Source organism: Lycorma delicatula, chromosome 7, assembly GCF_047948215.1.
Source record: "Lycorma delicatula isolate Av1 chromosome 7, ASM4794821v1, whole genome shotgun sequence".
NCBI classification, from domain to species: Eukaryota; Metazoa; Arthropoda; class Insecta; order Hemiptera; family Fulgoridae; genus Lycorma; species Lycorma delicatula.
The window spans coordinates 6,190,058-6,672,138 of NC_134461.1; the positions used below are offsets into that span (position 1 = coordinate 6,190,058).

General features: G+C 32.3%; 5 protein-coding genes and 1 non-coding gene across 11 annotated transcripts; 3 read left to right on the forward strand and 3 right to left on the reverse strand.

Annotated features, from left to right (window-relative positions):
- Positions 1-7,332: 7,332 nt before the first annotated feature.
- On the reverse strand, positions 7,333-38,068 carry Dhdds (Dehydrodolichyl diphosphate synthase subunit). The gene is made up of 5 exons (XM_075371713.1): positions 37,540-38,068; positions 24,349-24,510; positions 16,080-16,228; positions 11,408-11,592; positions 7,333-7,763 (listed from the first exon to the last, which is right to left on the reverse strand). The coding sequence occupies exons 1-5, from the start codon at positions 37,698-37,700 to the stop codon at positions 7,500-7,502; spliced, it is 921 nt and encodes a 306-aa protein (XP_075227828.1). The 5' UTR covers positions 37,701-38,068; the 3' UTR covers positions 7,333-7,499.
- A 370-nt stretch (positions 38,069-38,438) lies between these two features.
- BRWD3 (bromodomain and WD repeat-containing protein) lies at positions 38,439-191,963 on the forward strand. 5 transcript variants are annotated; one of them, XM_075371708.1, is made up of 32 exons: positions 38,440-38,804; positions 38,896-38,954; positions 39,036-39,065; positions 39,196-39,255; positions 42,356-42,506; positions 53,284-53,379; positions 63,686-63,846; positions 66,029-66,205; positions 68,387-68,541; positions 71,826-72,152; positions 74,110-74,311; positions 81,301-81,516; positions 87,720-87,945; positions 93,718-93,879; positions 99,279-99,417; positions 105,150-105,324; positions 108,795-109,031; positions 111,228-111,425; positions 113,595-113,799; positions 116,656-116,817; positions 123,494-123,741; positions 126,953-127,104; positions 139,445-139,717; positions 140,594-140,774; positions 144,282-144,378; positions 152,925-153,113; positions 159,611-159,703; positions 159,826-160,281; positions 166,739-166,921; positions 168,223-168,333; positions 180,588-180,779; positions 190,642-191,963. In XM_075371708.1, exons 1-32 carry the CDS (start codon positions 38,762-38,764, stop codon positions 191,322-191,324), a joined length of 6,039 nt encoding a protein of 2,012 aa, XP_075227823.1. In that variant the 5' UTR covers positions 38,440-38,761; the 3' UTR covers positions 191,325-191,963. The 5 variants fall into 5 exon arrangements, with proteins under 5 accessions (XP_075227824.1, XP_075227823.1, XP_075227825.1 ...); XM_075371709.1 differs by lacking the exon at positions 159,611-159,703 and having other exon boundaries at positions 38,439-38,804; XM_075371710.1 differs by lacking the exon at positions 168,223-168,333.
- A 4,725-nt stretch (positions 191,964-196,688) lies between these two features.
- LOC142327874 (protein FAM200C-like) lies at positions 196,689-197,066 on the forward strand. Its single transcript, XM_075371234.1, has one exon. The coding sequence runs from the start codon at positions 196,689-196,691 to the stop codon at positions 197,064-197,066; it is 378 nt and encodes a 125-aa protein (XP_075227349.1).
- A 1,743-nt stretch (positions 197,067-198,809) lies between these two features.
- On the forward strand, positions 198,810-207,001 carry LOC142327611 (putative U3 small nucleolar RNA-associated protein 11). Its single transcript, XM_075370812.1, has 2 exons — positions 198,810-198,951; positions 206,162-207,001. The coding sequence occupies exon 2, from the start codon at positions 206,176-206,178 to the stop codon at positions 206,923-206,925; it is 750 nt and encodes a 249-aa protein (XP_075226927.1). The 5' UTR covers positions 198,810-198,951; positions 206,162-206,175; the 3' UTR covers positions 206,926-207,001.
- Positions 207,002-227,672: 20,671 nt separating this feature from the next.
- MICU3 (Mitochondrial calcium uptake 3) lies at positions 227,673-481,000 on the reverse strand. Of its 2 annotated transcripts, XM_075370810.1 has the most exons (11): positions 480,792-481,000; positions 277,541-277,715; positions 273,478-273,588; positions 269,966-270,013; positions 265,959-266,041; positions 254,813-254,929; positions 241,681-241,901; positions 240,198-240,326; positions 235,017-235,174; positions 231,958-232,115; positions 227,673-228,070 (listed from the first exon to the last, which is right to left on the reverse strand). In XM_075370810.1, the coding sequence occupies exons 1-11, from the start codon at positions 480,993-480,995 to the stop codon at positions 227,999-228,001; spliced, it is 1,476 nt and encodes a 491-aa protein (XP_075226925.1). In that variant the 5' UTR covers positions 480,996-481,000; the 3' UTR covers positions 227,673-227,998. The 2 variants fall into 2 exon arrangements, with proteins under 2 accessions (XP_075226925.1, XP_075226926.1); XM_075370811.1 differs by lacking the exon at positions 254,813-254,929 and having other exon boundaries at positions 227,674-228,070.
- TRNAK-CUU (transfer RNA lysine (anticodon CUU)) lies at positions 415,910-415,982 on the reverse strand. Its single transcript has one exon. It is a non-coding gene; the product is annotated as a tRNA-Lys (tRNA).
- Positions 481,001-482,081: the final 1,081 nt, after the last annotated feature.

A 482,081-nucleotide genomic window follows, 5' to 3' on the forward strand; every position in this document is an offset into this window, starting at 1 on the left:
TCTGACGGAAATTCCCCTTTTTCATAAATATTTCACACCAGTTTGTATAATCTATCAATCGCTTCCTCACCTGCACTGCGCAGTAATTCTACAGGTATTCCGTCTATTTCAGGAGCCTTTCTGCCATTTAAATCTTTTAATGCTCTCTTAAATTCAGATCTCAGTATTGTTTCTCCCATTTCATCCTCCTCAACTTCCTCTTATTCCTCTATAACACCATTTTCTAATTCATTTCCTCCGTATAACTCTTCAATATATTCCACCCATCTATCGACTTTACCTTTCGTATTATATATTGGTGTACCATCTTTGTTTAACACATTATTAGGTTTTAATTTATGTACACCAAAAGTTTCCTTAACTTTCCTGTATGCTCCGTCTATTTTACCAATGTTCATTTCTCTTTCCACTTCTGAACACTTTTCTTTAATCCACTCTTCTTTCGCCAGTTTGCACTTCCTGTTTATAGCATTTCTTAATTGCCGATAGTTCCTTTTACTTTCTTCATCACTAGCATTCTTATATTTTCTACGTTCATCAATCAGCTGCAATATATCATCTGAAACCCAAGGTTTTCTACCAGTTCTCTTTATTCTGCCTAAGTTTGCTTCTGCTGATTTAAGAATTTCCTTTTTAACATTCTCCCATTCTTCTTCTACATTTTCTACCTTATATTTTTTACTCGGACCTCTTGCAATGTCCTCCTCAAAAATCTTCTTTACCTCCTCTTCCTCAAGCTTCTCTAAATTCCAACAATTCATCTGACACCTTTTCTTCAGGTTTTTAAACCCCAATCTACATTTGATTATCACCAAATTATGGTCTCTATCAATGTCTGCTCCAGGGTAAGTTTTGCAGTCAACGAGTTGATTTCTAAATCTTTGCTTAACCATGATATAATCTATCTGATACCTTGCAGTATCGCCTTGCTTTTTCCAAGTGTATATTCTTCTATTATGATTTTTAAATTAGGTGTTGGCAATTACTAAATTATACTTCCTGCAAAACTCTATAAGTCGGTCCCCTCTTTCATTCCTTTTGCCCAGCCTGTATTTACCCACTATATTTCCTTCCTTGCCTTTTCCAATGCTTGCATTCCAATCTCCAACTATTATTAAATTTTCATCTCCTTTTACGTGTTTAATTGCTTCATCAATCTCTTCGTATACACACTCTACCTCATCATCATCATCATGGGCGCTTGTAGGCATATAGACGTTAACAATCGTTGTCGGTTTAGGTTTTGATTTTATCCTTATTACAATGATTCTATCGCTATGCGTCTTGAAATACTCCACTCTCCTCCCTATCTTCTTGTTCATCATGAAACCTACTCCTGCCTGCCTGCCCATTATTTGAAGCTGAGTTAATTAATCTAAAATCATCTGACCCAAAGTCGCCTTCCTCTTCCCACCGAACCTCACTAATTCCTACTACATCTACATTTATCCTATCCATTTCCCTTTTTAAATTTTCTAGCCTACCAACCTTTTTTAAACTTCTAACATTCCACGCTCCGACTCGTAGAATGTTATTTTTTAATTTTCTGGTGACCCCTTCCTTAGTAGTCCCCACCCGGAGATCCGAACGGGGAACTAGTTTTCTTCCGGAATATTTTACCAAGGAAGGCGCCTCCATCATTGTTATATGAAAATACAGAGCCACATTTTCTTGGAAAAAAAGCAGCTGTCGTTTTCCATTGCTTTCAGCCGCGCAGTACTCAGAGGACTGAGTGATTTCAAAAAAATTCCCCACGGAGACGTTGGAAAGAATGACGGTGTGTCAACATTTATATGCTGCAGCAGACGTCGGGTACGGACACCTACAGGTGCAATACAATGTGGATGGTCCTCATACTTTATTAAATTAGGATTGCTAAGAACTGAGTCAAAGACCGAGTGATTTAGCTGTCTTTTGAGACGAGCAAAATAAGATAATAAAAGCTGGTCTCGTCTATCCCAAAGTGATGGTTCACGACCGTCTACAATAAGCTTACGACAGGGCTTAACCTAAACGCGCCTGTGGCAAGCCGAAGGAACGCATCATGTACACCATCCAGCATTTTAAGCACGGTTTGACGAGCTGAAGAGTAGGCGACGCAACCATAATCTAAACGGGAACGAACAAAGGAATAGTAAAAACGTATCATACATGACAGATCGGCTCCCCAATTGGTGTTACTAAGGACTCGCATATCTAAAAGTTTGGAACATTTTGTTTTTAATTCTTTTATATGTTTGGCCCAAGTAAGAAGATTATCATAAAATAAACCTAAAAACTTGACGTAAGGAGATATAGCAATAAGCTCTCCGTTCAGAAAAACTTGCGGAATAGAAAGGTTTTATAGCCGAGAAAAGACTACACATTTTGTTTTGTCCGATGAAAATGAGAAACCAGTAATCCTGGACCAAGCTTCAAGGTGAGATATAGTGTTCTGTAGTAGTCTCTTTGCTGTGGGTGTCGAACGGCTCGCAATGTAAATAGCAAAATCGTCAACAAAAAGAGAACATGAGACAGGAGCCTGCACACAATTGGTAATACTGTTTATGGCTAGAGAAAATAAGGTGGCACTTAATACTCTACCTTGAGGCACTCCCTTCTCCAAGATGACACTACCTGAGAGCGAATCGTCCACACGAACACGAAACGTTCGGTGATTTAAGAAGCCCCGGATAAAAGCAAGCATATTGCCCTTGATTCCGCATTCTTTGAGGGTGTTAAGAATACCACATCGCCAGGCCGTGTCGTACGCCTTTTTTATATCAAGGAAGATAGCGACGAGGTTCTGGCGGTTTAGGAAAGCGTTTTGTATGGCTGTTTCCACTGATACTAAATGGTCAATGGAAGATCGTCCTTGTCGGAAACCACACTGTTCTGGAGATAGAAAGCCATGTCTCTCCAAGTACCATGTAAGCCTGCGGTTTACCATTCTCTCCATTATTTTACACAAAACGCTTGTTAAAGAAATAGGGCGGTAGTTTAAGGGGTTGGTTTTATCTTTACCAGGTTTTAGTACTGGTATAATAAATGCTTCTGACCAGTCGGGTGGGAAGACTTGTTCGGAGAATAAACCATTGTAAATATTCAAAAGATGTTGTAGTGCCGAATTAGGAAGGTGTGAAAGCATGGCAAGGCGACTGTTGTCCGGTTCAGGGGAAGTGTCACGTGAGTTTTTAAGTGCATGTAACAATTCCTTAAATACGAATGGGGGGTTTAATTCACCAACCGAATAACCAATGTTTAACGATAATACTTTTTCACACAGGATTTTTTTCCACACAGTAGACGTGGGAGTAGTGCTCACGTATTTCGTCCATTAACTCCTCTTAGCATTCAAGAATACTCGACTGCATACCGCTGTAGCCCTGCGATATAAATTTAGATGTTCAGTTGTAGGCCTACGATTAAGTTTGCGTAGTGCCTGCCACCGATTCCTAATAGCATATTTGCAACCATCATTCCACCATGGAACGTCTAGGATTACCCGATGTTTGTGGGATATATCTGTTGGCATTTTCAAGTATCATGGACGTAAAAGAGGAACATAGGTCAAAGATGTTCACACCATCGTCAGGCTGTGATTGTTAGGCTTTATGGTATCCATTCCAATCCGCCTTTTCAACAATTCATCTCCAAGATCTCCTTTCAACCTCGCAGTCTACACACAATAATAATTGGTCTGTGATCACTGCTGTGAAAGTCATCACAAACAGAGCAATTAAGATAAGGAGTACAATTCGGTGAGGATATGGAGAGATCGATGTTAGATACAGTACCAGATGATAAAGACATGAATGTGTGTGACCATTATTCAGTAGACAAAGGTCCAAGTCTTGTCTCACTCTGTTTATTATATTTTCTCGATTGGAGCAGAAGGTTGAGCTCCAGGAAATTTGGTGGGCATTGAAGTCTTCTACTATTAATGATGGAGATGGTATTTGCATGAGGAGATTTGAGATTAGAGCATTGAACTCAGTGTTTGGTGAGAGATAAAAATTGCAGATATGCAATTTGAAGGGGATAGAGACCTTTACTGCAACAGCAGGAATGAACGTGGTTAATTGAATCCTTGTAGCCGACACCCCATTGTTCATGAAAATAGCCACTCCACCACTCTCTCTACTGTCTACTAGACAGTCGTATCTCTCACACAAGTACCCTCTGAGTGTTACTGGGTCATGTTGATGACCAAGATGAGTTTCTTGGAAATACATGATTAGTGGATCATGTGCGTGCGCCAGTACTCTAATATCTTCAATGCGGGACTGAAGACCTCTAACATTCCACTGAATAATGTTCATAAGTGTAAAAATAAAAAAAAAATAAATTAGTAAACTATATAAAAATTAGTTGTACGTGATTCGGTTTTTATTTTTTATATTTTAAAGAACTCCAATGCCCTGGGGTCGGTTGGTTCCTCAATCATATCCTTCAGTATATGAGGTGATGGTGGAGGAGATTTATTTGAATGGGATGCCGCAGTTGACATCCTAGAGGGGGTGGTTATTTGGGTTCCCTTTAGGGGTAGCTTATTAGGTGGCTTACTGCCAGCTGTGATAGTCCCTGCCCATACCGGTAAGACTTTGGGAACAGGAATTTTCATATGGATCACACTGTTGGATTCACTAACTATGACTAAAGACTTTTTATTCATCATTGTCAGCTCTGAAATAGTGGTTGTAAGCGAAGCTACTTGATTAAAAAGCATCTGAACAAGTTTTTTAAGTTAATTGCAGGATCTGCACTGCCGATTACTAACATTTGTAGGAGTTTGCTTCGATGTAGTGGTGGCAAAAGATACATCTGGTTTAACCAGGTTCCATGAATTATTTATATTCTCTGCGTGCAGCCGGGAAAGACAGTTTCCGCTCAGTACAGATTTTGAGAATTGCCTTTTCTTCTGTAAAGGTTGGGCAATCTCGTGAGCGGGCTGTATGTGAATCACTGCAGTTCGCACATTTTTCATCTTCTTTGCAGTTAGTGTCATTGTGACCTTCTTTAGCACATCGAACACAGATCTCCATTTTCGACCAAGATGTTGTAGTGTGACCATATCCTTGGCATCTGAAACATTGCTGTGGGTTGGGTATGAATGGTCGTACCTGCACTAAGACATAACCCACTTTAATCTTCTCTGGTGGAACAGGGAGACTGAATGTCAGTATAAGAGACGGTGTCGGTTCTTCTGTTTCGCTCTGCCGTTTCATTATACGCTTCACTTCAACAATATCTTGGGGATGAAGCTCATCAACTATTTCAGTCATACCTATATCTAAAAGGTCCGACAAAAAATTACTCCCCGGCTCGCACTGATATTTATACCACCCATATTACGGAGACGTAAGATAGAGCGACTCTGTTCATCATTAAATGTTTCAATCAGAATCGATCCATCATGTAATTTTCTGATATTCTTCGGGGAACCACTTGCACCTGTTATAGTTTTGTTTATTAAGAAAGGTGGAAACCTTTTGGAGGGAGCCACCTTCCTGACTATTTCGGAGAACAACGAATCTAATATTTATAGAATTCAAGTCTAATGATTTGCGGTTCTCTTCGGTAGGACTTTTATAGTCATCATACAAAGCTGACCGAGGTCTCTTCACAAGACTAGATTTGGTGGTTTTTTCAGATGGACCACCAACAATCATTGTATTTATTATTGGAACTGAAATTCTGGTCCCACGAGTACAGACGAAAAATTGACCACTCCAGCACAGAGCGCACGTGTACTGGAGGTAGAGCTAAATACAACTGGGTTCGCCCTGGTGCCCAGAGGTCATCGTTTGAGACTCACTATGTAGAGCCATTCACCCATCGGCACGATTTGTTCCCACCTTGGGTTACGGTTGCGTTTCGTAAGATGTCGCAACACCACCGAGTGTAAGAAATATCAGTGTAGGATGTTGTTGTGTAATTGTGTTAAGTGTATATGTTGTAATTTATGTATTGTTCTTGGTGTAGTATATGTGTATAGTGTAAAGTGTTCTGCAGCTCACTGTATAGTGAGAAGAAACGCTGCAGAGGCTAGGCCCATGGGGACGCCAACTCCCAAAGTCTTAAAGAATAAGATTCCCCGTTGGGGGAGTAATTTATGTGATTACCATCGATTCCAGTAATTTATAATAATTATTTTTCTCCTCTACAAAGTCCTACAAATTTCTGTCATCTAATTACCTTCTCCTCCTCTCTGTAACAAAAGTTTTTCCATCTGCATTAATATAATTTGACTTATTTCCTACTTTTTTGTATGCTACAAATATCTTTCAAGTTATTCTACTTACTTCATCTCATCTTTTCTTCAACCGATCTTTCTTTTCTATTTTGTTCTTTCTGAGGATAGTAATGAATCAATAAATCATTCATCTTAAAATAACAAATACACGAGACAAAATTTTGATCTGGTCTTAAATGAATAGAGCAATAGATATTCGGCCAAAAAATACAGTTATAGTAGAGATGAATATATGGTAAAATCTGTTAGTATATATTCATAATTATAGTTAAATATTAAAAGATGAGATAAATTATATAAACAGCATGGAATAAATCAAGCTTTAATAAGCTCAAATTTGATTTACAACTGAAATGATAATGATGTAAATAAATAAGCTTAGTTAATGGGCTGTGGCATCCTAAGCATTTTCATTGAGCTCTACGATATAACCCAACAATAGTAGAACAAAATTAAGAAGACTTTTTGAACTGGATACCAAGTGAGAGATTTTTAACTTTATCTGCTAAAGTGAGTAATGTTAGTTACAGATTAGTCAAAATAGCACTAAGGCTATGATTCTACAAGATTACATATAGAGGTATTATACAGTTCATGTTCTTGCTTGAAATAGTCAAAAGATTGACAATTTTTAAATATAAAAAGTACCTTGTAAAATTATGGAAGTTAATGAGTAAAAGTAACCTGTCTTTGTGGCAGAGCAGTAGTATCTTGCCATTTCATTCAGAGGTCCTGGGTTCAAATCCTGGTCAGGTGTGGCATCTTTCATATGCTACAAAATTTCAATTTCATGTTCTCATGGCAGAGCTTTTGAGCTTACGTGGTGAATAAATCACAAAAAAAAGTACGGCAGTAATACGCATAATACCTTACAACAAATAAAAATCAATATCTCTAGGAAGTAAATTGTATCAACAAAAACAACTTTGTGTTAAACATGGAAAAATGTTCATTTGGTTACTGAATAAAAATATAGGAACAAAAGATATCATTAATAGAAAAGTTGCAGGAATCAAATTTTTTGTAAACTTAAAATTTTAAAACTTTTGTACTCGGAAGTACAAAAATAGAAAATAATGTTTAAAAATAAGTACATATTTAGTACATACAAATATAAAACCAATTTAAAGAATTTATTAAAATTTATATCCTTTACTTATATACAATAAATACAATCATACACCATTTAAAAAAATATTTTCATTTATCTAAATAATTACAACATTATTGTAAATTATGAATATACAAAAACTTTTGGTGTTTATTAAGAAACTAAGTTTTTGCGAACCGCTTCCCAATACCGATTATCAACAACTCGTAAAAAGTTTTCAGCATTTTTTGTTATTCCAATACGATTAAAATCAACTAAATTGGTATCAATTTCATAATTCTGCCGCAGTTTCTGTTGTTCCTTGGCATATTGCAATTTAGAATATGAATGCTGGTAATGAAAAACAGCAGAAATTAGATCCCATGCAGTAAAATCTGGCCACAGGACATCAGTGAAATACAAATAACTGTAAGATACCTGAAACAAACAAGAATAATTGAAACTTAAATAAACACTTAACATCAAATAAATGAAAACTTGCTATCAAATCTTTTCAGAATTATTAGTAGCTTCTTCATCAGTGATATCCCAGAAGCTGTTCAAAATGCAGCTTCAAAGAGATCTTTTGCAAGCAGCACATTGCTGTATAATAGTGAGTATTTTTTTAAAAACAGAGTAGTCACATTACAGTGACAGTGATAATTTTCCTGCTATTTCTAGGTTTTTTAAATGTCATTTAGGATGTAAAAAATGCAAATTGATTATTTCACAGCTGAAAATTCTAACTGACAACTAGCATCCTACAATCTTAATAGAAATATCATCTATGTATTTATAAATTAACTCTATGTTTTTCTCTCTATAATCTAATGGGAATGAAAATGCATAAATAAGCAAAAGAAAAAAAGAAAATTGTCATTAATTTTATTAATACATGATCTTTTGCTTGAATACTCATGTACAGAATTGAAATAGGCATGAATTTCAAACAAAACTAGATTATGTACTGACCTTATTGAGGCACTTTGACCTTTTGGTAATAGAAAATATTTCTATTTGCAATTCTATTATACAGAACAATAAAAATAACTAAACTTGCAAGTGTAATGAATATTCATTAAACTGGTGATTAAGTAGCTTGTTATATTGAATTTTAATAGTTTTAGGGTCAATCCATTTGAAGTGACCCAAGGGTGGTTTTGCTTGACCAATTAAAACTGTTAAAACTAACCCATTTGTTTCCTACATGTTTTAGGATCTTAAAACTATTCTTTTTTAATTTTTTATCTAAGCAGTTTATCTGTGGGGCCATTTTTGTTACGGTGCGCACATCTATTTTTGTGATTGCGAGGGTTTACAGAAAAACTCATAAAAATCTATTGGTCCTGGAAGAATGAAACAAAAAGCAATTTAATTATATTTTCTCAAGGTAAAAGATTGGTCCAGAGGTTTATTTACCTATCTCTCTTCTTTCTATGAGAAAATAACCGTAAAGTTTAACATGAAAATAGTGAAATTTCACTTATGGTAATTTTTTTCAAGAGGCAGAGACTGCATACACATTTTGAGTTATTTTTTTTATATGTAGGTATATGTTAATAGTTTTACCATAAATAATATTAATGGTGATATACGTACCCCCCTAAAGTTTTATGAATTTTTGAAACTAAGTTTTTTAAACAATTCAAATTACTCTGATGGGGCTGGTGATAAAAATCTCAAATTTGCAAAACTTCCAGTGATTTTGTAGATGTTTATGGCAAATAAAAACATTTCTTGTGTATTGTACTAATAAAAAAGTTATAACCTCTCAAAAATCATGAAAAATGATCATCAAAAAGCGATATCATTTTGAGTCACTAAATAAGTACTCAAGGGGGTTTTTTCTTGTCTTCTTGGCACTTTAATATTTTTATACTTATTACTATAGTTGAAATAATTCTTTGAACCATTCAACTGCAGTGTTCATGTTATAAAAGGTGCTTGAGTCACTTCCAGTCATCAGGAAAAATCATGTTGCAACATGCTCATGCTTGTTGCATTATTTAGCTTTGCAGTAATAGACTAGTCAATCTGACATTAGTCAGTGACCTGTTCACATCGTTACCTAAAGTCTAAAATTTCAAACTGTGTTTATTAAATAAACAAGTTTTAATTATATTTGCAAATTTTAAAATCAGTTAAATTTTTAAATTATTTTCAAGTAATTTCACATAAAACAATGGAAGAACAATGTTCCATAGGAATTTATGTGAATGAAGAGTGTCATAAAAGAGTATATGGTACCAGTGCCAAAAGAACTCACTAAAACTTGTAAATTTAGTGATAAAAACCAACAAATTATTTTTTTTTACATGTTAATTCAGATGTCACTAGTGTTTGTAAATATCATAAAAAAGGTTTTTGTCAAAATTCAGTCACCTGTATGGACAGTTCTGTTGTGAACCTTTGAGAACTCAAAAAAAAAAAAAAAACAGTTATGAAAAAACAATGAAATGACAAAGTTATGACAAAAAGTTTTGTTTTCAGTTATGAAAACAATGTTATGACAAAAAACATTAAAGCAAGCTCTTAAAGAACACATTTTTCCAAATTTAAATTTAATTTCTGGGAAGTCTTTTTGTTAACTTTAAAAGTATTTTTTCTCAGCAGAACAAAACTATGTGAATGCAAATACCAAGAGCAATACATTGCCCCAGAAGCTACTTGTAGCATTTTGGGCGTATCACCTCCATCAACTAACTACAGTGACGGGTTGTTCTCACACAATTTCAAGAGAATTATCATAACAGCTATCACAGCAGTTGGTTAAGCACACTAAATAAATAACTTTCATTGTTACAAAAACAGACTATTTCATTGAAGAATAATTAAAATTTTGCTACAATTTTATTTTTTAATAGTGTTTACAAAAATAAACCAGTATAAAAATAAAAATGAATTCTTGAAAAAAGACGAAAGTTAATTGAAATCTCAGTTTGGGTTTACAAGCATTTTTGAATCAAAACTGTATTAGGTAGGTAACTGGTATTTGTTAAGTTATCATTAAATTACGACCTATCATTAATAATAAAAAAAAACTATTTTAAAAATATTGGAAACATCAACTTCAATAACATAGGAGTTAAATACAAATTTATTTGTATTTTTAAGGGCTAAAAACAAATGTAAAGTGCAAAGAGGACAAGAAGCCCCCTTTGAAGCACTTATTTGGCGAGTCAAAATGGTACCCTTTCAGCAGGTTTTTCATGATTTCTGATAGGTTATAATGTTTTCATTACTAAATGCACATGAAACATTTTTATTTGCCATAAACATCTACAAAAATACTCCAAGTTGTGTAAATTTGAGATCTTTATCACCAGTCCCATCAGAGTTATTTGAAGCCAAAATTTGAATTAAAAAAAAACCAAAAATTAGTTTTCAAAAATTCATAAAAATTTGGGGGTAAATATATCACCATTAATATTACTTATGGTAAATCTACTAACATATACCTACACAAAAAAATAATTCAAACTGTGTATGCCATCCCTGCTACATGAAAAAAATTATCGAAAGTGAAATTTTACCGTTTTTCATGTTCAACTTTATTGGTAATTTTCTCATTTAAAGAAGATAGATAGGTAAATAAACCAGTGGACTAATCTTTTACCTTAAGAAAACATGGATAAATTGCTTTTTGCTTCATCCTTCCAGGACCAGTAGTTTTTTAGTTATGATTTTTTCTGAAAACCCTTACAATCACAAAAATAAGTGTGTGCATTGTAACAAAATGGCCACCATAATACTGCTTAAATAAAAAAGAAAACAAAAAGAAAAACAGTTTTAAGTGTATTTTTTGTTTGTTTTAAAATATAATAATTAAAACTTGTTATAAATATTTTAGGAGAAAATAAGTCATTAAATTTAAACACCTAAAAAGCCATAAAATTACTTAAAAATTAACATAGAAGATAAAAAAATAATATTAAAGGGGAAAGGATTAATGAATTTTATCTTACAGTAAATGAAATTCACATAGACATGTAAGGTTGGATTCAAAATTATACAATCATTTACTCATAAAAGAATTTCCCTAATATGTACATAATAGTATTTTAAAATTAAATAAAAATTACCTGCCAAAGAAGGAAATCACTCAAACGAGTTTCACCTGAAGTTCGTATAAGTAGATCTGGTTCAGGAGATGAACCAGTATAAAAACAATGTGATAACAGTTCTGATGTAATATCTTGCTCTTCTAGTAAACCCTCACTAACACCATTAACTATTGTACGTACAGCATGTGTCACTTCATCTCTTGCTAAAAAGACAAACAAATAATAAATATATAATTATTATCGTAATGGGATTCTGATTCCTATAGAGGGCCCCAAAGGATTTATATTTTATTATTTTTTGTTAACTTCTTTTATTTTATTTTAATATTATCATGTCTTTCACAAGTTATAATTAATATTTTTTTCTATTTACTAATACTAGCACACAAATGAAACATTTAATACACTGATTTTTATTATTCAATTCAATAGACAACTAAAAAAATAAAATATCCTACCTTATCATGTAATTTTTCTGTTTTTAAATTTGATAAGTTGACTGCACGGCAATGCTTGACCGGCTTGATGTAATGGCTGTACATCTCTTTATATTAAAATATTTTGAAATAAAATTTAAATAATTATTTTATTAAAAAAAAAAGAAAAAGATCAACTGACGCACTGAAGTAGTTTTTCAATTAAAAAAGCTTTAGTTTTCAATAGAAACGGTAATAATGACAGTAAATTGTTTATGCCAGCAAATTGGCTGCACATCCATGTGTACTTAATACATTTATTAATTAAAAAATTTAAATAAGTACTAAGGAGCACACAGTACTTCTTATAACAAGAAATACTAAAAGTTAATTTTTCATGCTTTATGCTTAAGCCAAGCAAAAAGACTCACGATTAATTTTTCTATTGCCATTTGTACTATTAAGTCATCATGGTACTTCATCTTTAATCCCTAAAGGGATAAGTCTTTAATTATTTCTTCATGGGATGACTCTGTTTAACTTAATTTACACTTACCAATTGTATTTTTCTTTTATTTTTCTAATTTTTTTCATTTAGTAACTTTATTTTTTAACTGTTTATTAAATCATATTCAAATCCATGTTCACATATAGTATTCCAAACTTATGTCACATACACAAAAACTCAATTGTCTTTTGTACCATCTATTTTTTTTTTTTATTCATTATGACAATAAAAAAATAAAACACATCTCTCTTAATCTGTGTTAAGGCATTTGTGACATACTAATCAAGTTTAAATTAAATAAAATCAAAGCTATTGCTACTTATTTTGTTATATTTTTGTTATTATTCTGACATGATTAATATATTAACCAATCAAGAGATTTAATGCAACAGTATGATGGCTTACAGTTATTGTACGTCTTGGCAAGCATGCTTAAAGTTGTTGGATGACTCCAGTTTGACATGACTTTAATCGATACTGATAATTATACTTTTCATTAAAAAGTTCCTTTCACACAAGTAATTTCAACACTAATATTACTATAACCATGGGAGCAGGACTATCTGCTTGACGACCTGTGACTAGTCAGCTCTTATTCTTATATCAACCATTATTTTTTTTTTTTAATTTCAAACTTAAGGATTTTTTTTTATTTTAAGTATTAAAAATCATAACTGGAATTTTTTTCTTTTCAAAATTTAACTTCTTTTTATTATAATTTATTTTCACCGATTTAATAAACACACAATTTAATAAATTAGTGTGTTTAACTCTAACCTCATCATTAATATTTTAATAACATTATTTTTATCAATGTATTTGTAATTAATCTAATTTGTAACCTGTAATATAGTTTGTAACATTTACCTATTTTAAATTTTAATACACTGTCACAAACTTAAATAGATTTAACAAAAATGTGTATAAAAATACATATAAAAAACAAACATTTAAGATAACATTACACTGATGTTGGCAACATGTGGAGGAAAGAAGAAATGATATGAATTACTAATATAAAAATTTCAGAGATCCCTCAAAAGATCCTAGATGATAATCAAACAGACAAGGTAAATTTCATAGCAGGGTATGGAATTAAGATCCAGTAGCTGCTTTAACAAGCTGTAAGAGAATTATTTAAATGTATCTTTAGGAAGTCTGATTCCTAGGTAGCTTTTTATTTCTGATGGAAAAGTAATTTTTGTTACAGCTGATTTGTTTGAGTTTTAACCTCTTTCCAGAGGTTACAGTGGAATGATAATGCATACACAGTAAGTAAGCTTTAAAATAAGTACTGGGCGTAATTATTAATTTTATAATGTAGGATTTTTCTGTTCATTAAGATCATTTCTTCTTACTACGCAGGTTTCCACTATAAAAGAAAAATTTCTAACAATTAAAACCACAGTGATTTATTGAATATATTTAGTTTTACGGTAATACGAGGACGAGTCAAAAATTATCCACAATTTTTATTCTACAATTTATTTACAGAAAAGTAGAGTTCAACAAGTATATAATTTTTTTTTGTTGTACAGGTTTCCATTTGTTCGTGAAGCCACTTTTGCACCGCTTCCTGCACATCTAAGTCTGTGGAAAATCTATGGCCTTGCAAGGTATCCTTGAAAGACACAAACAAATGAAAGTCGGAGGGAATAAAATCTGTACTGTAGAGAGGGTGTTCTGGTACCTCAAAATTCAACCTGATGGATTGAACAATGTGGCGATGAGCTATGTGCAGGGAGGCTAGTTTTGTACCCATCGCACACAGACTTTATGGAAGCCGAGCACGTCATGGATTATTTGATGGACAAAACCATGACTGATGTTCAAAGAAGATCAGTCATGGCATGGATGGGAACTCACTTATTCACCAGAACTATCTCTTGAGCTTGCTGAATCTTGCTGTCCATGGTGGAGATTGACGGGTGTCCTACTCCATCTTGTCACTTTTAAACTTCTCGATCCATGAAAAAACACTTTTATATGATAAAGCACTGTCTGTGTATTGTGATAAAAGTCTACGATGAATTTCAGCCCCTTTCACACCCTCCAACCAGAGATCTCTGGTCACTGCTTGCTGTTCCTTCTTACTTACTTAAAACTGCTAGCAGAACAGACATCGAATAATTATTTTTTTCTATTTATTCATGGTTTTATTTTCCATATATTATAATTATATAATAAAAAATTATTTATGAAAATAAACAATGAGAGTATAGATTTATGTTTGTTTTCTCTTATAAGAAAGTTATGTTATTTGTTAGCCACAAATGTCATGATACATTAAATGTTCATAACAACAAATTTTAAGGCTTTGTTGATTTAATCTGTGATGACATGTTGAAACTGCTACTGTATTATTTCTATTTTTGCAGACAGTTGACTGGTTTGATGCTATTGTCTGTTCCTTTCGGCTCTGTGCTAATATTTCAATCTTAATTGTAGCTTACATCTTTAATTATTTGTTTCATATATTTAATACATGATCATCATCCAGTGAATTCTCTCTATGTTCAAAATCAGAAGCGGAAGTTTTTATTTCGTTATAGTACCATGATGTGTACGAGATCTTTCCATGTAAAATCTCTTTGCATTTTGGCAGGATATTCATGGTAATTAGTACATCCTCCCTGGACTCCATGGATTCTTACTGGTGTACTCACGTATTATTTTAAACACCTTTTACATATTTCTTCTTTGATACCATAACATTTGGTATTTGTTTTCCAGATCATTGTTGTCTGGTTGTGCTTTTTCTTCAATAGACTGACTGTATATCTCATTGAATCATCGGCTATAATCATGGCCAATTTCCTTTTCATCTACATGTGAATTTTATTTACTTTATCGATTAGGTGTATATCTAATAATCTTTTTCGTCAATCTTTTCCACCAACCATAATCCCCTACAACAGAATAACTGCGCCATAAAACTTGTCTTTTACAATCAACAGTTACCATAATATTTTGTCCTCTGGAAATGCTGGATTTGACCTCATTTCTTCAAATATACAACTGTACAAACTATTACATATTTATTTAATTTACAACTGACTGCCCAATTATGACATGAAAAATGAAACTTTTCTAGTCATGAAAAAATGCCAAATCTGAATGGAATTCCTTAATAAGGGATGTTCTAAGGAAACAAACATTACGCATTAGGTGTTCAATTATGCTGTACAGACAACATGTGAAATGAAGTTCTAAATTCATAAGCTACTGCATCAACTATATACTAGTGCATTTAGTCATACATAACAGATTTTCACACATTTTTTACATAAGGTGAGAATATTTTCCAACATAATATTCAATATTTGGATTTGTTGCTCTTATCTACTTCTCAGTTTCTCATAATGAAATTTTGAAACCGTGTGTGTGTGTATCTTTACACATAGCAACTACCCTAGATCCAACAAAGCAATAAATAATAATTTAACCTATGTCTACATTAAGACAAACATGGATTCTGAGATGAGTAGAAGGGGAAATAACAACAGCACAAAAAATATTCTCCGGCTAAATAAATATTTAAATTAATGATTTAATTATTTGTAAATAAATATGGATGAAATATGAATGTGAATTACCAGTTTCATGGTACTTAGCAAATAAATATTCAAGAAAATTAAACATAATTGGTTCTTAGATTTCCCAAAACCAGAAAAATACCAAGTAATATGTAAATAACTGTCTGAAACATAATTTGACTAATTGTTGATATAAAAAGTAAACTACATACACGTAAAAAATAACTTACCAGTATATGCAAATGCAACATTCAGGTAGCAATTAGTGTTATCTTTAGTACGTAATTCAGCTTCACTAATCATTTTAACAATATTTTCAGGTAACAAAGACCAGTTACCGATTACTCTAATCCTAACACCTTTTTCCATTAATTTATCACTGAAATAAACACAACAGTATATAGATAAAAACTTTAGTTTAAACAATAAAAAAGAAAAAGAAAAAATTATAAAGCAATAACTAATGTCAGCTACCAACAGAATTACTAAAGGCTATAATTACATCAAAATTTATCTACGGCATGAAGATGCAATATTTGTTACACAAAAAGATTATTATAGAAACCATCTCACTAATGTTGAAATAAACAACACTAGAGTTCAATAGGCATGTTAGTTATCTTTATAAGTCAATATTTACTGAAACACACAAGGGGTTAAATTTTATATGAACTGCCTCCTACTCTGGTATAATTCACCTATGTACTTAAGCCCCATCAGTTTGACTTTGATACAACCCCCAAATAACAAAAAGGCTCTGGACACCTCCAATGGCTGAATCACTATCAAATTGATTCCCAGTAGTAAAAAAGCAATTACTCTGTTGGCTAAAAGAAGGTGTCAGCACAGTAACACAGGTACAGCAATAGCTGTATCCGTTCTCTTGTTTCAAACTTTATAATATTATTAGCAATGTTTTCTAACAGAACAAAAATCTAATTTATAATTTTAATAAATCTAAATTATTATCTAATTTTTTTGTTTTCTAATCTATAACAACATTTTTTTTTCATGTGAAGTGTGTAAGTAAAAGTGAGCTCAAAATATAGTATGATTCGGCAGGACACAGTAATCTATACTGTTTATCTAATTGCTGTTGACTTTTTAGTTTCTGGACACATCATTAGAAGTAATTTTAAGAAATTTAGAATTCAGAAAGCTTCTATATATTACAATACATAGGATTATTTTAAAACAAATCACATTTTTTGCCTATTATTTGCTCACTGGGTCTCGACTGTTTGCATCTTAATTATTCATATTTAATAATATCATAAAATATTAAGGGTAGTCCTAATTTACTCTCTAACCATTTCTCCATTTGGTTATTTTATTTATTTAATACTGAAAATTTTTTTTATAAATTGAAAAAAAAAGGGAAAATTTTTTTTGGTATTGTTTTAACTAACTAGACTAATACGTATCCAATGAACTAATCTTTAGCACGTTCATTGCTCTTAGGACTGATCGGTCTCACTGGCTTGTGTGGCAGGATGCCATCAGGACTGTTTGGTCTAATGATGACAAACTTAATACTGGCACCTGTCTGCAAACAAGCATATGGTCTTGGTTCATTTCTATACTGTGGCATTGTTCATTTTTGTATATCCTTTACTACTGTGCGGTTTATGTAAAACGTGTTCATTGTTACTAATCTTTTTCATTTTTGTCTTATTTCATTCTAGTTTAATGAAATTAAACTATTTAGAAAGACATTCGTTTAATTTTTATTTTACTTTATTATTCTAATTAGTTATTTTGTTTCTACGCATTTAAAAACAATTTAAAAAAAAGATGAGTGAAATACCTTTACATGAAAATGACGCTGCATTTCACAAAAGAGTAATGTGTGAATGATTCAGAAATTGAAGATTGTCTTTGGGAAGAAAGTGGTTCTAAATGTGAATTCGTGATTTTGAGACTTCCTCTAAAAGTGATCTTTTCGATGCAGAAGAGTCATGTACTGTGGAAATAAATACAGGATGGAAAGTTACATTTATCTCCCTTAAACTAACCTGAAAAAAAAAACAATCAACCACCTGAAGAAAGTAATCAAACTAACGATTATATCTGTGCAGAATCTTCTATGCGGTCATCTACTGGAACAATGAAAACTGGTATAAATTTAGAAGGCAGGCAATGATCCAGTTGATTTCTTTAAATTTTTTTTAAAGTATATTGTTATTGAAACAAATAATTACGCAACAAATCTTTTTTTACACCTGATACAAAAGAACATTCGTGAATCACAAAATGGCATGATTTAGAAGTAAGTGAATTTCAAATCTTACTTGGCCTTTTGTTACATACAGGAACCATTCCACTTAGTCGTTTTACTGATTACTATTAGAGGATAGATTGTACAATATTATAATTTTCAGAGTACAAATGTCAAGGAATAGATTTCTATTGCTTGTCAGATGTTTGCATTTTAATTTGGATGACAAAACTGTCAATCATCTGTCAAAAATAATACCTGTAATTAATTATTTTAATGCTATGATTAATTCAATTTATTCTCCAGCAAGGGAACTCTCTCTCGATGAAAGCATGATTCTATGGCGGGGAAGGTTAGTATTTAGACAATACAATAGAAACAAAAGGCACAAGTACGGTATTAAATTATATATGTTGACAGAACCAGATGGCTTTATTCTACGGTTTATGGAGTATGCTGGTGCAAACGATGATACTGGAGAGCCAGGGCACACACAGAAAATTGTACTGTTTATTAGGACGATTACAAAAGGGACATACCATATTTATGGATAACTTTTACAACAGTTTTGCATTATCAAAAAAGTAATTAGAAGAAAAGACCTACTGCACAGTAACACTAAATAAAAAAACAAATGGGTAATCCTGTCAATCTAGTAAAAAGAAATTAAAAAAAGATGAAAATGTATCTTTATTCAAAGACCAAATATATACTGGTAAGTGGAAGGATAAAAAAGAAGTTTTATATTACAATTGATTTTGAAAATGAAATGCAAATGATAATAAACAGAAGAGGCCAAGAAAAAAAACAACCCAAAATCATTATAGAATACAATAAACATATGTCAGGAACTGACAGACAGGATGATCAAATGTTAGGTTACTATCCAATGGAATGTAAAACATCTAGGTGGTACGAGAAAATATTCATTCATGTTTTGCAACTTCTAATTGTAAATTTCCATAAATTAAACAATGGCTATAGTAGTCGGCAAAAATTACCGCAGCTTTATGATTTTAGACTTTCTATAATCAACGCTTTATTATCATTAAAAGAAATACCAAGGACACCGATGATTAAAACCCATAGACTAAAGAAATTCTCAGAATTAGTTAATGACAATGGAAAAGGAGAAAAACCATATATTTCTGTGAAAAGTGATAAACCAGGACTTTGTGTTGAGTGTTTTCATGAATACAGACAAATATTTTGTATTTATGTCTTTATTTTTTGTATTTGCATTTTTATTATTTTTTATAGCCTACGCATATTTATTGCTATATTTTATTTTAAAATGACTGATGCAGTTCTGATAATTTTGATGTAGAAAGTAGTGTTTGTTTTAAGTTTCATGTAATATGGTTTATTATTCCAGTTACATACTCAAAACAAGATTTTATTTATACTATTATAATTTATTTTTTATTATTATTTTTACTTTTCATATTACATTAAAACATTTGTTTCTTAGGTTAACACATGTAGTTAAAAAAATTTGATTATTTAACAATGTAATGATACTTTTTTTAATAAATTTTAACAAAAAATTAAAAAAGAAACAGTGTGTCCGTTCAGTCCCATTGGCCCTAATCGTAGTGATTTCATTTCAGGTGCCGGTGGAACCAATAAGTCCCTAGTTAATTTTTTATTATTTTTATCAAAAATTATGTGAAACAAATGCTACAGTACCAAATAATTACTAATTTAAGGACTGCGGGAGGAAAATATTGTTCTGACATTGGATACCAAACAAAAAAATTGTGGGAGCAATGAACAAGTTAAATTATTTTCCTTGTTAAATTTGGATGTTTTCCACTCATGGACTATTTATAAGAAATAGCTGTTCTAGTTAGGAATGCGACATTTTGATTACCTGTATAAGAAAATAAAGTAATAAAATATTATAGAACAGATCTAAGATAGCATTTAAAAAAATGACTTAAAATTATAGCTACATTAAATATTTCACATCAGACAAAGTTATATACACTGACTGTCACAAGAAAATGATTTGTCAGCAGTTTGTTTTTCAAGCAGAAGCACACAGTAGTAGTTAACAAGATAATCCATATTTATTGTGGGACAGTACGATTTTCACTACAGCGATTATCACATTTTTTATTCAAATTTCACTTTACACAGGGTGTAATGTCTGTTTTTTTAAAACCATTATTCAGAAACTCTGTCAATTTTGGCAATATTAGTACTTTTTTTTTTATTTATTTTTATTCTTTAGGGGTTGCTTTTTTACTTTATTTGAGCTAAAAGTTTTAGGTTATATTCAATTTCATATTTCAAAATTAAGCCTATCCAAAATGCACAAAAAATTCTAAAAATAAAGCCATTTATCAATAATTGTAACTCTAATAACCAATTATAAATAAAAACAAACAATGCTTTTAAAACTAATTACGACATATTATTGTCTTCAGTCAGTAAATAAACTAAACTAGTAAACATCCGAATCATATTTCAATAAAAATTAAGATAAATTCATTATAATAACATTTCAATAATTGTGTTATCATTTTTACAAGATTATTAGAAAAAAAAATAATATTGAAAATAAATTTTATTTCTTAAAAGGTTTTTCAAATAAATTATTTTTTATTTACAATTCTACTGTTATTATAATTTGTTTTCCTCCTTTTTTTAATAATATACTTATGCATATTTTCATTTCCCTCCTCAAAATAATACTATCATTTACAACTTGCATAGGATTTAAGAATAAAACATGTAATAAAAAATTAGTAATGTATATTTCATTAGACAAACTTATTTGTACAAGGCCTAACTTACTTTTTGTGTAAATTACATACAAATAAAACTGCTGTTTTATGTACTAATTTTTAATATTATTATTAATTTGCTTGAAATCATAATTTGTATAATTTAATGTAAATTCCTCAAAATAAAGGGGCTGTTTTTTTTTCAACCTCTGATGAGCTATAAAAAAATAGACACACTGACATAACAAAATGATTTTATTACTAAAAGATGAGTAGCATCTAACATTTTTCTACATAATTGCCAAAATGATTTGTCGTATCGTGACATCAGGTTTCCAATGCCCTCTTTAGAGAAGTTTGCTGCCAGTGAGGTAAAGTACATCTTGACAGCCTCCTGAAGTTCTTCGTTGGTGGTGAATTGCTGTCTGCCCAATCGTGCTTTCAATTCTCAAAAGAGGTGAAAATCGCTAAGTGCTAGGTCTGGACTATACGGTATATGGTTGAAAACTTCTTGCTTGAATTGTTTGAGAGAAGGTCTTATATCAAAGCACAGTTCAGTTGTGGATCAAAACCACGCCGGACAAGAGCATGCCTCTATGTTTGTTCTGGATTGCTCTGTGGAGATAAACTTCCTTTGTTATTGTTGTCCTCTGCTCCATAAACTCCACTAACAAGACATCTTTATGGTCCCAAAAAAATGTAGCCATTGTTTTCCTGTTGCTCAGTGTCTGCTAGAACTTTTTCAGCTTGTTTGGAGAAGTATGCATCCAGTGCTAACACTGGATCCTAGTCTCATCGCCAGTAACGATAGACTTTAAAAATTCTTCCTCCTTATTATCGTAATGCATGATAAACATTAAGGCTGACACCATTCATTGCATTTTGTGATTGTCACTCAACATTTTTGGGACCCAATGTGCAGACAGTGTTCGGTATCCAAGGTCTTTAGTTGCAACTGGGTACAGAGAAGACTTTGAAATTTCTGGGATTTCTACAGAAAGTTCACTTATCATAAACCTCCGTTAGTCATGGACAAAATCACACGCTCAACCAGGTGTACAGTAGCAACAGACTGATTTAAGCCAACTGTCAGAACAGAAATTGAATTATTTGATCTAATTTTCTTGTGAGTATAGAGATGGAAAATGCACTATTCATTCTGAAATTCTACACAAGTTTTCTTATCTTTCATTCCTTTTTTAACAAGTCATATTATCATCTTTAATACATACATTAATCTACAATCAATGATTGCAACGAGTTATTAATTACATTTAATAATTTAAACAAAGGTAAATTTTGTGTGGTTAATGGGGTAATAATCTTTAGTATATCTGCAATTTTTTTAAAAAAGATTGTCCCCCTCTAAGAAAATTAAGCATATTACTGAATCTGATGTATTGAGGTACTTATTAATTAGGAAGTTAAAATTAAACAGTTTTAACAGTATTGTCTTTCACTATACAGCATCTGGCAGAAGCCAGATGCTGCATGTGTTTAGACAATATTCATACAACACAGTCTGCTGGTATGTATTTTAATACCTAAGAAATAATTACAATAATTATTTTATAAAATACTAGAATATAAATGCCTTCAAGACCTTCTTTGATAAAAAAAAAACAGCCCAATAAAGATAAAAATATTATCCATTAAGTAGTTTCTATTGCAAGAAAGAATGAAGAGAAATATTCATTTAAATCAAATGAAGATTAGTACAATTCATCTAATCTATTCTTATATAGAATTACAAAAAAATTACAATCACCAATAAAATCCTAATGCAGTATACTGCCCTATACAGGCATTTAACCGGCATCGCTTGTACAGTAACTTGTTTGTAATAGACAATCATCATCTAGGGAACAATGTCTGTTAGCAAGGAATGGACAATTATTTTCAGTTTTAAAGGCTTATCATTGGGATTTGTAAAGGGTAGCAATTATATCATTATTTATCAGTCCAAATATCAATACCATTCTAATCTTAATAATACTGTAAATTAATGACATAAAACAAAAGCATGGATTGAAAGGCTATGTAAAGTTCAAAAGAATGTCTTTTGTTATACATATGTATGGATAGAAAACTAAAATGTATTTGCAATTAGTCAGTCTCATAGTTAGTAGAGACTGAATCAGCAGAATATAAAATTTGAAATGTTACTTATGTTTTGATAAAACAAACCTTTCTAAATGAGAATATGGCTAATTTTTGGTAGTTCTCTGTATGAGATATGAAGTTGGATATATTTTGCCATTTTTCAGCTGACTGCCATATATTTTATGTGTTTTTTTTTCATTCACAATATTAACAGGTAAATGCACAGAAAAAATATCAAGATTGATATTAATCTCCTTTGAATATATTTTACGCTTAAAAAAGTATATATTTACAAACTTCAACCTAACGAAAACTAAAAACTGAAAAATCTTTAACTAGGGCTGAAATTCCTATAGTTACGGTTTAAACATGCTAAACTGTGTACGAATAAACTTTTTAGCCACTTTAGTTCCAAAACTAGTTATGAAAGTTTTGATCAGGCCTTTATGCCAGCTGCAATTCAAGGTATAGTTTAAAGGATGACAGTACCATCAGAATGAGGCATAAAGATCCACAAAAAAAGATTATATAATTTTATAAAAATTAAATAAATTTATTTATGAAATTCAGCTTTAAAATATCATGAAAAAAGTAGGTTTAGAGTAGTTTGATTTTTCTTTTTCATAAAAATCAAATTCATTATTTACAATTTCCAGACTTTATCTAACAGATACCACCAAAGTAATGAAAATAAAAATCTCTTAAATCCGGTAGGGCAAATTGTTTACTGAACAAAAATATAAAAAAGGAGAAGACTGGTATAAACAGCACCAGCAGCCTTCTGTATTTCATGTCATCTACTTCTAACTGCTGCAAGAAATAAAATTTAATTATGCTTGAAAATTGGTAGTTAAATTTGTAGACAAAAATCGCAGTACTAATCAATTAACTGTACAGTTATCGGTATTCTGGGTAAAAAGTTGAAATAGTAAATATACAAGTATACCAGTCAAAGAGTTAAATTAATAATAAATGCTTCTTTTTTAAAATTAATAATGCATTTTATTGTATTACAATGACAGCAAAAAGTGTTACGGTGCTTATTAAAGCGGTTCATATGATTGGATGTAATTTTAAACATATTACTCTGAGGAAGAATGAAATGATCGATTGTGTGCTTTATTAAATGACTTTGGTTATTTTACATATGTTTTAAATTATATTACAATAACCATTAATAAAAAAAATTAATAAATTATGTTATCAAAATTTGTTTAAATGTCTATAAAATATATATACAGACTAAACTTGTTTGTTGACATAAGGTTTTACACACAAAAAACCAATTAACGTATGGCGTAAAGAAGGTTTCAGATTTTAGAAAAATTAAACATTTTGTGCACATTTCCTCATAAATCATTGATTCAACCAACTTAAGGCTATGTTTAATACATTCTCAGGTAAAAAGGTGTTTCTTATATATAATTATAGTAAGGTTTCATTTACCATTCATCCAAAAGTCTTTGAAATTTCTGCCGCGCTAATTCCAAAAGGGCATCCACTTCTTCTTCACTTCTTTTAAAATTTTCAATACTGAATGCATAAACAGTTACTTCCTCGATACCAAGATCTAAACACCACTGTAATGTTTCAGACAATTTATGAAACCTATAAAGTTAAAAACAGAATTGTGTTTGTTTCACCAAAAAAATTAACCATATGAGATAAGATACTTAATTAAAATCGTATTAATGAATGAGTAAATGATAACTATTAAATTTATTGCGATAAGACTATTATTTCATCAAATATCTCCCACGTTATTCCTCCTCTACTGTATTGTTTTTCTGTAGTGGTAACTAATTTACTGCGAACTCTCAAAGCTTAAGTATGAAAATCTTGAGGTACTTGAAAACTGCCAGGCTTAGTTGGGATTGGAACGTAGTACCTTCTTGATAAAAGACTAAAGTGCAACGGTTCCACCAAAGAGTTCAGTTCAGCAAGTGTATTTAATTTTATTATATTGGAATTGTAATTTTAGTGTAATCATGTAATATTTTAAAGTTGTAAATTTTAAAAATATAACAAATACATAGTTGTAAAAACTGTAGATACATTAAAATAGAAAAAAAAAGATTTGGTAATTATTCCTTTGTTATTTATATTTATTTTGAATAACATATAGATTAATATGTAATTTCCTAGGAGATTATATATGGTCATACACTTTGGATAATGGTTTCAACTTTTTTAATCAGATTTTTCTTTGTATTTAGTAAGTAAGTACTTTATTGTGTACTGAAATTTATTATACAATTGAATATCATGAAAAATACTCAAAATGTTAAATAATGTGTATATAGCATGCAGTTCAGTGTTTTGCAGTTAACAATTACCAACAAACCAAAACTAAAAAAAAAAACCCTAATTAATAGCAAGCTCAATGTAAACTTATCAATTTACATAAGTACTTTTCAAATATAATGCTACATTAGTTATTTAATGACCATAAGTTAAAACTGATATCTAGATTAAATTGGTCACAGCCAAACCAGTTGTGTCAATTAAAACATTTTATTATTTAATTAAATAGTTTTTGCTTTATTAAATGCTCCTGAAATAAATAATGTTAATAAACTTGAATAATTAGAAAAATATATTACACTTATAAATATATACGGTAATTATAGACTGATAAATTACTTCTGATTCTAATGAAATTATAACATACATTATTTAGTACATAAGTTGTTTGTTACAATTGAAATTATTCATCGGAAACGCATTCATCAGAGTTATGTCCCTTGTAAGTTACATAGTACCTGTACCCAAAAGTTTGATATTTTGCACTATACACAGGTAATATATACATCATTTACTGACTAAATAATTTGGTTTCAGTTAAATTTAGTTAAGAATATGGTTAGATTTGCTTTAAGTTGAGCAGAAGTCTTGAATTGTGCCGTCATCAGATAAATGATTGTAAGTAAACTAAATTCAATTAAATTTTGTTTAAACCAAGTTATTAACTCTGTAAATGATGTATACTGGACATTTGCGAAAACCCACAACTATGGTTAGGTTAGGCTAGCTTAATTTAGTCTTAAGTGAACCTAATCTCATTCTTAACCTGATTTCACTGAATCCAAATTATTAGTCTGAAAATAATGTACATTACACCTGTGGAGTGACAAATTATGAAATTTTTAGCGAGGGTACTTTGTAACTTATAATGATAACTTGGGTGAAAGGCGTTTCTGATGAGCAATTTCAACTGTGATGAATAAATTTGTTCTTAAATAAGATATATTCCAAATTTCATCAAAATCGGAAGTGAGTATGTAACTACATATAATTAGCATACATACTTATAAAAGACTAGGTAAATATTGAAAATTATGAATTGCTAAAATTGGCACAAATATCTTAATTGCTGACTTACAAGGTCAGGTTCTCAGCTAATAACATAGTTCACTGATGATACTTTTGTAAGATGATAGGAAGGGAAGTTCCTACTTTAAATCCGAATGGTAGCTTCCAATTTGGCTCCATTTTAAAGTAACAAATTTTTTCCACAATTTTATCACTAACACCCAGGCTGCTTGCGGCCATTTTGTTAAATACGATGTGTCGTTTTTGGTGTTTTCAAGGGTTAGCAATAAGTTAAATAACCTTTTTATTTATTTAGATATCAACTTGAAACAGAAACCATCTTATTCAACAAAAAACCATCTACAATTCATGTTACGACCAAAAATTTGATAGATTTTAAGGAAATAACCTAAAACTTATTATATTGTTCTTATTATTATATTAGAAAAATGTGTTTTGGTTAGAATAAATTAATAACTTTTGAAAGTATGAAACACATCATCAACATTTTTTCCTACAAAGTTGCAATAGTTTACTAGACTGTAAAAATATGAGACCTATCACATTCATTCTATAGGTTTTATGAGCCTTCAAATACTGATATTTGCCCAAAATCGCTGATTCTCAAATAAGCATATCCAAAAAAGGACTGAACAGACAAATCTTAAATGTTCTCTCAAACTTCCAATAACTGGTAATTAGCACATAAATTTCATCATTGTGTTTTGAGTAGAAGTTTCTTTCTTTTCTTTTGAGATATATATCAGGTAGGAAAGTCTAAATACACTTAGTGCTAACTGTAATTACAGTCTAAGACCAAGAAATCACGAAACTGTTGGAGGGTACACACTCAGCCAACACCTCAAAATTCACTGAAAGTAGACTCAGACTTACAGTACTCTGGACGCAATCAAGGAGATCCGAGTAATGTACAAAAAGTACATTCCCTTACTGAACTCAACTTAGTTCAAACCCCATACTTAGGTTAAATTATGGACTCCAGTCTGGTCCACAAGGGAGAGGTGGACAGACCTCTACTCCCACTCAGCTCTGTTGTAGGTCCCGCATGACATTCACCTCATAAACCATCGTTGAGATGCCGCTACACCTCACGGCTGTATGGGATCCATGTCCTTGGCAGTGCAGTCGCCATCCTGCCAACAGTGTCGTATGCTCATCCTAATCTGACCTCATCAAAATGCCGCTACACCTCACGAATACATGATAACCCATGCCCATCGGCAGTGCAGTCATCATTCCACTAACAGCTTTTTGCAATTTATAAACACCTCAAATCTAACTAACCGTGGCTTGCCACTAAAGCAACTACCTTCGGCCAATCAACTGTCCAGGCGGTCCCTAGCCACCCAGGTTCCTACTCTACTAGATCCCTTCGGCTGTTCTGCGCAGGGCAAGGAATTGAAGGAAGCCAGCAACATTGTACAATCTCTGCAAGTGCTTCAGCTGACTCGCAGATCAAATAAGGAGTTTACTCTCTCAAGTTCCCTAACAACTCTGGTATGCTCAGCTTCATACCGGGGACAGACATACAGGACATGGTCCACAGTGCCATCGACCCTACAGTTCGGACACAAGCAGGAGTCAACCAACCTAAACCTAGCCAAACTATCCCTAAAAGCACCATGTTCCGAAAGAAATTGAGTAATATTCCGATTGGGGAAAACCCAGCTAATCGCTCGCAACTCCCAAACAATTTGAAAAATACCATGCGTGTATCAACCAGTAGAAGAATCATTCCACCTAGCTTGCCAAAGAGTCAAAACCTTGGTCTTCAGTTTCTCGCGTACGCCCTGGCATTAGAAGGCTTCTTGAAAATATACCGCTGGCTACGTTCCGTAGCTAAAATGTCAATGGGTTTTATGCTGGCGATCACAGTGACAGCCTCTTGCGAGACAGTTCTGTAGCCACCGACAACAGCTAATAATAGAAGACGCTGGCCTCGCAAAAGAATATCCCTATAAGATTGGAATTGTAAATGATGAGCCCAGATGGGAGCAGTGTACAACATTATGGCCTCACGTATAGAAAAAGTACAGTAAAAAGACTGAATGATACAGACATAACTAAGTTATTAAAATAAAACAAAAGTTGGGAAAGTGAGGCTAATAAACAGTTAACAGCTTCAACGCAAATTTGTTGTTTATAATATTTAAAAAAATTGCAAGCATTTATTTGATTTGATATATATTGCAAGCATTTTATATATACTGATTTTTCTAAAGTTAATACTTATTAGACCCATATTCCTTTGTAACAATATATTGTATTTTTTATAATCAACAACCAAGTACAGAATTACAAGGTAAATAAAATGGCACTTACCTTTTTATATATTTTTATTTTTTTTTTTAAGAATAAAAATTAAAAGATTAAAATTACTATTATATATACAAAATATGAAGTCAATTAAATAAAATAACTGCATATGTAGTTATTTTATTTGCTTTCCAAAAAAATAAAAACTAAAAATTTCAGATGCGGTCAAAAGAAAACTAGAGGAATTATTTGATGAAAAGTTAATTGAAGTTGTATTTCATTCTACCTGTAAATGTACTGGGTGTGAATATGATAAATTAATAGAAAAACTTAAAAGAAAAATATGCCTTAAATAGTAAAGAAGTAAAAATTAAAATAATTAGTTTGCTACCTGAGTCTTGATCAAGGAAAAAAATTTATGATGAGTTTAACGTAACTGATTATTTGGTATGACTTATAAGGGATCTAGTGAAATCTCACAGAATTTTTCCTGATTTGATCAAAAAAGCGGGCAGTCCTTTGAGTGAGGAGGTTGTTAATGCTACGATAGAATTATATCAAGAAGATGAGAATAGCAGGGTCTATCCAGGAAAGAAAGATTGTGTTTCTATTGGTAATAAAAGTAGAAACAAAAGAGGTTGCTTTTATTAACAGTAATTAGTTATTTGTACAATTCAAACAGCAATTTCCTCAGTACATAATTGGGCACTCTTCATTTTGTGTTCTGAAACCTACATGGTGTGTGTTGCCAGGATCTGCAGTACACACAATGTGTGCGTATACAACTATTCAGAATGTGAAATTTATGACTGAAGGCTTGAAAATAAAACTAAACTATAAAGATTTACTGGTCTGCAATACTGAAAAAGAAGCTTGCAGGTTTGATGAATGCACATCATGTTCAGGACCTAAGCTATTAAAAGAAATGTTCCAAAATGAATTAAAAGAATCACAGATGAAATATCACTTAAACAATTAACCTATTGTTTGATGGTAAAATTTGAGTATTACCTCAGAATTCTTTCGGCAACATCGATTTTCACAAAAATTTGTAATTAAGCTTACCTAACCTTCTGCTTCAAAAGTTATATGTTCCTGATATGTGCTTTTTGTTTTTTGGGAGTGAAAACTACTCCTTGTTAAAAAAAATTCAATAACCATAGATTGAAATCATGTTTAAATAAGTAGAATAAACATTCTTTTATGTTGTGGAATATAATTTATGATGTTTTACTACATTTCAACCCTTAGAAACCACCTCTTATGATGGGAAAAAAAACAGTTTGAAATATTTTAATGATGCATTTATAATAAATTAAAATCCCTTTACTGTTTATAATATAATTTATGACCCTTGACCAATGTTGACTTGATTTATGACCAATGTTATAACCCTTAATAACCCTTATAAAAAAAAATTGGAGATGTAAGTGTTTTGTAGCTCAAAATCATTTAAATGTGTAGAATAAACATTGTTCCATATTCTGAAACATAATTTATGATGTGTTACAACATTTATAGTTATAACTTAAACTTTTTACAATGTAATTTATAATTTATTGCAATGTACCAAACCTTACAAACCGACCTTGTGATTAAAATTAACAATCATGTTTACTTAAAATTAAAAACAACCACATGTTTATTCTTTTGGTTTTGGAAACGTACTTACTACACCATATAAAAGAGATATACATTCACATATATATTTGCAATATACCTATATACATCTATGCACACAAAGTTGTATCATCCAACAGCAAGTGTTGGCCTACGGTGTGCTTCATTAACTTTTTTCTCGTACCTATACTCTTTATCCATACATAAATTTGTGTATACACACATTAACTTCATTAGTTTTCACGCTAATGACTTTTACTAAAGCTTATTTTAAAGGTCTTTTAAGTACTTTGAAAAATAAACTATAAATTTTCCTCAAAAAATTTTGTGTTTTTCCGGTTATTTAACGTTGAAAAGTTCAACTTCAAAAAAGTTACCTTCAGTGAGGCATAACTCAGTTCATATTGAATCTACAGAAAAAAAAACAAAAACAATCTCTTCGTTGTTTTATAAGCTTCATTTTTGCTAATAATTTTTTTGATAAAACATGCTTTTTGAGTTATTCGTGAAAAATTGTTCAATGGTTGGATGAAAAATCAATATTTTCAATCACAAATAACTCAAAAAGTATGGATTCAACAAAAAATGTTTGCTTGGAATTTATTCCTCCATCGATTTTTAAAATTATTTTGAATGTAATTTCCACCCGAGAAGTTGTGGCATCCACACCCAGGGTAAAAGCATATATCGGCACTATATAACTTTTGTTCCTTGAGCTATTCCTTAATTACTGTCCAAATTTCATGTCAATCGGTTTTGTCCAAAAGAATTCTAAGCGAAAAACCATCAAACACTGGACTAAATGGATTTCACTGATAGAGCTAACTTGATCACCACAGTTTCACCTTTGGAAGAATTTTTTGAAGTTCTAATAGAAAAGCTATTATATGTAAAGAAACACTACTTTTCTCTAAAGTTCAGTTAAAGTACTTAAAAGATCTGAAAGATTCAATGGCAATCTAAGAAGTCTGCATAGCTCTGGGTGGCTTTGCCGAGAGTTTCACCTTCGTCATTCAAAATGAAATCCAGAGTTATCATTGGAGTAACTCCCAAGTTACCATGCACCCATTTGTGTATTAATACTTAAATGACGGTGAAATTTGTCACTGAAGTGTCTTTGTGTTATAAGTGACTGTTTAGACCATAGTACTGTGGCTGTGCACTGTTTTCAAAAACATTTGACTGAAGATGTCAAAAAAACTGCACCTTCAGTTAAAAAAAATATTTATTTTAGCAATGGAGTTGGCAGTCAGTATAAAAACAAGAAAACATTTTGAATCTTTGCAATCGCTTCAAAGATTTTGGTCTTGAAGCAGAATGTAATTTTTTCACTATGTCTCACAGAAAGAATGCCTGAGACAGCATTGAAGGGTCTATGAGAAGGCAAGTTTTCATGGCAAGTTTGCTAACACCATATTCAGACCAGATAACTTCAGCAGAAGAAATGTTTAAATTCTTATCAAAGAAATTATTAAAGGGATTGTCTATGTATTAGTACCTTTAGAAGTAGAATAAAATGAAGCAAAACTGAGTCAAAGATTCAAGAAATTGAATGTCAAAAGGTTCAAGAAATTACAATATATCACAAGTTCATTTTACAAAATCCTAGCACAATATGATGTTACGTGCACTCATAATAATACTTACGTTGACCATAGTGTTTCTGTTGTACCATATTTTGGAACCGGGTCTTACAAAACAAAATAACATTGTAGTGTGTGTTTATGATCATAACTGGTGGACTGGCAAAATTAAAGATGTGAGTTTGGAAAACGGTGACTTGATTCATTTCTACAATCCACACAGTCCTCAAACATCATTCAAGATTTCAAACTGACAGAGTATGGGTACCAGTGACAAAGATTTTGAGGAAGTTACAACCATAGTTGTAAATTCCATTGGTGATAACTTCCAGGTTGAGGCTACAACATAACCGACAAATTATATCAAGAAATATTTATGCTCCAAACAGTGGTTTCTCTTGGACAGCTGCAGTAAAGTTCTTTTTATCATAATCCCCAAGGAAATATACTCTTACTTTATTATTATAGAAATATTAGTCCTAGTAAGTAAGCTGAATTAGTTTTACCAGGTTGCAATATTTGTGCTAAAATTTCAAAATTTTTTAATCTCAATTTATAGTTAAAACACAGTGATGAAATTTTATATGCTAATTACCAGCTAAGAGAAGTATATTTTGAGAAAATTTCAGGTTTTTTTTGTTTTGTCCTGTTTGAGACATGCCAATTTGAAAATCAGCTATTTTGGCCAAATATCAATATTTAAAGGCTCATAAAACCTGCAGGATGAATGTAAAAGGTCTCAAATTTTTACGGAGTCTAGTAGATTATTACTCCTTTGTGGGAAAAAATATTGACGTTGTTTTCATCCTTTCTATGAAAAAAAAAATTCCTAAGTCGTTAATTTATTTTAATTAAAAACCTTGGGTTTCAGACGATATATTGCAGCTGATGGATGAACATAGAAATTATAAGAATGCTAGTGATGAAGAAAGTAAAAGGAACTATCGAAAATTAAGAAATGCTATAAACAAGAAGTGTAAACTAGCGAAAGAAGAGTGGATTAAAGAAAAGTGTTCAGAAGTGGAAAGAGAAATGAACATTGGTAAAATAGATGGAGCATACAGGAAAGTTAAGGAAAATTTTGGGGTACATAAATTAAAATCTAATAATGTGTTAAACAAAGATGGTACACCAATATATAATACGAAAGGTAAAGTTGATAGATGGGTGGAATATATTGAAGAATTATACGGAGGAAATGAATTAGAAAATGGTGTTATAGAGGAAGAAGAGGAAGTTGAGGAGAATGTAATGGGAGAAACAATACTGAGATCTGAATTTAAGAGAGCATTAAAAGATTTAAATGGCAGAAAGGCTCCTGGATAGACGGAATACCTGTAGAATTACTGCGCAGTGCAGGTGAGGAAGCGATTGATATATTATACAAACTGGTGTGTAATATTTATGAAAAAGGGGAATTTCCGTCAGACTTAAAAAAAAGTGTTATAGTCATGACACCAAAGAAAGCAGGAGTAGATAAATGTGAAGAATACAGAACAATTAGTTTAACTAGTCAGGAATAAAAAATCTTAACTAGAATTCTATACAGAAGAATTGAGAGGAGAACAGAAGAAGTGTTAGGAGAAGACCAATTTGGTTTCAGGAAAAGTATAGGGACAAGGGAAGCAATTTTAGACCTCAGATTAATAGTCGAAGGAATATTAAAGAAAAACAAACCAACATACTTGGCGTTTATAGCCCTAGAAAAGGCATTCGATAACATAGACTGGAATAAAATGTTCAGCATTTAAAAAAAATTAGGGTTCAAATACAGAGATAGAAGAACAACTGCTAACATTTACAGGAACCAAACAGCAACGGTAATAATTAAAGAACATAAGAAAGAAGCCGTAATAAGAAAGGGAGTCCGACAAGGATGTTCCCTATCCCCGTTACTTTTTAATCTTTGCATAGAACTAGCAGTTAATGATGTTAAAGAACAATTTAGATTCGGAGTAACAGTACAAGGTGAAAAGATAAAGATGCTACGATTTGCTGATGATATAGTAATTCTAGCTGAGAGTAAAAAGGATTTAGAAGTAACAATGAATGGCATAGATGAAGTCCTACGCAAGAACTATCGCATGAAAATAAATAAGAACAAAACAAAAGTAATGAAATGTAGTAGAAATAACAAAGATGGACCGCTGAATGTGAAAATAGGAGGAGAAAAGATTATGGAGGTAGTAGAATTTTGTTATTTGGGAAGTAGAATTACTAAAGATGGACGAAGCAGGAGCGATATAAAATGCCGAATAGCACAAGCGAAACGAGCCTTCAGTCAGAAATATAATTTGTTTACATCAAAAATTTAATTAAATGTCCGGAAAAATTTTTTGAAAGTATATGTTTGGAGTGTCGCTTTATATGGAAGTGAAGCTTGAACGATCGGAGTATCTGAGAAGAAAAGATTAGAAGCTTTTGAAATGTGGTGCTATAGGAGAATGTTAAAAATCAGATGGGTGGATAAAGTGACAAATGAAGAGGTATTGCGGCAAATAGATGAAGAAAGAAGCAATTGGAAAAATATAGTTAAAAGAAGAGACAGACTTATAGGCCACATACTAAGGCATCCTGGAATAGTTGCTTTAATATTGGAAGGACAGGTAGAAGGAAAAAATTGTGTAGGCAGACCACATTTGGAATATGTAAAACAAATTGTTTGGGATGTAGGATGTAGGGGGTATACTGAAATGAAACGACTAGCACAAGATAGGGAATCTTGGAGAGCTGCATCAAACCAGTCAAATGACTGAAGACAAAAAAAAAATTGAAACACAATTTTCTAATTAAGTTTTAGGTTATTTCCTTAAAACCTATCAAATTTTTGGTTAAAACATGAATTGTAGATATTTTCATTTAGATTATTAAATGGCTTTTGTTTCAAGTTAATATCTTAATAAATAAAAAGGCTATTTAACTTATCGCTAACCCTTGTAAACGCCAAAAATGGCAGATATTCTTATACAAAATGGCTGCTTGCAGCCAGGGTGTTAATGATGAAATTGCGAAAAAAATAGTTTTGGCTCTCAGATATATACACAAACAGAAAATGAACAAATAAAAATAAAATAAAATATGTCAGCAACAAATTACTTTGTTATTGGTTGATTTCATTTGGATTGATCCCTCTAGAAAAGAAAATGAATTTAATGTTGGTTAATTATTTTATTTCAATATAAAATTATTAACCTTAAATCTTCATGAATATAAGGGAATATTGATCATATGCTGAATGAAATATAGACAAAAGAATTATTCCTTTATAAAAATCTGCAACCTTATAATAAAACAAATAATAAGCTAGTTGTTTACAATCAGGGATTCGCCTCTGATTTTGATGAAATTTGTAATATACTTTATTTAGGACCCAAATTATTTGTTACATTTGAAATGTTTTGTCAGAAACATCTTTCACCAGAGTTATGTCTTTGAAAATTACACAATACCTCACCAAAAAATTTGTAATTAACCACCAAACGTGTTAAACACCTTACTTTTAGAGTAAACAATTTGGTTTAATTAGGTTTAGGTAAAGGCTAGATTACATAACTAATGATTTCTGTTTTGTATGGCTGGTTTTTCCAGCTGGTTCAGCTGTTAAGCCTTGTATGATATTAACATAATCTAACCCTTGATTTGCTTGCTAACCTCATGTAATTAACCTTAAATATTAAACTGGCCAATTGTCAGGCTGAATCCTTAACTGTATACAACAACCAACTATTTAGTTCCAAAATAGCGTACTTTACACTAACCCGAATTTAACCAAACTAAATTCCACTGAACTTCAGTTAAACCAAGTATTTACTATAAGAACGCAATGTATATCGCATTTACTTAACCTAATTTCCATTAAAACTTAATCTACCTCAATTTAGTTTTAAGTGAATCTAATCTCAATATTAATTAATGAACAAACTTAACCAAATTATTTAGTTTGAAAATAATTAATTTTTACTTTTGTGTAATACTGAATTATGAAATTTTTGGTATGGTACTGTGTAACTCTGGTGAAAGGAATTTCTGACAAAAAATTTCAATTGTAAGGAATAACTTAGATCCTAAATAACATAAATTCCAAATTTCATAGAAATCAGAGTTGTCTGTTATTGTAAATAATTACAAAAAATTAATTTATTTTAATTTTCAGCTAACCTGTAACAATCCTTAGGGCAATAATTATTTAAAAAAATACACAATACATAAATATTTCTTGATTGCAAATGACAAGCTGCAAATTAAAATAAATTTATTAATTTTAGTTTTTTAGAAATTTTATAAAACTAAGTTTATTTGCTAGGATAGTAATTATATTCAAATAAAATAATCAGCAAAAATGAAATTCATATAGCTTTTTTCTAAATTCTTATAAACATGCTTCTAAATAAAATAAAAAATCATCTGTATTAGTGAATATGTATGAAAAAGTAAAGTTTTGCATGAGCCTATTTCATATTTGATATAAGTAAATAAATTCTTATATCTTACTTACTGAAGCAAGTAATTTCCTATATAACACACTCGAGTCACAAATGCCCTAACAGTTTGCCTAACTTTCATTAACAGCAATCAACACACACATATTTCAGTTGAGTCAGTAAGTATTTAAATGTAATCTTATGAACTGAAAATAATTATGGTTTTCTATATGTCATTTACAACAAATATTTTCTGGTTTTAGCATAATATGCTAAACTATTACCACATGATCTACGAACAGATGATAACTGTATAATTTATAATAAGTTATAACAATTTTGCTGAGTAAGCTTTTGGTCTAAATCAAACTTCATCAGAGTGCTGGGTGTTCTAATGATGTTTGTGCATCATAAAAATGTTACATATAAATAATATAGGACAAAAACTAGACGTACTTGGAAAATTCCAAATACAGCCTTCAAATACAGAACATTCAAAATGACAAATAAATGGGACATTCTGATCAATTACGAGCTTTTGAAACCTAAATCCAAGACCATATCCAATACAATCTAAATATTCTGTGATCACAGAAGCAGTCTCTGAAGAAGCTTTCTTGAGGAAAAGAGCAAGCACAAACTCAAGAAGCCTATATTTAGTAACTTTCACTTGAAAAGAGATAGGTCTGCTGTAACTAATTTAAAAACTGCTTCATTATCTTTTAAAAGCTGTACTTCAAATAAATAAAAATTTAAACACACAACACAAGTACAAACAATATTTCTAAACTATTAATACTTTGATAATAGAGATGGTTTTGATGCTGTAAAACAATATGTAAATTCCTCAAATGTAATGGCAGATTTCCTATGTGTTAGGACAAAAATTATTTTAACGCAATGTGATTTTATGGAAATGTTTTCCATGAAGTAGGTGTTACTGAATTACAATACTAAAGAGTTTTATCATTATAATAAATAATTTAAGTTATTAATAATGCAATCATGTGTTACTTTAAATAGTTTAATCACTTGTACATATTTAAGTGAAAGAATGGATAACGTTCACAATTAGATACAAATTATTTATCAGTATAAATAATATAATCTAAAAAATATGTACAATAATTAATGCATATTTTAACTATTAAAAAATAACAACATTAGGGCTGAATATTGTACATAATTAAAAATATTTTTTTCTGGTTTATGCAAGTTCAGTGGATCTTGATACGTAACCAACATTTTTCGACGTAAATAATTATGATTGTGGAAATGTAATTTTTCAAAAAGTACCATGAAGATACAGAGAAACTAACTATCTTAATAAAAGATACACAGAAAATGGCTATCTCAAGGTATTTGACATACTTTTCACAATTTTATTTAACTAATTCGACTAGTCGATGCGAACATAACCTTACCCTTTGGTATGACCATCTATTTTTTTCACATTATTCTTTTTAGCATATCGCCTGTTGCCATCCATTATAAATGCTACATGTTTTGGTATGGGTCCGCATTTTAATAATTTAATGCAACACCGTTGAAACCAATTTAATGAACTCTGCGTTATCCACGACATGATGCACGAAGGTAGCGGATTTACAAATTACATGTACAGCAATAATATATGTCTACGCATACATAATTAATAAATATCACATGTTCAGTTTACTCGGACAAATAATAAGGTAGAAATAACGTTACTATCACTTCACGAACCATTGTGTAACAAAACCAATCATTCACAGACACATATGCGTTAAAAATACAAAATTAAATTACGACACTGAAAGTTATTATGGAGGAGGGAGAGCATTAACATCCATTTCCATTTTAAGTTTTATTCTTCTGAAATTGTTGAAAATAACTTGCATAACTATTTCACTTTACAATCAGAACATAATAACTGTAAGAAAAATATGTTCAATTACAATACGTTTAATATTAAATTCGTGAATAAGAGACAACCTGACGCTTTTACATAAATTTTCATCTATATATTTTTTTTTGTTAATTCACAGTAGAATAATAACAATGCGAATTAAAATTTTGCAGATGATTTCACTCCAGTTAAAAAAACATAAATGATATGATAAATCAGTAGAAGTATATCATTAACTCTTAACACATATTTTACTACATCAAATTATCTCTATATGGTGTTTTCTGTGAAATCATTTAGATAACTTAATCAAGTTATAAAATATAAGTTCCAACGTAACATGGAGGATAATTTTAAAACCGAAAGCCTAATAAGACAGGACTAATCAGCTGATAAACCGTCAGTGCAAGCAACTTCTAATAACTTCAATGGAAGTTAATGTATTATTCCGCGTGAGTTTGATGAAGTAACTCGGAAGAGTTCGTGGTTGTGAGAATGTAATGGATAGTAGAATTGTGTTTTTACGTACACAGTAATTATGAATGCAAAATTATATTACTTATTTATTAAAGTTTTTTAATGAAATGTAGTTACCATTTGACGGAACTATTTTCTTAGTTGTAGAATGTGAATGTTTGTAGTGTAAGGAGTAATTTTATTCTTATTAAAATGGTTGTAAACATCTTGCATGACTAGGTTAGAACATACTAATTGTAAAGTAAAATAAGTTCAATTACAATACGCTTAATATTAAAACCATGAATAAGAGGGACCAGTCTGACGCTTTTACATCCAATTACGGTGAGAATAAAGAACGTTTTCTTGACTTAGTCTAGTTAGTTATTTTTTTTTACCTTTTGTCAGACTATTAAACGTATTCGTTTTGTTTCAGAGTTGTACTTCTTGATAACGAAATTTTTAGAAGCCGGGCCTTGCAGTAAATCTGTAGAGGTAAGTAGTGTTTCTCCATTAGATATTTTAAAAATCTGTACTGCAAAAATTCAAGCCTAATGCATGTTTTGTTTGTTTCAGGCCCTGAAGAATGAGCTGTCGGAATACGAGGTTAGTTCCTTTGAATACTACTTAGATGAAACTGATATATACAACACATGTGCAGCACGTGGATGCTGCGACTGTCATATTTAAATAGGTCATTGACCCATTTAATTTTTAATTTAATTTTATTTTTCAGATATTACCGAAAAGATTTGATTGGGAAGGAAATCAGCATGAACAAACTTACGATGAATTGGTAAGTTAAAGATTTTGTTCCTAATAAAATTTTATTATTTTAATTTTTTTAACTTTAAATAAAATTGATGTTCGACAATATTTAAAAACAAAATTAAATTAATAGTTTATTCTTGTCAACTTGTGACAAATTAACTGGCATGGCATGAGATTCGTTTTTATCGTAATTTACTGGAATTGAAACTTGGAATAAGTTAGGGATAATTTTTGATAGGTAGGGGTGTCAAAATTACTTAATTATGTCATTTTTAAGATGATCTTTTAGGTAACCAATAGTGCATAGTGTTCTGTTTATATTCATTGATTTTCCGTGTATTCTATATTGTGATTGGTTGTATGGATGTCATACCCCCACCATTGCTGTAATTACACCATGATCTTCTCGTTCTCGTACACAAACCCGCCTCATTCTGGAAATTGTTAGTTGTTTGTGTGCTTTATATTATGTTAATTGATGATGATTAATTTGTACCCAATATTCCCATTTTTAAACAGAGCTATAAAATATATTATAACCATTTCCCTGAAATAACCGCAAATCTTTATTCACTAGCTTCCTTTATACCTTATACTGTTACCCTTGCGCGTTTAATGGAATAAAAACAGGGAAAAAATCAATACTTATAGAAGTGGTTACTTACTCGATTATTTTATTTTAACAATACGTATGTAATTATTTGTTTTAATTATACAATACGCTTGTGTATACCTCATCTATTGTTGATAGTAGCTGTCATCATTTTGTAAGAGATTATATGTTCGAGGTCGTTCATTAATATCGGTTGTAGTACATTGTTTTTTTTCTTAGTAGTTGAGCAACCTCATATTGATATTATGGAGTTGTTTAATTTTAGCGTTGTTATTTTTATAATAAATTATAAATCGTAATAATATTGTACGTATCAGTTTTTACTTTCTTTTTTTTTATTTAATTACGAATGCGTTGTATTGTGAGGTTATTTTATTATCTATTACGTAGTAACTGTGTTATCCGATGTTGTTACTATTCTTGAAATTATTTTATATATTTGCTGATGGTCTCAAATTACTTAAGGAATATGTGATTTATCTTGTTTGGTAAAATTTTATATTTATTTTACTGATATAGCCGTCTTATTGTGGTATAATTGTTACTATTCTCTTCATGTACTTAGCCAATTTCGTAGCTCAGTAACTGTTAAATTGCCTTAAATGTTTTGTTTATAAAACGTTAAGGAATTGTTATCCAAATTAACCGAAATTGTTTAAAAATAATATTTTTTTAAATTGTTACTATTACATTATTATAAAATTCGTTATGGCCTTATTTGTTATCCAGCCTTTGTTTTTCTGTATGTTTAGTCGGGAGTTATACAAAACTGAAATCTGTAAACTTATTGTCGTGGCTTATGTTTTCAACAAATTTCATAAATATTTATTCATGACATTGTGCAATACCAATCCCTTGTAAAAATTGATTAGATGGCTTTTTTTTATACCTGCTTCTGTAACCCTTTTTTATACCTTAAATATTATTTAAAAAAGGATTTAACTTGCAGTTCATTAATTGGTTTAATTAATACAAATCAAAGTTTGAGATGTTTTTGTCCACGGTGGTTTGCAGTGAAAATTATGTAATGTTATTTTAATTCTTACAACAAACTGAACCAAATTTATATAACATTATAAATATAACATTCCAATAAATTTACATCATAGTGTCTGATGATTTTGGACCATTAATTTTCTTATACTCTTTTTTGTAACTAGTAATTATTGAAAAAGTGACTGCAAACATTATGACAGAAGTTCTTTCAAAATTTGAAGTTCAAATTTCTTTTAGTTTTTTGTTATAAATGAACAGATTTACATCCAAATATAAGGTTTCATAAATTACAACAGAAGCAATTTTTTCTACTGATCCATTTCTACTTTGCAATTTTTTTTTGTGTATTAAACCTAGGTTATTAAAATTGTTATTAAATTCAACAGGATTTCATTCATGTTTAAGATCTGATAATGGATTTTTATTTTGAATTATTGAAGTATGTTGTTCTTTGCCATCACTTGCTTAGCATTCCTTGCTGCATTTATGCAGTGCAGATACTATTAATGTGTGATGTTCATGGATTACTCTAGATATATGTGTGGCATTCCAGAACTTTTATTATCCATTTTTAATTATTTTGTTTTGCAAGTTTTTCAATTGATTTGTCATCAGTTGTATTATCTGAATAATTAATTGTGTTTTTAAATAAAATCTAGAAGTCTCATTATTGATCTCTTTCTTTCACCTCCAACATTTTTATTCAGTCATATTCAAATCTCTACTTCATTAGAATGTGGAAATTATATTTAAAGCAGAGAGAGGATATTTCTACCATCTTGATCACTGGTATTATATACACTATTCTGGTATTGTTACAGTCTATGCAGTGAATAATGCAATTGTTTTTTGTACCATAATTTGAATGTATAAATTATATAATTGTATTTTATAAATTGAATACTATTTACATAAATTACTGAACACATTTACTAAATTAGGGAAGTAATACATTATATTTAAAATGTACATTTAAATTATGCTAAAAAAATTACAGTTGTACTATTTGCTGCAAAATGTAGTACTAGCAAAATAGTTTAACATTGGGGATGGTAAGTATTTTAATTTTTATTGTTTTAATTTTCACATAAAACATGACGTAGAGATCTCTGCAATAGAACTAAGGTAGAAGAAAAGTGCGAGAAATTAATATTTCTAAGTGATATGTTCCGCTGATAGACTACTTTTTTTTATACATCATATTTTACTGTCTTTATATTTTGTTTGTTACAAATTTAAAAGATCTTCATTGAAATGAATGATTTTATTTCATTGTTAATTTACTTATCCACTATCTTTTATTTTTGATAATTTTTTCTCAATCTACTCTTAGAAAGTTTGTTTTTAATAATTTCCTTATCTATATGTTTTCTTCTCTGAAATTGTTTCCTCTGCTTCAAATCTGGAGGCTTCATGTCATTCCTCTTATATGCTCTTCAGATTCATTTTTTGTTATTGTTGTAACAATATTACCTAAATAATTTGACTATTCTTTTATTTTATATGTTGTTTTTAGGAACAGAAATTTCGTCACATTGGGCCACAACATTTGGTTGAAATATGTCAAAGGATTGGCCCATTATTGGATAAGGAGATTCCACCTTGTATATCCGGTTTATCATCATTATTAGGTTCTGGAAGACAATCCATTATGAGGACACATAAAGGTATGCAAAGATAATAATGTTTTGCCAATTATTATGTGTCCAGCACAAAATGCTATTGAATCTGTTATTGTTAAAAGGGGATATGTTGCAAAACATAAATTTTACATGAATCAAAAAAATACTTTCTAAAATATTTATTTATTTAATATATTTAGCATTTTTACTCTAGACTGTTTTGTAAGTTATACTTATTTGTATCTTAATAATAAAATGTTTATTTAATAAACTTTTGCTACTAAAAAAATAAAAAATGCATATACTCCCTTTTAACTATAAAATTTGCAAGATTTTTAAGTGTTTAGGTAATTAATTAAATACAAAGTAGCACAAAAATGTGAATGTGAAGAATTTTATAAAATAAAAACAAATCAATTTTTAAAATAACTGTAGGCCTAAACTAATATCAGTTTTTAATCATCATGTTCACTATCTTCATTTGCCTGTTCTGTTGATTTAATTTCTGTTTCTAGCCCATGTCTGTAAAGTGTTGTAGAATTCGTAGCCTATGACTTATTGTGACAGAGTAGCAAAGTCATCAAGTTTCTTACCATTTATTGGCACTTTTCTGGATGGATAAGCTGTAATCCTTTAACGTGTTAGTTATGCAGGTAACTGTGACCCCCTGTCTGCGTGGGTTTTTTTAAAAATAAAAGTACAGAAACGAGCATGTTAGTTGAATTTACTTTATTTTAACTTCTACTTAAGATAAGTATATAATATTTCAAACTGAAATAGTAAACATTATGATTATTAAATGTTTTAGCATGAAAAAGGAGGTGTACAGTTAGCTTAAAAGGTTTTGTTAGTGTGACAGATCTCAGAACATTGATATACGCACGAGACAGCTTCACAGATAGGATACCGGTAGGAAGAATACTTCCTTTTATCATTTTTATAGCAAACGCATCTCTTTTGTGGATTGGCTCTTTTACCTATCTTTTACCTGGAATTATCTTTGGGAAATGTCAGTCAATACAGATGGGGAAGATTTGATTGTTAGCTGTGCAAAACATGTTTTTTGTTCTTACAGTGTTGTTGACAAGTTCACTGATTAGAGATAATCTAAATGACACATGTCTTACTGTTTGGAAGTCTTCTTCCAAATTATATAAGAATTTAAAATTTTAATATTTATTAATCTTTTAAAAAGTTTCATCTATCACTTTTTCTCATGTTTGTGTTCAATAGGATAACACTGTAACTGTTTGTCACGTACATCTACACCTGCCATGTACTTGTTATAACGAAAAACAATAAATGGTTTCATTTCAGTTTCTTTTGTGTGCTTGTTAAGTCTTTTTTACAAATTCCACATTATGATATGTGGATGTGAATGAAACTAATCGTTTTTCACGCCAATTGAGGATGGACACATCACCAAAATATATTGCACACAATTCACTTTTCACTAATTTTTTGTGGTATTATATTCTTCTCAGATTAAGTGTACCAAACAGTTTGTATTTTTTATGTTTTCATAAATGGACTAAATTAGGCTGTTTTACTATTGTCCATCTACTGTGTAATTTTTACCCAAAAGTGTTACTGTAAATGTGAGGACTACACTTTGAGATTTAGTGAGCCCATCAGAGATTAGATTTGAATCAAACTGCATATCTTTTCCAGTATACATAATGAAGGATCATGTGTAACCAGTTGTTGATTTACAAACTTCAAATATTTTCATGCCAAATTTTGCTGCCTTCTTAGGCATGTACTGGTGAAAAAGACAACAAGCCTTTCCATAAAAGCAAAGATTCATCAATGCAGATATCCTTCAATAGAATATTGGCTTCTTGAAACTTATTGTTATGGTGAGAAATTACAGATGAATTTTGGTCCATTAAAATTTTCTACTTGTTTATTGTCATTGAAATGAAGAAATTTTGACAGCAACTCATCACGTGACATGATTGAAGAAAAAATTTTGCTTTCCAGTAATGGGTTTTTGAAAAATAGGATCTGAAAGTTGGTTTATTGGATATGCCTGTGAGAATGAACATAGATATTAGTAGATATGTATCATCATTGATGCAGCCAGACCATTTCCATTGTGAGAACAATGTGAACAACATACCCAACTTTGCTCTCTGTTGCTGAGCATATCTATTTGTTTCCTGAACAATCATATTTATAATAGTCTCATAAAAAAAGGATTCTTGAAAGTCTGAAAAATGCTATTGAAATCTATCTGTGGTCCAGCATTATAAACAATAAAATCTTTTCTACCTTACCCTGATAATTTTCCATCCCCTCCCAAACAACAGTATTTCCCTCGTAATCTCTTGGAAACTTAAGCCCCAAGTTATTACTAAGTGACTTGTAATGCATCTCCAGAAAATAAATCAGTCATTCTATTAAAAATTTCATCTTGTAGGTCTTCTGCATTACCAGAACCATTATGCATTATTTTACCAAATTCATCCTCATGATCAGTCTCATCTAATGTAGCAATATCTAAATGCATAACCTTGCTACTTCATTATCAATCATATAAGCACTATTTTCTGCTGTGTTTCAACTTTTCTACTGCAAAAAATATCTCTAAAACACAAGTTGAAAACAACAAATCAAGTGCATATAAATTCACAAAAAAAATTTACCAATAACTCTTTATGCAACCAAAATCACAATTGCAAAGGAGAAAGGAATGTCCTCTTACTGAAAAATAATGTTTAGTGTTACTGAAAAATAATGTTTAGTGTTATTAAACGTTTCACTGTCATATAAGTTCGTAAAAGACCTAGTCGCAGAACAGTTTTTATTTTATCTTAACAGCCATCACTGAACAGAATAAGATGCTTTACTTCATCTGGAACTTCTGATTTGATGTAATTTAAATTAAAAGAGCATACTGCATTTGGAGTCTTGTTCCCTTGTCCCACCTGATAACAATATAGTTTAGCCTTGTTGGTCTTTGTGTGTACAAAACACCATAACTGACTCAAATAAAATACTTCTTGGACTGGTATCACACGAATAGGTAGATTTTGCATAAAATCGAAGGCCAATATGGCTGTGTTTTGCCTAGGTTTTTCTTAAGTTCTTTCATCGTCGAATAACATTTTTTTGTCCTATGCTTGTGTATTATCATACCCGCAGCAACTGTTCTTTTAGCAATATTCTTCAGACAAGAGTTTCTCATATTTACTGAAAGGTGTTTGCAAATAGAACAAACATCTACTTGAGGCCCAAAAGAATAGTCAAAATGTTCTTTAATACGTTCTGCGGCAGATAAAATAGGGAACTTAACTACCTTGCTGTACGGGCAACTATGATACCATATAGTAATTACCCACTATGTGTTACGGTGCATATTGCCCTGTCCAGAGGTTTTGTACTGTGCATGTAGTTTTTATACAGATTTACTCTATATGCTGAACTGTTTGACCTTGGATTTTCATTCAGAATACATTTCTGCCGTACCGCGTATCACATTGATTTTTAATCGGTTTCGGACAATTTTATTTCCTTTTCATATATTTTTGTTACAAGTTGTTCAATAAATTATTTAATTAAACATTCATAATATTACTTAATTGTAAATTAAATTAATTGTGTTATGTCATCTAATCCATTACTCACTGTTTTGATTTGTCAACTTATTTTATTCCTAAATGAAATATATGATGAAATATTTTTGTTATCATATTTGAAATATTTTAGAAAACATCCATTCAAATTTACATTTTAATAATATAAACATTAGACGAACATAGAATTTATTTTCAGATAATTGGGTCTGAATTACTCCACATAAAATGTTATGCGTTTACTTGTAAACATCATCAAAATTAATAAATTGATTTTTTTTTACTTAATTACGAATAGATGCTAAATAAGAGTATATATAAAAGAACTCTTTCAACTAGAGTTAGTTCACATATTTTCTGAGAGATATTGTACACTATAAAATAATTAAAAAAAAATATTCTTTGTTATAAAGAAAAATAAAATATTCATTACATACATCATGTTATGTGCTGTAACACAGTCGGTTACTTTTGCCAGGTTACTTTTTACGGTTACTTTTGCCAGGGTTCAAGAATGAATTCTTGTAGACTTCATTTAGATAACCCCAATTGGAGAGTTATGAAATCTTGTGTTCATATGTATGAGATGAGTTTAAGAAATTACAGAGGCTGTTCAAAAAGTAATGATAAAAATTCTCCACAGAAAAAAATAGTTATTCAGTCTTCCAAATCTACATTCTCATTTTCAAAGTAACATCCTCGGCTCTAATATTTTTCCCACTGTTCCTGCCACTTTTTAAACATGAATGCTGGACCATCTTTCATGAGCTTCTCGCAGTGCACCTCCACAGCTTTGATCTCGTAATTGGTCTTCAATTTTCATACCCTGAGTGGAAACTTGACTTCATGGAGCAGCCAGAAGTCACAAGGGGCTAAATCTGGACTGTAAGGTGGGTGGGGTACAGTTGCGATGCCACAAGCATTCAAGATTGGCGCAAAAGACACATTCCATTAATGATTTCACTTGATATAAAGAATGCCTTTGGCTCAATCAGTTGTCACTTGAGTCACATAGTTGAGTTGAGTCACATAAACAGGGCAATGGTCACAAAGGGATTGAGCCATTATATACGTAGGCAAATTGAGGACTATCTATCTTTCCGATAGAAGATGTTTGATTGAAGCCCAGGAAGGAAGAATTCATTTTGAGTGCACGGTGGGGTGCCAACAGGGATCGGTCCTGGGGCCGCTGCTATGGTTGCTAGTTATAGATGATTTCCTGCACAGAATGTTCCCTGCTGGAGTTGAGGTTTTGGCATATGCAGATGATCTCGCGGTACTAGTTGAGGGCAGTACGGTAATTGAGGTCCAAGAGAGGGTGAATGCGGCCACTCATATCATTAATGAGTGGATGATTTCTAGGGGTCTGCAGTTGTCATTGGAAAAATGTAGGTTTATCGCCTTCACTGGAAGAAGAGTACGGGATCCAATTACTATTTTCATCAATGGTAAAGTTATAGAAGAGGTGCATAGTTTGAAATACTTAGGAGTTACCTTCCAGAGGAGTTTTAGATACACTGACCATATAAGTAACATATGTAGGAAGGCTGAAGCAATGGTAAAGAGTCTTAACATTATAATGACAATACAGAATGCCCCTAGAGTATCAAAACGCAGATTGTTGCTGTCAACGATAGTATCCTCGTTGATGTATGCTGTTCCCGCATGGAGTCACGCTATGGATATCAGGCGTAACAAGGAGAAGTTAGCGAGGGTGCATAGGAGAGGGCTCCTAGGTGTGGTGGCCGCATATAGGACAGTGTCCTATGAAGCCCTTTGTGTTCTCGCCGGAGTACTGCCGATAGACCTCATCGCGAGATATAGAGTCGAAAGATAGAGGGGCAGAGCAGATCAAGAGGCCAAGGATGAAGTCAATACTACCTGGCAGGAGAGGTGGACTAATAGCGGTGTAGGTCGCTGGACAAGACAACCCATCCCGGAGATCGAGCCATGGATAACAAGAGGTTTTGGGGAGATGGATCACTTTTTAACGCAATTTTTCACCAGGCATGGCTCATTTAATAATTACTTAAATAAAGTAGGAAGGAGAACAGAGGCAATCTGCATGTATTGCGAAGAGATCGACGATGCAGAACATACTTTCTTAATATGTGAAAGATGGGCCGCCCTCACATTTGACATGGCGATCGATGGGATAACTCCCGAAGCTATAGTACCTTTTATAACTAGTCGGGAATCCAACTGGAAGAAAATAGCGTGTTACACCAGACAGATCTTATTACAGAAAAACATCGACGAAAGGAGACAGGGTTTTTGATTTAGGTTAGGGAAGGGAGGACAGCCTCAGCGGGGAGGGCCGGCATGCCGAGGTGTGTCGGTTCCAATGAGCCGCTGGGGACTCCTGAGGATATAGTTTAGGGAATAATAAAACACAAGATATAGAGAAAAGACCTCGACACTCCAGGTATGGCGTGGTATCTGAAAGAGGCATATAAAATAAAAGATTACTCTCAAAAAGAGCTACCGGTAGGCTGACCTGCCATGCCAGTATATAGCTGGTAGGTGGGAAGGCCTTTCTTTCTTTCTTTTTCCTGTTTAGCCTCCGGTAACTACCGTTAGATAATTCTTCAGAGGATGAATGAGGATGATATGTATGAGTGTAAATGAAGTGTAGTCTTGTACATTCTCAGTTCGACCATTCCTGAGATGTGTGGTTAATTGAAACCCAACCACCAAAGAACACCGGTATCCACGTTCTAGTATTCAAATCCATGTAAAAATATCTGGCTTTACTAGGACTTGAACGCTGTAACGTTTGACTTACAAATCAGCTGATTTGGGAAGACGCGTTAACCACTAGACCAACCCGGTGGGTTAGGTGGGAAGGCCTATTTGAGTATAAAGACACTCCCCTGGGTGGCGTAATACCAACAAGTCGGTCCAGCCCAGGGGAGCTGAGAGAGGAAAAAAAAAACCATTCAAGAAATCAACTACAGCGTGTGATGTGGGGCATCACATACTGTAGCATTGTCATGATACAGTAAAATTTCATCATTGTTCTTGTGCGGGTGTTTTTTTTCTGAAAATGATGCAATATCATGATCAAAACTGATTTATAATAATCTGCTATGACCATCTGGCCTTGAGGGATAGCATGTTGGTACAAAAAACCCTTGAAGTTGAAGAAGATTATCATCATAACCTTATCAGCACTGTGATTCAAATTTGCTTTTTTCAGAGGTGGCGACCACCCATTTTCATTGAGAACACTTGTTGTTTCAGTTTCAGATCATAGTGATTCATAGAAGATTATGGTTATGATTCGATTCATTTCTTCATTTGCTTCCCCACCAAACCACGATAACAGGTCTTGACAAACGAAGACATGATGTTGCATTTGGTCTGGTGTGGGCAGGCACAGGCCCCATCTGCAAGACAGGTTGCATGGCGAAGTCAAAATCAAAAATGTCCTGCCAACTGAAATGTTTAGACATACAGCAAGCTCCCTAATGGCGGATGATGTGGCAGCTGTGTTCTTATAACCTTGGTGCAAGACGTTGAAGTGCGCCCCTTGTGTGGCTTGATGGCGATGCTCTCTCTATCTCTTGAACGCTTTATTCCACCTGTAGAAGGTCACCTGGTTCATAACATCTTCACCATAGACCATAGTTAATAATTCATACACTTTTTTTTGTGCTTCTTGAGTTTCAGTAAAAATTTCACATTACAATGTTGCTCTAACGTTTTATTCATACTGGACATGGTAGGTGAATATCTAACACACATTACGCGAATCATCATATACATCCACTCACTGCATCGATTGACTTGAAACTAATCGTTATAGATGGCTAAAAGAATGGGCTACACGATGGTATGCAGTATTACCACCCTTCACAACACATTTTCCCTGAGGGTCACTATTGTCATTACCTTTTGAACAGTCCTTGCAATAGTAAGAAATCTCTAATATCTTTTTTGTAGTTTGATGTGCAACAAGTCTTTTCACCTGATAACCTTCTTATCTGTCTGTGTGTTGTTTATGCCAGTCGATTGGTATTTTATATCGCTGTTTCTCCATTTAAAACTTGTTTTCATTGTTAAAGGTATCTGTCTATCTGAATTTAATCTATAATTTCAGTTCTGTTTTTAATTATTCTTGGTACCAGGGAAAAGAATTCTTATACTACTCTATAAGAATAAATTTTGGTTAATTATTTCAGTAAGATTTTTTACATATTTTATTTTGAGTCATATGCCATAATTATGTGATGTATTTATTGCTCATTAACCATCAGCAGATTGATTTAATAATATTTTTTAGTGATAGTCTGCCAAATAACCAAGTTTATTTTTGTAAGTCCATTTGTTAAAAGTGATTTTAGGTTTAGATCTTATACTGTTGATCAAGTACCTTTTGTTATAAGCTTAAAGTCAGTAAATACCCTGATGTAAATGGGCTAAATAAATGCTTGCTTGGATAGAATTCCCATTAATGATATTTCTGCTACCCACAAAACAAAATTTCTGGTTTTATTAAATGACTGTTTTTCCTAGGATAATCAAATTGATTTCGTTTTAAGAAAATCAAGCCTTAGTGTTATCCTCTAAGTTGCCTTAATATAGCATTAAGCTCGTCATCATTACTAAGTATTTATTATGCCTACTTGTATTCTTATATAATTTTGTCTCTTGAGGCTCTTGCTAAATGTCAGAACAAGTTTTTACAATATCGGGCTGTTAGATCATTACCTGGGACATTTAATATGAATCATGCAGATCTGTATTTAGAAAATTAAATATGTTAATTTATCTGTGCAATTGTATTTATGAATGTACAATCTTTGCTAAAAAGAATGATTACCGTACCAGACAAACGAACTGTTTTCATATAACTCAACACAATAAAAACTTCAGCCTATGAGAAAGCTTATTATGCTTCTGTTGCGATTTCTAATAAATCGCAGAACTTTTTGAAAAATCTTCCCACAATTTATTAAAAAAAAAATTCCGTTCAAAATTTAGTTTTAAAATATTTATTTTTAAAGGATTTAAAAACACTATTAACAGAAATCAGTATTACTGTGTTGATAAATTTTTAAATTATATTAATAAAAAACAAAGTTCATCTGCATCCTGTTCATTGTGTTCATAAATTTGTGCTGAAATTTTTTTCAAATGGCATTTTCTGAGTTTTGAATTATTTTATAATAATTTTTTTGTAATTTAACTTATTTACCTTTAGATTATTTCATGTATTTGTATTTCAATAATTAATAGGAGTTTAAATCAAATTCCTAGTAAGAAAGGAAGTTTTCCTACTACACTTAAAAGTATTAGGTATTACTTATCTCTAAGAATAAGGATTCTTATGATAACGAAGTGTCTAAATGTGCTGGCAGTTTCATAGCTTTTTATTTTACAGTTTGTTATCCTTTTATTCTGAAAATTATCATGTTATATTATTATTATTAATAAGTAAAGAAATTAATATATTGTTTTAGACACCTTGCCATGTTTAAGGCATTTCATATTGTTATACATGATATTTTGAGTAAATAATTGTACTTTGGCTTTGATCAAGTTCTGTCTTGAAAGTAGGTTACATTTTGTGTACTTCGGGGGCAATTTTCAAAACAGTAGTACTGTTACTGGTAGAGTTTAACAAGAATTCTCAAATGGACAACTCTTCTGTAATATTTATATTAATGACTTGTAAAGACTCTGAAATCCAAATGTGCAAAGCTTTATTTGTATGCAGATGATCTTAAGATTTAAAATTGACAATTCCAGTCAGTTGGTTCTTGTGTTACTACCCCTGAAGTTGATCAACAACAGTATGCAGCCAGGAAACTGTGCTTAAATATGGAAAAAGTGTAAGATTTAGAAATAAGCTTCTCTGATAAAAGTGTTTTGCAGAAAGAAATTAAGCCATTAAAATTCGTGGATATGTCTTATATTTGAAGGTGGACTGGATGGATCATTTCAATCGGTAACAAAATTTAAGTCGATGATACAAAGATGTCTTAGTCATCATATAAGACATCCTTAAAGTTAGAATCTCCATAGGCTTTTGAGTTACAGAGTGCTGCTATGGGGGTTAAAACAACTGTGCAAAACATTTGTTTAGGCAGTAGAAAAAAGCTGTCAGATTAATCTGAATTATGGCTCTGAGAGTTTATTATAGGCCCAGCTTACTTGGTTGAACATATTGACAGTGCTCTCTGTTATGCGCTCAAGCTTTGCTCGAATACATAATTATGCTTGATGGTGCAAAGCAAATAATGAGCTCAATCACTTTACAAGAAATAGGATTGATTGAGCTAAAAATTTATAAATTTAAATATTCATTCCAAAAGTCAGGTATTCAACACATTAATGCAGGTATTCAATACAATATTCAATATAACAACAGGTATATAATATATGGCAGTTAAGTTATTATTATTAAATAAACTATTTGTACAACAGTTAACAGTAACAATTAAACAGTTTAAAAGAACAGGTTAAAAATATTTTAATATATAATGAGGTAGAATATTCTTTTAGAAAATTTATGTTTATGCAACGGTGATAAGTGAGTTGCATTTAGTTGATGATAAACTGCATAAAATTGTACAATTTTTTTGTGATTGATTTTTGTGTATATGATATTCCTCTGAGTATATTTTTAGTGTGTTTATAAATTCCACATTTAAGCTTAATTGTAGACTTTTGTTCAAATTTTCTGTGGTAAAATAATGTTCAAGATATTAATAAATCATTACAACATCCTAGTAACTCCTTTAATATTTCACTTAGCGTGTCTGTAATCACCAAAGTCCTATTTAGAGATATTTTTTATTGACGAAAAGAGTTATTAAACAGGATTTTGTTCTAAATTGTGCAATTAACAAATACAAAATATTTATGCTTAGTAATTGGTGAGGGGGCATCATGCTGGGTGTGTGTTTTTGGTAGGTGACGACAGGAAGATATATAATTTTCAATAACATTAAGTCTTGAGTGAAAATTTTAAAGTAAGCTAATGTACGAATTAGAAGATGGTTGTATGAAAAAACTACCAAGCTTCAACCATACTGAAGCTACTAAACAACAAAGTTCCAGTATACAATAAAAATTCTGGTGTATATTTTTTAATGTTAAACATTTTTAAGTGTGACTGGTCTATGCAGTTGATCAGTTGGTTTTGTAACCAAGATGTTTTTTGAAAAATATTAAGATGAATGTTTTTATTTTTTTAATTTATCATAAATGTTTAAATCTTTTATAATTTATTTCAGATACTCAAAGGACATGGCGATCACTTACAGAATGCTCAGTGAGGAGACATCAAATGCCATTACTTAATTCAATTAACCGCAGAAATAATCATATTGGTATGTTTTTAATTTTTTTTTTATATATATTAAATTATAAAACAACCAAGATACCAAATAACTAAGATAATTTATAAAAAGTTGATAATGTTTTTGAACTTTCCTGGAATTTTCATAGGCCTTAAAATTTTTACCTTTTTTCCATAATAATGTTGAGAAATTATTATTACTCTTATCAACTTTTTATCTATAATAAAAACTTTTGTGTATTATCTTAATACACCAAATTGAAATAGTGATTGTAGATTAAAGGGGAACATACTTAGACCCTCTTCTTTAATTTTCATAATGATGAATAATCTAAAAAATATATATAATTAGTATTTAAAAGACAATTAAAAAAGAAACTTTTAATATGGTTGTAAATTTCTCCACACTATATCCCCCCCCCCAACACTACTATACAGGTGTCCCATAAGTTTCCATGTATAAAATAAATAAAAATGGTTTTCCTAAAAAAAAAAGTTTATTTTTCCTTTTAAGAGTCATTGAAATGTAAACAGGAATTTTTTAAACAGCTTTTCATATTAGATAAAATTATAAATAAATGACCATATTTTTCTTTATAGTTTCCTTCAACAGAAGTACATTTTTTCCACCAGATAGGTAGCTTCTTGATCCCCTCATAAAAAAAAAAAACAATTGGCTGCTCCAACACCCATTTGCACACATAATGCTTGACTCCGGCATCGTCCGTGAATCTTTCCTCTCCTGAAGCTTCTTTCAGTAAACCAAACATGTGGAAATCACATGGTGACAATTTTGGGCTGTATGGTGGATGTTAAAGAGATCTGCAATGAATTTTAGTGAGTTCATCATTAGTCTGAGGTGCAGCAAGCAGCTGTGCGTTTTCGTAGAGAAGGATGATGTTGTGAATCGGTTGCCAGCATAGTTTGTTGTTATAAGCACCACTGAGATCATCCAATAACAACTGGCCACATTTACCATAAGTAGTGTGCCACATTTATCATCTTTCATTCAGGAAATTAATTAGCAGCACACCTTTTGAGTCTCAAAACACAAGTTACCAGAACTTTTCCAGCTGACGGGCATTTCCTGGCCTTGATTGGTGTCCTCTCCTCAGTTTTCCACCACATCGTACTTTTTGTCTTGCTTTCCGGGGTGTAGCGGTGGACCTACATTTTGATGCAGGTCACTATACCATTCAAAAATGCCTCTCCTACTAAAAAAGTGATTCAGAAGCTATTGACAGATGTCTTTCTGGACATTTCTCTGTGCCTCAATGAGAAGGTGTACAACCCACTTCAGCAACATATCATTGTACCCAAGCATGTGTGACAACTTTGTATGCACACTCCCAATCCACTTATGATGCAATTTCAGCTATGGTTATGCAGCGGTCACCTTCCACAAGGTCAAGAACAGCCTGAATGTTGTCATCATTAACGCTGATCCGCAGAAGATGTTCACGCTTTAATTCTCTACTGTGCCATGGCCACTTCAAAATTTCTTGGCCCAGCCAAACACCTCGAGTTTTTGACAGAGTAGCATCTCCAAACTGTGCCTGAAATAGAATCAACATTTCACAGGATTTGACATCTTCATCGGCGAGAAATGTGATAATTCATTGCATAAAGGACGATAGTACTTTTTGCTCAGACATTTGCTACTGTCGTGGGAATGTGACCTATGGTTGCTCCCCTCCACATTTAATCAGCTAACTACCCGTAGCACCTCATCAAATCACTGCTTTTCCTCAATCCACACAGCAAAATTTTGGTTTTTATTTGAATGGACCTCGTACATATGGAATCTTATGGAACACCCAGTATTTTCAAATTTATAGTAATGTACTTTACAGCAATGAATTTGATCTAGGATGTGGAAATTAGAAAAATATGTCTTGTATTTTAGAAAATTTTCTTTTATGATTTTTAAATCTTTGCACCCTTAAAAAATCGGAATAAACTAATGGTTTTTAAATATTTATCTGAAGAGTATTTACAAGCCCGCATGTATCTCGTTTACTATTGTCAGGATTGGGAGAATTTGTAATTGTTGTTCAACATTTGTTTTTTACCTTTCTTCGTTACCTTTTAAGGACCAATTTCAAAAATCTAGAAATGGTTTATTGACATGAAGATTACACTCTCCAAAAATCAGGTTGATTTCTTCATTTGTTACTAAGAAATTAAAAAAATTACAGGGTTTCAAATGAAAATTTAAAAAATCCATTTTAACCTTTGAAACTCAGAATTAAAAAAATCCAGAAATTGGTTTTTAGATATTAATAATCACTCACTTCAAACTCAGCTCACACAGTGATAGACACTCACAGTTCACAATTCATTAATTCAATTTTTTTAATCTCCACTACTACCTCTAAAAAATTATATTTCAATAATATTTCAGCGTTCATTCATTCACATTGAATGTGTTCATTCAGTATGTACTGAATGAACACACACATACGCATATATGTATGTATGTATATTTTCGAGCTGAGATATATCCAAAAACCTTCTGTGTTATGTCAAGAAACATTGGTAAAAATTTGGTTGCGATTGATTGAATAGTTTTTTTTGTTTATTCCGAACAAACAAAAACCCTCTTCCTCTTTTTATAGTAGTGTACATATATACATACATATGTATATACATACATACCTCCTCTATGAATCATGAGACCTTGCCGTTGGTGAGGGGGCTTGAGTGCTCAGGGATACAGAGTAGCTGGACCGAAGGTGCAACCATATCGGAGAGGTATCTGTTGAGAGCCAGACTAAGGAATGATTCCTGAAAGAGGGCAGCAGCTCTTTCAGTAGTTGTTAGGGGCGTAAATCACAATGACTTAAACGGCCATATCAACATCACTCAGTCCTCTGAGTACCGCGCAGCTGAAAGCAATGGAAAATTACAGCTGTTTTTTTTTTCCAAGAAAATGTGGCTCTGCATTTTCAAAAGCAATAATGGAGGCGCCTTCCTTGGTAAAATATTCCGGAGGTAAAATAGTCCCCCGTTCGGATCTCCGGGTGGGGACTACTAAGGAAGGGGTCACCAGAAAAGTAAAAAATAACATTCTACGAGTCGGAGCGTGGAATGTTAGAAGCTTAAAAAAGGTTGGTAGGCTAGAGAATTTAAAAAGGGAAATGGATAGGGTAAACGTGGATATAGTAGGAATTAGTGAGGTTCGGTGGGAAGAGGAAGGCGACTTTTGGTCGGGTAACTTTAGAGTAATTAACTCAGCGTCAAATAACGGGCAGGCAGGAGTAGGTTTCGTGATGAACAAGAAAATAGGGAGGAGAGTGGAGTATTTCAAGACGCATAGCGATAGAGTCATTGTAATAAGGATAAATTCAAAACCTAAACCGACAACGATTGTTAACGTCTATATGCCTACAAGCGCCCATGATGATGATGAGGTAGAATGTGTATACGAAGAGATTGATGAAGCAATTAAACACATAAAAGGAGATGAAAATTTAATAATAGTTGGAGATTGGAATGCAAGCATTGGAAAAGGCAAGGAAGGAAATATAGTGGGTGAATACGGGCTGGGCAAAAGGAATGAAAGAGGGGACCGACTTATAGAGTTTTGCACGAAGTATAATTTAGTAATTGCCAACACCCAATTTAAAAATCATAATAGAAGAATATACACTTGGAAAAAGCCAGGTGATACTGCAAGGTATCAGATAGATTATATCATGGTTAAGCAAAGATTTAGAAATCAACTCGTGGACTGCAAAACTTACCCTGGAGCAGACATTGCAAGCGACCATAATTTGGTGATAATGAAATGTAGATTGGGGTTTAAAAACCTGAAGAAAAGGTGCCAGATGAATCGGTGGAATTTAGAGAAGCTTGAGGAAGAGGAGGTAAAGAAGATTTTTGAGGAGGACATCGCAAGAGGTCTGAGTAAAAAAGATAAGATAGAAAATGTAGAAGAAGAATGGGAGAATGTTAAAAAGGAAATTCTTAAATCAGCAGAAGCAAACTTAGGCGGAATAAAGAGAACCGGTAGAAAACCTTGGGTTTCAGACGATATATTGCAGCTGATGGATGAACGTAGAAAATATAAGAATGCTAGTGATGAAGAAAGTAAAAGGAACTATCGGCAATTAAGAAATGCTATAAACAGGAAGTGCAAACTGGCGAAAGAAGAGTGGATTAAAGAAAAGTGTTCAGAAGTGGAAAGAGAAATGAACATTGGTAAAATAGACGGAGCATACAGGAAAGTTAAGGAAAATTTTGGGGTACATAAATTAAAATGTAATAATGTGTTAAACAAAGATGGTACACCTATATATAATACGAAAGGTAAAGTCGATAGATGGGTGGAATATATTGAAGAGTTATACGGAGGAAATGAATTAGAAAATGGTTTTATAGAGGAAGAAGAGGAAGTTGAGGAGGATGAAATGGGAGAAACAATACTGAGATCTGAATTTAAGAGAGCATTAAAAGATTTAAATGGCAGAAAGGCTCCTGGAATAGACGGAATACCTGTAGAATTACTGCGCAGTGCAGTGGAGGAGGCGATTGATAGATTATACAAACTGGTGTGTAATATTTATGAAAAAGGGGAATTTCCATCAGACTTCAAAAAAAGTGTTATAGTAATGATACCAAAGAAAGCAGGGGCAGATAAATGTGAAGAATACAGAACAATTAGTTTAACTAGTCATGCATCAAAAATCTTAACTAGAATTCTATACAGAAGAATTGAGAGGAGAGTGGAGGAAGTGTTAGGAGAAGACCAATTTGGTTTCAGGAAAAGTATAGGGACAAGGGAAGCAATTTTAGGCCTCAGATTAATAGTAGAAGGAAGATTAAAGAAAAACAAACCAACATACTTGGCGTTTATAGACCTAGAAAAGGCATTCGATAACGTAGACTGGAATAAAATGTTCAGCATTTTAAAAAAATTAGGGTTCAAATACAGAGATAGAAGAACAATTGCTAACATGTACAGGAACCAAACAGCAACAGTAGCAATTGAAGAACATAAGAAAGAAGCCATAATAAGAAAGGGAGTCCGACAAGGATGTTCTCTATCTCCGTTACTTTTTAATCTTTACATGGAACTAGCAGTTAATGATGTTAAAGAACAATTTAGATTCGGAGTAACAGTACAAGGTGAAAAGATAAAGATGCTACGATTTGCTGATGATATAGTAATTCTAGCCGAGAATAAAAAGGATTTAGAAGAAACAATGAACGGCATAGATGAAGTCCTACGCAAGAACTATCGCATGAAAATAAACAAGAACAAAACAAAAGTAATGAAATGTAGTAGAAATAACAAAGATGGACCACTGAATGTGAAAATAGGAGGAGAAAAGATTATGGAGGTAGAAGAATTTTGTTATTTGGGAAGTAGAATTACTAAAGATGGACGAAGCAGGAGCGATATAAAATGCCGAATAGCACAAGCTAAACGAGCCTTCAGTAAGAAATATAAGTTGTTTACATCAAAAATTAATTTAAATGTCAGGAAAAGATTTTTGAAAGTGTATGTTTGGAGTGTCGCTTTATATGGAAGTGAAACTTGGACAATCGGAGTATCTGAGAAGAAAAGGTTAGAAGCTTTTGAAATGTGGTGCTATAGGAAAATGTTAAAAATCAGATGGGTGGATAAAGTGACAAATGAGGAGGTATTGCGGCAAATAGATGAAGAAAGAAGCAATTGGAAAAATATAGTTAAAAGAAGAGACAGACTTATAGGCCACATACTAAGGCATCCTGGAATAGTCGCTTTAATTTTGGAAGGACAGGTAGAAGGGAAAAATTGTGTAGGCAGGCCACGTTTGGAGTATGTAAAACAAATTGTTAGGGATGTAGGGTGTAGAGGGTATACTGAAATGAAACGACTAGCACTAGATAGGGAATCTTGGAGAGCTGCATCAAACCAGTCAAATGACTGAAGACAAAAAAAAAAAAAAATACATACATATACGTGTACATTTTTTCCTTTTTTAATAATACATTAACTTCTCCCGAGAAGACAATTCTCCATAGGAAGCAAGGGTGTGAGAGATTTAAAAATATTTTTTTTACCTTATTACTAATATTTGTCAAAGGTTTTCATCAAAATGCATTTTTTTATAGATAGTACTCATAGATTAAAGAGGAACACTTATCTTCCTTTGATATTCAGTTAATTATATTAATGCTACGAGGGCCATTCAGAAAGTAAGGAAAGTTTCCACCTGACGTCGCCAGGCGCACGTCAATCGCATATATATTGGTGTGCTCGTGCTTGGCACCTCAGTCAGCGTCCAGCCGTGACAACGGGAACATCTCTGCACTGCCCGTTTTTTTTTTATATACAAATTTGAAATGTGTGCTGCAATCGAAAATCCCGCCAGTTGTGAGGTGCGGTCTGCGATTCGTTTTTTGTCGGCAGAAAACTTAAAACCGATAGAAATTCATCGGGAACTGTGTGAAGTATACGGGAACAACGTAACAAGTGAAAGTTTTGTCAGGAAGCGGTTTAAAAATGGCCGAACAAACGTTCACGATAAAGAGAAGAGTGGACGTCCGAGCATTGTGACTGATGATCTGGTCTCCAAAGTTGACGAAAAGATTCGTGAAAACCGCCGTTTCACAATAACTGAGCTTTCTCTATGTTTCCCACAAGTTTCACGGACTTTATCATTTGAAATTGTTTCACAGAAGCTATGCTACCACAAATTTTGTGCAAGATGGGTGCGTCACTGAGCCGTTGAGATCACAGGCGGCAGAATTGTATGACACAGGAATTTCAAAGCTTGTCCACTGCTATGATAAGTGCCTGAATTTGTACGGTGATTATGTTGAAAATTAGTATTTTAGTTCCTCTTTCACATGTATATAATAAAAAGTTTTTCTTGTACTTTGTTTTTTTAAAATTCCAAAACGTTCCTTACTTTCTGAATTGGCCTCGTATATCGAAGTCATCATATTAAGTACGGTAGTTTTACATTCACCAGTTTTAGAGAAATTAAGAAAAATTAATTCAATGCACAGACATATGTAATAAACACACAGACACAGAATTGTAGCTGATTTTTTTTTTGTTTTTTTCACTTAATTCCTGAAAAAACTAAGAAATGCAAAATAATGGGTATCCAAAATTTTCACTAGTTACATTACTTTCTCTTATTATATTATTCTGTATGATAGTAAAAACATTGGTAATTAGAGTATCGATGTGAATAAAATACTTGATAAAATTGTTGTATTGTTTTTTTATAATGGTAAAGATTTAACTGAAAAAGATTCAGCTGTTTCAATTAATATTAACAGATTTGTAGACATGTTTTAGTATAATTGAATTTTTCTAATATAGAATCATATTATTATTGTAGAAACTATTAAGAATAAATTGGTTTATCCATTTCTAGCTTTCTGTCTTGAAATATTTTTATAATACTTGTAAGATATACAAAAGCAGCTAAAGACAGTATAATACTTTCCACAAATTCACCAATAAATTTAATTTCAGCTGAACAGTTGTCGCACAATATAAACTAAGGCTTATCAAATCCAAAGTAGAGGATATATCTTTCTCAGAATATATAGAAAACTCTACAAAGCGATTGGTCATGCTTAATATATCTATTGTATCATTCAGTATAAACGTTTGGCTTCTTCATTTAAGTTATCCATCATATCAGCTAATAATTACGTACATAGAAATTAACATAATATAATATTGAGCGCATGTTACGATGACTATACACTTGCGTAATAAGGCAATACTTTCTATAAAATTGAGAATAACATTTTATTATTCGATAAAAAAATTGTATAATAAAAAAAAAAATGAGGCGTGTTTTTAAAGTAATGATGCAATCAAATGATTCATTACCTTCATTTTCATAACGCCACAAAAATCCTTGCGCTACAGCAAAACCTTTTTCCTTGTGTACGTGTCGGTTAAACATTTTTGGCACCCATCTGTCACACAATTTTTTTGTAGCCCAATTTCAATCAAAATTTTGTAAGTCATAGATTGTGAAACATCAAAGACAATTGTGACGTTTTGAAGTCATTATCATCATGAATGTTTGAAATGAATGTACTGCCGTTTTAATCTAGCATCGTTCATGATATTTGGCCCATAAACGCCACAAATTTCAGTAGATTTTACCCGCAGAATTTTTTTTTGCCTTAAAGAATTAGCCTTTTCCTTGTACTTTACGCTCAGCGAGATCACAGATTGTAGCGCTTATTATAAATGAATGAATATAAATAACTAACACCAAAATGCTGTACTATTTTTGTTAACAGCTGACTATCGATTAAAATAACTAACTGTGCAAGTGCCATCTGTTTATATCATGTATAAAGGTGGCAGAATTAAAATGGAACTTGCTTTAACAACTTGCCTCATATACAATGCTAACCAGATATTGGCTATCATTAAAAAATTACCATTATTTTATGGAAAGAAGGTAACAGGGACGCAAAAAATAATACACAATTACAAGATACCTATACAATTACAAGATAGTATTACCATTAGCACTTCATTACCATATTGGACAAGAAATTGCACATTTATCCATCAATTTATTTATCAATCCACATTTATCAATGCATGAATTTCTATTGTTGGATTTTATAGTTTGTTGTCTAGATAACTACTGTGTAATATAGTTTATCACATTCTTCTTGACTATTTATAATTTGCAGTTTTGTGGTAAACATTTCATTTACATCATTAGCATTATTTATTCTGGTGATAAAAAATTATGAAAACAAAATTTTTGATTCGGTAAGATTAATTCTGAATTTTGGTTGTGTTCTGAAAAGATCTGAAGTTTATTTTTATGAATTTAGAAAGCTTAATTTTTCTAAGCAGTTATTAATCTGATTGAAGAGAGCCTTGTTTGGTTTGTTTGCAATTGCAAAGATTAGAAATCTGATAGTAAAAAGATCAAATCAAAATGCTGTATTTCTTGGCTTTATTGCAAAGCCTCTTTGATACTACGGGTATCAGAGAGGATTAATAATATTAAGTAATTTGACACTGATTTTCTTACATCCATTTATATATGATTTTCCTTAAAATTTTTATTAGTGCTTAGATTTATTCACTCGTTTCATTATTTTTTCCATCTTTCATTTTTCTTTTGAGGTGTTTCAGGTTACACGTAGATCCCATTTTAATGTGAACATTGATTTTATCAAATGCTTAATATTATCATTTTAGCAATTTTTAAATAATTTTTTATCGGAAGAAAATATTTCATTTATATTGATCAAATATTTTATTTAATAACTATGATATTTTTACAACCGGGTGCTTTGACAAAAGTTGACGAAGGAAAATAGAATGATAATTTGCTTGTTGTATGAATGAAGAAACTGAATCGTGGATAGGATGGTGCCAGTATACTTATGCTATGAATAATTACTAATTTGCTTTTGTTTTATTTTGACTGAAATTTTCAGTTTAAGGGGCCCTCATTAGATCTGGTGTTAACCAGTTCAATTTGTGATAATTTATGGCCTAGTCTGTTTAGTGTATTGTGAAGTTTCACTTTGATTGGCTTGTGTTGATAATTTTTTATTTATGCTGCAGTCTTTGCTTTTTATCCTAAACTAGTGCTCAAAACTTGTGTTTTTTTTTTAAGCCATACTATAGAAAGCTGTGGTGAGAATTAAAAAAGGTTATGATTTAAAAATCGAAGAAAAAATTTCAGTTTTATAATGTTATAATAATGAATTACCCAAAATGAGGTAGTTAAAATTGTGAAAAATTACGACACTATTATACATGCACAAAGACAAGTAAAAACTTAAATTTTGTTCACAAATAGTGGTGAATGAGATGTGTATGATTGGCCTTTTTTTTTACAAGAAGCTGATGATCTCATGAAAAAAGTTTATAAAAAAAACTTTGTTACTACAGATGGTTGACTTACAGTTGGAAAAAAAGGGAAAACATAGTTTATGGACATGTGGACTATGAACAGCGAAAAGTTGAATTGAAAACAAGTGGCAAAATATATTTCTGGATACTTTTCATATAATGCTTGTCATGTTTTGTGTAGTGAAATTGTATAGATTTATGTAGAGACAACTGCAGTACCATATTTTAGTTATGGTTATGAATCAGGTGTTATTATTTTTAATTGCGTTTGTCCTAATATGATCATATTAAGTGGTGCTCACTGAATATGAAGAATTTAAATTATTATATTTATTATTTTTTTTTTTACTTTTTTTTGGACGCATATTCTTAAGTAAAAAAACTTTTTTCTTTATTTATTTTTTTGTCTGAATGTGAAAATGTAGTTGTTGGCAAGATTTTTATTTCTTAACTATTAATTGATGCTTCATTTTATTTTCAGTTAATGTTTTACATGGTAGAGAAATTTCAGGACCGTTTTCAAGAAAACAGGCATTTCCTCCAAGGATGTATTCTAGAATGCAGTTATTATCTCGTACGCTAGGTCATTTATCTGCTGTTTATTGTTGTCTATTTGATGGAAGTGGAAGATATGTTATTACAGTAAGTTTTTTTTTTGTTTTATTTATATATAATGTACTAAAATACTGTTGTAGAAACTTTTTATTACAGTAAGGTTTTTATTTGTTTTATTTACATATAATGAACTAAAAAACTAAAAACTTTTAATCTTTGATATGTAACTGTGTTTGACATATGTCAGACGCAGACATATGTAGTTACAAAAAGATACTAGTTTAGATTAAATTGGAAATTTGTACTCACCATCTTGAATCAAATGCCATTTTTTTAAAAATATGATAATGCTATATAGATACTATTTTTTTTCGGAAAAGTAATGGTGGAAACTATTTATTGATAATTGCTTTTATTTTTAACATAATAATACATTTGTATTGATATTAGATATGATTTAATAATATCATTTTTTGGTACAATGTTATTATGATTTAATCTTTTAAGCTTATTAAGCTTAAGTTCGTGGTGATGAGATTTTGATGACTTATTTTTGTACTCACAAATTTAGTCTCGTGAAAATTTAAGACCTTTGTGATGAATTCCTTGAGTTACTTCAGTTTGAATGTATGAAAATACAATATTTAAAGGCTTCTGTAAAAGTAAGAGTATGACTCCCAGGTTCTAGACTTTTTCAGAAAGTAGTTGTTGCAAAGTTCCTTTCCAGAGAAACTATACTTAAAGGTGAGTTTCTATCTTTTTCATCAAAAATATTTAATTTCAAAGGTTATATTTTGTGTTTATATATCTCAGATTTTTCTGTAGTTTTTTTTAACTATTTCTTTCAGTATGGAACAAACTAAGTTCTGGAAATAAAATATGTAGTAAATTTTTATGTTGGTTTTTGTTGGATCTTTATATCTTTAAAAATAAAGATGTTATTAAAGTTTTTAACAAAGTTGGCCTACATGACTGTATGAAATGGCTGCTTGAAATGACATGAAACGTCCTAGAAATAAACCTCTGTTTTTAACTTAAGATGTGGTAAAACTCTACGATAAAAGAATATATAAATTTTACAAGGGTTATTTTTTTCAAGGTCAGATTGGTCGCAAAATAAAAACCCGTGCAAAAATCAGAAGAACCTTTGCGCATATGTGTTGCGCAGCGTCTCTAGTATGGCCTTCAATCATGCCGCGTCACTTTGCAACAATTGCATCTCCCGCCAAGTGTGAAGTGTGTGCGGTAGTTCGATTTCTTCAGGGTGAGGGGGTGTAATGTGGCTGAAATTCATCGATGAATAAGTGATGTGTACGGTGAAACTTCAATGAGTGACAGCAAAGTGCGACAGTGGTACAGGAACTTTAAAGCAGGACTGTAAAAAAGAAGCTCCTGCAGCGTTTTGGTTGGGAAGTGTTTGATTACCCACCATACAACCCGGACTTGGCTCCATCCGATTTTCACCTCTTTGCTCACATGAAACGTTGGCTAGGAGGACAACATTTTGGCACAGACATCGAGCTGCAGACCGGTGTAGAAACATGGCTGAAGACACAGGCGGCTCCGTTCTGTGATGAGGGTATTAGAAAGTTGGTACCACGCCACGACAAATGTCTAAATCAGAGTGGCGACTATGTAGAGAAATAGCATAACTATGTAAGTATTGTTACAAATAAAAAAGTTTATATTTTCGCTGTGGTTTTAATTTCGTGACCGGTCGGACCTTGAAAAAAAATAACCCTCGTACTAGCAACTATCTTTGGGTGGATTGAAAAGGATTGGGTCTGGTAATTGGCCCAATTTGAAGAAGAAAATTTGAGAAGTGTTTAGTTATTTACATCTCATAAACAAATGTGTTTTTTTATTTTTTATTTTTAGCATTATTACTCAATAAATCTGTTTAATTTGTAAATTGCAGCTGTTGCTAAAACACAAATTTCGTAATGTTTTTCATGTTGACGGGTATGCCATGCTAATCCTTCAGCTTAATGTTAGCTTAATAAGTTGTATAACTTTAGTGTTTACATTGGATTTGTGTTTTTGTGGGATTTACATTGGTGTAAAAATTTTAAGGGCAAATTATGGTACGAAGAGTAACAGGGTGGACCAATAATTACTGATGTTATATCCTATTAGCATCCATTTAGTATATATAAGGCGTGCAAAATATTGGTATGTACATAATATATATTTTTAATTTGTTTATTATAAATTTTCTGAGGCTAGATTTTACTTAAATAGATTTGATTTTGTTTTATTAATTTTTTAGGGTGCTGATGATATGTTAATCAAAGTGTGGAGTGCGGTAGACGGTCGATTATTAGCAACATTAAGAGGTGTTTTATCCGAATTGACTGATATCGCTATCAATTTAGAAAATACTTTATTAGCTGCTGGCAGTGTTGATAGAATTATTAGAGTTTGGTGTTTGCAAACTGCATTTCCGGTATGTGTTATCTTAAGTAGGTTATTATTAATTGAATTAATAGTATTCTTATAAAGAAATCTTTTTGGCGCATTAATGATATAAATTATATTGATATGTTCAGTACATCAAAATTTGTGTTTTGATTTTTAACCAGCAGAGATTGTTCATAGAATGCAGCAACAATATGGAGAGAGTTGTTTGAATGGAAGCAGAAGCTACAAATAGCTTGAGCACTTTACAAAAAAGGTAGAATTTCTTTCTATGATGAACAATGGAAAGGGAAGCCTGGGAAATGGAAGGACTAGTTTTTATTCATTTCACACCTTAAGATGAAACTAAATAGTGAAATGAAAGTTTAATACAGGTTATTGTGATCACTAAAAGGAAAAATCAAACCCAAAAGGCACGGTAAACAATCTTTCAAAAGTTGTAATCTTGCTTCAGGCCAGTTCTAGACCCTAATCTCTAATCTGTACATACAAAAATTCTTTGCCTTCAAGATCTCTGAGCTGGTGGAGTGCCTAGCCTTGAGCGGTAGTGATTTTCCTATTTTTGGTTGGCTGAAGTAAGAGTTGTGAATGAACCATTTTTATTCTGATGAAGAGATTGTAGAAGCGCTACAAAATTGGTTATCCATCGCACTGAAAATTTTCTCCCAGAAAGGAATTCACCGAAGCTTTTTAAAAGATGAATAGATGACGAGTGTATAGAAGTAAGAGAGAGAAGTATGTTTAAAGATAAGCGCATTTCATTTATAAAAGTGCAGCTGAAAATAATGTTTTTTTTTTTTTTCAAATTTTACTTGTACTTAAATTTTTTTATCAATACTGATAAAATTAAGTTTCCTTATAATTAATTAAATTTTTTTGTTTTTATTTCTAATGTGTACATTGCAATCTGTTCAACCGGTGAATGATAATCCCCCACCCACCATGTCCTGATAAGATGAGGATGATATTTATGACATGTAGTCTTGTACAAATTCTGGCTGACCATTCCTGAGATGTATGGTTAATCAAACCCCAACCACCAAGGTACACTGGTATCCACCATCTGGTATTCAAATTCATATAAAAGAATCTAAATTTTACTAGGATTTGGAGCTCAGAACCTTTGACTTTGAAAATTAGCTGTTAAACAAGTGATCTGACAATGAGTTTATGCTTGACCAGCCTGGTGGGCTAATTAAGTTGATAAAATAAATTTAAAATTATACTTTTATAATGACAATAATTATCCTTTATTTCTTACTTAGGTGCTGTTTGTAGGTTTGTTGCTTTATCAACACCAGTTGCTAAAGCAACAAACCAATATGAATATATGTGTATGCTTTTTTAAAATGTTATATACATGTTTCATGTATTTACCAAATAATTCTATTGCTACCATGTATTTTAATAAATATTACAGTCATTAATATATGTTTATAAAAATTTGTTTGCATCAGATTCTGAGTCACAGTGCATTTTTAAACTTTTTAGCAATTTTTTTCAGATCATATTGAATCAGAAATTTTTGTAAGAAGCAGATTAAAAAATTTGCTTATAAAGAAAAAAAAAATATTTTTTAGTTTTAATGGTGTAATGGCTAATGTTTGGTACTGATTACTTTGTAGAAGAAAAATTTGACTCTTGGCCCTGTTTTGGATTTTAAATCAAGATCTGAACTAAGCCAGGAATATGTGCTTATCTTATTTTTAATCTAAAAAAGAGGTTAGTTTTTAATATTTTATTTTTTTACTCTGAACAAATATTTAAAAAAAAAAAAAAAAATAGTTAAATATTATAACAATATTTTAGTATGAGATTAAAGATTATTCTGTTTTGATGTTTCTATTTCTATGTAAATCATTATGATTTTGAAATCAGTTTGTGGATTTATATTGGAAGTTTATAATGAAACAAATCTGTTTACACAGTATAGTGTTCTAGATGAAATGTATATGATTTTTTTCTTAATGGCAACATATTTTATGATAAGTATTTTTTTTAAGTCATATTAAAATACTTTTTTCTCCATACAAAAGATCATTCTATTTCAAGGTAGTTTTTTAAAGAAAAAAAAAATGTATATATATATATATATATAAATGTATATATATATAATATATATATATATATAAGATGTTGTGTTGAAGATTTAAATTCTTTATCCATTCATGTTTGATAATTTTTGTATTCAATTTAATAATTTTTCCAGATTGCAGTATTAATAGCGCATACAGGTATGATTACTGGAGTTAATTTCTGTCCTGGTATTATTAACGGTATGCATTATCTCGCTTCTACTAGTACTGATGGTTCTGTTGCTTTCTGGAGTTACACTGTTGGACCGAATAATGTAGTTTCATTCCAGTGAGTATAGTTTACAATTATTTAAAATTCTATTATTTTTTATTTTGAATTTCTTTGTTTGCTTAGACTTTTGGATCCAGGGAAATATTCTGGATCGCTATCTCTTACAGACAGATGGTTATGCTAATCTGATCTACTTGGGGTAATAGCTTTCTAAAAATTAATATTGTGTCGCTACAAAATATTAGCAGGAGAAGCTGTGTTTGCTTAACCCAGTAAGTTTACTGATTTTAGTGTACGCAGATAACTGATGTGAAGTAAGATTTCAGGCAACACATGAGCATGTTATTGAATTGTAGAAACTGATTCTGAAATGCTAATTATTTTTATTAAAAAGATTATATATTTTAATGTGTCTTTATACAAATAAAAACAGATAATATTTAAGTCGGCTTGCTGAGTATGTCGAAGCCTGTAATTCATAGTTTTTTAACAGTATACTGAAGATTCGTTGACTGAATGAGTTAGTTTCACGTTTATATATTAAAATAGCGTAATATATTAAGGATTTCTTATTTCCTAGAAGAACGTTTTAATTTATATTTGAATTTTTAAATATTAGGAACTATTGACTTTCAATTTAGATGAAAATTGTTCTCTACAGGACCTTCAGAGCTATATATGTAACTAGTTGTTTTGTAAGGTTGCTGACAGCACTCATTTAATTGAAAAGAAGTTGTAATTACCTCTGAAATTTCTTACTGACGATTAACTTCTTTGCAATTTAAAAGTGAGTTTATATTATTATAATGTGTTATTTTGTTTTATCCGTATGTATTATATAATGTTTTAAATGTTTATAAACTTCATTAAAAGATAAATGAATAGTTGATTTCTGTTCCCGTGAAAGTTAGCTATTAAGATTATTAAGAATTACTGTTAAATTACTTTTTGGATCAAATTTAAACTTTACGGTTGACTTATTCAGTTAACGATCATCTTCAATGAGACTAATGTTTTTTTAAAAATCACCCATTTAGTGTTGATGATTGAAATTTGTATATATATACAAATTTAGAATATATATTCTAATTAATAATAAATTGAAATTTCTCTTACGAAATTGTTCGATTTTTTTTTTACTTATTTTATCTCTTTGTCATATACACCGTACATATAAGTAACATCATATTGTATTTTTGTATTTTAATAAATATTGTATTTTTGTTGACACCTACCTAATTGTCCATTGTTTGATATCGAGATTTCTTTATTTCTGTACTTCAAAATTTTACATTTTTTTATAGAATCATTTATATATTTTACTTGTAATTGATCGATTAATAAAGCTGCTTGTGAACAATGAACTCAACAGTGAAAGAATTAAATTTGATAACACTAAAAATAATAAAAATTATAGTACTAATTAATGCTGTTAATTACATAGAAATAAACTTTCCAGAGGATATTTTATAAATAATTATGCAGCTTGTCTGTAGTGGAACCGGCATTGTTCTTAAGATAATGTTACCAGCAACAGTATCATCTGTAAGCCCGCTGTGGAACCTGCATGATTAGTTCTGAAACATGTGGAAGAATGAATGATTATCATGTCTCTTGAAAGTGACTTATTAAATTACTTTTATGACATTAATATTACATAATGGTAAAAGATAAACCGATAATAAGATAACGGCTTAGCACTCCATAACAGCTATCCATAATCTGTATATATTATATAAAAATGGAAAGTGTGCTAATCAAGTTTTGAAGTCGTATTCTTCATTGTTCTTTACCCATATCCTTAATCCTTATGTTCCCGGGAGGTTCTGTAAATTTTGGCTGGATCCCACAAGGTTTGTGCTAAAAGAAACAGGAATCTGTATCGTTACTGTCATTAGTGTTAAGAGTTTTTGATAGAAGCATTTCTCCCTATGGATTACCATGGTTAGGACAGTCTGACTTTCCTACCTGAAGTCACATAGAATTCAAAACTCTGGCTGAGGTACTGGACAAAGCTTGTTGTCAAGCTACAGTAACGCTAGTAATACGTTAATTTAACTGCAAAGTTTAAATTTTAATTGACCTCAATTTTTAACAATTAATTTTTTTTGTTTATAAGAACTTTCATTTATATATGTAGGAACTTTTAGTTGCTACTGTTTATTTTAAAAATAGTTTTAATTTTAATATTCCCATTTTAGAAATGTTATATAAAGTGGCTTGTGCCTGCGCACGGGTTTACACTTTGCAGGTATTAAGTTTATGTCATATTTTCTACAAAGGAAATAAAGGTTTATTCATTTATTCATTCATTCAAGTGACATAATAACTGTTCTTCCAGATTTTTCAGTGCTAATTATGCATATTGCACAGTGGGTTTTACAGAATGATACTCTCGTTAGTGGTAACACTATCTTAAGAACAGTGTCACCTCCATTGCTGACAAGCTGCATAATTATTTATAAAAGATCCTCTGAAAGATTATTTTTTATGTAATTAGCAAGCATTAATTAGTCTATAATTTTTAATATTTTTAAAGTTTTATCAAATTTAATTGTTTCATTGTAGAGTTCATTATTCATGTTCAGCTTTATTAATCGATCATTTACAAGTGAAATATATAACTGAATTCTGTAAAAATTGTATAAAGTTTTAAAGTACAGAAATAAAGTCTGATATATAATGATATCATTTTTGTAGTGGAGTGCCACATATACTGCAGACAAGCTGCATAATTATTTATAAAAGAACCTCTGAAAGGTTAATTTAATGTAATTAGCAAGTTAGTAATTTTATTTAAAGCATAGCTAGTTAGCTACGCCAAGGTGTAACTTGGTGTTAGCTAGTTATTATTTTTAAAGCATTATCAAACTTAATTGTTTCATTGTCAAGTTCGGCAAATTGTGTTACTGTAGCTTATTTATAGTAACACTCTAATTGTAACACCACTCTCAAGGTAGAAAAAAGACAAGCTATAGTAGATGTGTCATTGTTGCCGGAGGATACCTTCACTCGTTCAGGTTGCATTTCTTGTGTCTATGAAAGCTGGTTTTTCTACATAACTAATAATAAAAGTGTGGTTACCTATGCTACTTGAACATACATCGATTGCAATCCACTTCTCTCTTCACTAATAATGAATACGTGGTGTAGCTAAGTAGGCAGAAAGCCATTTCATTGTTTTTAGTTTTTGTAAACTGTACTAAATTACTTTCCGTAGTCTGAAAGACTATGCAAAGTTTGAGTATTTCAGATTTTAACAATACTGCTATACAATGTGTTTATACAATCTTATTGTATTATTAATATTAATTTTATTGTATTAATTTTCTGCCGATCAGTTCTAAAGCTCTGCAATACAATGAGAAAATGCGTCCTGGTCAGGCACAGATGATTTGTGCATCGTTTTCACCAGGTGGTATGTTCATGGCAGCTGGTAGTGCCGATCACCATGTTCGTGTCTATAAGATGGTTGGAGATAATGAAGCAGATGGGCCGCATAGAATATTGGAAACTGAACCACATACTGATAGAGTGGATTCAATTCAATGGGCGCATTCTGGATTACGATTTATATCCGGAAGCAAAGATGGTACAGCTATAATATGGAAATTCACCAGACAGCGATGGAAAACACTTGTACTTAACATGACAACTAAATTACCTGGGTAAGTTACTAGTTTAGTTTATCAAGCAGTGATTTATTAATTAAATGATATCTTTCCATATGCATGCATTTAAATTAATATGATGTAATAAAAAAAAAATATTTCATTTTTATTTATTTGTTTAACTTTCTACAGAATCAGAGTAGAGAGAAATGCTTTTGTGACAGATAAGTAGTCATATTAAAATTTTGCCGATTGAGTACAGTTAGTATTTTAAGTGACATTAGTCATGTGAAGACTTTCTTAGAGAGCTGCATCAAACCAGTCAAATGATTGAAGACAAGAAAAAGTCATATGAATATAAACAATTTGGAATAATGTATTACTTTTTTCTCAAAAAGTTAACTAATATTTTAAAAGTTAATATAACTAATAAATATTGTAAATTTTAGCCTTTGTTTATTTTAGGAATTGTCTTTTAATTATGTATGTGTGAAGGCAAAGGAATTTGTTTTAACAGAGTCTTACTTCACCTGAAAGAGGAAATTTTACATAAGGGTCCTTGTAAAGAATCTTATTTAGAATCTTGGCATGAGCTAAGAATTGTTTTTATGAAATTCAGCAATAAAAAAGGTGAATTCTCTTAAAGTTTGATGCACCTTTGGCAAAAAATATAAACGATCAACATATTCTACAAGGAGGTTCCATGATGAACCTCCTTGATGATGAAAAACTGAAAGCTCTTATCAGATATTATTTTTATTATTTTTTTGAGTGTAAATCTATGAAATATTAGGTGAATGAAAGACAGTTAAGTACAGTTTGTATGCATATTAAAAAAAAAGATGATAGTGTCCATGGCAAGAATATTACTACACATATATTGAAGATAAAGAGATTGGAAATTAGAACTTATGTCCTAAAATGATATGACTTTCATGTCCTGAATTTTTTTCCCTGAGACAGCCTGTGTATTAAAAACATAAAATTGTGATCACTGTGATGATGATGGAACAAAATGCTGCTGGTAGTCTGTTTTGTTCTGGTTATATATGATTTCAGTATTTGTAAGCGATTGTTGTTTGGAGTTACCTTCAAAGCTTGTGTTGTTTTTTATTATTAATAAATGGGCTATTACAGATTGAATAATTTAGATTTATTTTGTTTTTTTATTAATTCCTCTACTGATTTAGGCAAAATATATGATGCATTTTCTTTTGGCAGAAGATATATATAAATTACTTAGGTTCCAGTATTTTTACTGGTCTTTGTAATTACTGTGACACATGTAAAGCTCTTCAGAAACAAGAGGAATTAGTTCTTTCTGATTCTTTTTTCTTTTTTCTGAAAGTAATGATAATGTTCACCGTGCAGGCAGTCTTTCTTAAATAGAGTAAAGAAGATATTTGTTAAGCTGATTATCCTCTTGTATTTTGGTGGGCTTGACCTGCTGATATGCAACTGTTTGTTTCAACTTTGTCAAGGAGGCACCAGAACACTTAGGTCTTCATTTTCCCTTTTAAGATTGTCAAAGGATGCTTGCTATTTTGATAATGGCTATTCCAATTTCAAGAGTGAATTGTATGTTAGGTCACATACCACCTTTTTGTAGAATTTGGTCCTAGTCTTTAACTTTTTAATTAATATGAAGAAGATTTTATTTACTTGCTTGTATGTATATACAGTCTTATATGCACAGAAAAATTATATCATACAAACATATTTGTTAATATTTGTGAGTTTGGAATTCTTTGTATCTGTTAATCCAGAATAATACATATTTAGTCAATATTTATATCAGAGGAAAATGAAAAAGGCGGCATATTTTTGTTGAATTTATTCTATTGTTACTTGATAGCTATATTTTTTTAAGGATTAGTGGATAGTGTACTTATTAATTTGCGTAGGATCTATTGCAGTAAAGGTTTTTTTTTTTTTAGCAATCAATAATTGCAAACCAACTTTTTTACTGTTATTAATTTTTTAATTCCAGCTCACTATTTTTTTCTGTTTTTAGCAAACCAGATGTAGTGGTAGATCCGAAATTAAAACTGAAAGTAACTATGGTGTGTTGGAATACAAATGATAAATGGGCTATAACAGCGTGTAATGATCATTCTATCAAAGTTTGGGATAGTGAAGCTGCTAAACTGTTTGAAGTTTTACGAGGCCACAAAGAGGAAGTTTTTGTGTTAGAGAGCCATCCACTGGATCCAAATGTAAGTGATACAAGAATGAAAATTTAAAAGAAGTGTATCTGTATGTGCTTTTAACATTATTATTAATTTTTTTTGCCCAAACATCAGATTTTAGCTTACAGTGTTACTGGTGTTTAAATGATTGGAGCTTAAGAGTTTGAGGATATCATGTAAATTTTTTTTTATGTTATTAATTTAGGTACTCCTGTTTGATATTTTAAAAAGTTTGTAAAAGTGTAAACAATTGTTTTTGCATAAATTATTTTCATTTGAAATTTATTTGCTAAAATGTAATTGAGCATGTTAAATTAAAAATACTTTTCAGATGTAATTTTTTTCTTAATATTATCCTTTATTGCAAAACTATTTTTTATTGATTCAGGGTCGGTCCACTGTTTATTATTTAAAATTAAGAAATAACAGTACTACAATTTCAATTATGTAATTTGCCTATTAAATAGGTGATATTCAAGAACAGTTTGTTTCATTTTTATTAATGAAGTACAAAATAAAATTCTGCCTTTTTTATAAATTTCACTGCAGGAATCATGTAGCTGTCGTCTATATTATGATTTCTAGATTCAAAATATGCAAAGAATTATGGTATAAATATAATGTGCTTATGTTTAAATTTTACTGCTCAATCAATGATGGGATTATGTGAGTAAATTTCTACATAAAGCAATTCTTGAATTTTACCAAGAAACAGTGGAGAGAATTAAGAACTATTCAGCTAACCCAGTACTTGAATTTTAAGTGAATGACTGTATAAACAAACTTATAGATGTACATTCTGATTTATTTATAAAAAATATGAACCTTGTTGATGGTTCTATTTTCTTTTTTAGTCAATGAGGATACGATTTTATAATTGTTAATGAGAGTATTTAAAGATTAGTGTAAAACAAGAATTTTACAGTTCGTTTGTTATTAACATTAGTCGTGTGTTTATTATTTTAAAGAGCATTTCAATTTTTATCTGTAATTTAAGTGTGTATATGTTAGTTTGATATATTTATTTCATGCTGTCGCCAACCTATAACTTTGTAACAGGGAGTTTTATTCTTTAAGACTTTGGGGACTGGCATTCCCTCGGGCCTAATCTCTGCAGCTTTTCTTCCCACTGTACTGAGCTGCAGAACACATTAACACTACACGCAAACACCACACCTAGAACACTACACACGTACACCACATCAAGAACACTACATATTCACATCACATTAAAAACACTACACAAATTACAACATATACCCTTACAGAACTACACAATAACATTCTACATTATTTCTTCCTAATCATGCGTTCGGTGATGTTGCGACACTTTACCAAGGGCAACTGTAACCCAAGGTAGAAACTATCGTGCCAATCAGTGAATGGCTCCATATAGTGAGTCTCAAAAGATGTCCTCTGGGCACCTGGACAAACACAATTGTATTTAGTTGTAGCTCCAGTATGCATGCGCTCTGCTGGAGTGGTCTGTCATATCACCAGTACTCGGACAAAATTTCAAATCCAAAAATAAATCCTATTAATCCAATTTTAGTCTGGTGAAGAGGCCTTGTTTAGCCTTGTCTAATGAGGATAATAGCCTGGTAGAAGAGATAATAGCCTGGCATTAAATCATGTTGATGCAGTAAATCTTAAATTTAAAAACATACATAATCAGAAAGGTGGCTCCCTCCAAAAAAGTTTCACCTTTCCTAATAAAAAGATAACTACTTCAAATGGTTCCTCAAAGAACATTAGAAAATTGCGAGATGGATCGATTGAAATATTTAATGATTAACAAAGTCGATCTATCTTAACGTCTCATTAATATGTTTGGTATAAATGCCAGTGCCAAATGCCTCAAAACTAAGTACGAGCCGGGAAGTAATTTTTTGCCGAGACCATTTAGATATGGATATCACTGAAATAGCTGATGAGCTTCGTCCCCAAGATTTAGAAGTAAAGCGTATAATAAAACGGCAGAGCGGAATGGAGAACCAACACCGTCTCTTATACTGATATTCAATCTCCCGGTATCACCTGAGAAGATTAAAAAAGGGTTACCTATCAGTTCAGGTATGACCATTCATACCCAGCCTATGGTATTGTTTCAGATACCAAGGATATGGTCACAAAATAAAGATCTGTGCTTGATATGCTAAGGAAGGTCACAATGATACTAACTGTCAAGAAGATGAAAATTGTGCGAACTGCAGTGGTTCACATACAGCTCGCTCCCAAGATTGCCCAACTTTTTAAGAAGGAAAGGCAATTCTCAGAATCTCTACCAAGCAGAAGCTATCTTTCCCAGCTGTACGCAGAGAATATAAAAAGACAATTAACTCATGGAACCTGGTTAAACCAGATGTATTTTTGCCACCGCTACATCAAAACAAGCTCCTACAAATGTAGGTAATCAGTGTGGATCCTGCAATGAGCTAAAAAACTTGTTCAGATGCCATCTGACCGAGTAGTTTCACTTACAGCCACTATTTCAGTGCTGACTACAACAAAAAGAAAGTCGTTAGCTACAGTTAGTGAAACCAACAATGGAATCCCTCAGAAAAGCGCCTGTCCCTAAAATAAATTGTATGGGCAGGAGTAAACACAGGTAGCTGTAAACAATCTAATAAGTTCCCTATTAAGGGAGCCCACACAACCACCCCGTCTGGGATGTCATCTATGACTTCCCATCCTTCAAAATCTTCTTGTCAATCACCTCATTTACTGGAGAATATGATCGAGGAACTGCCTGATCTCAGAACATCGTAATTCTTTAAAATTAAAAATATGAAAAAGAAAAACTGGATCACCTATAATTATTTTTGTCATATATTTACTTATATTTCTGCATCTGACTACCTTTATTTATGAGCATTATTCAGTGGAACGTTAGAGATCTTTGGTCCTGAATTGAAGATGTTGATGTGCCCACATAAACCATTAATAATGTGCTTCCAAGAAATGCATTTATTACAGCAGGATGAGGTAACACTTAGAGGCTATACATATGAGAGATACGACTGTCTTGTAGATAGGAGAGAGAGTGGTGGTGTTGCTATTTTTATGCAGAACGAGATGTCTGCTAAAAGGGCACAACTAGCTACCTTCATTTTTGCTGTTGCTGTAAAAATCTCAGTCCCGTTTAAATTGCATATCTGCAATTTGTATCTCTCATTGAACTTTGAGTTCAATGCTCTAGAAATATCAAATCTCCTCATGCAAATCCCATTGCCGTTGTTAATCGTAAGAGACTTCAATGCCCAACATATTTCCTGGGGCTCATCTTTCTGCTCCTCTCGAGGAAATATGTTAAAACAGAGTGAGACAAGACTTGGACCTTTTCTACTGAGTGATGGGTCATACACGTTTATGTTTGGTACACTGTCAAACATTGACTTCTCCTTTTTGTTTGCCAAATTTACTCCCGCGTCTTAATTGGTCTGCTTGTGGCAGTGACCACAGGCCAATTACTATAGCTTTTGGTGTCGACTGTAAAGTTAACAAAATACCGTGGAGATGGATTGTTGAAAAGGCAGATTGGAACAGTGATCATAAAGCCTTCCCATCACAGTATGGCAATGATGAAGACTCCCTTGATGAATTTACCTCTTTTACATCTCTGATACTTGACAGTGCTAATAGATATGTTCCACAAACATTGGGAAATCCAAGATGTCTTTCCGTTCCTTGGTGGAATGCTGATTGCCATAAAAAAACACTATTAGCAGTCGACGACAAGCACTGTGCAAATTTAACTGTAGGCCTACAAAAGGAACACCTAGATTTGTACTGTAAGCCTAGAACGGTATGTCATCTGGTATTCTTAGTCGCTAGGAGGAAGTCATGGAGGAATTACATACGTGGACACCATCTCACGCACTACTCCCACGTTTACTGTGTGGAAAAAGATCTGTACAATCTGTGGATCACCAAAACAATCTATTCTCGGACTCATTCATGAAGGAGAACTCCTTACATCCTCTTCATAGAGTAATGAATTTCAGAGGTACAAATTACAGATGGAAGTACTATTGTTGGTAATAATTGAACGTTGGTAATTCAGTTCGTGAATTAAACGCTCCATTTTTATTCAACGAGTTGTCACATTCATTTAAAAACTCACGTAACTCCTCTCCTGGACCTGACAACATTCGTCTCAGTATGCTCTCACATCTTCCTAATTCGGTGCTACAACACCTGTTGTTTATTTATAATAGTCTATTCTCCTCACAAGTTTTCCCTTCAGTCTGGTCAGCTTCCATTGTCTTACCAGTACTTAAACTTGGTAAGGACAAAGGAAGTTCCTCAAGCTACCGCCCTATCTCTTCAAGTGTTTATGTAAAGTGATGGAGAGAATGGTGAACCACAGGCTCCTGCTGTACTTGGAGAGACATGTCTTTTTATGTCTAGAACAGTGTAGTTTCCGTCAAGGTTGTTCTTCCATTTACCATTTCATGTTACTGTAAGCAGCTATTCAAAACGCTTTCCTACTCTACCTGCACCTCGTAGCTATCTTCTTTGATATCAAAAAGGCATACAATATGGCCTGGCTACGTGGTATTCCTAACACCCTTAAAGAATGGGGAGTCAAGGGCTGTATGCTAGCATTTTTCAGGGGTTTCTTAAATGACTGAACTTTCCGTATCCATGTTGGTGATTCCTTATCAGGTAGACTCACCTTTGGGAATGGAGTGCCTCAAGGAATTGTTTTAAGTATCACCTTATTTTCTGTAGCCATCAACAGTATTACTAAATGTGTGCAGCCACCTGTTTCATGTTCATTATTTGTTGATGACTTTGCTATATATATTATGTCCTATTCAACAGGCACAGTAGAGAGACTGCTGCAGAACTCTGTATTTTGCCTTGAAACTTGGTCCAGGGTTATACCGGCTGCTCCTTTTCACCTGTGAAAACAAAATGTGTAGTCTATTCTCAGCTGTGGGAACCTTCCATTTCACAAGTTTTTCTCAATGGAGAGCTAATTTACTATATTTTTAGGTTTATTTTTGATAGCCGCCTTACTTGCATCAAACGCACCAAATAAAAAATGGTCCAAACTTTTAGATATGCTGCAAGTCCTCAGCAACACCAATTGGGGAGCTGATCGATCATATATGTTGTGATTTTATTATTCCTTAGTTTGTTCCTGCATAGATTATGGTTGTGTCACCTACTTTTCAGCACACAATACCGCACTGAAGATGTTAGATATTGTACATCATGCTTTTCTCTGTTTTGCTACAGGTGCTTTTAGATCAAGCCCTGGCATACTTGTTGAGTGTGGTGCACCACCACTTTGGGATAGACGTGACTAACTTCTAGCATCTTACTTTGCCCACATTAAAGGACAACCAAATCACCCAGTTTTAACTGCAGTTCTTGTGAATCCTAATTTACAAAGATAAGAAGACCATTCACGTTATACTGCACCTATGGCTGTACGTACCCGGAGGTTACTAAAGCTTTTAAACATTGACATACCTTCTATTTTTCCAACATATCCCTGTTCATATCCTCCGTGGAGAATAAACTGTATAAATTTTATTTTTGATCTTACCATATACAAGAAACAATCAACACCACCTATCATCTTTCAACAAAGTTTTCACCATTTTCTCTCCAAAATAAACCCAGACACAATAGTATACACAGATGGATTAAAACAATGATACCGATGGAAGTGCATTTATTCATAATAGCAGAATCTATATGTTAGTCTGCCTAGTATTATAGGTATATTTACTGCTGAACTGTATAATATCAATAAGGCATTGTATATAGTTAGTCCAAAATACAGTCATATCCTTATTTGTAGTGCACTCCAAGTTTTAGAAGATTTCTACTCTAGATATCCTTTGGTCACTGAAATCTATAATGCAATCGTCGAGTTGAACCATCATAACACACAAGTTAGTTTCTGTTGGATTCCTAGCCACTTGGGCATTCCAGGTAATGAACGTGCAGATTCCGCTGCTAAAGATGCATGCAATCAACCTCTCATTTCACCAGTCATGTTGCTATTTCTGACTTTATTAATTGTATAAAACAGTCTCTTTGAGCAAAGTGACAAATCGACCGGATGGCTACTGTAGATAACAAACTTCAGCATATTAAAGATTCTGTGTTGCCATGGGACTCCTCATGCAGAAAAATTCATCGTGAGGAAGTTATCCTCTGTTGATTCCGATTAGGTCATACTAGTCGCACACGAGTACCTGATGTCAGCAGGACATGCACCACTATGCACACAATGCAATTGCCGCATGACTGTGCTCCTCATACTTGTGAATTACATATGTTATGCGGCGTTGTTGTAGATTTAAATTACATAGAAACATTTGCCAAATTCTGGGCAATAATAAGGAAATTTTAGACTAGGTGTTACTATTTTTACGAAGTGTTAATATTTTACACAAAATTAAAAATTGTATTTATTTTTTATTCTATTGCTGAAGAATTATTTTAACGTATTTGATTTTCATTTAATTGTTATGATTTTTAGATATTTTTTACTCTGTATCCTTTTACAACCTCGGACTTCATTAAATTTATCGATGTTTATTTAAATTTTATATATTTTTTTACTTTGTTTCCTTTTAAATAAATTTTAACTTATTAAGTTTCCCACTGTGATATTAGTTTTAAGATTTTTAGTGATTTTATCTGTGTTATTAGTTGTAAGTTTTAGCTTCCCGTTATCTGAGTTGGGAGCCCTTTAATACCCCATTTGGACTTTATTAAATTCTTTTTATTTTTAGTTAAATTTTACATTTTTAGTTTTATGCTTATTTTTAATTTTAGTTTTATGTCTGTGATATTAGTTTTAAGTGTTTTTAAAAAGAAATTTTAGCTGTTATATTAGTTGTAAGTTTTTGTTTAAATTTTAGTTTGTAAGGTAGTTCTATTTTTATTATTTTTTTTTTTTTATTACGGGTGATATTAAATTTTTTTTATATTTAATGGTACTTTAAAGGAAATTTTTTTAAATATTGTTTTCTTTTTTGTATGCATAGGTATTATTGAGTGCAGGGCATGATGGTCTGATACTGTTATGGGATTTGCAAACAGGTAGTCAGTTGGCTTCATTTCAAAACACTGTTGATAACAGCGGTCATGGAGCTGTTTTTGATGCTAAATGGTCTCCAGATGGTTCCATGATGGCTGCTACTGATTCACATGGGCATATTCTTTTGTTTGGACTTGGTTTTGTTAATGATAAAATTAAAAAAGTAAGTAAGATGCGAACTTTTTTAAAAATCTATAACAGTTTTGTGAAATATAGTTTTTATCCATTTTTTTTATTTTACACCAAACATTGCTTTCTATTATTGTGTAAGGTGTGTTATAATAATTTAATGATATTGAAAATATTGCAGTTAAATAAAATATTGAAACCATGAAGATATTATAGTAATATTAATGTTGAGAAATAATTTGTATTAAAACAGACATTGTAATTTAAAAGTCATTGTTGTAAATGTAAATAAAAACTGCTGTCCAGTTTGTCTTTTGCTATTGATCAAGTGATTACATTGATCTATGCTGTCTGAATTAAAAATGTGTTTTGCCATTATCTTATGTAACAGGTAATGTTAATTGTATTTATACTAACTTAGAAATGGCTGATATGCATTTAATATATGGTCTCGCATGTTGCAACACCCTTGAGGCGAGACGGCTATATCAGGAACAATTAGCCAATCAAGTATTACCTTCTCACACGTGTTTTCATCCATTCATAGATGGCTCACAGACACAAAGTTAAAACCTGAAAAGCATGGTAAGTTAGGATGATCACATTCAATATATACACCCAAATTCGAGGAGGGTGTTAGATGAATGAAATATATAACCGTTCAAAGTAATATAGAGCTGGCTTTGTAGTTCAATGTATAATGTAACAGTGTGGAAGGTTTGGCATGAGCTGCAATTCTGTGCCTATTACTCTTGGTGAGTGCAAGCTATTTTACCTAGAGATTACTCTCTGTGTTTCCCTAAAATGTATTAATCCAAATTTTTTGAATGATATTCCAAACAGATGAATCGGTCGAGGAGGCCCAATTGTTATGGCCTGCAGTCTCTTCTGATCTCAATCCTCTTTGATTTTTTCTTATGGAACCATTATAGACACTTGTATGCAACACCTCTGTGAAAACTGTAGAAGAATTGCAAGCAAAAATTCTAAATGGGATTGAGATGTTTCATCAGATACTTGGCATCTTTAAAAGAGCCCCACAGTCAATGAAAAAAAAAAAAACACCTGGTTACATGTATTTTGAATGAGGGCTGCCATTTTTAACAGCTGTTGTAGTTTCTTTTATTAATGCTTTATTATCTGATGAGGTAATTTATTGTTAAATAAATTTTAATTGAAAAAAAAAACATTTTGTTTAATAAAACTAGCGGTTATTAAATGAAAAATGTGTAATGCAAATAATTTTTCAATATTAATATTATTTATTATAATAATATTTAATTGTAATATTTTCAGTATTATTTAATTATTATAATTTATTACATGATAATATTATACGGTAATATAATAATATTATAATATTATTATATGATAATAAGTTATTTAATTTTTAATCTAGTGTGACTCGCTTGAAGAATTTTTTCCATAACTTTGTTATTTATTTTAGAATAAATAAGATATCATCTTCATTGTCATAAAACGTTTAGCATTTTTTTGTAATAACAAAATTTAAAGAAAACAGTGGTTACAAGGATATTAACAATTAAAAAGTTTACATGGCTGCCATTTTGAAATGGATTGAGTGATCTGGTTCATTATTTTTAAACACGTAAACATCTAGGTATCTAGCAGTATATGAAATTTCAGCTTTACGTGGTTAACCATTCCTGAGAAATAAATTTTTATGTTAAAAATACAAAATGTTGGAAAGCTGGTAAATGGAGTGTTTCTGGACATATATTGGTATAAAGTTTTTTGTTTATTTCAGTGTGGGGGACCATCCTATAATTCTTGAAATTGCTTGTGTAAACACACTGTGTATGTACATATAAAAAATAAATTTAGTCATTCAGTTATGTTTGATTCTTTGCAATTCCGTAGGTGTGATGTTTTTGCCATTTTAATTTTTCTACAGGTTTTTATAGGTGGTTTGCCATTGCCTTCCCAATGTGGTTAATTGTAATCCAACCATCAAAGAACACTGGTATCCACAGTCTAGTATTCAAATCCATATAAAAGTAACTGTCTTTACAAGGACTTGAACCTTACAACTCTTGACTTCTAAAATAGCTAATTTTGTGATGATGAGTTTAACCACTAGACTAACCCAGTGAATTATATATATATATATATATATATATATAACACCTGAAAACTTAACCACCATAACACAGTAACGGATTATCCTGTCTTGATGGTGTGAGTGGTAACTCTTGGTCTTTTGTCCAGAGGTGCCAGGTTTGAATCCTTGTCATGCATGACATTTTCATACGCTACAAAATTTACATTTCATCTCATCCTCTGAAGCAATACCTAATGATGGTCCCATAGGCTAAAAAAAAGAAAGTAGAACAGATAACAGATAAGAAACAAATAATAGGTATTAGAGGTTTGTAATAACGATAAAAACAATGAATATTATTAAGAGGATGATGTTTTGATGAAGGACGTAATAAATTATATTGATTAGCAATAGTGATATTGCGAACAAAGTGAAGTATGACATTTTAAATTTATATCATTCCAGTAATGGCAGTGGAGTTGTAAGTTCGTCATAACAAATTTTAGGGTTATAATAGTGATAATTTAAGTTCTTCTAAATTTTAAGTTTTTTTAAATTATTAATGTAATTATACAATTGTATACTAAATGATGATACAGGATCCCGCAACAGTCGATTATTGGTGTTAGTGTTTTAAGTCTACTTATCTGTTATTGTGTTTTGTTGGTTTTCAGTTAATATGTTATATTTAATTAGCATGTTGGATTAATATGTGATGTGTCTTTGAAAATCAATAAAATACAGTTGTATCAATAGGAGAGTTCCCAGACAGAATAAAAAAAAAACTTTCATAGAAATTTGATCAATTTTTATTTTTGTCCGCGTTTAACATGCATTCTTTTCTTGTAAAAAAAAAAAAAAAAAAAAAAAAAAATATATATATACATTAATTTTTTGCCTTACTTTTTATTTATGGGTACGTAAAATTAATTATATGTTTTCAGTATGTGACTAAATTTTTTGTACATCATTACCAAAAATTTAATCGATCCAAATGTATAAAAATAACTTCTCAGATCACATTGTTAAATGACAGAAAGTTTCAGAATTATAGTACAATTTTTATAAAAGAAAAACAATTATTAAATTTAAAATTTTTTAAATATGACAAGCTGGAGTGTAAAAGTTTGTATGCATTGCTGTTATCCAGTAACTGAGAAAAATAAGTGAAGAATATCCCATTAATTTGTGAAACATCAAATTTTACATGTTTAAAATCCATTTATTGATATGTAAATTAGTTAAAATAGTAAATAATAATAATTTTTTTTATCTTTCAAAATTTTTAAAAACTTGCTTTATACTTTTTAGTCAAATTTATACTTTAATCAAATTATTATCATAGATTGCATGAGATTATTAATTAGTAGGTTAATTTGGATTTCAAAAGATAACATCATATATTTAAATTTCTAATATATTTATAAAATATTAAACAAATTTCAATCAAACATTTATTATACAAAGTAATGAAATAGTGAAGTTTTGTAATTTTTTACACCCACATCCTTGAATTCCACCCTTAATTTACCTCCATACAGGGAGATGTTTGCAAAAGTAATGGCGGAATATTGTATTGTCATCCGACCTTAGTAACTGTGCAGAATTTCATCAATTGGCAATGTCGGGAATATGTTAAGTTAAGGATGCAAGATTTGAGGTCAACATGAAAAAAAAATATTGTCAGTTAAAGAAAAACCAAGTAATAATAAATTGCCTCTGAGAAGGGTGCATGGACAAGAAGGCTGATTCCGCACCTGGCCATGTGGATTTGGAGGAAGCACAGTGAGGTCACATATCACCTCACGCAATTCCTCTTGGGACATGGGGAAGTCACATATCACCTCACGCAATTCCTCTTGGGACACGGGGAATTTGAGGCGTACTTGGACCGCTTCAAGATCCGATGAACCCTGGACTGTATCTATTGCAGCCAGTTGGACACCCCACTTTGTACTTTTTATGAATGTGACAGGTGGGCTGGGAGGTGTAGGCTTGCAGGCCTTGATTGGTTAACACCCAATAATGTGGTGGAACATATGCTGAAAGGCGGGGAGCATTGAGTAGGGGTCTCTATGCTGGTCTCAGGCATCCTACGGACCAAGTCAATGAGGTTGCAGAATGGGGCTTGGACTGATTGTCCTTCTTGATGCAATTAGTGCCATCCCATCCCATCATGGATTCAGGATGTTCTAACCTTAGGATATAAGTCATTTTTTCTTTTACATTGGATTGTATTTTAGTATATTGCTTATTTATACTATGTCTTATATTATGCTATATTGTTATATTGTATTCCTATGAATCTTCCTCATGTGTTTGCTCTCTGATGCGTGTTGTATAGACTCAGCCTTGCTACTATTATGGGCAGGACTGCTGCTCTAGTGACACCGGACTGAGATGTGGATTATATCGTATATGCTAATTATTGTAATTGGAACTTTATTTACCTGTCTTTGCTGAACTACACTTTCTATATGCCGTCAGTCGTACTTGTTATTTAACATTTGCTATTTATCTCTACAGTTCTTTCTTACTGTAGGTGCATGCTAGATATGGTGCCCTAGTGATCTCTAGGTGGTGACCTTTTCTATTTTCCCATTATCATTAGTGTATTGTAGTTGTAAGAAGATATGTTTTTTTCTTTTTTATTGTTGTATTTGAATTATTGTGTTATTCATGCGCTTTGATTAAAAAATGGCCTCTGGCCATATAGGTTTTTGCTGGGTATACCTTCTTTGTCTCATATTGAGACTTTACATTGTCTTGTGACAAATACTCTGCTGTGGCTCCTTCATGCTGTTTAGCCTTACGGTCCTTGTTTATTATATTTCTCCTGATTTTAATTGTGTTGAATTTGCTCGTCTTATGTTTTTTCTTCAATATATGTTATGTAATGGTGCAACCCTATAAGCGCTTTTTGTAAGAGGTGTTTAGGGGCTGTCGTATGCATCATAGGTGAGGCTGGTGTTTTTTGTGTTTATAAAAAAAAGTGGGGAGCTGGTGAAAAAATATATGGTCGCCAGAAGACGAAGCGTGGAACTGTGAGGGCCAGGGGAGAGCCTTCTTGCTGAGGGCATCCTTTGCTTGAACCGCATGCAAGAGTGGTTTGAGTCGGGGTGTTCGATGAAGCATCAAGTACCCCAAGTTATGTGGGGAGGGTGTGCTGGACAGGGGAGTATACCCAGACAATGTGTAGATATAGGAAAAGGGAAGGGTAGCCCTTGGGGAGGGACATTCAGGCCTTCCAGAAGTGAAAGGTCAGGGTATTCCTGTGATCCAAGGGAGGACCTGTATGGGGTTCAAGCAGGGATGGGTTTAGTCATCGCCACGATTCATGGGTGCGGCTAAGGTAAACGTCTCTTAGGTGAATGCCAGTCACCCCATGTGAGATTAAAAAAATGTTGAATTAAAAAAATAAATAAATAAATAAATTGTATTTTATCAAACTAGTCAATCCATCTAGTGTTTTATTAGCCGTAAACTTTAAGGGTTATAGTTCCCCATCATCAGGCTACTTCTTAGCATTAAAAACTGAAGTTTTTAGTTAAATAATCGAGTTTGTCTGTTATAGTCAACCATGAAGAATGCAATGCTAAAAGTGTTTAGTGATACTCCTTCTGAAATATGTCTAGATTAGAGAATAATGCTTACATGATAGGTGATGTGTAAAGCAGAGCCATTTTAGTAAGGTGCTCTTTCATCTGTTTACAGCCATACATCTACTCCTCTCTGCAAGCGCCTTGCTATAATTGCTCAGCTATACATAGTTAAATGTTTGTTAGACAAGACAGAAGGAAAAAGAACCTTATATTCAGAAATATTACGGTCACAACTGTAAGTTAACTTTTATCTCTCCCAATTCATCTTTGGTTATCCTGTTTCATTTTCCTTGATCATGGTCAAGGATAGTGAAACAGCCTTAAATAAGTTCCTTGAAAACTTGATTAGCTGCCACACCAGTTTCATCTGCAGTCCTCAAAAAGGGACTCATGTGCTGACGTAGTGGGGCTTGGTAGGATGATAAGGCAGCAATATCTGCTTTCCCACAGAGGGACTCTTGTTTCTTATCTAAAGGTTATATGTAGCTAATGTTTCAGGTTGTTAAATGTGATCCTACTATTTCTTTATAATTTAATATACCGTTTTAATATTATTGCTTTTACATGTTACAGCTACCTAAGGAGATATTTTTTCATACGGACTATAGACCTCTTGTAAGAGATGCTAGTCATAATGTGTTAGATGAACAGACTCAAGTAGCTCCTCATTTAATGCCGCCACCATTCCTTGTTGATATCGATGGCAATCCTTATCCTCCTTATTTACAACGCCTTGTCCCTGGTCGAGAGAATTGTCGCACTGAACAGTTAGTACCGAATATCATCATGAGTCCTGGTGGTAAGTTGTTTGTCTAGGTAGAATAGAATAGAATTATTTATTGACTGTATGTTTTATATGTATGAGGGCTGTTTTTTTCCAACCTCCGATGAGCTATAAAAAAAGACACATTGACATAAAATGATTTTATTACTAAATGTTGAGCAGTATCTAACTAATTTTTCTACAGAATCGCCAAAATGTATGTATCATATCATGACACCAACTTTCCAATTCTCTCTTCAAGGAAGTTTGCTGCCAGTGAGGAAAGGTACATCTTGACAGCCTTTGATGTTTGTTGCTGGCTAAATGTTGTTTTCCTAACCATGCCTTCAATTCTCAAAAGAGGTGAAAATGGCTAGCTGTTAGGTCTGGACTATATGGTGGATGGTCGAAAACTTCCCACTTGAATTGTTTCAGAGAACGTCTTACTCACAGCACAGTGCAATCGTGCATTGCGGACCAAAACCGAGCCGGACAAGAGCATGCATCTTTATTTGTTCTGGATCACTCTGTAGAGGTGACCTAAAAATTTACAATAAACTTCCTTTGTTATTGTTATTCTCTGCTCCATAAAGTCCACCAACAAGACATCTTAATGATCCCAAAAAACTGTAGCCATTGTTTTTCTGCTCAGTGTCTGTTTGAACATTTTTGGCTTGCTTGGAGAAGTATGCATCCACTGCTTAGATGTTCTTTGGTTTCTTAGATGTTCTGGATTGTGATACTGGATCCAAGTCTCATCACCAGTAACGATAAACATTAATAACTCTCCCTCCTCATTATTGTAACATGTGAGAAACATTAAGGCTGATGCTATTCGCTGCGTTTTGTGATCGTCACTCAACATTTTTGGGACCCAGTGTGCAGACAGTGTTCAGTATCTGAGATCTTTAGTCACAATTGTGTACAGAGAAAACCTTGAAATTTCTGGGATTTCTGCAGAAAGTTCACATATTGTAAACTTCTGTTAGTTATGGACAAAATCACCAACACGCTCTGCTCGTAGCTTGGCACAGACTGATGCAATGGTAGAGGTTGTGGCAGTTGTTGGAGGGGGGGGGAGGTGCAATTGCACAACGTGCACACCTGGCTCTCACCTATCCACCTATCTTTTGTTTACTTAGATGCACAATCTGAGGTTGAAAAAAAACAGCCCTTGTGTATATGTGTGTGTGTATTATTTTTATTTTTATAAAATCTATTTTTTCAAGATCCATATCACCTCTGTACTAATAATTTAAATATGTATGATTCAGCTTGATCCACCCAAGGTACAGAAAATAAAATAAAATGAAATGACACTAGCCTTATTTTTTTCATAATTCCTACAAAAGTACTTTCGCAGTAACCTGCATCTTCAGTTGTAGATTTTTATTTTTGTAAAATACTTTGTATAAAACTACATATTAAACATAAAAATTAAAATTATAATGAAAAGTTTAAAAATTTAAAATGTTAAAATTATATATAAAATATTTGACATCAATTAAAAGTAAAATAAAGTAAATTAAAAACATACTACATGTATATGTAATATAATATAGTATTGCACTATTAAATAAAATGTCTGTGTAATATTTGAAAAAGTGCTGCTATCTATTGCAGCTTTTATAAGTGTGTCCTCAATTTCTGTTTGTGAGTTAATCAAGTTGAATCCCTACCTATTTTTTATTTACATAATACTTTTCCAAAATATCTAGATTTATACTGTGATCTTTTATATCTCCTTTCTTAATTTCCAGTATTTCTAAATAGGTATTAATATCTGAAATAGAATGTTTATTATAAATGAGGTGATCAGCAACATTAGAGAAACCCAGTTTTTTATTTTTATAATGCCCAAAATGTTCATAAAATCTGGCTTTAAAAGATATATTGGTTTTACCTTTATAAATGTCCTCACAATCATTACACTTTATCTTATAAACCCCGCATAAATTGTATAAATTAAACGAATCATCAGAAATAACAGAATTAATTGCATGATGAAGAATGTTTGGGGAGGCCCTCGACACTGATATACATAATTTTTGTTTCCTAACATGCGATACATGATTTTAATCTGTTTTTTGATGCTGGAAATGAATATGAACTCAGAATCTTTCTATCACCCACCATTTTTGAAAAATTTTTTAATTTTAATAAAAGGGTTTTTTTTATCTTTCAACATATAGTTAGCAGCTCCTATGTTTTATTTTGTTAGCACATTTTTTATTATTTATATTTGTTAACAAAATTTATAAGCTACAAATAAACAATACTAGACAAAGAATTAAATCATATCATAGTGACATATTATGTCATGGACAAGATTAATCATATATGTGCAAGTCAAAGCATGCAGCTGAAAACACAGCTGTGTTGTTTATTAAGCGCTGAATTTAGGAATGAATTAATTTTGTTCAGTCTTATTGCTGCTTTAAGTTTGTTAATAGTGCAGTGTCATAGCCCCTGGAAATTGTGTAAATGATGTGGGGATGCCTTTTCTTATATATATGGTCAGTTTACGGTAAAATCAAGTAGAAAAAACATTACAGTTTTAATTTAAAAGACATATAATTTGTATTTTCAGTGTAAAATTAGTGATCAGGATAAAACATGGACTTCTCATATAGTATGCACTGATCGTTCTGTATATTTAAGAGGATGGCTGAAAGGTAAATGGAAGGCTTTGCCTTTGGTGTATCTATGGTTTGGCATGAACCAAAGGATCATGTAACCGATTGTTAGGTTTGTTTAACTAGTGTGTCTGGAATTTCTAAAAAATCTAAACTTAACTGAAATATATATCCTTCATTGCAGTCTGCAATCATGCCTGTACCTCACAGTGAAATTATTCCAGTTTGTGAGCCACATGTGAATGTATGTTTCGAAAGCAATGATGAAGAATCGGGCAGTACTGAAGAAGACAATGATTTTGATTTTGAATTAACTTTCAATAAGCCACATCTTATATCACAAGGTGAATTAAATGACTTGGTTAGGGATTTATCAAAAAATCAAGCTGAACTGTTAGGATGAAGACTGCAAGGAATTTACTTTTAAAAAAAATACAAAAATTTCAGGCTTTCGAAGCCGACAAAAAGAACTTTCTCAGTACTTTATTGATAAAAATTATTTGATTGTTGCACAAATATTGATGAGCTTATGTTGGTTCTACTACACAAAGGTAACAAAAATCCTTCGATACCAATTACTTATGGTATTAATTTGAAAGAGACATACGATGTGATGAAAGACATTCTTGAAAAAATAAATTATAAAAAACATTGTTAGAATGTAAGGATTTGAATGATAGGTATTTTGTTAGGCATGTAGTCAGGGGTACATCTGTTTTCTTTGGGAATGGGACAGCCGAGCTAGGGATAAACATTATGTTACCAAAGAGTGGAAGAAACGAGACAACTTAATTCCGCCCTTGCCCTTCTTTTGCCTGATGTTTGAAGAGCTGTTTGGTTGCATTGTCCGTGACCATTTAGGCTTCAGAAAGGTTTGTGCACATTGGGTGCCGCATGTCTTAATCGAACATCACAAAAAAATCCGAATGGGATTTGCTTTGGAATTTTTAATGCGCTACACAGAAAAAGGTGATAAGTTCCTTAATTCAATTGTTGCCGGTGATGAAACATAGATTTCATATTTCACGCCAGAGAGAAAATGGCAGTCAAGTGAATGATGTCATCTTCAATCACTTCAAGTCAAGCCACAGCTATTTGGATGCAAACTGATGGCCACAGTCTTTTGGGATCGGTTTGGCATACTGCTGATTGATGTCATGCCACGTGGAAAACTATAAATGCAGAAGCCTACTGCATAACTCTATGTAAGTTACGGTGTGCCATTTAAAATCGGCGATGTGGGCAGCTGACGACTGATGGCATCGTTCTGTTGCACTATAATGCACATCTACATCCACATGTTGCGGTTCCGACATGTGATTTACTGAGAACATTTACATGGGAAATTTACGATCACCCACCATATAGTCTGGACATAGCTCATCCTGATTACCATTTGTTTGGGAAATTAAAAGAATTTTTGAGTGATAAGCAATTCGTGGGTGATGATGAAATTAAAACTGCTATTAATCAGTGGCTAAATGGACTGATGGAGAAGAATATGACAAGGGTATATTGAAGGTGGCAGATCACTACGATAAATGTCTTAATTCATGTGGTGATATATATATAAAGTAGTTTATATTGTACATAGTTTAAGAGAAATAAAAGATATTTATAAAGTTTTCAGAATAAATTTTTTTACAATGAAGCGGTCTTTACTTTAAAGACCATACATTTAATAAATGAATACAAATGAAGAGTTTATGAAATGCAGGTTAAAATTCTACGTTAAACACATTTTTTCATCATAGACCCTGTTTATGATTTTGTTTTTAATGAGAATTGGCTGACATTTATAAAAACATGATGGGGCTATCCATTTTCAAAACAATAATGGAGATCAACAAAAAATGTACATTCTCTTGCTTTGAATTTCTAAATAATTAGTTTAACCATGCCCAATGAAATGTTTTTGATGAATTCACCTTTTTCAGGACATAATTTGTAAAAATATTAAATTATTATATTAAAGATAGCGAACTTAATTAAAATAAAATTTAAACTTTTACCAAGTGGTGGAAGCAGCTGTTTTTAACAGTTTGTAATTTTTTAATGAAATCTGTTTTCTTAAGATTTTTGTTCTGTATGTCATATGCTAAATTCATTATTTTCCATGAATTTGGAGCTGTTTACAGATCTTTAAAGATAGAGTTTTACTTATTTTAAAAATGTTTTTCCAGATCAAATATCATATAAAACCACTAATTTTCTTCCATTATTTATGTTAGAGAATTTCATTCCAAAATAATTTTCCCTTTGAAGCAGAAATCAGGGCTAAATGTAACATCAAAAACAAAGAAAGCACTTCGACATATGTTATGATTTTTTTTTTTTATTAATTTGGACCTGCAGAATGAGTATCTGTTTTATCATGGGACACTTATACATATCAATATCTTTGTGTAATGTATTTTAATTATTGTTGGCTGAAAATAAATTGAAAATTTGAAATTATGCAGTATTTTGGCTTTTACTTATAATAATTTTTAAAACGAGTTTTTGAATCCATTTTGATAATTGCTTAACAAAGTGCATCTACCAGGAATTAATAAATTAATTTTAAATTACTTACTTTATAAAAAATTTAAAAAGAGTATTATAACAAAAATGCTGTCTAGGTCATGCTTGATTAAAAGCTATGATCTTTTTTATTTTTTCATTTTAAACCCAAATAAATTGACTACAAAGATTTTACTTTTAATTTTGAAAAAAATTATTCTGGTTAGCGATTATAAAAGGACTAAAATAGCAGTTTTTCCTTTCTTTTTATTATTCAGGTCTATACAACATTTATGATATCTCTAAAAGTATCATCATTTTCTGTTTCAAAAGTTAACAATAACTTGAAAATTAGGTTATTATCATACTACATTTAGAAACCTCAGTAACATATGTGCATTTATATAAATAACAGTTTGATAAATTTAATTCTGAACTATTTATATAATAAAAGTAATCAGAGTAAGTAGTTTTTTAGTAAGTAGTTAAGTAATTTTTGTATTTATTGCTGTTCTGTTTGAAATATATGTAAGACAGTTTTAGTGGCCATTATTGCTTATTGCTGCTATTTTAGGCTGGCCATTCAATTTTAGATGATATTAATGTTTTATAAATGTTTTTAGTTATAAAATTGTGATTATTATAATGCATTTGACTTTGTTTTATTTAGGACAGCAAGAAGTTATTGAAGGACTTGATGAACCTCGTTCAAACATCGACCAGATGATACAAGCACTAGTAAATAGATCTGGCAACGATCAACCCAATGCCAGCAATGCATCATCATCACCGCATAATAATCAGCGGCAGTCTACTTCACCTCGATCATCACGTAAGTAGTGTTTAAAAGTTTTGAGACTATTACTCAATATGTGGCCATTAGCTATTGAAAATGACAATAGAATGCATCAAAAATGTACCCAGCATCATTTAATTTTGATGATTTATAGAAATCTGTTAAGATCATTAAAAATATTGTTATAAATTGTTTATTATGGTCATAAATAATATCAGTTATAAATAAATACAGTTATAATCGTTTATGATCATAGTTGTTTGTCTTTAAAGGAGTATTACACTAATCCTTCATTATTTATAGAAAATATGCTGCAGTAATTTACTAGAAATTGTGAGACTTCATTAGTATGGGAAAAAGATTTTTATTAATTAACGATTCAACAAGTTAAAATCAGTTTATTTTTGATACAAAAAAACTTAAATATTTTCATGAAAAATTTCTATATAGCATTTTGTGAATGCAGAGTTTACAATTAAGCGTGTCATATTTTATGAAATTCTTTCCTTAAAAATCTCTTTTTTCTTTTGGAAGACCCACGCTGATCATTGTCAAACATTCTGCAGTGTACAGTGCTTCTGGACAATCACCTTATTCAAATGTCTTAATTTTACATTTATAGAGAGATTTTTGTTGTACATATTTGTTTTAGATAGTAGGCCAATCTAATTTTTGCCTGATTTTTAGGGTTATTATTTCTTGGCCATTCAAATCTGTAGTTTTTACTCCCTTCAGTTGACATGGTAGATTTTATGTGGTTTTTACTATCTTGCATTTGCAGTTGATTCAGTTATCTTGTCAGAGAATCCCAAAGTAGCGATAGAACAAATAAATATATTACTTGAAGTAGCAGAAAGAATAGATATCTTACAAATATCTTTTGAAAAAACAGAATTTATGACAAATATAAAAATGGTCGCCTTTAAATAATTTAATTGTAAAATTATATCTACATTCTTAATCTACCTTCATAGCAGTATACTGTTAGACGATTCAATATCTAAACATTAGCAAAATAAAGAAATGACTTGTAAAAAATTAAATTATTTACCTTTCGCTGTGTTGATGAAAGTGTATAATTATATATATTTATTAAGAAATATATATTTAAATTCTATTAAATAAACCATGTAGTACAGTATAGTACTACATAAATAGATGGTTTATTTAATAGAATTTAACAGTCCAGAGGAATAATATGAATTTTAAAAAGATTAATTTCAATAAAATAAAAAAAATATATATACATGCATGTCTAGTAACAAAATAGTTGTAATAAACATAACAAATAATTGTTATTTTCTTCTTATTATTAATTATCACTTTGTGTGTAAAAGAAAATATATGAATTTCTTGGATGAAATCTAATGCATTACATATGAACATAATATTATGTTCATAGTGTGTGATTAATTCTTAGTGCCATTCTGACTAAGCATTTCTTTTTTTCTTTTTTTAGATTTTTAAAAAATTACTATTTCATGAAAAAAAATTATCTGTGGATTCTTATATTTTTCATTATTTTGAAGTCTTCAGGTTTAAAAATATTAAAGTCATTCTTACAAAATTCTGTATGGACATGTGTGTTTTACAAATTAAAAATTTATACATTGACATCACCTTTGGTGTTATAGTTGACCAACAATTATGGAATTTGGTGTCATAGGTTGTGAATTATTCTTGATTCCATTAAGAGCTTTAAAAAAAATTGCTTGAGATGCACTACATTTCAAGGATTTGATGTATTCTCTTTATCTTAATAAAAAAATAATACCACGAGTTCAAATGGAAATAATATCATTTATAAATTTAAAAAAATCCTTTAGAGCATTTCCCTTTTCTTAAAAATTAAATTTTTAAAATTCCTTCACTATTTTAATTAAAAAAGACAATTCTTAAGAAAATGAGTAATTTTATTATGCAAATAATTCAACATTCAAGTGTAACATAGGAGGGAGAAGTTAAATTTTAAGCCCTGCTGAACTTACAAAAAATTTTAAGAAAAAAATTGCTAGCTATTCGTGTATGATTAGCAGATCTTCAAAGATGTATAATTATTCAAGAACGTCTGTATCATTACACTCAAACACTGTGATGGTTTATCAAAATCAAATTTTGTTTGTATTTTTTTATGTAGACAGTGTTTGAGAGAGATATTCTTATAAAAACTGCAATAGACAGCAGCACTCGTTTAAGTTGATATATAGTTATCATTATTTTAGTATTTTTATTTTTATATTTTTATAATGCAATAACGGAATTATTTAGAATATAATAATATATTTAGAAGTCTAAAAAAGGTCGGTAGGTTAGAAAATTTAGAGGGAAATGGATAGGTTGAATGTAAATGGAATTAGCGAGATTCGGTTGGAAGAGGAAAGCGACTTTTGGTCAGGTGAGTTTAGAATAATTAACTCAGCATCAAGTAAACGGCAGGCAGGAGTAGGTTTTGTAATAAGATAAGGAAGAGAGTAAAGTATTTCAAAATGCATAGCGGTAAAATCATTGTAATAAGGATAAAATCAAAACCTAAGCCAACAACAATTAATGTCTATATGCCTACAAGTGCCCATGATGATGATGATGATGATGAGGTAGAGTGTGTATACAATGACGAAGCAATTAAATACATAAAAGCAGATGAAAATTTAATAATACTTGGAGATTGGAATGCAAGAATTGGAAAAGGCAAGGAAGAAAATATTGTGGGTGAATACGGCTGGGCAAAAGGAATGAAAGAAGGGACAGACTCATTGAGTTTAGCATGAGATATGATTTAGTAATTGCCAACACCCAGTTTAAAAATCATAATAGAAGAATATACTCGTAGGAAATGCCAGGTGATAGAACATGGCATCAGATAGATTATATCATGGTTAAACAAAGATTTAGAAAGAGCTCATCGACTGTAAAGCTTATCCTGGAGCAGATATTGATAGTGACTATAATTTAGTGATAATCAGATGTAGATTGGCATTTAAAATCCTGAAGAAAAGATGTCAGATGAATTGTGGAATTTAGAGAAGCTTGAGGAAGAGGACGTAAAGAAGATTTTTGAGGAGGACATCGCAAGAGGTCTGAGTAAAAACAGTAAGGTAGAAAATAGAAGAAGACTGGGAGAATGTTAAAAAGGAAATTCTTAAATCAGCAGAAATGATCCTAGTTGGAACAAAGAGAACTGGTATAAAACCTTGGATATCACAGTATATATTGCAGCTGATCTATGAACATAGAAAGTATAAGAATGCTAGTGATGATGAAGATAAAAGGAACTATTGACAATTAAGAAATACTCTAAACAAAAGGTGCAAATTAAGAAATACTATAACCAGGAAGTGCAAATTAGTGAAAGAAGAGTGGATTAATGAAAAGTGTTCAGAAGTGGAAAGAGAAATGATCATTGGTAAAATAGTCATAGCATATAGAAACGTTAAGGAGAATTTTGTGGTACATAAATTAAAATCTAATAATGTGTTGAACAAAGATGGTATACCAATTTATAATACAAAAGAAATGGTCAATAGGTGAGTGGAATATATTGAAGAGTTATACGGAGGAAATGAATTAGAAAATGGTGTTAGAGGAAGTTGAAGAGGATGAAAAGGGAGATACAATACTGAGATCTGAATTTAATAGAGCATTAATAGATTTGGATGGCAGAAAGGCTTCTGGGATAGGCGGGATACCTGTAGATCTACTGCGCAGTGTAGGTGAGGAAGCAATACACAGATTATACAAACTGGTGTGTAATATTTACAAAAAAAAGGGAAGTTACGTCAGACTTCAAAAAGATTGTTATTGTCTTGATACCAAAGAAAGCAGGAGCAGATAAATGTGAAGAATACAGAACAATTAGCTTAACTACTTGTGCATAAAAAAAATCTTAACTAGAATTCTGTACAAAAGAATTGAGAGGAGAGTGTAAGAAGTGTTAGGAAAAGACCAGTTTGGTTTCAGAAGTATAGGGACAAGGGAAGCAATTTTAGCACTTGGCATACTTGGCATTTGTAGACTTAGAAAAGACATTTGATAAAATAGATTGGAATAAAATGTTCAGCATTATAAACAATTTAGGGTTCAAGTATAGAGATAGAAGAACAATTGCTAACATTTACAGGAATCGAATTGCAACAGTAATAGTTGAGGAACATAAGAAAGAAGCCGTAATAAAAAAGGGAGTCTGACAAGGATGCTCCCTATTTCAATTACTTTTTAATCTTTACATTAGCTGTTAAAGAAAAATTTAGATCCGAAGTAACAGTGCAAGGTGAAAAGATAAAGATGTTAGGATTAGCTGATGATATAATAATTCTTTCCGAGAGTAAAAAAGTTCAGAAGAAATGTGAACTTGAATGTGAAGATGAATGGTATGGATGAAGTCCTATGCAAGAACTACCACATAAAAATAAACAAGAACAACACTCAAGTAATGAAATGTAGTAGAAATAATGTAGATGGACCACTGAATATTAAAACAGAAAGAGAAAAGATTATGGAGGTAAAAGAATTTTGTTATTTGGGAAGTAGAATTACTAAGGATGGATGAAGCAGAAGCGATATAAAATGCCGAATAACACATGCGAAACGAGCTTACAGTCAAAAATATAATTTGCTTACATGAAAAATTAATTTAAATGTCCGGAAAACAGTTTTGAAAGTATATATTTGGACTATAGCTTTATATGAAAGTGAAACTTGGGACGATTGGAGTACCTGAGAAGAAAAGATTAGAAACTTTTGAAATTTGTTGCTATAGGAGAATGTTATTAAAAATCAGACAAGTGGATAAAGTGACAAACGAAGAGGTGCTGCAGCAAATCAATGAAGAAAGAAGCATTTGGAAAAATATAGCTAAAAGAAGAGATTTATATGCCGCATATTAGGGCATCCTAGAATAGTTGTTTTAATATTGGAGGGACATGTAGATGGGAAAAATTGTGCAGGTAAGCAACATTTGGAATATGTAAAACAAATTGTTAGGGATGTAGGATGTAGGGGATATACTGAAATGATACGACCGGTACTAGATAGAATCTTGGAGAGCTGCATCAAACCATTCAAATGACTGAAGACAAAAAAAACTGAATTATTTTAATCGTGAATGAGGATGCATGATCTTGCAAAAGTACTTTGCATGAAAAATTAAAATAAGACATGTCTTAACTTAATATTCTGTACTAGCTGGTTTATTTAATATAATTTAACAGTGCAGAGGAATAATATGTAACTTAAAAAGATTAGTTTTATATTATACTCTTCATTGAACAAATATCAATGATGTTATGACTTTTTCTGCCAGGTTGTGATTATTCAGGTGGAACATTACTTTAATTGTATCGGGTATTTATAACTATATTATTTGTTTATGGAATAAGGGAAAAAGTTATTTCAGTCTTGGGTGACTGAATTTCATTTTACAATTTATTGTAATTTAGGTGGTATGCGTGGAAGAGGTGATGTGGAAGGAGTGAGGCAGTCTATCGGCAATTGGCAGAGAGATGAATTCGCTTGGACACGTAGGCGGTTAATTACACCACTTGATAAAGGAACCCTTCAAACAACACGGCAGAAAGTGTAAGAATCTTTTTTTTACTTTAAGGGATAGCTAAGAAAAATTATTAAAGATAATTTTATTTATAAATGTCATATGATTTGTATACAGATGTCTTAAAAGGTGGAGCCAAACTGTAGGAAGTGATTCCTTCTTAATATACCGAAGAAAAAATGTCCAATGAATATAGGTCTGAAACGCATATGTTTGCTCCCTTTGTTATTTTCTGTTTTTAAGAAAAAATTATGTTTCAAGAACGGTTGGAGATAATACAGTGAAATTTAATATTTTATTTTAAAATAACATTTTTTAATACAAAAAAAATAATGATACTCTTCGTTGACAAATTTCAAAATGGCGGTTTCAATTTTTCAATCTTAAATATCTTAGGAATTATTAAATTTAACAAATTGTGTAGTATTATAAAAACAGTGAAGCATTTTATTGTGAATAAAATGACACTTTAGTTGTAAAAATCAGACGACAAACAGCAGAGTTATTGCAAAAAGTAGGCCTCAACTTGGCAGCCATCTTATCTTTTTATTATCTTGACTCACTTGATAACTAAACCAAATTTTCTGATTAAAATTGCTAAACATTCAACATTATGGAAATCTAATAATTACTGTAAGAGCATGTGACCATTTTTTTGTTGTTTTCTGATGAGAACAAACTATACATTTAGTGACCGATGTACATGCTCAAAAATTCCTGCCTGTTCCCTGATTGTTTGCAAAAAGTGGACGATTCTATCCTCAAACTCTATCCTCAGACTTTACATGTTCCCATAGAGTCTAAAGGTTCAGATGTGGGGAGTGTGCAGGCCAACAAATGGGACAGCCCTGACCATTCTACCTTCCTTGAAAATCATCAGTTAATTTTTCCTTGATGCCAATTGCAAGGTGGGCTGGTGCACCATCACGAATGAACTCATTGTGCTTTGCAAAGGAACATTCTCTAGAAGTTCAGGTAGGTCATTTGTTATGAATTCCAAATACGAGTCCGCTATCAATCTTATGTGGCAAAAAGAAAGGCCCAATTAGGTTATCCATGTAGACTGCTACCCAAACATTCAGAGAAAACTTGTGATGACTTCCTGCTTGAAATTCTGCATGAGGATTTTTCTCACATCAAACATGTCGGTTGTGGACGTTGTTTATACCATCCTTAGTGAAAGACATCTTGTCTGTAAAAAGAATGCTAGATATCTACTCGAAGGTATCGGCGCATTTGTTAATTAACCACCGACTGAATGCAATCCTTGAGGGGTTGTCACCTAGTAGAAGAGCTTGTACCTGTTGCAAATGGTACGGATACAATAATGGAGTGTAAAATATTGCATAATGTATTACGAGGTATGTTTTCTTGGACAGCATCTCTTCTACACAATAATTTTGGATCTTGTGCAAACTTGTTCAAAACCCTTTCTTCTACATTTGGGCGTTGAAACTGTTTTAGGTCTACCGTTACCAACTATGACAGCTTTAAATCTTACAGTTTCACTTAAACATGCATGACGACGTGAAAATAATCTTGTATCTGGCTGATGTTGGTTTGAATACTTTTCTTAGTAAAGTCTTTTTGCCTCCCTTGCAGCATTGCCATTGGCAAGACCATATGTAAAATGCATATCAGCAAGTTCATTATTTGTGTAATTTTGATTCATTTTAAATGGCAATTTTCATTAAAAAATCAATTTTCAAAATTCAGAGCACAGATATCACTATTCAATGCAAGTAACAAAACATGAAACCGTTTTGTTTATAAGTGAAAGAAAAAGAGTGTAAGGAAATAAACTAGCTATTTCAGTTGCAATTATCACAGAGTAGTTATTTATAGGTCTTTGATTAAGAAAATTTGTTTGAATAAACTATGCATTTGATTTTCACATTTTCTCATTGCTGAGAATAAATTGTTTCATTGCTAGTTCTTGCAATAATTATTATTAAATTTCCATAATGTTGAATTTTTAGCAATTTTAATCAGAAAATTTGATTTAGTTATCAAGTGAGTCACTGTATTAAAAAAGAAAACTCCACCATATCATTTGAGGCCTATATTTTGCAACAACTCTGTTGTTTGTCGTCGGATTTTTATGACTAAGGTGTTGTTTTGTTCATAAAAACTGCTTCATAATTTTTATAGTACAACACAATTTGATAAATCTAATAATTCCTAAGATTTTGAAAAATTGAAACGACTGTAATTTTGAGTTTGTCAATGAAGTTATTATTTTTTTCTTATTAAAAAAAATGTTAGTTTAAAGTAAAGTATTAAATTTCATTGCATTATCTCCAACCGTTCCTGAAAAATAATTTTTTTTCTTAAAAAACAAAATGGCGGACAGACAGATATTTGTCTGTATTTTAAACAAATATTTGTTTTCAGACCCTATGTTCACTGGACATTTTTTCTTCAGTGTGTTAAGTAGAATCACTTTCTATAGTTTGGCCTCATCTTTTATTTATCTTATTCTTTTCTACATATTAAAAGATATAGCAATTACATTTCACTCCAAATTTGTACTAAATAAGTACAATTTGTACTAAAATAAGTACGGTCTTATTTTATTACAAATTTGGTAAATAATTGTGTCGTGAAATGTTCTATTGTTACTCAACCAAATATGGAGGGAGTTATAATCTACTGTTAAGTTACTTTCAATGAAAAATTATTTTTGCCAACTTCTGTTTAATAAGATATTACAGCTTGTACCGGTAAACATTTTTTACTTGCTAATCAATTTGTATTTATTATCAATAAATACAATATTTCCTCTAATATTCCAGATTATTAGTCGTACAACATTTCTAAAATTTGCCACTTATTTTCAAATCTGTGCCTCAATTTCAATTTTTTTTATGATGGTGCAGTGTTTGAAATCTTTATTTTTAAACGGGGGTCAAGTTCTTTGAAAATTTTATTAAAAATTGCTTGTCAGTTAACCTGGTTGTACAAAAATGTTTGTATATGAGTCTGATTAGTTCATTTTGTTGTAACTTAATGATACTTTTGCAAATTTAACAAATTTTAAATATTATGATACAACCTATAAAAAATATTTATTAATACACGTATTACATATAATACATACATACTTGTAATACGTGCATTACATAGTGAGATCGTAACTAGCTGCTGTAATATTTTTTAATGATATACATATGACAGTCGGATTGAAAAATTAGTTACACCCTTGCCTTGACGTGTTCTTGAACTGAATGGGATATATTAGTGTCTTGTGGTGGGAGCACTGGTTATGTTGTCTTCATGCTCTCCCAGCAGCCATTCAGTACATGTGTAGTGTCGTCAATATGGCCTGTCCTCTAGAGGTTTTGTCCAGCATAGAACTGCGTTCAGTATTTTGATTTTTCAAGCAAAAAATTACAATTGTGAAATTCATCGCCAAATTGTTGAGGTATATGGTGAGAATGCAGTGTCATACCCCATGGTCACAAAATGGTGCCAAATGTTCAGAAATGGAAGAACAAATGTGAGTGACAAACTACATGCTGGGCGTCCTTCAACTGCAAACATGATGGTAACACAAAACATGTGAATGAAATGATGTTGAGAAACTGGCAAATTAAAATTACAGAGATTTCAAGTGAACTTAACATCGGTTACGGTAGTATGGTTGTGATTATTTACGATCAGCTTGGTTACCGTAAGATGTGAGCACGATGTGTGCCACATCTGTTGACTGTCAACCACAAACATCAATGTTTTTTAACCGGTCAATTTTTTTATTTTATGTCAAGTAACCAGAGCCAGTTACACATACAGTTACAATGGCAGTGGCGGTGTTGGTTGAGCCACAGCGCCATTCCCTTTGCACACCTTAAAAAATTGAAATTAAAAAAAAAACCCGAAAACAGTTTTTAAATATTTATCTGGAGAATATTTACTAACCCAGTTGTACTGAATATGTCGTTTATTATAGTTTGGATTGGGAAAATATACAATCACTGTTCAAAATTTTTTTTATCTTTCATCACCTTTCAAGGTTGAATTTCAAAAAATCTATTACACTCGCCATCTAAGATTACACTCGCCAAAAATCAGATTGATTTCTTCATTTGTTACAAAGAAATTAAAAAAATAACAGGGTTTCAAAAAATTAAAAAATCCATTTTAACCCTTGAATCTGGAATTATAAAAAAATCTAGAAATTAGTTTTTAGATATTCATAATCATTCAGCTCAAAATTCATTAAAGTTTATGCTTCAACCAGCGTAACTAAAAATTTGGTTGCAATTGATTGAGTAGTTTTTTTGTTTATCCCGAACAAACAAAAACCCTCTTCCTGTTTGTATAACAGTATAAATATAGATTACTTTATTTAATGTAAATTTAGTTCTGTTATTATATAATATTATTCATTCGATTGATTCAAATCATTTAGTTCAAATCCTGTTCACAGTTCATTAATTCAATTCATTAAAATTATGCTTCAACTGTCAAATCTCCACTATTACATATATATATTTTTTTCAAGATGAAATACATCTAAAAACCTTTTCAGTCATGCCAAGAAACATGGGTAAAAATTTGGTTGCAATTGATCAGATAGTTTTTTGTTTATTCTGAACAAACAAAAACCCTCTTCCTCTTTATATAATAGTATAGATTTTATATACATTTGCCTCTTCAAGTATTTATAAACAACAAATATAATCAATAAAAAAAACACAAATACACAGTTATAGATCAGATAAACAGAACTAAGTTCTACAGGATGTTTTCACTCCTTATGTACTCAGAGATAACTGTAATGTTTATACTCATTTTAATGATGATAAATTATAAATGATAAATTATGTAATGAATTGCTTTAAACATCAACAAAGAATGAGTTAATGTTTTATAGCTACATCTTAAAGTAATTTATGTTACATTATCGTACGATTTAGTCATCACCCATTCACAAAAATTAATGATGTCGGGTTATATGTTAATTATATGAAAATTAACATTTAAAAGTGCCTGGTTTTAGATCTGGTTGATAATACAAACTTTAAATTTCGCACTACCTATTTTTTATTATAATATCTGCTTCTAAATACAATCAGATTATCTATTAAATGGAAGTAGTGTATTAATGCATTGTTAGTTGATAGAAGGGTTACATTAATTTATTGCATTCTGTTATCTGTTAATGTTTGTTACATATGTGGCATCTGTAAAGCAGGTAAGTATAAGAAATGCTAGTAGCATTGCCGTCTTTGAAAGTGGTGATGTTTACAGTAAATCCTCTTGGTTAATAGAGTAAATTTATGACATGTAAAAACGAATATTTTTTTTATTTTGGTGAGCTCAGCATGCTGATCTGCGATAGTAAGTTTGGCTTTGTGAAGAACATTGGGAAGCTACTAAAGCGTCCACATTTTCCTTTGAAACCCTGCCATGGAACGGTTGTTATCTTAAGAATGGCAATGTCAGTTTCAGGAATGACTTTTATCTCATGTCAAAGTCACGTATGACCATTTTGGTTTTTTGGCATTTTACATAAATACAAATTTATAAAAAAAAAACTTGAAAAAACATAATGTGTAGTATTATAAACAGAAAGTAGAACTGGTACTGTGATGGAATTTTAAAATATACAGTGATAGTAGTAAGTTGTAGCATGGTAAAATTCTTAAACTTTAAGCATTACTAATTAATACTGTTCAATTGCATTGTGTTTTATATATATATATTTTTTTTTGGTTGTTTATCATTATAAAAATCTTTATTTTAAATTTATTTTTAGTCAGTTTTATGCTACACTAGAATTGGAAGAATATAAATATGAGATGCAGCGTACTATGGAATTTAAGCCAGCTCCTATGACATCAAAAGAGTTTGTCAGAAGACCTCGTAAAAAACAGTCACATGCATATCGAACAAGAGCATCAAGAGTTGAACAGCTACAGAGTCAATTTGAGGTAATTTTTTTTTTTTAATATAAAATGATTTTTTGTTGTGTAATTTAAAGTAATCTTTTATAATTACCTTTATTTAATAGTTAATGTAATTACATAAAATCTGACTGAATTCCTATTCCCAAAAATGTTATTTGCAATTTATTTTGGTGTTGAAAGTTATTTACTTGTCCACCCAACAATTGGAAAGATACAATCAGTCATATCTAGGCCCATAGAAGAAAGGATCTAATAACTTTCCTGTTTGGCTTTAATATGGCCTGATAAAAATAAATATTATGAATTAATTCATGATTTATGAAAATTTTTCTCTTTATTATTTTCAAAGTATGTTACAGATTGATGAATGCAATCACAACCTACATCTCCTTTCTTTTTTTTTAACAAATTGTACAGCTGTATTTTTTGTCTGCATTGTATTTAATCATTTTGAATGGGGGTGATAAATTAATTTCCAACCGACAACACACAAGATATTTTTAGTCTAATATAAAAAGGGAAACCAAAAAAGTAAAAGGATATTTTTATATTTGCAATTAGATTTCAAAATTTAGTTTTTTTGTTATTGGTAACCATAGTGAGTAAATGTGCTTGATTTAACGGTTCACCAGGGTACTTTTCTATTACTATGATACAAAATTAATTTATTGTGTTCCAATCTCTGAATGGACAGAGAAGGAAATGCAATTAGTAATAAGTTTTCATTATTCAGAGGTAGTTTGTAAATTGAGATGACAGTGGTTGCTGGTACTTCAATATTGTTTACAGTTATACTAAATTGGCACAGAATGTGTATGATTCAATCTGAAAATTACAATCAAAACAAATATATTTTCTGAAAATAATCATTAATAGGAAGTTGCACAGCTGCAAAGGCATTAGGTTGATGTCTTTTGTATAAAATGGATGTTTGTAAGTTTGAATATGTCTTTTATATACTACTCGCGTACGTATATATTTCAAAAAGGGTTAATGACCCATAAATCTCATCAGGGATAGGTGAGGATTTTTATTATGCATATGGTACTGTAGTTGCATAGAGCTGTACAGTTAATGAAACTCTCTGAAAATAATCATAATATCCATAAATCGCAAAGTAAGAGCATAGCCAGGTAGGAGTTCATTTTATTTAAGCGAAATGTAGCTGAAGCTAAAGACAGTATTGATCCCTGATATCTATCGCTTGTTATTTCTTTAAAAAAGCCCTTTTTTATTTGTTCTCGCAGTAAGTTTTTGTTTGTAAAGATCAATTTACTTCTTTCCCCCTTAATTTATTAAAAATAAATGATTTTTGGGTCACAAAAATAAAAAGGATATTTATTTGTCAAATTTGTGCTTTTCCATTAATTGTTTATTTTGTGATGCTGGTCTGATCAAAGTTTTATTGTGGTTTCCCTTGATTCATTCATGCAAATGCTGGAGCATTTCCTTTTTTAATCTGTAAAGCTGCATATTTACTTATACCTGACGTGATATATGTATCATATTGTTAATTACTGAACATAATAAAAGATCTATTTTATTACCTAAAATAAATAAATTTTATATCCTTTTTAAAAAATTGAGAGCAGAATTTTTTTATGAATGCAGTTTTATGGTAACAATTTAAGTGTTTAAAAATATCTGTTTCCTTTTGTTGTCTAACGTCTGTAGTGGTCATTTTTTTAAATTTTATCTTGTGTTTTGATAAAAAAAATTGTGTTTTGTAGTATGAAGTTATTCTTTTTCCTTTAATTTTATAGTAATCTAAATTTATACTTGTCATAATTACTTTTTTCAATAAATTATTAGCAAAGTTAATAATTAACTATTATGTTTATCTTTATAGGCATGTTAATTTTTAGTGATGTAACGACAGAAAAAAGGAAATCCACCGATATTTCCAAAAAATCTAAGAAAGATTACTTTAGAATAATATTACAAGTTCTGAAACCAAGAAGATAAGTAAGAAAAACACAAAACGTAAATTATTACATTCAGCTGTAATTAATGTTATTAAAAACACATATTTGAAAGAAGTGATATACTGATATGAAAAAGAAAATTAAAAATTTGTGAAAATCCTATACTAGAAGCAGAAAAAAAAATTAACTTGAATCTACTTGTGATTCTGTAAACCCAGCGACTGTCTATGAAGGAATTGTCAATATTTCAGACATCAAAGCAAAAGAAAGGGGAAACTGTAGAAGCAATTCTGTATCATCGACCAGTCTGATTGATTCAGAAGACAAGCCAGATTACACAATATTCAATCTTGAATATTAGTCTTCAATCTTGAAGACTATCCTGAAATGTCTGTTAAAGTATTAAAGGAAGGTACTGTCTGACATTCATTATTGTTAAAATAACTTTTACAAATGTGTGCCATAGTGGATGTATACTTGTGTCCCAGGAAGTGTTTGCCAAACTTAAAGAGATTGATTCAGGATTTCAAAATAAGCTGAAATTTTTATGAGGACCATATTCCCATCCATCTTCCTTCACCAATTAATTCAAGAATAATCATTTTTTTTATTAGTAATAAAGTAGGCACAAAACCGTCAGACCGTTTGCTTTTTATAATCGATTTTAATAATTTTAGCCATAGTCAGCTGCTTTATCTACAGATTTGAACAAGTGAGATTTCATTTTATTCACGATTAAAAACTTACCATTTTGTTTAAACAACATAATTCAGTAAACTAATATTTATGGAACTATTAGTGATTAAAAGATTTTAATGACCACCATGTTTGATTTTCCAACTTATTTATTTTGTTGATATCGGGAAACATATCCAAATTTTATTAATATATTTCAGGTTCGTTCATCAGTTATACATATAACGCATTCTGGGGATTCTTTATAGGCAAAGAACAGTGTGCCTGAGTTCAGTACCATATTACCAATTACATTGTCATGAGAGGGATATTAGTGTACTATTATAAAGAAGTGTAACTATTTTGTTATTTTGATCTAATAAGAACTACGTCTACATAAATCTGAGCATTTTGGTTTTAGGAGTTAAGATTTCACAAGTTGAAGTTCCCACTTGCTTAATTCATAATTAAGTGTAGAGGCTAAGGTTAGAAAACTCCACCGACCTTCCTTTAAATCTTTGTTAAGATCGCTCTGATTTATTGCAGTTTCTGGTAATCCCTTTACGTTGAACTCAGTACGAGTGGACCATTTATAAAGTTTAATACAGTCGCTTGGTCTGATCAAAATAAATTTGTTATATTTTACTGTATTTGTGCTGATTGTCAAATTGCATGTGAATTTATAGCATACTCATCATTCATTTGGGAGATTCTGGTTTTGAATCCCATTCAAGCTTGACTTAGCACGAGTACAAAATTTATTTTTCATCTTCAACATAAAAAAGAAATTGTAATAAGGCAATAGATCAGTAATTGTTAAGAATAAATAAATATTAAAAGGGATTTATGTAAAAAAAAAATTATTGTACGCTTTTGATTTGTTTCATTTTATAGAATCCAAATGGGTTTAGTGATAGTGTGAGCGGTGATTCTGTATCGAGTCATAACGATTCCACAGCAAGATCAGAAGACTTAGATAGTTCAAGTACTGAATCGTCAAGTTCAGAGTATTCTGATTGGATCGCTGAACATGGATTAGAGCCACCAAAGAGAAATAAAAGACAGTGTAATAAAAAGAGTATTCCAAAACCGAATATCAATACCACCACTGCTGTTAAAAAACAAAACATGGTATGTAAACATAGTTTTATTACATTGTGATTTTGTTGTTTTTTACTTTGTCATATATTTTTATTTTGAATATTCTTAAAAATTGTTTTGCAGTTTATAATGTTTATAATTTTTTGTGAAAAGAGATAGTACAGAAATTTAGAACAGTTTATATATAAAAATTACAGCTTTATAATTTTTTATCTATGTTCATGAGCATTTTTCTTATAATCGCTATTTCATCAGATGCGATTAAAAACAGAATTATTATCTTAAAAATTTAGTAAAGACATCTGTCTTCTTCATTTTTAATAAAAGTGGATTATCTTCTGGTAGTATTACAACTGTTTATGAAAACTAGAACAATGAATCAGTTAAGTGTGATTTAAATATTAATTATTACTATGTAACTGCAATGTTATTGTATGCCTACCTCCATGACAGAGAGGTAGCATCTCTATCTTCCACCCAGGGATTTTGGGTTAATCTTGATTAGGCATTGTATTCTTTTACATCTTACAAATTTAATTTTTCATTGTAGAAAAAATTTAGTAGTTGTAATCAGGCACACGCTTATATCTACTAGAGGTAGAATAACAAACAATTATGTAGTTAAAAACTTGCTAGTTTTTAACTACGTAACTTGCAGTTTTTTTAAGTGACTGCAAGTTAGATAATTTCCTATATTTTAAAGTTATGGTTTTTTTTAATTTACAAATTCATGTGATCAATTAGTAATTGCTATAAAAGTATTCATGAGCAAAGCAGTGAAGCGAACAAAATTATTGTTAAATAATTTTAATATTCAGTTTCTAGGATGCTTTATTAGTGTCTGTGTGTGTATGAGACAAGGCTTTAATTCAAGCATCATGGAAAAAACTTTTACCGTTTATGATTAAAGATAATTAATGAAAATGTGTAGGCACTAGTCTTAAGTAACATACAGAAATTGTGATAGAAGTGACTAGAACTGTTAACCTTGAACCAGAAATAACAAAAGAAGATATTGCGAACTGGATTAACATAGATGCAACATAATGTTTCCAACTTAAATCTGACAATGACATTATTGAATCAGTATGACAAGGGTTAGATGGAAATGTTGAAAATAATGATGACGATGAAATTGAAGTAGAAGCAAAGAGTAAAGCATGAAGAAGCAGTGAAATATTTTAACTCTTATATTCAATGAGCAACAAAGAACAACATTCTACCCCATAAACTACTTTAATTGGCTCAAATACGAAAAGTCACAGTAGAAAAATCACTAACTTCAATAAAACAAACAAAAATCACAGACTTTTAAAAAAAAACAATAATAAAATCCATTTTTAGAATGTAAATATCAATACAGTAATAAAAGCATTGTCTGTATTTAAAAAAAAGAGTTTCTGCCACTAGATGATCCATTGCTGTGTATTGTTTGTAAGGCATTTCATGTTGATTTTTCTTAGTTTCTGTTAAATGTGTTTTTTTTCAAAGCACTTTATAAAGATCATCGGAAATTTACAAAGATCGTTGTTTTGACTATAAAATTTCTGAAATGACTTATGTGTCTTAAAGTTCTTATTAGATGATTTGAACATGAAATGCATCGCTGCAAAATTTTTGCCTCAGGTTGTTCGCAGAAAATCAGTTGTGTTAATGCGTTCTGTAATTTGAAGGACTGACTGCAAAACAGTGCATACTTTCTTTCTAAAGTTGTGACAGGTGATGGGAGTCTGTTACGGTAGGTGGTGAGCAGTGGTACAGTTATGACCCATAAATAAAACTAACAATCAAGCCAGTGGAAACCACAGAAAAAAAGCAGGTGTATATGATAAAAAATGGAGACAATAATGACTTGTCTTTTTATTATCTATTAGCGCTCTTCACATAAATTTATCTAAAGTTGTCTCTTCTCACTATTTGTCACAGGTTGTTAGTGTGTTGACTAACAACTTGAGTAGTTTTTATTTTTTTTTATTGTTATTCTGATGATGGCTTGACACCAAAAATGGTTCCAGCATTTATTTTTAATATGAGGTTGATGTAGCTTTATCTATATTTGGTTTTATTTATATTGTTGTATACTTTTCCTAAGAGTTTAGTTTGTTAAATTTTATAGTAAAAGATGTAGGTACAAATGTTTTTATAGAGATTAATAAATTTACTTGAATGTTTATATCTCTTGTTTGTTAATGTCTGTAACATGTAAACTTTGTTTAATAATTAAAGGAAGTACCAGAACTTTATAGACCGTCAGAATGGTTATCTGAAGTTATACCTAAAAAATTTCCATATTATCCACAAATGGGTGATGAAGTTATGTTTTTTAAAGAAGGTTACCAATTATATTTAGATGCTGTGAGAAAGAGACACGTCTATGAGCTTCAACCGTCACAAATAACACCTTGGGGGAAAATACATATTAAGGTGATTTGTTATAATTTTTTTCTTATGATCAACTATAAATTTTTTAACATAAAATTGTATTATAGTTTTCAATTTTTCTTTTTACGTTTTATAATATTGCTGCACTTAGAATGAATGCGGTCATCACAGTGTAGTAACTAATGACACTTTTTCAAGTCTGCTTGTTTGTAAGAAGCAACTTAATTAACTATAAAAAAAATTAACCAAAAGATATGAAAGCGATAGAAATAATGTGGACATATTAATCTTTAATGTTACTTGTGTTTGTTATGTTGATTGCAGAATGATCGGTCGGTTGCTTTCTTATTTGAAAAAAAAAATGTTACTGTTATTATAAATAATTAAACAAGCTATTAAATTTCATTTATCTCTGTTTCTGATCATTCTTGGATCTGTGCTGCTTGAAAGAAAATATACATCCACAAAACATAAGGATCTGATCGTCTAGAAAAAAATAAAATCTATTTGATCATCTTTTTTTTTAAAAGCACAATAAACAAATTTAAAAAAGAATTTAGAAAAAAAGTTATATTTTTAACAACTATTTATAAATTAAATAACGAACCAGATTTATAAAATATAAAGGGGAATTTTGAATATTTATATCTGATATTCTTATTTTGTATTTAGAGCTTTGAGAACTTAAAATTTTAACTGTTTTCATTCATTGTGTTTGTAAAAATATAGTGTATATTTTTACTTTTTTAATGTTTTTTTTTTTACAGTAAGGATTACTGTATTGATAGTTATAATTAAAAATAAGATCAAATATGATGTAAGTATTAAAAATTTCCTGTCAAAAAGATGTGAATTCTGTTCAGTTATTATATTTGAAGTTTATCTATAAAATAGAATGTATTATTAATGAATCGCTGAATAGAAGTATTACTGTATTAATTGTTACAATTAAAAATAAGACTATTGCATTTGGCCATACACAGTCTTTCAATGATTTGTTTATAAAAATAATTGCATGATGCGGTTTCATAAACTTTTCATATTAAGGCTATTTTTAAATAGACTTCTTATAACTATTAAAAACAGAACCGATTTCTACATCATCGTATTTCATGTGTAGTAGCCATCTTCAATCTATAATTTCATATTACTCATCTGCCATCTATTTTGTTCTGTAGCAGTAAAGGTCTGATGAATATGGTATTTGTTATTCCTGCCAAATGTGAGGGGCACGGTATGATTTTATATTTTGTAAGTGAAAAAATATATCATCAGTATGATATATAGATGATAGTGTCATGTTTACGGTGTGTTTTTAATAGGCATATTTAGGTGTTAGCAAGCCAAAAATTTCAGTTAGCCCCTTCTAAAACAAAAAAAAAGTCTGCATTAGGACTGTGATAAAATCTTCATGGCATTCGGAAGATTTACAATGTCAAAAGTTTATTGTAAAATACTGGAGAGATTTTAGAGGCCAGTCCGAAATGATTGTACAGGATGCTCGTTAACAGAGGGTTATTTTTTAAATGTTTCCTCAGAAGGCCTTACTTAAGCGATTCAGATAAGAGATTTTCAGCCACCTTCCTTTCAACTTAGGCTTAGTGCCGATTGATCACCATTTCTTCTTCAAAATGAAGGTGTGCCATGTTACCTTGTACTTTGAAACTGGTGAGAAGCTAATGGATATTGATGGCTGGGCGGAAAGTTTGTGAAATTGTATGTTAGAGTTTGTAAAAATTACTTTCACAATTTGGTATGACTGCCTGTTATTGGTGGTCTCAACGTGGTATAATGTTTAAGTGCCTGTAACTTGTGTGTTTTAGTCTTTTTCTCTATTTTGGGATTTTCTTTTGCCAGTTTTTTTAATGGCTTGACGTAAGCATATGCAAAGAGATCAAGTTTGATCAGTTTGTGGGTGATTATTCGTTAGGACTACAGAATTCTGAGTTTTTAAGATTCTGCTTCTTTCTGTAAAAGTTAATATAGTTTATAATTTTTTCTGATAGTTGTTCAGTTCATCTGCTTTTTTTTTGTATTTAAGGAAAAAAAATTTCTGATTAATTGCAAGGTTGTTAGGTATAGATAGTTGTCTCATCGGGGACATTCTGTAGAGAGATCAACAAAGCTTGTGTATATGTATGTGTTGTGTGATTTGATTAATGCATCAATAATGTTAATGTTTGTTGGTAATTTTTTTTTTTTATTATTAAGGAACCAGAATTAGTAAAAGTAATCGGTATTAAATATGAACTAAGGCCGCCGAGGTTGTGTTGTTTGCGATTAGCTGTGATGAAACAAAATGGTAAATTGACTGGTGATAGATTTAGTATAAAGTATCATGATGTTCCTGATGTTATTGATTTCCTTGTTTTAAGACAGACTTATGAGACAGCAATTGCACGAAACTGGGATGTAGGTAAGCGGTAAAATTTATACATTTTATTTAACTACTTCAGTTTTATAAATTGTATGTACTTATTTGCATAACTTCTATATTTTTTTTTTATAATTTATATCATAAATATCTTACATTTTAATTCTTTCTGATATAATTTTTTTTTAAGTAATTGTCTAACATGTTGATTTGTTAGACAGTAGTTAGTATACATATTTGTTGTACTAAAGTTTTTTTTTTGTATGTGTTTAACTAATTATAATATGTTAAGTTCTTGTAGAAAAATAAGTTTTTGCGACAAAGAAAATATTTATGCCTTCTTCACATTCTCCTGTAGCAGAAGTTGTGTGCGAAGATAAAGGTGTGTGAGTTATATAGTTTATAAAACTTTATTATATGAAAGTGTATAATTATTTAAAAGTATCAAAATTAGAAAAATTTATTATCATTATCATAAGTATTGTGAAGTATGACGCTTTGGTTCACAGAATTTCCCTTAATTAATTGAAGTGTGTCATTCCAGTATAATTGTTCTGATGTAGATGGTTGCGTGGCGTGAAAAATCTCTTCAATTTTGTTTGAATTGGAGCCTGTAGTTCTCTGTTTCCTTTTTTATAAACGAAGTACAGGATGATTCAAAAGCATCACTTTCTTTATCAGATGCCTCCACATGTTGCAGTACTTGCAAATACATGATTTGTTAGAGCTGCCTTAACTAGTTTATCATAAATATATGCAAATCCTGTGCATTGTTAATACTTTAGGTCAAGAATCTTCCAGACTAATAAATGTAATTATTTTGGAACGAGATGAACTTAACACATAATTATTTCTTATAACACTTTCCTTATACAAGCAAAAATGCAGGTGACATTAAAAAAAAAAATAGGTTGGGCAAAAGATGAACCAGGGAAGGTTCATCTTTTGGCTCTTGGAGTAATAAAACTCCATTTTATTCATATAATTTAAGTAATATGGGATTTGACCAGTTTTTCTGCTGCAATAGAGTTTTCTCTACTTTAATCTAAAACATTCTTGAATAAATGTGTTAAAATATAATTTTTTTCAGACGTGGTTATGGCAGTATCCATCAAATCTTTATTCTAAGAAAAAGGAAAGTTTGTGATAACATTGTTATACTAATGCACCCTATTTCAAATAAATCATATTAAAGTTTACATAATTTTATTTTGTTTTTGATGATATTGCATTTTTTTTTTTTTTACTAATTTTAAAGGATGTTTTTGCTGTGAGATTGAAAAAGACACCATTTTTAGTGTCTCTACAATACAAAATTTGATTGCTTGGATTTAAAAATCTATTACACCAATCCTACTGAAATTTTATATCAAGGTAGCTGTTGTTAATTTAGATACTGGCTTGAACCTGTCATTTTACTCTTCTCATTCTGAGATTTATTTATCTATTTATATTTTGCTCTTTAGACATGGTAGATAATTGTATTGACTAATTTATTGTTATATATTTTGAATATTTTAAGTGTTTTTATTTACATATTATATCGATTTTATTTGTGAAAGTTGATTTTCTTATTAGTGCTTTTATTAGACATTACCGGTAAAAACTATTACATTATTAAAATAAATCCTGGTCTGAGCTGGCATTATTGGAACTCGGTGAGGTAGAATTGTGTTAACTACCAGCGGTTGTATTTCTGCAACTGTCTGGAAAATGTTCATTCTCCCATTATTGGTCTTTAATTTTCTTTTTTCTTTGCTTGCACATTTCTTCCATAGCTCTAGCTCAAATGTTTTCTCTTATGACAGGTGGAAAAGTGTATTAGACAAATAATATGAAGACTTCTAACAAAAATAATAAAATTTTAATAAAGTATAAAATAATAAAAGAAATAAAAAAATGGATTACCCAGTAAACATAAATAGACTATAACTTTATTTTCAACAAAATATGTATGAAATTATTTATTTTCACAAGACCACAGTGAAAAGCACGGGACGCGATCTCAGTTCTATTTTGAGAATAATCCACGCAATCGTTTGATTAATATTCTATATTATGTTAAGATAGAAAAGATAGTAATTTAAAAATTTCAAATAAAAATAATTAAAATTTTATCCGGATTGAAATTCAATAAGTTGATGGTGGAAAAACTAGAAAGAAATAAAATATAAACTGTAGTATAGCAAATATTTGAATATCACATTGCAGTAATAAATTATTCCAAATTTGCTGGTTCCTAAAAGGGTCAATAAAATAAAAAATAACTTGTATTTTATTGTTGCGGTACCTGTTCTGCTCATATATTTGTACATGTGGCAATGACTATTGAAGGAAATGATAGCTTATTTTTTGGTTTAGTTGATCGCTAGTCACATAAATTATTCCATGAAGGTTGCTTTCTAAGGTGATGTGCTGTATGATTTTCTTAAACATTGAAACTTTGCTGAATTATTTGTATGCCTAAATGATCATTGAAAATAATTTTTAAAGAAATCTGCTTTTCATATGAGGTTGCTTCGTAAATGACATACAGCATTCATATAGTTTTGGAATATTTCAAAATATCTTCTAAACCAACAAATATATTTTAATGATTCAGAAAGTTAAATGAGGATCATTCTTTTCAAATTCATTTTTTACTTTTCACTCTCCTTTTTAATAACTAACTTGTATTTCTTTATTACTTTATAGCTTTTCTAAATATCTTATAATTGAAATATTTATTAAAATTATTTGATTGAGATTAGAAAAACTAGCCTAATTTTTATTCTGATTATGTAGACTGAAGACTATGAAGCTTTTTATTTTTATAATTTTAATTTTCTTAGCAATAAAACTGTAAGTTTTATTATAGTTATAATAATTTTGTGTTCATTAATTTGTTTTTTTTTTTAGGAGATAGATTTCGTAGTATGATTGATGATGGGTGGTGGTGGGGGAAAATATTATCAAGGCGGCCAGATGCTCAGTCTGAGTTTCTGTCATACTTTACAAGATGGGATAACAGAGAAGAAGAGAATATGAGTCCGTGGGATATGGAACCTGTTGATCCTGACCGTTAGTATCACCACTCCAAATTATTTTTTCTTCTTTTGATAAAATTAATACTATATATATACACACTCTCTTGTTATTATAAGTTCATTAAAAATAGTTTTTAAATTTACTTTTTTCAAAAGTGTAAGGAATGGTTGTGTATTTTTTTTAAGTTCCCTCATTAATTTTGTTATAATAATGTATATAGATTACACATCCATAATATGGATTTATAGATATTTTATGTAAATTTGTGTGTGTGTCGCATATATCCTGAATCCTTAAAAAAAAAATTTTCTTTTTTTTTATTAGAAATTCTGTGTAAGTTTCTATTTCTACACCAGATTTAAATTTTTAAAGATATTGTTTAAAAAAAAAAAATGAATTTACTAATGTTAGAATTTGCGAAACAATGTACTAAGACTATGCTGCTTGATAAGTTTATATCCTAAGATTGCTCTCTCGAGTTTTACATAAAATCAGTTACAATAACTCAATACATCAAAAAATATTATACATTATTTATTTGTTATAAAACAAACTATTTATATATAAAAACAACATATTAAACAAACTCTTTTGCTTAGTAGATATTTGACTCAAACACCCCATTATTAATCTACTTGAACTTTGATATTTGCGTATCAGAATTCACAAATCATCTATTAATACTTATACTTATACGGAATTGGCCAATCTGAAATTAGTTCTAGTTAGAATTTTGAACGTAATTTATCATTATAACAAGTAACTTTTTTAATACTTCTTTATTAAATAGTCGACGGATTAGTAATATTGTAGTGTATCCATTGAATTATTTTTGCAGAGAGGCCTTTAATAATAGTTTCTCATACCTGTATCCAGAATAAAACATAAATCGCAAACCTCCTGAACAGTTTTCTGAACAAAGTCGCTGCACTCAAGCTCACACCGACGAATCTGAACACAAACTGCGTCTTTTGATGGTCTCTCAGTCTAACCCTCACCACCATTCCTGAGGATTACTCAGTCTATGTGAGTGCGTGTACGCACACTAATGTAACGCTTTCTGTGGGAAAAGTTTGTTCCCATTGCTAGTATGATGTCATACTATGATAAATTTTATTTTTAGCAGGAATGTGCGATAAGAATTCAATCATCGAAAAACAGTTTATTCTTGTCTAATTATGCCATGATTATCCACAATAAGTGTTCTCTGAATAAATCCATATAACCTTGCATTTTTAAAATCGTCCGTTGACGTAATACAAAATTTATAAAATAAAAAGTATATAATATATGATACAAATAAAGTAACTAACTTAATTAAACCCTATGAGCCTATTTTAGTTAAAATTTATAATGGTACCATCTGGTAATTTGTACTTATTGTAGTACATTTTTTCATTCTGATCAATTTTATCCCTTTGGAATTTTTTTGCTAGTTTCTTTATTTTTATAGTATTTAATTTATTTTTGTTTTTTTTTAAATTATTTATCTTTTGTCTTTTTTTTTTCAAGAGCTACTTTTCATCCAAATTTTAACAAATTATGTATGATTTTGTTTATAATAAAACGTAATTGGATGAAATTTAATATTTACAAAGTTATTAATGATTAAAAAAAAATTATTAAAGGGTTGTCATATTAAAATTTCCATACCTATTTATTTTACAGTATATGTTGTCTGGTAAATGTATGTCGAATTCTGTTAAAATATCTGAATCTGTTCCTTAGATATATACTTTTATTAAAATAAAACAAAACAAAATGTTGGACAGTTGAAAATTAAATAAAGATAGGCTTTGTCCACATTAACTTTTTTTTGTTTGTTTTAATGCTCTGAATCAGTTAATCAAGCTTTGCAAACATCTGCATGTTGTATGTTAAATTGCTTGCGCAGCAAAATATGGTAATTATATATGTTTTAATAGTTACAGTCCACTGCTAAACTATTTTTGTCATTGTAGTACTCTGCGATTACCCTTACATCAAATGATAATTGAAATATATAATATTAAAAATATATTGACTTTTTTTTGTTAAACCACCTTAGTTGTGCATCTACTTTTTTTGCAAAGTCAGTCGATTAAAAACAAATAATTTTAATATTCATTAATCTTAAATAAATTTCAAATTTAAATAACTTTTATTAAATGTATGATTTCTAATCATTCATTGTCAAACATTAATGTTTCGTTTATTTTCATTACTTTTTAGATGTAGTTTTGAAGCGGATGAATTCTGTTATCTTTGTTTACATGCATGTTTGTATATTAGAATTCACAGTAATTAATCGTAAATTTATTTTTAATTATGTTATTTTATATGTTGTTTTGTACGAGCAGAACTAAGGATGTAGCAACTTTTACAATAAACACCAAAATTGCACTATAGCGTAACTTAAGAGCTCACAATAAATAAGCTTCCAAAACTTTGTTCCTATTGAAGATAATTGAAAAATTCAAAAACATACAGATTTATATTACCCAAGGCTATAAATTAGTCAAATTTTCAAAATATTTTTAATTTCTGATTGCCTGCCCGTTAATCTGGATCTACTGTGAGAATTTGCAAGTTGTTATAAAATGTCTATAACAATAAATAAATTGCAAAAAATGAAAAAGTCAACATAGCATTCTGTTCTTGAGCTTATTACGTATTCATTCTTTTAGGGATATCTGTATCTTATTTGTTGATTTATCAACATTTGAAAATTGCATTTTTTTTTAGAAAAAGCTTCTTTTATGGTACCTTGGCTAATGCTCTAAAAACCGTTTTAATTCTTTTTTTTTCAAATATAAAAATATTTTAATTGTTATTTGTTAGGTAAAACATGTACTTAAAGATAGCAGAGATGGTTTTTCAAAAACTTTAATTTTTCAATGAGTTTTGGGAACTAAATTTTAGTATACTTCGTAAACACATGAAAATGACACTGTAAACAAATTGTTATAAAAATTTAATGAAAATAGATAACTTTATGGAACTTCATAGATTTATGTAAAAATACATCGTTTATCAATATTTAACCTAACAGCAAATTTTTTGCCGTTTGTGGAAAAAAACATGTTTTTTTGAAAAAAATATTTAGTCTTTTGTCAATATTTTGTTCATTTTTAATCTAATGAAAAAATAAATACCGCCAGTAGAAAACTAAGACAATTTTGCATAAAAAAGCTCTCTAACAACTTTTTTCAATGACGAGAATTAAGAAATTATGGATAAATTATTAATTTATCCATCTAGTTTGCTGTATACAAGAAGGTACCCAGTTCCCAAGCTCCTCTACCATAGCATGATTTTGGTAGCCTTCTAGTTACTGCTACCTATATGTGATAGCTGTTGCATGATTTTGGTGCTTATTGTTAAATTTGCTAGTGCCCTTAGTTTTGCTTGTAGAATAAAGTACCCGAGTAGCTTTTTATGCAAAATTTCTGTTGGTTTTTACATGCGATAAAAATTAAACCCTTCTATTGGTGAAAAACTAAAAATTTTTCTTTAATTTGCTAATTAATAAATTAAATAGTTAATCGCTCATGTCCGCTAGGACACACTTATATTCTAATATATATTTTTCCAAAATATATATATATTTTATATTTTTCCAAACCCATTCTAATAATTTATTTGCTGTAGTGAATTTTTTCATGTTTAAGGCCTTTTTGAGTTTCTGTTGGCTTAGCTAAAATAGGCGATTAGCAGTTGTGTATGATGATAAAAATAAAACCACGCTTATGCCAAAGTGCTTTTGACTTATGATCATAGGATAAATGCTAAATAACTAAACTACAAGGAATTTAATTGTAAAAAATTCTGTCAGATTTTTGTGTAAAATGAAAAAACAAAACTTTTGCCAAATATATAGGTCATCCTGTTTATAAATCCAAGTACAAGGTAACATTCAAATCTGTTATATAATTTGATAATATTTTTAGAAATTTCTTGATGTCAGAATATATAAGAGCTAAAATATTTATTTTATGCTTCAAAGATTTGTATTGAATGATTATGTACATCTGTTTAAAATATTGTTACAAAAGTAACTTCATACAAAATGTAAGCATGTTACACAGTATAATTTTATTCAGCATGGCCCATTGGTATATATAATATAAAAATATATAAATTATAATTACGCTTTCCAACCGATGTAATTAATTATTATGTTCTAGCGCTTTTGGAAGTTATTTTTCCATCTTCAGTAATATCTGATAAACTGTATATAATTATTCATTTCACATATTAACTTGATCTAGATTAAAATAAAAATAGAATACAATTTCCGTAAATATAACATTTGATCATCAAGTTATAAAATAAGTCATACATCTGTACGTCTAGTTGATAAATGCATCTCAATTGTTATGTCTATAGTATAAAATTAGTTTGTCCAACATATGAATCAATAATTATTGTTTAAAATTTGTTTACACATATGTTACACAATGTCATTGGAAAAGGTTGCAGCTATAAAAAAAAAATCATATCCGCTATGTAATTGAGATATAGTATTAATTGGAACTCCAAAATAATGAGGATATCATCAAGATTTTTCAGATGTGATCGGCTGTGACCTTAAACCAGTGCACACAATGCCTCTGTGCCACTGTCATTAGTGCAACGGCGACAGTTCAGAGTAAGCACAGTGCGTTTTGTGATTAGCATAAACCAGTTATAACAGTACAATGGACTTTGTGGCATGTTAATGACAATGATCTTCCTCATGCATTAGATGGTGGTACAAGCAGTTTAAAGAAAATGGCAACATGGAATTGAAAATGTTCCCTAGACTGCCCAAAATGAGTGACGAAGCAGTTAGGTGTATACGCCAAAGTTGTTTAATAAGCCCTAAAAAATCAATTTCTAGTTAAAGTTTATAGTTAAGAATTCCAAGACAACTTTTCAAAATGCGTTGTACAAGCATTTACGCCTTCAAGCTTACAAAATTCAGCTTAAATATGAAATGAAACCTACAGATCATCCTAAAATTTGTTAAATTTACAAGTAAAGCGGTTAATAACATTGACGATGATGAAACATTTTAAAAATGTGTTATGTTTACGGATGAAGCGACTTTCCATGTCTGTGGTTGTGTCAACCATCATAATTGTAGGATGTGGGGATCTCAGCAACCCAATGAAATTATTATGTCAGAGATTACCCAAGATTAGACATATGGTGCAGTTTGATGTCCGATTGTGTGATCGGTCCATTCTTTTTTTGTGAGCCTACTATCACAGGGCATTTTTATTGCTATAATTGTACATTTTCCTGCAAGTTGACGAAATTGAACAAGAAAGTAGCGTTGCTGTAATGTTTCAACAAGATGGTGCACCCAACACTTTAACCTATGCATTTGATGCACTCTCAATGAAAGATTCTCTAATCTTTGGATCGGTAGTGCCGATCCTGTGCTATGGCCTCCGATAAGCCCAAATTTGACAACTCTAGACTTTTATCTATGGAGATATGTTAAGAACATTGTCTACAGTGAAAAAAATCGGGGATGTACAATACTTAAGACAACAAATTACCGCTACTATTGCCACAGTTGTTTGCAATTATCCAGCATACCTGGGCAGAAGTTGATTATCGGCTGGATGTTTGCAGAGTGACTAATGGAGCTCATATTGGAACATTCCAAGGTATGTAAAAAAAAACTTTTTGAGTTCGTGAATTTTTTAAAAAAATCTCATTTGATTATCTCCAGTAGTTTCTGAGATACATTTTTTTTAATTCTGCAAAGGTTTTTGACGACTGTATTAGTTTGTTGACCGGTATTGAGTTGCTATCTGTCTTATAGATCTGTATTAGTATGTAAAAATGTTGCAAAAGATTGTTTATTTTGCGCTATAATAAACATCATTAATGTTATTTTCTTCTTTTAAAACATATGTACATCTGTTCTCAAAGAAAGACTTGCTCGATCAAAATTTTATTTTGACTGAATGAATACAAAGATAGAAGAATTAGCCCCATAATTTAGTGTTGTTCTTTGATTTCATGTTCATATACATATACGGTATATCTATCTCCATGGTGATTGTTGTGTAACACATGTATATGTTTTTGTGAAAAATATATATATTTTGGTAGAAAAAAGTATACATTACACTGCACTTAACTTTATTCAACATACGCTGTAGAAACTCAACAAATGTGAAAGACTGCAGAATTAGAACTCATAACGAGTGAGAAGATTCACGTCACCAGAACTGCAAACATTTTGGCAAATATATTAATAAAAAAAATTTGGTTTTAGTGTTTCTGTTTCTTCTATTACATATAAAATTTGTACTTCTCTTGATGCAAGCTAGTTAAGTTATTTTTTAAATGATGACTTGAGTGGTTCTTGATTTCTTTGTATATCCGGTTATTTTAGACTTAATTTTATTACTTTTATTTAAAATTTGTGGTTTCTTACATTTTATAATATTTTTATTGTTGATTTATAAATATGAAGAATTTGATCTCTAATTTTTCAGTGATGTTTATTTTCTTTGAAAGGATCGAAATGCATTTATGGATACTTAAAGTGAATAACTTTAAGTATCATTGTTTCCACAAACAAAGTACCTTGTTTCCACAAGGTACTTTGATGATGATATCTTACTGGTAAACAAATATGATGAGTTGAAGAGCAGAAGTATGGCTGTTTATATATACATACATATACGTTAATTTTTAAAGCTAAATATCTTTTTGTTTAATACAGGTGAACCGGCAGAAGAAGGTGGCTCGTTACCGGTACTTGCAGAAGAAATTAATGCGATACTTTATCATCCAAGACCGGATGAATGGCCAGGAGGGAATAGAGATGTTGCTTGTGATCGTATTCTTCGTGGCCTAGACGACATTATGGGATTATCTGTTGCTGAACCTTTTATTGCCCCGGTCGATATAAATCAGTATCCCAGTTATGTTTTTATTGTCGAATATCCTATTGATTTATCAACCATCAAGGTAATGGAATAACTCTAATATCTCTTTACATAGAACATCTTATAATTCTTAAAATCATTACATATTGTTTCTCTGACATTACTAATACATAACAAATAATTATGAGTACGTCTGATATTCTCTATTTAAGTACATTTGCTCTATTTTAGTACAGTTTAAACTGAATATCCATATATATAAATATACAGTATGTTTATAATTCAGTTAAATGTTCGAATAAATTGATGATATTAGTTGCATTTTTTAAAAATGTTAACACCAAATAATGAAAGATCTAGCCTGGCCTTAGAACTGTTATGTGCAAATTTTTACAAAATGTATATATTTGTCTTAAATCTTGGTTCATTTTTGTACCATACTGAATCCTCCTCTGTTCATTGTAATATCTTTCTAAGAGAGAATATAAAATTGACACATTCATTCATCAAATCAAGGTGAAAAATGAATCTATCTTCATTTTAAACAAAATTCAAAATTTACACATTTTAATCCAGTTTTAAACTTCACATTTTGTGGAATTTTAATTTTAGAGATTATTAACTTTTGTGTCAGCTGGTAGATTATTGTGTTTCTTTTGAAACACAACAAATACTGAGTTTGTTTCAGTAAAAGTTAATGAAAGAAAGCAAAAATTAATATTATTATTATTATAGATTTTTAAAACTTTATTTAAAATGTTTACTAAAAAATTGTTAAAGAATAATCGTGAAAAATAATTTCATCTATTTTGCACATTAAAAATACTAGGAAGACAATAATGAAAAAATAAATTTTCTTTAGTGCAAACTATTAAAAATTTAATACAAAATAAAACAGTTTATGAAATAACCTCTTGTGAATCCTAACTGGAGTTGCACACTGTTTCTGGTATTTCATATTCTAATTTCTCATTATCATCATCGTTATTTTCAAACCTTTCAAAGTTATTTGCATTTTTTTCTAAAAAAAATGCAAATTTCAAAGATTTCCGAATCATCATGATTAATCAGTTTATATATAAATAATTTGTTTCAGGGTTAGTGGTTCTGAGTTCTCTCTGTTACATTGAAACAATGTGTTCAAAAAGTTTTTTTATTTTTCATTTTGTTTTTACGTAAAATCTTTGACAGGCTTTGTAATTTTTACAGAATTTAAGATTTTTTAAAATTAAATACTTTTCTGTTTCGATTAATGAGGTACATTCAGAAATCTCTTTATGGTACATGTCCTTATTAGATTAACAATAGTTTTTCTATTCTCTTGTGTTTTCATTTTTATGGTTCCAGGTGGTATAGTCAAGTTTTTATTTTGTTTTGGGCATCTAGATGCAATCGAAAGAATTTTGCATTCTGCTGAAGCTGTTGTACTGGAATTTTTTGTGAATTCCTCTTCTGTCTACACATGAAGCAGTTTTTCCTTTTGAAATAGGCACTATAATATTTGAGTTGTATAACAGAAATTTGCATATTGCAATTTCAGATTCGGTCTGGTACTTAAGAAGGTTTTAGTTTTTTCACCAGCAAAACATATAGTATTAATGTGGTAATGTAATTGACCCTAATTTTTAGCTTCATTTTAAGTCGATTTAATTTTATTTAAAAGTTTTTTTATTTTTCATTTTTTAGTTTTGCTTAAAATGTGGATAGGTTTAAAAAAGCACTGCCCATATCCATAAAATAAAATTTGCAAGAAATGTAAAGGCAATGTACTTGCACTTTAATAAAAAATAAGTAATAGAAGGAACACAGTGAAATGACATAAAGACTGCTATCAAGGTGAGTTGAGACTCTTTCAGATACAGTAATATGTATTTTGTTTTACCATAACTTCTACTAATTTTTTTTTTTTTTAATTTTTGTTCTGATATTTTGAGTATCATAAATAAGATGATGTAAGTTATTCATCATTTTGTTCTTAAAATACATGAAATATATGATGATGATTGATTATGATGAAAATAAAATTAATATCTTTAAATCATCTTATATGTCGCTAATATTCACATCAAAAGTTTTCTATGTATGTGGAAAAGATTTACAGTTGATCACCAGAGGAACTTCTTTTATAACAGAAAAACATATTTATTGACCTCTTTTGAAGTTGCTAATGACCTTTAAAACAAAGCCATTTGTAAACTTGCATTTATGAGCTCTGTTTGTTTCTAAAGTCAGTCTTAGTCTTTCATTGTTTGGGTATATGAACCTCTGAAAATTATAAAACGAGATGTTTAACAGTTTTTTAACCTTTGCTTTATAGATATTCAATTTATAATTTTTTATGTTTATTATTAAAATCTGTTGAAATCTTTCTTTATAATAAAAGTTAATAAATGATGAATTAATTTTTTTTTCACAACTTTTTCTTTAAAGTAAATGTTTGTGAATTGTATAGTAAATAAAATTGCAATTCAAAAAGTATTTTATTGAAATCAGGATTGGTGTAGCTGATTTTGTTATTATGGAAAAAAATTTATTACAATAGGCATTTTTTAATTTTTATTGTGTATATTGTATTTGTTAGCTATTTATTATATATCGATCGCCAGAGGATTTTATTATATGGTTGATCATCAGAGGAACTTCTTTTACAATAGAAAAAACACATCTATTGACCTCTTTAGAAGTTGTTAATGAAGCTTAAAGACCTTTAAAATAAACCATTTGTAAACTTGCATCTATGAACTATTTGTTTCTAAAGTCAGTCGTACTGTTTCATTGTTTGGGTTGTAGATTTCCATCGGCTGCTTTTGTTGGGGGGTCCATTTGTATCTGTGTCAGACTTTTTTGTTTGACATCAATAATTAGCATTTGTGTAATTAAGCGGTATTTATAGTAAAATGTATATTATTAAGAATATGTGGCCCGCAACTGTTTCCACACACGTGATCTTCAGTATTTAATTCACTTTTTTCATAAACATGTAAAATTCTGAAAATTATTTTGGTTCATAAATACTCTAACGCAGTTACTATCTGATGACACTTCAGTTGTGTGTAAACAGACAGATAAATTATATGCTTGATTTTTTTTTAAAAGAAGAAAACCAGTCTTAAATGTTTCAGTAAAAGTCATTTCTGGGACAGATATCATCTACTGTTTTCTTTACTCTGCTCATCAAGATGAGATGTGATTGTTACCTTTTTGGTAGTTCAGCATCAGCAGTTTTTCTACTTTTGCCGCTCGTATGTAATTACGTTTATCTATATTTTCAAATTTGTGTTTTTATTGTGCAGGCAAGATTTGAAAACAGATTTTATAGACGAGTCACAGCGGCTCAGTTTGATGTACGTTATTTAGCTACAAATGCTGAGAAGTTTAATGAAGATCATAGCCCTATTGTCCGTCATGCACGCATCGTCACTGACCTCTGTCTGAAAATTATAAAGTGAGATATTTATTAGCATTTTTTTTTTTTTTTTACCTTTTTCTTATAGATTTCCATTTAATATTTAATTTCCATTTAATTTTTGTTTATTATTAAGATCTTATTTGTTGAATTCTTTAAAGTAAATGTTAGTTTGTGAATGTAAATGAAATAAAACCGGAATTAATTTAAAAAATATTTTATTGAGATCTGGGATTGGTAATTATAAAATTCAACAGTAGCTGTTTTCTTTATTATTATAGTGAAATTTTTATTATGAACGATGTTTTTTAATTTTTGTTGTGTATGTTATACCTTTTGTTAACCTTTTATTATATATATATATATATATATATATATATATATGATAAAAGTACTTTTTTTTTTTTTTTTAACCAGGGCTTGGTCACATTATTTTCCTTTATTTTTATATAATATGTATATTTATTAGGAGAAATATTTTATTTAAAATTTTTAACTGAATTCAATCTGGTTTTAATTACACATGCTTTTTCATTTCATTTCATTTCTGTATCAATTTATCGATTAGCTTAAGTATTCTACCTCCCAAGTTATGAATTTGGATTCCTTTTCGTTTTATTGTGTATGGTATGTCAATGACTACTCAAAACAGGACCTGGTATCCGTTATATTTTTCTTGCAATATTATTTTCTAGTTAATGATACTTTCTGGACATAAATTTCAATATCCGAGGCTGTAATAATCCCTTCTCTTTTTTCTTTCTGATTCTACATTGCATTTTGTTCTTGCTTCACGGATATTTCTTTAAATGAACAAATATTAATCTGTACAAACTTACGGGCTGCTTTTCAGAATTTGTTGTACCTTCTGTGTTTGAAGATAATGTTGTACTATATGTCATATTATTTATCTTGAAAAATTATGAAAGCACTATCGATTCTTCTTTGTTAATAAAACCTTTTTAATGGATGTATAATTTTTCTTTCTTTAAGCATAACCGATCTTAGAAATATCAGGAAGAAAAAATTTGTGAGCCTGTTCCTTTTCATTTTCACATCGCATTATAATACTATAATGTAAAATCAAGTCGTTTAATATATATTAAATTAAGAAGCAGAGTACAATTTTCATTAAAAATTGGTACACTGAAACCCCTGTTGAACTCTACAGAAAAACTATTACTTATAGGGTTTTAATTTATACAGATATGAAAGATTATGAAATCCATTGTACATTTTTAGAAAGTATGAAAAAATAAAATAAAATATACTTTTATTTTGTTGTTGCCGTTTGCTTGAATATATGTTATTTATTTATTTAAAATACTGAGGCCTTTCAATCCGTAAGATTCATCATTCTGAATATTATAACATTGCTTAATAACTTTAAAAATTTTATAATCTATCTGTAAACCTTGTAGGGTTCATAAGGTCTCAGAGTTTTCTTTGACGCCTGATGAAATAAGTGGCAGCAACATTAATATTTTTGTTCATATTATTATATGTGTTGCAAATTTCTTAAAATTATTAATGAAAAAATATATTAACAGAACTTATTAATGTTATTAATAAATTGAACTACTGAAAATAGAATAAAATTCAATATTGGATTACATTTTACCTTACAGTCATATCAAATCGGTGAATGAATGAATAGGTTAATAAATTTCATTAAGAAATGTAAAACTAATAAAGACTGTGATTGTGATTATGTTGATCTACACAAATAAAAGAGTTAAGTGGAAGAATTGAAATAGTGTGAGAACAGAGGCATATAAAAATTTTTTTTAAGTCAGCATATTATAAATAAAATGGATGAAAAAAAGAAGTAAATTGTTAGGATTTTGGAGAAGGAGAGGTTAAAATCCTCTTCCTTCTCTAAAAAATAATTAGGTTTATAAAAGCAGAGAATCTGTGAGTAGAAGATAACAATTAATATAGAAAAAATAACGTGATTGTTCTGAAAGGAAAGTATATTAAGGGAAGGAATGAAATGTTGGAAATAGTAGATTTTGAATGTTTAAAGAGCTCATCGGCTTAAATGAAAAAAATACAAAAGAAATTGGAAAAAGAGTTTGCCTTTTATTCTATAAAAGTGAGATGACCGATGCAGAATAAAAACTTGTAATGTGGCTGTATTCAAAATGTACTTTCTCTTTGATTTGATTTATGAAATAGAAGTATAAATTTAGTTAAAGAAAGGAAGAAGCCAGAATCTAGGCTATGGTGATGAAGTTTTTAAGACGTATAACAGGAAAGTAAGATGAGACAGAATTAGGATGAGAGTGTTATTGAAGTTGGTGCTGTGTAAATTTTGGGGAAAGAACTTAACAAATGTCTGTTAAGGAGGTTTGAATGTGTGAATAAGAAGGGAAAGAAAAGAGTTCTAAAAGAACATGGCGCTCAAAAGAAAGATGGGTGGGTAGGCTTAGGAAATGATTAATAGAAAAGATGAGGAAAGATAAGCAATAGATACAAGAAGGGATGAGTGATATGTGTGTGATGAATGATAAGCGATAGATTCAAGAATAAGGAAGAGGTCTAAAAATAGTTAACTCAGACAATTTATCATTCAACTCATGATTTTGGCTGTAGAGCAAAGAAGAGATACTTTCTCAGAAGTCAAATATATATATATATCCTTCTTAGGAATGACAACTTTTATGTTAAAAAATAAATAAATCCTCAGAAGTTTTTTAACATGCTTGTACGCTAGAAGGATGTTGTCATGATTCATTGTTTGGGTTTAACTGAACAGAGCTTAAATACAAAAAAAAAGTTATATAATTGTGTGAAGAAATGAAAGTAATACTTGATAAAGTAATGTTTGTGTAATATGTGATGATTTTTTTGAGTAGCATCCTGCAGAGCTGTAAACTACGCATGGGTACAATTTATTTTGATTTTTTCAGTATAAATAAAATTTAGAATATATTTTACTATTATAATTTATTACTTCTCTGCCCATCATAGTCGCTTATTCACTAACTCAGAACAAAAATTATTAAAGGAATTTCATTGGTTGAATGATTAAATTTATTGCCAATTTTTAATAATCTAAGGCAGTGTTTCTCAACCTGCGGGCGGGTGCCCCCCCTAGTGGGCCATGAAAACACTAAATGAAGGAAGCAACAAGTATATTGAAAAGAAAATATTATTAAAAAAATTTATTAATTTACTGAAAGGAAGCAAAACAAAATACATTCTGACATAATAAATAATAAATTACATATTTACATTGATATAATACACTTAAAAATACCATTTAATAATTAACTTATCAGTACTAAATTAAAAACAAGTTTAATAATTATTAGTGACTCTTTTGGGCCTGTCTTGCGAAGCAAAGGTTTTTTTTAAGGAAGGTTTACTATTAGAAATAGACACAGAGTTCTTTTTTCATATTTAGCTGAGATCTGTATTTTGTCTTCAAAGCAGTCACTATAGAAAATCCGGTTTCACAAAGATAGGATGTTGAAAACGGTAATAGTATATGAAATACTCCTGTTTTCAGAGCGTAAATCTTGTCATCCACCCTTACCCAAAATTTGAAGAGTGATTTATTACTAAATTGTCTTTTGATTTTGCTACTTGCCTTGAAGTCTGTGAAGATTTCTTCTTCAGCAATTGAGTGCCCTTTATTTTGAAATTGATCCCTAACCTACTTGTAACTTCTACAAAGTTGTTGTCAGCAAGAAAATATTTTTTAATTTTTTTTTGCTAAATGATTTTCAATGGTTACAAAAAAAGTATTACGTGTTGTTCTTCAGCCTTTTAATTTTTAACACATTCATTCACATTTGCAAACGTTTCTAGGTTTTCTGCTTTACATTCTGCTCCGTAATTGCAATTTTCTGTAAAAAAGCATTAACTTTATTACTTGTATCCAACATATATGTATTTGCTCCTAGGAGTTGAAGATTCAAGGCATTTAGTTCCTCAAATATGCCAACCAAGTAGCTTAGTTCCATCACAAATAAACCATCCCAAAACTTCTAGGTTTCCAGTTGGATTTCCTCTTCTAGAAAAATGGTGATTTTTATTAATTCATAAAAACGTTGCAAAAATTTCACACGTGGTAACCTTCCTTCCTCGCAATAAAATAATAATGCTGAATATACAGTACCCATGTTTACAGTGCAGAAAAGATTCTTGATTTTAGGGGTGTCATTTTTATATAATTTACTACAGTTACAACCATTGTTAGCACAATATTCAGACCAGAACTCAGAAGCAAGTTTGGAAGCTAGAGCTTCTCTGCAGATTATGCAATGTGTCCAAACACACTGTGGAGATTTTTGTTTCACAACAGCTTGTATACTTTGGAATTTTCCCGACATTGAACGAGCACCATCGGTGCATATTCAGATTCAATTTTTCCTCAATTGTTTGCCTCATTTATAAAATTATATAAGATATCAAATAATGAGATTGCTGTTGCTTTGAGTTCTATTGGTTTGCAGAAAAGTAGTTCTATCGCTAACATACCATTACACAAAAAAAACATAGGCAGTGAAATGAAAGATTCTATATTGAACGAAAATGAAAAGGTTGAATCTGGAAATTGAAATGAAAATTATCTTTATTGCCATCTATCGCCTCATCATACTGAATTGAAAAAAATTTGTCAGGCAGCTTCCTGAAAAGTTGATATTATACGTCGTCAGCCATATCACCTATTCGACGTGCAACAATCTCATTTGATAGAGGTATGGACTGCAATTGTTTGGTAATATTATCTCCAAACATAGTACCTACAATTTCAATTTCAGCTGCTAAAATAAGCTCTTCGTCAATGGTGTGAGGCTTTCTACGTCTGGATATTTTATATGAAACTGTGCAAGAGGCACGTAAAGCTTTCTTATTCACAGACAAAGCTTTTTTTAAAAATGATGGTTGCTTTTCATATGATTTTAATTGTAATTCGAAGAATTCTCAGGATTTGTTAATGTACTCATTATAATGTGTTTCCAATTGTCGTAAAGTTTATTAGGTTTCATGCTGTCTGCTGTCAAAATTTTTGAGCAAATCTCACAGATGGGCCTTCCTTCTTCATTTACTTCAGTACTGGTAAACCCAAAATTTATGTATTCTTGAGAATATTTTCTTGATTTTATTTTCGAAACCACACTCATCTGTGCACTTGATGCTTCACTATCGTCTAATGCTCCCTTATGCCCGCTTAAAAATTTATCCATGTTTCTGTATAAGTCTGCTGCTATGAATATTTAATACCTTGAATTGCAATTAACATGCAAATTACAACATACATATTCACGATAGATTTGATAGCGATAGAAGGATCTGCTTGACTGAGACTGGCTAGAATTAAATGAGGTGCAGCATATTTATACACATTTGCGCAGATGTTTCAGAATGTTTGAGACAAATCAAAACTTCTTGCAAAACTGCAAGAATGTCCAATGCGGTGGATGTAAGCAATAGAGTGTCATCGATTCTGGTTTTGTCAATGCAGCAGATCAGTGTTGCCAAGTATCAATAATTTTACTTATTCTTGGTTATTTGTAAGGTTTGCAAGTAAGGTCATACTGTAGCTTTAGCATCAAAATACATTATTTGTTATTGTATGAGAGGACGGATGCGATGAAAATTATGATTGGTAATTGAGTCGCAAATACTGAAAGGTTGAGAAACGCTGTTCTAAGACATATATCTATGGTTAGCATATCATATCATAGAAAAACAGATTTTTCTATGGTAGGAGTCATTTTATTTTAAAATCTGAAGATTGTTTATTTATTCAGTTCACAAAAGTAATGTAAAATATAGCACCTATATCATGTACTGCAGATATATATATATACTGCTTAAAAATATTACAAATTTGATAATTACTTTACTTATTCATAAGTTGCGTTTGATCAGTAGTTGTGCTCATAAGTAACTAATCATATAAATTCTTTGATTTCCTTAGCTTTTATACTTGTCTTTAATTTTAGTTGAAAGTTTTTTGATGTAATTTTGTTTGTTTTTTCTTTCAGGAAGCTTGTTAAAATATTTATTAGCAATAAATTTATAATTTTTTTTTACCAGTTTCTTTATTGACATTAAGCAATTGTAAATTTCTATTTCTTGTGTTGCTAATACTTCTATAAAACATACTTTCAATTCATTATAATGATGAGTAACAGATTCTAAAACATAGCTTTCTCTCAAGTTTAATGTTGTTTCATTATTATTTATGTCACTCTTTTAATCTATTAATCTATTTTAATCACTTCTTCATGCATTATTCTGACAAGTTCGTAAAAAGCTTTATTTACAGAACCCCTATGCAAAAATTATGAAGTTAAACTATAAATTGTACATAATTTTTTATAGCTTAGTAGCTTTCTTCTTGAACGTAGGTAATGTATCTGGTTTTATTAAGGTTTGTGTGTGATAGTTCCATCTCATATTAGTCTTGAAAATTTGGTAGAAGATATTACTATTAATCCTTTAACTGTTGTACAGTCATGTACATGTTTGTGTATGGATGTTCATTATTGCTACACATGATTGCAATTTCCATTTTGTATCGCTGTAAACGTATAATGTATGATGTATGATGTATAACAGTATGATGTATGAGCATGTATACATTTGTCATCGTTTAATGAACTATTTTTTAACTAAAGAGTTAGTAGTCTTTCTTTTGTCTATTATCAGCCAGCTGTTTACTTGTCTGAGCAAAATTGTTGTGCTGGTTGTTTTATATTGTGTTGTGAGTGTCATAGTATTTTTTAGTTAAGGTTCGATTACTTTTTCTTTATTTTTATTGTGCTTTTTTACTACATATAATATATACACTTATTATTTGTGTGAGCAAACAAGTAAATAATATAGTGTGAACATAAATCATTCAGCACATTTTAGGGGTTAATAAAAAATGAACAAGACACTGTACTGCTTGTTGGTATTTTTCAAACAGTAGTGTAAGTACTAGAGTTACTGATGACCTTGAATGAACAGACCAGCATGATGTAATGACAGGGGGAATTGTCGGTTGTAGAATAGCTACTTTGCAGCAGAGCACTGTGTGTATTATGGTTTCATGAAAGCAAATCTGTTATTACTGTTCATAGACGTCTTTATTTTGAGTATGGCCCTGATTTTCCTAATAAATACTATTAAACATTGGTATCGATAGTTTATGAGTACAGGAAGTGTAATACATAAAAAAGGTGTTGGACCTCCCATCTTTGAGGAAGTTGGGGATCTAATAAGAGAAACTTTTCAGGGAAGCTCAGGTAAATTAACTCGTCATGCGAATTTAGAACTGGGTTGTTACAATTGTGCCACAGACACTGTCGATAAAGTGAATTGAAGGTAATGCTTTTTAGAAAAAGTAATCTGATGAAGCTACCTTTCATGTTTCTGGTCACGTTAACGATCATAATTGTCGGATTTGGGATAGCTAGAACTCTTATACTGTTTGACAAATGCAACCTGATAACCTGAAAATTAATGTTTGGGTTGGGTGTTTACTGCTTATAAAGTGATCAGACCATTCTTCTTTGCTGTGCCAATGTTTACTAGCCCTAGTTATCTAGACGTGTTACACGAGTATGCAGTACTTAAATTGAACATCGGCAACCCAATGTTTATTAAATTAAGATAACACATCTCCAAACTGGGGTTTACATGTTGGGTATTATATACATAAATAATTACATCGTTATTGGATCAGGTAGTCAACATCAATGAACTGAATAAAAGAATCTGTGGTATAAGTAATGGAATAACTGAAGATATTATTTGTAATGTGTGTTGTGAATTTGAATATTGTCTAGACATTTGATGTACTGCAAAAGGTGCTTATATGAAACTTGTTTGAAGTTAAGTGTTGTAAACTAAAGTTTTTGTAATGCTGTGTTCAGCACTAAAACTGCATGTAAGTACATTGCTCTGTTATTTTTTTAATACCTAAAATGTCTGAATAATTTACAATCACCTTGTAATTTGTTGATTATTTTCATGTTCTGTGGTATCTTTGTGTTTGTTAATCAAAATTATATTGCATTTTCATTGCTTTATTTCTATTTTTTAAATGTTGTGTTTTTGCACATAATATGTATGCTTATCATGCATTAATTTTAGTAATAGAATAAGCCAATAAGTAAATGAATAAAGAAATTATAGTTAAGATTTTACAAAATGGCAATTCTAGTTATGATAGTCATTATTGTGAAAATTTTTGATCGTCAGTTTTGAAAAAATTTCAATGTCAGATAATTTTCAGGCTCCTAAGCGATGGTAAAAAAACTGAAAAAACAAGTAATTAAAAAAAATAATTTTCTTCCAGAATTCCTGCAGAGAATATATATATTCAAAACCAGTGTTTAAAGGCGTTTACTATATCTTGTTTTTTTAAAGTAGCTCTTAAAAACAGAGTCATTATCTCTTGTTAAGGAGCTTGATGCATCTTTATAGCATATATTGTAGATTATTATGACGATTATATAACTACATTTCAATTCAACTTGAATGTTTATGTAGTTTATAGAATTTTATAAATAATAGAAATATAATTTTGATAATACTGTTTAATATACATTTGTTTATTTTTAAACGAAATGAGTTTTAAATAGTTTTTTTGTTTGTATATAGGTATGTGAAAGAAACGTATGTAATATAATATAAGGAGCAATTAGTTCAACTAAAGCCTAGTTTTAAATAAAAACAGGATATACCATTAATGATTTTATAAAGTTGTAATGTGTATTAAAAATTATAGTCTATTTTAAGTTAAGCTTATTTTAAAGATAATCTTTTTTCTACTATATTGCTGGGAAAAATGTATTTCTAAAGCAGGAAACTATGTAGATTTGGCTCTTATTTTTCAATAAAAAATATTGTAAAATCCCATTTATATATATATATTTTTTTTTTTTTTTGTCTTCAGTCATTTGACTGGTTTGTTGCAGCTCTCCAAGCTCTATATATATATATATGTATATAACATTTGATCAGCTGGTTTTCGTGACAGAGGCATAAACGATTATATGAGAAGTAAATGTTGAAGAGACCCCTACCCTAATCCTGTAGACTTAAAACTTGGGAATTTTAAATAACTTAAGTACTTTCATCATACTAAAGTTCAATTTTCTGTGACCACTATGCAAAATGTTAAAAAATACCAATAGGGTGAAAACCACCCCTTCTCTTTTCTAATTTTGTTTAACTTGAATAATTTTTAAAGCATCAATGTTGAGTTATTCTCAAGATATTAATAAAATACAAGCCAACACATGTAACTGCATATATATATATGAGGGTAAGTTAAAAAGTAAAGGGACATTTTGATTTCCTTCCCAATCACATGTTTGGCAGCAGTGATTGTTCTGCTTTAACTCATAACCTCTATCAGCTGTTCCTTGAAAGTATTTTTTCATTGTTAGCTATTTATGATTGTGTTTAAAATGAGTGCTCCTTTGTCTGATTGCACCATTGTTTCCTCAGTTCAGAAGGGGTGAAACCAACAGAGATTATTTGTTGAATGTAGCAGCAATATGGAGAGAGTTGTTTGAGTGGAAGCAAGATCTACAAATGGATTGATCGCTTTAAAAATGGTAAGATTTCTCTCTGTGATGAACAGCAGCAAGGTAGGCCTTCCACTTCAAAGATACAACGATACTGAAGTGGTTAAACAAATATTCTCAATAATCGACAAATTACAGTCGATGAAATCGCAAGCGAGTTGAATATAAGCCATTGCTCAGCATTTTTAATCATCCATGATTCTTTAAACTTTTGAAAATTCTGTGCTCACTGGATTCCACGTGTCAGTTGATCAGCATCTACAAAAAGAGTCATTTGAAAATTTACCAGAAGCGTTTGAAACATTACAAAGATGAAGGAGACTCATTTCTTAAGCGAATAATAAATATTGATGAGACATGGGTCCATCACTTCAAACTTGAGAGCAAACAGCAAAGTTTAGTATGGAAACATCTTTCATCTCCCACATTAAAAAAAGTTCAAAACTCAGATGTAATTGCAGGAAAGATGGTGATGACAAAATTCTGGTATATGGAAGGTTCACTTTTTAGTTAACTTCACTCTTCAAAAGCATGGTATTGCTTCAGGATAATGCTCAAACTCATACAGCGAAAAAATTAGTCCTTTGCCTTTAAGATCTCAGTTTTGAGCTGCTGGACCACCCTCCATACAGTCTGGACCTGGCTCCAAGTGATTTTAATCATTTTAGCCCATTAAGAGAAGAGTTGCAAGGTAATCATTATCGATTTGATGAAGAGGTCATAGAAGTGGTGAAAAATTTTGTGGACACCAGACTGAAAACTTTCTTCCAGGAAGGAATTCAGGATCGTTAAAAGATGATCTAAGTGCATAGAAGTAGGAGGGGATTATGTTGAAAAATAATACACGTGTCATTTATATAAGTACCAATAAGTATTTTGATTTTTTGAATTTCACTTTACTTTTTGACTTGCGTACATAAGTATGTATTCTGGAAATTTTTGTAATGGTTTTTGTGTTTTTTGGACTAAGGAGATCTTGAAGTATTGATATTTACATAAATCCTGTTATCAAATTGCTGTATTTTCCCTATATAGATTTGTCATAGCAGCAGCAATAGAGCTGTAACTGGGAAGTAAACATTCATGAGAGTTTATTATCTTCTGGAGTAATGTATGTTATGAAGAATGTATGTTATGTTGGTAGTTTTCAAAGTGCAGTTCAGTGCAGTTTTTATCTAACAAATGATTGATAGATAAAAAAATATTGATAGAAATAGTGTGGAGAATTATTGATTAGTGGTGCATAAGTAATTCTTTTTCTGTAGATTTCAGAGGAATAAAAATAAAAAATGCCATTTTTCTGATTTAGCTATACATTTTTATTTTATAATTCAAATTTTCTAATTTATTGGTGAGCTAAGTCTACTCTTGGTTTTTTTTTTTTAACTAAGGAAATGGATTTAAAAAAAATCTAATTTAAAAAATTAGAAAAATTTCTAATTTTTCTTTTAAATTCATGCAGTTTCTTCTAGAAAGCCCTTGGAATTTAGATTAAAATTTGAAGAAGATATTATGTTTAATTTATTAATTTTTTAACATGGTGTGATTTTTATTAAAAGTCCTCTAGGATTCTAGAAAAAGTAATTTTAATTAGTTTAATTAATTTTCCACATCACTGCTTTCAAGTCTACTTTTTGTTTGTTTTATATTTTGTTCAGTGTTAGGTACATTTGTTGCAAACTATCCCTTAATCTCCTGTTTTTACATTACTGTGCAACTTATTTTTTATACATTTCAAAAAATTGTTATATTCTATTGCGAATTAGCTATTAAAGATAATATTTATCCAGACTTAATCCAAAACTAGAGAGTTTGATCAAGACTCCATGATAGTAGTAGCGTTTATGAGGTCCTAATTTAGTATAAAATTATTGAAACATTTCCATTAATATTATCTTCCATCATTTCAAAACTTCATTCTGTATTAATGTTTATTTGTTTTCCCATTACCTGTGATTTATTTCTGCTAAGTAAGGAACTGTGAATGTATATTATGAAAATTATTTTATGGTTTATTTTTGCAGCATTCTAATGTTGAGTTTAAGCCTATTCAACTTGTCAGCAAAAAGCTGTTGTTTTTTTATCATTTTTACATAATTAAAACAATTTTACTGAATAATTTTAATTTTAATTAACTTAATTTTACATAATTAAAAAAATGTTACATTTTGAAAATTTTACTTCAGTTTGTTGAAATAAATATTTACATGAAACCATGAGTTTTATTATATTAGGTGTCTTAAGTTGATTCTGAAATTTTTCTAGAATTGGTCTCTTATTTGGTTTTTTACATAATACTTTGAATAATCTAAAACTTGCTTTAAATCTAAATTTTATACAGATAAACAACCCCAATTCATATGTACTAATTGAAGGCAATAAACTGATTGAAACTGATCTTTTATTTTTGTAACATTTTTGAAAATGTATAAATTATTTTAGTTCACTTTGAAGTTCTCTGAATAAAATCTTTGATTTCAGTTTTAATAATTATTTTTCCCAGAAATTTTAACCTCATTGGTTTTTCTCACCTGACAACAATTTTTTTGGTATGTCAATTATTTTATTCTGCTAAAAGTAAGATCCATCACATAACAAATAGCTTTTATGATATAGGTGTGACTTATTCTGCTTTGGGATAAGCTTAGATATAATATTTTATTAATGTGTTTATAAATTACGGTTGAGTTCTTGGATGAGTGGTTTTTGGTTACATAAATTCTTTCTCTGGGCAGAAAATGGAAATATTTAACATAATTGTTTATTAATTTGTGAAGTTTAAGGATTAGAATCATGTGTACGTGTTTTAATTTTTTTGCTTTTTATCGTATGTACAGGGAGCTTTCAGATATCGATGTTCCAGTCTTATATCGCCATCTGTTGTTGGAATCATATAAATCTGAATCGAGTGATGAAGACGTAAATGTTAATATCCCAGGTCCTTCAACATCTCAGCAACCCTCAACACGATCTTTAAGGACTGTAAGAGCAACAAGACGTACCGCACAACCTGTAGTAGCACAAAGAACATCTCAACCGTTTGATTGGAGAAGAGCTTGTAAAGAAATGTTAGATGCTATTTGGTCTGCTCGTGATTCGGAACCTTTCAGGTCAGGTTTATATATATATAATTTTTTTTTTTAAATTAATAAAAACCACCTAAAAATTAAAAGTTTGTACATTCTACTGTCTCCTGCTGCCTACTTGTGCCTGGAAGAAAAATAGAAATGTAGATAAATTTTTTTTCTTGTCAAGCCTACATAGCGCCTGCTATATAAAAGGAGCTCTGATATTTTCTCTTTGTGGGATTGTTTCTCATATCATTGTTTTGCAACGAGTAGATTGTTCTATCTCACTACCTCTTTTTTAACGTAGATTCCTTCTTCATTGTAATTGTAAGTCTGATCTTGCTAGGCTTATGCTGATGATGCTAGAACCTTTAGGTCCAGTACATCATTTGTGTAATCTGGTCCACTCAGAAACTCTTCTAGGTACCAGAATTGGGTTTACCAGGTAAGCTTCTAGTCCTTCTTAAAGAACAAGCTCGATACACAGGAGTTATGTTTTTACAGAAGGACTGTATAAAAATTTCACTCTGACATTAATTTTGTTGTTGAATTTGTGAACAGTTTGATATTAAAAAAAAAATGTTAGCTACATGAAATTCCATACTTTCTAATTATTTTGAATACTTACTAGTAGAAAAATGAGAAAGTTTTATGCAGTTTATGTATTAGGTGATTAGCTCCTTATTTATCAATTATTATTTGTTTTAGATAATGTTAAAAGTAAAAATCATTCTAAATTCCATTAATGTTTGTTTGGTAGGTGTAACAGTGATGTTACTTTTTAAAAAATCTTGAACGCATTGTTGAATGTTAGAGCTTCAGTCCTTCCATTCTGGATTGAGTATTGATGTTTACATATAACATATATGATGCACAGATAAATAATTTTAGGTAAATGAGATGTTTAATTATTTCTAGGGAGCCTGTTGACAGATTAGAGCATCCAGATTATGACAAGATAGTGAGTACGCCGATGGATCTGTGGACTATCCGTGAAGAACTTAGAGGAGATAATTATGCAAACCCTACTGAATTTTGGAAAGATATTAAACTTATGTTTACAAATTCAAAAATTTATTCACCTGATCCTCGTTCCAAGGTAATAGTCATTTATCTTCGTATTTTTATGTAATTTAAGTATGTATTATACATCAGTCTAAAACTCTTATGGTATGAACATTGGTTCAATGGTGTAACCCAGTCTTAAACTGATCTTTGAATTGAAAGCTGCATATGTACATACATTACGCATCCAGATGGTAATGCAGTTTGGCTTAAAGTAGTAGACAATTTACAAAAAAAATTATTTTATTACCGTTAAATTCTACATACTATAAATAAATGTTTCAATGTAGTTGCCGTGCAAATTTAGTTATTATACCTCGACGCTAATTAGAATATACCCTGTTCATAGAATTCCACTGCTTGTGGTTTGAGCTATTTCCAGACATTTTCCTTTGTCTCATCATCATTGCCAGACCTTTGGCTCCCAAGAAATTTTTTGATGAGCGTAAACAGATAGAAAACAATCAGTACTAAGTCCAGTCATTCCTTATTACATCACTTATCACATCTAATTTATAAACTTGACAAATTTGAAAGTAAATTTTCTATGATTGTACATTTCTTGTATTAAAAGATCTGATCAGGAAGGGTATAAAGTTAGGTTGCTTTTCACAATCTGCAGGCCGACCAATTGTTTTTAACAGATGAGATTCTTGCTACAAGTTGGTTGAAGATAAATTGCAGTGGTCAACAGTGTGAGCATAAATTTTATTCTTCAATGGAAGAAAGTAATTATGCAAGTGTAGTGTTGAATGAATTGCCAGGTACTAGAGTGTATATGCAGATGGTGCTTTTTGAACACGCCTTGTATTCATCATAAATTTAGGGAATGTAAACCGGTTTAGCTGTTAAATTACTTATGTTTACACTTTTTTAAATTTTTGTTTGTTTTCACGTAATTTTATTTTTATTTAGCTTTGCTAGATAGGCCTAAGTAGTTATTAATTCATTGATAAGCTTCTCAATTTTATTTGTTTTTGGTGTGAAGTGTTAGTTGCATTTGCGGCATTATCTTAAAAAGTGATATCAATTCGTACCAAGATCAGGGAAAAGATTAAAAAGCTATCAGTATATTTGATCGAGCAAAAATAGGTGCTATTTTTGCAAGTGAATGCACTGTATGAAACGAGTGTCAAGATTTAGGTGATATCTGTCTTAATGCAATAGGAAAAAACAAACCAGACTTCAGTAACAGCTCGCATTCAAATTTTGACTTACAAGTCATTAAGAATGCAATTTAAAACTTCTACTTCAAAGAGTTCCTATGTGTTCCAAATTATTACCTGAAACTGTAGAGAAAATTAGGTTTTTTGAGGATTTTTATAAGTTAGGAAAATATATAAGATGGTTTAAATATCAGGTAAGGCTCAGAATGAAAGAAGAAGAAGATTAATTGCCTTCAGATTTTTACATGAAAGTGGAGGGATTTAAAATCTACAAGAAAAGAATGAGAGTAAGGGAAATTTATATTCTAATTAAGTTCTGTTAGGCTATTTAATATAATTAACTCTGTTATTTTTTGTTATTTTTAATAGCAATAATATTTTTGTTATTGCTAATTACACTGATAAACATAATTTTTCTTTCCTAATATACAATAGATGATTTTAATCTGTTTTTGATGCTGAAAATGAATATGAACTCAGAATCTTTCTACCCACCATTTTTGAAGAATTTTTATATTTTAATTAAAGGATTTTTTATTTTTCAACGTATAGTTAACATTTTAAGCACCTACATTGTATTTTGTTGGCTCATCTTTTAATGTTTAACTTTGTTAACATAATTTGTAAGCTATAAATGAACAATACTAGATAAAGAATTAAATCATATCATAGTCACATATTATGACATATGGTTTGGCGTGAACTAAAGGATAATGTAACAGATTGTTACTTTTGTTTAACAAGTGTGTCTGGAATTTCTAAAAACTCTAAACATACTGTAAAATATCCTTCATTACAATCTGCAATCAAGCCTGTATATCACACTGAAATTATTCCAGTACCTGAGCTACCTATGAATGTATGTTTCGAAAGCAGCGATGAAGAATCAGACAGTGCTGAAGAAGACAACAATGATTTTGATTTTGAATTATCTTCCAATAAGCCACACTTTATATCAGAAGGTGAATGAAATGATTTGGTTAGGGATTTAAACTTAAAAAATCAAGCTGAACTGTTAGGATCAAGATTGCAAGGTTAGAATTTACTTCTAAAAAATACAAACATTTTGGGCTTTTGAAGTTGGCAAAAAGAACTTTCTCAGTACTTTATAGATGAAAAAAAATTTGATTTATTGCAGAAATATTGATGAGCTTATGTTTCACTTAGGACAAGTTCATAAACCTGAGGACTTGCGCCTTTTCATAGATTCGTCCAAGTATAGTTTAAAAGTGGTTCTACTACACAACGGTAACTAATATCCTTCGATACCAATCACTTTTGGTATTGATTTGAAAGAGACGTACAATGTGATGAAAGACGTTCTTGAAAAAATAAATTATAAAAAACATAGCTGGAACATAAGTGGTGATTTGGAAGTTATAGCTATTTTGTTAGGCATGCAGTTAGGCTATATTAAGTACATGTTGTTTTCTTTGCGAATGGGACCGTCGAGCTAGAGATAAACATGTTACCAAAGAGTGGAAGAAACGAGACAACTTAACTTCAAATGGGAAAAATATCGTTCATGAGCCCGTAGTTGAACCCAAAAAATATTTTTACCCCCTCACCACTTAAGCTAGGACTAATGAAAAATTTTGTAAAAGCAATGAAGAAGGATAGTCCTGGATTTTTGTACATCAGGCAGAAATTTCTGAATCTAAGTGAAGGAAAAATTAAAGAAGGATTATTTGTTGGTCCTCAAATAAGAGAGTTGGTCAAAGATAATGTATTTAACTCGATGTTAAATAATGTAGAAAGTGCAGCTTGGACTTCATTTAAAGACATTTGCAAACATTTTCTCGTCAAACAATAATCTGACAATTACCACGATATTGTTAATCAACTTGTACATATTTACTACCCATCCATACATACATATATATTTTACATCTTTACATCCCATAGCTGGGATGTAATATGTCTGTGAAAATACATTTCCTCCACTCACATCTGGATTTTTTCCCGGACAACCTTGAAGACATAAGTGATGAACACTGTGAAAATTTTCACCAAGACATTTCAGTGATGGAAAGCCGCTGTAAAGAGAAATGGACTACTAATATGCTAGCTGATTTCTGTGGGACATTAATTCAGAATGTGCATGAGGCTATTTATAAAAGAAAAGCATTAGCGAAATCATTCTAACGCAAGTATGGGCGTGCAAAATTATAAATTTTACAGATTTTAACTACATATTTCCTTAATTTTTTTTAAGCATAATTTATTTAAAATTAAAGGTAATAGAAAAATGGTATTTATAGATCTGTAAGTTTGTAAATAAGCAATTCAAGAAATAGTATCGCACTTAGAGAAACATTAAAAAAAATTTTTTTGTCATCAGTGTTAGTATTAAACATTTCCTTTTTCTGTTTTAGATTTATGCAATGACAACACGTTTATCATTACTGGCTAAAAAGTTAATGGATAATATATTAGAAAAGTGGCGTTCATCTGTTAGAAGAAGAAAAAGAGGTACATTATATATAAATAAATGTTTTATTGTATATAAGCACCTTAGCAGCAATTTAATGTTGAATTTTGTAATCTTTAAAGTACCGCTGTAGTTCATCTAACTTGAAAACTTACACTAATGCTTTTGCTGTGACCACGGTTTCTTCAGGAATTTTTACTGCAATAAATTGAATAAACATTAAAGAATTCAAAATTAAGAGAGAATATGTGATTATTCTCTGTTGTTTAATTAAAAAACTGAATTATCAGTGTATTATAATATGGACCTAGTGGTACAGTTAAAAAAAAACCATATTTGATAAAATATATAATATAAAAATATTATATAAATTATGATAAATATAAAACAGTGGCTTTGGAAAATTATGTATAATTAATGGTAATGATAAAGATATTATAAATGAGTAATTGACTTATAAGAATGAATAGATAAAAAAATGAGAAAAAGGCTTAAAGTTTTAGTTTAGTTGCACCACTAAGTTTTAATATAATGATAATAGCATTTTAGTTTTAATGAAGTGTCTGAGAGAATAACATATTCTCTCTGATTTTAATCCTTGATTCATTGATTTTTATTACACCTGAAGAAGCTGTAGTCATGACAAAAGGGCTTGTGTAAGTTTTAAGTTAGAAGAATTACAGTAATAGTTTAAAGATAAACAATTTAGTTATAATATATATAATTTATTTTGTTTTATAATTAATGAATAATAAAGGATTTCTGTCTGGGGCAGTGGATAAATCCAAAGAATTGAATCGTATCACTTCATTAATTATGGTTTAATATACCAACAGACACATGGTGTCTTGGTATTAGTATAGTTAAATGTCTAATTCTGGCAATCCATTATTGGGACATATTACATTGCCCATGTAATAAGAAAAAGTTTTTAAATTTAAAAATTCCTGACTGCAAAAATGTTAGTATATATGGTTCAGCATGAAAAAATTTCTTTTATTATTGGCAGTAGTGAGTTGTAAAGTTTGCCCAGGAAACTAATCAGTAATAATCGCATGAAAACCTATTTAATAAAACAATAATGGTGCTGATGTGTAAGTTTATGTACCTTGCAAAAGAAAGCTTGCTAGTGTGATAGCTGACCACTATGTTAACGTGCGAAAGTCTCTTTAAAATTCATTCATAAAAATCAAAAGCTGTGTACAATTTGGGATATTTGTTTAATAGCAAAACCCTTCTGTAGGGAAAACAAATTTATAAATCGGATTGAAACGGGTCAATTTGTTAAAGTTACGGGAAACAAAGAATACAGATTCTTCTGTCAATATACATAATCCACTCTGGCAGTTGCCAAATAGGGAGTAAAGATTTTACTCGCAAGGACAATCAATCAACAGCATACATTGATGTCCTTTTGCAGAGTGGTGCTGAGATGTTTTGGTTCAAGTCTTCATTTCGTTCTTTTTAACTTACTTGTTCTTACCTATATGCCAACACAATGATTCTCAACCTTTTTATCTCCACACCCCCCAAAAAGTAAAAAAAAAAAATATGTAATGAATATTTCACGATCCTTCCAAACCCGAACCAGTGAAACCAGTTAAAACTATTTAGCTGCATTGACAGCGACGTGTATGATCATGCATATATAAAGTGTACAAAAGGAATTTGCAAGTTACATTTTGATGTGTACATGCTCCTTGTAATTTGATCTGTTGCATAATATTCACTGTGAGAGCGTCATGTTTTAATATGCATATGATACATTGTCGTACTCTCAGCAGTATTAATAGGTGTAAGGGATTGCAGAATGTCAGTTTAGTTTTGAATATAAAGCGTATATCTTGTGACTTGTAAGTTTTAAAAGGTTAGTTTCGTTGAAAATCATAATTGACGTTTCAGTTTTTTAGTGTGGGATGTAACTTTTTTTTTCAGTTCTCATGCAAATTAGATAAATGTTTGAAAAAACAATGCGAGCCATCTACATCCAGCAAATCAATCGGTAAAAAGACAAGATTATATAGTGACAGTTATTTAAATTACGGTATTACCTCATCGGATGGAAAGCCACAGTGCGTTGTTTGCTTTCAAGTCCTCTCTGATGAAAGCATGATGCCAGCTACAAAAAAAGTCACCAGATGCACGCTTTACATTCGAAACTAAACTGACATTCTGCAATCCCTTAGCTTGTTTTATACTGCTGAGAACACGATGTGATAACGTATATGTGTGTTAAAACAAGGTGATGCTCACAGTGAATATTATGCAAAGGGTCAAATTAATTCGACCATTGGAAACTAAACATCTGGATCATAAAAGCAAACCTTTGGAATTTTTTGAAATAAAATTGCATCCTTTGAGAAATCAATAAGATTTTATTTCTAAGTCAAGTTGTACTGATAAAAATTTAATTGAAGCAGCTTATCTCAGCATTAAGAATAGCTAAGATGTCCAAACCCCATACAATTGCAGAAAACTTCATATTTCCTGCTGTAATTGATATGGTCAGTGTTTTAATAAGTGTGAATTCCACTTTCTAATAACACAGTATCAAGGCAAATCGATGACATGATTGCTGATGTTCAGAATTGGATAATTCAGTTAGAGAGTACAAGTGAATTTTTTAGTAATCAATTTGACAAATTGATTGAACAAATTGAACAGATGTGGCAAACATTTCTCAGTTCTTATGTTTTATGAGATATTAATGCGATAAGAGCAGATCAATTAAAAAAAAAGTTTTTTTTTCAATCAAACCAGGACACTGTCTTTTTCATGTGTTTTTTAAATGAATTTACTGAAAACTATAACATAGATTGGAGGAAATGTATTGAGTATGAGTATGTAGTGATTGTGCAAATGCGATGACAGGAAAGAACAGTAGATTTCTGAAAAAATTAAAAGAGTCTTATACCAAGGGCAGAATGGACACACTGCTTCCTGCACAGACATGCTGTTGCCATAAAAAAATATGCTGGAAAATCTCAGACAAATTCTTTGTAAAGTTGTAAAAATGGTTAATTTTATTAAAAGTCGACCATTACAGTTTAGGCTGTTTGCTAAACTGAGCATTCAAAGGGCAAAAAAGAATTCTTTTTTCCATACATAAGTCAGATTGTTATCGCACGGGAAATTGTTAACCCAGCTATTGAAATTACAAGATGAATTAATAATATTTTTCCAGGATAAACAAATGTCATTCTCAATGTTTTTAGAGAATAATGAGTATGTACTGATGGCTTACTTAGCTTGTGTATTTTTGCATTTAAACAAGCTGAATCTGAATTTACAAGGACGTGATAAAAATATTTTATTAATGACAGACAAATTTCATGCTTTCATTAAGAAGCTTGATATCTAGATTATTCTTCTTCAAAGCAAAAATTTTGATATGTTTCCACTCACTACCAATTATATTGAGAAAAATTTGGATGAAAAAGACATTATTATTTACCACATTTTGGGTAGCATGAAGATGCATTTGTGTGAAGTAAAACTTCAGTCAGCAGAATATTTCCTAGAAGATAAAAATTATTTCTCAAAGAGATTGGTACTGAATTCATTTAGTGAAAACGTTGCACCTGCTAAGTTACCGATTGAGATTCACGACCGGCTCATCAAAATTTCTGCCAATAAAATGTTAAAACTACAATTCACATCTGAAGATTTTGTTACGCCTTAGGCTTTGTACACAATTTGCTTTTGAGTACAAAGATACACATATGGAGAAATTTTTGAATGAAAAACAAATGCAACTGTCCCATTAATTTCTCTTCACATGTGCACTTAGAAATGTAAGTAAAATGTTTATAATAAATGATTTTTTCTCATAAAATGGTTTTATTTTTGATTATGTATAAAGTTGTTAGGGATGTAGGATGTAGAGGGTATACTGAAATGAAACGACTAGCACTAGATAGGGAATCTTGGAGAGCTGCATCAAACCAGTCAAATGACTGAAGACAAAAAAAAAAAAATAAATAAAGTTGTAGGCTAATTTCGCAACCTCTTTTTGATATCACCACGAACACCAGGTTGAGAAATTCTGCACTAACACATGTACTAGGACCAAGCTATTATTATTATTTTTTATTTTTTGCTTCTTTTCCATATTTCCTTCATTCCCTCATAGTTCATTCATTCTTCTTCTTGTGTCCATTTTATTATATAGTATTTATTATAATAATAATATTTATAAGAATCTTGAAAAAGCTATATGAACATCATGTTTGCTGATTATTATATTTCATTTGATTGTAATGATTATTAATCTTCAAGTTTTATAAAACAAAATCCATTGTTGCAGTTTTTGTTAATCTGCCATATGATGTCCATACACGCGACTGAATTTTGATGAAGACCTTTTTTCATGATATTTACAAACGCTAGTGACATCTGAATTAACACTTAAAACAGAAGTGGTTGGTTTTCATCACAAAAATTCACAAATTTTAATGGGTTCTTTTGGCACTGTGTACCGTGCACTGTTTTATGACACTCTTCATTCACATAAATTCCTATGGAACAAAGTTCTTCCATTGTTTTATGTGAAATTACTTGAAAATAATGTAAATATTTAACTGATTTTAAAATTTGTAAATATAATATTAAGTAAAACGTGTTAATAAACACTTCAAAACACAGCATGTAATTTGAGACGCTCTGTAAAGATGTGAACAGGTTACTGACTAATGTCAGTCTGAAGTTTAATTACTCTCATTATATATTTTATTGCACATATCCAACAGTAGAATTCTGCATTCTCTCCAAGAGCTTTAAACAACTCAATTGGCAATTCATCACATCCTCCAGCTTTGCCATTAGCCATCACTTTCATTTTAATATATTATAATCCTCGTGATCTTCATCAACTATGTTTCTCTTCTTGATCTACTCCCCTTGGCCTATCATTCAGTGCGTATAAATCCATGATGTACTCCCATATATTTTTCATTTCATTCTTCTCAGTGTCCTTGTTCTTCGACTCGATCTAATACACTGACAACTTTTAACATTTTTCCTGAATATCATTTCTGCAGCTTTTTGGTTCATAAGATTGTATTTCCCTTCTTTTTCTTGTTTTTCTATTGCAGTACACTTTACCTGCAACCACTTTTCTCTTGCTATCTCAGTTTTTCTTTTTAATTCTTTATTAAGCTTTCTGTAGTTCCTTTTACCTTCCTCTGTCCTAATATTTTTCTATTTTATCCTTTCATTCATTTTTTCTATCATTTCTTCACTGACCCACTCCTTCCATATTCTTTCTGTGTTCTTAATTCCTATTGTTTCCACAGCTGCTTCTTTTATATTGTCTTCAATATTTAACCAATGATCATTCACTCTGTTTGGCTCCCCTCCCATTCTTGTTTTTTCCAGTATGCTATTTTGCATCTCTTTGTTTCTTAGTTTTTCCAAATCATAGGTACTTCATTTCTGACCAACGTTTATTTTCTTGAGCTTCAAGTTAATTTCTGCTTACTACTAAGTTGTAATCAGAGTTTACATTTACACCTGGGTAAGCTTTGCATTTTTCATACAGTATCTTTGTTGTGTGAACATGTAATCAATTTGATAATTCTCGCCATCCAATCTTAACACCCATGTGTACCTCCTTTTATGATTTTCAAACGTTGTGTTTCCCACTACGTATTATTTTCCATGCAGAACTCAACTGATCTCTCTACTCTTTTGTTTCTGTTACCTAAATCATATTTTCCTGTTTTGTCCTTCACCAACCACAGCATTCCAGTCTTTCAATATCAATTCACACATGCCTTTTTCCATTCCTTCTCTATTTTTTTTTCCAGCTTTCAATAATATTCCTCAATTTCTTCTTCAGTATATTGTGATGTTGGCATATGTACTTGAATTATTACAAGGTCTTTATATTATAATACCATCTTATATAATCATCAAGTGATCATCAGCATATTCCTCCTTAATTACTTTTCCTACTAATTTCTTTTTTATTAATATACCACCTCCATTCCTACTACTTCTTTTGGCACCTGAGTAGTACAAGTGAAAGTCCCCACTCGACGTATCTCCATTTCCTCCCCATATCACGTAATCACTCATTCCAAGTACGTCTGATTTATTTCTAATTATTTCTTGTTTTGAATTTTCAAGCATACCCTTTTGCAGTAGTGTCAGTTCATCCAAGTTCCTATCCTTATCGTATCTCCTGCTTTCTTCTTCATTTTTCCAGCCCTCCCTGCATAATTACCCTTTCTGTGTACATACTTTATTCTCATTTCTTCACAATAATGAAACCTTGTTGTATTCCCCTCCCGGAAATCCGAATGAGAGTAAGCTTTATCTCTGGAGTCTTTTACAAAAAGGTCCATCCCATGCCATGATCAATTAAGAATATCCTTAAGGACCTTTAATGCAGTGGTTTCCCATTGTCTTCTGCATTTCAATGTCGTTGATCTGGTGATTCATCTGCCTTCAGGGGCAATTTCTCATCTCCAGGGTAATAGAGTGCCCTTCCTTCAACCCCCTCATCCACCCTCATCAGAGGCTGTTGGCACTTGGCAGAAGCAGGGCCATTTATACAAATGGCCACTCTGTTGCTAGAGCCACATCTAAGAACAGGATGCACCATGTAGCAAGCCATAGCTACACTTCAAGAAGTGTTCAAAAAGCTGAAGGTGTGGTTGTACATGGGAGAGGCTTTCTGAGACACATCCCATATCTTACATTCCTTAGTTCTTGTAAAATAAACACTTGCTCAGACTTACTTGCTTTGAAGATATTTGCTCTCATATGGCTTGTAGCCCTCCTTTCATAAAATTTTATGATAGCTTGACAGATGAATTACTTTAACTTTATAAAGATTTCTGTAAGTTACCCGTTGAAAATGTGTTATTAAAATAAATAATTCATTTTTATTAACTGTAAAAAAGTCATTTTGAAATAAGTTTAATTATACAGGACGTAATGGGAGGTGTTGGCCAAACTTAAGGGACTGATTCAGAACATAAAAATAAACAGGGCATGTAGACAGATCCCCTGTTTTGATTCATTTTGTTTTTCTTTAAAAATTTAGGCATTTTAATGAATTTTTTTCTAAATGTACCCAATAAAATCTACAAAAAATAAAGTAAAATATTCTCAAAAATTTACAAATAAATAAGTTTTATCTTTGAAAATAACTAAATTGTGGCATAAAATTTTAAATTATTAATATTGTTGTAAATACTACTTTTAAGGAATTATGTTTTGTTAGATAAAGTTTTATGCCTTTTATTGTGAACAAAATGACACCTCATTTGTTCAAATCATTAATAAATGGCTGAGATATAGCTGAAATTGTTGAAGCTGACTGTAAAAAGTTATGCAGTCAATCAACAGGTGAAATATTGTCATTTGTGCCTGTTTACATTCATAAATGCCATTAAAATATCTTGGTCTGTTCTTAAGGTATAAATTTCTATTAAACAAAGGAAATGGCAGACAGGGAAAATAAAGAAGGGGTAGGGCATTCGTACTGAATCAGTCTCTTAAATTTGTCCAACACTTCCCGGTATAGTTTGTATATACAAAAAATTTTGAAAAATTGTACTAACTCTAAAAATGTACAATAAAATTTAATTTTTGATGTAGTAGGTGCTTTATAGATTAAAACTTTTTGTATATCCTATTTGTTTATTTAAAAATAAAATGCAAATTGGGTGGAAGTCGCACTCAACAATATTACTTGTGAAACCAGGTTAACTTATGTTTGATGTAGGAATAATTCAGGAGTAATAAAATAAATGATAACGTCAGTATTAAAGAAAATAATTTAAAAACTTTTTTACATTGGTAATCTACTGATTCAATTCAAGTAAATCCAGATTATTTGTCTTCCAGGTTTTGAAACATGACTCAAGTTCTCCATCAAAAATTAGGGGAGATGTCTTTGAAGAAATTTTGATTGAAACATTGTGGGGCTCTCCAGAGGGGGTTAAATTTTGAAAAAAATAGCCTGTCTGAATCAGATTACTCCTTCACCCGTCCACTTGTTTTAATAAATAATTGATAGATAACAGGCTATTCTGGCTTATTTGATAATGAAATACTTTTAAACACAAACATCATACTTAGATTTTTTTTATGTAACAATGAGAGTACTTGTAAGATTTTAATGATATTTATAATATGGAAGAAATATTAATGACATAACCTCATCTATTAGAATCCCTAGCAACTGCAATCGTTGTAATATACTTATACTTTAGTTTTGAATAATGCATGCTACAATCCAACCTTTTAGAATTTTTTTTCTGTAATTAATGTTTTTAAACTTACTTTATTTTTTTCTAATGAATTTATAAGAAGTATGGTAGAAGACACAAATAGGCACAGATAAATAATTATGAAATCTACATCTCTTAAAAAAAAATATTATTTGACATGTTTGAGAAGGGTGTAACTGTATCAGAAAGTTATTTTTAGGTTTATAACTCAAATCAAAAACTGATTAGAATTTTTTCTAAATTGGAGTACAATTTATCACACTAAGTCCTTATTTTGATATTGATTGTTGTAAAATCCTTATAGAATATATGACTATAATTATATTAATTGTTGACCTTTTTAGTTGTAAAACCGGTAATAAGACGTAAAATGAACAGGCAAAGGAAAAACATTTATGTTCAGAATGGAACTGCATCAGATAGCGATGATGATGATGAAGATGATGATGATGGCGATGATGATGATGATTTAGATCCCAGCGAAGTTGGTGATGAACATGATCATGACTATTCATCCGGTAGAAATAGTTCAGGTATTGTGATAGTATTACAGTTGCAATTATTAGTATAGCTCTGTAATTAAGCAAATAGTGTTTATACTTCAATTTGATAGGCTGCATATGTTCATTAGGTATATGCACTAAGGTTTTAGATTTCCTAATATAATACATAAATCATTCCTGAAATTAATGTTGGCCGTGCTCAAAAACATCAAGCGTGCTGTGGAAAAGTGAAGAAGGAAATTGTTTCCCATTGCCTTCTTCACCGGTGAACATCATTTCTCTTGAAAAAAGCAACTCTTCTCTGATATTGCTTGTATTTTAGACGCTTAATATGTGTTACTCCTGTAATAAAGACTGAAAAAAGTTGTGTAAAGTGACGATTAATTATTCCCTTTTGAAAGTAAACAATGCATTATGCATATTGCCTTTATGCAATAGAGGAGAGATTGACCGTATAATCTTGAGAAAACACAACTTTGATTAGTGGCTCTTGTATTTTAAATTGATTTAGTTATACTGATAAAGAAAGATTGGATAATGGTGAAAAACAACATATTTAATGTATTAATCTGTATTTGTAATGTATTTCATCATGAAACAATTATTTTATGCACTGCTAGTATTTGAGTTGAGGAGGTTAGAGGCAAGTATTGCAGATAATTGTATAATAAATTAAAATGTTTGAAATTCTGTTTGCTTTTGTTTTTACTGGCTTAGCGTGAGGATTTTGCTCTCGCTTATTTTTGGTAACGGTATTTTAATGTGACTTCATCCACTAAGAATCCCTTTTTTGTATATAGACATTTTTTAAGATGTAAATAACAGTGAAAGTAATTTTATGGAAAACAAATCCTTTAATGAGAACCAAAGATATTTGTATTAAACAATATCACCATAGCAAGTGGTTAAATAATTAAGCAAATAGACCATTTTAAATCTGAAAAACCTGATACCATAGAAACGATGAATTCTCCACGAGCATCTGTTTACTAGACTTTTTGTAGAAATTATCTAGTTTATATTTTGCATTAGATCTTTTGCAGAATATTCATACAGTCATTTTTGACTTTAGTATAATAAAAATTACATGCAAAATTTGTTTAATAATCAAAATGAATACACTTTTTTGAATCTTTAAAAACTAGACAAAGAATTTAGTTTTGATGTTTTAATAAAAAATATCAAATTTTGAGGCTGATGATCACCTCATATTTTACAACATACTTGGAAAGAACTGAAAGAATCGCTTTACAATCTGTTCACAGACTAAAATTTTGCCTTCTGCATTTTTGATTAGGACTACCATCACAATAGACCCCCCCCCCCCCCTGTAATTCCTCTCTGGCCTCCTACAATAGCCAGAGAAGCATAGTTTTTACATTGGGTAAAAACTACATTTCATTTTATGAGTCTGCACTGTCTAATGGGAGTGTATATTTTGCATCGTTTTAGGACAGAACCAGGACAAATGATATTTACCACTTTGTATTATCTGTCCTGTTGCTGCGATATATATAAAGAGGTGAGGTGCAAGAAGCTTAAGCCTGAAAATATGTATGCAGTATGTGGTGCATAGTGAAAGCTTGAAGATGTCACGTATGAAGTTGAACTTGTTTAAATTGTACGATTTTGAAAATGTCTCATTTTTGGAGCCCAAAAACCACAGGTGGCAGAAATCTGAAATTTTTACAGCAGTAAATACTTTTAATGTACTTTAAAGCTACATAAAATTTATTTTGTTACTCAAAGGTAATAAAGCCAACAAAACTGCTAAAAACACCATTCTTTCTAACCGTAAACAACATATCCAAAAATACTAATGTTATGTATTTTTTCAGATTATAAAAATTACAACTAAATTCATTAGAATGAATAAATAGACAATTAATAAAATAGTCAATTACAAAATGATAAACAATTCAAATATATTAATAAGTTGTTCAATTCACCTTTACCTTATTTTACTCCTGCTAATGGAGGTTATGAATAAATCTTGCACTTTTTGATAATAAACTTAACTAACATAACTTAGTGCTCCTACCATATTTTTATTGAGTAGAACTGATAAGTCCTCATTCATCTTTGTTATAATGTTGTTCTCTTCCAGTAGTTGGTACAAAAAGCTCTGAAGGCCTGAGAATCTTTAAATATTTTCCAGTTGAACCAATTTTTGGTTATCCCTCAATGATTTCTTGAATGAAGTACCAGGACACTGCTGATGGAAAAAGTGTATTCGATATTTCTCTTCATTTTCATTTATTTTGACTTCAATGACTTGCAGACATAATTTTTACATTTTGGCTTTGGCAAACCAATAACGCAATCAGAAACACTAATGTCCTTATGTACCGATACTAACATAAATGTTTCTGATTCAGAGGTTGCCCAGACTTACAGAATACATTTCTGATTTGTTGGAACATAACTATGAAAGGTTCTTGTTTCTGGAACTTTTGTGATTGTCTGATAATGAGAATGAGATATTCTTCATCTCTTGAACTTGTTTATTAGAGCAGAAAATAAATGTTATATTTTTAATATTGTCTTTGCAGTAATTGTACATCAGAAGGTGTAACAATTTGACTGTTGACTGTCCTTTGAAGGCTTGCTTTAGTCACAGTCCTTTTTACAGTTCCATCAATACCATCAATTAGTCCTTTTCCATGGTTTGAGGCCAAAAAAAAAACCATTCGGCTATGATTTCAAAGTCATCTTGATGGAGCACAAATTAAAAATTTAAAGGTAGCAGAAAAATGAAAAAATGTTTAACTTGTGGTAACAGTGTTTATATTTAATTTATAACTTGCTTTTGGAAGCAGAAGAATGATGCAGTATTGTGCTTCAGGTAGTCACCAATCACACAGTAGCTTTGGCTTTTTAATTTTCCTTCTTTTCTAAAATATATGAGAAATGGATCTACTGTGGCAAAAGTTTTTGACCAGTGATATGATTGGACTTCATCCTGCATCACAATAGGAAAATTTTGAGAGAAGTCTCCCATTACAATACATTCACCCACCAATAAGTTTTCCTTTTTAATGTTGAGGAAATTAGCTTGTTTCTTTGCAACAAAATGCCTTTTTAGATTATTTAAATTTTCAGTAAGTTTATCTAAGTACTTTTGAAATGGAAGAATTTGAATAGTCACAGTGGTCAACAGAAACCCACTGTTTGAAGATAAATGTCCAGGTAGTGCCTGGACATTTTTCACACTGTGACAGCATGCACATTTGATTTTCTATATCACATACCATGGTTGAAAGGAGAATTTTATAATCAAATTTCAATTTTAGAGCAAATAACATGAGTTTTATACTGGTGGGTGACACACACACACACACAGTGAATACCTGACCCATCAGGTAAACAAACACAAAATTTAGGTCTTAAATCAGCAAATTTTAAAAAATCAATTTTTAAATTGTTTCTTTTTGAAGGCTGTGTACAATTCTTTTAAGTTGCATAACATAAGCCTTTGTTGAATATTAATTTTCTTCCCATCAGCTTGTCTTACAGAGACACAATCCTTCTTGCCTGGTATCATTCTGGTAAAAATCATGAACACATTTAATAACATTCTCATCAGTTACATGAGTGGGTTTCTTTTTACTGATTTGTGGCAAAATTCCACTTGTTTTAACCAATTGTTTGGATTGATGGGCTAAATACTGACTAACATTAAACTCATTTTGAATTTTTTGAATGCTCCGGCTGCTTGGTAATAAATTTAAAATATTAATTTTTTCCTGGGTTGATGTAACTGTTTTTATCTTATCTTTTATTTTAATGATTAATTCTTCATATTCCCTCCTAAATCAGCATAATTGTGTGGTACTAAACTGGTTTCTTCCATAGAAATATTTAAACCAAAGGAATCATTTAATTTACTGGTAATTGACTCAACTATTTTTGTAACTTTATTTTTAAAAATTTGTTCCTTTACGCTGCTAGATAATTTTTGAACCTTAGCAGAGGAAATGGCAAGTGCTAAACAAGCTTTATTCACAGACTCTACTATAACACACTGAGGTTCAAATATATCTTGACATTCCGGTTCGCTTTCTGTATCATCTTCTGGTTTTTGTATTTTGTACACAGTGCTTTGCCTGGGATTAATTTTAAATTTGGATCGGTTGTTGAAAGTGTCAAAGAGATTTCTTAACCGGTTTAGTGTGACAGCTAAATGGGTCAGAACAACTTTTCCCATTAATATGAAAATATCTAAATATTCAGTTTTATGAAAAGTACAGATATTTTTTGTTTCAGTACATCTACTTCTTAAAGATATCAATGTTATTTGCTGTTCAGTAAACTCTAAAATATCGTGCAATACTGAAGATATATTGTAAGTCAATTTGTGACATACTGTTTCAGTGTAAACACTCCATAATGCATTTTTATAAAATAAAAGGGTTCTTAGAATAACAATACAGTTAGTATAAATTATAAAACTACCAATTGTACCTTATGTTGTCTTATCCTAGTTTCTCTACAGCTAAAATAAAAATTTCTCTAATTAAAAAAATAAAAAATAACAGATATCGCATAAAATAGAAGTTCACTGCTTATAAAATTACCTTATAAACAAGTATACATCACTTAACCGCAGTATTACAACTAGCAACAATAAGACATATCACATTGAAATCAAAACAGTAACTGCGCCTACTAAAATGTTTACATTCAGGATTACTCAAACATTCATGTCAATGCGTGTCAATTCAGTTTTGTGTTTAAAAATGAGTTTGTGTGTATGAATCGTACTTTAAATAACAAACTATCTAGAATATAAGCTTTAAATAACAAACTATCTAGAATATAAGCTATCTCATTATAGACATATCAAAATATTTTATATAGTAGGCCTACATTATTATCTGAAAAAATACATGCTGTGAATTTTTTTGGATACATTGTTCACGGTTAGAAGGAACAGTGTTTTTAGCGGTTTTGATAGCTTCATTACTCGTCAACTCTTTTAAGTAACAAAATAAATTTTATATAGTTTTAAAGTATATAAAAAGTACTTGCTGCCGTAAAAATTTCAGATTTTGGCCACCTGTATCACATGTGGTTTTTGGGCTCCAAAAATGAGACATTTTCAAAATCTTAAGATTTGGTAGCCATTTTTTTTAATGAAGGACACTGTTAACAGTCCAATTTTTTTATATAAGTACTATTAGTACCTAAGAGTTAAAAGTCCTTCAGTATTTATTTTGGCCCAAAATTTGAAAAAATAACAATTTGTAAAGGTAACTTCGGTAAATGTTACAAGATCTGGTTACGTAACAAAACGAATTTTGAGTACACTAAGATAAAGTTACATCTTTTCTCTTTCCAAACCACCCTGTATGATGTAAAATACAAATGCCACAGCTCATGAAAAAAGTGACAAAAATGGCTGTTTTTAGATAAAAACAGCCATTTTCATCACCTGTTGGTGGATTAGAAAATAATATATTACTCGAGAAAAACTTTTTTTTTAAAATGTAAAAAAATATTTTTGGCTGCTACAATGGTGGGTAGTTATCACGTACCAAATATTGTCAAAATCAAAAATAGTGATACCATAAAATTTTTGAAGATTTGTTGAATTAAAATGGAATATCCCTTACCGGAAGACATTTTTCTGCTATTGTGGAATATAATATAAATAAAAATGTTAAGATTATGGTTTTTAGTTGTAAATCATGCTGTACTGAAGAATGAGAAATGCTTTTAATAATGTTACTCCATACTATTAATTCTTATTATGTAAAATGGAACCAAAACTATAAATAAATCCTTTTTACTTCTATTAATTGTTAGTCTTGACTGTTTAAATTAAATCTGTTTGTAATAAACTGAACATCAACTATGTTGTGTTGTGAAGATGTGGGCCCACTTAACATTTATATAATTTTGTTGAGTGAAAAATATTTTCTAATATGAAAAATATTATCTAGCCAAGACAGCCATTGAAGAGTATTATTGTGATGAATTATTAAAGAAAATATTATATTTTATGAAATCATAAATATAAATACTTTTTCATTGTAATATTAATTTAATCATGATTTTTTTACCTAGGCATGAGAAGGCATGCTTTAAATTCCATTAGCTGAAAGTTTCAATTTACTGCCCGATTTTACATTGTTCTTTATTAATTGAAAAAATATACATTGTTCTTTATTAATTTTGTGGCTTAAAGAAATTTTTTTATGTTGTAATTTTTTAAACTGATTTTTTCACAGTAAGTTGTTTTTCACAACAAATAGTTAATGACATTATCTATTTTAATAACTATACATAATCATTTCAATTTCAGTTTGTCTGCTCAAAAACTAATTCGCATCGAAGTTTTGTTTAGTCTTAGTACCTTGTTACCGTTCATAATCTTTTCAAAGCATCTTACTTCATAAGACCCTCATTTTATAAGCCTTACTGCGATGCAGATAATGTAATAAATGTACTGTAATCTCTTTTAGTATATAAGGTAATTAAAGTAGCAGACACTGCGTCTAATGAAATTATATTTTTTTAATTAGGCATTAAAACACGTGTCAATAAAAAAGAAGTGAACTATACCGTGTCATCAACCGGCAGTGAAGATGAAAAGCCGTTGATCATGTTCACCTCACGTAAGTTTTATTTAATTTTTGCCAAAATTGATAATCTGCTTTTTTATTAGTATAATACATGATAAAATAATTTTTTATATTTCAAAAATACTTAACTTGCTATTAACTTCCTTTTTTTTTAGCCGTCAATGGTGTTACAAAAAGGAAGCATAATTCACGTCTTGGTAGAAGAAAAAAATTCATGTATAATTCAGACGGTCAGGATTTTGATGATGTTAATGAAAGGAGAAGGAAAATCCGTGCAAACAGAGAAAGATTTGATACTGCAAATGATCACACCTACCATTCTAATTCTTCTAAACAGTCGCCTCGCCGAGTGACAAACAACACTGTGATCGGTGGAGGTATTCGTCGTGGTAGAAAACGTCGGAAACCACCATCAGACTCAGAAAGTAATCATAGTCAAAAAGCTACGTCACTGCTTGTAGGCCGACCAAAACGATCTATTAAAAGAAAGAATTATGCTGCTATGGTAGCTAGTGGAAGTGAATCGTTTGAAGATAATGAAGAGGAAAAAAAAATTGTAGGATCAAGTATGAAGAAAGTTATCGATAAAGGAAAATCACTTATGAAAAACGGTATGTATTTTTTATTCGATGATCGGCTTACGGTAACTTATATTTTTAAATTTAGATTGTCATTGAATATTTGTTTTATTGTCCGTTATAATTGGTAAGCATCAGTTATAAGTTAGCCAGATATCTTCACATATACGAAGTTCAGATCGCTACTAAAGAGTACACTACCCTGACCCACAACTTTGGTATCACTCGCCTACAATCTGGACTATATTAATTGTTGATGTAAAGTTTTTGTATCGTTGCTAATGTAAATGCACTGTTATGTGGTATGTCGTAGTTTCAAAGTACATTGTTGCTCAAAAAAGGCTTGTAGGTACTGACCTGATCCAAATATATTGATTGTATTTTGAACCGTAATGTGCCTGGTGTAATATGCCTTCCCGTAATATGTCCTGGTGGAAGTTTCTAGGTCGCTCATTTGTTGTAGAGCCAGCTCCATCAAATAACTGTATTATGCTTCTTTAGATCAGTTATACACTCATGTTTTAAAACTTAGTAGAAAATGACTGCTTCTGCAAAACTCCATGTAACCAGGGAAACCCAATGGAGAAGATATCCAAGACGTCTCAGGATCCTATCGCATATTTTACTTTTTCATGGTATTACATTCTTGTTAGTCATACGTTTTGTAGCATACAAGGAAACTGTCAATATTGTACTGTAATTGTTCTTTTTTTTGTGTGTAACTAAACTACTAGTATACATGCATTTTAAACAACTAATATCACCTATACTTGTTTTGTATCAGATACTAGTGCTACAATTTTTTTCTTAGAAATGAAATTTCTTTTTATTATTCCCCCTTTTTCATCCTCTTTATACAATTAGGCATTGGGTTCTTTCAGCCACTTCTTGAATCTGTCACACTCCTTTGCCATAATCTTAACTTTGTACAGAGTCTTTCCTCATTGTCTAATTACTTAATTTTTATAGTCCTGCCACTGCATTGAAAAGGAGAGGTCCCTCTCCTTTTTCTCTCAATTCTTGCTTTCACAACTGACCTAGGCCATCTAGTATCATTCATTCTTGTTACATGTACTGTTGTCACAAACAGTTTTAATTTGAAGCTGATCTCTAATTATGTTATTTCTAATTTTATCCATTCCTGTTCTGCAAATTTGTCATTATTATCATCATCATGTGGTATTCTGCGTGTTGGCAGGTCCCTGGCACCACTGTTGCCTCTATCTTTTTCTGCCCCATGCTTTTCTTTTCTTCATAACCTTCACTACCCTTTATGTTATTTAGCTTCTTCATGCCTCTTTTTTTTCACCTTCAATGGAGCCTTCAAGAACTGTATTTATTATTCCATTTCCCCTAATTATATGCCTGATCCAGTTACCTTTCCTTCTTCTAATAGTCACCATTATCTTCATTTATTCTTCTTAATAATTCTACTTTGCTTCCTCTGTCCATCCATTCTATCTTCTCCAGCCTCCTCTCGCATCTCAAATATCTCGATCATATCTTTTTCCTTTTTCCCTAGCGTCAAAGTTTCACTACCATGCAAAATTATACTCCAAACATAACATTTTACCAATCTCTTTCTCAGGTTAGATTCATGTTGCTGCAGAGTAGGTTTTTCTTTCTAAGAAAGGCTTTCTTTGCCATCTCAATTCTTATTTTAATCTCTTCTTTACCCCTTCAGTCTTTAATTAGTACTGTACTGAGATATCTGTATCTGTTTACTTGTTCAGTTTTTCCTTTTGATGTTACCGCATCCATATCTTCTTTCTCATTTACCTTCATAACTTGTTTTCCTCACATTTATTTTATCCTATATTCCTTCATCCCTACTTACAGTCCTTTTATCATTCCTTGTAATATCTTAAGTATCTTTAGCTGCAATCAACAGATCGTCAGCAATCTAACACAATCTATGTTTCTTCCATCTACGCTTACTCGTTTTTGTTCATCCAATATTTCTTTCAACATTTCCTTGACATAAAGGGTGAACAGTGTCTGTGATAAACAGCAGCGACCTTGCTTCACTCCTCTGCCTAATTCTGATCAATTCGTGATATTCTCATTTATTTTTGCAGCTGCTTTTTGCTTCATTACAATTCTCTTTTCTTTCAGAATTTCAAATAATTTTTTCCACATACCCTCTCAAATGCCTTACCATATCTATAAAGCACAAGCTCAATCCTCTTCCTGTTTCAGAGTATCTCTCCAATCATTCTGATCAGACCTACAGCTTCTCTTGTTCCTTTTCCTTTTCTGAATCCAAAATGTTCTTCCCCAGCATTCTCCTCTGTTTTTGTAATCAACTTTCTATTCATAACTCTCAGGATTATTCTTTCAGCATGTGATATTAAGTTGATAGTTCTATGTTTTTCATAATTTTTAGTTCCAACCTTTTTAGGCAACAGTCATTATTGTTTTAACAAAATCTTCTGGCCATACTCCAGTATCATAAATTGTACTGCGCATTGAGACTATTTCATTTATTCCCTCATTTTCTAAACATTTAAAGAGTTTTACTGGAAGTTCATCTACTCCTGTTGCTTTCCTTTTCTTGGTATCTTTAGTAGCTTGCATAATTTCAGATATCAAAATGGGTGGGCCTTTCTCCTCATCCATAACATCGCTTCCTGTGTTTCATGTTTCCTCTCCCTACCCGCAGGTCCTCAATATACTCTTTCCATCATTTCTTTACCTCATATTTATAAATGCTTTTACCATCTTTCTTCTTAATTTGTCTCATTTTATAAGTAGGATATCTTCTATCCCATGTGGCATTCTTTTACCTTCTTATGTAACATATTTCTCTTTCTTTTTTAATTTTTCTATGCCTTTACATTCTTCTTTTATGTAAAGACGCCAGCTTTATATATTTCTCACTTTAATTTGTTATTCGGTCTTCAATAGATTGCTGTTGTGTTCTTTTTTATTTTTATGTTTTCTTCTTTCTTTTATTTTTTGTATCATATATTGAGTTGAATGCAATTTTTCTTTGCTCGGGTCCCTTCATAGAAACCAGTTCCTTTCTCTGCAGCTTCTCTCATAAGATGATATTATCCTTGACCGCATTTCCTCTGCTGGTTCATTTTCTTTTTTACCTTGAGTAATTGCCTTTGTCAGCATTTCACCCAATTTTACTCTCCTTATGCCCTCTAGCCCCTCTACATTCCATTTATTCACCTTCATTACAGTTTGAGTTCTTTTTAATGTTTTTTTTTTTTTTTTTTTTTTTTTTTATTTCAATCATAAACAGAATAACAGAATATGATCATATTCCTATGTCCTATATCTGCTCCTGGAAGCCCATTTGACTTCTTAACAGCATTCCTGTATTTATTTTCAACCAAAAAATGGTTGTCTAAAAGCAAAATCCATCTGTTGATCTTGTCCAAGTATATCTTCTGTGTTTATGATTTTTAAAAAACATATTTGTAATAAACAGATCTCTTGACAAAATTTTCTGACAACTCCTCAATATTCAGTATCTTCACCCTTTTATTCCAGCATCGGGTTATACACTTGAACTATTACTAGATCTTTTGGCAGCATTCCATTCCATAAAGCTATTACTCTGTCATCCAGATAAATTACTTTTTTACTGTTCTTGCTATACTATTTTTTGACAGATATTCCTACTCCATTTTTCCTCTTTCAATTCCTGAATAATGCAAGTCAACTTTATCACTTCTCAACTCTCCTCTTCCCTTCCATCTAACCCTGCTTATCCCTACTACATCCATTTTATTTATTTGAATCTTCAAGTTTTCTATCTTACCTGATGACAATAATGTTCTCACATTACATGTACCTATTCTCACTATTCCATTGTCCTATTCTATTTTCTTTTCTATGACACTCCTTCTGCTGCCTCTCATGTAGATGCAAATGGGAAGTTGTTTTCCTCTGGAATATTTAACAAAAGAAGACATCACCATGATGTCTGACTAGGAAAATTTAATACAGTGGTGTTCTGTTGCTTTCTGTATCCTAATGGCGTTGACTTCCTGCAGAAGTTTTTTCTGCCTTTGGGGATAATTTCTCATCCATGGAGTAATCAGGGTGCTCTAAACTTACTGCTCATTTACCCTTTGAAAAGGCCATTGACAAACTGCCGCATAGCTTTTGCATTTATCTTAGAATTACAAGTTATAATAATGGTGAAACATTTAATTTCTACTATTTGTAGATTCTATATTACTTTTTCTTGCTCTCCTTATCGGCATATTACACAGTTTTTTTCTGAACATGGTGCTTTTCAAGATAGGTCGGTCAGATTTGGTTTAATTACTTCAGGCTTCTGTCCAGAGTGTAGGGCCATTGGTGATGTGTACCATGTCTGCTCGAGGTACAAAAAATGCCAAATTAGCTAGATAGCTTATGAGGATCATTTGTAGTTTAGATCTGCATCGATTAGAAAACCAAAAGGGAATGGAACATAGTTGTTGGCTTTCTTAGCCTACTAGTTGTTGGCTTCCTTTCTGTGGAGGATGTCTGAAGGGGTCTGATGCTGTTAGAAATCTATAGATAGAATACCAAACCAGGTGGCTAAAGGCCCGCCTGGGTGTTTACTTTGCTAAGATAGGCATTTTGGCATCGAGGCCTGGTTAGCTGAGATATTTGCTGTTAGGATGAGATGGTTGTGTGGAGAACCCTGTGATGGAGCTGCAGTGTGAGATGGTGTAGGCATTGACCTTGCTCCTGAAAGCAGAGAGAGATGTGTTTTCATTAGAGGCCTGTTAAATTTGTGAATTTCTTTTTTGATTTTTTAAGTAAATCAAGAGGACTTGAGTAAACTGAATTGTAGGACAAAATTGTTGTTGTGATCAACATTTGTTTTATAATCTTACATTATTTGTTTTCCTTAGTAATTTGATGTGTTTTGGATAGTTTGAACAAAGTACTTAATACTGTGTTATCGATGCGATGTTAATTTTGCTACTGAGGTTTAGTTAATGGCCGCAGCATCTTGGAAATTGTCCCAAGATAGGAAAGATCAACTGTTGATCTGTAACTATTCAAATATCGTTAACCAAGGATTGATTTTGTCTATACAGCCGTTTTACTGCTTAGATTGGGTACATGAATATTTAGAGGAAAGGAAAGATCTGAAATCGTTGTATAAAGATTTTTACTTCTGTTGTACAGTATGAATCTTACAACATCAATGCAGGACATAACTCCAAATGTTTTAGAATACATTAATTTGAAGTGTAACTTGAAATGATTATTAATAGGTTTAACTTTTATTCTTTTGATTGTAAACTAGTTATACTAAAAAAGAAAACAAATTATGCTATGGAAATTTAAATCGGTTTTACTAGTTATATCATGGGAAAAAAATTCTACTGAATATTAGTGAGGTTGATTGTCCGCCTCAATACTACTAAATAAATATACATTTGTTCGTAAATGATCACATTCAAGTTAACTTATCGCATTTCATTTGGTGCAAATATAAAATGTTTTTGAAGGTAAAAAAATTGTTCCCTATAATATTGACGGTTAAATGTGACATTGATGAATCCGGTTGTTATAAATCGGCAACAGGAATAGATAATAATGAATAATGTCTATAGGGTTAAAACAAATCTATCAACCGAGAAACTTATGCCAAAAACGTTCATCATTATCCTAATATGATTTACTGTTGCTCATTTACTTGGAGACCCGCAAAAAAAAGTTTGTTATTTGGTAGAATAATGTTATGTAGATTAAAAAGTCACTCGTCAATTATTTTAAAGTGACATAATTTTAACCTTGTATATAAAGTTTTTTTTATTTTCCAGAAAACCCTTCATAGATTAAACATGTTAAATATGTTTCTAATGTATTAATGTTACTAAATTAAAAACTTATTTTTTTTATCAAATTTTTGAATTTCAATTAATTATTTTAGTGAATTTGAAGCTATTTAATAATGTTATTATAGTGTATAAAGACGCATTGCAATTTGTTCATTTAGGATTAATGTGCATTTTTTTACACATTTTCATTTTGTATTATTCTTGAACCCCATCCCAATGTTACATTAGATAATCAGAATTAACTGTATATAATGATTTTAAAACTGATTTAAAAGAAGAAATTTGGTTTCTGAGTATGTGAATGATCTTTCAGCTATTGCACAGCTCTTTTTTTCAGCAATTTTTTGTAAGTTTTATTGTGTTAAGGCCTTATCGCAGTAGTCAGGAAATCCATCTTTAATATTGGTGGAACTGGGTATATTTATACTTTGTCATGGTCAATACCTCTACTGAAAAAAAGGTTTATATAATGGCTTAGTTTACACCTCTTTATGACAGGCATCATTAAAAGAACAATATCATCTCTTGCAACACTGCTGAGAAAGGAGTTATTGTATAACTCTGAAAATATCTTCTGGGACAATTCCATGTATTTAGAAATAATTCGGTCATTAAAAAATATTTAGTGTCATCTTGTCACGATGATCGCTTGTGTACATGTAATAATTAAATTTATTATGTTTCAGATTATAAAAGAGTTAATAAAGGATCTCAAAAGAAAGCATTTGAAAATAATAAAATTAATAACAATGATAATAGTAGTAATAAGGCTAATAGTAATAATGTTAATTATAATAGAAATAGTAATCATAATATATATTCAACACGACGTGCCTTTTTAAATAAACAAGACAAATCAAAGAGTAATGGTAAGAACTTATTTTTGTACTCTTTCTTTTTTCTATTTAGTCGCTTGCAGTTACATTCAAGTAATTATTAGAATTTCAGTATATTGTTAATATGAAAATAATGAAATTGATAAATAATGTACCAAAATTTTCATATATTTCCGCATGACTTTATAAAGATAAGTGCTTAAAAAAGAAGTTGCTGGATATCTTTTCTTTCTTATTTTGCTCTAATAATCTTTTTATTTGTCAATTCTTATAATATGTCTTTTTTTTATAGAAAACATTATTATTTAATTATAAAATGTCTCTTCCAGTATACTCACTATTAGTAATTTCATCTGTAATGAAAAATATGCACACATGATCAAATTTTTTTTTTGTAAAATTGTTGAAGTCGCCTTATGGAAGGTTAGTCGCACGGAATATTAACATGTTACATTAGCTCAGTCAGAACTAGGCAAGTTATTCCTCAATTAATCGTTAAAATATATAGATGTTTTTATTTATGTATTTAATTGTATTGACGTTGCTCAGTTATAAATATATTCTTTAATTTTTTAGTGAATATTTAACGGTGAAAAATTTGCTTTTCGATGTTCATTTGTTATCCAATTAAAGTAATAGATTTGAAGACAAATACCAAAGGTCAATGTCCATTCCTGTCATGCAGTCGGTGACTTGTTGCATCACACAATATTATTTTAATGTTGTACAAAAACTGATTGGGGTGAGCCATTGAAATGAACAAAAATTCATTAATTTATTACATAATTATTGCATTTAAGTTTACAATAACAACAGGATTTTTTCTAATAACAGTGTCTATTCATTCGATACGATACAGTTCTGTTTGAGAGATTTTAAGATTGTCATCCAGTTATTATAGTCTTAAGAGGTTAGACTAGCAGAATTTTGCAGCAGTATGATGTATATATAGCACAGTGAAAGTTTTTTGATGGTAAGAAAAGCGCGCAGGGAGATATTTTGAAATTTGAAGTTTCATTGATGATCACTGTATAAAGGGGGTACAATGATGCTAAAGAATATAAAAAAGAATTTGCTATTTTTTTTTATCAAAATAAGAAAAATACATGTAATTCCCATTTTTGGCAGATTATCAGTAAAATCCTGCACTTATATATATTAATATTGATCATACTTTTAGTGTAAATGGGTTAAGGTCGTTCAAGTACTCAGTTATGTATGGCTATTTAGTTTTGATGACAATGAGTGTTTGGATTTCTTTAAAGATTTCATTTTGTATTTCAGAGAAAATTTCTTTTAACTTCAATTACTATAATTATTTTTGTTTTGTGCAGTTGGCATGCGCACACGACCTAATAAAAAGTATATTAATTATGAAGAATTTGGTACTATATCGTCTTATGAAAGCGATGATGAGGTTTTACCTAAGAAATTTAATAAAAATGGTAAAAATAATCATAATAAGCCTTTTATAATTCTTTTAAAAGTTTATGTGTTCATCATCTCATTATCATTTCCATTCTTTGTCCTTGTTATATAGATCTAACTTTTTTATCATACATAAATGTGTTTCATCACATCTTTCTATATTCATTTACACAGTTTTCATCCTGCTTGGTGTTTTTTCTTTTCTTTTCTTTATTGTAGTCTTGGAAAATAACATTTTAATGTAAAAAAAAACTAATCATAATAAATAGTGATATATTAATTTTATTAATTTGCTCTGTATTAAATTGAGGTAATTGCTGTGTAATGGAAAGGAACATTTCCATCCCAAAGTCTATTAATTTGGCATAATAAAGTAATAATTAATCAATGAGATTAAAAATTAATAAGTTTTACTTCCAAAAAGCTGCTGTATCCTAATATAGCTACTAGCATCCAGATTCTGCTTTTTTCCTCAAGATTAAATTTATGTAATCGGGCAGTTATTGTTTTAGTGTCGGTAAAATTAGATAATGATTAAAATATATTAATAATATATGTACAAGGTTAAACCAAATATAAATGGGATTTTATTTTTTTTAAATATTTATTGAAAAATAAAAGGCTAATATAGTTTATTTTTCTACATACTTTGCTGCTTTAGAAATACATTTTTCCAAGCAAGAAGGAAGGTTTTTTATCACAGCATTGTAGAATGAAGCTGGTTGCATCAGGAGCCAATTCCGCACGAATCCCTGTACGCCTTTGTCATCTTCAAATTGTTGCCCTCCTAGTGCTTCTTTAAGCGGCCCAAACAAATGTAAATCGCAGGGCAATAGGATTTATAAGGCTGTAGGGAGGATAATCAAGTGAGTCCAATGCATTTCTTCTACCTTTGTTAGAGCTTTAATATGGGGTCTGGAGTTGTGGAGGAGTATAGCTTCTCTGCAGCTCTCCTCACCTCTTTCAACAGCTCACAGTAGTAAGCAGCATTGATGTGTATCACTTATGCAAAAAATCAATTTGCAAAACGACTTGCCGGTCAAAAAACACAGTTGAAAGAACCTTGCTGGCTTTCACTGGGGCTGGTTCCCCTTTCCACCGCCACTCCATACTGGCTTGTTTTGATCGGGGAGTGTAGTGGTGGACCCACATTTTATCACAGGTGGTCATCTGACTCAAAAATGCATCACCTTCTTTCGCAGACCTTGCTGAAAGCCTCTGAGAGACCTCCAAACATCTCAACTTCTGATCTGCAGTCAAAAGGCGAGGGACCCATCTGACACACACTTTACGTTACTGTAGATTGTTTGTGATGATCTCTTGACAGCTCCCATAACTTATTCCGACCTGTTATGCAATTTCAGATACTCTCACCCGTCGATCGTCTTCAAGAATGCCTTGAACCACGCGAATGTTTTTGTCTGTAATGCCGGTCCAAAGATGGCAATCGTGTTCCTGATTTTCCGCTTGTTCTCGTCGTTCCTCAAACTCTTTATGCCAGGCAAACACACGAGTCCTTGACAATGTTTGGTCTCCGAACTGTGCAGTCAATATCTGTAAAATTTCCATCACTTGAGCTCCTTCACAAGCAAAAAATTTTATAATTATGCGTTTCACATTGAAGGGGTGCACCTGTTGCTCTGACATCGTGAGCATTACTGATGAATTGGTTGGGAGTGTGGAATGGGGCCAGCTCTCCCCACTTCTAATGACACCCCACCCAAGCATACTAGAAGCAACGGGCCCAGTCCTACCAACTGTAGATACTCAGGAACAAAAATCCTATTTATATTTGATTCACCCTCGTGTATTATTAAGAACAAGGTCATTTCAGTTTTAATATTCTGACTGAGTAATGCTGTAAAGAAATTTTATTAAGTTAATCTTTTTTCTTTATTTTTTTATTAAAATTAATTGTTAAGATGCTATAATATGATGTACAAAGTCAGTTACCTGCCTCTGTAAAATACTAACTGGAATATATGCCAATTTGAAAATAAAACTAATGAACATTCTAAGTTTTTTTTTTGTTTCTTTTAAGTAAATACACTTAGAGTTTACTGTTTTGAGGGTTTTTTTGTAATAAGATAATTGTAATGATACAGAGTTATTATTTTTTTTTAGTATGTAATATCAAACCTTTGATATCAACATATTTCTTGTCTCACCCTAAGCTGACCCTCATTTCAATCTCCTTTTTTCATGGTCTATTATGGTTCCACGTTAGTTTGTTATGAGCAAATTTCCATGTTGTATTTTATTTTTCATTCTGACTGTCATGCCATCAGAATTTTTTTGTTATTAAAATTTTATTTTCTGTTATTTATTTTACCATTGATATTTATAACTGCAATGGGATTTTCATGTGCTTCTTATGTGTATTTTGGTACCGGTATGTTTGTCTTTTTTCTTTTGTTTTGTGCGTAATTACTTTTAGTTCATTGCTGTTAAGGTGTTATGGTTCCATTTAGTAGATATGTGGTATATTTTAGGCACATATTTTATTTAGTTTGATTAAATGTGCATTTTAAGGAAATACGCTTAAGGAAGGAATAGTAGTCTTGTCTTAATGAGCGCATTTCCATCACTACTTTTACTTTGTATGATGATTACTCAATATCATCGGTAACAGTCAAGTATGTATATGTCTTCTGCTCAGTAATTTTATTTATTCAGTCGATATCACTTAATAACGAAGTCGAAGGTAACACTGAGTTTAATCTCATTAATCAATTCATTGTTATAATCTATATCCAGTCTTATCAAATATTTCAGAATAAATGATAATTGTAGACTGTCATACAGGATGTTAATAATTTGTTTGGTGCTCTTATAATATGATAATACTGTAGGTTGTATTATTTTTATTTATATGTAATGAAATGCATTATTCAGGGATGAAGTTTTTTAGTTTTAAAAAAAATATAAAATATTTTATATACCTTTCTTTTGTTTTACAGCTTTTTATGAATAACTATTCACAAAAGAAGAGTTATATAAAAATATGTGTATTATGATGTTTAAAAATTATTATCTTGTAAGTTAAAAAATTATTTTATACACATCTGATGTTATTTCATCAAGAATTAAATTTACCACATGATAAATGTAACGAACATATCATAAAATACATACGTCATTCAATAAAATAGCTATGTATACCATGTTTCAAGAAATTTGTGCTAAATCTCAACTCGTATTTCTCTGATAAAAATTATGATAATAGTTATGTAAACATGGGTTCAGAAATACTAGTTTTTTGAGTTTGTCGTTTAAGAATTTCCGTTCTTGGGCTCAACAGTCCGGCACTACATTGAACATATACTATTTATAAAGATAAATGAATCATTTTATATGAAACATTAATTTTTTAAATAATTAATATTACTCTCCTAAAGATATGGATTAAATACTTGGAGAAATCTCTTATGAAATATTTTTTTTTAAAGAGTAAAAAAATTGATTTTTATTTTTTAAAAGAAAATAATTATAAATTTTTTGTTTTTAAATTTACTAAAAGTTTGATTGAGATATTATCTCAATCAAACTTTGCTACTCAAATATTTACTATTTACTGCTCAATTTTGAGCAGTATAAATAAATTGAATTTTTAATCAAAATGCTCATTTAAAGAGATTATACTGAAATATGTGTCTGTAATTGATTTTATTTCTGATTTAATAAAGCAACATTTTACAGCTTAGAGCATTATAATGCTCTTAAGTCTGTATTGTACAGTATCTCACAAAGAGATATTGTGGTGATAGATGAGATCACGGTACTGTATCTGCTATTTATTTATAAATTTACTCGGCTTAAAAATTAAATATAGGAAATAATTTAACAAATTCACATAAGTAACTTTATTGCCAGCTAAATAGTTCATTATATTTCAAAACTATTGAAAATATTAGTTTGAGTACAGTAAAATAATGCCATATCATTTCAAAAGCAAAGGTAATACAAAGGTTTTTGGTTCATTTAAGGTTATCGGAACGATGTTGATAAGCAACCATTCAGAAATTCCAATAGCGATTTCCCGATTCCTAATAAGTATTTATAAATAATCACAAATTACTAGGGGAAAGGGGATCAAAATTGAAAAAATAATAATTTAACCTTGTTATACAGTGAAGGTACTTTATCAGTACTTGAAGATTATCTACCTACACATTCGCATATCAAGTCTGTTAAATAAAATAAGGGTTTGTGTCCATCTGTAACTGTTTCAACAATTTGAAAAAGATAATTTAAATAATTAAGAACTGAATTATTGTATCAGTTAATTCTGTAGAAAATAATGTATTATCTTCACACGTGAAGCGACCTCTACACATAACTGTATAAAATGTATGAGAAAAACACGATTTTTAGAACGATAATTTTCATGTAGTCAATAAAATTAATTTCTAGCATCATTTTTCAGTAAATATCTGGTGCAATATAATGACTGATATTATCAAACCATTTTTAATGGTAGAATTGACAACAGGTACTGATTACCTAATAAAAGCTATCACAACTTTTAAAAGCTATCCCACTAATGACCTAAAAATTTTAGTATATCTAGTGTGGTTGAGCATGAACTCACTTTATTGCTTTGTTTTCATTATGTGAATAGAAATCTTCCCAACTGATGATTGATGGAGTTGGACCTCATGTGTGGCCAGCCAGATCTCTGAAGTGAAAGCTCAATCATTTTTTTGGAGCTATAAATGTAATCATTGCATTAGGGTACACCCAACAAAAAAATCAGAGAATGTAAATAATTTTTTACAAAGAATCTTGTTTGCCACCAAAGATATCAAGACAACCTTTTCTTATAAAATGCACATTTTTTCAATTGCACTTAGTAAGAATGTTGCAGATGCAATTTTGAATTTCATTACTTTCAGGATAAATTTCATTTCGCAAAAAAATTTATTAATTTAATAAAAATGTTTATTTATTTCATGAAAATATTTTGATATAAATTCGTTAACTTGTTTTTTGTGCAAACACTATAATATATTTAGCATAATTTTTCTGCAGTATTTTTTTTTTCAAAATACAAATTATTTGTTGTTATGCGTCTTTTGATTTACTTTTTTCTGTACTCTTAAATTAAAATATTTTACAAGCTTTGTAGCAAAACCTTTTTTTTTAATTATTTGGCAGTTTTTGTAACTTTTTTTTACAAAAATTGAAAAATAATTTTTTGTCTTGTTTTTTTATTATATTTCATGGAGATTTCTCAAAAAGCATTCAGAGAACATCAGAAACAATTAATTTTTAATTCTTTGTGTGAAATTACACTTACAAATTTTGCCTTTTAAATTGTAATTCACTTAAGTGCAGTTTTATCTCTGGCCAAGAGGAGAAAATCTTTTGACAGCCAAAAAATAATAAAGACTATAAAAAATAAACTGCAATCTTTTTAATGATAACTGCATTATTTTAATGAAAAAAATATACCTATCATGTTTAACAGGAAGCCATTGCAACATGCTGTGTGTATAAAACTAAAGTCCATCAATAAAAATTTATAAAAGATATGTGATATTTTTCTTTTGGTCAGGTGATCTTAGAGTAATTAACTCAGCGTCAAATAATGGGCAGGCAGGAGTAGGTTTCGTGATGAACAAGAAGATAGGGAGGAGAGTGGAGTATTTCAAAACGCATAGCGATAGAATCATTGTAATAAGGATAAAATCAAAACCTAAACCGACAACGATTGTTAACGTCTATATGCCTACAAGCGCCCATGATGATGATGAAGTAGAGTGTGTATACGAAGAGATTGATGAAGCAATTAAACACGTAAAAGGAGATGAAAATTGAATAATAGTTGGAGATTGGAATGCAACCATTGGAAAAGGCAAGGAAGGAAATATAGTGGGTGAATACGGGCTGGGCAAAAGGAATGAAAGAGGGGACCGACTTATAGAATTTTGCACGAAGTATAATTTAGTAATTGCCAACACCCAATTTAAAAATCATAATAGAAGAATATACACTTGGACAAAGCCAGGCGATACTGGAAGGTATCAGATAGATTATATCATGGTTAAGCAAAGATTTAGAAATCAACTCGTTGACTGCAAAACTTACCCTGGAGCAGACATTGATAGCGACCATAATTTGGTGATAATGAAATGTAGATTGGGATTTAAAAACCTGAAGAAAAGGTGTCAGATTAATCGGTGGAATTTAGAGAAGCTTGAGGAAGGGGAGGTAAAGAAGATTTTTGAGGAGGACATCGCAAGAGGTCTGAGTAAAAAAGATAAGGTAGAAAATGTAGAAGAAGAATGGGAGAATGTTAAAAAGGAAATTCTTAAATCAGCAGAAGCAAACTTAGGCGGAATAAAGAGAACTGGTAGAAAACCTTGGGTTTCAGACGATATATTGCAGCTGATGGATGAACGTAGAAAATATAAGAATGCTAGTGATGAAGAAAGTAAAAGGAACTATCGGAAATTAAGAAATGCTATAAACAGGAAGTGCAAACTGGTGAAAGAAGAGTGGATTAAAGAAAAGTGTTCAGAAGTGGAAAGAGAAATGAACATTGGTAAAATAGACGGAGCATACAGGAAAGTTAAGGAAAATTTTGGGGTACATAAATTAAAATCTAATAATGTGTTAAACAAAGATGGTACACCAATATATAATACGAAAGGTAAAGTCGATAGATGGGTGGAATATATTGAAGAGTTATACGGAGGAAATGAATTAGAAAAGGTGTTATAGAGGAAGAGGAAGTTGAGGAGGATGAAATGGGAGAAACAATACTGAGATCTGAATTTAAGAGAGCATTAAAAGATTTAAATGGCAGAAAGGCTCCTGGAATAGACGGAATACCTGTAGAATTACTGCGCAGTGCAGGTGAGGAAGCGATTGATAGATTATACAAACTGGTGTGTAATATTTATGAAAATGGGGAATTTCCATCAGACTTCAAAAAAAGTGTTATAGTTATGATACCAAAGAAAGCAGGGGCAGATAAATGTGAAGAATACAGAACAATTATTTTAACTAGTCACGCATCAAAAATCTTAACTAGAATTTTATACAGAAGAATTGAGAGGAGAGTGGAAGAAGTGTTAGGAGAAGACCGATTTGGTTTCAGGAAAAGTATAGGGACAAGGGAAGCAATTTTAGGCCTCAGATTAATAGTAGAAGGAAGATTAAAGAAAAACAAACCAACATACTTGGCGTTTATAGACCTAGAAAAGGCTTTCGGTAACGTAGACTGGAATAAAATGTTCAGCATTTTAAAAAAATTAGGGTTCAAATACAGAGATAGAAGAACAATTGCTAACATGTACAGGAACCAAACAGCAACAATAACAATTGAAGAACATAAGAAAGGGAGTCCGACAAGGATGTTCCCTATCTCCGTTACTTTTTAATCTTTACATGGAACTAGCAGTTAATGATTTTAAAGAACAATTTCGATTCGGAGTAACAGTACAAGGTGAAAAGATAAAGATGCTACGATTTGCTGATGATATAGTAATTCTAGCCGAGAGTAAAAAGGATTTAGAAGAAACAATGAACGGCATAGATGAAGTCCTACGCAAGAACTATCGCATGAAATTAAACAAGAACAAAACAAAAGTAATGAAATGTAGTAGAAATAACAAAGATGGGCCGCTGAATGTGAAAATAGGAGGAGAAAAGATTATGGAGGTAGAAGAATTTTGTTATTTGGGAAGTAAAATTACTAAAGATGGACGAAGCAGGAGCGATATAAAATGCCGAATAGCACAAGCTAAACGAGCCTTCAGTAAGAAATATAATTTGTTTACATCAAAAATTAATTTAAATGTCAGGAAAAGATTTTTGAAAGTGTATGTTTGGAGTGTCGATTTATATGGAAGTGAAACTTGGACGATCGGAGTATCTGAGAAGAAAAGATTAGAAGCTTTTGAAATGTGGTGCTATAGGAGAATGTTAAAAATCAGACGGGTGGATAAAGTGACAAATGAAGAGGTATTGCGGCAAATAGATGAAGAAAGAAGCATTTGGAAAAATATAGTTAAAAGAAGAGACAGACTTATAGGCCACATACTAAGGCATCCTGGAATAGTCGCTTTAATATTGGAAGGACAGGTAGAAGGGAAAAATTGTGTAGGCAGGCCACGTTTGGAGTATGTAAAACAAATTGTTGGGGATGTAGGATGTAGAGGGTATACTGAAATGAAATGACTAGCACTAGATAGGGAATCTTGGAGAGCTGCATCAAACCAGTCAAATGACTGAAGACAAAAAAAAAATGTGATATTTCATTTAATAAAAAATACTCAACGGTTGAAGTTATTTACTTGCTTGTGAAATAAAGAAATTTATTAATTGTTCGATCAGATTTATTATTTAGTCAAAGCAATTAGATTAATATTAAAAAACTTAAATCATTGTATTTATCTGATTAGAGGCACCGCTAATTTACACTTGAGAATTAGGTGTAGATAGAAAATTATTATTCTTAGCAACTATTTTATAATAAAAAAAATAATTATGAGAGTTGTTAGAATGTTATAAGTGAATGTTATGAGTGTTAAGTTGAAGGAGGCCTAAAGCTAATTCGGTACAAATAGAATTGTCAGCAGAAGTGTTAGGAATTTCAGAAGAACACTTAAGTGGAGTATTAGTAGCACTTGCAGGCCTTGAAGAAGAACCATTAGAAATAATATTACTTACTAGAGGTTCAGTTACAGAAACTAACTTTTTTTATTCGTCATCCAATAAATACAAATTATGATCACAAATAACCAGATCTTCATATGTCTGGTTCCATTCCTCATCATCTATTAACCCTTCAGAACCACTATCAAAAACATAGTTCACTAATATGTTCAATAGACACAATCTCAATTTTTTGTCAGAATTAGAATTTTCTCCATCACTATCATCTTGGATGATAGCAATGACTAATTTAGGATCACAAATATTTTGCTAATTTTTAAACAATAATGAATAAACATGGAAAATAAATCAACAACATGCACATTAACAAACTTGCCTCACAAATATAACCTACGCAGTCCCTCACAAATGTCATCTTGCGTAAACTAACACAGTTCAAAAATGATCAAATAGATAATGAAGACAACTTTATACACGAATTCAGATTGAAACACTGAACATCTGAGATCGACGAAAGACAACCTGGAGTCGTCCTAACAAAAGATATAGAATTTTAAACACAAAGACGACATAACTCATCCATTGTTCAACTAAGCAAAGATGGTCGGACAAGTTTTACGTCCATCATATACAATGTGTTAATAATTTCAGTATTTTTTTTTTTTTTAAATTGTTTAGGCTTACTTGGGGTGTGTCTTGATACTTTTATAATTGTTAGATAATTTACAAGTTTTATTTTTATTTCTCTTGTTAATGTGAAATGTGTAAGTTCCCCTTCTTTTAAAATTTTTCCTAATTTCAGTAAAGCAGCAGCCGGTTCTTTAAAACTTACAAGCCAGAATCAATATGTTCTGAATTAATGTTAACATTTTTTTGATCACACAAAAATCTTTTGAACACTGCTAACATTTCCTCATAATGTTAACCTTATATAAAGTAAGAATGAAAAATAGCATAGTAGACCATAAGGAGTTGGTTGTTAAAATACCAGGTGATCCAAAAAGGACATCATAAATTTAAAAGCATATATAAGTTTATTGAACTTACAGTTTATTGAACATAATTTACAGATCCGGTTGTGTCATTCCACAGAAAAGCGCATCAAGTTTTCACTCGATATTCACTTTCGTTCAATATGACTTCCACATGTAATGTGACGTACATCCCATCTGAGGTCGATTTCATTCCAGACTGTAGCCAGCAAGTCGAGTGTTACTTCTGCAGCTGCAGCATTAATTCAAAGTCAGCTGAACAAGCTCAGCAACAGGCAAAGATGGTACATAAACCCGATCTTTAATGAAATCCCACAAGAAAAAATTTAGTGGGGTCAAATCTGGAGACCAAGGTAGTCATGCGACGTACTTTCATAACCGATCCACTAACCTGAGAATCTAATATCAAGAAGATCTTCGACTTTTAGGCAGTAGTGAGGTGATGACCCGTCTTGCCGATAGTAATGGCATCCATCTTGAACATCATTGTCTGAGGAATTAGAAAATTTTGAAACGTGTCAAAATGAACAATCACGGTTGCCTCCTGGAAGAAGAACGGGTTGTTCTGTCAGGAAGAATAACCTCTCTCAGCAACAGGTAAAGAGTAAATTGTATGGCTACTAGAAGGCTCCCTACCAAACTCTTTATGAAAATTACATTGAACTGCAGTTGCTGACTGCCAATTATGAAACCAAAACACATAGTGAGCACATTCCACACCAGTAAATCTATTAATTTTAAACATTACTTGTAACAGTGCTGGTGGCCGAATTCGGTACTAATTAACTATGCAAGTCAAAATTTGATGTGTTTTGCTATGAAAAAGACCTCAACCAAATCTGTAAAGTGATCGAAATAAATTTTTACATGCTTTTAAAGTTGTGAAGTCCTTTTTGAATCCCCTGATATACCATTTAACTTTTCATATCATATAAATAAGCTGATTTAGGTAATAATGAATTTTTTAATTGAGTAACTTAATACACTAAACACTTGTTTTAATGAAAATAGGATGGCATCAGACAAAAAAATATTACCTGAATAAGAGTACAGTTATAATGTTCATTCTACATAACAGTGAATGAACATTATATTATTATACTGCTTTCTATTAGTTTAAATAATAAACTGATTGAAAAGAAATTATAAAAAAATATCAGCTAAACCTAATTATAGTTGATCCAGTTTTATATAAATTAAATTTTACTTGATTATTTGCTTGCATACCATATAATCTAATTATTTTGCTTGTTCAGTTCATTTTATTTGCTATAAGTGATGTACATTTTAAACAGTCTTTATGTAAGTGATATCTGCTGGATATATAATCTGAAAAAAAAATTATTGTAAAGCCGGTTCTAGAATTAAAAAAAAGCACATTAAATTCTTTGTTATGTAGGTTATTTGGTAGATTTATTAACTGATTTGAAAAACTGTGTTCAAGTTGTATAGTTTGGTTTTTAACCAGTTTAAGAAGAACTTGAGCGATTACGAAAAATAGCAGCAATTCTAAATAGCATAAAAATTTCTTAAATATATTCATCAACCACACAATCACTAACACTAATTCCTCAGGTTTTACTCCTCCCACCTTTTATCAGAATTTTTTTTTTAAATAGTACAATAGAACATGCATTAAGAAATTAGACACAGACAGCATAATGCTTATATGTTTAATAAAATAAAGCATAGTATTTAGGAATTCATGCCTTCTCATAAATTTATACTTTTGAAAATATTTAGATTTATATATATATATATATATATATATAAATATATTTGTAAAATTGTAAATAAGTACCATCAAAAAAATTACAGACATCAAATTAACAGCAAGCTTGATCCAACTTAACAGATTTACATAAAAAGTGCATTTGAAATCCACTGATTCATCATAAGTTATTAAAATAAAATCTCAGGCAACATTTTATCTTTGTCATAAATTAAAACTTATAGTTAACTGAATTAAAATTGGTTGCAATTAAGCAGCTATCAAGACAGGTGTGTCACGCGATAAGTTTAATAATTATCACTTTCAAAATTTACATGTATATTTATGTGTATATGTGTAAATGAAATATTTTTCTCTTGGTATTAAAGTTTATATGTAACAAATTTAAATGTATCCTGTCAAAAATATTGTACATGTAATATTTTAATGTAAATAAATTAATTGTATAATAATAATAATAAAAAAACAATAAAAACTAATAAATGCACGCTTGGTGATCGCACTGTTGACCTTGTTTAACATAATTATAAGAATTAGAATTAAAAGTTGCACGTGCACTTTAGTGATAAGAAATTATCAATTTTTATCTATTATTAGCAAAGTCTCAAATATTTTGTTAACTTTGATTATTGAAATTAGTTTACTGGCACATCAAAATCTAACCTGAAAAAAGCATGAGTAGTTTAATACAATTATTTATACATTGGAGAATGTAAAAAAACCACATTACATATTTTAATGATTAGAACTGATAATTAAAAATGTCTAATAATAAAGGAAAAAAGGTATGATTTAAATGTGCCAAAAACCATTTTATATCGTTCCTATGTTTTATCATATCACTTTTGTGTTATGTTAGTAGAATTTTAATTTATAATTTAGAAATATTTTAATTTTTTAAACTGAATATTATGTTTTTTAGCAAGCAGTATGAGGACTCGCCCTATCAAGAAGATCGTGAATTATGACAATGAACGTTCTTTGACGACCAGTGCAAGCGAACAGAATAATTCTGATGAAGATGATTATGAAGAAGATAAAGCAGTATCGGTTAGAGTTAGACGTAAAAGAAATATTAATAATGATACTAAAGGGACAAAATTAAAAAATGATAGTAAGTATGTTACTGCTTTATTATAAAGTTTGCATTTAAACATCTTTTGGTGGATGGAAACTCATATTGATGCATTTCAGATTCTGTTTATTGTTGTACAACTCATCTGTTTTAAATTACATTGTAAATTTATTACCAAAAATTACTATTTTGTAATTCTTAATGGGTACAAAAAAAAATTTAAATGTTAGTAAATTTGTCGCAAAAGTTTTATTACAGGTCTATTCTTTCCTAATATTTAATGCATAAAAAATTACTTTTTAAAGTTATCTCAATTTATTATTATAAAATTTTGGTCAATTTAATTTTTATTTTGCATTTGTAGATTTTTGTTTTCTTCTGGAAGTAGTAATTCATTCATCTTCTTTGTATAATCTGAGATTGCTATAATACACTACGGAAGTATTTCAGTGAAGAGACAAATGATAACATAAATAAACTGAGAATAAACTGAATCTGTCTTAATTATAAAGTCAACACTTCTGACATAGAAAAACTCAGCTGTTAAATAGAATTTTCGTTATTGTAACCTCTTTAGATTAAATATACTGTTTTTGAAACCTGTACTGTGAAAGAATTATATGCTATGATAAGATTTCTTTTTTCTGAAGGTGTAAAACCAATCAAAATTCACTTCTGGGTATTAAAACAATATGGTAAAAAAATTTATTGTGCAGCTTTTTACGAGTGAATCGAACAGAAAAAATGTTACTGATTTTTATTGTAGCTGAAGACAGGTGGATGCTATTTTTTTGCAAAGGGATCCACCTTTGCAAAAAAATAGCATCAATATGGAATAAAAATATTTGAATCTCCCACCAGGAATAGGTTCAAAACTACATGTCAGCCGGTAAGATAAAATGATGTTTCCATGTACAAAGGTCAAGTTTATATATAGTCTGTTTGGTAAGATAACATGCAATCACTAGCGAGTACTATTTTGACAACTAAAAGATAAATTGAGATCTATAATAATTAGGAAATGTTTTGATTCTCTCAAAACATTGTAACCCTTGCCTCATGTTGCCAATGACACATGAAACTGTTCAAAAGTCAGGATGAGAAGTGTTGCTAGATTCACTTACAGTCTTGATTTCGCAGTGCGAGTTTTTTTTGGTTTGATCTTCTCAAAGAGTTTTCATGTGATGCTGACTTCAGTGATGAGCAGGGCAAAGATGTGGCATAAGAATGGCTCAGATTCAGAGGTGAAACCACCGAGTTTGTCTAGTCGTGAACGCGTCTTCCCAAATCAGCTGATTTGGAAGCCGAGAGTTCCAGCGTTCAAGTCCTAGTAAAGCCAGTTATTTTTACACGGATTTGAATACTAGATCGTGGATACCGGTGTTCTTTGGTGGTTGGGTTTCAATTAACCACACATCTCAGGAATAGTCGAACTGAGAATGTACAAGACTACACTTCATTTACACTCATACATATCATCCTCATTCATTCTCTGAAGTATTATCTAAACGGTAGTTACCGGAGGCTAAACAGGAAAAAAAAGAGAGAGATTCAGAGGTGAAAGGTTTTTTATTACTAGAATAGAAAGCTCACAGAAAGATAGGACAAGTGCCTAAATGTAATCAGAAATTATGTTGAAAAGTATCGTTAGTTTCATTATCAGTAGAGGTGAATAAACAGTAATTTTTCTACACCTGTGTGTTTCAAATTATTGAATGACCCTTTTAGTAGAACTGTTTTATTGACATAACTCTATTGCATCTACAAAAATTTTCTTTTTTTTTGATATCATAAATACTTTTTCTTACCCTGGCTAAAATAAACATTTTTTAATTATAACTGCTATGATTCCATAATATGATGATATATTGATATAATGTCATGACATGAAAAAGTTTTTTTGTTACTCAGTCGTGTAAGTGGTTTTGATGGAAACCACCAACTAATATAGAGATGATTAACCAAAACTTTTTTTATATAATTCCATGTAGTCTGTAAACGTGTTTTGCGTTTATATTTATTGCATTCATCGTACAATTAGAAATTACTGATCATATATTTTTTCCACACAACCTTGACAGGTTGTGTGGAAAACATATTTTAAGTGAAAATTACCTTTTTCTATTTAGGCGATTCAAAGACTTTTTTATTGTCATCATTGCTTAATATTAGGTTGTTAAATAATGCTGGCCTCCATGGCACGAGTGGTAGCGTCTTGGCCTTTCATCCAGAGGTCCTGGCTTCGAATCCCAGTCAGGCATGGCATTTTCACATGCTAGAAATCGTTCATCACATCCTTTGAAGCAATACCTAATGGTGGTCTCAGAGGTTAAACAAAAAGAGAAAAACTGTTTTTAAATAATGTAATATAATGATATAATAGAGCCTTATGTCATTTTAATTTTCATTCTAAAGTTAAATATTATACAGAGTGATTTTTTAGTCCTGTTACCCAATTTTAAATTAATTTAAGAAAGGGAAATTTAGTAGTCAGGAAATGTGAGGTCTGGGGACCTTGGAGGCCATAAGCCCTAGCTTATTATTCGATCATCAAAGAACTTTTGCAGAAAATTTCTCGAGACGTGTGGCATGTAGCGCCGTCCTGCTAAAACCAGCAATACCGTTCTTGAGGTTCCAGGAGGGACACAAATTGGCGCACAATATTCCTTTATACTTCACCATTTACTGTCTGTTCGAAGAATATGGGTCCTACTATACGATGACGAGATATCGCACACCACGCACCAATTTTTTCAGGATGCAAAGATTTGTCTTGTAAAGCGTTAGGATTTTCAACCGCCCAAATTCAACAGTTTTGACTGATCACATAACCATCGAGATGGATCCAAGCTTCATCACTAAAGAACACTGTGTTTAAAAATTTGATTCCGTTATCATTTACGAGAGACCTAAGCCAACGGCAATATTGCAATCGCTTGTTTAAATCTGGAGGCTGAAGCTCTTGGACCAATCGTACGCGATACGAATACAATTTTAATTTTTTAGCGGCTTTCTGAACACTCAAATATGACAAACCAACTTGCGTGGAAAGTTTTTGTAAACTTTTCCGTGGAGAATTGAGCAATCTTGTTTTCACATTTTCTAAAATGTCATCTGTCAAGCGAGTCGGTCGACCGCTACGTTTTCTGTCGCAAACACCTACCTGTCTCTCAAAATCAGTTTGCTAGCCTAGAAATTGCAATTTTTTCTGGCGCCTCTGCCAGAAAAAATTTAAACACCAACAAATTTAATTTGAAATGATCTTTTACACTTGCGTATATTTCGTAGCAAAATATTGTTCAAGAATGAAAACTCGTTCTATGGTAAAAGACATTCTGTTCGTAACACGGCTGGAAATGGCACAAAAGTTTATACAGCTCAAGGAGAATCAACTTACACTGCCGGTATCTATACCAGTTGAGTAGCGCTACCAACTTCATTTCACAAAACAAAATTTCCCTTTCTTAGAAAAAAATTACCAGACATTAACAATTGGGTAACAGGACTAAAAAATCACTCTGTATTAATTATATTAATACAATAAAAATTGTACATTTTAGATTCCTTTTTTAATTTTTATCAAGTTGCAGATATATTTTCTTTTCATTTTTAGGTAGATTTCATAAGAAAGCTACCTATTGTAATGGGTTCCATGATTAGACTTCTGGAAAATTTTGACATCTTCGCATTTCACATCCCGCAGACCCCAAAATCACTGTCAGTTCAAAAGTTTATATATATATATATATATATTTCACTTTCTTGTGGACACGATAAACTGCCTTAATTTTGCACCAATCAGATTTAAATTCATACATAAAATATAATGACCCATAATCTCAGTCGAGTTTGTTAATGGGCAAAATTGAACCATTGGAGTGGAAATGGGGGAGGGTTTTTTTCGAAAAAACTAAATATTGTTATAACTTTATTATTATGAAAAATATCAAATTCATTCATACTATTCTTTGGATAAGGACCTAAAACTTATCTTAATAAAGGTTTTTGATATCACCAACAATTGGTCCAGGGAGTGGAAAAAATGGGGTTTTGAAGACAAAAAAAAAAATCATTCTCTTACAGGCACAGTATTGAATCAGTTTTAAAGTGGTCATTAGTCCTCTAAACATTACCTAAAACTTTTGTCTGAAACAATTTTTAATATGACCAACCCTTACGGCAAGGGATGACCAAAATGTTGCTGCAATTGTAAGAAGATGGGGCTTGTCGTATACTAAACATGTGAAACTCTTTTTTACATACAACCATTGTCGTATTGAGTAAATTTGAATTTTTCTTAACTTTAAGGTGGAAATCTTTGTTATCCCCTACTTAGTACTAGTGAAATCTACCTCCGTCTTCTGGCGTGCTGAAAGGGATTTTTTTTTTGTAAACAATTTTTTTATGTTCTCGCATTCTAAATAAATCTTAATAACATTTTAAAAAAACTTTTTAATTAATAACAATAATGCATTATAGAGTAAAAGATTTTTTTTTTTCAGTAATTTAAATTCAATCTTTGTGCCAAATTTAGGGTTAGTAAGTCAGTGAAAATCATATGTAATAATGTGAAGATCAAATTTAAAATCTATGACTAAAATATTCTTTGAAAGAATGAATAGGATCAGATGTGATTTTAACCCAATTGTGCTTAATTTTTTTTCCAGTTTTAAAATCTAAATTTTATTTTATCCTAAAGTGGCCTCTTGATATAATTTTTTGGTTTTATTTGTTAGGTGTTTACAATTTCATGTATCTACAAATGTCAATAGCAGGCATAAATGTGTGGATATGACTTTATAATTACCTGTCGACAGTGCATATGACAGGGAGCATAAAGTAATGCAAATTCTTTTACATTAAATGATTCGCTCGCATTTTATTACAACATTGACCGATTTTGTTTCACATGAATTTATATTTTAAAAAACAATTATTAACATCACCGATATAGATATTTACATATTTACATTCTATTTTGTTGAGTCTAGTTAAAATAAATTTATACTTCAAGTTTCATCGAACAGGGTTCAGTGTCATTCGATACAAAAAGTAAACCAGATACAAATCAAAATATAAATGCTTTTGAAGCTTTTGCCTTAGTTTTGTATGGAATGTAAAAATAACATGAAAATGGAATGCATTTTATCAATTGTTTACAGATGCAACTTTAATTTTAAGTAAATATATAATATTATTAAAATTTTACTTACTATATCTCCTTTTTAGAATACAAACTCCCTTTAACAAAAATCATGATGTCATATAGTGGAGTGCCGTAAGACTTAAAAAAGTGAAAAATCTCAGAACCCAGGTATTCTGATTGGATTGTAACAAAAGTGTATGGAATATGTTCCTAAGACCCATTAGAAAAAAGATTACCTATTAAAAAATTGCGGTTTTTAGTTACAATAAAATTTGTTGCAAACTATGAAAAAAATTGAGTGTGGCTGTGTTTAGTTGACTTTGTTTTAGATTTTTTTTAGTAAGTATGCAAAATAATGTAGAATAATTATTTTATCTTAAAAACAAAAAAAAAAATACAAATAAAAATATATTCGACTAATGTTTAGCATTATATTTGTTACCTTAAAAGTTGGTTAATATGAAAATCAAGGAAATTATGTTTTTTTTAAATTGTACACTGAGAGAAATTTTATTATAGTTTAACCTACTTATATTTATTGTTTTTACAATATTAAATACATAAATGTAATAATTTTAATTTATTTGATTGTCATCTTTACTCTCTCTTAAGTGAACTATAGATGAGAGATTTAAACAGCTGTTCCTGTTTGCATTCTAAACATGCAACCCTGCAATACAAACTGCTTTTTCTACATCCACAAGCTGCTCCACATCCTTTTTTACACATGCAAAAAGCATTTTTAGTAAATTTTCAGGAGCTGGTGCTTAATTCATAGTAACAGGCTTTAAGGCATCATTTTCTCGTACATATCTCTATGTTTCTGGTAAAATGTCATTTCCTGTTTTTAAGTTATTTTTTATATGCCTAATATTATGATCACATGTGGTTCCAAACTTTTCTTCCATTTGTCACTTGCAGCAATACAAAAGCATTCCTTCATTAATTACATAAGTAAAGTTATGTACGTTCATTAACATATACTGATAATTTTATTTAGCATGGCTCGTACATATAATATAAAAATATATAAATTATAATTATGGTTACAAACTATTGTAATTAATTATTATCTTCTAGTGCTTTCATAAGTTGTTTTTCCATCTTCAGGAACATCTGATAAACTTGTATATATGGGGAATAAAAAATTAAAGAGACAAATTGATGTAGAAATGAAACAGTTTGTAGGAGGAGTTTTGTACTTTCATGACTTTAGGTTGGCATCATTGGGATGAGCTGAGAACTGCTGACAAGTTTCCACATTAGTTGAACAATGTTCAGTGATCTGTTTTTTGCTTTCTGAAGGTGAAAACCGTCTAAAATCTTTTCTTAAATGATTTTACAGTACGGTGAAAGTGGTATGAACCACAGAAATTTTTATAAACGGTCAAACCTCGGTGACTGACGAGCAATGTCCTGGCCAGCGAGTTGAAGCGTGAACTCCTTTGCTTGAAACCCGCATTGACAACGTTATTCGTGAAGACTGACACGTATTACAGTTGAACATGTAGTAAAAACAGTCGCAGTAAATGTCGGCACAGTTCATAACATTATCAGTAACCAGCTCAAGTACAGCAAAACAAGTGCAAGGTGGGTCCCGAAAGAGTTAATGCAACAACATAAGGAAACAAGACTCAGAGTATGTATAGACTTGAAAGAACGCTATGAAAGAGAAGAAGGTTACCCTTTTCTAAACAAGATTTTTAACGTGTGATGAAACTCGGGTTCAGTATTTTGAACCAGAGTCCAAACGACAAAGCACGGATTGGAAGCACACCAACTCACCTGTCCAAAAGAAATTGAGAATCCAAGCATCAATGGGAAAAGTCATGTTGACCGTCTTTGCCCAAGATGTCGTCTTTTGTGATTATTTGGAAAATCAGCATATAATAAACAGCGTCTACTACTCAGACATGTTGATGAAAAAAGTAAAGCCAGCAATGAGAGAAAAAATCACGGATGTTAAAGAAAAGGCGTGATAGTGCTACATGACAATACTTGCCCTCATACCGCCCAGCTGACAAAAAACCATTGGAAAAATGGGTTGGGAGATAACAACCACATCCTCTCGCAGTCCAGATTTGGCTCCCTTGGATTTTCATTTGTTTGGCCCACTCAAGGAGGCATTACATGGAAAAAAGTTCAGCAATATTGAGGAGGTCAAAGAATTTGTGGGAGAGTGGCTCAAACAAGACAAAGACTTCTTTGCATCAGGTATAAAAAAACTAGTTCATCATCGGTTGAAGTGTTAATATTGGTGGGGATTATGTTGAGATGTATTAAAAGTCTCATTTTGTAACAATACATAGATTTTTCCTACATAAATATCTTGATGATCGATTGTTATATTTATGGAAATTTTATTTTAATCTATGTCAAATTAATATGTGAATACTTATATATATAAGTTTATCAAATGTACCTGAAGATGGAAAAATAATTTACAAAAGCCCTAGAACATATTAATTAATTATACATTGGTTGGTAAGCAGAATTATAATTTATGTATTTTTATATTTACTGATAATTCTGGAAATAATTCATAAAACATAGATTTCTGAGTTTTTCATATGTCACATCTTTGAACAGAGCTAGAGGATAAGGTGCTAGTTCAAAAGACATGTAATTTTGAAGTTAGTCTGTGTATTTTTTAACATACAAATGCATTGAAAAAGCAATAAATGATAGATTGGAATAATCTCATCAACAACTTTAATTTTGCTTTTAGCGGTCAATAAAGAAGTTACTTTGTCTTTCCTTGATAATTTTAGCCGGTTAAAATTTAGTCTATTGGTGTTTTCATTATTTTTCATACCTTCTTCAAAAGCATCAAAACAATTGACATTTTCATTGCCGACAATCCCTGTAGCAATAGATAAAATAAACGGAGTATCAGGAAAGGGAGTGTGTTGCTCGAAAGATTCTTCTAATGTGATAACATCTTTATTATCCGTTTTAGTTCTTGCATTTGTGGCGTCAGCATGTTGATGGTAAATAGTATGTCGCCATAATGATTCATTAATCTTGTCTTTATTGTTTTTACAATGGAATATGCTGTGTTAAAATACTTTTGAAGAAAATCAATTTCTTCAGAGAATTTATAAATTTCTTCCGTTGCTGCAGCAACTTGAAAAATTTGAGAATGGACTTTTTTTATCATGATCACCTTTTTTTTGTGGAACTTTGTAATGAAGTGCGGCAATCTGTGTGATATTTGCCTTCAACAGCTACTAAGTCCATTATACACCTGTATTCTTTAAAAAGTCTAAATGGTTTACAATTATAAGTTTTCTTCATCACATTTCACTGCTTTTTTTCTTTTATTTTGTCAGCTTCTTTTCCGCAAATAAAACAATTATTTTTCTATTCAAAAGCCACTGATCATGAATTATTCAGTTTTTTTTTCTTTTTTGGAGTATAAATTAATTCCTTTTGATCCTTTCTTTTAAAAAAGATTCGATATATTTTTTGTTAACATATCTTTGACGACATAGTGCATGTACAAAAACAAATTGTGTTATTTAAAATGTTTTAATTAAGACATAATTTCCTTATTCTGTAGATGCCTTATTCAGATGACTAGGTAATCCTCTTGTAATTTTTATTATTTCTCCCAAATCTGTATTTTCTCCAGAACCAGTTCCCAATTTTTCACATGTGAAGCAATTATCAGCTTCACAATAATCGTTGGCATTAGCTTCATTCATCCTTAATGAAAATCTGCAGAAATTAATGAATACGAATTGCATGCATACACATAGTATAAAACTGGCTGCTAAGAAGTTTCATTATTTACAAAAAAAAGTTATATACAAACCTTTGTGTTTAAAAACTTTAAATATATTCATTATTTGGACACAGTAATAATGTTCTAACTATTGTTATTGTAATCAGTGTATATATATATATATATATATATATATATATCAATGTAAATGCATATATAATTATTTTTAATTCTTATGCAATTTATTTTTTTTTATAAGCAGAACAACAACCACGTGTTCATATACTTCACTAGTATAACTGAAACTGAACTATTCTATGATTTGGTTGTAACAGCTGCCAACTCCAGATTTTGTTTGTCTCCCCTTCTCCGATTCCCTTCAAAGGTCTTTGCTTTATACCCAAGATGTTAGTAATATGATATAAAAAGGTTGTCTTTAATGAAATTCAACTTTTAAAACAGAAAAATACATTTTATAATCATAAATAAGCGGTATATCTTAAATAATTGGTCATTATTTGTTTAAATAATTAAAAAACAAAAAGCGCAAAAAATTATTAGGTAAACATTTTAGTATTATGTATAAAAAACACTATCCAACAGTTTTTACTTAAATTCATTTAGAATACTCAGGTTCCAAGTTATAAATGTACTCCACTAATAGCTGATATCACGGTAAGAAATTGATTTGATTGATTTTATAACTTCATTAATGGGAGCATTTTGCAGAAAGTGATTTATTTGTTCAGTCACTTGCTAATTAAAAATTGTAAAATACAACGCTCCTGTTTAAACATTACCACCTTATCTACTAATGGAGTGATATCTGGACAAAAAACTCCCAAAATCTCAAATTTCAATAAATATACTGATAAAAGAATTATTCAGATAAACTTTGTAATTTTTAAGAACTTAAAAATAAATACAGTTCATATGGGACATTCATACGAAGATGAATAAAATAAATATTTTAATTGTTTTTTCTTCTGTGTTAAACCGATCATACTAATTGTATTGTTTTTTTTCAGCCACAAATGGATTTCCTACTTACAGAGTTACACGAGTGCATAAAAAAGTAGTTTATAATGAGGAAGAGGATGATGAAGATGACTTTGATGATGATGATGATGATGAAAATGAAAATGGAAACTTCAGGCAAAACGAACATGAAGATGATATCGAAGAGATAGAGGAAGAAGAAGATGACGATAAAGATGAAAATAGTGATGATGATGATGATGATGATGATGATGAGGACAATGATGACAGTGATGTTGAATTTAAAACAAATGTAAAAATGAATAAAAATAGAGATGTTAAGACTAGGGATATGGATAACAAAAGTAGGGCGATCGGTGCTAGTGGTAATAATAGTAGAAGACGTTATGCCGGCGGTGCTAGTAGTAGTAGTGGTTTAATTCGTGGAAGGAAACGAAGGAAAAGATCATCATCAGAATCGGATAATTATAGTTATTATGATACTAGTGATAGATTGAGAGCGGGTAGAAGACGTAATAATGACACTTTTAGTGACGGTAATATTAAATTAAGAAGAAGTAAAAGACAACATAGACCTTTAAAAGATGAAAATGATAGTGAAGGGTTTTCTATTTCATCTGATGATAGTGAACGTCCTCCACAATATAGTGTAAGTAGTCGTGGAAGAATAAGGAAATTATCACCTAGAGTTCGTGCGTTTCTCAGGGATTAAATTTGAATGTTTAATGATGAGTTTTTTATTGATTAGTTCTTTTTTTCTTTTTTTTTTAGTTTTTTTAAAGAATTTATCAGATATTAAAAGCGATTAGAGAGGGTCATAAACAGATATACAGTGTATTTTATCAGTCAGTAGTATTATTGTTACTGTTATTGTTTTTTTTATTTTTAAATATAATTAATACTATTATTACTTTTATAATGATTATTATTTGTTATTCTGTACCAAAGTTGGTTTTGTATATTTAGTTGTGTATATATACCGATCATGTATATATAAAAATATAGCTATTATTCACTAACACTTGTATAGTGTTGTAAATCATGAAGACTATTAAATTATTTTAGTTTTATTTTTATAATATTACTATTGTGTTTGTTAGTGATGTAATTAATTATAATCTCATGTTTTATTTTTATTTATTTTATTATTTTTTTGGAACTGATATTAGAACCTCATTATTAAAATGAAAGTTCTCATTTTAACTATTAATTATGTACATATTGTTTTCTGTATACTTTTTAGTTTTAAAATCCATCAATCTTTCCTCCCAAATATGAATAAAACATTTTTGTATTTTGAAAAATAAAATAAATATTTTATTGTTGAATATAGTTTCGGGCTGTCTTAGTATATTGAATTTTTTATTTTAATTCCTCGTATCTGACTAGTTTGGGTTAGTTTAACAGGTCAGCTCTAGAATGTCTTTTTTCCAAATTTATTGATATCATGTTTATATCCTTTTTGATTTTTCACAGAAAAAACTGTTTACTCAGCTTTTATTTTTAAGGTAGGTTTGTCATATATACATTTAGTTTTTAGCGATACAGAGTGATTGAGGAAAGGCAGATAATTTGGGAACTGATTCTAGAGCTTCAAATAAGGAAAACATTTGTACAAACATCAAATTATTTGCCATCAAATTATTACTTGTGAAAAATTTCAACCCGACTTAAATTACCCCAGTGAAATGAGGTCGAACGGAAAAAAGCATTATATAAGGGGATAAACTTGATGGTTTCTTATGTTGTTTGACCTGAAATATTGAATAAGTGAGTCCCAGAATTGTATCTCTTACAGTATTCATGATATCCAATGTAAAAGATAAAAATTTTGTGAAGAAACAATTTTTTTTTTGGTTTGATGCGTAATTTTACTCTCAAAACTTAGAAAATTTAATTCTGAGAAATTTACATATTAAAGCATGAAAAATAAAAAAAAAAGATTATTAAAAATAAAACTCAACAAAAAAATGTTAAGAATTTGTAAAAATTAAAAATAGCTGTTTTTAGTGCAATAAATTCAGGCCTTTGAAAAATTAAATTACTTCATTTAATTTTAAAAAATACTCGCTACAATTTATACTGTATTAATTTACAATAAATGTTTGAAAATTCCACCGTTGATATAGATGCCAGCTTTTTTCCTTACGTTTACTGTCCCCAAACTAATGATATCTTTACATTGCTTGATGAGGGCAGCAGCATTGAGAATGCAAGAAATCAGTTCATCACATGTTTACCTTTTTTGAACTTTTACAAATTTATAACATTTTTCTGTTGAGTTTTGTTCTGTTTTGGTTTTTAATAATAAAATGTGAATTTGTTTTTTTTATTTTTCATAGCATTTATACTCAGTTTTCTCATAATTAAATTCTCTAAAGGTTTTGATAATAAAATTTACACATTTATTAATTGTTTAACAAAGTTATTGTGATTTCAGTCTAAAAAAAAAACTTCTTCTTCGTCTCTGTTTTTACATTGGATATCATGAAAACTATGAGAAATACAGTTCTGGAACCTGTTTTATTCTATTTTTCAGGTCAACAACATAAGAACCCTTTAACTTCACCCTTATATAATGGCTGAAAATTTTCACTAACCATAACTCTAAAAAAGCACTTTCAGAAATATGTTTGTATGAACTTTTTCCCTTATTTCAAGCTCTAGAATCTGTTCCCAAATTATTTGTCCTTCCTCCTGAATCACTCTATTTAATTTGATTTTATTTTTTATAAACAATTATATAAATCTATAAACAATTGTGTTCTACAAAATTATTTATAATATTGGAAAATGAATGTATTGAATAACAAATTTAATCAGAGTTTATACTCTTGTACATTTTAAAAGAAGCCTTAGCAGGCAGGTGTTTTTATACTGCTTGGCAATGAATTAAATGTCAATTAAATTTCATAGCCTTTCTCAATCAGAGTAGTCCTATCGCTCAGGCACTGTACTGCATCTCTGATTTGAATATTTATGATATTTTCAACAGTCAGTTTGTGGAAGTACTCTTAACAAATTCAAATGTGCAGCGATTGTGGTTTATTTTTTGGGGGCTGATTGTATAATACTATTCATGTTTTTTTTTTTTTTTTTTATCATTTATAATAGAATAAAAAACATAAAGAGCAAATGGATGTTTATCTTGAACAAAAATCAGCAGATTGGAGACCCAGAATCTATAGCCAAAATCATACTTTGTGAAATGATCGACAGTAACCCTATTGAAATTAGAAATTTCTAGTGATACTGTTACACATGATAAGCTCTTGACCGCCGTACCACTTGGGATAATTAATTCTGTATACTGCTGCGCCTTTTTTCCAAAAATCACAGCAAGGAAAAGGTTTCTAATTATCTTTATCTATGTTTCATCGGATAGTTCATTGCAAAAGAAAATGGAGATCCAGAGATTATAAACTTACACAGATTAATAGAATCTTATCTAAAACATATAATTTGCAAAATATCCATGGTTTTTACTTTATATTACCTTCCTTTCCACGGTACAGGATAGTAGGATGTGAATCTGTGTGTACAGGAGTGGGCTAGTAAGAACCAGATCAAAGGAGGATAAGTGCAAGAACAGTAACAACTTTTCTATACTACTGTGTCAATCTAAATATATAATCTGTAATATATTCATATAAACTGTAATAATAGATAAAATTGAAAACCATCCAGCATAACTGAAAAAAGAATTCAATAAGGTAAATTCTAAAAAAATCCATAAAACTACAGCAATACACTTAAAATTAGGCAATTCATAACAGAAAAGGACAATACAAATAGAAACGGTAAATGGTTTAAAGTGATCAAACAACTCCTATTATTGTCAATTGCTCAATGAGTTACTCTGTTGACTTTTCTCTCAAAGAAATTAATCAAATCAGCATGTCTGTTAGCTAAATTCTGGCCCTTTGTGAAAGAACATTCTGAAGATCTTTTTATATAAAAAGTCAGAACTTATACAGTCTTATACTTTTCGTCCGAATCCTCAATTCAATCTTCTGATTAGATAAATTAGTTGAATTTAAAATTTATTAAAGTTCATCTATTAACAATAAATAAATACATTTTTATTCTGATCAGTACATAAAAGTACATTTTATAAATCGCATCAATATAAGATAAATTATAAATATAAAAAAATAGATGTAATAGATAGATATATTATATGAAATAATGTTAAGGTAAGCACATTAAATTATTACAAAATAATTCACAATTCAGAAAATGCTACTGAAAATTGTAAAAAAGTTGTTAAAAATAATGGAGTGTGACATAAACACATGTTTTTTGAGAGATATAAAAAAAAGAAAAGGGAAACATAGTGTACAATGTTTTGTAACGATTACAACCATACTTTCTGCTGTGAACTTTCATTTAGTGTTCAAAGGTCCACATTGTTATCAGAAAATGATAACAAAACACTACCCAAAAATTGGGTCATGTAGTACTCTACCTCTCCATGCCGCCGCTCCGTCCACGGTCTGACCAGAGGAATAAGCCTTACGGTCCGTCGTTCTCTGGTTTCGTGGTCCCAGGTCTCTTGCCATGCGAGGAACATGCGAGTGCGTTCCTCGTTGGCAATGGTCTCCCGGTCTTCGCCTGTTCGTCGCCTTCTGTAGATCACTTGGCGCTCCTTTGCCAAAATAGCAATTGGTATGACGCCGGCGACCACCAGTACTGCAGGCTCTGAGACCGTTCGATACGCGGAAGCGACTCTCAAGGCTGCGGTGCATTGCATCTGCACGAGCCATTTCCAGTTTCTTGCCGTTCTTAATGCCTGGGCCCACGCGTCCGACCCGTATAACAGGATGGATGTCCCGTGGACATCAACAATCGTCGTCTGCTAACGACAATCGCCGCCGTCATTCGCCATGAGCCGGCTGAGAGCAGTTACGGCTCTCGTAGCTTTGTCGATGGCTCTCCGAAGCTAGTCAACAAAGCTGAGTTTCCGGTCAATCATCATACCGAGGTACTTTGCGGTCGGCTTGGTCTCGAAAACCTCTACCCCGACCTGCAGGTTGGATAATTGGATAATAATAATAGTATACATTTATTACCTTTTTAACTTTGAATTAAATTTACATTAAGGTAAGTTTTACATTGAATTCAACTTATTAAAGTAAACAAATTGAAACACAAATTTCTACATTTCTTAGTGTTATTAATTATAGTAGAAGAATTAAATAAAATGACTTTTTTTGTGTTAATTTTTATTTTGTAAAGAGAGAATTTCTTGAACTCCTCAAACAGCTACAAAAGTGAGAAATGAGGTGAGCATATACTCTAGTTCACTGGTAGTCAACCTGGTGGTCCCTACCGCCCACTAGTGGGCATTCCAGCTTTTATGGTGGGCGGCAGGGGTTTTGTCCAGTATTGTAGCATAATTTAATTGACTTTTTAAAAAATTTTCATAGCATTTCACGTTACGTACGTGAAACTAAATGGTGCTATAGTGCAACTGCAAACAAAAGAGCCGTCCCAGAATAGCTAACACATTTGGTCAATACGCAGTTAGATTTGTGAGAGTGAGCATGTGTCTACAGTTCAAACAAAATATTGTGAGCCCATGTCTCAGAAAAATAAATATGTTTGTGGCTATTTGCCAGGTATCCGAAGATGGATTTCATAGAATCTGTTGTAAATAAACAACATCCAATGTGTTAATTGTGCCATAAAGTGTTATACAATGAGGCAATGAAGCCAAGTTGATTGCGAGAACATCTTTCTACAAAGCATCCAAATGATAAGTACAAGCCCATTGAATATTTTCAGGAAATATGTACAAAATTTCAAAATCATTCAACAATTGTTGCATTGTTTAAGAAACAACAAGCAGTAAACAAAAATGGATTAATTGCCTCTTATCGCACTTCACCAAAAAGTGGTAAAAGGAGTAATATTGAAGAATCTAAAATATCCTGTATAAAAGAATTTATCTCAAAGATAATGCATCAGGATATACCTGAAATTTTAAAAATGTTGCCTTTAAGCAATGAATTGAAGAAATGGCAGGTAATGTTGAAGAAAATCTTATAAGTTTTCTCTAAAACTCTTCATTTTCATGCAATTGGATGAGCCTACCATTGCAGATAATAATGCTTTATTGCTGGCATATGTATGTTATTTTGATGAAGACAATACATTACGAGAAGAAATGCTATTCGCAATAAATCTCATTACAGTTACTACAACAGGATTATCTATATTGAATACTATGAAATCATACTTTACAAAAAATAATATTCCTTTGAATAATATTGTTGCATGTGCTACTAATGGAGCACAAGCAATGATAGTTTGCTATTGTGGATTTGTTGCTTATGTGAAGGAAGAAGTGCCAAATATTTTATGTATTCATTATATGGTGCACAGACAACATCTTGTAGGAAAACATCTAAGTACAAGTCTCCATTCATCATTAACTATAATAATTCATTGATCAAGTTCAATGCAAAAAAATTATATAATATTTTGACAGCTATGCCAGGACAATAATAAAGATTTTATTAGGTTACTTTTACACACAGAAGTTTGGTAGTTGTCAAAGGGTGCATCTTTGGCTCATTTTATAGTATTATATGATAGTGTCATACAATTTTTTAAAAGTAATAAAGAGACCAATCAGTGTCAACAGTTAAAAACAGTAAGGAATGATACCTTTTATTTGGCAGATTTAAGATGTCAATTTACAGCTTCAAGGAGCTAACAAAACTCTTATAGGTTGCCAAAGTATTATGTCATTATTTATTGACTAACTTGAACTACTTTGTTGTAATCTATTAAAGAGAGGATTTCATCAGTTTTGCAAATTGTCATCTGTAAAACTAGACTAGACTCCAGAGGATATAGACAAATTCAGTAGCCACCTCAACAACTTAAATTGGACATGGAAAAACAATTTGAAATTGAAGGCATATGATGATGAAAAATCCTTTTTCTGCAAATATTGAAGAGGCTGATACAACTTGCCAAGAAGAACTGTTAGAAATTAGATATGATGAAGAAAGTAAACATTAAATCGATAGCGGTGACTATGAAAGCTTATAGCAAAATAAAAAAATGCCTGTCTTATATCCAAATATATAGAAAATGATATTCAGTTTATTGATAACTTTCCTTACCTCATATTTTGTGGAATCAGGCTTTAGCGCTGTTGATCATATTATGACCAAAGAAAGAAACCACCTGAATATTTCTGAAAGAGGAGACCGTCGTTTGTTCCTTACAAAAATTGAGCCAGATATCTAGTATTTAGTTGCACAGAATCAGCCTCAGGGATCTCATTAATAATTTAATTTCATCAGAATTCATGCTTCTATGTATGCAAAGTATAAATAAAAAGATAAATTTAACTACAGTAAGTTGTTTTATAAAGATTTATTCTGAAAAACGTAGTGAAAGTCCGACATCAAGTATTTGTAAGTAATAATTATTATATGCTTTAACTTGTGTCTGCTTTACAGATTTTGTAAAGTAAAATTACTTCCCTATATTATAAATCACCATTACTATGGAACTGGTGGGTGGTTAGAAAGTTTTACTACTAGCAGACACAAAAGTGGGCGGTAGGTATAAGAAAAGGTTACCCACCGGGTTAGTCTAGTAGTGAATGCGTCTTCCCAAATCAGCTGATTTGGAAGTCGAGAGTACTAGTGTTCAAGTCCTAGTAAAGTCAGTTATTTTTACACGGATTTGAATACTATATCGTGGACACCAGATGTTCTTTGGTGGTTGGGTTTCAATTAACCATACATCTCAGGAATGGTCAAACTGAGACTGTACAAGACTACACTTCATTTACACTCATACATACATATCATCCTCTGAAGTATTATCTGAATGGTAATTACCGGAGGTAAACAGGAAAAAGAAAGAAAATGGTATAAAAAGGTTGTCTACCACTGCTCTAGTTGGTGAGTGGACTTACTTAGTCATATTTCACATTTTTACTCAGGATTTTAATTTTTAAAAAAACCTGATAGAGAAGACTAATTTTTTTGCAAAGTGTGAACGAAAGTACAAAAATTATTTAAGAAAAGTTAATGTAAATTTCCTTGAAAGTATTAAGTAGCAATCGATTTGCAGTTACGTTGCGCTACTCGAACTTGGTGATTCACCACATTTTTTTGCAATATATTTTTGATGACTGATCGATCGAATGATACTATTAAACCAAGTCTCTTACGAGCATCAAACGATTCCGTTTGTTTAATGGCTGAGTTGCGTGAGGTTATGTTATTGTAACGTACTGTTAACCTTGTGGTGAAAACGTTATATTTTTAAGTGCATTACCAAGGTTTATGATACCGTAGTTACGTAAACAGGTAATTTTTTTTCATATATTATTAAATAATTTAGTGTGAATAGGCCTCATCAAGTTGAATGCGATTTTTAAAATGTTCCATTTCATTTAAATAAAAAGTAAAAAAAAAGTTTATGTATTGAGTTTAAAACTGTTCTTTATTGTCGTGGTGTTTACAACATCGTGCAGCATGTTATCAACTGTGGTGGGAAATTAGAGATGATTGAATTATAATCGAACATGTGCCGCTTAAAATAACTACAGTAATTTCAGATCAAAAATAGGGTTCTATGCCTCAAAATTACAATGTCCAGAAAAATATCCCAAATTGGGACATCCAGATCGGTAATTCTGATCTATTACTTGATCAACTGAAATCTTTTTCATACTTTAATAAACTATAGTAGATTACTTAGGATAAGGAAAACAGTGCAAGACTTGCACTGCAGTTACTTTGTAAGGTCAAAGTCCATGCTGTGTGTTAGTACTCTAGTAGGGTTACCAGACATACTCTTCTTCAGGGTATGCACTTTCATAATATGTTTTTAGTAGAGTACTTAAATATTTTTACTGTATGTAGAGTTTGAAGGGGTGAGCTTAAAATTACACTCTCCACATCACTAGAGCTAGCAACACTACCCATATATCTGAAAAAGAATTTTAATATGTTGCTCATGGCCCACTGATGATTACCCAAGTTTCACTTGATGAATTCCATCATGCTTGGGGTAGGTATTAAGACAAGTCTGATCCAGTATCATCTGTGAGCAGTGCTATGACTATACGGTAGGCAAATAGTTTATTCTATATGGTTTGTAATGATTCCCCAAAACTTGTTTTAAATTCATGACTTGTTTCTTGTTTTAAATTGAAGTGAATTGTTTTAAATTCATGACTAATAGCCTGTTATTACTTAGTATGAGTGTATGACAATTGTATTTTTATTTTCTTGTGTTAATTAATCTGATTTAGACAAAATCTCACAATGAAAATGTAAATTTACAGAAGGAGTTCACAGTGTTTAGAATACAAAAATAGATTATGAAGTACTTTGTGAAGTATAATAATTGTGTGGTATTGATAACAAGTAAGGGTCATACATATTTGAATCAGTATCTGTCTTCAGATAAAGATTAAAAAAAAATCACTAAGTAATCCTCATTCCTCTAAAACAGTTGATAAATACTTTGTGAAAGAAGATACAGCAGAAGAAAATAAAATTTTGGCACCAGAGACTGGATTGGCTTTCTACTCAGTGTCCCACAATAAAATCTACAAATCTTGTAGGCACATCTTTAACTTTTTGGTGATTATAGTTTTAAGTTTTTTATTTTTTTGATTCTATTTTTTATTTTATTTTTTGGAAGTGAATATAGTACACTATTTTTACATATTGTTCAACAAAGTTATTTAAACAGATTTTTAGAGATTCTGCAGAAGCCAGTCACAGTAAAATTTTATTAGCTAGAACAAAAACAGAAGCCATAATGTATAAACTTGTTGGCCCCTCATGGATCAACTCATAATGGTAGCTTTAATGTTTTTTTTTTAATGATATAAGTTTTAGCTCTTTTAACAAAGTTCTTTATAAGTGTTTTTAAAATTGATTGCTGGTGTGTCATGAAATCAAATATCATTTATGTTTTTTTAGTTAATATATTATTTGGTACTTGTGTATTATAACGGCACCACCATTGTTGGGAGGTTATAACCAGCACTACTGGTGGCAAGTTAAATAACTATGTTCTACTTCTTATGCGTAAGACAATAAGTTAAAAATATCTATTAAAGTTAATGGTGAATTTATAAGTAAAATGTGTGCACTTACAATTTGGTAGGTCCTAAATTCTAACCCACCGGGTTGGTCTAGTGATGAACGTATCTTCTCAAATCAGCTGATTTGGAAGTCAAGAGTTCCAGCGTTCAAGCCCTATTAAAGTCATTTATTTTTGTACGGATTTGAATACTAGATCGTGGATACCGGTGTTCTTTTGGTGGTTGGGTTCCAATTAACTGCACATCTCAGGAATGGTCGAACTGAGGAGACTACACTTCATTTACTCTCATACATATCATCCTCATACATCCTCTGAAGTAGTACCTGAATGATAATTCCTGGAGGCTAAACAGGAAAAAGAAAAGAAAAAGGTCACAAGTTCGTAGTGCACACAGTTTACTTATAACTTCCTCCACGTTGTGTAGAGGAAGCTGTTAGATTTTTGCAGGAAAAACGTATTCTTCCGAAGGGATGAAAATGTGCCAAAGAACATGTTATGACTTTGTATTTTAGTGAAGAAGTCATTTAGCGATGCAACAAAAGAAGTTGCCACACTAAAATAGGTATGCACACAAGTAGTTGGATGAAACACAGCAAAATAAGGGTGGGTGGTGATTATATTTGTTTAAACAAAAATTCAACCACGTCACCTACGAGGTGGTGTTAAGTATTACCATACCTTTATAATTTATCCCTAATATCTCTCCAGAAAACTGATTAGGATCTGAACAGGTTTCATTACTCACAAAATTGATAGCTAATTGATTAGAATACTTATAACATTTAGATCTTGTGTTTTTTTGTCCTAAGCTGCTACTATGATATATTAAATAAATGCAATGTTTTATATAGTTATTTTGTATAAAGTTTTGTGTGTATGTGTGTGCCTATGTGCGCGCGCACGTGTGTGTAAGTTGGAAAGCTCATATGGACAGAATAAATGATGAGCCTAAGGTACTTCTGCAGATACAGCCCAAAGGTTTTCTTAGTGTGGGAAGATGGGAAGTCCAAAAAAAAAAAAATGGTTAGATCAATTTCATTGTTTCTATAACAGAATTACATCATGTACGAGGGCTGTCCAGAAAGTAACTTTTGAAATAAAAAACCAACCAGATATAAAAAAAAATTATTGTATATATTTGAAAGGGACAATCGTAAACTAATTTTTCTACAGTCACCATTTAAATTGAGGCACTTCTAGTAATGATGCACAAGCTTTTCAGTTCCTTTGTAGAAATCCTGCTGCCTTTTGGTCCCCATCTTACACAAAACTTGTGAAACCAAGCTTTCTCGATACAATTTCATGCAGTAAACTTAGTGAAATTTGGGGGAAATGAAGCGAGAGTTCTGTTGATTTTCATCATCAGTTCATCAGTCACTAGGCTAGACCAACCACTGCGGTCCTTATCATGAACATTGGTGCAGCCATTTTTAAACTGAATGCACACTGCCTAACTCCACTTTCACTCATTATTCCATCCATTTACCTCACAAAGTTGCCGATGAATTTCAATTGGTTTAAGGTTTAATCACTGAACACAACTCGCAGGATTTTCTATTGAAGCGCAGATTTCAATAATTCACAACGAACAAAGTAGAAAAATGACAGTCCAAACGCTACGATGGCTTGATGCATATTGAGTGTAGAAACATTTTGATACCAAGGTGACTGCTCTATCCCCACCCATCTCCGCGCTAGGCACAAACATAAGTTATTTTCTAGACCATCCTTGTAGTTTTATTGTGAATGTATAAGAACTTTCATCAAATTTTATTTCATTTCACTGAAATAAGGTTGGGAAAATATCAATGAAGTTCACGACAGGCCGTCAGGCCTTCAGTGCCGTAAGGCCTAAGGCACTGAAGAAGCTACAGTACAGTAGTGATTACAAACACAGATTTCAGGATTTACAAATATAATACAGCACAATAGTTGCAACAGAAATAGATAATTATTAAAACTTTTTTTTAATGTGAAGTTAATAAAATTATTATGCAATACATGCAATTTAAATGAAATAATTTTTTACAATTATTGTTATGAAATAGATGAAAACATGATCTAGGCAAAGAGGAGATGCATCAATCATAGTAATTCATAGAATACTTCTGCATTTTTTTTGTGCACTAATTATTTCAGCTGATTTAATTAAGAGAGTATGTTCAATTGAGCAATTATTATTTTCTGAACAATGAATTTAGTGACTAGAAGTAACTTTTATTGGATTAAAATAATAATATGTTACAATCTATAGTCATTCATTTCCAACTGTGCTGCTCTAAACTGTCCAAATACTTCCCTTGTGTGTTTAAATTTGTTTGTGACAAGTGTTTGGACTAGAAAGATTTCACTTTATTAAAAAAAAAATATTTAAAATCTCACTTACCATGTTGAGTCTATAAAAAGTCATAAGGAAAAAATCCATACATACTTTATAACTATTTGGACATAAGTTTTAGATTAGAAAATATTTTTAAAGCGATTCATATTTTGTTGATATATAAAGTTGTATCTCTTTTAGCAATGAAATGTATTGATTGATAAATGTGTGAAGATTTAACTATAAAAAAAAAAACCATGAACACAAATGAACTGATGGGTTAAAATTTTATCCCAACAGGTGGCTGTATTAAAAGAAAGAATATTTTTGTTGTTCAGGTTGTTTCATAACATCCTATCATGATGAATCTGAAAAAATCTTGGGTATGATTGAGAATCAAGATTAAAAATTACTGAAGTATAGAAATAGTGATCTCTGCTCCTATGTAGCTCGCATTAAAGCGCAACCAAATCCTACGTTTGATGTAGTGTTCTCTAACCTGAATTTCAATCAATATGAGGAACAGCCGAGATCTACTGTTCTGTTAGGCATCAGAGCTCAGCGCCTTTTTTTATCTCTAAACATACAGTTACCTCTAGTTCTTACTATAACTCAGTATTATTATCCACCGTGGCAGCCTTCTTGGTAAGTTACTGCTTTAGTCTTTGTCGACACCATAAAAAGTACACGAATCAGTTATCTTATAAGGATTTTATAATATTGTAAATACCTTGGATCCTGATGCAGTAGTTTATACTAATGGCTCTAAACCCGATAACTCTGTCAGATGTGCTTTTCTGGTTAGCAATAGAACGTACATGTTTGGCCTTCCGACCATTGCCAATGTTTTCCTCATGGAACTGTACATTATAATTAGCTCAACATATCGACACATACTTGTCTGTTCAGATTCCACAAGTGCTTTGCAGGCAATTAGTGACATCTACTCTAAATATCCTGTTTTTTGTGAAATACAGTCCATTTTTTCTGAAATGATCCCACGTAATAGGGCGTATAGGGCACACTAGACTCCCTCGTGGACATCTTATGACAGACTGACGTATCTGTTTGTGTTCTCTGCGACTGCCATTTGACGATACACTACATACTTTTGGATTTATCTGTTATGCTGCATTGTTTCGGAAATTCAAATTAGGGGCTAAAATCTGAAATATTTCAGAAAACAATATGGCGATGTTATCCAATGACATTGTTTCTTCCATGTATGCTGTTTTTAGGCGTTTGAATATTGCCTTTATTTTGGTTTTATTTTATATTTAGCATTCCACTTAGGCATTTTAGATATGTCATAGTAATTTTATGACTTGGCACTTATAACGTCACCTCATTCTGCGCAGAGGAAAAAAATAGAAATGATGTTGTCCTCAGTTGAGTTCTCTGAATAGATTAGTAGAAATACTATTATTCTTTGCATCTTGTGATTCTCAAGTAAATGGAACACATTGCTAATCGCGTGGATATAATTCCCATTAATGATAACGATATTATTTCTGTTGCCCATAAAGCAAAATTTCTGAGTGTTGTATTAGATGACAATTAAACTCTTGGGATGCTCAAATTATTTTCATTTGTAACAAAATCAAACCACACTACCTGCTTTGAAGCGCCTTAATAAAACACTGTCTTCATTATTAAATATTTATTATGTTTATGTATATCTCATTTGCTTGGGCTCTCAAAAATTCAGAATAAATTTTGAAGATCGAAAAATGGATGGCAGATCACTGTTTGGCACCCATAAGTTTAAGTTATATAAATGGATGTTTAGAAAATTAAAAATCTTAACTTTACATATTTTCAACACTTGTTTTTTCAAAATACCAATTCCACTTCTATCAAATCTGTTTTCATTGCCGTTTTTATGAGAAAGAGCCTTAAGTCTCTGTTGCCATTTTTTAACAGATTACCAAACAATTCCAAAACTATTCCTACAAAATTATTTAAAATTCAATTAAAAGATTTTCATTTATAGAACATTACTCTGAATTTTTACATAATACTCAATTTTCTGCATTCCCTTCAAGTAAATAAATATGTACTTAAGTAATTTTCATTAGCATCTTCTGAATTGTGAATATGTTGTAGTTATTTTTTGTATTTTGTATCTTCACATTATTTACCTTAACTAATGTTAATGTATCATGTATTCTATTTTTACTAATTGTATGAACTTTATGGTTATTTTTTTATTTTAAAATTGTATACTTTGTGATGCTGCTTTGTTCAAGGTTTTATAACGATTTTCCCTTTAGTAGCATTTAATCGCATGATTTTGTATTAAAAAGTATTTTCTTTTTGAATGGTTTCTTCTCTTGTAGATCTATTATTACCAAAATATTACAATGGATTTACTTTCTTACAGAATAACTTATTATTAATCAAAAGATTTATTAATTACCCTCACCTAACTTTTCATAGAGTTCAGATAGTAATTAGAAGTGATTACCTTTACTCCAATATAGAGCCTCTAAAGCTTTCCTTAATATGTAGACCAGGAAGTTAAAAAAAAAATCAGAATTACCACCATTCCTTTAAAAAATAAGTACATGTTATACGGGGTGATATAAAACCATTTCGTACTTAACTACATGCCATTGTATTTTAGCCTGAAATATTTATTATTTGATAAGATCTATAATACTAACATAAGGATAAAACTGGAATATTCACTTCAAAGAAATATCAGACGGGCAGAGATGGAGACCGTTAGCCTTCCCATTTGAAAAGTTGATGGCTCAAGGGCCGGCCAAACCAATTATATTTTAATATTAACAGCTTCTGAATACTGCCCCGGTTAGGTTCTGTTGTTTGGTTTTAATTAATTACCCGTCCTGGCTCAGAAATCCATGGATGTACCAACCGTCACAAACTGTTACACAGACAAGGGAACAACCGGCTACAGATCCCTCTCTCAAATAAAAAAGCTTCATATTTATATATATGTATCTGAACTGAAGATTCAGAAATATCACGTTAATCAATAGTTAAAAAAATTCTAAGCAAAGATAATGCGGTAAGAATTTTAACTTTTATTTTATTTATTTTACGGATTCTGTATTTTACAACAAGATTCCACGTTAAAATTTTAATATTATTATCTACTTTTGTTCCAGGCCAATTATTAATAATGTCGTCATGGAAAAAGGCAGCAAAAGCAAATCAGAAAACACACAGAGAACGGCATCAACCTGAAAGCAGAGCTCACTTAGGTCTTTTAGAAAAAAAGAAAGATTATAAAAAAAGAGCTTACCAACATCATAAAAAGGAAAGACTATTGAAGATATTACGGCGAAAAGCTCTTAACAAAAATCCCGATGAATTCTACACACACATGATTAATTCAAAAATGGTTGATGGTAAACACAGGGAGAAAATTAAACCCGATAGTCATACACCGGAACAGATTAAGTTGATGGAAACGAAAGATATGAAGTATATTGAATTTAAAAGAGCCATTGAAAGTAAAAAAATTGATAGAATGCAGTCTTCACTACACATGATTGACGCCGCTAATAAAATTCAAAATAATCATATATTCTTTGTGGATACACCAGACGAGGTGAAAAATTTTGATTTGGCTCGGCGATTGGATACTCATCCTTTATTGTTGGACAGAAAAACAAATCGTATTAAAAACAAAGAACTAAAAGCGGAAGTCATATCAAGTATCGATGATGAGGTTATACAGGAAAGAAATAAAACTTATTCAGAATTAGAAAAAAGAATTCATAGGGAAAAGGAGTTGCTTGTAGTGCAACAAAAATTACAAGTAAAAAAACATCTGAAAGATAAAAATATTAAAAAACCAAAACAAATTAAACCGGGTACTAAAGAAGCTCCACCCGTTTATAAATGGGAGTATGAAAGGAAAAAATAATATTTCTTATCTAAGATGAGTATATTTTTTGTAATTAATAATATAAGAGAAAGAAATATAAGTTTTTTGTACAGTACTGTTGCATTTTCAATTTTTTATTTTTTGAATGCTGTGCATAATTTGCTAACTTTTTAATAATCTCCTGTACCAGAACAATGCAAGATGTTGGGGGATGTTTTATCCACCTGTTTATTGCAGATCCTGAATATCAGTCCCTTGCTGCTGAATCTTTCTGTTTATCCGGTAAGTATTTAATTTTTTAATAATTATCTATTTATTTTTAGTTTGTTTTTAAGATGGACTTAGTTTGGGATTGGTTTTGATCCTTTGTAGATTGTACTTGTGAAAAATATTCTAACTCTGTTATTCCTTGAAGATTAACTTTATCTTAATACGATTCCTCTTCAGTCTATCCAAGACCGAAAGTTCTTAGGTCTAGTAATAATGCGTCTGATGGACCCTAGTTTTGTGCAGGATCCAATGCACTTCCCTTGTAGCGATCACATATGGTGGCTGGAGGTGGTTGCCTGTCTATTAAGATGAAGGAAGGTTAGGGAATCTGGGTTGTGGAGGTCCTTCTTCTGGCAGTCTAGGCTGAGTTGTCTGTCTACACCTTAAAAGTAGAAGATAAAAAACATTGGTTCATACTTCCTTGTTTATTAGGGGCTGCAGAAGGAGAAAGATTTAAAAATCTTAAATGTATATGTTTAACAATCTTCCTAGAATTATACTAGGATTTCAGTTATTAAATTCAAGTCTCCTGTTAAAGCCCATAGGGCTATTTACGATGGTGGGGGGGGGGTGGCGACTGGAAGCGTCACAAGGCAGGTGTCTTCCCCTATGAGATTGGGAAGTTAAATTCTACGATTGTGTTTTGATTAAATAAAAAAATTTTTTGATTTATAAATAGACTGACCATTTTATTGACTTGAATTATAATATATAACAATGCATGATAGAGTTAGTGCATTAAATTACGATGTGATTTTATTTTTGATTGTTGTAAAAATGTCAAGATTGTGTTCACCTTTCAAGTTACAATTAAATGCTCCTAGCCTTCGCAGGTTTTCTTTCTTCTACATATAGAGCTGCAGAACACTTTACACTATACACATACACTACACATGCACCCTTACACAACTACACAACAACATCTTACACTGTTTCTTTTTACACTCGATGGTTTTGGAACACCTTTTGAAACGCAATCATAATCCAGGATGAGAAAGCGGTGCGTTTGCAGTCTTCATACAGGACAAGGTATCAGCTACAAGGATACCGCTAGCTATCCGGATGCCTGCAGTCATCATAGAGATCTCTGCCCCATTCAGATTGCACATCTGCAATCTACACCTCTTGCTGAACTCTGGTTTGATGCACTAGATATACAAAATGGAGATTTTTGTACTTTTTTTGAACAGGAGTCGTTCAAATTACATCTCCATCGTTAACAGTAAAAGACTTAAATGCCTTCGCATTTCATGGGGCTCAACGATCTGTTCCCCTCGAGAAACTATCATAAACAGAGTGAGACAGGACTTGGACCTCTGTCTTCTGAATAACGGATCATTCACGTTTATGACTGGTCATAAACTGACACGTCATTGACTGGTACTTCGTCCAAAATTGGTCCCTCCTTATGCTCACAAAGTTTACTTAAAACATCGCCGAATCGTGTTCAGGAGATCCAAAATGTAAAGAAAAGTTATTCCCTTCAACCTTCCAACACCCCCTTAGAATATAAAACAGATGCAGTAGTGATTTCCAAATTCTTTGGAAACCCACTAAAAAGCAAGAGAAAAGATAAGATATGTAATCCTGATCGGCTAATATTACTAGCCGTTCAGGGTTCGCTTCGCTCGCCCTTCTAGCCAGGAAGTGGAGCTCCCTGATCCTCCGCTGTATTCGTTATGCTCATAGTTGTGAGAATCATAGTAGTAAATGGTAATTGTAAGTGTGAAAAGCCCTCTATCCCCAACGTTTTATTCGTTCTTAATGTAGAAGTTCTGATAACCCTTGCAAGGGAGTTAGGATCACGATTTAAGACTTAAAATCTTCTCTGGGATAAGACAAATATATCCTGAAAATTTGAACGTAATCTGTAGGTTGGTTCTCGCGTCATGTTACTGCAGACAGACATTTCCCATTTATACCTTAAAATAAATAATTATAATAAAAAAATTAATACTATTTTTAAGTTTATCGAGTATAAATGTTGCTAGGTAATTTTCAGTTACGTTGATAGGGTACAATAAAATAATTTTTTTTTTTACTTTATTTATTCTTCAAAGTTTTTTCTTTAATTTGGTATAAAATACGTTCGGATATGCGATTGGAGATTTTTTGTTTCTAACTCTATTGATTTTAGTTGTCGCGCTTGTACTCCTTTTGAATTATGTCGCTGTCTTTCAGCATTATTATGCAGCGATATATGAATCGATATTTACCTACAACGATATTATTGTTATAAACATTTGGTACGATTTCAATGACAATTTATAATCGTATACTAACGTATTTTTTGGCCGTTTGATAATTGCGTTTTCATGCAGGTGTAGTGTGTTTTCAGATTTTATTTTTAGATATTAATAAATAATGCCTAGGTCGCAGAAAATATCTTAGTGTCGGTAAAAATAAAATCATGGGCCGAACTCGTGACACGAGTGATGCAAAGTTACGTAACCTGCAAAAGCAAACAGACATTCCTGATAGCGATTCTAGTAGTAAAATAACAAGCGACTTAGATGTGTACGGAGAATTCAGTCCAGGTTCTACGTATTTAATAGTACGTGCTGTCTGTCGAAGTTGTGGAAGTGACATTTCAGTTTTTGTGAATAAATACTTCGGCTTGGCTTCTAAACTTTCTTTTTTTTGTAATTGAACTGAAAAAAGAGTTTATTATTTTTCTCCGTTTCGATTAAAACTAATAACAATAAAATACAGAGCTTCTTTGATGTATATCGTAGATTAGTGTGTGTGGGCTTCGTGCTATTTGTAAAGGAAAGCGTTTCTGTGAATTACTTTGTGACATAATGTTCCAAAACCACCAATTAAATTTTCAACAATGTTGATGTGGTCGCTGATGCGCAATAAAGCTTTGTTTGAACACGATGAAATCAGCAGTTAAAGAAGTAACTATCGATACCTGTGGTAGCCCTGATATTTGTGAGGCAATAGACGGTTCGTGGCAGAAGAGAGGCACCACCTCTGTCAGCGTGTCGTTACTGTCACTAGCACAGACACGAGTAAGGTAATCGATTATGAAGTTTCATCTAAATACTGTAGATGTAAGGAGAAGAATCAAAATATTCACGCTGACTTACTGTGGTACTTCTGGAGGTGTCGAAGTTCAAGGAGTAAAGGAGGAATATTTTTAATCGCCCTTTTAGTAAATTTAACATTTGTTATGTTCAGTATTTAGGGATGGGGGACCGAAAAGCCTACAGTGCCGTATCAAATTCGAATGTTTATGATGATGATCGTCCCGTAACTAAACTTGAACGTGTGAAGCGCGTTCAAAACAGTATGGGAACGCGTCTGAGAAATTTTAAAAATAAATATCGAGGTCAAAAACTCGAGGGAAAACTTTCACGCCGGGTAGACCGACTTATGTAGATATAAATAAAATCCTGTAGTACTGTGTTATACAGAAGCCATTCGAACTATTACAGTTGAAGGTATGAAGATGGGATTAGGGCTGAGTACTTTCATTTCGGTTCAACCGTCGACAAACCAGCTCAAAAGTAGCTGCCTAGCTGGTTTAAGTTCCGTTGAGCTGAAGCAGCGAAGACAAAATATGATGTACACAGTGAACGTTTTCATCTGCCTGCTGGAGTAACGAGTGTGATGCATTTTACTTACTGTAATGTAGCCGATCCTAATCTCTTGAGAAGATATTTGCTTCACGAAACTCAAAACCCGAACAAGTCTGTAAATAGCGACAGTCTGTAAATATGGTAGCGACAGCCAAAAACTGTTTCTGTTTCAATTAAATCGTTGAAATTTGGTGCGGTTGAAACAGTATCTAGTTTTAACAACGGCAACATAGTTAAGTGTCACAGGGATTTAAAGATTTTCACATAATTACAAAAATTAAAAATAATTATGCGGCTAAAATTATAGGACAAATAGTCACCCTCAAAAAAACGTTAATGACTTTTAGGAAAAGAAAAAGTTTCTAACACCCCTCCATTAAAATATATGAGGGTAAGTCAATTATTATCCGTAATGTAGTTATAAATTTTATCGCAATACAAATAGAAAACTTACATCTGCATCATTTTTCAACATAGTCCCCTTGCATTTCAACGCACTTGGTCCATCGTTGCACAAGTTTCCTGACGCCCTCATAAAAGGTTTTCGGTTGAGCTGCGAGCCAGGAATGCACCGCTTCTTTCTCCGTTTCGTTCCAGGTAAATCGACGGCCCCTTAATGCCTCTATGAGTGGACCAAACAAGTGGTAGTCAGAAGGGGCAAATTTAGGGGATTATACGGATGATGAGTCGGTACTTCAAAGTTGAGTTTCAGCAGTGCGGGCAGCAGTATGTGGACGGGCATTGTCGTGCAACACAAAACCATAGCAGTCTTCGGCGTTTGCTTTTAATTGCTGGCTTCAGCTTGGCAGTAAGCATCTCACTGTAACGCGCACTGTTTATTGTCGTGCCCCTTTCCTCATAATGTTCCAGTACTGGGCCTTGTGAGTCCCAAAAAACCGTAAGCATCAGTTTTTCTACAGACGGTTGGGTCTTGAACTTTTTTTTGCGGGGCGAATTTGGATGTTTCCTTTCCATACTCTGTCGTTTACTCTCCGGCTCGTAATGATGGATCCGTGTTTCGTCACCGGCGACGATTCTGTCTAAGAAGATATACCGTTCGTTACCGTAGCGATCCAAATGTTTTTGGCAGATGTCCAAGCGCGTTTGTTTATGCGACTGGGTGAGTTGTTTTAGACACATCTTGCACAGATTATGAAACCCAAGTCGGTTGTGGATGATTTCGTAGGCAGAACCGTGACTAATTTGCAGAGATGTGCCGCTTCGTCGATAGTTACTCGTCTGTCTAAGAAGACCGTGTCACATGCATACTTAATGTTTTCCTCATTTGTGACGGTAAACGGTCGACCGGCTCCTTCGTCGTGCGTGCGTAACACTTATGCGACCGTTTTTGAATTTTTCAATTTGTTCGTAGACACTCCGTTTCGGCAACACACTGTTCCCGTACCGTACCGAAAGTCTTCGATGAATTTCGACCTGATACACCTTCCGACCGCAAAAAAACGGATCTCTGAATGTTGCTCTTCTTTGGTGCAAACAGAAAGCGGAGTAGCCGTGATTAACGGCAGGGCAGTGATAATGGAACTAACCTGGCAGCTTCAAACCTGCACCGACATAATGAACGCGATTCTTCCATATCGTTCTAAGGTAATTACCGCTATCAACATTAATGATAGATACACAGATACATAAATTTTCAATCGTACAATTTACGTTACGTCTTAGACGAACAGTTGCGATATCACTAGACCTTAAACTAAATTCAACGAATTCGTTTTTGAACATTCAAGTCAGCCGAGTCCTTATGTATCTGACATCACTGACAATATTAGTATGCGATTGTTGTACTCTAACAGATCGATAGCAAATTGCAGTATCATCTGCAAAGCTAACAACATCAACTATAAATTTTCCATTGCAAAAATCGTTCATATATATAAGAAGTAGGACGAAGCTAACCAAAGATTCTTTCTTATTATAGCGTTTTTAAACAATTTTCCCCAAAATTCCCGCTTCCCAAAATATAAAAAAGCTTATTTGTTGCCCCGTAGATTTGGTTCATATTCAGAATATATAATAGTTACGTGAAACGAAATATTTCTGAAAAACAAGGAACTCGTAGGTGGCTGTGGAGTCGTGATATTTAATAAAAGACTGTTCTCTGCCCGATTTGGTTTATATTTACAATATATATTAGTTACGTGAAACCAGAAATTTTTACAAAACGTGGATCTCGTAGGTTGTTGCGGTGGTGATGTTTTATAAAAAACTCTTCTATGTCCGATTTACTTCATATTCAGAAAAACTAATATTTATGATATTGTTTTCCCAAAATCCAGATATTTTACTTGATAAGACCTACCCCTCGAATAGAATTTTATCCGGTTCGACATTTTACCGGTATATGCATATTGTTTAATATTTCCGAGAATCAAATAATGCGCATTAAACGGTCACTTAATTCAAAGGAGATCAGATCAGTCTGCTTATTGTTTCAATCTCAGGTGTCAAAAAGGTCACCGCATCAACAACGTATTGCTGTTATTATTGGAACTTTATTGTAGTAATCTTGGAGTGCGGTGTTTATCAGCTATAATCTGCGGTATTGAATGTGTGTTTTCATTGGCTTAATATTTATCGGGTTTCCTGTTATTATTGGATCTTTATTGGAGTAATCTTGAAGGGCGCTGTTTATCAAGTGTAATATTTGGTGTTGAATGTGTTTTTATTGGTTTAATTTTTATCGGCTTTTTTTTTATTCCATTCATTTTTTACTGTGACCAATGTTTAAATTTTAGTATTTAAATCTAAGAGTTAGTTTTTACACCGATTTCTGTGATATTACACAGTGTATTTCCTATGAATATGATCGATGTATTTTACTCTTTTTAACTTTTTTCACAGAATTTTAACACCTTTTTGATCGTTTTTTAATCAGGTTTAAGGTTTGTTTGACATTCCTTTTTTTCCTGTTAGCTTCCGGTATTTACCTTTTAGATCATACTTCAGAGGATGAGTGAGGATGATATGTATGAGTGTCTATGAAGTGTAGGCTTGTACAGTCTCAGTTCGACTGTTCCTGAGATGGGTGGTTAATTGAACCCTAACCACCAAAGAACACCGGTATCCACAGTGTAGTATTCAAATCCGTTTAAAAGTAATTGCCTTTACTACGACTTTAACGCTGGGACTGTCTATTTCCAAATCAACTGATTTGGGAAGACGCGTTCACCGCTAGACCAACCCGGTGAGTTAGGTCTGTTTGACAATACTGACGTCTCAATTAATCCCCGAGGGAGAAGAATACTTTCCTTGTGACATCTGATGTCCGCAATACCCCTTCCGTTCGTTCCTACCCGTGAATGGCGTTATCGATGGACATCTTGTTCTCGTATTGATTACATTCCAAAGTCATTGGAACGCAGTCATTCGATAAGATGCCAGTGATGCAAATGTCTCGAAAGACATTCACATCGGTAAATTCCGCCCGAGTCAAGACGGTCAATGCCGACAGCCATCACATGAATGAATGAGTCAGTAGTGCTAATTACTTGCATAATTTTTTCAACTTGAGGTCTATTAATTTAATAGTGTAGCCGCTTTTAAACATCTCGATGCACAATAAACAAAGCGATAATACACTGTGTGTGGTTGCTGATATAAAGAGTATATTATTTCCTCGGTTAGTGAATATCTCAGCTAACCGGGGCCGGTTGCAAATTACATTCCAGCTGAATGCAAAATAGTACGGCGCAATGCATTCAGCTTCAGTATGCAGTACTATTCTCATAACATCAAAACGTATTACAGCGACGAAAATTTGTCCTACGATTCAATTCGCTTAAAAATCACGAAACCAATTCACTAATTTAATAAACTTCTAATGAAAACATACCCCTGCTCTGGTCCGCTTTTGGGAGCGAGGTCAATTCCTACACCCTTTTACATCTCAGCTCCACAACAGACTTCTTAACACCCTGAGCTAACCGAGTCTCATGCCAAAACGCTTGTCTTGGCGAAGTAAGCACCCCGTAGACACCCGGAACGGTATTCTACCTGTACATCCGTAATAGCATCAGCCATTCTTCGCAGAGCTAAGAATCCTCGCAAGCTCTCTTAACTGCTTCGGTATGTTCAGTTCGTATCTGGGGCCGACGTATAAGACATGGCGTACGTCACCGATGGCTCTATACTGCGGACACAAGCTAGAATGTGCCATGCTATCTTGTAAAGAACCATGCTACCTTGAAAAGACCTGGCCGTGTTATCTTTAAATGAACCATGTCCAGAAAGAAACTGTCGATCGGGGAAAATCCGACTAGCAATCAACGTAATTCTCACATCAGAAAAAATGCCATGCGTGTTACGGCCATCGGACGATTGCCGTAAATAGATCTGCTGTAAATGGAAACATTGGTCATCTACTTCTTTTATGCGTCTAGATGTAAGTTGGCCTACCTTCTTAGCATCAACGTAATCGGTCACTCAGTCGCAAGGATATCGATAAGCTTAATACCCGAAATAACAAGGACCGGCTGTCGAGATACATTTCTACGGTCACCAATCACAGATAATAATAGGAGACTAAATAAAAACATTTTAGAAAAGCTTTTATATTGTCTTTGACGAAAATTATTCGTTTAATGCTAAAGAACTATTTTTGATTTGTCTGCCAAATTAAATGATTATTATAATACGAAGCATGCATATGTTTTCTTTAAATTAACGGTCTATTTACTTTACTAATCTTTGTACCGGCTTAAAAGGATTAGTAAATGAAATACTAACCCTCATATCTCTCACGTGGTAAGTTCTGACGAGAACTTACCGCTAATTAAACTAAAAATAAAAATAGTCTTGATTTTGATCGATATTATTTCTACAAATCATAGATTCTTCTATCTGTGATCTGATAAACTACTTTTTACGTTTTTTTATACTACGTTAAATATTATTACTATTCTTTTTCTTCTTGTTACTACAGTCCGGGTTGAGTCTTGGCCTCCTCAACAATCAGTCTCCACCTCTCTCTATGTTCACCCTCTCTTCCAATCCTGTCACCATCATCACCTAATCTATCCATCATACACTCCTCGGTCTACCTTAATTTTTTATGATATATATTTTTATACACTCAATATCTTTTTTGGGCCGCTGCTCCATCATTCGTCCTTGTTACATGTCTCAGCCATCACACGTGTAAATATTTTCTCTTTCGATTACTCTGTTTATCGATACGGATTCTCTATACCCCGTTCTCTTACAGAGGGATCATAAAATTCACCTTAATATTGTTTTAAATCTTCTTAATATATTAATATCACTCTGTGTCAGATCCATAAGTAGCTACTGGTTTTGTAGAGTGGCGCACAATAAGATGACACATTGCAATTTTGGATTACGTATTTATTTTTAAATCTAATGCGCTTAAAACTTTACATACCAAATACAGTGTTTGTGAAAAGTTATTTTACCGCATGGCATGTTCAATGTGGCTGCCGTTATGCCTAACAATCTCTTCATGGCGAGTGTGTATGTTTCTGATGACTCTGCGACACAAGTTCTCTTGAATCTCTTCACAAAGGTGAGCAAAACAAACCTCCATTGTGGCAGCCCAGATAACGATTTGAAATTACACGATTATGATAAACTAAATTTATAAAATCCAACATAATATTAGAAGTATGAAGATGATTAGAGTATCAAATAAGATACTTCAATCGATAATCTTCTTTTAATACCTTATAAAGTTGTTTGTTTATAAATATTGACATACAAAGTGATTTAGGAGGGAAGGAAAGTAATTTATTTACTTACTTTCCTTAAAATGCCACCTGATTCCTCAGGTGGCAGAGGAGAGGCCTTGGGAAGATTTGGACTTGCCAGAGGGAGTCATCATCATGCAGATGATGTTCTCGTCTGGCGAGGGATGAAATATATGTGCCGATCGGTTTCAATGTGTACTACAGCAAAAATCACGTGAAGAAAAAGGCAGTGAAGATGTCGGATGAGGGTGGCAATGGAGCGCCAGTACTCAGTGAGTACTGGCATTGTCATCGTCGTTGACATTGTCATCTCAATGGCTCCTGGGGGACACGACCCAGCCGTCTGAAGTCAACATCACTGTGTGTTATGTATACATATATATGTAGTTATATATGATGTATCGGTGTAAATAAGGTGTGTGTGTGAGAAGTTAATAATGGTATAAAAGGGAGGAGTGCCTGTGACACACACGGTGCTGAGATTGTGCCTTCAACGGCAATTCCAGCACCATGTGGCTTGAGGGAGTGGATATTTAGTGGATCCCACTGTGCATGCAGCAAATCCCACACACCCAGTCTGTACAAGCTTTTGGGTGTTTGGTTAAGGCATATTTTCCCACTTCTGACAAAACAAAAAAAAAAAGTTGCAATTAAATATCTTCTGATTTTATCGCTATTTTACAATATAAGTGTCATGATATAAATTTATTTCCATCAGCAAACTTGGAAAAGAAATGAAATTGTAATTTTTAATGAAGGCGTTTTATCCAGTTGAGGAATTTGAGTAAGTTATTTGTTTGATAAATTTGAAGCAAGTTTGTTTTGAATTTTATTATAGTAGATTCATGGTACGCCATACAAAATGCGATAACATTTAAAAATGATCAAAAGTAATAAAAAACTCACCTTCATATATTAATGAACTTGTTCTTCCAAAAGTGTTTCAGTACTAACTATAAACAGTTTCTTCAGAGAATTCCTGGTAGCTTGTCTTAAAAAAGTATTTAAAAAAAAAAACAACTTTCTTTTGTTTGACTATCATTAGTAATTTTAAAATTATTACCCTTTAGTATTAAAATAATTTGGCCTATTCTACCCTCTTTATACGGGCAAATAGATGAATAAATTTTCATAACCAAGCTTTCCAGAAGTGAAGAAGCTTTTATTATAATGGGATCAGTAGTACCTAGGTTAAGAGATAAAATGCTGTGGAAATTGTACAGTAACATTTTTTACAACAGACGATCTAAATCCAACTTGAAGTATTCTGTAACTTTGTACAGCCATGGATTATCAGATCGGGATGTGTTGAAAATTAGAATTAAGAACTTAAATTAGAATTAGAACTTAATTTAATTTTACCAGAAACAATGTCGTCCCAAAATACATATTAATAAAGGAAGTCCAAATTTTCTTAAAAGTAATAAACATGTGAAATAATAGTAAAGTAATAGGATATGTTTAACGTTAGGAAAAATAAATAATAATTTAGAAGAGATTAATGGAAATTATACATGTTAGTGAAGACGCAGAAAATGCAAGATTTTTTTTTAGCTAAAGTAATTTTAAACATCACTGACTTTAAAGATTATTTCTGTAAAACAATAGATTCTGTAAAACAAAATAAATCATTTTATTTTAAATTAATGGTAGGAAAGATTTAAACGGATTGGAAATTTGTTAAAAATAGCAATATAAGCACAGTAAGGTCCTTTCAATTGTACTGAATTACACAAAAATAGTTCTACTGTGTATGGTTGGTAGAGGTATAATAGATATTGTATTTTTCTTAAGAACAGCTATTATCTTTAAATAAATCTAGCATACTTAATAAATAAAATCATGGAATTATTAATTTACTAAATATCAGTCTACACCAGTGGTTCTCAAACTGTGATACATACGTGTGCCACTGGTGGTATGCAGAGTTTCTCAAAATGATAATATACAGACATTACAAAAGAAAATATAATAAAAAATTATTGGTAGAACAGATATTTATTATTATTAGTATTTATATAATTATTATTTTTTTATTATTGTTAACGGATGTTGATGCACTTTGAGAACCACTGGGTTCTCACAGTTTTTTTATATATTATAAAATAATTTTATATATTATAAAATTTTTTTATATATTATAAAATAATTTTACAAAAATTATTTTATCATGCTCTTTCCTTTCCCTTAATCTGAGTAAATTATTTACGTATTGGTTTGTTGGCATAAAAAAACAAAGATCCAACGTTGAAAGATTTTTAGAGTGCTACAACATTCATGGAGCGACTTGCTATATGAATTTTTTATGCGTGCATCAAGTTGCACATGTACAAACAAGTTTCTAAAGGGCCACAGTATAGAATGATTGTTGCACTTTTCTCCAGCTGTCACGTGAGTTGATAGTGGTTATCCTATAAACAGACAGATACAGCTGCTTCTGTTGCTTTAGATATTCGGTGATAATCTGATTTGAAAATACCTAAAGGTTATTTCGTTGGACAATTTTCAGTGATAAAATAGGCAAAGAAAATTATATCATTTTTTATACGATGTGGCTTCTTCATCCACTTTAAAGTAGAAAAAGAGACATACTTACAGAATTAAAAAAAAACAGCAGTGAAACAACACTGTACTACCTGTGAGAATATTGAAATGAATTTAAAACTGTATTAACAAATACCAAATGACTTAACATCACAAATGCAACTACAACAACTATTTTTTATTATGGGAATTCATTTTTCAGTTGTCCCCTTTCTACGAGACTATTTTATAAAACACTGTTTAAAAATGACCGCTTACAAGATTAATTTTGAACATTTTTATTTTGCAAATTATTTGTTCAGTGGATTTGGGTGTGCTCCATCATGATGAGTCAATCTTGAGGCAGTTGAAAATATCTGATATAGGCCAGTGTGGTGATCCACAGCTTAACTTTCAATCGATTACCGCTGTTCAAAATCATAATATTCTTTATGAACATTGCAGCTATGAATGAATGTAGTTCAAATAACCTGCTTAGCAATTTTCCTTCACAAAGTCATCTCATCTTTTTGAGAAGCATTAATCGAGTATGATCACTGCAAATTTTAAAATACAGTTTCAAAAATAAATGAGAATTTAAAGCTAGAGATTTAATTAAAACCGGATACCTTGAGAACATGGATACCTTGAAAATTGATACCAATCCTGGAGAACATGTTTAAATCGTTCAGGCATTCATTTCACTGCTAAAGCTTCTACAGATAGCCTGCAACTGTTTATGTTTGTAGGCAGACAGACAAAGACTATCTCCAGCAGAAGGGCGTCTGGGAGTCAATCTGTCATTCTATACAGCAGATAATATCTAAAATAAGTTCCGTGTAAAAGCTGACCCATTATATGGTAGCGATTAAAAACTATTAAAACCATTACTTACTACTACTTCAACTATTAGAAATTATTTAACCGTTAAGTCAGAACATATTTTCTGATTTCTCCACATAAATCGGGGAAGATGATAATGATGTACTACAATAGATAAACGTAAAACCATCAATATTTATTTTATTTCAGATTACATTTTAACAATAAAATAACAACATTATTCTTGAACAATAAATTATTAATCATAATAAAATAATATGGTAGTAACTTGAATATTTATAAAAAAATAACATGTACAAACAAGACAGTACGACTAGAACATCCCTCATTTTACGGATAGTAAAATGCCCTCATTTTACAAAAAGTAAAATGGTGACCAACAAACAAAATATAATAATAAAATAAACCTTATTCTGAATGCAGAAGCATAAACAGAACCTGAGTTGAAAGTATTTCTAATGAATTGAAATAATATCTTTGGATATTTTGTACTATACACAAACATGATAACAAAAAATTGAAAATTCTATCGAAAACATTTAAAATTTCAATGTAGGTCGGCCAACTTAAAATAAATTCAGTTTATACTACATTTTAGTACAAATTTAATTGAATATTCACAATTAAATAAAAAAGTTTATATAATTTTAATCCAATTTACTAAAGATAGATCGGTGTTGTTTTATTTAGCGATTGATCTGATAGATTCGCTTCCTCATGCCATCACAACAGAAGTTATGACAACAGAGGGAACTGATATTTCAAGAGAGTATAAAAATGATTAATATTGACAAATGTTAGTATATATTAGACCCCCTTCTAATAAATTTCTCTTATCCCTTAACATGAAATAAATCAAAATATTAATGAATACTCGATGGATTGTTTTAATCATTATTATTGTTAAATTAAAATAAATACGTGTATTAAGTAAACTCAAGGATAACAAATGATACCGACTTTCCAATCCTGTGATTCCAGGATTATTTCTGAAAAATCTCAAACAATTTTAATATCTTTCTTTTATTTTCAAATAGCAGAAGTAGGACACTATATCCAAGAATTATCTATTATCTAAAAAAACTATTTCAATAAGCAAGTACATAATTTACAGCCAATTAATAATTCAATTTGATCTAGGAACTGCTGGAAAAAACAAAGTTAGAGAAAATCCAATAGTAGTATAAACTTTCAAGCACAAAAACTTTCTTATAAAGACATTGTAAGTTATGGAACTTGAACTCGCAGTAACATAAAGGTAGTGTTGAATCTGATGAAAAATACAGGTCCATTATATAGTGCATTACTTGCCCGAACTCACAGTCTATTAACTTATAAAATTAAATGCGCTCTACAACTTAGCATTTAGGTAATTCATGTAATTTATACAAGCTAAATCTAACCGAGGAAATTAATTTATGTAATACATAATTCTAATCCCAGAATTTGATGCTGAAAATGATAAAGACTTCAAATTTTAATTATTTCATAATAGAGCAAGGAACATGTATTATCTAAACATCAGCCGTACAAAATATCAGATGAGCATACAGTGACTTTAAATGCTCTCTCAAAAGTAGAGGTACATATTAATTACTCTATTCTGATGATTATTACTCTGTCCATGATTTGAAATCTGAATTTTGGAAGATCCAAAAGCGTACTTGAACATTAAAGTAAAGTTATTCTTGTTACTGTGTTACTAAGTAAGAGATATAATAAAATTAAAATATTGATTTAGCATTCACAATGGTTTTTTAGTGCTTTATTGTCACATCACATTTTTAAATGACGTGGAAAAATACATCTTTTTTATTGTATCAATGAACGGCTTTACCAAATAAATATTATCAGAGATCAATATTAATAATTGATTTTCAGAACATCCAAATCCCCTATTAATTTGTGTAATAATGCTGTACTGTATTCAAAATTCTGTACATTGACAGGCCGACCTACATAACATTCATGTAATCTAACTGATCTGAGGTAACAGTCAAGAGTATTAAGTACTATACACTAAGTTAACAGTCAAGTAAACAATAAGATAGCAATAAAAATAATTATAGAACAAAACAAGTAAATATTACAAAAATAATCAATTAGTAATGTTAAATTACTAAGATATAAAAAAATCCATAACTAATAATAAGTTAAAATAATAAAATAAGTTACTATAATGATTCATTGTATTACAGTAATAACACTTAGTATTATAAAATCATCACAAAAAATATTATCCGACAATCAGTGGCAGGCAATAACAAAATTTTCTCTGGACAGTAGGAACAATGGTTTTGTTTTCATTTGATTACTTAAATAAATAAAACAATCAGAGAAAACCAAAAGGAAAAAGGCCATAAATTCTATTAAATGTCCCTAAAACGAGGGTTACAGTATTACTTTATTCTGTCTAGCTATTCTTAGCTTCCCTTGGCTACCATTATGTAAGCATACAAATACCATTCAGTATCATTTCCTATCATACATTAAACAGTAAAAAATTAAAAAAAATAATTTAGAGTAAACTGCTTTAATATTTCTCATATATATAAAACATTGCACATCATCGGCCTAAATTAACAAACCTCACAACTCCAAAAAATACATTTTTGCGATTTTTATGCTGCTGTGTAGTTTTACAGTGCCTCCTCAGTTTGATAAATACTTGTAACTCCAAAAAAATTCTAAAGGCTAGTAAAAAGCAGAAAACAAATCACATACATTTTACAAGGGAATTTCGTTATTGCGAACCAATAACCCCAGCATTGACAGCTTGTCTCAATGCAAAAGTGTGTGGCTTGTGTAGTGGTCAGAGTTGTTTGTTTGTAACTTATTGCTTTATTGTTTGGGGTCCCTATCATATACTTAATGAAAAGTAAGTAATACAATGATTACTGTTTTATATATACAAATGAGTACAATTGTTAAAATTTAATATGAAAAATAACATTACAAAAGAATCTGTAAGTTACGTGTTTTTTTGTGTGTTAACCTAATTTACAGTCTTTTAACCCAAATTGATAAAATTACTGAGTGTAGTTGTTAACTAGGCAATTTAGGAGTTGTAGCAGTATAATAATAATAAAAAACAAAACTATTTCAGTATCTGAATTCTATGTAGAGTTAAGGTGTTTGCTAATTTAATGTTTATGAAGTTATGAGGTTGGATTTAATAAAACAGATTAAATTTTGTTGCAAGTTATGTGGGTTGTTTAAATGAATATTACAGAATGTTAGACATTCTAAGAGTTAAGTGGTCAGTAATGTTTTTCTTTGCGAACCATTAATTTCGTTTGTTTATTTTCAGCCCCAAAATGTCTTCTAGAAAAAAAAAATTACAACTAGCACTAACTGCAAACCAATAGAATGAAGAAAATAAGAATGAGTCTACTATACCTTCAAAATCTGACAATGCCGATAATAGACCTATTCATATTGATAACCTTACAGAAATGGGAACATTCAGCTTTGGTGAAAATAGTCTTTTAATTCTGATCTCTTAAGACTTGAGCTTGATTGACGCTGGTACTTGTTTGGTGGATTACAAAATTTTTCAGAGCGTGAATTATTTAAAGCCATTGAACACTTAGAAGAACTTAATATAGTAAAATAATAGAGAGAAAATGAAACAAATCATTTAAAAGAAGACACCTGAATAAACTCATTTTTCCCAAAACTTGTGAATTAGTGCATGATAACCCCCCCCCCCCACCCAATTAAGCCAAGAGGTACCTAATGACAATATAATATTATTGTTGAAGCTGAAGTTCACCCTGAAAAAACTCAGTCCCCTACTTGTAGCACTTCATCGGACAGTAACTTAGTGTCTGAGTCAAGCGATCAAATAAATGGAACCGATGAAGAAGATACAGTAAATGACCTAAATTTTACTTAGTAGATATTGAAAAACGGAATAATAATTACACCGAATTAATAATACACCGTTAGTAGATGGAGTTCAAGTAAAATATAATGATAATGCATTGAATAAAAATATTTTAAAACCTAAAAGAATGAGAAGACATCAAGTGACAAAAGACAACGGGGAATGTAAAAAAGGAAAGATTTTGCGTGAACAAGAGTATAAAGGGGAAAAGTGGTAGGTGGAAAAATCACAGTTTTTGTCAATACACTTAAAAGAACAATGGGAGCAATTAACTGCAAGTGTAATGGTAAAATCTTTGACTGCAAGTCCTTAAAAGAAACAGAAAGACAACAAATTTTTAATGAATTTTTAAATTTAAGTTGGAAAGAAAGAAAAATGATGGTAAAAGATGTGAATGATGTCAATCTAACTCAGAGATCTTGTGACAGAAAGAATAAAAATACTTCTTGTCAAAAATTGTCTTATTTTAAGTGTTAATAGATCAAAGATCAAAGTATGCAGTAAAACGTTAATGGCAACCTTAAGAATAAGGTGAAGGTATAGCCAATCACCGGTTGGAAAATGGAGCAAAACATCATGACAAGCTAACTGAAGAAGAACACATAGACGACAACACCGACAGCAAAAGACAGCCAATGAAGGTTTCAAGGCAAGAGGAACTAAATAAAAGATTAAGTTTGTTAAAGGAGTTTTTACTGTCACTTCCAAATGTAGAATTCCATTATTGTTGGATGTCTTCTCAGAAACTCTATTTGGAGTCAAACTGGACATCAAAATCTTAGTTGTTCCAGTTTTATTGTGAAAATTGGCGCAAAGAAAAAAGTTGTATGCCGTTATCTTCCTGTACTTTCTACAAGACATTTGAAAACTTAAATTTGTCTCTGTATATACCAAAGAAGGACCAATGTGATATATGTAGAGCATATAAGATGAAACACATCAACGACAAAGAATATACAATGAGCATTTGAAAAAGATAATGACAAAAAAATGAAGAGCATGTATATACAGTGGATCTACAATCTCTGTTGCTGTGTCTTAAGTCAAACACATCTGCCCTCTACTACAAGAGAAAACTTTCGGTCCACAACCTTTGTATAAATTATCTTAAAATGCATGATGGATTTTACTACTTTGGAATGATTCAGGGGGCAAACTAACCGCTAATGAGTTTGCAAGTATTTTCAGCCATTTAATTGAATCCCAGTTACCTCTTCGTAATGATTCAAACAAAATTGTTATTTTCAGTAATGGGTGCAGTTACCAGAACAGAAGTGCTGTTATGAGCAATGCACTTTTGCATTTAGCTGTTAAGCATAAGATTACTATTAAAAGCAAATACTTAGAAAAGGGTCGCACTCAAATGGAGTGTGACTACGATAAACCCTAGACCATACACAGTCACACTCATTCTTCAAGAACTTCACCATAACAATAATGTACAATACACTATACTAGGTGATAGTTAATTTAATGAAACGTTAGACCACTTAACTCCCCAAATATGGATTTTGCAAATCACGTATCTCTCATACAGATAACTCCTACACTTAGTTGTTTCAAATCTCCACTATAAATATGAAAATGTACAGATAAAATATAGTGTGTTTTAATTATCTAACGATTAATAAATCAACATTAACAAATAAATATGTATAATAGAAATAAAATGTATTTTCTTTACAAAATAAAACAGTTTTTTGTTTCCCCTGTGAAAAGTGTGATTTACAAGGTTTGTTAATTAGGCCGACAATGTGTTATATACATATAACATACACATGTTATAACAAAAAGGTGATTTTATTATTAGAAAATTCAACTTAACATGACATTAATTCAGAATGTCTTTGTTATTACAACACTTCTACATATGTACATACTTAAGTTTTCTAAAACTAAAATTACATTACAGAATTAGTAACACGTATACCTCAAGGTCAAAAAATATAGAGAAAACTGGTAAATAATGAAAATAGATAATAATTAAGAGACCAGTCATCATCAGTGGCAGTAGGGTGAATCGTTTTTGGACTGAAATTCTGATGAGATGCTGAGTCTTATGTATCAATTAATTGTGTACATGTAACTAATATATATATATATATATATATATAACTTGATCCACATTGTTTATATATATATATATAAACTTGATCCACCCAAGTACAGAATTAAGAAATATCTTACCTTATTTTATTATTTTTCTACAAAAGTACATCCACAGGATCCTGCATCATCAGTTGTATGTAAAAAACATTTTGTATAATTACATATATAAAACATAAAAAATATTAAAATTAAAAAAATTAAAAGATTAAAATACAAACACTTAATTTTAATCTAAACTAGTCTTAACTTAATCTTTAATTTCACTAAACTTTTAATCTTTTAAATATATTTTATGTTTAATGTTATTACACAAAAAGTTTTTTTTACATACAACTGATGATGCGGGATCCCATGAAAGTACTCTTGTAGAAAAATAACAAAATAAGGTAAGATATTTCCTAATTCTGTACTTGGGTGGATCAAGGTGATTTACATTATAAATTTATTAGTACAGAGGTGATGTGGGTCTTGAAAGAATTGGTTTTAAAGAAAAAAAAAAAAATATATATATATAGGTAGTTGTGATCTGCAACATAAAATTATAAAAGAAAAGCTCTTATTTTAACCTCTTTATCTCGATTCCATGACTTAACCTACCAGAGGTGCCCCAGTTAGATGTAATGCCATGAAGATGGATCAATGAACACGGACTTATTTTGGAGGGCCATTTGGGTAATGGCTACCACGCGAGTTCATCCTTGTGTTATGCTCAGTGAACAAGCATTTTAAAGGGGTCTCTAGCGATGTAATACTCTGGTCTCTGATCAGTTTATTGTGGTTTGGAAAAGATCCTAGGAAAGCAAGGTAGTGATCAAGAAGAAATACCTAATTGCGAAAAACATGAACTTTGGAACACAGAACACATCAATATTATAAAGCGGCCACGAGGAGTTGAATATAGTAGAGGAGCAGAAGGCGGCTTGCAAAATAAGATAATAGTCAGATCCAGAATAAATCGGTTGGACTGAGTGAAGGGTTAGATAATAGTAGAAGTATGGTAACCATTTAAAAGAAAAGGAAAGGGAAAAATAAGAAAGATTAGACTAAGTTTAATGAAGATGTAATGCCATCAGCATAAAAGAAAAGAATAAAAAAGATTAATAAACATAAAAAATATAGGGTTAGATTACTTTCTCAAATTACACACATTTTTATCATAATTGTTACCTGTGAACATAAGTAAACTCTTTTTAACCGTTTTACTTCTGATCAGGAACTAAATATTATAGCAGAATTTTCAAACTTTTCAGCACCTCTATATATGAATGATCCTCAACAAATGAGAAGAATCTGCCTCTCTCTGACAACATTTTCCGACCTGTATTCTACCAGACTAATTCCACTGTGTAATAATTCTGTAATTTCCTGAGTAAATTGCTCTTTTTTTGTTCTAAGGATATCTACAATGGAACTGCATTCATCAGTACAATAGTAATCCGTAAAAAATTATAAGTACCTGTCATCAATACAATAATAATCCACAAAAAATTACAATTACCTGTGTAAGTAATAAATTAACAAAATTTGTAATATAAAAAAAAAACTATCTCTAAAAGTTTTAATCATTTTCATAATAATGATGAGTAAATAAAAAATCTCTTTCACAGTCTTATTATTTTTAAACAGAAACTTTAAACAGCTAAAAGAAATACACACTATTTATTATTTATAAGTGAATATAACAAATTACTGGATAAAAAAAATTTCTGAAGTTATAAAAAAAAGTGAACTGTACAACAATAAACAGGATAAAAATTACTTTTTTTTAATGAAATTTATAGTTATTTGATAATTACTATTATTTGTTTCTTTACTTTTTTTTAAAAGAACATTGTATATTCATTTTTTAATTTTCAAAATGTAAAAGTTTTTAATAGTTTGGAAAGGTAGAAGTCTTAAATATAGTAAATATGGCACTATTTTTTTAAATGAAAAATTATTTGATTGACAAAAGCGCTTACAGCAATTAACTAAACAATCCGTTAATTTAAATAATACAATACGGTAATATATGTATGGTAACTTGCTAGTTGTGCTGGATAAAGGTAATACATTTTAAATTTATAACAACATACTTTAGATGTTTGTCATGTCATTGTCATTATATATCTGCAGAATCAGGAATCAAACGATACAACTGTTGCCATTCTTATTTCAGTAATCCATTTTATTCAACAAGGCGATTTTATTTCTTGTTTAACACAGGACCTAAATGCTTCCCAACCTTCATTCTTTGTATTGACCTACAAATAAAAGAAAACGATAACATAAAACATGTAAGTAAGTTGAATATTAAACATATCACATTTTGATATGGCAAACAAACATATCCATATATTTACTGATATTGATGTACCAAAGTATAGCGTTTAAGAAGTTATTGGTTATTTTCTTTTCAACAACTTAAAAGTTCTATATAAACAGATTTGAATCCTTATCAATAATTATGGCCTTTTATTGTGTTCTTTCTGCTAGAATGAACTGTAGAATACATATAAATAGATAGTATAAATTATCAGATTAATGAATTTACCTCTGAACACACAAAAACAGCAAAAGTTTAATGTAAATTTTGTAATTTATAAAAAAAGCTTTTTAAAGCTTTCCATGCAATCAGTTTTGTAAAATCCAGTAGGTGCTATGATCAACTGAAACGGGCTGTTAAACCTGGTGTTCTGATTTAAATAATTCATTCTATTCAAATAATTTATCTAGTCATACATAAGTACATATGTGTTTTTTGTATACATTTGTAAATATAAATTTTTTCTACACATTAACCTTCTAATATTTTTAATATTATTTCTAAACTGTTTCTAATATTTCTAAACCGTTTTCTTTATTTGTTATGTATGTCTGAGTAATAAGTTTATCAAACATTTTAAAAATTCTTATTTTTTTTTTGTATGCTCACAAAAAATGTTCTAGAAAACTCTATTTAAATGACCCATTGGTTTTACCAATGTCTATTTGTTTGTAATCATTATGATTAATTCTCTACAAATGCCAATAATATTAAATTTGTCATTAGACTTAATTTTAATAAGACTTAAATATTTTAATAAATTAATTATTTCACTTGTCCCATCTATCTGTTCCTCCAATATCAAAGCAACTATTCTAGGATAGTAATATGTGTCCTATAAGTCTGTTTCTTCGTTTAGCTATATTTTTCCAAATCATTATTTCTTCATCGATTTGCTACAACACCTCTTCATTTGTCATTTTATCCACCCATCTGATTTTTAACATTCTCCTATAGCACCGCATTTTAGAAGCTTCTAATTTTATCTTCTCAGGTACTCTGATCGTCCAAGTTTTACTTTCATATAAAGCTACGCTCCAAACTTATACTTTCAGAAATGTTTTCCTGATGTTTAAATTCATTTTTGATGAAAGTAAATTATAGTTCTGACTGATTGCTCGTTTCGCCTGTGCTATTTGGCATTTTATATCGCTCCTGTTTCATCCATCTTTAGTAATTCTACTTTCCAAATAACAAAATTCTCCTACCTCCGTAATCTTTTCTCTTACTATTTTTATATTCAGTAGTCCATCTGCTTTATTTTTACTACATTTCATTACATTTGTTTTTTTTTTTTTTCATTTTCATGCAATAGTTCTTATGTAGAACTTCATCCTATGTATTCATTATGTAGAACGTTCATTGTTTCTTCTAAATTTTTTTTACTCTCAGCTAGAATTTCTATATAATCACTAAATCGTAGCATCTTTATCATTTAACCTTGTACTGTTGCTCCAGATCTAAATTGTTCTTTAACATCATTAACTGCTAGTTCTATGTAAAGATTAAAGAGTAACGGCGATAGGGAACATCCTTGTCAGACTCCCTTTTTTATTATGGCTTCTTTCTTATGTTCTTCGATTATTACTGTTGCAGTTTGGTTCCTGTAAATGTTAGTAATTATTCTTCATCTCTATACTTGAATCTACATATTTAAAAATGTTGAACATTTTATTCCAGTTGATATTATCAAATGCCTTTTCTAAGTCTATCCAGAGATTCAAACGGGGACTAGTTTAGCTCCAGAATATTTTACCAAGGAAGGCAACTCCATCTTTGTTACATGAAAATGCAGAGAGCTACATTTTCTTGGAAAAAAAGTTGTAATTTTCCATTGAATTCAGCTGTACATTACTCAGAAGATTGAGTGATGTTGATATGGCCGTTTAAGTCTTCCTGATCTATGCCCTTAATAATTACTGAAAGAGCTGCCCTCTTTCAGATATCATTCCTTAGGCTCTCAACAGATACCTCTCCAATATGGTTGCACCTTTGGTCCAACCGCTCTGTATCACTGAGCACTTAAGCCTCCCCACCATCAGCGAGTTTCATGATTCATAGAGGGAGATATATTTATTATATTATACAATATGTATAATAGATCCTTCACTGATCATGTTAAATACTGTTTTAAATAAACATAAACATTGGACAAAGTAAAGCTAAACTTTTTTTTTATTACGATTAACAATCGCTAAAATCTTGAATATCTGTTATGAATAAAGGAACTACCTCGGAAAATAGATTTTTCAAAACAAAATAAATATGTATAATTAGTAAAGTAAGGTAAATTTATCATCCTTACATTTTTATAGCTTAGATAAACTCGCTTATTTATTTATAATATATACAAGATAAATTCAAGAAATTCACAAAATCAGTTTATTTTTCAAAAACTCCTTACATGAAAAAAGCTTTGGACTAAATTTCCTTCAATGTAGTTTCCTTCACTAGCTACACTGTCAATGGTCAAATACATAGGCCCACTTCCTTTACAAACATATGCGTACTTTTGCCTATGTCTATATGTTCCTGGAAATATTCTTCGATCCCATTTTGAGATATCTTACTCAGCTGCTTCATCACATCGGTTATCACATCATATCATCCGCATTCTTATCTTTTCCCTTACACAGTATTTTTAAAGCAAGGAAATAAGATAAATCACTGGTGCCATATTAGGAGAGTACTGTGGATGTTCAAGAGTTATTACATCATGTCATGCCGGGTATGTACTCTTGACAAGCATGAATCAAGATGCCACTGCATTGTTATGAAAAGAATTCAATTCTTTGTTTCCTATATTTCAGGACACTTCCTTCTTACTGCATCCTGCCCTACACAATGAAAACATCCTTTGTCATTTACATTTCCTTGTTTGCTGTCTGCCCATCAGGAATGAATTCATAGTAAATACTCTACAAATGAAAAAGAACTTCCAATATAACATTTCTTTTGCTCCTATTCAAATAAAATTTCTATGAACGTGGTAATGATGATTTTCACTTGGACGACTAGCACTTTGTGAATTGTAAAAAATATATTTCATCTCCTGTAATGATCTTACTCATAAAATGTTGACCCGATCAGCCATAATGATAGATCTTCTGTCAGTATCATGCAAATTTCTTTCTAATCAGCTAACAACATTTTTGGAACAATGTGTTGATACATGGTGTATGTTCAGCTCATTCTAGAAATGCTATTGCAATTTCTGACTGATATACCAATTACTGACACTACTTCCTTGATGTTTTTTATTCTATCACTTTGATTGAAATCTTCATATGTTTGATATTTTTCGATGTAAGCAATCACCCGCTGCAAATGTCATCTTCAACACTAAAATAGCAATCTCAAACACTTGTGCCTACTGTAAACTGCTGTTTTCCATGTGCTTGTCAAGCAATTGTTTTTGTCTCTGATGGTGATTTTTTAAGCAAAATTTGGTATTATGTGCTCTTCAATTGCTGTCAATTTCCACTACGCCATAAAGAATATAAAACAAAAAGCTATATTGTTGTATGCAAAACAAGAAGGAGAAGCTGTATTGTCAGATGCATCGATGTCATCAATGCTAGACATAAATACCAAAAACAAAAATTCCTTACTAAAGTGCTTTTTAAAGCTCTATGAGATGATTTTGAGAATTCTTTGAATCTACCTTGTATACGTTGGGCACGATTTCTTTGATATGTTAAATTATTGAACGTAAACCTGTAGTCGGTACCAAATAAATTTACAGCATTCCAATAATCTAAAAGCGTCAAATATTTAAAATAATAGAGTTATAAACATATGGTGACATAAATGTTAATTTATCACCTTGACACCACGATGCAGACGATTTTTAACAATAGCAATAAATTCACGGTAACTCAATTGTCCATCTCCATCTTCATCAAATATTGCAAACACAGTATCAACAACATGCTGTGATAAATTCTGTCCTGTACAGATCTTCACTGCACGAAGAAATTCATCTATCACAAAAAAAAAAACAAATATAATGAAAACTTTCTAATAATTAACTCATAATAATTACATTTGTTTTTTTTTAAATACGGTAAATTATAATATACACTCAAAATAACAAATCAGGATACAGCAATAATAATGATAATATAGCATATAATGATTATTGAATCGAAAAGAGAAAAAAGACAAAACAGAAGTAGAATATATAGAATATGATATTTTACATTTCTTTTCACTTTTGATAAAATTAATACATACTATTTAGACTGGGAAATTTTTTCAGCAGTTCTAACAGATGCAACCCTTTGAGATTTTGAAATAATGGCACACTTTTAGAAACAGGTTTGTTCCAATTTGGAATACCTTATACCCATAATTCTTTCTAATATCTACCTGAATCCACCCTTTCATACCCTTCCCACTGCGTAGATCAATGCAACTTTTATTTTGCTTCTGCAACATTTCTCTCCAAGCTGCACTGTTTCCACCAATTAGACCTGAACTTGGTATATTTCTGTTTGATCACACACTCTCTTTCTCAGTCAAACTACTTTCTCTTTTCATTTAGAATACAGAGGATATGAAGGCTAGCGATGATCTATTTCATTATCTTAGGTCTTTTCATTATCTGCTAATAATCAGAGCTTCTATCTTCAGTCTTTAAATCGATGTTTTACACCATCAAGAGATGTTTAAAATTTATAACATTTAGAGTGTTTATTTATGTACATTGATGTCAAAATATTACATCGATTATACTTCACATGCATTCAAAGTCATAAGCCATTATCATAAGTCAACTGGTCCTTTACCTGCCGGACCGGACCCAACTTGAAGTGTGAGAATGATCATCCACCCTCACATATTCCCATTAAATTTCTACCCTGATCTGGTAACTCTTCTCACAAAACAACATTTGTTTAGGTGTGTCAGTGTGCAGTATTACAAAGGACAATTGTTAAACAGACCTGTTACCTTTACTAAAAGTGTTTCTTTTAGCCACCCTTTCTAGATTCCTCTCATTATTATATTTGCTACTTTGTTTTTAATCGGTAGGAATTCATTACTCAGGTCTGTTATACTGGTCTTGTTACAATATTATCTGTGTAATAAGTCATCAGTCTAAGAATGAAAAAGTTATATTTTCAGTTTGTAAAAAAATATGATTACATGTAATTGAACAATACTTTAATTAAAATTGAAGGAAAAATTTTAATTTCATTTTATACATTTAAAAAAATAATTAAAATCTAGGTACTATTTTTATTTAGAACAATATTTTTTATTATTTTTTTTAAGGTGTAAGCAAGGTCATCACTGTCCAAGTTGTAAAAAAATGAATGTACATTCCTGGAAGCGACTGCACTGCTGAGGTCATGGATCTCATGCAGGCATGAGGTGTAGCAGCATCTTGACGATGGTTAAAGAAAGTAAATGTCACGCGGGACTCTGCAATGGAGCTGAGTGGGAGTAGGAGGTCTGTCCACCTCTTCCTTGTAGACCAGACTGGAGTCCGTAATTGACCTAAGTCTGGGGTACGAACTTAAGTTGAGTTCACTAAGGGAACTAGGCCTAAATGTCATTGTTGCAAACAGCATTTTGGTTGTATGTTGTTTAATTTGCCTTGAATTTCAAGACATTTACTAGAAATTGGCTCAATAAATGTAGAACTATGTGCGGGATTCGTGCTTCTGCAAACTTGGTTAGCTAGTTCAGAAGGCAATGATAAAGGGCATTCAAAATGTCTGAACGAGGCGTACAGTGAAGGCAAAAGCTGAGTTTAAAAATCACCAATGTAAATGTCTACCGAGGCATTTACATCGGTGGCATCCCAACGAGGCCAGGATTATTACTATGAGATGTAAAAAGTCAGAGGGCGAAAGACGACTCACATTAAAGCCCATCAGACTAGGAACGGAGGGTGGTGTGGCGACCAGAAGCATCACAAGGCGGGTGTCTTCTCCTACGGGGTTGGGATGTAAATGCCTGGAAATAATGCGTTTGGCACTTAATTACAGTATTACTTGTATAATGGTGACACTAGTTTGCAGCATTGTTAACAGTTAATAAATAATAATTTAAATCAATGGCTATATTTTCATGTATTATCTTATTACATACCAGGATATATTAGTCAAACTTCAGGACACAAAAATGAGCAAAAAAGTTCATATCAATATAAGTTCTACTTTGCTTTGTTTTCCTTGCGGATGCCATTTTGTGATTTTCAACAAAAACAATTATTTCTCAGAGACTGGTAAACCTACTTTAATTAGATTTGATAAATCTAAGACTATATCTTGTTCTACAAAGTAGAAAAATTTGAACGCATATAACTTCAAAAATTTCAAAATGGAGACAATCTTAATTTTTCAATCTTCATAATTATTTGTTTGATCGAATTTTTACTTATTACAAAATTTATTATGCAGTTTATTTTGAATAAAATGACACCTCATTTGTAAAAATCCGTCGACAATCAAGTTATTGCAAACAATTAACCTGGCAGTACACTTGCACACCATAATGCAAGCTGATAATTTTTATTAATTTACTATTATTATTTATTATTAATAATTTTTATTACATTTAGTGGAGGAAAAAACTGCAAAAAAATAACAGCTTGCATTATGGTGTACAAGCGTACTGTTGGATTAATTGTCTGCAATAACACAATTGTTTGTCGATGAATTTTTACAAATGAGGTGTCATTTTGTTTAAAAAAAAATGCTTAATAAATTTGACACTGGTCTTAAATTTGCCAAATTTAATTAAAGTAGGTTTAAAAAAATAAAATATATAAGAAACACAATAAACGAAAGAAAAACTATAAAAGAAAAACAAAAAAGATTAAAAAACCTGATGAAAAATTTTATTTTGTCATTATTACCAACTGTAAACCATACCTTTTGATATCGGATGATCAGCCAAAGTGTACATCCTCATAGCGATCATGAAATCCTCAAGATTGTTAAGGAACTGTCCAAAAACTCTAAATTCTGGAAATGTAATACCTATGTCGGCATCAACACGATCCAATAAACGATTCACGTACATGTCATAACTAAAAAATAAAAAATGTAAAATTTTATATATTATTAATTTTTAACCAAACATAATATCATTTTAATTTTCTTCTTGGTCCTTGAATTTCCTTTATAATAATAAAACCTAAAAAAATGTCCAATAATTTAAACTTTTTTTAAAATTATAAAATGAAGTTATTGCCAAGACTGTAATAATAGATTAAGAAAATGTTCTTGTGAAGGAAATTTTTCAAATCTACTGAACAATATGATGATTGCAATGAACAATATGATGATTGCAATTAAAAATTAAACATGACTTTCAAACTATACATAAATAATTGTTCCAAAGGACCTTTTGACGCTAATTACCAGCATCGTCTTCAGTGGGCATATAGGTAGCTTTGATGTTAATAATGGCTGTTTTAGATAACCTTAATAAAAAGATTAGGAAAATCCTTTAATATATATAATAACAGATATTCAAAATGAAACTACTTATTCAATCTATTATATTCAAATAACAATGATAGAAACAGGAACCGATACTTACTACAATGAATTTTTATGTACAGAGTCACTCAATATGGCCACCATTTGGCCGAACATGTTTGAAAATAAATGGATGCTGAAGCACCAAAAGAGTGATCGTATTTACAAATTCATTTAAAATACATTATTTTTCAGTTCATCCAGGATATGAAGATTTTTATTGTAAACAGACCTTTTATTGCTCCCCATAAATATCAATAAAAAAGTGTAAGATCTGGGAGTCTCGGTGACAGATACACTTTGAATTGAGTTTGTCACTGAAAACTTTGTGCAAAAAATTAGTGGAGTGCATCGTTGCTCTACATTTGAAGTACGCTCCAGCAATTTCTTTCTCATTTAGTTGGTCGATGAAAGGATAGATAATTTCATTGTATTCTGGATAAAATATAAATATTATCTGCTTATGAGATATAGCAGATCGATTTTTACTTCCTTGTACGAAGTACAAGGAAGTGTTGAAATTTTGATTTTAGGATTGTCGTAACATCTAGTTGTGCACCTCCCCTTTTGATTGCAATCGACTGGATCAAAAAAGCCCAAAATCCAAAAAAAATTTGAATTTTTGACTTTTTCTTAACTGCAGTAATAAGCCCTCATTGAGAGCTTTTCAATGATATATCATAAGTGGTACTTATTTTTATCCGTTCCATAGTTATACCAAATAAAATTTCAATTAATGAAATATTTGGATCTTACAAGGGGAAGGCACATTGGTTCGAATCCAACTTAATTCTCCTTTTTATAACTTTTTTTTGTTTTTTTAATTTAAATTTATTGATTTATTAATAATTATTAACCTCTATCTGTAAAAAAAATTTACGATAAATAAAATTTTATGTACTTTTCATTCTAAAAATATATGTATACATAAATTAATAGGCATAAAAGGAGGTCATGTAGTGTCCACATCAGATTTTTTCATTGTGTAATGGTTGTTCCAAGATCTTATGAAGATTACTCATAGACAGTACCGACATTTCTTGCTGTTGACACGACACTGTCTGATAGAAGACACTACAACTCATATGAAAAAAATGCTACATCAAGAATATCTTTTCCTTTTTTGAATTTATTAAATCCAAAATCACTGGCAATATTCAAATCATCTAGGAAAATTAGTATCGAGTAATTATTTATACAAGTGTAATTTTAAATGTTTAATCAGCACTTGGCATATTACGAGGTTTCTACTTACCAATTTCTACCAATTTTCCAATTGTACCAATTTTCTTATCTTTTTTTTTTTGAGTTATGTTACCAGAAATATCATTCAACTTTTGTTCTGTCAAAATAAAGGATGGGATGTTTTTCTGGACTCAAGTATGACTTTGACAGATCCAGTTTCTCGGAATTTATCAATCAAATTTTACACATTACTCTTTATTCTAATTCGTATAAATTTTTTTATTCCTCCTTACATTCACATTATTTTTTTTTTAATATTTCATAAATTCACAGGATTCTTTTTGGAATTTTTTAAGAAATGATATTTCTTATAACACACAGGAACTTATCTCAATTTCTCTTCAGTATATTTTTTGTAACTTTTATGTAATAAATTTTGTAACAAGTTTTTTAGTAGAATTTTTTATAAAAGAATACAAGTATGTAGTAAATTCTAATTTGTTTGAGATAACTTTTGTAAATTCTGTTTCTCATATTAGGAAATTTTTTCTTGCTGGATTTTTTGTAACTTATTACTGTCTGTTTTTACTTCATTGGACATATGTTTTCAATATTTTTTTAATTTTACTAACACATTTATTAAATTTAAAAAAAAATATTTTTGTTCTTTATTAAGTGTGATACCCATTAAACATTAGAATTATATGTCCGGTGCATTTGATAAAACCTTTTTATTTTTCCATTAATCTGAATTTCTGATTATCAGGATTCAGCCTTGTAAATGTCAATCTGAATAATCGACGCTCCACTGTACATCTGTACTGCTGACTTGAAAAAATAAATGGAAGGAGAAATAATCCAATAAAATGACCACATGTCACCTTTAATGTCAAACAAAACCGGGATTATTTATAAATGCAACCCTGACAAAACTATTTTTTAAGATCTTTTTTTGCAAAACTGAACGTGACAGAAAATTATAAAACAAATTTACTTCTTCATTAGTAAGAATTAAACTGTAAGAATTAAAAGTTAAAAAAAGTTAACTGTGACATTATTCTGACCTTGTATAGAGAATTCATCTGGTTATCAGAGACACTAAAAAACGATTTTGGTGTCAAGTATATAAGCAGGAAAAATTAGTAGACTACAGCAGAAAATAGAAGGAATATCAACATGTTAGGTTGACAGAGTTGCTAAGCAGAAACGGTCGACAAAGAGAACTACTACTATTGTCCCACAAAGCTTAAAAAAAATTCATGACGTTAACTGCAACCATCAACCTTATATTCTGTAGAGCCATAGTTGCCATCTATTTCATATTAAAACTTCATCACAAGGTTTCTGTGGCTGCAAGTCATTCAGATAACATGTTTCTGTCAATCTGTGGTTGGAGTGTGGAACTTCAGTTATAAAAACAAAATTCAATTTGAGGAAAATACAACTTTGGTCGGTTTACTATTCTTTATTATATTCCAAAGCAAAAACTGACTTCAAATCTTTCAACTGCACCTTTAACCACATCTGCAATTGTACTTGATTCCAGTGTGGTTTCATCTATAGTGGACAAGTGACATAATAGCAATTAAATAAGGTAATCTTAAATTAATTTGTGTCTGTTTATAAATCTGTTAGTATTCACTTTTCAACTGAATTTTAACCAACACAACAAATGTTCATGAAGATTTTTTTTATTAAAGAAGACCGAATACTACTTTCTGTAACAAGCTTTTCAGTGGTCAATAGTGAAAATACGAGGTTATTTTTTTTTCAAGGTCCGATCGATCGGTCACAAAATTTAAACACAGTGAAAATAAAAGACTTTTTATTTGTAACAAGTACTTACATAGTTACGCTATTTCTCTACATAGTCGCCACTTCGATTTAGACATTTGTCGTAGCCTGGTATCAACTTTCCAATACCCTCGTCATGAATGGAGCCGCCTGTGTTTTCAACCATGTTTCTACGCCGGTCTGCAGCTCAATGTCTGTGCCAAAATGTTGTTCTCTTATTCAGCATTTCATGTGAACAAAGAGGTGAAAATCGGATGGAGCCAAGTCCAGGCTGTATGATGGGTGATCAAACACTCCCCAATGAAAATGCTGCAGGAGCTTCTTTGTTACAGCTGCAGTGTGCGGCAACATTCCTCTCCGCTTATTCTGAGTTGCCCTTCGTGGATGTTGAAGAGTCACGCAGTATGAGGCTGCAGTGATGGTCGTGCCACGTTCCATGAATTCCACCAAGAGAACTCCATTCCGGTCCCAGAACACAGTAGCCATACACTTTCTGTTGGAGAAGGTTCGCTTGAACTTCTTTGGTTTACTGGGAGTATGAGAATGCATATACTGTTTGGATTGTTTTTTTGTTTCTTCAATTTCAAAATGGACCCATGTCTCGTCCCCTGTGACAATTTTGTTCAAAAAATCTTCTCCTTCATTGTGGTAGCGCTGGAGAAACGTTAGGGAGGTGTCCATTTTCATTGTTTTGTGATGGTCGGACAGCATCTTGGGAACCAATCTCGCACACAGTTTGCGGTACTGAAGTCTCTCACTCACAATGCTGTAGAGAGCTGACCTTGAAATTTCAGAAAACAAATCACTCAATACAGAAATTGTGAACTGACAATTTTCTCGAATCGCCTCATCCACTCGCTCAACGAGATCATCGATTGATACCTGCTTCCTTTCCTGACCGCCTGCATCATGAACATCTGCACGTCCTGCTTTAAAGTTCCTACACCATTGTCGTACTTTGCTGTCACTCATTGAAGTTTCACCGTACACATTAACTATTCGTCTATGAATTTCAATCGCATTACACCCCTCAGCCTGAAGAAATCGAATTACCGCACGCACTTCACACTTGCAGGAGATGCTATTGTTGTAGACATGTTTACGTGCTAGCTGCGTGTTCAGAAGTAAACGTAGTGACGCAGCGTGATTGAAGGCCATACTAGAGACACTGCACAACACATATGCGAAAAGGTTCATCTGATTTCTGCGTGGATTTTTATTTTGCAACCGATCAGACTTTGAAAAAAAATAACCCTCATAATCACCGACCACAGGGTTTAATCAGTCACAGTTATATACGACTACGATCTCCATAGTAGTTGATACATTTACACTCAGATTAAATAAAAATTAATTGTGGAAGTCCAATGACAGTCCCATATCTTTATCATATAATAATGATAATGGTTAAATACTTGAAGACAAAAAAGAATAATTCAATTTTTAAGTTATGAATCATAAAAAAGAATGGATATAAGCTACTATACATTATTATAACATTACATCTAGAAAAAATACACCAATTAACCTAATTAAAGTTTATTATTTTTTTTAAACTGACTGTGGTTTACGGAACAGTTATGTGCTTACATATCGGTGCTAAGGTAAGTGTAACGAAGTAGTATTCTAGCAAAATCCATTTCACTGATTGTGGGTGCTCCTTTGGAAAATTCATTAAATTCCATTTCAAGAACTTCAGTCTGAAGGTTCTCCATAAACCTGAAAAAATACACATGCAAAGACTATTATATTTAGTAGTAAATTAATAATCTTTAAAATATATAAATCATAATGTCCATTTGATTTGCTTACAATGTTTGCTTACAATCAACAACTGCTGGATGACCTGAATTTTACCAAAGTATTTAATGAACTTCAAGGAACGTTTCAGGCATAATTTTATATAGATAATTCCACTGTTCGGTGAGCGATAAAGTTTAAACAGAAAAGCAAGATATTTTTTACATCATTTCTCATTTAATTTTGAAAGATTCTGTTTCCACGTGTGAAGTTTAAAAAATCAAATTAATTTATTTCATTTAATTTTCATTCAAAATATTTCATTCAACAACACTGAGTAAATTGTTTCCAAGATATAAGTGATTTAACAGAAGATTTTATTGTTCCATAGGTGAACAGTGATAATATTTTTCACACTAAGTATTTCTCTTCAAAGTTTATAAAGGATACATAGATGCAGAGTAATTCTAACTGGAGTAGAATCATATGCCACTGTTAATAGAACAGTAGAGAGGATAGTGTACTGCAAAATAATGTAATTAATAGCAAGAAGCGAGTCACTGAACCAGCAATCTACTGCACTATAAAAACTAGCAAAGTTGGTTATTGGAAGAACAATTTCAGCTTGCCATTAAACAGCCGGAAGGCTGGTTGAGGTAGTTTACTTCAGCCTTAAAATGGTTCTGAAAAGAATTATTGATGCTACGCAGCAAACAACAATAATAATCGCACAGTTAGTCATTGGTGAAGCGACTGAGCTCCTTTGTGTTGACTGTATGATCCATCATCATCATCTTTTCCTCTCTTTTCTACTCTTCTTCTCCTGACGGTGTCATCCAGGTCTCTGTTGATAGTTAGCCAAACACAATTTATACCACAGCCTAAATTTTTAAATGAATCTCAACTGATGCAAAGTTCTTTTACTTTTGTAAAAGCCTCGATTGAGATTTTATAAGATAATTATTTGAAAATAATATTGTAATATTTATTAGTATTAATCTACAGGGAAATTAACCGACTTGCATGGTAGTATGTTTTGCTTTGAAGGCACTCGTAGTTTAAAATGTTCAAATCTAACAGAGAATGTGAAAGAAGACTTTGGCATAACTACAAGAGTTTTCTAAAAAACCAGCCTTTTTGTTGATCTCATAAAAATGTAATTTTGCAGGGTAACTTAACAAAAGGTTCCTGGTTTAAATTTCTATTCACTATTTTTAATGACAAACTATTATCAATAATCGATCATATTTATAAGCAACACTGTTTAATTGCCATGATATTTTATAAATTAAGAAAAAATTAACTAAAATATCAAATTTTTACATCAAAATACCTTCTAAACCCTTCATATTTAAGTTCATTATCGCCAGTAGGTCCAAAGAAATGTACAATCAATGTTGTATCGACTACATGTCTACGTTGGAGTCCTTGTTCATCATCAATAAATTCTTCAGTGATTGAACCACCAGCAGACTTTTCATTGTTTAACTGCTGTAGAGCTTCATCACCCAAGCCGTGTTTATCTTTCCATGCGTGACTGAAGATTGTTTCCATCTAAACAAATAATTAATATATTTGTAGATCGAAAATAATAATCTACAAATGAAAGGTGATATGCAAATGCAAGTTACAATTATTACTCAAAATCCGTCACTAATTTTATGACAACATCTTATCTCCTTACTGAATTCTTTTATTATAATTTGGTATTTTTTTGTTCAGGACGTCAGTGATGATAATTATTTAGAATTATAAAACATGACAAACTGAATCAAAATACAGTAAATATAACCTTTTAAAAACTTATGCCAAACATTATAATGTAAGATTTGAAGGTGTCAAATTTATTAAATTTGATGAGTAAAGTTTGTAGTTCTAAACTAAGATGGTGTAACATTCTTAAAGCGCTACAGTTAGGCAAATGTTCTTATCTTAACAACATTTCTGATTGTATCTGGAATTATAATTTATTTTTAAATTATTTTATTTGATACAGTGGTTAATATTTTTGGGAAATAAAAATGTGTGTGTGTGTGCATGAGCGTGTGTAAAATATTTTTTTTTATCATTTTTTTCAGCCATATTTTCAGAGTACTTATAAAGTTAATCAAGTCATACAAGATGTGATAAAAGAAAACAATGAGAATTTTAATTTTCCAATAACTAATTAGAGGTATATTTCCAGGTCAACCAAGCCATCATTGTTGTAAACTAAAGATCTTTACAAAGAAAATGACCTTCTTTTCAAAGCTAACTCATTAAGATTGCTTCAAGTTTGCCTCAACTGACTATTTTAGCTTATTTAATAACCGGCTTTTTTCAGGGTCATCAATGTTTTTCTTAATAATTAACTTATTTTTGGTCATTTACGTCGGATTGCCTGACAAATGTAAAACCACTGATACTATTTGTCAACAATAATCTTTGGTAAAAATTCATAACTGACAATTCATTTACAATATTGTAATAAAAAAATTAAAATAAAACTGTAAGGCATTCCTTAACATTCGATCAAACTCAGATTGCCTTTTTCAGTATAGGTTCTTCAGGAAGCTTCCATCAGGATGACTGCACCTTCGTTTCAATGTCGTAACTGTATGCCGACAATTCATTATCTGTCATGACACATTAAGTAAATTCATCAGCAACGTCGGCTAACAACTGTGATCAGCAACGTCGGCTAACAACTGTGAGATGTTTTTGCAGAAGACTCAACAGTTTTGAGACAAATTAACTGTTACTCGTTTCACGCACAAAATGTCAGTCAAATTGTTTCACACAAACCATTAGAAATTCCCACCTCTTCAATGACTTCTCTAAAGCGATCTGATGATTATCAATCACGATGTTCTTTACATCGACAACTCCTCATCGCATTAGAAGTCGCACACAATTACCCCCTTTTTTTTGCCTGCATGGCCTTTTTGAAACCGTTTATACCACTCATAAACTCTTGGTGATAGCATAATATCCTCATAAAATTCTTCTTCAACATCTTTACTAATATGCAGCTCTTTAATCCATTTAAAAAAAAAAACAATATAACAAATCCTTTGTTCTGTCATTTTTGAACAAAATAAATCACCGCTTGCAATAAAGCACATCTGAATTACTCGGCTGCAATATTTTAATCTTGCATCAATACGACTGAAAACATTGGTGTATTTAAGGACAACGCTGTCATTGTATGGATAAAATGAACTCAAGTCAAAAAGAATAGCGTACAGAATTAAAAAATTCTAGTTAATTTTTTATCACGCTTTTTACAATACAATTATTGAGAACTGTGTCACAATGAATTTCATCATTTTATTTATTTGCATAAAAAATTAAACTAAACAACAATCGTAACAATAAATCTTATAATAATGATTACAGAAAGGTTTACTGAAATGCGCATACAATGATTTGGTTTGAAAAAATAAGATTTACAGAAAGATGTATAACACCGATTTGGTATGTAGTCGTATAACTTCTTAATACCTCTCTAAAATTAAAATTCAAGTTAAAATTAAATTAGATTAAAATTCCACATTTATCATCAAGTCTGTTAGTCGATTTGGCTTTTACACTGGCTCTCGCTAATAATTTTTTGATTTGTAACGGTCATCAAATGACTGCATCTAGTCGGTGTAACCACAAACAGCAAGCGATACTCCACTCACTGTCGATCATTTTATAACATTAATGGATTAAAAATTTATAAAATAGCAGTACATACTAAAAATGTTATGTTTTGAATTATAACATATATAATGAGGTTATAATTAAAAGAATTTAAAACATTTATTTACCGTCGAATAACCTGTAAAGTATTTTACAAGAAATACTTTAAAACTTTTATATACAAACTTGCAACAATTTAAAACGATTACACAAAAACAAAACAATAAAACAGAGCTATGTAATAGATGTCTATATATAATATATAATGATGTAACAACATAACACAATTTACTAAACATAAAGTAGCCGTAACCAGGGAAGATCAAAGATTTCCATGAGAAGGATATCCGGACCAGAACAAGCTTGGAATATAATACAGTGATGATACTCATCTCTGCTTTACTATGGGGGTATAGGCTTCTGAACAATACTCCACAACCTCCATACACCACAACCATCATACGTGCACATATATATATATATATATATATATACAATAAACAAACCCTAACTTGCATTCATACGCACAGCACAGTGATAATCGGAAATAATAAAATAAAGCATACTTGATTATTTCATAGCTTACTGTGATTATTTAAACACCTAAATCTGAAATATTTTTTTATTATTTCCTATACTATTTATCTGTATACGTGGCTGAAGCAAGGACTGATGATTTTAGTTCTATCTGTTTGTAAATTATGATCGGATAGATTTTCCAATTTTTATTAAATTTAAAAACGGATTAAGTTAAGATTGTTTTTGGCAGGGGCTAATCTTCCGTGAAAATTTTCTTCACGCTTCAATTCAATTTTCACTTCATTAATTCGTTTTCGATTTCCATTTTAATTCATAAAATTCATAGAGCGAGGTTCTGTACTTTTACATAATAGCTAGAATCATACAAGTTATTATTTAATTATTCTTTGAATAACCGTTATAATTTTTACATTAGAATTGGGTTTGATATTTATATTATTTCACATATATATTTTTTATCTGCATAGAATCATGGAGAAAAAGCAGTGGAAAAAATTTTATAACAACTACACTTATGTTACATGTTAGTTATGACTAAAACTTTTTGTAAGCTTTTTTCACGATATTATACAATAATCTTGAAACTAACTTAGTTTTTAACATTATGGATCGACCCGTTACGTTTCAAACATTTGTTTTATTGACCTAACTTTGTTAAAACACCATTTAAATGAAGCGATGGAAACAGGACGAAAGGCATTCAAAAGTTACAAATTTTTAATCCCTTTCCTAATATTTGGCTGTAAGTAATTTTCTTACAATTTCAAAAGACAAAATACCAGTTCATGATGTCTAATAAAAATAAGAATACACACATTAATGGTTCAAGGTAAACTGCTACACCAACTATAACTGCAGTGTAGATCACTAAATTACTACAGTTGTGTATATATATGTATAAAAACAGAGGTTCAGTCTACGAGCTAATATTAAACATCTGCTTTCTTTTATTTTAAAATTTAAGTTATAAAATAGATTTATAAATATATATATACACACATATATATTTTTTGAAATTTTAATGTCCAGTAAATAAAATTACATATCATCTACCTGCTTTTTATCATGCTTAAGTCAAATTATAAATGTGTGTAATACTCTTCAAATACAGAATTTCAAAAACCATAAGTTGCTTGCAAAACAAAAAAAATCGATTTTAAAAACTGACAAAGTTATCTTCGTAATCCCAAAAACCATAGATGCGCTTAATAGCTCGGACAGTAAAAAATATTTGTTTATAAGGTATTAAGAAACTTCATCCCATGGGGTATCAACTGCAGTTTCAGCACAAGTTACAGTTAAGTGATAACAAAAAGCGGTATGAATTTGCTATAGATATTCACAATAAAGTGAACAAAATTTTTTAAACAAACTAATTTTCAGAGACAAACTGCTTTTCATGTTTCTGGCACGTTTACAGACAAGATCTCAGGATTTCAGCCACAGAATATTCACATGAATTCATTGAACATGAATGCGACTTTCGAAAAGGAAACATTTGATGCATTTTAGGGTAAGACCTAGTAATCCGATCATTTTTTTTGTGAAACCTCACATTAACTTGGAAATGGTTGAACTATTTATATCTCTCAAATAGGAGATGATAATGTTACCTTTTATTGTGTAATGTTTAAATCTGGTACAGACTGAAGCGATGGAAAATGTTTTTAACTAAAAAGTGCAAAATTGAATTTACAGTGAAAGATAAACCGGTCCAGAGGAATGAACGAACACAGAATTAAAGCTTCAACAGATTAATCGGTTAGACTATATTAAACGATTCAAGATGATTTAGAATACAAAAAAAATTTATTGTTGACTGCTTAACAGAAACAGAGTACAAAATAAAAAGATACAAAACACAACACAAAAATTCTATGCAGCACAAAAAACTTTTGATTCGATTCTCCAGATTAATAAGACATTACATAAACATTACCCGAAAAAATAGCACATTATACAAAACAAACAAGCAAATGCAATACCATAATCAAAATCTGATATTTTACAAACGAACAAACAAGATCAAACAAAACAAACTGATTTTTTTAAACGGGCAAGGACAACAATATTAACTATTATAAACAAAAAAAAAAATACAAACGAAAAAATAAATTGGAAAACTGCCAAAACAACAGAACAAGAAATATTACAATTATAAAAGAAAAAAATCTTTAAAAAATAAACATATTAAATCATTAATAAACATAGTCTATTTAATTAATTTCCATTAAAAAATACAAATTCTAATTCACTGCTGGCTGAAACCAAATAATTATTTAATATTAAATACAATATCAGGGGCAAATGTCAAATTCTGTAGGGATTTGGACTAGATTGGAGGATAAGAGACCTTGGTTGAGGCAACATCAATTTTCCTATTCATTTTATAATGTAATCAAACATAATACAACGCGACAACTTACAGATAACAATGCAGTGTGTACATTACTGACGTGGCCATGAACGACACAGGTTCGCCAACCTTAAGGAGAGAAATATCACAGCGGTATTTACTTTAGAGATATCCGTAGTATATTATTTATTTTTGTAAGGTTTAATGTTTTGTGAGCGAGTTGCAATTTTCATTGTTGGAAATTATGCCTTGGAAATCTTGCTGAAATCAAATCAATTTAATTTTTACTGTGTTTCTATGACGTAAAATTTAATTTGCCAGGTATCTGTGATCAAATTAGTGATAATTGGATTGTCTATATCTCTAAAAATATAAAATGTTGTGGTGGGTTAAAAGTGTAATTGTTTTTATAAATTATCGATAATGATATATTTATAGGTATGACTATTTGTAAATGAAATTTACAAATTTAGGCAGACAAGTGTGTTCATTTGAATGTTGATTCATATTATGTATTATTTCTATAGATATTTTCAATACAACTCTCAGATTCCTCCTTCTTTCCAACAAGGTCTGATATCTATTTAGTTAAGCTAAATTAAAAAGAATGTTTTACTCGACCATATAAGTGCCCTGAATGATGCTATAAACTCAAACATTCACCTAATTTTTTTTCTTTAGAGCAATGTTCAGTCACTTTTCAACAACGTTCCTGTATCTGTGTAACATATGTATGAATACTGTTTCACAGGAACCGCTATTATTTTCCTATTTATTCAACTGAAATAAATAAACACTATGTACAATAAATCAACAGTATTGATACTGAACTGTACATACCGGTATTTGCAACAATAAAAAATCAAAATGCAAATAAACAAACAATGCATCTTTTAAAGTTAATCCCACTTACTGGACATAAATTATCAGAAAACTTACAAATAAATTACTTTTCTTGTGGATTTTTTTTCAATGATAATACTTTTCAAAATATGCTCAGACATATTTTGAAAGACAACAGTTAAAGCGTTATCGTAAAATAAAAATAAATAGAAAAAACTAAATATTCATAAGCATCTCTAAAATTATTTTAAAAAACAAAATACAAAACCCATAAAGAATTTAAAGGTTAAATACATTACATCAAAATAACATACACCGTTACACGATCAAAGGTAAAATTAGCCTTTAAAAACTATTATTGTAATTTTATTATATTAAATTGAACTTGGAAAATCAACCTTGAAAAAATTTCAATGTGGCAAATACAAATAATGATTCGTTGTTGCAGAATATTATCGTTAATAAAACAAGAATTCAACATCATGAATCTTCTGATCCTCTACATTCCAACTCCTACGATGCAGTTCAGTTGTCAGTTCGAGTAATCTGAAGCTATTCATCCCTATAAATTAAAGTCTGCAAAAAACACACAACCGGCTGAGGGATTTTATTCTCAGTTTTACCATCAGGATCCGACTAGGAGCCAGAATTTACCTTGGGAAGTAGGACCGACAAAATCTGAATTCAAGAACTATTGAAAAATGCAAATGCCAGAACGATGCACCATCGTACATCCTCAAATGCTGAAGGCCAATTAGCTATGTATGTTAATTTCTCATTAAAAAATAAAAGAAGAGACAAATTTAAGGTAAATAACAGTCATGAATTGAATAGAATGGTGTTTGGTAAATAAAATAGTTACATTTTAGTTTAACATTACAATATTAAATGTGCTGCAAATGTATTTTGAATGCAAACATTTTTATTAAATATACTACCGGACTGTTAATTTACTGATTTAATAGATTAATAAAAAAAAATAAATATTTATCTATTAAATTCATCAGATCAGTAAAAAATAACTACTCACCTCATGTAACAAACTCTTTATTATTTTATTATGTAATTTACAAAATTTTAATCATAACAGACTGAAACTGCACTGTAACAATATGAAAACACTACTTGCACTGTAAGGTGAATAGTTGTTCTGATGATTAATTGGTTCTACAAATAGATTTATTAGTTAAACAAAGATTTCTAGTATTAACAAAATAAAAGAGGCAGGATTGAGTTTGTGTACTCTTAAATGATGGATGTACCCTTTTTAATTTATTTTTGACTAGAATCGAAAAAAAGAAAAAACAGAAGTTATTTTTGTGATACGTAAAAATTAAAAAAGAAGGAAATGAAATTTTGTAAATGAAAGACTTAAGGTAATGGATATTGAGACTATAGAAACTCTAATATTTATGATAACATATTCTATATAATGATGATGATGAATGAACTGAGATTCTTTTTAAAGAATCCTTCAAAAAATAGTAAATAAGATGAAGGGGAATTCATTATTTTAGGTGTGATTTGGATGCAAGTATGCAAGTACAGAAAATAATTCTAAAAGACAAGAGAAAGTTATAAGTAATATATACTAAATGACAATGAAAAAACTGCTGAGACTTTGAACAGCAAACAATTTAATTACTTAGATTTCTATGCTAACTTAAAAAACAAACACTTACATTAAATGTAAAGGCAAAAAAAGGATGATTCACAGGAAGGTTTCATGATTTAAGTTTAAAAATAATTGTTCAAAGCCAAATTTCATATCGAAGACTAATTTTTTTGGTCGGTAGAAAATTTAAAAGTTTTTAGAAGAAACTTTTTTCAGCTTCATTCTACAACAAAGTTTGAAATCGGATTCACAGTTATAAGGATTTGTAATAAAATATCAGTTTTTTTGTTTTTTTTTAGTAAATACATCGATGTCAGAATGTTAGTGATAATTTTTTATTACCTTTTATTTGCTTTTTTATTTTAATTACAGGATACAAATTTGGACAAACACAACAAAAAATATTATATAAAAATTAATCTCAATTCAAAAGAAAGCAATTAGGATCACGGGACAGTAAAATTGCAGAGATTCATGAAGACAGGGTTTTAAGAAATGAAACATTTTATTTACTAATGTTTTTTAAAAATATTTTTATAGAAACTTCTCATGCTCTAGATGATGAAGAAATACAAAATTATAATACTAGAAGTAAAATTAGATATCAAAAAGAGGCGCATAAACCAAAAGTACTAGAATAAAATGCACTCTTTTTGCCGAGTCAGAATTATACAACACTGTTCCAGAAAATGAAATTATGAGACAAGGTAAAACATCTCAAACTAAAATTAATGAAAGTGCTTTGAAACAAACATTTTTATTATATTAAGGAATCTTATGACCATATGAATAATGTTGCAAACGCTTCAACAGTCTGTGAATTCTAAAAACAGAATAAAATCATAAACTCTTTAAACGGATTTATTATACAATACAAATTATATATTCATGATAATATCATAATATTACTTACTTTCAGCAATAATTTATTTTTAACAATATCAATACAGTTTACTTAGTAAAAATAATTTTGATACTTTCATAGCCCTAAGATCAGAAACTTATAATAGATTAAATTATGACAGAAAACACACACACACACACACACACACACACACACACACACACACACACACACACACACACACACACACACACACACACACACACACACACACACACACACACACACACACACACACACACACACACACACACACACACACACACACACACACACACACACACACACACACACACACACACACACACACACACACACACACACACACACACACACACACACACACACACACACACACACACACACACACACACACACACACACACACACACACACACACACACACACACACACACACACACACACACACACACACACACACACACACACACACACACACACACACACACACACACACACACACACACACACACACACACACACACACACACACACACACACACACACACACACACACACACACACACACACACACACACACACACACACACACACACACACACACACACACACACACACACACACACACACACACACACACACACACACACACACACACACACACACACACACACACACACACACACACACACACACACACACACACACATTTACATAACACAAATAATACCTGGTAGTTACCAAATCTAAGAGAAGTAGGTATGTATGTAAGTAACACTAAGATGAAATTTTAAAAGGAACTGAACAATAACATAGAAATGTACAATTTTTATGTTTAATCAAAGACGTCTAGATGGAAACAGATTTAATGCTAAAAGTCTTGAAATTTTGAGATTTAAAGAAATGATGATGCAAAATTGAAAACTGAAAAAGATCTTACATGTTACAGAATAAGTTTGAAGGAAATAAAAATAGGAACTAGAGAAAAGAGAACCAACCGCTTAGTGATCTAATAAAATAAAATAGCAGGTAAAGAGGAAAGGATTATTTTGGCAAAAGTATACAAGTTTGAAAACAGATGAGAATTAAAATATCCAGAATCAGAGAATTTTGGTTAAAGAAATACTGTATGCTTCAAAAATGAAAATAATGGGAGGAAAACAGAATGACATTTAGATATCTAGAAATTATTCATTTAATAACATTCTTTAAAAAAAACACAGGGAATTCTTTTTTAATCAAAGAACAGTGTTCTTACAGACTAGGACGAAGTAATGTAAAGTGGAAAACAATATCTTGTTGACATTCATAGCAGATTAATAATAGGGAGATTGGAATAGATTTCAAATTGAGGAGGAGAAGCACTAATGAAATTATTTGTTGTTTACATGTGTTATATGTTAATCACCTAAACACCAATCTGCTTTCTGAGACAGCATTAGTATAATTAAAAACAAAAAAAAGAACTGCAAAAAAATGAGCAAAATTAAATAATGATAAATACAGGTGTGTAGAAAAATAATGAATATACCTGGTTTTCTCAAAAATAAATTAAAGTAATGAGATGCAGGTGCCACATCCACTCGGCTAAATTTCCTATCTACAGAAATATTTTGTTAATTGCAGCTATTATCAATTAGTATGCTGTAAAAAGGGGGGGGGGGGGTCAAGATATCGCTTTACGTCAGTGAAATAAAAAAAAAAAATCCTGTAATTTAATTGTTAACCGGTGAAAATATTATTTCAACAGGAATTTAGAATCAAGCGCTTCACTAACCCGTAAAGAAAAGAGACAAAGCAGGGAATATCAGAACATCAAGATGAACTATTACAAATTTCTTTTTTTTTAGATTTACTAAATTATAGATAAAATTATAGGAGAAAAATAGCACACTGTTCTCAAGAATCAATTCTAGAAAATGCCAGCTCCTAGTTTCATAGTCCTCTACTACCTCATTATAAAGGTCCACAGCAAATGTAAACCAAGATAAAATACTAAAAATATTTAAATATAGAGAAAGTTAAATAAATTTGTTTGACTAGAACTGTACTTTCTGATATCTGATTAAAATTATGTTTTGCATATAATAAAACATAATTAATGAACAAATAAAAAAACTACAATTAGTGAAAAATCATAAAATGAACAATTTAACTATTTAATTAACATTCATTTTATAAAAATAAATAATATTTTTAATTTGAGGTAGGTTATACTTTTTTGTCCATAGTAACTTAACTGATTTGATACACTTCTTGATTTCCTTTCTGTTCTGCAAAATCTTTTAACATGAATACATTCATCACAGATTATACAAATAGCAGAATAATGAGATTTACAAAGAGATATATACTTTTAATCGATCATGATAAAGAGAACACATTTGTTTAAAGTTTTTATACATTTCAAATATATTTTTTTTAATTTTCTTAACATTTTAACTATGTTTGTGTACATTAAAATTGTCTGAATAGTATGTGAAGCAAGAAAGATAAAAAGAAAGCAGTGAAAAGCCAGGTAAGACTACATGAGGGTAATTCAAATACAAATAATATGTCGTTCTATCGCTTGCTGTAATATGTCTGTGATTGTTATTGTACCACATTCAGATCTGTTATAAAGAGGAGTATTTATCGTTTGAGACGCTGTATAAAAATTGTTTATATCAGTAACTCAAACGGTTCATAATTTAAAATTTCTATATAAATATTCTGATGAGTAGAGATCTCTGTAAAAGTACTACAGTGTAAAAAATGAAACGGTAAATGGAAAAATTAATTTTTAGAAATAAAACAAAAAAGTGTGAACAAACTGGGTTCCTTGTCTCCATATACTGAAACACAAAGAGAACCACTTTGAGGTATAACCTTAATTTTTTTAAGATTAAAGATTGTTTCAGATACAATTTAACTTGTTGAAGTCCTACTTCAACTTGTTCGGTAAGATGTTTGGTATGACTTAAATTGTACTTAATAATGTTCTGAATAACATTAAGTTCCACACTTAATGTTCTTAATAATGTTTCAAACTCATGACCTGTAATGAGAGTTGAGCCCATCATTTTATTCCTGTATCAAAGAGAGCAAGTATATACAGAGTGAGCAATTTAAAACCGAACAAGCCAGCTTGAACTACAGTTATATGTAAGACAATTTATTACTGCTACTATTATGCGAGTACTGGTTGTATATGTTACTGCTCATGTCTACTGTAATCAGCTGTAAAATGTTCATGCATTAATGCAGTATAGTTTTGTTCTTTGCAACTGCATTTTCTAAAATGCCTTATTTGATCAAGGAAAGGGCTGCTCATGTGTATTCTAAACCTTTTCAAGAAGCGTGTCAAATATTCATAAAAAAATATCTGAATGCCAGAATTTTAGTAAAAGGAAGCATACCTGATTCGATTAGAAAATGGTGTAAACATGATGGGTTTCAAATGCAAATTGAAATAAGCAACCTTACTTAGGACTACAAAGGCCAGCCTCTATAGTTCTAGTGAGGCTATAACCTCACTTATAGATTTTGCCTCTTACAGATGGCCTCTGTAGTCTTATTTTTTATGAATATGAAAAAACTTAAAGTGATTAATATTCGCTAAAGAAATTAATAAAACCAAAATAATATAATATTTGCCCGTCATCATACCTCAATAATAATTTTATTAAATTCTAAAAAAATGTACAGTTTGAAAGGTTGAAGACTACATTAAATTTGTTCTCTAATTCAAGAAATTAACTTACTAAACTTTATAATATCATACTCAACTTCATTTATTACTTTATACTTAATCTGTACATAAATATATACATTTCCAACTGTATTGATAAGGTTCTTTTTATTAAAAAAGAACCTTGAACCTTACAGTAAGTAACTTATTTTAAAAAATAAGATGATGGAAAATTTTTTTCATTAAATATGTAATATTAATATGTAAACAATGTAAGCGTTATTTAAAAAAAAAAAAAGTAGTGTAAGCAATATAAACCATCAAATAGAAGGAAAGCTGAATATCCGGCCAATAAATTAACAGTCTCAGTATTCAGCCGTATAATAAAAGTTTTGGATAAATTAAAAGATAAAAAATCAGTACACAGTTACACTAAAAAAAGTAAAAAAAAAAAAAAATGGTGAGGAAAATAAGTGCTTTTTAAATGATAAAATTCTAACAGCTGACTATCATCAGAAAATAACACAAGAATAATTAATAACAAACTCATTTGTTATGCGTATAAAAAAATACAGATAAAAACAAAACCAATAACAAAAAATGCAAAATACAAAACAAGTGCAATTATTAATAAAAAGAAACATGAAGAAACGAAGACGATTAGAACTGTATTATAAATTAAACCAAATAAGAAAAATTAAATAACAGCATTTTGTATTTATTGCAACATACAAATTACATTTTTCACAATTATTATTATTAGCACATTATCACAATTATTATTATTATAATCATCACATTATCTTTGTTAAGATATCATCATCATTATTATTGTATTATCACAATCTCATATTACAGCACATGTACTGTTATAATCGTCGCAACTCACGCTGTCAGTATTTTTACTGTGTGGTGTTTTCTGCAATGAACTGTCGGTACTAACAGATTTATTCTTATTGGTATCACCACGTCGTCCATCCAACTGCTGAGCAAACAGACGGCGCAACTGCCACCCATGATAATAATTACTTCTATGATAAATTTATATATTCAATACATTTCTATAGATTAATGTAATTATTTATAAAATAGATTTATTCATAAAAAATAAAAAAAAACAGCTAACAATAGATAAACTGAAACTAATTGTTAAAAAGTAAATAAATAATTAAGCGCATGATCAAATAAAGAAATTTTATTAATAAAGAAATCTGCTTAATATTTATTATTGAATAAATTACTTAAACAATTTTATGATTTCACAATTGGCACAAATAAAAAAATAGTATTTAAATAAAAATGTCATTTTTTTATAAATAAAAAAATAAAATAAAGGAATCCACCTAATGAACTTATTGTACATTTACTATATGTAAATACAAGATGAAGCAAACAACAAATATTTTTCTTCAAATATATTGCATCTGATGTAGACATAGCAGAGAGTAAATTAATCACCAGGCAGGTCGTATTAGCTTATTGAATTCTTCTGATCTAATTCTTCTGAATTAGTTCTGAGTTAGGGGAACTAAATTTTTTAATTTATGAAGTCGTTTCTAATAACAACAAAATAAAAATACAAAATCATTTCACAAAAACTTAATACAAAGTACTTTTAAGAAAGCGATTAACCGAGAAGTATGAGGGAATAACAGAGCAAATTAGCACAAGGTTTCCTGTGTGGAAGGTCGGTAATTCAAGGCCAAATCGAACCGGTTATATTTTAACACTAACAACGGCTTCTTGATACTGATTCTGGCCATCCTGTTATCAAGTCATAATCTATAACACATCCTGGCCTGGTGACCTACAGAAGTAATAAAATATAGTTAACTTCTTACACAAATGAGGGATATAGATACCTTTAGGTCCTAAACAAAAAAAAAAGCATTCTACAAAAGAAAGGTATGGGTGTACAATTTTAATGTACATGATTGAGGAAAGAACACAGAATACTGTTTTTTGTGGAATGAGACCATCGCAGCAAGAGGCTCTGAGGAGATTGCTAGCTGTCAGTTGCATTACTTTGAGAAAAATGATACTAGAGGAAACACACTTGTTGCGATTTCGGACAACTGTTGTAGTCAGAATAAAAACTGGAACATGGTGTTATTTTGACAACGTTTAATATTAACGGGCAGATTTAAAGTTGTTGAGCACCATTTCCCAGTCAGCGGCCGTGTTGCCTTCCGATAGAGATTTTGTCACAATTGAAAATTACACTCGTCAATAGGTAGCAGGTACCAGAAGTCTTCAGTCCAGGATAGTGGGCTGATGTAATAAAAAAATCCATTTCATGTATATGAAATGTCAAGACATGATTTTTATAAAATCGGTAATCTAAAAGAATTGTTTGTTCTTTGGAAAAGATAATTACAAGACAGGCAGCCAATTTAAGGGAAGTGTGTCATTTGGAAATAGAAGCTGACACCCCTACATCAGTATTACTTTCACGGACTTTCTACAACGATGTGTGAAAGGAGATCAGCCTGAGGAAGCACGGGAGACCTAGTAGCCTTCAGGAACTTCAGCTGAAATATCATGAATCTCAGCCTATACACCACACATTTTTCATCTTCCTTAAGCCTACAGGTTTGAACAGTACACAATCTGACAACCAGGACTTAGCTGTACTTGAAAGAGTTAGAAATTTCACATAATATCACCCATATAATATCATTTATAACAGTATTAAGTGGTCAGTCAAATATTAGTTATGACTTACATAATGGTATCTCCAGGTCAATAATCAATAATTTTATTATTATTCCAGTAAGGTACTTTATTTGTGACTTCTTTTGTATCAATATCACTGCATCATGGTGTTCAAATGTATCGAGTACAAAATTGAGGTAAAAATAAAATTATTCAGATTTATAGCCTAATGAGAAATTTATTTGTTTTCTATATCCAAACATTCCTTTTGGCACTTACCATTCTGTTTCCCCAAGCAACTCATTTTATAAAAAATCATCTTTTAAAATTTTTTTACAAAAAACACTTATTTACTTTACAAAGAAATGTTACATTAAACATTTAATTCCATTACCGATTACAATATTCTTGAAAATTAAAATTTCAACGAGTAGGATGATGCTCTCATCCTTGAAACAAGTTAAGAGATATCTGGTTCGGTTGAACTTTAAGCGAAAATTTGGGTCAAGGTTCAGTTTACAAAATTTATTTTTTACTGTTATCCTAATACAATTTCAACTTAACAGCTTCCAGTGCAGTCAATTTTCTTCAAAGAAGTCCTACAGCTTTTTTGAATATTTCATCAGCGGTAGTTTGGGTCGGTAGCTCATCAAAATAAATAATCCTCTTTACTTGAAACTACGTTAACTTCTCTAAACGGGTTCAAAATAAATCGCTTCCTAAAACACCTGAAAACTGTGTAATTACGATATACTGCGCTTTATCGCAATGTAAAAGTTAATAAATGCCAGAAAGGAAATTATTCTAAACCGGCTTCAGTTTAATAAAATTCTAATACCTCACATCGGCTTGAAAGCGGAGTCAAATAATATTAACAAAGAAAAGTAAAAGCGCTGCGAGAAATACGCCGTTGACAAGATTGTGAAAGGAAAACAACCACGATGTTTTAAGACCGTCTCCATACCACCCCAAACTAAATTCCATTGAACTTATGCGGACAGATGTGAAAAACCAGGCTGGAAAGCACAAAATAACTTTTATACACCCGAAGATGTTGTTAATCTTTGTACGGGTAAGTCTAGTTCTAATGGGCCTGAACAATGAAAACCAAAAATCCATAATGGCTTACGATATGAAGATAAATAAAAAGCCAAACCAGGTATTTCGGAAAATGCAGTGGAATCTTTTATAATACGTTTAGATGAAAACAATGAAAGCGATACGGATGACAGCAGTATTTGTGACAGCAATCTGAGTAGAGGAGTTGTGATATTTGTCTGGTGTTAAGTTATTTTTATTAGAAGTTAAATCAGAGATATTTCAGAATCGCATCGGACTAAATACTTACAGTATAAGGCGCAATCCTACAAAATTTTCCAATAAAGTAAGATAAATAGGCCTATTACATAATAAGATAAATTTAACAGTAGGTTTTTCAGTTTAAAACATTATAATTATTAATAACATGACAACCACGTCACTGTAGGTGGAAAAGGGCCTGTGCGCACTCTATCGCTTCACATGTCAAGTGAAATGCCTACAGCAGTAGAAGTATAGAGCGTTAGACTTTGAAAATATTGCAGGCAGTTGTAATCGCAGTTTCTGCACATTAAAGCAGGCAAGTAGTAGAAACCTTGTAAGGAATGCGGAGGCAGCCCATTAAATTACTCTATAACCAGGCGGTATGAACAGGCCAATCATGAGATTAATATTTTGGCAGATAATGTGTTGAGAATTAAACTGCAGCGGCTACTCAAAATAATTTTCATTCTGATCGATAATGTGCGTCGACTCGACCGGTCAGGAGTTTGCCATAACTACAATCTGGCAGCTATTAAAAGAGTAGGCTTGTACAGGCATGCAAACGCACCATCGATGGAATGATATCACTGATATCGCAGCAGGAAGAAGAAGACATTCGTTCATAAGTATTCCATCTCACGACATTATTTTTTCTTAAGGCATTATTTTTCTCTTCGTTTACATGCTCGTTTTTGATCACGTCTAGAACAACAGATAATAACAGCGGTCACAGTTGTCAACTGTCATATGTTACAGAGCAAACAACACTTTTCAGAGACAGGCCATCAAGATCGATGTTGGCCCACCGCTAAATAGGACTTTTCTAAGCTATTAACATTCTAGATAACCCTCGTCGCTCTCCAATAATAGAAAAAAGTAATAAGAGAGGGAATACGTCACACGATGTGAAAGAGAGCGGTTTGAACATTCAAACGTGATGAAAAAATGATTACTGCATGCAGCACTACAATTGACAGTAAACAAAAGAAAGAAATCAACGAAATAGGCTGCACAAATCACAATCTACCTAATGCAGAAACATCTAAAAAAAGGTTATAAAAACAGTTATTTGACTTTCCGTATGCTAAAATGAGATCAATAATAAAAGATTATATAGCATTCTCTACCAGTCTCAATCACCAAGCAAAAAAGAATTATTATTTTAAAGATTAAATGATGTTCCTTTTTAAAAAAATATACATATACTTGCATTACAGTAATTCATGATTAAAATAAATGTTAATACATTAATAGTATGGTTAACCATACAGGAAACCGTTTAATCATACCTAATAGTATGTGGCTCAAAACCACAGAGCTCCTCATTTCATAATCGATGGTACTTAATAGGTTTACACACCAGATGCCTCAAGTTCTGACACATTTTTACTTCTACCGTAATCAGTGTGATGATTACCTGTTAAAGGGAGACTAACCAGGGTGCCATTTATCATTTTGACCATTCTGACATTCATTTTGAACTCATAATATTTGGGTAAATTGTCTGCCACTGCTTTCTAACATAACTCCCACAAAATGTGTATGATTTGTTTCTAACATAGTGATTCGAGCAAAAACAATTAAATACTAAATAACAATGAGGTACATAATATGTTATTATTATTTTTATTAGCATAAAAATATTACTTTTATATGAAAATATTTTAACTTTGAAACTTTTTTAAATGACACAGAAAACCGATTTTATATTTAATGGACTTTTTATTAGTTGTAAATACACCTTTTTTAAAATAAATGATTCCATTATAATATAAAATCCAAGAAAAGTCTTTGGAACACATATTTTGTTTAAAAATACTAATGTATTTTTATTGCTTTTTAATCGGTTGTTCGAGCGGTTTATCGATTCACTTTTATATTCCTTTCTGTTCAGAATTGGTTTTTAACTTCAAAATAACTATTACATCCTACATCATGAAAATTACCTGTTTTGTGTTTTTATGATAATGACCTATCTTTTAAAATTTTGCCCTCCACAAATTGAATTAATCAACTATTAAAAAAACCTTCATCTTTGTTAACAGTCGGTCCAAAATAAACACAACTAAAAAAATTAAAAAAATAATAATGCAAATATTTAATTAAAAATATTACTTAATCTTTAAAATAGAGACTTTTTAAAGTAGAATTCTATAACAATTGTTGAAAACGGACACATACAACCTTTAGCCAAGCTTTCAACCTTAATTTAAGATATCTTTCATAATATATTTTCTTTTAATTTTTTTCAGTTAAATCTTTCATGATGATCTTTAGTTTCTCAACTATATATGATCATTATTACTGCTACTCATAGTATTTTTCAGTCACAACACAGAAAAAAAAAAATGGTGATGTATGTTCTGGAGACCTGAGGGGAGCAAACTTTTTTAAAGATTATACTGTCATAAAATATTCACGATTTTCTGGCTGCTGTACATGTAGTGACACTGTCTTGTTATAGGTAACTACATTGATACCAGTTATCGATAGTGAACAATATAGAATACCAGTTATCGATAATGACAACTGGTTCCAGGAATAAATATAATAAGGCCGGTTGGTGACCCGGTGACTGTGGAGGGACCTGGGAATGATGTAGTCGTGTCTGGATTACCCCTCTCTCGTTTGCAGGTGACGGTTGATGATGAGACCATGATAATGATAATGAGACTTATTGATATGTAAGTTCGTAGGGCAACAAATTGAAAACACATCCATAAGTAAGTAGAAGAGCACAACAGAGAAATATAAATAGTTGTATAGAAGAGTAAAACAGAATAAATTTTTGTATAGAAGAATTAAGGAGAAGAGCTAAAGAGAGCGAAATACAAGGGTTAAAATAGAAGAGTAAACAGATGTATAAAATAGAAGACATAATAAGATAGCTACAGGAGCTAATATTTGATTACGATTAAAAAAATAAAATTGCAAAATACCAAGTCTTGGCTGCTAGAGAAGGGCCCGGAAACAACATCGTCGGGCCTGGACTACCCCTCTCTGGTTTGTTACAGGCATGGCGCAAGACGAATTCCTCAAAAGATTCAAACCGGACATAATACAGCCGGCAGGCAGGAAGATTGTTAGAGTCTAGAGTCATAAGCTTAAATGCAAATCCGTCCCAAGCAGAACAGAAGAAAAAAAAATAAGAAAAAAAAGATAACAATATCTACTACATTCAGGCACTAAAGCTCTGAAAGAGCAACAAATTTAGTTATAACATGATTACAAGAGCTATTCAGAAAGTTCTCGCAAGATTTTTCAACTTAGTCATCTTGCAATTCAGTACATATCATCTTGCAATTTAATAGATGTAGTCCAAAAATATTAAATTTTTTAATATAATCTATACAATGTGAGTTGACTAACTCTGCAAAATAAGTGCTTGTCTCAGCATTCATCTCATCGTTTGAAGTGGATTCATCCAACAAACCATTTCTTCAGCTTTGGGAAAAGGAAGTAATATGGGTGCCAAATCTAGCAAATGTGATACATGTGGAACCACACATCAAAGTACTTCCACACACGCCACTTATTGCTTAACTGCACATTGAAGTGCATTTACTACTGTGCAATGAAGTTAATACCATGGAGTTTTGAAGTTTTGGAGTTTTTTGCCGGAATATCACTCTTCAATCAGTCTACTAATGAAACATAAAACTCCCTGGTGATGGTCCTGCCCTTTTCCATACAGTCTATAAGCACACCATGAGAATTCCAAAAAACCATAGCCACATTTCCTGCGGATGGAACCGTTTTTGCTCTCTTCGGTACACTTTCACCTACTCCCACCCACTGTTTGGATTCTGTATGGTCTGCATCTTACAATGGAGAATCTGTGCTTAATATACTATTATATGACATCCAAGAACTTTAATGAATCAGATTTAAAACTTTTAAAAGTCTTAAAACCTTTAAGACGTATTTAGTCAAATATGTTTTTGGTTGACTGTTAACAAGCGCGGAACACATCTAGCAAAAAGCTTTTCAAGCTCAAAACATTGAGAAAAATATAGCAGAGATGATGAGCTATTGAGATGTTTGCAATGTCAGCAAGCTCAGTCAGATATCATTTAATATGGTATTGATGATTTTGTCAGCGCTACTGGTTTTCGGATGTCCTGAGCATTCAACATTTTGAAAGACAGTACAACTAAGTTTTAATTCAGCAGCCCACTTTTCTACTATCAAAAATGAAGGGGAAGAATCCTTCAAAGCGGTATTTAATTCCATCCGTCCGTTGGGATTAAACCTTTTAAAACAAAGTAATTTATAACAGCTCAAACTTCAGTTTTATCAATTTTTCAGAAGATGTAAAAGACTTGTTTGCTTTACTCGATCGCTACAAACAAGCATCTGAAACTTTGCAGCATGCCATCTTGAAAAATACCATAGTCATTTGGTCATATTTGTGTCATCTCTGTGTCAGGCCAAGATATTTCCAAACAAGCCTCATATTTATATTAAAAAAAAAAAAATTCATCCAATAATTTTCTTTCATAAAATGTAATACTGTACATCAATTTTTTTCATTATGTATAAGTGACTCTTGAAACACAAATGAGTTAACTAGTTCTGACTTCAGATATCTGTTAAAAGCAGTTGCTGAAATGGAATTCATGCCGCTGGATGTTTATATGATTACTGAAATAAACGTATAATATCATATGCGCATACTTTTAATAAATGATTGAAGCCACTCGCTGTAATAAATTAATCCTTCTAGTCATAATTCATTTGATTCCTAAGCTTTTAGACAACGCTGAACTTTTAAGGTCATAATTTTAAGCACCATGATGTTCTTTTAAACTGTCAATTTAGAAATTATAACCCATGAAGGTTGTATATTCAACAGTTTACCACAGCAGTTTATTATAGCAGTCAGTTTTTGATGTCTATCAACAACTTCAATCATTAGCGCCGCAGACCTGTATTTTGTCTTAATCCATCGTTTTTACAAAACAATTCAATAAACAAAACACTTTATTCATTTATTTATTGTTACCGGGTTACAGACTAAGATACAATACATAAAACTACATAAAATTATCCTCAATTTTTTAGGCATACAAGTGTTATCAAACATCAAAATAATCAATTATTCAAGATAATTCTCGATAATAATAATTGGTTTGCAAACAATCTTCTAAAATTAAAACTCATCGCCCTGAAGAAAAATTAATTTTACATCCCTATAACTATCAATTCACAAAGTATAAATGGCTGATCATTTAATTCAATTAAAGGAACAATATATACTATGTTAAGAAAAAATTCAGCGATATAACAATAATATTGCTGCTACAAATCTGTTCTACTAGGAGGTAAATTTTCAAATTTTGGATCGCATACGTTAGGACTATCTGTTACTTTCCCTTATCATAAAATTTTAACTCTCTCGATATAACGCATCATATTTTTTTAAATATAAAAAAAAATTGTCTAATTACTTTATCTGATAGTAACAGACTCCTTTTACACGTGAAAGCTGATCTCCCTTACATTTTTTTTTAGCTTTTTGTTTTCCTTACTTCATCCGTGCTTTATAATTTTGCTTGTAAAATAATAAGTTTTACCAGACCTGGCACGTAATGTTTTACCGATTATTATTTTCCTCTCTATAAGGTTTTCTTTTGCTCTAATTTATTTTCAAATCGAATGAACTTAACTCACACGTTTTACAACTTATTCGACCCGGCTAAAAAAAAATCATTATCTGAAAATGTTTATATCTTTATCATTATCATTAACTATGAGTGTACTTGTGACTTTGATCTCTAATTTTTTACTTCCTTTATAGTTTATTCTACAAAAAAAAGTTTTTTCTACAACTTCTAACAACCAGATTTACACTCTTATTACAACTATCTGAAATCTTGTAAACTTCAAATATTTTTTTCCATAATTCAAGCTGACCTTATATATACAATCCATTATACACATTTTCTCCGCTTACAGAAATACTTAAGTAGTTTCATACAGAATCTTTTAAAAAAAAAATAAAGATCAAATGGTATTACCGTTATGATATCTTTTAATAACAGAATTCTGTTAATCAAGTTATTCAGTAGATTCAATATTTATTTATTATTAATTAATAACAAATGTTACATGTACATTTACACATTATGGCCCAACATTTAGAATACATGTACATTTTAACAATTCTCATTTAGACTATTTTTATACCACTTATAATTCAATTATTTATAACAACTAGTTTTAAAATATATATATTTATTGTGTTCATGCATAATGCAGAAGCTTTTACGTGTTATCCTACTGTTTATTTATAATTATGTAGTGGTTTTAGTGTAACATATATCTATTTATTTTTTTATTTTTAACAAACTGAAATTTTATTTATTATTCTATAATACTGCAGCCTGTCTACTATTAATGTAGGCATTTATTTTATTATTTTCATAAAAAAAAAATTATTTTCCTTGGTTTCTCCAGTCAAAACACCAATACAATTTCTTTGTTTAGTACTGCTTACTTTTCTAAGCTTTATTCTTTTATCTCTTGTTGACGCATTTTGGAACCATTCCATTGCCAACTTATTGTACTGATGTTTTGTATTTCTGTTAATCTTTATATGGCGTTTGATACAATATTTAGTGTTTAACATATATTTGACATCAAGCCATATGTGGCCTTCTTGTTTATTTGTTATTAATAGTTATACTTATCTTTTCATTTTATATATCAATTTCCTGTTTTCAATAAATTGAGGTTCTTGAAAAGGACAGCTGCTTGATTATTGATCTGTACATTTATGATCATTTCATTGTTACTTTTTAATTTGAAGATTTCTAGATTTTCTAAAATGTTCATTCTTCTTCATTTAACACGTTCGTGAATTAATAATGTTTAATGCAAAATATTAAGCGATGTTTTTTGCAAAGTATTTAGCAAATATATTAAAAGGCATGGGAATACTGAATAACCAATATACCGTAAAAAATTCAATCGAAATAGCAGAAAAATGAAAAAATATAAGAAAAACAGAACACTGCAGAATTGTATCATTTGAATAGAAGACTTATATACATCTATTATAATTAAAAGAAACTATAAAAACGTTAGAAAAGAAACTAAATGTTTCTTTTCTAACATTTTTAAAATTCAAAATGACCATCGCACCGCATAACAACGAACCACACCCAGAAATCAATCGTATTGAAAGATCTAGTAGGAGACATTACTATACGACCAGACTATTGTAAAACCTGTTCGCAATGGTTGTCATGCAAAATCACAGAAAAGAATTTATTTGCGATCACAGACTCTCTTGTGAAGTTGAAATTTGAACCTATTCCATACCTTCTGTACTCACTAGATTCGATATCTTGTGTTTTTTACTATTCTGCAAATAAAATAATATATTAAGGGTATCGATTTCACATTGTACGATGAATTGAAGGGCATAGTAAGGTCATGGATCAAGGAAAGACCGCCAGCATTCTTCATCGACGAAATGAGAAAACTGCTTCACCATAAGGAGAAACATGTAGCTATAAATGGTGACTATATGGAAAAGTATGTAAGTTTTTGTAGCAAATAAAATCTTCTATTACGCCATGCTTGTTACATTTGACTATATTTTTTTCATTTGCAAGTTATAAGCGACTGTCATTACAATTCAGCCGCTCTTCATACATAACTGATAATAATCACTTTAATCACTTATTTATTAAATACATCTTACAAAAGTGCAATAATAAAAGGAAGTAAAACTAAAATAAAACTGGCTATTATTTTATATTTCAGGTTTTCAATAAAATCAAATTTACTAATAAAAAATATATATATATTTATATTTATATATTTGTAAATTATTCAGCAAAATATGAATAATTTTTCGTTGAAATGAAGACTATTTCTTAAAAAAGAATACAGATGGGTTTGTTAACAAAAATTATTTTAGATCAGTAGAGTAAATTATTTAATTTGATATAATAAACATAAAAAGATTGAATTACCATCTGTAAATAAAACTTTAAAACAAAAAATAATAATAAACCTTAAGTTTAAATAATATAAAAATAAGCATCAATAAACTATTTGTAACTCACCACAAGAAATTCATTTTTATCCACTCTCTCATTTCCATCAGTATCAAACATATTGAATGCGATTCTGAACCCTGTTTGCGGTTCTGTAATGTAAGAACGCATATGTAAATTATAGAAGTACATTAATGTAATATTTTGTAAACAATTTGGTTAATAGTTTTAATATTTTAGGCAGAGTAATTTAATACTATGATGAAGCCAGATTATCATATAAATACTTTGCACAAATCAACCGATGTTGAAATAAAGTAATATAATAATTGCCCAGGTCAACAAAAAATTTGAAATAGAGATAAAAGTAGGTGAATTAGAATGTATTTTTTATGCTGAATCTTAAAATAAAATTAGTTTTCCTTCATCCCCTTCAGATTTTTAATTATAAGCCTTTAAAAACTTCTTAAATAATAAAATACAAAAATAATAACAATTACAGTTGAAATTCCTACCTTTATTTTGCAGACATTTATGTTTATCTAAATTTCTTTTTTTTTTATTTGCCTTTTGAGTTCAGTGAAGTCTTCTCTCTTTATCATCTGCCAGTAGTCGCTAATCGTAGTTTCATCCCATCTGCCTTAATAATGTTCTTCCATCTGTAATGTGAGTATATTTTGGTGGAACATTTCTCTTTGTTCATCTCTGATGTCACCCGAGTTTAAAGGAAAAACGACCAAATGAGAATGTACAAAAATGAATTTTCTATGACAGTCTGCAGCCTAAATTTTTTTAATTCACTAAGAGTTCATTTATAAGCCGATCATGGTTTTCAGTATTTTTGTTTCCAAGAACAGTAGTAAAGATATCTTTGAATGACTTTCATGCCCTTTGTTCAAGATTCAGTTTGCTGTCAAATATATTTAAATCGATTAATTTTCTTATTTGTGGCTCGATGAATATTCCCTCTTTTAATTTGGCTTCAATTAATTGTGGAAAACCTCGGCTAAATATTGAAAGTCATCTCCATCTTTATCTAATGCTTTTACAAAATTCTTTCAGGCCTAATTTTACATGTAGAGGCAGTAAATCATACGATCTACTTCGACAAAAGAGACTGGCTCTAACTTCTGGCCAGTCTTTAACTGATATTTTTTATCTGTAGCTCGACTATCCCACAAAAACAGGAAACAAATGTATTTTGTAAAGCCTCAGAAGCCCTATAAAATTAAAATATAAAAAATTTTTGATGTTCTTTCATTCCTACAGCATCTGCTACTGGTACAGAAGAAAACTTATTTGAATTACACAACAACATTGCCTTTTAGCTTCTTTTTGATGAGTCTATAAATAAACGCCGATCATGAATAACATTATCAATATCCAGTTCAGACATCAGCCCCCTAACATCGGCAGGAACAAATTACCACCTCTTCTAAAGTATTTCAATAAATGTTTGTTTTGAATTCTATATACTGAAATTTTAGTACTCTTGTTTAATAAATTCCATTCTTTAAGATCTGAACCTAGGAGCTCTGCATGTTGTTTCAAAAAATACAAGTCACAAATTAGGTCGGTAAGGTTCAATATTTGATTCTTCTGGAATGTAATTAATATCTACTGAAGTTGAGGATTCATCGGTTGAGCCTTCTGGGGAATCAGAAATTTCTCTCCAAGAAGTTGGGATGATCAGAATAAGTAAATCATTTGTTTAGCAACAACATTTGTTATGCAAAAATTAGAGTCATCTTAACAGTTAATAGGCTCTCGCCAAGTCATAGGTATGCTAAAAGATAAATAAATGCTCATTTTTTCCTTTTAACCAGCGGGTTAGTTTAACATAGCACTGGATGCGTGCTACATGTAAAGCCCAGGACTTATCTTTGTCTGCCAAGGCACAGGCTAAATAATGTTTGTAAGCAGTTTTCTGAAGATACGACACTGGTTTTTGTTGAGTTTTATTACAAATTCTCCACATATATAACAAAAAATATTTGGAGAAATTTTAGAAGCCCAGTTTTTCATTGTAAAATTAAAAATTTTTTAATGAATGAAAGTAAACTGAAATATTACAGAAATACTTAATTATAAAAATAATTTTAATTTATAAATACTTATTAATTAAAATACTTCACAAAATTGTTTCGCCATGGAGTGCAATAAAACACAATGTGAAACACACACACACACACACCTTATTATTTATTTATTAACTTTACTATTTTACTTTTAACTTTTAATATTTTAATAAAATACTTTTTTTCTTTTACTAATATTTTTAATTACTTTTATTTTCAATAAAATAATGCCAAATGTTGTTCTGTCATAAAAATCTTTCACTAAATTTACGGCATCAGTTATGAAACAATCTTTACAATATGTGTAAGATAAAACCACTACCACAACTAAAGAACACAGCAAATCATACCAAGAGCAACTCATACTGAAGAAAATTTCATCACGTTGAATTCCTCATTACTTCACTCGTTAAGATGTCTATATATGTCTGGCTTGAAATGAAATGACATCATTATACTATTATGTATCAAATACAGGTCTACAGCACGCATCACATTATAAATTAGATGCGAATAAACAAACATACAGACGTACTAATTTATTTGTATGTTTGTTCCACGAATGATGGAACAAATAAATTTAAGGGGTTGTAACATAAGAGCGTAATGCGGTGGGTTGTTTCAGGATACATATTCAGATTTGGCATATAAAAACTATATAGAACACCAACTCCATTTTCAATTCCAAATTTTAAGTTGACTAGTGTTATTATACCTCACATGTAATGATGCTGACTTTCCATATACAAAAAAGAGAAATGAAAATCACCACGCTTCAGCGGTACGAAGAAAATTCACATACTTACTTGCCGTATCAAAGTAGGTATGTTAAAAAAATACATATCATATGAAGTATGAATGAATGTGTTCTTATCCATTCATATTTCAATTTTTATTGAATGCAGTGACACACTCTTGCAAATACCTGCAAAATGTGTTATCTAATGATACTGACGGCTACCCTGAATTAGTATCTGTGTCTATTTTGCTACTTATTTGCAAGAAACACCATTCTTGGATGATCCTACAGGCAGAGATAACTAACTTGAATAAGAAAATCTCTCTAACAGCTTCTGCTTTTCTTGCCTCGTATATATAACAAGGTGCGCCGACATAACCCCCGCATTATGTATTCACAAATAAGAAAAGCAGGGAGAGGAAAGTCAATTCTCTCAGAGTATGCCAGGGTCCCGGGCAATAGTTTATAAAAACTCTATTTAATAATTATGTTACTCTACCTTTACAAAAAAAAATAAAAAACATTATAGAAACGGTTTTATTTTTTTTATGAAAACTGTATTCTCATAACTCTTACATAAATACTTTACTATCTACAAAAAATGCTCAACTTCTGCAATTACATTGGAAAAAACTAAAATGTATAATTATTAATTCCTTCAACAAACAATAAATAGCAACATTCAAATTATTAAACATTTTTGTTATCATATAAAAGCTAAAAGTAATTATGAAACCCGTTACAAAATGTACCTGTTACAAACTGGTTCAAAAAAACATTAATTACCGAAATTATAAATTATCGTTATGAAAGTAAATATTAACTAAGAACATTAATCGTACGCGGTTAAACCCTTCTTTAATTTAACAAGTTAAGAAAAAAGTAATATATTAAACAGCACATGTTAACTATTAAGAAAAAGAAATTACAGTCCAAAATAATAATTACTTAATTATTTTTACCTATAATAGCAATACCAGGCTTAAACAATAGGTTCTAAGACGGATGATAATGGATTTTTGTAGCGTGCAAAGTCACGCCTAACCGAGACTCAAACCTGAAACCTCTGGGTAAAAGGCAAAGACGATATCACTCTGTAGCTGTGATTTAAAATATCAGTTGTATATGTGAGAAAGGTACAATCGAGGGAATAATTTGTTATTCATCATCGATGAAAGAATAAAACACAATTTATTTTTCATTACGTAAGACTGAGAACAAGAACGATAGTGAATCTTAGCGTATATCGTATTACTTACTGGTTAGTATCGATAGCAGAAACAAATACTCCGTAAAAGATATTATTCCTAAAAAAAGAAAAAAAAAGACATAAATTAAAATCAATTAATACCACATAAATATACAACCGTTGATTTAATATTTAAGGTTCTACAATTATAAACTACAAAAAGTTTACAAAAATTAATTTTAAACATGTATGCAGATGATATATTAAAAACTAAAAAAGAAAAATTACTTTAAAAAAACTGTATTAAAAAAAAATATATATATATATAATCAATTTTAAAACTTTCAATTTTAAGAGTCCATGCTAAATTAAAAACAAATGATGATTACCAACAACTTTATTTGGCACAAACTTAAAAAAAAAAAAAAAAAAAAGAATTAAAAGAACTGAAAAACAAATTTTTTAAACAGGTTCTTTACATCTTAGAGAAATACATCTTATTTTACTTTTTTACCTTCCCAGGTATACAGTATATAAGAAAAGCGAGTCAAATTTTGCAAGTTGAGGTTTTGACAAATTTTTTATGTTTTGTGACCCTCCCTGTTAACTAAAAAATATAACTTTAAATATGAAAATCTCCAGGATGTATGTACGTACTTACATGCATATGTATATGTAGTATGTACATCGGCCTCGTTTTTGCTAGATATCTCTGACCTGGAACGACCGTTTTGTTTAAAATTTAGTACAATGATTTCCGCGTGCGGGGTGTCGGTGACGGTCAATTGTAATCACCATCGGCCAACGGGAGAAAGAAAGAACACACCTTAAGAGAGCTATATATATCTCAAAATTTTATTCAAACTGTATTTCGTCACCTAAGTAACTAAATTACTTCCTGATGGCGTCAGTCTTGTTCAACCTCCATAAAGTGGTGGCGATAAACCCTTTTTCTTTTTTCCCGTTTCTAGACTCGGCCATATTTTTTTACCGATTAGATGATTCCATACGCATTAATCTTTACATTGTATCGAAAGAAAAAAAAAAAAAATCTACAGAGGCTGTCACTGAGCCTCTCTAGAATGTAAGAATACGTATCGTTCATTCTTTTACATACAAATGCTTCCGACAGATTTTCTTGTATTTTTGTACGAAGTTCTTTTAATATCAGAACAATACCGAGCTAAAATAATCTGATATTAAGCGTATATGATTTTACGATTTAAAAATCATATATGCAGGCGATCATTTTTTATTAAAAAATTTTTCATTTAAATTAGTCGGGGAGAAAAAAAGTATAAAGGATATTCCTTTAATAAAGGATATTCCTTTGATAAAGGAACTTCCTCCACAAAATAAAAACATAATCATCAATATGTACGTTGAGATATCAAAAACGATATATTCAACCGCAGAGATTGAATTAAAAACTCCTTCGTTTATTATCGAAGTAATTCGATAAGACAAAAAGAAACCGCTAATCACGATAATAGAGAAACAAATTTAAATACAATTTATTGTCGGGTTGACCGATAATATATACGTATAGCGATAAACAAAATGCGTCTAATAGTTACATTTGAATTTATCTAAAATTCTTAATGCTGAAATCATAGCGAGGATTTTTCTACGGATATAACAAACGGACACAAGATAGATACCGGGTTGATTTGCTACATTAATTTACCGTCTGAGTCGCAAGTCGTTCTGCTAATAAAACCTTAAGCGACCGATTTTATCTTTATCTACACATCCTACGCACAATATGCGAAAACTGTGTACAAAGACAAGAGTACTGTAATAAAAATGTTATTTGAGAATACACTTCACCAGGTTTTCAACCAAAACACATAATAAAACTAAACTCATTCGCACACTCTTCGCATAGGTGGTCATACTAATCTAAAAATCGATCGGATTCTTTTATAAAACTATTTTATTAAATCTATTGTTTTATAAAAGAATATTGTCTTTAGGAGACACTGTTTTCATATAAAACTATTTTACTCGTCCGGCCGTGATAGAATACTATCACCATCGGCATCACAATCGCTCATCTGCCGAAGTCCATTTATCGGTCCTAAAACAGTGCCGATAATTAAACATCTCTGTAACAAAATTACACGGATAAAACAGGCATATTTATTTTTACGGTATTTTGAAAGGTTTTAGGTATCTAGTAAAATTTTTTTCGATTCGGAGCTTACAGGCGAGCTTTGTCCCTGTTCATATGAGTGTATCTATAGACCGTCACGTCCCTGAATCACCACGGCAGAATGTATTTACCGTTAATTAGAATCCGACGATAAAACGTTACTAAGGTGCCGTCAGTACTAAAGTGTAGGATGAACACAAATTATTCAGCGCAGTTTAGGAGTCGATAAAAAATTAAAAAAGCGATGTACAACGACGAACAAAAAGAGTTGACTCCACTTTAAAGGATTCTTCCTTCTCCGTTTTCGACGGTAAAAAAGCGGGCCGCTAAATTTAAGCGCGTTCGTATATCCGTTCAAGACGATAGACGCTAGGAACGCCCAAAAACAGTTACCGCCGAAGAAATAGTCACAAAAATCCACAACGCCGTATTAAACAACGTCAGATTAAAATTACGCTAGACTTTACACGATGTTTTCGATATGTAAAAGCTTTTCGCGTTTGTTAAAAGTCAACCGAAAACGCATTCGACTTAACACTTATCAAGGGTGTTTTGACTTACTTAAACGCGATTCCTTCTAGTTTCTTCGACGTTCTATAACACCAGATGAAACACGGATCCATCGCGCTACACGGCAGAAATCAAACGGTACATGGTAATAGGCGAAGAGCGACGAAGAAAGCGAAAACCGTTTCATCTGCAGAAAACGTCACGGATACGTGTTTTTGGGATTTTCGAGGTGCGGTACTCGGTAGACCACGGGGAAAAAACCGAGATTTTCACCGGGGAATATTACGCTTTACAACCGGACCGATAGAAGGGTAGAAGTATAATTCAGGCCAAATGTGAACATCTGGCCGGAAATAAAGCGCCCTTTCACCACAATAACGCGTCTACACACACGTCTGGGGTTGTTACTGAAAAATTCCACGACCTACGCCTCGAAGTGCTTACGCATGCGCCGTATTCACCGGATCTGACTCCCAGCGATTACTTCCTCTCCAAAAACTGAAGAATCGGCTCGCCGGACGAAAATTCACTTCGAATTACGAGGTCAAAGCTAAGACGACCGCTTATTTAGTAGACTCGGAATAATCCATTACACTGACGGTATTAAAAAGATGAAAAGTATCGAATTGCAAGTCGATACGTCGTAAAATAAAATTACATTGCCGAAAAATTTTGAGTTTTCTTTGTCAGGCCGAGAATTATCCGTACGACCTTTTTAAATAAGGTCGAAAGATAAAACCGATTTCTCCCAACTTTTTTTTTCAATTTTAACCTCAATAAAGCCCTAGAAAGCTTAACAATATTGGCAAATCGGTGTAAAATTTGTAAAACAAAATCTGTAATTTTTCATTCTCACGATGATAAATAATATCGGTACGCATGTTTGTAACGATTAGATAAATTATGAAAATTATTACCTTTGTCTCTTAGGCTGCGGAACATAACCGTAGAACCTTGGCTGAGATTTGGAGTAGAATCCTTTATAGAAGCGATGTCTATAGTGGTCAGCGTACGCCGTTTTAAGCGGGCTAAAAAAAAAAACCCAAACATCACATCGTAAATAATAAGTTCACAAAAGTTGTAGACCTAACGTTAATCGATGCTATAGAATATTCTATTATTACAGGATAATAATTTTAAAATAATGACAATCCGACACCGGTAATTAACTAAATACTCTGTAATCAAATATGAAGTGTTAACGTAATAGAGATTCACAGTTTGCTTTACACTCGTCGCGAAAAATCTTAATTTATTTATAATTCTCATAAAGGAAACTTTTTGGGTGCTTTATCGCGTAACAGAATTTCTTAGAACGATCAAATCGATTTATTTACAAAACTCTTTCCGTACTGTTTTGCTTTAAGCGCCTTAAGGTTTTCATAATTTCAAAATATTTTTACGCTTACGTATATCCTGTCTGTAAAGTATAATATCATCGGAGCTTCCTCAAAATATCAGAACAAGTTTTCAAATTACTATAAATGGTTGTCATATCTGATCGTTACTCGGCGTCGACAAATATTAAAACGTATAAACCGATATTTCATTAAATTAAAAACGTTAACTTATCCTCGTAATTATATTTACGAATACGCAATCTTTGCTAAAAGTAATACTTTAAAAACATTTTTGGTAAAAAACATTTATTTTACTGCACGATACCGAATCGAGTTTCAAACAAGAGGCGATGATTTACGAAAAAACAAAGAGACGGTTGCTAAAATGAATAAACGAAGATCGATAGATAAACGAAGAACTACCGATACCGACGTATCGGAGAGGTGTGAACATAAAAAAAACAAAACAGCGGTATAAGGTTATATCGACCGAACATTTATTGTTAATTAGCAGGTTGTGAAAGACGGCTACGGATAAAAAGTCGTATATCTTCGGCAGATTTGTCGGCTTCATAAATAGCATAGAAACTAAAAAAAAAAAAATAAAACTGAAAGGTCATCATTACCGATAAAATTATCAGGATGTCAAGAATAAGACACAAAGTCATCCCTGAATTCATAAGGATGTAAGGATTATAAATAAATAAAGATATTAATAAAAATATTGTTGTAACAAACTGTTCTACTTCAGAGCATCGTAGAACAGCTCTGAAATATTTATATATATATAAACATATTTTACTTGAAAATAAATGTAGCGTACACAAAAATGGATAGTTAATTATCGTAACATAAGGTAAGGATTGTAACAATATACTTGTCTCATTTATTTTATAGACAACCTTTCTAAATACGACTAACTATTCTATTATTCTGTGTAAAAACAAAAAGAACGATATTTTATCCTATTTGAACACATCATAAACTGCGCAGCCACTCTAAGTAATAACAAGTGTGAATAACAGTGTCTGTACGGCAAAGCACAAAAACAAAATGTACATATAAATAAATATTCACCGCGTAAATGTTTCTGTCATCTACCGTTTCACCGGTTTGATGCTGTGACTTTTCCATTTCTTCCACGCTAATCTTTCAGCGACTTCGATTACCTCTTTCGTATCCACTTGCGTTTCACCACCCGATTCCCGATTCTAGACATCGGTTTTCGAACTCCATTCTCCAGTTACGGATGCGGTAGCGACACACTTTCCTCGGGTAGCGACCTCGGTCCGTCGGCAAAACACGCCCCTACCATCGTATTTGGGCTTTTTCAATAGTTTTTTTATAAGAGTTTCTGTTCAGCGAGTTCCTATTATTCTGATCGCGAATTCCTCCAAGACTTCCCGACAACCTTTTGTAAAAACATCATTTCTTGATTATGTAGGTGACTAACTTTTTTTCAGAGACTGTCCATCATTTACAGAACTTACTAAGCGTTGGGATATAGGTCGATTTAAAAACAGACATTTTAGCTGGATTCGGTTTATATCAGGTAAAAATATATACATATTTTAATTTTAAAAAATTCAATATATACAAAAATACATATATAAAAGATGTATATATAATATACATGTACATAGATATAATTAATATATATATATATATATATATATATATATAAAATATACACGAGGTCTGTTCAGAAAATAACCGAACATTTTTAATTACGCGTCAACGGAAATATTTAGTGACGTGCGGTTGGGAGCATTGTGTTCTGCATAACCTCCTCTGCAACACCATATTCTTGGATTTTTTTATATTTCGTTTAGTTTTCTTGTTGTTATTATTTGAGTGCAACATGTTTAACTGTTAGTAGCGATTTTCGGGAGCGACGATACAACATAAAATTTTGCGTGAAACCGGGGAACACTTTCACAGAAACATTTCAACTTGTCCGCTGGGAAAAGTGTGTGAATAGCCGACGGGAGTACACTCAAGGGGACAAGGACCGATAATCTGTAAAATATACAGATAATCTGTAAAGATTAAAAATATAAAGTTCGGTTATTTTGTGACCAGACCTCGTATGTGTGTGTGGGTACACACACACACACACACACACACACACACACACACATACATATATATATATATGTTGTTTTTTTTTAATAAAAAAAAAAAACATTTATGAAACTATGCAAATGAAAGGTGCACTCATATTTAAAAGAAAAAACCAAAGCTGACAATCCTAAAAAGTAAAACCACCGTACGAGTAGTATAAAGTATAATGCAAATAGTTAACGTACAGCCAAACTCTCCGATATTTGCTGCCATACGTCAATTTGACCGCTTACTACGCGGTTAAGATAAGAAAACGTTTAATCTCAAAGAACCCCGATAGCAAATTTAACCGCCACAGAGTATCTTTTATATCCGAAAATATTTGATAGAATAACAAATCGGATGTATAATTTACATCCAACAAATATTTGATAGAATAAACGATTCTAAAATTCTACAACGTTATTAAATATCAGACCGTTATCATCGTTTAACGAAGGTACGTTTCCGGGTCGTCTAATTCATTTTTATTACCAGCATACATACTTATTTCGGAAGTATCTTTTACAAAATATTGGACCGTGGCGCGACTGATTTCACGGTCTGCATCGCATAACTCGAATAACTTAAGACGAATACGGTGAAATAAAAGAAAATACAAAATAAAGTAACGGAAATTTTGATTTATTATAAATACCGTACACGATTAATTTAATTTCGGTAAAATTTTGAGATAATGATGACATCGTTAACATGATGAACTATTCGCAATCGAACATCACAAAGAAGAGGGAAGTCCGGTTTGGCGGAGGAGAGTATTTCCCGTCGCGCTACAAGTACTCTTTATTCTATTCGTTATCTCTAGTTTCCTCTTTTAGACGTTTAACGTACGTACGGCTGTCGCATCTGATACAAAAAAAAAAAAACAACAAAAAACGGTCCGAGTTTAGTTTTCTTTTAATACGATCTCATTCGACACGATAAAATGTGGAATGCGGACCGTTTCCTGGCGAGTGACGAGTTAAAAGCTCAGCGATAATGAACTAAATAGAACGACTGTAGCGGCTAGTCGCTAGGGATACACGAAAGTAAACAGAACAACCGGCACAGACTGATCCGCCTCCAAATAAAATTTAACGTCAAGCTCCGAGTAAATCGTCATCTATACAGTTAGGTTGAAGAAAAACCGATTTAGCCTGAAATGTAGTTTCAAACGTTCTGAAAATACGAGAGATCGCAATGAATCTACTGGTTGGGTGCTAAAAGGAGGTCGCCGAAATTACACTAGATAATGTTGGCGCTATGTCACCACCTATCCGTTCTTCGAGTCGGCCGAACGATTGATTACGCGTCAAATTTACAATTTTCACCGGAAACCGGTTTGATGTCGTAACAAAAAATACCGCAAATTTCGGTTCTAACATCCGAAGACGGATTCGAACGAGATACTGTTAAAGTTAAAACATATAACATCGGTTAAAGTCATTTTGTCGACCGAGATTTTTAAATCAGCATCCGATAATTAGCTTAATCGTCGCATAAATATTCGAGAATCGATCGGATTAATAATACGTACGTCTTGGATCCTGATCGACGAAGGATTCCAAAAAATCTTGCGGGGTCATGTACACCTGGCCGTCGTATTCGACAGAGGCGAACTTAATAAAACGACGTTCTCTCGACGTTAACTTAACAGCTTTACTTCCAAAAGCGCTCGGGCTAGCAGCTCCTGATAATAGCTCATCTTCCTTCTGTAACAAAGAATGAAAATAAAATACGTTAAAAATAATTAAATAGGATATAAATTAACATTAAGAACGGATATAAACACTTATTTATTTATACGTAATCGATTACAACCTGACGCCCGATTACAGCATTTTAATTTTGTTTTTACGATGCGAAATAAATGTTGTAACGCGTGAAAAATCGGTGCGTAAAAATATTCGAACCCAGAACCTTCCGGATGTACGCAAGAATATATTCAAATGAAAACCGGAGTAAAAGGACAATAGAAAATATCACCGTCGATCTTTAACGTTAAAAAAAATGGCGAATTCAATTAATTCATCTAGGTCGAATTAAAATATATCGATAGAAGTTTGGTTTTTTTTGAACTCGGTTACGTAATTTCAACGATTAATGATTTATAAATAACAAAATATTACCGTTCTGTATTTAAGAAATATATAGACTTTAATTATTAAAATAAAAAAATCCAACGGGAAATAGACTATAAATTCACTACCGGCCGGATACATTTATATTGAATATCTCCCGAAATACAAGTTCTATTTACCGTAGAGGTTTCGACAAAAAGAAAGAGAAATAAAAGACGTGAGATAAATTAACAAACTATGAGGTCGCGTAAAACTTAACTTTACAACTACTACTGCAAAAACGAAATAACATCTAATCGGGTTTGGTATATCTAATTTTCATTTCGGGCTAAGTTACGCGATGTTGCGGTGAACGTTACGACCTACATTTATATTGAGATTTTAAGCGATGAAGCGAAGATCCATCGCTAACTTCAACGTACACTCAGATAAACGTAATATTTAGAAAAAATATATTTTAAAATGACTAAGTATCGGTTTATATTGGCGAGCCGTTACATTTGTCGATCGAAAGATAAAAGCGAGGTAACAGACGTTTCGTCGGTTACCGCCTTCCAGACTATTATTATTCATTTCTACGAAGGAGGCCCGATCGAAGGGATACTTTACAACGAGGGTTTTCATTTTTTCTTAAACGCGAGTCTGTTTCCAGGCGGTTTTTTTAATAAGCGGAGGAAAAACGATTTGAACGTTAAAAAGGAAATTCGTCGGTGACGTTCTGCTCTTAGGACGTACGATCTCCCGAAGGATTGTAAGCGAACGAGTGAACCTTTAGAACCTAACGTTTTTCTTCCTTTTTCGCGCCGGATCACTCGACCTTCTTCGACGGTGTGATTTCATCTCGGCACCTACAAGATCCGAGCTAACAATGCGGAAACCGTAACGGTCGCTCCGTTCTATGTATTTGTGTAATACGGTGAGAACGAATCTGCTAGTGGAACTCTCCCAAAAACGTTTTTTCATTCTAGACGGTCGAACAGAAAACCCAAACTAGGAAGAATTATATTTAAACAACGACGGAAGAAAAATAAATAATACGTAGTACAATGAATTTCTATTTACGGGAGACGCTTAATACGGCCACCGTTTACCTTCAGGCGTGCCTGAACACGTTTCAACGTGTTTGAAAATACACGCAAAAGTACTAAAGGAGCGATCGCATTTAAAAATTCAGTTTTATTATTTTTCAATTTATCCAACGGAGAGTATTGTTGTCGTAAACAGATCCTTTTATCCCTCCCGTAAATAAAAGTCTGTAGGTGTACGATACAGGGATACAGGGAACGAGGCTATCCACGAAACCTTCACGCGGCAAATTTAGCGAAACATCGCAGGTGTGCGCCGTTGCTTCATCTTTTTCGACGTACGCTTCAAGATTTTCTTTTTGAATTTACATTTTATCATTTTTACTTTCATTAAAGGCAAAGTGCAAACGATACTTAATCAAACAATTCCTTGTTATCTTAGATATTTAGGTCGCCGGCAAAACTTACCTTTTAGCCCCAGCCGACTAACCGATAAGAATATAAGAGCAAAATGTACGAGGTGATTTATTTCCGTTTCAACGCGTAATATGAGGCGATTAACTGATAAAATTGAAAAAAAATATTTAAGAAAATACGCTGCGATCGATGGATTAAAGAAAAAATATTTCCGGACGTAAACCTTATACCGCGTAATCGTCGATATAATGATTTCATTAGCGATAAAATGATTTCGCAACAAATCTATTAATTTGACACAAGAGTAGAGGAAACGCGTTAAGTATACCGTCGACCGGTTATGTATGTTGTATCTGTACGAAAAACGGTATATTCGCAAAGTAGATGTAAATTGTACGAGGAAATATGACGGGCAAAGAGGTTTCTGTTTTCATTTACGTACATTATTAGATTATTTACGGATAATTGTTCCAACAGTCAAGACACTGAATTCAAGAATGTCTATTATTCAGGTAACATCCCGCCTATCGTGTGCGGCCCTTAATATACGTTTTGGAATTATACGATTATTTATTTTGTTAAAGTTTGTGTATAGCGGTCCGTCCTAGCCGTATTGAAATACGGCTTGAGCGTAGACTAAATATATTATTTTAATATCGTTTTTTAATATTTCGGTCTTTATTTATTCCATAAAACTAACTGAACTTTAACTTACGACACATATTGTTAATTAATATGCGTGTTCCGTTTCAAGAACGAAGGTCTAAATACTTTATTTACTCTTTCAGCTGAAGTAAACGTGCAACCTTCATTTCAACCGGAGTAATTAGTCGGTCGAATCAGACCTACGCAATTTAGTAAGTGGATTTTAATTTTTGTAGCGAGGGTTTGCTGTAGTGAACGGCCGTCGACTACGTGGAGAAAATGTCGTATAAATACCCTTCTTTTGTAGTTCAGCGTGACAGTATACCGGCGAAGCCTGAATCGATTATTATTATGAGTCGTAGTACGACCAAATGTGTTTCGTTTCACCACAAGGGCCGGTAAATATTAGAGAGGTATCATCGGCAAAAGAAATACTGCAACCTGCTGTAAATAATTTTAATAAATCCTAATATTTGTACAGATTACGTGTATATGTCCTTGTAAAGGCGGTTGCGTTTATATGGATTCGAAGGCTAGACTTTGGATGCCGGTGTTCTTTGGCGGTCGGATTTCAATTAACCGCCCGACTCAGGAGCACATGAGTGTACCGGAAAACATGTAGTCTGGAACAGAGACTACATGTTTTCCGGTACATTTATACTTACATTGCAGCTAAGTCAGGCCTGGCAAGCCGGTAGCGGTTATAAACATCAGCTTATACACACACCCAAACCCGGCAACAGCCGGAGAAAAAGACATTCATATAAATTAAAAATAGGATCGGTGAGAAACTGTACCCTGAGATAGATAGGACGAATTCAGTTAAAAGAGTTTTTTTTCGTTTAAGGTAAGTATTTTGGATCTATTTTCTAAATACCTACCGAAACGTTTCGATGTTATAACGCGAAAACCCATATTTTATAACTTTTTCAAAAGTTTATATATGAGGGATATAATCAAAGGTTCTGCTAGTTGTTTCATGTATTTTAAAGTTAGTCGTTACAATTTTTATAACGTCAGTTATAGAAAACTCGGTACTTTTCTTCTTCTGCAAATCAAATTCTTCCTCGTTTAGTCGGCCGATGAAAGGAAAATTGATTTCATCGCGATAACGTTTTGCGTTTAGCGTGTTCTGAAAACGCTGAACGATTATCCACTTACGCGATATAAAACACCAAACACCAATATTTTTATTTGTCACGTAAAGGTCGTTCCAAGACCTCATGAGGATTATTCATAGGCCGCAGCCGACCGTTCTAGCCTTCGACATAATTCGATAAATGGAACCACGTTTCATCTGAAAAAGATGATAAATCTTTGACGTCATCTACTTTTTCAATGTTAAAAATCATCGGCAAGAATCGACACGTTTGAGAAAATCAATATCTTGTAAACGAAGCGATTCATTCATTTTGTACCGGTGTAGTTTTAAACGTTTATTCAGTACTCTGCGCGTACTACTGCTTGAGATTTTTACTTGTTCTCCTAAGTTTCTGTTAGATTTTCCTTTGGACTTTGAGCTACGCGATCGAAAAAATCATTTAAACTTTCCTTTAGGATAGACATCCCAATCCCGTAGGGGGAAGACACCGACGTTGTGACGTTACCGGTCGCCACACCACCCCCTCCGTTCCAAGCCCTTCTCAGGATAGACAGTCTTCCCGACTCGGGTCCATTTTTTACCGTTCCAGTTTTTCGGAACTTATCGATAAAGTTTTGCAAAACGCTTCAAAAGAATCAACATATTGGAAACAAATGGAGTACGCAAAAGCTTCGGTAGTTATAAAAATAAAAATTATTGTAACATGAAATAAGGAAATCAGCTGTGAACAAAGTTAGCGGTTTCACCGCTAGCGATATAAAAACAAGTCGAACGGTGTTTTATTTAGATCGATGCTTTTCTTTCGACGCACAGTTGCATTTGGGTCTCCTGGACGTATCGGAAATTAAATCTTTTATAATCGTATAAATAAAAGCTTCTATCAAAATGTAATATTTTGACGAATCGATATTTTATTGTCGATATTATACATCTTTCCTGCAGATGTTTACGTCGAATAGAATTCACGTTATGTACTGCGTTAAGATTTTTATTTTTTATTTTTTCTCTTATTTAAAATTGCGACGGGTTCATTTCAAGTATTAGATAAAACGGGCAAAAAATATCGACTAAGTGATGGAAATTATATAGCATATAATTATTGTTACGATTATTCTTATGCACCGGATGCACATTAACATTAACTGACCTGCAGCATAGATATTTTTATTAACGGCTGACCTTGTTCGCAGGGTTGTTAACGGAAAGATAGAAGGGGTTATCATCTACGTACGATGAATTATTAATTGGATATGTTGCGACCCGTATCGCGCCACGACCGCCACTTTATCTAACGTATGTTCGCATACGAGTATATGTGAAAGAAGAGGAGGAGCAAACGAACGGTAAAAACATACAAACGGAAGAAATTATTCAAAGGTTCGTAAAGGTTACAAGAAAAAAAACCGGAGCGATAATACAACAGTAAAAAGAAATCGATAGGAGAAAACGCTAACTCGTAAAAATTACAGAAATAAGAATGAAAGAATACACACAACTATACGCGATTCATTAAATTATAATTATACATAAAGCGTTCATCTACTATCGCGCGTGTGACGACCGAGTGCAACTCGATAGATTGATGAACCCCGTTTATGATCGGTCAAAATAAAACAATTACATCAAAAATCCGTAAAAAAAAATTTATTTTACGTCGTTAATATTTTATAGTCGTTTTATTCGACAAACGCGAAAGTCTCAGACAATAATAATCTTAGAAAGATTTGTAGCGTAAACGACAGATAAATATTCTAAATCGTCCACAAGATTTGTTATGGAATTTACCTTATTTCCACCGCAACCTAAATCGACGACGGCGACCTCTAACTCCGAATCCCGAGTGAAACGTTTCTTGTATTTTTCCACAGGAGCAATTAAACGGATCGAGACGTTAACTCCATCAACAAATCTTTACTCTTCCGAAGTATATTCTCGATTTCAGACCGTCCGATTCACGTTAAACAAATTTCTTTCGGGACGCAAAACATCGTAGGGAGTTAAGGTAAAATTTGTTAAATATATCATAAGGGAAACGAAGCTCATTGAAGAGCGCCTCATAAATGTAGAAACACCAACGTTTATTTTTTTTTTTTTGCCAGTAATTAAAACAAAATTATGTTTCCTGAATTCAAAAAATTTAATTGTTAATTACCGATGTGGACTGACGTAAGTTATCGTTTTGATTCAAAGACATCTCGTTTTTTTTAAACCGACGAACGAGATAAACGGCCGGGAACATTTACATCGACAGGTGAATCGATCGAGTTTCAATGAAAAATGCGATAAATAAAACGACATGCTCGACGTTTTGTCAAGGGTGACGTCTTAAAGATCCGGCTAATGTTATAAAGGAAGAACCCGGACTTCCGAAAAATCATATTTAACCGTTCCGACAAAAGAAATCGCATCGCGATTATTTGATTTCATTATTTTTGAATTCGTTCTGACCTATTTGTTTTTCTTCTTGCATTAAAATAAAATCCGTTAAAGGAACGTAATCCCAGAAAGGATATTCGGCCGTTTAATACTTTGGCAAACAGAACCGACGATATCGATACGGTACTGATGCCAAAATACAATTAGCATCTTTTAAAAATGAATGACCGGTTTATTAGCAGTAATATTAGGAACAAAATCTGATGTGGACACCACATGACTTCCTTGTACGCCTATTAAATTACATCTACACATTTGTTTAAAATGAAAAGTATATAAAAGTTTATTTTCATTAAAACCTGATTTTTTTTTTTTTTTAATATTGAATTATTATTTACCGTAAAATTTTGTTTACAATAGGAGATTAATAATTATTAATAAATCAATATAATTAAATTAAAAAAAAAAGGAGATGAAGTCTAATTCGAACCGATGTGCCTTCCCCTAAGATCTAGATATTTCATTAACTAAAATTTTATTTGGCTATAACTCTGGAACCGATGAAAATAAGTACCGGTTATGATACATCGTTGAAAATCTCTCGATGAGGGCTTATGAAAGGAGCTGAGGAGTTAAGAAAAATTCTTAAATCCAAACTATTTTGGATTTTGAGCTTTTTTAGACGCTTTTGGTTCAGTCGACTACGATTAAAAGAGAAGGGGCGCAACTAGATGTTACAGCAGTCCTAAATCAAAAATTTACACAACATACGGCTAATCGTTTTCGAGTTACGGGAGATACATACGTACGTACAGCCGAAACTAGTCAAAATGGATTCAGGGATGGTCAAAATGGATATTTCCGTTGAAATCTGGAAACCGAACAAGAAACTTCGTACAAGAAAGCAAAAATTCGATGCGTCGTTTGCGGCCGTTATCAAAACGATCCGGTCCGATCCTAAGGCGATCGATTTTAAGGTTCGATCTTCTTTTATTAGAAATGATCGATGCTATTTATTAAATGATCCTATTCCCGTCCGGTTTCCACAAAAATCGAGGATGCTCTTTATTATGTTGGAAAACCTCCGTTTCGGCTACTGACGACAAACGGTTATAGGATCGATGAAAATTTCTTTAAGAAAGGAGCTGACCTGTGTGATAATTATTTATCGGATTTAAACCGTTTTGACTTCAGACGAAGTACGGGGTAAAGCGATTTTTAAACCCCTCTAAATATTCTTTTCATAATGACGATCAAATTTTTTTATTCCGTAAGTTTTATTTTCCAGATCTTTTACACTTTCTTTCAGTTCTTTACAGATTTTTAAATCGTACCGCTTACCGATGGGTATCGCACGATCGAACAAGATTTTCGTTTCTACGTCTAGCATCTCAGCCTGATTTTTCGATTTCTTTATGTTTTTTAGGATATATCATTAACCCGTGGTCAGATCCCAGAGCCCTTTCCATTATCACTGCTCACAAAATCACAAAAATCAGTTTTTAACTTCTCATTTTTTTAAATTAAACTTTTCTAATACCATCACGAGTTTGGAAATTTTAACACTACACTTAAGAGAAAACCGCATTCGCATCGAACCGTGAAAACGGTCCGATGAACAACGTGCAAAAATATATGCTCGCTAAACAAATACTTTTTTTTTATCGAAATCGCAATCTTAGGAGGAAACGTTATTATATTTGACTAATTTCTCTAATTACTTTATCCGCAGTATAAACCGGTTTATTTAATACGCGACAGTAAATGCTAATCACGAAAATGCTCCAAAAAGCGGCCGTTCGCAGTATTTATATCAGCAGCTTTACAGCTTTTCACGACACAACCTCCAAGAAACACTAACAGAGGTTAGATTTCTATCCGTCCTGTATTTATTCCAGCCGTTAAACAAACTTGTAATATTCTCTTTAGATTATTTTTTAATCCTCCTTTGTCATTCCTACACGCAAGCTTTCCGCCGGAGATTTTAACGACGCCGGCGAGATTTTCAGTTATAAAAAGGTTTGCCGTTAAATAAACTTCATTTCACAAAATTATAGATATGTACAGAGCGGACGGCAAGTTTCTTTACACTAATAAATCCGACTTAATCGGCCACCTAAAATTTTAATCGTTCAAGATTTATAATTATAATTCCTAAGTAGCAATAAATTTTATAATTAAAATAGAATAATAAAACAGACGCTTAACTGCAACTGAATGTAACAGATTAATATTACAAACATTTATGCCTGTGTATATATATATTTTGACGAGTATGAAACTTACGGAAAAAGCCACGGGTGGGAAATATTATTTTACCCCCCGATCACTTATCCGTCTACCTTTATGATTTCATTGGGTTTCTCAAAAGTTGTCCCAAAAAATTTTAAAGAAAAATTGTTTTTCTTTTTTAATTGCATTTTAACACGATTCGAATTTAATTACGCGAGAAAAAACAATAAAAATTCTAAAAATAAGCTACTAACTCCTAAATAAGTAATATTTTCTAATCGTTTTCGGCCGATTCGGACGTTTTTGGAATAACGGTTTTTCATTTACCTTCAAGAAATACATATTTTAGCCAGGAATGATAATTTAAAAAAAGGTGGATACGTTAATTAAGGATAAGCCAAATAAAAAAAAAAGTAGGATAATAAAAAATAAATAATACGACAGTAATAGTTTACAAAGAAAAAATCATTTAAATTTACCGCTACAGAGAGGAAACACTTTAACAACATTATAACACAATACGTCGATTCCAATCTGTTCGGAGTCGCCGTAAAACAAGGTGCCCGTTAAATACTTTCTCGAGTTATTTGTACACCACACCGCTCGATCATGTACGAATCATTTAATCGCACGTTTTTTATTTACAAACGACACACCATCGGCAACGCGATAACCGTAGTTTTTCGTTATATTACCGGCATTTCTTACTCTTGTCTTTTTTAATAACCGTTTCCGATTGAAACAGAATTTTTTTTAAAATACGGTATATAACTATCGGAAGCGTTTTACGGACGTTAAGTCTAACCGATTAAAGATTGTCAAAAAAGATATTTATTTAATTTTCCCACGATTTATTAATAAATAAGCGATCGGGGAGAAAAATAATACCGATCCCGTTTATTTTTTTTATCCTTATTACGAAAGCGATCGTTACAGCTTCGTCGACCAAGATATAACGCGCCCAGTATAACGGCGATAATAAAAGTACTTTTTATGATACGGAATTAGCCTCTTTATTATCGATTCGTATACGCAAAAAAGGCAACGATGAAATTATTATTAGTATTTACTTTAGGAGCATCGACAACCTCTTGTTACGTATACAAAGAGCTCGCTGCTCCGTACGTCTTACTTAACTTGTTTTTTCTTTTAATAATATTTTTAAATAGATATTAAATGCGGTCCTTCGTTTCGGTAAAGAAAAGTAAAATTACGAATTTAACTTGCGACTGAGAACGTGAACATATAAGCGGCCCCGTTTACAAGCGGTATCATTGTAAAAGAATATAAAGAAATATACGCTCGAGGATTTCGGTTTCCGAAGACATTTATTTAAAATGTATTTTGGAAACGCAAAAGAATTTTATATAAACATACGATACGCGCGAACACATTTTTGTTTAACGATAAAGAAAAACCGAAAGAAAAATAATAAAATAAAACGATTCGGTAAATTCTATAAAAATAGATCCCTGCGCTACAAAAATCTTCTTAGATCTAAAATCTCTGACCTTTCGTAAATTCTTCACGATTAATACGGGGAACGACTGAATAAAAATAACTGCAACGTTTAACGGTATCATTTCTTGAAACGATTACTAACTCCGAAAACAATAAGAAAATACGGTCTCCAAAACTTTCTCGTTCGCTAGGCTAATTGTTCCCTATAGTCCTAAAAGATATAAAACCTTCTAAAAATGACTGTGTGTAATTTAAAATCGTAATGACACCGATTTGTTTGACGAAAAAAGTTATCGTACAGTAAATTAAAAAACTTTTTTTCGGTAGCAGAACACTTAAAAGTGTACTGCTACCGATAATCATTAAGGCACCTCGATTTAACGTCATGGAGATTCTGTAGAGACAAGTAAAATAACTTCTTAACGGAACCGTTAAGGTCAAGCAATCCTACGTCTTTTCATCAGGCTCTTTATTCCCATCGATTAACAAAAACAGAAATTATACGACAGGTCTTCAAATAGGGTTCTACTTTCAAGTTAAAATTAAATTACCTTTTATTATTTTAATAAATGTAAGATCTTCTAATAAAGGACCGCAAGATATCATTCTCCTCAGGTCCAGTGGCTTCCCTACCTTTGTCGATCCTAATAAAAATTAAAATACGGGTCATATTGTAACTGCTGTTTTCAAAAAGGTCTTCTACCACTAAAAAAAAGTATTATCGTACGCTCGGCTCCCCCTGCTACGCACGTAAAACTCCTTTCACCCTTAAAATGATAAAAAAGTAAATATTTCCGTATTCAAACCGTGTTTTTTTTTCAAAACTTGTGCGACTTTGAAGAGAAAATAAACAAAATGGTACCGAAGAATTTTAATACTACTGTCCTTCTCCACGCTCAAATAACTAAGTAAATATAAGTACTGTTGTTATTCAAATATTTATTTTTCAAACTTCGGTCTAGACACAAAGGCGTTCAAAAGTTCATTAAAGGTCCTGAACCTCGTTTTAAGACACCGCTGCGTCTAACCCGCTCTAATTTTTGTAATCGTCGAATTTCGTGAAACCAAAGGGTCTGCATCTCTTCCCCTTATCGTTCAAGTACAGACATATCGTCAGCACTATGTCTCCAGACTGAAAAAGCACGGCGCACGTACTTCTACGGGTTACTAAAAGTATATAACATCAAAACTTTACGCCCCGCTGCCAGCCTAGTAAATTAGGTTCATTAACCGTTCGTTACAAAAAAAAAAAATGAATTCCGAGATATTCCAAATTTGTTACAGAAACATCTTCGTCCGTATTAAAAAAAAAAATCATTTTTCAAGGGCGAGTAAAAACACGGGTCAAGTTTCCTTCGATAATGACGATTTTTGGTCTCTTAAAAATCGGTTAAGAAAAAGAGTAATTATGCAAATCTGTAATTATAAAATAATCTTACAGAATCTTAAGACGTGAAGTATAAAAATTCGTTCAAAGATTATTTAACTCTAAATGTTATAAATAATAAAAAAAACCGATGCGAAGAAGTCGATTTATATATCTACTTGTATCTCATAGCAGCAGTGGCGCCGACTTGAATGAAAATATTATCTTAAACTAGATCGAAATACTACATTACGTCTTTCAACGTTAAGTATTTACAGAATAACATTGTAGTTACCCGATCCATCATTTTTTTTTTAAAGATTTTATTTAACCGTTCGCAAAATATTTAAACGAAACAATTATATCTATAAAAACAAAGCGCCTAAAACGTGCAGTAACACTGATAAAAACACGAGTTAAAACGAGGGAATGGTTATAAGAATCTAAAACATCTCCGGAAACTGAAAAAAAAAAAACACCGTTTGGCCGACAGTGACGCTAAGCGGCTAAACTTTAGAATCCGAAAAAAAGGGTTAAACCGATTCGATCTAACGATCGGTCCTTCTTCGGATCGCTTCGGACTTATTAATATAAAGATTTGAGTACCGATAAAAGCCTGACATAAAAGCTGTTAAATTTACAAACGTGAAACTTTACACGAAATCCGACGGAGGCGAATACGGATCAGCAGTAATCGAACTTAAAGCGATCTGTTTGGATATCCTTCGAAATGTTTTTTTTTTTGATCGAAAATAAATTGAAATTTACTAGCCGCATAACTTTAAATATTGTTTTGTTAACGTTCTACCGTCGTCCGATCGATGCGACTAATCGCGATAACTTTTGTTTTTACATTCGATCGAATGAAATAATCGATAATAGGTTTAACGACATCTGCGCAATTTCTGTTAGATCGCTTTACGGCATAGCCGTCCGTGACATTTTTTCCTAATAGATCTATTCAAAATTCAAATTACGAGTACTCTGCACCCGTTATAAATGTAAAAACATTTCGGATTAGAACCGTAATCAGGTCGAATGTGCTCCATCGTGCGACGCCCGGACCGACATGCTGTTTTATATAATTTCTCGTTTTACTGTTCGTTAAGACGATTTAATCGGAAGTCACGATAAAATCCAATTTACATCCGCCCGACACGGTTACCGTTCTATTCGGTACCTGAGCACCATTATACGACATTCTTTTACGCCGTTAAAAAGCGATAAATTTAGACGACATCGTTTTACTCTCGTTACAGAAGAAATCGTTTTACAGAAGTTCACCGTTCGCTCGGTCACCGTCAATAAAACCGAGATTTATTTCTTATAGTAATCAGGATGGAGATTCTGCGACTGTGAATGTCGTTCGCATAATAAACAACCTCTTCCCTCCGAACACTAATTTTATTCGTATCGAGATAATTTACGGTTCCAAACGACGGGTCTGTAGCAAGGCTGTTTTGATACTGTAACCGGTTCGAAGAGCGGGTATCATTTTACGACTACGAGTATAAATTGGCCGTCGTAACCTCGCTACGCTTTTCTCCGAACTTTTTTTTAAGCCGTCGCCTAGAAAATATTTTACGCGTACAACACTTTAATCGAATAAAAACTACAGATTCGATCGAAGGGATCTCAAAGCAACATAATATGAAGTAAGCGATTAAAAACATCTTACGGGATATACTGAAAAAGGCACGGTTGTGCTTAAAAAACACGACAATACAGTAAAGAATATCGTGAAATAAATGTGATTTTTTAAGCAGACGTAAACTTTTCAACAAGTAATTTTCGCTTTAAACAAAATCTCATAGACATACGATAAGGTAAGTACATACTTGTACTTATATCGATCGCAGACCGTGAAAATCTATTAAAATACGCATCGTCGCTCGGAACAGAAAAGTTATGCGGATACGTGATACAGATTCGAGTGTAGAGTGCTCTTATATGTTACTGCTCTGCGACAGTATAATTACGCTACGTCCCAAGGTTCAAGATTTCATTTCTAGAATCCTTCGGTTACAACGTACTGCCTAAAACCGATATACTATACCGGTTCGTTTATCGGTGAAAAAAACTGGCGCTGAGGTTTTCAGTTAATCGCTTATGACGAATCTTAACGTCGGCTTGAGGAAAAATCCATAATTTTTCAGACCGCAAAGAGTTCAGGATAATCGATGCACCTATGTCTACGATACGGGCGAGTGCGATAATAATCGTATAACCGTAATTCGGATAATTTGTCAGCGCTTTAGATTAAACGCACATCGTTTTAATTTTTACGGGTCGACGATACAAATACTTTTACAACTTTTTCCCCTTAACGGGTGCATGAATATACGTAGACCTTTTGGAACGGAGGATAATCAAAATTCTGACGTTCTGGTGAAAAGTAAATGTAAATACTCTATTTATCGGTCCCGACCAGTATACGGGGTTAACACATCCTTGGCCGCAGTAGTTACAGGATAAGTCTCTCGTGAAACGAGTAAATGTTAGACGCGTAACCCGATATAAAAATTTAAGGATGTCTTCTTTAGAAGTCTTATTAAAACCGCACATATCGTAATGAAACTAAACACACAAAGTCTCGGTAAGGTTTATCGGTTTCAAACTACTCAAGTACGATACCATCTGTAAATTAACCGACATTTTAATGAGACTGCTTCAACACAAAAGAAATTTGATCTTTAGAACTTTCGGACGTAGGCTCTAAGCTTTCGTATTAGTCTCTGCAACGTTACACAAGACGTAGAGCCGAGCTTGTTCACAAAGTACACGTTTTTTATAGGCCGAGCTGCCTGCTGCTTTTATTATAATTTAAGTCTCTACGGATTACTTATTCAAGAGTATGCGGCCGCATTATTAATCGGATATTTCATATACCGCACGCGACCGTGGGGATGGGTTTTTCTTCAGGATCGATGTCCCTGTTCCTAAGCGTTTAAAGGAAACAAATTTGTTTCCTTTAGGTCTATCGGCGTAAATTATCACCGGTCGATCGAAGATAAATTATTAATAATTTGGCGTTTCATATTAGGTAAAGAAATCCAAATTTCCAAGACATTGCAGATGCGCGTAAGGTTTCAGATACCTGGAAGGGACTTTAAGTTCCAATAGCGATCGATGTTTCTTTTGAATTTCGAAATCACTGTGTGCATTCTTGTCAAACCGCCCACCCTTTTCCGTTATTCTCCCTTCCTCCTTTCTCGACGGTGTTTTACGGAATTTAGCGGACGCACATTAAATCCGTATCAAGGAGGCGGGGAACTATTTCAATTATCGCATCTCCGGTATTAATGCGGTTTGTTAGGAGAGGCTCTGGCCACCAAACTTATCTTATCGCAAAAGGCGTATCGTGCGGAGATGTTATTTCGATAAACACAGCAATTCTAGAAATGAAATATAATCGTTCGTCGCATCTAAAATTCTTACGATCATCGGTTACGGGAAGCAGAGAATCCACGAACATGAGACGGTCGTAGTCTTCCGTCGAGTTTACGCAGTCTTAAACGCTGTACACCTAATCTAAGTAAGATGCATTACACCCTTTACGCCAAGAAATGTATATTAAAAGAAATTATTAAATTTACATCAGGCTTCACACGGAAAAACCCGGTAAAGATTTTGATTAATCTTTTTTTAGACCGCGTAAGAAAAACCTAATAAAAATAATTACTTTTCGCTAAACGCGATACACATTTCTGTAATGTACCGTGAAAAATTGTAGATCTTTTTCGAGAAAATAAAAAATGAAAAATTTACCAAAGATCCGATAAGATTACGGGCATTTACTCCTGGAATGTGAAATCCTCCGAAATTGAACGAGCTTATCCCTCGAATTACGTTCCGTCTCGGGTGAGATTCTAATTCGGTTATTAACATCGACGCCTTGTAGAAAGGAAAACTAGAATATACAAATCTATCGTCTAAATATAAAAGGAGTACGATTACAAATTAATAATGACCGATCGTAAAAATGTTTGAGTACGGTTTATTTTTTTCTTATTTTACTTAAGAAACGTAAACACGTACGATCAGCGTTTATTACATTCTCCGTTTGTCCGGAGAAAAAAAAACACGCACGCGCGCACGGGTGTGTGTTTTATAAGAGAGAAAGAGATAAATATAAACAGATATGAATTAACACTGGAATAGGGGCTAGCGGGGTACAAGAGGCTCAACAACGCGTAAAACAATCGAACTGCAATCGATCCGGATAAGATGATAATAATGAGGTTGTCGACCCGCCTGACGAGTGACCACAAATCTGACAGACATCAGCATTAAAACTGAAGCGATCGAACATCGAAAAAAAAAAAGAACTATATATGTACGTGCGCGCGTTCGTATCGAACATGTTCACATAACGACCGACTACACGTTTATTAATATATCTTAAATACATTTAACGTAAACGTATGATACTACTGCACGCTGCAAACAGATCACCGTAATAAAAAATAATAACGAAATAACATTCAAATCGACCCGATAAGAATAAATAATAAGATCGATACTCCATAACTTGCGCATACGTATAAGTGAAATTCCGGCTGATAGACGACGTAAATCGGATGCGACTGTAAAAATCACCGCTTATCTTAATACATAAAAACATATTTTGTTATAGCCCAATCAGCGACAAATCTCAGACGGAGATATTCACAACGCGCGCTCGCGCTCAAACGCTTTCAATATAATACTCATACGTATATAATTAATAAATAGAAATAATTTGAACTTATATAAGAGCCCGACAGGCGTTTCTTCTCATACGTGGGATTCATAGTATACGTATAGACTTAATCGTCGACAGGGAGCAAGATGTAAAACACAAAACCGTGCATGAGTTAAGCGCTTTTAACATCGATGCCGATCGCATACTATTTGTAGATTTTTCTATTACATCGGTGACAGTTGAATTATTTCAGTAATATGATAAAAAAGTCTGATGAAAAATGGAAGTTAAAAAAAACTTATTTCCACATTCCACAGCGCTTTTTTCACGCGCGAATTAGGCTTTTTTAAGTTGTTTCTGTACATTCCTTTCGTTATTATTATTATTATCAACACAAAGGCTTCTCTCGTTTTATTTTTTTTTCATACGCACATTAAAAACTAAAAAAAATTAATCTTCATTAAAATTCGATTTTGTTGAAGCCGGTACGCTAAATTAAACATAACTTTCTGGTCGGTTTGTTTTTAATCAGGTGCCTACTTGAAAAGCCGTAATTTATAGAACAGAAAAATTAATAATTTTCAACGTACTTTTTATTTGTAAAGCTATTCCAATAAAATCGCGCGCGCGCGCGTACACACACACAAAACCGGTTCATTCATTTTGGTACGCCGCGTAAGAAAATATGAAAATGTAAATAATCTTTAATTAAATAGTTTAAGCGAAAGCAGGTGATGTGTATTCTCCTAAGAAAATGATTCGCCTATAACTATGTTATAAACTAAAATTCCACAACGCGTTAATTACAGTATTTTCTACTTTGCACCAAATAATTAGCGATTATTTTAAAACTATTTTTTTTCTTTAAATAAAATTTTCTGCCAAAGATCGGAATACATAAAACAGATAAATAAAGGTAATAAATGAAACGCGATAGGCAAAGATTGTGAAGGAACAGAAACGAATGAAAAATAACACCGAACCGGTCGACTGACCGGTGGCAAAAAAACAACTGAAATTTCATCCGATCTAAAGCAAAAGAGAAGACAGAATAAAAGCCGGAAAAAAGTTACCGTCAACTACCGCTATCCATATATTACCGATTATGAAAAAAGTTATTCTATTCTTCATTTTGGAGTAAAACTCTACACTCCTCTTGATAAAAATTAAACGGAAGCAACTATTCTGAAATCGTCGTACACATTTAATAAAAATCGGTAAATACAAATTGAAGATATCAAGCGAAACGATAACCGACGAAAAACTTAAAATTTAGGCTTATATTCCCCACCTGTACTAAAGCGACATACACTGAACGGAATCGTCTAATCGATAACAAGTACAAGTATGTAGGATTTAAGTCCGATAACAACAAAAAAGGAAATAGGGGTTTTATGCCCCCGCTGCTTTACGGGAAGTTTGAATAAAATCAAACACCATCAGAAAGAATTTTACCTATCTAAGCGACATTAAATTACGTGAAAAAATTTACCTACCCTTAAGAGTAAAATTTTAATACAAGGCTCCATTAGTTCCGTACTCCTTGACCCTTTATCCATCGTTAATCAAAATTCAGCGGCATCTATTCCCCCTACGCGGGACGAAACATCCCAAATTAATGTTTCCGGTCTGGAGATAACAACAAAAAAATAAGTCAACGTACACATATACGGGCGTACAGCTGTTTTCAATACTAAATTTGTGTTTTGTGAGAGGGGGTTGTTAGAAGAGACCTGCGAAACCTCGACGTGTAAAATTTAACCCGACTACCGCACTCATTTTTGCACGTCGCAGCAGAAAGCGCGTCGAGCAGTAATATTCCAGTACGATACGCAATACAAATATAAGTTTGTTAGTTAAGATTTTAAGCGAGTATTCTATTTCGGCCGTTTACGATTTATTATTTTTCTACAGAAAGGCGCGTGGGTGACCACACGTTACGCACAAAGCACGCCTTGATTATACGACGGCAAAAATGTAAATCAAAACGTTAAAAAATAAATTATCAGATCGTTTAATCTCCCCGTCAAAAAATTCATTAAAATGACAATAGAAACTGTAATCTGGACGTAAATCCGATTTACTCCGACCGCTCGTAAAATAGTTTGGCAGACCGAAAAAAATCAACAAAAACCCGTAAATAATAAATTTACTGTCCGATATTTGACGGTTTGATGTTAAATGTAGTTCTAAATTTAAAACGGCGGTAGAAGGATTATATAATAACGATAAATTAAATATATTTTTAATCCGGCTACAGGAAAAATTAAAAAGTAATACGTTAACGGCAGCAAACGGGGTAGAGGGGTAAGGCTCGACGGACGGCAGACAGATAACAAATGTTTTTGCGTAATCTACAATGCAAAACATATATGGAAAAAAGAGATTAAAATCTCAACAGAGGGGTCGATGTAAATAGAATACAACGGTTAAAGGCTGACAACACAAACACTAGTATACAGAATACGCTATCTAGATAAACAAAACACAAGAAACGAGCGTAAGCTAATAAGAAGTGAAAAGCGTAAAATAGAAGGACAGATTGACAAGCGGGAATGCTCGCTCGCGCTAACGACCGACCAAAATGAAATACGTTCGGACGATACTTCTTAAATAAATAACATTAGAAGCAAGAGTAGCGAAATATATGTATTTATGAATATAGCGTGTACGCATGAAACGTCGAGTATACCGAATAGAAACATTACACTACTGTATTTATGAACACGTAGGTAGGCGAGCGTTACTATTATTACTGCCGCCGTTAGAACGGTATCGAACAAGAAACGATAATTCGACGATAAAATAAGGTTCCGAAAATAATAAGGACCGGTCGATAATTTCAATAAGGCTTCGCAAAATAATTTCTAATACGATGCGTTTCATTTTAATAACAAAGAAAGAATAATAATACAAAAACCTTGTTTAACAAACTTAACAGGAGGTCGACCGGATTAAAATCTGTGAAGATACATTTTGACGGTTCGCCGTATCGGTTGTAAAATACGGCACGCTAACGAATAAAAAATCCGTAAATTCTCCTCATTATTGTAACGTATTCAGTTATAAACGCTAAAGCCCGTTAATAAATAACAAAGATAACTAAACGAGTCAAACCGCCTATTTTTATTAGTATTTTTACTACCGCTTTGTTAGTTTTCATTCGGTCTTTCGTACATAAGTTTTCTCAGAAATAAAATCTCTACCGATTTTGTTATGAAGTGCCGTTTTTTGTTTGTTCCTACTTTTTACGAATTAACGAAATAAATAAACGTCAAAACTAAAAACAAGTATGTTTGTTGAATCCAAATTTTTTTGAGGGCCGGCGTTATATCGATATTTCTAAACGTACAGTCGATTACCAAGTTTTCAAGTTAATTTATTTCTGACCTAAATAGCACCGATCTTTCCGTATAACTTGTAAAATTCACTTTATCGACAGAAAAGAAATTTCTCCTTAGCCGTTACCCGAAAACAAAGCTTTCCGTCGGTAAAAACTAAGCGTTTGCGGAACGATGTACGAACGAACCGATTTATTTATTTTCGCTAGTAAAACATATGTTAAATTATTCTTTCTTTTTGACAAATCCTATACGTTGTGGAATACGGTAGTTCCATCGGCCGAAAGCGGATACGTAAACGTAAATAAATAATTTACGATAAAAAGAATACTATTAACTCTTTAAAAACGTCTCGGTGCAATTCATACCAGTAGAGGCAAAATTACGAGTACAACTCGCTACTTTGTATACGACAAAGCGTACAGTTTATCGAAAGGGATAAGGATCTTTTATTATCTGTTTACATTACGTCAGAGAGAAGTAGTCTTATAGAGAGCGGTACAGTCGCGTTTATTGCGGGTGTACTTTTATATACCCGTTTTTTACTTCCTTGTACGGATTATGGTGATCGCGAAAAATTTCCGTTTTCAGATTTCAACGGAAATATCCATTTTGACCATCCCTGAATCCATTTTGACTAGTTTCGGCGTGATGTCTGTACGTACGTACGTACGGATCTCGCATAACTCAAAAACGATTAGCCGTAAGATGTTGAAATTTTGGATTTAGGACTGTTGTAAGATCTAGTTGTGAACCTCCCTTTTCATTGCAATCGACTGAACAAAAAGCGTCCAAAAAAATTGGATTTTAAACTTTCTTAACCGCAGTAATAAGCTCTAATCGAGAGCTTTTCAACGATGGTCCTTATTTGCATCGTTTTCAGAGTTATAACCAAATGAAATTTTAATTAATGAAATATTTGAACAAGGCACATCGGTTCGAATCAGACTTCATCTCCTTTTTTAACTTTTTTTTTTTTTTAATTTAAATATATTGATTTATTAATAATTATTAACCCCAGAGTGTAAAAAAATTAATATAAATAATAATTCAATAACAAAAAAAAAATCAGAAGTTATTAATGCGAGAAAATGTTATGTACTTTTCATTTAAAAAAAAAAGTGTATATATAATTTAACAGGGGTACAAGAAAGTCATGTGGTGTCCGCATCAGATTTTTATGCAAGTCAAGATACAATATATTTCAAATTTTTGACCCGTTACAACACTTTACGACATCGTATACTACACAACAGAAGAGTAATTAACGTGATGGGAGTGTTGTAAGTTGTATAAAACAATAAATTTATATTCAAATAAGAATCTGTTTGCAATTAATTAGATCGCGTAAAATATAAATAAATAAATAGTACAGAATAATAAAACAACGTATCATAAAGATTCGAGAGGACAGAATAATTATGTAAATTAAAATAACAACAGGCTGTATATAATAATGACGTGACGATTTTCCTGTTTAACAAAAAAATAAAAATAAAATACGAATCGCAGAATAAGATTAAACAGATAAAAACTACTATCGATCGATTCGCTCGTACAGTATATGAAAAGAGGAAAAATAATTAGTCGCGAAAAATACCTAAATTATGTTACTTTTTTATTAATCTAAGCGGTTATTCATTTAAATTAAAAGTCGCGGTTAAAACGAAGCAAATATTTATATATAAATACGCACACATAAATAAACAAGGATAGCAAAATTAAATGCGTTAAATTAATCGGGGTCCATTCTTTTTGAGGGAATCGTGTACAAAGCTACAGACAACAGCCGACGGCTATAGAACTAAATTAAGTTGTTAAGACGCTGTCGTCGGCGGGAACCGCCTATGACTACGAGTTTACAAGTCGATCCGACAGCAACTATCAATTAACCGGTTTACAAGTTAACTTATTTCGCGTAAACAAATTTATATTTGCTTAATTTAGATTTATCCATCTATCTACAGGCGTTATTAATTATCTAACGCTCGTTATAAAACCGAAACCTAGACGGGTTTGTGATAAATAAAAGTGCCGGCTACGCAGAAAAAATCGACCGAATTATTATAACAGTCACATCAACAAAGAAAAACAGTGAAAAACCGACGACATCAAATAAATATATATATATATATATATATACAGCACATGTTCAACAGGGATAAACCGAACTTATTTAGGCTAATTAATTTATCCAAAATATTCTATTACCGAGTGTACAAAAACAATATCCGGGGTTTTAATTCGTTATCTCTTGGATGAGGTGTACAGTATTAATCAAAAAGCAATAAGTTTTTAGTTGCGCGCATGGCCGTAGACCGATTCTCCATCTCTCCGTTTGACAGCGCCATTAATGCCGATTTTTGAGCAGGAAGCCTACTGTGTTTAACGGTTTGCTAAATGTAATTATGTACAGTAAGATCGTCTTAAAAGAGGCCTCGTTAGTTAGTTTAGTCTATAAATAATAGGGTATCGGCAAACACTTAGATAATAATTTACAGGACGCGTTGAAAACGTCGTCGATCTACTTCTACGCGCTGATCTACACGTTGACCGTGTTCCTGGCTGTTCATGTTAGCTGTAGATTGCTCCTACAGACGATATCTTTACGTAAACCCGCAGAAAGAAATTTGGAATAGTCAGATCGGGGGATGTCGGTGGTCACAATCCTTTAGAAATGATCCTTCCACCGAAAATATCTTGTAGCATCCCCCATAGTAGAGCGAGCTGTACGGCAACTGCTTTGTCGCAACCGACAGTCGCGTTCATCTCGTGCGTTAAGCTTATGAATTATTGGATAATTTCTCGGTTCGGTTTAGTTTTAATAAACGAGGAACCCTTCAAGCGGAAATCTTTTACATACCAGACACCGTGTAAAACATAATGAACACGGTCTATCGAAAACTTTGCGACGTCAGCAAACTCTCGTATATTCAGTCGGCGATTATTTAATACGGTAAAGTAGATTTTTGCGACGATTTCGCCGACGGTAGCCAATTTCAAGCGTCCCCAGCGAATTCATCAAGGATAACACCTGGATAATTCTGCAGCGGGTCAAATCCTAGTTTATTAGCCCGTATGTCGAGTAGGCTTACAGTTTCAAAAGCTTTTTCTACAATATATGTAACGCTAATTGCTCCATCTCGTAATTTCTCTAAACAGTACAAGGAATAAATAAACAAATCGACGAACAATACCGACAACGATTAATAGATTATAGTATTTGACCGAAAAAAGCCGAACTACGTTCCTTGAAAAAATTAACGTTTAAATTAAAAGATTATTCGTTATAATACTTTAAGAATAAAAGCCGGCGTCTGAAAAATATGTTGCGACTGTACTTTTAATATTAAAAACTTATATATTTATATAAATCATAAAGCAAAAAAATAGGTTGCGAAAGAGACTACGCGTACAAGACGTACGTATCGAATCAATCGATTCTTCAATTTTAACCAAACTTTCAATTTGGCTAAGGCGAATATACAGAAAACGATGAAATAATTTTCTCTTCCGCTTACGTCTTTAAATATTCGAATAACAATAATGTACGACACATTTATAAAAGGATACAAAAGAGCTATTCGGTTTTTCTTAACGTGTTATATATATATATATAATTTATGATTTATTCGCATAAAAAAAACCGTTAAGATTTTACATAATGTACGTAAAACAAGACTAACAAGTTAAAATACAATCGTACTTGAACGCAATTTTTTCTTTCATACGACGGCTTTTTGGGGGAAATTTGATGTAATATAAATACGACGGACGAGCACGAATCGTGAAGAGATAGACAGAAGAGTCATGGCGAATCGGTGGGGAGGAGGTAAAATGAAAATCCGGCGGCCAATCAGTCGGTTTATCGATAACGTGTGATCGGATTCGGTCGAAGAACGGCGGCGATCGGCGGTGAGGTGTAAGATCGATACGCAATTTAGTATAAGTAGACTAGAAACCCTTTAATAAAGAAAAATAATAAAAAGGAAAAAATCGAAATGAGGGAACCGCGACTCACTCGGTCGGTAAATTTAATGAAAATACAAGTAAATAAAACATATAATTAAAACCGGATAAGCAACACAACGAGAGAGCGACACACCACAACGATACTACAAATAAAAATATCGGAGTTTAAAAAAAAAAACTATAAAAAGCAAAGCGATTTATTACGTACGGTGCCGGCCGACAGCGGACCACCTCCGAATACACAATCGAAAACAACTTTTCATCGCCTCGCGACCCTTTCAATTAGAAGTAAAATAAACAACCCGGTGACTGACTTACCTCAAGGAACGACACGAGTGTATTATGTATGCTAAATTCGTACCGCCACCGAATAACCGCAAGCCACATGTGCAAATGCACGAAGGGGGTGAGAAAACGCGAGCGTATTAGAAAATGAGAGAACGGATAAATTTCAAAGCAAAAATACATACACCGCAACGGAATTCGGTATTACAACCGAGAATGTGTTTTAAGTCGCCTCAGATAAAAGTTTACGTACTTTATTACCATCAGCCTGCGTGAAAGTAGTGTACCGGATAAACTACCGGTCCCTTTCCGAATAAAAATAAACATCGCAAATTATTAACGATCCGTGTCAAACGTAACGCAGAAAGAACAACGATACGCATATATCGCTAGGGCTTAATCGTGTACATCGAGCGGTACTTCTTTCTAGCCGGATGAAGATGGATTTAAATTCAGATTATCTGTAATACTATCGGTCGACACAACTCTCGTAATTAATTAAACATTTATAAATTAAAAAGCTAAAAAAAAAACTAAAGAAACTAAGCCGCAACAACGCAAACGTATAAACTTGGAATTATTATGACGCTTAATTCAGAGTAATTTTAAATATATTAATCGAACGTTATCGATTTTTGATGATACATTATAAAAACATTAACTAGTAGGTGTAACGGTAGCGGTTAGAATGTTTTCGCTTAAAAATCAAATCGACTAAGATTCAACTCTCAGGTAAGTCTGAAATTTCTTTCACATATCGTTTATACACCTCTCACTTTTTAATACACGCATTTGAGATCACAATCAACAATAAAAGTAATAATATTTTTTCGTGTCGTATAAAATAGAAGCAAATTAGGCTATTACCGTGCGTTTCGATTAGTCTGTTTAAGGGACGAGCACGAAACGATCCGACCGATTTCGATCTAACTCGCCGTTGCATAAACCTCGAATTAAACCCTAACTCGGTTTTAAAATATTTACAAGGAACTACGTCCTCCATCACCATCCTGAAGAAAAATAGTTTCTTGTTATTTACTACCGTACGATACACGTACAAAACGAACGTAAGAAAAATAAAAAAATTAAAATTAAACGGCACTAAAAAGTTAAAAAATAACTATTTTTGAATTATTCTTTAAATTTTTAAAGTCGGTACCAAATTAAAAACTAGCGATAACGCCCTAGCGATCGAAAAAATGATTTCGACTGAAAAAAGGTAAATTATTTATAATGGATTTTTGATAAGTACAGTTTGTTATCGTTTTTAAAATTTATTTCATTTATAATCACGTTTTATTCGTATGACGTTAAGTGTCATAATCGTAATGGACTTCACGCGAATCGTAACTTACTCTTGAATACGAATAGCCGTTTTCAAAAGTAACATATATTCTATTCCGAACCTATTTAGGGAGGCGAAGAGTGAAGTAGTTTTCCGTTGTCTTTTTCACCGAACATATCAAACCGTGGACCGGTTTTATGTTCCTTTAAAATAAAGATCGCTGTCAAAAAACCGCTGTTGGATTTAAGAAAGAAAAAAGCTTTTCACGAGAAATGTAAACGATGGAATGTCATTTACAAAATTAAGTATTCTCCTAACCGTTTCGGTTGTCGCAGAGCTTAGGAACGGTTCAAGTCACCCGGAGACGATCGGAAGAGATTCGAAAATGCACCGCATATTCTTCTGCTAAAAACTTTAGTAAACGTAGAGAAACAGGCCGAAGAACTTAACCTAGAAGAAAATCCGTCAAAAAACTGAAAGAAGAGTTTACAGTGTAAAAAGCATAACAAGAAACCGTTTAAATTTTATCAAAAAAGCGAATGCTAAGCGGGTTCATCGGTTTTTGCAGATTGAACACAAAAAATAGATCGTATGCTGTCGAACGACTCCTACAGCCGTACGAAAGGATAAGCGCAAGTTTTTAAATTTATTAATAACACGTTTACCGCAAGTTTTAGGCTGCAATATTTTATCCCGAAGTCAAAACGATCAATTACACGGCGATGACGTTCCGATTCGGAAAAACTCATCAGAAAAGCAAAATATTCATCCGAGAGAAGCACGCTACATGAAGTATCGTGAATTTATTTCGACGACCGTGTAATTTCCCGAGGATTACGGGCTCCACGGTTCCCGGATCACACTCTGGACGAATCGACAGAAGATATCTGACACCGATGCAGTATCTCTTAGTAATGTTACACTAAACGTGAAGAAACGAGTTGACATCAGCGTCAACGCTCAAGGTGTACATTTTGAACATTTATTGTGACTTTTAAACGGAAAACATTTAAAAATAAGTCTTTCCCGTATCGTATAACTAGATTACACGTGTAGTTAAATATAGTTTTTGTTCTACGCGCGGGTCGCGCAACTTTATGAACAATCTGTACTGTAGGTACGAAACCCGATTTTCGGTCAGGGATTAATTAATTATAAGTCGTTCTCGAGTAAATCTTGACGGGATAAAAGCCGGAATATATTACTTAATAGTTTTGTATGAAACAAAAATACGGTGAAAATTATTCCGTTGTGATCGATCGATTACAAAGAAAAAGAAAATTCATCATAACGTACGTGTAATACAGACATCAAAGTTCTTCGGCGATCTTTATGGGATCAATCGTAAGAATTATTACGTAACGCTCTATAAATATACACATACGTACCGACTAATTTGTATTCATAAAAATTCACACGTGCTAATATATTGTCTGGCTCCGTTAAGACATTGTTTGCCAACATTAAACGATTTAAAATATTCGATTAATGCTGTTTGATCGATGCAAGGTCGGCAAATCAAAGAGTAATTCTACGTTTAAATGAAAAAAGAAACTATAAAAAAAAATATTTTTGTTTAACTAATACTATAAACAAAACCTACGATGTACAAGGTAGAACTGTAACATTAAAAATACAAAGGTCATGAAAAATTCTTAAGTTAAAAAATGAGTAAATCTCAAAATTCAAGGTTCGGGGACTAAAATAGAGATGCCGCAAGCTAATTTCGAACGCTTTACACTAAACATCCGCCTTCATTATACAGTAACATCGATATAAAAAAAATTCTATAAGAAAACCGATGATCAATTATAAAAATGTGTACTCTAAAATCAATTACATTTTCAAAATATAACTTTTTATTTATTGTCTATCGTTGAATTTCTTTTGTAACAACTATTCGGATCGAACACGAATAAACCGATCTCAGACGACTTTAACTTCATCATTATCACCGATCCTTCTTCTCGTGTCCGAGAGTTGGCGGCGACCTGATTCATATCGCGTTTACAATTTTCCGCCGTAGCTCAACGTCCTCTGCCTTTCGAATCACCGTGCCTAGCGTTTCTCCATTAGCCTCTTTAATTTGGTTCAGCCATCTTTTCAGCGGTCTTCCTCGTGATCTGCTGCCCTCGATTATTCCCTGTACGAAGATTTTCGCCGACCTATAGACTAAACGGCCAAAAAAGCGCAGAACGTGCCGGAACCATATTGCGGACAACTTCCTCCGTATACCCGGCTCATTTATAATCGAGTTAGTCCTCTTTTCCGTCCACGCGTCGCGGAGCATTCTTGTGTAGGCCCGTACTTTGAACGCGTAAATTCTCCTCCGACCTTCCGCCTCGATTTCCCAGGCTCAACACCGTACATTACTTCCGGGAAGACTAATATCTGAAGCGGTCTCGGCTTTGTATTCCCCGAGATCGCACTGCGCTTCCAAATAGCTGTCGACTTCGTAACCGCTTCCTTCGTCGAGATAATTCTTTGTATTTCAGCCGACCGTCGACTAGAAGATCGTCGGCTCCGCCTAAGATCGTAACTTTTGTTTTTCCGATGTTTAATTTCAGCCCTAGCGCCTCGCTTTCTTCCTGAACTCGGTAGAAGACTTCTTCGTTTCGACTTTAGCTTACCTTCATATAAAATAAAAAACAAAATCGCACAAAACGAGCGGTATTTATTACACGTTTCTCGTACTTAATAAATTTCAAGTAAAAATACAATGCGATCGACGGGAAAATGTAAAAAGAAAATCTTATAACCCTGATGCGAAGCTTTCTTGGCTGTAATTAGTCGGTACTCTCGGCCCGATTTTCTTAAAACTTTAGTACCGTCGTTGCTTCATATATAAGACTCCCACACGATTTCATGACTGTTCAAAAATTTCATTTCACGACTTCAAAATTTTATGACAAAAGTCATAAACAAAATCGATAGTAACACAAACGCGCACATACATACACACACGAAGGGAGAGAGAGGTTTGACTTCACTCGAGAGCAATTCTGTAAGTTAAGCCCTTACGACAACTCTAACTGAAGAAATATCCAGATGGGCGATAACAATTATCGTTTTGAAAAATATCGCGGATGCCGATTTTATAAATCGGTTTTCTAACGTTTTCTTAAATTTTCATTTTGAAAACCTATTGACTTGTAATCATATAACTACGTAAGTATTCGAAATCAGCTGATTTGCGACGCGTTCACCACTACACCAACCCGGTGAGTTCAATTCGACATTTTACCTATATATTTTATATATATATATAAATATTATTATATTAATATTAATATTAATATTATATTATATTAATAATTATATTAATAATTATATATTATATTAATTATATATTATATTATTATATTATATTATATTAATATTATATATTATATTATATATTAATAATTATATTATATTAATATTATATTAATATTAAATATAATATTATATATTAATATATTAATATTATATATATATATAAAATATTATCTATATATATATTTTCCATTGTTAGGTATTTAATTATTGAATGATTAAATCGGTTTTTAAATGGATAATATTTTATTAAAAGACGTTTTACGAAGTAAAATATCCATCGATTTATGGGGTTCATTATTGAGAATAGCAGATACTAATTAGCGTATAAATTTTTCCATCGCGCTTATTACCGATAATCTAATAAATTTTCTGTAAATGCCTGAAAAATGACGTAACGAAAACAGCTTAAAAACTAAGTAACACACGGTGGGACAGGATGGGTCGCTTGCCACCTCACCGGTTCATTTAGCCGAACGAAAAATTATAGGTAAATATCAATAAGTTACAATAGTAATGCGCGGCAAAAAAGCGTGTTTGAATCGTGGCGTAAGCGCTCTCTGCATAACGCGTGGGGAACTGGCGGTTCAAGATCTGGATGGTCTGCGGTAAAACTTGAAGATTATAGAATGTACGAGATCGAATTTAGCGGGGAAGTACCTTCTGTTCCCTAATTGAGCGCTTCAATCAGTGCTAGTGAGTTGACGCATTTGACCTAGTTCAGGCCGCAATCCTGTAACAAGAGCAATCTAAAATGGATATCAGAAACCTTTTCAGCACGAATGGTATGTATCTATATTACTTTCATTTGAGTCGATGAGTTGCAAAACCGTTTAATTAAAGCGATCTAAAAAACTCAGGAATGCAAAGACTGTTTTTTTGTTGTTTGTAATAATAGCTATTTTAATGTAGTCTTTACTACTGAAATTTTAGGAAAACAAACTCATACAATACTAAGTAAGAATATAATAACATATACTATACTATATCACATTCCAATAATTTTTAAAAACAATTGAAAATTATAATTAGTTTCTTTTGCAGCATTTTTGCTTAATTAGATGATTTTGAATTTTGAAATGGTCGATTTTGCAACTAGCTACTTCTTCTGCTACTTGCAAATAATAAAACAAGTTTGTACAAAATATTATAGGTTTATTAAAATATACCTGCACTCGATAATAAAAAAGCATTAAAGATACAATAGCTAATAAATAGTGAACAGTTCAAATTTCATAATTGTCCAATTTTTGTTGCGATTAAGTTCAAATACTACAAAAGTTGTTTCGTTAAACACAACACAATCTTGACACAAATTTCTTACCTCAAATCAGAACCGTGTTGGTAAATATTAATTTCATTATGACACCACAGCCTGTTACATTTGATCGTTCCACCAGTTTCTTTGTGTTTTATTCTACGGATTATGCTCCTTGCCTGGCGTATTCCAAGAAATTAAAGGGCGCGTTGATATTTACTGTGTGTTGTTTCCACCGAGTAATGGGCATGGTGCTTTGACTTCTTTCATAGCGAGCCCCTTTACTCGCTATAAAGACATGCACGAATTCGCGAAATCTCCCGCGTCATCTCAGTGGCACAAATCGGCGGCAACAGCAGAAAAATGTTTTGTTGAAAATATACCGTTGACGCACAGCTGATTTCTGTCTACTAACAAGAAATAGAAGCCGATAAAAAAATTTTTGCGTCAATAATTTCAAACGTGATGTTTTGTAGTACACATATGGACCTACCTTTCAGGGACAATGAAGATGTTTTTGAAGACTTGCTCAAACACAAAATTGACGCTGATGACCGAATTTTAAAAGGCATGTAGAAAAGGTCGCGAAAAATGCCACTTACCTGTCACCGCGGATTCAAAATGAAATAATCGGCCTATGTGGCGACGTCATTAAAGACGATGTCACTATTGACGTAAAGAAAGCATGTGCTTACAGGATCCTGGCAGACGAGAGCAACGACTTATCAGGGAAAGAGTACTTTCCATCGGGGATAGATTTTTTGACGAAGAAAAGACGATGGTTCGTGAGGAATTTGTAGGTTTTGTAAAGCTGACTGACATGGATGCAAAATCTGTAGCGTCTGCAATTAAGAGATCTGTAGAAAAGATAGGCCTTGATCCAGAAAAGTGCGTCGGAAAAGGATACGATGGGTGTTCAATACGGTAGGAAAGGATGGTGATATTCAGAAAATTATTCGAGAAAAGTATACGAGAGCGTTATATTTTCTCTGTGCTATTCACGAACTGAACTTAGTTGTAAACGCTTTAAACAAAATAGCAGTGATACGAAATACAGTCTCCACAGTAAAAGAAATAATTTCCGAGAAGCGGACCTTCCGGGAAAATGCATACCGGGAATGGTCTGTCAAATTCGTTGGTCTCAAAGATATAAATATAAATGTATCACCAAATTCAACAAACATTATGTGCAAATCGTTATAGCGCTTGAAAAACTATCAACAGACTGTAACTATGCATCGAGAAAAGTTGCTTTTCAAATGCATTGCGCTGCTATAAAATCAGATTTTATTATTAGTGTGTCTCATAGCAAATTATTCGGCAACCGTACAACCGACGGTAAATACTCTTCAGTCAACAAGTGTGGACTTACTTCAATGTGCAAATCACATAAAAAAGATTATGAGAAGACACTGTGGAAATGCGGTTGTTGAAAAGTGTAAGCGTTATAGCAGAGGCTGAAACAATCGCCGAGCATCTTGGAACAGATTTCAATACGCCGCAAGTCATAAACCAGCACAAACATCGTGCAAATTCGTTTTACGTTCTGTTTATGTTCATTACAGTTTCGTTTATGTTCGTTTCTTGAAAGTGTATTTTCGTTTTTAGTATTTTTTATACCTTTTTAAACAAGTAATTTAAATGACGATTGTAAGACCATCGTATTCAGTCCAATTTCATACCGAATGAGTCGTTTCCGGTTAATAAATATTTCTTAGAAGTGGCTGATAACCATGTACAAGATCGACCTGATGCGCGAGGCAGGTAACATTCTGTAAATTCATAGAAACCAGTATGCGTTAGCGTTTCCTGTTCATGATCAACCGAATCCGCGTGGCAATTAATTCTGTGTACGTGACCGGATGTGTGGACATTTCCTGTACTGATAGATAAACCTTTTAATCTTGTTCGACTAGAAGTTTGCGTTTAACATTTTCTGTAAATGACAAAATTTCGACAAAATAAACGACAAAGTTTATTTCTTTGGACTAGATGTATGCGTGTGTGTGCGCGCGCGCATGCGTAGGCGTTTCCTGGACTCTTTTCCTTTCCTTAAGCATAGATACACATGCTTAATCTTGTTCGACCAGAAGTGTGTTTCGTAAAGGGGACTAGGTATAAATACTGACTCGTAACCGTGTCAAAATTATTCCACCGTTGACACTGGAAGAAGTGTAATGATAATTCAATCAGGAAGAGTTTCAGAGCGACTGAATAGCAAGACCTTACATCTCAACGCTGAAACAAAAAGCGTCGATGAACTCATCGCAGGTAAAGCGTAGATGATATCTTGGAAGATTGTAAGACACGAAATATAGAAAGAGCGTTGTCTGTTCCATCCAAGGTGAAGGCGAGCCGTTCATCGTGTTTCTACCAAAAAGGTTTGCCTCTACATTGAGTGAAGACCAACTGAACAAGGCAGTGGAATTAAAGCTGAAGCTGGTCTTCAAGGGTCGCGTTAGAAAGGCATTCGAGGTGGTGTTTAAGTAAAAACTGGATATAAAAGATCAATTATGATATAAATAGTCCTTTTCACAACTGCATTATAACACATACACAAACAGAATCATACACAAAACAAAAATACTTTAAACCCCCAAATGTACGACCATTGTTTTTTATTTTAAATAACGGTTATACATTACCGGATGAAAGGTTTCAAGGCCTGAAATATGATAAATTGGACGAGGAACTTTTCGCGCGTACAAATAAATGACGGCTGCGATCACGTGAAATTAATGCGTTGCTACTGGTTTGTGACAAGACTCAATGTTTTTTCTTTAACAATAACCGTTTATGTGAGGGTGTGTATGTATGCGTTACTTGTATTTATGTTACTGTATGTAGGTTTACGCTGTTTTGTGTTCTTTAATTGTATTGATGTTCGTTACAGTTTCGTATGCGTTCATTTCACGGACGTTTATATTGTATTTATGTTTATTACAGTTCCGTTTATCTTCATTTCATTTGTGTATTTTTAGTATTATTTATAATATTTAAAAAAAAAATCATTTATTTGATGATTGTAAAATCGTCGAATTAGTGCAATTTAATACCGGATGAGTAATTTCGTAGAAGCGGCTGGTCAACACGTTCGAGGCGACCGGATGGGCGTGGCAGTCGTTTCTGTGCGAAAAGATGAAGTAGGCGATAAGAATGACGTGGGGATAATTTAGAAATAATATTAAATTGGAATGTTCTGGTCATGGATGTGCGGAAAGGGAAAGTTCACATCTCTATCTATCGGCTTTTGTATACTAATGCGCATGCACCGATTCTGATTCGCGGGCCGTAATTGGTCGGAAGGGCACGGCACTTTTTGCGTATGGACCTAATACCTGGCGCTCCTAGTGGGATGGGAATCCAAAATCGAGGTAAGGTTGCCTATTTAATTCTCCTGCCGGCATGTGACGTCACGCGTCATAAAAGACGTCTACAACAACTATATGTCAACGCTACCAACGTTTGAAATATTAACTAAGTTAAATAAAAGAATTTAACATTTACAGTGTACAAAATACGTCGGCTACCCTGTGGAATTCCAAACCTCTCGGTCAAGTAGGACGAAAAAAAGGGCAATTCTTATAGGGACAAAAGAGAAATCCCAAGATGGCGGCTTCGTCTCGCGAACACAATTCTGCAACGGGATTGGCTGTTGGCGCAGTAGCCTATTTTAGCACCGACTTCATAAGATAAAGTCAATGACGTATGACGCCAGAACATGGCGAAGGGGCAGGTCTGTATCGCATGACCAATCTCATTTCCGATCGACTCGTGGCGCAGATGCCTTTATTTAGCACTACTACCGAGTTTAAAATTAAAGGAGTATCTTTAATTACTTGCGAAAAAATTTTTATAATAGTAAGTTACTAAGTTACATCTATCTAAACGCGTTTTCTAATACTAAATACTGATTTCGTACGTGTACATATTGATATTTTTAGCTGTTTTAGATCTTCTAATCATTTTCTCTTTTCATGCGACGTCTCACAAAGCATATTAATGCCCACCGAGAAGAATAATATACATAAATAAATAAAACATTACACTGCTAATGAAAGCGGTGAAGGAAGTAATATAAAAAAATTAATTAAAAAAATAATAAATTTGCGAATTTAAAATTTCGTCTATTCGGAGCAATAACGCTAATTTTTTTACGTGTCTTTAAACACCTTAAATTTTAACAATTTGTTTTGCCACCTTTCAATTATATTATCTAACTGGATCTGAATTGGATCGAGAGGGGTTTTAACAACGAATAATGTTTTCGTGTTCACGCTTTCCATCGATCCAATGAAGACACAGCACTTCTATCTTTTGTATTATAAATTTCTATCTTAACTAATTATATGCCTTCGACAGGTGGTGTGGTTAGCATCACCCGTTCGTGTTTGTTATTATCTTGAAAAGATCGATCGTAAAATATTCACTAGCCACTACGTCCGCATTATCTAACGATTTAATTATATTAAATCATGTATATTCAGTCCTGTTCCTCACTTCTGAGTGACATTAATTCCCACATCTTATCTGCGAACGCGCGTTAAAATTGCGTGAAGAAATAAACGGGAATACTTGAAGATACCCGATCATTTCTTCAACGCTGATAATTTAAGTCGGTTTTTGAATAATTTCGCAGTTGTAATAACCGTGACATATCGCATGTCACGGTTATTTTAATTTTATAGTAGTGACTGCTGCACTTAAAATATCCACTAATCCTATCGTTACCTTTTATATCGATCGGTTGTCATTTTTCATTTTTTCTTTACATTTTAATAAGCGAGCGTTTCATTTTTCGATCGAAGTGAGGCCCAGGACCCGATACATTTGTATTAAATCCATTAAACTAATTTTATTTACTTGATTTGGTGGTGGTGTTGATATTGGATATTCATTTTGATTTGACGTAGAAATTTCTGCTTCAGTCAATGTAGGGGATGGCTCCAGCCGATCGTGTTCGTTCAAAGCGTCTTCGGCTACCTCACAAATTTCAGCGTCAAGTAAATTAAGGGAATCCGTTTTCTAAAAACAATATTAAGAACTTATATTATACAATAAGTAATTTTTTTTTAAATCTTATTTCGTAGCTGTTTAAAATAAATTATATTTCTTCATATTAAGTAAAAAAAAGAGGGGTCGCGGCCCGAAGATAGACGGAAATTATCTAAGGTAACAGTCGGTTTTTATAAGTTACAGCTGGTAGTGGATCAAGAAAACAAACATTCTAGTACAAAATATTTATTAATCTGTGCATGCACTTCAATACACAGAATACATGTTTATACCCGGCGGACGCCGTCTCACTTGCGCTAGTGAATCCGCTAATCGACCGCATAAAGCATTTTCGGTCTCTATTAATCGGAGTGATAATCGGTTTTTTCTTAATTTAAAGGGGGTAATTACAGGCGAGTAGATATTCTAGACGAATCGATTAAGGAATATAACAATAAATATCAGAGAACGACTGACTTTAAACCGAAAAACAGCCGTTCATATAAAGATTTAAATTATAAGATAAAAATTAGGTCGGATGTTATAAAAAATCAGTCCGAACGAACATAGAGACTTGTATTCTTTGTATAAAAAAAAAAAAAATTATTTTGTACGATAATGTTTGTTTTCTTAATCGCTATCCGCATAATTTATAAAAACAATCGGTTATGTTTGACAACCTCCGCCTGTCTTCGGGATAGTGACCTTGAAAAATAGCTGAAACTAGGTAGCTGAAAGCATCTCAATCCGGCTTTCTTACCTACATGAAAGAATTTTAAACAAAGCGTCCTCTTTTGAAAGAAAAGAGAGCGGATGGACTTTGTTAATTAGTGACGGTTCATTATTAAGGATAAGCAGAAACAGACCGTTAGGGCTTCGTGTTTTAATTCTCTTTCGTATGAAATTAAGAAATAACATGCGATTATCAATCCGAATAATAAAAACCCGGTCCTTATTATTATCCGAATAATAAAGACCGTTTTATCCGGTCGGTACTTGCAAAATACCTAAAGGGCCCTCAGTCCGAAACAACAGATGGGAGATACGCTTTAATTGATTTATTTAAAAATTTGATTTTTCAGTACTCGAATTCTTAGAGTGTTTATCGCAGACTGAAGAGTTCAAAAGAAGAAATAATGTATCGGTTAACTTTACACCCTTTTGAAAGTCAATTTGATTAAGCGATTAAAAATATGCGAATCTACAATAGATTTGTAGACGCATTTACATTTCTGGCAAACAGCTTAGACGGTTTAGCAAAAGTTCTTCCCGAGGAAAAGTTCTTTCACGTAAAACATATTTTTCCGGACTGTGATATAAATTTAATTACGGGTAAAGGACTTCATCCTTATGAATACGCAATGTCGTGGGAAAGCTTAAGGGAGATATCTCTTCCTTCAAAAAAGGTCTTTTACAACAGTCTAACAGATTCTAAATCGGCGACGATGACTATAATCATCCTCAAAAGATACGGAAGTATTTTAATATAAATACGCTTTGTGAATACAATGAACGATCTGTATTTAAAATTAGTCGTTCTTTCATTAACAGGTATATTTAAAAATTTTACATTATGTAAAAACACGTTGTTCCGTTCCACGTCGAGCCGTCCGGTGCTGCGATCTAGCGGGTGCTAGCGTTCAACGGAGAATGAAGCTGGTATTAGCATTCTACGTCAGAATCCGATCCAGAGCGGTCGTATGCACTTTCAGTCGGGATGGACATGTTCGGATGAACGCTTAGTTTATTAGCATAAGTTATATGTTATTAAGTTAAATTATATGTGTAAAGTTACGTATTAAATGTTCAATTACAAGACGACAATTCATTAAACCGTTATTCAACAAGCAAAAAGGCGTTGTCTTCATTCATCACCTATAAAAATACAATCCAACCTCGCTCTAAAATCTGCCACACGTTTCAGGTCCTCACGGGCAGGATCTTACAACGTTTCACACGTATAAACTAGATTGTTCATATTATTTAACAGCTAGCAAGTTAATTCATTCGATGCAATATTGTACTAGACTCGCGTTCAACTTGAATTATTAACATATTACGATACGACATTTTCAAATAAAATGTAATGAGAGGAGGAATTTTTGTTTACACGAAAAAACATGCTCATGCAAATAACATTCGTGAAACAGATACGTATAACAACGAAAAGCCAACTGCATGCCTTAGTTATCTCGATTCCAACAATTTATATGGATGACGAATGTCAAGGTATTTACCTGAAAAAACTTTCGACGGGCTGACCAAAACGCGGTAGAAAAGTTTGATGAAATGTGTTTCCCGAATGACTACCCGTTACGGTTAAAAAGCGAAGCGGATGTAGAATATCCCGTTAATCTTCACGAGTGGCATACCGGTAACGATTTGCCGTTTCTTTCTGTATAACAGGCGCCACACGGAAACATAAGACATTATTAGCTACTTTAGATAAAAAAAAAATTACGTCTGTCATTACACGTTACGTAAAAATAAGCCATTACACTCGGGTTAAAGTTGAAACGCAGCCCCTTGGCTTAAACGATATATATAGACGTAAATACGGAAAAACGCCAGAAAGCAGTAAACGAATTCGAAAAAGGTTTTTACAAATTATTGATTAATAGATCTAAAGTTAGAATCAAATGAGTAAATTGCAAACACTTATAAACCGTTTTTGAACGACGTTCAATGTGCGAAGGAAGTAATAACTGTTGAAAAACCAATTTACGTCGGTTTTACCGTACTGGAACTCAATTGATGTATGATTTTCATTATAATATTATGAAAAAAATATTAAGGTAGTAAACCATCTCTTTTATATATATATGAACACGGATAGTTATTTTTATGTCATTATAACAGATGACTTTTTCAGATATGAAAGAAATATTTCTTTCGCATTTAAATACATCTGACTATCCGTGCACACATTCTTGTTACAGTAATGTTAATAAGGAAGCGATAGGAAAATTTAAAAATGATGCGCAAGTAAATCGATTGTTGAATTTATCGGTTTCAGAGCAAAATTATATAGGTTTAGGCTAAATGATACAATCGTAAAAAAGCCAAAGGTATTAAAAAAATGTGGTGAATAATAAAACGCATTTTGAAGATTATAAAAAACGTCTCTTTAACACATGTATTAATCCTTTTCGTCTAATGAAAATGTTTCGGTCTCAAAAACATATTGTTTCTTCTATAATGTTAAATAAATTAGCTTTAAGCGATTTTATTAATAATTGCGTCTTGCGTGAAGATTGCATTAACACCTACGCATACGGTTATCATTCCATCAGAAATAATGATTAAGTAGGAAAAAAATAGTGTAATTTAATATTACACAATACTTTAATGCTTATATATCGTATAAGCATTACATTTAATATTTCAAATGTAACTTTGTTAAACTATAACAAAGTTAAATACGGAAACAATATCAAATTTATGAAAAACAAAAAAACTAGAAGAGGTAGAAAGTACAGCGTTGAAAATCGTTGTATACTTTCAAGTAAAAAGCGATTGAAATCAATGACAGTAGCTTATAACGATTTTACCTTTTTGTTTTCATAAAATGTTTAACTTCTGTAAGTATTGAAGTTTTGGATTATCACCTCGCAGTAATATCTTTGAAATGTTTATTCTACATTTAATTTTAGAATTCTTTAGAATGAAATAATTTTTAATCAAAGAAAACGTTTCGCTTTACGATGATGTACGATGCGTGTGAGAAAAGTAATGAGACTGACTTTTTACTTACCAAAGTTTTTATTTTTTTCAAACAACAATATTATTCCCTTCAAAATAGTTCCCTTGGGCAGCTATACACCGGCGGAGTAGTTGTTCCCACTCCTGGTAGCAGCGCTGGAAGGCTTCAACCGGCAGGGCTTTTAACCGGTCGGTCACAGTCTTTTGAATGTTCTTCAGAGTTCCAAAATGACGTCCTTATAAGACGTGTTTCAATTTCGGGAAAAGGAAAAAGTCACAACGACTGAAATCAGGCGAATCGAGGAACCGTAGGAATACGTTTTGAGGTCAAAAGTTCCGTGAGGGAAATGGCCGTGTGACACGGGGCATTGTCACGATGAAGCATCCGCTTGCCTGCGATATCTGGTCTCACGCGAATCACTCTTTTCCTGAGCCTTTCAAGGACACCTTTGCAAAACACTTGGTTGACAGTTTGTCCTGGAGGAACAAAATCTTTACGCACGATACCCCTACTGTCAAAAAATCAAATCGGCACGGTTTTGATTTGCTTATTCCACATTTTTTGAGTCGAGAAGATGACGGAGTGTGCCGCTCTTCGCTTTGCCGCTTTGTTTCAAGATCGTACTCAAATATCCAGGATTCATCATCTGCGATCACACGATTAAAGAATTCTTGGTCGTTGTCAATCCTCTCAAGAAGATCAGCGCACACGTTTCTTCGATTGTCCTTTTGTTCCTTATTGAGGTTTATCGGCACCGATTTCGCACAATACTTTCGCACGTCCAAATCGCCTATCAAAATTTGATGTACGATGAAAGTGTTTAAATTTAACCGTTCACTCATCATCCTTATTGTTAAACAACGGTCTGATCACAAAGAACCCTCACACGCTCAAAGTTTTCGTCAGATTTTGAAGTTGAAGGTCTCTCTGAGCGTACATATATATATATATATATGTTTTTTATTTTACATGTATAAAAATATCATTTTATTTTCAAAAAATAATTTGTAAATGAATTATATGTCTATAGAGTATGAACACAATTTATTTATGTTACCATTATTATTTATTAAATTTTTTATTAAATGTCATAGATTTTTTATTTTATGTTTTTTCTTATTCAATTTATTATCAGATTGTAGTTTTTTCTTTCATTTTATATTTATGTTTTTCATTTTATACGTACAAAAATATCATTTTATTTTCAAATATGTTTGTAAATAAAATGTATATACTGTATATATATCTATAGAATAGAAATATTGCTTTTTGTATTTATTTTTGTTTAGGTAAACGATTATTAAACCGATGCCGCACCCTAACATATCATCCGGTTTCGTGATATGTTTTTACGGACACCATTACCTCGTTTGTAGCGATCACAAGTACGCAATCTGATTTTTGAATCGTCTGATGACGATACTCTACGCGATTCGCCGCTTACAATACAAATTGTTCCCGATTCGTCATTTGAGGGTACTAAAAAGGCTTCATTACTTAGATTGCCAACTTTTGCGGTAAATGAGTCTGAAAGAACGGTTCGTTCGCATCTTTTTCTAAACGTTGAAGACGCGAATATGACACACGATGATCTGATTGCGTGCGAATCTTTTAGTTCAAATCTTCCACGGTTCTCTGAAGAAAATGACGACGATAACGAAAATAAAGAGCGCATACCGATTACATGCAAAATATGTTTAATTAGCGCACCCAGTGCGCAGGTATTACCGTGTAAATATGTTTTCTGTAATCGATGGGTGCAACTTATCACAGACTGTGGAATATGTAGACGAAAAATAATATAAAATATTTTTGTAAATTTTTATTATTATTATATTATTTACGAAAATACCACTTAATATAATCGTCGATACATATTATAATCCGAAAGAAATTTTCGGAACTGAAAAAAAAATAGCGTTCTTATAACATTTTAGTTCAAAAACTTATTTCACACGGTCTTACGACTTAGCCACTGAATTCGTAAAACATATTATCTTTGAAAAAGTATAATAATAATAATAATCCATTTTTATAACGGAACACCGCATAAATCTTATTCGGTATACCGGGGAGAATAGCTGGAGATCAGACCGTGCCATTCTGCATCGAAATAACATATATCGATCTTCACAAAATAATTGCTATCATAAAACATGGAATTGTTTCCTTTGTAAGCGCTAAAAAGTGCAGTCTTCAAAGAAGGAAATCTTAAAAATCGATAAATTTTTGAGATAACCTTGTAAAATTTGCAGTATGATGCCAAACATGTAAATGAAAGTATCGATTACCACGACTTCGTTAGCGGGTCTTCGATAAACGATTTCTATTTCTTTAAAATTCGAAGGTAAAAATGTTAACCGATCCGTTACTATAAATGGATTATTCTTCTTCATTTCATCACCTTCCCCATCGATACTAAATATCGACACATATTTTTTACGCATTACATAAAGTCTCCGATTTATTATAACGAGTGCTTTCAAATCACTGACGTTACGGTAGTAAAAATCTTTTTCTATATTATTGTTTGTAGACGGCGGTTCTTTTGGTAAATATAATTTTATCTCCGTCTTCGGCAGCAGCGTCTTAACAAAGGTTGTCGACTGCGGTAGTCCGTATACACTTTGAACAGCTGCAATATCATCAGGACCCAAGACGGTCAATCCGGTGTAACTAGGAAACCGTATTTCTATCTCTAGAGTGGTCTAAAGATAGGGCACGACGGATTTCACGAATTACCGTGGAATAAGCTCCAGCGCATTCGAAAGGAAAATAATTAATGTCTTCTACGCCTGATAAAACTTCTTTTAAAGATTTATACTTAGGTTGAAACAAAGATTTTGAAAACACAAACGTTACCGAAAAGTAAACCGTTAGGATCGAACGGCAAATTAAAAACGGCTTTCGTTTTCCCGCAATCGGATAGGCCGACAATCAAACACCTGATACTACTCGGAAGTAACATGCCGAGTCTTCGTTTCATTTCAAGTCGAGACTCCGCCGTCAGTAAAATTACAGAAATTACAAACAGTCAATCTGTCTTGTTGCTCCTTAAACTTCGTTTTAAAAAATGATAAATTTGTCCCGCTTCTACTGTTTTTTATAACAAATCTCTTCTATCTACCCACGAATCGTGACTTTTATACTCTTTCCATCGAAGAAATAGCTTGTTTCACTTACGCATTAAAACTTTTTCGATCAAAAACACATCATCGAATTTCGTTTTATTTAATTCGTCGTGGTAAAACGAACTTGTTTTAATTTCACCCTTTCCATCCGCTAAAACATATGTCACCGGAACACTTTCTTTTACGACGTGACTTAAACACTTCATTAGTCCGATTTTTTGGTAAAAACACTTTAGGAAATACTACGGTTTTATACTTACTTATCCTCGCTTTGTCTCCGACTTTAAATCGTTTCTACGTATACTTATCCGGCTTTCGTAAAGGATGCGTTTTTATACATTACTACCCCTTCATACTTTTTCGTCACGTTCTTCGGTTTAAAGTCAATCTTTCTGTCATATGTACTTTTATATTCTTTAATCGATTCGTCTACAATATCTACCCCCTGTAATTACCCCGTTCAGTAATCTTACGCGACATTTTGTTCTTCAATGTTCTATATTAAAGCGCGCTATAACAGAACCGTTATCTGTTGTGTAGTTGTTAACAATTGTGATACTCTTACAAAACGGACGTAATTATTTTAATTTAAGCTACGACTTAACATTTACAAAATTTGTCTTACGACATCAATTGTTATGTATTTAATTTTATCGTGTGAATTTTATATATTTAAATTATAAATTCCTCCTGAAGATGGCTGAATAACCGAAAACGTTTGAGGAAATCAAATAATACATTGGTAAGCTGTCTTTTAATATTATATATAATAATTATATTTTATCAACGATGCCATGTTTGAAATCGTTTATATATATATATCCGCGATAGGTTATTGCAAGATAATTATATAAAATTAAAAATAATAATTAAAAAATTGCGAATAACATTTTTATATAATTAATTTAATATTATAATTTTAAAAAAATCAAGCTGACAATTCAATAAATTCTTTACTTAAAGCGTTAACGTGAGTTTATTTTCGGTCATTATTAGTAATCGTGTCATAAAATACGTTGCTCCTGCTTTATAAAGGTCACAAAAATATCTTTTACTATTGAAAGTTATGAAACGCCTTACATACAGTTAATTCTTTTTTCAAAATTAATTCCAGTTAAATTAACGACCCGGCAAACGTAACATTCGATATTTTAATTGTGCCGCCACTGGAATATTGTAAACTAGAAAAGGTACGAATAACTTTTGCTTGATTTTTGAGCGCATTAAAAATGTCCTACTTGCATGTTTGAAATCCCTGCCGTTTTTCCAAAACGGTGGCCCACTTTAGTCGTAATAGAAACCCTCATCTTTTTTATATTTTCGGATGCACATCGCGTAATTCAAACGCTTTAATTCTTAGATGATTTCGTCTAAATGCAACCGTTCAGGAGCTACACATCTCGTTTATATGTATCGCACAAGTTGAATTTAAATTCGCAGCGACGTAATTTTATTCTTTTGCTATTGTTACAACGGATTGCCCTCTCGTAATATTTTGTTATTTTGATTAACGTTTAAAAACAATATACGTATTTTTTTCGTCTTCGACTGGTGTACAACATTAAATTAATGACCCAAACTGTGTACTGATTATTTTAGTTAAAAGTTTATTTCGATTTATACAAATACATTTTATAAAATTGACAAAACTAAATATTTCATTAAAAAAATAAAGTCGATTTAATTGTACACGATTAAATTTTTTTCTTTTTTTTGTTTAACCTCCGGGACCACCGTTAGGTATCGCTTCACAGGATGAGACGAATGATTTGTGCGTGTGTGAAAATGCCGTGCCTGACCGGGACACGATTAAAATTTGGGAAAATAAATTCACACGCAATCGTGAAAATCTAGGCGTCTCGATTTTCAAAAAATCTATTTATTATTCACACATATTATTGCAAGAACTATCGCATGAAAATAAACAAGAACAAAACAAAAGTAATGAAATGTAGTAGAAATATCAAAGATGGACCGCTGAATGTGAAAATAGGAGGAGAAAAGATTATGGAGGTAGAAGAATTTTGTTATTTGGGTAGTAGAATTACTAAAGATGGACGAAGCAGGAGCGATATAAAATGCCGAATAGCACAAGCGAAACGAGCCTTCAGTAAGAAATATAATTTGTTTACATCAAAAATTAATTTAAAAGTCAGGAAAAAATTTTTGAAAGTGTAGTTTGGAGTGTCGCTTTATATGGAAGTGAAACTTGGACGATCGGAGTATCTGAGAAGAAAAGGTTAGAAGCTTTTGAAATGCGGTGCTATAGGAGAATGTTAAAAATCAGACGGGCGGATGAAGTGACAAACGAAGAGGTATTGCGGCAAATAGATGAAGAAAGAAGCGTTTGGAAAAATATAGTTAAAAGAAGAGACAGACTTATAGGCCACATACTAAGGCATCCTGGAATAGTCGCTTTAATATTGGAAGGACAGGTAGAAGGAACAAATTGTGTAGGCAGGCCACGTTTGGAATACGTAAAACAAATTGTTAGGAATGTAGGATGTAGAGGGTATACTGAAATGAAACGACTAGCACTAGGTAGGGAATCTTGGAGAGCTGCATCAAACCAGTCAAATGAATGAAGACAAAAAAAAAAAATATTATTGAAAGGTACACGACTGGAAATGCGGAGTAGCTCCTAAACGGTCGGTAAAACTTCCTAGGACAGTTAGGGCTAAAGTTCAAGAATAAAAAGGTCTTATAATTGTGTTTGTATTTAAAGTTGTTATCGATATTACGGCGGGGGGGTTTAATCTTAAAACATGAAGTCGGTCGCCATATTGGAAAGATGACGGAGATTTGAGACACGTTAATTGGATATTTTTGATGTGCTCAAAAACCGAGGAAAAGTCTCACGCTTAAAATTCTTCGATAGTTCAAATATAGAGTTTAAATATCCCGCCAACGGTGAACATTCTGTATATAATTGTAATTAGCCTGAATTTATATATAATATATAAATCGATCATTTATGGCGACTCGTTTAAATAATTAAAATCGATTAAACGTTTCTGCAAAACCGGACCGAAATTTATTAAAGAAAAAAGTGAAAGGGTACGATAATATAAAATAAAAAGAGAAAACAGGACGAAAAAATAAATAAAGAAGACTTGCATAACGAACGAAAAATTATCAAACAAATAGAAAGAAAAAAATACTTAAATAAAACAGATATTATGAAATGAATTACGATGTAGGATACACAGAGCATGTTATATCGGTGTCGAAAATCACACCGCATCTTTCGTGTGTATTTTCTTTACAATATTATAATAACAATAGTAACTTGTATTCTATCCCACCGACACAAAATAAGATACGACACTCGCATAGGAAGAGCGGCCGACAGGAGACCGTGAAAATAATTCTGCGGGTGGTGAGCAAACGTGGAGAAGAAGGGCCACCTCGTTTCTCATCTCACTTATACACGTACAGCGTGTGTTCTCATTTAAATTTATAATACGCGATATTACATTTACGTGCGTGCGTACATCCTCATACTCGCCTTCTTCATCCGTACGTACACTTCACGCATTTTGTATGTCGGTGCGTGTGTTCTTGTGTCCGCGTGCGCCTCTTGTGTACGGGGATACGTCAAATTACATTATTAATTCAAGGATAAAGAAGTTCGGTTTACTACTATTATTATTTTTTTAGTTTTATTTATTTAAAAAAAAAAACTCATCTTTCTATATTGAATAATAATAATATTTGCATAAATTTAAAATCAGATCGTATAATAACGAATATAAAACTTTACAAGCAATCGTAATTTAATCTATATAAAAAAGGCATTACGACTTTCTATCGCCTATTCGATCACAGTATTACACGAGTAAACGCATACTATACACGACAACTACCTGAACCTACAAATCGCTCCGCTCGCTTAATCTCGCCGTGGATCTACCCGATCGATACCCGTTTCTAAAGTTAAGACGATTTAAATACGTTATGCGTGCGCTTCTATTACTCTAAGACGTTTGCCGATCGATAATTAATCCCTCGAAATAGTTTATAACCTTCGGGTATATCGCTATGCGATACGAAACAAGACGGATCGCAACGCTATTAAAAACTATCGTTTTAAATTTATATTATAAACACCTACTTACTCTGTATAATTTTAATACATCCCGTCGATTGTTTACCCGATGATAACGAGGGACGATTAAAAACAACAAACGTAATTACTGAGATGGTGCCAAGTCAACTAACCCCTTAGCTTGTTATAGGTGAAGGGAAATTAATTACAGACAACCGAGATAAAATTCTACCACGGATATTTTACAGATCGGTCTTGTAATCTTACGCCGTTGAGCTTGACATGCATCACGTCGGTGAGACGAATTCGATGTTGTTTCAACATATTTTCTGCAATACTTTTCTGTTTTATATGTCCCAATCTTTGTCTTTCTGTACTTTTTTACCTTTCACACGTCCATCACCCGAACTATGGATGTCTCAACAGGTAGCCCGCCGATCTAAGTCATCTATTTGTATGATTCTTTCACAAATTTCTCTTCTCAAACATTCGTTTCAAGACTTCATTTCTTATTTTATTAATACGTAACTTCCAAATTGTCCTATCATATATTCAAAGTAGCTCTCTCCCGCTCTCTCTCTCTCATTCTATTAACTTCCTTTCTGATTTACGTTTTATCCATCTTTCACTACCATAAAGTATTACATTCCTCACAAATATTTACAAAGATTTATTTGCGACTTTAAAATTTTTATCGAACACTAAATAACTTACGCTAGTTTTTCCGTCTGAATTACTTCGAGTAACATTTAACAACATATACGCTATGCGATAGGGATAATCTAAGTGATACGTGATAGAGGCGATGAGGTGTTATCCGGCTGCAGGATAATAAATAGAATCCTTCGGTAGATTGACAAGCAGAATGGTTCTTGACAAACCACAAAAAAAAACGGATGAATTTTTCTCTAAACGTCCAGTTCATCCTCGGTACGGATTTACCGGGCGACTATAGATAAATTTGATCCGTACGACTATTTTGATTATCTTATTTTTATATCTTTTGTTTTTATTTTTTTTGGATCGTATTGCTGTGGGTTTTTTCAAGGAGGAATAAATAATAAAAGAACGAGTCGTTTAGGCGGTGAGAAACAGAACGATCGATCCTTACAGGGATTACGATATAAAACGAAATAAATAAACTCCTTCTTCAAATACTGGGTTCCTATTCTGACCGCAATCTACGAAGCCTTGGGAGACAGGAGTATATATACGTACCTAGGACGGAATCCATAAATTACTGATAAATGATAAAAAATTACTCGTCGAACTGCTCAACAAATGTATCGGGACGGACCGATTTCCTCTAAATAAGACATAAAACATCCTAGACCGAGCTCAGAATTTCAAGGAAAAATCTCTTCCTTTTCCACAGAACCATAGAATTGTGCCTAAAAAATATTTGTCTGAATGAAAAAATCTTCATTACGCATACATAATTAAAAATATTTCTTTGTTTCGTGGAATTTATATCGATAATTCATTGATAATATAAAGAGAAGCCTACAAAAAAGAAACGGAGAGGTAATTTGATTATTTAAATTATTATTAAGTACAGGGCAGTCGGGAAGTTCATTTACACTGTAATAAATCTAGCTTAATCGGGCTCTAACGCTGCCGATTCTCACCGCTGACATCGCTCATCGCTGCTGGAAAAGGTGGGAAGGATAAGCCGTAGCGGGGATCGTCCGGTGTTCGTTCGCGGTGGGATGGCCTTAGTCGTAATCGAGTGCGGAACGACGGCGTATACGCGTGCCTTCACCGTCGAAGAACGTTTGTTAGATTGCGTGAGCGGGTCCACACACCGGTAAAACATCAGAGAACATTACGAACGACTTCTTTGTGAAATCGTCACAGTCACGACAAACGTTACAGCTTTTGGGACGGGAAGTGTTCTCGATGCGCCACACTGCGAGAGGCCGAGCACTTGAGCTGAGACGCATGCCGCTGCGGAGGTGTAAACCGGTCTATCGCACAGGCGCCCGCTAGACGGGGTATAATTTCTCTGACGCGATACGGAAGAGCCCACTGGCTCGAGGGTCCGGATGCGCACCGGGTCGCAAAGTATATCGCTTTGCATTTACAGTAGGTAATTCATTACGCTGCAATGTACGAGAGTCGATTAAGATCTAATAATGCAACCGGAACGAAAAAGGAGAAAAAATGTCGTACAATGCGACAGTTGTTGCCGTTTTGTACTTCCGTTCCCCTACCGCTAATGTTTTAAAACTCGTTGACTCACGCCCTCTGGTTTTCTGTAAGCGCCATTTTTATGGAATCGAGTACACCTACTGTGTTAACTAAACGTCTAAAACGACCGGCGATTGAATTTTTCACGGCAGAAAAACGAACAGAAGTCGCACTCAACGTCGTCTAAAACTCGTTTACGGTGACTGTTGATCGATTTACTGAAAGTAGGCGGGCGATAAAATTTCGTGCACCAGTGGCGTAATATCGAAGAGGAACCTTGCAGCGGTGACGGTTTCTGTGAATGACGAGAAGCCGCAAAAGGGACTGTAAAAATCGATTCAAGTCGAGTCGACCGTAAATTCCGTGCGATACATAGATACGTTAGGAGGTTTGTGTGTCGTGTTCGAAAATCCTGAAGCCGATAAATCTGCAGCACGATAACGCTCGGCCACATACATCTTGCGCAACCACCGAGGGGTCTTGTAAAGTTGAAATCTGAACCTATTCCACACCATCCACTACGGCGCAAGGTGTGGAATAGGTTCAGACCGCCAAATCTGGCAGTATCCAGATTTGGCGGTATGTGATTTTCACTTCAATCCGCAAATAGAATGATAATAAGGGTACTCTAAGAGGATGTTCTAAGAGATGTTAGCGAAAAGATGTTAATTATACTGCTGAAATGGGGCTTATATCGGTGAAATCAGCATATTTCCACTCTAAATTCATGACCTTCTCTAAAAAAAGAAAAACCACTTGTAACAAACGACTGTCATAATGATACAGGTTTAAGAATGCGTGTGGAATTCATCCACACGTCAAAGGAAGTAATCGATATAATCCATATTACGCAAGCGTCACTCTTTAGAGAGTCAAAAAAGTTATATATTTAGGAATTTTCATCGCTCTCTCTCTCTCTCGCTCTCTCTCTTCTCTTTTCCTGTTTAGCTTCTGGAACCACCGTAAGGTATTACTTCAGAGGATGAATGAGAATGATATCTATGAATGTAAATGAAGTGTAGTCCTGTACAGTCTCAGGTCGGCTGTTCTTGAGATGTGCGGTTAATTGAATCCAACCACCAAAGAACACCGGCATCCGCGATCTAGAATTCAAATCCGAATAAAAGTCACTGCCTTCGCTAGGATTTGAACCGTAGAACTCTCCGCTTTGAAATCAGCTGATCTGCGATAACGAGTTAACCGCTAGACCGACCCGGTGGACTACAATCCGCGCTCTAATATGAAATAAGAGCACGGGATGGCGTTTCTGACACCCATTTTACCATTTTAATAGAATATTTACAACACAAAAGAGTATAATTAAAGCAGAACTTGATAGACCAAGATTTTATCCCCTAAAAAAAATTTTTATTCAAACAACTCTAAAAGATTTAATAACGTAAAGAAATGAATGACACACGTCTAATACTTATAATGTTCCTCGGACCGAGTTAACTGCATACAATTTTCTTAAATTTGTAACAAATTAAATCTTATTCCGGAGAAAAAAAAAACAATTTTCTTATTAAAGAAATTGTAGAGCGGGTTAAAAATATCAATATTTTCTCAACTTATATTAATTAACCCCTTGCAAGTTGTATATATTTGTAAAGATAAGACCAATTTTACGCACTTGCGGTAATATATTTAATATTTATATTGATATAATCTGTATTATTGATATAATATTTGTTTCATCCATTTACAAAATTTACTACATAAAAATGGACAACCTCTTTTCGTTGTAGTTCATCTAAACAATAACCGAATCGGCAAAAGTGAATACTACTTTTCTTTTTTGTAAGATTTTTTTGTTACTTGAACTGTACGCCGGCACTCAAGTTTTGATTCGCTGGCAACGCCCATACTGTCAAAAAAATTATTTTTAATATTTAAATGTAACTTTTTGTAGAAAATAAAATTTACTTTTACGTCATATTCGTTTCATTTGCAAGATATGAGCGACTGTGCAACGCATTTTAGCCACCTCTCGTATTAAGATACGAACTCTTTTTTTACGTATAATTCCGAGGTCGTTGTCTATGTCGATGAATTTGAGGCAAATGTCCGGTCGACTCCACGTAAATGTGTAAATCTTTACTTAATACCCCGTTATTTAACGCGCTACCGAAAATAAATTCAAACCGCCGCGGTATATTAAATAAACAGGCAAGGTTCAAATCCGTAATTTTTTTTCACCACACTAAATGCATAAGATACGGTTGTAAGATCGAGTTATACAAAAAAAGATTTTAAAAAAATAATCATGTTTATACGGTTAATTTCTTAACATATTTTTGTACATTAAGCGATACTTGAAATTACTCTTAGGCGCGTTATACTTTATAACAAACGGTTTTTAACGATTAACTATAACTTATATTCGCTTTATAAACCGTAATATATACTCGCTTCCTCGTGCTTTGTTTTCGGACGAATACCGCGTCAACATTCATTTTAATTCTGTCTATTACAAGCGCTACATCGATAAAGTGACGTTGATTATAATTAAACGTCGTATAATTTACTTGAAGTATACATTTTTAATTAACAAAGTTTTCACCGCTATGCGAACATTCATATTTGTTTATTATCGCATAATAAAATACAAAGGGTGGACCAAAAGCGGTACGATTGCCTTCAAAAGCTAAGAAAAGAAAGCCCGTACAAAAAAGTTACCCGATTTTGCAACTTGGACGATAAATGTAATTATTACTAAAAATATATGAGCTAACCTTCTTTTGATGATTAACGACGTTCTACTGAATTAGAGTGATAAAAATATAAACCTTCGTCCCTTATAGACAAAAGAACACGGATTTCAAATTTCGATTAAATTGGTTAGATGATTAACGAGCTATAATAAAAGGACATTTTATCACGCGCGCGCGCACCCGCATTCCCCACAAACTCTGCGTATTTTTTGTGTGTATGATTGTGTACGTGAGAGAGATAGAGTGCGAGAGAAGAGTGCAAACAACATAAATCCCCGAAAAAAGTCAATACAAAAAGAACATTTACATAATTACAATACTCCCTTTTTCCGCTTTTGGACGAAAATAAAAATGAGATATTAGCGTTGCGGTCTATAAAATGGAATATCTATGCGTAGAAAAAATAGAAAATTATCGGAACGGTAGAAATGGAAATGATATATTAAGATCGGAAAAACGAAAATATAATGATCCGGCCGGGGGAAACAAAGGATCCTGTGAACGCAAACATATATAGCGATAGACAAAAACAAACGCGACCCTATTTTTTTAAAAGCTATCGTATAAAAGATGCGCTATTAAATGCACCGCTCAAAGCAAATAACACGTTTATCGATAGCACCAGAGGAACGTACTCAGGCACCGCTCATAAAGGTTGACTCGAATAAATAAAACGGCGATTTCTGAAAGAAAGAAAAATAATATTAGCGACTCAAATTTTAATGTAAGAAAATAAAACAATAAAAAACTCTGTCGCAGTAAGCGCGTCAGAAGAGCGGATTTCCGATTTTAGTTAAAAATAAAAGGAAAATAAGACTTAAAAATGTCCCCGAAAAATCACGTTTTTGCCTTCACAGGAAACTCCGGTTCCTGTGAAACGATTCGCTTTAAAATCAACAGGGCTTTATTCCCGATAAGTTTACATCACCGTACCGAGTTCATAACAATCGGTTAAAAATTGCGCCCGGTAGAACGAAAAAAGCTGAAAATGTACCCAAAAACCCCGTTTTCGGATCTAATTTCTCTATTCCCAATAGGTTTTAATCACCACATCAAGTTCTGTCAATCCGTTAAAATTTCGACCGGTAGAGCGAACGAAGAAATCATATACATATATATATATATACATATATATATACATATATATATATATATATATATATATATGTCGGAGAGGCGAGGAGATTTGTCAGGGATTCAACGTTTTGTGTTTCACTCATTTTCACCATTACAAGTGGAGAACATATAAGATTATAGTAAAGTTCAATTAATAAAAATGAGTAGATAACTCGTACAATGAAACAATTACAAATGATAATTATCACTTATCAATAACTCAGTAGTACACGAATTATAATATAAGATTAATTTAACTTAGAATTCAAATAATATTAAAACAACTTGCGATAGACCGAGGCTCAGGGAAATAACGAATTCGCGATCACCAGGACGTCTGTTCGATAGCAAGACTGTCTTTTCTCAATATTCTCAAATAATATGCCCACTGCATATTTCCCTTTCCTTATTAATTTTATGATACCCCTATCGTCCTGGGATCCCGACTACGTTGACAACCATGTGCCTACCTAGGCCTAAGCCTACCGCAATAAAACAATTTAAACCTTATTCTACAAAATATTACAAGTAATAGTACATTTCTTAAAACTACTAAAAATACAGATATTCTAAAGAATATTCTCATCGTTTTGTCGGAAGATACTCCACTGTACTTTATTCTCCGACATATATATAGAGTCTATAAACACGATCCGGCATAGTAGCGATTTTCAACGAATTTGGAAATCACGCTATAAATACTTTATTCAGATAATAATATAACTGAACATTTCATCGAGCTAGACAACGTCCTAAATGCACAAACGTGCTGATAAAAATACAAATCGACCAAATACTCTTTCTTTAAAAGAAAATATTTTATTTTAAATAAATTACCCCGAAGATCTTTTTAAACGGTTGAATAATATACAGGTATTTAAAAAAGAAACGTTAAGAATTTCAGTTCACGGAAAGGGTAAAAGGAAGCAGTACTGCGATTCTTGGTACTTACAAGACTTCAATTTTATAGGTTAATATAAATTTTGTCCTGAAAATTTCAATAAAACAAATCCCGTAAGTTTATCTAGTATCGTTTTTAATAAAATTTGTAGAAGCGTTAAATTAAAAAAAAAGCCATTAAACTACACAGTAAAAGGGATTACGAATTTTTAATTTTATTTACAAACAGAACGCCTTAACGCAACCTTAATTAACACCAACAGATCGAAACGCGGTAAAATACTGTAACGTAATTTTAAACAAAGACAATAATCGCTTCAATATTTTGTAACAAAATCAATTATTATTAAAAATAAAAATTAAATCAGACGACGATTTAACAGAATCACTTAACTTTCATTCTAAGAAGAAAAAGTTATTCGTCATTTACAAATAGTCGTGAAAAAATAAAATGAAAATAATTTTTATTTTTTAAGCGGACCTTATTAACGACGATTGAAATTTGCGTATCGCATTTGTAAAATTCCGTGCGTTTTTAAAATTGATGAAAATTACAGACCTTAAAAATCAATTTCTAAATTTGCCTTTTCAGTTTTAAAACAAAGAATATGCTGACGTAATTTTTGTTTGCCGGTATCGTAATGGAATGCGCCGATTCCATTTCTTCGTGATACATCAAGCGAACCGTAATAAGGTCGTTTTTTGTAAACCGAATTTATATGTCGTATAATGCCAAAATATTTCTGGGCCAGGCTTGATACAATTTTCTTTGTAATGAATGAATATTTTTTAAAAATTCTTTTTCCTTTCTTAGAAAACTTTTCTAAGTTAGAAAACGTTTTCTTTATTATCGAAGCAGTCCCGTAATTTAATACATTTTAATGAGAATACAAAAGCATTATAAATGTTGTTACAGTCGAGATCGATGACGGTACGTATATTCGAGAAGCGTGTTGTGACCTATTAAGTTGCGTAGGGACCACCCATTTAACTTACATAACTCAATCCATCAAATTATAAAATTACCGAACTGCTAATATAGAATTTACCGACCCGGTTTAAAAATGATATGTTTAATTTTATGTTAAATAAATAAAAAATTAATACAAAAAAATAAAATCTATTTATTGATAAGTTATAAAAACATCGTTCAAAAACATAAAAAATAAATAAGAAACTACCTACAGACTGCTACGTATAAAAACGAGGCAATCAGTATACATATGTATGTGTGTGTATATATATATATATATATATATATGTGTGTGTGTGTGTGTGTGTGTGTGTGTGTGTGTGTGTGTGTGTGTGTGTGTGTGTGTGTGTGTGTGTGTGTGTGTGTGTGTGCGTGTGTGTGTGTGTGTGTGTGTGTGTGTGTGTGTGTGTGTGTGTGTGTGTGTGTGTGTGTGAAAGAGATAGTTTGTTTACAGACAAATAATTTTTTTTTAAATCGACAAAGGGTTGCATAACTTTTCAAGCTTTGGCCTTGACAGATTTTTACTTCCTTGTGATAGCGATAAATTTCGGTTTACAGATTTCAACGGAAATATCCATTTTGACCATCTCTGAATCCATTTTGACTATTTTCGGCGTGACGTCTGTACGTACGTATGTATGTAGCTCGTATAACTCAAAAACGATTAGCCGTAGGATGTTGAAATTTTGGATTTGGGACTGTTGTAACATGTAGCTGCGCAACTCCCCTTTGCAAAAAAGATCAAAATTTTCATTAAAAACAACGGTATTTGATTTCCTTGATCAAATAACGCTTTTACATTAAAAATTATGCAGTAATACGAGTAAAACCGTTAAGTGAGAAAAATCAAAAATTCTTAATAAACAATTTTGGATCCCGTTTGACCGTCTTGACGAAATCTTATCGTCAAAATTATACTGTATTTAGAATGTAAGGGATTAAAAAAATAAAATAATAAATAAATAAAAATGTTTAGTAAAATAAATTCGGGTCTCATTCGAGCCCCTAGCTGGACATCTATTTCAAGTAACATTTTTAATAACAGCAACAACTTGAAAAACAGATAAAGTTCACAAATTATTAAAGATTAAAAAAAAATGTTTATAATTCGTTAAATCGGTTTCAAGGGTCGGCCTCCATGGCGCGAGTGTTGCGTCTCAATCTTTCATCCGTAGGTCGCGGGTTCGAATCCCGGTCAGACATGGCATTTTCACACACACTACAAATCATTCGTCTCATCCTCTATACCTAATACCTAACGGTAGTCCCGGAGGTTAAAAAAAATTAAAATAATAGTTTCACGTGTGAAATTATTTATTTATTATTTTTTTTGTTAAAAACGTTCTCATGTCGTCTACATCAATACAAGATACCTCGTAATAGATAGTACAATAACATATTTTCACCATATTTAATGGTGAAAATTACAGTTAAAAACATGACATTTGTAGCACAATTTTCATACAGCCCCTTTGTGTTTTGATGTTTAAAAGTTGGAGTAATTATTTACTTCAAAAAGTCGGTTCGATTCGATACAATTTTATGCAACAACGCTAAAAAAACTGTTTACAAAAAGAAATGGGTACTCTGATACCTCCTTGTCGAACAGGCTCGATAGTTAAGACAAAGCCGGAAAATATATGCATAATAATAATAATAATAATACTTATAGCCAAATTTCAACTTTTCTGGTTTTCGAGGTAAAAAATAAAAACTCGAGAAATAATGTTGAATATCTCCATCTGTTGAAACTACCCCTTCCGTCTTCAACTTTGTTCAAAATTTCTCCGTCATACACAGATATTTTTTGAGCCATTTTCGAAGAATTTATGTCGATCCAAACCTGAGATATTAATCAAAATACTTGCCACCACGCTTATATTTGTACGTATATAGATATCGCTTAGGTATCTGTAAATACGAGTATATATACAGATAACGTGTTTTTTTGTATTTTTGGACTAGGATGTCGTTACTTAGAAATAGTTTTGAAAAATTAAATTGAAAATAAATGTCGACATCTGCAAAAACCTGATACTAAAATTTTGTCCGAATTCTACACTTTCCCTTTTTTGCTACGGTGCTGTAACGTCAATTTCAGCCAGGAAATTAAAACGAAGAGAAACACAATGCACATTTAAAAAAAAGAAAGGCAATGGACGGTACCGTTACCGAAAGAGTTGTACGGAAAAAAAACGAAGGTAACAAATTAAATAAAAAATATCATAAAATGAGAATATTTTCTAGACTTATTTTCTAAACGCAAACAAATAATGTATTCTATAATCGGATCGACTGAACGCAATAGTTTTTAGCGCGCTGGTTTCTAGGTCATTTGGTCTCGGGTAAAAACAGAAAAAAAAACAAACACCTTTTAGTTTGTTTATATAGTTACATCTGAAAGAGATCTGCACAGTTATATAACCTCTACGGTTAAGGTTTTAAAAATAAAAATTACGCGTATCTGGAATATTTTGTAAGCGATTCCAAACGAATTAATAATAACATTTATAAAAAGCGAAACCGAAACGATCACGTGGTGCGAGTGTCTGCATCTTACAACTTACGAGAAAAATGTAAAATAGTAAACAATTACTAGAAGATAAGTGTGCGTGTGTCGGCACGCGTGCGCTAAAACCGCTCTGAAATGTATGACTACATAATACCTTTCTTCTTAGTCTCTCGGCTACAGTTCTACTGCTGCTGCAGCAAGACGTCTATAAAGAGAAAGTATAACATTCGGGCAAAACTTTAGGTGTCGCGTTTTTGCAAACGTCAACATTTCACTCACCCTAACTCCAAAAACACAAAAAAAGGGTTTATATATATATATATTATATAACCTATGTACATTAGCATTAATAAATAAATAAATATTTTAATAATTAAAATCGGTTAATATTGCATGAGAGTAATGTAAATGTTTTTGCGTCTATCTTTAGCCGCACATATATTTATATATAGTGCGTATAAGTACCAGAATTTCTAATTATATTATAAAACAAATATAATTGGATGAAGGAGATAAGATGTAAATTTTTGTAATTTGTAACTATTATTATTAAACCGTATTATTTAAATCTATTTTCTGAATTATGTGTATTTTTAATTAATTATGTGTACATGTTTATCTGTAATCTAGTATTTATGCAAAGACATATAATAACATAATCGTACAACTAATTAAAACACTAGCATTTACTCTTATTTATATGAACTAACGATTAAATTTTGTATTTTTAATTTATATTGAAATTTTTAATTTATATTTACTGTATATATTTTTTCTGTCCTATTGCACAAAAATACACACAAATAAATAAATTATTATTAATGAAAATAGTATTTTTATTAGTTTGGTTTACTGGGCGTGGGAAGTAAATTTCACCAACGATTGCAAAAAAAACATCAAATTCTGTGTTAAAACTTTTTGGTTCGATTAGAATCCCTCGATAAAATGATGTTTTTATCTTAAAGGTTATGCCGTGTTTAAAGTATTATAAAGGAAAAAAGTCAAAGAAACAAATTTGGATCTCATTTCAGCCCCTTGCTGGACAGTTACCTCATAAAACGTAATAAAATTTTAATAACAATCACAACTTGGTAGAAATTATAAAAAATTTAAATAAGCTGACAACAAAAACGTTATACTACGATACTATACATCGCTTATTTATTCTTATATAGTGGAAAAATAATTATACATAAGGGAAAAAGTACAAGATAATTTACGATGAAGTTTTATTGTAAAATTATCATTATATGTTTTAATAAACTAAAAATGTTTTAAAAAAGAATCTGTATTTCTATTTTTGCTGCTCCCCACCTCCAAAATCACCTTCCAAGGAATTGTTTTGTCTGTTTTACTTTATTACGTTAAATTGAAGAAACTAAAAACAAAAATTGTACTGATAAATGTACAACCAAAAGAAAGTTATGGAAGATTTCTTTTTTGGGGTAGGGAGGGTGAATTATGATGAAATTTTATTATAATATTATTATTATTATTATTATTATTATTATTATTATTATTATTATTATTATTATTATTATTATTATTAAAAGTTTAAATAAACCCAAACAAAGTTTTAAAAAATTTTAAAAAATCGATATTTTTAAATTTTGATCGAATTCCTTAACCCCAAAATATTTTTTTTTGTCACTTGCACTACTACTATGTCTAGGAAGACGTAAAAAACAATTCGGTTAAAAATGTGGAATAAATAAAAAGGCTTTCGATTTTTGAGGAAGGAGGAATTTTAAGGGAAATATTTATTAAAAATGGTAAGATAAGCATGCACACTTGCACTGAGCTTTATAAGTGAATTTTAAATGCGGGTCCGTTCGATCCCTTTGTTATTTGAGGCTTAATAATTTATTTATCCTCGTAATTATTTACTTTAAAAAGTCAGCCAGATTCGGTTTATTGTTATTCATTACAAGGCTAAAAAAAACTATATTTATTAAATAAATAAATACCCGTAAAATGTAAAAATTAAGTATAAATATGTAATATTTCTATTATTATAATTTTTGTTTGTTTATTTTTAGTGAATTTTAAAAACGGTAGTTTTATTATAATTATTTAATTTTATTGAAGTATCGTCTCGGAAAATTTCATAATGAACAAGAGATAAGTATAAAAATTAAAAACCACGACTGCCGAAAAAATAAATTGCTGATAAACATTGCCCTTTTTTCTGGTTCGGTTCCGTTTTGATTTCTATTAACTAGCAAATACCCCTGGTTTGAATTTTAAAAATCAGAAGATCGGTTGTGAAGGTATAACAGCATTTCCGAATAGCCGTGATCCGTTTGATCCAGAGTGTACCTGATAACTACTAACCTACTAACAAATACCCTGTTTGAATTTTGAAAATCGGATGATTGTTTGTATAGATTAAAAGAGCACCCGATTACACCCTAGGAGTATTCCGTTTGTTACCGGAAAATGCTGATGATTGCTCTAGCCTTGCACGAAGTGCGCATACACCGTAGGAAGCCCATTATTTTTAAACAGAAATTTTGATTAAATATTAAATACGATTAAATATTATTTTATTATATTTAACGTAAATTTAATTCTATTATTTTTGTAATTCTATGCGTTCGATCGGTTTGAATCGTTCGATTCGAACCAGGCTTGCACAGCGGTAGATGCTCGCAGTTCATTTATTCGATTCATTAACATTTGTGCTTCCACCGGCAAATCTCCACTACTAAATATGTTTTTATAAATATACATATTTATATAGCCTATGACACTCCCGGAAACGTAAGAATTCCAACGCGGAATCATTCATCTAAATCGGTTCGGCCGTTGAGCTGCTGCGGTGGAACAAACATACATACATACATACACCCTAATAAAGAACGTGGTTACGTTATCGAACATGTACTGCCCGTCAAAAAATCGTAAGACTTTTTCTTAAATGTTTACGAATAATAAATAACAAAAGTAATAATAATTGTAATAAAAGTAATAAAAATAAGTAATATAATATACGTAATTAATAAGTAATAAAAACTATATGTAATTTAATAGGCTTACAAGGAAGTCGTGTGGTGTCCGCATCAGATTTTTGGCCTTTTAGTTACGATTAAACATACATGTATACATATTTATATAGCCTTTCACACTGTAAGGATTGCAACGCGGGGTCATACATCTAAATCGGTTTGGCCGTTGAGCTGCTACGGTGGAACAAACATAAATACACCCTAAAAACATTACGCATTTTTTTTTTTGGGCGGTCGTGTAAAAAAGAAAAAAAATACGCCTCCTTGTCAGATGGTGTCGAATCTCAGGACAAAACTTGAAGGGGTAAATGTCAAATAACGGTGCCAGATTTCACTTTACTTAAAATTTTGGAATTTTAAATAACTTATTAAGTACTTTCATCGTACTAAAGCTCAATTTTCTACGACCGCTACAAAGAAATTCATAATGGCGAAAATTACGCCTCCTCTTTTTTAATATCGTTCGAAATTTAACGTCAATCCCCCTCATATATAGACATTTTTTGAGCAATTTTCGAAGAATTTATGTCGAGCCGGTCCGGACAAATTAAAATACAGGACAACACACGTACGGTTTTAATTTACGTAACTTAACTACGGACAAGTAGAAGAGGGTCTGTGAAGTTCTGTAGTAATCCAGTATTATAGCTTTATATGTTTTTAATATCGTAGTATATCATACCGGAGTAAAACCTACTCGGTTCAAAAACAAAATTCTTCCTCGGTTTGAAAAAATCTATTTTATCGTATTCATTCGCAGCAGTTAAAGCGCATCTCTCTGCGGTGTAGAGTATACAAGAGAACAAAAGTTTCTAATATCGCGTCCGGGTATACGGATCTGTATTTCGTTTTCCGTAGGATTACACCCGTGTAACGCTTTATGGAAAAACAGTAAATCAAAGTATTCTCTTCGACACGCAAGACGTGGTAAATTATGAAGAAACTTAAGCCGTTATTTGCCAAGATGCTGAAGTTGAAATCTGTGAGACAGCCGAGATAGAAAGTCGTTCTGAACGGATTCGATGTGTAGTCTCTTCGAAAATTCCAGGTTGAGGTCGAATATTCAAGCCGGCTTCGAACAAGCGACTTGAAGAGTAAGACGCAAGTTCGAGGATCAACAAAACGTCTCGCAATCCATTTCAACAGACCAAGATTTCTCTTCGCTCTGCTCACAATCATGCCTGCGCGTTTAGAAAGGTATAGCTTGGAGTCAAGGAGTACGCCTAGATCGGTGACGGAGTTTACAGAATTAATAGGAACAGAATTTGTTATATAATTATAGCAAGTAATGTTAGTTTTTCGGGAGAACGGAATTTTTGATAAATTTAGCGGCATGTGATTTCTCATTGCCGATCGGTAAATACGGTTAATATTATGTCGTAACATTAGGCGATCGTGTAAGCTTTTAATCTGGAGAAATATTTTAAGGTCATCGGCATACATACTCAGACCAACAGAGACGTATTCAGTAATGTCATTGATAAAAAGTAGAAACAGCAACGGGCCAAGGTTGGAACCCGGTGGAACTTCAGAGATCGCAGACGATTCTCGTGGGGAAGTGCATCCAGCATACCTAACAGCAAAAGTTCTGTAATTCAAGTACGAAGAGATCCACTTTACAAGACGCTCACCGAACCCAAATACAGCCAACTTCTTTTGGAGCGGGTAATGCGGCATTTTGTCAAATACTTTTTCAAAGTAAAATAGATAGCGTCCACCTGGTCTTGAGCTTCAACAACAGGACCAATTTTATCAAGAAAACAATCGAGGTTTGCGGTTGTGGAACGGGACTGCATGAAACCGTGTTGAGAAGCGGAGATTTTATGTTGGATATTATAAGTACGAGATGATAGGATCGACTCAAAAATTTTAGAAAAGGAGGATAGGACGAAAATTAGAAATACGGGGGACACCAGGTTTAGTAATCGGGGTAACGATCGCCTTTTTCCATAGGCTGGGGAAGGGATCACGCTGCTGACGCCTTTAATGATAAATGGTGGTCAGACCAACGGCTGCCTTGTGATTAATTTCGTTAATGGTGGTTAATACTAAATTGACGCTGACATCGGGTATATCACAAGCTCAGCACAGTTCATCCGATCTTTGGACGTTGACGAGGTATCCTCTTGTACATCCTCTGGAAAAGATTGAGAGTACTCCCCAAAACGAGTACATAGCGTTTGAGGATCGGTGACCAGAGATGCAGCTACTCTTTCTGGATTAGATCTATGTTTTGAGACGTATTTCCAAAAACTTGAAGGCTTACACGTTAGATCGCTTTCGATGAACCTTGTACGATTATAATTATCCCTATAAAGCATCAATTTAACTTTCTTCCGTAGCTCTGAAAAACGTGTGATAGTCAGAAGTAAGTCTCGTTAATTTAAATCGTCGATGTGCTACTTTTTTCCTCTTAATCGGCGCTAAAAGTTCGGCTGAAAACCAGAACGGAAACTTAGAAGATCGACGACGAGTGATAGGTGATAGGAACATTCTTGGCTATAGCTTTACCGATCACCTGATGAAAATTTGTCACAGCTTCGTCAAGGTTACGGCACAGAACATCGGCCCAATCTGCATTCGTCACGTCTGTAAGGAGAGATTTAAAGTCTCCCTTTCTAAAATTATACGTGGGACGATTTGTAACATGATGATGAACGAACCAAAAGTCATGTATGATTATTGAGAACGGAGGATGATGTTTATCCGGGTGCACAACACCGTCCGATTAAAGAGTTGACAAAGTTAGATTCGTCAATACAAGATCTAGGTTAGTTCCTTGTGCAGAGTTACGGTTATAAAATCCTAGGTTCAAAAAATCTACGAGATTGAAGATGTGATAATAATAATAATAATTAAAGCGTGCTAATGACCACAGCAGTCGAGCCCGAATGTTAACAAAAAAAATTATAATCATATTTAATTCCTAATTTTTATTTTCATTATTTTATTTAATTTAATAACATTATTAACTTCATGCCACTATACTGTTTGAGTTTTACATTTTCAAAAGCTGAATTTTATTTCAAATTAAACAAATTTTACTTAACAACTTAATTTTATTGTATTATTTCCATTTTAAAATTCGGTTGAATTTAAGGGACAGCGCCTAGAATCATTTGGCAACCTTTTATTTTAATAGTACACATTTTACCACAAATATTCAGCATAAATTACATTAGATTCGATAATATGGAAAGCGGAAGGATGTGACTTTCTTAGTCGACGTATAACAACAAAATTTGTCTGAATAAAAGAGAGTTTACGATAGTTTACGTGAATTCGCGATACACGTTCTTCATATAAAACCGATGGAACACGTTTTAAAATCACCATCGCCGCATTCGCGAAGAGTAACAACGATTTATATACGATAAGGAAACCGATTTATTTAAACAACAAACCCGAGCTCCACGACTAACGGTTAACTTCAGTTCTTACCGCAGGTGATAAACACGAGAAACGAACAAAACAAACAAATAGATTCGTCGTTACTGGGCAGTAATTTCAATAATTTGGCTGAAGGTTCGATCGTAATGAAAAAGAGGTTAGTTAGTTAAACAAAGATTTACCGATTCAAAAGACAAGAACGCAAAAACAGGAGTTAAGGACAAGCAAAAAAAAAAGATCAAGACATCGCTAAATATTTACGGTATAAAAATTAAACAGATTAGATAAAATTGCAATATATAAGTTGACGGTTTATTAGACATATAGAAAAGATAAAAATATCAAAAATATTTACGATATGAAAGTTGAACCGAGATAAATGTAACCAAAAGAAGGACCCGACAAAGCGGTAGCTCCGGGGCGTTACTCGATATCGAATTTTGCGATTCGGACGAAGAAAGGAAGTCAGCCTGCGCTTTGGTTTCGTACTACCCGATTAAATATTACGAACGACAAAACTTGAGGATAAATAATTTATCTCAGAAATCCATTCTCGAATTTTCAAATAAAGCGTCCGTAAAAATCTTCCTCGATTAATCTTATGTTTGCCGATTCCTTTTAAAAACGTTTCAGGAAATTTACTAAAATGATTTTTTTTTATTAACCTGGAGTTAATAAGAAAAAGGACAGATATCAAAGGATTCTGATTCCAAAGGATTTACTTTACCCGATTATAACTCGAAAAATCTACACCCCCTTAAATACACCTTAAACACAGCTACGAAATTTAAAATCATTAGCTCCTATCTTCTATACTTTTCCATTTGATATCATGAGTACAAAAGTGTTTTATTAAAATCGATACATAATAATGCTAAGGACATTATACAGAACACGTCAAATTCAGCGGTAACTGTGCAGTTCCACGAATGAATAAGTAGTACATTCTGCATTTTCGTTGTAGAAAAATCTTAATAAACAAAAGTAATTAAAATATAAACCAATAAAACTAGTTAAAATCCTTATTAATTATTAAAAATATAACGGTATTTATACTTTAAATATTTATATTTTAAATAAGTATATAAATTACACCTGACAACATAAAATAGCGGCAAAATAATTTAGAATTGAGAAGCCGTAAGTGAAAATTATTCGTGCAAACATTTACGTAACGATGCAAATCTTTTTTTGCTATTAGTATTTACTAAAACATACTTCGAAAGATCCACACTGTTTCCGTAAAAGAAAATTTTGTAATTCTATTTTAAATAATTGCAGTTTAAACCACAATAGGGCTATTTCTTGCAAGCCGATGTTGAATTAAGCAAGAACAACTGAATTAGACCGACTGCTTTTATTTAGGACGCGTATATTCATAAATATAAACAAACGGATGTTAAAGTTTTAATTTACTAAACACGGATCAGTATGTTATAAATACATTTTATAATCGCCAAACATTGATCTGACAATTTATTTTCTTAACTTGAAAAGTTGTTCTGACTTTCTGCGGAGCGCCAAGACATGTTCTATTAGAGGCAGGAATATACTCGTACGTAAGCATAATAAATATTTAATAATGATGACAAGGTTAACGTTTATTAAGACCCTTCAAAGCGAAACAGCACGGTATAATGTTTGTTACAAACGAAATCATATTGGATCATACCGTCTTCTAATAAAACACCCAGATTATTCGATTTTTGAGCAGCAGAAACACAATTGATATCATTAATGGAAATTCTTTTTATTTCCGCGAATCGTATTGTTATGTCCATCTGTAAAACGAAATGCAACGGGTTTATCCGTACTTAAGTTAGTTACAATCCATCCGGTGAATAATTACTTTCTTGTACAAAGTAAAGGAAGTATTGTGATCGCGAAAAATTTCGGTTTTCAGATTTCAACGGAAATACCTATTTTGACTAACCCTGAATGCATTTTGACTAGTTTCGCCGAGATTAAAAAACACACTAAAAATCACATAAACAAAAAACGATTAGCCGTAGGATGTTGAAATTTGGGATTCGGGACTGTTGTAACATCTAATTTTTTTTTACAATCAGAGGTTAATTAAGAAATCAATATATTTAAATTAAAAAATGCACACGAAGTCTGATTCGAATCGATGTGCCTTCCCCTGTAAGATCCAAATATTTAATTAATTAAAGTTTTGTTCGGCTATAACTATGGAACCGATGAAAATAAGCGCCACTTATGATATATCGTTGAAATGCTCTCGATGAAAGCTTATTACTACAGTTAAGAAAAAGTTCAAAATCCAGATGTTTTTGGATTTTGGGCTATATCGGACGCTTTTGGTTCAATCGACTGCAGTCAAAAGGGGAAGTGCATCTAGATGTTACAACGGTCCTAAATCCAAAATTTGAACATCCTACGGCTAATCGTTTTTAAGTTGTGGGAGACACATACGTACGTACGTACTGATATCAAACCGAAACTAGTCAAAATGCATTCAAACTAGTCAAAATAGATATCTTTGTTGAAATCTGAAAACCAAACTTTTTCGCGATTCAATAATTCCTTTAGTTCGTACAAGTAAATAAAAACGAACATAATAATTCAAACTAAAAAAAAAAAAAATAATTTAAGACAAAAATACGGGAAAGAGAAAAAAGTAAGTTATCAGACACGTGTTAAGAAGATACTAAAAAATCGGCAACGAAATCTAATGGGGAACGACACATGTGAAAAAAAGAAACGAATGAATCTCCAAGTTTTTACGAAAAAGTAATTTCGCAACAACTGCCGCGGAATACTTCAAGAAGCGAATCCTAAAAACGTAAACCAAAGTTTAAAGCGTAGACTTTTTTTGTTCGGTATGAAATTCCGAAGCGTTTAAGTACAACCTTCTTGATCGGGGATCCGTAATCGACTGTATAACTTAATCGTGTAACTACCGATTATATACGTGTATCATCATGCCGTAAAGTTTTATTAATTAGAACCTAACGACAGAATAATTACCGGGAAAAGTTTCGAGAAGCGGTTAAAAAGTTAAAATATAGCTAGTTTGAGTCGCCGATCCGAAAGCAAACCGCATCGGCTGAACCACATTAAATAGATCGATCAAGTAAAATTATATAAATAAATATATTAAAAACATATAAATCCTACTAAAGGCAGTTACTTTTATACGGATTTGTATTACTAGTTTGTGGATACCGGTGTTCTTTGCAGATTGGGTTTCAATTAAATACACATCTTAGGAACGGTCGACCTGAGACTGTGCAAGACTACACTTCATTTACATTCATATATATCATCCTATGCATCCACTGAAGTATGGTTCCGGAGGCTGAACAGAAAAAAGTAAAAAAAAAAAAAATATATATATATATACGGTCGGTTCAGAGATTAATAAATAACGATCGTGGTAGTTGCATTTTCAACTTTCAGGTGAGCAAATCACTTTACCGATTGATTGTTCACTCTTAAAACACTAAACAACGATCCGTGCTATCAAAAATGACAAATAAATAAATATATCGGGTAAAGAAATAAAAAATTATAATAAAAAAAAGAACGGTTGTCGGGCATCAAGAAGAGTAGGACGGAAAGAGAGCAAGAATACAAAGAGAAAATAAAATATAAAAACAAATCGTGTAAACGTCTACGATACACCACGATTTGTTTGTTTTGTATTTTCCCCCTGCTTTAACAGGTAACAAAATCATGCGGGGTATAATTAACACGAGTACAATTAATCGATTGTAGATCTAAAGTTAATGATCTCGATTATATACTATAATTTACACTGTAGTTCTATACATCGTTAACCGATCTTTAACATATCAACACAACTACGTATACACACGGTTATAAATAATAATTACCGGATATTTTTTTTAACGTGTAATAAGGTCGCGGTGACGGCAGACGAGTGTATAAACGAAATCGAGGGGGTGCCGTTATCGAACACCTATCGATTTAATACCACCACGTGTGGGCTGGATACTGTGGAGGCTAGAGGCCGAACGTCTAACGAAATATTGGGTCACTAACAGCCGTCAGGCTACTAACTATTTACACTAAGAGAGTGTTACAAAAAAAACCTCGACGATCTCGCCCTCGGTATATAGTACAGCACTAATATACGTCATACATAGTGTTAATGAAATATCGAAACTCTTAAACAATTTTTTAACAATTAAACATACAAAAATGAAATTTTTAAGAGCAAACGCACTTACAATGAAACTATCTTTCGGTTTGAGACTACCGCATTCTACATCCTCGACACCCAAAGGGAGAGTAACTCATATTTTTAGACGGAAAGAGTAAAAGCGTCGTGATATTTCGTTTAGAGGCATCGAAAAACAAAAACAATGACGTAAAAACATCGAGCCGCAACGACTTTAACCGAAGTAGGAGTCATTTAATGTCATCGAAACGATTTATATTGATGCACGGTAACAACAGATCCCCGCGATTAACTTTTTTTTTTACGTTTCCTCACCGTGAAGGAACGAAAACTCACAAAATTTAAACGAAAGGATATTCTTTCTTCGCATCCACATATCCGTCGCGATTATGATTAATCATTTTATAACGTATTAAAATCCCAAACTTTGACGTAAAAAGACTTCAGGCTACGAGAAATCTAACCGAATGGCGGCCATTTAATATTATTCACAGCTAGTTTCAAAACCTACAGTACTTGCCCGGTATCTAATACCGAAATATCGATTATTTCGAGGTAGAAGCGTTTGAAAAATTTTACTTTGTAAATGTTTCATTGTCGAGCAGCAATTTTATAGATAGATCACGATTAAAAACAACAAATCGCCGTCATTTTGTAGCGTTCGGCTTATAACGTCAAAATGTTTTGTTTTTCAACGTCCTTTAAAATGACGCATCACAACTGTACCCTGTGCGATTAAACGTTTTGAATCGTCCTTTACAGTACTTTCTAGACGCTTGGGGTGTAGTAGTCTTTTACTAAATAAAAGATCGTTTCGAGGTAGGTTGATCTGCTAAATTTAATTTTTCGGTTGAAAAATTATTAACGATCGTTAATTAATTTTGTTTAAGGGTCGAAAAGTTATTTAAGGCCGTACTTTATGAACACGTTGTAACATATACGTATCGGTTATAAGAAGTTTTATTCACAGGACTTGGGCTCGGACTTTATATTTTATTCACGAAAATTCAAAACTTTCAATTCAATATATTTACTCAATATATTTAATCAAATTTCAAACGATATTTGTATTAATTAATTTATAACAATCGGTATTCTTTCTTTCGTTTTTTCCGGTATCGATTTCTACCGCTCTCAACCGATTCGATTAAAATCGTATTAAATAATCTTCGCTAAATAAGTTTTTCGAAATCTCCTAATAACAAATTCATATATAATTAAAAGTTTTATGACGATTTTTCAATTATAACATCGATATGGGACCTATAAATACGTATTTCATAAATTCGCTTGATATTCCTGTTGGTAAATTTCAAAGAAATTTCGGTTTTCCGGGATGGACAAATGATGTCTAACGACCCCCGTTTCGTTTTCTTTTTTATCATCGTTACCGTACGCGTAATTCAGTTATCGTCGTACGAAACTAATAACTATATCTGTTCTTTAATTTTACGGAGAAAAAAATAAATAACCGAAGCACACGATTATCCTATTAACGTATTCGGGTCGAAAAAATGCTATTTTCATAGATTTTTAATCGATAAAACAATCGATGAAGCGGGGTAAACGATTAGGCGATAAAGGGTGTACATGCGGCGGCGATCTGAATAGAAGAGGCTTGAAAGTAAGTCTACCGATAATTACCTAAAATTACGTACCCTAATCCGACTAGATTTTGCGGTACTGTGTTTTGCATAAAAGCGTGAAATACCCGTCGTAAACGACTAATTTTACCCAGATTTTTACGTAGACGCAACACTTTTTCCGTTATTAAGTTACAATATAAAAAAGAAGATAGAAATACTATATCGTTTATTAAAATCGACGCATATATGTGTTTGTTGTTATAAATGTCTGCATATGGCTAAATACGGTTATAAATTAAACTATTTTCTCAGGAAATTTTAACATAAAGACTTCCAACGCTAATAAAATTACTAAGAGCGGTTCAAAAATTATCCGCGCTATATCATCGTTAAAATCCGGACAACTATTTTAAATTTTCTGGTGTAAACGTATCTCCGAAGAAACGGAATAAAACTCGATACTTAAAAGGAAACCCTAACTGAAAATCAAGAAAGGCCGAGAAGATGGGAAACAGCATTTTTTAAATAACGGGTAGCGTGAATCCGATGACCCGACGAGGTACAGGTACAAATTATTATTTACACAAAACGAATGGACTTCACCGGAAGCGTACACGTCTAGATCGAATTAAAAACTGAATCGAAGCGAAAACGAGCAGAAAATAGATTTAAGATGCGCATCCTGACTGCAGGGTAAGTCTAAAAGTTGTTGGCCGAACAGAAAGAGAAATCGGAAGGCCGCGCAAAAGATCGACGATGACGGTGTATACGCTACAGAAGATAAGTTGTTAAATTCAATATTATAATCGTTTACGTAATTTATTTTGAAATTTAATAAACTACAACAATTTTTCTCACCCGCCAGGAAGACCAGAATTTTCAGCAAAAATTAGTCGTGTCGTTCACAATTTTCTTTATATAAATTATTTCAATTCGTTTAATAAAAACGAAAAAACTACAAAAGAGTTTCACACAAGAAATGTTATTTCAAGGAGGAAAAGTGTTTTAAACGATCTATAATGTACGGCTTATCTGTAACCGTTACGATTATTCTTTTAGCGAACCGCATCGGGCCTATTAAGTCACGGTAGGTATTAATACCTAACTAGCCGAACACCGGTAAACCGACGACTAACAAGCGACAAGCGGGCAGGTCTATAACACCGTACAAACAAACACTAACGGTGTCAACATCGGTAAAAACCGCCTAATAACTTGTAATTTGATATACAGTTCCCCGTTCCTATTCGCATACTGAAAGAAAAAGTTAATTTTACGCTACACCTTAGTGAAGTAGGTTACATACATATATCTAAACAAGCAGATATATATATATATATATATATATATATATATATATATATATGTAGAATAACAAAGAATTTAGAAAAGCGTCTCTAAAACAGTAGACGACGCGATTAATTTGTCCATATCTTTAATGATTTTTTTTATTAACACGATTGTATTCAATTTTAATCGGAAAGAAACTCATTAATTTTATAGATATGGAAATGAAATATTTTCTGCACACGTTTAAATGTGTTCGAATTTTAAAAATATAATACAAGACGGATGTAAATTGTACGTCGATTTACGAAGAGCTACAAAAGGATTGTTTTTATTATTATGTAATAAGTTTTTAATACAAATAAAATCGCCTCGCCGTTAAAATATTAAATTCGTAAAACAGATGTCTGACGGGATAACGGCCGGGTCAGATTAAATGCTTTTGAATCGCAAATGTTATTAAAACTTTTATTTCTATCTGAATCATCGTATCGTTCTTTATCTCTATCTGTAACACTGTTTATTTACAGTGTTTCTGTTGCGAACGACAATATCAGCTCAAGCCGTATTATATCTTTTCATTTAGATGTAAATGGATACGACCAGTACAGAAAAAAAGCATACGGCCGCTTGCAACGGCAAAAAAAAAAAAAAATCGCGGACATATTTTATATACGCGTAGGATGCGCCATTTTTGATCGCATTAAAAGATTGATATAATTTTTTTTAACGTAAATGAGTACATCCGCTTTTACCTAGACCGTACATAACAACCAAAAAAAAACCGACTTTAAAATTATCACATTGAAGTTTTCAATTCTTAAAATATTAGACTTAACGAAGTCGGCACCAAATTATGAACTAATGAATATTTTGATGCTCGATTTCGTTTCGGCGCTTTCTTTTATAAGATTAAAGTTAATCGAATCTATTAATAAAGTACTACCTTTTCTTTTACATCTTTATTTTTATTTAGTACGGATAAACCAAAAATCTGAAATACAGAAACGGTAACCTACAATTTACAAAGAAAAAATGTCACGAAAAGAATGCGAAAGAGCGTGTGCTAAGACCCTGTTGAGATCAGGAAAATGTACGGCGAACAAAGAAAAGTAGATAAGAAGGAGTAACTGTGTTTTCAAAACGAGAACGCCGATCTTTTAACGACTAATTATCGCCAGAAAAAACTGAAACGCGCGAGTTCTCTTTCATCCAGACGGCTGACAAACTTGGCGTCTTGCCATCTCCGTTCCTTCTTCCAGAAATTCCGCCGCCAGCGACTTAAACCACCCGGTAAACCCGTTTTTTAATAGGTGGTCATCGTCAAACCTTTTGATGCAAGTCGATGTTTAAGATAAAAAAAAGTAAATAATCGCCAGGAGCCCGATCAGGAATATAGGATGGGCGATTGAAGATTTTCCAACGAAATTTTTACGATCGTCTCACCGTCTGATTTGCCGTAACGACATGCAACAAAAAAATAGAAGAGCGAGATAGAAGAGCTATAAAATACAAATGACGTTTCGTAACGCGTACGGAATTCACAGTAATTTCCCGATCGTAGATTCGACAAGCAAGACACTCTTTTTGTCCCAAAAAACAATTACGATAACCTGCTTTACCGAACGTTCTCGTTTGAACTTCTTCGGTGTAGGTAATAATGAATGCCGCCATCGCATCGACCGCCGCTTTGTTTTGACGTTCGATTAAGGAATCGAGGGTTCCATCTCTGGTAACGATGCGCTCAAATCCAACATTTTCATTTTCGTAACAGAAATTAGAGATGCGCTCAAATCCAACATTTTCATTTTCGTAACAAAAATTAACGCGTTGCATCAAGACATATGCGTGTCGGTTAGAGACTCTGTACGTAATTTTTTATAGCCCGATTTTTCAGTCAAACCTTTGCAAATCAAAGATCTAGAAAAATCAAACACAACTGTCACCGTGTCATGTGAATTTTTTCATAACCTTTTTACTTCCTCGTACGAAGTAAAGCGAAAAAATTTCGGATTACAAATTTCAACGGAAATATCCATTTCGACAATCCCTGAATCCATTTTGACTAGTTTCGGCGTGACGTTTGTACGTGCGTATGTATCTTGCATAACTCAAAAACGATTAGCCGTAGGATGTTGGAATTTTGGATTTACCGCTGTTGTAACATCTAGTTTTGTACACCTCCCGTTTTGATTGCGATCGAGATTAAAACTAAAATTTTAATTAATGAAATATTTATATCTTAAAGGGAAGGCACATCGGTTCGAATCAAACTTCATCTTCTTTTGTTTTTTAACTTTTTTTTTAATAGGCGTACAATGAAGTCATATGGTGTCCGCATCGGATTTTTCGATCTAATAATCCGTTATTATCGTTGACGATAGCGTTCTTCGTCGCGAAAGTTCGTTCGCCCTTCTACTTCGGTGTCACTCATAATATTCGGCCCGTAAACATCATAAATCTGCCTGTGAATTTTAGCCGCAGAATTGATTTTTACCATCGATAATGGATTACTCCTCGTATTTCACATTCGAGGGGTTTACGAATTTTATCGGTCAATATAAATGAACGAATGTAAACAAAAAAATTATTAAATTATTGTTCCTACTAGCCGATTACTGAATGAAATAACTGAGCTACGCAAGCGCCATCTGTTTATATCGCGTATATATTTTTTTTTTTGTTTTCAGTCATTTGACTGGTTTGATGCAGCTTTTCAAGATTCCCTATCTAGTGCTAGTCGTTTCATTTCAGTATACCCTCTACATCCTACATCCCTAACAATTTGTTTTACATATTCCAAACGTGGCCTGCCTACACAAGTTTTTCCTTCTACCTGTCCTTCCATTATTAAAGCGACTATTCCAGGACGCCTTAGTATGTGGCCTATAAGTCTGTCTCTTCTTTTAACTATATTTTTCCAAACGCTTCTTTCTTCATCTATTTGCCGTAATACCGCTTCATTTTTCACTTTATCTATCGATCTGATTTTTAAGATTGCACCTTTCAAGATTTTGCACCTATAGCACCACATTTCAAAATATGGTGCAATAGGTGCAAAATCGCGTATATACGTGGCAAATTCAAAACGGCCCTTACTTCAAAAACACGCCTGTTATTAGCTTGCCGCTGAACGCTCGTAAACTTTAGAATTGTCAAGGGTTTTTGATAGCGAGTTTGATATTCCTTTGTCAGGCGATCTACAATATTTTCGGTTACTGTGTCAAACGAACGTAAAAATTAATTTACCAAAATTTTTTTTCAAGCCGGTCTACCGGGTCTTTTAAAATATGTACATGCGCGCTGATGAATTTTAATGAAATTATTTTCAAATAAGAATCATAAACGGGTTATAAATATCCATCGATCGTAAAAAATTTAAAGTTTTTACATTTTTCACGATTGAATTATAATAAATTATTTTTCAATCGGTAGAAATAAAAATACAACAAAAATGATGAATTATAAAACCGATACTGGAAGCTATAAGTATAAACTTTCAGCGACAATTTCTCGTGATATATAATCGTATAAAAATACTGAATGTATCATATTGAAGCATTCCGAGAGAGTGTGTGTAGGCGTCTTGAGAGGATGGTAGAAGGAATAGGCCGCTCTGCATTTAGATCCGATAATCATACGTGACACGTGCGTGGTACGCGTTGTAGGTGGACCTTATAGAAACGTATCGTAATTTATTCTATTCGAATCGATACTGTCATTCATTCACACGAATTGTAAACTCGACCGCTAATATTCGGTATCTCCATCTTTATTTAGTCGATCGCTTTATTTCTAACGACCTACAACAGATCTGTTGTACGTATTCCGTGTCCGATACTTTGAATCCGATGTATAATTTATTTTTGTCAGCCTTATTAACAGACAGACGTGTACGTTGGCAACATAAAAAAAAGGAAAAAAAATTAGGCGACGATAAATAAAAATAAACATTCGAGACAGGTAACTAGTATAGTCTAGTACAAGATATTCACTCAGATTGTGGCGCCACACAACACCGAACACGTTTACATAATTAATTAGATTAATTGGGTAAATAAAAAAGAAAAACAACGTTACAGTTACACCACAAAATTATAGAAAAAAAGATGTTCAAAAAATCGATTTTTTCATAGTCTTGTCATATAACAACGTCAACGATTTAGTTAAAATGAAAAGCATTACGTTAATACGAACAAAAAAAAATGAAGACGGAAAAAATGCAGTATTTATTATTTTTAATTATAGTTTATTCAGTAGGTAAGGAAGGCGAAGGTAAAACCGTTGTCGTGAAGAAAAAATCAAAAGCTATCGGTTACCTGTATCAAAGTTAAGCCGCAAAGATACGACCGATGAAATAACGCTAGAGTAACAAGAAACGACTAATTTGCATTCTTAATTATTTAAACGATTCGGCAAACAAATATTCTACTACCGAATCGCTACGGTCGTGCACGTACGCGGGAAAGAGGCCGGACGCTCAAACAAATTACAAGGATTCTCATCGTTCGATTTCTTTTAACAAATCCGTCGTCAAAGGATTTGTTTAACGTACACTTTAACTCTAAAGCCGTAAACAAATTTCTTAAAACGTGAAATTATAATTTGTTTTCAATTCAAAAAGAAACGTAAATTAGCGCGAACAAGATTTAACAAATAAAAAGAAATTAAATCACCCCGCATCGGATAAAATAGAACACTTCACTATTTTTTCTTTGAAAGCGACGGTAAAAATTAATTTTATATTCACTTACATGGAAAAAAAAAACCGTAAATTTTAATTAAGCGTTTTGAAAAAAAAATTTAAAATATCTATAATAAAATAAGGAAAAACATTAAAATGATGAACAGTAGAGAAATCGTTATCGTTTGCTATTTTCATAATAATGTAAACCTTTACAATAGCTACTCGTGCCAGATATTTTGATTTTTTTTCCAGAAAATCATATAAAAAGAAAAGAAAACATTTTTTATTTAACATTTCATGATCAATCATACATTAAAAAAAAAAAAAATGAACAGCACTATCGATTCGAAATAAATAAATGTCAAACGATCTAAAAAAAACAAAATTAAGCGTAAATATCGTATAATTAAAAATATCCGTAAAGACTGAAATTTTGATTTGCATACTCGTCAATAATTTCACTGATTCCAGTTAAATTGAAGACATCGAATATATAAGAAGACAAAAGAATCGTCTACCTTTTCTTTAATATCGAAGAGATTATGCGGTTCTATCGTAACAAAGTACTGTTTATTTATCGCGTGACGATAGGTCGGGAATCAAACTACAAATGCGATTCGCTTAAAAGATATTTTTAACGAATAAAAAATAAAAATTTTAATAAAAATGTTTCAAATTGAGAAAATAAAGACGCTCCGTCTAGCCTAGATTCCGTTTCGACCGATTAAATCCAACGTTACTCGATCGCACGGAAGAGGAGGTCCTTTTTTCCAATTACTTCATCGATGCGCCGTAAGATTACAACAAAGAATATTACATTAATTAAAAGCATACAGGTTTATTTATATTTTACGAATATTGCAACTTTGCAACAGAAATTTCTCGTTACCCCTCAGTAACACTTTTTATTTCGGATCGGATGCGCGTAAAACACCAGACGTACAAGAGAAAATTGACTGGTCCGGGATCGTTTTTTTTTTGTTTTTTTACAATAATAACAATAATGTTTATTATATAGTCCACCCCGGTGACAGATAACAGGGCCGTATATCACCTGCGTTTTTGAAGGCTTTATATGACGATATGAAACGGTATATTCGGCTCTTTGAAGAAGTCGGTGGAAAATACATCGTTCCATACTTCCTCTGATAAGCCGAGCGCAGGATAATTTTTATTCACGGATATGCCATCTACGTAATAAAATCTGGAGGTCGGATTTTACCGATAGACGCTTCGGTCGTTTGTCGGTCATGCGGCCACCGAACAGGAATCTGATCTTCCGTATCGTTCCACAAGTTAAACCCGTCGCGATGAGCCGGTTCGCACCGAAGATCCGACTCTACGCGTATCGAAATCCACGGTACGGTCTCGGAAGGTCGATAAAGAAGAGATCCAAGATAAGAAAAAGAGATGTACTGTGAGAAACGACGCTGCATCTTCGGAGGAACCGCAATAAGGATGAACAACTGCGCACAGACGAAACCTATAGCCCTTTATCCGGAGACGGGCAGCCGTTGTGTCCATAATCCTTCAACGGATCTGGGAATTTTTATCCGAGATAAATAGGAGATAAAATAAATCAGACATAAATAAGGAGGAATCGCTCGTTACCGATCGATTACTCTGCGTTGACAGGTTTAAATATGCGTCCCAAGAAAAAAGTATTTTCCACGACCAGTTAACCGACCGTACGAGAAAAGTTACAGTTTCTAATGGAACCCGTCCCCGTATTTATATGGTACGTGAAATATTTAACGGAGATTCAAACCGTTCTTCCAGACTACTGAAAGTAATAAGATGTGTTATATAACCGGGTGATAATAAATAAACCGTTAAATTTTCATTGATTTCATTTAAGGAAATAAATTAAACTTCACGGTGATAATTTAATAATAAATTAAAAAATGAAAATATCGAATGTACAAATATGAATATACTTGAGACGGTGAAAACTTGTACTGTGAAAACAGCATTACAGACTTAGTAAGAATACTTCAAATTAAAATCACATTAAGGGAATTTAAAAAATATAATTCGCGATCTATAAACGTTATAATAATTTTATAATTGTATGCATCGATGATAAAAATAATCTATAACCGTTAATAAATAGTTTCGCCTTTACTAAAATAATAACCGATCGGCGATATTTTTCGAATTTGCCGGGAAAGCTGCTAAATTTTGCCGGCAAATCGACACAGTTTAAAATTTAAATCTTCATACATTAATAATGTTAAAAGAATATTACGCGACACTTAAACTTTACTTACTGACTACTACTATCTGCAGGTGTTCTAAAAATTGTTCTTTTTTGTTTACTTTATTTGAATTTGAAGAACTTTAATGTTTCTTATACGATGATGAAGATGTGCTGCGATTAAATTAAATCCTTTGTTCTAGTACAACGGCGTATTACTTAGGCTTAACCGCAAGACAAACACGTAATAAGAACAATGCTTTATCCCCGAGTTTAATTTATTCCGTCGGGAATGATGTATTTATACAAACCTATATTTACACTCAAGTTCAAAGAGGAGATAAAAATACAACTGTAATTGACAGAAAAAAAATCTGAAATTTTTCCATAATGATAAATAAAAATTCTCTTTTCTTTCAAAACATTACATATTTGTTTTTTTTATCTTCAATCATTTCACTGGTTTGATGCAGCTCTCCAAGATTCCCTATCTAGTACTAGTCGTTTCATTTCGGTATACCCGCTACATCCAAGATCTCTAACAATTTGTTTTACATATTCCAAACGTCGCCTGCCTGAACAATTTTTCCCATCTATCTATTCCTCCAATATAAAGCGACTATTCCAGGATGCCTTAATATGTGTCCTATAAGTCTGTCTCTTCTTTTAACTAAATTTTTTTCAAATGCTTCTTTCTTCATCTATTTGCCTCAGCATCTCTTCATTTCGCACTTTATCCTCCCATCTGATTTAACATTCTTTTATAGCACCGCATTTCAAAAGCTCCTAATCTTTTCTTTTCGGGTACTCCGATCATCCTCTTTTCACTTCCATATAAAGCTACGAACCAAACAAATACTTTCAAAAATGTTTCTCTTACATTTATTTTTTTATGTAAGCAAATTATATTTCTGACTAAAAGCTCGTTTCGCCTCTACTATTCGGCATTTTATATCGCTCCTGCTTCGTCCATCTTTAGTAATTCTACTTCCCAAATAATAGAATTCTTCTACCTCCACTATCTTTTCTCTTCCTATTTTTATATTCAGCGGTCCACCTACATTATTTCTACTACACTTCATTACTTTCGTTTTGCTTTTGTTTATTTTCATGCGGTATTTTTTGCTTAGGACTTCACCCATGCCATTCATTGTTTCGTCTAAATCTTTCTTACTCCCGGCTAGAATTATTATATCATCAGCAAATCGTAGCATCTTTATCTTTTCACCTTGCACTGTTACTCCGGATCTAAATTATTCTTTAACATCATTAACTGCTAGTTCTGTGTAAAGATTAAAAAGTAACAGGGATAGGGAACACCCTTGTCGGACTCCCTTTTTTATTACGCCTTCTTTCTATGTTCTTCGATTATTACTGTTGCAGTTTAGTTCCTATAAATATTACCAATTGTTCTTCTATCTCTGTATTTGAAGCCTAATTGTTTTAAAATGCTGAACATTTTATTCCAGACTACGTTATCAAATGCCTTTTCTATGTCTATAAATGCTATGTATATTGGTTTGTTTTTCTTTACTCTTCCTTCTACTATTAATCTGAGCGCTAAAATTGCTTCCTTTGTCCCTAAACTTTTCCTGAAACCAAATTGGTCTTCTCCTAACACTTCTTCCACTCTTTTCTCAATTCTTCTATACAGAATTATAGTTAACATTTTTGATGAACGAGTAGTTAAGCTAATTGTTCTGTATTCTTCACATTTGTCTCCACCTACTTTCTTTGGTATCATGACAATAACACTCTTTTTGAAGTCTGACGGAACTTCTCCTTTTTCGTAAATATTACACATCAATTTGTATAATCTATATATCGCTTCCTCACCTGCACTGCGCAGTAATTCTGCAGGTGTCCCGTCTATCCCAGTAGTCTTATTGCCATTCAGATATTTAATGCTCTATTCAATTCAGATCTCCCTTTTCATCCTCTTCAACTTTCTCTTCTTCCTCTATAATACCAGTTCCGAATTCATTTTCTCTGTATAACTCTACTACATATTCCACCCGTTTATCAACCTTTTCTTTCGTATTATAATTCAGTGTACGGTCTTTATTTAACAAATTATTAGATTTTAATTTATGTACTACAAAATTCTCCTTAACTTTCCTGAACGCTCTGTCTATTTTACCAATGATCATTTCTCTTTCCACTTCAGAACACTCTTCTTTAATTCACTTCTTCTTTCGCTAATTTGCACTTCCTGTTTAAAGTATTTCTTAACTGTAGATAGCTCCTTCTACCTTCTTCATCAACTAGCATTCTTATACTTCCTACGTTCATCTATCAGCTGCATTATATCCTTTGATATCCAAGGTTTTCTACCAGTTCTCTTTGTTCCGCCTAAGTTCGCTTCCGCTGATCTAAAAATTCCTTTTTTGACATTTTCCCAATCTTCTTCTACATTTTCTACCTTATCTTATTTACTCGACCTCTATCGATGTCCTCTTCAAAAATCTTCTTTACCTCCTCTTCCTCAAAAGCTTCTCTAAATTCCACCGATTCATCAGACATCTTTTCTTCAGGTTTTTAAATCCCAATCTACATTTCATTATAACTAAATTATGGTCGCTATCAATGTCTGCTAGTAGGAAAGCTTTGCAGTCGACGAGTTGATTTCTAAATCTTTGCTTAACCATGATATAATCCATCTGTTACGTTGCAATATCACCAGGCTTTTTCCATGTGTATATTCTTCTATTATGATTTTTAAACTGGGTGTTACAATTCCTGAGTTATACTTCGTGCAAAACTCTATAAGTCGGTCCCCTCTTTCATTCCTTTTGCCCAGCCCGTATTCACCCACTATATTTCGTTCCTTGCATTTTCCGATGATTGCATTCCAATCTCCAACTATTATTAAGTGTTCATACTCTTTTATGTGTTTATTTGCTTCGTCAATTTCTTCGTATACACACTCTACCTCATCATCGTCATGAACACTTGTAGGCATATAGACGTTAACAATCCTCGTCGGCTTAAGTTTTGATATTATCCTGATTACAATGATTCTATCGCTATGCTTTTTGAAAATACTCTACTCTCTTTCCTATCTTCTTGTTCATTACGAAACCTACTCCTCCCTGCCCTTTATTTGACGCCGAGTTAATTATTTTAAAATCATCTGACCAAAAATCGTTTTCTTCTTTCCACCGAACCTCGCTAATTTCCACTACATTCTAAATTTAACCTATCCGTTTCCCTCTAACCAACCGACCTTTTTTAGACTTCTAACACTCCAAGCTCCGACTTATAGAATGCTATTTTTTAATTTTCTGGTGACCCTTCCTTAGTAGTCCCCACCCGGAGTTCCGAACGGGGGATTAGTTAACCTACGGAATATTTTACCGAGTAAGGCGGCTCCATCTTTGTTACCTGAAAATTCAGAGAGCTACATTTTCTTGGGAAATAAAAACAGCTATAGTTTTCCGTCGCTTTCAGCTGCGTAGTACTCAGAAGACTGAATGACGTAGATATGGCCGTTTAAGTTCTCGTGACCTACGCCCTTAACAAATACTGAAAGAGTTGCTGCCCTCTTTCAGGAATCATTACTTAGTCTGGCTCTCAACAGACACCTCTCCGATAAGGTCGCCCCTTCGGTCCAGCTACTCTGTATCACTGTGCACTCAAGCCCCCTCTCTATCGGCAAGGTCTCATGATTCATAGAGGGAGTATATTCAGAAAATAAGACCAAAAAATAATAAAAGTTTTAATCCGTAAATGCAAACTATCCGAATATATGTCCTATTTAAAAGAAAAATGTGATAATATACTGAATTTTTTTTACAAAATAGTACAAATTAAAAGAAAAATACACTATACGTGAAAGTTATTTGGAACGTACAAAATTTATTACGTTAACGATTTATTTATTTATATTAACGATCGGACACTACAACTCGCTTCAATACATTGAGATACAGATCTAGACAGTCAGTTGTGTTTCTCATTGTATTGCCAACTTGACACGACTGAATAATCAACATTTTCTAATACTAACATCTTGGACTAAATTTATTGCGCTATTACATTTTGCTATTATTAATTTTTTTTCTATTCGTAATTATTTTTTACCATTAAGTGACTCTTGCGCCGCTCTGTATAAAAAATAATCGCAAAGTAAATTACAATGAGCTATCAATCTTACTACATAACTAAAGAATCGATCGCTTCGATGTCCGAGCCATTTTTGATCCGTTCGCAGTCGCCGAACTCGGTGCAACGTAAGGACTCTTCGACAGGACGAAACAAAAAAACGTGACGGTGCGAGACCGTGACTAAAGTGGATGCAGTAATAATAACCGACTCCACTTCTGAACAGCTTCCCTTATCTTTTGAACGGTATGGGTGCGGCTGTTATCGTACAGGAAAATTAAGCCTTTTTGAAAGTGAACAGGGACGTTTTTTCTTATTGTCGGTATCACGTTCTTTTCTAAGGTGTCACAAAAATACGCTCTGTTGTTACTACCAACTGTTGTTAGTACTAACAATAAATTGGGCCTTTATTAATTTTTTCCTGGCGAGCGTACTCGAGTGCTTCCATTCCACACTCCGGCTCAAAATGATGGAACCCCACACAAGTTATGCGATCTAGAAAAAGCAATACGTTCCGCTAAAAACCGTACAAATGTGAATTCGGGTGTTTTCGTGATTTTCAGTCTCGGAACCTACCTCGAACACGTTTTGCGGTAATTCAGCTTAACATAGATAACGGAAATGACAGTACCGATACTTGTATTACAAATTTCCTAGACTTTTAACCGTCTGTCCTTGGAAAATAAGAACGGTAATACGATTTTTAAAGGCGTCAGTCGAAACTTCCACCGGTCTTCCTCTACGATGAAAATCTGTAACGCTTGAGTTCTGTCCGATTTACTCTGTTCAATCTACTAATAGACGTTTGCACGACCGATACAATTTTTACTTCACTGTTTTAATATCCGAGACTCAAGTGCGGCCGATTTTTTTCAGACAATAAAACGCTGTTTTTCCACGGTACAAGTTTCAGATAGAGAAAACATTTTGAAATAAACAAAAGAGACACAGTAATAGAAATTCTTTTCAAAGAGCCGATTTTTTCTATGTCAGGAGTGCCGAATTAAATGTCAGACGATTTCAGTTTATTCGATTAAATAGTTTTCCGCTGTTGATTTTTTTAAATTATTGAACGACCGTCGTTCAAGCTTTGGCGCAATTTAATACATAATAAAATTTTATACCGTTCGCATCTTAATGTGACAATCCGTTATCCCGACGCGTAAATTTCGTTACAAAATATTTCAAACCGTTCATTAAAAATACGTCACACAAAATAAAAAAGTGGATTTTAATTAAGCGGTAATTTAAATCTTGTATAAAGCTTTATTACGGATTCATATGAATAGATTTGTACCGCTTTAGGTCATTCATTTATTGCACACTTCAGTTTACGCAGAGGTTTTAATGATTTATGTATTAATTAATAACCTCTACGTTTATCGACGGATAATTAAATCGAATCGTACAGTTATTAAAAGGATTTCAGTTTTTACGATTGTTTTTTTATTACGACAATATAACCGGTAGTATCACATAATAATGAAACGTAATGCCGGCCGATGCGATAAAAAGATTGTAAACGTAAACGTTATCGAATTAAAATGTTATGTCTGCAGTTTTGGTAGCATAAAATAACGTACCTATTATTACTCCAATAATATTCTTAATATTTTACGCATCGTTTAATTATTCGAATTCATCTTTATTTTATAAATAAATATAAATATATGTGAATGTAATTATTTGTATGTACGTTTAGTCGCTTGGTTAAAGATCGAGGAACTGCGGGACCGATCTGAATGTAACTTAATTATGTTATAGACGGTCGGCCTAAACGAAGACCGTGTCGCATTTTACGGCTCGCATTTCGTGTAATGTTAGTACTTCAAATCTCTGACTAAATCGTGTTCTGTTAGACGACAGCGTTACTCCTACAAAAAAGTTCAGAAAATAAATTTTAATTTGAATCATACAAATGATAAAATAATAAAAAAACTTGTCGAGTACCATGCTACTAGAACAAAGACGCATCTCATTAAGTTTACTTTTTACATTTTTATCGATGGTAAACCGTCTATTTATAAGCCGGTATTTTAATAATGTAAATTTAAAAAAAAAATTGATATTTGCGCATATATGATTATAAGTGATAGAATTAAAAATGTTAAAAACCCACTAAGCCGTTTTGAAGAAACATATTTACTGCAAAACCGTGCGTGAAACTAATCTAAGAACCTGCTCTGAAGTGATACCTATTTAACGCACAAAAAAAACGCGTCGTAATCGGTTCAGTAATTTTTGAGGAAAACTGTAAGACACACATGCGCGCGCTCAGACACACACACACATACACAACCTCATACCCCAAACGCCTACACCGTCTCCGTTCCGTCGTGGATAAAAAACAAAGAAATCGTTTTCAAGATTCAAAGATCGAAGAGAAAATTGTATACTGTTAAAAAATTATCTCCGTAGCGGAACGGTAGCGTCTTCGTCATTTATCCTGAAGGTTTTACTTTAAATCCCGGACAATCTTACCAATTTTTTTTCAAACGTAACAATACTGCTAGACCTCGTTTTCAATTAATAAGCTGCTTCTTTATAAACGAAAAAGAAAAAATTCATAGGTAGGCGAGCGACATAGTTTTACTATGTACTAATTACTCCAAAGTATACCGAAGCGAATTCCGAAGTTATTAAAACTACGCGCTTATCGATAATTTTCCTCCTAAATAGTAATCCGTCGATCGTGAAGCCCTCGATAACCGAAGAGCTATACCACTCTTTGCCGGTTTTTAGAGTATTTGGATCTAAAAGTCTATTTTAATACTTCACTGCTATCCATAGATAAGTTAATCGTCGATTATGATTGTTTTTGCTAGCGAATGTACAGACCATATCGTTTACGTTTGTACGCGTAACATGTTTGGGCAGACATAATCGCCAAGAGTCGCTTTACAAATCACGCGATACGAACTCGATTCAGATATCCGGCGGGCTACACGCTGTAAGTTCACGTTTTACTTATAAAACTTATCGCCCATTTTTTTACGAATGTCCTTCCTGGTGTCAAATTAAATAAAAAATACGTAATTTTTTTATAGGAAAAATGCGATCACTGAACGGGATTTGAACCCGGAACACGTTCCGGATGAAAAGTTGTCGCTTCTTCAAGGATGTCACCGATTTTGATTACTTACTACATAGATATTACGGATGAAATCATCGTAAATCATAACGCGTGAAAAATCGGTTTTTCCTGGGCTTTTTTTAAGTTAATATGTTTCTTCGTAGTATACGTATTATCGTTTGATAGATTTGAATCCAAACGTTTGTCCGGTAGACAGATTTTCCTCTACAGTTATATTATTTTGCAAAACTTTTAAAGCAAATCTCGAAAAAATGTTTGGACGATTTGATATTTTTTTATAATTTATCGTTATTTTTACAACGCTATTTTTAGCATCTGATCGTAATTCTCAAAAAACAGAATATTTCTCTTTACATACGCTTCTTAAAAATTCTAATTTCAAAATTTGATTTCTCAGAAATAATTTTATAAAACCTAAATGTTATTTCAGCGAGTAGACGTTATCTTTTTTCTGCGCTTTCAAGCAATTATCATAAAATCGTTAAAAAAGAAACACTTATTTTTAATAAAGCTTTAAAGCGGAATTAGGCCGATTATGTATTATCGATCTATATTTTAAAATATTAGTCGGACAGACTTCAGAACGATCGATTCAAAACTCTGTTATAACAAAACAAAAGGTTCCAAAAATCCAATAATAAGTGATGATAGTAACAAGGATGTTAAAATCGATTTAAAGTATTTAATTTTTCATTGAAAAACCTTACAACGAGAACACCAGAGAACCTTTTATAAAAAATAATTCCTGAAACCGAAATTTTTGTTAAATGTAACGTTTGAACGTACATAGTAATCGGTTTGTGAATCCTTTCTGTAAAAAGGATCTCTTCAAACGAATGCGGCAAATATACTGCAAACGAGATTTCACTGCACGCTAGTTTTGCCCGTCGACTGACACCAGACAATTATACAAATAACAATTAAAAATAAGTTATTTTATTGAACAATAACAGATTAAAACCACAATCACGGGATAAAAATAAATAAATAATTAAAAAACAACGGAAAAGATATATACAACGTTTCATTTTATCAAGTCGCCAGAAAAGAGTAGTTTATTAAGTAATTAAAATAAACTACCGGTAAAATATTCCAATTTGAGAACGTAACGCTGAAAAATATTAAATATATTTTTGCGCAAAATAACTGATGACCGCGTAAAAAAAAATTAATCGTACGGTATCAAACATGAATCGCCGAATTATAAATAAGACGAACGAATGAGGATAAGCGAAAAAGAGACGCAAATAACAAAAAGAAGGAAGTACAAGCCAAGATTATTAATAAAAGAGCGACTCGTTTCAGACATCGAGGAAAAATATTTAAATATAAACGCAAACACCTTTGTATATAAATATACAGAAATTATAATAAGAAAAAGAAAGGATTATAAAATCGAGGGGATATCAGCGCATTCTGGCGATAAAGATGTAAACAATTCTGCCTACGGAGTCCATTCTTAACTCGTTAAGAATTCTAAAAATTTCTGCTCGCGCGACGTAAACTATATTATAATCGAGTTAGCAACAGAGACAGGTAGAGAATTCCACATTTAGAACGCAACATACGAGCGCCTTAAACACAAAACAGAAGTCTGCGCGGTTAAACGAGTCGTTAAGTAGAAAAGAAGTATTTAAGTATAGTATAAACTTTTTAAAAATATGCCGCTCGTCGTACATCGGTCGCTAAAACGTTACTCGTCGGTAGGGTACAGCGCGTACATTACTCGGAAGGGCGTGCTTTAAATCAAACCGGGTGTAAATTACGACTTCCAGTATTATAAAAATCACGTAACAAATTGATGTTGTTAACGTTCAACATCAAAGAAAAAAAGTGCGGTAAGTCAAGTTAATCGCGGCGAGAAAAGAGTTATTGAACGTACTATTTTTATGAATTCGATGAATTTTAGTAAATATTTACACAACGCATGTAGATCTACCGCAAATTTGACCGCTGTGTATTACGCTATGTAAATCATTATTACACTACGTTTAAAATAACAAAACTCCAACAAGAACGTAAGCTAGAAGTACCTGCGATGACAAAACGTTTAAAAAATATTTATTAGAAAATTAGGAGTTAAATTTAAATTAAATTTTTAACGTCAGAAAAATCAAATAAGTATGTACTTTGCAGCAAATAATTTCTTAAAAATAATAAATCGCTAAACAAACTGTACTTACGACGTTGACACGTTTAAAAAATCAAAACAAAATTACTACGATTAATTTTTAAAGGACTTAATGCTTAAGTTATCGTTCGATAATAGATTATTTTTTACGTAGCATTTGTACCTATTAACACTTAGATGCTGAAAAATATTATTGCATTCTTCTTCGTTAGACATATCTCGAACTGTTAATTATTTTATATATATATTTTAGATAATAAAGCTATTCGTATAGACATCAATAGTATCCGAATTAATCGTACGCGATCGCATCACGTCTTTTCAGGAACGGGTTAGATATGCTACTCCGCAGACAATAAAAGGAATGACACAGCATTTGCCTGGTCGGATCAAGGGAAACCGTGGTAAAATCTTCATCGGTGCTGCAATAAAAAACGCACAAATAATTATGCAGCAAAAAATAGATACGATTAAAGTCTATAAACGACTAAAACATATATATATATATATATATATACGCGCGAAATAAAAGAAAAGTGTTTGACCTTATTTGTAATTCCGGTAACCGGTTGTAGCGGGAGAGGGGGACCCGTTGTTGAATGTGACCTATACCGGTATCGGTTGCTTACCATTCACTGTTTTGCTGGCGTTGCATCCAGTCGCTCCTAAGCGGCAGTTGAACCGAAACGTGTCGCTATTGCTTGTCGTCTCTTCGTCGGCGTTCAAACGACTGTACGGTCGGCAGAGAATTCGCATTAAATTTTGTAAGAGACTCGGTGTCGCGCAAGTAAAGACGACAACGAAGATTCAAACGGCTTTCGATGATCGAGCCGCGGTTGTTACGCAAATTAAAGAGTGGTATCGCCGATTCGAAGACGGCCGTACGTCGTTCGAAAGTTACGAACGCTCTGGCAGACCTTCCTTCACCAAATATCCCGAGCAAACATCGCACGAGTTCGACACAAGCGGTGATGAACGATCGTCGATAAACCGTTACGGAATTTAAAGACGAATAAAGAATTTCATTCGGCTCGATCGATTTTAACGGAAGATCTCCGAACGGGGCGGGTAGCGGCAAAATCGGTCCCGAAACTTCTCGCTCGTGAACAAAGGAAAACCGAGGGCGAGTTGCCCGAGACGCGCTACAATGTGCTAATAGCGATTCTAATTCTAGCCTCTTTCTCGACCTTAAAGCTCGGCTAAAGGAAAAGAGATTTGAAGACGGAAAAGAGATCAAAAGAAATGCGACAAGAGAACTTACGGCGTTCGCCGAATTGACTTTGAAACGATTATATCCTTTAAATATCGAGAAGGGAGACGAAACTCTTTAGGACCAAGAAAACCCTATACTAGGGCTCGCCACAGACAAAGAAAGATTCAAAAGACAGCTTCCGGCAAAAAAGATTCTCTTGACAGAGTTCTGGGATTCCAGACAGGTGTATACGCGACACAAAGAGAGATTAAAACGCCTTAGGAGAGGTGTGTCGTGTTCGACGATCTACGGAGACGATAATTCTGCAACACGATTACTCTCGCATCGCGTTTTGAGCCTCGGCTCGAAGAAGTCGAGGCTATTGTGAATTTCAAATCTGAACCTAATACACACTCTCCGCATTCAATCGATTTGACGCTCTGCGATTTTCACTTCTTTCCGCAATTAAAAAAGGATATTAAGAGAGTTCATTTCACCACAGATGACAGGCCGAAGAACGGAATGAAATCGTGGATCAAAGAAACACCGCCGCCATTCTTCACCGATGGAATGAGAAAACCGGTCCGCCGTAAGGAGAAATGAGTAGCTAGCTGTAAACGGTGACCGCGTGAAAAAATAAATCTAAGTTATTGTAGAAAATACAATTAACTCGTATTTCTTTCGCTTGCGATTTATGAGCGACTGTGCCTTACATTTCAGCCGACAGCCGTACACCCCATCTCCATTCGATAGGGAAATAAGCGATGACGAAAAAAACATTAAAATTATTCTAAACCGTCTAAATAGAATAAGCAATTTTTTTAAATTTGTTATACAAATTACCCTGTAAAAACTAAAAAAAAAAAACCATTTAAGAAGAATACATGTCGTTACTTTCTTTAATTTGTTTAATTGAACTTTCTTTTTTTAACCGAAGTCATTTAAAAAAATAACAATAACAAATAAAACTGAAGGTTTCTCGAGTATAAATTTTACGTATTCAGTACGTCAACGTAAAAATTAAATTTACTACTAACGTACGAATCCGCCATTTTGTTTTTATTTATTCATCGGACAGAACATTTATGTCATCGACCCGGTTGAGGACGACGGGTACAGCCTAAAATTAAAAACCAGCTGCATAATAGAAAAGTGATAACTGATAACAAGATTCGCGTAATATTTTAAAAACACAGAGATACTTTTAGGAGTAATTTACAAGTATGTAAATTAAGACGCGATAACTTTATAACAACACAAACGAAAATAACAATTCTTAATTTATAAAAATTAATTAATTAAAAAAAAACAAAAAAAACTAGCCGTCCACGGCTACTGTGCACGTTGTTCGTAAAATATCCCGCTTTTAAATTCGTTAGGTTTCCGAAAGTTTATTATAAAATTTGACTAAGAGATTTCTATTTAAATATCCAGACGATGCGATCGAATACGATTATTTTAACCGAAGTACCGATCATCGGTATCGGTCTTTATGTAAAAAAATTATAATTTAACATTAGTTTTAGCGTAGCGAGATGCTGACCTTCCAACAAATAAGTACGGCAAGAAAAATATTATTGTTCTGCACGGGGTGTAGTCGGGCAAAACGAGATATAAGGAAAACGATAAAATGATAAACGAGAAGGTGACGGAGGATAATCTACTGTGGCTAAGAAGAAACAACGTCCAAAGTAACCTAAAATAGAGGCGAGTAGCTTATCGTGACAATCCTTCCCCCTACCAAATATTAGAACGATTTATAATTAATCTGTCGCTTTACACGATCCATCCCGAACTTTAATACGGCTTCGATGCTTATAAAGCGCATAAATTAGAACGTAAACCGAACACGGCCGCTTTTTCTGAGAGGAAGAGTCATTAAAAAGCCGATCGTTGTGGAAAACTGCAAGGTGTCACTTACACGGATGAATATGATCCGCGTTTTGGCGGACGCGGCACGCCGATTATGCGACACCGTATTTGATCTCGGGGAAGAAGTCGAGGATTTGGAAACTATTTAACTCGGTACGGGATATTTATTATTCTTGAAGGCTATATCGTTTCCAGGAATAACTTTTATAACTTACGTCGGATCACCTAGGCTCATTATGGCTACCGCGGTTAACACATGTTTGTAATTTTATTTATTTATCGGTGATCATTTTAATCTGTACGTTTTCAACTTTTGGAAATCGGAAAACGCGTCTCAGATTTTGTTGTACTCGTAATGATAGGTATTCCGTGGTGCGGTGAAGCCGATTTAGCCGTAAAAACGTTGTCCTCGGGTCGCTGTCCCCGAATCACGACCGACTGTATACGTGATTTTTTAAATATCGGTTGAAGCCGACGTTCTGGTCAAAGCGGCCGACCGGTTGTCGAGGAATACACGTGACAATTTAGTTTGACGCATCGATTCAACCCGCAGATTTCTCGTGCGGATTGATGTCGTTATAATGTTCCCGCAAAGTAATCGTCGTATTCTTCTTCATCTAGTACGTTACTCGGGACCGAGGTTCAAATTAAAACTTCACAAAGAAAGTGTCCTCCACTCGTAACTAAAGAATTTAAGTATTTTAAGTGACGACTGATCGAAATCCTACCCTACTAAACGGCATTTGTGAGTGTGCGTGTGTGTTCCCCTTAGCTTAGCACCGGAATGTACCGATCACTAGCGGATAATCCCGAATCGTCAGTACATGTCTCGTGGCGGTCAGGTGTATACTAGTTATGTTATTATACAACGATATACCGTATATATAATCGATATATATTTTGCATATATATCGAAGTTTTGGAAAAATTTATTACTTTTTAATCGATTTTCAAACGAAAATCGCAAATATCTCGAAAACGGTCGGTCGTAGCGCTATGGAAAATTTTTTCGACCCCCTTACCACAACCCATCCGCTCCCTGCGATACCCGTCGAACGATAATATTTTCAAGCGCCCCCGGGGTGCCGTTCGAAATTGTGGAGGAGGTGCGACGGGGTGCTACCGTAATATCTCGGCAACCGCTAGTCCGATTTTCCCCATTCAAACGGCGTTTGTATCAGCAGGTCGGGCGCTAACTGTTTAATGCATCGCGTATAGTCTTGATCGACCGATTCTTGGTTACCCGGAAATTAAATCGTTTAGCCCTATGTTTTAATTGCACTCACCCACCGTAGAACTTACCGATCCTATCTTTCGCTAAATACGCTCAAACCTGTGCGCGTGCGCAGTTGTAAAGTATAAACTTATTAAGACTAAAAAGTACAAAATAAAAAATTTATCAAACACTTTAAAAATCACTCGCAATATTAAATGCACAAAAAATTTGAAAATAAAAAATATGTAAAAATAATTTTTAAAACACCATTATTAAATTAAACGCACTAAAATGTAAAAAATTAATTTTAGGACGGTATCTCAGAACGGATTTGACAACACGGTTTGATCCTGATATGTAAGATTATGTGAAAGTCATAGGTTTTAATTAAGAATTTAAGGTTTTTGCCAATTTTTTAATATTTTTTATTTAATTTAAAAAACCGGTTACACTTTATTTTTGCTTAATTTTCGTCGTTTAAAGAAGTAAAGTGAAATCGTTCCCGGAGAAAATTCATTTTTAACATTACGTCCCGACGATTTCTTAAATGAAAAACCATAATTGTTTCCGAGTAGATTCGTGACAACGCGCACCGAATAAAACGGTATAAATCATTTTCCCTACCGCTTTGTAAATTCTTCTTCGGTCCCTCTGATCTAAAGCGAATGTTTTATTCCGCGAGACTTTGAAGAATACTGCGTATAACAATAATTATCGTACTGTTAAAGACTAACGTAAAAAAATCTAACTGAAAAAATTACAGGACACGAAAGTCTACAAATACGATTGAAAGGGTGAAAATCGTCTAGGGTAGGTGATGTATACTTTTACAAAAATTATAAAATTCTATTAAAAACATTTATAAATCTGTTTAGCTGTAAAATGAAATATATTAAACTACGTACATATTTTAATTAAAATTAAAAAGCTATATTAATCGGTTAGTTTAGTTTATTTTAATATTAAGTGATATTAGGTGATTATAATTAACAGATTCTAGTTTATTTATATTAAAATAAACTAGAAAATTAGACTAGGCTCTATACGGTTTACAAACATTTTTATTTAAAATCTAAAATTAAACGGTATTTTGATCGATATACACTCGTCGTTAGCAGAAGCCGAAGAAAACATAAACTAAAAAAATAGTAAACCATCGCACAATTAGTTTATTAGGAACGAAAATGTTATTGAAATGTACTTAATAAATAGAAATTAGACGTTTGGGAAACTTACTTTACGGATAATGAAGCAGAAACTTCATCGTTGAGCGCCGCCAAGGGACCGATAGCCGATATATTTTAATTTAACGAAAACCTTTTAGTAAAGTTTTTCTATCACGAGAACATTAAACGATTATCCCCTAACTTAACCCTTCCGCATTATACTAGCAATGTGGAAACTACACAACAATTCCAGAACAAAGTAGCGAGGGTAATTGCCGAAGCGCCATAGTTCAGGCGGAATGATGAGATTGCACAACAGCGCAGTGTCAAATACCTGAAGAGGCTTGAGAATCATGTAAACCACTTTGCAATTAATCTACTCGATAACAGCAGGGACGTCCGACGGTTGAGACTCCATGTACTCGACTTAGAGTCTGCGTAACAGTTTGGAATCCAACACCGTCAAGTTTACCAGGTCGTATCTAATTTCTTGTTACTTCTCTTTTTTTTTGATTCTTTGTTATCGACGTTTGTTTTGCGGACTATATGAAGCTGAAATTAAGGTTTCGTGATTTACAACTCGACCTTTTACTTGCAACTATTTACTGTGTTATTACGTTAACTAATATACAATCTAAATATGAGCCAAATCGGACCGTAAATGCAATTTTTAGAAATATCTCGAACCCAGTGCCACCTAGCGGATCAAAACTAATTAAGAAACCTTCGTGGGGTGCGCACAACTCACCAAAGTTTCATCGTAATCGGATGAATTATATAGGAACGCATACCGGACAAACAAACATTCATTTTTACGTATATATGAGATGATAAGCCGAGTAAAAAATGTACGTAAGGAATATTATGAAAAAAATCTGTTGAAATAACTGAACATTAACTGTTGGAGAGGAAATCGCTGTAAATGTCACAAAATAACATAAAATTATACGGCTACACTAATCCGCATATAAATCAACGGATGACTTAGTCGTGTAACTGTCGTAAAAGAAAAGATTAATCGCAAGAATTAATCACACCATTAGCATCATCGCTGTTTTTATCGCGCAAAATGTGTTATACGTATAATACTTGCGTGCAATGTTCCGCTGTTTTTATCGACGTGAAAATGGAAAAAAAATCGATTTTCAGGAGATTTTCGGAAAAGTAAAAGTTAGACGGTAAAAAAAAACGACATAATAACTGACGGCGATGAAAATAATGTATTGTAACCCTTGTTTATCAGGCCGCCGAATACAATTTCGATTAATAATTTTTAAAACATCCGACGTTTTAAAGATCACTTGAACGAGACACTATTCGGTAGAGTGGTAAAGGGTTACATAAAAAAGTAAAAAAAAAAAAAAAAACAATTTTTATGCTGTCCGTCATTATTCCCTGATATAACTGTTATTGTTGTAGCGGTATAAGAGTAAAGGAAAAGTTTAGCGATCGCCAAAATTTTGGGTACCGAAATTTTTGCAAAGAATAACCTTAGTCCAAAAAACACAACATTTTAGAAATTACCAAAAGATGTACGTACGTACGAAAGAAAAAACCTACGTGCGTCGGGCTTCTCTTTTTATTAAATTTCGGACCGGGTCAAAATAAGTCCTTCGAAAACGACTTAAGACTTTTATATATGGAGCATCGACGGCATTAAATACTGAACAAAACAGGAGGAAGAAGTTGTAATTCATTACTCGTTTTCGTACAGAGGTCGTAGAATATACTGAGCTTTATTACGATGAAATTACGAAAATTTTAGTCGATCGGATTTAGGAGCGGAGGGGATATTCAACATTATTTCTAAAGAGTCTTTGTCTCGTATCCCGATAATCATCCGTCGACCGTAAAAGTTTAAATTCGGCAGAAATATTTGGCTATTTATATCTCAGCATCGACCTCAGTTTCGATCCCGTCGGACAAGGAGGAAACACGGCACCCGTATTTTTATTTTTTTTCTAGAAAATATGATTTCTGTTATTAGCCTTGTCGAATAACATCGCACCGAACCGGGCCGACTTATGGAAGGAAGTACTTATAATCACTTCAATAAAAAACCATTTAAGCTAAAAAAAACCTGGGCAGAACAGGGCTCGTACTTAAAATATCGATGGTTTAATTTTTATTTTCAAAATTAAGAATCCACTTGCATCTAGTATTAATGTAGACGATTTCGACATTTTTTAAAAAAGAAGAGGGTCCTGTAGGACCGGACTTTTGATTTTTATATAATTTCTGACACTTTTTCTGAACGTTTTGATCTTTTTCGTAGTTGTAGGTCAAATTTGCTTTCTGCACTCGATCACCCAAAAAATAAAAATTATTTTAATTATTATTAATAATAGTAATAATGATTTTAATCATTAATAATTTATATATAATAATATCCGAAAGTTTTAGTTTCATTTATTTATTTAAAAAAAATAAAATTATTAACTCGCGGCAATAAATATCGTTTGATTTTTGTATTCGTAAAAGCCGAATAAAAATTACATTACAATTTTTATTTAAAATTAAATAAAGTTTAATTGATTTTACTGTATTATTACCGTTATAAGATTTTGTTTATTTTGTCTGCTTGTTTATATTTAATATGTTCAACCGTTTTAACGTATTTATCCTATTATCATCACAAGCGTTTATATTTTTTTACAATTAATGTGAACTTTAGAGCCGTTTAATTTTTATTGTATAATTAATTTTGCGATCCTGCTCCGGACGGGGTTTTACCACGGTTTCCCTTCGTTCATCTAGGCTGATGTCGAGGAAGTTCTTTATTTATTCTTGGAGAAGCCTTGGATTTATCCGTTCCTGACGCGAGCCGTGTAACATATTACGTACCGATCCCGGTAAATTATTATTTGCTAATATATTTTTCATAATAAAAAGAATTCATATTTTTTTCAATTCGTATAAGTTAATCCAAAAATGTTTTATTTTAACCTTACGCTTTTGTAACTAAAATTACTTCTCGCGCACTTAAAAAGGGCCTTTCAAAAAAGATCGGAATTCTCGGTTAACTAAACCGTAATAAACTAAAGAAAACAAGACAGAGTAATAAATACAAAAATACCACACAAAAAAAACCTTTAAAAGCGTTTAAAGACATTTTAGTAAAAGCCATTCTCCGAGCCTAGATGTGTCGGTTACCCACTAACTCGACTCGATTCGACAACGATTTTAGGAGGAAAGGAAATAAATGTTAAGTACACGGAGCGTCAATATAACCTAACAATATATTACAGATGTTGTATACGCTGTTCAGCTCTACTTAACGGAAATTAACCGCCCATATAATAAACCGTGTACACAAAATAAACTGTAAAAGATTTCAACACCCAAAACACACACACACACATACAACACTTGTGTAGGTAGAAATAAAAATAACCGTCACGCGACGCAAAAATAAAAGCCACAACAGAATCGTATTCTTTCCCCTTTTTTAATATATTAACGGTCATAAAAGTATTTTTTCTTAACATTTTTAAGTAGGAGTATACGGTTTCCATTTTTGTAAAACGGTGACAGCGTTTTACGGATCGACAAAAATTTCCTTTAACGAAAATGAATACTTATAACTGAAGTCTTCAAAGGAATACAGGATGTCCATAGTCTTTCCATTATTACAAAAAAAATTACTATTACAGTTACAGCTGTGCGATTTTGGAAAAAGAAAGAAAAAATTATCAAGTTTTTTTACATCGGTTTGTTGCAGGTAGAGGCAGAGTAGAAGGTACTCTGATTAATATTTTATAAAATGGCTTCGATGACAGCCAGATGACGGCTCTCGTCGTGCTACCTTTGCGACAGAGATTCTGCAACGGATTAATAACGACAACGTGTACCTGCAGCGTGTGGGTTTTTCAGACGATGCTACTTTCCAAACCTCAGAGAAAGTAAACAAGCGTAATATGAGAAAACGGGGCTCAGAAAATCCGTACTTTAACAGAGAAAAAATTAGAAATTCCCCTAAAGTCGATGTGCGGTGCGTTTGATGCGCAACAGAATCATAGGTCTCCTTCTTTTTCATCGAGCAATCGATAACAGCTAACATTTACCTGGATGTGCTGCAGCATTTTGCTATCCTCAAGTAAATGACTTGCGACCTAGGATGGCTTTCCATCAGGATAGCGCACCGCCACATCGGCGATTACTAGTTAGAGATTTTCTAAACGAATCGTTTCACGGCAGATGAACCGGGCTCCCTCTCCAAGGCCACCACGATCGCCAGACATAACTCCCTTAGTCTATGCAACACTCGTACACATCTGGACACGCTGAGATAGAGAATTACTGAAACTGTTGCTAATGTTGCCGAAGAAATGTCGCCACAAACCGCACAGCTGTAACCGATATAGTTATTTGTAATAAATTTTTGTAATCGAGACACCTTGTATGTTATTTAGGCGATCGATTCAAACCTTCACTCGATTGCAACACTGTACGATACAATTTATAAATAAAAAAGGCAACTCGAGCGTTACAAGTAAAAGTTGCCGATCGCTTTAACACTCGATTACGATAGAATACTTTTAGCCGAAATTAAAAAAAGTATTTACGAAAGACCCTTCCAGGATACGAACCGGTTACTAGTAAGATAAATTTAATTTTAAAATTTAAAATACGTAGCGATAACCTAGAAGTAACAAACTTATCTGTAAATCATTTTTTTTAAGATTAAATTTTACAAAATAAACCGCGTAAAATAACAGTTACAAAACAAAAGAACGGAAAAACGATGCGAATCATTTAAACGACGGACGTGTGTAAATCGTTTCCGAGAACTTATGTACTTTTCCCGAGTATAACTATTATCCTGCGCCAAATTTATTACGGACGATCGGGAGCGAAGCGGTTTTTCATAAAGCTGAAATTTAGGTGATATTCAGCCCTACAAGTTAACCCCTTCGCTAAAGTTAACTATGTCGGTAACAAGACCGCAGGGAACCGGTTACACAACCGTACCGTACAATGGAATAATAGAACCGTGCGATGAAGTTTAGACCCCGTCTGATAAAGAGGCATCATACTACTCTTGTTTTTTTGTTTTTAAAAAACTATAATTTGTAAGTCTTGTTGAGAATAACATTCCATCAAGAATCGGGCCGACTTATTGACGTAAAGCATTACTAAAATAAAACGAATTTTAAACCCCAAAATACAAGGGGCTAAATGGGGCTCGTACTTAAAAAATCTACTTAAGTAGAATCTACTTAAGAGTGGAATCTACTTAAGTAGATTCCTTTAAATTTTAATTTTCAAGATCAACTGTGTCTAATATTAATTTAGGCGACGCGGAAAACTTAAGAAAAAAGGATCCCGCGGGACGCGATATAAGAAATCAAACATTTTTTTTAATTTTTCGTAATTTCTGATTAATTAAAATTTTGATTTAGGACTGTTGTAACATCTAGTTGTGCACATCCGCGTTTAACTGCAATCGACTGAACCAAAAATGTCCAAAATCCAATTTGTTTTGGATTTTGGACTTTTTCTTAACCGCACTAATAAGCCCTCATCGAGAGCTTTTCAACGATATAACATAAGTGGTATTTATTTTCACCGGTTCCAGAGTTATAGCCAAATAAAATTTTAATTAATGTAATATTTGGTTCTACGGGAAGGCTCATCGGTTCGAATCAGACTTAATCTGTTATTTTTTTTTATTTTTAAATTTTATGGTTTTTTAATTTAAATATATTGATTTATAAATAATATTAACCGGTCATTGTTAAAACATTTTTACGATGAATAACAATCCAATAAATAAAATATGAAAAAAATAACAGAACTTTTTAATGAGATAAACTTTTACGTACTTTTCATTTTAAAAAAAAAGTGTAAATGTAATTTAATAGGCGTACAACGAAGTCACGCGTTGTCCACATCAGATTTTTATATATATTTTAATTTGGTAGGTACGCTTTCTGGTAGTCGCACCATAAATTTATTCCGGCCAAATTAACCGGAAGATTTTTTAAATGAATTTTTAGATAGTTTATGTTTTTCAATTTACTTCTCGTTATCGATAGATAGCAAGCGGATTATTTTTATTTCATTTTATTTTCACTTTTGTTTTTTTTTTTTGACTGGTGAATTAATTCACCGCAGAAGCTTTGCGAGGGAATGTGAAAATTGAAATTTATAGTGAATGAAAAATCCCACGCTTGACCGGGATTCGAACCCGGTACCTCCGAACGAAAGGTCGTCATACTATCACTCCGCCACCAGGATCGTCGGACCTATAACCCGATAATATTTTCATACTCGAAGTAAAATTAAGCTAAATTAAAAAAAAAAAAATCGTTTAATATTTGGAAACTTAAAACTGTAACTACATTGCCATTCCAAAAAGTCTCACTCTTACAGTAGTCGCATCGTACGGTTTATTAAGACAAATTTATTGCCTTTTTGTTTTCTGGGAAGGATTTTTTTCCTGTAAGAGGGGAGATTTTGTAGTCCTGCCCAAATTTTAAATAAAATATAAAAAATTAACATAAAGTAAAATTTCATTGAAAAATAACATAATCAACTTCAAAAACTAAAAAAAAGGTAATATTTTTTATTCTTCTTCTGTAAACATCGACTTTTTTGAAGTCGGATCTATATTACAGTCGATAAGTAGATTGTGATTGTGTTTACGTAATTTGGCACAAACTCCAACAAAAGTCTGCATTTAAAGAATAAAATTAAAACGTATTATCTTTTAATCTGTAGAACGGTTTTAGAAATCGATTTTATTGTTTTATTTTAAATTTTATAAAGAACAACTTTAGAGACAAAAAGAAGGAAGGCCACCGAAATAATTACGCAACATTTATATATAAATAAATAAATACAGCTTATCACACGTTATTATTGCCGGGACGTGTTATTTGTAAAACGCTTCACGTTTATAATAATTATAGGCTCAACAGAGGCCGAAGTAATAGAACGAAGATAAGCCATCGTATTCGTTAGCATCGTATGCGATACACTAACTCAACATCGTACGATCCAATCGTTTTCTTTCCCTGAAAAATCAGCGATAAAAATATTAATAAACAAGTCGACCGCCAAATCTAATCTCAGACGGACGGATGTACGCGATCGGAGATACAGCTGTAATAGAGGTACGCGAGTGACGCTGCAGGTGGCAGAGATACAAAATGATAATATCGGTAAGGATTAACCGTGGCATAAACACTGATTTATTAAATATTAATTATTAAGACAGATGACCGGGGTAAGCGGATAAAAGTACATCTAATACTACGATACGGTATCGAATCGCAATTCTGTTTTAACAAGGGACGACCCGTACGCATAACAAATCTCACGGAAGCTACTATTTGCGGCGAAGGATTTTTTTATTTAAAGCCCACAAAATGTATATTATAATAGAAATTATCTATACTTTTCTCCTTCGTAACACCCCGGATTAATGGACAGGCGGTGTCCACGGCCGTCATTGTAAACCGCCTACTGGTTATCGAATAAGGTGTGCTAGTTTCTTCATAACGTTGCACCATTCAACCGTCACAGCTAGCATATCGCAAGCTACAAAAGTAGAATAAACAAACGAACAAAAGCCGACAAAGGATATCGTAACTTTCCCGGTTGTGCCTTGACAGAATTCTATTCCAAATACGCCATAGGGCAGCGTTTCTCAACGTTTCACTCTTTGTGTCCAAATTTTCAATCGTAATTTTTATCGCGCGCACCCTCTCGTACAATAATAATGTATTTTGACGCTAAAGATACAGTAAGACCTTAATTACAAACCTTACAAATTACCAACAATAACTAAATTTATTGAATTTTGACCCGCTGCATTGACAAAACCAGAATCGATGCCTCTCTATTGCTCTCTGTCTTACGTCCACCGCATCGGACATTCTCGCGGTTTCACGAGAAGTTCCGATTTGTCTCAAACATTCTGGAACGTCCGCGTGACCGTCTACGCAAACGTGTATAAATGGTGCACCTCGTTCGTTTACAGTCGAAATCGGTCGAGTCGATCCTTCTATCGCTATCGAATCTATCGTGAAATGTATGTTGTAATACGTGTTTTAACTGCAATTCACGACAAGAGATTTATGTAGAATCACGGATAAATTATTAAGCGGGCGTAAGCGAGCATTAGACGATGGTGAAGCTTAAACAAGTGCGCAGACGAGCGTGGTTCCGAGAATAAAATCAAAAAAATTTTCTCAACGGTACTTAAATTTTGGGTTTAACAGTACTAAAATGAAGAAGACGGTTTACCGGTAAATGAAGAAGAAAGGCCCTGCGCGTCATTTTCTCAAAACTTTTGGCAGCAGATATCATGAAATCTAATAAACTTAAACGACATTTGGAAACGCTTCTTAGAGAGTACGTTTACAAACCCAGAGAATTCTTCGAAAAAAATTAAAATTTTATGAAAAGCAAATGTAATTTTTAAATAAAACTCGGTCTGCGAATTAAAAAGCTCGCCTCTTACAAAGTTTCATATTAAATAGTCAGATGTAAAAAAGTCACACCATCGGTGAAGAGCTTATTTTGCCAGCTGCAATTGAGATTGTAGAATCTACGTTTGGATACAATTTAGCGAAACAGTAACGGCCCATACCGCTATCAAATGATACTGTTGCTCGTCGAATCGGTGATAGCTGAAGTGTACGGCATCGGCTTTTCGGGAAGTCGCGTGACAAATTGCTTTTAATTCGGCTTGATGAGGCAACAGATGCTCGTTTCATCGCCTACGTTCGCGTCAGCAGCAGAACTACTTTTCTGGAAACCGATAAAACTCAAAGCGAAAGTACTCGAATTATTCGCTATCTTAAACGATTTTATAAACGAGGCAAACGTAGAGTCGAAAAGTTGCGTCGGACTATGCTCGTTCAAAGTCTGAAGTACACAAGCAATTGCGAAACGAAAATCATCACAGTGCGTCTGGATACATTGCACTATCCACAGAGAAGCTCTGGCTCCCAAAGAAATGAATCCTGGTCTGAATATTGCGCTAACGACGGTTATAACCGCAGTAAATCATATAAAAATGAGACCCCTAAAATCAAGAATCTTTTCTGTACTTTGTAAAGACACGGGTGCAGTACACGTTACTATTTTATTGCGAGGCGAAATGATTATCGCGTGAAACATTTTTTCAACGTGTTTATACATCAAGAGATGAAATCGCCGCTTTTCTAGAACAGGAATACCGAACAGAAGCCGAGAAGTTTCGAGATGGTTTATTTGCGATGGAATTGAGCTACTCGGTCGACGTATTCGAGAAATTAAATACCTTGAATCTTCAATTCCAAGGAGCAAATACACATATGACGGATACAAGTTATAAAGTTAATCCTTTTGTAAGATTTGGAATTTCGGAGCAGAAATTTAAAGCAACAAAACGTAGAAATGTTTCCAAATACGGATGAAAGTGTTAAAACTTACAAGGCTGAAGAACAACATTGTAACCGTTGAAAATCTTTTAGCCGTACCGGGAAATTATTTTAAAAAGTATTTTCTTGCCGACGACAACTTGGTAGCAGGTTACGAGCGGGTTAGGGATCCGTTTCAAAATACTTCCGAAGGGCTCTCGACTGCCGGAAAAGAAATCGTCATAGACTTCACGGCAAGTGGGGAAATTAAAATACAATTTAATAATAAATCGCTCTTTCGATTTTGGGCAAGGATGGATGATGAGTTTTTTACACTAAAAACAAGAGCGTTTCGTGTATACCATTACCGCTTTCAACATCCTACCTTTGCAAAACCGGATTTTCTGCGGCGGTTCCTTTGAAGACAAAATATAGATCTCACCTAAATATAGAAAAAGAACTCAAGGTCTATTTCTAATATTAAACCTTTCATCGGAAAACTTTGCTCTGCAAGACGGGTCAAAGGGAGTCGCTAATAATTATTAAACTTGTTTTTAATTTAATATCGGTAAGTTAGTTATTAAATACGTTGTACAATCCTATTTATAAGAGTAAATGTGTATTTTATTATTTTGTTGTGTCAGAATGTACTTTGTTTTGCTTTCCTTTCGGTAAATTAATACGTTTATTTAATAATATTTTCTTTTCCATATGCTCGTGCCTCCCGATTTGTGTTATCACGCCCTCCCTGCAAGATGAGAAACACTGGCATAGGTTCTTTAAATATCGTCGACTTAATTATGCGATTAACATTACGACTTATATAATTAGTTATATATTAATTATTATTAAAGATTATTTAATGATTGTAATCGATATTAACATTACAAATAACAGTGAAAACAGCGCTTTTATCGGTTCAGCCGACCGGATACAGAAAGCAGCTTTATCCGACAACTGTGAAAAAAATTAAACCTTCAATAAAAACCTTCAAATCTCTTGATGGAGATTTTTTTTACCTTATAAATTATGCGATATTACAATTATTAGTTAAAAAATTATGGAACCCAGTCGATCTGCTTCACCGAATGACGTTTTGATCGTCAAAGTTTTACCGCATCGAATAAAATTGCTAAAAGAAAAAAACATTATAAAAATAAGAGAAAAATGTCGAGTCCATTCGATCCCATTGTTTAAAGCTATCTATAATAATATTTTTAATGTTATTAAAATTAACAGCCACAACTTGAAAAAGAAATAAGATGTCACAAATTATAACAAAAAAACTGATGTCACAACACGACTTCCTTGTACGCCTAAAAAAATTACATATACACTTTTTTTTTGTTTTAATGAAAAGTACATAAAACTTTATTTCATTAATAACTTCTGTTTAATTTTTCATATTTTTTTTTTTATTATTGAATTATTATTTATCGTAATTTTTTTTCAGTCAGAGGTTAATAATTATTAATAAATCAATACGTTGACATTACAAAAAAAAAGATGATTTCTGATTCGAACCGTTGTGTTTATCACCTTATAAGATCCAAATATTCCATAAATTAAAATTTTATTTGGCTGTATTTCTGGAAACGATGAAAATACGTACCGCATGATATATCGTTGGAAAGCTCTAGATGAGGGCTTATTACTTAAGAAAAAGTCCAAAATCCACATTTTTTGATTTTGGGCTTTTTGGAAACTTTTGGTTCGATCGATTGCCATCAAAAAGGAAGGCGCATAACTAGATGTTACAATAGTCCTAAATTCAAAATTTCAACATGCTAAGGCTAATCTAATCGTTTTTGAGTTATGCGAGGTATACACATACGTACGCACAGACACCACGCCGAAAGTAGTCAAAATGGATTCAGGAATGGTTAAAATGGATATTTTGGTTGAAATCTGAAAACGGACATTTTTCGCGATCACAATACTTCCTAAACTTCGTACAAGGAAGTAAAAATTGGAATTCCTAAGTCAGGTCCAAGGGGATTCTTTTTTAAAAAAAAAGTTCCCAAACGGTCTACATTAATAATAGATGCAGTTTGTTTAACGATCTTTCAAAAATTAAATTTATAAAGATCGATATTTTAAACACGGGTTCCGATCGTACATCTTATTTTACAGTAATTAAAAATTTTGTAATTATTAATTTTGCTAAGTCGGCCGGATTCGGAGCAAATTTATTCAACAAGGCTGAAAAAATTATTGTTTAATAAAAAAACAAAAATATTTTACCGCGACGCCCTTTTGTCCGATGTAGTAAAAAATTACATCGAAGCTTAGACCGTAGTCAAATATTTCGACTTCGAAATTTCTGTTTTCTGGTTAACGGTTTTTCGAGATAAGGAGGCAAAATTGTTTAGAAATAATTCGGTACATCCGAATACACTTCCGCCGGCACATCGGATACACTTAAAATTTTCCAAGTTTAAATTAACCTAATTAGTTTTTTATCGTACCGAAGCTGAATTTTCTACTACCCCTTTTCAAAAACGAAAATCAAATATTCAGAATGTCTAAACTAATTCTACTTTTTTAATTTTGTCCAAAATTTAACACCTTTAATGCCCTAAATATAGAATATTTTTGAGTCGTTTTACCTCTGTTCATCGGCTAAGAATTTATATTGCGCTAATCCGGAGACGTACAGACAAACACACGTACGTACATATATACTTCTGAAATACGTAAAACTTTTTTCAGGGTTTTTACTTAAGGGGGTCTTGAAATGTCGGCATTTACAAAAACCATGATACCCAAAATTTTCGCGAATCGCTACACTTTCCCTTTATACGTACGCCGCTGTAACAGCAATAGAACTGTGTTGCGGAAAGTAAAAGTACAACTAGAACACGCTGCACTTACTGACAAAATCTACAAACAGATTAAATTGCGGCGGTTCGATGTAAAGTTTTTATCTCTCGATTGTTTTATATTGTAAATAGTTGGATTTTATAAGAAGTTTAGGTCGTAAGGATGGCGGGCGTGCGATTTCATTAAAATTAAACCGGCCGTAACCACTCTCATCGTTTTATTTTATAAACATTAACTTTTTAATTTAGTTCGTTAAATAAATAGGTCGACCGCTAATTCGATATTAAAATTCTCCGGAACAGACTCCGGGACTTTACCGTTAGGCCAGCCGAAGGCGGCGACGGAAGAAGAGATAGCAATCGTCCGGCTAATCGAACGACAAGACATAATACTAAACGCCGTGACCTGCTCGTATGAGAAATCCAGTAAAAGGAAATAAGTAACGTCAATGAATTTCGATAAACAGGAGAATAGATTAAAAATTAAAGTAAAAGAATAAAATACAGTAAAGACTAAACGGTGATAAAAATGGCTAAGTAGATATTAAAAGCGGGGAACCGCGAGCAAGCAGAATTTCCACGTAAAAACGATCCGGCTAATTTTGAAATAATTTAAGAACTAATAATAGAAAGAAATTCTTAGTAAAATATTTGTATGCAAAACGATGTCGTAATAGGTAGTATAATACGTACATACATAATAAGGCGGAGGCGGACAGCGATACAGAGAAAAAAAGAAACGGAACGACAGCGCATGGGGGAGAGGAGAAACGAATTGAAAAGTTAATAAATTTAGCTAGTCTAAAATTCAATTACTGAACTACTGGAAACCGATAAATTATGGCGCGTTAATACCTAATTTTCTAATTATTTACCCCACACGCTATAAATAATAAAGAACCGATAAATAACGTAATTAAAAGTAGAACGTTCGGGATATTAACATATTAATATAAACGGATATTTATTTACGACGCACCTCACCTCATATACGCTTATCGTATATTAAAAATCACTTTGGACGTACACGAGCGAAAGACACGATTCGATCTGTCATTCGCTATGAATTAAGTAGTAATTAACTGATGATCGATTCATTATCCCTCCGTAGACGGAAACGAGTAATATTCGGTTACGTAATACGAAAGGGGAACACTGAACAGCAGTAATTTTGTTGTTTAGGTGTCGCAAATCAAAAGTTTATAAAAATTTAATTCAAGACGTACGTTTTCGGTAATTTTATTCATAATACATCCCAACCTCATAGGAGAAGACACCCGCCTTGCGACCGCTTCCGGTCACCACAAACCCCCCCCCCCCCAGCCCTTTCATAGCCGTAATGGGCTTTAACGGGAGTCGTCTTTCGCCCTCTAACTTTTTACATCTCTTAGTAATAAGCCAGGCCTCGTAGGGGTGCCACCGATGTAAACGCCTCGGTAGACATTTGCATCGGTGATTTATAACCCGGCTTTTGCCTTCACCGCAGGCCTCGTCCGGGCATTTTGAATGTCCTACATCGTTGCCCTCTGAACTAGCTAACAGAGTTCCCGGAAGCACGAACCCCGGACCTACTTCTACACTTTACACGGCCGATTTCGTGTAAACGTCTCGTCGTTCGAGGCAAATGAATAAATAACATACCACGAAATATGTTGCTCGCAACAACGGAATTTAATCTCGGTTCTCTCAGAAAATTCAACTTCAGTTCATACCCCTGACTTTTTATTCATAATAAAAAAAAAATATTTGCAATTAAAAAGGAAAACCGAATAAGGGTACTCACGTAGTTCGAGCAGGAAGTCAGATTTCAACAACCGGCGCGGATCGGCGCCACAGATCGGTCGTCTTAGTCAGACGATCGACGAAACGAATGTTCATTTTGATTTCGGATATCGGAGGACGACATTAAAACATTTAACATTATAGTTTTATTTTACTATTTTTGTGACCGATTAATGCGATGTTTTTACTTCGTTTTCTTTTGTTTTTATTTCTTAATAACGGAATGAGAAACTACTAACAAAAGTGACTTTGGAAGCGGGAATACGGAATAAAATATTACTGATTCGTTCAGAGTTGTCGAGGAGCGCTGCCGGCAAGAAACAGTTAACGATACGTGCACTGCAGGCAAGTAAAGACGCGTATTTAAACATATTTATTATTACATTTTGTTTTTTAATTACAGTTACAGTGGAACTCCGGATTGACCCTAACACGGCCGAATCCGGATAATTGAAAAATTAGAAAAGGTTAATCGAACTTACCGAACGATCTTTGTAATATTTCACAGGTATCAAGTTTAACAAAAATATAAAGAAATTAAACGTAATTCCGTAAAATGAAAAAATTACTCGGAACATATGTACACCGTAAAAAACACATACGTTACAAAAAATCGCAGGAGTAAAAATTTGTTACGAGTAAAAATATAACGATCTTTGTAGATCGGAATATATTACCGTGAAATTAGGACGTTGTAAATACGATGAAATTAAAAAATAATTTAACCCGAACGTAATGTAATGAATAATAGCATATCGAATCGGTCGACTGACTGAAAGACTCCGAAAAAAATAATTAGAAAATATTTTGCAATCTCGTTCTTTTTTCAAGTATGAAATTATTATCCGATTGCCCGACAAACATCTTGCCCCGGATCTGCCTTTTTTATAAATCAACCGTCTAGGAAAAAAGTATCTCTCCAGCGGCACAAGCCGCTACAGAGTCGCAAAAATAAAATGAACACAGTAAGTCTCTACGATTTCCTACCGCATATCCATCGGGTATCGGTCCATAATAAACCGATCGAGTCGAACGACAAGACGAAGACGTCGAAGAGAAGGGAAAGATAGCGAGAAAAACAAACTACACGGAGATCGAGAAAACAATCGACCCGAAAGTGTAACACTTGAAGACTATCTTTCTAGGCGATTCCCTCCCACAATTTCTCGGGAAATTTTGTACTCTTTTTTTTTTTTTAAATAAAAACAGGTTTTATCCTTTAAAAACCCGTTTTTCCTTCGTATACAAAACAAGTAACCGAGAAAAAACCTCGATGCGTAAGTACCTAACTCTAAAATATCGTTCGGCCAGATCTCTCCCGATGGCTTTATCGTAATGCGCGCTGAGAATAAGTAGCCGGATGCACAACTTAACGTACAAGTGTTACCGTGTACACAGGTAATGTATCGATTATCGGTTCCGATAAAAGCTTACATTTTCTCATCGCAAACCGACAGATAGATTTGGCACTCGGCCTAAGTAGAAACAATTCAACATTAAATACAAGAAAAAACAAATTTTAACGAATTTAATAATAAACTGTACAAATCGAGAACAATAAAATAAATAGAGATGCAGCCATAACTTTTTATTAATTACTTCCGATAAATATTTAACGCGGGATACGGTAAATGCAATCTACTGTATATACTTTAAGAAAATTATAATAAAACCAAAAAATAAATAATTATACGTAACAGTTTATTAAATATTTGATTATTTTTTGGGATGTCTCATCGCTTTCTAATCGGCAAACAACTTTCAAAATCTAAAGAAATTCCAATAAATATGAAAAAAAAAATCGTTTAGGCCGGTTTTTAATCACAAGATTTACTATATATTTGGCAACTTTGGGTTAGTACATGAAACGAAGGAAAAGTTATGCGACCCGTATTGGAAGAACACACATTGAAACCGACAAATAAAAAAAGTTTATTAAATTTAAGGAAAAAATGAAATAATATATAATGTTATAACAATTTTAAGTAATTTTCTTATAATTGATTTGTTCCCCTTCGCAGATACATCTGCTTCCCGTATTAGCAGATATACAACACGTTTTCCATGTAGCAGTCACTTTTTAATGACTGCAGCGCTGCTACGGGATATTTTCATTTCGATGTTCCGTTTGATACTATCGACTATGCGAGGATTATTCTTGAACACTTTTTCTTTTAAACGACCTCAAAGATCAACGTCTTCCTGCAACCGGCGATCGTTTTTATCTTCTTTTAACAGCGCTATGAAATCGATTATAATCTCCTCCTAACAGCGTTCAGAAATTATCGTTTTCGTAAAAATATTGGACCCGCTATTTTGTTCCGACAAATCGCGCACCAAATTCCGATCTTTTTTTAATGTAATATAATCTCGTAGAAAACATGAAGGTTCTCTGCACTCGTATATCCGTCGTATCGGCCGTTTAGATGAAACCGCGCTACATCGCTGAAGAAAATGTTATCCAAAATCTAAAAATTGTCGCGAACAAAACTTTTTCCGTGGTTATCGCTATTCCAGAACAAGGTAAATAAGGATCGCACCTTATTTTAATTTCTTTGCGGCTTTGCGGACACTACCGTAAGCCGTTCCGATCTTTTGAGATAACTTTCTTACCGCCCTTCGAGGTGTCGCACGTTCTAAAGAATCCTCGTTTAAAACTATCGGCCGGCCGGACCGTTTTCGTTAACCTACATTACCGATTTCTCTTAAACGAACGAGTACGCAAGGAATTGTTGACTTGCCGGGTAGGTTTTGATCGAGGAAAAGCTTCATCAGGGTGTACGCGGCAGTTTAAAAAGGATTGCGCGATTTAAAATAACTCTCACGAATAAAAACACGTCGAGACTATTTAAAACGCAGAATATTCTTTTTACATTACACCTGGCACTGTCAGACAAAATACGAAGAGATTATTAGATCGTTGTGTAGCCATTACTGCTGTAAGGATAAGCGTTACCGACCCACCCGTTAATGCCGATCTAAAAGCAAATCGTGTCTTCCGTAAGACATTATTACTTATGCAATGACTTTCTTTAGCCTTCAAGTAATGAGAAATCTACCGTTATAATAGAACGAATAAATACCGGCAACACTGAACGACCCAAATATATTGAAAAATAACTCAAATATCAAATTAACAGAATTAATTAACTTAAAATATAACAGAAATGAAACTCCATCCGAAAAATCATCAAACAGATTTTTAATCCGTAATGTGCTGTATTAAGCCGATGACTTCCTTTTCTAGTAAAACTAAGTTTGTTATATTACTCGCACATTATATTATATTTAATAAAACATATAACGTCGATTAAGTAAAAGAACCTTTAAAAAACTTTACGTCAGTTAAACACGGCAAAATGAAATTTACCAAATTCTCCTACTTCAAAACTATCCATTTTTCAGTATGAGACCACCAAATCCCGCAACCCTGAGGGGTGACTCGAACATTTTAAATGGAAAGGATAGGATTACGTCAAATCATTTTTACGGGTACTGAAAACTGAAATTTTGGGGTTAAAACATCACACTATGACAACCCTAACCAAAATGGCAGTCGTGTAATATTTTTCACAGTAACTTTCAAGAGCGGTCTCAACCCGAAAAATAGACCGTTTATTTTTGGTAAAATGAATTTTAGCAGATACTCGTGTCTCCTCAATTTTCTCCAAAGCTCAGTGGTAGAGCACTCGACTGTCTGGAAAATATCAATTTTTTTGGTACGAGATTACAAGTTAGATCTACTTTTCAGTGTAGGACGCTTTTTAGTCTAGCTGTGAAAAACATTAAATTTCCCCCATTTTGATTAGAGTTGTAATAGCTCGAAGTGTTTACAACATCAAACCTTTTTTCGATACCTTTAAAATGATGCCCCCCTACTCCTTCTATTTAAAATTTCAAGTTGCCTGCGTCCTTTCCAATCACAGAGTCCTCTGGAATTCTTGGAGTATGAAATTCTCGTACCGAAAATAGATATTTTTGAAATCGGGGAATTTGCGAAATTTTTTGCTACGTTTTGTATACAAAAAAGAGAAAATTAAAGGTGAAGGATTTTCTTTAATCGCTGTCGGTTTTTTTCCGTGATAAACCGATATGAAATGAGAATATTTTAATATTCTTTAAAATATCGTATTTTTTTAGCGTCAAAAATTACTTTAAATTTATTCGTTTAGAATATTTTTGTGAATCGCGCGTATTTTGAAAGTTTTAGTTGTTGGTATCATCGAGTCGGTGCGGTATTTTTACTTCCTTGTACGAAGTAAAGTAAGTATTGTGATCGCGAAAAATGTCGGTTTTCAGATATCAACGGAAATATCCATTTTGACCATCCCTGAATCCATTTTGACTGGTTTCGGCGTGACGTCTGTAAGTACGAATGTATCTCGTATGACTCAAAAACGATTAGCCGTAGGATGTTGAAATTTTGGATTTAGGATTGCTGTAACATCTAAATCTGTACCTCCTATTTTGATTGCAATCGACTAACAAAAGTGTCCAAAAAACCCCAAAATCCAAAAAAGTGTGGATTTTGTATTTTTTCTTTACTGCAGTAATAAGCTCTCATCGAGAGCTTTTCAACGATATAAAATAAGTGGTACTTATTTTCGTTGGTTCCAGGCTTGTAGCCAAATAAAATTTTAATTAATGAAATATTTGGATCTTACGGGAAGGCACATCGGTTCGAATCAGACTTCATCTTTTTTTTTTTTTATTTAAATTTATTGATTTATTAATAATTATTAACCTCCGATTGTAAAAAAAAATTTACAATAAATAATAATTCAATAATAACGATAAAAATGGAAATATGAAATAATATTATAAGTTATTAATGAAATAAAATTTCGTGTACTTTTCATTTAAAAAAAATGTGTGTCTGCAATTTAATAGGCGTACAAGGAAGTCATGTGGTGATGCCGGAGGACCCAAGGCACGCTGAGTTTTGAGTTAACTCAATTCCTGACGGGTCATGGGGTATTCGGGTCTTATTTGTATAGATTCGGGCTCGATCAATCTGAAAATTGTCCAGAGTGCGAGGCGGAAGAGATCCCCTAACATCTTTTTTTTTTGTGTCCGCGATTCGCCATAAAGCGTAGAGAGATGCTCGACAACCTGAGACGTGAGCACATATTTCGCCCTGAAGATACCCTACGAGTCCTATTACAAGGTGAGGCAAGACTGTGGACGGTCATAAGGAAGCTCCAATTATATGAGGAGTCCCGCAGAGAAAATGGCGCCGGAGGGCGCGGGAGCGAACAGGTCTTCGGCTGACTGCCTAGGGGTCCCCTTGTACGTGTGGGGGTTGCCTGGGTGCGATGAGGCCGGGGATACTCTGCTCGTGCGTCTGATGGTGGCTACTGGTAAGTGAAGCGACTATTTAAGATTTCTGTCTTGACGGCTGTGTGGGTGTGTAACGCGTGGGTCTTGTGGATGTCAGTAGCTTGTCCTGTTTCTGCAGGTTCTTGTGTGTTGTTGTCGGTGTATGTATTTGACTTGCTGTATGTGTTGCTTCCAGTAGCGTTGTTTGTGTGGTGTGTGACATTGTTGGATTGTTACGACTGTGCGTGTGGGCGATTCCCCCTCCTCTGATGAAATGTTTTTATAAGCAGTCCCAGGAAGTGGGAAGCCGGAGGTGGAGGTTTAGTCGGTAGTGCGCAGGTAAACACCCTTGGTTATATCTGGAGGAACCTTAGCGAGCCCCGCACTGCTTAGACGCCAGTAAATGGGGTTCCTCCACCTCTTTAAAAAAAAAGGCAGTCATGTGGTATCCTCATCAGATTTTTTGTGTACATGTTTGCGTAACGATTTACGTAGAACGTTATTCGAAGAAAGTAAAAAAATAAATTAATAAAAAACCGCACGTAGAACCGTATTTATGTAAAAAGGGAGAAAACAAGTCTTTATCTTTTTTCTTCTTTTCCTTCCTAATGTGTACGTTGCAATCTGAACTAATGAAGAGGCTTATTAGCTACCCTCCCCCCGCGACTCGTTAAGATCAAGATGATATGTATGACATGCAGTCTCGTACAGACTTAGACCGACCGTTCATAGGCGTGCGGTTAATTGAGGCCCGACCACCAAGGTACACCGGTATCCGATGTCTAGCATTCGATATCTTCATTTCAAATGATAGTTTATTTACATCGATATTTATCATAACAGACCGAAAAAAAAACGAAACCTTAGAAAAACAAAAAAGCTTTTCGCTTCATAAACCCTTCTTTTCTTAGAATATTTTGTCTGTGAAGAAAATCTAGACAAACCTGCGAATAAAATTGTACTTAAAAAGAAGTATGAATAAAATTTTGACTGAAAAATTTTGTGTGGATTTTCACCAAACCGTAAAAAAAGAAATCGTTCCTGTAAAATCGAATGCGCTTTCTATTTTATTTACGTTTCACGTAGAACCGTAATTTCCAAGAAAAAAGAAATGCCAGAAACGAGCGCGTAAACCCTAGTTTCATTCCGCTTCAGTATCGTATAAGAAAACACCACAAGCGATATGTTCTTAAATATTCTAAAACTACCTGATTTTTTCCGATTATTTAAAACAAGCTTTGACGTAGACGTTTTATTATCATTAAAAAAAAAAACAGGCTAGAAATTGTAATTATTCTAAACGGATAAATATAATTTGATAGGCAATTTAAAAATCTTTGAACGTATTTATTACGTTAAACGTATATGTTTAGAGTTATACGTTTACATACAACGAATAAAGAAACGTTTTTGAGATTAAGAATGGCAAATTGTTAATACGTAACATGTTAATAAGAAGAATAGTGAAATTTTTTTGTCGGTAAATAAATGGAACGAATGGATACACGTTGTACGGTATAATACCATATTTTAATTACGTATTGTATACATTTCATTCGACTCATCTGTCAAAAAAAGTTTCAAAATAGTCGTAATATCTTTTCCTACCACGCATTTTAATGAATTAATAATTACAATAATAGTTTGTTTTTTTTTTTTTTAGTAATAGTAAATTATAAGATATTGAATAAGCTTTCAATTTTACATGACGTATTTTTTTTTTTTAAAAAAGCATAGTTTTTTAGAACAAACTCAGTACTCATTTTGCTTTATAGAGGAAGAAATTTAGAAAAGAAGTGAAAATTAAAAACAGATTTTACCACGGTCAATTATTAATCGTAAAATTTACGTTTTAAGAACTTAATTAGAAAAAGCTTCTTGAAACTATTTCAGAAAACCAATAACGAAACTCTATTTTTAGCCTTTTTAAGACCTTTAAACCCAAATTTAACACGGTAGCATTTTAGAGCAATCAAATTACGTAATTCTAAGCGCTTTTCTAAAAGAAAATTTTAAAAAATCGCAGACCAAAATTAGTTTTACAATTAGAAATATAAACACGGTAATGCAATCCGCGGTCTCATTCACTGTTGCGATGCATTTATAATACGACGAGGACGACCGCCACACGTAATCGCTGATGCAACCCTTCGCCGAATTAATGCACAATGCAGTTCGGTTTCACGTTTGGGTGTGTATATGTGTAAGTGTCTGTGAATGTTTGCGTGCGTATGCGCGCGCGCGCGCGCGCACTAACTTCATTTCGGTACAACAAAGTCAACGACCTACTTCCTCTATTTAACAATTACTGTATCTGAGTGAGCGCAGCCGCTACCGACCTTTGCGTTTAATTCGTAAAACTCTACGTAAAAAAACTTTGGTTACTGTTACCGTGAAAAGTAACACCGGCCAAAATAATTAACGTCTCGTGAAACGTTAAATAAAGTAGAAGACGAACGCATTTTCATTTCACATTAACGCATTTCATAACGCAATTAAACAAAATTAAATTACACGTTCCTCTTCGATCTGTATAAAAAAACACAAATCGCATTCTGTATAAAATAATACTTTGTTTCGACTAGGATTAGCGATTAACATCGACGCGGTTCGAGCGATATAATCCGCATTAACTTAAAGAGTTAACTAGATTTAACCGAAACAAAAAAGAAAACGCCAAATAATATCCGTCGCGTAATTAAAAAAGGTAAATAATAAACGTTACGTTGTAAAACAAATTAAAATATATTATTTTAATAAATTATTGCCCGTCTTCGACCGAGATACGATTCATAAAATTTTCTTTTATTCAAAAATAATGCCGTCGCCGAACTTTTCCACAATTCGGTTAATAATATAATCGGATAACAAGATACGCACGGATCTGTCAGACCGATCAAAAGAAGAATGTTGTCGGGGGTATTTTGTACAAATTTCTACGTTGACCTGCAGTCGTCTACTGCGTTCATCGAACGTCAGCGTTATTCTTTTATTATAAAGGATGGAGCAGAGGAAATGTATGTTTTTCACTGCCGAATACCTTCGGTTGTTTTAATAATAGAAAAAAATTTACATTAAATAATAGTATTTTTATTGCGTTTTTGATATCGACATACCTTAATTAGATTCGGAAAATAATGTCGCTAAGAAGACGTCCTTCTTGCCGGACGCAAATTACAAGCCTCTCTTCAAAAGCTCTGCACGGCTTTCTCCAACATACGTACACTCTTGATTACATGTAGCCCCGCAAAAAGAACTCACAAATCGACAGATCGGGACAGCGTGGACGACAAGAAACATCCCCGAATCGTGAAATGACGCTTTCGGGAAACGTTTGTCGAACCGCTTCAAATGCTGCTCTACCCGTGTGAGCTGTGGCACCATCCTGTTGGAACAGCATTTCTCTCTTATTCACCCGATGCATTTCAAGTTCAGACGCAAGAAGTCGTTTAACGTGTCGATGTAACGCGGTGATGTCACCGTAACTGCGGTTCCCCTCTCTTTAAAAAAGTAAGGACCAACAATCCCTACCTTGGAGACGCCGCACCGCACTGTTACTTTTCAGCTGCGAAGTGGTTTTTGACGTAGTTCACGCGAGTTCTCCGAAGCCAGGTGCAGATAGTTCTGCACATTAACATAGCCGTCCGGACGGAAACGGGCTTCGTCACTCAACGTTATACGGGCGTTTGCACCTTCCGTAGGAATGGCGCTGCACAAGATCCCTTTCGGTTAGCCGATCGTTATTTTGTGCGGATGAAATTTGAGATAACTGTGTAAGAATCGATGAAGCGAACGACGTGACGTGACATACCCGGCGCTGCAGTCTGTCGCCTAACGAATCGTTTCGGACTAGCGACAACTGCTCTTCTCACTCCAGCTATTTTTTCCGGAGTTCGGACCGAACGGGAAAGGTCAGGTGGTTTTTTCTTCGTCGCAGATCTACAACTTCTAAACGCCTCAACCCATCGGAGTACGGCGGTTCGATCTGGAACTGCATCTCGACGTTCGACGTTAAAATTTCGACGGAAAAGACGATGAACCTGGTCGCAGAATCATCGTTTCTAAAAAAAAACGTCTAGACAGCAAACAAACTATGTTCTACGCTCTACAGCGGAGTCGGAGCTGTCCGCCAGATGTCCCACTCGCCGCTGATTACTAGCGGTTTAAAAAGCACGGGTTTTCTCCGCTCCACCTGTTAATAGTACTGCTCTTATCGCATACATTTAGATCCGATTCCGGTTCATCATTTATTTTCCACCACCCGATTAGTCGCTGAAGAGAATGTAAAAGCTTTTTTATTCTTCTTAATTCAGATAATTAAAAAAAATCCGGCAAAATCTGTTTTAAATGCTTATCTTCACAGAATAATAATAAAATTAAAAATTATAAAAAGATTTAAATAATCAATTTTTGGGGAACGAATATTTTGTTCAACATGTATACATTCGGATCGTATTAATTTCGTAATCCGTGTAAACGGTCAAAATCTTCGGTGACATACGAAAATTATCCGTATTATTTTCACGAAATCGAAGTTCGCTAAGCGTTATCGGTAATCGGTAAAAGAAAAGGAAAAAAAAGACTAAAAATTAGTTTAAAATTTTATTCGTAATTTTCAGTGAACCTACTCAGTAGATGTATCCGACGCGTATATAGAAAATGATACGCCTTCCTTTACTTAGCATTTAAAATGTCAGCTATTTTTTCAACACTCGACCGTTTCAATCCGCCAGGTAAACTGAGAAAGAAAGGTACGTATTGGTAAATAGCAACACTTTTCTTTTTCTTAACGGATATTTATCTCTAATTTTAATTGAGGTTATTAAAAAATAATAATAAACTTACATGACAAAACACTGTACTTTAGAAATTTCATCTATTTAAACTTTAAATATTAGTTTTGTACATTTTTACAATAATTAAGCGATTTCTTTATAAATAATATTTTTCTTTAAGATATCAGGCGTGTACTTAAAGTAAAATTCGTTTTGAAATAAAAATAAAATTGAAAAATACGAACAAACTTTTTTATTTAAGCGTAAAAACTGCATTTATTTACTACTTTTCTACATCGCTGTCTTTAACTTCAACACATTTTTCATAGAACTTCACCGGCTTCTTCATTCCCTCTTCCGTAAATTCCGCTGCCGATGACTTAAACCACGCGACAGCGCCGTTTCTCAATTCGTCGTCATTTCAAAGCTTCATGATTCAACCCCCTTGTCTACGGTGAAGAAGAAGAAAATAATCGCCGGGAACTAAGCGAGGGCTATAAGCGAATAGGAAATAGATCATTTTTACGCGAAAAGTGAAATCGACAACAGAATCTGCGCTACAAGTCTCAGAAGAATCCCCATCGGTGCGATCTCTTTATACAGCAGGGATCCGACGGTGTAGCGGCGCGGTGCGACAACCGGAATCATCAGCTCGTACATTTTTACGTAAATGTGAACGTCGAAAAGCGCCTGCAAACGCTTAGAAATCGCGTTATGCCCGCATCGGATATCATCGACACGCAAACCGAACGGTTTACGCAAGACATAGCCCCATCCCAGTAGACAGTGCTGTAAGACAGGTCGGGCGGATGAAACTTTTCCTAAACGGTGGATCGGTCGCAGAGGACCTGTTGCACGGCTTCACGGCGCCAAATTTGAATTAAACGGACTTTTCATTCCGGGAGTATCTGAAATCACGGGTGTACAGCGTGAAGATAACGGATGTGACCCGCATGCGTAGTACGATAGAAGACGAATGCAGTGTCGTAGAAAATCACTATGGACCAGAAGGTGTTAAACAACCTGAAATTCCGTCTACAAAGCTGTTTGGAATTCGACGGAAAACAATCCAAAAACTACTGTGATTTTCCTACGCAGAGGGCTGTTCCAGAACTGTATTTATAAAAAAACTAACTACAAAGTAAAACACAGTCTCGAAAATATTAATGAAAATTATTTGATCGCATATGTACGCGTATATAACTACTTGACGTAGAAAATTCATGTTTTTTCTTTTAAATTTTTATCTGAATTATTAAAAAATGCGTTTATTTAAAATAAATCGGCGGGAAAATTTTTTAAACGGTTAATAATAATTTATTAAAAACAATAACGTAAACGTTAAGACCGTTTCATACTGCGTCAAGTTACATGAAATTATTGCGTCTGTTACAGTTGTATAAATATGTTAATTTTTTTTAAATTATACGCGACCTTTCTTTTTAGCAAACGATACAAATATATGAAAAATCATACAAAATTCAGACAATTTTATCGTATAAAATAGGGGGCTAAGCCCCCTGGCGCTTCTACTTTTCTTAATTTATTTTAATAGAGTAAGAACCAATGTTCGCTCACGTCCTGACTGAGAAGCAGGAAAAAGTTTGGGCGAGGCTCGATAAATGTGACTCCAGTCTCCGAGTGTTTTAAGCTATTGCCCGTCCCAATAGACCGATTAGATTTAAAGTTACTGCAATTTTCGTTTTTTCAACATTTTTGTTATTATAATATAGGAAGGATATAACATTTCATATATAATAAAACATAATTTACTTTTTGTATAAATTCCCATTTTATATATAATTTACATAAATTAGATGTATCATATCGTTCAGAATCTATCCGTTTTGGGTAGTTTTATCTTAATTAAAAATAAACTTTTTCAACGACAAAACATATTAAAGTAGAATTCTTAATGTACGGAAATATCTACGAAATATTACGTATTTCGTGCATGTATTTTTAATGTACGATATATTTAATACTTAATACAATATACAAAAACAAAAAAGTTCACATTTTTTTCAGCTCATTTTAGACTCGTTTAATACGATATAATTGGCCGCTATTTTAGAAATCCTAATTGTCAGAACTTTATACTGTCAAAATATCCGGTCTTTATTAATCGAAGAAATCTATTAAAAAATCAATTTACGAAATGTCAGTTCGACTGACAGATAATGTAAAACATACATAGACACAGAGTGAGGGTTGAGGGAGAGAGACGCATGATATACAGAATTTTGAAAACAAGATATTTCAAATTATCGAAAATAAAAAAATCTGGAATCGAATCAATTTTAACCGATTAAATTATTCACTTTCGTTTATAACAACAGAAAAGTAAAAAAAAAGTAGTTATTTCAGCCTTGCAGAAACTCTCTCGCAGAAAAAAAAAATTAATTATAATAATCCTTCCGTAGAGTGAAAATTACAAGGTAATTAATTACATAACAGACATTTAACACAAATCTTTAAAAAAATAAAATAGTAACGAAAAAGCGCAATGTTTTCACACGTACCCGACGTAAGAAATTGTTCTGAATTTCATGAAAATTCAACGAGCAAATCTTATTAACGGTTCGTTTTTTTTTTCGTTTACATAAAACGGCATGTACATTTTTGCGTTCGCATAACATTAATTCAATTGAACTTGACAAAAAACGTACGACAAACGAATTCGTTAAATTGAACAGATACTAGATTGAAAATTTAAAACATTTAAAATTTAAACGGACAACCTATAGCCGAACACTAAGAATAATTGTTAGGTGCGAATGTTTTTACAGATGCACACAACCCACTCTTCGAACCACCGCCGTTGTAAAGGCTACAACATTAATTAAACCGCATTTAATAGGCATCAAAGAACAGCAATTAAATTATCAGCATCCGCATTAACAGTGCAACGGATGATATGGCGGGGAGGGGGCGAGAATGAAACAAGGAATAATGCGAAGTAGTACGCGTAAAAATAAATAAATAAAATACAGTTTAATGTTGTAAATACAAAACCCCACGACCGTATTAAATACGATTGTCACCCTCCAGATAAAATTAAAACAGACATCGCTTTTAAAAACTGTCGTTACAACTTATATCCTTGAATAATAGTTTGAAAAAAACAGACCGCACTCGATCAATCTACCTCGGAATCAAGTTATAAATAGATTACGTCTTCTTTATAAGTAAATTTTTTTTTTTTAGCGGGCTATGTTAAAAATTTGCATTAAATCTAAAATTAAATGGCAGCCTCGTAGACACCCGGATGCTATTCATCACTATCGGTATAAAAAATCAAAATACATTAACGCGATTCTACAATATAACAGAGCAGAAATTATCGACCGTTTTACACTCGTGAGCGTTTATTATAGCGTCTTTTCAATACTTTTCGATTTAAACGGCAAATAACGATATAGAATTTGTTCAGGGTAAATGCTATTTGTAACCGGAGAAGCTTATATGTTTAACCTAATAAAATTTGGGAAAAAAAAATTTTTTTTCGATATCCCGTACGACGATTTCAGCACTTTTACGTTCGGTTATAAACGACAAAAACCGGGAGAACGCCAGATATATAACGTTAATTGCCGTAACCGGTTATGAAAAACGCGTTTAGTCTACGTCATTATCAAAAATAGGCGAACATCCCGCACCGGGTTTACTAAGAAAAGTTTCTTTTGAGCTGGCAAAATATAACGAATCGGAACGCCAAACCCGCCGAAACGACGGTGATATTCGGCCCAAATATGCGCAATAGGACTTTAATCATCCGAACACCGATTTTCGGAACGTACAACACTATCGGATACGCTTACATCCGCGCTTGGCGATAACAAAAAAAATTAGCGCTGCGTTTAAAAATCTAAAACGCTATTCAAATACAAATTTGCTTCATCAGAAAATGTATCTTTATCGCGCTTGGTTTTTTCTCGTTCTTTAATTTACTTTTTTGCGATCCGTACGGCAAAAAACGTACGTAAATTTACGGCTGTGTTAAACTGATTATTATTAACTTCTAAAAAGAACGATGGAAACACATTAATCGGTTAGAAATGAATGCTCGTGAACTTATATCCGGGGCAGTCACGTGAAAAAGCTCGTGAACGGTTGTTTATCGCTACGGAGTGGTTGGAATGACGAAAAGAAAAGAATTCTATGTAGGTTCTTTGATAAAAACGATTATGCAACCGTGCAGCTCGTAAACAAAGAATAACAATAAAGCGAATAAAGATTACAGATTTTATTAAGAATAAAGGCGCATTTTGATTATCGACTATCAGTACATTTTGTTCTATTAAACGTACTGTAAATTTTTTTTGATTTTTAAGAAACGATCATTTTAACTTAATAGTTATTTTTGGAAAATTTTTTCCGACAGCCTATTTAAATGAAATTTTTTATAAAACAGTTTATCTTTAATTTACTATTACGGTAGCAAATTTTAATTCCTTTCGGATAATTTTGTGAATTTTAAGTTTTTAACGATAAACTTTCACTCGCAGGACTTTTTGTAACGTATTGTATCTGTTTTTTACTACAACTTACGTGTTCTGAGTTTTTATTTAATTTTACTGAAATATTATTTTATTATATTTTTATCCTTTGTAATAAGTACGATATACCCATTAAACATTAGAATAACACTTGCGTGTACATTACGTAAAATAAGCCGATTAATTTAATTAATCGACCAAATCCGGATTAATTTTTCAACCGACCGGATTCCGCATCGGAAACGTCGATCCGGATCATCGGCGTTCAACTGTATATACGACACCTTCATTCTATTTCACACAAGGCTGGCCGTATAGTTAAAATGATTACTATCCGAGAAACAACTCTGATCGTCAAGTTTTGTAGCTTCCTTCAGAAACACACAAATAATTCTAAACGCGCTTTACGATTATAAATCGTAAAGCCGATTTCGCACCGGTGTTTTTCCAACTATCAACCGCACTTCAAATAATAGATCGTTTCTGTCAGAAATAGTTATTATTAACTTTTTTTTTTTAATGAACTTTCTATCTGAAAAAGTACTTTCTAGCTCGCTAGACTGTACTTTTTTCTTTTTCCTGTTTATCCTCCGGTAATTACCTTTCAGATAATACTTCAGAGGATGTTAAGTACGTATGAATGTAAATGAAGTATAGTCGTGTACAGTCTCAGTTCGACCGTTCCTGAGATGTGTGGTTAACTGAAACCCGACCGCCAAAGAGCATCGGTATCCACGATATAGTATTCAAATCCGTATAAAAATAATCGACTTTACTAGGACTTGAACGCTGAAACTCTCGACTTCGAAATCGACTGATTCGGGAAGACGCTTTTGCCGCTAGACTAACCCGGTGGGTTCGCTAGATTGTACTTATAATCGCGAAACTGAACGACCTCCGGGTTACATTTCCGGTAAGCTTGTAGAATATTTTAAAAGAGAAAGATTTTTCTTTATAAAATTTCCGGTAATCAAAAGTCACAGTAATATAAAAAACATACCTGGCGACTAGGGGTTGACAACACAAATTTTTAATTTTTATTATTTTCGAACTAATTATTTTTTGTACGTATAATTTACGATTTTAAGGATTTCATTCCTTATTAGAATATTTTAATTTGTATTTATTTTTGATTTAGTTACAGGATACCGAACAACTTTTTTACGACCGAATAATACCACAGAAGCTTACAAAGAAGTTTGTGCGTGGGGATATAAAAACTGAAATTCGTAGATTACGAATAACGTCAGCCTAACCGGGATTCAAGTCCGGGATCTGCGGCGAAAGGACGAGACGCTACCGCTTCGCCACGGAGATCGGCAGTGCTAATCGATTTTAACTGTATCGACCGCATTACATGTATTTTAACGAATAGAATAAATTTCCCTTATGCCAGCGAAACCCAGCAAAAACAAAAAAAAATCATTTTGTTATTACTAAGCCTTATTTTATTCCGTTTGTACCTAGATCTCATTTTTAAAAATATATTGTATTTCTAGAAACGTAATATAGAGTCATCGTATAAAACGGTCGGGTTTTCAATAACTCAGATCAAGGAATCGGATGTTAGTAGTACTGAAAGCCTCCTGCACTCGAAAAGTTTGAGAAACAGCCGTTTTTAACACCGCATCGGTCTCTGTATTGTCGTTGAGATGTGTTTTATGTTCAAAAAAAAAAAGAAATGTGTTTTGTGAGACGCCGAACTCTTGTCGATAATTTTAGTTCAACGTACAAATGAAAAGAACCGCCGAATAAAAACACTACGACACCGGTTCGATCGATTCAAAAGAAACAGGATTTTCTCCGATGGAAATCGCCTGGAAGACCTCGATATCAGAAGAAACAATCGAACTGAATAAGACGATTTCCGGTCGCAAATCCTAATAAATCCACCTTTCATCGAAACCTCGAGTTTTACACGATCCCTTCATAAAATTCTACTTAAAAGGTTCCTCTTGTACGTACACAAAATTCAGCTACTACAAGAAGAAACCTTATCCGGTTTGTAATGTTTAAATAGCTTAAGGAAAGAATTAAGGAAGCGATTACAACCGTAGTAAATGATATGTTACATCGCGTTTGAGCAGAAACCGAATATCGATCGGACATTTGCCGAACGACGAAAGGCGCGCCTATTTGAAATATATTGATTACGTAACAAAATTATTTGAGGTGGAGAATTTGACAAATAAAACATTATAATTTTTAAATAGTTTTGTTTTTATTTTTCACATCTTAAAAAAAGCGTCGGAATTTTTCGGGCGATCATTACTTCAGGCAGGAATAATTTTTTTAAAACCGGCAAAAGGGTAGCATAACTTTCCCGGTTTTCCCCGAGGCAGAGTTTTATTTCAAATACGCGGTAAGGTTTAAAGATAATAGTGTTTTTACTATGCGGTATAATCAGTAAAAACGCGAAAAAATCAAAATGTTCGTTAAAAAAAGTAGAGTCAAATTTGAACCCGATGACCTTTTTACCTCAAAACTTACGGAGTATAATTGAGAAAAATTAGAACCGTTTAGTATAAGGTTTGGAACTCAGATCGCCCTTTGACCGAATGGTGTTTTTATCAACAAACCTGTACCGTATATTTAGAGTATAATTACTGTAAAAAAATCAAAGGTTTTAGTAAAAATATTTGGTTCCGATCGACCCGCTTGCCGACAGCTAACTAGTATAACATTTTGAATAATGTAAAAGCTTGAAAAACAGATAAAATATCAGAAATTGTAAAAACGATTTTAATTCTTAAGGACGGCCGATAGGGACTCCCTTTCTTAAACATTTACCGTTTCGTCTACATTAATTAATGCTGAATGCGGTAAAATTTTCAATCTTGAAGATTAAAAATTAAAAAAATCTATATTTTAAGTACGGGTTCCCGTTCGCTCCTTTTTTTGTACTTAAAACCGTTTATCGAAGCTATTATTTACTTCTATAAGTAGGCCCGATTCGGTGCAATGTTATTCAACAAAGCCCAAAGAAATTAAAACTCCCCTCGTCACCTCGTCCGACGGGGTCGAAAATCAGACCCGAGCTAAGATATACGTATCTAAATACGTACGGATATAACTAACTATCTATCTGTGCCAAATTTAAACGGTTTCGGTCCAAGAATTTCCAGATATAAGGTCTTTAGAAATAACGATAAATATCCTCCCGACCTCTAAATCCGATCGACGTAAACGTTTAGAATTTTAAGTAACTTAATTACGGCTTTTTTAAGCGTTTAAGCTCGATTTTCTACGATCGCTTTACAAAAATTAAAAATAAGGGAATCTTCCTCGCCCTTTTTCAAATTTTTCCCAAAATGTCACGTACACAGAATTCTTTGAACCGCTTTCGAAGAATTTACATCGAGCCGGTCCGGAGATGTTATTCAAATTAAAGGTAACACGCGAACGTACGTAATCGTCCTGATATTTCTATAACTACTTTTTTATAAATAAGGACGTGCAGAAAACGTTGACGTACGCATAATCTCCGATATCCAAAATGTTGGCCGATCGGTAAATTTTCCCTTTACAGCTATACTGTAGCGGCAACAAATAAACGGAGGGTAAGTAAAAATTTAAAAGTTCGTTATAAGAAGGTAAATAAGACAAAGCGTTTAATAAATTTGAGGAACCGCTATTGCGAGACGGTTGAAACGGTAAATAAAATGATAGTACAACTGTTATCGAGAGGTACAAGTAAAAAAGGCCGAAATATTTCATCACAAATAACAATTCATTAACGACGATTGCTTTTTATAGATATAATTATTCATTAACGATAACGGTCCCGCCTTTTATTATTACTATTTCTGTATTCACATTTCTATATTAAGTTTATCAAAGTAATTGTTTGTTTTTAGAATTTGTTGGCGCGGTTTAAAAAAAAAAATAGGTAACGAAACGGAATAAAAAGGGTTTACAAAAAAGCGATCCGAGGAATAAAATAAGATCCCTTAAAATGTTTAGTTATATGCTTTACAGTCATCGGCACAGACATACTGTTCTATTAAATTAAAAAAAAAATCACCAATTAAATAAGTACAACGTTATTACAAACGCTGCCCTGCGTTCCACCTGTAATAAACTAAGGAATCTACAGGAAACTATACTTCGGATCTTCTTTATAAAAATTCTGATTTTATAGATGACGATATTCGTTTACTAGATGTGAAATAAAAAAATGTCATAACCGGCTATATAACAACATTTTTTTTAAAATTACAAACGTTACTTAAATACAACGTACCGATCAAAGAAGGAGGCTACACGCGCTCTACGTTTTGAAGTGACATAAGGAGCCAAAATAAATAGCATTATCCGCTAGAGAGTGTGCTTTTACCGTCGAAAAGTATATGTTGCAACTCTAGATTTACAGCGACATTCAGCGCCTCGTAAGAAGATTAAAAATGAAATTAAGGACGGTAGCCAAATTTTATTTTAATTTAGAAAAAAAATCGACGGAAACGAGAAACGTTTTGTTAAAAACGTTTACGATGATGAATTCTCGTCTTGACTACCAGAGTTTGGAGTGGTTTACTCGTTTCCGATAAAGATGCGAAAATACATTAAAAGATGATTTTCGAACCGATCCGCAACGAGACACCGGATGTAAAGCGAAAAGATATGTAAGTAAATACGGATGAATTTAACCGAGTCGCGAGTAATTTGAAAGATACGGTAGTGAAAATTATTTTACCGCGTCCATCAAGTTTCCGGCGACGAAAAAAGTTCAGTCGATCGCCTCATCGATTCGATGATATTTTTTGATAATTTTTAAAATTTTTAAGGAGCGATGAAAGTACAGTGTTCGATACGATCCCGAGACGAAACTACGGAATTCAGGGCGTCGTTCGACATTCTCTCCCGGTCAAAAATTTTGATCGGTTTGAAAAATTGCGAACGAAAACGACGTCGGTCGTCTATTTCGATATCAAAGGAGTTATTCGTCGAAAATTCATTTCTAGACTGCAGTCGCTGAAAAGTTCTACGGACAGGTATTACAGAGGCTGTGGAATCGGGCTCGTCGCGAAACGTTTGAATCCAAAGACCGGTTATCGTCGCGCGACAAGGAGCCCGTCTATTACGCCGTAAACGTCAGAAATTTTCGATACAAAAGTTATTGCGGTCGTCGAACGAATTATTCTCCAGATCTGGCCTCCGAAAATTTGTTTTGTTCCTAAAGAGCCGTGAAAGGAACACGATAGAAGATCGCCCCGGTCTGCAGCGATCGCTAAGTTAAAAGAAGTGTCGGAAGAGTTTTTAACACGTACTGATGATATGAACGATCTATACGAACAAAAGAGGAAATAACTTCGAAACGATGTAACCGTATTTTGCATCGATCTGTTATTCAATCGGCAGGGTGTGTAATATTTTAAGGTATAATATGAACTATAATTAATACAAAAAAAGTTTATATATTTACAAACGTTAACTATATACATATTTATTTTCGTTTTTTTTGGATCGTTTTACTCAAATTGCAAAGTCGGAAATCGTACTAACACTTCCAAGAAAGGGACATATGAAACACGGTTCTCTACATATTTTCTTACAAAATTACAACGAGAGAAGTTCAGGTATATTCTTATCTCTCGTAATTCATGACGGCCAGAGAAATGAATCGGCCTTTTCTCATCGCATAGTCGGTCGGACTAATAGCACGTTAAGAGGTGATACGACCCGAAAATAAAACGAACTAGAAGATTTTGGATTAGAAAAGTCATTTCATCGATATAATCGAAGCGGTTTATACGTTACACATTTCGACTGCAGGAACGATACGGTAGGGGGCGACAGCGGGAGCGGGAGTAAGATAAAGAGACAAGTTCATTGACCAGAATAAAGCAGCCTAGGCTATAGGTTAAAGTGAGTAAGTGGAATAAGTGAGGCGCCCCTTCCTGACAACGACGGGAGAGAGTGAGGGAGAATGAGAGAGAGGGGGGAGAGTTTTGATCGGGAAGTGTCAGACGAAGAGCAGGCCTTCCTGCTACTAGGCCGGATTTTAAAGTAAACGAACGTCGCTGTGTGTAAATGAAAGAGAAAAAAAGCGAAAGACAAATCGGAAAAGCGGTATATAAAACAGTAAGGGGGAGGAAAGAAGGTAAAAAAAATAAAACGAACGACAGGAGAAGGTGACGTCATCGTTAGCTGGCCGGGATTCAAACCCATGACCTTTCATCATAGAACTGCGACTAACTAGCCGAGGAGGTAGCTAACTAAACCGGCCAGTACAGTCAGCCGACTCACAAGTCACGTAGCATCCGACCCGATTCAGCATTCGCTGCAACATTCACCGGCATTCTATTAAATGTAATAACAATATCGATATTAAATTCATACATACGCACACATACACACACACACACAAAGATAACAATTTCAAAGTTTTTAATCAGACTGTACTTTTTGCATGCCTATTATTCTACATATATATAAAACAGAGCAGAACACAAATCACTCTCTCCTGCTGCACCTCACAAAAATTATAAATGGAACAGGTTTTCATAGTATACTAAAACAAAAAACAAAAACAAAAACCAATCTAAAGAACCCTACTTTTTTAAATAAGAAATTGCATTTTATTACAAAGCAATTACAATACAGAAATTACAATTCATATCAAGCTAAAAAAAATATATATATATATATAGTGCAGTATATAATTTGCATTATATTTGGATCAGTCCTATCAAGAAATCTTAATGTAGAACAGTTCCACCGACGTGACAAAAAATTTCTAAATTAACCAACATCGATCAAATTCTTCAAAGACTAGTCACTTTTGCCGTTATACTAACATTATCGATGGTATTAAATCAAATCGGTAATATATTAAAAATGATTAATTACATTAAATAAATAAATAATCATAATCGGTTAAAAAAAAATAAATAATTTTCCGATTTGGTAGTAAGTAAAAAAAAAATCTTAGACAAATCTTAAATAGGCAGAGACTTCAACCGGTCGTAATCGGAAGAACTGATCGGTTCATGTTCTATGCGTTATTTGAAGTCATTTTTTATTTTATTAAAAAAATTTAGGCGAAGACCGACAGATAGAACCATCAGCAAGCGTCTATTTCCAGTGATTATCGTTTTCCAATAAGCCAAGCGAAGAACAAGCAGCTTAATATGTTGGTAGCACGTTATCAACAGTTTTCAAGCGATCAAAAGAAGCAGGTTCTTTAACATTATGCAATAACACGCGCAGATGAAAGCATTCAATTTGATTTGGATGAATTGTATATATTCTACCCGGAGGAACATCCTTTTTATTCTAGGAAATCCTTCGATGTCCGTTCAGCGCTTTCTTCTGCTAAACTTGTTATTATTACAGGTGTAGTATCTAGAAACTTCAGGATATAACAGTGCCTTGGCGAAGTCACCGGACTGATAACCCTAAAAAAATAATTAAAAAAAAACAATAAGAGTGGTCTTCTGCGGACTTTCAAGAACTCGTTGGAGATTTTGTTCAGTATTTTTGTTAAATACGTTGATAGTTTTCTAAGTGAACAGTAGTGGAATAACGTAGATGTACTGGAAAGTCAAAAAATCGCCAATCGGCCTCAGATGTACATATGTATCTACCGTTAATGAACCGATTGTCAACCGAAAAGTTGCTTGATCTGAACCTTTGGTAATATATTTGCAGATATATCGAATCGCTTGCACGGAGTTGCAAAATTCAACATTAATATGGAAATTAAAGCATCGTGACAATAGTGGACGATCCATTTATTATCAAAATCATGTTACCTTGCACGTTTAGAGTTGTCGTATAATCTCCATTTTCTGGACTTCTCCAGCGATAAGTCGGGTAACCGTCATCTTCATTTTGAGTGTTGTAAACGTACATTCGAGGATACCTTTTCATTTATCATGCACGATGATGACCTATTTATATCATCACACGGTCCGTGACACGTATGTTTACAAACAATATATAATAATAGGTCAAGATTTTTATCGCGGAGTTCAGCGGATACGAAAAGTTCAATTTCGTTAGATCGTAGTTACTAACCGTACCGATATTTGACAATAAGGGAAACCTCGTTTTTTCCATTCGACGCTTGGCGCATAGCAGTTGACCGAACCAAACATTTCTTTTTTGTTAATAAGGTCTAAGAGTTTTTTCATTTCCAAATGGAAAACTACTGATATAATCGTGTCTATCAGCAGATTTTTTGACCGGTGAATAATTCGTTTTTTATGTCTTGCCACTGAGGATTGCACGTAAACGTTATAAATATATGCGCACGTATACCATAGCGTTTTGAGATTTATCGTGCATACACCGTGGTGAACCGGTGAAAGATGAGGGAAGTATGACACTTTGACCCGTGTTATTAGCATTAACATCGGTAACTTGTTGCACAGTATCTCGAAGATGAATGTAATTATCGGCACGTATTTTTAAAAACCTTTTTTTGTTATTACGAATAAAGGCTAATCTTTCAGCGATCAATTTGGCCACCATGTCGACAGAATATTGATAAAATAAGTTTCTGTAATAATGTAAAAAATTATCAATGTTATCCCAAACCGTAAGTCGATAAACGTAAAATCGCATTCAGGAAACTATTTTATTCCGTTCGTAATTATTTAGAATAATTAGATAATAACCATCTTCACCCTTCAAAACATAAGGGGATATTGTAAAGGATCATAAGAGCGATGAAGATCAACACACGTTACATTTGACCGTCACGACAAGGTAAGATTATATATCTAGGTCCTTTATCTTCATAGATCAGTAAAACAGCAACTTCATTAGTAGTTGGAGCATTATAGCGACCCCTATGCAGATTAACAGATAAACGATCGGCATGGATTATTAATTAAAAATCTTCCGCGTTATTCAAGTTCTGTTGTCAATATTGCATTTAAACTCTTTGATAAAATTATTATGTTCCAGCAAAACTTGCTGGAGTGCTGTTATTAGTTCCTTCTTCAAGTTTGGAACAACATCAGTACGAAGAGATGTTTCATCGGCATCAGAAAGGAAGTAAATTTGTAAAAATTGGTGAACGACAGCAGCCGCTAATCAATAAACTTCCTATGCGATGGTAAAATTCAAGGTGAATTTTAAACGTAGACAAAATTTCCTTCTACAACTTGTTTAGCACCGAAAGAAGTCGTCTCAAATAAATTGTTGTATTTTCCAACATTATCGAGAAAATGTGGCTTCCTATATAACCATACATGTAAACGCGATGTAGACATTAGCCTCGCATCTGCAGATTTTCTACCGACACTACGTCTCTTCCGTTTCGGTATGATTTTAGAAAAAGAACTCGACAAATACCGCCAAAATAGATAGATAAATAAATAAATAAATTTGAATAATCAAATATTTCTCGCTGAACAAATACCGCCAAAGTCATTCTCTATAAAAAAAATTATGGTACGTGGGTTTGTTTGTCGTAAGTGCCTACATTTTTATTTTAGTTGCTACTGGCGCAGAGCGGACCAATAGCAGCTAATAGAGCGACCAATCCGCCGGACGGCTGCACATGGCTTCCTCCACGCTAAAAGCTAAGCTTTTACTTTACGGTCTCTCCCGCTAGAAGCAGTCCGTTGTCAATTAATTTACAGATTATTTAATTTAATTTCAAAGCGAAGATTATTTTAATTTATATTTTTTATTTGTATTTTTATTTTCTTATTATTATTTATTAATTTTATAAATTTGAATAATCAAATATTTATCGCCTATCAAAGAACCAATATATATCATATTACCTGAGAAATCGAATACAACTTCACTAACCTAAGTATACTATACTATAACTATATCAAAGAAACGAATTAAAATTGTCCGATATTCAGTGTAATTAACGATTGGAAGTTTACGCTCTTCTGATTAAGTAGACTTAATTTAGCGCAACATGTTACGTTGAACACACCCGTTCTCGTCTGATCACTGAAGTTAAGCAACGTCGGGCGCGGTTAGTACTTGGATGGGTGACAGTTTGGGAATACCGCGTGCTGTTGGCATGTTTTTTACCGGCCTCTGTGGCGCGAATGGTAGCGTCTCGGCCTTTCATCCGGAGGTCCCGGGTTCGAATCCCGTTCAGGCACGGCATTTTCACACACGTTACAAATCATTCACCTCATTCTTTGAAGCAATACCTAACGGTAGACCCACGTCCGCCACCTAGTGGAGAGCTAACAAAACGTTATACTACGTAAAACGTTGTTGCCAAACCGCAATATAACCGCCGCCTAGTGGAGAACAGCATACTACGGATGGAGGCAGTGAAGCATTATATTTTTAACTTGTTTTTTATTGTTTTTTTTAATGTTTTTTTTTTCGATTTTCGAGATAAAATATACCTACAAACCTTCTCAGTTTTGCCAAGAAACATGGGTGAAAATTTGGTTGCGATTGATCAGGTGTTAATATATATAGATATACATACATATACGCGCGCGCGCACACACATACATATATAATATATATTGTAACAAGACGGTATAACGGACCTGGGTAACGGATTCCTGCCAATTAAGAAAAAAGTAGTAGAAATATAATAATGGACGGAATCCAGAAGGGGGCTAAAAGAAATCCTTTTTCTAAGGTTAACAGGTCCGTTTTAACAATCGTCCTTTGTAATAATGCACAACGTAAGACCTGGAGACTTTTAAGACGTCACAAGCACTCCGGGATGACAGCGGATTGTTTGATGAGTTACAATAGACAATTATGAAAGGAGTAAAGTATTAAACTCATTCACAAATTGCAGCGTAGTTTTATTTGTTTAAAAGGAAAGGTATTTGCAGAGAAAGAACTTTAGACTATCTTTTCTTCGTAGTAATACAATACCAGTTTGTTAAAGATGTAAATGTTAGCGGTCATACTAATATCTTATGTCAATGGCGCTGAATTCTGGTTTTCAGTTTTTAACTACCTGTAAATAAATCCTGACGATTATTTTAAATATTGTTTTGTAAGTGATCACTGTTTATTATTATTATTATTGTTATTGTGGTTGTGATTACTGTTATTATTATTATCTGTTTACTATTGTCTATTAGTATTATTATTTCTATTATTACTGATTTGTCTTATTTCATTTATAATTATAGAAACATTCTTAAATTGTTAAACTGTCAATATCCTGATCGAACCGCAAATACGCGACAATACATACTCGTAAATAAGATAATCCATATAAAAATAAATAAATATATTAATGTACGTATACATTTACGTAAACCAAAATCAAATCGCTTTGTTCCGCTTCGAAACATCTTCATCGATCGCTAAACCTGGTATCTTTATTAATTATTTTTTCAAGACAATCGTCTAAATTGTAAAATTGGTGTTACTACTTCATAAGTCAGAACGAGTTTTCAGGATAAGGTCTAATCTTTGTTCGGTTTCGGTAGATACGATATATGTAGGTCGATAAGTAAATTCTGACATTTCCGTAGTCGTTTCCTAAAAAAAAAAGATTCCCGGATAATTATTTTTATCAAAATAGACAAAAAGTTATTTTCGCATAACCTACGAGCGTGTATAAATCTAAAAGAAGTACAGACCGATTATTTTTTTCCTTTAATTTTCAATCTGTATTATAAAAACAATACATTAATTATTAATATTTATTATTTTGATTCGTGGAATACCATACCTTGCATTTCTGATGCGATCTATATCATTTTTAATTACGTAACAAACTAAAAAAGTTTAAAGAGTACTAACAGCGTGGCGTTAAGTAAAACAATAATTTTCCGCCGAAATAAAACAAATAACGAGTCGATTGTAAAAATAATAAAAGAAACCTACATGTGCAGTAATAATTTAAATTAAATGTCAACCGTGTACTGTATTAAGGGATAATTTTAGATATCTCGAAAAAAAAAACACAAATAGGTGCTTTCTTTTCAACATAACATACATATGTAAGAAGAGAATAGAATGTGTCATTACTAATAGCTATTTTAAGTGTATTTACGGTACCGTGGAGGGGGAGAGGGAACTCCCCACCCGGGCACAAATCTTTTCAAAGAGACTACCGAAGCGACCACCGACTCGGCATATGTACGACTGACTCGTGCGCTCGTAAAGCATTCGTATTCGATCGACCTTTACATAGAACCGTGACCGATCGGTTTAAAATTGTTACTTCTTCCGTTACTACCAACCCTAAAACGGCTCATTTATCTGTCCTTCTACTACGAAGTCCACCCTTAGTCATCTTTTTAACGACCTTTCTCGATCGTTATACTTTTTATTTAATTATTAGTCGCCAGATGTAATATTTTTATAGTTTTGATTTAATTACATAATATATACATATAATGAATAATTCCTTTCTTTTTCAGTTATTAATGGTTCGAGCTACAGATCACAGGTCTCTCTTCCAATTCCTACTTAAAAGCATTTTCACCTATCTTTTAAAGGGCTTCTTTTATGTAATCGATCTAAGCGTCCTTTTCTAGGTCGTTTTTCAATTAAATTTAGGTTAAAAATTTCTTCTGCTATCCAGTCAAAGTGCGCTATATCCTTGCGTATTACGGAAACCCTTAAATAACTTTTCGACAATTAAATACGGAAAAATGAAATTTAGCAATTGCGCCCATTATAAAACGATCTATTTTTTGGTATGGACCCCCCCCCTCCACTACCAAGCACCCGTGAAGATCCCATTAGGGACAACTTAGAAAAGATTTAAATTTAAAGGGTAGGACTGAGACAATTTTAAACGACATTCTGAAACAGAAGATTTTTATTTGTAAACTTCAGGCTACGGCATCAGTTTAATATTTTTCACAGCCAGTTTTTGGAACGTGTCCTGTATTAGGTACCAAGTAGCGGTATCATACCGAAAGATAGATCGTTTTGTATACGAACGATTTTAACTTTCATTTGCCTATGTTTAACTATTGAACGGTTATTTATGGATTCCCGTAGTTTACTAACAAATACGTAACTTGATATATACTTTAATCAAGCGAATTATTTTACGACATCAATCGGTCTCACCTTTGGAGTGAAGTTTCTTCGATTGTAGATTAAACTGTCGTTACTGTGATTTACTGTTATTTCTATTTTGCTTGTCTTTAGGTGTACTGGGTTTTGTGCGTGCGTTTCTGTTTAATAAAATTACAGTCATAGTCACTCTTTCTCTCTCTCTCTTTCTCTGTGTGTATATCCTACTGAATGTCTAAAGAAGAAATTGAATGAAATTGGTTCAACAAATAAATAAATGAAAAAGAAACATGGGACCGGAAACTCTTTGTTTTCGAGCTATAATTTGCGAAAAATTTCGCCCAATTTTTTTGATTTGAAAGGGTAAAATGAATACATACTGAAGAAGAATTTTTAGAAAGCGATACTAGCTGTAATTTTTAAAGCATAAAAAACTATTCAAATGCAGTATTACGAATTTTCATTTTTGATCCGCTGATAATATTATCGATTAACAGCATAGAAAATTTCGTGATTTATTTAAAATAATAATTAATTTTGAATTCTTAATATTTTTAAATACCAAAATTAAATTTTTGTAATTCTATTAAACCGCAGACTTACTTATTTTTATTTTTTTTTTATTTATATTTAATAACCGATTTTGTTTCTCGATATTGAAATGATTCTTGTTCGGATTAAAGTTATAATAAAAAGTTTTTCTGCCACGTTTCTCAGTCTGTTTTTGTTTTTTATAAAAGTCCAATTTCTAATATTCTTCTGCACGTTTAGTTGAAGTTACGCTGATTTTTACGGAATTAAATCGTTTACAAATTTTATACGTTTACTCGCAATTTAATGAAGTTATTATAAGTGAAATCTAAAAAATTATGTTTTGCAACACAATTTTTTGGTGTTTTACAATGATTTTTTTAAAAATTACTCGAGATACACTTACGTGATCTGTTTTTATTAAATTTTTTTAAGGCAAAATCCGCATGAAACCGAAAAAAAATTTACGCCATAATTAAGGTAAAGAAATGCAATAAAATGTACGTCTAACATGCCATTAGTCTTAAAAATGGCCGTGTTTGATCACCGTGTTCTTCCGGTACTCGACTACGGATGAGTACGAATGAGTTCGTGAAAGGAAAGCTTCGGACAGCGCAAAGAGGCGTGGAAAGGTAAACGCTAAGCTATTCAAGGAGGGACCGGAATATGTAAGAGCCATAACGAGACCGCATGACATAATGGAAACGGTGAAAGCTCTGAAATGGCGATGGGAAGGGCACATCGCGAGAAAGTGTGATGGAAGGTGGACAAAGGCCAAGAGGCAGGCCGCCAGAGGCATTAGAAGGGTGGCTGGGATCAACTGGCAGAGGACGGCGCAGGACAGATAGGCATGGCGAGAACTGTTGAAGGCTTACCTGTCGAACTAGACTTCAAGAGGCTTCATCTTGTAAAAGATTGAAACAGCTGTATTACAATAATAATAATTACGGTAATATCGGATTTCTGTACGATCTCATTTTACACTTGGAGCAGAAATAAAAGCGAAATTTTTCGGAAGTTACAACTCATAGACGGGACATTTCCAGATCTATGAACTTTTCTCTTTATTTTAGGTTGAAGAAATGAAATTTTTTCATTCCTTCGTGAGACATCGTAAATACATGTTACTTAAAAAATGTAGATCTGTTTTAAGCCGTGTTATAGTTATTATTACATTTTTAAGATGCCTTAGTTTTCCTAAATATAACTTTTTTTTTTTGAAATCCCAACACCTCCTCTATGAATCATGAGACCTTGCCGTTGGTGAGGGGGCTTGAGTGCTCAGGGATACAGAGTAGCTGGACCGAAGGTGCAACCGTATCGGAGAGGTATCTGTTGAGAGCCAGACTAAGGAATGATTCCTGAAAGAGGGCAGCAGCTCTTTCAGTAGTAGTTAGGGGCGTGAGTCACAATGACTTAAACGGCCGTATCAACATCGCTCAGTTCTCTGAGTACTGCGCAGCTGAAAGCAATGGAAAACTACAGCTGCTATTTTTTCCAAGAAAATGTGGCTCTGCATTTTCACATATCAATAATGGAGGCGCCTTCCTTGGTAAAATATTCCGGAGGTAAAATAGTCCCCCGTTCGGATCTCCGGGTGGGGACTACTAAGGAAGGGGTCACCAGAAAATTAAAAAATAACATTCTACGAGTCGGAGCGTGGAATGTTAGAAGCTTGAAAAAGGTTGGTAGGCTAGAAAATTTAAAAAGGGAAATGGATAGGACAAATGTGGATATAGTAGGAATTAGTGAGGTTCGGTGGGAAGAGGAAGGCGACTTTTGGTCAGGTGATTTTAGAGTAATTAACTCAGCGTCAAATAATGGGCAGGCAGGAGTAGGTTTCGTGATGAACAAGAAGATAGGGAGGAGAGTGGAGTATTTCAAAACGCATAGCGATAGAATCATTGTAATAAGGATAAAATCAAAACCTAAACCGACAACGATTGTTAACGTCTATATGCCTACAAGCGCCCATGATGATGATGAGGTAGAGTGTGTATACGAAGAGATTGATGAAGCAATTAAACACGTAAAAGGAGATGAAAATTTAATAATAGTTGGAGATTGGAATGCAAGCGTTGGAAAAGGCAAGGAAGGAAATATAGTGGGTGAATACGGGCTGGGCAAAAGGAATGAAAGAGGGGACCGACTTATAGAATTTTGCACGAAGTATAATTTAGTAATTGCCAACACCCATTTTAAAAATCATAATAGAAGAATATACACTTGGAAAAAGCCAGGCGATACTGGAAGGTATCAGATAGATTATATCATGGTTAAGCAAAGGTTTAGAAATCAACTCGTTGACTGCAAAACTTACCCTGGAGCAGACATTGATAGCGACCATAATTTGGTGATAATGAAATGTAGATTGGGGTTTAAAAACCTGAAGAAAAGGTGTCAGATGAATCGGTGGAATTTAGAGAAGCTTGAGAAAGAGGAGGTAAAGAAGATTTTTGAGGAGGACATCGCAAGAGGTCTGAGTAAAAAAGATAAGGTAGAAAATGTAGAAGAAGAATGGGAGAATGTTAAAAAGGAAATTCTTAAATCAGCAGAAGCAAACTTAGGCGGAATAAAGAGAACCGGTAGAAAACCTTGGTTTTCAGACGATATATTGCAGCTGATGGATGAACGTAGAAAATATAAGAATGCTAGTGATGAAGAAAGTAAAAGGAACTATCGGAAATTAAGAAATGCTATAAACAGGAAGTGCAAACTGGTGAAAGAAGAGTGGATTAAAGAAAAGTGTTCAGAAGTGGAAAGAGAAATGAACATTGGTAAAATAGACGGAGCATACAGGAAAGTTAAGGAAAATTTTGTGGTACATAAATTAAAATCTAATAATGTGTTAAACAAAGATGGTACACCAATATATAATACGAAAGGTAAAGTCGATAGATGGGTGGAAGAGTTATATGGAGGAAATGAATTAGAAAATGGTGTTATAGAGGAAGAAGAGGAAGTTGAGGAGGATGAAATGGGAGAAACAATACTGAGATCTGAATTTAAGAGAGCATTAAAAGATTTAAATGGCAGAAAGGCTCCTGGAATAGACGGAATACCTGTAGAATTACTGCGCAGTGCAGGTGAGGAAGCGATTGATAGATTATACAAAGAATTTAGATTTAGAAGAAAAAATGAACGGCATAGATGAAGTCCTACGCAAGAACTATCGCATGAAAATAAACAAGAACAAAACAAAAGTAATGAAATGTAGTAGAAATAACAAAGATGGACCGCTGAATGTGAAAATAGGAGGAGAAAAGATTATGGAGGTAGAAGAATTTTGTTATCTGGGAAGTAAAATTACTAAAGATGGACGAAGCAGGAGCGATATAAAATGCCGAATAGCACAAGCTAAACGAGCCTTCAGTAAGAAATATAATTTGTTTACTGCAAAAATTAATTTAAATGTCAGGAAAAGATTTTTGAAAGTGTATGTTTGGAGCGTCGCTTTATATGGAAGTGAAACTTGGACAATCGGAGTATCTGAGAAGAGAAGATTAGAAGCTTTTGAAATGTGGTGCTATAGGAGAATGTTAAAAATCAGATGGGTGGATAAAGTGAGAAATGAAGAGGTATTGCGGCAAATAGATGAAGAAAGAAGCGTTTGGAAAAATATAGTTAAAAGAAGAGACAGACTTATAGGCCACATACTAAGGCATCCTGGAATAGTCGCTTTAATATTGGAAGGACAGGTAGAAGGGAAAAATTGTGTAGGCAGGCCACGTTTGGAGTATATAAAACAAATTGTTGGGGATGTAGGATGTAGAGGGTATACTGAAATGAAACGACTAGCACTAGATAGGGAATCTTGGAGAGCTGCATCAAACCAGTCAAATGACTGAAGACAAAAAAAAAAAAAATCCCAACACGTTTAATTAATTTTGATTGTTTGATCTTTGTTGTTGAATACAAGGGTTGCTTCTAGTCAACACCTGCACTTTTGTATATTTTTACGGTTAAGATTTTTACTTCCTTGTACGAAGTAAAGAAAGTACTGCGATCGCAAAAAAATTTCGGTTTTCACATTTCAACGGAAATATCTATTTTGACTATCGCTGAATCTATTTTGACTAGTTTCAGCGTGACGTCTGTACGTACATATGTATCATAACCCAAAAACGATTAGCGGTAGTATGTGGAAATTTTGGATCTGGAGTGTTGTAATATCTAGATGTGCAACTCCCCTTTTGATTGCAATCGACCGAACCAAAAGTGTCCAAGAAAGCCAAAATTCCAAAAAAAAATCTGAATTTTAGACTTTTTCTTAACCGCAGTAATAAGCCCTCATCGAGAGCTTTTCAACGATCTATCATAAGCGGTACTTATTTTTATCGGTTCCAGAGTTACATCCGGATAAAATTTTAATTAATGAAGTATTTGGATTTTAAAACAAAGACACACTGGTTCGAATGAGACTTCATCTCCTTTTTTTTATTTTTTTAACTTTTTTTTAAACTAAAATGTTGATTTATTAATAATTATTAACCCGCGATTGTAAAGAAAATTTTACAATAAATGTGTATATCTAATAGATTTGGTGAAGCGTGTGGTTATTTAATATTAATTGAAAATTATAATTTAGAATCGTATTATTCTTGGATTTCTAGTTTAATTGTATTAATTATCCTGGAACTTCTGTTTAATTTTGTCTACATTATAGTTTACAGAGCGATTCAAAAATACCCTTACAAGAAAAACATATACACTGAGGCATACATGCCCGATCTTAACTAAATTGCAAAAAATTCTTCTTTTTAGTTCCTCTTTTAGTTCATTACTCCTCTGATATTGTCGGACAATATTCTCCCGAAATCGGAATTGATTTATTTGTTTTTTGTTGCCGATCATTTAATCGCTCTTTGGTTTGATATAATTCTTATGATCTTAATCTGCGTGTACGTTTTCTAGTTTTGAAATTTTCTCTCTCTTTATATGCATCATCTTCTGTTAATCTTTTTATTCTTTCTTTAGTTTAACATTTTCTTCCTCTTCATATTCATCTTCTTGTCGTTTTTTTTTTTAGATATATTTCTTAACGTTATCTTTCCTTTTCCTGTACGATTGTTTCTTTTTCATTTTCGATTATTCACCAAATAATCCGATAATAAAAACTGAATCTTTTACACCGTAAGGTCAAAATTAACAAGGAGCTCGCTAAACGGAATAGCTTAATTATTATTATTAACTTTTATTTATACGATACACCAGAAATCTAGAACTTTTGTTAATCAGCAACTCACGAAGTTACAAATAATACTGCTCTAATAATACGAGTAATAAAGGGACTTTTACTCTATCCTATTATTTCATGTAAGATTGTTGAATTAATAATTGTTAAAAAATTTTACGCTAATAAAAACTAACATTTCAGCTATCGTGTAAAACTGTCCACTTTATTAAAAAAACTGGAAGATCTTATCTGGAAATAACTTTAAATGAAGTGCAGCAAAAAATGTGTATATGTAACTTAATAGGGGTACAAGGAAGCGATGTGGTGTCCTCATCGGATTTTAAAATTTTAATTTTAATATAATTTATTAAGATTATTAAAAATTAGTAATATACAGAAAAGAATAAAAATAATTCTAATTAAATTAAATATTACGCGAATCGTAAACAATTTATGAAATAAATTAAAAGATAAAAAAAAAAATAATCCGCCCAACGTGGGGCTCGAACCCACGACCCTGAGATTAAGAGTCTCATGCTCTACCGACTGAGCTAGCCGGGCGTGGGACTAAGCTTCCTAAAATATTCTACATGTATTAAAATTCCGTTATATAGGCAACTTAATACACAGCACTAAAGAAATTCATCCCTTTGTAAAAATAGCCATGTAATGTAATGCTATTAATTATGTAAAGCCATGTAATGTTTGTATTAATTTTTTTTTATAATTAGCGGTATTAATTCATTATACACTTTAAATACGAGATATATATATATATATATATAAACAGCATTAATACATAAACCTCTTTCTTTTCTCAGAAAACATTTACTGGTTTTATATGATTTTGTTTTCTTTTTAACTTTTACGTTACATTCATTTTAAAAAGAATAATATAATTTTATTAGCGCCTCGCAACTTAATCGGTAGTATTTATATTTAAGGATTCAATATTTCATAAAGTGCGAGTGCAAGCTACAATCTACTTTTATTTTTATTACTTTCTTATAGCGGCGGCTCGTGGCTAAAATTAGTGAGGGTGCTGCTCCAGAAAATCTTTTTCTTTGGCCTTTTCAAGGAGAGTTAAAGTTTTCTGTAAAATAAAAAAACAGAAAAAAAAAACAATAAATCATAGAATAGAGGGAAGCAGGATAAAATCTAATTCTACACTTATCGCATTCAAAAATATTGTAAATTTCCTAAGTTTTAAATTCACGTTTCATAGGAGCAGATTTATTTTCTTTAATTAGCTATCCTCGCTTATGCCGATCCGGTTTCGATGTCTGCATTACTTCATCTAATCTCTGTACTTAATTTTGTACCCGAAATTAAAAAATTCTGTAACTTGTACTTATATTACTTTATATAACGACTTTTCGTTATTTTATATCGTATAATTATTTTGCATTATCTTTTAGGCAAGAAATATATAGGGGAAAAAGAAATATATATATGTATAATTCATAATTTAAACTTTTACTTTCTGTCGTATTCTAACTAAACGCCTCGCCTAACAATAATCTATGTCGTTCAGATTTTCATCGTTTCAGGACGGTAATGTCATCGGTGAATCTCAATTTCTTATTTTTTCTCCACGAATATTTATTCTACTCTCATTCTTGTATTATTTTTACGTTCAAATCAAAAAGCGAAAAGTACAGGATATATCTTTGTCTCGATCGTTTCTGAATCAGAGCACGGCTTTTTTCATCCTCTATTTTTATAATCTGTTATCACAGCTACTTGATGTTTTAGATACTTAGACGTGTTTTTACACATATTTTCCTATATTCCAGTCCGATCTTAGTATTTCATCGTATAGATAAATCTCTAACAAAAGCGTCAGTTATTAACACCGTTTAAAACAACGAAACGATCTCGACGAGATCGTTTAAAACGATACGTCGCTTCAAACGGTAATTAGGCTGTTTGCCGAAAGAAATAATATTCCGAACGAATCTTGTCTTATAAGATAAACGCAGAGATGAACTTTTAGAATAATTGTTGGTCGTTAATTTATAACGTTTTTTATAAGTATACGTAATTCAATCTATAAAATAAATATGCGGTTACGTCGTCCGAGCGTTAATTATTTAAATTTATTTTACTCTTAGGTATTAAATTTCGGTAATTTATTTCTAATCGTTTCAATTTCGATTTTTATCTGATTTATATATTTAACTTTAAAATTACGCCGGTTTACATTCTTAGTCGATAAATCACGTTTATTTATATGTAAATTATTTATTTTTAAATCTTTTAAACGTATTCCAATTTTTTATTACATTTGTCCCGCTATTATTATTATTTCACTACATACACACCTATCATTATAACACATTTAACAGCAATCGGCGGTTTAAGGTGGAGTTCCTTTCTCACCTAAGCTACCCGACCGATCCTACATATTCCTTCTCACGATCTTTACCGTTTGATAATAAAATATGTCTTTTACGAATTGTAATCGCTTAGTTCTTTTACTCCACAAGGTTTCGTAGCACCGTACAAACGAACGATGTTTAATTTTAACCGGTAACGTTACGTAAAGAGACCGTTGTAAATCCCGTACGGTTTTACTTCCATGTACAAAGTAAAGGAAGTATAGAATCGCAAAAAATTTCGGTTTTCACATTTCAACAAAAATATCCATTTTCACCATCCCTGAATCCATTCTGACTACTTTCGGCGTGACGTTTGTACGTACGTATCTCGCATAACTCAAAAACGATTAGCCGTAGGATGTCGAAATTTTGGATTTAGGACTGTTTTAACATCTAACTGTGCAACTCCCCTTTTGATTGCAATCGAGTGGACTAAAAGTTTAAAAAAAAACCCAAAATAAAAAAAAAATTGGATTTTGGACTTTATATTAACTGCAATAAGTCCTCATCGAGAGCTTTTCAGCGATATGTAGTAAGTGCTACTTAATTTCATCGGTTCCAGTGTTATAGCCAAATAAAATCTTAATTAATGAGATATTTGGATCCTGCAAGGGGAAGGCAGATCGGTTCGAATCAGACTTAATTTTTTTTTTTTTTTACTTTTTTTATAATTTAAATAAATCGATTTATTAAGAATAATTATTTACCTCTGATTGTAAAAAGATTTTTAAAATAAATAATAATTTAATAATAACAATAAAAATTGAAAATATGAAAAAAAATATTAGAAGTTATTAGCGAAATAAAATTTTATGTACTTTTAAAAATGCGTATATATAACTTAATAGGCGTACAAGGAAGTCATGTGGAGTCTACATCGGATGTTTTAAGTAAATGAATAAAAACGTCTTGCGCAAGAAAGACCGACTTTTCGTTATTTTATATCGCGTAATTATTTTGCATTATCTTTTAGGCAAGAAATATATATATTTTAGAGGACGTAAACTAAATTACGAAACCAATAGAGGTACAATTTTCTTTTTATCTAGTATTAAAAAATATTTTCCGTTTATAAGAAAATTAATTATAACCGTAATCTTATGAAAAACTAACTAAAAATAACGATTAGATCCAACAAATAAGCGTAAAATTTAAAATCGCTAACAACTGTGAATCGCTACATAAGTACGTATAACTGAGGTTATGTTGTCTGTTGTCGACCTTAAATTGAGCGTAACTATCGGTTGAGAACCGCTCAACCGATCTTCATCGAATTTTCACGTACGCTACTTAGAGCATATATAAATAAATAAATTTCAATGAAATTGATCCGGTTTTGGAAATCTTCGAGCCACAAATTTTATACATAGGCCTATATACAAAACGAAATTATATTTCAGGCGAATGGTATTTAGTACTCCTCGTATCTCAAAATGTAAATGTTCAAAATTTTCATTATTTTTAATTTTAAAATTTAATAATTATTACATCTATTTATCGGTTATTTATTAGATATTTATATAATTTATTTTTTAATTTTCAGTTTATCTTCATATTTCTTAATATATTAATTTTTTTTGTTTAAAATCTCAATTCTTATTTTTTACTTTTTAGAGGATTTTACTAATTTGTTTCCTTTTTTTATTAATGTTAATATTAATATTAGTTAAATAAAATCTTTTTTAAAAAATGATTTTTTATATGTAATCAAATATATTTTTGTAATTTTTTTTTGTTTTTTTGTATTTTTTTAAGACTAAAAAAAAGTAAAAATATTTATTTTTACACATCGAAATTACATACGTGTACCAAATTGCATTGATTTTCATACGATAGATAAAAAGATATAGCAGTTGCAAGATTTGATTATTCCTAAAGCGAGTTAAATAAAAGCTTTTAACAAGAGAGAGGTACAGCCAGTCACGTCGCACATTCAGTAACAGTGGCTGTGTCGGTTGAGCCGTCGCGCCGTACATCGTCGCACCCCATAAAAAACCGAAATTCCACAAATTCGAAAACGGTTTTTAGATATTTATCTGAAGAGTATTTGCAATCTAGCGAATAACTCGTTCAGTATAGTAGGAAATCGGGAAAATTTGCAATCACGGTACAAACCTTTTTTATCTTTCTTCACCCCTCTCAAGGTCGAATTTTCAAAAATCTAGAAAACGGTTTTTAGATATTTACATGAAAATTGCACACACCAAAAATCAAATCGATATCTAAATTTGTTACCGAGATATTGAAAAAATAGTTAATTTCATTCTAACTCCATTTCAACCATTTAAATTCGGAATTTCAAAAAATCCTTTCTTGCCGTGCAGTTACACCATAAGAACTTGTATACAAAATTTCAACGATTTATCTTCAGCAGTTTTTGCTGGGCGTTGATAAATATGTCAAAACAAGTTGTGTGTGTATGCGCGCGCGCGTGTTTTCCATAGCTATAAGGAAAAAAATACTAACAGTGTCATTTTTAAGAATTAATTTTATTGAAAGGCATATATTAAATCATTTTTAATAATTGTTTAACTTTACATAAACCGGCCATACCTTCTGTATTTGAAGTATTACTTCTCACCAAATAATTTGATTATCTGGATACATTTTCGCCAAAAACTTTCTTCATTGTTCAATGAAAACATTACTAATATGATCATTCGCATAACTACATCGGGGTATTTAACAAGCACCTGTATATACAAACGGATATTATAATTTATAAATATATATATATATATATATATATATATATATATATATATAAAATATAAAACGATTAAGGCGGAGTCGATCAACCCTCGGTGGACGAGAAACGAGTAAATCGAACCGCTCCGAGCACGTTAGGTCTGCTGAAAAAAGAGATACGTCTAGGTAATTAATTTTTAAAACGTTCACGGATAGAGACATCAAAGTACTCAAGGAAAACCTTAAATAAAAATTTAATTAATTAATTTTCTGCTTTATAAAAACGCCTTTTTATAAACAAACGTGAGTTGAAACGGTCGGTAATAGTGTTAAATCGGACAGAGAAAAAAATTCTACGCAAATAGAGATTAAGTCGTCAGCAAATAAAGACGAATATTCCATATACATATAGATAAACACAAAATACGATTATCAGATAACAATTTAATTGGCGCTACGGGACCGCGGCATTCCTGAACGATTAAAATATTAGGTGCAAAATAACGATCGCCATTATACGTATATACTTTATTTAAAAAACATCCAGAATTTATTTAAATTAACGAATTATAATTAATTAATTCAACACAACTTTATATAACAAACAATAAAATATATAGCGGACTTTCGATTTTATCGTTTAAAAATTTATTTTAAACATCTAAATTAATTAAAACCGACTCGGTTAATTTAATTTATAGAGGACGTACTATTATATATCTTTGATACACATAATAGACCACCCTCTATCGAGTTCCACCTCAAGTTTTTCACAGACAGCTCTTACCTAATAACACCGTCAGTTAAAAAAACAACCTGTTACTTTTTTCTGTAAAAAAGCACACCGTTTCTTAGCCCCCGCGTAGGTACACCTATTCGATGCGCACGATTCACGTCTTTATCGCGAGAAAAGAATTAAACGCGAATTAATGATTTCTATTAATTACGCGTAGACCGCAAAGGTCATCGTCGTCTTATAAACTCTGCGCTGTACTTCGACCAAAAGCGATTACGGTAAATCGAATTACGCCGCGCTACAAGACATTAGCAGGTAACGGATATGAAACTGGATTTTTCTTCCGGGTCTATAGGAAGAGCCGTCTTCACTCGGATTTATAGATCGACCGCTAAGGACGACACAGTACCTCTAAATAATAACGAGTTCAGTAAAATCGATCCGGCGACCGTTATAGACAAAACAAAAAGCATATTATCAGAAGGAAAGGGAAAAATAATCCCGAACCTTCATCTATGCCGCATAATGAGAAAGGAAGGATGCAGTCGCTCGCTGCTATACGACCCCCGTCAAAAGTAACGCGTCACGTATGATCGCGGAAGACTCCGCCTCGAGTCCCTATGGACGGAAGCAGCAGCGCCTTTATTATATTACTGTTTCGTCCGACATTGGACGAGGCCAAAGATTTGTATCTTTGCCTCCGAATCCATTTACTCAAAACGGAAGCAGCACGTTACCGATAAAACAATTTCGTATCGACAATCATATTATATTTAACACACGCTGCAACAATTCATTTCATCCTGATGGTAAACAACCGCCAAAGAAACCTTCATATTTCTTAAGGAAAAGCGACACGCGAACAAAGAATTGACGTAACAAAATCCCACGTATTCAAAGCGATACGAAACCGATTTTTTAACGATACCTTATTAACACAATTCGTGTAAAAGAACGTCATATTTATATATAAATAATAACGTCCGTCGCGCGGGTATATGAGCCGATACGAATCGAATGATTTTAATATCTTCATTGAGAATTTAACACTGTTTTAGTCACAAATTTATCAAAATTATTCTCATCATTGGGCGAGCGATAAACTTTAAGCACACAATTTGTTATATTTTACTGCGTCCTACTTGCGTGTAGTAATTTTTAAGGTTAACTTTACAGCCAATTTTTATTTTGGCATTTTATTACAAAAAAAAAAAAAAATGAGTAATTGTTTTACAATTATAATAGATTGTGAGAGATTTCATTTTTCGTAGCGAGCGCTATCTATATATTGTATAAAGAGGATATATATAAATGATACATAGCATATATAAAAGGATACACACACAAACACAAACATACAGTTTATAAATTATGACAACCCTTAAATAACTTTCCAACTCGACAAATATAGAAAAATTAAGTTTAGCAAACCTTCAAACGATCTAATTTTTTTATACCGCATACAGGAGCAACACGAAAATTGCACGTGCTAAGGATAGAATTATGACATATTTTTTTAAAGAACGCTGAAAAACAAAAATACCGACCTAAAAAACATCGGACTAAGACAACGCTAACCAAAATGACAACCATTTAATATATTTCAAAGCTGCTTTTAAAAGTTGCCCACAGTACATCCCGAGCAGCGGCCTCGTACCAAAAGAATAGATCGATTTGGGCGGTAGCATTTGCTAAATTTCATTTTTCAATGTTCAACGGTCGAGAAGTTACTTAAGCGTTATTATTCTTTTTATTATCGCTCCGGTATAATAATAAAGTTAGCGTTTTAATTTCGTGCAAAATAGTTTCTAACGAGACGATAGACAAATGTTTCAGCGGGCTTGTTTATTTCAAATTTGACCCGTTATCGCGATCGGTGTATATCTACATAGATTAAACTAAAAATCGATATAACCTGAATTAATAATAATACTTCTAAGAATGAATTTACTTAAACTAGACGTAGCGATTCGCGCGATTCAAATCACAGCAATGTCTGCTAACTTAATTTGAAAAGTTTAACGGACCTACCCTCTTTTCGATAATAGATTTCTAGTCTTTACACGATCTTAATGTAATTTTAAAAAAAAGAAATTATAATACGACAAAATCTGCACCTGCTCCTATATGTGTTAACACGATCAGGTTAAACTTATATAAAAAATAGTCGAATTTTTGGCAAAGATTTTCCGATGAAAACGAAAACCAAATAGAATTCTAAACAATTTTCACAGAAACGTTTTTGGTAATTTTAAACGGAGGTTCCTTTGCGCATTCTGGAAGTATAGTTTTTGTGATGTACTAGCGTGTGACTACAAGAAACAAAAATTAAAACGAATAAAAATGTTAGAATCCTGAATTAACGTTCCTTTCCGTTTAATAAATAAGATATATAACACAAGAAAAACATTAGTTAAGCTTATCTACGGATAAGAGTTAATACACTTCTATTATAAAAATAATCAAATATAAAGACGAAACGGTTTACATTTTATATTTAATCACACGTAAGCATACGCGTGAGTATCTTGCGAGAAAGCGAGTGAGCAAGGGAGGGAGAGAATCACACGGACATCTATAAGAAAAAAAAAAATATATATATATAACGTTTGTATGACACAGGATCATAGGAATAAAAAATATAACGCGCTCGCGGAACAGAATGAAAAAAAAAATAAGCTATTCATACAACTACAGCTAAACAAACAAACAAACATATACATACACCGACAGAAATATTTACTAGCATAAATATCTAAACTGCATATGATTTATTGAGCTGTTTGTTTTGAGCACCGTATAACCAAATACTTTTGGAAGAGGTTTGTACCGCAATCGCTTTTCTATTAAATGAACGAGCGATTTGTAATGAAGGAACCTAATATTCTGGCGTATATTACGAAATAAGACCCTTTTCTTTTTAATATAATGTCAGATAAGCCGTTCGTTAAAATGAAGCCAAAAATACGGAATATTGAAGAACAGCTGTGTCGTTTATCACTTCGCTGCAAATGATAAAATGGTAAACCTGATCCGGCGCCCATTTTGCCGGATTGATCTCCTTCAATTTTCTAGCAGTATCACACTAATATGAAACGGGGTATTGTAAATTGTATTATGTAATTGTAATATGTAACGGTATTGTAAATGTATTGTAGATGTTTGTAAAAAATGATTTTGGGGTATAAAAGGCGTTTTGTTCGGCTAAGTTCCTATACATTATCCAGAGTAACGGAGAAATTAGTAACGAAGTTAAATTGAACGAAAGGACCAAAGTATAGATTCCTGTGGGACTCCTGCCTAGACTTCTGCCAACGTTATGATTTTTTTTCTTTTGATATTTCATAGCCGTCGCTGTTAGTATTCTTTAAAAGTAAATTGCAAATAATTTCGTTTTCACCTGTTAGTTCACGGCCGATTTTAAAATGTAGTGCAAAAACTATCATTTTTGACATATTTTACTTTTTTATTTCAGTAAGGCGAGAAAGCTGCTGAAGCTCACAAAGGGATATGTGATGTTAGTCGATCGACTAACAGAACGTAACTGTCAGAATCGGTTTAAGAAATTCCGTTTTGGAGATTTTTCACTCAAAGACGACCGAAGTTCTGGTCGATCTACAGAAGTTGATGAACACCAAGTCAAAGCCGTAATGAAATCGGAACGACATGTAACCGTGTGACAGATAGCTGAGAGGTTAAATGTATCACACGACAGTTGAAAATCACATCGAATGTCTTGGACTCGTTAAGAAGCTCGGTATTAAGGTTCCGCATGAACCGAAAGAAATTCGCTTAATCCGACGAGTCGATATTTGCGATAAGCATCTCAAACGCGTTTCACCGTTTTTGAAACTGATCTCACCGGCTATGCAAAATGAATCGTCTACGATAACATCGATCGAAAACAATTACGATCCGAGCGGGATGGATCGGCACAAGCCACATCGAAAGCTGAATCGCATCAAAAAACGATCAAGCTGTCAATCCGGTGGTATTACAAAGATGTTGTGTATTTTGAGCCGCTTCCAAGAAACCAAACGATCGATTCAGATGTTTACTGTCAACAACTAATGAAACTGGAGAAAGAAATGAAAGAAAAACGGCCAAAATTGGAAAAACTCACAAAGGAATCGCGTTCCAGCAAGACTATGGAAGGCCTCACCCGTCGTGTTATCTACGATAACTCGTAGAATATCACTGGAGCGCGGTCAGCAAGTGATTTCTCATCCCCCGTAAAGCATTTTTCTTGCACCATCAGATGACCATTTATTTCAAAGTACGCAGAATTCTTTGAACGATAAAACTTTCACTACCCTTTTCTGAAACGACTCTGAAGACCATGAGAAATCACATTCCGTTCAATTTTTTATCGATAAGGACCACAGGTTCTGTGAGAGCGGAATCATGAAGTCGCAGGAAGATGGCAAAAGGTTATCGGACAAATTGGAAAATATTTAATCGATTAAAGTTCATTCGTTGTACAAAAACAACGAGTTTTATTTCAAACTATAAAACCGAAATTAGTTTCATGCCGACCCTTTTCTCGCCAATTTACAGCTAAAATACATTTACTAAATGCATAAGTTAAGCCAACAATTTATTTCAAATTTTATAATTCAAAACTTTACGTCTAATAATAATTTTCAACACGATTCTTTTTTAACGGCACTGTTTTAAACGATTTAAATATCCTTTTCACAAAGCCAGATTAAGGTTTGATATCGCACCCGAGTCGAAAACTTTATTTACCCTTTTAACCGGATGTGTACTCATATAAAATTATTCTGTAACTACACTACAAAATTCTATAACTTTACCCTAATAAAGACTTACTTTATTCGGTCACATCTTATGAATTTTCTCATTTTTAATGTACTAACAGCAAAATACAATCGCCATACTTTCTTTCATTTATGTTGATATCTATGGATTTTTTACAAGTCGATGTTTAAAACAAACAATATTTGCGCCGTAACACGAGAAAAAAAGATCTTCGGAGAATTGAATGTTCTAAAAGATGAGGACAAATTTATAAAAAAGATTAATTTTTTTTTTTTTTTTAAATAATCGAGAGTAAAATTTTATTTTACACCGTACCGTCTGAGGTCGATCCCAATATCTAACGGTCCAACAGTACGTCAGAAACAGGTTAACTATAAAAGTGTTAAACTAATAAAAATAATTCTAAAGGAATTATATACCGAAATATTAAATTAATTTTAAAGAGAAAAAAACTGACGCTCGGCCAAGGAACAATTAAAGGTTACCTCAAGTAAAATAATCTCAAAATATTTTATTTTAATTGTCATCTCGGTTTTATCTTCTACTTGTTACCTAATTTTTTAATATAATATTAATACGGTATCAATATTATATCTACTTAAATAACTAAATTGATAAATTCGCTTGTTAATTTAATAAATTGTTAATTCTTTTATTTGCTGTTTTGCGATGTTTTATACGAGGTGCGACAATAAAGTAATGAGACTGATTTTTCTTTGCAAGATGTGGCAACCCTGCAGTTTGCGTAGGCACACCATCTTTGACCTTGGTCTATAAGCTACTTCTAGACCAAGCGGCATATTGATGCAACCGCTCAGTCGTGAGTTGTCCTGTAATAAGTGAACGCGTGTTTGTATCCCTCGTCACACAAATGAAACCGCAAAATATTGCGCAACCGTATGCAATTTCTTTTTGCGTTAAATCGGGTGAAAACGCGACGACAACTTACGGTAAGCTTCAGAAGGCTTTCGGAGAGGAGGTTATGTCAAGAGCTCAAGTTTTTCGGTGTCATAAAATTTTTAGTGAAGGCAGAACGAATGTTGAAGATGAAGACCGCAGTGGACGACCGTCAACCTCACGGACAGATGTCACCTTGACCAGGGTGCGTGAAATCGTACGATCTGATCGAAGATTATCCGTGAAAATGATCGCAGAAGAACTCAACATCGATCGAGAAACGGTTCGTCTAATATTAACTGAAGATCTTGATACGAGAAAGATTTGTGCAAAAATGGTCCCCAAAAATCTCACACAACAACAGCGAGAAACACGGAAAAATGTGGCAGCTGATCTGTTAGAGCAAACGGAAATCGATCCGGGTTTGTTGAGGCGTGTTATCACCGGTGATGAAGGTTGGTTTTTTCAATACGATCCGGAGACAAAACGCCAAAGTTCGCGATGGTGCTCAAAGGGATCACCCAGACCAAAAAAAGCTCGCATGTCAAAGTCAAAAGTGAAATGCACGCTTGTGTGCTTCTTCGATTCCAAGGGAATTGTTCATAAAGAGCGGGTGCCTCCTGGACAAACAGTTAACCGATATTCCTACAAAGAAATTTTAGAAAGACTTCGTAAACGAGTTCTTCGTGTCCGTGCCAACATTGCTGATAATTGGATTCTGCATCACGATAATGCGCCATCCCATAATGCTTTGTCAGTACAGCAATTTTTAACCTCAAAACAAATTTCAGTACTGCCACAGCCACCTTATTCACCATCGCTCCGTGCAACTTTTTTCTATTTCCAAGAGTCAAAATGGCGGTCAAGGGACACCATTTTCAAACAACACAAGATGTCCAAAAAGCTGTGACGAGGGTCTTGTAGGATATTACAGAAGATGAGTTTCAGAAATGTTACCGTCAATGGCAGAAGCGCTGGGATAAGTGTGTGCAATCAGAGGGGAACTACTTTGAAGGAGACAACACTAAACATGACTAAAACGGTAAGCAACATTTTTTTCACATCAGTCTCATTACTTTATTGTCGCACCTCGTATACTATAAAACTTTAATCTGTTAAAAACGATATGCTTATACTGGTTGTCGTTTGTCTTATAAATTTTCCAATAAATCTAATTTACAGCGATTCCCTCTGATAGCACGAGTTTTTTTTTATTAGTGGCTTTTGTAATAAACACGTTCGCACTATAGGTTGCCAAAGTAAATTTTTTTCTAAAATGCTACTGAAGAAAATCGATTAGTTTTTTCGTGATATCCCCCACCTCGGAACGAATTTAAAAAAAAACCAAATATGATCAATGTCCCGTAAATACATATACAAAAATATTTGAACGAAACATGAAGAAAATCGGATTTGCCAATCTTAAGACATAAGCTCAAAAGCTGTGTGACCCACATTCGTCCGTAGATACATACACGTGTTTTTTTTTGGTTTTTTTTGGTTAAGTTGAATGAACTAGTTGGACCCTTAAAAGAAACGATTTGCAAAAAAACCCTATACCCTATTTCTGACACGATCACCATACTTTCTCTTTTAATACTGTTATTCTACCTTATTCGCAGCGAAATAGTCCAACCAGATTACATTTAAAAAAACAAAAATTGTTACCTTGACTTTTATAAGTGGAAATGGTAAAGGAGGCTTATAATAAACGTAAAAAAATAAATGTGTGGAGGGGCGATTTGGGGGATTGGGGGTTGGAAAAAATTGTCCAATACAAAAGTAGTAGATCGTGCAAAAATCTATAACTTTTGTAGAGGTCGCTTTTTAACATAACCTCAAAATTTCCGAAAAATCTTTTCTTTTTTTTCGTTTTTAATTTTTAATTAATTTTTTGCAAAAATTATTCAATTTTGACGAAACTTATTAAAGTATACCTTTTTGTGTCTTAAATAACCACAATTTTTTTTTGGCGTCAACTTTCGTCGTTAATTCGCAACAATACCATTCTTCACCCCTTTTCAACCCTCCACACATTTATTTTTTTTACGTTTATTATAAGCCCCTTTATCATTTTCAGTTATACAAGTCCAGGTAACAATTTTTCCCCTCTAAATGAGTTATTTCGATCGGTCTAAAAGTAATATAATATAAATAATAAAACTTATGATGGACTTATATAAAAGACGGAAAAAACAACTAATAATCACCTTCGTCGACTTTAAAAGGGCCTATGATTGTATACACCGACCATCCATGCTGAATATTCTGAGAAACCTGGGCCTTCACCCTAAACTCGTAAACATGATAAAATTAACTTTAACCGATACCCAGTCCAGAGTGAAATTCAGAGGTGAACTCTCTCAACCCTTCTACATAAAAACTGGATTGAGGCAAGGAGACGGCCTCTCACCACTCCTTTTTAACTGCGCCCTCGAATTTGTCATGAGAAAATGGTATGAAATAAATCCCAAAAATATAAAAATGGGTACTAAGAAAAACTCCATCGCACTAAATCGCCTAGGATTTGCAGATGACCTCGCTCTTTTAGCAAATAATATTCAAGAAGCCAAAACACAAATCATGAGCCTTCAAAACCTAGCACAAAAGAAAGGGCTTCATATCTCTTTCGAAAAAACTGAACTAATGGCCATAGATCCTCTGGTAATAGAGCGCATTACGGTAAACAATCAGAAAATTAAAATAGTAAAACAATTTAAATATCTAGGGGAAATAATAACTTATAATTTAAATGAAAAAGTGACACGGCAAAACAGGACAAATAAAATGATTAAATCCCAAAAATTAACTCGGTCAACATATAACAAAAAATGCCTTTCTGCTAAAACAAAACTTAAACATTATAAAACTGTAGTACAGCCAGAAGTCACCTACGGAAGCGAGACCCTTTTCAAAATCACTCAGAAAAACCGAATTGAAAAAATTCTGAAAATAGAGAGGAGAATTGTCAGAACGTGTATCGATAAAAAACACCAAAAAGAAGGCCGATGGTGGATTGTGCCAAATGAGGCGGTGTATCGAGAAATAGAGCCTGTTACTGATACTATGCGGAAAAAAATAATCTCTTTCTTCGGTCATCTCATAAGGACACCGGAAACAAGACCGTCAAGAAATATCATTGAAAAGCTCTGGTTCCAAAAGCTAGAAGTAGGATGGATCAAAGAAATTAGAGAAGATATGAAAGAATTGGGAATTTCCCTGACCGACCTACAGAATAAAACTGGAAAAATTACAAAGCTAAAAGATAAAAGCATTAGATTTAAACAAAAGACAGACAAACGACAAAATACAACGAAGAGGGTGTTTACGGATGAAGAAAAGAAAGCAAGATCTGAACGGATGAAGAAATACTGGGCAGCTCGAAAGAGTAAAATAACACGCTTTTCTCAGAAAAGATCCAACTAAAATTGACTTAAGTGGTCCCATGTTGGCCGTAAAAGCATAATAATAATAATAATAATAATAATAAATAATATTATTATTTTTTTTTTCGTAGCTTACAAAAAAACAAGCTTGTACTATAACCTACATGTGGAATATATATATATATTTCATTCATTCATAGTGTTCTGCCATTAGGGTAGTTCCTGTCACGCACGGTTGCTGCTCTCCAGCTTGTTCTATCCTTTGCTAACCTCTTTGTTTCCGCCTATTTTCCCTTTTCTGCAGTTCCATCCGTCATTTGAAATCTCTTTCTTTCCTTCCGTTCACAAAGCCTTTTATCGCATCCGCTAATAAACACCTTCTCGTACAATGCCGTAGCCGGTTGATTTTCCTATATTCTATCGCATTTAGCATTTTTCTGTTCTTTCCGATTCGCCTTAATATTTGTTACACGATCTTGCCACCTGAAATTTTTCATTCTGCCCCTCATCGACATCTCAAAAGCCTCAATTCGTTTCCTGTCTGCCTATCTCATCGTCCACGTTTCAGTTCTATAGAGCATCACACTCGAAATAAAACATTCCGTTAATTGCTTCCTTAACGCCAACGTTAAGGAAGAAGTATATATTTGCTTAAGATATATTTTAGTACAGAATAGGTTATTTTATTTAATACAATACTAATAAGAAATTATTTTTTATAATAATGAATTACGAATAAATATTTCTTGAAAAATATTTTCAATATTTTTTGCAACAAAAGGTTGCAAATTCGAAAAAGTAATGATTTTTTGAGATAGAATTTTTATTAAAACTTACAGTATAGTAATCACGGGTGGTCCTAACGTATTTAGGAAGTTTTTTTATACCGTGCACGTAAAATCAGATTTTTTTTCTATGTACGAGTACATGCAGCGGATAATGTGTCATAGCAAGCGTTTTAAATAGGTAACCGCATGAAACGGATCGTATTTTTATTATTTTAGTTCAAAAATAACCTCAATACTTTTTTTGGAAGGAAGAATGCGTTCCGAGCGACAGGCTACAACCGACACCGCTACGTAACTAACCTCATGGTAGGTATGAAAAATAAATACTTAGGTCGAAAATAAATACTATTTAACAAGAAATAAATATTTCTCTAATACGAACGGAAGAATTTTTTTTAAATATAGTTTTCAGTAGATATTGTCGTTAAGTAGATTCCTTATCTAAATACGAGTATACTACTAAAAGCATCATAATACTGTCAGTTTATTACATACATCGCAATATTTTATCGATACTATAATTAAACTTTAATATTCTTGTTTTTTGAACATATACGAGTATATTTAACTAAAAATTTTCATTTTTAATTTTACTTTCAAAAGTAACCATACAGAATATTTCAAGATGAAACTGAAAGAATTTCAAGACAGGTTCTTCTACTAATGAAAATAAAGTAAGAAAATTCACGTAAACATCGATCCGGAAACGCATCCTGTTCGAGTTTTACGTTCAGTTATGGATTTCTTCTCCAACTATATAATGGAGCCGTACTCAAATCCTTCGAAATTAAATTAACGGTTAATTTCAAGATTTTTGACCTGAAAAATTGAATAAATCAAGTTCCGTACGTTATCTCCAATAGGTTTTGAGGAAATTAATAAAACAAAAACTCTGTGTCGGAAATTACAATTTCATAAGTTTGACCTACAATAACTTCGTTTAACTGAACGTTAACGAATAAAATTTGTAGAGAATTTAATTCTAGCAAACTTTATACAAGTAAATCAACCGAACACGAAGTTATAAAATTTGACTTATATTAAAAAAGACCGGACTGAAACGCGGCAGAAATATACTGTATTATAATTTTAAATCGAAATAAGAATAAAGAAGCGTTGTTTTCGTACTTACAACAATATTCGTAAACAGAGATCATATAGAAAAGTGAAAAAGTATTTTTTTTAATGCGCACTCAGGCGCTGTAATTTTTTTTAATTTTGAAAGCTTACTAAATCATACCGTCTTAACAGCCGGTCAAAAATGTTACCTGTTGCCGACTTACAAAATATAAAATTTCGTATATTATTTTTTTAGAACTTTTTTTAAGTAAGGAATACGTCTTAACAATCTTAACGTTAATACAATGAAATTTAAATAATACTATTAAACTAATGTAATATTAAATATTTTTAACAAATCGGAAGTTGAGGAGGATGAAATGGGAGAAACAATACTGAGATCTGAATTTAAGAGAGCATTAAAAAATTTAAATGGCAGAAAGGCTCCTGCAATAGACGGAATACCTGTAGAATTACTGCGCAGTGTAGGTGACGAAGCGATTGATAGATTATACAAACCGGTGTGTAATATTTATGAAAAAGGGGAATTTCCGTCAGACTTCAAAAAAAGTGTTATAGTTATGATACCAATGAAAGCAGGGGCAGATAAATGTGAAGAATACAGAACAATTAGCTTAACTAGTCATGCATCAAAAATCTTAACTAGAATTCCATACAAAAGAATTGAGAGGAGAGTGGAGGAAGTGTTAGAAGACCAATTTGGTTTCAGGAAAAGTATAGGGACAAGGGAAGCAATTTTAGCCCTCAGATTAATAGTAGAAGGAAGATTAAAGAAAAACAAACCGACATACTTGGCGTTTATATACCTAGAAAAAGCATTCGATAACGTAGATTGGAATAAAATGTTCAGCATTTTAAAAAATTTAGGGTTCAAATACAGAGATAGAAGAACAATTGCTAACATATAAGGAAAAAAACAGCAACAGTAACAATCGAAGAACATAAGAAAGAAGCCGTAATAAGAAAGGGAGTCCGACAAGGATGTTCCCTATCTCCGTTACTTTTTAATCTTGGAACTAGCAGTTAAAGAACAATTTAGATCCGGAGTAACAGTATAAGGTGAAAAGATAAAGATGCTACGATTTGCTGATGATATAATAATTCTAGCCGACAGTAAAAAGGATTTAGAAGAAACAATGAACGGCAAAGATGAAGTCCTACGCAAGAACTATCGCGTGAAAATAAACAAGAACGAAACTAAGGTAATGAAACGTAGTAGAAATAACAAAGATGGACCAATGAATGTGAAAATAGGAGGAGAAAAGATTATGGAGGTAGAAGAATTTTGTTATTTGGGAAGTAGAATTACTAAAGATGGACGAAGCAGGAGCGATATAAAATGCCGAATAGAATATGCGAAACGAGCCTTCAGTAAGAAATATAATTTGTTTACATCAAAAATTAATTTAAATGTCAGGAAAAGATTTTTGAAAGTGTATGTTTGGAGTGTCGCTTTATATGGAAGTGAAACTTGGACGATCGGAGTATCTGAGAAGAAAAGATTAGAAGCTTTTGAAATGCGGTGCTATAGGAGAATGTTAAAAATCAGACGGGTGGATAAAGTGACAAATGAAGAGGTATTGCAGCAAATAGATGAAGAAAGAAGCATTTGGAAAAATATAGTTAAAAGAAGAGACAGACTTACAGGCCACATATTAAGTCGCTTTAATATTGGAAGGGAAAAATTGTGTAGGCAGGCCACGTTTGGAATATGTAAAACAAATTGTTAGGGATGTAGGATGTAGAGGGTATACTGAAATGAAACGACTAGCACTAGATAGGGAATCTTGGAGAGCTGCATCAAACCAATCAAATGACTGAAGACAAAAAAAAACAAATCGATTTTGTTTCCAAGTATTTTTGATATCTAGTCGAAACGGTTCTCGGTTTGATTTAGAATTATAATACAGTTTTGTTCTGCCGCATTTTGGTCCGGTATGTTTTTAATAAAAGCAATTTTTTTAAACTCTTCTTCACCTTTAGTTCACGATACTTAGATTTTCTCAGAATTTTATGTTCTACAAATCCTGCTGCAAAAATGTTACGCCGAAAATCGAACAAAGTTAGTTACATCAAATCCTTTACTAAACAATAATTTTCTAAAAGAAAAAAATACTAGAGACGCTACTGGAACTTACGTTATTTTAAACATTTTTATCAAAAATCATCAAATTTACTCCTCGATCTAAGTTTCAAGAATTTCAGTACGGCTTCATTTTAACCTTGGAGCAGAAATCAAAGCGAAATTTTTAGTAAGCTACTAGCTAGACCGTAGCGGACGGCGTCTGGGAATGGGATTATTAGGCGCCCAAAATTGATTACCTCTTGTGTAAAAATATTTTTTTTTGAATGATGAAAATCGATATAACGAAAGTTAAATTAGAAATTTAACTCTAGATTTAAAAATAACAAATCGGGATTTTCCGCTAGCGATCGGTTCATTTCGGTACCTACTTTACGGTTATAGTTCATTATTTTATGAAGAAAAACAATCGCAGAAGTAAATAAAAACTACGTAAAAATTTGTAAAACACCGTTATTAAATAAAACTCACTAAAATGTAAAACATTTATTGCTGCGCTAGCGCACAGGTTTGAGCGTATTTAACGACAGATCGGATCGGTACGTTTTACGGCGGATGATTGCGATCAAAACATGCGGCTAAACGATTTAATTTCCGTATAACCAAGATCGGGTCGATAAAGAGCGAACCCGATGCGTTAAATAGGTAGCGGTGGACCTGCTGATATATACGCCGTTTGAAACGTGAAAATCGGACGAGCGGTTGCCGAGATATTACGGCGGCACCCCATCGCACCCTCCCCAATTTCCGAACGGCGCCCCGGGGGCACTTGAAAATATTAACAACCGACAAGTACCACTGGGAGCGTAAAGGATTGTTACCCGTGGGGGGGGGGGGTTGAAAAAAAAATTTTAGAGCGCTACGACCGATCGTTTTCGTGGTATTTGCGATTTTGGTCCCAAAATTCGGATCAGGTTAAACAGTACTAAACTTTCCCAAAACTTCGATATAAATACGGTATATCGAATATAATAATATAAAAAGAATACACCTGACCCCCACCAGACATGTACTAACGAATCGGGATTTCCCGCTAGTGATCGGTACATTCCGGTGGTAAGCTAAGGGAGACGCAGACAAAGACACGCATACAGATGCCGTTTAGCAGGGTAGGATAGCTGGAATACGAAGCGCTTCCTGACCCATGTATACGCGTGTGTGAACGTTTTTCTTTATTTTCACTAGTAGAACACGTCCTGAAATTATTTCCTCTTCCTCAGGAATCGCACAAGGTTAGGAATTTCTTTTACAGATTACCCTAACGTTTTTCCACTTAGACATACGATCGATATACGTAATTTATTGAAAAAAAAATTATAACTTTAGCGATACCTTATTTTACTTAAATACGTTAAATAAATAATAAAATTTCTTAAGAAATATCGAAGCTTGCGCGCGGGAATATGAAAATGGAAATTTTGTAGCGTATCAAAAAACGTCATACCTGCCGGGTTCCGAACCCGGGAACATTACTACATCTTTTTTAAAATAATCTGTACTAACAGTAGACATGACAGATCGACACTAAAAACCGGTCGTTCTCGTTAATAGTTACTTCTTTCCTTTTATTGTGTATAGGGATTTGCGACTGAATTACTTTTAAATGAGATGGAAATATATGCCATTAGACAAAGTATTTTTTAAAATCACTAAGTTGTAAGTCAGGCGGTTTATATTTTTTCTCTCTTTTTTTATATCCTATACGCTGTCGTTGCTAAACCGACGCATTAAGGATTTATAATAAAAAAATTGAAATTTTAAAATCGTTAAACTTTAAACGGACTAAGTTAAAACTTTAATACTGATTTATTGTTATTACGTCAAATAGATTGCCGTCTTTAAAAGAAAACAACCCGATTAATATTTTAATTATATTAATATCCTCGATAAAATCAGTATAGTTTACGAATAAATATTTATATTTCTTTTTGTCGTCGGTTCGGATAGCTCCAACATTTTCTTTGCGATGTCGACTCGTTTGACAACTTTTACGAACAGAAGACAAAACCTTAAATTATATTCCTAATTTTTATTTTTTTCAGTATAAAAATTACAAAAAAAATGGCGAAAATCTAAATTCAGATATTGTATTTTTATTCGAATAAGTTATTTCAATTACAAGGCGATATTAAAATACGAAAAACTACTTCGTATTTCAAATCTGCGGGATAATCACAGCTAGAAATAAGTGCTGATCAACATAGTGAAAAAATTACTTCTTTACGGTGTTTGAAATGTTTGACAACCATCTTTGATCCGCCGCAATGAATCAAACTTTTTTTTTTTTTTTTTTTAATAGTAAGTTGGAAACAAAGTGCGATACAAGATTTTAGTGTAAAATTTTACGATAAAAATGACAGCGAGAACAGTTTCTCGATAAACGCCTTATTTTTCCGGTTAAAAGCAATCAAAAACTGAAAAATCGCGGTAGTACGAGGTAATTTAAACGCCCTCGTAATAATTGTCTTTGTTCCTTATTACCTTCAGAATTACATCCGATAACACATTTTAGATAGTCAATGTCGGAATTAACGCCTCAACGCTAACGTTGAGAATTTTCACAATAATAAATAACGCTAATAATAATACGCGATAACTCATAATTTACAACGATACCGCTAAAAGGTCGGTCAACCGATATCGTTTACTTTCATTATCGTAATACTTTCAAATTTAGTTAATCGCTTTCGGTCCTAAACTACTTAATACAATAACTTTTGAGGGCTCTTCTGTTCTACAGGAAACGTTCAAAATGCTTCCTTGCCCCTACAGTTTGGCACATTCATCGATTATACGCCTTTTAAAGTCGTCAATGTTTGCAGGTTTCGTTTTGTTCCCGTTACGTTTCAAGTAACCCCGAAAAATAATAATTTGACGATCCGGAGACCCGGTGAGCCGCTCTACGGCTCCTGATTTTCCTGTTTACCTCATCCTATTACTACGCTAAACATTTTGATACGTTTTGTTTTTAATAAACGTTTGTATTTATTTTCTGTAGACTTTACTCTTACCGTTTTACTCGGAATCAAATTCCGTACAAGTTTTGTTTAAACCGTATCGTAAGCTATTTAAGGATCGCTGTACTTTATTAAAACCCGATAAACATCGCTTTATTAAATTTGAATCTCTTTACCTATCGCCGCATACATCTCTGTACGAACTCGTTACTCATCAAATCTTTTATTTCGTAGTCGTTCCGTAAAACAATTTGCTTTGGCCCACGATTACCATTATTATCGCCGTTACGTGTACCCTATAATTACGCAAATATATAATATTTATTCTGATCGATACGTAATACATTATGTAGATCGCATCGATATACGTAAGATAAACTATAAATATATAAACAGATTACGAGATAAAAAATATATATGTTTAATTTCGTATTAATTAGTTAAATATAAAACATATTGAATAATGTTAAAGTAAATATATTAAATATAAAAAAATTATGAAAAATAATTCGGAATTTAGAAAACCGAAATTGCAAATTATTTTCAGCATACATTTACGTAAAAGTAGAACGAGATGCGCGTAAAGCGAGTTATTTTATTTTATTTTTAATTATTATTGTCTAGAACTCAACGATAGAATAATACTGTTTACGTAAAAGAAAGTTTTTGATTGCATTTTTTTTAAAATGTGGACACTAATTTTTTTTTAAATGTGGACACCACATGACTTCCTTGTACGCTTATTAAATTATATATACACGTTTTTTGCTGCGGTTCATTTAAACTTATATCATTTGAAAGTGAGATACGATCCTCCAATTCTTTAATAAATTGGACAGTTACGCAATCGCACTGCGGTGGACACCACATGAATCACATTTTTTTGCGGTGTCCGTATCAGCATTTTATAATAATTTATGTAATAATTTTGTTTTCACATCCCTCTAGTAATTATGCGGTGTTAAGTGAGAACGTGTCCGATCCGTAACCACGAACACATCGGATCGAATCCGACTTCATATACATATTTTTTTAACTTTTTTTTTAATTCAAATATATTGATTTATTAAAAATTATCAACCTCTGCAAAAATTTTTGAATTAATATGAAAAGTACACAGAATTTAATCTCACTAATAACTTCTGATTTTTTTTCTAGTTATTGAAATTATTATTCATTGTAAATTTTTTTTTACAATCAGAGGTTGATAATTATTCAATTATAATATCAATATCAATCAATTATAATTCAATATAATAAAATTTAAAAAATAAAAAAATATATCTGTATGAAGTACGATTAGAACCGACGTGCCTTCCCCTTGTAAGATTCAATATTTCATTTATTAAAATGTCATTTGGCTATAAATCTGGAACCGATGAAAATAAGTACCGCTTACGATATGTCGTTGAAAAGCTCTCGAAAAGGGCTTATTACTGCGGTTAAGGAAAAGTCTAAAATCCAAATATTTTGGATTTTGGGCTTTTTAGAACGCTTTTGGTCCAGTCGATTTTATTCAGAAGGGGAGGTTGCACAATTAGATGCTACGCTAGTCCTAAATAAAAAATTTCAACATTCTACGAGTAATCGTTTTTAAGTTATGCGAGATACATACGCGCTACAGACGTTATGCCGAAACTAGTCAAAACTGATTCAGGGACTGTCAAAATGGATATCTCCGTTGATATCTGAAAATTGAAATTTTTCGCCGTCACAATGCTTCATGTACTTCGTACAAGTAAATAAAAATCGGTGGAAAGAATTGTTGAACGGTTATCCGATTATTAAAAACGGTGACGATAAATAATAAGTCCCCGTCTCGTAAACCGAAGTATTGTGTCGCGTTATACGGAAATAATTCCGCTTTCCGGTTCGGTATTTTAAGAATAAGTGACAATTATTTTCAACAACGCTGAACGTTTGCGAATATAAACGCAAAAATAAGTTAATATTTTTAAATTACTAAATATAGATCGATAGGAATCGTACATATGAGCGTCAGATAATTATCTGACGTCCCATATTTATCTCAAAAACTAGTTGTGATTTTTTGAGGAAGCCCCAAACAGATGACGTTATACTAAACGAGACTATAAGTGGACATAATAAATGTTTAATAGACGATAAGGTTAGCGTCATTACTAAATATTTATTAGGCGTTTCGGTTCAAAACAGTACGCTTCGATTTTATTTCAAACGAAATCAATTTTTAATGATCATCCCAACAAAATTTGTTATTTAATAAAATTTTCAGAAATGTTGCGTTGCGGGTAACAGAAATAGCGACGTTATTATGAATAGGAATTTTATCCACACTATCGGCGACGTCTCCATGGGAAGCACAATGTATATGTTTAATCTGCATTTATCCACGTTTTAATCAAAGTTTATCTAGCAAGATTTATAAAATTTATTTTATAATCGCTTCAATATTACATGAAGTACAAAGGTTTAATGAGAATGAAATTATATAAAAATGAAATAGCATATATAGATATAAATAGATGCTGCAGACATGTTTCCGATTAAAAAAAGATGTTTTTTTTATGAAACCTATCAAAAGAATTAGATTAAGTTATTTCGACACCAAGTCGATGTGTGAACGTTGCAACGGTGGCAATTAGTTAACAGAGACGCTAAGATTAAAACGAGACAGAGGTCACAGAAAAATGAATACGTATCGGTAATTTTTCAAAGAAAAACTCACGACTCTCCTTCTGTCGCACGCAATTAACCGATTATTTAGTATTATATCAAATGTCGACACCATTTGTCAGACTATATCCATATATTACATACAAATTTGTGTGTGTATGCGTGTGCGTGTGTGTGTGTGTGTGCGTGTGTTCACTGTTGTGTTCATGGGAACCAAAACTGGCTGGCATAATGTTTTATATATATATATATATATATGCAACAGGAGAACGAATGAACCGAAATATGTAGCACATAATATCCAGCCATTAGTAATAGCCAACAGTTGTAGTAGGCCTATCATTATTTAGTCCTAAACACATCTGGCCGCGAATTAATCTTGACTCGGGACCCCCTTCCGTTCGATAACAACAACCACCAGAACAGCTTAACATAAAAACCGCTGACTCTGTAGGCATCGACAAAAAATGAGTGAACTTCAACGATATTTAGACCGTTCGTAAATCCCCGTCACAAGACGTAGGTCGGCTTCAAATAAAACCTAAAATACAACCGACGCCAAAAAAATCATCAACTTCGTTTCTAATTCGTTATTATTAATGTCGTATACGTTTAACAGTGACGACAGGGAAAAGGTACGGTAACTTTTCGGCTCTTAAAAACATATGTTTCTTTCGCAAATAAAATATTATTATTAAAAAAATAATTTTTTTTTAATAATTATTACGTATACGCGAGCGCACGGCAAGGGGTGCGCTCGCGTATACGTAATAAGCGTACTTCTTTGCGATAAAATTTGCCGAATAAATTCGACGCTGAGCGGGAATACGGAATAGAAATTTTGCAGCTTATAGAAAATGCCACAACCGACCGGGATCGAACACCGGACTTTCCGGATTTATTGTTAAATATCGATTTATATTTATTAGTAAATGCCGTTGCCCGATTACAACAGCGATACTTTTCCGGATAAGAAATGAATTTAACACGCCGTATGAAAAGCGCCAAGCCTGACCGAGATCGAACCCAGCACCGTCTGGATGAAAGGAAGGAAGTTACGTTTTGCCAAAGAGATCGATAGAGTTACCGATTGTATTTTTTTATTATTTTATCTAGAAATGAACAAGTTTTAAGTCGATAGCTAAATAGAATAGTATATGAAGTTGATAACACGGTCCGCTACACATTAATCCGAAAATGGGTTTAAAGGGAAACTACCTTATTCAATTTTCTATACCTTTTATGAACGCTTGATAATTCGTACACCAAACACCGTAACAAAAATACGCTTATACATTCACCAGCGGTATTAAGCAAAATATACGTCGATACAAATACGCGCGTGAATACGTTAGGTTCCATATTTTTGGGGAGGGGGAATTTTTGGAGTCAGGATCTCAAAATGTTGAGAAATGGAATAAAAAAAAAGAGGATACCAACATTTTGACTAATACAACGCTTTCCTTTATTATAATATAGTACAACACGATGCGTATGCATTCAGATATATGTACTCGTACTCACATGCGCGCGCACAGTGTTTGCAAAGACTCTATATATTGCATAATTAAGTCATAAATACTAAAAAAATATATAAAAAAATAGCGTATTTGAAATAAAAAACAGTTTGACGGCAAATCCAGAAAAAATAAACAACCCCTTGCCTTTTACGACTTCCTTGTACGAAGTAAAGGAATTATTGTGATCGCGAAAAATTTCAGTTTCCAGATTTCAACGGAAATATCCATTTTGACCATCCATAAATCCATTTTGATTAATTTCGGCATGACGTCTGTACGTACGTATGTATGTATGTATCTCGCATAACTCAAAAACGATTAGTCATAGGATGTTAACGTTTTGGATTTAGGATGTTGTAACAACTAGTTGTGCACCTCCGCGTTTGACTGCAATCAACTGAACCAAAAATGTCCAAAATCCGATTTGTTTTGGATTTTGGACTTTTTCTTAACTGCAGGAATAAGCCCTCACCGAGAGCTTTTCAACGATATATCATAAGCGGTACTTATTTTCATCGGTTCCTGAGTTATAGCCAAATGACATTTTAATAAATGAAATATTTGGATCTTACACATCGGTTCAAATCCGACTTCATCTGTTTTTGAAATTTTTTTTTAATTTACGTACGTTGATTTATTAATAATTATTAACCTGCGATTGTAAAAATATTTTTACAACACGTAATAATTCAATATAACAATAATAAAATAAAATATCAAACTTATTAATGAAATAACATTTTACTACTTTAATAGGCGTTCAAGGAAGCCATGTGGTGTCGAAATCAGATATTTTTTATTTTATAATTAACATGTATTTTTTACGGTGCTTTGATTAAGGTTTTATGATGGTTTCTCTTGATTTATCCAAGCAAAAGCCGGGGTCGGTTGCTTTTCTTATCCGTCGAGAACCATATTTACCGGTTCCTGATACGATCAACATAACGCATTATTATGTATCGATCGACATAAAAGGTTTATTTATTTATTAGCGCCTCACACTTCTCGGCTTTATTTCCTTTCAGTAAAGGTATAAATAATTTCGTTTATTCGTTTACGCTGACGTACCTTCATTCCGCAGTTATATTAACTCTTACCTTACTTCGTTCATCAAATTATTTTTCACTTATATTAGTAATTATTTCGTATTCTCCCCGCGCTTTAAAGGTTCTCTTCATCTTCCTCGATGTCTTGACAACGTCTGTTTCGAAAATATCGTACCTTTTCTCAACCTTTACGACTTTAGCTTCCGCCTCGTTTTTATATACGGGTCGCATAACTTAATTATAAAACAATCGGATACGTTGTTCTCATTTAATCGTCAATTTTAACTAGTTTATCGTTTAGTATTAAATATATTTCATATTTCAATTCTTAATTTACTCTTTTTACCTCGAGATAGAAACTATTTCGCTATTTAAAAGTAATCCTCTTTTTCTAGCTTCATTTTCAACCGTTTCTAACCGGGAAGATACTGCTGACTTTTTTCTTTTTTTTTCTTATTCGATTAATTCGCTACATAAGTTTGCGCGTAGGAATATAAAATATAATTTTCGTAACGTATGTAAAATGTCATTCCGGACCGGGATTCGAACCCGGGACCTTCGGACGATAGGCAGAGACGCTACCGCTCCGCAACGCAGATCGCGACTTAATTTATTATTTACGTTTCTAAAGGTATTCCTATAAGCTCGGTTCCCGCGATCTTCTGTTTCCTTGTATTTTTAATATTCTTAAAATCAAAAAATTACTTACAATTAAATAAATATTAATTAGAATCGACAGAGATAAAAAATAAATAGATAAATGATCGTACGGATAAAAAAATACGAACAAATATAATTACACTGACATCCAAATAAAACGATAACATCTTTATTGTTCAAGAAGGGGCGCCCTTAAGCGGGAATCACATCAGATAATTAATTATCTTTATATCGGTCGCTAAAGACGATCCTCAAGAAATCCACTAAAAGAAATTTATGTGTTCTCGTGGGGTTTTTAATTTACTAATACGCAACAGAAGAACATCGACGTAAAAATTAATCGGCCGATATTACTGCTGTTATTAACATTTTAAAACGTAATTTTATTTAAAATTTTATTACCGCCGGATACAAGAAAACGATCTAATAAACAAAAAGGATAAAAAATTCAGAAAAATAAATAAAAAATAACATCGACAATAAAACTTGTGATATAAAATATTTGGCTAATTAGGTGGAATTATAACAGACAGCAAAATAACTAGTCTAGCCTCCAAATGATTGCATTTTTATTTTTTTTGCTTGTCGGAACAAGAGAGAAAAAAACAGTAATATTCTCTCTGCTACCATCATAATGAAGCCCTTAAGTAGCTGAACGGTTAAGCCGACACCAAATCTTGAAAAGGTAGAGTTTTTCATCGGCTACAAAATCGGCCACTTGTGTTTAACAATTAAGAAAATAATTTGAAAGAAGTATAAAATTTAACGAGTGTACTTCACAGAAATAAAACCTACGTTTTTAGATTTACGATTAAGACATTTTCACGATGTTACGTAGGTAAAAGAAATATTACTATAGTTACATTCACAGGTATCAGAATAGATCGTTCGAGAGAGAGAGAGAGAAAGAGAATCCTGCTGGAGTATTTGACGAATTGATTTTACTAAATTTTGGGGGAAAATGGGATGAGAAGTCTAGAAGATATATAGGTGAAAAAATCTAAAAAAGGGTTGAACTTCGTGAAAATATACCTCGATAAGGGTTAGTTTGCACCGATCAAAAATAATATAATCGGTGGTTACTATGGAAGAATAATTTTTTTTTACTTTCCCAACTTTTTGGGGGAATTTTCTCATCCAAACAAAACATTATTTTTAAATAAAACAATTTATCGACATCACTTTATCGCATTCAGAAGTCAAGACGGCAAATTTCATGTTTTTATACGAACGAAGTTCACAGGTAAGAGTAAAATTGAAATTCATACCCCCGCCTCTATTTCTGAAATATTCATATAAATGTAGAAGCTATAAATAGTATTTTACCAAGATAATAACTATTAAATTATGACAGTACTAATAAAAACCGGCTCCGATTGAAATTCTTTTACGTGAAATATGTGGGTATTTTAAAGGTCAAATTTTACAAATATCGACGAGGTAAAAAATAGATAATGAAAAAAATTTACCAGACTTAAAATTTTTACAGATAGAAGTTATCCCCATTCTTTTAGGTAGATTTCATAAGAAAGCTACCTATTGTAAAGGGTTCCATAATTCGATTTTCAGAAAATTACGACATATCTTCGCGTTTCACTACCCCCAAACCCCAAAACTACCATTAGTTCAAAAGTTTATATATATATATATATTTCACTTTCTTGTGGACAGGATAATTGCCGCAATCTTGCGCCAATCACTTTCGAATTGATACATAAAATATAACGACCCAAAATCTCAGTCGAGTTCGTTAATGGGCAAAAACGGAACATGGGGGTGGAAATGGGGGGACTTTTTCGAAAAAACAAAATATCCTCATAACTTTCTTATTAAATAAAATATCGAATTTGTTTTAACTTTCTACTATTCTTTGGATAAGGGCCTAAAACTTTTCTAAGTGAAGTTTTTTGATATCACCAACTGTTGGCCCAGGGCGTGGAAAAATGGGGTTTCGAAGACAAAGAAACCATTAAAGAAAGACAAAGACAAAGAAACCGTATGTGAAACTTTTTTCACATTCAACCGTTTGTCGTATCGAGCAAAACTTTGAAGTTTTTCTTAAGTTTAAGGTGGAAATCTTTTTTTATCCCCCTACTTAGCACCGGTGAAATCTACCTCCGTCTTCCGACGTGCCGAAAAAGATTTTTTATCTCCGCATCCCTAGGCGGATTTAAAAAAAAAATTAACGGTATAAATTTTTTCATTTTATATAAAATACCTTTGGCGCATTTCAATAATGCATTCAAACATAGAATGACCCTAGCGCTTGTTATTTTTACAGATAGCCATATTATATCGCACTTACTCTTTCGGCATCGTTACTTTTTGCGGGATCTAAATATTTCATAGTTCCCCTAAACAGGAAAAAAATAAAACGGGTATCCCAAATGTAAGTGCACCTAAACAAAGGCACCAGAATCGTAGTAAATAAAGTACGATATACTTTTTTTTATATCACCAGTAGGGAAATTAACGGCAGATTTCATTCACAGCTGATTTTTCAGTTTCATCGTCGACAATATTTTTTATATTCGTAGCCATCGGAGCTTTTGTTTGCTCTTTTTTCGAGTGTGAGAATGAAGCGCGCGTTTCTTTCCGACTGAAATCGCGTTTCGTTGCGATAGCGATAAAAAAAATACACGAAGGGAATCATTCATCTTATATTTCCCGACATCGACGTTCTACATCGCAATGTTGTGCGATGTAGAGTCTTTTTCGTACGAAAGACTGTCCCGATTCCGAAAAAAGTTACAAGATATTTCTGATCGCACAGCTGGTCTAAAACGTTTTATAAGAAAACCGACACAAGTAGAAATCTCAAGGAGTGAAGAGCAAAACACCGACTAAACATTTAAAACTACACCCTTACAAAATAACTGCAACGCATCTGTTTCAAGAAACTGACCTTCCTAAACGCGTTTAATATTGCCGGTGATGAATGGAAAAAGAAATGACGTTCTCCAGATAATAGTTTTTTCAGATGAATCGTAATCGCATTTATCGAGCCGTGACAACAGTCAGAACAGTCCGGTGCGGTCTGTGAATAATTTTTATGAGATCTCGGAACGACCATTAAGAAAAATATATATGACAAAACATTGCATAAAAAAAAATTGGAAACTTTTGTGTTATATCATATAAGCGGATAATCAATCGGTTTTTTAAGAAGCCGATAAACTCGGAACGTTATTGTAATGATATCATTTATCATTTCACCAAGCGACTAAATGAGGAAAACATTTCAGGAGCGTACTTTCACAAAATAGAGCAACGGCGCACACTACCGATGTTTCGCTAGATTTTCTGTGTGAAGTTTCGGGGTAGGTTCATTTCATACGGCCGGTCACCCGGATCCCATCCGCATCTTACGACTGCAGATTTTTATTTACAGGAAGCAATGTAAAGATCTGTTTACAAGAATAATCCTCGTGCCCGGCAGGAGCTGAAAAATAAAATAAACTAATCGGTAAACGCCATCGTTTCTTTAACGTTTAAGCGAGTATTTTCAAGCGTTTTAAAAAATTCAGGCGCGCCTGAAGGGAAAACGGTGGCCGTACGTTTCCTGTAAATAAAAATTCACTGAATAAGCCTCTTTCTAATATAATAATAAATTATTTGAACAAATTACGTCAAATAATGTCAAATTACGCCAAATATGTAATCTAATGCCAAATTATGTAATCTAAGCGACTTTTCGGGCTTTACAAACACAATTCAACCCGAATTTTTACAAGATGTATTTTTAAAAATACAAAAATACTTACATCAAGCATCTCTATATTAATTTCACAATAAATGTTTAAACGACTGTTTCCTGTGATGTAGATGCAGATACGTGTCACTACAATCATTGTTTTTTTAATGAACATTCGACGTTAATTAAAATATTTCAATTTAAATATTAATTTCATTTCGTCAAGTGTATGAGGACCGTTCTGAAAACTAAACTTAGACATCCCTAATAAAACAAATCCGGTGGTAAAATGTTTGGTTTGGAGAAAGGCAGCCGCAAGTTTGCTTTACGAAACGCCTTTAAGGTGCTTGTAACGCTTTCTTCTACGGCATCTATAACCCGTACCCGCTCCATCTTCACGGGTATATTAACTTAAGAAAATATAAAATAGTCCGCAGGAGCTATATCTGCGATTACGGAGAGCGGTGCGGCATTTTTACCCGTCGTTTGACTAAAAACTGCTAAAATGATGGCTGTGTGAACCGGCACATTGACGCGAAGCAGGAACCGTTTCTTAGTTTTATGAAAATGCGACGAAATAGATCCGATAAACGTTTCAGGATATTTTAGTAAACAGGAGCAGTCACAGTAGTGCCTTCCCGAAAAAACTGTCTGCGGTAATGCCTTCGCTACGGAAAAACGTAATCAAGATGGTCGTTGTTGCTCAGACAAATTTTTTGGGACCTGACCTGTCGGGGACCGGTCCCGCACGGGCTTTGGCGTTTCGTCTCTGGATCGTATTCCACACACCGTGACATCCCCGGTTACCATTTTATTTTTTCAATTTACGTCCCGATTCAGCATTTCTACCAAACCTTGAGCTGCGGCTAACCGCTGCCGCTTTTTCTCTGTTGTTAATGAATGCGGCACAAAGATTCTTTTTCTTTACCGCATCGAGAATAATCTTGTAAACCGAACGATTACTGATGTTCAGTCGTTCTACTGTAAGTCGAGTCCACCTCACTAAGATAAATTAATAAATATTAATTTATCTTATGAATATTCAGGAAGTCTCTAGATATCCCGTGTAACTTTCTGTATTCGGGGCCCGTAGGCAGCCGCGTCCATTGTTCGTGACGTGCGAGTGAGGTTTAGACTTGTACAGACTCAGGCCGAACGTAACTGAGAGGGATGGTTATTGAAAGCAAACTGCCAAAGAACACCGGTATCCGCAATAAATTATTCAAATCCCAATAAATCAACCGCTTTTATGAGGATTCGAACCTGAGAACTGTCTACTTCGAAGTCGGCTGACTTACGATGACGAGTTTTACCGCTATACCGACCGGGTGGGTTTTGTAATTACATTCGACCGTCACGAAAACGTTCAAACTACTACTACACACACCGACGAGAGTAAATTCATAGCCACGAGTTCGGTTTTTCATTTCAAACGTTTTTGTAGCTTTTTTTCTGTGTAAAAAACATTATTTTACGTCCCTTAGTAATAAAATTAATAATATAGCGTAAACCGTTTCACTAACCTCCTCAAAAATTTCAGGGACTCCAATACATGCGACATTCTTTTTTTAATTATGCGATTACCGGTTTTTAATGGAGGAAATGAAAATCGGCATATAATTCACACCGAATAAGCCGTAACTCGGTTTTTTTTACTTCCTTGCACGAAGTAAAGGAAGTATTGTGATCGCGAAATATTTCGGTTTTCAAATATCAACGGAAATATCCGTTTTGGCCATCCCTGAATCCATTTTGACTAGTTTTGGCGCGACGTCTGTACGTATGTGTATCTCGCATAAACAAAGACGATTAGCCGTAAGATGTTGAAATTTTTAATTTAGGACTGTTTTAAATCCAAAAGATTTGGATTTTAGACTTTTCCTTAACCGCAGTAATAAGCCCTTTTCGAGAGGTTTTCAACGACGTATCGTAAGCGGTACTTATTTTCATCGGTTCCAGAATTATAACCGAATAAAATTTTAATTAATGAAATATTTGGATGTTACAAGGGGAGGGCACATCGGTTCGAATCCGACTTGATATACGTATATTTTTTTATTTATTTATATATATTGATTTATTAATAATTATTAACCTCCGATTTAAAAAAAAAATTATTACAATAAATAATAATTCAATAATAATAAAAAAAAATATTTAAAAAAATCAGTTATTTTTCATTAAAAAAAAAAATAACAGCCGTACAAGGAACTCATCTGATATCCACATTCGATTTTTTTTAATTGCACTTTAAAACAGGTAACCTTAAGATTTTTTGCAATAAAAAAAAATTACAGAGATATTAATGATACAAAAATTAATACTGTTATCGTTTATTACTATTATTTTATTAGAGAAATTATACGGTTATTAATTTTCTAACAAAAAATTATACGTATATACATTTTTTTCATTGAGAATGCCTGTTTAAATACCGGAATGAAAAATTTTATTAACATTTTTAACGTGTTTTTGCGACCAATTTATTCTCCAAAAACAAAAGACGGAAAACAAAGGGATTCCGAGTAAATAGAGCAAACTAATTTTTTTTTATTCTGATTTGAAGATTCTACACGTATTTCAACCAAAAAAACTCCGCGTATTTCATCAACATCCGAATGCGCGTACACCCACATACGCGATAATACCGTAACGGAAAAAAATTACTCTGCCGTCAACTACTTTGTCTCAAATCGACTCTAGTAAAAACGTACTAAAAATCGAGTTCTATTCGGCCTGATATAAATTTTTATCACGGATATCAATTAAGAAACGAATAAACCTCGTGAATCCGCTTTCGATTATTCTCATCGATCGTTCGAGTAGCTTCAAAAAGTTAACGGTTCTATAATCCAATTCGGTACACGTCAATCGTCCAACATTTTATTTCTTTAATAAACAGGATCGTTTAACGCCGGTTATAAACGAGCTTTTAAAATAATCTGTAAGATATTCTTGAAGAAATCGGTTAAAAATACGCATTGAACGTACAAAAAAGGCGATAAATATAATGAAAAAAAAAACCGGTATATTTGCGACGATAACTCGGATAAAGTCGAGAACCGATCCGAATATAAATAATCACATATTAACATAGAATTTATGAATATTTTAACGATAGTATAATTTGAGAGGAATGTATGTAGGCGACTACTTGCTATAAATCGCAAGGAATCACGTGGTTTCGATTAAAAATACAACAAAAATTAAGTCGTATGACTTTTGCCGCCCGTAAACGAGAAAAGAACCGACCGGGTCATACGATTATGAGACGACATAATTAACCGCATCGCAGTTAAGTTTAAAAGCATATGACACCAGGCACAAAGCCAACCCGTTTGCTCCTGGAAGACATTCGCGATGAGTGGAAATGCACGTAGCGAACATTAAACGACGCTCGTAAAAATAATTTAACTGGTACACGAGGTTATTGCATAGAACACGAACAATTAATAAGTAATAAGTCGGTCGCAAATAATAAACTAACGTAAAAAGAGTGAATTTTATATCGCGCTTTGCTAAATTAATCCGGTATATTATTAGCGGTTAGAAACGACGCGGTCGCAGATTAAAATACGATTACTAAATTCGTTACGTCACGCTTTTTTATTACGCTAAACCATTCCGTTTAACAGAACCGGTGGCGACGGCTAAAGTAATCTACCTGCGTCTATCGTAAAGCGCGTATTCTTATCTACGTATAATTTAAAACTCAAGAATCGCAGGGCAATCTGTACGATTACTTTACGGTTACATTTATTAAACTTTATGAATAGTTTTAGGCGTAAATCTACGGGGGATGATTTCATAAACGGGTAAACGGTAAAAATTCAACACGCTAAGAGACCCTGTCGCGCTTTATCTCGTCTTTCTTTGGAGTAGTAATATTCAAAAGCGCCGATTATTTTGTAAGAGTTAATTACACGGTTCTGCGATCGAAATTAAAAAAACCGGCTACGTATCGTTAATTAAAATCCAGTAAATTTTATTCTACTACGATTTTTATAAGTACAGAGTGGCCGGGAAGTCACCCTAATCCTAAAGTTACCGAAAAATATTAGGATATGCGTTTAGAACATAGGGTATTTTCGTTGGGGTCGGTAGGCGACAGTTTTTTACAACGTCACACGCTCTGACTAAAAGAGAGTCGATTAACACGGCTGACACGGGTAGTTAGAGCGTCGAGGAGCGTTTAGCGCGACAATCGTACGGGTTCACGAACGACAACGTACAAATCAACAGTGAAGCTAATTAGCGATATGATTCGGCAACGCTTGTCCCCGCGAAAAGCAACATCGGCGGCTCGGGGAAAACGCGTGTATGAATTAGGCAGCGCTAAAGATAGGCCGCGGATTGGACGAAAGTTAACGCGGTTAGGAACGGTTTCCGTTGAACAATCTCCGATGAAATCGTCTCGTATACGGTCAGCTGAACGTATACCGCGGACGACAATGCAAGAAGTCCTTATGAAAAAGGACTTCAAAGTTAGGCCGTTTCGTTCGATGTTCACCGATGAACCGTCAGATGCAAACTTGGAACGTCGCGCTGCATCCTGCCGGGCTTTATTATAAAAATTCCCGATCGATGGTATTCATCGTTAATCTTCGACCGGATTTTCTAAAAACATCTTCTTTGAATGACTTAAATAAAACGTTTTCGCCCGAGTCGGAGTTATCGAAATAAAACATTTTCGATTTATTTAAAGAATAAGGGGTGGTTACGTATACCCGATAAATCGCACCGTACTGTACTGCTGTACAGTAAAAGAAAGAGAGAATACTAAAGAGAGCGATACTAAATCTCATTACAAAATATAATTTAGGAACGAAAAAAGATTTTGAAATTTCTTTTTTGTTCATCAGTAGAGTGCAGTTAGTTAAATACTTTTACTAAAAAAAAAAAGGTGGGGTGGGGGGGTAATTTTTGCCGTATTGTCCTTATTCCACCCCCATCTACTCGATTTATACAAACTCAATAAAAGCTTTTTTCTGAAATTTCAAACAGGGATTTCTTCCTTCATCTTACAATGATTTTCTTTGCGGTTTAAACGCTACGGATTACAATCGGTAAAATATTTCTTACTTTTTTTTCATTAATTTATCTTTAGCTTAGGATTTTACCTGAGAATTTTACTCTAGAAGAATTTTAACCGTCATAATCGTGCTAGCTAAGATAACCCGTCAGTTACGTAAGGCGATATCAAATACTAAACCGAAAAGTCACGGAATCCTTTATTTATTATTAAGAAGGTAAAATTTTTAGAAAACTTTACCAATTTTTAAAAAATGTAGTACGTTTGTTAAAACGCTAATAGAACCGTATCTTCCTCGCCTCAGACGCGTACGAAATACAAATAATAATATTGGAAGTACAAAACCCGCCTCTAAAGCCCGTCCACAACTTACCTATCGTACCGTAAGTTTTCAAAATTTTTACTGTACATCATAACCTCGAAAAAGTGCAGGTGACGCTGGGTGATCAAGCGGAGCGCAATAGACGATGTACAAAACCGGAGCCAGAGGTTCGCCAGAAGGAAAGAGAGGCTAAAGAAAGAAAAGTTAGGAAGAAAGAGGGACGAGGGTATTTAGGGTTCCGAGAGCTCGATTTCGATTCTGAGGCTGACTTCATAGAAGCGTTGCTGTTTGGTCCTCCGACTGGGCAGGCCAAGCGGGTTTCACCGCCGACCGGGACAAGAAAGGCGGAGGCAACGGCTCTAAAGGAACTGCAGGCGCGATTGACATGTTCTAATGCGGTTTCAAGCGATGCGATTACACAGGTAATTGACACGTTTAATAGCCTCTGCGTTGATGTCGAGGAGTACGTCGGGGACACCAAAAACGTTAGAGAAAAGAGTGCGGCATACGTCTTGTCTGGTATACGGAAGATGAGGTTCTTGTACCTGTTAACGGTTAAGAGGGTGGACAGGCTTCAAGGTTACACAGAAGACTTTAAAGGCGGGGATGGGTGAGCGTCAGCCTGGCGGCTGATAACCGTAAAACTGATCTAAGTACCTGCTCTATAGTGATCCCTACGTAATGCGACGAGGCGATACCTATGTAATGCGAAAACCGCATCGAAATCGGTACAGGAGTTTTTGAGGGAAATAGTGACACACACACACACACACACACACACACACACACACACACATACACATACACAAGTGCACGCACACATACAACCTCTTACCCCAAACGCAAATACAATCTCCGTTCCGTCGTGGGTAAAAAATAAATACATCAAACAAAAATTAAATAAAATGTATCACTGTAACTTATCATATTCATTCGGCAACAACGGCAAATAAATCCGTTTGTGCGATCGAATACTGTAATAACCTGCACGTTAAGAAAATTTAAAATTTACAAGTATACGTAAAATTTAAAACTTATTTTTACGGAAATTAACCGCGCAATTAAAATAACGGAACGGTGATAGAACAAATTAAAAAATAAATAATAAAATTAAATACAATACGACGGCAAATAAAATTATAAATTAACCGTATATTAGACGGTCGACCGTAACCGTGTAAAATTCAAAAATGCCGAACGATAGAAATAATAAGATAGAAACGGCTAGTAAAGTGGAAGACAGAGATAGAATTATAGCATAAACTGTAGGAAATGGGTGGTAAATGAAGTAAAATGCTCGTAAAGGTAGTAAATATGTCGATCGAGCCTGAAATTCGATTATTTAAAGATCGAACAGAGATCGATTGTTAAATATTTACACATATTTTTCTCAGAGTGTTAGATATAATAGTGTTACGGGAAAAAAGGTAAATAAATTACAAGGCGATTCATTTAAAACGTTAACGTGCGTATTAAATACGTATAAATCGTACATAGGTTTTATTTACGACTTACTCCTCCTATACGTAGCAAATATTCGGACGTTAATCGTACGAGGTATGACACAGAACCGATCACGATTCAAGCTACCGACCGAAACATCTCCGCACAAAATAATAAATAGACTGAAAATTAACGATCGATCGATTATATTCAAAATAATGGTGACAACAATCGCCTTCATTATTTAAATATAAAAAAGATTCACGCAAAACTGTTATTGAACTAAAAAAAAAATAAAAAAACACAGGATAGCAAAAACCGTTCGACAAAAATTTAAAGGCAGATGTTCATTTCGATTATTACACGATAATTATCAGCGGATAATGCAGAAAAATAGTTACAAAAAATAAACGCTTAAAAAATTAAATAACGAAGTACCTTATAGTTATTAAATGACAAACAAAGTAAAAATATAAGCAAACCGATAAAAAGCAACACTTATATTGTTTTTATAAAAAAAAAGAAAATAATAAAAAATAAAAACCATATATTTCTAATAATATTTTTAGAATACCAGTAAAATATATACAAACAATTGCTGTCGTTATAGACAATTAGGATCGTTCAGTTCTACCGGTCCCCGCATTAACCCGTACTTTCTCCTTCACGCCGCCACCGCTCTGCGAAAAAGAGTATTTTGAGACTACGAATGTCTTCGAAACGTATATCCGTGACGAAATTTCACAGTGCAATAAACCAAATTATTTTCGTCAATAAAGTACTGAGAAAGTTCTTTTTGTCGGCTTCAAAAGCCCGAAAAAAGTTTTGTATTTTTTTTGAAGTAAATTCCAACCTTGCAGTCTTCATCCTAACAGTTCAGCTTGTTTCTTTGATAAATTTAAATCCCCAACAAAGTCATTTAATTCACCTTGTGATATAAGATGTGGCTTATCGGAAGGTAATTCAAATAAAAATCGTTGTTGTCTTCTTCAGTACTGCCTCTCATTGCCGCTTTCGAAACAAAAACATACCTTCACAGGTGGCTCAGGAACCGGAATAATTTCAGTGCGAGGTACAGGCCTGATTTTAGATTGTAATGAAGGATATTTTACAGTATGTTTACGCGTTTTAAAATTCCAGACACACTTTGATTGTTACAAAAGTAACAATCGGTTACACGATCCTTTAGTTAACGGCAAACCATAGGTACACCAAACGGCAAAATTTTATGCGTACCTTTCAGCCATCCTCTTAAATATACAGAAAAATTAGTGCACACTATATGTTGCCCACGTATTATCCTGATCACTAGTTTTACACTAAAAGTACAAATGATATACTTTATAATTGAAGGCGTAATGTTTTTTTTCTATTTGACTTTACGGTAAACTCACCGCATACATAACAAAAGGCATCCATATCATTTACACAATTTTGAGGTATTATGACACTGCACTGTTAAAAAACTTAAGACTGAATTAAATTAATTCATTCTTAAATCCAGTGCTTAATACAAACAAAACTTGTGATTTTCAGATACATGTCTGTGCAGACATGTATAATTTTGTCCATGAAGGATGACTCTCAGTATTAGATATTATGTCATAATATGCGACTACGATATGATTTAATTCTTTGTCTAGTATTGTTTATTTATATCTTACAAATTATTTTAACAAAGTTAAACGATAAAAAAAGAACTAACAAAATACAGTATAGGAGCTTAAAATGCTAACTATACGTTGAAAAATTAAAAAATCCTTTATGAAAATTTAAAAGTTTTTTAAACGGTGGACGATAGAAAGATTCTGAGATCGTATTAGTTTTCAGCATCACACAACAGATTAAAATCCGTGTATCGCACGCACGTTAGGAAACAAAAATTATGTTTATCAGTGTAATCGATAAGTAGTTGACCGTTATAAAATCAAAACCCGAAGAAGTTAAAAGAGCGAATGAAATAAATGTTTTATACTGAAACGACAGAAATTCGATTAACATCCATTACAAAGCAAAATTAATAATTTCAATTCGATAAATTATACGTAAAATTAATAGCCGTAATAAAAAGCGGTACTAATTTGAAAAATAAAGTAAAAACTGTGTAAAACACCGGTATTACTGCGTTAAACACATACTCTACTATAAATAAACGTAATGAGCTTAACGGAACGGTGAACTTTTTTTATCGATTTCCAATAAATCAAGCGTACACAAAAACATTTCTATCTGAAATTACGGAATACGTTAAAACTTTGGACTTCTAGAATCGTATATTATTTGTTTGTTCGTTTCATCTAATTTTATACGTACGAGTAAATCAGATAGTTCGTGTGTTACACGCTTATACCGAAAAATGTTCTGCTTAAATTCAAATACCATCCCGGTGGCGGGGAGGGCCGATCCGAACGATCGAAAAATACAAACGAGAAACCAAATATCTTTATCGACATGGCTACAACATAATACATTATACAGATCGCATCAGGAACGGGTAGATACGCTACTCCGTTGGGGGGGGGGGGGAGAACTGCTCCAGCATTTGCGCGGATGGATGGAGGAAAACTGTAGTAAAACCTTCATCGGGACGACAACGTAAAACAAACCATCAAAATTAAATAAAAAATAGATCAAATTTAAGTCCGTATAAGTCATTTAAAATATAAACACGTATTAAATAATATTAAAGTAATAACGTGAAGATATTTAAATAAAAAAAATAATTCACGATTCAAGAGGCTTCATTGAAAATTATTTAAGCCCTCATTTACGTACACGTCGAAGGGATCCAGAAAATTCAGGTACTCTAAAAAATATTTTTATTATTTAAAGATTCAACGGAACAGTAATATTTTTTCTGCAAAAAAAGAAAATTTAACTGTAACTTATTTTAAATAAATCGATGGGAATTTTATTTTTAAATGTTCAGTAATTTATTAAAAACGGCGACGAAGCGAAATTAGGCCTTTCTAAGCGAAATAAGCCGAAGAGTCGTACCGAATTATAACAGTTCCATCGATAAAGGTGGATTTTGTTATTTTTTTAAAAATAAGAGACTATTGGGGGTACAAATATAACTTTCTAAATATCGGTCGACACGATTCATACATATGGCCCCCGAACAATAATCTGAGGGCAAATATTTTATATCTTAAAAACTCATACTGACTTTTTGAGAGAACCGTAAGATGATACTTCAGACAGGATTATACGTAAATATAACAAATAACGATGACAAATTAATCGTTTATTTTGATACTTCATTCATTAAAAACGAGTAAATTGTATTTTAGTACGATTTTTATATAATAATGAAATCATTTTTCGTGGCGAGCGCTTTCTATGAACGGTATATTTAATTAAAGTACGAAAATTAAATTGAAGTTTTATTTTTTCACGTTATGTTTGTAAAATGCCTTTGTTTATCTCCGTCGTTTGAAAACTCGATTTACGTCAAGTATTACTGTTTGTACGGGATTAGGTACGAACGAAGTAAACTCTTTTAAAGAAGATTTAGGAATGGATTTACCGGGGAATATTTCAATTAAATACTGCCGTTTAAATATCTTTCTTTTTATTATATAAAATACAAACGAAATATATTACCGAATAACAAGATTTAAAACGATTTTCGAATGAAATATATTTTCTAGAATTTCGACTAAGGTTTCAATCTTCATTTTTCCGTTTACCCTCGGGAACCACCGTAAGTTATTACTTTAGAGAACGATACGTTTGAGTGTGAAAGAAGTGTATAGTCTTGTACGCTCTCAGGTCGACCGTTCCTCAATTAACCGCTCGCCTCAAGATTCGTCGATCTGAGGCTGTACAAGACTACACTGCATTCACATATATCACCCTCATTTATCCTCTGAAGTAATACCTTACGGTTCCACAGGCTAAACAGAAAAAGAAAAAAAATCACCATTTCTGAGACCGCTAAAGAACACCCGTATCCACGATCTAGTATTCAAATCCGTATGAAGTTAACTGCCTTTACTAGGATTTGAACCTTAGAACTCTCGACTTCGAAATCAGCTCGTTTGCGAATTGATACCCGATATATATATAGGAAGGTCGTTCAATAATGAAAAAAAAAAAAATGGCATCGGCGGAAAAACTATTTAATGGAATAAACATTAAGTATCTGACGTTCAAAATACCGGCTGTGAGAAAAGAATTTCCATTATTATAACCTCAATTGTTCGTTTCAAAATGTAAACTCTATTTACAGGTAAGGTACGCAAAAAAACAATTCAAGAAAGGGTATTACACTTGGACAAACATTAAAACATTTTTTTGTCTACCGGTGTTATTAAACGACCCTAGAGTATACAGAATGTTTCTAAAACGGTGGGCTGGCTATACTTTTTTCGGATTCTACATGTAAACGAAAAATATTTTGTTATTTTTACATGTTCGCAATTTTGTTATTTTTATATAAAATCTATATCTCAAGTTCGGATAGAGAAATCGCATTAATATTTTGTATGCGTCTTTGTAACAAAGTTTTAAAATTAGCAAAAAATCAGGACTTAAATACTCTAGAAAATTACAAAACGGCGACCATTTTATTTCTCAATCCGTTATATCTCCATAGTAGTAAGTTTTATCAAAATTTATGTTTTTGCTAAAATATTAAGCCCTTTATTTTGAACAAAATCACATTTTATTTTTTTAAATCGGTTAACAAATAGCCGAGTTACGGCAGAAAAGTTTTTTTAATTTGTGCCTGTTTTCATGTCCACCACTTTCAGTTCGATTAAATATTAATTGTTTTTAGTTATTGTCAATTCTAATATTGTAAATTAGTTACGTAAAAATTTTCTCACATTTAAATATAACATTACTTAATAACAAAACAATCGATATTAATTTTTCACTTTTGAATAATTTTACACGGCGACTATTACTGCTGATCACGTTAACAATGGAAAAATAAAGCTTCTGTCAACAGGAATGTTGTTCAAAACTATCACAACCAGCATATCTGAAGCGAAGGGAATCCTCATGGTACCTTCCAAAGTAGCCATCAAAAAAGATTTTTTCTCAACATACGGGCAGATATTGTAAGACAGTCATTTTCAATAATAATAACTATCTTTCGGGTTTTGCAATTCTACCAAATCATTTAAATAGAGAAAATTATCTTGCTCGTTTGCCGAAAATCTTCTACATTTTTTGGAACCTCTGCAATTAAGAGGAAATATGTGGTTTCACCGCGATGGAACTCCAGCATATTTCAGTCGGTTGGTATCAGATTTCCTGAATGAAACTTTCCGTGAAAAAATGGATAGGCCGCGGAGGGCCAGTGTCCTGGCCTTCCCGATCGCCTGACTTAAACCCACTTGACTTCTACCTGCGAGGCCGTTTGAAACGTAAAACATATTGTTTATTCGACTCCGATACTCAACACTGAGGATCTTCAACAAAAGATTCAAAATGGATTTCAAGAAATTAGGAACACTCCCGAAATTTATAAACGGTTAAGACAAACGGTTACAATATCTTGGAATACGGGTGGACGCCAGGATGCGTCTGGAGGAGCAGGCCTCCAAGACGTGCACCCACGTCTTGGAGGCCTGCTCGAAGGCTGAAAGGTCATACGTCTGGTCGCCAGATTACTGCCGAAGTGTGGAGGACCGAGGCAATAGAGATGGAGGCTGCTGTCTGGAATACTCCACGTTACTTTACGGTGCCGAGATATGGGGAGGGGTCATTAGATACGGCATATAAGGTGCTCTCAAATCAATACGCAGAAGGAGATGCCTCCGAATTACAGCCGCATATCGCACGGTTTCTCGAGAGGCAGTCGAAGTGTCGGTGGGAATATTACCTGTCGATCTGGAGATCACCCGCAGAAAAAAGATTAAATAGCAACGGGCGTCAACAGCTGCAGAAAAAAGGAGAGTGGCTAGTTCCATCGTGGAAGAAACGAGGAGAAAATGGCAGATGCGGTGGGACTCAAGCGATAGAGGCCGATGAATACCCCGCATAATTAGGGGTTTGAGAAGTTGGTGCGAGAGGGCCCGTGGATCGCTGAATTACTGTCTCGCACAGTTTCTAGCGGGCCACGGGAGGGGTTCAGAGAATACCTTTTTACTCCGCTAGTTGTCCGGTGTGTGTAGACGAGGAAGAGACAGCATATCACATCTTCTTTCGCTGCCACCGATTTGAGAATGCAAGGAGGGTAATATCGGACACCATAGATAAAAGGGAAATGTTCCTCCCAGAGGAACTGCAGCAGATCATGTTAGAAAGCGCGGAAAACTGGACGGCTATAGCAAGGTTTGCTAGGAAGATCATAAAGGAGCTGTACGTCTGGGAGAAGTCTCGCGGGGGTAGAAGAAGGGGTCGTCAGAGGGTTTGGGGGGCGGACAGGCACGCGGTTGAGATTCTAGGGGGTTCCCCGTACGTATCGGGATCGCCTGGGTGCGATGAGGTCGTGAGAACTCCGCTCCCGGTGACCGATGATGGTGACCCGTGAAGTACGTATACTACAGCGTTCGATTGTCTGAGATTTGTTTGTTTATATGGTTGGATGTGGCTGGCTTTGATATGACGGGTAGAGTGTGCGGCGTAAGGTATGTTTTCTGAATGATGATGGGATATTGCGGAGTGTGTGGTGAGATTGAGATTTAGTCTGATGTTTGGTATCTTGCGGGTGTGAGGTCCGTGTATGTTGAATGTGGTATTTGAATGTGTGTGAGGGCGTATTCCCCCGTTCCCCCTTCCTGAAGTAATGCGCAACAGCTGTACCTGGAAGGGTGGGTAGCCAGGGGTGGAGGTTTAGTCGGTAGTGCGCAGGAATACATACGCATTTAATAACATCTTGCGGAACCTGTTAGCGAGCCCCCGATACTGTTCAGGCGCCCGTAAATGGGGTTCCTCCACCTCTTTAAAAAAAAACTCTCAGGGAAATGTGTAATTTCTAATGGTGGGTACTGTTACCTGTTATAACTATTAACAATTGTTAACTGTTTATTTAAAAATAAAAAAGTATACATATGTTCTACAACAATTAACGTAAGATTATAACAGGTAGTTGTTTTATTTTTTTAATTTTTAGGTTTATTATTGTGAGAAAATTATTTAATGCTAATTTGATACTAATTTACGATATTATAATTAACAATAAATAAAAACAATTATTATTTAATCGAATTGAAGGTGAAGTGGAGGACATGAAAACAGACACAAAATTACAACATCAATTTTCTGCCATAACTCGGCTATTTGTTAACCGATTATTAAAAATTTTATGTCATTTTGTTCAAAATAAAAGTCTTAATATTTTAGCAACACATAAATCTCGATAAAACTAATAATTATAGAGATATAACGGATTGAAAAATAAAAATGACCGCCGTTTTGTAATTTTTCGAAGGTATTTAAGTCCTGATTTTTTGCTAATTTTAAAACTTTATTAGAAAGACGCTTACAAAATATTAATGTGATTCCTATATCCGAACTTGACAAATAGATTTTTATATGAAAATAACAGAATGGCGGACATTGGGAGAACCAAGGAGAGATTGCCATTTTTCCTAAGGATATATTTTGTTTAGTTTTACAAATAGAATCCGAAAAAGTATAGCCAGTCCACCATTTTAAAAACATTCTCTCTCTCTCTCTCTCTCTCTCTGTGTGTGTGTGTGTGTGTGTGTGTGTCTCCGCGCGTTGGTTAGTTGGGTGCGCGCGCATATGTACGAGTATGTTTGTGTTTTAGTTATTAACAGAGTAAGGGAACCGTTAAATATGTCTCATATTGTTTAACACAGAAAAATAAAATTTAGAAAATGTCTCCCGTATCAAAGTGACATATTTTTCGGTATGAAACTACTAGTTGGAGTGTACTACAGACCAATTTTGAAACTAGGTGTGAAAAATATTAAATCGTTACCGTTTTTTTACAGTGATTGTAGCCCTGATATTTGTTACGTCAACATTTTTCAGTTGCTCCTGCCGTCGGGGCCCTCTGGAAGCGTGGTAATCTCACAGCAAAAAATCTAATATAGAAATCACATGACTTCCTTATACGCCTATTAAATTACACATACACATTTTTTGCTGCACTTCATTAAACTTATTTCATTTGAAACTGAGAAACGACCCTCCAATTCTTTAATAAACTGGACGGTTACACGATTGCTGACATATTAGATTTTATTAAAATTAAATATTTATACGATTATTAATTCAACAATCTTACCTGAAATATTAGGATAGCGTAAAAGTCCCTTTATTACCCTTTAAATAAATGTAAGAAGGTTACTAAATTTTAAGCGATATTTATTATCAAGCAGACTGAAACTAATGTATAAATAAATAAAAAATTATGAATGTTTTGTACAGGAGAAATAGAGAACCAAGTATATTCACGCATATCATATTTCATCATTATATACATTTTTCATTAAATTCAATGAAAATAGAAACAAAAATGGAAAAGGTTACAACATTTTTAGTGTACATTTTTAACATGTTTTTACTGGCTTTAAAATTAGTATCGTGTTGTAGGGATTCTGTGTTTATATATTTATTCTGAATTATAACTACAGTTTGTGAATTTTCAGTAGGTCTCACATCTCGTCTATACTTTGGTTTCAAAAGAACGACATTCAAATCTTTAGATAAAATTGCAGAATAATGAGCAATGTTTGTTCCACCATCAGTATTTAGTACGGATGTAAGCTTTAAAGACGCTGAATCATTGTCATTATTGTAAGTATATGTTGTAACAAGAAACGATTTTTATTCAATAGCCCTGAATTACATCTATCTTGTGATTATTTTTCTATAAAAAAGTAACCGGTATAAGATATCTAAAATCCACATTACTGTAGCTAACAGGGGAAAGGCACAGACTTCGGGACACCGATTTCAACTGTACTGCGCGTGTGAATAGTACACCGTTTACGTGTCTTCACCGCAAAGTATTAATAAGCCATATTTAACTATACTCGAGAAAAATGGCCCTAAAAATTTCCTTAGCATTTTATATTTGTTAATATATTAATTTTGTTTCACGTCGCATGAAGTAGATATGTGGTGAAAGTGAGAACGTGTCGGATCCGTAAACATGTACACATCGGTTCGAATCCGACCTAATATATATACATTATTGAATTATTTATAGTTAATTTTTTTTTTACAATCAGAGGTTAATAATTATTAATAAAACAATATATTTAAATTTAAAAAAAAATATGTGTATGAAGTCAGATTCGAACCGATGAACCTTTCCCTTGTTAGATACAAATGTTTCATTAATTAAAATTTTATTCGGCTGTAACTCTGGAACCGATGAAAATACTGAGGACTTACTACTGCAGTTAAGAAAAAGTCAAAAATCTAAACGTTTCAAAATTGAATCACCCGCTTTATTTAGAGGTCTGACTGAATACATATCTTTGGCCAAGCCGATTGCAATCTAAAGGGGAGGTGCAGAATTAGACGTTACAACAATCCTAAATACAAAATTTCATTCTGTAACGACTAATTGTTTACAGTTAAGCGAGATACATACGTACACACGTAGCACCGAAACTAGGATGGATTCGGGGATGGTCAAAATGGATATTTCCGTCGAAATCTGAAAACCGAAATTTTTCGCGATTACAATAAAATTACATAAAGATCGTTTTGAGTTAGGAGTATTTGCTAAATTTAACGTGTCTACGTTTAGCTGCTGAAAAGATATTAACAAATATTTAATTTATTCTCATACTTTATTAATACTGTGAGTGTGCGAGCGCGTTTGCGTACACACACACACACACACAAGTAAAGACCTGTGTAAAGACTTTCTGTAAGGGAAGACTTATCGATTTTTGTGTTGCTTATCATTAATTAAACCGTTTCCCAACCGGCAACGACGCTGAAATTTTTAAGCGATTTATTAATGTTATTTTGTTACGTTTGATTTATTTATTGACAATCGGTAAAATAAAAACTATAATGTAAAAGTGAAAGTTTTCACCGTTTGCTTTTCTTATTTAAACACGACCTTAACTCGCTAAATAATTTCGCAAAAAAAAAATAAATAAAATAATGAAAACTTTCAAATACTTCAAACAAGATAATTTTAGTGCAAGTCAAACGGATCGGTGTCACAGTCAGTACACATTTCGAAACGGGTTATCTAGACAATAATATCCTGATTTTTTACCGTTGTTTTTTTTTTTCAAAAATAATACAGAAACTCAAGCCACCTATATAAATATACTTTTTACAGACTGTAAATCATAAGAAAGAGAAAATTCTAAAAAAATTAAATAAAATGTCATTAAGGAATTCAAATGCAAAAGAGTTAAAGGTATATGAGAAGTAGAGAAAAAAAATATAAACGCAAATTATATAACGAAATAAAAACCTAACTCAAACACGAGTAATAATTTATTAAATAAAATTAGCGGATTTACTTCTTTTAACGTGAACTACGAAGATAAAAAAATAGATCAGATATTCATTAAAATGTAATTTAAAATTTAGATCGGTGTAAAAAAAAAGAATTTCTCTATTAAAAAAAAAGCAGGAAAATAAATAAGAATAACAAGTTTTTCAGGCATTTAAAATAATATCGTACTCAGAATCTGCTGAATAAATAAAAATTCACTTCGCTGTTTTAATCATTCTGATATTTCAACAAACTACTTATAACGAGTTAACACAGATACTAAAGTATTAATTTGCACGACATACAATATTAGTCGTAAGGATTCCAATTAAAACGGCTATCTTGTCTGTAATCTTTACATATATATTTCTTGTGTGCGTGTGTATAAAAGTGAACTCCTCCTAAACGGCTGGACTGATTTTGAAGAAATTTTGTGTGTGTGTTCAAGGGGATTCGAGAATGATTTAGATTCACAATTTGGTCCACTGGAAAATATTTTTTTTAAATTAATTTTCTATTTATAAGTAGTTGTTGATTTTGAAATGTTGTACATTGGATCCGGCAGACTGCGCTACCATCGCAGTATCGAATATTCAATAATATACTATTTTAATTTTAGTTTGTCCCGACAGTTGGTGCTGCGATCAAATTGAGAAAAGTATTTCGTAATTTTGTGTTATTACTGTGTTACAAAAAATCCAGTTTTTTAATAAATAAGAGGCTAATAAATCAGATGGAAATGTAAACAAAACGAAAACCAATCAGATCAATGCAAGATGGCCGCTGTCAAACACAACGACCAATCACAAAGAGCCCGTATGGCTGTTGCCAATGTAAACAAAATAACAACTGATTAAGTAACAAGTAGGCAGCACTGCGATCGCGTTTAGAATTGTGTGCGTATTGAGAAATATTATATTATTATTTATTGAAACAACGTTTTAAAGTGTAATTAAAAAATATACATTGTGCAAATTTGTAAGGTACAGTATTGAAGTGAAAATTTTTTTAAAAATTTATTTATGTTGATCTTGGGATGGTTAAGGTTCACAATTGGGTCCGGTAGGCAGCGTGTGGGTCCGGTAGGCAGAGCTGCGATCGCGTTTTAGAAGTTTTTTTTTTAATTTTTGGTTTATCAGTCAAACCCGGTGGTAGTTGGTGCTGCGATCGGATTCTAAAAATGTTTTGTATTTTGTTGCTTTTTCGTATATCAGTTACTTGCGTCGTAGCTTAGTGTTGTTCTTACATTAAAATTCGTATTTTTAACGAACTACTGTGTTTAGAGAATAGTTTGAATTAAATCCGATAGATAGTGCTGTTCTGACAATTGGATTTATTTATAATCTGACTTTTATAAAGTGAAAGGTTAAATTTTGTTAAATTGCTAATGTTCAGTTTTTTAAGGTTTTATGAAACTTTCAATTGTTGTCATTTAATCTGTATGTATACTCAGATCTAGCAATAGCGAAGCACTGCCGAGTCTGCTAGAATCGCGCGCTTATTGAGAATATTATATTATATTATTATTTATTGAAATAACGTTTTAAAGTTTAATTAAAAAATGTACATCGTGCAAATTTGTAAGGTGCAATATTGAAGTGATTATTTTACATGAGTTTTCATGAATTTTAATGATGTATACACGTGCATTCAATAACAATCAACTTAACCTACAAATTTAAATTGTCAGTTCTCAGTTGATTCTATGCAACTTATGAAGTACTGAACGGCTCTTTGAAGATAAAAATTTAAGTTTGTAAAATAAATGATAACATTTATAAAATAAAAATATAAGTAAGTTACTTATAATATAGTTTAAAGTATATTTCTAAAATTATTTTTAATATACAATTATCTAAAATTTGGTAAAATAGATGTTAAAATAAAGAATGATAAAAATTTCTACTAAAATTTTAACTACGTTGCTTTTTTACAGCGCTTTAATTTTTTTTATTAATTGATTAATTAAGCTGTTACATGGTTATGAAACATCAAAATTATTTAATTTAAAAAAAATATGGAGGTACTTTTTTAGAACGATGTTAAGTGAAAATTAGTAATAATGTGGATGAAAATTTATTAATTACACTAAGTATTAATTTTACGACGTTTCGATTTTTTAATTCAATTTACATAGGACATCTCAATATTTAGTGAAAATAAATGTTAACCATACTACACATAATTAATCAATAAACCCATTACAATAATAAAACAATCACAAACTGATAATATCATACTAATAGTCATTTTAATTAAATTTAGAACACATTCCTGCTAATTTTAACTTAAGTTAAAAGTTACTATAAGTTACTTATATTTATGTGTGTGCATTTATTACATAATAATGCCGCGTCAGGACAACGTCTGTCAGGTACGCTAGCACGGATTTTTAAACTTCAACATAGCATTGAAAAAATGAGACACCAATTTTTGTACTTTTCAAAATTAATGGCGGCTAGTAACGTAACAGACTGGGCGGCTACTCAGATATTTTAGATGGAATTCCGTTAATCTCGAATAGAAAAGAAAACAACAGTGCAAAAAAATTTTCTCCACGACTATCCGATCCGAAACGGATCCCTTGATCTCATCAAACTGTAGTCGACATTGTGTAACATGACTTCGGCTGTTAGCATCGCGTACGTGCAGCAATGTCATTAAGGTAACGTATTAATTTAATAGTATTAAAATAATATTCATCCGAATATAAATTAGAGGGTACCTAAATTATTCGTTTATTATTAACGAACAACTTTAAAATAAATTGGAAAATTTAAGCGTTGTGCTAGTGGAGTTTAGCGAAGAATAAAATTATTCTTAGCTTAATTTATCTAGAATAGATACACTTCAATTTTCTTTACGGTTATCCACCGTTACTACAGATAAAGAAAAGATAAAAATTACAAACGTAAACGTAAAAATAATAAAACTGAATTACGTAAAAACAAAAATAACGCGACACTGATCGGCCAGAAGAAAATTTTCATAAAAACACTAAATTTTTGTAAAAAAATAAACACGCAAATTACGTAACTAATTGAAAACCGGAATTAAACACAGTCAGTACGTCACCGTTATAACGGTAATGACGGGTGACCGATGAAAAGTAATCCTTGTATTTACATTTCATATTGAAAGTATTTTAAATTTTCTGCCATTTAAATGGCAGAAAGGCTCCTGGAATAGACGGAATACCTGTAGAATTACTGCGCAGTGCAGGGGAGGAGGCGATTGATAGATTATACAAACTGGTGTGTAATATTTATGAAAAAGGGGAATTTCCGTCAGACTTCAAAAAAAGTGTTATAGTAATGATACCAAAGAAATCAGGGGCAGATAAATGTGAAGAATACAGAACAATTAGTTTAACTAGTCATGCATCAAAAATCTTAACTAGAATTCTATACAGAAGAATTGAGAGGAGAGTGGAGGAAGTGTTAGGAGAAGACCAATTTGGTTTCAGGAAAAGTATAGGGACAAGGGAAGCAATTTTAGGCCTCAGATTAATAGTAGAAGGAAGATTAAAGAAAAACAAACCAACATACTTGGCGTTTATAGACCTAGAAAAGGCATTCGATAACGTAGACTGGAATAACATGTTCAGCATTTTAAAAAAATTAGGGTTCAAATACAGAGATAGAAGAACAATTGCTAACATGTACAGGAACCAAACAGCAACAGTAGCAATTGAAGAACATAAGAAAGAAGCCGTAATAAGAAAGGGAGTCCGACAAGGATGTTCCCTATCTCCGTTACTTTTTAATCTTTACATGGAACTAGCAGTTAATGATGTTAAAGAACAATTTAGATTCGGAGTAACAGTACAAGGTGAAAAGATAAAGATGCTACGATTTGCTGATGATATAGTAATTCTAGCCGAGAATAAAAAGGATTTAGAAGAAACAATGAACGGCATAGATGAAGTCCTACGCAAGAACTATCGCGTGAAAATAAACAAGAACAAAACAAAAGTAATGAAATGTAGTAGAAATAACAAAGATGGACCGCTGAATGTGAAAATAGGAGGAGAAAAGATTACGGAGGTAGAAGAATTTTGTTATTTGGGAAGTAGAATTACTAAAGATGGACGAAGCAGGAGCGATATAAAATGCCGAATAGCACAAGCTAAACGAGCCTTCAGTAAGAAATATAAGTTGTTTACATCAAAAATTAATTTAAATGTCAGGAAAAGATTTTTGAAAGTGTATGTTTGGAGTGTCGCTTTATATGGAAGTGAAACTTGGACGATCGGAGTATCTGAGAAGAAAAGGTTAGAAGCTTTTGAAATGTGGTGCTATAGGAGAATGTTAAAAATCAGATGGGTGGATAAAGTGACAAATGAGGATGTATTGCGGCAAATAGATGAAGAAAGAAGCATTTGGAAAAATATACTTAAAAGAAGAGACAGACTTATAGGCCACATACTTAGGCATCCTGGAATAGTCGATTTAATATTGGAAGGACAGGTAGAAGGAAAAAATTGTGTAGGCAGGCCACGTTTGGAATATGTAAAACAAATTGTTAGGGATGTAGGATGTAGAGGGTATACTGAAATGAAACGACTAGCACTAGATAGGGAATCTTGGAGAGCTGCATCAAACCAGTCAAATGACTGAAAAAAAAAAAATTGAAAGTCAGTAAAATAAAGTACGTTTAAGTTAAACGTACAGTCTGTAAAAAAAAGCAAACGACTAATCTGACCTCTTTAGTTAAGTAATCGGCTGCTATAAACAATTATACAGCAGGACAAGTAAACCGATCGATAAATCTTTTATTCTGATCTGTACATTATATAGATCGCGTCCGAAATTAATAGATACCCTGCTCTCCTGATAAAATAAACCGCCCCGGCATCTGACCGGATAGATCGAAGGAAACCCTTGATCAGAACGGGTTACAAAAAAATACGCGATTAATTAAAATTTAAAAAATTAAATACGATTAAATTACATATTAATTGATTAAAACGTAAAACGCCAAATAACATTAAGATAAATTAGATGAGAATACCAAATATAAAAAGACAGACGCGCATCGATTGTCTTTTACGAAAAAATTGGATGATGTCAACCGGTCTAAAACGAACGCAAGCAATAACTGTTGATATATTAGTATACTTTCTACACGCCCTATAACTCAGTAAAATTCAAATTTATAAGATAAAACTTTGCTGTGTAATTTCAGGTAAGTTTCCCGGTCGATACACCACCGTCCACCCAGACGGAAGATGATAAAAAAGAGATTCGTTAGAAATGAACAACAATCAAAATATTAAAGATATAAATCGCTATTTTTTATCGAACGATAAGAAAAAGACAGATAATATTGTTGTAATTACAAAAGTAGATGAGACGTTCAAATGTTAAAAAAGGACGTAATAGACAAGTCAAATGAAAACGGTAAAGAATTTTATAGCCGACATTAAATCGGTAAGCGAAATGTTTTAATGATATTGAAGATTGTACGATGAATAATTTAGAAAATAAAAACGGGGCATTGACGGTTCATATCAACAAACTAGCTTCTGCCGCTTTTTAATCTGGTATCGGATGACCGAGCGTTAACAAAAGAAAATCTTTCATCGTAAACCGTACGGTCCAACGAGTCGTGGTAATTCCTTCGCCTTGTGAAAATACATCGTTACGAATCAAAAAACGCATCACAATAAGTCACGAATAATAACAGATCAGAAACGAATAGGGGAAAAAATAATAACTTTTAAACGATAGAAGTAGGAGACCGAAGAAGTAACGTGAAGAAATTCCGTGAGAAATGTCAGAGAAATTTCCGAGTTTAGATGAAATGGACATCGCGGTTTAGAAAAGTAAAATAACCGCACGGGTCTCTTCAAAGTTTAAATTTTTGTCAGAATATAGAAAATACGACAAGGAAGTAATCGTAACAGAAAAAATTATATGTAAAACCTATTACGCTGAACTTAACACGGATAAAAAATATTTCTCACCGTCAATAAATAATAGCGTTCGTATAAATTATAAACAATAAATGAAGCGTCATAAAAGACGGCTAAGTGAAATAGAAAACAAGCACGGGTGACATGACAGACGGTTAACCGTGGACAAAAGCTCAGTGATTTTAAAAAGTGTAACAGTAGCGATCTTGTAACAGTAAAAGGACAGCGGTAAGGCAAAGAAATTACAAATACTTTTTCCATATTCCTCTCTGTATGGAAAAACACAAAAATATACGCTGTCATTCGTAACGGAAAAATGAAAAATAGCATCGGTAAAAATATTTTTGTTTCGATTCTATCTTTCCGAATCGCTTTAGAATGTTATTCATAACGTTAATTACTCGCATTTTAAACAGAAATATAACGCGACTCCAACACAAATCGAGGCAAAAGTATGAATAATCCTTCGACATTCTTCATCCGCAAATTAAAAAACAATCGGTACACGATTATCTCCTCGGATCGCTTACCTTACTTGGTCGATAGGTAATCAAAAGATGGAAAGAGCCTGCGCTAATTTCATCGCGTACATTTCACATTTACAGCAACAATTAATTTGAAGTTTCCAATGAGTAAGTACAATGAGGTTTCAGTATCTACTTAAAAAATACGCATTTTTATAGTCAAAATTAATAAGACGGGTATTGAAAACCATAAGTCGAGGAATTTAGGTACTTTGAAAGCAAAGTGTAAAGTTATAAAAGGAAATTTATTACGGTAAAATAAACAAATAAAGGAAATTTTATGCAGCAGAACGGCTAAATACTGCATAACACTTTGAAAGAATGGAAGTTAGGCTCAAAGGTAAGGAGGAAAAGAAAAGTCGGTAAAAGTAAGGAAAAGTTGGTTTACAGACCTTTAAATCCACAATAAGGAGGAAATGAAGAAAATACTACGAGCGAGTTAATAAGCAAATAAACGCTATACGCTACACGCTATAAAACAAAAAAGAAAAGATGCGTTTAGTGAAAACGTACGGTCAAATAAATAAAAATACAAAGTGTACGAAAAAATGAAGATGTCACGGACCTACTTTACGATAGAAAAAGGTTCTAGTTTTGTAATTAAATTCATAAACGTAAATACACAACGTTTAAAACCACCAGAATTTTCATATATTTATATATTTTAATTAACTTTTAACACCGCAAGCTCGAGTTACAAAAAATATTCATATCAAATACGACAAATTTTAAAAAGTCGAGAACGATTTTTCTAATCCGGTCAGAACTTTATCGTTTCACGATTTGTGCAGATATTTTTCACATTTCTTAAATAATTAGAAAAATTAACCTTCAGGAAAACTACTTCTGCGAGAGGGATGACTTAAGATTCACGTCGGATAAGTTACGACCGTTTTGGTTATACCATCCGCCTAACAGTCGTGTATATACATAAAGCCTGTCGTACCATCTTACGATCAAAATCGGCTTATCAGATCGAATCGATGGTTCGTTCTGATACCGTAAAAAGTTGATGGCGGTTCTAAGTTGTAACGTAAAAAACAAATTCAATAGAAAAAAACAGTAAAACAGATTCTTACTCGTCTCAACACTTCAAGAAGTTGTTTACTTCTTAATTACACGACCGGAAGATACATTAAATTTTACTAGCGTACGTTAATGTACGTCAAAATAATTTTTTTTTCCAATAAGTGTCGTAGAAGAAAACAAATCTATTCAAAAATTAAGAAATAGCGAACTTTAAAACTTTAATCTGCTCTCCTGTAAAAAAAAAAAAATGTGACATGGTGTCCTACAATCCGGGTCACAGATAAATAAAAAAACAACATTAAAACGATTAATAAAAATAACAATAATTTTATTTATCGCTGGTAATCTTGTTATTAAATAATTAAATATTTTATATTTATAATTAACTGGAGTCGACAAGAAAACAACAGGAAACCGTACAAACAGTAAAAATAAAAACCACGCGTGCTGATTTAATACCGACAGCAGTAGACAACACTGTCGCATTGCTACAGGAATGTTAACGTAATAATCATCGCTAATCGGTCGGCAGCTGAGAATAACCGATTCCTAACTCACATTTTATAGACTACCGTCAAGAATCTTTCATCACGATCCTACGTATAAACAAAAAACGATACATAAAATACTTATCGGTGTAATAAAAGTTTCGATGAAAATTCATCAAACAATACAAACGATTTAAAAAAAATAGATTACAGCAAGGTATTTGTAATAATAGAAAACGAAATCAAACATTTTCTTTATAACATTTATTTATTTTCTTTAAAATTTATTTATTACAATTCTGTAGGCTGAAGTATACAGCAACCATGAACATGGAAAATAGAACATACAAACAAACTACGCAAATGTGTGTATGTGTAACTACATTGTTATTACAATTTAATACATTAAATCCTTTAATGAAGAAAAAAAACACTTAAAGATAACACCGGTCAACATAAAATTTGGAACTGAAAGGTGTTCTATAGAGTATTTTATATACCGAATCTAAATATGCATTCCAAAACAACCCATCAAGTAACGTTCTGAAGTTACAACCTTTTAAATTAATTTGTTTCATCGTTCGCGGATCAAACAATACAAATAAGTTAGTAGGATGTACGTTTGCTTATTCGCATCTGACTTATATTGTAGACCTATAATTGATAAGTCGAATTACGGCATTTCATGTCAAGCCAGAAATGCATACAAGTATCAGGGAGTAAGTAATGAGTAATTCAACGTAATGAATTTACTTCGGTATGAATACAGATCTTGGGAAAACTTGCTGTGTTCTTTACTTGCGGTAGTGGTTTCATTATACACATATTATAAAGATCGTTTCACTACCGAAGCCGTAAATTTAGTGAAAGATTATTAAGATAGAACAAATTTTTGTAATACTTTATTGAACATCAAAGTCCGTTAAGTTGTGTGTGTGTTTAGCGCTCTGCTGTACTGCACTCTCCATGGTGAAACAGTATTTTAAATAATTAAGAATTTATAAATTAAAACTTAATTATTTTTATAATAAAGTAAATATTTCTGTAATATTTCAGTTTACTTTAGTTCATTAAAACATTCTGAATTTTATAACGAATAGAAATCGGGCTTGTAAAGATTCTTCAAATATTTTTTTTTTTACGTTTGCGGAGAATTTACTACGAAAAGTCAACCAAAAACCGGTATGGAATCTGCTGAAAACCGTTTACAAACATAATTTTGACCGCCCCACGGGAGACCGAGATAAATCCTGGGCTCCAAATGCAGCACGCATCAAGCGCTACGTTAAACTAATCCGGCGGTTAAAAAGGTAAAATAGAGCATTTGCCATTTGACGTACCTATGATTTGCCGAGAGCCTACTAACCGCTATGACGACTGCTATTTTTGCTTAACAAACGTTACCGGTTTCAATTCAAACAATAAAAACAGTATTGCACACCCAAATATTTGTTCGGCTGTTAGACCAGTACTTCATGGTGTTGATTTACTGATTCCGACCGCTCCAACTTCTTAGAAAGAAATTTCTGATTCCCGTGAAGGTTCGACCGATGAATAATCAACTTCAATAGATATTAATCACGATCCAGAAGAATGAAATACTGAACCTCACCTCATCACTGGAGCAGAACCGAGCGACTTAATTCGCGACTTGTTTTTATCGAAACGACGCGCAGAATTCCTAGGTTTATATTTTACAGAATGGAATATAATAAACAAGGATACTAAAATTTCAGTATGAAGAAAACGAAACGAAAATTTAACGAAATACTTTAGAACAGATGTTTTAATTTGTTCCTGCCGTGATGTTAGGGGGGAGGGGCTAATGTCTGAACGAGACACTGAATATGTATCTTAGTATTTTTTGGAGTCCTATATATGTTAGACGTGAAGAAAGCCAACCGTTTGAACACTGCCGAAGTGTGGAAAAATGACGGTACAGCACCAAAGTATTTTAGAACTGTGAAAGAAGATTTCACCGGCTAATAAGAGCCATTAAATAAGACGAGAAATGCACTCAAAACGAGCGTAGAAAGTATAAAAGGGTAGCTTTGGCGATTAAAATACACAGTCATAAAAAAAGATCAATATAAAAAACACATATATCCAAATCAATTTTTAACTTTATTATTAAAAATACAAAAGAAAAATTTTAATAATTAGGCCATTTGCCGATTAAAAGCGATATTATAAAGCGAATAACAACAGCTTATGAAGTGTTACAATTCTCCTATACAACTGACCGCTTGCGGGGTTTAAATAAGGTTGTCCAAACCGGAGTTACGAGCACATACGTCACGGTTCTGAAAGACAGACAAGCGACTACCCGACGAGATGGCAAATGATTTATAAATTAATCACGGTTCTGCCTACGATATTGAAACGTCAAAACACAGGTCTACCGTTTCAAGCCAGAGAGTAAACGGCAGATGTGAAGATGAGAGAAGGCTCAGAAGTAAAGTTCTAACAGGAAAGCTGATGTTAATATGTTTTTGGAACTTACAAGGTTCGATACTAGAAGATTACCGGAAAAGGAACTCGGCTGATAACCGGTATTCTTTTTAGTGAAATACTTCTCGAGAAGCTGAAGCCTGCGATCAAAGCTTATGCTGCAGAAAGATGTCAAAAACATTACGTTTCGTAAAAAATTTGCATACTGCTGTCCGCACGGTTGAAACCCAGCAGAAAATCAAGTTTTAAGTTATCGCTGCTCGATCTCTGAATAGTGCTGTTCTCACTCCTTCGGGTGTTTTTGAGATCACCTATTTAATCCGCTCCGAGTAACATTAACAGGCTATCGATTTACCTCCAACAAAGAACTGAAGGAATGCACGACTTGATGCTCAACCAAAAACGTTTTTTCTGAGGACTTACAGAAGCTTGTTCAACAATGGAAAAAGTACACCGAATAGCAAGGAGACTATAACGGAAAAAAGATGTAATTATAAGTTAGTTGTACTAAAAAAAAATCTTTATCTAAAACAGAAATAGGAAAAGTGTTTCAATATGACATCACAGAAGAATTACGACAACAGACTGTAACAAAAGTTCAATTTGAATGAAATAACCGCAGAAAACACAAACTTACCAACAAAAGATACGAATTGAATACGTAAAAATAAATATATAAAAACGAAGTTGAAAAGAATTGTAAACTACATTAAATACATGAAGTTAGTATAATAAAAAAAAAAAATGTTTGAAAGATATTCAATACAAATAATATAACTAAGAAACACCAGAATAGTATGTAACATTAAAAACGGTGTATTATCCCGGATTAATCCTTTGGGGGGTTTGGCTAGAAGATTCATACTTCAGTTCTGTACTTCCAAGCCATACAATTTTGCGGCCAAGAGTTTTTCTTAAAGAAACCAAAATTTCTTTTCAGATGGTCGATTTGCAATTTGTTGCACCGTATGCTTGAGCTGTTCAGTAACATCCTGCTTCCAACACGAGTAAAAATACTTTATTACCTCCTGAGAAAATATGAATGGTGTAAATGGTGGATCTCACTATCCACCTTTTACAGTTCCCCAATTCCCTTCCTCCTGGTAGTTATAAACATTTTTGTGTTGATACTAAAAGATGCATGCTGGTTTAAAGGATCTTGAGTGTGTGTGACATAATATCTACGTGGCTTAGTGCAGCCCATTTTTGTTCTCGGTTTCCTGTACAGTCGCTGAATAAGCACGACCTTGAATTCAATTGCTTATGGAGTAAAGCTGATCCTAATCGAATTCATAAATGCCGTTAAATAATTTAAGTGAGATTCTAATCGGTCGGTTTATACAAAACATTTGATTAATTTCTTCGTGTTAACTTCAAAATAAAACTTATCTTCTGTCCATTTTCTTTACATTTTTATCGGTACTATTTCTCTATTGCAAATAATTTTCTAGCATTTACTAAAAGATGTAGGTACATATAAAAATGACTACACAGAAAAGTTACTTTTTCAATTTAATAATATTGATTTGATATAAACGCTATACTAATTAGATTATAAAATAAACAATTTAAATGCGATGTAATATAATACCATCAAACCATCCCTAAACTAAAAAAATGTTAATAGACTTATTACAATGGTGAAGTAACATTATGGCAAAACACAAGGCAGCAAGAAGTAGTAATTTAACACAAAACTACACGAAAATAAGTAGTACATTTATGATAATAAAACATATATGGGAATACAATTTCAACATAAGCTATAATTTAAAAATTTGTTCTGCATCTATTCAAGACTTGAGAATAATAATTTTTTTGAAAAAGCTGAATTACTGAGAAGCGAATACTGTGAAGGATTCATGTCGTTTGGATTTTGTTCACATTTTTCAACTATCCAGCGGTCAATGTCATTAAAAAACCGTTATGGTCACGTTTCAGTGTAGTTAGTTTTCCTTTATATGCATTATATATTCATAATTCAATTTCTACTGAGGAGGCATTTTTATAAACGGTAAGGAAATCAGAATTCACGAAGCTTTTATGTCGGTTCAGTTAGATGTTACACCACAAACAAGTAAGGCATTTTCACTTCATAACTCATTCTGATTATTTAGTACCATTTTTGTAATGCTAAAACTTTGTAATGAAAGTCATTCAGCTAATGATACCGATGGATTTCAATAACATTACTGATTATTTGTCGGATTCACACTCCGTTCAAGGATAAGCAACTAGAATTAATTCTATTTTTTTTAGTATGCTCTTTTTAGTAAGGTTTAATGTCTAGATAATGCACGCCAAGGTACGCTATTAAATGTTGAAAATAATAAAACAAAATAATATTACACATTAAAAAATGATATTTATCGGCGAGTGCAAATATGCATTTAACCTTTTTACATGAAATTTGATAACCCAAACTGAGCCAAAGTTTCAGTTATAAGTGCACCAAGCTGGAAGTAAAAATATACAAAATGTTCACCGATGCAATACAAACTAATGTTACAAAGTTTTTAGAATATTACTGCAAGTCCTTATCTTCTAGTAAGTGTTCTCTAAGTGAGAAAAGCAATAACACTTTTCACACCATTATACTATGTAGGCGGGTAAAATTGAGAATCGCCATTTGTCAGATGTAAAAAGATTCAAAATAAATGATATTAATTTGCAACTTTTATACGATAATTTACTGCAATAATCACCTAAAAATAATAAAAGTTACTGTTTTACAACTAATTCCTGAATTTTAAAGAACAAATCTGGCTTTCTTTAAACAAACTGTACAAATTGCTAATGATTATAAAAAAAAAATAAAACTGTTGACTATACTTTAATGACAATTATTTACATTAAAGTAACTAAACAAATACAGAAATCCACAAATCTAAGACATTAACAATGTATTTAAAAAAATGTATCAACTGCTTTACAAAGGCAATAAAACAGCCAAACAACATAAATAAAAAAAGAATTTGCTATATATATATATGGATATCACATGCTGTTATTTAATAGTCTAATATTCTAATTTATTTATGAACGAGTTATTTTGTAAAATTACATTAGATTTTATGAATTCAATTGACTTTTATGCGCATTAATTTGGTACTGTTGTCATAAAATAGCCATCAAAGAATTCCTAGCTTTGCCGGGAACTCTGGCTACGAAGAGGTTTTCCCTAAGCAGACTACTACCAGAAAAAAAATTAGATAAAACATTAAAGTATATAGATATACAAGTAAAGAATTATGTAAAAAGATTATTCTACTCTTCGAGTAAAATACTGAGATATGGGACCTTCCTTTTTCTTATTTAGTCTCAGGAATCTCCATCAGCTACTACTTCGGAGGATGAATGAGAATGATTTGTATGAGTGAAAGTGAAGTGTAATCTTGTACAGTTTCAGGTCGACCATTTCTGAGATGTGTAGTTAATTTCTGACATACAGGACTGTGGTGACTGTATCTCCCCGATATGTTGATCAATTGAAATCAAAATTGAATTGTACTAACGACCCATATTAGGAAACCAAAAAAGTGCAAAATTTTTAAAAATTCATAAACTGCATCTGAAGATATCTACCAAAACAATAATTGACAAAAAAAAACCAAAAAATTAAGCTTATTAATTCCCACTCCTGAATTAAATTGCCCAAATACACCATAAAAGTGACACAATTATATAATGGAATCATCTAATTAAATTTCTGAACTCAAAATCACTGTGTTTTGAGTACAGAAATAACAAATGAGAAAAAACCTCTCTTTAAGTGAGTCAAATCATACCTTAGTTACCCCAAAGAGGCATTAGATTATATGAAAAATTTAGCTTCCCTTTGAGAAAATTTCAAGATGCCAGTTCTTACCAGTACCATAATGTTATGGTGATAGAAATTACTGGTATCGATGACAAACATGTAGAAATCATCTTGCCGAATTCATCCAAATCAATATATCCAGTCTAGAAATATAAAGCTGTATACAGGCCAAAGGATGTATGTTTACAGAGATCCTTTCAGAATCTTTTAATATTAAGTTTTTTTTTGTTTTTGAGGGGGTTATGAAACATAAAAATCTGTAAACACATCTACTTACAAATTTTTACCCAATTAGCTTACTATTTCCCCTTATACAGTGCGTGCATACTGTAGATACATAATATGTTACTACATACTTATAGATGTATAGTATACCAGCTGTATGGTATACCTAAATGATTGGGTAATTTATAATTATTCTAAAATTATGAAATGGAATTGGATTAATAAAGACTTTGACAACTATCATAAAGAGAAAAAACTGAAACAGAATATTATTTCCTTTTTTTTTTTCTTTTTTTTTCTTTTTTTTTTTAATCAACAAAACAACTGAAAAATAATCAACAAATGTAAAAAGAAACATTTTTTACATTTAATAAAATTCATTCAATCAAATCTTTATTGAGTCCAGAGTGGAAGTGCTGGATGCTGTACTAAGTTTTATAACAGTAAATCTTCATCGAAGCTGCTGCATCGATTGTAGAAATAACTACTTTATAATATCATTTTAAAGATGTTAAGAATCTAATTGAAATATAAAATTAAGGGATTTAAAGCCAACATATTTTATTGTGCTTGCAACATATGGCTGTTACAATATCTAATAAATGTAAAGAGACCGTAATATAATAAACTAAACTAAATTAAACTAATTTTACACAGAAGTTGTCAGGTAATTCATCAGTAATTAAATCTGTAAAGTACAATCATCGGAGAGTAATTAGATAAACAATACATTACCAAACTGTCGTGTCAAATTATTTCTACAATAACAAATAAATAAATCACTTTAAATTAGAAAATGAACAACAGCTACTGACAAATTTTTATAGAAACTGGTACTAAGATTGCATTAATGTAAACAAAACAGATTAATCCTGTGTACTAGAGTGAGTAATTTTATAATTCTAGCCTAACACAATAAAAATATCGATTTCAGAAAGAAATTTATTACATGTAAGTCCAGGTGATGTGAAAAAATATCCTTAACAAAGTAACCCGCTAACAAAAAAAAAATCTTGAATGAGAAATACAACCAAGTTATATCATGAAAATGTTATAAAATGTAAAAGTAAAATGTTAATGTTACTAACTATTGCTATGTTACTGTTTTGATGCATCTCCTATAATTTTAATTGGTTATGTATGATCTACGAACTTCCGGTAATAACTTTATATCTTCACATAAATCAGTAAAAATCTAATGATTAGAAGAATATAAATACTACACTAAATGAACAAAAAACAACTGACTTTTTAAATATTGGTTGCTTTTTTGTAAAGCAGATTCTAAGGACTTAAAACAACAAAAAAACACAAAAAACCTATTGAAAAAATAAATGATTTGCAGCAGGCAGTACCACAAACAGAATAAAAAATATTAGAATGGTTTCTAATAACTATAGCAAAAATAATACCTTAGAAATCAAATAGCTAACCTAGTTTTACGAGGAAAGGAATTCAATTACAACAAACAATAAATCATTAATGTCTGTAATGAACCTCTGAATGATTTCTCATCTCTATAATCTTTTATTTTATCTTGTAAACTTACCCTCTTACATGACTGTAACTTTTAAATAATTAAATGTTAACTTCAATGCAAACACTGCCCATATTCCATGCATTATTTTCACAGAAGACTTATTTTTTTGGGCTAAAGATTTTATACACATAACAATTTTATTTAAATATAAACTTGGAGCTGAAGGTAATACATCCAGTGATATAAACACCTGCCTAATGTAAATACAGGACCAATTTTCTAAATTGAAACACTAATTACTGCATTGTTATTGGGATTTTTTTATTGCATTTATCCTAGGTTCAATAAATCTTAGTTTTTTACATTTTATTAGGCCCATTTTACTTCAATAAACAAGGGCTGACTATAAATCTCACTTAATATTCACAAACAGATGAAAAGTTTTGCAAATCATTAATGTGGTTTGCATTCTACAAATAAAGTTGCACTGTATTAAATCCAGTTTATTAAATTTAAAAAAAATTCAATAAGACCACCCAAAAATCTATCAGAAAGTAATATTTGCTAATAAAAAGAAAATTTAATAAGTTTATTACATAAAAAATACATGTGATTACAAGTAAATGAAACATTAATTAAAAAATAATAAACAACAAATAATATAAAATAAATAATAAATACTATACCTTAGTTTTTTTTTAAAAATAAAACAGGGCAAATAAAATAAACAGTACGTTAAGGTTTGGTAGGAAAAAATGTTATGCATAAAGAAAACAACAAATAACTGAATTGATGGGTAACTTGTTAAACAAAACCAGTAACAGAAAATCTCATTAGATAATAGATTTTACGTCACAGTATTCAGTTAGATAATAATCGAACATTACCTTTTTAGTTTTGAATGCATAAACTGTACCGTTGTTAGCTTTCGAGGAAATGTAAAATAGGACACCACCACCTAAAGCACAACCACAAGCGATTTTAAAAATATGTAATCGTTTACTAGTAGAAACTGTTGTACTAAAAGATTTATTAAAACCATTAGAATAAGTTATTTTTAATAGCTTAAGAACTCTACGAACGGCAGCCATTTTCTTACCAGCCAACGTTTACTGCGGCTGGGTATATTGACATAAAAACAGCTGTTCCGGTCGATTCCATCAGCTGTTTTACGATTTTATATTTTAACAAAACCTTAGCAAGGAAATACGAACTTTGGTCTACTTTCGAGTGCATATCTGATCGAAAGTAATAATTAAATAAGTAATAAACAATGTTTTCTATTTCTATAAATCTTTAATCATAATGCACATAAATTCAATGTATGCTGTAGTTTAATGTTTCTTGCGTCAATACATGACCAGGTAAATTTTACTGTTAATTCATTCTCGTATGTCTTGGTGTTGTGTGGGTCTCCTTTCCCCCTTCCTTAGCCCCCTCGATCTCTTAAACACACTCACTCTCTCTCTCTCTCTCTCTCTCTCTCTCTCTCTCTCTCTCTCTCTCTCTCTCTCTGTGTGTGTGTGTGTGTGTGCGCGCGCGCGCGCGATTTTTTTTTTTCTTCATTAATTTGGTTACATACTATTGTTCACTATGTGACACCAGAATAGTCAGTTACAGCATGTTACAGTTGTCCTGTGCAAGTGTTCAATGTGAACACTATGGTCACGCGCATATATTCAACGGACAGGAGAGTTCGTCCCAAACTATAACCATCATGGGTAGAACAGTGGAAGCGACAGGTACTTCAATAGCGTGCCTCAGATCGGGTAGATCAGTAGGCAGCGGAGTATATAGATAAGATCTTTTTAAAACCTAAAAGGAAAAATTCATACGAGGTCAGATCGGATGACCTTGCCGACCTCTGTGGCGCAAGTGGTAGCGTCTCGACCTTTCATCCGGAGGAAATTCCGGTCAGGTATGGCATTTTCACACGCTACAAAAATTTCCATTTCATCTCGTCCTCTGAACCAATACCTAACGGTGTTCCCGGGGCTAAGAAAAAAAAGATTACCTTGGAGGCCACCGCAACAAGAGCTCTATAATCGGGTCCAGACCGATCGACCCAGCGATCCGGAAATACATCATTCGACCGATCCCGATAGAGTTATGCGGTGAGCAGGCGCACCATCTTATTACCTAATAAAATTCGATGGTTTACCTTCAATTGCGATTGA

Excerpts from the sequence above, each read along its gene's own strand:
- LOC142327874 (XM_075371234.1), top strand. The coding sequence starts at position 196,689 with ATGCAATTGGATGAGCCTACCATTGCAGATAATAATGCTTTATTGCTG.
- MICU3 (XM_075370810.1), bottom strand. The coding sequence starts at position 480,995 with ATGGCTGCCGTTCGTAGAGTTCTTAAGCTATTAAAAATAACTTATTCT. Across the intron at positions 235,175-240,197 it reads ACTTACCTTAGCACCGATAT|TTATGACATGTACGTGAATC; the intron begins GTAAGCACATAA and ends TTTATTTTTTAG. Across the intron at positions 232,116-235,016 it reads TGATCATCCGATATCAAAAG|ATGAATTTCTTCGTGCAGTG; the intron begins GTATGGTTTACA and ends TTTTTGTGATAG.
- Dhdds (XM_075371713.1), bottom strand. The coding sequence starts at position 37,700 with ATGTCGTGGATAACGCAGAGTTCATTAAATTGGTTTCAACGGTGTTGC. Across the intron at positions 24,511-37,539 it reads ATAGATGGTCATACCAAAGG|GTTTCATAAATTGTCTGAAA; the intron begins GTAAGGTTATGT and ends TTAACTTTATAG. Across the intron at positions 16,229-24,348 it reads CAAAGACTTTTGGATGAATG|TGATAAATTAATGGAAAAAG; the intron begins GTAAATGAAACC and ends TGTTTATTTCAG.
- LOC142327611 (XM_075370812.1), top strand. The coding sequence starts at position 206,176 with ATGTCGTCATGGAAAAAGGCAGCAAAAGCAAATCAGAAAACACACAGA.
- BRWD3 (XM_075371708.1), top strand. The coding sequence starts at position 38,762 with ATGAATAAGAGGGACCAGTCTGACGCTTTTACATCCAATTACG. Across the intron at positions 53,380-63,685 it reads CCGCAGAAATAATCATATTG|TTAATGTTTTACATGGTAGA; the intron begins GTATGTTTTTAA and ends TTTTATTTTCAG. Across the intron at positions 116,818-123,493 it reads GGAACCTGTTGATCCTGACC|GTGAACCGGCAGAAGAAGGT; the intron begins GTTAGTATCACC and ends TGTTTAATACAG.